Genomic DNA, 576,716 nt, shown 5'->3' with positions numbered 1-576,716 from the left:
TGCAAAATAAGACAGTAGGTGCCCATTTACCAGCTTTAAGGTTGCTTGGCATCCTAGAGATCCAGCTACAGTGGGGAACCTACACTGGATGCTCAGCAGACAAGCAAAACGTTAGTGGGATAACCAGCACTGTGGCTAATACAGAAGTTATGAACTCGAGATCTCTGTTACTGAATACATAAGCTGCTATAGCACAAGAAAGAATAAAGTCTGGGATTTCACTGTAGCTAAGTTTAACACACACCATCCATGAACCAGGACCTGCGCCACACACTCTCCAGGGAATTGGGGGAACACATGACTACATTGGGCTTCACTTTACAGATGACAAACAAGCTGCAGGGCAACCGGGGAACAAAGTTCAAGGAAAGCCTCATCCATTGGGTAAAGGGAAAGAGTTTCAAACTATGTACTGACAAAAGGGCAATACCAAGAAACTGAGGTTCTGATCCAGCTACAAAAGCTCAGAACAGGGAATGGCTATATCAGACTTTAAAAAACAGTAGCAGATCCAAAACCCAAAGCAACCAATCTTAAAATGTGTTGTAAAGGAAACACATGAAATCCTTAACATAGTAACAGGTCAAAAAGGTGCTCTCCAAATATAACACAACAAACAAACTGTTAATGCTGTCCTGGAAGAGGAGAGTTTTCTTATAGCACAGTGTCTGTGCACAGTGGCAGTGCAAACCAGCTAGAGCCAACACATCAAGTCATGTAATCAGTGCAGGAAGATCAAAACACACTCCTCAAACATCTTTGATGGAGGCTTCTGCCTGTTGAATTAGCTGCTGTGCTTCAATTTATTATTTTTGATGACAGTCTTTTGTCTTCATCCAAACTAATTATGGCTAAATCAATGGTAATGGTAGATTTGGCATTGATTATCCCTGTAGTTGCTCTCAACTTAAATTGTCCTTTTGCATACAGATAATTCCCTTGGCTATCTCCTGCCAAAGCATCAACACCTGAGTGTTTATTCAACTAATTATTTTTATGCACATGTCATCACTGGCATTTGATATAAACTACGGGAATACAAACAGCTTCTCTATCCTATATTTCCCTGAGACATGAGAAGATGGGCTCCCTTAGCACTGAGCTGCTAATATTCCACTCAGAAAAGTGCACTGAAACTCGACTGTGTTCACAAGACCAGGCTTCTCAGCCACAGACCCTGTACCAGAAAAGGTGTCCAAGCAGATCATTTGTGGAGTCTTACCGGCATAAGTTCAAATCTACTGATGTAACAAATGGATGTGTCTACATTTACCTTACTGGAGTGTCAACAGTTCAAAAAAGCTGGACACTGTCAGGCTTTTTAGCATAATAAAAATACTCTTGTGGTTTTGCAGCTGCCTCTCTAATTGTCCAACTCTCCAAGTCTTCCCTGGCCTGAAAAAGGATACTAGATTCTGAAAGAGAAGCAAAGTCCACAGCAATCAGGATGACAGCTGGGTTCACCTGCTGGCATAAACGTTTTCTGTCCGTTCTACCTCTAAATTAAAGGAAAAAAAAAAAAAAAAAGTTGCCTATTGGAAGCTAAAGGCTCTTACATTATCAGAGGGAAATAATGTTGTCCACCCTTTTACTCATATAAAAGTCATCTAGGTCAAAAGAACCCACTTGACTTTACACAGAGGAAAGCATAACCAAAAAGATGCAAAAATTTTTTTCTGACATTTGAAACTCAGAATGTAAAAATAGTCTCAAATAATCCCTCTACATTCAAAAATTGTGTTTACTTCTGAGACAAACAGGATTAGACTCAGTGACAGATTAATTTGCTTTTTGATACAGAAAAAGCACTCTTCAGGATCAACACAAACGCTGCAGGCTCCAGAGGATTGCAGCAGCGCATTTCACCTCCAGGTCACTGGTTCAAATTCTGTTTGGGGGGTGGGGACTGAAAATTTTTTAATGTCTAATGGTTGTTTAATGGTCCCTGTGAAATAAGTTTTGTGTTTGTGCCTTCACTCCAAGTAACACTACTGAGTGTCTTAGTGGTGAGGCCAAGGACTGGGCAAGTGTAGTGAGCAGTGAACCCTCACACTTTGTGAGAGTTTCCTTTCCATAAAGGGAAGTTTGCTCTTGAGCTGGCTGTAATACAGTTGCTCAGTAACAAAACAGGATTTCACAGCATCAGGGCTTATCAGCTCATTACTTGTCACCAGAATTAAATTTGTTCTAAGTGAATGTTCAAGGCAGCATTTATAGCCCAACAGCACCTGTTAAAAACTAAGATCTGATTCAGTGGTCAATAGGCTATTCCCCTCTAAAAGTTTTTCCTTTTTTCCTATTTGCATAAATTTGGGTTTCTCTAAAGAAATACGTATAGTGCCAAAACCTAGGAGATTGCAAATCTGGAGCATTTCCAGATACACCAGATGAAACACACTGCACCTGGAAAGGTCAGCTGTGGGCAGATGGAAATAAGCAATAAGCCATTTTTCCTTTATGTAGTCCCACACCACCAATAACACTGCCCAGAGGCCTCGTTCTGTACCTGATATGAATATTAAGTTACTTTTTCTCCTGTGAGATAACGGACTTACTGTATTTTAATGGCAGAGGCTACTTGAGATTTTCCAAATTGGAAAACTGTTTTTAAGGCTAGAACTTGAGATACTTTGTCTTGGGGAGAAGACGACTGCTCTCGTGAAGGCTGCTCTGAGGATGGTAGCAAAATCATGGCACTACTAAAAGCACTGCAGCCAGACACGGAGAACAGCCGTGCTGATGGCAGTGCTCTGCGAGGAAGGGAAGGCACTGGGGAGGGAGGGCAGACAGGCTGCTGCATGCTTCCAGCTTTGGAGGCTCCTAAACCCAAGCTGCAGATACCAACTTGATCCTCAGAGAACCAAGAACTGCTCTGGGGCTGTTCTGATCATCTTCTCTTACAAAGTGCATTCTTTCAGGATAGCTCCAGCCATACCTCTTCCCTCCATCTACACACATGACATGGGGGAGGGGATGAGAAAGGCAATGTTGCACTTTGCCTGCAGTGAGTAGAGGAAGCAAAAAATAAGCTCACATTACAGCCAAATCTTGCCATAATGCTATATAAAACAAAGAGCAGATGGGGAAAATATTCTTGCCCCAGCTACCCACCCGTAACAGTTTATAGCACCTGATTCAGGGGCATTAACCTGTACATGCAAAATGTGTTGGTTCTTATTATTCACCGTAAACATGTCATAAGCATGGAAATATGTTCAGCAAGGCTACTGAGGCTGGTACTTAAATTGTAAACAGCCCATTAAATAGAAGCAGTAAATACTCCAAAGCGCTGTAGATCTTGGTCAGTTAAAAAGCACTGAACAGGTTTTAAACCTGAAAAAAGATTTGGCTCCATCTAAATTCCCTTCTTGCAATCCAACCTAACCCTGCACTGCAAGAAATGGAGGGAAAAAACCAACCAGGTAAAATCCACACAAGGGCAGCAAATATACTAGTATTTCAATAACTACTGGCTTCTAGAACAAAAACCAACAGTCAGCATGAAAAACAGGCTTCACTAAAAGACAAGAGAAGGATAAAACAGAGGCAGGGGATACCTACGAGCACACATTGTTCAGAACATAGGTGTAATCAAAGTCAGTCTGGGAAGTAGAAACACCAAACAGAAGGCTTCACTGGTGGTAACTGGTGATTTTGCATTGGAACACAGGACTATGTAAGACACAGAAACAAAGACAAGGCAGTGACATAGTGGAAAAAGAGGACGAAAGCCCAACATATATAGAAATATCATCTGATGATCCTGAGTAAAGAGCCAGAAAGAGATCAAGAGTTCTTGGAGAGCTTCTGGGCTGCCAGAATGAGGCTCAATGCAGCACTACAAAACTCTGGATTCCTTGTCCCACCACCCGTTTCCCATCTGAACAGATATAAACCCATAAAACCACAGTTTCCTTGGCTATCACGAAGAGTAAGAACATTGTCCGTATCTCAGAGGTATTGAGCTCAGGATAGGTGCAAAACAGAACTGCAAACCTGTTATGAATGTAAACAGTGAGGCTGATCCCTCCCGCACGTATCTGCAGTGCTAACAAGGACACCCAACAGCCAGCTCCATATTTCTGGGAGCTGCTGCTCCTCCAAACAGTCATAGCAGCCACACAAAGCCCCATAAAAAACAGAGATAAGAACTGTCAGTTAGGTCATGTCTGTGCCCTGCATCATACCAAATGCTTCAGACCTGTGTTTAGCTTTAAGTGACTCCCTTTAAGGGCAGATACACTCAGGCCCTTTCCCTCTTTATTAACTGCATGTATTTTCCAGCCACAGAAAAGCTACACTGCCTTACAGTTTCTTTCTTTAGAATAATTCTTTCACTATCACAGAAGTAATAGTGAAGAGAGTCCAAAAGTCCTGATAACACCTCAAATCAAACCTAGTAGATCAGGAAGACGCCTGTGCTGGGGATGTCCCACGTGGGCTAAGCTTCACCACTGTGCAGCCTGTTCTGTATCAGCGCACGGCTGGCACTGCCACAGTGGGCCTGGGGCGCTGATGCTGGTGTTGCCAGACTAAAACCAACTCTTCTCATTAATCCTAAATTTATATTAATAGGGACACTACAGAATCTAAGACTTTATAGACGTATGCACTGCTTTTAACTCCTGTATAACTAGTGAAAAGTTAGTTCACTTGGATTTTGAGTAATGGGCTTAAATTCCAGCCTATGAGAATGACCTGAAGGTGTGTAACCGAGATATAAAACTTTCTGTGCAATTTTAGCCTGATTTAAGCACACCTTTGTTTTTGTGGGGTTGAGATGTATCGTTAATCTGCCACATGGAACTGAGAAGCAGATTTTTCATTTCAAGACTCCCCATCTGATATAAATAGATTCTCTGAGGATTTGGTATCTAGTTCATAGGAATATTTTTGCTAACAAGAAGGCACAAACAGGTAATGCAGCTGCATAACCCAGTCTGTAGACCAGTGCAGATACTGGGACAGGATGGGGACCTGTGTCTTACCACCACAAGGAAACACCTGAACTGATTTTTGTAGGGCTGAAACTCAGATGTGTCTCATGGTAACTTACAGTGCTATCAAGGCTAGAAACCACATGCTTCTTTCTTTACCAAAGACCACAAAACCTCATTTACTCCCTTGATTGTGTTAGCCAATATGAAACAAAGTAATTTTTAATAAAGTGTGCCATGGCAGAGAAAAACTGATACAATCACAGAGCCAGTATAATAGGATTTAATTCTGCTTCAGATGTGCTAGTTTTAATAAAAAAGGATTGAGCAAATCTAAAATAAATTACACTGAAAGGTCAGGCTTATTGCTTGTACAGTTATGTTAACTCTTCTACAGACATTTTTACAGACTGTATTTATGAGACCTTTTGATTTTCAGAAGAGGTATAAAATACATCTGCAATTTTCCCGTTATTTGCAGCAGTGTTTCTTCTACAAGTGTCATTTCTCAGTACTTCAATACAGATTTCTTTAACCAACATTTATTAAAAAATGATGAGTTATTTATGGGGAGGTTTTGTTAAATTAGTGAAACTGTAATTCCCAACAGAAAGTTAAACCCAACTAGAAGAAAATTTGTTAAGGGAATGATGATTCCCATTTGTGTGCCAGTGATGGTCGTCATTTCTTATTCATTAATCATTCCACCAGCATGTCATTTATTCAATAGGAAGCAAATCAATTACTTATTTTTGTATGTAGCTAAGGTCCTGATACTGTGAACTACTCAGAACAGACATGAATTGGGAAGAACTGTAAACACTGAATCTTATTACAAGGCTCTTATTAATATTACAGCAGCACCTAGAGACCCTGGACAAGATCACAGCCCACTTCGCTTAACGCTACTGTAACACAGAGATAAATATCCATCCTAGCCCTAAAGGAAATACACAGCATAAACAGACCCTAGCAGAGGAGAGAAAGAGCAGAGAGTCTGCAAATGAAGGAGTTTGTTGCAGTCGCAGAGGAGAGCTAGAAATGCATAGCAGCATCCCAGTTCACAGCCCTGCGCTGCTGTTCCAAGGACCATGCTGCTGCTCTCCAGCCTTGCCTGGGCACAAAGACCGTACAAATCCCGCAGGCACAAGCACTCCGACAAGTTGCAATTACACTGATGCCAGTCTTAATGAGTTTTTTGCCATTGCCATGGCTGCACAAGTCTATCCTATATGAACACAGATGCTCTGTTGTTTCTGTGTTTTTACCCAACTCAGCTGTATGTGAGACCTCACGCTTGGAAAAGGAACTATCAGTTCTACATCAATCTTGAGATAATATCTAGACAGAACAAGCTCAATTCTCTACAGCCAACACAAGAGAACTCCTGCAGAATTTGATCGAAGGAACTATCGGAAAGAACAGAAAATCCAATCCACTGTATGCATCCACATTTTCAGGGAATCTAGGTACAAGTCCATCAGCAGTGAGCCCAAGCAAAGTAGGCTAGACTGTGTCATCACATTTAAAAGTAAAATTAAGACTTGGGTTCACTGTGGAGTTCTGCTCAATGCTCTCGAGGGAGTTAAGAGTAACTCCAGCAGCAGGAGACTGAATGAAACCACCACCAGCAGCTGTAGGATAATAAAGACCTGCCACAGCAGCCAAGGACTTCCCCAGGGAGCCTTGGGTTTTAAAAATCACTTTAATTCCAAAACATTTCTTTTTATTTCATTCTGATGAAATCAACAAGAAATGATTGCCAGCCATTACTATTGAGGAACAGAGGTGATACCTGCTTTTTGCACAGCACAGAGAATTCAACCAGAAATCTGACTGCCCCATAACTAGGAACATAAGCAGCTGTTGTTTGAAATTAGAAAGCCACAGATTTGTGCTGTGGGCTACAATAATTCAGTTTCTGTGGGTTGGCAGAGGAGATTCTGCAAAACACACACATCAAAGAGCTACACAGGCATAAACATTAGCTTCTTTGCATAGTCTGTGTTAGACGAATGTGAAAAACAAAGGCATCCTGGGAACACCTGTGAAGACCATTGACAAACTCTGCTTAATTTTATCAACATTTCTGCTTTTGACAGCAAAAAAAAAAAAGGAGGTAGAGCAGTATCCAGAGTACAAAATTCTGTGTTCAACAAATACAAACAACAGACAGAACATGTACATTAAAAGAGCAGCGCTTGCAATACAGAGGAATTGTTTAGCTTTTGGAGCTTTCTAAAATACAGGCAATGAACAAGTCCAGATCCTGGCCAAGGGCAGGAGACAGTGCACAGAAGGAGCAAAAGACAGTCCCAGCCACGAAACAGTACAGTGAAGGAGATGAAGGAGGTCAAGTAGTACTGAAAGCCTTCTAGAAGGGAAACAGTCTTGTCAAAGAACATCAAACGGCTCCAAGCAAACAGATATGTCATAGTATTCCTGCAGTTAAACTGCAGGGAAAAAAAATAACATGAGAAAAGTTTAGTGTGTTCTTTTTCTTTTGATGACTATTAGGTGACTAGTAACCTAGAAGAGGATGTCTTCATTTTGCCATTTGGAAAATATAGCAAACCTTAAAGCAAAACTGAGGGGGTATCTCTAACAGGTAAAACATCTACCAAGCTTTTATAGATCAGTTCACATATACTTTTATACTTTTTCTTCTGATACCACTGACTCTTTGACAAGATACCTGTATCTATTTCTATCTACATAAGATGGAGACACAAACTACAGCCTTTGCACAGACCCTACTACATACAACCTGTAGTTACTGCTGCTGTGCTTGATGTGAATCCTCTGATCTCCAACAGGAATGTAGTCCCCATCTGACAAACTGATTATCTTATTTTGTCTTTTATTTTAATATGCTTCCTGCCAGCTGAGCTCTGCCTCCATTTGATCAAGAGTCCTATGTCCTCAATCAACCCTTCTCCTTGTTTTTTTTTTTTTCCTGCCCTCTATTTTTAAAAGCAGTGGCCCAAATCCATGAAAGCCATAAAAATATTGTATTTTCTCAACTTTTATTGCTATAGCTAATTCCCAATGAGAACAATAATTTCTATAGCAACCCTCAAATGAAGGGTCTCAAAACTCTTTAAATCGAAAGTAAATTATATATGTAGACAAGCTGGAAACACAGCTGATCTCGGGTTGTAGGCACATTCCTTCATCCAAAAACAACACAGGAAAAAATACCAGGTACATAATCCACTAACACAGTCTCAGTAAAGCTGTACTTTAACACAAACTCATCCCACCACACTAATGACAAAGCTACCTCTCTCCTCAGCTCTTCTGCACCTTGGCACACACAGGCAGAGTCTGAATGACAGGGGACCCACAGTGCTTCACAAGGGCCAGACAACAAACAACTAGTTTTGAGCAAGGAATACCACATCCACTCAAATCTCTTGGAATAAAATTTAGAGTGCAATGGTTTAATTCCAGTCCAGGAAAGAGATAGGAGTAATTTCTATGTGGTGTATTAATAGGTATTATTAGCTTCATATTACTTTTAGTTTCCTCCACTGATAAAGACTTTCTGACCATGTTAAGACAGACTACATTCAACACTGCATTGAGCACTTTGTGCAGAAAATATGCTGATTTCTGAAGAGTGATGCAGTCAGCCTATGTACAGTATTCAAAAGGCAGATATACAGAGCGAGCTAAAGGTATTTAAGTAGATCAGGTGGACTTTGGGCCACTTGAATACCACCACATATAGTTTCCTGAAGAGTTTCCTATCTCAGAAAGTAGCCATGCAGAAGATGCTATTTACTAATACTTTTTTATTTTTTTCCCCACCTGCTACAACTCAGTAGCATTGTGCTCCTGTTTACAGTGAATTACTGCCCATAATCCCTGTTGTCTGCCTCTGCACCTAAAATTAAGGTAAGCCTCGAACACTCTTTACTTTGTACACAAAGCACACAAATGGTCATGGGGCCCTGCAAGTGCTAAAAATTAAATGGTGGACAACATGCCACAAAGCATCTGATGAAGAACTTGTGGAGATCAGTACAAAAATAGTTGGCAAAACCCTGCTTTAGGTAACATCTGACTCTAGAGAGTCCTTAGTAGGCACATTTAGTACACATATTATCAGAGAAGTAGAATCAACATTGTTAGTTTTAAACACAAAGCAACTGTGGTAATTGGTCAATACAGAAAGACCATTAGGGTTGGAGGTAGCTCTGCAGTAGGAAAATAAAAAAATATCATAAATCACTTTACAGCAATAAAACTGACGTCTGTGTTCTACCTCCTGCCAGAGTTTCAGTCTCTTCATAAAACCATTATACCCATCTTTCCAGTTCAAATCAGCTCTATTATTTAAATGAAACACTATCAGAAGAGAACAAGCTCTGCCACAGTGTACAAGACTTGGTGCTTTTAGTATCAGAAAAAGTGACTATGCAACCATGTTCTGTTTTTCAGTTGGTTTTGGCTGATTTCTTACGCAACCATCAAGCTGCTATTTGTAAGGATCCATGGAAAGAAATAACCATGATTACCTGTTGGGACATGAGGGTAAGTCTCTCCACCTGGTAGAAGCCCCAGGTGATGGCAAGGATACTCCCATGCTTCTGATGGGCAGTTGGCTGCTCTCCAACACCATCAGCAGAAAGGTATCTGCACTTCGGAATTAGATCAATAGCTTACCTCAGACAGTCTCCACTGCTACTTGACTTTTCCAGTCTCACAGCTACAGTATTTTAGGGGATTGTGGAAATAGTCATCTCTTTGAGCCAATATCAAGTCAAGATACCATTGTTCATAAAGTAAGCAAGAGCCTATCGGCCCTGAACTACCAAATCAGCACAGCAGGGTGAGGGCTCTGCCAGCACCTGTAATTGCACAAATTTACACAAAAGGCACATAACCACAATTAAAAGGGTTGTATGCAATAGTATGCAAAAAGTACACAAGATAACTTCCTACTTTTCAACTGGTCCCACAGAAGAACAGATGGGCATCAGGACATGTGATCAGACAGCAAACCCTTACATCCCAGGTTTCTAAATAAACTTCTAAAATGGGATGCCCATCAGTCAGCATTTTAAGAAAATCCTATCAGTATGCAAGACATAGACTAATATTATTATTCTTGTTTCTGATTCTGCCTCAGGTTCACTACAAAGTAACTTGCAGCTCAATAAACTTCGACATGTTTTCATGTTATAAAAACAAAAGCCAAAAACTTATTTATTCATTTTTTACCTCATACATCCCAAATCAATAATTATACCTATTGATCGATGACATAAATTCAAAACATTAATTTACATTGAGTACCATAACCTAATAAGAAGGAAACAACTGAATTTGTTGAAATCGATTTTCCTTTTGTTTCCAACAGAAAATATTCAGGCCCTTAGAATAATATGCAGTGCACATAGCAGTTAATTATCACAAAAAGCTAAAATTAGATTTCTTTCTGAATATAGAAAGAAAATGTTGAGTCTCCAGGGCTGATGTTCAAGCAAAAGAAGTTTCTTGTACCTCTTCCACATGTGCATTCAAGCAGTGCAAATGATAGAAAGGTGAATTTCAGCATGTACTAAAATCACGTAAATAAGTAAAATTATTTCAGGGAAATGTATATACAGAAGCTATAAAGTAATGCTGAAACATTTTGTTTTGAAAGGGCAGTGTTTATTTATTTAACATTCCAGGATCATAGTTTTAATAATAGGCCACTGAAGCAAAATCCTGTGAAGCAAAGTGATGCTGCTTTCTGTGGTGAGGAGGGGCTGCCTTCAAGCAGCAACTGAACACATGTGAAGTCAGGACAGCTCTCGCACATTGGCTCAGAGCTGCTCGGAATATTGCACTGAGTGCCACATCAGCTAATAACTTAGTTTAATAGAGGCCTTAAATTGAACATAATGCAATTTTTGGACAGGAAGACCTATCCAAATCACCTCTCGTGTGGTAACTAGCCAGCCAGCCAGCCAAGAACTTTGCAGGTGTGTTTGGTAAGGACTGGCAAACTCGGAGACAGCTGGACTATAGCCCCGTTGAGGTAAAAATCTAAGCAATTGCAGAGAGCACCTCAGCACTGCCACACCACCGGCCTCACCCACCTGCGAGGGGAGCAGCCCCATCCTCAGGCCCACCACTGACACCTGAGGTCTGAGCGGGTAAAAGCACAAGAGTGTTGCAAACAGGGCAGGCAAGAGAGGAAAAAAGCCTGACGCCATCTTCACAAGCTGTGCTGCGTCCTGAGGCACACGCACGGCCTCAGTGCCTTCAGGGGTAACTCCACTTACTCAGCAGCAAGCTACAGTGGCTTTACTTCATCCATTTTTATCGATAGTAAATCCAAATTTAGATTTAGCCATCAAGCTCCAGTTAATTACACACAGAGTTTCCCAGCCCAGCTTTCACCCCGGCTTGGCATAGGCGACTGTTTCCAAGATTCAACCTTTTTCCCCCGCATTTCAAATGTCAGAAGAGACAAGAGACATGCCTGCTGTGAGAGCAGCCTTTGCACAATAATTGGAAATTGCGCCAAGACACCCAATCTGTTAATTTGGAGAGGTTTCCAAGGAGCCTCCTCAAGAAATATCCATAATGTCAACTGACACAGCAGGATTTGAAATAAGGCCTAGAAGCAAAGGCTTCCTCTCAACCAAGCGCTGGATTTTTAAGTGCATCATACATACCTGGGCATCTTCCTGCTCCTTTCAGGAACTTGACCACCCTCGACCAACCAATATTTAAGCGGGTTACAGTAATAGCTTGCAATTTCTCTTCTCCATTTTCCAGTCTTGTAAGCACAGTTCAGCACGCAGCCGCACAGCTTGGTGCCAGCCTCCAGGCCTGGCCCAACTCGGTGTCCAGAGAGGTCACGCAGAGCCCACACAGGAGAGCAACCAGTGCCTCTGAGGGGGGGTTGTAACCCCCAGGCAGACGTGCTCAACCCATGGTGGCCTCACACGGGCTGCAGGGCAGAGGGGACAACCAGACAACAACAGCTTCTTGTGTGCCAGGGTACAAGGTACTGAATAAAAATACTAATCCACATATTTGAATCTGACAGGGCACTCAAGGCCCATGAATGGCCATCAGCTCCAGGACCAGGCACGTGTCACCAAAAGACAGAGTGGGCAGCCGCCGGCCTAGAGGGCTTCTCCTGCCAACCAGAGAAGGAACTATGCAGGTACAAGCCACATCAGGTTGATTTTTTTTTTTTTTTCCTTTTGAGAGGAGTTGACTGAAAGAGAGGAGAGAGAGTGCAAAGCAAGCAGCCAAACACACACATGCTCCTACCAACCACCAGGCTAAAAGGTCCCTGAAGCATCGGAGCTCCTGAGGAAGACATTGTGCCACATCTTTGCCCAGGTCACACCACACCCAGCCAAAACAGCCTTCCAAGTCAAACACAGACACCTAGAAAACATGGTTGGAAACATCTAACCGTTCAGTGGCACCACCTAAATTAGATAATCAGTGCTCTAGTTCGCTACTGATGAATTAGAGATATTAATACATTTACCAATGTCAGGCCCCTAATTAGCTGATACTAAAGTAACTCCACTAGGAAAGTGTTTGCCTACAAAAGGGGTCTCAAAATCTCTAACAAGCAGCTACTCTTTCCAGAAGAAGACAAGAGCACTTTGCTGTTGTGGTTTAACACCAGCTGGCAACTAAGCACCACACAGTCACTCACTCATGCCTCAGCAGGATGGGGAGAGAAACAAAAAAAAAAAGCCATAAAACTCATGCATTGAGATAAAGACAGTTTAATAGGACAGAAAAAGAAGAAAATAATAATAAGTAAAAATAACAATAAAAGAAATAGAATATGCAAGTGATGCAACAATGCAATTGCTCACCATTTGCAGACCAATGCCCAGTCAGTTCCTGAGCAGCAGCCCCTGCCCAGCTTTGCCCCCAGTTTATATACTGGACGTGACACCACAAGGTCTGGGATATCCCTTTGGTCAGCTGTCCTGGCTGTGTCCCCTCCCGGCTTCTTGTGCACACTCAGCCTGTTTGCTGGCAGGGCATGAGAAGCTGAAAAGTCCTTGACTTAATATAAACACTACTTAGCAAGGACTAAAAACATCAGTGTGTTATCAACACTATTCTCATTCTAAATCCAACACACAGCACTGTACCAGCTACTAGGAAGAAAATTAACTCTATCCCAGCCAAAACCAGGACAATTCACTCACAGTATTTATTCAGATACTTTGACCAAATAAAAACTCAGTGAAGAACTGAAACGTAAATTCTGTTTTTCTGCGTTGTTATCATGCCTACCACCATGGAATATAAGTTCATTTAACAAAGCATTAGTCAATGAAAATATATTTTAGGCAGAAGAAAAAAAATAAGACTAATTAGCAAAGTTGCCAACATTTTATGCATACATACATCAAGGAAACAATTATTGACACTGATAAATATGAAAAGAAAGTTTATGGCTATTTACTATATTGTTGACTTTACTATAAGATGATATTTTATAGCCAGCTCTTCAAGGTGAATGATGATTAGAAATTTGCAGCAGCCAATTTCTTCAAGAATCTTAAACTGTAATGAGTTACTACTTGAACAAAATGCTGTATTGTATTTACTTAGAAGTGAGGACTGACTGCCAACACCATGGATATATCCCCGGAACTTTGTAAAAGTTCCATTTCATGAGTCTAAGCTCTATCATCCTTAGGATTATTTTAATGATTTGAAATAGTCAGTAGTCGATTTACTTTTTTTCTTTCCCTAAGCAGAAATGACAAAATAAAAGGAAAAAAACAAAAACAAAACAAAAAAAAAAACACAAACAAACAAACAAAATCCAACCAAAAAATTCCCCTGAAGGAATAAAGATATAAGAATCACAGTATCTAGAAATTCAGAAGGCTATCTTTAGAAAATGTGAAAGCAACAGTGCTAAGGAAAGAAATAAAACAGAAGCCTTCCTTAATGGACTCTAAACCCTCACTGTGAAGTGGTCTCCTGAGGAATATCCACCTGTTAAGCTAGAGAAAGAAGACACATAATGAATGACATTTACCAAACTAAGTGAAATTTAAGATTTTCTGGCCTTCAGTAGCATCCACCTAATTAATAAATGAGAAGATAAATGAAGATGACTTTTCAGTCTGTTTCCTTATGGCAAGAAACTGCCATGTAAAAATAAAAAGGTCTGTTCTCTGAAAGTGTCTACAGCCTGACCTTCCCAAAACCATTGACTGCATACAGCGAGAACCACCATCACGAGACAATACCAAACTCCACTGCCAACTCCACCGTCACTGAGTAGCTCTGCAGACAGGCTGTTTCCGTTAAAATTTCTGATGTATGAAGATAGCATCTTCTCCAGAAGAGTTGGCAAGTACTGCTTCCAAGAAACTCTTGAAAACAGTAAACTTCAGTGCTGGTAGACCCCCCCAAAAGAATATGTAAGAAGCAGAAACTAGCTATGGGAGCCACATCTCTGTTTCCAGCTTCTTCTTCCTGGTCTAGGTGCCTCACCTGAAAAAGAGTGAGGTCTATCAAATGTCACTGTGAAGCTGACAGAATCGCTACCAGCCAATGCCAGGATAAACTGGTCTTCTGGAGCTCCTTACTGTCTCCCCTTTTTTTCTAGGGGGTCATCCTGAGAAAAAAGTGGAAAAGTTAACATTGATTTAGGCCATGCACCTCTCCAAGCAGAGTACCTACCATGTCTACTAATGATCAACAGCTGCAGTGACAAAATTCCTGGTCCCTACTATTTTGTCTCCTAGACTTAAGCTCTGAAGTATTTTATTTAAGTAACACACCAGAGGTATGGGATAACAGAAAAACAGGAATATATTTTAATACAGGATCAACATACATTGTATCATACAGTGCTAAGAGAGTACACAGGCAATGCTGTCACAAAAATACAGGCACTACTAGCATTTTGTTTTAGATTACAGGAAATTAGAAAGTTTGAAAGCACATGTGGAAGAGCCACACACACCCCCCGTACATTCAGCTACCATAGCCTGAAGGGTGAGAGGTACAAGAGCAATGAAAATAAAACAAACTATTTTGAACAGTACCCAAGTGCATGGGCCCATTTGTACCAGAAGTATAATTACCAGAAGATGTCAGGTTCATATTCATTTTATTTTCACATATGTACAACTTCAGAAATGAATCTCAGTTTTAAAAAGTTTGGAAGCTATCTTTCAACAACACAATGTAGACGTACCTTTGAGGCAGCAAATATTACCCCTATTAAGGCTCTTATGAAAGGATGGGTATCATGCAAATGCTATTAAAAAGTACATTACATTTCAAAATATGCAAATCATGTTCAACTTTAACTCTTTCAGAAAAAGAACATGTCAAACATTGTAACTGTAACCCACTAAAGCATTCACATACATGCTTGAAGCTAAGTACATGGACTAGATAAACTTAAGTAAAATGTAACAACTGTCAAGATATCTTAACCAGATCAGAACTACAGTCAGTGACCAATCCCTTCCAACTTCACAAGCGCCAATGTCTGCACCAACCATGTCATTTTCCATTCACATCAACTGCTGCTGGCTGCAACGTTCCATATGCTTTTTCAACCTGGAAGGCCCACATTTTTTAGCTTTGGCATTGATTTGTGATCACTGGAAGTACTTAATCCCTTTGCTGAACCTGGGGAAAAGGCATGCACAGAGCGTGCCTGTATCCTAGCAGTGTGCAGCAGGAACCACAGGCGCTGCAGGAGCAGCATAACAGAGGTAACTTCCATGAGGCATTTAGAAAAGTTCTGATGAATTGCCGTATAACGTACCCCTTGCTTATGATCTCAAAGAGTGAAAGATGGATTTTTTTTTTAAACCATAACCAGCGTTAGCACTAAAACCAAACAAGCAATGCTAATCTAGAAGAAAACATTCTTACTTCATGTTTTAGTATAGTAATGCGACTTGTGCAGAGTATCTAAAGATGGCCTAGTATCACCAGCAGGGAGAAAGCTTCATTCCTCCTCTGTGTCATTAATTGAAAATTAAAATTTAAATAAAATTGAAATTAAAGGTAATGAAGATGATCGGCTGTGTGACTTCTTTTATTGTAATCACTAACATAACTCAAAAATAAAAGGACTGGTAATTTGAAAGTGATGAATATGTGAAAAGAAAAAGAACACAACAACTGTTGTGACCTCTCCCAGGATGTTACATGCACTGCCTGATGTGTGAAAGGTGCTAGATGACTACTGTGTCTTTCTTTGAGCCTAATGCTAGCATAATCAAATTTTAGTTGTCTACTCAAAAGGAAGCAATAAATTAGTTTCAAAATTTTCTATCATGTAATTTGCACTCAAATTGCCTAAAGGTCCAGACTTCTCAGAAGTTTTGTATCACATTACATTCAGTGCTTAGAAAATTCTTACAAACAGTATTCCTCATCTAAGAAAATAGTAGTTAAAAGAAGGAAGATTTCTTTATTTCAGTCCATCTAATTTTGAGTCACAGCAGCACATCATTTAGATACTGCTAAGCACATACTGTGTGTATATCTACAACTAGAAGAACAAAAAAGGAAAAGAAAGATCCATTTTACTTTAATCCTGACCAGCAGCTGTTAGCAATTTTCTTTAGTTATCACTGTGGGACGTGATGGATGGGAAGACTCAATAAGCTGAGGAACTAGTATATAGTGTACAAGTGCTCTCAAAGACTGTTGTTCAACAGCACATTCAGTTTAACTAGGAACTACAGACTGTAAGAGATAACAGATAGCTCCTGGGAGCATCTATCATTCTTCAGAGAAGCTGTCTGATCAAGAGGATAATATCTGGAAGAACAATTGCATGATCTTTTGCTATATAGCTAGTGTATCATGTCATTGAAGGAGGAGAAAAGCAAACATTAACTCAGGTGTTAACTCAAACCAAGATATCCACATAAAAGAAGTTGAGATATTACCATTAAGACTTAACATACACTTTGCAACACAGAGAAACTGGATACACAAAAACATGCGAGTCAAACAAAGCTAATCTACAATAAACAAAACCAGAATACACTTATTTCAAGACTTAAAACATTAAAATATTCACCTGATGCTAAATAAGAGCAATGGAATAAGGTCTAGACCTAGGCATGTAATTCGATAAAAATTCAATTGGCTCTTCCAGTCTTTATTTCCCTCCTCTTTTTAGTTGTTTTAATAATTTCAGGCCATAAACTTACTGAGTGACACGGGAGCCAAAAAGCAAATGTAAATAAGACATCTTCCTCTCTCTATTAATAGCAATGCTCCAGGGGTTTGTGATTATATATGTATGTAACTGCACAGCCTTTTTCCAGCCCATAATTACACAGGATGTCCTTTTCCCAAGGATAAAGCAGGATGTCAACTACTCCAACACCAAAAATATTATTTGAAAAGACATCCTTCTTTTCTGAGCAGACCTATCCCATCTGAGTTGCATACCCATTTAAAAGCATGCATTGACACCCATCACTAACCTGTTTGAAAGTTGTGCCCCATCATTATTAGATGTAGCTCTCACCTCATCAGATGAATCTCAACAGATGAATACCCTTTTTTACACCACAAGTCTTACAAATAAAAGCCCAGTGAAGTAGTTAGTAACATGGTCCCCAAACAGAAGCTCCATTCCAAAATACAAAATCAAATTACTACTCTTTCAAAATGCTCAACCAAAGACATCACATCCATTTTTCCCCAAACCTTAAACACAGACTATCAAGAAAGGCTGGAAATTACTCATCAATCTTACAGAGATTAATCCAAGAAAACTTCAAAGACATTCCAATATATTTTAAATGACATAAAAGAATATGGGCAGAACTCTGTCCCAAGACTCAAGAAGTTTATAAAAAGTCCTGAATTTTACAAATACAGAAAAAGTTAGCCAATGCAAAGCATGAAATACAAAGAGTTTAAAGAGGTTTTTTTATCTCAAAACACCTCAAACTACAGAAGGAAGCAAACTGCACTAGAAGAAATTTACACATAGTTTTCAAGGGAAGTACCATGTAAAGCACACTGCATTAATTTAGACTTGACATTATGAGGGCATGTCTCACTGTAGCAAGGTCCATACTGAACACCAGATCAGAGACAGAAGATTAAAGTAAAACATTAGATGTCACAGTCACTGTTCTACTGATCCAGGAAAGGCTGAGACTCCAAGGTGAGCAGAAACTATGAACCTGCTTAAAAAAGGCCATTCTTGCAAAGTCAAAAAAAAAAAAAAAAAAAAATCATACATCCAACACTTTCATCCCTTCATTAAAATAGAGATACTAAAAAGGAGCACTCCATAACATATCCCCATTGCTTCCAACTGACATGTTGAATCAAAGGTAAAAGCAGAAAGTTAGCAGAGATAATTAGAGCAACGAAGATCTTTTAGCATGAGGCAGCATTGCTGAGCAGCCTACCAACCAAAAGATGAATTATTTTGTTTGTTACTTAAAAAAGAAACTGTTAGTTGATTACTTCAGTTTATTAGGCATAGAAATGTTTTCATCTAGAGGTCATGCTGAAAACACTTCGCCCTGTGTTTAAGCATGTATGAAGCCCAGCAGAAAACAGTGATAAAGAAGGAAAAAAAAAAAAAGTATATGTATTTGCTGGCTCTCCTTCTGACCATTTCAGAAAAAAATGTCAATTTAATGCTGACAGCAAACACGGATGTCAGTCTAATTAGATTTTTTGTTCTGTCATGCCCCTGATCCTATCTAAGTACTCCTCTGAAAAAAAAAATCTGATCAATGATGAAGGCACAATTATACAAACCTTAACATTTACTCTAAATGTATCTACGCAAAAAAGGAAGAGAGGGTAGGGAAAACAAAGGGGAAGTATATTTCTCTTCAAATAATTAAGTTGGTTTATTTTTCCAACCGCCATATAAATTTAAAATATGAAACAACAATAATACAGCTATAGAATCTAGGTTTTCTTTCAAAGCAGCAGCATATAAAACATATAAAAGCTAAAACCTCAGCACAAGCTTCAGAAAAACAAGGACTGAGTGAATTTTGCCAAAGACATGAAATTCACAAAATACAGTACACAAAAATACTGGAATGCATAAGATATAAAGCTACACATTTTAAGTAAAGACATTGTAAAGTATATAAAATTTGCCAAATTAAGCTGTGGGATTTGGGGGAGAGTACCATGAATACAAAGAAGTTGGCAATTAATACTTGTAGACGGAGAGAAGAAAGTGGCAGTTTTACATTTAGCGTTCAGTTTTCAGGTTCACGACTTCACTTTCTTAGCATCTTTTTTTCCAGAGTTCTCAGCAGCCAAATCTGCTTTTCTCTTCTGTGACTAAAAAAGGAAAAAAAACTACTTTATAAACTCAACAAAATGGTGACATTATAAAAAAAAAAAAAAAAAAAAAAAGACAGACATACACAACTATTCAAAAAGAAAATAAGTGTCCCTAACGTATTATATATTTCAATTCTGCTTTGTAGGATAAAATGGAAGGACAAACAGAAATCCAAGATTTAGACATTTAATTCTGTTACCCTTTTCATCTTCTTGAAATCATTACATGGTCTCAATGGTACAGGTACCACACATACCATCAATTGGATTAAAAGATCAGGACTCTGACTTATACATAATTCTGTTCTAAAGATGACAACTCTTCAAAATAAAAGAAGCACTTATTATTTCTTCTTCCAGGAACTGCCATGTAGGAGAAGAATAACAATCTGAGATTATATTAAAGCAAAAGTATGATGTAAATATGTAGGTAGGAAGAGGGAAGTGCTATGTTGCCTTAAACAGAGTCTTCCTCTACTACTTAAACAAAAGACTCTTCTCAAAAAAAAAAAAAAATTCCCAAAATACTATGAATTGGGAATAACCATGTAAAATCTAGGAGAGCTGTGAATAGACAAACATTTTAAATTTAATCTCTCAACTAATGGTTTATACTAAAACAATCTGTGGCTACAATCTTTTTCATTTTCTAACAAAATAGAATTGAATTCTTTCCTTCCAGAAGTACAGTAAGTGCTGCTAAACGTACTGCTGTAACTTTTGCTCCTCTTTTCTTCTTTTCAGCTCTTTCTTTTTCCTCAATTTCCATATTTTCTTTTTCTATTAATGATATGAGAGTATTGCAGCGTCTCTGAAACTCCTAAGGAAACAGAAAACATCAAATTCTCTAAATAAATTATACGAATTCTCTCATTTACATAAATGTTTTCAAAATTCTTTAATTCCAAAATACTTAAATTTTCAAAAAAACATTCAATATTCATGTACTAACAAGATTAGCTTACTTATTGTTCACCTGTCTTTACCTTAGTGTAACCTTCTCTATAAACAGAGAGAGATTGACTGAAATACTCAACTTCCTGACATGGGAGTTTTCAGGATTCTCTGTTTCTTCCAAACTGACACCCCAAAAGATTGATCTGATCTTTCATCTTGTTTAGATGAAGCAAATTATACTCTGCCAGCATACTACGCCAGATTTTAGAACAGGTCCTCAGGTGTATCTTTCAAGCCGACAGAAAAGGAATCAAAGCTACCTTAAGTGATACTTTCATAGCACACAGACTATTTTTTTGTGATAAGACACTGCAGAGCTTCAAACTGGCGAAAATCTATTGAGTCTTAAATCATGAACTCACTGTTGTATTTTCAGTCAAACAGCACCCAGAAGGTAGCAGGCCCTAAATGCTTTTAGCATCAAGACTTCCAAGCCATCTCAAAGTGCTCAAGACTAAATGCCATGAAGTCATTTATACATTTAAAAATATTTTGAAAACAACTCAAAAAGTATCTGCATTGCAGTTAATAACGGTTGGCTTGGTTAAAAGAACTCATTTGACTTAGTTACTTGTATTCCATATCAAAAAAAAAGATCTGTTACCAAATACATAATAGTGCTTGGTTTTACTACAGTTATTCAGTATGTTCTATGTACATTGGGAACAGTAATTCCACAAGCTTTTCTTTCCAACTCAAAGCACGAAGGGAAAGCTTCTCAGGGAAAAAAGCCAGAAAAATATGTCTTATCTCTATTAAATTCAACGAAGCAATTTTTGAACCACAAGCTATCCTAGAATTATCTAATAGCATAAATCTTAACGCACAACCGGTCTATTATTTGCAATGAAGTGAACAGGTGACCTTTTCGCCCAGGAATTAGTCTCTATTTTCTCAGCATCTGTAACCTGTATATTGCCTCTGCCATCATGTTATGTGATGAAAAACAATGCAGCCTGCACGCTTTCTTGATCCTGAACATTCTGAAATAGTTAGGCATATGACTCATCTTTGAGACTTTAATACCCTCAAGATTAATCATGTTCCTTAAGTTCTGTAGTTTCCACAGAAGGGTGCTCCATGGCCTTGCATGAGAGCTGTGTAATTCAGAATGGACACAGACAATCCTTACCAGAAAATAAAAAAAAAAAAAAAAAAAATTCTTCAGGACATTTTTCTTTACAACTCCATCCTGGAAACATTCCAGTTTCAAGTATATATTTTTGCAGAGTATTATAATGAGTCATTTCTATCACACCCGTGCAAAAGTAACCCCACACCCCCCAAGTACAGGTTCAACCATGAAAACCATGAATTAGGGTGCCATGCTTGTGCCCTGGAATGCGACAGTCCTGCTCAAGCTAAAATACTCTCACTTCAACCAATAAAACCCCTCAAATTCCACCCACAAAACGGTTTTTAGATAAAAAGGCAACAGGTCTGAGAAAAACTTGAGTGCAAGCCATCCCAACATATATTGCATCCCCAAATGCAAAATGAAAGAGCGTCTCTGTCCCAAGTCCTACACTCTATAGACAAACTGAGATGATAAAAGACAGATGTAGAACGATGACTGTCAGTACGTCAGAAGCATTTATGTACCTCACACTCAAAGACTTAGGAGGTGTAGGTGAAGACTGATGACGAGATGCTCCATAACAACAACCAGCTACATCCTTTCTAGTATATGAGAAGCTTGTTTATGTTAAATTCCAGACAAGCAATCATAAAGGACTAAGAAATAACCTTGATCCATTTGCCTATAGGCACAAAGAAAAATCATCCGCCTTCCTGGGGAAAAACGCTTGCATAAATACATACATTTAATAAAGTGTACAGGTTCATGGTTAGAATTTCCAGATGGACTACTACTCCAGAACATGCTGTGGACAGAGGATGGACTCAAAAACAATTTTCTCTGGAGCATCACAGAAGCAGTTGACAGTAAGATGTGACATGCACACAGGTTCCTTCTACACCTACCATCAGAAATAATCTCCGTGATAAATCCTGCACTGAGCTACCGAAATTTCAGTATGGACTGATCCATCCCCTTTTATTAGCGTAAAAATACACTCACGAGTTTAAAATGCCTTGCACCTTTAGAGATGAGATTTTATTCAGTGTGGGCTGATACTTTTCTCTCTAGGATGCAAAGAGATAAGATGTACTTTGCTCACCCCTTCGTAACTATAAAGACTACTATTGCAATAAATAAGTTGGGAGCAGCGAACCATCACCTTCTGCATGACTGAAGGCAGAGATGCTGACTTGGGAATGAAAGTAGTCCTATGCTCTGTCAACAGGCCCGCAAATTCCTGTATTTACAAAGGAGTCATTTCTCTTATAATGGGTAGGGCTTGCAGAAAGGTAAAAGAGAATACGCATCATTTATGACTTCAGAAAACAGATATGTGATTCACTGCTGCCATGATATTTTGCTGCATGGACAGAAATAAAACAACAATAACAATTAAACTTAAAAATGTAAACCTCTGTGCCCAGTTAAAAAGATAAAATATTACAATTTTAGGTACTCTCACTCTCTTTGAAAATTTACATTTTGGGTAAACCATCTGAATTTGGAATAAATAAATGAAACAGAATTTTTGTTTTCCATAAAGAAATCTTCATAAGGAAAAGAAACAGAAATAAGAAGATGGAAGATAAATTAGTTAGTTATATGGAATCCAAGAGACATCTAGTGGTTTGTAGAACACAGTTTTCTCAGAGAGCCTGGTAGATCCTTTTCAGAATTAAGCTGCCTTTTCTATCTTGTTTTCTATCAGTTTGAATGTAAAAAAGGGCAATTTCAAGATCACATGTGAATTTCAGTATTCTAAGAAGTTTTATCCACTTCCACTGAACTTACTACTTAACCTTTTGTAAAGATCTGCATTTATATTTGGTTTCTTGTTCTTGTTATCAAGTGATTTTCCAGCACATTTCTTTATAAAAATTTCATAGTGCAAAGTGGACACATAGGAATTAATCCTTCTACAAATATCCTGAATATCTGAATACATAAGCTGTATCAGTAATTGGTAGTTATAAACTTCTAAGCCAATCATATCAAGATAATTTAAAACATTTAAGAAAATTAACACATGTTCAAAGTGAAAGAATATTTTAGGTTTGTATTTTCATACTGTTCTTTTTGAACTGCGTAATAGCAGAAAAACTAAAAATATTAAAGGATACAATTTTAAGAGAAAACATAAGCCAAAAGATTCACTATATTCCCAGTGCCTCAAATCCAGCATAGACACCACAGAATGTATTTCTGCACTTTAGCAAATGATTCCTATTCCCTTTAAAAAGAAAATGATACTGAACATAAGGATCTGCAAGAAAATTTAAGCTGAATAATTAACTCCACCCTTGACTTAACTATGTGTCAACAATTATTAAATGTTGAGCTACATTTTTTCATTTCTAGTACCCATTTCTATGATTTACTTAAATGGATTCCTTCACAGACAATTTAAAAGAAACTTCATAATAGGCTAAATATCAGAGGTTTCTCTCTTTATGGACATAATTTTAAAATCCAGTATTTCTTCAAACAGACATTTTAGCAAGTAAAGCCTGTAATTCTTTTTAATTAAGGGCTAACTGCTGCACTACCCAGAAACACTTTAATTGCTGAAATATCAAGTAGAAATTGTATTGCCTAAGTAGCACTGGGAAAAGTAAATATTCCCACCTGTTCAAATACACTTTTTAAATATTTTATCCCATGTTTTATTTATACTTAGGTACAGTACCCAGAGCTCTGAAAGAACATTTTATAAACAGATCCTGAGGCCAGAAAATGAAGACAGTAAACAATAATGCACAGTGGTTCTGTAATTGATACACTAAAGTACTAAAAGAAAATCCAGATGTGTACAAAATACCAAGTTACATGACTGCAGCATAGCATTTAATTAGAACTTTGTTTACAAGACAATGGGGAGAATCTAACAGCTGTATAAGGGACAGTGTGCTCCACTCTTCTGTATCAGCCATCACCAATATGGTCTTGTGTTCAAGCAGGTAAAAAAAATTTTCCAGCTCTCACTCATTGCAAGTGAGCAAGACGAAGTTATTTCTGGTATTATTAAAAAAAAATTTAAAAAAAAAGGAAGCACATTTTTTACCACATAAGTACCTTCATATGAAAATGCATGTGTGTGTTTCTTACATAAGGTGCACAGACGTACAAATTTTACTCATAAGGAACTGAATCAGGAGAGATCTGAGCAAAAATTCCAGGGCAGACCTAACAGCTTTTTACCATTAAGAGTCCCACATTCTGAGGTTGGTACCTAAGTAGCTTATTATTTGCAACCCCCAAAGCTTCTGTTAGTGTTATCACTTCCCACTTAATGGCTAAATTAAAAAAGAATGGCTCTGCTCTTCAGACAGAGAAAGGAAAAAAAAATACAGCTAAAATTCAGAGTACTAGTTTACTTGCTATCAAACTTATATTCTCCAAGTTTGAACAAAATCTTCAGAAAAGTGGAACTACAAAAACTTAAGCACTTGCATGTGATAAACCTTATTCACAACTACAAAGTGCGTTTTAAACCAATTGCTTCAATGATTAATTCTTACATGAATCACTAAATTTCCTCATGCTTTTAAAAATTAAGTGCCATTATTAGAAAAGCTGCTCTTTTCTCCCAGTATATAATTCAGATGTTTTCAGTCTTTATTGTTGTTCAATAATTCTGAAAAGCAGTCACAGTTTAAGAGATGTTGTTTGGTAAAACTTTTAGTCTGCAATAAAATTAACAAGGATATTTGTAAGGATAGTCTACCTCTGCATTAATCCCTTTGAATAACATGAGACATCAGCTTGGCAGGTTTTCTAATCTGTTTGTTTCAGCTGTATTTCGCCATTTGCTGTACTAAGGGAAAAGGTTATTTATTAAAAACTAGAAATGAGAATAAACAACTACGTTATTCTTTCAGCAATTGTTTCCTAGACTCCAATATTCTGGCACAAATCCAAATTTTACATGATAGTGCTTAAAAAAAGGAACAAGATACTTCATATAACAATTTAGTCCATGTAATTGATACCTACCATTGCAGTTCTAGATTTGATAAACCAGTCAAATCTGAACTGAGGAGCATTGCGCACACACTGCCTTAGTTCCTCGTACACATTTTCTTTGTCAAAGCCCATCTTGTGTAACATGCATATCAAAAACCTGTCTTCCTCTTCTGTATAATTTTTCCCTTTGTTTGTTCCATACTGAATACGCAACTGATGAAAAGGTGCTTTATACCTTGCAATCTGAAGGCAAAACAAATATAAGGACTATTAAACATACAATACTACATTCAGGATTTATTACACATTAGATTATTCATACATGCTAAACTATATATGCTATGTAAAAAACTAGAACTCCCATCCCCAACTAGTCCTTTTCTGAAGGAATTTGAAAAAAGTCAGCTGCAGAAAAACAGCAGTGATTACTTTGGCATCGAGGGCTTTCTTGATACTGATCCTCCGTTGAATTCTTGCCTCCCCTCGTTCAATTTGAGCCATAATCCTCTCAATGTCCTGTAGTTCATTACAACGTTCCCAGAAAACCGCTAAAAAAGCAAAACATAATTTGTAAAATAAAATCTTTTCCTCTACTCTTACTGTTTTTTGTTCAGTTCAAGTACTTCAGCAAAAAAAGGAATGCAGACTTTGGTTCCATTAAATCTTAAAAGATTTGCTAATGCTTTCCACTATGCTAGCCAAGAAATAAACTTACACAGACCTTTTATTCAATGTCTTTAAAAGTTAACTATCAGCAAAGGTTTAGTAGTAACTGTAACAAAGTTTACATTCAACATAATTAACTGTAGTCATGTAAAACTGAAAAAAAATTACTTTTAAGAAGAGCTTTTCATAACAGTGGTGAAAAAGGTTAGTGTTGCTAGTCTAGCAGTGAAACATTCATATTTCAGTTTTCACTAGCTATGTCTAAGGTCAGAGACTACTTAGTCTGTTATAAAAGCTAGTAATTTGTAGCTTTTCCAGTGACATCTTTTAGCCAACCCAAAATAAATTCAACACTTTGCAGGGAACTCTTGTGAGCTCTTCCTTTTTAAGCTATAACAAGAACACTGCTAAATTTTATGAAGGCAGTTCGTAAAATTAAATCCAAGGATGAAGGAGGAAGGATTCTGTAGAAATTAAAAAGCAATGTGTGAACACAAAAGACAAAGACACAGTGTAGCAGCTAAAATAGCATATATACTCACAGCATAAAGAATCATGTTGCCACTAAAAGGCAACTTCATGATTCCACAAGACCATGTTGTCAATGAAAATTAACTATGCCAAGTTCTAAATTTTGACTAAGGAGGGATAAAGGCAGCTGAAGGCATATTTATATGCTGCAAATTCAACCTTTTTAACAGAATTAAGTTTTCTGAAAAGAATCATCATGTACTTTAAAAAAAAAATAAATATGCTTATACACATCCAAATTCTACATCTCGTAATTTCAAAAGAAATATAAAAATTATATAATAAAATAGCAAAAACAATGGTGATACCACATGATTAAGAAATACATTTTGAAATATCACAAACCTGAATATTCAATGACCTCCTCAGGCGATTTTCCCTCCACCTCACGGGCAATATTGTCTATATCATCACGACCATATTTCTCATTAGCTTTAATAAACTGGTTAAAATCTCTTTTATTCCAATTTGTAAAGCCCTGTAAGCAGCAAGAGATCAGGAAGGCATTACTAGGTAGAAGGGACATATTTTGCAGAATTTTATCTTATGCATGTATCATTTGCTCCAGCTGGCAATGCCTCTGTAATGCCACACAATTCCAGTGGTTAATGGTCTTTCAGGATTTCCATAAACCTGTATTATTCAGGGTTTATTACTGAATCATTAAAAGTCTAACAAGTTATTTTTGTACATGACTCCACATGCATTAGAAAGCTTTTTACTCCTCTTTCTTTTTAAACTTTTTACATGGTATTTCTCTAAAGAAACACAGTCAATGACAAGTAACTGTAATTTTATTTAAGTCACCGTTCAGCAGACACAAGCAACAAATGTCTTGGCAGCATAAGGTACACCACTGCAAGGGTCATTACAAGATCTTAGAGTAGGGCAAGTACCTAAAGCAAGAGCTCCTACTTCAGACATTTAGAAACCTTGAACCAGACAAACAGTTGGATGAAAGTATAAGTACATCAAGAAATGATCCCTAGCCCGAAAAGATGCAATCAAATGACAACTCTATAGCACTGTCAAAGAGAAAATTTGCCATGTACTGAAGAAATTAATCCAAACCTGAACAACAGTTAAGTGAGATGCAATGCACAAAAGCATCATTCAAGAATAAGACATAACGATTTGAAGATAGGGAAAGGAGAAAACATCAAGAACAAACAGACAAGAAAATCATGTGCCTGAACAGCAATTTGTAGTGCATTGAGTTTCCTTCCTCACAGTAATACATTTACAAGGAACTCTGTTAGTCCTCCACCTGAATAAGCTCACTCCACAATTAGATAGTACCTTTACAAGAAGTCTAATATACACAATACAATTATTTCTTTTCAATCATTAACAGCAATAATGACATGCATATCAGCACCAGTTTAAATATTTCCTCTGCTATAAACAGGTGAAATTAGTCAAGTTGTGACCTTGCAGATTTCTTCTCAAGGCACACTACTATGCCCAATTCTTGTACAGAAAATTATCTGAATCAAAAAATCCTGTTACTTGGAGACACACCTTTCTCCTTAACAATTAGTTTTTAATAAGCCTACACAGCAAGTTAACAGTCCAAAAAGACAAAAAATTAGCCAGTGACAGGGATTCAGTCCCAGTATAAAAGGAACATGCCTAACAACCCAACTGGGACAAAAATAACGGATGTCGATAGAGGCTTGTCCTCTCTTATTCAAACACTTTTTGAAATAAAAGCCATTCAAGGTAGATGCATATAGAAGAAACCCACTGACTGTGTTTCTGCATGTACTGCTGAGTAGTGCACCTACTATACAAGTCCTTGCCTCAGAAACATTGCAGGCATTCAAGGAAATACTAGGTGACTAAGATGTAAACTTGTTCAAGGACAGGAAAGGTCCTTCAAAGCAAAGCCAAGCAAAATCATTACAGGTTGTGTGCTTTCTTCCTTCTATAACATCAGTGTAGCTTTCTTGTGCTTATTTATCATTATTAGTATTTATATTCCATACTAGTAAAAAGTATATGATGAAATACTTCAGCTTTTTTCATTTCACCTGTGTTAGAAGCTTTTCCTTCTCTTCAGTTTCCTCAGTATTCAGAGGCATAGACTCATCTATCTTCTTTTGTTCCTCTTTTTGCACCTGAGCTGCATTTGGGAGGTCAGGATTCCTGGGAACCTAAAACCAGGGGTATCAATAAGCAGTAGTGCAGCAATGTTATCAAAGAGACTGTACACTTTTCTATCAACTTTGGTTTACAATTTATAAGCACAGGTTAGATCGCACAGGATTGATGTAGTCCACACCCACTAAGCATTTGTTGTCACAGAACAGAAAAACCAAAACCAAACAGCAACAAAAATCACACCACACCACACTGTGGCTAACCTGAAGAAACCAAGGCACAATAGAAATATTTTTAAAAATAACTACCAGAATATTGTCATCAGTATTTACAAAAATGTTGCAAAACTGAAAATATTATCCTCCAAGAAAAGGTGATATACCAAATACTGTCATTTATCTATGATTGTTCCTGCTTGTCTCAAGCTCTTAACATATAGTTTATCTTCACCTGTAAGTAACAAAAGGGTCCTATTCACTTTAAGAAACTTCAGTGAAAAACACTGCAGAATACATGTCAATGGCAAAATATGCTTTTTCCAACTATTAAGTATTAAAGCGATGATCTGGACGAGTTACCAAATCCGTTTTACCTAGATTCTAAACTTACTACTTAAACCCTTTCTCCCCAAAACAGGACTATATTTTGTCAAATGTATGCTATAATTTTGTTATGCTCTGTACCCACCACTTCTACACACAATGATTGGGGGTATTGAAAGGCAGAGCCTCACCCACTGTCAACTGTCACAGTTCACTGATTTCAGTGGCACTTTTCATTAGCTAAGGATCTGCTCTCCTACAGCCAACAGTTTATAATGTTTTATAACTACAGTGAAATACTAAATTCTGCCAGGTTTATTATAAAGCTATGCACACTTCCAAAGTAAAGACCAGACAACATTATGTAAACAAGGCTTAGCAACATTTCATCAGTCTCTTCCCACATTGACACCAATTTCATATTTGTGACCTTTAAACTATGTATTGCAATTCCATACCACACAACAGAAAACAAGTCAGAAACCAATATCCAGTAAAGATTTTGTAGAACTTACATATTTCTGCAGCAAAAGACCAAAGGAAGAGCTGTTTATAACATCTGGCTAGGCAATTTTATTTACTTTGGTTTAAGTTAAGACTGATACATAAAGCTTGGTCTCTACCTATTTGATAACTTTTGGTATAGTTTATGGCAGTCTTCAGATTTAATAATAAACTCTCTTCAGATGGAAGGTTATACTTCCATTTCAAAGCACAACAAACTTAGTCACACTTTCACCACCAGTAAACAGTCACACTAAGTTTTTAAGAAGTTTTTAAGATAACAAGTATACATGTTTGACCTATCCAGTCCGGCAGATTTTGTTAACAGGACTGAAACACCTCCCCTTTTATATGCATATTGTCAACATTAGCAGTTCTCTCATCCTTATTTGTTGGAATATTAACTGAATAATTTCTTTTCCAAAGCTAATTATACTGCTTTTAATTCTTATCTTAATTCTATCCTGCCATCCACATAAAATTCTTTTTGCTTCAAACTAGAGTCTAAGACACTTTCTGTTTTTCTTAAAAATATATTTTGCTAATATTAATTCTACTATTTCGCAACACCAGTTTCCTATCCATCGCTTTGTGTAAGTTTACGTTGTCCAACACGTTTTATGTGTGATTTCTTCTCGCTGCAATCTGCCATGAAACATGGAGGTTTTCAAAGGAAGTTTCATGTCTGGAAGTTGGAGATCCACTTGACTTAGATAGCCAATACTGGCACAAGTAATCGAAATGAACATCAAAACAGAATCCATATTCACTGCTTATCCAGGAACGCCAGCAGGAAAGAGGGAGAGAGTCAGCTAAGCCATAGTATGAAGAAAAAGGGTAACTCTGTTGTTTGGTTTTCTTTTTGTAGTAGTAATATATTCAGACTTCACCACATCTTTAAGCCTTTTGTATCCCAGCAAAACTCAAGGAAGAATTAATGTCACGTCACTTACCTTCATATCAACAGGAACTCAACTTCATTATTACCTTACTTTCAGCACAAGATATACAAAAGCTAGAACAAAAAAAATCATACCCTGGAAGGTGATTTTATATTAGCCAAAACTTATTTTCTCACCTTAGACCACATATCACAATTTTGTTTTTGAGGAGAAGTATATGAAGCATCAGAATTGCCTTTCTTTTTTCTACTCTATTTTATTGTTAGGAACCCACCACAACACACAAAGCTACACAGATATCAATTTTTTAATGAAGGAATTACAGATTATTTTTTGTGTTTCATGGTGGAACTGAAACAGGAGAATAGAGGTTTTAAGCCATTTCCTTCACAATGAGAAGCTTTTGCAAAAAACAAGACTAGAATGATATATTTTTTAATTGTCATCTCATTTAGCTATTGTCAAGGTTACAGTAAATCTGCAAGAGAAATATGAATACATCTCACTAATTTGAAGAGAAAAAAAAAAAAAGCATTACCTTATATCCTATAGTTTTACGATAATACAGAATTTCTTTTTCCAGAAGTTCAAATAACCGTGGTGGGAAAAACTGGAAATCCTGAATATTTGGTTGTTTTGGAGGTCGTGGAGCCTTCAAACACACACAGATACATTAACATCATATAAGCTTGACTTCTGTGCAATTAAACTGCAATAATCCAGCAGCAGTGGGAACCGATCATTTTGTAAATACAATAATTTTATTACCAGTATAGAGTGAGAGCAGGGGATGAAACATGGGAGAGAAGAACAAAACAACAACATAAAAACCACTCCATACTTGCCAACTTCTTACCTTTGGTACTTTTGGTTCACTAACACGTAGGGCCTCTCTGAAATAAGCATCAACTGCATAATTAGCTTTGCGTTCTCGTTTTGGAGGCTCTATCCATTCCATCATGCTCAGCTACACTCAGAATAGAATAAAAAGATATTAAAGTAACTATATGCAAGTCACAAAGATAATTACTAATGTGGCACCGCAAAACAGGAATGTATTTTTACATTGGAAATCTAATGGTTGTGCTCAATGATTTGGATACTACAACAGAGCTCAAAAATAAGCTAGAAATTATAGCTGATTGTAACACATATTTAAACACCTGAAGGATAATACACAAGTAAGGCAGTGCAGTGGCACAGACGGATCCTTTTACAGTATTCTACTTACTACAGACACCTAAGGTTATGATTCCATCTACCAAAACATAATGGAAGGACTGGGGACTTGGGCTCTGAATTCTATAGTACCTTGTGATATGAATGAATTGCTTTAAATATCATAATTAATAACCTCTACAGAGGCTACAACATGAGCAAAAAAATTAAATTCATTAGCAGCAAAAATTCAGAATATTGATGCTTTGCAAAGATAAGGGAATTCTTCAGTAGCTCCTTTGTTCTCTAGAATAACCTTTATACCCACAACATTTCTCATATGGCCTTTATGCTTGCACCTCTAAACTACAGTCTTAAAGACTTTTAAAAAAAAAAAAAAAAAAAAAAAAAAATCACCTTTTGTTTTTCTCTATAATCTTCACCTTCAAAGTTGTATAAACTCATCTCTGTGTCCATAGTGAAATTTCGTAAGGAGCTCTCCCCCATTTTCTGCAAACGTTCATTCATTTCAGCTGTCTAAAAATACAGGAAGATACTTTTAGGCTCATTCAAGCTGTTTTATCTTTTCTGGGAAAAAAAAAAAACATCTTTCATCATTATTAAAACATTGTCAGTGTCTTTTTCTGCTTTAAACTTTTACTTACATTTTTCTTGTAAGGAGAGATGCCTGTAATGCTTTTCTCTTTTGAACAATCTGACTCCAAAGACTTTCCATTAAACTAAATTTATTATGCTGGGATGTAGCCCTACAACTGTATGATTCAACTTTTAAATTTAAATGAAATTTATGTCCAACTCTTTAGAATCAAAATGGTAGTTGATTCTTCTGCAGAGCTACCCATTCCCTAACACAGTTCCAGAAAGTTTTTGTGTCTATTACATTTGTTGGTATAAAATTTATGTCTTTCTAAAAGCCCACAAAATAAACAGTGCTTAAGGTACAGTGCACACAGTCTAAACTTTGAAAATAATTATGATTCACTAATTCTACTCCTTTAAAACTTACATAGGTTTTAAAACATTTACAAGTAGTAAATTAATAACTGGGCATAAAAATAGATTTACATAATCAGATTTACTTTCCCTTTTGTGCATAGGTATTAAATGTTTGACACATTTCAAATTCTATACGAAACTGTTCTCTAACCTTCTTTTCACCTCTTTCTAAAATAGTGGTTATATCTTCTTCTGTCAGCTCACTATCTTTGGAAGCAAAAACATGCGTGGCTCCATGCCGGATCATCTGCAGCATTTCATCTTTTGCCAGTTTGTTAGACTGCTGGTCTATGAGCCTTCCTAAAATTAGAAGAAATGTTGAAAGTTGTAATACAAGAGTTCTAGCAGGACCATGTAAACAGTGGATTTTTTTAGTTCACTGGCAGAACAAGAAAGAAAAAACAGAAGAACAATACATAAAAAACATTAAATTTCACTTGAAATGAAAATACAGAAATAGAGAATTTCAGGAAAAATAAAAAAAAATACCAACTTTGGATCAATCCATAACAAAGAATGTTTCACATTCAGATAATCCAAATTTTATGTTCAAGATCTTATTCTTACAAAGGTAGTGAACTTTTAACATCAATATCTTATTTCAAGATGAAAAATCAAAGTAATCTGTAATAAACATGAAGAAGTACTTAAGATTTTTAATACTCACTTCACTGATTTCAACTCAAATCTCTGAATATTTTTCCAAAAATTCTAATTTCTGTCCCAAAATTTCACTTATATTATGTCCTCACTTCATAAACATCAAAATTTTGACCACTATCCTTTCAGTAGCCCATTCTTTTAGAAATACAAACAACCTTCAAAACTTAGCTTGAAAACCTTAGTTTTTGACAAACTATTCTTCCAAGAGCTCCTAAACAAAGACGTACAAAGCAGTTTTAATGTTCAATGAATTCATATGTGGTAAGAAGCACTTCTATATAATTATTTTTATCTGTCATGGAACATTTTTTTTTTTTTTTTCATTTTTAACATATCACAAAACCCAAGTAACATTTATTCAGCTGTAATTTGCTTTCCTCATTTAGAGTTTTAGTATAAGTCTATGCCCATGTTATTCAAAAAAACAAAATTTTTTCAAAAATTTCAGCTGAACAAGTGAATAACATATATTATAGTTTCTTAGGTTGATTTACTGTACTGCTATTATATACAAGGCCTGCTTTCTCTCATACGGTACACCTGTACAGTTATTTAACCCATACTTTAAGGGACTGAACAATTCTGTTGCAGACCAACATATATAGCAGTTGATACCTTGTTGTATAACTATAGAGTCCAGTCTCAGTTTTATTTCAGCTCTTTCTACAATCCTCTCTTCAACAGTGTTATCAGTGATTAGTCGAAACACCCGCACTGGTTTCTTTTGACCAATACGATGAGCACGATCCTAACAAACATAAATCAATGAGTGTTCAGCAACATAAACTCACAAGCAGTAGACAGTTAGCTTGCTATATAGCAGAAACAACACACTGAAACTAGCACGTATTTCTTGGTTCCTTGCTTGTTCAAGAGTACACAAAAACATAAAACCAGTATAGTAATACTTACTTTTATGTGGCTACTAATCCTTTCAAGTTTAGGTCACTCTATAGTAACAAATGCACCTACCTCATTGTAAATGTAGATAACAGTGCCTGGACTGCCACTGGGAAGTGGACATACAACAGTACATGCATATATATATATATATATGCATCTGCACTGCTTTCAAACTAATTCTCTCACTTGATGTAAGTATTGGAACTTTGGCATCCCTGGCTTAAGCATATTAGTTCCATGGGCAAAGTCCACACAGCCACAGCTTCAATACTGTAGTTGTCCCATGCTAGTTACATTAAAGCATCAATATGCAACTCACAGAGTACAGGTACAATACACAGCAAATGAGGTTATATGATTAATATGCTCTACTTACTTATAACAAAACTTGTGTTTATTCTCTCTAGAAAACATGAATAAAAAGACTATTTTGTCCTCTTAAAGAAAAGTTAAACAACTGGCCTTTAAGCTGTTAGTATCATGATTTTCTGACTGTCCTTTAACCATGAGTTGTTAAATCTTTTACACTCCTGCATAACATTAATTTCTTCCTGAAAATCCTACTCACAAATCACACTCACCAAGGTTCCAGGAAGTCAGTCTACTATTGGTATTCAGCATGCATATCAAAAGGATAAGTCATTCACAGAAAATACTTGATATAAGTGCATTAAAAAAACCTAAACAAACAAATACAAACCACAGAACAAATATCCCACCCCTTTAATCATGCAAGAAGGATCATGTGATTTTTATTCCACATTAAACAAATTATAGACTTTAATTTTATATATTAACCAGTCAGAAAGATAAGATTTTAGTATGTTTAGCCCAAAGATAAGTTTGTTTTGTTTTTGTTTTTTTTTTCTTTCTGGCATCACCACCAAATGATTTTACACTTATGCAGAAACAAGGTGGGTTGCATAAGCTTCCCAAAAGAGAGAAATATACAGCTGCATGCTTTTAAATCATTGCTACTATTTTGGAAACAGCCCTCTGTTATTCATTTACTGTTGTCATCTGGAAAGACAGAATTAAGAATAATTCTATGGATAACCAATATTGATACAGTATTTTGACAGAAGTAATCTTATTCAGTTATGAAAATAATTGAAACTGATATTTACAGAGAAAAATCTACAGCTTCTTCCACAATTCTGTTCGTGCATTTTTATTCAAATCCTTAGTTTCTTGGTATTAAATACAAAAAGTAAAGAAAAATAACAAAAACACAAGTTCTGGAAACACTTATACAAAATAGAACAATGCCAACTTTAGCAAATGAATGTGTATTAGGGAGTTAACTCACCATGGCCTGCAGATCTACTTGAGGGTTCCAATCTGAATCATAGAGAATAACCACATCAGCAGTTGCCAAATTAATTCCAAGACCTCCAGCTCTAGTACTGAGCATGAAAATGAATTTACTGCTGTTGGGAGCATTAAATGTGTCTATTGCTTCCTAAAAGAAGAATCAAAAAAAAAAAAAAAAAAGTCATTAAAGTATCAGAGTTTTCAAATAAGTTTCCAATACGTTAATGGCTTTTCAATGAAATAACTTTGAAAGTTACAGAATTTTCATAGCAAAACTAATTTTTTAGAGAAGTAAGAAACGGCAGTTTTGCACAGGTGGGAAAATCCATTCTGAGTCCCCAGAATATTACATTTTTCATGTAGTTGAGGAACAAATGAAACCTACTTTACTGTGGACTTTAGTTAAGGAAAACATACCCTCAGAAGCCTTTTTAACATCAAACAACCGTAGCATTTTTACTTTACTTTAAACAATGATGTATCTACTTTTATATATACATGTAAACAACAACTTCTTAATAATTTAATATGTAAAACAAAGACATTTCTTGTTTATACACAATTTTCTCACCTCTCTTTCCTCATGTGGTGTCTGCCCATCAAGTCGGCAGTACTCATATCCACGCCACATGCAATAGTCTTCCAAAATATCCAATAAGCGAGTCATCTGACTAAAAAGTAGAACTCTAGAACCTGACAGAAAAACACACAAGTTTTTGTCGTTGGTTTTATCTTTTCACATTCACTTTATCACAGAGCCTACTATAGAGTATGAGTAAGAATTCATGTGAAATATTCTGTATTATACCTAACTTACTCAAGCAAGCCTTTCTTCTGAAGTTACTTTTCTGGTATTGATTTAAATTCTCCTCAAGACAGATTAATGGATAATTTATACAGAAGAAATACACATCTGAAGGAACAGAACACTTAAAACCATGGTAAGATAATTAGCTGACAACTGATCTGCACAAACAAACTAATCCTCTCATCAGAAATTTTATTAAAGACAGGATAATGGAGGCCGCCTACTTCTCCATATTATTAGCCTTCCTCATCATTCCTGTAAGATTTCCTTTCCTCCATGTGAAATGATTTTCAATGGAAACCTCACTGAAAGTAACAAATGCATTCACTAGAGGAAAGACAAGAATGAATCTATGCAATTTTTTAAAGGTAGTTTTACTTACAACAAGCATTCAGGTCACTATTTTTCATAAAGAGTACTCACCTTGCTCTCTGAGTTTTGCTAGCAGTTTATCCAAAACTAACATTTTACCACTGTTAGTGATGAGGTGCGTGTCAGTGGTGTAAGGAGGGCCCGGCTCGGCACCATCAAATAGGTAAGGATGGTTACAGCATTTCCGCAGCTGCATCAGAATATTCAGCAGACGCATCTTATCCATTTTTCCAGCTGAATTCAGGATATCAATATCTTTCATCAGGATCCTTGTATACCTGAAGTTTTACAGGCAATTTTGAACAACTCTCAGTATTTGTTATTTAAAACCTGAATGAAACCCTGCAGTATACCAATTACTTATTTCTGGATGTGGGAGTTTGCTTTGTTTCTGTAATAATGAGCTATATTATGAAACTTGGTGAAAACGTTTGACTGATAATAAGAATTTATAAATCCATACCTAAACATGAAAGGCACTTTGTCTGTGAGTGACAATAATCTGTCATTTACTGGGTTATCTTTCACTCCCACTTCAGGACTATGAAGTGGATTAAAGATACCATTTATTTGTCTGAAGCTGCTACACTGACCTGGCTCCTTTTCTCACATCTTTTCTGGGTATGTGGCTCCTCAAGGTTTTATTTTAGTTTCAGCTCAGACTTTTACTGGTGCATATATACTTGGATCAAAGGAAACTTAGCAAGCGTATGTTATTTCAAATAAAATTAAGGAAGGAAAAGAAGTTTCTGCTTTCTTCCTTCCAACCCTTTTCATTACCCTTCCTGACCTCTTTGTAACTTGTGCATCTCTTAAAAAAAGCCCCAAAGACAGCTATAAATAGGCTTCTCCATCTGACTGTCTTAATATGCAACTACAAGGAAAAATAAAACAAACCACAACAGTGTGAAGAGCAACCGTGTTCTTTATCAAAAAAAGAATCTTACTTTGATGTAACTCACCATTCCCTCTGCATTTTGCTGAGCCCAAGATAAATTTTTACTTCCTTCTTTGGAGGCAAACTCTTTTCTACTTCAGCTTTTATACGACGTAATAAAAATGGCTTCAATACCTACACAAATTAGGAGTTTTTCCACATATAAATTTATAAAAATGACTGCCTCAAGTAGAAAATTAACAGATTCAATTACCTGATATTTATTCAGAACTAATCAATATCTATTGCTGTCATGGTGACTCCTTCAGAAAAATTCTGCTAATTCTGCAAATTGAAGTTGTCCACCAATAGCTTCAGTTCACACGTAAATATATAACACTATATAAAGACTGCCATATTCAGTTGTTATGCTAAGCTTATAAAATCTATTTATTACTTTTTAGCATAAGGTGTGTTTCATTTCCAGTAGCAACATATACAAAATACACCAACATTTCAAAGATAAGTAATGTATGTTGTACTTCCTTCTGATTTGTTTTGTTACTGTATGATGAAAAATGTCTTCTCATGCACAGTAAAACAAAAGTAAAGGTATGCCTTTATTCAGACTAGCATAACAAGTGTATCAGTATACTACTCACAACAATACATGGTTTCAGAAAGATCTCAAAAGTCTTAATTTTCACTCTTTATGTATAGATTTTGTCTGCTTCAAACAGTAATGTTAAAAAAAGCAGTATCTATAATAGTAAGTTCCATCATGAATATACTGCTGGGCATCTCCATAACTAAATACCATCACATTCATCTTCTCAACTTCAAAATGAAGGGGGAAATAATCTGTTTTTCTTTTTCACACTGTGTATGTTAATGAGGACAAGTGATTATGGCTTTAATTACTTACAGCATGAAGTCTTTCTACAAGTTTCTGATCACCAAGACAATTTTTAGTGTCAAACCATGAGTCAAAATCCTGTTGTGAGAAACAGCACAATTGGTATGAACAGTTTATCATCTGTAATTTTATAGACACATATTGACTCTTTCACTCCAGCTGAGAGTGGCATAAATCCTGAGGCAAATGACTTCTATGAGTGAAAGAAGAATCAGTCTGCAACTCTGTGCCAGCTCCCCAACACATTATAACGTTTAAGTCAGCTGAGTAACTCCACAGACAAAATACTATTACTCTGCTTAATTTACAATGGTTTTCCATGCTCATCACTGCAGTGTTCAAGTTCTTCCCCTTAATGCTTGTATAACAATGGAGCAAGGCGGCAAAAAAAGAAAACGAAAACAGAATCCTTAAGTAAATGAAATGGACAACAAAGCAAAAACAACGGAAACAAGCAATACAAGTACAAGGAAACATTAACAGTAAGAGGAGAAAGATGACTCAAATACTAAATTTTAAAAAGCCTTATGCGTATTTCGATGCTTCACATTCTTCATTCTGCACTGCTTTCCCAAATTTTGTTCCACTTTGTGTATAAAGTATCACATATGCGAATACTGGCCTGAGGCCTTATCTGCAGTAACAGAATGCACTGTTTTAACTAAGTAGAGCAAAAAAAGTAGTCTATAGTTAGGTAAACCACAGAGCTTCTACTGAATCCAGGTCTTTCACATCATATGTCTTACTAGGCTGGTCATCCTCCTCTTCTGAAGATAGCAGTCTGGGAAGCAAAATAACAAGAACAATACTGTACTGCCAAATCTCAACTTACGTCTGCAGAATTGAAGACATCAGGTAAAAGAAAATTGAGCAATGCCCACAGCTCGTGGAGGTTATTCTGTAACGGAGTTCCTGTAAGCAGCAGTCGATTTGTTGTCTTGAACTCACGTACAATCTCTGACAGCTAAAAATACAACAAACAGTTATTGTCATCTTGTACATTTAAGCATAATAATTTGTTTCAGGTTTCAGAAACTGATTAAATGTCCAATAAATTTAAAGACAGTGAGCTACCTATGAAATTCATATTCACCACCCATTAGCTTATGGCTTAGATTTTGAAAAAACACCACACGCAACACTTAAAATCTGCTAAAATCAGATGGAATCTTTTGTGTCTTCAAAGTGTCAAATCATTTTGAGTTTACCTTAGACTTCTCATTCTTTATTCTGTGGGCTTCATCAATTACCAGGTATCTCCAGTTAAATTTTTTGAAGACTGATTTCTCTTTAATTACCATTTCATATGAAGTAACACAAACATCCCATTCACCAGGCATCATAACATCACGGATAAAAGCAGCCTAAAGCAGAACAATGGAATTAATAAACATTTATAAATGTGAACAATTTATACTGAATTCAGTGAAACCTATCTCAGCCAACTTTACTGACGCACTAGCATACCAAAGACAACTCTGAAACATCTTCTCAGTAACTTTTCAGTGACTGAAAGTTACTGTAACAAAAGCCTTCAATCCCTTGTGCTTCAGGCACAGACAGATCATCAGCTGGGGTTAAGCAAAACATACGTTATCAGACTTCAAATTAAAGCAATCTGCAAAGTCAAATCCAAGACTACAGCACTGGAAGGAACTGTCTGACTCACTGGCAGAACCAGCAGTTCCTCTCACAGAATCACTGAATCACTTAGGTCAGAAAAGACCCTTAAGATCACTGAGTCCAACCATTAATGTAACACTACCAAGCCCACCACTAAACCATGTCCCTAAACACTGTGTCTATATGTCTTTTAAATACCTCCAAGGATGGTGATTCAACTACTTTCCTGTGCAGCCTGCTCCACTGTAACCCTTCCAGTGAAGAAATTTTTCCTAATATCCAATCTAAACCTCCCACAACACAACTTGAAGCCATTTCCTCTTGTCCTATCACTTGTGAAAACAACCCCAGTTCCCTCAGCCACTCCACATCAGACTTGCTCTCCAGACCCTTCACCAGCTTTGTTGCCTTCTTTGGATGTGCTCCAGCACCTCAATGTCTCTTCTCTAGTGAGGGGCCCAAAACTGAACACAGTATTCAAGGTACGGCCTCATCAGTGTTGAGTACAGGGGGCTGATCCCTTCCATAATCCTGCTGGCCACACTATTTCTGATACAAGCCAGGATGCAGTTGGCTTTCCTGGCCACACCACTGGCTCATACCCAGCGGGCTGTCGGCCAACACCCCCCAGGTCCTTTTCCCCCAGACAGCTTTCCAGACACTCGTCCCCAAGCCTGCAGCGTTGCGTGGGGCTGTTGTGACCCAAGTGCAGGACCTGGCACTGAGCCTTCTTGATTGAACCTTATACAATTGGCCTCAGCCCATCAATCCAGCCCATCCAGACCCCTCTGAAGAGCCTTCCTACCCTCAAGCAGTAACAGGCAGCCATGCAATGCATATGAGAAGCCACAGAATTAAAAGGAACATATAGTTCGTTGATCCCGTTCAAGCTAGAAAACCACCCTGTACCTATCTTAAAGCCTTCACTATGAAAGATGAAAAGCTCTTCAACAGAATCCTAGTTACAAGGCATGGACATAAGACACAAATAAAGAGTGGGATAAGCCACCTAAAAAAGGTGAAGAAAGAGGCAACAAAGTGTGAGCAATAAAGGCAAATGAATAAAAACTGTCATACACAGAAGAGATCAAAAAAATAGGTAAAAAAATCAAAAAACAACAAAAAAAGAGGTCAGACAGCTGTACTATGATCCCAGTCTATTATTTCACCTACTGATTTGTAATTTTGCCTCATAGTTAGAAGCCTAACATTTTGCATTTTCAGTGCTAATATAGTTAAAGATTACTAAAAAAAATAGCATAATTAAGGAAGTAGCTTAGGGAGAATTCCACATACTCAAATGCTAGGTTTTGACAAGTAATGCACACATCTAATGTGGAACACTTACTCTGGCATCTTTATCTCCAATAAGGCAAACAGCACGTAACGATGGAACCCAGCGTTTGAATTCATTCATCCAATTGTGCAAAGTTGATTTTGGAACCAGGACCATGTGTGGCCCAGGAATGTTTCGGTAATGCTTCAGATAGCCTAATAATGCTATTGTTTGCAGAGTCTTACCAAGACCCTGCATTGAGAAAGAGGAGGGGGGAAAGAAACCTGCTGAAATGAAATATCATACAGAAATAGTTTCAAACAATTTTCCTACTCTATAATTCTGCCACTTAAGTTGTTTAAAGCAAAATACACAGCAAATGTTTGCAATATGATTTCTTTCATTACATTACAATTCCAGCTGTGAAAAACCTGTTGTAGAATGATGCATACTACTGCATAGACATTAAATACTACATACACTTTAATGTTGAATTTTTCTCAGTAATTACCACGAAAATTCCAAAAGATTACTGCTTACCATTTCATCTGCCAGAATGCCATTAACACCATTTTCATACAATGAGATCATCCAGTTCAAACCTCTAACCTGATAATCTCTTAGTGTTCCTCCTTTCACATCTGTAAATGTAAGATTCCTCTAAGTAGAAAAATACTAAGTAGAAAACTTTAATTGCGATCTACTCAGATTGTAATTACATCAAAGCAATCACAAAACTGTCAATACAACACTTACATGAAGGAGACTCCTCAAATCGAATACACACATTAGATGTTTTTCGACTCTCTGACAACAGCTCTTCATCTTCTTCCTGTTCCGTGCGCCTGTGACGATAACTAAAGAAAGAATCCAAGATCCGTGTTTATAGGAAATAAAAGAAACAAATTGTAACAGAAATAATGATTGAACTGCACTGTGTTTGTTCTAGTACCCTGACTAAAATCGTATCATATTAATAAGTTACTCCTTATGGTTCATTCCAGCTTCAATTGGAAAGGCCGATATGAAGCCCTCTTCTCCAGAGCCATATATTCTGACAAGTATCACGAGTTCTCTAAGGTTCCTTTTAATGAGCAACACAGAAATACAAGACACATCAGTGGTGGCCTTTGAATCAATTATCCGATAACTGTACCATTCAGAAGAATCACATATTCAATTTTAAAAAAACATTTTTAAAAATGTATAGAATAGAAAATGCTATTTTGTAAGCATTCCAAAAAAACAGTTGCTTGCTATGACAAGACCCCTCAGAAACAGTACATGCAGTCTCTGCCTGCATTACTGACTGGTATAGACAGACTGGTGGTACAAGGTAATTGGTGCTGAGGACCCAACATCCACACTACATGCACACTGTCTTGCTTTAACTTGGTCTAACCCCACTCTGGCCCCACTGACATGTCCACTAGCAGCTGGAGCACATCAGGTGCATTTCTGGAGTGCATCTTCTAGTTCAGCATCATGCAAAAGAAAGTCAATTCACATGCTCCAAAATCACTCCACAATATGGACCAAAGCATAGAAAGTGGCAAGAATCAGGGAATTTACTTTAAAAGTGCATTCCTGATCCAAGGTCGTACTAACACTGATGGATCAGCATGCATACACCAATCAGCTTTTGAAGAAACTATGATACTCTTAATATTAATACCATTAATAGGAAAAGTTCTGGACTTAAAGCACAGCCTCTACACTACTAACTAAATAGATGTATTAAAATGTGTAATTGAAAGTGTAAGAAGCAGGAAATAAAAATAAAACATACTCCCCAGCTGAAATCAAACTCTGTTTTTCATCCTTCTTCATCCGTGGTCGTCCTAGCTTGACTTTCAATGGAGATGTTGGTGATTTTTGTGCTGCAGGCTGAATAAAATGTGCAAAAAGTTCTGTCTGCTTCAGGAGGAATTCAAACCTTTTTGCTCGATCTGCTTTCTAGTTTCCAAAGTGGGGAGAGAATTAAAAAAAGAAAAATCCATAACTTTTCTTCATAAAAATTCATTTTTATTAAGAAACAGAATTCAACACTTATGAGAACTTATGTGAGGAAAGACTGGCAAGGCCATCTTCCTACTGTTAGCCAACTCAGAGGGCTACAAGCATCATGAAATAGCTCTTGAGCTTCTTCAGCTTACAGCTAAGTATGAATTGCCTTAGAGAACACAGTCGTAATGTGTGGTAGTTCAAATCACCCTTCATGAATATCACAGCAATCTGGAAGACATGGCAGGACTTGATAACCTCATCCCAGAAACGCCTTCCCATTCAAAACTCAAAGATTAGTAGATCAACCAAAAAAACAGTTTTCTTGTAAAGATTGCTTAAGTCTGCATGGCGCACCAGCAACTGTGAAAGGATGCTTTAAAGGACTGTCTACAAAAGATTAAAAAATAAGGTTCTGACTTAAAGTAAGGGATGAAATCCTAACCTTGATCAAGTCAGCAGAAAACTTCCATCAGCTTCAAGGCTATCAGGACTCAATCCAAGAGTAGCTCTGCTTTTGGAAGAATGACTGAAGTAATGGATGCACCAGCTCAATACTGCTTTCACTGAAGTTTGTGAACTTTGCTGTCAGATCTCAAACTTCAATCATTTCAGTTTGACCATATCAATGAGGCATATGCACTTCATATATAAACACAGCAAAATATATGTCCTCTATATTTAAAAGATGTTACATAATTTTTAAGAAAAATATGATAAAGTGCAAATGCTATCTGACAGAATGCAATTGTTAACAGTTTCTCAGTCATTTCTAAGCATCATGTAACACTGTACCACTTAAAGCAATTTCTGTGTAATCTTGTTTATATATCTTGATATAGACTACAAAAGTGAAATTGTAGCTCTGTACCATAATCTTTCTAAGAAATATACAAACAACAGAAAGCTATTCTGCAGGTAACTTACACGCAAGTAACAATGCTCTAACTGCAATAAAGCAAAAACCAAAGTAAAGGGGCAATAAAAATGAACATGACATGCAATGCATGATCATGCCACATGAGGGCAATGCATGTCTTTTAATAGTGCAGCACTTGCCAGCAAAGAAACATCTTTACAAAGATTTCCTGGAAAAAAAAATAATATTATTTTTCCCCTTGCATTCAGTAATGGACCATTTGTGTAAATAACTTGAAACCCGAATAAACTGTAAATATCAAGTAAAACTTTGGGGAGATGAGGAGGAAAGAATTCAAAAAGGTGGAGTAAAGACGTGGATGCTTTCACCTATGCAGGTTAAAAACAAATCTATTCAGAGGATTTATATTAAACTAATAATACATGATGTCTTTGGCAAGCTAACCATAACCTGTAAGGTTCTATACTGAATGCCACAACATACTTTTCTGCCTGCAAGATTATTGTCTGGGTGTAAGCAGCATGCCTTGATAAATAGTAAAGGTCTAGCTCACAACTGCACAATTGATGAAAGGTAGTGAAACCTATTCCCTTTGCCTCTTAGAACTACACTAACATGCTAATCTAGGAAAGATGAAAATTCACCATGTATTACTGTGACACCAAGTTTCTCTTTAGCTAAAAATTAAGTATTCATACAACTAGGTATCAATCTTCCTATGTTTGGCAGTGATACTTGTCCCTGGCTTCTACGGTATCCAATCCTTTCAGAGTCTACTGTAATTATTAGTCATACATTTAATGTTAAAGCTTTTAAGCAAAATGCAGCAAGATACAGATACCAACTTCAAGCAAGAACTTACTACATGTGTCATTCAGGAACAAGTATTGTAAAGTCCTCCTGGTTTCTGCACTTTTGTAATACAGAAGTTACCCTGTTATCACTCTGCTAAAGCACTACAAGCTCCCTTCATTTGTGTCATGGACAGACGCTCTGTTGCACTGTTATGGCATATATATTATGGGGCATATCAACATTTAAAACCTCTATGTTTTTATATGATAAGAAACTGGCAGCTTTGCTATTTCTCTCAATTAAGAAGTAGCTTAAGAAGGCCTCTGACATGATGAAGGGGGTCATCAAATACAACTAGCAGAGACAAATTCAAAACCGAAAGGGGAGAGTTCTAAATATAAAACGTAATTGAGTAGAAACTCCTTACCACAGGAGGCTGTGGATAACTAAACCTACATGAGGGGAAAAAAAGGCAAGCAGACAAATCCATGGGGAAAAAAGAAAAAAAAACAGAACAAAAATCCACTGACAACTATGAGTATAAAAACCACAGCCTCCAACTCCAGAAATCATGCAAAAATACTTGGAAGAGTGGGACAGTATTTAACAGAACTATCCCTACCTGCTTCCTCTGCTCTCATATTCTCCATTAAATACCTACTGTTAGCCACCATGAGAAGCACCATACCGGACAAGACATTTAAATGAATCTTGATTTTTCTTTTCTGACACATCCAGTCTGCAAAAACTCCTTGTAACTGTGTTGATCTAGTTCAAGCAAACAAACAAATGTCATAAAAAGCTGCAGTATGTTTTGCTGTAAAAACACTTACCATCTTCTCTTCATATTCTGGGTCAACTTCTTTTTCAGGTCGAGCTGCCTTTGGAGGAAGTTTGAGTTGAAATGGGGGATCATTTTTCTGGAATTCAAATTTTAAACACTTTATAAGTATCGTCTTATTTACTAAAGCAAAAAGATATCAAACGGCGTAAACCTACACATTACAAGATAAGCATGCTACTTTTTAAAAATAATTATTTCAAAACAAAGTGACTGCATTAATCATTATTTCACCCAAAGCAGAACCTGATACCCATCATGAAACTAAAGAGGGGATATGACCAGATAAAATGTAAGCTGAAGATTTGTCTCAATCTCATGTTTATCTCTACAAATAGGATCCAAGTTGAAAGCATTGAAAGAAAGTACTAAAGAGGATGAAGTTTAATCTTTCACAGGGATCTTGCTTTAAATGCACCATTAAATTTAATATCTTGAATAGATATTTAAAGAAAATAAATATGATTTCTAAATGTAAAATTCCTAACTGTAAATTTCTGGCAGTTCCATCTTGTTTGGTATTTTCCACTTCTAGATGAATAGTTACAACTTCATTTGGAAATACATGTTTAACTACACTCTGCCATGTACCTAGGAAGAGATACAAATTAAACCAAATCAATCCATGCAGCAACCACTGTATGGTGTGCTCATGGACAATCAACAAAGAACTACCTTATTTACTATAAATGAAATAAATTTAAGAAAAATGTCTGACTTGTGGTTTATGAGATTCATTTCTGTCTACAACTGGGAAGCTCAAAGCAAGTTTCTACAACTTCAACTGCCACATTGCTATACATTAAAAAAAGCTGGCAGAAAACATTATACTGGTGAAATACATTTTTTTAAAAAGAGAATTGTGGGAGAAACATTTGGTGGATTTTTTTTTCCTAATTCAGTCTTTGAAGTATGCATTTTTATGCACTTCCTGCAGATAAAAAATATTTTTAAATGTTTTGAGATGCATTATAAAAACGTTTTTGAAAAGCACTGAATAATCTGAAAGGAATTGCCAAAGTGCACATCTATATAAAATGTAACAGAGCAGAGTCTTAATCTGAGAAGTGCTTTAATTAGCCTACTATAAATACATTAAAATGAAATAATTAATCTAAACTAATCAGGGTCAAGTAGCAAAACCAGACCAAAATGGGACAAAATATGTAAAAGTCTGTCAAGCAACATCATACTTACATTTCAGAACTGTTACTGATAAATATATATGCCAACTTACTCCTCAACTTTAAGTAAAACCATGCAAAAGGGAGGAATATTTTCTGAACTCAGAGATTAACTTTTCAAGTTTTGGCCCAAAGACATAATTCTCTGCAAAGGTGGACAGTAGTAAGTGTATAATGAAGTTGTCTGACAATTTAATGATTTTATAAATGCATGAGTTTGGCTTTGCAAGGCCAAATGATTATGTTGCAAATAGGTAGCATTAGAAATGTTCTATTCACTTAGAGCTTCTTTAATTACAGAGGTAATCAGTTCATCTCAGACAGCAACGTTAGGTGAGGACTGTTACACACGTCAAAGAGCAGGTCATATATATGTGTATATTCACACCTCCATTATATTACTATACAACATACAGTCTGGTAAGAGAGACTGACAGTGCTGATATCAGGCTCAATCATTATTAAAGTGACAAAATATTCCTCCTTAAAGGAAAATAAAATTGACAGTAAGCCATTTCAGATGTCACCCTCACTTTCCCTAGAAATGAATTACATAGATATGTGCTGCTGGAAAAAAAAGCTGTCTGTCTACTTCAGGTAAGTATGAAGTTCCTCCTGGACAAAACACAACAAATCGATATTTCACAATTGCAAGCTTTCCAAGCAAAATGTAATACAATATTATCTTTCTAAACCCCAACACAGATGGCTCTAACGCCAGTTCTGCTGTTACTCAGATTTCCCTAGAAGAAGAAGACTTAGTGGCACTAAGTTTTCTTCTTCTAGGGAAATAAGTATTTCTGAATAACACACTCTGAGTTAATGAACTAACATGTGAAGTTACTGCAGCCACAGCACTATAAAAATCACATCCTTACCTTTCAAGCCAAAACAGTTTCCCTGCCCCCCCACTCTTCACTGCAGTGTTTCTGTTGAACATTGATGGCCCCAAAGTATTAGAAATAATAAACAGAAGACTGACAAAAACTGATGAGACACACAACTTGAGACACATGCATCCCAATACCCTTTCTTTTCATCACAACTTACAAGGGAAATGAATATGCTCCAGTTTCACTAGAATTCTATTCTGTGTCAATGAAGCTAGATGCGTAGTAGGGATGAGCATCATATACAAACTTGCTTCCGCATAATGTTCTGAGTTATAAAAATCTAGACTCTGACAATTATTACATTCTTATATAAGATTACTTCTCTCTTACTACCAACTGGATCATGTACCTAATACGACACAGAAACACAAAATATTCCATCAAGTCTGTGAGATTTTTACCCTAGAAACTTTACATAATGCATCTTCATCATTTAGAGGGCTGACTTAACGGGAAAGCAGAAGGATCAGCAGAAGCCTTGGTGCAAACAATTAACCAGCAAAAAATGTACTTTCATTTTTAACTCAGGGAGCTAGCTGGTAACAATCTGCCTCCACCCTCGAAAAGTTTTCCATTAAAGATTAAACCCTAGATAATACGGTCCCCTGAAAACTGGTGTCATTTACACACCTTAGAAGAAACTTGACCATGCATTAGTTTAAAAAATAACAGACCCAGAGTATTCCAAGGATCCAAAATACTTCCCATTAACATCTCTACTAACAAGCCTAAACAGAGCTACTAACTTTAGGCTGAGTTGTCTAGCTAGTAAGAGCAACAGTTAGTCCTAAATTGAGCGGGTCATGTGAACACCTAAATAAATGACTGGGAATAAGAACCGCTCCTGCTTTAGTTGACTTTAGTCTTATAACCTGTGCTACTGAGAACTTCAAACAGATGCATTAAGATTAGGAACCCTTTTGTGTTTAATTCACATATACAGAATGGAAATGCATCCCAAATAGCCATTAAGACAGTGTTTTGGTACTACTACAAGAAAGACTGTTTATAGCAAAGTAAAACAGTTTGAGGGGATCAGAGAACAACAGGTTGTATTATATACCATTATTATGCAGATTGTATCACTAACTGTAGAGCTATGTAACAGACCTGTGGCCCAATGTGAAGTGAAATTCCACAGTCTGAACAAAACCAGAAAAGTCTTTTTTTTTTTTTTTTTTCCCCTTTAAGAAACATCTTGACCAGCATGGCACATTAGCACACTGTTGATAATACTTGAAACTATTCACTCCTTTCAAATGTTTTTTCCAGGCATTCTCTAAACATCTACTACTAACTTTTTATCAGTTGACATGCATAACATTTTGTAGAGTAAGTTGTATCCAACACAGAAATAGCCCTTAAACTTATTCCCTTGAACAATCAGGTAATGTTCATAATTATTGTATTGCATAGCTGTTCGTATACTTAAGTAACTAAAGAATCAAGCATTCTTTTCATGTAGAAATGGACTTTCATCAATTGGAATTAAAATTCTGATTGTACCAATACCAATATTTCACCAATATCAGTATTTCCGCAATTTTCTCTAATATCATAAATACATGACACACTGCCATCCTTCTTACTAAGTTTTTATAAGATTCATTCTTCAGGTTAAATCTTGTTCAGTTTCCAAGGATACCCGAACACGTCACTTTTTACATTCCTTGTGTCTTAGCCTGTGGTCTTTTTTTCAAAAAAAAAAAAAAAAAAAAAAAGACTGAAGAGAGGAGGCTGGCAGCCACCCGTGCTCTGTTGAGGGTTTATTCTGCATGCCGGTCTCGTTCCGGCTGGGCAGAGGGAAGCCCCGAGGCGTGAGGGCTGGGACAGACCGACTCAGCCGCCAACCCGACACCCCCACCCACGGCTCTCGACCCCACGCAGCCCCCCGCCCCGGCTCGCGCCGAGCCCCACGCCCACTGTCCCCGTCCCACGGCGGGACGGCTTTACCTGGGGACAGGGGACGGGAGCGAGAGGGCGCGGGGCTCTGGCGGAAAGGGCCCTGCGGCGGGACGAGCCGGGCAGAGCCGGCTGCCTTGGCTCGGGAGCAGGGGCTAGGAAGGGGGTACCCCGGGGGTACCCGCACCGCAGGGACGCCGGGACCGACCCCCCCCCACGGCGCTGCTAAGGGACAGAGCGGGGCGGGGGGGGGGGGGGGGGCCTACACGGCGGGGCCAGGGGTGTGGCCGGGTGGGGGGGGGCGGCCTGTACGGCCGCAGCGCAGGCCGAGCCCGGGAGGGCCCTCGGGGGATGCGGCGGAGGGGCTGGAGCGGCACGGCTGGGAGAGGAAAAAGAGGAAGAGGAGGAGAAGGAGGAGGAGGCGGCGGCGGGGCCGTGCGCGCTCGTTCCCGGAGGCTCCGCCGCCCGCAGGGCGCCCCCCCCTCCCCTTGCCCGCCCCCGGAGCGGTACCTCCTCGGCGCCGGGCTCCTGCGCAGAGGCCGCGGCGGCGGAGGTGGAAGGCACCTCGCCGTCCGGGCGGGCGGCGCCGCTGGGGTCGGTGCCGGTGTCCATTTTGTGCGCGGCGGGTGCCGGAGCCACCGGGGCGGGTGAGGGGGGGGGGGGGGGGGAAGGGGAGGTGGGGTGAGGGGGGGGAGAATGGGGGTGTGGGGGGGGCGGCAGGGGGGCGGCCCCACCGCCCCAAACAGCGCGCGGCCCCGCCCCGCGCGGGGTCTCGCGGTACTTCCGCGAGAGTGGCCGCGGGGCGCGAGTTTCCCGCCGAGGGGCTGGGCCGTGCGCGTGCTGCGGGCGGCGGCCCCGGGGGCCGGTGGCGGGAACACGCCTGAGGCGCGGCGAGTTCGTGGGGTCTCTGGGGAGGCTCCCGCGACCAGTTCCTGGCCGTTCCCCACGGGGCGCTGCCCAAGAGGCCGCCTGCACCCCACAGAAGCCTCGCTGCCCCGCCCCGTCCTCTCAAGTGACACCCCAGCTCACGGAAGAGAAAGCTGTCAGGGCCGCTGCATACATAAGCGATAGCTTTGGACGTGCCCGAGGGCGGCGATAGGATGGCATCCACCGTATTTCGGAAACAACCCTGTCTCGGAGGAGCGTGAACTGGCCCAGCCATTGCTGAGCCCTTTTCCGTGTCCCACTCGCCGCCCCTGTTATCTCCAGCGGGCAGCCGGCTTGTACCTCGTGTGTGAGGGGCAGGATGCGCTGAAATTCTCCTGTCTCCCCAGACAGGAGTCCCTGTGGCCGTGGCACAGGCAAGTAGGGCACATAAAGGGTCTGGAGCCGTTGTGGAAGAAGGAAGCATGAGTGCTGACATGGAGAGCTGACAAAACGATAAGGCGCTGCAGGAACCAGACAGTAAACCAGAATGGTATAGGGCAAAACAGTTTCTACTTGCCGTTCATTTTCCTTGGTTCCAAACCCTGTTGCAAATAGCAGTTTCCTAAATGGCCCAAGCTGTGTTAGAGAAAATCATCTCAACATCTGCAGGGCTAAGAGGTACCAGTGGAGCTTGCAGAGCAAGAGTAGCTCATGGTAAAAATTTCTTTTTCTCATAAGCCATTTCAAATTCAATAGTGTTTGTGTATTTCATATTGAAAATTGCACTAATGAAGCCGCTCAGTTGCTGTCAGTGTACACATTTCTGACTGTCCATGCAAGGCGTTCAGATGCTCATCCTGCGAACGGATTCCAAAACAATCCTTGAGATGGCAGATTTAAAAACTGAGAGCTCCAAATCAGACATTTTACCTGATTACTTAGAAAGGCAATATTGTGAGCATTTTGTACAGAGAAGTAGATGAAACCCAAGCCCAGTAGGCAGAATGAGCAGTAAAACCTTTTTCATTCCAATAAAAAGCTCAGTTGCTCTTATCAAGATCTTTTTGCATAACTCAACAACTAAGCTGAGTAAATGGGCTTTTGCAGCTCTAATACTCTCCATTTAGAAAGACCTCTGAGACCTCTTTTCCATCCATACGTTGACTCCCAATAAGGTGCCATTTTGTGAATAGTAACAGTATGTCTGAACTGTTGCCATGACTGCCTGATTACTTTGAGAATCTGTATCTAAATTATGGTCCAACATAGAAGATTTAAGCTTTAAATTCTTCTCTTTCACGTTGTGGAACAGCTGCAAAACAGTAACAGTGCTGTTCCAAATTATTTAGCACCCTATTGCCTGCTGAATCTGTTGCAGTTTACAACAACGCAAGGCCCACGGTGTGTGCAGTAGCCCTTCCACATGATTTATTTTTAAAAGCTTTGGGAAGTACATTTCTCATAGCACGATTGAAAAGAGTGACGTGGCTGGTTTTGAAAGAGTACTCCAAATAGCTTTTCCAAGCCGGGCTATCTAGAAAATGAACTTTACCATTAGCTATGCAAAAAGTCTCTAAGGTGGGAAAATTCCCGTCTGTGACGTGTTTGTTCTTAACCTTTGTGGAAAATAGCTCACTAACCATTTTTAATATTTGACTTTCCTACTCCAGTTTCAAATGCTTGTAGCTTCTATTTATGCAAAACACTCTCAAGTGTTTGTCACAGCTTGCTTTTTACTTGAAATTCACAGGAACATTACATGCTGTACAAAACAAACTGCTGCTCTCATGAAAGATCCCCTTTGGATATTTTTTGCTTTTGTGCTTAACATTTGCATTTGACGCTTTGCATAGATGTTCTTAGTTGCTTCTCAGACTATGTTTTGTACTCCTGTGGATCCACGGGCCATTGCCTGAAAAAATCACTTAGTCATACAACAGTATTGTCATGTAATAATCTAATTAATTATAAAAAAAAGTAGTGAAGTGCTTTTTTGTACTTACTTTATATACTATCTTTTGTACTCATACATTTTCTAATATATTTGCAACATTCCACTGAATTTCTCCAATCTTTTATGTTTTTTTTTTCATGTGGTTGGGAGGCTAGTTGTCCTGTTAAAGTTTTAGATGTAGGTATTAGCTCTTTGTTTTCCCATGTTTATTAGTCCTTATTTTACAGTCTGCAAATCACAATCACCAGGGATGAATATGTAGTCTACACACTGAGGTTTCACAGCAATTAAGAAGGCCTGCTCTGTCCAACTCAGAGAAATGGCACTTGACATATTGTATGATGAGAATTATATTTTATTGTCAGACACAAAACCAGAAATCACATATACTTAGGCTCACTGTTACCTACTTTTATGTTTCAGACACTGCTGAAATACGTAAAGAGTTGATAAGATATAGACCCAGGGGCATTTTCATACACTATCCAGGTAAGACCATAAGATTTTTTAAATTTTGGACGGTGACTATTCAACCTTTCCCAAACAGGACTAACTGTAGTGGTCTTAACTTTTCTAGTGCAGATATATTGTGATTAGGTAACTTTTTAAAATAAATCTTAGTATTCTATGGAATTATTTTATAGGCCAAGTTCTTATAAAAGCCCCTTTTGTGTGAATTTGTGTGGATGAGTTTATAGGTACCTGCCTATGGGTGTGCATGGAGAAATGTTACCAAAAAGCGGGCTGAGGATAGAAATAATACATGTGGAGAGATAGCATGTGAAAATCTCCCAAGAACTGATAAGCTTTAGAGACCAGTAGACCTGTTGAATTCACAAGGACAGATGAAATCAGTGCACCAAGGGTCTGCCAAATCCATACAAGGCTGCTGGCACCCACAAGCATCAACAGGTTGTATAACTTGGAACACAACCAAAAAGCGGTGGCTATGGCTACTAAATACAAATGAAGCCAACAGGGCTATGTGTACACCTGCAGAAAATAGAGGAGCCCTTCAAAGACCTGTCAGAGCACCTTTGCAAGCAGGTGAGGTTGGCCTCCCAACTATTGTACAAACCAAGTAACTTAGTGTCTATATGCATAATAAAACCACGTGAATGCATTGTGTGGGTAGTTATCTGCTGTTAGCAGTAAAAACTTGCTTCTGTGGATAAGAACAACTTAAATAATAAAAGGTGTCATAAATACCGGTTGTGAGTTGTGTCTTCCCTGACTTGAAAGTCCAATTTACAAGTGGCAGTACCTCTGTCAGGTGCCACGAGGTGGCAACACCGACCTGCGCTCGCCTGCGCCCGGCTGTGGGAGGCCCAGCCAAGGTGATCCCACAGCCTAGGTACTATTCAATATGAATGCTGCTCATGCTTAAAACTGATTTGATCAAGAACAGGAAAAAAATATATATATATGTAAATTAGATTTCTAAACCATCTTTTACCTGCTGTTATTTAGTTACTTTTAGAACTGTATCATGTACCTTCCCCCAGACCAGCAAAAGTGCCTTAAGAAGGGCCTTTTTGGGTAGATAGTACCCTCTGACTTTGGGATCTGTTCACTCCCTTGTGCGCATTCAGAAGGCCCTCCATTAAATGCTGTAGTCCAAAATCCACATCTATTACTCTGGTCATTTCTAGCTTAAATGTACTAGCGATGAATTTAAACCACAGCTGTGTGAAACATGTTAGCTGCAAGCAATAAACAGCTTTACAGCTCGGAAACAAACGGGATCAGGGAGTAACAAAAGTGCTATCTCTGAGGTGTTTGTGAGTTAGCTTGCACAGTTGCCAACTTTACCTCTGTACCCATGCTAGCCTAGCCAAAGATTGAGCAATCACAGTGCACTAACCCTGCATTACCCTGACTGCAGTATTATGATCTTGCTTAAAATTCTTATATCAAGTCTTGCTATTTAAATATTGCTTATATTAAATACTTCTTTTTTCTTCTCAGTTGTTAACTGGTTCAGAGTTTCATGGTTGCCTTGGTTAAAAGGACGTTGGTGACAGGGATGAGGAGCCAAGTGCTCAGAGCCCAGGAGCACTAACAGACCCTGGCCACCTTCCCTGCCCTTGGGGGCCAGGACCCCCTTTTAAGCTCAGACCTGGGCCTTCAGGGCCTGTCTGGGCTGACTCCCAGGGCACAGCAAGGGCCAGCTGCTCACTGAAGGATGGGGAGCCAAGCACAGTAGCATGGCCAACAGGGCAGGGGCCTCACCAGCTAGTGTCCAGCATACGGACAGGGAGTGTGAGTGAAGGCCCCAGGTGAAGCTGGCCAGGATTATTAAGCCCTATTTGTGCACTCAGGCTGCTAGCAAAATCATACGTCTCTTAACACAGCAGAAAATAGGCAATACTTTCCTTGTATGTATTTCAAGCAACTTCCAGACAATACTGCTCTCAAGCAGCTCTCCCTAGGCATTTTCTGGTGTTCGTGCAGGCTCCTATGAAAGTGTCAATGGTTTCCTTGTATTTACTTTGTCTTGTTTTACGGCATTTCCGCCTCTTAGATCTCTTCCAAAATGTAGTTTATAACACAGCCAATCTAACAGCAGTCTGAAATGGTGGTCTCACTACCCTTCTCCAGGTGGGGTCTCTCCCTGTACTGTCCTGTGCAAGCAGTGCCGTTCATTTTAACATAAGGTGAGCAACATCAGCAAGGCTGACCCAACAGAAAACTGTTTCCCATCTTTTAATTTTCCTACTGGTTTAATACTCTAAACAGACTTGCTGTGCAGTCATAAAAATGTCAGAAGTGATACAGGGAAAGTGGTGGGAGGAGTTCATAGCTAGGGGCAGGAAGGAGAGCAAGGCCTCCCTTTCAGCAGCAGCTGGCTGCTGGGATGGGAGTAAACCCAGACTAAGTTCACACCCTGGCGTATAATTGGACTCCATCTACCACCACTGTCTGTGTCTATTGGTTCTCAAGTCAGTTCACAAGGTGAAAACCTTCTGCCGTACATCTCTTGCATAGTTTTACTTATGGCCTGGGGTTTAATGTGTGCCTCCTATTGTCTAACTTGTCTTAACCATTTACCTGCTCCCTCATTTGCCCTGAGCTAAAGGAGAACATTGTACAGAGAAGTCATTTTCTAAATCTTCTAGGAGGGACTTCTTTCAGTGCAGAAATGACTGTTGTTTCTGTGAAGTCTGCTGCCTGGCTGGAGTGGCTAGTTTGGCAGAGAAACCATCTTTGGCAGTTTCCATTATTACTTTTTCTGTTGCTGAGAATTCAGAAATGCCACCTCCATTCTTACATCAGGGGTTACATCCTTATGAATAGCCCTGGTTATGTCCAGCGGCATAATTCTATGCATTCTTGCACTTACCTGTGCAGCCCTGTTTCATTCAGACCCTTATTTCATAGGTTGCCTTCCAAAGTTTATCCACTTTATGGTCCCAGATTGTTTCCTTCCTCATAGGATTAGAAAGAAGCCTAGGCCTCCTCCTCTAGAACTTACAATATAGAAACTACATTGAAAATGTGTTCTTGGTTTATACATCACTCATTTGTAACCCAGGGTTTTGCTGAAGATGTCATTTCCAAGGATGTCCATTGCTGCAGAGCTTTGTGGCAGCTGAGCAGATAAGAGCTCTCCAGCCCCTGCATGATGTAGCTCACGGCTACAAACAGACGATTACCTGATTCTGACTCAGTTACAGGCACAAGCACATCCAAGCAATGTACCCTATTAGGCTTGGTAGGAAATATTCTTATTGAAAGGGGATTTTTAAAATTTCTTTTTGTGTTGCAGGCTTCATATTCATGCATTAGTTTTCTGTATCAATTTTTCATTTTACCCAACAGTCTCTGGAGTTGCCAATGGGATTTGCAAATATAAGACCTCATTCAGCATTGAAAACTATAACAAAATAGCTAATGTATCCTCTGTATCTGGTTCAAAGAGCTAATAGCTGTACAAATAGTCATCATTTTTTTCCATCTTGCATACATTATTGCATTTTTAATCCCCAGTTTTAGCAACCAAAGCTTTACTGTGATACTGCAAAAGGTTCTAATATGGCTGTATTTCCCAACCACAGAGATTTTTGTTAGACATTTTTTCACTTATATCCACTTCTTTTTGGCTGTGTGTTCATTTTCTCAGTGGGAGAGCCAGGAACTCTCACAGTTTGGTAAATTATGAAAGTGAGAAGGCTGTCATCTCTTCATGGATGTGTTGAGCCAGGTTTATGTGATCACATTAGAATGTGATAATTCACCCAGCCTCATCAGGAACTTATTGCAAAGATACCTTAATTGCCTATACGGATACCTTCAGGCAACTTTGCAACTTTGAAGTTAAACATAGTGGCTCCTTCCCTCCACTCCATGCTTCTGTGTTCCTGACCCCTTGCGCTGTTACTGGTGTTTTTGCAAGTGAGCGGTGGGTTAGTTCAAGGTTCTAAAAAGCAAAAATTGAGCCCCACAGAGAGAGTTACTAGTTTTTTCCCAGATCAGCACAGTGAAAAAGCTCAACTGCCCACACACACAAGGGCCAGTGCCAATACAGCAGGGAAACAGATACATGGCAAGATGGAGGGTGGGATCGCAGCCACACTAATTTGTATCAGTTTAATCTACCATAAAACAGTCTTTAATAAACAATGTTACAATTGTGTATTCTGTCAGGAACTCTAGATTTTGCCCACCTACAAACAATGATGTCATATAGATTTAACAATGATCAGGATTCCTTTGGAGGACATACAATAGTTCCTGATTTAATAAGCTATGACTTTGCCAAAACCTGAGCGTTGTGTCAAGAGACCCCCCTGACCAGAAGAGACAAGTTTTGTTGAAAGTGAAAGGCATTTTAGAAGTAATTTTAGATCAAAGCAAAAGCTGTCAAAAGAGATTTTTCTAACTGAAATAAATCTGAAGCATACTTTCCTGCTTACTGCAATGGCATCCTTTTCTCCCCTAACCTATGCAGTGGTTTTGTAATATTGAAAACCTGTAAATAGCCTGCCCATAACAGAGACGGAATCTTACAAAATTGTGAATATTTGTGAGTATCCAGCAAGCAGGCCAGTGCAGTATAGCCTTTAACACTCTCTAATGATGGTTGAAATTCTTTCTTCACAAATTCTGTGCCCAAAATAAATTATCTCTTTCTTAAGCAAAAGCCTGTGTCTGTGGGTTTGATTTCACACTGTTATCCCTAAACTGATTACAGACTATTTGTAAATGTAACAGTTCTTGTTCAAAGGTTTTAGCCTGCACCAGGATTTCCTTTAAGTACAGGAAAAGTGCAGAAGGATGCTGTAAAGTACTGCCTCCATTAGCCTTGCAAACATGGAAGATGCATTATGTAAACCAGAAGCCATCACTTCAGTTGCCACAGACTTTATCCTGATGTGAAAATACTTTTAATCCTGTCCTTTTTATCCATTTTTACTTGCCAACTTCCACTCACTGTGGAAGACTAAACTGAACCTGTTATATTTTGCAGAGTACTATCCATTTCAGCTGAAGGATCTGCTAAACTACAGTAGCTGTTTTTAGTTTATCCTAGTCCACACAGAATCTGTTTCTGCCTTTCCCCTCGCTCCCCCATTTTTTTTTTTTTTTCTGCTATTTTGCTTCCCTGACTGCCTGGGCCTTCTTTCTTCCTCATCCTGTAATGATTCTTCCTTTTTTGTAACAGTCTCAAACACACATGTGCCATCAAAACAATTCTTCCTTTCCTGCATTTACATTCTTCACACAGGGCAACCTTTTACACGCGTAGTTCAGAAATCTGGTCTGTTTGCTGTAATAACCTCTATTCAATCATAAATAAAGTATCATTTCATTTTTCTTTCAATTACCTAGAAAGGGAGGGTATCCATTTCACCCACTGTTTTGCCATCTGCATGAAAATTTATCACAAATCACACTGCAATAGGTAAGGTCCCTGTAACTCTCAGTAACGTGTTTTTGAACAACATAGAGAACCAGGGCAAACAGCATCCCGCATTAATTTTCCTGTGTTCATTCGCTCATCACTCTGGAGTGTTCTCTGGTCTCAGAATATTTTAGGGAACCTGAGACCCATCCTGAACTTCATGATGAGCCTTCTACATTTGTGAGTCTGAAAATAACTAGGTAGATTTTTTTTCACTTAAACTACAGACTTCTTTTTCCATCTGTTTCTTCAGGCCTTCCTGAGACCTTTCTTTAAGCTTCACATCCAAACTTCAGGCTGCTGCACATAGTTTGGACAAAACTGATTTCAGCAAATCCTCTCTTTCAGGAGATTAAAGTGAAAATTTAATAATTTTCTATTTCTGATCTGGAAAAGGCATGTCATAATCGATGTCAGATAGATTACTTTGGATTTCTGGCTGTTACAGATTTGATTGTGTCATATCAACGGAATCCATCAGCTGTGCACAGGTAAATTCTTCCAAATTGCCATATAAAGTTAATCAGGAGATCCTCTCACACATGGGCTGAGTAATATTCATCATTATATATGAAAAAGGAAGTAGATTTCTCTTAGCTTCTAAAAGTAATTCAGACAATTAGAAAATAAATTTTGGCTCTATGAAAAAGTCATCTTCTCTACTTCTGTATCTCCTCCCTCAGCCGCAAGGATTATTTGCTGACCTTGAGGGCCCATTGAAAAAATTACCCCACAAGGAAATCCTCAGAGAAGTGTTGATACGGGTGCATATGTAGAGAGTAACAGCCATGACTTGCTTGACCGGCTATGTAGGCATCATAAGATTGTTTACTAGTCCACAAACAGAAGCTGAAAACTAGCAAAAGCACAATTTTTAACATGTGCTTCTGTGGATGACAAAGAAAGAAACCTATTTTCTGGCAAAAGTGCCAGGCCATAGGTTTTGTACCAAAGTGGGGCTCTGTTTGATACCACCCCCACATAAGAAAAAAGCAGTTGCACATTTGCAAATAAATGCGCTATTCAGCAAAACGCCAGCTCTCCCACCAGTTACTTTCCTGAACAGGAGACTTTCCTACGAGATGCTGGCTATCTGCTGCTGTTTCCCAGAGGAGATTAGTGCCAGAGGGCGTTGGTCTGTTTTTTGAAACGGATTGACAGACTTCTCCCTGTGTGTCATGAGAGCTTTTGGTAAAATTAGATTCTGCCCTGTCCATAACAATAAAGGCCATACCCACACGCAGCGTACATAGTTCATATACTTCCTGGAGCAAAACCGCAGCAACGTTCAACTGTCTGTTTTCTTTTTTTATTTTCACAGTGGCTCCTGCTTCGAAAGCAGGTATCTGACCGTTGGGTCCTGCTGCCATTGAGGGCCTGTGGGTGACAGAGCACGCGGCCCGGTTCCAGCAGAATATATTCATCAGTTAAGCAGTGTAGCGCAAACAGGGTTGGCATCATTCTATGCCAGCGGTCAGGCTCCAATTTTTGTAGTTAATTGTTGAAATAACAACACCAAGTCATGTTGCTCTGATGATCTGTGTGCATTCCTCTATTAGACCTGATTTGTATGGTGAGGACAGGCTACTGAAAGGCAGAGAAGAGAAGGGGCTGAATTATCCCCTGTGACTTTGCTGAATTTGTCCTTGTGAATGGAAAGAGAGTGAAATATTTGTCTGCAGGGGGGAGCAGAGTGGTAACTGTCAGGAACAGCTGGAACATATATACTGTGTCATGTCTTTTTGTGGCACTGGGCTTTTCTGCTTGCTGTGGGAATGCTGCAGAGGCATGTTAGCATTTTGCTGAGTAAGTGTGGTGCGAGCTCCATATGTAAACAGGGATCAGTCACTAGATGAGAGAAAAGGGCTGTTCTCCCAGGGCTATGGCTATCTCTTGCATCCACCTCAACCTTCACAAGCCCTGCAGGGTTTTGTAAATTAAATGTGGGGCTAGATTCTGGGAAAAAATGTATATACTTGTGGGAATGTCACCCTAAATAGCTCTTCCTGCTTTGATACCTATAAATTTGTGAACAAAATAAATCCTCCTGATTCTTCCCATCCTCTCCATCCCAATTATTATTCTGTCTGCAGGGGAGTAAAGACATTCACTGCTCTCAATATTAATAACACTACCACCAGTTGCTCTGCAACATGTAAATAGGCAAGCTTAAATGGCACAATTGCTTCTTCAAATTAGTTGCCTGTAGGGTCATGAAGGAATTTCCCATCAAATTCAATTAGCCAAGTTATTCTTTTCTGTTTTATTAGTAATCAAGTGTTGTTTTTCTCTGAAATATCAGTAGCCTAAGTTAGGAGAGAAGTAGGCCAGTACTTTCATGACGAGCAGAGAATTCCTCAGGCATCTGGCTGATGTGAATTGCACACACATTCAGTGTCAAGCTGATTGTGCTTACTCTGATTTTTGCTAGTGGCCCCTATGAGGTTAGTCTGGTGAGGACTGTATTGAGTCTGCATGGCAAAGTTTTGGTAGCAGGGGGGCTGCAGGGGTGGCTTCTGTGAGAAACTGCCAGAAGCTTCCCCCATGTCCGACAGAGCCAACGCCAGCCAGATCTGAGGTGAACCCACCACTGACCAAGGCTGAGCCCATCAGTGGTGGTGGTAGCCCCCCTGGGATAATGTTTTTAAGAAGGGGAAAGAAACCTGCTGTGCAATTGCATCTGAGAGAGAGGAGTGAGAATATGTGAGAGAAACAACTGCAGACACCAAGGTCAGTGAGGGAGGAGGGGGAGCAGGTGCTCCAGGAGCCAGAGCAGAGATTCCCCTGCAGCCCCCGGTGAAGCCCCTGGTGAGGCAGGCTGTGCCCTGCACCCAGGGAGGTTAGCGGTGGAGCAGATGCCCACCTGCAGCCTGGGGGGACCCCACGCGGGAGCAGGTGGGTGCCTGAAGGAGGCTGGGACCCTGTGGAGAGCCCACGCTGGAGCAGGCTGCTGGCAGGACCTGTGGACCCATGGAGAGAGGACCCCACGCTGGAGTGTTTGCTGGCAGGACTTGTGATCCTATGGGGGACTCATGCTGGAGCAGCCTGTTCCTGAAGGACTGTCTTCCATGGCAGGGACTCACTTTGGAGCAGTTTGTGAAGAGCTGTAGCCCATTGGAAGGACTCATGTTGAAGAAGTTCATGGAAGACTGTCTCCCATGGAAGGCACCCCACGCTGGAGCAGGAGAAGAGTATGAGAAGTCCTTCCCCTGAGGAGGAAGGAGCGGCAGACACAACGTGTGATGAACTGACTGCAACCCCCATCCCCCCTGTGCCATTGGCAGGAAGAAGGTAGAGAAATTGGTAGTAAAGTTGAGCCCAGGAAGAAAGGGGGAAAAAAAGGTGTTTTTTAGATTTGGTTTTATTTCTCATTATCCTACTCTGATTCGATTGGTAATAAATTAAATTCATTTCCCCCAAGTCAAGTCTGTCTTGCCTGTGAAGTAATTGGTGAGTGATCTCCCTGTCCTTATCTCGACCCACGAGACTTTCGTTATATTTTCTCTCCCCTGTCCTGCTGAGGAGGGGAGTGACATAGAGGCTTGGTGGGCACCTACCATCCAGCCAAGGTCAACCCACAACAAGGACAAACACTCTGGCATGACCCAAATAATGACGGATTCTTGAAATTTGATTGAGACGTATCAGAACATGAATGTCCTGTACATTTTGTGTAGAAGAGAGAATTAGTTTACCTTCTGGGGTTTCAATTTTATGTTTTACATTTTATTTAGTTTTACCTTCTCTATAATCTTGTCTACAGTTACTATCCATGAAGGCTTCTCAGCTTATGACTTTATTCTAGAAAGTGTCACAGCGAGAAAAATATTCTCTCTTGTCAGGCTTTGGAGATTTGTTAAGACTGGCTCTGATCTCATGTAGAAAGAAAGAGAATTTTATCCTAACTGCAAGTCATTTTGGTTTGGGCTTTTTCAGTGGTCAGTCATTCTTGAGAACTCCTGTAGTTCTGCCTACAGCAGATTTGGAGAGACCAGTGTCACTGGCAGAAGTTATTGTTACCAGGCAAAACCTGATCTCTTTCAAGGTAACCATGCGATATGCAAAAAATAAAAGCTCAAAAAGTGAGACAAATAAACCTAAGCAAATATATGTAATTCTATGCTCCCAAATCTCTTGACATTGCAGTAATACTAAGAAAATAATTTTTATTTTTATACTTTTTAAATTAGGTTTTGACAGTGATTTCAGCATATATATTCAAAACATACTTGAAGTCCGAAACTAAATGTTAATGGATCAGTGCAAAAGCTGGAATTAAAATTGAACACCCCAATGGTTTCGCAGAAATGTTCATCCAAAATCAATTTTTCTTTGCTCTCCTTTCCCTTCACTTTTCATTCTGTTTCCAACCTCGACTCACTTGTTACATATGACTTCAACAGTAAGATTCTTAAAACAAAGACCCTGTCATTCACCATCACAATGAAGGATTTAAGTAAAGAATTTTATAATTTAAAAGTGGTTGAAAAAGTTGTGCATGGAGTAGGACAGAAACGAAACCCCACTTCTTCTGTCACAGCTAGATACCATTCATTTTTAAGCCTGCTATTGTTGAACACATATGTGAGTGACACATTATCAGCACAATGAAAATCACTAAGGTCAGAAAATAACTTTTTTTGCTGTTTTAATGTTTGGAGCACAAATACCAAGAAGGAACAGCAGCTTTCGTAACAAACATGTTAACCCCCACATACTCTGTTTAATTATGATTTCTGGCTTCCTGTATTTCCCCTCAGGCTACTGGCATCATAAGTAAACTGGCACAGATTTTATTTATTCTGAATATGCTGAACAGCAGTGTGCAAGTAGTTCGGCAGGTGCTTCACAAGCAGCTGAGCCAATCCAGCGGTGAGGACAGGAGCTGTCTGACAGAGGAATGACACATGTAGCAGGGAACAGAATTGCTGTACCCCTCCCTGTCACCATGGCTACCACTCAGCAGGCGTTTTTTGGGCAGAAGTGCCAATTTAAGCAACTGCTGATTTCTTATTACTACCCCTGCATCACCCCCTCTGTTGGTCAGGTATGAATGTCTAGTAGGCCACAGCATTTACCAGATCAAGAAACTAGTCCTGATCCAGATGGAAAATAATCTTTTTTTTTTTGACTCATTCTTTTCCAAACAGTCAGTTTTCTGACTCAGCTCATCATGTAGCCACACACACTGTGCCTGTGCAAGGGAGGAGATGGCAGAAGGGCAGGGACAAGTGGCTTAAGAGGTGGGCACTACCGACGATTTCAGCAGAGTTATCACTGAGTGCAAGCGAAGACGGAGCCGGAGCTCTCCTTAGGGCTGTGGTTTGTTATTCAGTGTTTAGATCCATTTGGCAGTCCAGGTTCCATGCCACCCTGTCCTGCCCCCTCCCCGCCTCCTCTGCCTCATTGCAAGTGGTTATACAGTTGCACAAGGAACCTGACAGGGGAACCCAACTGCCCGAAGAATGATCTGGTAAAAAATGGGTATTTTTATGACACTGCAGGGACAACACATGAAGTATATCACAATTCACTTTATTTTGGAAGACTAAACTTTAAAGCCTTCAGGTTTAAGGCTATCGTATCTGTCAGAGTGACACAGTCAAGTCACATGTGGAAGGAAAGTGTGACTCTCCTTCCCTAAATAAGTTCCACGGCTGGATGTGTCTCTCTAAGAAGTGTTACAAAGCCTTGTTCACAAACCTGCTATTAAACATGTGAAGTTGTTAAAACATCGCTGCAGATAAAAGATAGACGGAGCTGAGTGAAGGTGGTAGTAGAATGTCACGTTGGGAATTAAATAATATTGCAAGGCTGCATGGAAGTCACTCTCAGATAGAAACCTATCTTGAGAAGTCAGAGCACATTTGAAATAAAGTGTTTATAGTTTATCCGTGACAGTTTTCATTTATGGTAAGATTCTTTTAAGACCAGTGATGATGTAAAGCACTAGCACCAGGGATGCTATGAGTTTATACAGATTTATTTATACAGCTGTGTAAACGTATATAGGGCATATACTTATACGCCATTTATAGTACATAATATATTAAATATGATAAATTCGTATTGCCACAACATTCTTGTTTAAAATCTTGAAAAAAAACAAGATTGATTTCCAGTTTGTCAGATTCAGCAGTAACACTGCAAGCCGTTGTCAGCCTGCCCTGCCAAAGAGCTCCAGCACAGCTGTGAAAAATTCTGTGAGAACATTAAACTCTCCCCGTGGCCTGTTACCGTTCACCCCACCTCACAGAGCCAGGCTCCACTGCGTGCGCTGTGCCGAGGCAGAGCCATATGAGACTCCCCTGAAACTACAGACTAGTAAAAACTAGTGAAGAGTCACTGCGTTCGCTTTAAGTCAAAGCCATAAGTAACTTCTTAAAAATGAACACAAGCTGCCCTGTCCTTGACAAGCCAGGAGTTTCCCATCCTGGAGAGAGGCGCTAACTCTGAGGATACCAGCAGCGTTGTGCACTCTGCAGTCATATTTTTTCAGCTGTGACAGCGGACTAGCAACCTGTCTCCCCGAAAAACTCAGTTTCTAAAAAATCCGCAGTGATGTGACCAAAAAAAATCAAGTTTATCCGTAGTAAATTCAATCAGGGGACCAAATGCTGCTGAAAAACCTTTAGATCCACCAACTGAAGAAGTCTGGAAGTAGCGGCCGGGGCAGAGGGTGGGAGCTGAGGTGTGCATTTCAGTGGGGACCGGCACCCAGCCCTCCGCCGGCGCTGCCCGTGCCCCCATCGCCAGCCCCGCCCGGGGCACCAGCCGCAAAGTGGGCTTCGTGGGGGCCGTGGCGGCCTCTGCGCCTCCCGGAGCTCCCAAAGCTCAGCTCGCTCCCCGGGACAGGGGGGTGTCAGCATCCCCGGGGGGCGCGGAGCTGAGCTGGGTGCGGAATCGGGCTGGGGGCGCGGAGCCGGGATGTTCCGGAGGCGCGGAGTCGAGCTGAGAGGGTGCGGAACCGGGCTGGCCCTGGGGGCGCGGAGCCGGGGCGCGGAGCCAGGCTGGGGGCGCGGAACCGGGCTGGCCCTGGGGGCGCGGAGCCGGGGCGCGGAGCCAGGCTGGGGGCGCGGAACCGGGCTGGCCCTGGGGGCGCGGAGCCGGGGCGCGGAGCCGGGCTGGGGGCGCGGAGCCGGGGCGCGGAGCCGGGCGCTGGGGGCGCGGAGCCAGGCTGGGGGCGCGGAGTCGGGCGGGCCCTGGGGGCGCGGAGCCGGGCTGGCCCTGGGGTCGCGGAGCCGGGGCGCGGAGCCAGGCTGGGGGCGCGGAGCCGGGCTGGCCCTGGGGGCGCGGAGCCGGGGCGCGGAGCCAGGCTGGGGGCGCGGAGCCGGGGCGCGGAGCCAGGCTGGGGGCGCGGAGCCGGGCTGGGGGCGCGGAGCCGGGCCGGCCGAGCGCGGGAGGCGGGGGGCCTGGGGGTGTCGGTGTCGGGGGGTGGCAGGGGCGGAGGCGGGGGGTGTCGGTGTCGGGGGGTGTCGCAGCCGCCGGCTGCGTGGCGGCGAGCCCCGGCCGCCCATCACGTGCTCGGTGTGTTGCATTGTGTTTGCGGCGGAGGGAGGGCTGGCCGTGTCAGTGATCAATGTCATGACTTCCTCCTCGGGCTGGAGCAGTATCAGAGCCCAGCTGAAGGAAGCTGATTACTGCTGGTTTCAAATTGGCTGGGAACAATACCCACGCACACCCACGCACACGCAGCCCGCACCGTGGCTCCCGCGTCGCCGCTCCGCGCCGGGGGGGAAGATGAGCTCAGGGGACGTCGTTTGCACTGGATGGCTCATTAAATCACCCCCCGAGAAGAAACTCAAGAGATACGTAAGTGCAGAGGCTCTGCTGATATTTTTTTTTTCCTCGCTAAACGGATTTCGGCGTGTGCTCGGTGTGTTACTCTTCCTTTGAAAGGTCTCGCCTCTTTCGGCTTCGCCTTGGACCAAAACAAAAAGATTTACGAGTCCGTGCGCTTATGGAGTAATTTAGTTTTCACCGATATTCTTGTGCCCTTTGGAATTAACCTTTCCCGGCTCGTAAGATTATAATACTTAAGTTGTTATGCAACGTATCTTAGGTTAAAAACCACATTTCGGTTTCAGTTGATGTTGCCGTAACTAACAGAATTCTTGTAACAGAATTTCAGATGTCACTTTTCCAGGGAAGGGCAAGAACCTCCGGGAAAAAAAAAAAAAAAAACAAAAAACCCAAACAAAAAACCCCTAATACTTTAAATTCTGAGGTTCTGCTTTGTTAAGATGCTCTGTATTTCTATGACACTTGCTAAAGACAACATCTGCAATAATTTACCGATTTAATATGCCAGTTGCAGTTGCTAGCAGAAAGCTTTACTTTTTGTCTGTGATAACGAGGTGCTAGAAGATGCCATGCTGTGAAGTTCCTGATAGCTGAAAGGTGAAGGGGGCTGGTGAGAAGAAGCGAGCCCTACATGTATAGAGAGCTGCAACTGCATTATGTGTAAAGGGGGCCCCTTGTTTCGTTCTGTATCTGCCTGCTTTTCTGAAAAAAAAAAAAAAAAAAAAAAAAAAAGGTGTGCGTTGCAAACATAGGAAACCGTATCATTGCAGGGCTGCGGGGAAGGGACTCCGGGTAGAAATAAATGACCCTTAAAAAATTGCTTGGGACACCATTAAAATTGTAAACCCACCGTGGGCCATTTTGCATACTCATTTGTGATGGTTCTTCCTCGGGCATGTTGTTACACTTTTGGAATCGGTAATACTCGTTTGAGTCATGCACTTCTAACCTAACTCACCCCAGAGCCCTGCACTGGCCGAGGGGGATGCCACCAAATGTGTCTGTCACACTCCCGAGCCATATACATAGCTTACATCATTTGTCGTATTCACTTCTGTTTATCAGCATTTTTTCTGGACTGCTGATGTTAGCTTTTTCGAGTAATACGAGGAATAACTGTCTCGTGAAGAATGTGGTAGATATCATTTGGTAGTGTGTTTTCTCTTTGCACTAAAAACTAGGAGAAAAGATAATCTATTGATTTTAGGATTTACTTTTAACATATTCGAAGACCGTTTCTTCTTTTAGACCACAGTATTGCATTGAAATGGCTGAATATTTGCTTTGTTCAGTTGGCATTTTCCATTTCTAAAATAACCACTGTGATGTATCTCAAGGGAGCTGCAAATAAAATATGGATATCTAATTTTTGTTATATTTTGTAACGAGCGTGCTAATAGCACTGTACAGAGGCACTAGACAATGTAAGAGCCACTGATTCAGCCAGCTGGTATCATTAGTAACTCTGTCAGTGAAGCTATTTTTGATGACTCAATATTCATAAAAGGGCAAAGTAGAGAAAACAGAATGTGATAAAGCTGGGATTTGAAAGCCCCCATTATACAGTCAAGATAATAGTCACAACAGGGGCTCTGATCAGCTCACAGGACTAGTTGCAGTCTGCTCTGCTCAGATTTTGCACTACAAAACCTAGGGAAATTGGGTCTATGTTATTCTTCCACCATCAACCACTAGATTAGCCAGATCTCTGCAGATTAGGCTTTGTTTTCTGATTAGGAGGATAAACTATTCCTTTGTCCATAATAAAGCAGAAAGAAAACTGCTGCAAGTACAGCAAAGATTAATGTCCTTTCTCATATGACTGATTACACAGCAGATGCTACAAACCAAATGGAAATTGTCTTTTACTCACTGCAAACTATTCTTTTTCCACTTTTTACATAGTTTCACCAGCATGGTAGCTTGTGCATCTTGCACTGGGGTGGTAGATAACCCAGGCTGAACCACAGTCACTGCTTAAAAACAACACAAGCTTTAAAACAATGACTGTTTAAACTGACTTCAGTAGGTGTCAAGTGTCAGCCGCTTACAGGAGAATGGTGTTGGCTCTGGTTCTGAACTGACAACATACATAAATCCCCAAGCTTTACCCCACCCTTTGTGTTCAGCCGGCAAAACCCATGGTGTGAGTTGAAGCTTCCAGGGAGCTTCAAATGCAGGCTGGGTCTGCTGCTCCTGGGACCTCTCTTACACTGGAGCGACTCTGTTGCTCTCACAGGGTTGTCTCCCAGTTTACATTTTCCTGAGTTCAGCATCCGGCCTTTGTAAGGTCCAGCCTGAGGGTCTCTTGTTTTATACACAGATAAATTCTTAATCTATTACAATCACTAAGAAAATCCAGTTAATTTCAGTGGAATCTGTAGTTAAGAGACAAGAAAAAGTGATGAATTCAGGTTGTGAGACTGGGAACTGCAGATAGTTCCACTGAAGCCACTGAGAATATTTACAGTGTTTATAAAATTAAACAAATACATCTTTGCCAGATTGGAGCCTAAAGGCCAAAGTGTACCTTCATTTATGTTTGGTATCCACTGAAAACAATTATTCTAAACATAAACACGTCAGAATTTGGCTCTAGGTAAGCAGAACGTTATTTTCAAAACTTTGAAAAGCGAAAAGCAGGTGTTAAGAGTCTATATTTTTCCTGTAATATCTTACAAGGCTGATGCTCTTAGTAGCACTATTCTTAGAAGTGTCTTATCATTCCCTAACAAAGGCTGCTCTCTTACATGTGCAGGAAACGAACATGAGATTAATTACCCAAGTGTAACTTTCTGTAAAAACAGAGCGCTTAATGCTAAATGCAGAGAATTCATTAGAAAGCACAGGGAGCTTCACTGCAGCAGGCAAATACTCTAATATGGCTTAATAGCATGTACAATGCTTTTCCCTCTGTCTGATACTTGAACCATGAATCCACCACGTCAGCCTATCTAAAGAGGCAATTGGTCTCCTGGGAGAGCATTTGGTGTGTGTTGCAGTTCTTTGTCCCCTAAGTGTGTCGTGAAAGCTGTGCTGCTCTCATTTCTCCACTTGGTTCCAGCTTTTCTCACCAGTCGGGGCTGTGTGAGCCTGATGGGTGCCGGGGAACCCCTGAAGCTCTGGGGGAGGTGGGTATGGGGCAGGGGCGCGAGAGGAAGAAGCTGCTACCAAAAACTAGGAAGTGGTGGTGGTGGAGTTGAAGTCCATCATGCTCTAGACAAAAAATGCTGGCAGGCACAGCTTGACACTCAGCCCCACGGGAAGAAAACCTGGCCCCACTGGAAATTTTTGGTATTGATATTAGTGGATCATCAGTACCAGCTTCTGTAGGAAATTAGATGTCACGGGAGAATCTGCTTCAGGTTTGATGAGTTTTGCAGTGCCTTACATTAGTGCTGAATATATCCAACCAGGGATTTAGATTAGGGATTTAGAGCCGCAAGGGAAAGAAGTGTTTGTTAAAAAAATTTGAAAATTCAGAAGGCTTAAGGTGGTGTTGTTCATGTATCCCAATACTATAACATCAGCCTTGAAGAGCTGGCTTTTTGATACTTTCATATGGAAATACATCTGTTCACTGACTGTCAATATTTGTTTTCTGTTTGTTGGAACGGGGCGGGAAATGGCTTCATGGCCTCCTAGAAGAAAAAAGGAATTACTACAGCCAGTGCAAAGAGTCACTATGAAGGGAAAAAGACATGGAAGAAGGCACCGAGGATGTCTAATGAAATAAGAGACTACTGCCATTGAGAAGATGCATTGTTCATGTGTTGTTAAGGAGAAGGAGATGGGATTGTTAACAGGCAGCTCATTTCAACCTATCCTTAAATCGCTGTCCTGTAGTTTGTCACACCTGTGAGGAGCCGCAGTGGTAGTTAGACAGCCTGCCCACTGGCTTTGGTGAACGCCACACCAGTATTTACTTAATGTTAAGTTACGTGGTTTGCAATAGTAAAGGGCTATCTACAGATGTTTGCTTGTTGTGAGTCAGTGCAGCTCCATTTAAGTTAATGCTGCACAGCTGTACCCCAGCTGAAGAGCTATTTTTAATCCTCAGTACTATACAAATTGATGAGGGAAGACCACTTGCTCAAAAAAGGGCAAGTTTCCCACTTTACTTGAGTGACTCGTTTCTTCATACATTATTGAAAATCAAAATTCCTTGTCAGCGTCTCTACAACACGAGTCCAGAATGGACCCCATGTTAGAAAATTCAGCCTTGCACTTCTTACCACACTTCTTGGAGTGACTGGTCTGGGAAGACAAATGGAAGTGTCAATTAATGTACCAGATGCAAAGAGCTAGTAAAGCAGTGCCCATTCCTGCTGTCTCTGCGCGAGGGGCAGTAAGTGCTGTCAGAAGGACACAGCAGCAAGTTGCTGCAGACAGACGTCTCTGACTGTTGGAGGGATCTGCCAAGAACTCGACCACAGCACACCATTGCTAGGGTTTTACAAGCTAAGAGAATCTAGATGACTTCTCCATTTTTAGCTGAAGTTCTGGTATTTATCAGGAGAGCAAACGGGAAGTTACTGGCCACTAAGAAGAAAAAGTAAAGTGGAAGAATTTTCACAAGTAATAGGAACAAGAGTCCCACAGCACTGCTTAGGGTGGGTGGGATGCAGAGTGTCTGCTCTCTGGTCTAGCGTTGGGCTGGTATCAGCAGAGGACAGTGCCACCCTCACCTAAAAGAAATCCCCAAGTGCTGTGTGAGGTCAAGTACTTCTGCTGGTTTGGGATTTGGGGGAAGTTTTCAGCTTCATACTGAAAAATAACTATCAAAGAGAAAATTTTGCCTATGAGCCTATTTATCTCCAAATGCTTCCTACAGAGCCTCACCTCTTGAGCTTTGTCCCCTCTGAATAGAAAGTTGTGGCCACCTTCATACCCTGCTGGAATCAACATCCCGAAATCTCATTGAAATAACTTGAGTTTATTTAACCAATTTGTGCAGGTTTTGTAACTCTAATTTATAGACTGGGTAGGAATAGGAGTCCTGTGTGATGGAGAAAGTTGACAGCCTTTTAGCTGGTTCTAATTGTAAGTTTTGTACCTACATTTTTTCCTCCTGTAACTTCATTTTGAAGTACAGCGTATATTCTATCTGGTTTGTATATTAAGAAAGAACTCAATTTGGAGAAAATGAGGACTTTCATACAGCAGCTTCTGTGCTGCAGACTACATGTTCCCGTCCGTGAAATCCTGAACAAATTGATCTCACTAGTAAAATAACAGCAGAAAATTTATTTTAGGGAGGAGTTTCCATCATTGGAGTGAAACATTTGTAATTAGCCAAGTACAAATCAGACCATTTCCCACCACTTAACCTTGTTTTGGTAGGTTAAGTGCAATGTTTATTCTAGACCATTTTCTTCCATTTTAACCATGTTTTGGTAGTTTAAATGCAATGTTTAATGAGATAGGCTGACTTCTAAGAAAAAAATAATTTCTAAAAAACGCTGCTGTTCTTGGCAACCTGTGTATCAGAATATTAAGCACAATAATTTCCCTTGGACTATTTATTTGGGTGGAGCTGTAATAGCCCTGAAGCCCCAGTTTAATCTTTGACTACATGTTTTCAGTGCACAGGAATGTCCAGCTATTGGTTTCTATTGAAAACAGAAACCCGCAAGTTATCAGGTCTTTGCATTCAAAAATAGAGACTTAGAAAAAACATGCTAGTTAGAAATAGAGAAGGAAATGTTAACTTGAGGGGTAATTAAACTAGTGATGCAATCAAATGTATCTTAGAGGAAAAAGCATTACAAGTCGTACTTCAGTGAACTCTTTGTTGTAGTATGAAAACTATAATATGGACAAACACATTACTTCTACCAATAATGCATTAAAATGCTATGAATGTGTATTATGCCAATTTGATATGGTTTTAGGGAAAGGGACAAGTTTAGTCCTATAATGCTACTCAGTAGAGAAAAACTTTGTTTATTTTCTTTCTTGTCCTTTTCATTTGAGTTGGAAATGAATTAGTAATGTGATAAGGAAAAAAATGCCATCTTGGAAATAGAATTTGCATGTCAAAACTTTACATGCAGCCAGATAAAATAGATTTTACTATCTCTCATTTAATTGTTGAATAAAATGCCATACCTCAACTTTTTTTTTCTGCTTTACAGTAATATCCTTGACTTGTTTCAGTTTGTGTTACATCAGAAAAACAAACAAAAAAACAACAAACATACAGCCATACAAAACTCAGTTTTAAAATCTGATACAACTTGGTATTTGTTAAAAATAAACCAAAACTGATGTGTAGTCTTCATAGCAGAAAAATACTCCCTTTCTGAGGCTAACTCATTTGTAGCTTTGTAATTGTTAGAATGAGACAACTGTTCTTAGAGATTTTGTTATTCCCTTACCTTCGGATACCAGAAACCCCACCTGACCCCTGCAGTCAAAACTGCTTTGTAGCTTTCCACAAAAGCCTTGAACAGCGCATTTCAGTTACTCAATATCCTTTCCCATAGAGCATTTTACAGAAGGGCAGTAGAATGTCATTATTAGTATGAATTTTAAATTACTTAAATGAAGGTATTAATTTAAATGGAACTTAGATTGTCACCTGAAAGTTTTTTGACTCGTTTTTGACAGTGCTTTTTGAAAGACAGTAGTTTCTGTGAGCCCTATTAGTGACAAATATTATTTACCCTGTGACTCCCAAGTCTCAGGGACCATGAGTTATGTATTCATATTTCTGTTGGACAGAATAATGGTCATAACAGGACCCTTTCTAAATTTGCAACTGTTGTAATATCAGCAGAGTGCATAGTTTCTGAACAATCTGTTTTTGCATACCAGACTTGCAAACTGTTTGTAGAAGTTCAAGGATTTTACAGTTGTGAAGCCATTTTTGCAAGCTGACATGAACTGGTTGTGCCAAGGAGAAGCCAATAGTTCAGAAGAAGCATGAACTATGTTTTAGTTGCAGACTTTACAAACTGTGCAGTAAAGCCACTAAGTTTACAGAAATACCGAGTTTATAAATGCTGGGAAAGCTGAATGTGTATGCCTGCTGTAAAACAGCACTTCCAAGATCTGTTTGTTGCCGGTTCCACAGAAAAGCCACCAGCATGCAGAGGTGGCTGTGTGCTGATCAGATCGCTATGAGATGAGAAAAAGCATCTGAAGAGATGCCAGCTGAGTTTACAGTAGCAATGGAGAGTTTCATGAGAAGTCATACACTGCTTCATGAAGTACTCACTGCTATTCCAGCTACTACATCTGTATTGTTTACTAATATTTATAGTGGAAGCTTTACAAGCTTAAGAAGTTTTATTTTTAAGAAGTTCAACATTTTGAACCCATCCTAAGAGTTCTCATTGAGGCCTTAGGCTTAAAAATAAGAAGCACTTAAGTATCTCAGGGAATTGCTTTTTTGAGATACTCGGGTGCTTTGCTCCCACTTAAATAGGAATTGCAAAATGTTTTCACTGGGTACTCCTCTGACTCTGGGGCTGTTTTTGCAGGTCTTCACTGGCTAACTTTCTCTGTAAAACAGCAGGATTTGGACCTGTCAGCTGAAAATGGGACTGTTACTCTAACTTTGCTTTGTGCTTTTTAAAATGTTTCTTTTTGACAGATAACTCTGAGTGTCATATCACCCTTGAGCTATGGATTATAAAATAGTGGTGAACTGTTTTGGAAAAGCGAGAGAAAAACACCATATAAGTTCCATCATTATTTCAGTATCCTCCCCAAACTCCAGCTTTCGTCTGTGCTGAGCCTGAGAAATATTCAAGCTGAAACATCGTTAAGACAAGCAAACAAAAAGGTTAGGGGACAGTCTGATTGGCATAGGAAGAACAGGCTTCAGTGGTGACACTGGTTTGGTTCCCCCGTGCATCCCTCTGCATTGGGTTTGCAGACTGGAAACCTAATAATGCTGGCTTGTAAAGGGAAAATTAGAAGCACTTATTGATGTGTTACTAGAATGCAATGCTCTAACAGTTTTCTTATGAAAAATATGTTCTTTTTTTTTTTTTCTTAAATTCACAACTGAAAGTACTGTTGCTATGTTACTGTAATGGTGTGTAGGCTGCTAAATAAATAGTGGGAGTTTAGTCCATGCCAGAAATAGAAAGCCAGGTCAGAGGTCACATTTGGGACATGTTGAGAAAAAAGAGAATATATAATTATTTCTTTCCTTCCTATCATTCTCTTCAGTCTCATTAACCCCAGACTACTTAGAAGGAAATTACAACTGAATTTCTGGACATGTGAGAGTACTAAAAATTGACACCTCTGGAATTGCACTAAGTCTTTTGGCTTTGTTTTTTTCAAGATTAAATTTGTATGGGAAGCTGGTAAAACTGTGGCACCTCACATACTTGTGAACTGAATAGCTACTTCGAGGTATCACAGGACATAGGCAACTGTTCAAAATTCGCTCTACAAAGGTGTGCTCAGAAGGGAAAACCTGACAGAGGGATTAAGCTTTGAGAAAATGTGCTCCTGTGAAGCCAGAAACAGGAAATTTGAGTCCATTGTCCTTTTTGGGACAGCCTGGCAGATTACCAGATATACAAAAATGTGCTTAGACTCTTGTGCGACGAGCCCTGGGTACCTGCTTGCACCTTCAGCTGCCTGAACATCTTTGTAAACCAGGCTTGTGAACGTGCGTGAGTTCCTTGTTTGCACAGCAGGGTCATTTTTATCCCTCCTCTGCTGCCTGCATAGGCTCCTCAAGTACAGACCTTCGCACAACGAGCTCTCGTTTAAGTTCCAGTGGCTGATTCAATAAAAGGTGGGAACTGCAAGCCACTAATGTGAAAACTAGAGCCAAATCCTCCCTCTATCCATGTCAATCGGAGCAGAAGCAACCCATACCCGAGCACTGCCGCCTCCTTGCTGGCAGACAGCAGCCTCTGACTTGATGTCCAAAACGTTACCGCAGATGCTGGATGCTCTGGGCCGCAGAGCTCCTCGGCGGGTGTCACTGCGGGCGTGCACAGCCCCCCGGCGCTCCGGGCCTGCCTTGCCCTCGGCCCCACCGCTCTCGCCGGAGCATCGGCAGCCCTGGGCCCACATCAGAGCAGCTGTGAGCTGTCAGACCTTCCCACTAGCAGGAGGTGGGACACAGAAACGCAGACCAAGCTCGCTCACGTGCGAGTTAATTTAGCAGATACGTCATTAACCTGGAAGATCTTCTCTTTAAATATATGTGTTTACTTATAAAGAAATTATTAATGTGACACAATATGAGGCATCTGATTTCTTTGTCAATTAGGAAAGAAGCCCATAGCCATAACCTAAAGCAGTTTGGTGCATTCAATGCCATTAGAGATTTCTTTGTGGTATTTTTGTAGTTCCACAAATCTGTTACTTTCCTAAAAAGAAACAATGTAAATGTGCCCCCTACCCAAGAGACCTTTGGATCTGAGACATTCCAGAAAATCCCACATTTATCATAAAATTTAGAGGAGGATTAAATTAGAGGGTACAACAAGAGCCAATGATGCTATGTACATTTGTTCTTGTTCTTAAATTGCAGGGGTTTTAAAATTTTCTTTTTATTTTTTAACAGTCCTTGAATGGAAGGCTGGAATTTGAACGGCTAGGAGCATTTCCTAACACAAGGGATGCAAATAGCTGGTCTGATAAGAAACTTCCCTACTTTTCAGCCACAGGCCAACCCAAAGTGCCTTAGACCTTGAGACGTGTCTGCAGAATATCTGAGGTTCTCTTAGAAAATTAATAAATAGTTTAGGATCCATCAGTGTTGTTTATTTACTTACACTAGGAGTTTGCTGCTGCTGCAATTGGAGACATTTCTTGTTTTCTAGCACAACCAGCATTCAACCTCAGACTGAAGGAGAGGGTGTTAGAGGCTCTTTTGTCCCCTGTGGAGTTCAAACCCTCATTTGGGCTCTGTCAAATCCTTTACCCTTGCCAGAGACTGCATTTATCTCAGACCCTAAAGAGCAATTATTATGATTTATCTGTCTTCAGAGTGAATAAGATTTTACCAGGCATTTTCTACACAGAAAACTCCAGTCAGGAGAAGTACAACCTACAGCCTGTCCTTTCCAGGGCTTTGTTTCCCATGCTCAGCAAATTTCCCAGTTTTAACCAGCAGCAGCAGCATTGCTAAATGGAAGGGAGGATGAATTACACCCTCTGCAGTTCTGTTATGTTATCCTCCTAAAGGACCTATTTGTCTTTCATTATATCTCCAGGCCCTTTGTGCTTGAAATGATCTTCTAAACTTTATAACTAAACTTGGTTTGTTGGCTGGTAAATTAAAGCTGTTTACCCATTAGAGTATTCCAAGTGGACTGCAATGATGTTTGCCTGTGCTCTTTGTTGGGGCAAACACCTTGATTATTAAAATTGAATGAAATTATGTCGAGGCAGAAGATGGCAAACGTGACCAGGTTTCAGATAAGCTATAGTTACCAAAGTGAAGAGTAAGTATCTTTACACTGCTGCTTTAAATCCCTAGGAACTCCCCTCACCATGGCACTTACCTTGTCATGGATTCAGAGATGCTTTAGTGAAACCTGCCGTTCGATAACGGGCAACACAGGTTTGGGAGGTGAAGAGCCAGAGCAAGCTGGTGTGAAGCAGTAGCTGTGCAGTCCTTTCCAGAATACAGTGATGGAGAGGGATAGTCACAGAGATGCACCTCAGTGGTATGTCTCAGGAACATTTCCAAGCAAATGATTTGCATGTAGTTTAGCAACCTGAGCTATGTGAAGATTTCAGCAGCAGTCGCCCTAATTCTCATATGCTCAGAATTTACTGTGCACCCACAGGCAGGTTTCAGTTTGACTCGTTCCTCGGGTTTACTGGATTTGGAAATGGAACTGGGATCTCTATATGAGCATAGCATTATAGATTTCAGTTCAGAGATTGGGGATTTTTTTAAGAAAGCAACTGTTTGATGTGCCATCCATAGGAATAAAAGATAAGGAGCAGAGGAAAGTACTCAGACATAAGACCTTGTACTATTAATGGTCATAAGGCCTGGAATCATTCTGTTGCAGGGCAGCTGGTCACTTTGGACTTGCACCTGGGGTTGCTGTGATCAGGGTAGCTGCTCTGAGTGGAAACGTGGTCATGGAGAATCACTCCAGATTTAGTTAGTGGTGCCAGTTTAGGGCAGGATCTTCATGGTTCCTTGCTGGGACTGAAAACAAAAGGCATATAACCCTACACAGCAAGTAAGTATGGTGATGTAGCACAACTGAGTCTATGCCATCAAGCAGAAAACTTTTCCCTTCTAAAATAAAATGCACCCATAATAGACAGAAAGGCCAAGTAAATATTGGCTTTAATAAACTGCTGGAATTGGGCAGGTGTGCAGTCAAACTGGAAGGTTAGATCTGAAGCTTTCGTATGAATTTATTGGTTTGAACAAATCTGCTTGGAACGCCTCTTTGTCCTCTCTGAAAAGTTTTTAGATATAAAGTACTTAGACTCATCAGAAAAAAATATCCTGAAATAGAAATGGCACCTCATGTTCTCTAGCAATATAGGAGCTTAAGGAGAAACCAGAAGCCAAAAAAATGCAGTCTCAAATCCGAACCCATTATGACCATATTTATGGAGAACATTGAAATAATCTGAGCAGTTTCCCCTACATATTCCTTACTACTAACAACAGTACCTTATGACTGGTGATATCTTGTCTTCATTAAACACTGAACTTGAATATCAGAGTTGGGCTTCAGGCTTTTCTCTTCAGCTTTTGTATCAATTGGCTGGATGCAGATCAAGCACAGAGCCATGTTCCTCAGCAACAAGGGAATGGGGAGAGAAAAGCAAATAGGAGGATTTTGCCTCACGGTGGAAGCCTCCAGATCTGTCATTATCAGAGCTCCTGGTAGCTCCACTGTAACTGGGAGAGCTGGTATGTGGTACGGGAACTGCAGCATTTGCCAGTTTATAATTTGAAACTGAAGACACTGAATGGATGAGAATATGTTAAAACACACTATTTCACTTTATTTTGTGTAACATCTTTTGCACAAAACTTTCCACTCAAAGAGATTACATCCGGCTAGAATTATGGTGAAAAATAAAAGCAGAGTTGCAGAGAAATTGGTAACTTCTTAAAAAGAGTAAACTGTCACTGAAAAATCTCACTTTCTATTTGAGAAATCAAATCTATGCACGGTGCAGCCATTTTTGCTTTGCCTGGCATAAGATTTGCATGACTCACTGCCAGCAGCATGCTGAGGACCTAGAAATATATAATACAAAAGCAGATGCTGACTGCTGGCCACTGGCTGGGGAATTCCCATACCATCTTTGAAATGATGATCCCATTTGATGGGGCAATACACAGAGCGTGAGGCAAGTGCGTATGATGTTTCTCCCCAAGGTGAGGTTATTAATCTGAAGGGTGAGAGACAGCGTGAAGGCTGCTAAACACCTACTATTCTAGCAGTCAGTCCCAGCTGGTGAAGATGGGTGATGTAATGGATCAAGCAGGAGGAGAAAGTTTTCAAATGGGAGGGTGTAAAATTTGAAAACTGCACGTAGGAATGAAGAGTCGCAGTCCTAATTCGAGTACGCAGGCAGCTCAGCAGATGGCCCAGCAGATGAGTTGCTATGCACCACGGCATGTGTGAGAACATGAGAGTAATGGCGAGGCTCCACGCAGGAACCTAGCCCTGCCCTGTGCATGGTATGGGGTAACGTCGGATGCCACGTTCCTTACCCCAGATGGGCCCTCTGTCCCCCATCAGGACGCTTCGTCCGCTTGCACTCCGAGCTTTCCACAACAATATTTCATATTGCTGTTCTGCACTACAGCGATTTCATCCCCCATGGTTTGCCTTTCTTCTCCAAACGGAGCAAGAGCCATCCCCAGAAGTGCAGGTCCTCGCCAGTCGCGCTAACACCGACGTTACATCGCTAACTTCTCCTCCTGCCTTGGGCTGCAGCTCTCAGGCTGAGCTGGCGCTTCTCTCGTGGTAGAAACCTCCTGCTTCAGGCTGTAGAACAGCCTCACTGGAATGTTTTGGGTTTATTTCCTACAATTCCAGTTCCTCCAGCAGTGAAGTCCAGTGGCCAGAGAGTTTTCATGTGCATCCTATGTGATTTCCACCTTCCCTAATAACTGCAGTTCTGTGGGAATTTTAGGGAAAACCTTTAGAAAAGTCTCTAAAAATCCATTCTTTGTTTAAGAACTGACCAGTTTGCATCTGACTTTCTCCAGAGGATCTGTTTTGCTGCTTACTGTTTGTGAGACTTCTGGGCTCCATTTGCAAATCACCCATGCACTTACAGCTAGATCCTGGAAAAAGCATCTTTACCACTAATAGCTTAGAGCTGCCATTGCTACCTCAGAGCCACATTGCACTGCCACTCAGTTTAACCGTGTCAGGAGCTTTGTTTTTTCCAGTGTTTTTCTAACAAACCTCTGTTAATCCAGAGCAATATATTCATATGGGAAATTCCAGTAATCCATGTTTTGTGATACAATCTGTCTCACTAACTAGTTTACGTGTAACACTGATGAAATGACTACCACTAAGTTGTTTCAAGAAGCTCAATTTCCAGTGCAATCTACAGGAAAATTACATAGGTGTATAATGATGCATGAATTCAAATCACTATAATTACGCTGCTAAACATTTTCTCAGATGTTCTTGGGATGAGTGACATCTTTTTCCTTTATCTTAAACTGCTTCTGAAGCAATATAAACTAAACTGGGAACAATGTTCTTTTTTCCTGTATCAGTGTTCCCATGGCATACTTGTGCCAGCAGATATATGGCAGCTCAGCTATGCTAGTAAAATTACAGACATGCCCTTAAATTCAGGCAGCAGTGACACAAGCAGTGATAATCCCTGCTTTCCCACACTGTCCTGTCAGATTCCTTTTATCATCTTGCAGTTTTAAGAGCATATTTCAGGTTTTGGGTCTCCTTCGCCCTTGGTATATTTACTTGAATTGCAAACAAAAAGATCCTTTTATCCCCCCTATTTTTGTTATGGTCCCCTGGAGCCAGCACTAAGACTACCAAATGCACTGAGCTTGGCCAAGGGTAGACTGTCATTTCCATCGTGGATTGGCCAGTCCTTGGGATAACAGTAATTCTGTGAGCCCTCAATGAAGGTTGTTGGGACCAGGTGGTGGACTGGCATACATGGTTGAGGATACTTCACTCTTGGACCTTTAAAGTGTGTTTAGCAAGGAGAAAGTTCTTATCTTCCACAATTAAATTCTGTATGTGCAGCAACCAAACAACAACAAAAGAATCCAGGTCTATGTTCACTGTTCATAAAACAAAATTCTCCGAAGTGTCTCTCAGCATAAGGACTGTGAGTCAAAGTGGAAGGTTTTATGTTAGTACAGGAAAAATTAAACATCAGCATCTGTCTTATTGTGAAGATGCAGAAGGATGTTAAAAAATATGTTATGCTGGCTCACATATTTTCTACATAAGTGAATTCTGAGGGCATTGTACATGCTTGCAATAAAACAGTTAAATAGGAAATAGTGAAATCCACTATGATTTTTACATAACTTTTTCTTTCATAACATACTTGTGCAATAGAGTAGTCAGAATGCAATAATCAAACTATGTTTTTTCTGTGCTTGAACATTAGGAGCCATCTGGAAAATTGCATGGTACCTATATTCAGTGAACTGGCTGAGCGAGGAAGTTACCTCCAGGAAAACTAAAATTAGTTTTATGTGTTTGGGTATATTGACTTTTGCCAGGAAGAAACATAAAGAGGACCAAAAAAATCTTGTTTGCCACCATTCCTCCTTGGAAATGGTGTAAGTCAGCATTGGAGTGCTCATGCTGCTCACGGACCCAATCTGCAGCCTCCTGACTTGTCCAGGGATTGTTCTCACATAGGAATGGTGGCAACAGGCATCAGGTGGTTCTGGGAAAGACACTGGAGGAGCCTCCAGAGCAGTAAAGAGAAATTCCTGAGTGCTGGAAAAAACCTTAACCTTTTGTAGGAAGACCTTGTAAGAAGCACTGACCACTTCTGACAAGGGCTCTGCCATTGCAGATACCCTTGCTGCCTGTGGCACTTACAATTGTAGCGTAGCAATTTCTTTGAAAAACTTTAGCTGAAACAGCCAGTTATCACTCTGCTAGTGCAGGGTGTTGCCTCTTCTCTTCCCAGTAAAAACGCTGAGCCGCGGATGGTGTCTGTTCTGGGAACAGGCTACAGGCGCTCTCGTTATTCAGCAGATACCAGAGCCCCAGGGTAGAGAGTCAGTAACAAGGAACGGGGAGAGGGGGACATGTCCAACGCCTGTTGGTAATCCAGTTATTAAAAATAAATGTTGACTTGATGAATTTCCAGCCAAAAACCTGTTATTTCAGAAGGGGTGTTGTCTAATGCTGATCTCCTAAGGTCAGAGGTATAACTGTGATAAGGCTGGGGACATCTTCGCTAGGTGAAAAGAACTGAGGTATCCAGGTACTTATTTAACTACACGAGGCCTCCTCATCAGCTTTGACTCCTGTTCTTTTGAAACCCATGTCTGACTATGTTATATATTTGGCTTACTACTATTCCTGGATTTGCTCAGCTTTTTGGTGAAAATGTCATTAATTACTAATTTAGTTCAGTGGAATAAGAAAGAGTCCAACTGTGTATGCATAGTACATTTAGTGGTTTCAATCCTTAGATTATAATTGCTCTTTCCTGAATATGATGCTGTTGGGAAAAATTTTCACAGTGACAAGCCATTAATTAATCGAGGACCAAACTAGAAGCGGAGCACTGTGGAGAAGATTCTTAGGTATCAAAAGTCACTGGTAGTAAACCTCTGTGGAAATGGTGCCAGGCTGCAGTTGGGGAACTTGCCTTCCAGTTACACATTGTCCTGGCTGCAAATGCAGTGTTGCTCCTTTTTCCATGCGCAAAGACAAGGCACAGCCACTGAATGAGTCATGGAGCTGTGCACAGCTGTGTCTGACACATGAAACTCTGGAGCAGGACAGAGGCAGCAGCTTTGTGGTGTGGTGTCTTCACACACACACACACAAAAAAAAAAAAAAAAAAAAAAAAAAAAAAAAAAGTATTCTTATGCTCAGTGCAGCCCAAGACTTGAAGGTGTCTTTAGAGACCTCTGGCTTTGCTGCTTTTGACTTTATCCAGCCAGTCCCACCTCTCCTGCATTCTTCTTTCTGGTGGTTTTCATGGTTAGCCCTCAGCATCCATACAAGTGCTTTCCTGGCCTCCTTGTGTGGTTGTGACCCATGCTAGCCCACAGAAAAGCAAAGTAGCCACAGGCTTAGGAAATGGCAAATGGAAAGATCTGTCACTGTTTTTTCTCTCCCTTGTACCTCAGCTTCTTTAATTGTATGTTGCAAAATGGACTGTGGAGCAGGGTCGTTTGGACTGTGAGTAGGGCTGTGGTCCTGGAGCTCTGGAAGATCAGAGCTCCTTTTCTCCAAAGGTGTTTCTAACACAGAGCACGTGACATCTATCACGTAACTCCATATCAAAACAGTGTTTCTAACAGACACCTGAAGCAATTTGTGACGTGAAATTAATCATTAGTATATGGCATGGGCTTTGATTTAAATATGGATTGGAAAGTATGTATAGCAACAGACTGTTTCTAAAGACATGGATTCTTTACAGCAAAAGAATGAAAGTGAAAATATCCTGAAAAACAATAAAACAAAGAGTACTCTGCAAAAATACAAAAGTTTCACACTAGAGGCAAGAAATGGTATGGGGAAGTAGCAAGGGATTATTTTAGTGCTTCATTCATCTTCAACTTCAGTTGTACATTATGGGTCTGATTTTGCACCTGATTTTGAGTTCCCCTTTTAGCTGTCAAATAGGAATGAACACAGAATCAGCCATGGAGAAGGAGTCTTGGATTAAACAAATTCAGAGTCCTAATCCAGCTCTCTTTCAATGCAATTGAGTTATTTTGCTTGATTTTCATAAGAATTGAAATAAACTATAACGGAGAGAAGACTCGGGTTACAGGAGCACAATTAGCATTCAGAAAGATGAACAAAGATATCTTATGGCATATTTAAGATATCAGCAGGATAGTCTTCTACTGGATTTATTGAAAGATGAGTACCTGAATATCACCAAATTCCTATATAGACTTAAAACTCTGTCTTCATTTTTTTCCAATAAAACATTGTGTAAATTATGTATATTATAACTTCATGACACTAGCAGTGCAATAATTTTAATAAGTACTGTAATTCTCAACTGTTTTTAAGTTATAAGAAATTCACAGAATAAAATATTAACATATGTGATAGGTTTAAAAAAATGAATTCAAACAATCAGTAAGACCAGAAGCTCTGTAAGTGCCAAATTATTGTTGCAGAAGTATTCTTTTTATCTGTGGGTCATGATTTCCAAGAAACGAGTGAAAAATGTAAACACTTCCAAGCATTTGTCCTTTTGGGCACAGTGTGTATTAAACAACAACAAAAAAAAAATACTTCATGGACAGAAAAGAATTGTTGGCCAGGATACTTTAGACACAAGCCAATAACGCCTAACTTGGTGAACAAGCAAAGAGAAAAAACTTGCAAATGGTTTTATCACCTGGTTCATGGAAGTTCTCCATTCACCTGAGTTTTAAAATGAAGTCTCCTTCAAGTTTAATGAAACAAACTGGTAACCTTTTTCTGTAGTAGAATTTAAAGCAGGAGATGGTTGTGGTAATTACTGGTAAGAAAGTAGTAAATACTCTCAGAGGTGAAAACCACAAAGCTGGAAATCGTGCCTCTGCTAAGCTGGGTCAGATTCTGTGCTTGATTACACTGCATGAATAAATTATTGGAAGACACATTTCAAGCTCTTTTTTTCAGAAGTGAAAAAATAATCCAAATTCTTACTTTTGCAAAGCAGGACAGAAATATGCAAAAGAGCATGGGCTCATTAGTTTGCTGCATTATTGGTTTAGAGGTGCCCTTTTAAGTAATACAGGTACAAATATCCCATTGCTCCAGGCTAGACTGTAAGATCTGTAAGGTTGTATAAGTTATTTAAGTGTCTAAATCCATTTTGTTTCCTATCTCAACTCTTTGATGTTGGTTTGATCCCACAATAAAAAGTTAATTGGTATATCAAAGATAAGCTGAGAATCCATGCTGATAAGGTGAATGAAAATCAGCAGCACCCAGTCTTTGTTGATATGAACATTAAATAATGGCACTAGGACTTTTTCATCTGAAACAAGAACCACATTGTAATGCCATAAAGATCAGTCAGGTTGCTATTTCTTTAAAATCTCCTGGAAGCCCAGCTGATCAAATACTCTAACTTCTGGAGCTGCTGGCTGGCAATGATAATGCTTTGTGTTTCACATCAAGTCTTCATCTGTCCAACTTCTGCTCTGATTGCACACAAAAATAGTTACAGCAGTGCCACAGAAAGGACCAGAGTCGGAGCAAAATTCTTTGAGTTGCACCTGGTATAGACCAAGACCATCAGAAACCACAAATTTCAGGGAGTGTTGAGTGCAAAACCAGCCAGTGGCCAAGGCTTTTCTGTCTGTTGCAGTCCTTGAAATTTCCCCAATAAAATACAGTTTGCTGGGCAAGGAGTCATATTGTAAAAATCTCCCTTGCCTTCTTTGGAAGCTTTTTCAGTTTGCCTCCACATTTTACAGCCAATCCATCAGACTACCTTCCAGCAGGCTTCCATAGTTTGAGACATTACATTGTATCGCTCACCTTTATCATGCCATGTATGCATGTTTTTTGTATTTGTCTGATTATTCTTGTAACCTGCTGAAATCAGAAAATGAATTTTTTCCTGTGTTTCACTAAGGCCAGGATGCCATTTATCATCTTCTGGTGTGATACCTTTTTTTCCCTCTATGGTCTTCCCTCTAAATCAGTCTTTGGGAAGAGAAGAGGCACTTCCCTTGGCATATCCCTGGGAAACAGATCCCTGTTATTTTGTAATGATTTCTGACACAAACGTTAAGACAACATTTTCTACTTAGGAAAGACTTCTCTATCTGCAGAAGGATTAGGTCAATCATAAAACTTTCTCACAAGTTCACGTGTACACTTGTCTTTTACTGTCTCTATCAGTCTGTCTTTTAAAAGCCTAAAAACATCAAGCACCTTGTCAATCTCTTCTGAACTGCCCACATCTATGCTAGAGCCACACTTTTATTCTTTGACTGAAAAACGTCCATAAACTTGTATTTTAGAGTCTACTTACTTCTGGCTGATTTAGCAATGTGTGCTTTTGTAACACAAAGCTTTGTCCTGAGCAGGGGGTATTTTATCTCCCAGTTGGCTTAATTTGAATCGAGCAGTTAGATTTAACATTTTAGTAACCACATCAGCAACACAGAACCTGGTTGGGTTACTGACTGCGGCATACATGTTACTTTTTACACTGCATCCTAACAAGTCACATTTACAAACTGCCTCTCTGAAAAACATGGAAAGAAAGAGTCATAAGTGAAGGAGAAGAGTAGGAGTAATTCCGCATTCAGATCTAAATTTGTGTCAAGTGTGGGATGAAGTTTAAAATAAGAAAAGATAATAGTTGGGGTTCTGTTGTTTCTTTCCACCTCTTTGAAAAGTAATTTTTGATCATACTGTTTGCCTCTTTAAAATTGTAAATTCAACTGGCAGACCTTTGCTAAAGTGTTTCATGAGTTAAAATTAACCTTGAAAGTTAGCAGGAGGTGTTACTTGTTCTGCATTTATTTCTGCTTTATTTTTTTGTATCTGACCAGAAATGGGTAGCATGCAAATGTCTCTGTGGTTTAAACAAATAAGCCATGAAGTCTAAAAAAGGAAAGCAGTTACTGCTTTCTGTGTACAACCACCACTTTCAGATATCTCTTTTGTATCTGCTAATGCTTGTGACTATAGCTGCATTTTTACTTGATAATATTCTGTGTTGGGGTAGGAGGGATCAGAGGAAGGGATTTTACTAGTTTGGCTTTCTCCCTGAAGGGAACTCCTGGGGTATCCCTCCCCTGGAAATCACCAAGGACCTGGGGAATGGCATGAGGAGGAACCTTGTCTTTCCCTACAAAGCACAAGAGATTTGTTATTCAAAATGACAATTAATCCACAGCAGAAAGCTGTAAAGGTTCCAAAGACAGTGCCCATCTCCAAATGCACCTGACAACATCTGTGGTTTTACAGATGTCCCTTCTACACGCTGTTCTCTGCCCTGTTGCTGTGTGCACCACCCAGACAACAAAGGCAACACCTTAAAAGAAAATCTCTTTTCTCATTCAGGGCCACCCTTTTGGGGTATCATATGCAAGAATTATCTCAACCTTCACAGGACAGAATTTCTCTCCTCTGTGCAACTCTGTCTTCAAGTCTGTAGACAGCACTTTGCATTGGTATGTTTTCATGAAAGCCAGAAGAAAACAATAACTTCATTATATGTTTTCTTTCCCTCTTTAGTGTATTGCTTTATTTTTGTCAACTTTGATCTTTTGGATTTAATTTAGCTTAGGTTGTTTTCACTTAAGATGAGGCATATGGCTTTAGTGAACTGTGGGCTCTCACCATGTTAGCTTTGCTGCTCCTGTTAGACATTTTCTTGGTCCTTGCTCTGGTGAAAGGTTGGATGCTTCCAGACTGGTGTTTTTCTCTCATGGTTTATCAGTGAATCATAAGGGTCTTGCTCCACTATATTCTGCTTTATTTTATTTACTTCATGGCCCTCTAGTTTAGCAAAATTGTTTTTATAAATAAAACAGAAACACAAATGAAGGATCAATGACTGTTCTCTTTGTTTAATATATACATATAGTCCTCTATATTCAGAGTTGTTAGGAGCACTTTTACAGGTCCCCAGAAATTGAGTCAGACATACAGTTAAGAGTTGCGCATTCTGAAGTTCAAACCTCTTTGTTCTTCATTTGTGATTAATCTGGTTTCTCACATTGCACTTCAGCCTTTGGTTTATGTACGTGTAAAGTGTGTGGTTGCTGAGCTGCCTTTCTTTATAATCCCTTAAAAAATAAAAATATATGGTAAATTTTGACTTTTTTTTAGAGAAGGAGAAGAGTTTAAGAAACCAATTGTGCTGAAGAAGCAACACAGTGCAGTCTTGCATAAGCAAATGTATTTTGGTTAAAAATAAAATGTAAAGCTTTTGAGACACAAGGTAATTAATTTAACTGCATTCTGGCTGCTTCTAGAAGAGCCTACCCCTTCCAACTTGAAGTTCCTAATTCCTGACACAGCTGATGGTGAACTCACGGATGCTGCAGGCATAGGACGACTGAAAGCGTAAAGGAGGTCTAGAACTTAAACAAAATCTTTGTTGTAACTTAGACAGTTAATAGTGATAAACCCCATAGAGCTCTCTGAAACATATAGATTATTAATACACAGAAGAAGAAAGATCAGTTCGCAACATTCTTACAGTTCATTAGCCTCAAGTGGATTTACAAACTGTGTCTGATGATATTCTGATTGGGGGCTGCCTGTTACCCAAGGGAGCTGTGCAGAACCCACTCCTCAGCTAACATCTTCCCTGGAAGGGATGAGCATCTAACAGAATCTGAGTTGAGCTTGTCTGGCTGAGCATCTTCTTGGTAGCTGGGAAATCTACTGCCTTGTTGTCCAGACTTAAATTCCTTTTCATAACTACAGGTAAAAAATAAGTGTGTGATTCAGAGCTTGGCTTTAGCTGACCCATGAGTCGAGCTGCTGTTGTTTGTTGTTGTAATTTCTATAGTTACACTGGAAGCACTCTGGGCATTTAGGTATTTTGACTGCTGAAAGCCAGAAATAACTAGTTGGAATAAAAGTGTTAATAGTCTGATGGTTGTGTGTGAGTCATAGCCACAGTGGCCTTTGAGACAAAAGAGAGATTGCTCTGAGTACAGCAGTGGAGAAAGCCCTTCCTCTGTGCAGCTTTACACGCTCATTGCAGGTCAAATTTAAACTTCCTTACTCAGAGCACAAACAGCTCTTCTGTTTATACAGTCCAAGCTCCCATACCGCAAGATCACTGTATCATAGAACCATAGAATCACAGAATCATAGAATCATTTGGGTTGGAAAAGACCTCTAAGATCAAGTCCTACTGTTAATCTGACACTGCCAAGTCTATCACTAAATCAAGTCCCTAAGGGCCATATTTACATGTATTTTAAAAACCTCCAGGGATGGTGACTCAGCCACTAACAGAGAAATACCTAAGGGATCATTGCAAGGCTTACAGAAGCAAACCCTGCATTCTCTCACTGCTGAACCCTGGTGAGGCTTTCTCCCACACAGCTCCTGAACAGAGAGGGGTTAATTATGCTTGTTGGTTTTGCATGGCCGACTTGCAAATCAAAATTAGTGGGCATCCAACATTCAACACCCAAGAGGATTTCCACATACCGCTCAAGCACACGTTCGTGTATGATGCTTACTTGCCTCTCCATGGTGCATGGCTTTTGCATTAGAAGAGGAAGTGTCCTCTCAGTTTCATACTATACACAATGTGTATGTTTCACATGCATACTGTGAAATGGAATTTTTCAGAAAGAAAACCTTCACTGTCTTTGAAGTCAGAAGATGATTAAATAGGAGCATATCACTTAGTTGGAGTCAAGATTCTCACTTCATCTTGGCAGGCATGGCTCAGAATTTGGGCAGAGAAAACCTGGATTATAGCCCCCCAAAATATGGGCTCAATTCCTTATTTTAGTTTAAATGAGGTCAAAGACTATTCCTGAGCTTGCTGTGAAATGTGTGCCCAAGTACCTTCTGGAACTGGGATCTCAACTTGGAGGGCAAATGATTTGGGTTTTTTTGGTACCATTAGGAAACATCCTGCAACATAAGAGTTTCTGTCAAGTTGAACATCAAAGGTTAAATATTGCACTTATCGTTTTGGACTTGAGAGGTGGGGTCTTTTCTAATTGTGCTAACCATGCTGAAGTCTCAGGATCAAAGTGCTCTAGAGTGTTTGTTTGTTTGCTCTGTGCTCAAACAGCCCTTATCTCACATCACTTTTTGTGGGATTCAGTTAGCAAAACCAGTAACTCTGAACTTCACGCTTCTGCTTACAGCTCCTGACACGATCTTTGCTCTGTAGACAGAGCAGATCATGTTGAGTTTCATTGTCAGCGTGAAGATACAGTACCAGGGGCTGTGGCATTACAGTGGCACAGCTTCCTGCTCTGGGGACAAGCCTGGAACTAGGTCAAACAACAAAAGCAAATAATTGTTGAAATATTGGAAGATGTGTATCTTCAGGCATGGGGCTGGGGGCTCGCAGCGCTGTAGCCAACCTGCTGACCATTTTTGCAAAGAATTCCAGGTACTTCATGAGAATGCACATAGAAATTCAAGATAATCTAATATTTTTTCTGACATTAAATTTGTCTCTTACCATGAGAGACCATCTTAATATAGAAGGACCACACAGTGCCATGGTTTGGGATGCCTATCAGGGTTTGTGTCAGAGGCCCAAGAACTCTGGATGGAAAAATAAACAAACCCTGGGATTCTTTGTGATGAGGAGAGAAACTGTGCAGAAGAAGAGCTGAAGTCTGAAGCAAGTCTGAGTAACAGGCTTGCCCTCCTGGGGCTTTGTTTTTTTGATATGGTAGAGAAACAGCCTAAGTCTACAGGGAGCCGAGCTGCAGTGTTTTGCATCTTCTTTTGGTGTTGTTTATTTTGGGGATTTGTTGTTGGTTTTGTTATGGTAAGACTGCTCTCACACCTACACACTGAATTATGTTATGCCTAGATAGACGCAATCATTGCTGGCCTGCTTGACACCTGCTCACTAAAGTATGAACTATCACATATATACCATGACCTGGTCTTTTTAATGATAAAGTGAGGTATATTTGGATATTCCTAAATAAAATTCTAGCTGTGTCTGAATTGTGACTGTAGTCACTAGCTAACAGTCTGCTAACAGTGAGAGCAAAAGGGAAAACCCATGCTTAGGAGAAGCTCAAAAGACTCTGTTAACGTGCATTATTCTTATGGTCCTTGTGAAGATGTATGGTGGTTTCTTAGTGTACAGCAAGCAAAATTATTGAGTTGAATTGTTGGAATCAAGGTGTGGTGAGAAAGACTAATTACTCAGACCTCGGATACCTTTTAAACTGTGGGTTAATAGATGCTCCATGTTGTGATGGTCTATCACTGCATTTTTGACACCAGCAGAAAATATCGGCAGAAAGCCGAAAAGGGAGGGGACAGGGTTTATAGGCGGGCTAGCCTGCATATGGCCTGAGTATTCCCCAGTGCCAGCAGATCCCCAGCTGGCACTGCTTGCAGTTTGTGGCCAGAAGAGTACAAAATTACCTTTTTCAGCCAAAGATCCTGCCTACCAGGTGATATATGTTCAGTTTTTCAAAGGAATATCAATAAAAGGCCAAAATAATTCCTACTCCAAATTTTAAGACAGGACAATCAGAAGCAGCCAATCTGCGGGTGAGTCACACAGGAAAGCACTAGTACACATGACTTGTGCATTGTGATTTTGCCTGCTGATGAGTAGAATACAAGAAACAACTAAAAGCTTGCTTTGAAAAGCCTTTTTTTGAAGTACTGAGTTCCTTAATTCTTTGGGAGCTCCCAACAGATCTGACAATAAGAGACTGTCTAGGTTAGGTCCTACGTTGCATTTACCAGCTGGTGTCAGAACTGGTGTGTGGAAAGACAGTAATGACAGTTTGAGTGCCAAGCAGTTACATAAAAGCTTTATCTAGGGTTTAAGATGAAGCATGTCCTGGTTGCACAGGCTGGCTCTTATAACCTGGGAGCAATTGGAACTCTTGCAAGTGCCATTACAAATTCCAGTGCATTAGTTGTGGTTCTAAACTCCTTGGATCAAACCCCATCTTTTTGGGTTTTAATATTTTTGTCTTAGTGTGACAGAGTCATGGATGAAGGTCATCTAGGAGTATTACAATACCATGTCTGCATCTAGCTCTGTTTTGGATTCCCAGTGATGCATGGGTTTTATCAGACGGTAGGTATAACTTCTTTCATGGTTGGCAGGAGAGTGGTCCAGTGCCTTTCTTCAGGTGTCTCCCCACCCCAGTTAGTGCCAGAGCCATTGGTCTAGCAAAGGTGATGAAGATCCTCCTCCTCTTCAGCCAAACAGTTGTGCTGCAAACATCTGGCCAAGCAACATCACTTTTAAAGGCTGCTAAAAGTCAGTTAAAAGATGTCATGGAAAGATGCAGAAGACTGTTAAAGATGCAAGAAAAACAGAGCAGTCCTCCCTCACCTCAGCCTCAGTGTCTGCCCAGCATCACTGACTGTGCTGGTGGTGGAGGCAGAGGAAGGCTGGAGGAGGAGGAGGAGGAGGGGGAAGCTTGCACAACTATTACTTGCTCTCATCATCCCAAAGGATCAATTTTCAGACTATTACCTACTTTCCCACACATGCAGACACACAGACTTCTCTGATCTGGAGAAGATTTATAAGTTAGCATCTGAGGAATAACTATCAATATACAGACACCATTTGCTTTAGAGTTTGTTAGTAGTTCTCCAGTAATGGCTAGTGCCAAAACCCAGAAGCAGCCTGGGCCCAGTTGTCCTACTGGCGACAATGTACGGTGCTATCAGCTTATTTTTCTCTGAGGCACATGTGGTGTCTTTGGGATCTTTTAAATCTGTCTTCAGCTTAGTCACAGAGCAGAGGCTTTCTCCTTTCCTAAGCCAGCCTGACAGACACAGCTATCTAGCAAGCCAGACTAGCCTTCTCCAGCACAATCGCAGGAAGTTATTCCAAGCCTCAGACAAATCCCATTTCTATCTCTGGAAGAGTAAAAGGTCAAAAAACACCAGGCTGTAGCTCTGCCAGCAATAGCAGCCCCAGCGGCAGGGCTGAGTGGAGGGAGCACGAGCCCAGCGGCTGTGTCTCGCCTCGGCTCTGCCCTCCTGGCAGGCCCGGTGGCTCCTGCCCACACGTCTCCAGGAGGAGGTGGAGGTGTGTGAGGCTCTGAAAGGGCTTCACAGGCTGTGTCAGTCTGCAAGCAACCCTGGGAGAGGGAAGAAGGAAAGCGTAACTACCAGGTTACCAAAGCAGACTTTCTCCGGGAGTCAGCGGAGCCCTCTGATCCCGCCTACCATATTACTGTTGGCATCCAGCCACATCCCCATCCTCTCCCAGCAATAGGCAGCTTAATTAGCCCAAGTCCTGATTAGCTCTTGCCCTCTGCTTGCAGCGTACTAGCAAAACAGGAGGTTTTTTAAGACTCTGCAATTCTTTAGCAGCAGCCAGGTGCTCCAGAGCCAGCTCTCCAAGCTGCCCTGGCCTGGCCATGCCCGCCACACAGTGCTTTGGACATTTTGCTGTTGCAGTGGCTGCTCCTGAAATCAAAGCAGGGACGTGAGCCATAGTCTTTCATCATTCCTCACTGTTCTCATAGGATTTCAGTAACGGCCTCTTCCCTCCTGTTGCTTTGCTGGCCTTTCTTCTTGGAGTTAGCAAAGAAGATACCTCATAACAATGCATACAATGGCCAGCCCACAGCCTGATGATTCAGATCACGATGGGGCTACTCCACCCATAGTAAAATCTTGGGTATGATTTTGAGAAACCCTTGCCTGAGGAGCTGGGAGGAGTGCCGTGCGGCCGTGCCTCCCTCATAATGGGGCAGGGGTTTGCTTCAGTGCTCTGCGGGTTGCGGTGATGTGAACTGCTGGGGACAGAGCTGCTCCTCGCTGCGGTTCTTCCCACTGAGCTGAAGAGCCCAGTCCTTTCTCTGCATGATGCTCGCAGTTCACTTTTTATTTGTCCTTTTCCCTTCAGCTTTCCTGCTCCTCCCATTCCTGTCCTTCCAATTTGCTTGCCTGTTTGGGGCTTCCCTCCTCTCCATTTTGTAGCTCTCACTTTAACTCTCCCTTTGAAAACACTTACTATTTTTCTACTTTTGCTTTGCTTCTAGGACATAAACACCCTTGAAATGACCCCTGTTTAAACACAGCCTTCATCCCTTCTCCCATTGCTACCTACAAGCGCCAACAGGCCTGTGATACCCACGTGCTATTGCTCCTAAACTAACCAGGCAGGAGCCTAAATGGCAGAACCAAGAGGCAAAACACTGCCTGCCAAAATAGAAGTGGATTTGAGACCTGTTAGAAAAAGAGACTATAGTTCCTGTGTGCCTGTGCAGAGCTACAGAAAACAGCACTTAAAACCAAGGGTGGCTAGAGCCTGCATTGGCGGTGACAGAGCTACGAGCTGCGCTGTCCTCGCTGGTGGCACCCTGTCACCTGCTGGCACCCAGGTACCTCGATTGGCCTGGGAATGTGATTTAGTCACTTGCTGAAAAAGCTCACAGCTCTACTCCCCACCAGGGCTGGACAGCTTTCTCTCCTCTAGGATCCTATATTCTTTATAAATAGGGCTGAACTGATCCACACAGCTCCCAAGCACCACATTTCAACTGAGGGCAGCGACAGGGAAAGTCTTACTTGTTTTTCTCTAATGGGCTGAACACTGTGGGTTCAGCCCAAAGCAGAAGATGTTTCATACAGTTTCTTTGTTATAAATCTGTCTGTTTCAACACCCTCCCTAAGACAAATGCTCTGAGCAGTGGTTTCTTTGCCAGTGTGAAGGCACTGACTGTCAAGGATCTGCATGCTTTTGAGCAAGCTGAAAGAAAATTGTTGGGCACAAACTTTCAGTTATTTAACTGTTCTGCAGCTGGGACATCACTGTTAGGAGGAAGAGGAGAATTCAACATTGACTGGGAAGGGAGTGCAGTGCTCTCCACACAGGCAGGAGAGCCTTGCGGATTAACTCTGCTTGCACATTCAGCTGATCAGCAAATGGTTATATCTGTGGAGAATTTGGAATTTTTATGTGTCTACTTTGTGGTTTGATCATATCTCGGTGTATAAGGCTGTCTTGGCATTTCTGCTGTTAGTTTCTCTGTCCTCACGGATCTCTCCCATGGGATTAGAAGTAATAAAACCAACTTAAAATCTGAAAAATGAGGTTATATGATTTCAAAAATCAGCAAAGGAACTCCAAGCCAGCCTGAATTTCACTTCAGCTCCTGTTTTGCAGTTCAGGTTGACAGCGTCATGTTAGCATTAGCATCAGCCACACTTGCATTCGCTTCCTTCTGAAGCATATGCAAGCGCTGCAGACTATGCAGAGGACTGTACACTTTCGGTTTTGGAGATTTAAAAAATTTGGGCCGGGTGAGTTATGGTTTTAAGACCAATTGACAGACTCTTCCCGTCAGAGGAAAGCAGAACACAGACTTCGTGGTCGCTACCAAGGTCAAGAGAGGGCCCTTCGCCCCCGCGCAGTGCACGGCCTTGCCAGCCCGTTGGGGCTGCATCGCCCCGGGGAGCCCTGCGGCCTCACCAGGCCGAGAGCCAGTGGCGCTTCAGGTGCCCCAGATGTGCTTCAGGTGCTCCCCCCATTTCAGGGCACGGGGAGGGGAGCAAACGTATAGAAATGTACACCAGGGCAGAAGGCGTGTAGGTGACTGTTGCACAGAGCTGGTGGCACTGACCTGCCGTGACCAGCTATGAGGGGCTGCCCAGGGCGCAGTGAAGGCATTGGCACTTGGGTGAGGCAGGGTAACGGGGAGGAAAGGGGATGGCCAAGGAGCTGGTGGAGCTCTTTGTATTCCCCGCTTTCTTGCAACCTTGATATAGGAGAGGGTGAACGGGTAGAGGCGTGACAGGCCCTGCCAGCCTCATGCTTGCGGGATGCAGAAGCCTGGGTCCGCAGGATCCCTCATTTCTTTAGCTGCAGGCACCAGGAGGGTACGAGGAGGCATGTCTCCCTGCAGCAGCATCCCGTTCACCTCTGGGGAGCACTGATGCCTTGTGTTTCCCCAACGCCGGTTCATTCAGCACCAGCAGCAGAGCGGGTGGGACATCCCCACACCGCAGCAGTCCAGCCTTGACACCTTATCCTCCCCACCCGCCTCGAGGGATCCCCAGTGCTCCCGCCCTGACCAGGTGTGCAGCGGGGGGGCAGCCGGCAGCACGCACGCAGAAAATGATGCAGTCGCACACTGCATCCACGTCCTTACTGCTCCTTGGTGACCTCATTTGCTGGGTGTAGCTCAGAGTGCAGAAACCACAAAAGAAGGGGATAGGGAAGGGAGGAGAAGACGTAGAGAAGAAGTTGCAGAAAAGCAGAAATAAATGCTGTAGTTTTGAAAATAACTGTGGAAAAACCCAGCTGGCTCATTATCCTCACTTTTGTAACAGTAACATTGATCCTATTTCACCATCCCACAAGCACATACTCTTCCGATAGTTTTATGGTTTAAAAAAGATTAAGATCCGGATAAGCTGCACAACACCACTGCCTGAACTGCGTTTACCAGTTTACATTTACTAAGAATCTGGCTTTTGGTGTTTCTTAGATTAATGTGCTGACAGGTTGAAAAATGATAGAAAGGGAGCTACTACCCTTCTCCCACATTGCTCATATTTAAGATATTGCTGAGCACATTAATTGCACGTTCTTCCCAATAGATCAAGCTGAACTTTCATTTTTGAAATCTGTTTTTACTCCCAAACTGTTCCACTATTTGTGGCGTTTGGCAGAGACTTTTTACTCCTGCTGTATTCACAGAAAATCTGCATTACAAAATACTGACAACTGGCCGAACATAACCCCAAAGAAAAGGCACCTGCTCAGGAAAGCCAGCCCATCCTTTTGCAAGCTGCAGCTTCACAGAGGAACCGGCACATTTTGGCCATGCCTGAGGAGCCAGACAACATGCAAGGGGCAGGCTTGCCAGCTCCCCCCAGCCTGGGCTGCCTTGGGGCAAGCCGCGCCACTCGAGTCTGTCATGACACTGATATCACAGAAGTGTCACTGTGCCATCAGTCACGCTCTGGATGTGAAATCCATGGGGTTCTGCAGAAACAAGAGCTTTTTTTCTCTCCATGCCATTTGGGGAGCCCCCGTTGCCTTCCCTGGCACCCAGCAGCCCCCCCAGGATTTCAAGCGCATGGGACCTGGCCCTTCGTGGCGCAGGGAGGGCCGTGGCCAGCTGGCGAGGAGCAGCCCCACTCCTGCCCTTCCCTTTCCCCATGGCCGGAGCGGGAAGCCCAGACCCTCGCACCAGCACAGGGTCAGGGTAGATAATGGGGAGGCTGAGGTGGAGGCACAGCCAGACAGGGCAGTGCAGTGCATTGCACCTCATCATTGTAGTGCCACGTAGAATTTGGGCTTTTTACACCACGGGGACAGCAGGACACTACCCAGTACTAGGTTAGGCACATTCCTGAGCAACACCAATCTGCTGCCACAGGCCAGTGGATCAGGAGCTGGTTTGGGGCATCCTAAACTTGCTGCCTGAGCTGTGTGTTGCTGTGGCCACCTGAAACCCAAGCTGACCAGACAAAGTTGGTGTTTGGCAAGTCCAGGGGATTTCCTAGGAAATAAATTCTGGTACATAGTTGCTTTTAATGCTGTTGTGATCAGTGTGCAAGCCTGTAAATATGAAGGGATACCAGAATTCGGAGTGTTAAGGATAAAGTGTGCAATGTGCCAAATGTAATTGTTTTCCTTTTGCAGCCTGTTATATTCAGATGTTGAGGAAATGATTTAATATTTCTGAACATGTTGTGATTTCATCGTTCAGTTTAGCAAGGGAAGTTTGAGAAGTCATGCAAATTAAGATAAACATTAAGTATGCTGTTAGCACTTTATTTGCCATGCTGAGTTTTTTCTACGGCAGTGCTATACAGGGTATGCCAGCACGTAGATGTCTTCACATCGAGACAAAAGTTGCAGCAGTAACAAGGGACTGAAAAAACTTAACCTATATGTGAGTCTTAATTGGAAGGACCAGCTTCAGGAGGTGAAAAGAGAAAGGACTGAGGATGAGCAATACAGCTCAGGACCCCGGCGCGCAGTCCTGAGCCTCTGCCAGCAGCCATTGGGTTTGCGCCCTGGTGCTCATTCCCAGTGCTGCTGGAGAGTTGCGCTCCATGGGCCGGTGTGAAGTAGGCAGAGCATGAAGCGATACACTGAGAAAAAAAGCAGAGGTCTGCAGAATTTCACAGGCAGCATTGCCTTCTCACAGCGGAGTGGAGAAATGTGCAGTTATCTCTTAAGCATGGGAAGTTTACATGATGAATGTTTGGATACTCAAGCTGACTTTAACCAGCTGACTTTGTGAAATGCACCTAAAACATGAAGGAAAGCGGAGCTTGCAGGGTGTTATTTCTTCAAACCTTTAGCCTTGAAAACCCTGATTTTTCGGATGAGACACAGGGCGCAGTGGCAACAAAAAAAATTCTGACAACTCAGAGAGAATTCTTAAGCCAACAAAAGAAAACCTGGCACAGGGAGCATTGTTTATATTTTTCCTAACGTTTATGTATTTTAAAATAAAACATTACAGGCAGTGGATGCTGTATATTATAAGCCATGTGAGTAATGACCACTTTTCCACAAACTAAGGAGAATGAAAAAATAATTCTAAAGATGTTTAAAAACCATCTCAGCCTCCTGTGAAGTGTAAAGCAGAGATTAAAGACAGCTTTTAAAGAAGAAGAAAACGCAGTTCTGGAAATGTAACACTGCCTAGCAGAATACTTAAGGGTAAAACAACACTATTTAGTTGATGAGAAGACAGATGAAAACAGCAGAACTGCAATCAAAATAGATTTTAAAATTCCTTAGCATAGCTGGTTTTCCAATATTGTACTTTGAAATGAGCAAATGGGTGTAAAGCCAGCTATTGAGCACTTCCCGCCTCCTTCAGTGTTGAGGTTCAGCTCGACCCCCTCTAGAGCTAGCATGGGCCACTTAATATACCCACCAGTAATATGCATTCATGCTTACATATATATGCAATGTAGGAACAGACTTCATCCAACGCATTTCACCATGTGTTTTGGTTTGCGTCTTACCCACACTCTTAGTGTGCTTTTTAACGCAATTATGATATTTACTAAATAGGTCTGACAAATAACTCTTAGTTTATAATCTGGTTTGTTTTCTATAAATATTCAGTGAGGGAATCTGGCCGGTGATGACTGGCTTCAGCTGAGCATCTGAATCACACAAAACTGTTTCCAGTTTGAGACTGGAGAGACTCAATTTCTTGCATTTGTGTTTCAGTGTTGAGTGCAGCCTGTGTGTAACCCATAAAAAACAGGCTAGACCCATGAAGGGAGAGCTCATCTTTTGATGTGGTTGATAGAAAGGCTCCTTGTCAGTCCAGGGACAGATTTTCTTTATTCAGTTAATTTCTTCCTATCATGTTGCCATTTTTGGGAATCTCTGCGTTTCTCAGAGCTTCCTGTCAAAAGGAGGACCTGCCCCCCTCAAAGCAAATGGGAGCTTTGCCATTTGCATCAGTGGAGTTTAAATGTCACCGCAAAGGCCGGGTTGTTCCCGTGGGACTGATTTCAAGCCAATACATAGATCCCAGCAGAGATCTTCAGAGTCTGTATAGCTAGGAGTGTGCAGTGAAATCAGTGCTGCTCTCCCCATGTCTAAATCCAGAGCTCCTCTGGATATTGGATAGATGATGTTACGATACTGGACCTGTTTCTGTTTTTCTTTCTATCTTTCTATGTATGTTCAGAAAGGTTTGTTCTTATTTTCAATAAATGTGACCCGCACTGTAAGACAAATCCTCCCACATACGTGCGCCTCCTCCCTGTTTTTCTGCTTGCCTCCTGTACACTTCCTTTCTCCAGGCAATTTTAGGAGTGAAATGAAGTGCAAAGGTCAAAGCCTTTGCAGCGTGTAGCTGTGAATTCAATAAGGATGTAAAATAGAACAGTCCAGATTTGGCCCAAAGTGGATGTGGAAGATACATCTTTTTACTCCTGTGCACACCAAGCCGGGAGATCAGCTGAGCTGCTGAGCAAAACCCTGAACGCGGGTTCATTTCCCTACACTGAACCACATTGTTATGATCAGGCAAAAGTGTTACAGCGTAAACATTTGCGGCTTTTATTCTGATCCTGCTGGCTACTCTGGTTTTCTTCATTAGGTTTGACAGCTTGTTGTTGAAGGGTTTAGTTTAAAAAAAAAAAAAAAAAAGTGGTGTTGTGGTCCCCTACTAAAAGAGTCACTTTGCCCAATTTCCTGTTTATGTTCCTTCTCTTCTGAGCCGTCGCATCATGTGAGCACAGACAGTTATAGATAGGCTGCGTGACTGTTGCTGACCTCACACCACATGTTCAGTTAACAAGGTGAAACAGCAAAATTTGTTCAGTTTGTGTAAAGAATACTGAGAAAACTGCCAGTTCTAAGTAAAATAGAAGGAGAGGGACTCCCGATAGCCCAAGGCAGGGCGCAATCTCCAGCCAGTTCTTTCTGGTCTTTAATTGCTTTGCACATCTGTATTTACATCGTGCTCGTGAGTTATAAGAAAGGGGATTAGCCCCTACTCTATTTCTTTCCTTAACAAAGCAGGTTTGGAGTCCTTCCATAAAAGCTATTAGTTTAGCAAATTTGCTCAAAATTTGTCCAAACTTCAGTCCCTTTGGTATATACATTTTCCTATACTTGCTTCCAAAAACAACTGAAAACTCCTGTGATTTAGCTAGCTTCAGTAATCCAGTAGATGATTATGCCCAGCATTTGTACTTCAGAACTGTTGTTCTTAAACAACCTGGGAGCAACCTAATTTTTATTAAGATCTCGAGGATCCATGCAGAGCCTTCTAAAAATCCTTCAAGATTATGCAAAACACTTGGACTAAAGCCATTCTACAAAATTGAAGTTCACTTCTGTTCAGGATTATATATTATTATTATGTTGGTATTAAAGAATTTACTGAGAATGAGTCTGAGAGATCTTAAGGGTTTCCAGGCCATTTTACACAAGTAGTTGTCATGGAACAGTAGGAATCCCTATTATGCGACATGAGGTTTCAGTGGCACTTTTCCTACTAACAGAAATTGAAGTTACGTTCTGAAATCTAGGAAGACCTGTGTCAGTGTGTTAGTTTCTCCTTTCTCCCTGTTTTCAACTTGTTTCTGTAAAAAACCCACACCTGCGTCCCAAGAAATCAGAATTTTATTTTCTAACTGACCACAGGAGTGGCACTAAGCCAGACCAGAAGTTTTCTGTCCATCGACCTCTGCCACCTTAAAGAGGTAAATAAGGGCTTCAGATGGAAAAGTTGCACCATGGATTGATTGAAGCCAAACACAGACGTGAGTGCATACCTGTGGGTGTACAGATAAGCATCCTGGTTCTCAGGAACACAGCATAACTTCAGAGGGACGTGTATCCCTGTGACAGGTGAACAAATCACAACATAAGCAGCATGTAATGATCATGTACCTGTTGTCAAGTGCTTTAGGATTTAAAGGTGAAAAAAAACACTTCAGAAATTTAAGCTGTGCTCAGGATGATAATAATGTCATGTTAGATACTACACATAAACATGCTGTGAAGGAATATGGAACTAAAACTCTTGGCTAGCTGTTGAGGCTGTAAACATCCTCATGTAAAGAGCGCTGCCTGTAAGTCTTCACTGTCAGGGAGCTTCAATGCCTGCAAAAATGTAGCAGCAGTCTGAAGGTGTCATCTGGGGGGCAGCTTAAAGGAATTAGTGTTCCACTGTGCATGCCCTCAGGAAGGAAAAAATGTGCCAGAGGAGAGGAGGGCTCTGGGTGGGGGGGAGATGCTTGAATGGCTTTAATCACTTCAGTGCTGTCTTCTGCTGCTGGGACCTCTACTCAGAGCTGCGACCTACTTTACATCCCTATTAAAAATGAAAAAGACAGACCAAATGAAACAGAAAGGAGAGCATGAGGTTGCTCACAATGGGCGTCGGGCCCCCCTCCGGCTGCCCCCTCAGTTTGATACCCCCGGCCCGGCATACATAGGGATCCAGGCAGGACAGGGTCTGTATGCCTGCCCCGGGCAGGGGCAAGGCCAGCTGGCCAAAATCAGCTTCCCTCTCCACCCAGGGCTTTTGCTGACCCATAGCAGGATCATTTTGACGGGAGCTGGTGGCCCAGTGGGAGTGCAGGCAGCCCAGGTGGTGGGTGGCCAGCCCGGGGCCAAGGCTGCACTGAGAGTGTTGTGGCTGCCTGGGCTCTGCCCCACCTGGAGGCTTCCCCAGCTTGTGTGGATCTCACACCGCAGCTGGCTTGCCTTTCCTCAGCTTGATTTTTCATCAGTTTTCCAGTTCCCTTCGGGCGCTGCTTTATAATGGTGCCGAGTCACAAAAAATTTCGGTTGCTTCCTGAAAGCATGTGAGACTGTCTTTACCATCTTGTTAGTCCCAATGAAACACAGCCAAGCGCAGTGGGGGAGTTACTTTATTTTTTTATTAATACCAATTGTGTCTTTTCACTAGCTTCCTGCAGATGCTGTCGAGATTGCTGGCTGGCCCTGGTCACTTGGTGCTCCTGACAAACCCCACTCAGCCACAAGCCTCTCCCTGGGAGGTGCAACCCTCCAGGGCACGGCTGGGTTTCTGCCCTGTGGTGGCAGTCAGCTCTAATTTCATAATGACTAATCCTTATGCTTTCTATAAACTAGCTCTAAGGGGCCTGCACATGTTTGCAGGGCAGCTGTTAACAAGAAAAGCTCTGAGCTTTCAGCACCACTGCTGTCAAAATAGGAGGAAGAATAGAGAAGTCATGCCCTGGGATGACAATGGGGAGGGTAGCTTATTTGCTTCTTGCCTTCGTCAGGGCTTCACTGTTAAATGAATCCGCTGAAACAGGATTGCCATCCTCCCATCCCTTTTTCCATATTTTGTTGCTATGGGTTTCACAGGTAAGGCTTGATGGGCCTGGAGGCATCTCCAAAGCGTAGGAAGCTGTTTGGCACATCACAGTCCCCCCAGGCCACATGGAGCCACTGTGTGTTTCTGGTGTGGCAGGGTTTGTTGTAGCCCAGATCAAAGCTGGGGAATTCTTCCGGTTAGCAAGATCTTGTGGGATGATATGCCCCGTCAGCATCTTCCCTGCAAAGCTCAGGGACCCATCCAGGGGGCACAACCACCGAACCAGCATTTATTCTCTGCAGGAAAGCCCCTGGAGACCCACCTGCTGGGAACCATGGGGAAAGCGAGGAGAGGACAGCAGTGCTGCTCCCCTTCAGCCAGCAGTATCTTCTCGAGCAATTCCTACTTGCATGAGGAGCAAGGGAATGCTCTGTCAACTTGCTAGTGTCCTCAGAAGAAACCTCTAATCAAAATGTTTGTGAGCACAGTTAGTGTCTTTACTGCTCTTACTAAAGGATGGGGAACATGAATGAAATGACATTTCTTCATCCAAGCGCCAGCCTCCTTCCTCCCTCCCCAAAACGCAGTGGTGTTATTATTAATTTTACTTCCAGAATTTGTTTTCTTATCTTCTATAAGGGTTTTAAGAACTCAGAACTCCCAAGTTTTTGGGTCATTATGACTTTGACCCTTCATGCCCAAACAAACCCATTAGCTTTACAAAAAATCTGCATGTTTATTAAATAGCAGTGACTCATTCTGTTGCAGATGTTTGTGTATGTGAAGCACCATAAATATTATGGATTAGGATGTAGACCAGGCAATGGGAATGTGTGTAGGTTAGCAGGCAACATATGACTTTGGGACTTTTTCTCCTTTTATTTCAGTGTGTGTCTTTTTTTCTTCACAAACCACAGGTTTCTTTTTGTGAGAAAAAGAAACAGAGGAAACCTCTCTGCTTCTACAGGACGTCACCTTAGGTGCTTTATTACAAAGCTGTCGTGGCACTTACAGTGCAGGAAATTTTTTGGTTAGTGCTTTTAGTCAATTAATGTATCTGTACCACCTTGAAGGAAGAAGGTATTTCCCCTTCCACTGTGCACCCGTTGCATCTCCTCTGAGGAAGACTCATGCTGACTTTCTTGAAACAAGATTCATTTAGAGTCATACTGAAACTACCACAGTCAGAAAGATAAGTGACTCGATAAAAGACTCTCAACTTAGCAAATGGAAATACAGTGTTAGACTAGTCTGTCCTGAACTCATTGTATGATCGTCTTTTGCACTGGATAAGCCAGCCCATTTGTGCTAGTCTGTGTTGAAGGTTGGTTTGTATGGGAACACTGGTTAGCATAGAGCTTTTTCTCACCATAGCTGAGCCCTACCCTTGAGAAATCAGAGCTGTAGTGGGCATGAACAGGCAGGGAAGGTCTGATGTCTTTCCAGCACCCATGGGAATGCATCTCAGCTTCCATGCACCCAAGCAAAGGGAGAAAAGGTACTGCGGAAAATCTCTTCTTCTGTTCTCTACGTTAAATAGAATTACATGCCTGTGGAGGCAAAGGAAGGCCTAAGGGAGGAGTATTCCTCTCTGAAATTGAGTATTTATTGATTTTTTTTTTTCTCCAGCCATAAACCATGAGTTTTAGCCTCTCACTGCTGAAGAAATTTATGAGATCTGAGTAGAAAATAAAGGAAACCAGACAGCAAGGGAGATAAAATCCAAGAGAAGCATTAAACCAGTGGGTGATAGGCAATGTGCTCAGCTGCTCCCAGAGCACTGCATGGGGACACACTGGAAAGGACAAGCAGGCAGCCTCATTAGGGAGAGATTTATTATGCAGAGCTGATGGGAGCTGCAGACCAACAGCCACAACTGAAATAGCAAAACCATAACTCCAGCTGGGGGACAGGCTGGGTGGTTTAAGAGGTCTTTTTCATCTCAGATTTCTGCGAGTGAGTTAATCAAGTGCTATTACCAAGCAATGCAGGCTACTCAGCAGAAGCCGTGAGCCCTTCTGCAAGGGTCTCGCAGTCCAAGGGGCATGAGCTGGCCCTTTTCTCTTGAAAGAGTGGCACAAAGAGCTCCCAACAACCTCCTCGGCTCTTTGAAGACTCCTTCCCAATGCACAGGTTCCTCTTGCAGGGAACACACTCTGCAGTCCCAACACCTCCCACACTGTGTAGGTGAGGGAAACTCTTTTAACATATATGGTCTTAATGGGCTTAGACGTCAGCTGCTTACAAACCTGTCTACATATGAATTTTAACTTCCTCTTTTAAGGCATTTATAGGAAACGCTATAAAGTTCTGCTTATTTTTTTTTCCCTAATAATATTTAAAATTGTTCTTTGAAAAAAAGACAACCTTTGAAAACCTGTGTCTCAAGTGCTGGCACTCCTGCAAGACTATTATCCTCCAGCTCTGCTAGTTCTCTTGCCCCAAGGATGCCTTGCCGCTTGCAGCGACAGAACTGCAGTGAGTAGCAGGAGGAGCACTGTGCATGCAGGCGCTCCCAACCCTCGGCCAGCCGGGGAGGGAAGCCGTGCCAGAGCCTTCTCTGGTGGGATTCGCTGCTTTCTCTGTCCAAGGGAGTTTGCCAGGATGAGAGCAATCCCAAATGTTCAAACCTTTCACAGTTCCCCCCCGTCACTGAGCTCTCCAACTCTTCCTCCGGTGTCAAACCTCCCCACAGCAGGCCTGGGGACGAGCACAGGTCCCTTGTGCAGAAGCACGGCTGCAAGGCAGGTGGGTGAGGAATCAGTACACATCTGCTGTTCGTGCTGCTTCCCCTTGCCATCCCCTTTGCTGTGTTCTGTAAAATGAAGATTATCCTCATGGGGGAGTCATGAGCATTAATTTAGCTGGTAAAGAATTTCAAGTTTGTTGGCTGTTCCGTGTTTTGTTATTAAAACCAGAAAAAATCAGAAACCCACAGGACAAATTATATTTCGGGCCAATTTATGTCATTTAGCTTGTATGTGCTCTAATTAATTATTTAGATCTCAGTTGCTGGATATTTTGTACATACAAATGAAGGCATGGTTCTCAGACAGAAGGTAAGCGCTGAAGGTCCTTGGCTAAACCTTTCCCACGCAGGCGCTCTGCTCTCATTCTGGCCCTGTTTACCAGCTAGCTGTTTTTTCAGCACATCACAGGTTTGCTTGTGGCCTGTTTTATCTGACATTGCCGTGGCAGAGTAAACGTTTGCATGTAATAGCAGCCCTTTTTAAACCTCACACCACTTATTCAGCAGAAGCAGAGATGTCAGATTGTGGAAGCAGCAGTCGCTTTCTTAGAAACCCTACTGAAATGGAAACAGAGCTATTCCTCTTCCCTTCAGAAGTAGCTCTGGTATTACCGAAGTGAAAAATTCAGGAGCAAGACGAAAACACTGATAGCTTGTGTTGCACAAAGCAACATGCTGGCATGTGACCAACGCTGCTGCAAATTCTTTCTTCCTTTTGGCACTGAACTATTCCACTTACAAAGGGCAGATGAAAGTTGTTCTAGATATATGTTGACTCTTGTCTGATTGTAGTTGTGCTTTTCTGATAAAGCCTTCTCTTTAATGCCAACAAAGCTTTGGAGGACATGTGGATGTATCATCATTGTATCACTCCTTCATCAAGAAGAGACTAATTTCAAGATACCCCCAAATAAATGTAATATTTCTTCTGGGTGCATAAATCTTTTCCATGGTGTAAGTGAGGAGCCTAAGCTGGATCCATGATTGATTCCTGTGTAAGTATAGAAGTTACTTCATCTCAGCCATGGGAGCATAATCTTTCACCCTTAAACTGATCCAAACTCTCATGTAAATTTGGCAGTGTGTGCAGCTCCAGACTAAATATTGTCAGATATTATTGGCTCCCATCAGCTGAAATAAATCCCTCCTTGCCATAGCCCCGCCACTCAGGTCCTGCCAGCTCCTCGAAGGTGCCCTCTAGCCCCAGACTGGCACCCTGCAGCAAACACAGGCACTGATCCTCTGGGCACACAGACCCACAGTGGTAGCGACTCTGCGCCCTACAAACCGTGAGGAGAAAGGTACTGAAGCAGCACGAGGGTGCAGGCCGATCGTGCATGCAGTGCCGCCCGGGGCTGGAGGGAGCAGAGCTCCTTGCTGTACCACGGGGTGCTGGCACAGCTCACCCTTCCCCAGCGAGGGGTCCGTGAGCTGCGGGCAGCCCCCTCTGGCCCCGGGAAGGTGCTCAGTGCCTTGCGTCTTGGTGCCGGCACAGCTTTTGGTTTGGGTGAGCGATGGGGAAGGGGTGGAAGGCACATGGTGCACCACACAGCGTCCCGGTCTGTGGGTGAAGATCATGCTGCAAAGACAGAAAACCAGGGACATCGGGAAGAATCGTAACATGGGAAGGAAGAGGCAGCCCTGTGACTGGTAATTGGTAATAAGAAAACTCCCTGGGTCTCTGCGAGCTAAAAGCTGCTGTCGACGTCTTGTCTGGCCAGAGCCTGCCACAGCTGGGCTCCCAGCAACTCCAGTGCGCTGCGTCCCCTTCCCCTGGGGAAAGGAGACATGTAGCTCATTGCAGGCAAATGCTAAGAAAATGAGGAGAGGATATTTGACTCTTGGAGATAAAAGCCTCATGCTGAAAGGTGTTCCAAACCCCCTGCTTTGCCTGTGCCACGGAGCAGGGCGAGTCCTGTGTATTGGCAACAGCAAACGTGCTCGTGACTATTGAAAGGCAAACTGCGAGTGTCTCAAAAACTTGGCGCATTGTGCACTCAGCACTGTAGGATAAGCAAAAATCTTTCCGAGTACAACATTTTGTGATTAAAGGCACATATCAGGGAAAGTTTCAGAATGGAAATGAGACATTGCAGGGAAACAGCAATAGGACTGAATATGTCAAATGGGAGAAGAGGTGCAAAAGATGGTCCTTCAAGCCCACCCACGCAGGTAGCTATGTCAGTAGCTGATGTCACCTTCTTCCTAGAGAGTGGAGGGAAAAAAAAAAAGCTGCCGTCTCTCCGTGCCTCTCCCTCCCCTCAGCTCCAGGTCCAGTGGCAGGTCAGCAGCACGGGCTGGGTATTTGCTCTGGTCCCTGCAGCTCACAGCAAGGTACCACCATTGGTTTCAGAGCGCATTATTATTTGTGGCAATGAACGGCAACAGCCAAGGGCTGTTAGCTTGGTCAAGGTTTCAGTATCACCAAAGGGCAGTTCCTCTGCCCTTCTCCGCCCTCCACCTTCTTGCATGTTTCCTACAGCTCACAAGTTACCCCCACAAGAAAAAAATATTCTGTTTTCAGCCAAATGGGCTGCTGGCTGGCTGCACGGGCCCCACCATGAGCCTGGGGAAGACTGAGGGTGGCTGTGCGGAAGATGGAGAGAGGCAGCCCACCCTTCCCAAGGGCAGTGCAGATTTAGGCAGCTGGCGGCCCACCCTTCCCAAGGGCACTGCAGATTTGGGCAGCTATCTGGCGTTGTCTCCCCTCAGCCTTGTTTTCATGGCTGCCCAGCTATGATAGCCAGTTTTCTCACACAGCCTCGGCCTTGCTCTCCTCTCCCATCACAAGCTGCACTGACTGGGCACCGGGCACCTCTCCATCTCCAGTCTCACAGCACCAGCCAGACAATAAGCCTGATCAAATTGTGTATCTGCAGGGAAGCAGGTTATCAGGCAGCTTCTCGGCTAGTACAAAACCAAAACCAGCAGAGCCACAGCCGCTCACACCACGTCAAAGCCAGCCTTTGCCTCCAAACAGAGGGACCATGAGCTTTTCCACAAAGCACAGCTGCAGTTTTCTCCTTCCCACCCACTGCCTGGGTTGTGCTGAAACTACAGACTCCTTTAGATTCATGATAATTGAAATGCTAAGGAAATGGGGACAGGTACTGGGCCATCCTTCCTAAGGGTGTTTTACTGGCCACCAGCAGGTAGCCCTGAGCTGGCCTTGGCCTTGGGGCTGAGCTCCCACATCCCCACAGCTGCGTGGGTGACAGATAGGCAGGGTGTCCCCAGCTGCTATGCTATGCCATGCCATGCCATGCCATGCCATGCCATGCCATGCCATGCCATGCCATGCCATGCCATGCCATGCCATGCCCTCTCCTCTCTTCCCCTTCTCTCCTCAGCTTGCCCCTATGCAGGTGATTTCCATCCAATTTCCATCAAAAGGAGCCAGACATATTTAAGCTGCAGAGCTGGCAGCCTTGTGAGAGGAGGGAGAAGTGTTTTTTCAGTCTTTAGGGGTAGCAGCTGATGGTTTCTTTCTTTCTCTGTCTTAGTAGCCTGCTTCTCTGGGAGGCAAAGATGCAGATCTCATTTGGGTTACACCTCCTGAAGCATTTATCTTTTCGTTGTTTAGGAGTACGGGTGCATTAAAGGCTGTGACCTTTCTGTCCTGATGTGGCTCTGGAGTGTGCGTTAAACTGGTGCGGCAGTTGGATTGCAGGTGGCAGAGATGTGCACTCTTTCTGGGACTGTACATGTGTGATACCTGATGGGCTGTATTCCACTGTTGAAGCTTGCTAGTCAGAAAAGTGTTTGCTTCATTAAATGTTTTTCATTTGTTTCTATTTCCCTTGGAGGGGTGGTGTGTTTTTTTTTTCCTGGCTTCCACAAAATTAAATGTGTCAGAGATCTCTGTAATCTGTTATCTCTAGCTACTTTCAAGAGAGTCCAGATCACTTTCAAACCTCAACAGGTCATGAGGGCAAGGCTTAATTTTCTTTGTGCCATACACTTTGCACCTCACCACTCCTCCCTGTTTATTCCTGATATGACACATCCCCCTCCCCTCCCTCCCTCTTACAACCCCTCCTTTACACAAGCTGATATGTGCTTGTTCAGCCTTGCAAGAGCTCACTCTATGATATTTCAATCTCTGCTCCCTGTATATTGTTTCTGAAGAATCTTTTGCTTTCAAAATAGATTAAGGTAGTGCTAGGCTGAACAGACTTATTTCTAGGTAAACTTTTGGATTAATATTGACAGACTGTGAAAAGCTTGCTGCACTGCAAGGAAGTCTCTTTTGAGTAGGGGGAAAAAATGCTTTTTCTTGACAAGTGATTGTTGCTATTTTTTGTTGATTATTTTAACTATTGCCATACCCATAGGAACTCAGTGTCAGTGAAATCTGTAGTGCCTGTATTGATCCTAAATTGTGTCAGTAAGAACTCTTAGATCTTAGTGAAAACATCCTGAACTCAGTTGTTTTGTCTTAAGGCCGAGTGGTTGTCTGACTTTAAACTGACAGATCCACTCTTTGCAACATGAGCGTGATGTTTAACTCAAACACAAGCTATCACCTAGGTTTATATCATTGTGACAAGTCACTTTGAAAAGAGCACTTGAATAAGCTTCAGGTAGGGACATTGTGGCTGTTGTTCAGTTGTTTCTTTAACAAACTTTTAACTCTTATGAAGGCAATTAAAACAGCCAGTGGCTGTATAGCTATTGCAGATACCTGGGCAGTATGTGAACTCCTGTACCTTTGCAGGGCTGCCATCAGAGCTGGGGCAGCTGCAGTCACCTGGGCCTTGCTGGTTTGGGTATGACTTTATCCAACACAGTTTTTATGGGGTTTGGTAAGGAGGAAAGTTCCTAATGCCTTATTTCAGCTTTTCTCTGTGGAGCAGAGCTCAGGGTGGATTTCTTCTGGCCCTCAAAGTGTGTTAGTGACAGCTGTAATCAACATAGAGGCGCTGATGCTGTTGATGAACAAAAACAGCTGCTGGAAAAAAAGGGAAAATATGTTATTTTATTCCTAGAAGCTTGTATATAGCTTTATAAAGTGATGCTGCATCTTAGTCCTGCCAGGACTTCATTTAAGCCTGTATGGGACCCATACCTTCAGTCACATGGGTCCAAAAGACATCAGTGCTTACCAGTTTGGGTTGATGGTCGCTTGAAGCAGTGTCTGTGTAAATAGACATCCTTCTGTAAGGTTTGGAATTTTCCTATTTAACTTTTTAGCACTACGACTCCGTTAAGATTTGTTCTGGGCTTTCAGAAGTAACTGTCAGATCATTAACAGCTTTTTATTAGCACTGAAAACCATGGGAGGGAAGCTGCACTGGTCATCTGGAGGCCTTGTCTTTGCTGGGCAAAAGGTGTTTGATGCCAGATATTAGCTCATGTACTGCAACACAGGGTGCAGTCCTAGGTGTTTTAATTTCACAAAGAAAAATATGTTACAACCTCCTCTATAGATGAGACAGTGAACTATTAGATCATTTTGATTAGACTGTGCTGGAAGGCTGAGGGTGAGAGGAGGGGAGAAGTCTTGCTCCTCTTGACGTCCAACAGGACAACCCTCTGCCTTTTTTCTTATCACAAATGCAAGCTCATAGCAAGCACTTCAAATCAAAGTCACAACTTGGCCAGCTTATCAAAACAACTATAAAACCTCAAGGAAAATATGCACGTGTGGGCTGATTGATATATTATGTGGTTGGCACTAAGAGGGCCCTGTTTGTGCCATTTGCAGGCATGGCGGAAGCGCTGGTTCGTGCTGCGCAGAGGCCGCATGAGCGGGAACCCAGATGTGCTGGAGTACTACCGGAACAACCATTCCAAAAAGCCCATTCGGATCATCGACCTCAACGAGTGCGAAGTGCTGAAGCACTCGGGACCCAACTTCATCAAGAAGGAATTTCAGAACAACTTTGTCTTCATTGTGAGAACCACTTACCGCACCTTCTACCTGGTAGCCAAAACTGAGGAGGAGATGCAGATCTGGGTGCACAACATCAGCCAGATTTGTAACTTTGGACACCTAGAAGATGGCACAGGTAGGATCATGCTCATCCTGGGGGTTGGGAGAGTGATCTGTGTCTGAGCTCCTTCACAGCAGCAGCCAGGGTGAGAGGAAGCATGGACCTTGCTGGCTGGTTGGGCTGGGCAGATGGTGTGAGACTCTGTTTCTTACAGCTCCGAACAGCACTGAGATGCTGCTAAACCCTGATTTGAAAGTTATCAGGGATCTCACTTCTGCTGGGTAGAAGGAATAGCTGGATGCTTGGTCTCACTTTGATGAAGCAATTCCTGCTAGAATAAACAGCAGGTCCTTAATAAGAAAAGGTACTGTTTATGTGAAAAGCTGACTGACTGTTATCTTCTGGGGCCATTTATTGCATTACATGGCTCATATTTATTTAGTTTGACTAAATGTAAGACACCTGTTCTAGGGAAGTGTTCTGCAAAACTCTCATTTTCTCAGGCTTTTCTGGATGTGGAATGTGCACAGACTTGGGTGTATATGCACATACATAAATCAATGACAGAAGCACTGAGCTGTCTTAGTCTATTAATGAGAAGAAAAATAAAGAAAAGGCAGAGGACAGGAGAGTGTTAGAAATGTGCGTCTAGACTTAAGAGATGGTCCTGCCAGTGAAGCATAAAGTCAGCCTGTTTTGTCAGGACCTACACCTGTATATACTCAGTGGGGTGAATGTCTTGGAAAGCTTCCAAGAATTAACCACTCGAAGAGAGATGTAGCCAGTAATTAAAGTTGGGGCCAGTATCATTAACTTACCTTTCAAATGAGACAACTGGGCTCAGATAACAGCAATCTGTCTTTCCCTTGACATTTCCAAGGGGCAGATACAGCAGCAATTTGAGATCTTCATAGGAAGTGAGTCAGAACGAAGTACTTCACCATGATAAAAGGTAGTGCAAGAGCTGAAGAGGGTGGTGATGGAGGCACCTGATCCCAAGGGCAGTAATATGTTTGGGGGGTATCACAGTGTGGCTGGGCAGATTATCCTGCCATGGTCCCTGTGCTGCTGCACTCAGACTGCTGCTGGTGTCTGTAACTGCTGCATAGCCATACCATTACCTTCTAACTTGAAGCAAAAGGCCATGGTGAGATGTCTTCTTCTAATCTAACCTGGTTCCTGGCCTTCTTTAATCTCCTTCAGTAGTTTATTCTGAGGGGAAATGGGAGTGAAAAGAGCACTGCAGTGGTCCTGTTATAGATCTGATGGTTATAGATCTCTCTTCCTACTCACTTTAAAGACCACCAGGAAAATGTGCTGACATATTTTTATGTGCCAGTACAAGCTGCCCATGAATGTAACTTACAGACTAGAGCTGATAGCTTTAAGAGATTGGAGTAAATAGCCCTGTGGAGCTTGGATGTAATTAGGGATATTCAGTAACCCCCTTCCTACTGATCTGCCTTTGTTGACAGTGGGATGCTGGTCTTGCATTGCTACTTCTGGTGCAGTATTATTTTAGATATAATTTTACCAATTACTCTGAAATTAAGGTGAGTCTTTCTGTGCAAGAGAAAAATAATTTTTGTGTCTCAAATATGTATGCAGACTTCTTCTGCTGGCACTGTGTTGAGGATGTGCATAAGGAGATGTGATCTATGGCAGAGGAGCTAAGGTAGCAGTTGTCTCCAGGATAGATGCATTTATACTGGGAAATGTCTGTTCTGTTATGCTGATACAGCACAGCATTGCTTGTAGAATTTACACATAGGCAACACTCAGAGTATTTATCTCCCAGCAAACATAGCTAGTGTAGACACTGACAGATGAGAAGTGACAGCTCTTGGTGTGGCAGTTGGGAAAGCTAACTCCCCAGCTTTCGGCTCTGTTCAAGGTGGGTATTACCCCCCAAGAAGTTCAGCAGTGCAGAGCATTTGCCTTGGTTCAGTGTAAAGTCTGGCACCTGAATTTATAGCCCTCGTTACAGACTGCATAAGCCAAGCTTCCAGACATGCACTTATATCTAATGGCAGATAGCTCATAAGGTCTTCTATTTGTCCTGCAGCTCATGCTGGTGAGGTCAGGTCTGGGGTATACTCAGGTCAGGCTGCAGGGCATGTTCAGATCCTCTGATTTAAATCTGCGCAGTTCCACAAGTTGAAAATCACATTTCAAACAGTTGCTAATTGCCTCAGATTTTTGGAAGCACCTAAATCTCCCAAGAGCCTGTAAGTTTAAACAAATTACCCTTAAAAATTAACATAAGAAGAAAGAAGCTCTATTGAATGCCATATGCTTTTTTAACTTGAATGTTACTGTGTTAAAAAAATAATAGTCCTGAAATGAATCATCAAAAGAAAGACACATCAATTGCAAGAAATTTTAATAAGCTGTTCTGTGTATTAAAATTAATCTCAAAGCCAATATTATATTGTGAAATCAATCACTCTTAATCCTCGCATTGGAAAACTTGCTGTGACTTTGAGGCCAAAACCAAATCTGCTGCTTTCTCTGCTTAATGCACAGAAAGTGCAGCCATAGGTTTATGCAGTGACTCAGCTGTAAACACCATCCCGTTGTTCCCAGTTAGTCCCAGTAGCAAAGCAGCTGGACAAACAGCCAAGTCCTAGTCATCAGAGGCCTCTGTTCTGACATGTAAGCAGCCAAATGCAGACCGAAGCTAGCAAAACCGCGGCTGGCCCTGTGAGGACAGCTTTTTAGTCAACAAGAGAGAGGATGGCTGAGAGACTGAGAGACGGAGGTGAAATGCAAGCTCTAGGCAGATGTCAGGAAGCACCTGGGAGGGCGGCTGTCGGGAAGGACTTGCCAGCAGCAATCATCATGCTGCAGCACTCGGCTGCCACAAGAAACTGCGCTGCTGGCCGTGCTGAAAATGACGGGGGAGCTGGCACCTTCAGGGGAGTCAGCTGGAGAGGAGAGGAAGAGGCTCCCTCCCTGTTTTCCTACCATTTCTATGTAAAAGCTTGCTTCCACCTCTGGTGAAGGCTCCCAATGCAGCAGTCATTCCCCAGTCCCACGGCACCTGTGGGTCGAGAGGACACTCGGGCCAAGTGTCTGGGCAGGGCAGGGGAGGGGATGAAATAACGTGCACTCTATGCCACATGCAAGTTAAACCCACAATTAATTGACATAATGCAATATAACAGCTTTTCATTGGAGAAACTGCTGTGAATGTTATTTAGGCATTTTCATTAGGAAGCCTTACTTTTAAAGATTGTAGCTGTGCACTGAATGCTCCCTCAGGCCATGCCTTGGCAGGCAGCTCCTCAGCCCAAGAGGGACCTTTTGTCTTGGGTCCTCTCTTCACTTCCACAGGCTCGGAGTATTGTTCCACATCCCATAGAATGCCTTTGCTCCTTCTGGATGCAGCCCTTACCTGAAGGTCCCCACTGATCTCCATCGCTCCCCTCTTGCTCTGCTCTCTCCCACAGCACCCAGGCCCTCAGTGGAGCCTGATGTCCCTGGGGAGGCTCCCTTACTGGTGCCCTCCCTGCACAGTGCATGGAGCAGGATGTTGTCAGGGTCACCCTAAAGTGACAGGTTACCCTTGGGTTTGGCTGCTGGCAATTGGATTTAAGAATTTCTACTCCTCCATCTCTCCCTCACCTCTGGTTACTCTGTTGTTCACACCTATCCTTGCTGGGACCTTCTCCCTTTCTGCCCACTCTGCTGATGGTTTCTTTGCCTCTTTGCCCCTTAAATGTTTGTCTTTTTTTTTTCTTTTGCCAATGTGCACATACCCTGCCCCTCGTGGTATGGGGGTGGTTTGATTCCCCAGGACCTTGCTACAGCCACACTGGGGAGCATCTCTCCCAGCCAGGTCAGTGTGCTGGGAGCAAGGGGAGCCAGGACCACTGCATTGAGGGGCTCCTGAGAGGGACTGCGCTCTCCTGGCAGAGATGCTTTCTCCTGAGCATCTTCACTTCGTTTCCCCACTCTGTTCCCATACAAAGCCGGGCAGGCTTGGTCACTGCAGCACCTGGCCCTTACACAGGAGTTCAGGGGAGGTGTGACGGCTCCTCCCAGCCCACACTGGAGGACAGACTCTGGGGCTAGCTGCTCCCTCCACACTCCCCTCACAGCGAGAGGAAATCCCTTCTCAGCTGCACAGACTCAAGGCTGCTCTTTAATGTCAGGCTCTGGCCCCGGGCCAGGCAGGGTGGGTGGCATTTCTACCACCTTGGTATGGCTATGCAGCCTGGTGGGGGGCTGCTGTGAGCAGGACCCCCTTATTTCACTGTGTCCCTGCACTGCTATTGCACCATAACATTTTGGGGGGAGTGGGCCGAGGTCTGTAGCAGGAGGGAGAAGCCCTCTGTTTCTCCAAGCAATCGCCCTGCACTGCAGGAGGATGCGTCCACAGTGACTTTCCCCATCGATGCAGAGCAGAGATTTTTTTGGGTTAGTACCCACCGAAGCAGTTATTTTGGCAGCCGAAGCCTCCCGCTGTCTCCCTGGCAAAGGGGAGGGCAGGCACCAAACCTCTTCTCTGCCTTCTCGCTGTTGAAAGTGGCCATGCATAATTTATTCTACTCAGCTGCTGTCGTGGTACAACTTTAATGCATGCTGATTCGGTTACCAGCAGAGCTGGCAGGGACAGGGACGGTCTGTTAGGAGCTGGCTGCAGGTCCCTGAGCCCCTGAAGGTTAGAAAAGGGCAGGTCTGCATCATCCCCATCCCTCCCTCCTGCTCACAACAGTTGCCATGTGATCTGCAGCTCACAGCTTTTCCTGATGGGATAATCCATGGCTAAACCCTGTGAGTACCAGATGGAGTTCAGGCCTGTTTGTTCCCTGTGTCAATAATCTAGAATGTCATTAATTTCTTTCTTATGAATTGTGGTAGTTTTTATTTTGGGGGGGTTTTGGTGTTGGTTTATTTTTTTGGTTTTGTGTTTTTGGTTTTGGTTTTTTTTTTTTTTGTAAATGTGGTCAGATGGTGATCTGAACATGCTTTTCTGAGATCCCTATGGAGTTAGCCTGGTGCATATTTGATCATCCTCAGCTTGCAAGACAGCTCTCTGAGTCCAAGATTTGAAAGCAGAGTTACTGTCTGAGCCAGCACAATGAACAAGAGAAAAGTTATTTTTCATATGGGAAGGCTGCAGCCCCCAGCTCTGTTTTGCAAATGTGAAACCCCGTAAAAGCCATTCCTTCCAGATGCTCACTGCTTAAATCCTGCTGCTATAAGCACCTGCTCAAAATTAAGCAAATGCTTTGCTTAAGCTTGAATTTAAGCATGTGCTTATGTGCTTTGCTGACCTGGGGTCCACCAGTGCACCAGACCTCCAGAGCTAACAGGAGGAAGCAGCAGTGAGTCAATACTGGTAGGTGGGAAGGAAAGCAGCGGCTCCCTCCCCAGTTTAAAGGGATGAGCTGTGGGCTAGTGCAGGGAGAGAAGATCAGCTGTTTTACTCTTCAGACTGAGATCAAAAAGATGCCGGGATGAAGCCCGCTGTGACTGGTGTGAAAGTCTGGGTCACTAGAGGGTTTTGTTTGTGCTTAGTGATGTTGCTGTCTAACCACCCAAATCTTGGCAGCCCTCTCCATCTCTCCTGACGTGCTTGCACATATACGTAGCACCTCCCAGGGTTGAGAAGTGATTACAGCAACCCAGTACAGTGCCAAGGCTTGTTGCTGTGTTGAGCTGAGGACTAGGTAGAACCTGCCAGAGAATCTCAGGACCTCACTGTACAGTGCAGGATCTGGCCCACAGCATGCATGCAGATGGGCAGTGGGCTGGTTCCCAGCATTTCCAGCAAACTCTGGATATCAGCATTAGAGAAGTCTGCCTTCTTGCTATACTTGGAAGGCATGTTATGCTTGGTTCAGTTTTATCAGCAGTAGTTGGTTTCTTGTGTTTGTTTTTGCTGCAGGGTTTTTAATTTTGAAGGGTTTTGCAGCTTTGACTCGGGCGGTATCTGTGCTTCAGCCAGAGATGGGTGCTCACTGCTGAGTCCTGAAGGTGCTAGGGACAGCTGGGGTACCCAGCGAGCACTGCTTGGTCCCCCTGCCAGCCCTGGCAAAGGAACTGCCATGCAGCAACTCAAAACATTAGGAAAATCGTATTTTCTAACTGAGGGATTGTGCTACTGGTATTACTGTCTGCGCTTGCTGCCAGGAGTGGATGCCTTTGGGGAGCTGCTCTGCAAAGACACCCCAAGCCCTTCCCACTCCAGAGCTGCCTGTGGTGGGAGGTCTAACTTGCACCGAAGACTTGATTTTTGAGTTGAAATGCCCCAAAAGCTGGGCCAGAAGATGTTCTTAGCCTTAACTCTGTGTGGCTCAGCCATCATTCCTTCCCCTCACCTGCCCAGCATCCCCAGCTCTCTAGCTGGGGCGGAGGCTGGGACAGCAGCAGAACTGGATTTGTCTCTGCTGCCAGGCAGTGCTCGGGCCAGCGAAGGGGCCTTGGTGGTCGGAGGTGAACCTGAAGCAGTGCAAATGGCCAGCTCTGTGTAGCCGGGGCCAGCCCTGCGGCCTGCAGCCCAAACCCGCTCCCCTCCCCGCCGCCACTCCTCACTGTGCCGGGGCAGGGAACTGGAGTGTTATGCCCAGGGAAAGAGGGGTCGTTGAGCACAGGTTCCCCTGTGCCTTGTGGCCTCTAGAAAAGTAGTGTCCCTTTTCTCAGCAGAGCCAACAAGCCTCCATCTGGGCACTAACAGCAACACGACAGCTCTCATGGATTTGATGTCCAGCCTCGAGAGGCATAAGGAGTTTGCAGACAAGTTCCGAGGTGCAGCAAATCCGGCTACTCCATGAGCCACAAAGCTCAGCTTTGTCCACTGAGATCTAGAAAATGGGAAGAAAACAATCCCTTTCCTCGTCACCATTAATTTGAAGTGTTGGAGATTAATAATTAATTATTTGTGTTAGGTCCTAAAAAATATTTGATAAAACAGACTGCTCTGCCTCAGCACTTCCCTCAGCAGTGGTTGTCTTTGTTGCTGTCTGCAGGAGGGGTGATACAGCCCTGCAGGAGTGGGGGACCCCAGAGTGATGGGGGCTCTGCATCTCCTTCAGCCCCTCGATTTGGCAGCTGGCTTGCCCAGCCTGGTCAGAGGGAGCAGCTGCAAAATAACGCTCCCCTCTCCCCAGAATCGGTTTTTGCCTTGACCCACTGCCACTCTGGGGTAAAACATCCCTGGTGCAAAAGCAAGGTGGCCTTGGCCAGGAGAGGCAGTGGGCCGGGGTGAGTCAGAGCCATCCCTCAGCCGGGGCCATCCTTTCCCATTGCAGGTTCGGTGGAGAGCCTGTCTCACACGACCTCGTCCCCACAGCCATCGCCGGCCGCCTCCACCCATGCCTCCCGCATCACTGATCCCTCCTTCTCAGTCGACCACACTGCTGCTGACACGTCTGCTGCAGAGGAGACCCCCAGCGAGTCGGAGTCGGTCTTCCTCCCCGACTACCTCTTCCTCTCCAACTGCGAGTCAGGCAAGCTCAGCCACAACAGGTAGGTCTGGGGTCTGCCAGGTGCATTAGGACAGAGCCACCCTCTGCCTGCCCAGTGATGCCCTAGCAAACTGGTCCCTGAGCCCTACCACTCAGGGTAGGCTCCCATCACAACAGGGGACCATCAGCCTAACCCTATTTGCAGGGGGCTTTCCATAGTGTAGATTAGCAGGCGAGCGTTGTATGTCGGTCCTGTCCCTTTCCAGGGTCAGTGGCTGGGGACCTTGCATACAGCCTTCCTCCAGGTGCCTTTTCTGCCTGCTGCTTCCCAGGGTGTTCCACAAAGTGCCCCATCCCAGCTCAGGGGGGACCTTCCACAGCCATAGGGAAGGGACAGTCTTTGTCCTGAATGTTGGAGTTGGGTTTTTTTTCTTGCTGTGCACTTGTTCAGTTGCAACCAGGAGAAAAGGAAAGCGCAGGTCCTGACCTCTGTCTCTGTGCAGGTGTGACAGCTGGTCGAATTCGGACAGATCTCTGGAGCAAACCTCATCAGATGATGTTTTTGTCGACTCCTTGCAGTCCCAGCCCTCGTTGTACATTGTACAGCCATCCAGTGCTGGCACTGTGCACCAGGACGGGGCCCCACTGACAAATCCCAGCACCGTGTCCAGGAACATAGACATTAGTGGGCCGCCCAGTGACTTTTCCTCCTCTTCTCCGCTGCTGGGGACACCGCTGACACCAACCTTTCAGATTGACAAGAGCCAAAACGCGCTGCCCTATGGTGTAACCCAGCTGGACATCCTGTCCAACACGCCCCCGCCACGGCCGCCCAAGCCAACCCACTTCTCGGACAGGAGAGGGGATGAGGTGGGCGGCGGAACCCTCCAGAATGGGCATGCAGGGATCTGCCGAGCTCAGGTCGCTCTGGTGCCCAGGAGGATCTCCTTGTCCAGCTTAGACAACGTGAGGAACTGGAAAGGTGAGTGCATTCCCAAAAGCTGGTGAAGCAGGACCAGTGTGAGGGATGGAGCTGCCCACAAGCCCAGAGCGGGTGCCCACCTCCAGTTGCACCTCCCTGTCCTCCCCTCAGTGAAATCATATACCACCCAAGGCAACCTGAAATGCTTGTTCCAAATTAATTAGCAAGTAGGATTTGGTCCTGTCCCTCACATTCAGCTTGTGCTCTGTAAAAGCCCCTCAGTGTGTACACACAGGCAGCAATTTGGCTGTGATCTCTTCGGGGTGCCTCATGACTTGCTAGTTTTCCATGCCCCCTCTCTCTCTCCAAAAAAGAAAGCAGTAGAAAAACAAAAATGAAAAGCCAGCCACTGAATCAGGCAATGCCAAGCTCTCTATTTATGGAGGTCAACATGTGGGCTTGCACATGGGAAGTGCCTTTGTAGCTGTGCTGCTTCGCTACATCCAGTCCTTTCCATAACAGCAGCATGTCTTTTTACAGCTTAAAGAATGGGAAGTCAGGGAGACGCTGGAGATGGGATGTAATCCCGGCTGAACCAGGGACTCTGTGTGTCCTTAAGCAAATCCCGCTCTGGCCATGCACTTCAGTCAGGGTAGCCTGAAAAACTGCTGCAGAGCGAGGCTCTGCTCAAAGCAAATTCTGCTCTGACCTGAGGTGACTTTTCCACTTGTTCTAGAAACACTACCGTCTCAAACAAAACTAATAGTCAAAAACCCAGAAAATCAAGGTGTCAAAAACCAGCATATGCAGTATGAGGAAGTTTTATTTTGTGGAGCCACAGAACAGAGGGAGACAGCTAGAATATCTGGCTGGAAATCAAGTATTTTGCAGTGATGTGTCATTTTTGATGAGGAAGAAAATGCAGGTTTTTAAGGACAAGCATCCTTTAGACTCCTGTAGTTTGAATGACCACTTGGTGTTTGGGGCTGTTATATCTTGCTCTTAAAGCTCAGAAGCTAAAGCAGGGAGATGTCTGTCCAGCCTGTTTATCAGTGTACAAACAATTCTTGGAAGGTTTCTGGAGAAACACCCATCAGCAGAATTGGTATTCTTAATTATCAGTTATGTTGGTTGCTCACTGACAGGTGCTGCTCTTGCTTCTGCACGTGTGCTGCTTGAATGCTGCCAGCACGCTTGAGACAGTTAATGTTTTTCCAACCCAATTTACTCCAAAACGTTTTTAAGAGCATTAAGTGGCCAAATGTCATGTTCTGCAACCATGCTGCAAGGTTATCTCTGCCTGACAGGGGGCAGCAATGAATTAATAAGTGCTGCTATTTTTTCTAAGTGCAGCTGAAACTATTTGAAAGGTTAAACTCTGAATTAAAATATGTTTAACAAGAAAGATCAGAAAAAGAAACAGGGAGCATCCAGCTGTTCCTCACCAGCTCCCAGAGTGAGCCCACTCAAGTTATTTACTTAATTTTTTGCCATTGGCAACCTGTAAAAGCTGAACAGATGCAATTAACCCAGGGCAAAGACAGCATATGCTGGTTGCGGTGCCGTGAAGTGGAATGAGCTGGACACATGTAAGGCACCTGTATACTGGCATCTGCCAGAGCATTGTGCCTGAATGTCTTTTTGCCAAAATGATAAATAAACGTAGCTGCCCCAGTACAGTGACTATGTCTATCTGAATATACATCTGCACTAACAGTATTGCTTTGTTCTTGTTTAACACTTTTGCCTTTTATGCTGATACCATAACAAAGATCCCCAGCTGCAGTGCAGTATTGACATCTCTACCATAAGAGCAGGGACTGGATTAACATGGTTGCAGGGTTTTAAGGCATTCCCCCCGAAAAGCCATTTTCTGCACAGAAATAATTTTCCAGAAAAAAGATGGTAGTTGTAAGCATCTCTCGCTGCTGATCTGCTATGCGCTGAATGCTGGATTTCACTTTTTCTGCCTTTTGCTTCAAAAATAAAGTTGACCTACACCAAGACAAAGGCCAGCCTGCACAAGGGGTCACTGTGACTGGTGACCTTTTCTTTGGCTGTTTGTTCTTCACCAGCTTAAGCCACATAAGCATTTCTGGGTGACAAAGAAAAATTTCTCTCTTACCATTAAGTTGCCCCATGCACCCTCTGTACAATAACATGTACTTCCCTGGCACCTTACATATCAGGCTTCTAAATAACTTTTCCAACAGTAATAAATTAATATTCCCTACATTCCCTTTTCATACAATTTCCCCAATTTGACAGATGAGAAAACAGAGCAAGACTAGAGCAGGAGCTGGGTTAAATTTTTGCTCAGTTGCTTGCTCTCCACACCACACCAGTCTTTCTCCCCAACTGCTTGTATTACAGAAAGCGTAAGTTACAGCTGGATTATACATGAACATATTCCTTGGTTTCATCATACTTAAAATAGATGTAATTGCTCTTGAAGAGCTACTGAGTTGGTTCTGGTCTTAAGTGTCATTGAATTTCCTCATTTAGGATAAATACTAGGAGTCATGGAATCTTTATAAAGCTCTAATTATTTTAGAGCCATATGTTTTACTCCAGAATTATCTCTGTAAGATTGTACTGCCTTATCACATTTTTAATCATTTTTTTTTGACTTCCAGCAGACATGGAAGGCAGTTCCTTAAGAAGTCGGGATAAGAGGCTTAGCTTGAATTTGGTAAGTACTCTGCTTGCATAAATTTAAAACACTGACACATGACAAACTTCAGTAAGTGAATCTTTTCACATCCTGATATTCTATCATTCCTCGCCTGTGTTCAGCAGAAGAATAAAAAAAATGGAAGAAGCACTTGACTTTGGGCAACTTCTGTGCTGCTTCTTCATGGTCACAGGAAGCCTTTGAGAGAGGAGGGAGAGGGAAACCACAACATGAGCATCCTGTTTTTAAAGCAGATGAAGCCAGGTCTGTTGTGAAAAAGGATACCGGTAGCCTCAAGAGTTAAACTGTTGACCAAGAGCACATGAAGAAACTGCTTATCTCTTGAAAAAAGGGTCTAAAGAAGCCTATTGCTTCATGATCCTGAGGGATATCTTCTCTTTAGGACATCGGAAAGTCTCTGCTCTCAAAGTGCCTGTGATTCAGGGCTCTGTTATTCCAGAGCTTCCTGACTGAGCCTTTGACAGACATGGTTATACTTAGCACCATCACACATCAGCTAGCCAGTCTTCTGCCTGGCGCTGGATACTGTCTTCTGTGTAGGAGATCCTTTGCTGCTTGTATGTAAACGCTGGTGGTGGGCAACTTATATTTTACTCCCCTTTGAAAGTTTGCAAGGTTTGTAATTTCAGAAGCAACTTGTAGGTTTGTGTGTCTGCTCTCTCAGCTTTCCCCATTTGCAAAAATTTGGTTCCTCAGATGTTCTCCTTTCAGATATTTTTTGTGTGAAGGAGCCTCCTTCATTTTATAGGTCAGAATTCCTGCCGAGAGAGGCAAGTGCAGCCTCGCTGAAGTTGGAGGATTTAACCTACTTAAGTCACTAGTAAGTTTGGTTCTAGTTTCCAGAAGTGACTTGCGAAGCTCAGAAGTGAACTTCTCCAAAGCTGGAGCATGTGTCCAAACTCCTGCACTTGTCTCGTGTCTTTGAGAGTTTGTGCCTCTCAGAAAGGTCCCATCAGGACTCTCCTGGTCTGGGGTTCAGCTCAGATCTGTTGCCAGCTCACGTTACCTGGCTTGCAGGGCGTTAGCTGTTCATTTGCCAACCCGCTTCTCTTTCTTTTCCTCCTCTGCTTCTGAAGCCCTGTCGGTTCTCCCCACTCTACTCGACTGCTTCGGACAGCACGGAGGACAGCTACGTGCCCATGCGCCCCAGCACCTCTCCCTCTGCACCTGGCTCCGACTGTTCACCCGACGGCTACATCCCCATGAGCCCCGGCTCAGCCACGTTTACCTTTCCTGTCGTCAGCACTGAAAAACTCACCAGCCCATTACCTGAGCTTCCCTCGGACCTGGAACCCCCTCCGGTGAACCGAGACCTCAAGCCTCGTAGGAAATGTAAGCCCAGACGTAAAGTGCAGTTGGCAGCAAGGGCGTCCTGATAGCAGGGACACGGGTGACCTCCTTTGATAGTGTCCTTGGCACAATTTAAAGCACTTTCCACTCTAGAAGGCAGATTGAATTGCTGTGTAAGTGTCTTATAGTACTGTAACGTAGGATACATCGTTTGTGAGCAGAGGAAGAGCATCCATGCCTACTTTTGCAGTCGAAGACCAGGTGGCTGCATTAGCATGGTGCATGGCTTCAGATCCACGCTGATTGCAAGTGACTGTAGCCTTGGAGAGATCGCAGACTAAATCCTGCAGCTCTGAAGTACATGTACTGCTGTCTCACCAGCTCCCTGACCTTCCAGGAACAGGACATCCAAACACTCAAGTACCCAAACTTGTTGTGTGGGCTGTTGGTTAAACCTCAGTTGGGTAGGCGCAGCTGTCTTGGTTTAATTAGGAATTTCCTGCAGATGCTTTTACTGATGTTAATTTTCCACTCCTGCTTTTCATGGCATCTCCAAAATCTGGGTTACACTTCCAGAGGATATGCTGGGGACAAAATTCAGCTTTGCAGTGGAGAAGTTGCCTAAACCTAGCATACGCTAAAGATCTTTGCAGAGCCACAGGGCTACTCAGAAATTGAGTGGGGACAAAAATTTAGATCATTGTCAGGAAGCAGGGCAAGCTCAGGTCCTCTCTTAGAGGGTTTTGAGAATGGAGTGCAAAATATACATTGACTGGTGAGAGGGATGATCCTGATCTCTATGTGTAGGACCTTTTTGTTTTGAAGAGAGCCCAAAACCTGTTTCGACCTGTAGGCAAAACTGGTCTCTCCTCTTGAAGGCAGCATATGCAGAGCAGATTTGAGGCAAGTACATGGATCTTGTGGGGCATTTGGTCTCCTTATGCCCATTGTATTTATTCAGCTATTTTAGGGTAAATGAGGGACTTTGCTTTACAGCACTGACCAAAGTGGTCATTTGTTACTGATTTCTGCCTTGGTTATATCAGTTATGTTCTGTGAAATACTCTGTTAGTTTCTTGCTGTTAATATAAAACTGCGTTTTTCTGAACACTTTGTACTTTTCATTAGCTCTGCTATTGGCAATGTCATTCCCTTTGTATCTACTTGCAGCACGGCCACCTCCTCTGGACTTGAGGAACCTCTCTACAATCCGGGAGCATGCTGCCGTGACCAGGATGTGGACTGTGCCTTAGTAAGTCAACAAAAAAACTGCAGTTCCAATCTTTTTAAGTATTAACGTTGTGGAATTGAGTTAAAAATAACTTATCACATCCCACAAGAAACAGTTTCCTGGCAAAGTCCACAACAAAAAATTCCCCAGGGCGCCTTCCAGCGTCCCCCAGGCTTTTACTGTCTCTAAAAAGCAAGTTTCCCTTTCACAACAGGCAGCTCCAGCACGTTCAGCATCACGCAGTGATGCTCAGTCTGTTTTGAAGGTTTCTTTTGAAAAGAATGGAGCTGTTCTGAACTCTGGTGTGGCTGCTGTGATGGCTAAAAGCTAAAATGCCTTAATTATTTTTTTTCAAAGGGATAGAGCCATTTTTGTTCCTAAAATATAGCAAAGGAGAACCAGATAAGCTAAAGATCTGCCTAACTTGTAGCCTGGGTAGACTTGTGCACCGCCACACAGCAATTCAGACTTGATCTGTTGGTCTGACCTTTTGTCACTGGAAATTAGTTGTGGGGTAAAACAAATGCTTTTGGTCCCAAAGCCCAAGTAGTATGAGCAGAAGACACTGTTGGGCTCCAAAGGCAGTGAGACTTGTCTTCAGGGAACTCATAGCAGGGGAGGACTGCAGCCTGCTGCTGGGGGGGATCCTGGTGCTAAGGGAAAAGGCTGACAGGAGAGCAGCTGTGCTGGAGTGTGCATGCAGAAGCCAGCAATTCCCATCAGCCTCCTCTGCATACCCCAGCCACTCCGGGAAAATGTGGTTTTTCACTAGCATGAGTGCCAGATGGGGCATTTCCACTCCCCTACCTCAGGTTCTCATTTGGAGGTCAAAGGGACTCAAGATGGGCAGTTTCTTGCAGATAGCTCGCTCAGCCGTATAGTCCAAAGCCAGTTCAGCCCTTTGGTGCTGCCCGTTAGGGAAAACCAGCAGTCTGCCTCCCAAGCATCCCTGCCAGAGCACTGTGGTTAATTAGCGCTGACACAGTGCAGAGTCCTGAAGGATAATGAGCTCAGAGGGAGTTTGCATGTTTTACGTTAACAAAACTAAAAAAGAAGTATGCCCGGAACTAATAAAGCAAAAGGAATTATACTGTTCATGCTGCACTAAGTGGCCATCTAATTTCCTAATAACTAACCCCATTGTGCTAGCCTGCAATAATTTACTCACAATATACCTCTGACAGTTGTTAGTGGAAGAGATTTCCTTGTACAAGGGCTGAGTCACAGCCATCTCCATAGCACAGATAGCATGTGTTTGCACTGTGTTCAAAGCCGGACAAGTTTCTCTGCATGCACCTTCAGTAGCTGATTAATTCACATCAGCCTCCAAAATGTGGATACCCACACAAGTAACTGCCCCATAGGCACGTATTACCCGGATGAATGATATCTGTCTCTGTGCCCCTTGTTGGAGAATTTAGCCAATGTTTTATCCTTTCTGTCATACCAGAGATGGCAAACTTTCATAAATCCCAGAAAAAAAAAAAAATCAATAAAAACACTCGTAGCCATATAGCACACTTTTTCTAGAACTAAGGAGTGGTTTTGGACATCCTCTCCATAAAAGCTGCAGCGTTAGTGTGAGTTTATTCACCATACGGACTATGTCAGGCTTTGGCTTCATTTCAGAGCATCTGTAAGATGCTTCCTTAACCTCTCCTGTGTTTTTCTTCATAGCAATCGAATGAGCTTTATCTCACCAGAAAGAGACGGTATTAATTCAGCAAGAATATTTGCCAATTCAGTTTCCGGAGAAGAGGAAGAAAGTTACATTCATATGGTAATCTTCATTTTCACACAGCCATCCTTTGCTTTATTCTGCTCTGTCACATTGATGGAGAATGCAGAAGTTTGTTTTCTAAGAAAAAATGTTGAGGAGGTTTGTCCTTTGCCTTCTGTTTTTTAAAAAAATGATGAAACGGTTTTAAACCAAAGACACTGGGACCAATTTACGGAGAGATGAGGGAAGCCCTTCTTCTGCTCTGCAGAACTCAGCTGTTCGCCCACGAATGTTGCTGAGCAGTTCCAAGAGATCATAGGGATCAGCCATATTTACATGAGAACTCATTAAGGCAAAGGAAAATTAAATCTTTTCACCTTTTAAAAGTGTGCCCTGCAAAATCTCCTAGGAAATGACAGAAAGCCGTTAGTGCACTTCCTAAAGAAACACACCAAATATTGTGCAGAAACAGAACTCCCATTAAAGTCTCTTATTGCTTCTGCTTTGGCTGGTGGCACTAACCCCACTTCCCATCCCATGAAAGAACATCTGGCTTTGTGGCTTCCTTTTCTTCATTCACTCTTTACCCATATCTTGCAAAAGACCAGAATCTCAGTTTCCTTTGAATTTTAGGTGGAAATGGATCTCGAATCCCTTGATCTGAGCCAATGTCTACAGATTTGGCTTCATATCCAAAGCCCAATGGCTACAGAAATATATTGCAAAACTGACCACAATCTCCATGGACCAGTTTCAAATTTTAACCGACACCTCTACTAGATCAAAATCTGCTCAGGACGGAAGTTCCAGTTGTAACTACTCCCCACTTGCTTTTCCTGGTCAAATAAAACTTTCTATACATTTTTGGTCACCTGTGTTTTTCCCGAGATTAATTTTCAGTTGCTAGATTTGAACAGAATTATCACCATTTCTTCAAATTCATAGAATGATGGTGGTTAAGAGGGCACCCCTGCAAATCTGAGCCTTCCAAAGGCTTGGGTAGAGAAGCTGGGCACAAGTCTTTCGTAATAACACTGAAGGAAAATCAGCCTGGTTTGCTTGTTTTGCCACAATTACCAGGAGAAAAAGGCTCTCACAGTTTCTTTATGCCATCCCACAATTAATCAGTGTAATCCTGTAGTTAGTCACCAAATGCACCATTGGCATAAAAAGTTACATGGATACTGACCCTCCACACTTGCATTCTACCAGATGAGTGTCCCAGCTCACAGTTGTAGTCCTGCTTCCTTTTAGAATCATGTTTTAAGAATATTAAAAGTTTCTCTTCTTTTCTGACAGGATCACAGACAGGCAACTTCTCCATACAGTGGTGCTTTTCCATGGACAAGGAAATCTAACCTTGATTACTTAGCATTGGATTTTAATTCTGCTTCCCCATCCCCTGTACAGAAGGTATGAGTCATCTGAAAAACCCCACAGCCTCCTATCGTTTTGTCTGCTGGGAGGAAAACAAGACCAAGAGTCACACTCTGCTAGGTGCCCTGAGTATCACGGCAAAGCCAGTTGCGTTTCCAGCTGACTGCATTTGTGGCAGGCTCAAGATTAATATAATAAAAGCACTATTAGGGTGATGACAAGGTGTCCTTAGTGTGACTCAGGGATGCCATTAACAGGAGTTCGGCAGAGGGCATGAGACTGCACTGGGATGTGCAGTCATGAGGGCTTGTGGGCAAGCTTGTCAGTGCTAGCAGGATCTCTGCATGCTGTTTCATTTTCACTAAGACACCACAAACCCTTTCTTGCTAGTTTTCCCCCAAATCTCTTTGCAGTAATAAGTTTACAGCTCATGATATATTCACAGGGTAAAACTGTACCATCTCTTGTAACATGGCAAAAAGTGTATCTTTATTCTTGCATCACATTTCAATTTCCTTAGCGATGCTGAGAAAATACATTCCTTGTTCCAAAGAGCTTATAGCCTGCCCAGGTGGTGGGGAGGTACCACTGCAAAGCAATGAACTGTTGCTGGTTTGGGCCATTTTATATCCTGTGTATCATTTTCCCCATCAGCTAATACTCCTGGATGCAAAAGACCCAAGACTCTTAAGCTTTCTTATTTAAACCCTCCCTCTAAATGGAGTTAGGTTACCCCTGCAGCAGGATCATTTGGATGAGAAGAGAATAATTATCTGCATGGAAATAGCCTGAACAGCACGTTGCCCTCGCTCGCTGTGCTGGGCTGAGTGACAGGGTGACAGATGGATAATTATAGCTAAAGCAGGCTGTAAAGCAGTGCTTTTGTCAGCTGATGTCACTGTGAGCTACAAGGTGAGGTGAAGCAATCAAGGAACAAGGGAAAGGGAAAACACAAAATCAAGCCAAGTTTCACTAGCATGCCTTTTCAACCCTAAATTGAATACATTGTTTTTTATTTCTCTCTCCCACAGAAACCTTTCCTCTCTGAGGAGCAGAGAGTGGACTATGTCCAAGTAGATGAACAGAAGACTCAAGCTTTACAGAACACTAAGCAGGAATGGACAGATGAGAGACAATCGAAAGTCTAAAGGAAGAAGATTTGGGATCTGGAGGATTTTGTTTTTGCACTGGAACCACAATGTTAATGAAGCAGCTATCACAGTAGAGTTCAAAGGCAGAGAGAGTTGTAAGATGCCTACAGTCTGTAGAGGAATGGCATTCTTAATGGAAACCTTTGATTTCAGTTGGAAGTAGTATGTTGAATGAGAGAGTGGTTCACTGATGATTAAAGTAATGCATTACCCCTTTTACTGCCCTTACCAGTAAGCTACATGGTACCGTTTTCTGGCATGATTCTGCAACGAGTCATACACTTAATGTTAACAAATCCACTACATGTTGCATTAATCTAGTTAGTCCTGCCTTCTTCCTCTATTGCATAATTCCTAGTTGCTAAAGCTGTTTTTTGATATTCCTGCAAATACTGTGGGTGCTGAGTGCTTTTATGGCAGCGGGCATCTGACAGGTATTGGTGACTAATCAACTAAGGGCTAAAATACTGAAACAATAAAAAAACCTTTTTGAATATATAGTGCTTAAGCAAAGAGAATTTTGGAAAATATTTTTCCCCCTGGGTTTAAAAGGTCTGACTCTGAGCTGATGCTGTCAGAAACCCAAAATTGGACTATGTACCAATGGGACTGGAACACATGGTCTTTGACCTTCCGGATGACGGTCATCGTATTAAGCTTCTTCTCTCTATCGTGGCTCACACTTGTCGCCTTTCTGTCTGATTCCTACTGATGTTTTCTACCCTATCTCGAGGAGTGTCTTCAGCACAGCACAGCTGCTCCTCTAGCAGGAGGCTGCAGGCACACAGCTCTTGGCTGGCCAAAAAATAGAAAGGGAAGCTGTGAGCCTGTTTCTGCAAGTCTTGAGAGAACTGGCAATGGATCAAGAATGCTTTCATCTGAACTGCAGAAGAAATGCCATTGGAATTGCTGGTAGCAGTCATCAAACTGATTGTTTCTCTAGACCCACCCCCCAAAAAAAAGCAAATTAGGAAGTGCAGCGTGCTCTGAGAGGCTAGCAGGCCTGCCAAAATAAAACAACAATGCGCTTACGTGGCGTGAGGACCTCTGGGTTCAGGAAGCTTATCTGCCTTGGGACTTGTTACAGGCACTATCTCAGGATCACATATGTGTATAGTTTATAACATATTTAACTTTAAAAGCTTGGCTGCAATCTTTATTTTAAGGTGGCACACAACCACTGGAATCATGGAAGTATGCAGTACCGCTGAGTGACCCACACTGGATTTGATCTTGCTGGCTTTGCTCATGCAGGTAAGTCCCACTAGCCATAAAAGGTCTCATCCTGTCAGCAAGGACAGACAGCCAGGACCCTTACAAAAGATTTTCTTTTTGACAGTGCCAAGTCACTGGCCTCCCTTCACGTGCCTGTTGCTACCACGTTGTATTATTGTAATCCGACATCCCAAAAATGCTGATTTACCAAACACAGGTTGTAGAAATGTCATTGCAGAAACCACTGGCATTTCAAGGCTCCTACTTACTGTCGTCCATGCACCCATTCTGCTTCAGCCATTTGGGCACTATGGGAGGCTGAGAAACGTGGCCAAGTTGCACGTCCTGCTGGGAGAGGCAGCGTAGCGAACAGAAACACCATTTTTCTCCTACCTCAAGAGAGCTGAAGTGCTTGTAAGTCTTGATGCAAATACAAAGCTGGGGATCTGTGGTGACCAGGCTCTTACTAGCTTACCCTGTGAGAACAAGGAGGATCATCAGCACCTTTATTGACTCTGGGGCAAATTGGGCACCCAGGCCTGCGGGCATAAAGTGTCCTGGACTAGACCTGCTTGGAAAACCGGGATTTATACTGCAGATAGCTGACCTGCTGTTTCCTCCTACTCTGCTCCTCCACCTCCCACCAAAGCTCTGAAATGAAAATTAATGTTCATAGAAGTTTTTAAAAGAATTCAGACTTTTCCATATAAATCTTGTCTATCTGGTGTGAAACTTAGTTTGCTAAAACCCAGTTGTTTTGTCTTAAAACTGATTTAGGAGAGCTCTGAGCAGCTGTGCCCTGGGTGTGGTATTGCTACAGGGGAAGTGGGTTTGGGGCGAGGCAATGGAGATCTGTGCCTCCACAGAGGTGTTAGAGAGAGGTAAGCAAGGAAAGGCCATGGCTGTAGAGATGTTTGCCTTTCTGCTCAAAAGAATTGCCTTCCTTTCAAGGTGTACAAGTAATAGATGTTACTGAAAGCCTTTGGTACATGCAGCAGTACTGAAAGAGTTAAAAGACCAGCTAAGACGTGTATTACAGTAGGGGACAGAAAACATCCACAAAGGGCAGCTAAAATTATGCTATGCTACTGCAGATCCCCAATGGCAGAGTGGTGTCATGGCAGCCTTCAATGTGGATTGCAATAGCATACAAATCAGCTCATGTTTGACTGGAGTGTTTCTTCTCGTGCTGTCAGAAAATCTTCTGAAGTGGAAAAACAAAACCACAGAGTTATTGGAGACAACTGACTCACTTGTTATTCTACTTTATTGTAGAAATATTTAAACTTTGACAAACCTGGCTAACAGATCATTCAGAAGTCCAGAAAAGAAAGAGCTCTTTTGTTTGTTTTTCGATTTTTTTTTTTCCCCTGAAAGGACATAAACATATAGCTTGGCAAGGACTGTCCCTAGATCAGAATGGCCCCCTTTCAACTTCCACATGTTCCCTGCTTGTTCCTCCCACACACACACACTCTTGATCAAACACTGCTCACTGGTTTCTAACTTTATAACTAAAATCTAAGTTTGGGGGTTTATTGAGATTTTTCATTTAAGATCTGTTTTTACCCGCTGATCCGGTGTCTGTGACATGCATTCTTGTGTAAGCACAACACATGAAACAGGAGCAATTTAAAAAGTACAAAAAAAGTCTTAGAAGCAGAGCAGTCCTCCCCCAAAGCTTTAATTTTTTTGTTCACAACACTCCAAAGAGGGTAGAGGGGAGGAGGAGGAGGAGGACGGGAGGATGGCAGTGGCCAAATCTGCTGTGGCCACCCCCTCATTAAGGATTTTGGTGTGAATGGAGCCACAGCAGCCCCTGCTGTAGTACACGACTGACATAGCTGTGGGCTGCTGCTGCCACCAGCCCTGGGCCAGCACCCAGTGAGCCTTCTGGTGGGAGAGGAGGGATGCTACGGAGCAAAAAGGAGTCATTGTTTAATTAAGTCTGTTCTTAAACACTGATCCCTTGGCCGAAGAGGAAAGAAAACCTGTGAAAGTACCTGAAAACAGTCAGCTTTTGTCAGTGTCATGTTTGAAAACATAGCCCAGGCAAGAGCCCTGGGCTAGTGCTGGCTCTGGGGTCAGCCAGGCACACTCCTTATAGTGTGTTCTTTTTGCTGGGGATCTGTTATATTGTTATTTGTACGTATTTCATAAAAAAGTATCATGAGAGCTGATGCAGAGGGAGGCTCTGCACCTAAATGAGCATGGGGTGGCCAGTGGTCCCTTAGGAAACTTGTCTCCTGGGGGAACTGGCATTGCTGGGCTCAGGACTTGGAGTGCCTTCTCCAGCACTGCTGGGGTTTCTCATTTCAAATGGGGAGAGTGCTAAACGAGCAGAATAGGTTTTGCTTCATTGGAAATGTCACTCTGTGGACTTGCCAGGTGAAGCTCGGTTGCAGAACAATGTGGAAAACAAACAAGGTAAATGGTTTTAGCACTGTGGTTACTGTCAGAGTGATCAGCTGGATTTCCCCTGCTGCTGGCACGGCCAGTGAGTGAGCTGGCGTGCCAGCACCCAGCCATGGGAGGGAGGAGATCAGGGATGAGATGGATCTCTTTTAGTGAAATTGTCTGTGGCCACTGACTACAAAAATAACCTGCATCAAACACCTGCTGAAATACATCATAAAGAAATCAATCTGATCTGAACCCTTCCTGAAGCGAGCAGGATTTCAGTACTTACTGGGAGTTACGTGCATTCCCAAGGTCTTTGCTCAGTTCGAGTTTAATATGGCCTTACTCTGCAGTCTTTCAATGTTCACACATTTGAACAAGGTGTAGAAGGATCCAGGAGTTGTTCACTTTTTGGACTAAACTGTATTTTCTGTTTATAATTCCCTTACTACAGGAGGCAGCATTAAATTCCTTTCTGGCAGATAGGAACACTTTACCTGAGAAATGTCAACAGCCATTTAACTTGAGCCAGGTGTTTTCAGCCAGCTCACTTTTGCCAACAGTAGTGCCCGCTCTCTTCCGTAACATTTATTACATCATAGATGTAGATTTTGGAGCTGAATTCACTTGAAGTGATTCAGTGGTTTAGTAATTCAAAGACCATCAGATGCTGTGATGAGAATGAAGCACAGGGCAATGCCTTTCCTTTGTTCCCCTGTTCCGCAAAACTTGCTCAGGTTAAAAAAAAAAAAAAAAACAAAAAAAGCCACCAAAATAGCAGACTTTTGCCATGTCAAAGCCAGAATATTTTTTGTTCAAATAAATAAACTTTTTGTCTTGTGCAAATGAATCATTATATGTTTTTTGTATTTGTAAATCTGTGGGGAAGCATTAAACAGTCATCTCTGTAACGAAGGAGTAAATCATTGATAGAGGGGAGGGGCTCACCTTCCTGATGTTTCATTGTAATGTTTGTTGTATATATTTGCACATTAAAGTGTGTATCTTTTTTTCTAATAAATTAATATAAAATTTAACTGTGATCTTTAACTATTGTGATAAGCAAGGGTGCTCATGGGGAAAACTCCCACGTTTTTCATGTAATGTTTTTTCCATTTTTTCAATCTCTTATTAGACTGTGACTTGTTCATATAAATTATTTGGACGCATATTCAAACAAATTTGCAAACAAATTTCATACACCTGCGTATCAGGAAGATGATTTACAGGTGACTTGAGAAACAAAGAACGATGAAGTTGTGACCTGGGCCGGTGTCTGCATCCTCCTGGGGCCTGGGTAAGTTGTGTTCCCCCAGCCCCTGCCCCTGCCGCAGCCACGGGGCAGAAATTGCTGCACTCACTGACCGAAAACATAGACCACGAGCACAAATTTCTTCAGCATATGCTCTGGGCTTGGATACAAAGACTAGTTGTTATTTAACCTGATCCTTTAATTGCTCTATGCTGAGGAGCATAGCTGCTGTTAATGTCATTTCCACATGCAGCGATCTGGGGACGTGGGATCCTTCCAACGTGCACATCTCGGGATTTTGAAGAGGAACTGCAGTCCAGGGGAGCTGAGCTGACCAAGCCTAGCTGCTAACAAGCAAGGTAGTTTGCGAAATAGTTTATTTATTGCTTCAGGCAAGTGTCACTTTTGGATCTGTGTGCTTTGTAATCCTGGCTGGATACCCACTGGTGAATCAAGGGACTTGTAGCGCTTGGAGAGCCATTGATGGAAACTTGGCTGCATGACTCCAGAAGCACAGACATGTGTAATTTAGATAAGCCTACGCCTGGGGGCTTGATAGAAGGGAACTGCATGACATTTTGTGTTCAGTCTTATGGGGAGGGCAGGCCAGATAAATAAAAGGTCAGATAAAGTCCTGACTGCCGGTTCACAGGCTGCTTCCGTGTCCTCTCTCCAGCGGAGATGGGAACAGACCTTTCAGCAGCGAGTACTCCCCAGAAAAGTGACCTCCCTCTCCCACACCAGGACCCAGACCCTCAGAGGGAAGCAAGCCATGGCAAGGCCACTGCCACCCCTGTCACAGTGGCCCAGCACGTCCCCTCCACGGGGCACTTCCCAGAGCAGCAGAGTGGTTGTCACAGAGGCTCCCAGCACCCAGAGCATCCCCACAGGCAGGGACAGCCCGGCCCATGGGACCCAACATCCTCTGAGCTTGTGATCAAGAAATCAGGCTCTGCGAGTAAACAGTGCTGAAATGAAGCAGTATTGAGGTTGCACAAAATTCAGGAAGCTCTCAGACTTCTCACGCCTCTGTGCAAAGTACTTTGGTGATTAGATAACAAGGGGAAAAGCCTGATACCAAAAAGGATGACTGTATAAGCACTTGGTAGAGGTTAGCCCCTCTAATCGCATCCGCAGTTTCAAACCATGTAAAATATTTCCCTGAAGCAAAAAGCTGCAGTCAGCCAGTTACCAAACCCAGGTCATCTTCATGGGGCATGAAACACAAACCCCCTCCAAAAAGTCAGTCATTCCATATCGCCCTGGTGCTTTTTGACTCTTTAACTCTTTTGGTTAAGAGTGCAATTGCCCTGGTCTTTTTCAGCCTGAGATGCTCAATAGAGCAGTACTTTAAAAATGGACATTCCTGTGTAACTGTGTCCATGCTGGGAACTGGATCAATGCAAGGTCTTGGGCCACAGTGGTGATACCTCATTTCTCTCCAGTAGCTCTCCAAGAGCTTTGGTGAAGTGACCTGTACTTTATTTCTGGGTTTTTCTGTGTGCATTTTGAGGGACAGTGACTCCCCCAGGGCTGGTGGCAGCAGCAAAGATGACATCTGGGTCTGCGCTGTCTTGGTCCTGCCCTTTTGTCAACAACTAAAGCAGGCTGCATGCTGTGTTTTGACAGGTCTTAAGATCTGCATTTCCCCATCAAACAGCATCTAAAGTTCCTCTTCCAGTTGTTTAGGGCAGAGAGTGCAGAGGGACTTTGCTCTACCAGTTATACATATTTATAGGCGCGCGCTGGGTGTCAGCAGCATCATATCCAGCACTTAAACAAAAAGGATGTGTCTGACAGAGACTCAGCCCCTTCCCACCCAGGGAGCTGATCCCAGGCCCTGTTGTAATGCAGGAGCAAGCAGGGAGTGACTCAACCTTTCATTCATTGTCCTGTTTTGTTCTACTTTGATATTTGATTTTCCTTTCACATCCGATATTAGCATAAGCTCATTGTTATACAGCCCCAACACACCCTGCTCTGACAGCTCAGGGATCTCAGCATTGGCAAATTCATCACTGTGTAAGGGCCAGAAAAGCCCTTGCTCTGCTGGTGGGCTCTCACCAAGGGCTTTAAAGCTTAATGTAATTTGGGGGTGTTTCCCTTGCATGTATTTGTGGTGGTTGTTGTTGCAGTTTGGTTTGCTTCTTCATTCAAAAATACTTTGGAAGCTCAGCTACTTGGAAGTGCCTCAGACTATGCCACTATCTAGAGGAGACGCTTGGTTTTGCTACTGCTGCTGTTATTTCTTAGCTCCCTTCCCCACATGAACAGCAAAGAGCAGTGGGGAAGACCTACTCTGTATTTGTCCCCACAAGGAAAAAACCACAGATCCCTCATGTGAATGCAACGGTTCTGCCTACTCTGGGAGGACAATGTTCTGCAAATAGCTTGGCTTTCTCTTGGAAGGCATGGAGCGTTTTGTAGAGTTACAGAAGGATGGAAAAGGCAAAACATCAAATAAAGGCAGCACTGGCGTGTGTCTGCCAGAGCTGGAGGAGATGCTAGAAGGCAAACACAGCTTTTGCCTTTAGGTTTCCAGATCAAAGTTCAGGACAAGCTTTCAATGCAACCTTTTGTACAGCCTGACAGAGACAATTCCTCTACAGAAAGAGATGGAGGATTGAGCAATAAAGGGATTAATAAAATCTCTGAGCTCTCAGTAACTCTTTGGTCTTTCTGCTTTGTACTAACATAGCTTTTGGGACACAGCCAGGCTTGCCAAGCAAAGGGAGCCAAGGTTTCATACAGGAGTCCCAGTGGGGTTTGAGTGCTTCCAGCACTGGGGCATCCAGCTGAGATCTCCCTCAACCCTGGGGGTTCAGAGCTGCTGAGCTGTTCTCCTTCAAAACATCAGTGCCTGAGGACGTGCCCGACCAGGGGCTACATTATCCTGGTGTGGGCAGCCCTCGGAGGGCTGCAGGGAGAGACTGACCCTCACCCACCTTCTGCTGCTCCTTCTCCTGCAGCCTGACACCCCACCAAACCCCACAGGGCTGTGCCCAGGCCCCTTGGGGCCCCAAAAATCCACGCTGGCAGAGGCTGAGAGATTTGCCCTTGGCCACGGGAGCAGGCAGCCCTCCATCACTCACATCTTAGGGTATGTTCTTTCAGACTATGAACTATTTATTTCAAAGAACCAAGCAAGCTCAGTGTACTGACAATGGCAAACGAAGCTCCTCGAAAAGCGTAAGGGCTTCCCAGCAGAAAATGTATCTGGCCTTTGGTGTATATTTTATCCATGAAGATCAGGCAGTCAGCAGGCTAGTAGGAAGGCTGTTTGCAGTTCAAAAATAAGAGATGTTTTTAAGATTTTTGTTTTTAATAAAAAATGGAAGATTCATCATTTCTTTGGTTTGACTTCCTCCACAGTTAGTCAGAAATCATCAGGAAATGCCACCGAAGGAAATCCGTCCTGTTCTGCCTGGTCAGCACAAGGAATGTGCGCACGCAGAGGAGGACGGCGAGGGGGGCTCTGGCTCTTCCCAGGCAGAGCTGCGTGACGCAGGAGAGACAGCTCAAGAGCAAACTTGTAAAGTACAAATGACAGAGAGACAAAATAAAGATGGATTTCCACAATCAGCACATCCAGAATCTGACTTTTACACAAAATGAAAATTTGGAATAACTCCAGAAATGTCAGTAAATTTTTTTTCCACGTTTATATATAACACAAAAGCATCTTTTACCATCCATACACCTCTTCAGACGCTGCTTTTCTCTGAACAGCTCTGACAGTTAAATGATACACAGGGCTCATCAAATAGCTTGATTTCTATTGCAGACTTGCCCATTTCCTTGTGCTCCTCTCATCGGTGACCACATCGTTACTCCCTCCACAGCTTGAAGCTGGGCTGGCTCAAAAAGCACTTGAATGTTGCTATTTACCTCCAGCCTCTCTGGATCAAGTTGGAAGAAAGGGATGTTTTGGTGTAATTCCATCAGGTATGGTAGCCTATACACTTGTGGCTGCAAAAATGGAGACATCTAAGTGAAAGCACCATTTTTTTCCATTGGCAGTGTAATGTTAATCCTCCTAACGGGCTCTTGCTAACTCTGCTGACCACAGTTGTTCATTAAGAAATTAGAGGGAGGAGCGTGTAGAGTGGCTGGTCTATATTGCAAGGTGAGAAATAGAGATGTGCAGGAGTTTGGAGCAAATGGAAGAGCAGCTGTACCCATGAGGTTTGTTTCAATCCTGTGGATAAGACACTGTGTAGAAAAGGTTAAGTAGATGAACAACCCCAAAACTCGGTTTTACAGGCTAGTACAGAGTCTATATCTTTTCTAGAAGCAGATGTTCTTATTCAGAACAGCATTGTGTTACTCTATAGCAGTGAGTAGAATGTGCCAGGTAAGGCAGCGAAGCATGGTCGATCAGCATTTTGCACCACTCTCCAGCTCTGCTCCTCCGGAGGAGGCAGGCACAGGCAGGCTCACCCTCAGGGCCAGTTTAGCATCCCCAAGAGCAGAGCCCAACCCCTGCCAGCAGGTCCCCAAGCCACTGCAAGGCAGATAAGGACAATAACCTTTACAGGCAGAAAAGCTGGAGTGTCCCAGCCCTGCATACACTGTATCCAAAGGTTCTACAAGCAGAAAGAGGAAACAGCTCTGAATTGCGTATCTTGTTTATCAAGGGTTTTTTTCCTACAGGTGCTTTTGATCCTGCTTCCCAGGAAGCAGCAGGTTCAGGGAGCTCCGTGGCATAGGGACACCCCCGAGGTCCTTCTGCCAGGGAAAGGCTCAGCAGGTCCAGCAGCACGGAGCCCACTCCTGGCCGTGGGGACAGCTCTGTGTGCCCACAGGCTCTCGGTACAGGGGCATTGGCCTTGTTTGACAAATATGTAAGCCACCACTTTAGCATGAAAGCCCTGTGCAAGCTCCTTTTGCTGCGTGGATTGAGAGAAAAACACACCCAGCTGCGTCCACCTTCTCTCCTCCTAAGCACCCAGGAGAGAGTCCCAGCCTTCTACCTGGGGGAGGGAAAACTGCAGCCTCAGGAGGAGGCAGAAAAAAATCATGCTCAGCTGGAAGTCTTGTCTACAAATACTGTATCTTAGCAGCGGTTGGGGCATGGTTTCTCAATATCCCCCCATACAATTATGAACAGTCAGAAAAGACTTAAAAATCGAATTTCCCTGATAACTCTGACACTTGCACTGCAGCCAAGCAGAGTCCTCTGCTTGGAAATCATTGACGCAAAGGCTTCCCAGTGCTGCAGAGCGGCAGTGGACGTGAGATGGGATCAGTAACTCCAACGCAGGGTTGAGCAACCTGTTTGTCAAACCGCGATCTGGCCGCTTCCTGGGGCGGTGCTCGCTTCCCCTCCGCCAGCCCTCGCAATACGAAGGGCCAAGGTCAGGGCAGGCAAGGAGAAACCCAGTGAGAAAAGCTACTAGGCACAGGGTGAGATGGTACTGGGCAAAAGCAAGCCCTCCCCTGCTCTGCCCAATAAGTGGCTGCTGTTTCTGCAGGGAAATGACAGCCCAGGAGCCTCCAGCAAGTTCAATCGCACTTTCATAGGAGGTTGGCAGAAGCTTTAGGATGTGCACAGGTGTCCAAAGACGTCTGTAGCTGAGGGTATCGGAGGTCAGGGGAATACAACTTCCATGTTCCAAAACATTACCTTTTATTTTGGCTTGGAAAGCATGCAAATAGCTGTCTTTCAAAAGGTCTAGAGCCTGTCTTTATTTGCTGTTCACATCATGTGTGGTCCGGCAGCTGTCACCCCAAGCAGTAAGGGGGAAAAAAGGGCAACTACTTTGGTGAAAGAAGGTGCTTGGTGCTAGCGAATGGCCCCCATAGAGATTTTCAGTGGTCATGGGATCTACTTTGTGCTGTGATTCCTTTGTTTTTTTAATAACCAGCTTCAGGAAATATCACAAGGCAAAGCCAGTGCCAAGATCTGGAGGCCACAGGTAACCTTGAAATTAATTTCTGCTGCTGTCAAGAGAAGAGGAACCACTGCCGCTGCCTCCTTAAAGGCTGATCTTCCATCTCGACTTGTGAAACCTTGCAGGGGGAAGTGGCCAATCTCTAGCTGTTGTTTGGAGTTATTTTCATGGACATCTCCAAATAGATGTTATGCCTTACTGCTGAAGAGGGCATTTTTTAGAAAAGTGAACAAAATGCTCTTACCACAGACCACATTTTGTCAAGGATGGCACTGAAAGTGGATGAAGTTCAGCTGTATTTCTCTTTCTCTCTTCCTTCTCACTTTCCTGCGTGCCCACGGCAGAGGAAAAAGAGCCTGGCAGTAACTCACGCAGCCTAGCACAAAGCAGAGGGGAAGCCCGGGATTTAGAACCTCACGTAAAAGCAGTCCACCTGGATTTCTTTTTGCAAAAGGGCATTTTTCATCAGCTCATTAGTAATGAAATCAGTCCAAGTGCTGTTTTGGCTGATGCTGAATTGACTGAAGGAGTCGCTGCCTGGGGTTGCCCGTTCCCAGCCCCTGCAGTGACCACTGCTGAGGTCTACCAGGTCCGGCACGCTTCTGCCAAGGCTGAATAACCCCACTCTTGGGTTTACCAAAGTAATCCAGGATTGCTGATGGGGGTTATTCTTCTGTAACACCGAGTTAGACACATAGGAGAGAGCTCGAGGATGGCTGGCAAGCAGGGCTCGCCTCCTCCTCCCTGGGACACTGCCCTGTGCCTCATCCTGCCCGACACCTTCCCCACATGCTTGTTCCCCACTTCACAACCCATCTGAAAAAAAGCCCCAACCCCGAGAGGCTGCCAATTAAATAGTATGTACTGGAATGAAAAAAAACCCCACACCTATATCTGTATAAAAACTATTTATATCTATATAGTGTGTGCATATATATGCAGCTTGAGGACATATATATGTATATGTATATATTAATGAGAAGCACAAGACATCTGTCTCTTGCACTGGGACTCGGAGGCGTTGGGTGGCCAGCCTGGCGCTGCACCATTCCCACAGGGAGATCAGAATTTCTATTTTGCCTGGTGCCTGTTCCTCTGTGCCTGTGCACACCAAAACCGGGGAGACTGTGCATGCACCAGCAGCTCTCTGCGCTGACACAACAGGCAGGCTGGGGAACGGGAAAGGAAAAAGCTTGTTTTCCCTGTCACCTCCTCCCGTGCAGACGTGACCGCCACTGGCAGCATGTGCTGTGACGGGGCTGCTGCAAAACACACCCAGCCGCGGTGACTTCTGTTCTCAGCCGCACAAGGGCGAACAGAAAACAACCTTCTATTTTGACATTTTTATTTTATTGCTATTGGAAACGTGTTCTCTCACGCTCTCAATATTGTGCAGGTCTGAACCCACGTTGTGGCTCCTGGCGTTGGGGTTTAAGGGGCCATTAAGACAAAGCTGGCAGTGCAGCCTCCTGTGACCAGCCGCATGGCTCCAGCCCTGTCGAAATCCCCGGCGCTACAGGCGGGTCACCAAGGGCAGAATCAGCCCCGCTCTCTGCATACCTTTTGTGTAGAGCCATCTTAATCTTCTTTGGAAGATTAAGGTGAGCTATGTGGTACAGAAGTTGGCAGTCGTGCCACCTGTAATGATTTTCTCCTGTTCCCTAATCAGGTCAGTAGATGACAGCGGCCAGACTTCACTCGTACCCACTCACATGTTGCCTGTGGGATTTATTGCAGTATCGGTCGTCAGTTTTGGTTTGCCAGAAGTGGGTGGCAGTGTACCCGTCGCTGCTGCGCTGGGATGGGAATGGTGGCACCGGCCCTGCATCCCCTTCCCACGAGCAGGCGCCGCTGCGCGAGCGTTGGGGCACGCAGCAGGACAGAGGGGTGAGCGCTGGGTGAACTGGAAACACGGGTTGGCCTCGGTACAAATATCTCCCCCCCAGTGTCTCTGGCTCCTTGTCCTGGGGAGGTACCAGATAACCAGCCAGCGGTATCTGGCTGTGCCCAGGCACACCCGCCTGCACCAGCCGCAGGGTGGGATCCTGCCAACACCCAGCGCTTTAAGGTGGTGGGGCTCTGAGCTGCGCTGCGACTGCCCGCTCCGGGACACCTGTGGTTTTGCATGCAAGAGGCTTCGCAGCCCTTATTCTTGTTCTTTTTACCCCTTTTTACCTTCTGAAGCAGGCAGAGAACTGTCCACGTTAATGCAGCCGTTTTCACCCCGACGCATGTGGACTTTGGCGGTCGTCGGACTGTTCCCCAGTCACCCCGTGGCAGGTGTTGTTCCCGGGTGCCAGACAGAGTGATACCCATCGCCCCAGGAACACGGTGCCCGCCACAGCTAATCTTGGGCTGAGGTTGGTCCGTTGCCCCCCACTCCCAACCCGTGACCTGTTGGGCGCCAGCCCTCGACCAACCCTGGTCCAGCGGCGGGTGGCACCACCGTGAAGGACAGCTTGACCCCACAATAAGCACCCACCCACATCTGCCCTCACAGCCGCCATCCCAGAGGGGAAAGTGATGCCATTTCCTTCGCAATCTTCAAACCACACGTAACCCCGCTGCGGCCATGCCCGTGCTGGCTGCTCTCGAGAGGGATTTCACTGCTCCCCCCACGTGGGGATACTATGGCTTTCCCAGGGGTGAAAGAGGGGACTCAGGGACTGTGAGACTCTGTCAACTGGACTGAATCAGATGGAGTTTTCCATCACCTTCTCTGGAACATCTGCTGGCCACAGTGACGCCGGCAGACAAGGACCCCCCTTGCACAGCACCACAGAGCCCAGTTCCCTTCAGCGCCTATGAGTGCACCTCCCTGTAAAGCTGACCCCACGGCTGGGTGAGGAACAGCAACCGCATCCATCGATAAGAAAGTGTGTGAGCTTGCACATTAAATCACATACTTTTATTCAGCAAATAAAAACACTGTCAAAAGTTCGGCTGCATTAGCAGTTGCCAGTACTCACTTTCCATTTTCTCTGATTAATTTTATGGACAGAAGGGAAATTCTTGCAAAAACCGGACTGCAACTGTGGTGTGACGTTTAAGGGCAGAGAGATGGTGTGATCTAAAGTGGGAGGTGATATTGTTGAACAGGCACAATGGTGTCATTGGAGAAAACAGCAAGCGGCTCTTCAGCACACAAATGTCTCTGTCATTGTCTCCTTCATCCTGCGCAACTTTAATACTTTAAAATAAAACAGAAGCCAAAGCAACTGATTGTAATGCAAAAGCCAATCCATAGTTAAGGGTTAAAGTAATAACACCATGAACAGCTAATGAAAGCTTTAGTTTATCACAATGAAAGGTAAAATAAAACCATGCTTGCTGAGAGCGAGACATGCACGTGGGCTCGTGCTGTTAACATGGATGTGTTTCACACTTTGGAAATGTGCGTAAAAATCAGCCATGGGGCTTTCAGCAGCCAGAGCAACCTTGTGCTGGCTGCCTACGGGGCACGGGGTGCTGCCTTGCACCCAGCGTGCCCGTGCCCTAAAACATTACCATGGGCTAGAAAAGGACAGATGTGATGGAAAAAGCATTGTTTTGTAACCCCTTAAAAACAGCTCCTCCCTCCCCTGAGTGGACCCTGAGGCCTTGCCATTGTCAGCTATCTAATTATTTTGTTGTTGTTCTCCTTGGCTTTTCTCCAGTGCAATCAAAAGCAGGACCGGCTTCCTGAGCCCCGGCCCACCGCCGCCGTTATCGCCCCGCCGGGTGATGCCGAAGCTGACAGCACACCCTTTCCAGTGACCTCATCTTGTCTCCAGCATGCAGACAAGTGGCAATGCCCCTCTGGTCTGGGCACCATGCACCCCAGGCAGCCTCTGCTCCCCCCAGCTGCAACAGGGACCCCACAAAAAAACCCACAGGGCTTTGTGCACGTTGTTTGACACTTTTTTTTGACTCCCAGGCAATGGAATGGATAGCAAAACATCGCCTCCATAGGGATGCTAATTAGTGAAACAAGCTATTTTACTGCTGATGTTTTGTACACCCATTCTGACCTCTGGGATGATGATGGCTTCTGTAAAAAGAAAGCGAGAGTCCAGAAAGGAGTGTAGCACTTGGCCAACTTTCTAAAAATACCATGCACAGCTCTGACATCTGCACGGTAGGCACGGCAGCTTCTCCCGTCCCTGCGCGACTGATGGGATCTGATTTTCAACTTGTTTTCATGTAAGGTCACACTTCGTCTGTTCTCTCACCAGTAACTCTTGAACCCACTGCCCACCTTACTCTCAAAGGCGTGAATGTCTGGAAAATATTAAGGTCTTGCAAATTTTGTGAGAATAGGTAATCAGGCTGAGAAAAGAGAGAGGCAACAGAATGAATTAAACCCTGGGAAAACCTTAATGGGAGTCTGTGCCTTATTAGACCAGAAAATCCACTCTTTAGTCAAGGTTTCTCTCTCATGTGGATTCAGTGGTGTTTAATGAAGTGTGAACTCCCATTAAAGCTTCTCCTGTGGTTAAGACATTCACAACGTGTGGCTTCTCTGATGTCTTATAAGCAACAGAGTTGTGCTGCAGCCTTGGAGAACTGTCTGTCAGTCCCCAGGCACAAACCATAGAAAGTTATTTATTACTTTATTTATTAGTTCTGTGGCACATGGAGCTGCTTGTCAGATCCAGCATTTTCCCATAAAAAAACAGACAAAAAGGACAAAAGGGAAAGGCAGGCTGTGTACAGCAGGAGCCATCCCATCCCCCAGCACCCACTGCAGCACCAGCTCAGGCTCCTTCTCCCACCATGACCAGCCCCTCATGTGTCTCTAGGTGGTCTCAGCTACCTTCGTGAACACCTCAGGTTTGGTTAAATTATTAGTATTGCCAGTATCTTAACTGGTTTCATTGTATAAAAAAAATAGTCTTGTATAAAAAATTACATCTCCTGGATGATTTTGAATCCACCATGTTTCAATGGCATTCACTTAGTGCTTGCTCCATCAGCAATGACATGTAATGCAAATAAGCATTTTGGTTTCAAAAGACTTGTAACTCTCTACTGTTTGCATCTAGTTCCATTTCTCCCTCCCAGGATCAGTTTTTCCGAGGTTTTTGAGCACCTATTAAGACACCAAGATGCCTTGAGGGCATTTCACAAGTGAGTGCCTTAGGTGGTTTGTCTGTGTCTTTTTCTTTCTTTTTTTTTTTTTTTTTCAAGTCTAGATAAGAGCTATGTACTGGTTTGCCCTTCCCTTCTGTTTCACTGACACACTCAAGGTATTTTATATTCTTTGAGATGGAAAGTTTTAATTTATAGACTCCTGTTTCTTTGTCCCTATTTATTCATACTTAGCCAAATGTCTCATGTTTATCGTCATGTTTTGTTCCCATTCATTTATTTGGTACAAAACTAATGCCCACTGGGCTGTAATTTTCAGGACTGCTTTAAGCTGATTTTAATACAGGATCGTTTTTCACTGGCTGTGTTCTATGTTTCTGGAGGCTGTGCTGCTGGCTCCTTCCTCCATTGCTGTGGCACAGCCCAGTCAGCTCCCTCACCCCAAATCCTTCCCCAAACCAGATATGCAGGTTCCTTGGCAGGAACAGAAACATTGTGGACCCTCTTTGGTCCACAATTTGTCTAATTTTATTAGGCTGATGATTTTAGCTTCCTTGCTTCTCCCAGGTTATTGGGTCTGTGTTTAAAATGATCAGTGTTAGAGCAGGGAATGGCTCTCCAGGTCCTGACCAAGGGTTCTGCACCCCTGCTTAAAGCAAGACTAATCTTCCAAGCCTAAACTTCAGAACCTGAGTTTGCATGAGATTCCTCAGTCAGCTACTGCTTGTCAGAGCCTATGAGCCGTTATTAAACTCATAATGGAACAGACCAAACCAGGACAGGTTAAGGTAATTATATTACACTGATAACATCATATTGTAGTATTTATTTGTGCTCTGACTTTTAAAAAATGTTGAATTGTAACATCAAGGAGAGAAGTCAAAGGATGGGGACTTTCATGAACCTTGGTTAAATGCTCAGCGGTAAGAATCAGAACAGCTTCTTCAGCAAACAGAAACTCTTTTACAGGGAAGTATTTAAGAAATAATATAGAAATCTTCTCATATATGTCATTATTGACAGCAATACACCTGCAGGGAACCTGACCAGTATAAGGGCAGGAATGGCAGCCAGCTGCTTGCAGCAGGAGCTGTGGGACTCCTGCCTTTCTGCCTCCCAGCACTTTTGCAACCATGGCATAACTCCAGATAAGTTTCTTCCTTCCCCTTCTTTCTTTTCCTCTTTCTTTTCTCCCTTCTCTATACAAAGTCAGCAATTTCAAAGCTCAAACTTCACCAGCAGTTTGAGAGGCAGAAGTTGGAGATGGCTGAGAGGCAGCGGGCTCTGAGCACCGAGCCCTGCCCCAGGCCACTGCTCCTCAAGAGGAGCTGGATGTTAGGAAGGGGCAGAGGAAGCATGACTTATCCTCATGTGACAGGAGATGAGAACACCAGTGTGTGGCTTTTACCAGTCAGAAGCTGTTGAGCACAAATATCATGTCTGCAGGGCACTGGGAGAAGGAGCTTAAAGGCCCCAGGTGTTGTGTCTGATTTTGTGCATCCTGTGGGCTCCAAAACCAGCCCTGAAGCAAACCTCATTGCAGCTCAGGGTCTCTTGATGGTCCTGGAGGAAAGGGCTTTATCTGGGATCGATACAGGATGAGTCAGACAGGGCTTGCAGCATTCACAGGCCCTTGCACAGCACCCCTGCACAGGGCTGCATCTCACCTGGGTGCGCGGCACATTACTGTTCTGGAAAGGCTGCAAACTCCTCTTGCCATCATTTCTCCAGCCACACAGTGTCTTCTGGTGCCAAACTTGTTAGTGGAGGCATATTTTAGCTTTCTGAGCATTGGCCTGATTTTTGGAAGTAGAAATCCCCCCTCCTTTACTCCAGAAACCACACCAGATTTTAGACAACATGTAGAAAATGTCATAAGAAAGTGCAGATGAAGTTCATTAAATATTTTTACTGTAGACTTTTTTATTTCTTACTTGTTCCTTAGGATGCATAATATCAGCCATAACATTTCTTAGAAAAACAAATGGCCCTTTTTTTGTGTTAAGCACAACACACAGGCAGGCAGCTGTAGGTACAATTTGTTCTAAGAGTAAATTTCCTCCAACCAGTTCCTCTCCTGCCATTTTCAGGCCAGATTTGTTTGCCACTCTGTAAGATTCAGAAACTTTACTGATGTCAGGTGAAACCTAAAGGTAAGTGTGTCTGTTCTAGGTTCCCCAAAGAAATAAGCAAGCTCCATTAAAAAAAAGGATTCTTTATGGTTTACTCTCCCAGCAAACATGACTCCTCTCTGTACATCACTTCTGTTCTCCCGCACAGAACATGAGCTATGAACTCCAGTCCTTGGCATGCATCTTTCTTTACATCTTCACTTTTTTCCTTGTTTCATTATTTTTACACCACAGTTTTCTCTTAAATTATTCTTTTAAAGAGCTGCTTATTCAGGCCCGTCTCTCTCTGGAATTCTCTCTGATCCTGCACTAAAGCCCCAACTCAGACATGACATCAAGTCTGAGTTTCAGCCAGGCTATCTCCAGTGACAGACTCATGATCTGATCTTTTCATATTTTGCAGTTATGCAAGGTTTGGATTAATTTAGCCATAGAGACTCCCAGATCTGGAGCTATACTTCTTATCCACACTTTACAACTCGGACAGAGGGAAACGAAGACCTTTAAAAGAGACTGGCAGAATATGGTACCCACAAATCCACGTTGCACAACAGTGTGTGTGTTGTTTTTTTTTTTCTCTCATGTGTCTGCTGAGGTGACAATTAGTTTTACCTCTGCTGAGGTAAGAATTAGCATTGAAAGTCACTCCGGTTTTAGGCTTTTTAGATGATGCTAATGTCTCTTTTCTCTCCCAAAAACTTTTGCATCCAGCAGGCAATTTCAACCACATCTGGCAGCAGTAAAGATCCCCAAGACACTCTGCTTTAGCAAAACTCATGGAAAACAGGGAACCAAGCAGAAAGGATTCTTGGTGCCCCTACAGAGAGGAAGGCTGGGGCAGGGGTTGACCTCTTGTCAGGGACTGGAGTGCCAGGGCAGGAGATCAGCCTCAAGCCCCCGTCACAGAGCCCAGGAAACCCGGCTCTGCCACTGTCGCTGCTGCTCGCAGGGTTGCATTTCGTTCCCTTGCAGATAGCCGTGGAAGCCAAGTGTTTCTCAGACACTTCAGTGTCCTACACTGTGCGAGATGCAGCTTCGCTTACAGCTCACCCTTCTGTGGAGACGCCTTACTGCCCACCGGGAAAAAAGCTAATGACAACAGTTTCATTCTCCCAGATTTAAGCTGGGATTGAACAAGTCTGGTTAAATTTGGAGTTTTATAATTTTTAGATCACAATCACAGTACTTATGAAAAAGAATATTTAGTAGTGATTTTTATCTCACCTCTATCTAGCAAAGGTAAGGTAAGTTGTGCAATATTTTGGAATCGGTGCTGTTGAGCAGATGGTATTTATTGACAAACCTGCTGCTAAACTGTTTGCATTCCCAGGGCTGTAGGTGCAGCCAGCCTGAAGGACGTTCACTAATCATTACTAAAATACTCATTTCCCTGGAAAACCATCTGTGTCATTCAGTCATGGCAGAATACCAGAAACATCCCATTCCTTCCACTGTCACCACTGCCCCAGCACTATTTATATGCATCCATGCCTGGACTATGTTTTCTGTCTCCTTTCTGAACCCCTCATCACCCACCTCAAAGTAAAAACAAGGCAGCAACATGAATGAGATGTAACTTGTACATATAATTTCCAGTTTTTCATCCTTACAGATAAGAACAAAAGCCTACGGGTGCAGGAGAGTGGCTAAGAAAAAAGACTTGCTAATGGAGCAACCTAAACTATGTTGTATAATGTACTGCTTTCACACGAAAGGGATGAATGAGAGAGTCGGGCAAGGAATATTACAAAGAGGTACAGATGTGGTACGAACACAAGAACTGCCGGCTACCTCGAGTAAGATGTGCTGTCTTTCTGGCTGTAGTCTGCCAGAACCACAGAGGCAGTGACCAGCAGACAGGCTCGGATGGCTGCTGAGGAACACGCAGAACCTCAGCTCACTCTGAGGCGATGGAGAAACCTCAGCCCTAAAATCATTGACACTTCCTCGTCTCCTTGGGACCAACGACACAACACATTTGGCATTGGAGAGCTGAGGGAGAGATGGGTAAGGTATCGTTCCATCACTCCCTAGGAGCTATTTACATACCTCTCAATTAAATTTCTATGCAACAATTTGCGTAGCTAATTGTGCATCTTTCATGGTATCATGGCACAACCCTCTGTAAATATATCTTTAATTTAGGATGATGAGTGCACCTTGCCACTCCACCCTAGGGGGTGGTGGCTTCTACTACTTTGTTCTTATCTGATTCAAAAGGTGTAGAATTTCACCCAGACACACTCTCTTTCTAGTGAAATAAAGTTCCTCATTGCATCAGAAATGTAGATGTGTCTATTCAGGTGAATGGCTGATGGCCCAGATTGGCTCATCACTGATTTCCTCCTCTCTATACTGACAAGAACTCTTTTTCCTTCACTAACAGATTCATAAGGCATCAGATGTCTGAATAGTCTCAACTCTGCATAAACCTTGAAAAATGTGAACAATACCAGATTGACAATGGATATGAAGATAGAGGTTGTCCAGAGAGGCTGGGGAATCTCTTTCCTTGGCAGTCTCTGGTGCTGATATGAATAACCTGAGCAATGCAATCCAGCCTCAAGGCTAGCCCTGTTTTGAGGTCCAGCTGTACCACACGACCTCCTGTGAGCCTTCCCAAAATACATTTTCCTATCTTCTATGACCATGGAAAATGCATCTATGGTACGTTTTATGATTTGGAATAAATCTTTTGTGTATCTCATCACAGTGTAATTTGTTGTCTGGAATAGAAATTACACAGGTTCTCTCTTTAATTAATGAATTAACCCTAAGAAGGCACATCTATAGAGCACTCCACTGAGGTGGCCTGAAGGCCAATAAAAAAGATGTCTTGTGTTTCCTACTGGATGGCTTGCAGGCTTTATAAACTGTGCTCAGTTTATTGCATTAGCCTGGGCAGACATCGTGCTGAAGAGTGTGATCTGCAGCCATCAGGATGGCTTGAACCTGGAATGAGTCAATGTGCTGACTGAAGAGGGACATTTCAACTCATATTTGGGCCTGACTAGCACACAGTGTAAAGGCAGAGCCATAGTGATGGGCAACACTCAAGTCAGGCACTTCTATGCGAAATTTAGGCTTTCTGATGCAGAATAAAATAAGAGAGTCCCTGCTGGGGGTGGAAGTAACACACAACAGTGGCTGTGCTTCAGCTCACACCCTCACTTATTGCAAAATAGCTTCCCTGTTTAGACAAGCCCTAAGAGATTTAGACATTTATAATGCGTATTTAATCTTTCCATCTCTTTTTTTCTTACTGTTTTGATGTTTCCTCAGGCTTTGAAGATTCAAGATTATTTTTTTTTCCCCAGAAACTACAAGTCTTAAGGCGAAAATAAGGCAACTAGAAATTACCTGCTGCTAGTTGGAATAAAGAGTTTGTAACTTTTTCCGGCACAGGAAATGTTCAATGTTTTAAAAGCAGTAACAATGATTTAATGCATTTGTGCCCTTAGGGTTATAGAAATCCTTCACTTAAAACATTACCAACGCTGGATCATAGGACCGCTATTACTACAGTGCCATTGTACTTTTCAGCGGTATCGAAAGATAGACAGCTCTGATTGGGAGCCATCCCTCCTCACCTTTGTTTTTCTGTTTAAACCTATATCAGGTCTGGCTGGGATGGAGTTAATTTTGCCCACAGCAGCCCTCCTAGTGCTGTGCTGTGTAATGGTAGCTAGAAAGGTGTTGATTACACACCTCCACAGCACCAAGGCTGTCTCCCCAACATCTCCCCACCCCAAAGGCCAGCAGGCTGGGGGTGGGCAAGGCCTTGGGAGGGGAGAGAGCCAGGACAGCTGACCCCAACTGACCAAAGGAGAGATTCCATACCGTATGATGTCTGCTCAGCAATAAAAGCTAAGAGAAAGCTGGGGGCGGGGGGGCATTTGTTATTATGGCATTTGTCTTCCAGAGCAACCACTACGTGTACTGAAGCCCTACTTCCCAGGAAGAGGCCGGACATCACCTGCTGATGGGAAGTGGAGAATAAAATCTATAGTTTTCCTTTGCTTCCACACACAGCCTTTACTTTTGCTGTATTAAACTGCCTTTATCTTGAACCACGAGTTCTTTTCCATCTTATTTTCTCTCCCCTCTGTCCTGCTGAGGAGGGAAGTGATAGAGGGGCTTGGTGGGCACCTGCCATCCAGCCAAGGTCAACCTACCATGGTCTTTTTTGGTACTCAACATAGGGACCAAGACAACACCAGTTTTGTATTAAGTGTGCTATAGTTACAGTAGTTATTAAGTGGCAAACTTCTGTGTGGGTCACAGTGTTGGCTGCACTGCCTATCTCTTTATTTTGATGAGATTGGGAACAAGCTTGACTGGGGGAACCCTACCACCCAGGAATCCTGGAAGAGATCATGGACTGGGCAGAGGTTTTGGAGCACTGCCTGAGGACGTGGCTCATGCTGAAGAGGCACCACCATATGACTTATCAGAAGATGAAAGGTGTTATGTTTTGTTCACTGATGGATCCTGTCACGTTGTAGGAAACCATCAGAAGTGGAGTCATGCATGACAAGCCATTGAAGCCACTGAAGGATAAGGTGAGTCAAGTCAGTTTGCAGACGTGCAAGTCCTAGAGGCTGCTGAATGGCAAAAGTGGCCAGTACTCTATACTAACTCCTGGATGGGGATCCCTATGGGGGGTGGCTACAGCAGTGGAAGACCAGTCGGCAGCACAGGGGTAAACTCATCTGGGCTGCTGCATTGTGGCAGGACAGCACTGCCTGGGTAGAAAACACCACTCTAAAGGTACACCGTATTGATGCTCACAGGCCCAAAAGCCACACCACTGAAGAACATGAAAACAATGAAGACAAGGCTGTCAAAATTGAACTAGACCAGGTGGACCTGGACTGGGAGTGTAAGGGTGAGCTATTTGTATCTTGATGTGCCCACAAAATATCAGGAGATGGTTTCATGATCGAAGGGTGGACTTGACCATGTAGGCAATCACACAGGTCACTCATGAATGTGAAACATGTGCCTCGATCAAGTGAGCCACAAAAGTCTCCCTGGAATAGACGGCGGTGGCCAGGTTTTCGATATGATGAGGCCCGGCAAGTTGACTATATTGGACCACTGCCATGAACACACCAAGGAAAGTGCTACATACTCACCATGGTGGAAGCAACTACTGGTTGGCTAGAAACATATCCTCTAAACTATGCCACTGCCCAAAACACCATCTTAGGCCTTGAAAGGCAAATTTTGTGGCAACATGGTACCCCAGAAAGAATTGAATCAGATAATGGAACTCATTTCTGAAATAACCTCATGAACCTCTGTGCTAAGAGACAGCGCATTGAGTGGGCGTATCACTCACAAGCCTCTGGAAAGACTGAGAGCTATAATGGACTGTTAAAGACTACGTTGAAATTGTTGGACAATGGGGCATGGAAGCACTGGGATGTAAATTTAGCAGAAGGCTGGTTAACACCAGAGGATCTGCTAAATGTCCTGGTCCCACCCCTGCATACTGTGGGAGGAGATAAGGTCCCATGATGCAGTAAGGAAGTGGTTGGGGAAGGTGGTGTGAGTTGCTCCTCCCTTAAGAAAAGGCAAACCCATTCTTCACTTAAGGACCTGGGTGTACTTAGTGGCTAATGGGGAAGGATGGGGAGACCTGGTGTATGCCTTAAGGAGATTTAACCTTGGGAGAAAAATAACCTGTGATGTGAGTTGTATGTTGTAGGAAGTAATGTAGCAGGAATGACCTGAACCAAGGAAGAATGAGTTTTGCAAGGAACCAGGCGAGCACAGCAATGACCCAAAACAGGCCAATGTTGGTGCCCCACCAATCGGACATGCTGCTTCTCCTGTCTTGAGCACCCATCTTGAAAGATGGGCCTCAAGTCATAGCCTGGTTTTATGAACACTTGGAGGAGTGGAGGAAACCCATGGAATGGGAGAATAATATCTATCTGTTAAAGGACAGGGGATAATAGTTAATGAGAATGTATAAATCTGTATGTGGGGTATAAAGATGTTTAAGTATATAGTATAAGTTGTAGGTGTTGGTAAGAAGTAGTCCTCATTCCTTGTCATCATCTAGTTGCCTGTAAGGAATGTGCTGAAGCACTTAATAAATGCCCTTTGTGTTGTACAAATATTATGAAAAGACAGGAAATTTTTATGTATTAGTGAAATATACAGTAATGTGGATGCAAACGTTTCCTGCTTTATTGCTCTTATACGTGTAGTGCAGTAACAGACGGTTGGGTGTTTGGCAGTCTAGCACACATATTTATGGAGCATCTCACTTTAGGGATAATGTAAGCAATAAAGCTTTAATCAGCACCCTGAAATATGAGTTGACTGTCAGAAGCTGCTAGATTTTTGTGTTTATAACACTCGTATTCAACTGCCTCCTTCTTACTCTCCTTACTTTTTGTGGTTTTACTTCGAAGTTGTAACCTAAAATAACTATTGCTGTATGCGCAGACCTCCTATTTCTATGAGTGTTCACACTTATATTAATGTACTATAAATACAGAAGTTAAAAAAATACTTTGCCATAAAATTGTATGGGAAAACTGTATATTCTGATTGAGTAGCAGTGATGCTGCATTTTTTTCCTCACTGTATCAGGTCTGGCTGGGATGGAGTTAATTTTGCCCACAGCAGCCCTCCTAGTGCTGTGCTGTGTAATGGTAGCTAGAAAGGTGTTGATTACACACCTCCACAGCACCAAGGCTGTCTCCCCAACATCTCCCCACCCCAAAGGCCAGCAGGCTGGGGGTGGGCAAGGCCTTGGGAGGGGAGAGAGCCAGGACAGCTGACCCCAACTGACCGAAGGAGAGATTCCATACCGTATGACGTCTGCTCAGCAATAAAAGCTAAGAGAAAGCTGGGGGGGGGGGGGGAGGGCGAGCATTTGTTATTATGGCATTTGTGTTCCAGAGCAACCACTACGCGTATTGAAGCCCTACTTCCCAGGAAGAGGCCAGACATCACCTGCTGATGGGAAGTGGAGAGTAAAATCTAAAATCTTAAAATCTTTAGTTTTCCTTTGCTTCCACACACAGTCTTTCCTTTTGCTTTATTAAACTGCCTTTATCTTGAACCACAAGTTCTTTTCCATCTTATTTTCTCTCCCCTCTGTCCTGCTGAGGAGGGAAGTGACAGAGCAGCTCAGTGGGCATGTGGCATCCAGCCAAGGTCAACCCACTACAAAACCTCTCTTGTATTTTTAGTCAAGTAATAAGCTGGTACGAAGACAGCCAGGCCAGGAGGACCGAGGGAGTTACAGAGCCCGTCATTTCCAGGCTGTTTGTCTAACCCTGCTTGCGCAGTACCATTAACATGTGATTGATGGTGCTTTGAAACATTTTCCTGGTAACCATCCAGCTGCAATTGGCCAGTGTCTGCATCAGAGAAACCACTGTCACACCTGGCAAAAGCTGTGCTTGCCCTCCTGTTTGCTCTCCAGAAAACAGCAAACAGGTGAACACACGTGTACAGTGAACCACCATTCCTCCCACCCATTTTTGGCTGGGCTCATCACCTGGTTCCTCTCCCCCTCGGTTCTCTGGTGTCATTTTAAACCTACAAGACCCATCGGCTCAAAACTGGGTCCATGCCAGGCAGCCACCACCGCTGTGGTGTGACAGGTTTTCAGCCCTGCCGATGCGATCTGTTCCGCTCCAGAATTTCTCACGAAATCCTCCAGCAGCCACAACCCAGCCCCGGGGAACAGCCCAGGTAGGGTTCCCTTTTGCAAGCAGAACACACCACAGGCTGAGCGAGGGAGCTTGTGCCCTTTACTTTTGCAGAAGCTGCTTCTGCAAATAAAGCTTGGGAGAGGTAAGTTTTCTGAGGAGCTTTTACTCTTTCTCGCAAGCTGCCAGGGAAGGAGGGAGCCTCCCCACAGCACGCCGCCGAACCACCACCTCCTTCCACGCCCCGGCCACCCTGAAGAGACCCATGTCGCTGCACGAGGCTCCAAGGGAAAGCTCGTCCCACCAGAACCCGGACACAACTCCCGTCAGTCAGACCATTTCCTCCGCCGCTCTGACAGCGCACGGCCCCCGGCGGCGCCTTGTCTACCACAGGGAACACAATGGCGGCCGACCAGTTTTCCGTGTTTGGTTTTTTGTTTTTTTTTTTTTTCCCTCCATTTTTTTTCTCTTAAACCCACGCAAAGAACAACGCGCAGGTGGAGGAGAAAGCTCCGGCCGCGTGACGGAGAGCCCCCTGCTCTGCTGGGGCACCCGCTGACGTCGCCCGTGACGGAGGAGCCGCACCGGGCACGCGGCCGCACCCAGCGCGGTTTCCCGCCCCGCGCCGCGCGCCCCCCGCCCCCGGCGCGCGCCGCCCACCCCTCCGGAGCGGGGCGGGAGCGCGCGCGCGCGCGGTCACCTGACGCCGCCGCCGCCGCGGCAGCCGCCATTTTGTCTGGGAGTGTAAATGTGAAAGGGAAAGCCGGAGCGCAGCCCGCGGAAGGAGGCAGTGGGGAGCGGGGCCGGGCGCGGCCAGCCGTGCCGGCGGGGCTGGGAGGCGAGGCGACGCCGCCGCCGCGTCCCCGAGCACCGGGAAGAGCCTCCCCCCCCCCTCCCCCTTCCCTCCTCCTTCCCTCCTGTCGCTGCCGCGGCGGCGGTCGAGGGGAGCCGGTGAGGCGGAGCCCGGCGAGGACTCTCCGCTCGCCCTCGCCGCACCGGAGGGGGCTGCCGGCGCCCTTCCCCCGGGGAGGCTGCGCTCGCCCCCCGCCTGCCCCGGCCTTGCTGCCCGCCGCGGCGGGTGCGCGGGGGGGGAGCCGCCGCCCGGGCCGCACCAACGATGTCGGGGCAGTCGATCACCGACCGCATCACGGCGGCGCAGCACAGCGTCACCGGCTCGGCCGTCGCCAAAGCTGTCTGCAAGGCGACGACCCACGAGGTGATGGGCCCCAAGAAGAAGCACCTGGACTGTGAGTAGGACCCCGGGGGCCTGGGACGGGCCGGGGGCGGGGGGGGGTGGGGGTGTGCTCTGCCCTCCTGCTGCGGGCGGCGGAGAGGGGAGAGCCGAGCGCGGGCCGTGTCGCGTAAAGCTGGGTGAACCTGGCTGCTTTCCTCCTCAAAACTTATTTTACACGTGGAGGGAGTGAGCTTTGTAACACCCTGTCGCGCCCGGGGAACAAAAATATTGCAACCTTGTGAACTCTTCCCCAGGAGAGCGTCTTAGTTTGCGCGCTCGGGATGCGGTAGTCCTTATTAATCCAGCATCTGGGGAGAAGGTGGGTTAAGCGGTGTGCTCTTACTGTTGAGAGCGAGAAGCTAAATTTGTAAGCACTCTTCCATCCTGTGCATCTGGTGGAGTGCAGCCGTTTAAATATTTTTAACGTTTCCTGAAATACCATAGCTTTCTGTCTTAGAGCTCTTGAAACGAGGTAAAAAGACTTGAATCGAGGTAAAGGGAAGGTGGACAAATACATCTCTCCAGAATGAGAGTATGTTGCCGCTGATATATTTAAACTTACTGTGTTACAACTCCTTTCTGTATAACAAAAGATGCAGAAAGCTGCCCTTGATATCTACAAAAGTATCAGTGGTGTTACTTTGCTTCAGGTTTTAGTAATTGGATAGCAACTGAAGTTAGTTTGCTCAAAAGTGCACTGTATGCTTCAAACCTTGTACGCAGTGCAGTTTACCTGTTCACTGTCTATTAAAAGTGAAGTAAGCGTGTTTGTTTCCATGAGGGAAAGGAAAGAAGACATGAAGCTTTATGCTGGTTTCTTCAAAGTCAAGGGAGCAGGCTGGTAGTTTTGTAGGACTTGTTCAAGTTGGTGGTACTAAGGGGAGTCTGCTGTTCAAGATTTTGGAAGAAGTTGAACTTAGTTACATTGTTTGAGAATAGTTTGGCTCTCTGGCACTACGGTACTAGTCTGTTAATACAGACCTCTTGTGTGAGAGCTTTTGATGTGGATCAAAGAGTTTAAAACAACCCAATGTATATCTTTATTTGTTATTGATCTGAACGAGTGGAATCCAGCTACAGTAGTGAATATTGCAGCCACTGTGTTGAAATTAAAAACCTTAGAACTCGGTAACTGACAATTTGGGTTTTTTAAAGATATCTTTTAAAAGTTAATTTATTTTATCTTGTCTTGTGTTCTGCCTGTGGTAGAACAACTTAGTGAGGTAACCCTTAAGTCCAGAAATAGCAACATAACAGGAAGCCAAAAAGTGGTGACAGTTTGCTCAATAGTTTGAAAGCTGCTGAAGCTTAAAAGGTGTGTATTGTTTGAAAATACCTTAAAGTAATGTCATCTACTGTAAGTTACCCTCACAATATAAGAAAATGGAGACCTGGAAAAACTTTTGAGAATAGCATAGACTGAAATTGCCCTTTGACTGTAAAATTCCTTTGAATGTCTTTTGATACAAACCTGTTGACTTGTCAGTCTCCTGAAGGTCCCCTTCTGTGCCAAATGAGTTCTGTGTTTTCATGTAATTCACTTTCTGAGAATTTGGTCTAAGACAAACAAAGAGCTTGTTGTTCCAATCTGGTATCTGAAATAGAGGAATGTGTCGGTGGGGTGGGGAAAAGATGTGAAATATGGTACCACATACATATTTGTAAGGGGTTACAAAAAAATACTGATGAACATTCTCCAGTCTTCATTGAATATACCCAAGTGTTGCTTTTCAAACATCTGCAAGCTTTTGTGTGACACTTCTTATTTTTTCACTTATACATAAAACTTACTTGTAATAAATGCAAGAAGGTAAGGCTAGTTTATATACTGTGATCTCTGGAGAAATCACACAGTGTATTTTCAAAGATACGGTGCGAGTACTTTCCAATTTAAGTAAATTATGAAGGAAACTTTAATGCAAAACACTGCTAGTTGCACTTTGGTTGCTACATGTGTGTGTCATTCAAAACGCTACACCATCTGGTATTACTTGTAATTGCTGCTCAAGGAAAAGCTTCACCAAGAACATGTTTCTGAGAGCTGTTGAAGTTGCATCAGGGATTGTGGAGGAGTATCAGTTTGTGCACTCTATTCAGATTAATTCTTAAAATCCCCTTATTGTCAAGTTTCCTCGGCAAGAAAAACTAATATTACAATATGGATATTTATGGGAAGATGTTACATGTGCGGTGTGGTGAACCAGTATTTATGAGTCTTGGATTTTGTCCAGCTACTACCTGCTAAGTAATATAGTTCTGTTTTTCTTGGAGATGGAAAAAAACAAAACAAACAAAACCAAAACCAAAAAAACAAACAAAACCCCAAACCCATAAGCAATGTCAGTGGGAATACTTGGGGGTTTTCCTTTTAAAGTAGGTCAGTGTCCTAAATAAGTTGGCAGACCTATTTCTGTAGTATTTTGTGATATTTTAGGATAATATAAAATGTTATACAGAAGCTGATCTTTTCTCTTAATGGAGCACCTGAAAATCTTGTCTCTTTCCTCCCTGTGTGGGTTCTCGCCTCCTCTCAGCCTCTTGAGTTTGGGTTTCCGTAGAGTGGGGCTAGATGCTGCTTTTGGTGACATGTCTCTGCTTGGCTAACTATTGAAAAGCCATTATAATAATAATAATAAAAGAACAAATGAAAGCAGTAGCCAAATGGGTAACTGGCAGAGTAGACTTCTGCACAGACCAAAATTTAGAAAAATACAAACCCCTAAATTAATTGCATCTTAAACTTTTAAGTGAAAGTAGTAGTAAAGCAAAAAAACAAGCTCCTCTAACTTATATGCAGCCCACTTCAGAAGCACAGAGGAGGGGAAAGTAGTTAATGTTACTCATCAGAACTTAAAACTTCTGTACATATACAAGCTTTTGAAATTTTGTAAGAAGTGATAATTCAGGTACTACAAAATTGTGATATGTAACAGAATTAGGTTCTTAAGCCCTTTGCTTTAGGAGAAAGTTCAGATCTCACAAAATGATCACAGCAAGTTTTGCCAATAATGTGACATGGCTATCAGTTTTATGTCTTTTTTGTCACAGTTCTTAGGTAGAGCTCATGTCTGTGGAGTGAGTGCTGATGCAATGTGGTTCTTGCAGAGATAAATAAGTTGTGATGCAGTACAAATAAATACTCTTGAACTCTTCCCCAGGCAGTAAGGTGGCTGTCCTCAGTTTGAAGCTCTCTAGTAGAAGATTTTCAGTACTGTAATTGAGAAAATTTGACTTAAATAAAAAAAATAGTTAATAGTTTTGTAATCTATAAATGTGATTTTTATTTAGAATTTTTTTAAAGCTTTTTCGAAAACTTTATGGGCCATTATGTATCGTTGTTTAATGGGGAATGGGACAGAATAGCTGAATTGCTTTGCTTCTGATCAAGTAACTCTTAAGTTTCCTTTATATAACAGATAAATCTGAACTTAAGTATTGCTATTAAATCTGCACTATAAGAGCACATGGGCATAAAAATATTTATATCAGTCAGGTGCTATCTTTCAATTAAGTTTTCCAGCAAAAATTCTTGTGGTTTTTTTTTTTTTTGTTTTGTTTTTTTTACGACTGCCAGGGTAAGGAAAGTGGTCTTAATTCTTATATCGGTCTTAGAGCAGTTTCAGTCCTGTGAAAAAATGGAAGAAATGCAGGAATATTAAACCTTTAAGTTATGTATTTACAGTTCTCTTGAGAGAGATTCCTGAATCAAGAAAATTACGACTTTCCTGTTACTTGAAAGTTGAAAAGTGTTAGTTCTTGTAGTTTTTGTTAGTGCTTGGCTGAGAATTTGAGTAAAACCTGATTTTTTTTTTTTTTTTTTTTTTCCCTAATATCTGAATTTATGCATGTTGTTCTCTGAATCGCTGTATCATTTCATAGATGATGTGCCAGTATTTCAGTTGAGCTGTGGAAGAGAAATCCTAACACTCTTCTAGGCAGCAAGATTTCTACAGCTCTTCCAGGCTGCTTGAAAACCCCTATGGTACACTTAGAGTTTAAAGCGGTTTGTTTTTTTTTTTTTTTTTTTTCCCCTTTTTTTTCCTGTGTGATGCTAACATGTTTCTAAATTCCATTCTAGAAATAGCACTGCAGTTTCCCTTGCAGTTGAAATGATTCCTCTGGGTAATTGGCAAAATGCTTTGAGTTGTAAAGTGTTTGTATAAGTAGTGTGATAAGAAAATGAGCATCACTTGCCCTACACATTTCATTCCAGTTTTTGCTGCCAACATCCGTATTACAGTTGCCCAGCTGTCAGTCTCTCAGGTGCATGTGTTCCTTTATACTTCCAGATGTATGGTGTTAATAGCTTTCTCCTTTGCTGCCAGCTGTAACAGATCCATACAGTTGTTTCTATGTAGATATTCCCATTGGAGGCTTAGAAGAATCATATTAGAGTAATGACACTTGCTTTTTTTTATTTATCTCAATTATTAGAATTCAAATGTGATGATAGCTTTATTATTACTAGTTGTAAAATAATCATAAAAAGAATTGCCCTGAGTAGCCTTATTAAAGAGTCTTTTTAAGACACTATTAGGAATGTCCAGCTTTGGTCTATGAAATGCACTGGCGTTTTTTTCCACTACTCATTCTTAGTTTAGTGTTTTAGAGGTGTTTTGTTTGCCTAAGCGTGTGGTCTTCTGTACTGACAACTGTGGTTTATGTGTTTGTATATTTAAGGAGATTTTGAAGCCAAGGACCACAGTTGTGCTAAGTGCCCTCAATAAAAGTTGTCTTCAGGGGAGCCAGTATGTATTGTCTTCAGCATGTGTCTAAAGTGCACGAGACCTGCAGTTCACTCTGGCCCTCTAACCTCAAGCATAACTTGAATTAGACTCTGAGTAGTTGTACGTATGTGAAATATTTCCTCTTGGTTGCCCTTTAAAATGGTCAGGTTCACACCATACAGAAGCAAATAGCACATGCTGGAAAACCTTACTAGCACTTTTACAGAATTACTGGAACTGCACTTTTCAATCACATGGAACCACGCTTGTGGAATAAAACAGTAACACAAGCCTCTCAATTGCACCAGAGGTCTGTCAGCTTCCACTCCGTTACTGACACTTGATGGAAGACTTACTTTGTGTACCAAAGCAGAAGGCAGTTGCTCCCTTCTGAAGGTAGATGTCTGGATAGCTTTTTGTGGTAATAAACCTTTATGATGGCATGATAAAGCAACGCTTTTTTATGGACATGTGGCTTCAGGAGAGGTGATCAGTTACAGCATTCGATATAGTTGCTAACTGTAGGATTTCTGTCACGTTGTGCCTGAACAGCACTATAGGAACACATTTGATACCAGTCTTAGACATAAAATGTATTCAGGGGATCTCGCGGCTGTTCAGCGTCATCTTAGGGTCTACTGGTACATCTGCTAGTAGTAGACCTTAGCTCAAGGGAAGGTGACAAGAATGAAGTCTCTGTGGAGAGTGCTGGCAAAATATGAATGACGTTAGCTTGGCTAATTTGTCTTGAGAGCAGAAGGCTTTTTGTTTTTAACTTGGATCTTCCTTCCCAGTTTCATCTGTTATTTAGAAAGCACTCTTAATATTGAAAATCTTCAGTGAAAAATTTAACTTGCTCAGTGGTCACGTGAAGGGAAAGGACTTTGTGCAGAAGTAGTATTTTCAATAGGAAGTGTGGTCTTTGACCTTAACAGATCAATGGAATTTCTTTTAGCTGTTAAGTAGTAGTAATATTATTATTGTATTGAGTTTGGGAGGGGGTTGTTCGTTGTTTTTTTGTTCGATTGTTTTTTATAAACTGAGAATAGGACTTGTAACAGTTCTGTAACATTTCTGTGCTGGTTACAGACACTGCATTTATGTGAAGAATATTGAACAAGATCTAACAGCAGTGTCTTTAGTATGCTTGCTTATAAACTGATTTGATTTAGGAAGACTTATTTGCCTTAATGTGTTTTGAGATAGTTACTCAGAAATGTCATAACAAAGTTCTCATTCAGTAGATGAGACTGAATTAAAATTCAAATTTTCTCTCTTTAGAAATTCTGGAGTTGTGACTTACCCCATTATATGGGGCAATAATTGCCTATGGACTGTTTGGATTTCTAGAGGTTTTAAAGTACTTCTTAATATGATACAGCCATGAGTGGCGAGCAGTATATCAAATAACTTGTTTTTGAGAATCTACATGTTTGTAAATACTGCAATATTTTAATACTACTTGACAATAAGGTTTTGATGTGTAGCTTGCTTAAAACTTCTCAGAGTTCTTTTTGTGCAGTTATTTCAGCATTTTTGTGTTACTAATAAGGATGAAAGTTTTCATCCCAGCTTGTGTGTTTTGTATATATTTGGAAACCTTTGACATCAGAATTAAATTAGTAATTTATTAGAATTTGTGTTTTATAGCTTTCTACCTAGAAAAGATAGTATCTAAAATTCTTTGTTAAAATTACTCTGGTTATTAAATTACTCTAAACAGTGATGCTTAATCAAAGGACTTTATGTTCTTAATAAACAGATCTTTAATTAAGATACATCTGTAATATATTCTGTGCACTAGAACAGATATAAATTCTAAGTGCAATATTTTGATGAAGTATTTTATTCTAAACTATCAATGTGTGATCTCAAAGCTCATGTTTAAATTGCTTGTGATAATGTAGTGTCCTCTGCGTGCTGGGAAGAAGACAAATAAGTTGGCCATTTTCAGTGATGCCGACACCTCGTTATTCAGTTGTTGCCCAACTTCCCAGGCACATGCCCTTCTTCAGGTATTTACCCAGACAAACCACATAAACAGCAATGCTGCTCTGCGACCAACAGGCTGCTCACAGACTTGACTTATGAGGCCACAAAGGAAGCTTTTCAAACTAGATGTTTGTTTTACTGGCCTTGCCCAGTCCTTAAGGTGTACTTTGATCACACCTGAGCCAAATTTAGCTCAGAGAGAGAATAAATGTTTAATGTGCATGTGTTGAGGGGTTTAGAATAGTCTTGGATTCACTCAGCGAGTGCCTCCACTAGTGTTCCCAGGCAGGCTTTTTTCCCATGTATCTGCCAGAGCCTGTTCTGGGTTTGTACAAATACTCAGGAAGAGACTTGGAACTCTGTCTCTGACCTCCCAAGTTAATGTTCTACTACAGAGTTTATAATCAGTCCTGGACACAAAAGAGCTTTTTTATACAAAAGCCTGAGACCTGCCATGATTCACCACAAAATACCCAGTAGGTTGATGATTAGGTTATTTTAGGAAAGTGGAAAGGTGTGTAGATGTAAATTCTTGCTCTTAATTCTTAAAGAAGCTTATTACAGGTTTGTGGCATCTCATTTGCTGTCATGTGTGCCAGAACTCAGGCTTAGGTTGGAGTCACAGGGTACTTGCTGCCTGTTGATCTCATGAGGTATAGATGTCTCAGCTTTCCCTTGCTTCTCTGATTTTCACTTTTTTGGCTTCAATTATTGAGTGTCCAGAAGGTCTACACTGGCTTCCAGACAATAATTTGGGCGTAGAGTTTCTACTGGAACACGTTATTTATTGATGAGATATTGTGACTCTGTAAAGTTACTGAAGTGCTTTGAAGTTCGTACTTGGAGTCTTATAGTAAAATGCAGTGAATTTGAGTGAGGAATGTAAAACAGCTCAGTTATTTCTTGAACGACTGAAGTTAATGCTTCCAGTGCGAGTTCTCAATGTAAAAAACACAAAGTAACATCATGATCCTCTTTGAACATGTAGCTCATTGTAATGCTTTGATTTTTTTTTTTCCTTTAATTTAGATCTAATACAGTGCACAAATGAAATGAATGTGAATATTCCACAGTTGGCAGACACACTCTTTGAAAGAACTGCGAACAGTAGCTGGGTTGTAGTTTTCAAAGCTCTAATTACAACACACCACCTCATGATGTATGGAAACGAGGTAAGACGTGATTGCTTCTGGTAAAGCCTCCTTGACAGTGTTTTAAAAAATTGTTTCAATCCATGAAGCATTAGATATGTACTTCAGTTTTTGAAAGGTCTTTGTTTTTCCTCTGCTGATGACTGTGAAGTACTTATCCAGAGAAGAAAATATTCCTTTGTTATTTCAATACTGAAGTATCAGTGTTTGTAATTTACCTCCAGGTATCTGGGTTGGGCTGTGAGGGAATGATGAGTGACCTTTCTAGGATGAAGACGTGAAAAAACTCTGATGAGCTTTACTTCATTAAGCTAGTGCTTATCAGTAAGAGCACAGCAAGTCTTGTTAGCACTGGGTAAATGTGCAGTAAATGTGCAGCCGACCTATTAACAGATAAGAATATTTAGTAAAGGGGGGAGGAATATGGTGACTAGACTATTTGATCTGGCAAATCATCATCTAATGGGCTAAACCTTCATATGTTGTTGCCACTAACATTCCTCCAAAACAAGCTTCTATTGCTTTTAGTTCACTTAAATAATTTCATTACTTCATTAAAAGCTTCCCCAGACAATAACATGGCATTAGAAATGTAGCCTCTTACACAGTCCTTCCGTTAAAAAATAAACTTTGTTTTGGTGAAGTGACAGTTTAGTCTTGAACTCTTGTGTCTAGTCATTCTCCTACTAAATTGCTGTTGACTATGGGTAATGCTGAAATGATGATTCTTAAAGATAATCCTTCCAGCCATTAAACTGCTCTGCAAACTTGCTATTCCCTCCTGCCTCTGAAGCTCTGTGAACTTAATTGAAATAACCTCTAAAACCTAGTGTGCTCTTTGTTAACATTTCCCCAAGTTATTTATGTGCTTACATTGCAGTTTCAACAGATAATAGGCTGAAATTAGAGGATAGCATGAAGTAAAATTCAGTGCTTAGAATTCACTATTTATTCCAAGTATGAAGATAAACTGAACGGTGTAAATCAGTTTGGATATTTCATTCTCTCTTCTTCCAGTAGAGTTCATATCTGCACACTGAAACTTGAAAGAAAAAAAAGCAGACAGTTGAACCATAGGGAAAAAAACAAAGTTGTGGGCTACCAGTCAGTATCTGTTTGCCCATACAGTGCTTTGTAGTGACAAAAGAGTTGAATTTTTATGTCTGTACCTAAACTGCTCCTCAGCTTTGAATGGGTCTATTTGAAACTTGAAAAAGAGTTCCTTTATACCTGCTGAGATAATCTGGCTGGAATGCTAGCTCTGTAATTTCAGGTTGAATATGAGTGTATTCTTCATTCTAATAGATTAAAAGAGGCCTTTTTCTTATATAGATAAAAAAAATTACAAGATGTTGGGCTTCTATTTTAAGAACAAGTAAATATAGGAGAAGGTCAAAATGTCTGAGCAATCATTGTCTTGCAGTTTCTTGTTCAACATGACTACCTGTTTCTTGTGATGAAGTTTTAGGTCTCACCTGTGTGTTGTGCAGTGCAAGACCCCTGACACCTGGAGAGTGAGAGTTAGCCTTGACCCTTTCTAAAATGAGATTCAGAACAGTAGCTAATTTTGAAATGTGTATGGACACCTTTTGAATATCACTGTTCTGTTCCTGATCATTTTCCAAGTGTTTTTCTTCTGTGTTCTCATTGAATGCAGTACTAAGATGTACAAAGACCAGATAAACTGACTGGAAAACAGCATAAGAAGTTAAAACAGTGGCAGAACTATTGGTGGGCAAGCTGTGTGTTGTAGGATTCTGTGAACTCCATAGCTATGGGCTGAGAACACATACAGAGTTACTGATGAGGTGGTATGTGACAAGCTGGGGAATCATTTGGGCCCTTTGGAAGGTGAAAGTACTGCTTTCAGTTTAAGTAGTACTTGTAAGAAGAATTTTCTTGTTGCCATGCGAAGCCCTCATTACAGTTCCCGAAGAGCAGGTGTTATACTGAGCCTGAGTGAAAAAATGCTAGTTTTGCAGAGTGCTATAGTCCAAACCTGGCAGACAGGTGGATTTCCACCATGAAGGGTGAAGGAACAGGCTCTGTGAGCTGTGGCAGCAGAGGGATTCAGATCAAAGCTGTAACAGGTCCCTTAAGCCATAATGATCATAATCCTCTTTTATGGACTAGGACACATACAAAGAAGCAAGAAAGTCAGGAAATCAGTCATAGGAGATCTGTGTGGAACAGTGGCAGAGAAACTTTTAAACCTGCCTTGCTGTCTGGACGTGTTTGTCTCTTGAGTTATTTATGGAGACAGCTATTATTTGTCAAAACTTAAATACTGTTCAGCTAGATCACTACATTAATATAGATATGTTTTTATATATGTATATATAACCCTGGTTATATATATCTATCTATATATAGATGTTCACTGCAGTTTCAGAAGCATTATTGTTACTAATTAGTTTTAAACTTCGTAACTAAGCCTGTCTCCCACTTCTACAGCAGTAGTAGAGCTATACAAACTTCGCAAGTAGTATTTTTGTTTTGTTTTCTAGCTTGTCCGTTTTAAACTACAAACTTAAACTAAGTAGCTTCCTCAAGAAATATTTGTCTTTTATTCAAGGGCAGTTGATACGTATTTATTTAGTTTAAATTTATATTTATGCCAAATAGAGTTTTGGACTTCACATGCTTTGCTAATCAGTAGTTTCAATTTTTCCTCTAAATTTTTCCCCTTTAACTAATTTCTATTGTTGATAAAGGCTACTAGAAACAGTTACAAGGTGATTGTAGTTTTCTTTTAATATGCTTAACTGTTTTGACTCTCACAACAATGATATTCTCAACTTCTTCACCAACAGCGCTTTATCCAGTATCTTGCATCCCGAAACACTTTGTTCAATTTGAATAACTACCTGGACAAAAGTGCCATGCAGGGTAAGGATTTTTCACTGAAGGAAGTAACTACTGTTTTTTTGCTCTATGATAGTACCTGTGTTGGTGCACTCTAGGAGATAAGTGATGTTTAAATGAAAGCGTATTATGATTTATATTGCATGAGGTGCCAAACAATATCTAACCAAGAAAGTAGACATAAAAGGAAAGTGAAATTCTGAGTTACCTAGCTGAGTGCTGGAAATTTGTCTGTAATGTGTGTATCACGTGCATATGCAGCTGTAAATTTTAAAAAGTGAACTCTTAACTCTTAATGCTGACTAGAATAAACCTGATGAATATTACCACGATCTGTTTTTGCTGTTGCATTTTAGTGTCTTAGGAGTAAATGTTTGCTGTTAAGGTGCACTGAATGGTAACTAGGATATGCTGTATAAATACTGAGAAATCCTTCAAATCTCTGAGAAGTCTTTAATAACTTACCAATGGTAGAAAATATTTTGGGGTCTTTATGTGGTTTTTGAGGCATTATAGATAAGTTACCAGAGTCTTCAGCATTTTACTAGGAATACATTTTTAATCTAATTTCAGTAACTTCTTAGGAAGAGCTATTTGGTTCTTGCCTAATATTTTAATGTGTTTAGGTGTTCTCATAATTGCAATGATTGCTTTCCTAATCTTGACAAATTGGGAAGAAACTAATATTACATCTGAAGGTGAAAAATAGTGACTGTTAAGACTGGAAAGCGCCTGTGAAGGGCTTTTCGTGCAGGTAGATGTAAAATGGATTACTAGGAGAATAGCTCTTGAGAAGAACTTCAAAGGAACTGTACCCCCTCAAAATGTCTAACTTTTATAAATGCTTAACTTTTAGGCTACGATATGTCTACCTTCATTAGGCGATATAGCAGATACTTGAATGAAAAAGCACTTTCATATAGACTTGTAGCTGTTGACTTCACCAAAATGAAAAGAGGGTAAGACTCTTACTACTTTCATTTGGTCTTTCATATTGTCAGGGAGAGAAATACCAGTTGTTCTTGAGCTTGTCATAGATTGGTGTTCCTTTTGGCCCTTTGAAGCAATATAGTATTGTTGAAACAGCATAATATGCTGAGGTTTCTTGGTTAACTTGTAAACATGTGTCTTCTACTCCGTAGGATAGATGGAGTGATGAGAACCATGAATGCTGAAAAGCTTCTGAAAACCCTTCCAATCATACAGAACCAGCTTGATGCACTCCTTGATTTTGATGTAAGTACTCTAAGCTCAGTGTTATGTAACACTCATTTTGAAGTGAGAGTTTTATTATTTTATTAAATACTAATTTACTTTCTCATTGCTTTCTACACAGGCAAATCCAAATGAACTAACAAATGGTGTTATAAATGCTGCCTTTATGCTCCTCTTTAAAGATTCCATTAGACTTTTTGCAGCATACAATGAGGGGATTATTAATCTTTTAGGTATGTGAGAACTTTTCTACCTTTTGAACTTTTATGAAAGATATCGAGAGAACTAAAGAATATAGACAATTTATGACTGCAGTTTCCTAATAAATTCTCTGCTCCTTTACCATTAAGTTAAGCCTGTCTTAATTTCAGTGGCAACTAGCGTAGGCTTAAACATACACTTCTACCTTGAAGAATACATCCTGAAACAGAAATTGAGATGAGAGGGTGACTGGTGAGACTGAAACATAAATGTGCTGTGGATAACCTTTGGCAATTGGACTGTAAAAGTATCAGTGAGATACCTGGTATTTTGAGTATTCAGTATAGTCACAGAATGACCGACTTCTGGTTTCCCATACTTTCTTTATAGCTTGACTAATAACTCTTGCCTGGTACCTGAATCTACATGAGCCTAGTAGATTTTTTGTTAAAGATTGAGCTCTTAGCAAAGCCTTATAATGACTATTAAAGCAAATTTCTGAGTGAAAACATCTGATCAGTTTGTTCTGTTAATCCATTAGTTTTTACTCGGTGAAATACCTTTAAGTATATAGGGGAAAACCATAAAAAGTAAGGATATGGTTGATACTCCTTTTGGTAGGGTCAGTTCAGTGTATGTACCACTTGAGCAGCCATTCTGATGTCTTTTGGATATTGAACCCACTTACAAACATCAAAATGTGTTGATACAAGTTCTAAAAATATAAATATAAACCAGGAATATTTTCAATTGATAAAATAATTTGCCTCATTGCCAGCTAATAAGCTGACTTCTTGAAAATATTCCCCTAAATTTGACAATTTCAGTGATTCACGTCCATGCTTAATAAAGCTTTGTATTATTTTATCATGTGCTGAAATAGAAAAATCAATGTTTTTCTGTTGACTTATTACAAAAGGTGTCAAGGTGTTCGTGTAAACTTTAAAATCTGAATAGCTTTGAGTTGCTCCTATCTGTTCTCTCCCTGATGATTGTCTCAAATTAACTTTTATAATACTGTGTCAGCTTTTTGCTGGGGAGGCTGTTATCTTATGAGTGTTGTTTGCATCCTCAGAAAGATATTTTGATATGAAGAAGAACCAGTGCAAAGAAGGCTTGGATATTTACAAAAAATTTCTAGCCAGAATGACCAAATTGTCAGAATTCCTCAAAGTAGCGGAGGTAAATAAATTACATCTATGGAAAGGATATCGTTTAGCTGCCTGTACTTGTACAGTAGTCTGTATTCATAATAACAACTTCTCAAATGGATGAGTGTTTGCTTAACTTTGCTATGGAAGGAAATACTCTACAAATGTGTTTTTTTTAAAGATTTTATACATTCGTTAATGTCAAGTAAGATTCTGGAGTATCCATTTTATTAGCCAGACAACATAATAAACTTTCTGAAGTGTTACAAATTTAATGAATGGTCCAAAGTGAGTCACCTGAATGTTGCAGTGTGTATACAGTGCTCTCCCTTACTGTAACTGCTCAAAATGAAGAAGTAGTTCCAGTAGGCAATGGAGTGTTTCTAATACTCCCATAAGCTTCTCTGCATGAAAAAGTTAGGCTGGATGGGAAGTTGGGTTTGCTTTGAGATGCGGTTTAATGCACTTGTGATTTCTAAGGCGCGTTTTTAGTGAAACTCATACCAGTTCAGAAAGTTAAGAATATCCCTTCTTAATATGCTAGTTTCTATGTGACATTGACATCACTGTTCTTTTACTTTTATTGCCACTGCATGTAGTAATGTACTTTTTCTTTTCCTTTTGTTTTTTGTAAACCCAGCAAGTTGGAATTGATCAGGGTGACATTCCAGATCTTACTCAGGTCAGTATACATATCATTGATTAACCCAATTATTTTATTCTTTGTGCTTCTAAAAGTTGATGTGTATCATAGTAATCACTCATCTCTAACATATTCTCTTCTACATATTTATATATGAGAAATATGTATGGTGACTTTTCCCATGGTTTAAATGTATTCAGTACTCGCACTTTGCAGCTCTTAAGACTTTTTTGATTGTTTAAAGCAGTAAAACTCACAGGAAATATTTTTCAGGAACTTCTGTTTTTTATCACAGGGGATTCATTGGCATGTAAGCCACAAGCACCTTGCCATGCCTTGAGGAAAACCTTCCATTTTACTGTAACCTAATGTCTTCAACACACTTAAAGATTAGTTAGCTACTTCAGTCAAGAATTTTTTCTTTGTCCTGAGTTCTGAATAGATTTGATGTTTCTATGTCAGCACCTAACACTGGCTTTGATATTACTCAGTAGTATGAGCGACATGCACAATACAGGTTGTATGCTGGAACATTTCGTCTAAAAGGTGGAATGCAGGGGAGCACCTTCTGGTGAGGATAAATTGAGGGGCAGAAGGGAGGTCAGAATGATGGTTTGACCCGGTGAACAGAAAACACTTGATAGTCTACAGAGGGGCACAAATTTGTTCATTGCACATTACTTCAGTTCATAGGGACACTGTATTTCTAACCTAGGAACAACCCAGCATTTGGTATTCTTTCTGTAGCACAGAGTAACTTGTTGGGTAGAATAAATGGCAATCTGTCAGGTGATTCTGGCAATAAACAGAGTGCCTTAGAGGTCTAGAGTACTCAAGCTGTTTAAGCGGAGTAATTGTGAAACAGTTAAAATCTAATGTGTAAATTTTGAACAGTCGCATCTAATCCTACACTGCCTTCACAAAATTAAATTTCATGGGTTAATCATGTAAAAATATATCTACTGTGAAGATTTGCCTGAACTTTGTCAGTGTCTTTTTAATATGGAAATCAAATCTAAACCACAATTTAATTGTCAGTGTTGTTTGTTACTGCCAAAGGTATGATTTACATCTGAAATCACACATTTCAAAGTACAAATTTCTAATACTTTCTCCTAGCAATTAATACTAACCCCTTTAAGAACTTACAGGCCTTTGTGGTAGGAAAGAAATATGACTAATGAGGAGAGTAAGAGCAGGTAATGAGTGAAAACAGTAGTTTGATGTTTTCTATTGGTGTTTGATCTTAGCACCTTACTCTGTCTTTTGATTAATGCTGCAGTATTCAGATGGTCTGTATTATGCTAATCAAATTATACTCAAGTCTGAAGTTGTACTTCACTGGGTTTGTGTGAACTTGTCCAGTTAATTGGGTCAATACAAGGCTCTTCAAAGCAGGGTTTTTTTTTTTTATTTACTGAGATTAGGGGATTTAACTTCACTTTGATGCTTTTTACATCTGAAACTTTCAGTGAGCAAAACCATTTATCTACTCTTCTTGCTTTTTTCCTAATAGTTCAGCTATTTTTTGTAAGTGCACTTAGGGCAGCTCTCTGAATTGTGGTGGTAGATGTCAGCATCCTGTGTATTTTCGCAGTTTCAGTACCACTAAGCATGCCAGTTCCATAGTAAATTTCATGGCATTTAATAAGAGTTGAATAATTGTGCACCCATTTAGTACCACATTAAAAGAATTTGCTAAAATTTCTTAATACTATGCTTTCACAGAAATTTAATTTTCACTGTGCTTGTATTTCTGAAATAAGTTTTGACAGGATCATGTCTTTGGTTTCTGTTCTGGTCTACCATTTTTTTTTTTTTTTTTCCAAATACTTTGTTTACATTTTTGGTGTATATTCTGTTCTAGGATATGCATATTTTGTAATTTCCTTAAGCTGTTCCTGACAGCAATGGTTTTATCACTTCAGAGGTTTATTACCACTGCTGCTGTACAACTGTGTTTCTTCCTTGATTCTGATGTTCCCACTACAGCCACTTTTGCCAGTTCCTATAAAGAAAATATTTTCCTTTTTTAGGTGCCCTGTTTCACAATGATGTTGCTTCCTTTCTGTTTATAGCTGTTACTGTAGTTCAGGAATGCAACTGGGTCATTTTCCTCTGTATGGCTCTTAGTCTGTCAGATGTCTTTGGGTGGGAGGAAGGAGGCTGAGTCATGAAATACAGACTTTTTTGAGTCATAATGTTAGCCCAGGCATCTCTTCTGACATAAAACTACTAAGGTCTCATCACTCAAAATTTCATCTCAGGTGTTCTGTTGGATGTCTGTAGCCATGAGAAAGTTCAGAGAAGTTACTGGTTTGTTGTTTTTTTGTGATTGAGGGGGTTGTTTAGAGGGTTTTAGAAACAGTACATACAGAACATGCTTTTCCATACAGATAAGTTTTAGAGTGTCCTTGGGAAAAAAAAAAAAATTACTAGGAAAAGCTTTCTGGAATTAGGCTATAGTCTCTTGCTATAAAGTTTATCTATCCAGCTGTGTATTTTGCAAACTATTGTTCCTCCTGAAATGTAAAAGTATGGGGGGGTGGTGGGAGGTTGGTGTGTTATTTTTTATTTTTGTTGTTTTTTTCCCCAATACCTTTCCAGAAGGGTATTTCCAAATGTTCCACCTTGGGGTTCAGCTGTCTAGTTTGAACGCTGAATTTGTTCATGACGAGTTGTTGAGGTAACTACAATCTTAACTTATCTAGCTCTACTTATAGAAAGAAATACCAACTCAGCCCTTAAGACAAGCTGTTTTATAGGATTATTCTTATTGCTTTTCTTTGCATCTCTTGTAGCTTGAATTGGCCTTCTTTGAATGTGGGAAGCTAGAATTCTGCTCAATATTTCAGCGGGGAACTTGTGAAAGCCTTGTGTGATTTAGTATTTTTCCTTTTTCCAGGAAATACTTTTTCTAGCTGTTGGTACAGAAGGGGTAACAAGTACAAGCTTGATTTTATTCCAAACAATGCCTATCGTATCTGTTCTACTTGCTGAAAGTTGGCAAGTGGTAACAAGAGGCATAATGTCTGGAACCCTTCCAGATGAGGGAGGACTGATAGAGGTCTATTTCCTTCATCTGAATCTGCAGTAGCGTTTATTTCACTTGTTTTATGGGGTATGGACTATGTAGTTAAAAGCAATGAGCAATGTAGCTAGAATAGCAAGGCAGTGAACTCTCCGAAAGTGACAGCCTAATTATTTTGCTTGCTGGCTGTTGTTTTTATGGGGTGATTTGGAGAAATCTTGCTTGCTATTTAGACTGTGTAATCAAGATGAGTTCAAATTTGTTCCGACCTTTGAAGCGGTTTCCTTTGGTATGGGAGAAATATTTCTGTAGTTGGATACAAGTATATGGCAGAAAGAAGGCAGGTTGTGATTGGCACTTTTTTCTTGTTTTCTGTAGGAACCAAAGCAAGTTGGTGTGCCTTAAGTCTGTATATTTTAAAGTTGCTCTTTTCTGTTACCTGTCAGTTAAAATCATTGTCACGGGTACTGAATAATGTCATGGCTGTGCTCTATAAAGTCTTGGTAAGCTTATGAGTATTGGTCACCTAAAACTCATTTAGGTGTCTTAAGTCTTAGCTGAGGTGTCTAGTACCTGACTTACTGCTGGATTTAAGTGGCGAGAAGCCTGTTTTTTGAAACCTTAATTGCTTTAAGGACCAACCTAATGTTTAAAAACTTCTCATGGGTAACACTTTTTCTGGGGTGGGAATCCACCAGAAACAACTTCATTTGAAGTGATGTTGCTATTTTCTAATGTTTTAGGCTACCAAATGCTTTGGAATAATTGAGTTGGTTTACTGTGTAGTTATGTGTGGCATAGCCACTCAGTCTGCAATAGTATTGTTGGGATCAGGTTGAATTTGATTGCTTTTTTTATCAAACCTGACATTCTGCTGTAGTCAAGTGTTTCTAGTGCAAGCTTTTGACTGTAAATATTTGAATAGAAAGTGATTGGCTTTTTATTGTAATGGGGAAAGGGGCTCAAAAATGCAATGGCTTCATTTTGGTATTTCTGTGAGCTTAAGGGAGTACTGCTTCATCAGCTGTGATTGTTGCATTAATCTTAACTTAGCAAATATTGCTGCCAAAACCAAGAATGAAACTTGCATACCCAGAAGCAGATATACTTTGGGGGAATCCTTACTTCATGTCTCTGTGGTACCACTCCTTTAAAAGCACCCCAGCTGAGTAAACAGAATTCAGGAGTGTAGGATGGCTGCAAGGCTCAAAGGCACAATTATTTATGTGTGGAGTGTTGTTTTTAGTGGATGAGGAAACTAATCTGTGTGCTAAACAGTGATGTGTTGTCTAGAAGGAGCCTTTTATAAATACTTTTAACTTTAGGCTCCCAGCAGCTTGCTTGAAGCACTGGAACAGCATTTGGCTTCAGTGGAGGGAAAGAAAACAAAAGAAGTCTCCGCTGCCAGCAGGTGAGCAACCAATGAATTACAATGATACCTATACCTAGGATTTGTCATCTTCATACTAAGAACTTTCAGGATTCAGCCACTTGGTGTTTTTGAATTTTATTCACTTCCAAATATATCTTCCTAGAAGTAGAGATGAAGCATCTAGTGAGTAGTAGTCTGATAACTTAGTCACATTTGACATTTAGGTATGTCTGCCTGTGTCTCTGACAAATTTATTGTGCTATAATATATGAGGTCTCAGCTCACTGGTTTATTATTCTTTTTAGCTTCTACTTGTTTCAAGTCCTTTAAGGCTCTTTTTACGCAAGACAGGACAGTATTTATCTTTGTTGTAATTTATGTACCTCTCAGACTGCGAATTTATCTTAACCTGCTTATAAAAGTTCTTCAGTCCCCTCTCAGAACAGCCAAATTAGCTTAGATGCTTTGTGCTGACAGAAATTGTGTTATTCTTTGTCAAGTATGGTATCAATATGTATGAACAGTACTTCTGACTGAAGAGCGAGAGATCTCTTTTGACATAGTCATTCTCCCACAGAAATTTGATAACTACTGATAAACGTACTGGTGTAAACTACAGTCCTGTGTAAAGATAAAAAGCAACTGGTATGTTCTGCACTTTCCAGTTCCTACCCTCTGAAACCTGAGGGAATAGTCCTGTGTACTCATGCTGCTTTTTCACCAGGCTTCGTTATTGGGGTGTCTGCCTTTCTGTCCCAGAGAGTAAGGGAAGAAGAGACTGGTGTGCAGGGGTAATGACACAAAACTAGATAAGGCACTTGATTAAACTATAAGTGATGTATACCTGACTGTTTTTTGTAATAAAACTCTTTAAAATTATTACTGTTTTTAGAGCCAGTGCCCTATCCAGTGCTGTTTCCACACTTGCCAGTACCGGAATGTCATTTAGCAGGATGGATGAGAAAGAAAAGCAGCAGGCATTGGAAGAGGAACAAGCTAGACTGCAGGCACTTAAGGTACTATTTTTTTTACAAGTTTTGTATTCCAAGATCTATTTTTTTAACTGGATACAGGTGAAAACCAAGATTGCCTTAAAATAGTGTCGGGGAGGGGGGAGGGGGGCACCAAGGCATGATTCTGTAGGATACAGGTGTGATAGCTACCAGTATGTGGTGACCTTTCTCTCAGGAATATGATTTGAATAGCAAACAGCTGATAGAAATAACATATATTCTTCCTTACAATAAATTGTTACTGACCTCAGATTCACAAAATGAATATGCAACAATTCTAGGTTACATGTCAGCAGCTGAACATACAGTATTGCTATTGTAAGACTGGTTATTAGTAGGAGGGAATTATTTTTCCCCATGATAGATGGAATATGGCTTTACTGTGACTCTTGTCATGTTGCTCATAACGAGAATATACACTATAGCTCTGCCCACATTTAACTGCTTTTATTTATAATTCTACAATTTAGTTTGAAAAACTGTTTGAGATCATATGTATTTAGGTATAATTTATGGACTGTGAATAATAATGTATTTGAAAGAAAATAGGTGTGTTCTTTTTTGGTTCCTTAATGCGTTCTCCTTTGCTTATAGGTACTTGTTGAGTAGTCCTCATAGTAATATCCCTCTCTTAAGGCCTGAATCCTGGTCCTTTTATTCCATTTGTAACACTGTTCCTGAGAACATACACAGTATAAAATCTCAAACAAGACAAGATGCTACTCTTGCTGAAAGCTAAATCTGTAGTTCTGTCATGTCCTAGGCACATGCAAGTGGGGCAGTTGGGAATTTTTCTTGTGTTGCTTTAATGTCTCTAGAGACACCTAAATGATGAAGCAGCTCTGCTCATGTCTTCTGGAGACAACATTGAGAGCCTTCAAACTATATGGAGTGTGAAAGTAAACTTTGGTCATGCAGAGTTGAGTTTCATCTCTGAAGTTAGAGGTCTGTTGAAGATTCTCCACTTTCCTGACTTGGTGTAAGGCATATTTTTCAAATCAATGTGAAACAGGTTTTTTGCTATTGGACTGCAATGTTAGTGTGCCTTGCTGCCTGCTGCTGAACTGCTTCACTTGAATCTCAGCAAGTGTTGGGATGTTTGTTTTTTTTGGTTGGTGTTGGTTTTTGTTTTCAGGAGTTCTATCAGATGTATCCCCTCTTCACTGTCCCACTTCTAGTATACAAAGGACTTGTAGCTGCTGTAACTGAATAATTAAATCAGTTGATATGATTTTTCTTTTCGGTGGGCAGGGAAGCTTGCAAGCTCACTTCAGGTTTTACTTGAGGGATGTAAGCAGTGTAAAACATACACCTGTGTTTTGACCTGTGCTGTATAAATCCAGTGAGCATATCTAGAAGTAACGAGGAATGTAAATGTAAAATTAACATAAACTAGATTTTTATTTTGCTAGTTTAAGAGCAACATCACATGGTTGTTATTACAGTGCACATTGTCAGTCTGACTTCTCAACATCTGGATTGAACTATGAAGAAATCCTAACAGTAGAGATGGGTCTTCTGAACAATGGTCCATTGACCTGTCTCTGAATGACTGAGGGGGGATCCTAGGAAGTGTAGCTTGGCTAGAAGTGTTTTACTTCTGGGCAGTTATAGTTTGAAAAAATAATTATTTTAAAAATCAAGGTGAGACTTGAGGTTTTAAGGCTTTGTTAAGAGATAAGACTATTTGTTTTAATTTCAATCGTCTTTCAGTTTTCAGGATTTTACAGAAGAATAACTTTTATTTAAGACCATAATTAAAACTTCTTGGCAAAACTCTTCAGGACTGAAGGGTTAATAAATGAATAAAACCAAAATGAAAACCATGTATCTCATCTTTCAGGAGCAGCGGTTAAGAGAGATTTCTGTAGTATCAAATTCCATTTCCACATCAGCATCCCCAAGCACCTTATCAGGAAAAAGTGTGAATACTACCATAGCTGTTGACCTCTTTGCAGTACCAGCACCCACAACAAATAGGTGAGAGAGACTTTTCTTTCTGAAGCAAGCAGAAATTACTGCATTGGCCTGTAGCTCCACAATTACTGCAAACCCCTGATCCTAGTTACTTTTCAGGTACTCTTCAAGAATAATTTTTTGCTGATGATTTCCTGGTGTATTCGCAGGAATTTTGGTATTGGTCAATAAGAAGTGCTTAGTTACTAGTTTTATTTTGTACCACTATTATTTATGGGCTACTAGTAAACAAGAGAAAGTGAGGTTGGTGTGAGTGTTCATGTAACACAAGAATACAATGCCTATTATATGTATATTCATGTTTTTTACCTCTCCTTCTTATTCAGCATGCCCAACCTTTCTAGTGATCTTTTTGATCTTCAGCCTGCATTCGTTCCAACTGTGCAGAGTACTCCAGCTATATCAACATCAGCAAGCAGTGCCTGGGGAGGTGAGCTGATACAATGATTTGGCTGTCTAAATGATGGGTGAATTCTTAGAACACAAGAATGAATAAAATACAGATTCATCCTTAATTGAATCTACATATAAAACCTTAATTACTTTGCACTGAAACATTTCTATCCTTGACAGAATATAAAATACATCATCTGAAAGCTCTGGCAAACTGTTATAAGGAAGTTATTTTTTTCTTAACACATAGCAGTAGTGTCTGTGCAGTAGATGGAATGAAGAAGCTAGTCAACAAAGGGGACAGATAGAAGAAAGATAACTAAAAATCATAGTTTAAAAATGCTGGGAAATATAAACTAAGCAGGTGTAACTGAAAAGATGCTGGACTGGTATTTCTGTTCCACTAAGTGATATTTAATATTTTTTTTTCATTTAAAAGGTGTTGGTGACTTAAATTCTTATAACAAAGCTGCTGTTCCCAGTTTCTTGGGCACAGAATTCTTTGTACCCTCACCCATCCCTCCAAAGAATGATCAGGATAAATGTTGAAGAGATGTCTTAAATGCTGAAATAAGGCAATATTAACACCGTTGGAGGTGTTGGTATTTTAATAGATGGAATTGATACCCTTATATACTATTCAAAAGGTTAATTCTTAAAGCCAAAAGTGTAGTATCTATCTTTAATTGATAAATGTTCTGTCATTCTCCCCCTCCTAACCAATGGCAATACTAGAATTATTTTCCCTAAAGAAGAGCTGTAAGGATTTTTATCTGAAACTAAGAATTTGTATCTTTAATGGATTGATCACTAGGTGGAATATTTACAGTTTGAATTTGTCTAGAGATTCTCATATTTGATCATTTCAGTCTGTTTTTTCTTTTCCATTATTTGTACTCTGTATTCTTTCCTTCACTTCTGCATCTGAAAGGTCCTTTCTCCTCCTCAAATGGTTGTGTTGGTTCTCCACCTCATCTGGACATCTTTGACATGAAGCCAGTTGAAGAAGCTGTAAAATCTACCACCCCTTTCATCAATTCTACTTTTTCCTCCAAACAAACGGTGGAGCTATTTAGTGGTAAAAAACCAAACAAACAAAACCCATGTAACTTATTTGCAACTGGAGATAATAATACGAATAAACTGGGCCATGTAATCTTTTTGTGGTTTGGACCAATCTTCACTCTCTAATAAGAAGTGAAAATGGTGCATTAATTCCAGATATAGTAAATTCATATGTTTCCTTAAAGTTTTATTCCTACGGTTGAAATAACTCATTATTTTGTTCAGCTTGCCCAACCTAGAGATCCTAAGACTTGCAACGTTGCTGGAATTTTTACTGATTTCTTTCAAACTGCAACCTCTTTTCTTTTTCGTAATGGGGAATGCAGGAGTTACCTGAGATTTTCAAATTTGTTAAATGAACAAATTATTTTTTTATTACTAAAATTTCTTAACTGCGGACTTAATTTTTGGGTCCCTTCTTCCTTTTCCTCTTTTAAACTGATCATATTTTCTTCTCTCTTTTTACGAAGATGACTTTAGTGGTCATAAACCTACATATGCTTCTGTGTATCATCCTCTGACTGTTGATGGTAATTTGATTATTTTTTCTTATTAAAACTTTTCTGGTTCCACTGTAATGGGTGGCATTAGTCTATAGGTGTATTTGATTACTCTAAACTTTTTTTCAGGTTTTCCTCTTCATTCAGCTCCTCCGAGTACCACCTCTTCAACAATTAACGTGGACTTCGATGCTGTTTTTGGAGGAAAATCTGCAGTACCAGAGTACAGGACTACAAGTGGTAAAAACTTGCTTACGACTAATTTACACCCTACGGGCAACTGTTGCTTAACAATTTAGTGTAATTGCTATTGCAGCTGAAAATTTAATAACTTAATACATTTGCAAGCTGATTATAGGGCTGGTAAGATAACAGGCAATCAGTTTGTAGTTATTTACTTGAAAATTAGCTTTGACTAATCTCATATACTTTGTAATAATGGTTTCCTCTCTTTTTGGGGGAATGAACTTTGAAAATGGCCCACTGGACACCTCTTAACGGGTAAGCTTCTGTTAATCTGTTTTCAGTGCTTATGACTCCAGCATTTTCTCATGATACAGGATAGTGAGTTCCCTCTAATTTCATTGAGAGGTGTTGTACTTATGAAAACGCAAAGTTAGGCATGTGTATGTGTTGCTTGAAGAATAGCTGAGTTACCATCTTTCCCTTGGTTGGTGCTGTTTTGCTCTATATTCAAAGTCCTTATGAACATACAGCAAAGGAACTCTTGTGTACATTCTGGATACTAGTAGTATAGTGAAATGACTGCTATATCATGTTGCAAGAACACTTTGAAATTACCTTTAACAACCTTCTTTCTTAAGTTTTAGGGGAGAATTTTCTTTAATTTAAAAATACCATCAGTTACTGCTGAAGTAAAATTAAAGATTCTACTAGATGAGTAGCTACAATATAGTACTCATTAAAAAAAGTAAGAGGTTAAACTATACTGTCTAAGCCTTAAACACTTCCAGCATGTTGAACCTCCACATATAAATACTCAAACTACTTTGTGTTCTATAAAGAAGATATGTTCCTGGCTTAGGGATGTCTTTTATTCAATCCAATGTAACTGTTTTGTTAATAGTTGCTTTTATGTGTTTTATTTAGCTTTTAACTTTCTAGATGATGTATTGCAACCCACAGTACCACCACAAAGTCAAAGAGCCACTTTAGCCAACCAGCAAAGCGGAAAAATTTTGGCAAATGACCTCGATTCTTCACTTGCTAATCTAGTGGGAAGTGAGTGTGAAGCTTTTAAATGTAACTTTCCCATTTGTAACTGAAAGCAAAAACTTTCCCCTGCTCCCCCTTCAATTAAAAATACTTAGGGATTTTTTTTCTGTTTCTCTTCCCCCCTAGATCTTGGCTTTGGAGGAACTCCATCCAAAAAGTAAGTGTGTAGAAACATAGATAGATACACACGCTTACAGTATTCTCGCATGACTGCTTGGTAGTCTCTGGCACAGTTTACCAGCACTAACATGGCAAGAGTCTTAACTGTTAGAGTACTCTGCTACCAAGAACAGCATTGAAACAGTGAGTCTGTGGTCAGTCACGATAATATGGTCAACTATAACTTTTAAAGTAATTCACTTTAGTTTTACAATTGCTGTGTTTTTATTGAAGTATTTTTATAAAGCGTAAAGATCCTGCAGTTACATAGAACTCCAGTTACTCGTTATGCTATACAGTGCAGTAATAATAGTTTGTTTTTAACACAAAATAGAACCTGTAGACTTCAGTTACTGGAACGGAGATATATAAGTAGTTGCTGAAATCCTGAGTGTTTCTTCCACCCATAGATTGCAGCCATGTACATGTATTAAGGCATGTTTTAGATTTCTGTTGTGATGTGTCACTTTAGCTGTTGACTTTCTGTGAAGACTAATACCACAATTTTGTTTTAGATCGGATATGCAGTGGACCCAACCTACAGAGAAAAAACTTACTGGTGGAACAAACTGGCAAGCAAAAACAAGCACATCGACCACATGGAACCCTACTCCCTTACCCACTATTCCACATATGGTAATTTCCGTACTATTGAAGTCACGCTTCATTCTAGCAAATGTTATTTCCCTGCTTGAATTAATTTTAAAAGAATAGCAAAGGCTGTCTGGGACAAGACTGGGGGCAGGAGGGAATGCTTGTAGTATCACTTCTCAAACAGACCGAGATGGATATTTTATTATGCTTTATTTCCCCTCACTGCAAAACTTGTCCATTAAAGACTTAAAGAATCAGCCTTTCTCTTGAGACATATTTAAGTTCATAACTTCTTTTTGAATTGAAACGAATGACACCAAAACATAAAATTTCTGATGTGTGTGTTTGAGATGCTCCCACCCCCTTCCCCTTCCCACGCATGCACACACGCACCTTTAAGAATCCTAAGAATGTATTTCAAGGGTAAAACTGCTGTTCCTTCCAGTTTTCACTCCTTTTTCAGTTTTATCACATTAAACACTGCTGCAACCCCTGTAAGGCACCTTAATTATCAGGTTAAGCAGCACTTTAGACTTAAGATAATGCTCAACAGCAACTTCATATTTTTAGCATAGTACAAAATGCTAAGTAGAAGTTTCGTAGTTATTTAAATTAAGACTTTTAATTTCTTGGAGGAATATTTGTAGGCAAGTGGCTTTTCCTATGCTTTTAAAATATTTTTCAAGTATCTTCTATTCATATATGTTCATACAAATACAAACCACTTCTGAACTGTAGCTGCCTTAGAGGGATGTGGAATGTTCATCTCTGTTATGTGTGCAACTACGGTAATTACCACATTTGCTATGAATTTTGGACTGCTGTCTGACTTTATTTTCCAGTAAGACTAGCTTTGCCTGTAAGGCCAGTTTTCCTCATCTTACATGACTGTGCTTATTCAAAATTATCGAAGTTGAATATTAAATCTAGTATTGGACTCAGAAATTCAGATAAGAGGATGTCTCAGTTGTATAGCACTTTTATGTGAGACTTCTGAGACCGTAAAATCTTTTTATCCCCTCTTGGTGCTCTTGAACATGTTATCTTAGAGTGCTGATGCATTTATCTTTTTGGAAGATAGAGCGCCTTAGCACACACTGATCACTGTGGATTTGGGTTGTATGTTTTTATTTCATGTGTTCATGTTTCATACCCTCTGGTCTAAGCATTTGAGTGCGTTGTGCCAGATATCTGCTCACTCATTTGCTTAGAATTCCAAAAATTGATGATACAAAGACCTAGCTCAGCTGTGAGCATCTTTAAAATCAGTGCCCCAGTGTTGGAAAGGTCTAACTCTCCTGGCTCGGTATGTGGCATTCGGAGTACTAACTCCCCAATTCATGTATAGTCTGCATATTCTTTCATAGTGAAGTATTTTAACTAGTGCTCCATCTTAAATAAGATTAGCACTACTTAACAATGCATGGCAACATGAAGTGCATGCATCACTCTGCCTGTAATCATAACCTGATATAAGTTATTACTGGCTTAAGATGCTCTTAATTTTTCTTTTTTCATATTGTGATATATTGCAGACATCAGAAGTTCGTATGTGAGGAACATTTACCTGACTAAACCTCTACTGCTGTTTGTTCCTTAAGCTGAATGGTCACCAGCTTTCTTGGTTTAGTCTATGCCCTTCTCACATATAATGGAAGGAAGAATGAATATTGCATGCCATACCCTCTAAAAGCTTCACACAAATGTTTGTGCAAGGAATATACTCAAATCTGGCTACATTTAGTCCTTGCACTTCCTTCCTCCTGCTTTGTTTTAATAAATGAGTTGAGCATAGTTACAGACGGTTATGGTACTGGACTTGAATCTATCCCTTGGTTAGAATTTCCAGTTCAAATACCTCTTAAATAATTTTCTGTCCTTACTCCTTTTGCTGTGCCAGAATGGAGTACACTATCCTGGATATGTAAGTCGATTTCTTGTAAATATGTTGGTTATTTTAAGTATTGGAAAAGATGGGGGTTTTTGACAGTCTTATATGTATATATATATACATATATATATATGTATATATATATGTATATATATATATGTATAACTAGAATGCATGAGCTCATCTAAAGTACATTAAAATGTTCTTGATTTGAAGGTACCTGCTCCTATCGCATACCCATTGACCACACCTCAAGTGCCTGTATATGGAATGGTAAGAAATGTGATTGTCTTGTATTCCTGAAAAAACCTACTTGTCCCCTCCAGAGTTGGTTTCATGGCAGGCTTCATGCTCAAATCATCCTGCAACTTATATGTATTGTTTCATACGGTCAATAGTGTGTGAAATCTGATAGCTTTTTCATTGTGCATTGGAAGAGATTACTCTAAATTTTATACAGCAAGTTTTTTAAAAGCTCTGACTTTACTGCATGTGTGTGTCTGTGTGCTTATTTTCTATTATATTTACAATGTGAAAAGATACATCTAGAAATAGTTTGAATTTTATATACCTGTTTTGTGGGGTGTTTGTTTTTCTAACAGGTACCTCCTCAGGTTGGAGCTGCTCCTTTGATGGCACCTCAGTCAATGATGTATACGCAGCCTGGTCTAAGGCCAACAAATCCTTTTGCACCTGTTTCTGAAACTCAGGTTAACTTTTTTTAGTTTTGAGATCACATTGAAACTTTAGTCTTGGTAAAAGCAACCAAATGCTTTGTGAAGGGCTACTAATATATTTCTGCATTTGAAAGTGAGGGGTTCCTCAGTCAAGGGGAGCAGCTTTTGCTGGCGAGGAAACAAAGTCAGATGATGAGAGCATGCAAACGTAGGAAACAAGAAAATAAAAGTCAGATTTATTGGCTTCTTACTGTGTCAAGATTAAGAAAATGGTAGTAGTGGTGAAGATATGTAGAATTTAGACTTCCTATGACATTAGCTGGATACTTGGTTTAGTTACACTGACTAGAGCAGTGGTGAAAGCTTTCTGAAGGATCAGGTGGTGGGGAAGTGAAAGGCATGGACAAGAATCATTCAAGTTGAAGAAACTGTGTACTCCTGTCATCCAAGTATGTTGGTCATAATGTTTTGTGGGAATTTTTTAAAGTGACAAAACTTATCATCTTAACTTGCAAGTAACAAGGCAGTTGAATAGATTCATAATTCTAAAACAATGAGAAAGCATGTGTTGTGTCAGTGGAAGTAATTTGTAATCTCTACTTCACAGATACAGTTTATGTAGAGCCGCCAAAGCAGCAAGATGCGAGAACAACCAAATACTGGTAAAAAAAAAAAAAAAGACTGATTTTCAATCTTTCCACGATGTATTCCTGAACAGGGCAACTGTTTCTTCCCTGTATAATACAATATTATTTTGAATTGCAATGCTTTAGAGATTCTTGTTTATAACAGTCACTGCAGTGTGAAGTCATGTTTGTTCACTGATTTTTCTTAAACTGCTCAGCAGAAAACTGTATTTTCTTGAGGTTGACTGAGAAGGTGCAGGCGGGGTTATCATCTTCAAAGCTGAGAAGAAGGGTTACGTGATTGCTCTACAGCCTTATTCATCAATGGATTACCTTAGGAACTTAACTGAGGATGTCAAAGTTATTTATTTTCTCCATAAATTATGTGGCTGTTGTAACCAAGACACAACACAAATGAAGTTGAGCAATAAAATTTTTATATGCTCTAATAAATACTCTGATAGAGCAATGCTTGCATTATCATAAGGCCAATATTGTGTGAAATCAGACAGCTTTTTCACATTAGAATAGCTTAGAGTAATTTGCAAACTTTATAATGTGAGTTTGAAATGCTGTGAATCAACAAGATATATACATATTACACACACACACACACACATATATATATATATAATAAAAATAATAAATTGCTCCATCGGTATGTCAGTGTTACATGGCTAGTTGAAAGAGCCAGGCTCTGATAGGGGCTGGAAGTCTGTTACGGAGCAGGGGAAAGCAGTATGTTACAGAACAGCAAGTGCAGCCTCCAACAGATGACAGTAGCCGCACTTCCATCGAGTGTTGTCTCTGCAGATGGCGTCTTTCACAGCTCGAGGAAGAGCAGCTTTGGGAGCCAGTAAATGTAGGTATCCCCAGCAGCAGCGTATGGGAGCAATTTGAAAAACATTGTTGCTAACTGCGAAAGAGGCAAGAGATCCAAATTTTTTTTTTTTTTAAAGTCCATTGGGTCAAAAGAAGCAAACTGCAATAGTGCTGACACTTGTGAACTGGCAACTATATTGAAATTATCCAGCTGTAGAGAATAGCTTGTGCTGCTTTTTTGAAATAAGAACCTAGTTGTAAACCATATAAAAGTAATTATTTTTAAATGTGTAAATATGTGCAAACTTTTAGATAATCTTTTCTTTAATGCTACAGTAATCTTCTCTGTAGTAATTTCAAGGTAAAAATGCTATGTTAAGGAATCCAGGCTCTTTTTGAGAGGAAAATCTTTTAAATCTACTAATTTGAGGTACGCTATTCATGATGTGTCAGTGTACAGACCTCTGGCACATCTTTTGTACCTAACAATATTCCTCCAGAACTGAAATTGGCTAAGAAAATGCCTTACCTTGTATTTTTCAATGTCTGATAAAAAATGATAGCATTAAAAAAAAAAAAAAAAATTAATAACAAGTAAATGGGGGCAACCTTTCTTCCAGAAGTTTTGTGGCAGAATACAGTGAGAAGCTTTCCTGTAAAATGACTTCTACTAATAATTAATATTAAAGCTGAATTTTTGAAAAATTATTATTTTCTATTGTTACAATAAATAGATCTCCAGAGTAGCACGTCTTTTTATCTTTTGGGGAGTCTGTAATTGCAGAAATATCTCTGACTCTCACTATAAATGCAAATAGGCCTGAGAATCTTGTCAAACTGTCTTGTAGAGAACTTCTAAAATACAGCACTTTCTTCATAGTGGGAACAAGCCTTCTCTTTTCTGTCCAAAGAGTGCAAAAGTAGTATTTCTTAACCCTTTGGAAATATTTTTTGCCAAATGAAATGACTAAAAAGAAACAAAAAAACAACCCCTAACCCTTGGAATCTGTAACCACTAACTTCCCGGGAAATGTAACCTTGCTGAAATTTAAAACTCAGATTTTCTGAATGTGTATTGATTTTTAAATTGCTATATACTAGTCCAAATTCTTTTAACGTTCAAGTTTGAATTACAAAGGGCTTCAAGCTTTAATCCACCTTTACTGGGTTGAACAATTGTACAATTTTAAGCCAATGAGTTTTTCAGTGCCTATAGTTACCCTCCACATGATGAGGGAATAGATGCCATTTAGAATGGGTCATTGTGTTGAGGGGACTGTTTATTTCAGAAATAGTGAATTCCATTGATTTATTCAGCATTGAAAAGTCTTGAGTTTAAATTAGATCAGTAGGTGTAGTAATAAATGTCTGGGCATTAATGGAAGAGCTGAGGGTGCTCCAAGCAGGCAGTTTCTTGCACTGGAAGCTGTTAGGTCTCTTTCTCATACTGAGTTGTACAAGTAATAATCCATTATTTTATTAAAATATGCAAATAAATGCCTGACAAACAGTATATATTTGTTATAAATTTATTGCAGAGCATTCTGAATATCTGGAATGTACTTCACTCTGAAATGGTTTTAGTACTAGGTACAGTTTGCACTACTTCTGATTTGCTCGGGATTTTTTAATGGCTCTTTGGTATGCTTTCTTGTAGCAAAGCTGTCTGATACCAATTTATTTAGTATTAAAAAAGGCGAAACAGCCACCAAGTAAATCCTAAAAACTTTATAAGCTACCTTCTTTTTAGTCTTGTTCAGAATGTTTGATACATGAAAACATGGCTTTCAGATTTATCCTTGTGAAGAAAAGACTGCTTTACACTTCTCTCTGCACAAAAGTGCACAGGACTGCTTTTTGCCAACCTCTTCCTTGTGCACGTATTGGAACGCATAAAATGGCAGAGTACTGTGTTTTAAATACCGTAGCTCATACATTAGAAGTAAAAACCAAGGACTTGGGATGATGTCAGGCTTTTATGGCTCAGAACTTGTTCTCCAAAAAAACACTTTGAAGACAAAAGTTGCTCTCGAGGGTGACTGTAATAGCCTGCAAGAGTTGCAAATATTAGTTGTGATGAGTAAAACACTGAAGTGAGATGTATATAAATGTGACTTTCCCTTTTGTTCCTTCCAACTTGTTTGATCAGAATCCTGTTCTGAGTACTTCAGAAAGCAGATGACTAAGAAGTCACTCCATGTTTGTCTGAACAAGGAGGAAGACTTGAAGTATGTCATGCGCTTTGCATTATTGTACTTTAGTGGGTCATTCAAGCCTAACTGTTGGGACTTCATGCTGCTACAGGGAGGCTCTCTTTCATGGGGTATACCATAAGATAACTTCTGGGGGAATTTGGAAAGGTTGATTGTATTAGGCCTGTGGGACTTGAAAGTGTACCTCTTTTTAAATAACTGGGGTTTTCTAATGTTCTCTAGATATAGTTTTGACTTTGCCTCCAAGAAGTTTTATTGATATTTTTTTTTAATATTGGACATGTACTAGAGGAATCTCAGTTCTGTGCACATAGTGGTGGAATACCTGTAGGTAAAAATAACAAAAGGACTTTTGTTTAAAAAAACACACACGCACACACACAAAAAAACAACAACAAAAAGACTTCTGACTACAAGATTGAATACAGGGTGTATCCCCATCTGGTTTTTTTTTTTTTTGACATGTGGCAGGGAGGGTGGGGTTACAAATAGAATAGTACGCACTGTGGATCGGTGCTTAATTTGTACATAAAAAGGAAAACTTCGTTTTGGGTAGTTTGTATTGTAAGGACAACATCTAAAGGCACTGTGTATCAGTCATTTATTTCCATTTAAAAGATTATATTTTTGAGCAATGGAAACTGTACATGTTATCATTTATACATTACTGATAGCTAGGAATATAGAAAACCTGTTGCTATTACTCTGAAGATGTATCTGACTTATTGATATATACATCACTGCATCACTACTTTATGCAGATTCTCATGCTCATTTATTTAAAGAGATTGTAGTAACTGGTAGAGTTACAACAGGAATTGTAACATCAAATCTTTCAGTATCTCAAATGTGTATCCTTGTGATTAATCCTTTACCAAATGTTTGGCTGGAATTTCATTTTGGAGAAATGACAAAATAGGTGCTGGAACAGATTTCCCTCACCCCAACCCACGCTTTATTTATTTAATAGGTTTTGTTTTGTATGTTATGTTTTCCCCATAACAGGTTTGTGCCTTTTATTGGATATTTATTTAAAAGGAGCTACTATAATTTAGGTTAAGAGGCTTTTTTTCAGATGTATTCTTGTACAGCTCTTCCTTTACATGAGTTCCTTCATTTTATAAGAATACAGAATGTGTGGAAAATATACTAGCCACAAACTGGAAAAAAAATTTTGAGGGTTTATGTTCTAGGAATTAATAATTTTTTAAAAAGAAGCCTAAGCACAAGATTGGCTGTGTTGATATTTTAATTGTGGAACTTCACACTTTGTTAATACACAAACTGTTTGTTTTTTAAAAACTGCTCATATCCAATTATTTGATGAAACAAGTTTTGGAAAAAAATAAACTTTGGCACATGCAAGGTCTGTGTGTATGTGATCATTATTCCGTGTGTTCTCAGGCTTAAGCCTTTCTATAATACAAATGGCAACAGCTGAATTAGAATGCTTGACTGGTTTGTTACTCTTCTGCATTTACACTTGATCTGGTATTATGCCTTATTCAAATTATTAGTGTAGCTTAACTGCATCAGCTGACAAGTCTTCCTTTGATCCAGTTTTCCTTTGGGAAGTAGGGGCTGGTTTTTCCTGTGCAGGGTACTTGGGTTTGATTGAGTGGGTGGTGGGGAGGGGAAGGGACAAAGCTCTTTGTATCATAGGGGGCTGGGGTGGGTTCTCTTGGGGCTTGTCTCACTGCATCCACGTGAGAAATAGGCCTTAACTAACACAAAGTTAAATAAAATCACATGATTTTGCACCCGGAAGCGTGAGGGCTGTTCTCATAGGATACATGTTACCATGTCAAAAATCTCAAGATGTGAACAGCATGAAAATGTTGAAGTGGGGGGTGTTCAGTGCTTGTAGCTGCTCATGGGCCTTCTGATGCCGGGGGGTGGGCATGCACACACACGGTTTGCAGAGGTGTTTTAGGTCTGGTTTGGATTAATTCCCCAACCAGTCCCCGATTCAGCACCCTGCTCAGGGCCTGGGAAAGACATGCTAATACGTTCTACCTTTGCAGATGTTTCTTACTCAACTAGGAGCCTCAACACCTGATGTTTTTAGTAGCTGCTTTTTTTCTTCCATCTAGCTCTAGCGATCTGATTTCAGGGAGGAGTTTGAACTATTTAATAGCTCATCCTTGCTCTGTCCGCGCCAGCTTTATGCTCCCTCTGGCTCATGGAGCAGGAGGGGCTGAGGTGAGGTTGTGTGTCTGCCAGGGCTGCGGGGAGCTGGCCCCGCCCCTCCCGCACAGGCACCACAGCCTGAGGCCGTGGGCTGGTAGAAATTTAAACGTATAAATACGGGGCGAGCTTTATTTCTGATCCTTTAGAAACGCTGATTGTAAATTATCAGATTAAAAACTCTCGCCTCGGCCCGCGGTGCCGCTCTCCGGCGCGGCTGGAGCGCTGAGGGCCGGGCCCCGCCCCCTGCCACAGCCCGCCAATGGGAGCCTCTTGGGGGCAGCCATCGCCCCGCCCACCCCGCTGGTCCCCGCTCACGCGTCATGGCGTGCCTCAAAGCCTGACAGCCAATGGACGGCGTCGCGCTTGGCGCTGACGTGATGACGCACCGCTCCGGCGTCCCGGCGAAGGCCGCGCACGCACTGTCCCGTTCCCCAAGATGGCGGCGGCCACCAGCAGCGAGACGGGGTGCGGCGAGGTGGCGGCGGGCGAGAAGCGCGGCCCCCTGGGCATCCCCGAGGCGGTCTTCGTGGTGAGAGGCGGCTCCGCGCCGCGGCGGGGGGCCGGGGGGCGGGGAAAAAGGGGGAAGAGCTGCGCTTTGGCAGCCGGGCCCGTCCCCGGTGAGACGGCACCGGCGCCGCGGCCTGGCGGGCGGCGCCTGAGGGAGCGCGGGCGGCGGGGCGGCCCCTCCCGGCCCGCCCCGCTGGGCTGCGGGGGCTGAGCGGCAGCTGCCGGCCCGGCCCCGCCGAGGTGAGGGAGCTGAGACGCGCCCCGGCCCGGCCCCGCCGCTCCCCGGGGCCGCCCGCGCCCAGCGCCTCGGGTTCGTCCCGCCCAGCCCGGCCCGGCCCTGCCCGCGCTCTCGGCCTGAGACCGCCCCGTACCGGAACGCTCCTCTCCCCACCCCCAAACCGGGCAGGGCGCTGTTCCCCGGAAAGCGGGGGGTGCCTTAGTCCTGAGGATTGCCACGGGGTGAGTTGCTTTGTTTAGAGTCTGGCTTGGCGTTATTAAGCATTAATACACTTTACAGGAAACTCAGATCCCCGTTTTAAGCATTATCATTTTATTTCACTGGCCAACCCACGTGCCAGTGAGGAGCATGTTATGATTGAACCCTTCTCTCATACATACTAAGCTGTGGTCCCATACAGTGGCTCCTGCACGGAGCACAGCGTTGCCGCTTCTGTTTCATCTCAGCGCCTTACAGCACCCCTAGCACCTTGTCCTGCATCTTCCTCTCATAATCTAGTTCTTGACTTGAGCAGAATCCCTCAGCAGAAGTGGCTGTGGTGTCCAGCCAGGTTTCCTGATTTCTCTAAACCCAACAAACGTGTATCTTTTGTAAAACAGGCAGAACTTGTTTATCCAACTTCAAAAAGTGATTTACCAAGCATTTAATAATTCTGTTGACTGGTCGAAAAGAAGAATTCATTGACTTACACAGTGACAAAATGTGAAAATTATCTGTTATTCACTTTTTGCTATAAGCTAGCTCTCAGTGTCCTGTCTTGATTGCTGCTTTATTTTGTTTGATCAATAAGCACTGATCACGCTGGCTCTACCTGACTGCCTTGGTGTCATCTTGAAACCCTTGGATGTCTGCCCCGAATGCAATGTTTATCATGCTGCTTTAATACAGAGATTTTCTTGGACATTGAAAATGCATTATTTCTCAGATCTATCTCGGTATCTTTACCAGAGTTGTTTGGACTGATCAGGTATGACTGCTCTTATAGAAATAAATTGATTTGACTTAAATTTTGGTATTTCTAGGTGTAGTGCTTGTATTGCTTAACATGTCTTGGTAGGACGTAGGTCCTGAACAAACAGGTGCAGTAAGCTTGCTTTCAGTGCATCCAGATCCTACTTTTTCTTTAAGGTTCTTTAACAGTTACTGGGGTCTGGCAAATCTTACTGGGATGTAAAACCACTGCTGCCTGCGGTGAACTTCCTTCCATCCCCGTAGGGGTGACTAACATCCACCCAAGTGAAAGGAAAGGGCCATGGCTGCAGCTGCCCTATGTGACCTCGGTCATCATGACAGAGGAGAACTTCTGGTCTGTGTTGACTCTTCAGTGGCCACCCTGGCAGGGCGCGGGAGATAACCAGCCTCAGCAAACACCCAGGGCGTCTGCCATGTCCCTCGAGTTGGTGCTGGTAGCTGTGGATGAAGTTCATGGTCGGTTCCACACTGTTCCGTTTTGATACCTGCATCTGAAGTATCTCACGCGCTGTACCATGCGACCTGGGAGAGTTCGGGGGGTTGTGGCTTACTCCTGTCCTGTTCTTCATAACCATATGTCTGGATCTAAAACCCACTGAAGTTTCCTAATTCTTAGTTTTGAGAGGTGCTCTGGTCAAACACAGATGTGTCTGTAGAAAAGCTTCTTAATGATGATCTTAGAGTGCTCAGATATAGATGTTCAGATAGACTTTTTTATTCAAAATAAGCATACGCTAAGAAGTTTTTAATGGTATTCTGCTCCAGAAAGTGAAAATACTAGTGTCTTGAGGCTGTTTTTTATTACAGGCTTTTTCTTCAGAAAATAAATTTCTGTTTCAAGAACCTTGCATACTCTTATGATGATAAAGGCTTCCTGATCACTTGCTTGACGTTCCCCCTCCCTCACTTGCTACATGGACAGTCTTACTTTGAATCTTGTCTTCAGAAATGTTTTCTTTAAATGTCTTGATTCAGTAAAGGCTCTCCAACAGTTTATGGCAGACACCTTTTCTTAGGCTTTGATCTGTGGATTCTTGTGCCTCTCCAGGCTTCAGGTGGCATTAAGCACTAACTCAAGGTTTCACTGGAGTTTAAAAACCACTGCAGATAGAACTTTCAACAGTTTTCTTTTGAGCTGTTGTCCAGATGTTTCCAAATAAAATGCCTTCCTTATTCTGCCTGCCTTAGCACACATGTGAGTGGGAGGCCAGGGGATGCAAAGCTGACAATGTGTCTCTTACTGTGTTCTCTGTATATACCCATAGGCGATCATCACTCTCCACAGAAGCAGAGCGAGTGCCTGCAGCTCTGTATTTGTGTCATCACTTGAAAGATAAACATAAGGCCGCATGGGAGCGTGCTATCCTGCTCTATTTCAGGGCTTTTCCAGAGTTCGTGTGGCTTGACTTGAAGTTTGCAAAGACCGTGTTGCCTTTACAGTACACAACAGTGGTGTTTGGACAGTGAATTTTCTTCCTAGAAAGATAGAGATGAGTTTTGGCAGTTCCTTGCAGAACCTGTAAGGTAATTCTGCAGTTAAGATGCTGCGTGACACCCCAGGAAACAGGGAGCCTGATAGCTCTGGCACCCAGCTCTGCTGCAGAGCTGTTCTCTTCAATCTCAGAGAAGTGACTGTGTCTCAGCCTTGTGGTTGGGTGAGATGGGCCAAAAGCCCAACCAGCAGGACTTGGAAGTTGCAGTTGGAAAACCTGAGTGGTAAATCTGAGCCCACCATGGGCTGGGGCATTATGTAGTGGGAGGAGATCGCCAGTGTACAGGGGGCCTGGATTCACTTCTCAGCATCTTTGTTTCAGGAGGACTTGGGTTCTCTCTTGTCTGTCGGTACAAACAGGCATTAGCTGAGGCAGAGGTGGGGTGCTCAGCAGTGTGTGGGGTGAGTTATTGCCTGCCAGCTTTTTCCTTTGTGTCTTGGGTGATTTACATGGACAGAATAGCTTCCACAAGAGGGAGTTTCATTTCAGAACATCCTCAGGCCTCGCTTCTGCAACACTTGCCTGAATCTAATCCTTGGGGTTTTTTGTAAAAGCTTCTCTACAGGCTTCAGCAGGAGGCAGGAATGCTGCTGCTTCTGTTGTTGCTGAGGTAGCTTAAGGCATTCCTCGGGCAGTTAGTCTGAAATGCGGTCTCTTGGGTCCTGTTGTACCACCTACATCATGCTGCCTGCTGAAATCTGATGTGGAGTTCATATTTCTGCCACAGATTTCCTTAATGATAAGGAAGGCGGGTGACTTCGTGCCAGGTTCAGTAATTTCACAATAAGTTTTTTTTACTCCAAGAAAGTTTAGGAGTCCTAATGAGGGGAACCAACGATATGTCTGATATTACTTTAGTAATGTGTTACAGTCTTTTTCTGATGTGAAACTACTGGAATGGAAACACCTAGTTAAAAAGGCGAAGCTGAAGAGGCCTGTGATAGGTTTCCATCAGGTGTTACAGAATTACTGCAGTGGATGAGCGTGGTCGTCATGGATTTTACACAGGTACATGTTGTCAAGGTCAGAAGCATGTGGTTGATCTCCGGCCTGATGTGCCTTTCAGGAGGCTGAGAGCATTGCCCACAGGCAGATGACCTGCTCCTGGGAGGCTGAAGGAGGCACTCGCAGAGGTCAGCATCCTTGCCTGCTCAGGCCTGTCTTCTCTGGCTGCTTCTCCAGTCGATGGTAGGACTGGCAGGAATTGTTCTCTGCAGGTTTCCATGGCTTCCTGCTGACTATAGGAGCTTTTGAAGACAAGCTGTTTACTACCATAGAGCCTGCCTGAGCAGATACCACAGTTTTCCCCCCTTTGTCTCCTTCCCTGCCACACCATGCTTGGTCAGGCCGTGCTTTTCCTTCATCAGTCTTATCCTAAGTAGTTCGTAATCTGATTAGCCGCAGAGAAGCATTATCCCAGCTTTGCAGGTTGGAAACCAAAGTTTAGCTGGGGTCTGAGGGTATCCATCCCTGTTAGATGTCGTTGGACATCGGCCAGGACTGAAAGCACCACTGAGAGGTACCAGCAAATACGGTTACGAAACAATCCTTGCACCTATTCTGTAGTTCCCTACCAAAAAAAATGGGGGAGGGGGAAGTGAAAAGGTGACTAAGAAAGCGGGTGAAATGATTTTGTACTTCACTCCAGAAAAAAACCCGAAGTTTGTGAACATATAAAAACCCCTCTAGACTTAGCTGCAGTAAGATGACAGCATGACTGTATCTAGGATTTCTGTAAAACTCTTCTAACATTGAGGGTTTCTTTCTCCCCTTAAAGGAAGATGTAGATTCTTTTATGAAACAGCCTGGAAATGAGACAGCAGATGTAGTTCTTAAGAAGTTGGATGAGCAGTATCAGAAGTATAAATTTTTGGAACTTAATCTTGCTCAAAAGAAAAGGAGGTAAGTCATAATTTTTGCAGAAATGGGAAATGTTTAGCACAGTTTTGTTTTTTAAAAAAATAAGTCTAGTTTTTTTTAATATCCCAAGAAGTAAAAAGTTGATGTGAGGAGAGCTAATATTTGCAGTACTTCCAGGAAAGCCCAGCTTTTTTTCTTTCCTCTTCCTGAGAATTACACGCAAAAGAATTTACAGTATTGCTGAATTGGTTGTTGGTCTTTAAGGCCAAAAAGTACGGCTGTAGTCTCTTAATTTTGTCAGCCTAGTGTAAATAAGAATATGTTTTTGTCAGATGACTACTGTAACTTTTGGTTTAGTGATCTCATCTCTCTTCAGTCTTGACCTGAAACTAGGCAAGATGCAAATTTTAGAAGCTAAAATCAAATCTTCGGGTAATAATTTATGTAGATTACATTTATTTCATGGACAAATAACCCTCCTAATTGCCACCTGGAGGCCTGCCCTGGCAGTCACTGCTGCAGCGCAGGGCGGCCTGGGGGGACCCCAGGGTCTCTGCTGGGCTGCTGCAAGGGCTGTCGAGGAGCGGGGTGCCCTGAGCTCTGGAGAGAGCTTTCATTTTAACCGTGCCAAGTCTTGTAGCTCTAAACTGTTGGAATAGTTTGTGGACCTCAGCAGAAACACACTTGTTTTACCTGCAGTGGTTTTCATCCGTATTTCTGCTGAGGTTTCCCTCTCCTCCAGGGAGATCAGAAATATGCAAAAATACACCGTTTTAGCAAACAGATATCTGTTACTGTCAATATGTGCTTGTTCCAGTTTGAAAGCTGTATCTATTGCTCTGCTTCAGAAAACCGGTGACCTCAGTACGCCACGGGGCAGGTGCAGCTGTGGCGGAGGTGCCTCTACATGCCGTATCTTTCAAATCTGCTTTTGTAAGCCTGGAAAGCTGTTAGAGTTTCGAGTTTTAAAATGGAGGTTGGATTGTGTAATAAAACTGATCACTTGTGTAGGAAACTTTGTGTCTCTGTAAAATAATAAATTATGACTGTTGTTAATTCACAGGCTAAAAAGTCAGATTCCTGAAATTAAACAGACATTAGAAATTTTAAAACACATGCAGAAGAAAAAGGTAAACTATTTTGAATATCTAATGAGTATGAGAAAAGCTAACTACGTTTCCACCCTAACAGAACACATTGCAAGAAATGTTTTGGAGAGCACACTTAATATGCCTTTATAAATAACAGAATTGTTTTTAAAGGTATGTAGTACTTTTTGAAAGCTAGTTCAAAAAATGTTAATGTTTGTAATGCGAACTTCACTTTTATTACTGTATAGGTTGCAGCTAAGCTTTGACTTCATCTCAGTTTTGTATAGAGATCTCTATATTGGTTTTAAATATATCTTTTTAAAATGCTTTATTCTTGGAGCTCTAACTGTAATGTTGAAGTTAAATCACATAGAGTTCCACCAAAGTTAATACCGTATCAGTGGCGAAAAAGCAGAAAAGTGTGCTCTTTGCTGTAAGTTTTATGTCTTTGACGTAAGTTTCCAGTGAAAATAGCAATTTTAAGTTTTATCATTTGTCTTAAGGATTCCACAAATCCAATGGAAACCAGATTTTTATTGGCAGATAATCTCTACTGCAAAGCTTCAGTTCCTCCTACAGATAAAGTTTGTTTGTGGTTGGGGGTAAGTAAAATGGAACTTTCTCTGAAACTGTTTAAATAACTTATAAAAGGCTTATAAAAGACAGTGTTCGCTGCTGTCTCATCTGTACTTGTGGTGGCTGGGGGCATAATTCTGTTAATGTGTGCGTAGTGGAGCTGTGTCCTGTCAGCAGGGCAAAGCTCACAAGACAATTTCAATGGGTTAGTGAAGGTTTCATGTTCGATTTTACGTGGGCCTGAACAGCAAGACTTCAGAGAATTGTAATTTTGCTGGATTTCTCTTTCCAAAAGCATATTCATGAATGTTTTCCTTATCGCTTCTATCACTTTGTTGTTAAATTACCATCCAGCATTGCCTGGGATGGGAATGTGCCCGGCAAAATAACTTAGATTGGCAAGTAGCTTCCTATCTTCTCTACATCATTTGTACTTAGCATCTTGCTTTCCCTTTTCATGCACAGTTTTAGGGAAAGATGGGATTATTGTTACTCACAGATACCTGCCAGCATTTAGAGTGGAATTTATGGTAAAGACTGGTGGGATCAGAGCTCAAAACCGTATTTCTAAGTACTTAGGCGATATCAGGATGGGATATTTTGTATTAGAGCCTTCCTTGTATGTGGAGATAACCTGCTACTGTTTATTTTGAGACTTCTAAATTTGGGATGTTCCCAAATCTCTGTGGTGGCTGCCAGACAAAACAGCTTGGTTAGGACAGAAACATCGTTGGCAGCATCCGGATTGATGGGACAGTTACTCCCAACCTCTCCCACTTCTTTTCTACAGTAAAAAGAGAAGATTCGTCTGATACCTGTTGCCTTTAGGAGACTGTCTTCAGAATTTACAAACTCTGAATTTCATGAGCATCCCAGGTTTATTTTGTAACAGAATATGAGAGGTAGTTCATCCTACTGATGGTTCATACAGAAAAGCTATAATGAAATGCCACAAGCAATTTATTATATTCAGGTGTTCTTGGCCTTCTGCCTTTATCCTCCTTGTTGCTTACAGTCGGCATGGTGGGCTCTGTGTATTGCTGTTTTGGGGGAAACTATGTCTTCCAGTTATTTTAAAAGAAGAATGGCTTCTCTCACTCTTGCAGCAGCTCTGTGTAGCGTTCCCTGGGATCTCGCCTAGTTAGTATGTGGCTCTGCTCAGTGCACAGTTCTTGAATGGGGCAAAGCTTCACTGGTGCATCTTCACTTGATACTGCTCTTTTATCTCTTCATGTGGTAGCTTCTTACTGAAATAAAGATTTGTAGATTAAAAACCACCACAGTGTAGGGTAGGACTTTTATACATGTTGTATCTTGAAATACCTGTAATACTTCTGGTTAAGGACAGATGCCATTAGGCTGTTTGTCAGTGTTCCACACCAAGATCCTAAGGTTAAACTTGAATGCAACAAAAATTGTTTCTAGAGTTGTGTGGTGCTTGAAAGGTGCTGCTGAGAAATGTGAAGTCTCTCTCTTTTCAAATACAGTGGAGGTACCGATACCTGAAAGGCTGAATGCAGTCCACAGGGAGAGAAATCCCTTGTTGCTTAGCTATAGGAAGAGAACTTTTTTTTAAGTCACTAGAGGGATTTATTCCTCAGTTACTGAAGTGGTGGAGGCCTCAAGTGGATTCTGGCATTGCTCGTCCTGAATCTCGTTATCTGGGTCTGTCAGGACAGGCTTTTGTTAATGTGATAACTTATAAACAACAGCCTGAAACAAGCCTGCTATGGCTTATTCCTTACAACGCAAGAGTAAAAGCTTCTATCATTCTTTCTTTTTTTAGGCCAATGTGATGCTTGAATATGATATTGATGAAGCTCAGGCTCTGTTAGAGAAGAATTTGTCAACAGCCACAAGAAACCTCGATCTTCTAGAGGAAGACCTGGATTTTCTTAGAGATCAGTTCACCACTACAGAAGTCAGTATCCTTTTTTTTTTTTTTTTTTTTATTTTCATTTGCAGGGGAAGCAGTGTATGTGAAAGCTAACACACAGGTAATTACCAGTTTCCTGACATGTCTTTATTTTAGGCTGGCTGCCCTTAAAATTCTGCCCCGCTCCAGGAGGGTAACCTTTTGTAGCAGTGAAAGGAGATGCTGTTTCCAGTGCAGAGCTGAGGGTTGGTGTGTTGATGTAGCGAAGGTTGTGTTTGTGCTTGGGTCTGGGTGACACCCCCTGCCCTGGTTGCAAACCTGGCCTGGGAGCGGGTTGCAGCTGTGGGTTGGTGCCGGGGTGGCCGTTCCAAAGCTCTCTGCAGCGTACGAATATTGTTCTTTCGGGCTGTTGCTGATGGTGCCCGATGCAGCTGCCGGTACGGTGTTCTCCAAGCAACACAACCCTGCTGCAGCAAGCTTGGTGCTAGCTTGGGCACTGCTTAACTATATTTTATTTCTCTATACTATCATGAACCACTTTCAGAGTGTGTTTGGGGGTTTTTTTAGTACTTTCTACTTAAAAACTATTATTTTAATGATGAGGTTAGTCATCAACTGAAGCGTTAGATTTAGTAAACAAAGGCACAACTACTTGTTTTTTCCAATTGATACTTAACCTGTCTTAGTGCTGCAGGAGGTTATGGGTGCCTGAAATAGGCAAATACAGCTGCTATGGGCAGGTTTGACTGAAATCAGGAGAGTAGCTGTAGGTAAAACTGAAAGTCTGTTTCTCTGTAATATCTTTTTGGAGGTTTTTAAGTGATATAAATGCTGCAGTTATTAACAGTTACTAGTATTCCTGGATGTTAAGGCTTTGCATCAAGTCAGCTCTTTCATTAAATGGTTTCTATACTGACTGTTACAATAAGTGTGATTAACTGTATAACCTGCTTTTTTCCTTTTTTTGTTGTTGTTTTGTTGTTGTTGTTTTTGTTTTGTTTTGTTTTGTTTTTCCTGAATGCATGAGCTATTTCCTTAATTCCACATCCTTAGATATGGCTAGAGTTTATAATTGGGATGTAAAGAGAAGAAACAAGCAAGACCCTTCCAAAAACAAAGCATAGTTTTGCCAATTTTAAATGTGGTTTCAATTTCCAAATATTTTTTATTTAAACACCCCCAAAGTTCATTCTTAAGGGACTGAGTTACTTTAAGCATTTCAGTAAATGGTAAAATATATAAAAACTAATGGTGAGCACCATTTTATTTATTTGTAAACTCGGAATTTGGTTTCATGCATGCTTCATGAAATTAATTATTTGAAAAGGCACCACACAGTCCAGCAAAGGACATAGTGTTTTGATCAGACCAGTCTGTCATAAATAAATTTCTACCTAAAAGCTTGTCTGAAAAGTTGAGGGGCACGTATGAAATGGAGTCTGACATTTTAGCAGGTTCAGGTAACGCAGGGGTTCACTTTTTCATCTCTGTGTACAGCTGATGAAGTTCAAGTCAGCGTGGGCTGGGAAGACATGCAGCTGTAATGTTCTAGGAAACAGAAAAAATACAGTGAAGTCTTTGATTTTGTTTCAGTCAGTTAATTGGCAGCATCAACCTGGATATCCACTTTGGATGAACTTGTTTTTAATAGTCATTGGTTAGTTAACTGCCTGTTACTGAACTCTCAGCACTTTACCTACAATAGTTTGTGACTTGTCTTCAGAGACGAGCGGTAAATGGAGGAAACAGCACAAGCTGTGTCGAGACTGCAGGTGATCTCACCCCATTCTTTTTCATACACGTGCACACGTTGCTTATTTTTGCAAATGCATTGAACGAGGACACCAAAATGCTGATAGCCTGTCAACAAGAAACCCCCTATTTACGATCCCTTAGACAAGATGTCCAGTTCCAGTGTCTTAACACTCTCGGCCTCCCAGGTGGTGAAACCTGTATTAGGTGGGGATGGTTTACTGAAGCACGACTCCTGGTGTTAACAGTTGGAATGTTTTTTTGGTTATGAAGCCTTGCAAGATTGTTGCCTTTTACCTCTGCAGTTCCTTTCTAAAATGAAATGCTCGGTGGTGATGTCAGTGGCTAATATTCACATTCTGTGACTGAGAATACAGGTTTCGCTGCGAAATAAATGCAAATGTTAACTGTTCAATCTTCATGTAAGAAACAATATACCTGTAAATTTTTTGTACTTTTATTTCATGATATTAAAATAGTAAAACTAAACAGTTGTGGCAAACACCTGTTTTTGTGCATCTTTCTTTGTGGGAGAAAGTCAGGAATCTGGTGTGTGGTCTGCAGTACCGCTTCCCTCCCTTAGCTGGGGGCAGCGGGGTGAAAAAATTCGGTTAAAGCAGCAGCCGTGCAAAGTGTAGCTGCCAAATCCTGGCTTGAATGAGAGTGTGAATCTGTGAACACAGGCACCTGCTGTGACAGCCCTGTGGCTGCGAAAGCGAGAGGGAGAGAGGTAAAGCGGGTACGGCCTCGCACCCTGGCACGAGAAGGGCGAGACCGTCTGCTGGTGTCTTTGGCTGGAGCAGAGGAAGGTCGAGGTCGGATGTTGCTTGCCCGAGCGGTGTCTGCCCCCGGCCACAGGAGGCTGACCGTGGGGCTGCTGGGGCTGCAGGCTGCTTCTCGCTGTTTTTTTAAGAGCATCAGCAATGACAGGCAAGGCAGCTGCAAACACGGCCCCCCCGGTTTCTCTTGCAATTTTCTCTTCCATTTGGATTAATGAGATCCCCACAGGCTGAATCGTGCTCCCCCCCTCCCTCGGGCTGGGCCTGAGGCAGAGCTTGCCTGCCTTTGTTGGGCACAATGAAACGACGAGTTAAGCATTTCTGCACGAGCAAAAATAAGAACTGTGTGCAACTGGCAGTGACCTCATGCTGTTCCGGGGGGGCCGGGGGGGAGGGCAGCCTTAGAGCTGGCACTGCTCAGTTGGTTCAGAAGGCTCCGGGGGGGGGGGGGGGCGGGATGGGAGATGGCTGTGGCCATCGGAACTTTTTTGGGGTGGGGTCTTGATTGTTTGATAGGAAATAAATAAAACCAAAACAACTTATAGACACGAACTCACGCTTCCCTAGGAGCGATCCTTGTCCAGCATGGCTCTGGCCTCAGCAGGTCCGACTGCAGGAGCTGTTTGAGCCTCCTGCGGGGCGGGGGGGGCTGCGTTGGGCTGCGACTGCAGGGAGCCGGGGTTGTGTCCGGGGGGGACTTTGGTTTGGTTTAAGACTGGCCACTGTTTCTACAGCTGCACTGGTTTTTCTCCGCTTGGCTGGTTCTGAGGCCATTAGCAGGGAGCCTCCAGAGAAGGTGGAGCGGCTGCTGCTGCGAAGAGTGGCTGTTTATTGCCGGGCCAGTCCATGTCAGACTTCCAGTTACAGCTGCGCTACGGAAGTGCTACAGGTAGTAGCTTACTGATAAAGACTGGGGAAGGGGATGAAAAAAAAAAAAAAAAAAAAAAAAAAGCCACCGAAGTTTCTTTACAAGTTTTGAATTTCACATTATCACATAGTAACCATTTTGCTAAATACAAGCATATTTTCAGTCACATACAGACAGCTAAATACAGCATTATTTTCACATGTCATTACAGAGCATAACAGAAAGCGAGGAAAGTGTATAGTAAGCTTTTATTCTGGAGGTTCTGAGCAATTTCAATCTAACATGCAGATTGTTTTTAACATGTGGCAGAGACCACAGAAAGTTAGCCTTTTTTTTTTCTTTTTGTTCTAGAGTAAAAGAGCTCCTGACCTTTATCCTGCGAAAGGTATCACCTGATTAAGTCCCTCTTGCACTAGAAGTCAAAGCATTAAAACCAGTTGTTAGAAAAGAATTCTTAGCATATCCTATAAGTTCTTCATCTTAGAAAAAAACATTCCAAATTTTGTACAGATGAATCTACATTTCCTATATTTTAGTAAGCTGTCTAGAAAATGCAAGGAATTAGAAAAAGATGTAGATAATGATGTCGCTATCATTTAATATAACCATTTATTACCTCTAAGTAGTTAAGACTGCATACCTTTTCTTCTGTACTGTTCCTCCTTAGAATTATGACACTTGTATTTTTAAACTGAAGACTGACTCTGAAGGCCTGAATGCACTTACTGGTTCAGGCTTTATGGAAATTCTCTCCGGGAGCAGTAAAAGGGAATGCCCAAACCCCATTAAATAAAATATTGGTTTTGTCATGAAAAGTGAGCCTTCCCTGCTGGCCAGGATCCTGCACATGGAATTACAGAATTTGACTACTGCCAGAACGCCGCTCGATCCACCTTCTAACTGCCGGTAAGGCAGCGCTCCCGCTCCGCCACCCTCGGCCAGGCGCCCCACGACACGCGCTGGGAAGGACCCTGAAAGCCCCAAGCGGTTGCTTGGCCGCCTTTCCCTGCGGAGAACGAAGGAACTGGCCCTTCCACACTCGGTCGTCCCTGCCTGTGTGAAAAGGGGACCAACAGACCCGGGCCGAGCAAACCTGGCGCTCTCCACCGGCGGCAGCCCACGAGCGCCCACGGCAGCCAAGCTCCTGTGGCGCTCGCTGCATCAATCTTCTCCAGCTTTGCTTACCTAGAAAGAGATTTTGTAAAGGGATTTTTTTTTTTTTTTAAATTTTTTTTTTTTTTTAAATTTCTCTTAGATCTTCAGGACACTCAACTCAACCACAAGTGAACCTGCCTGGAATTCCCTGGGCTTTAGCACAAACTTTTTGATCCATTTACAGCCCGTTCAAGAGCGATCGGGGGTTAGCAGTGACAAGCTGACTGAAAGGTGCTGGGCCACTGCCACCCGTCCCTTCCTCCAATTTGCTCCCAGTGGCCTCCCAGCAGGCACAATGCTGCTGCTCCCTGCAGAGCCCACGAACTGAAATTGTTCCCAAAACACTGAAAATAAAAATGTTACTTTTCAGGGCTTTGGTTGTTGGGTTGGGTTTGTTGGTCGGTTTATTTTTTTTCAGCTTTAACACACAGGTTAAACCACAGGGTTTTTTTTTTTTTCCTTCATACAGACCTGCCCACTTGCTGCAAACCATGAGAACAGGTTCAAAGGGAAAAACCAGTCTGAACTCAACAGCAAAGACCCACACTTTTATAGATGGGGCAGCTTAAAAAGCTGTAACAAGTATTTCATTCTTCTTTTCTTAGAGGCCTAAAATCAAACACCAGATGCTTCCTGTGGTTTTTACCTAATCCCTCCCTCCTGCCCATTAGCAGTTTGGTGTATAAAGCTTGCAAACGCGAGTAAAAAAGACGTCACTATAGTTTTATTTGTTTGCTTTTAATAGGCTGAACTTCCCTAGTTTGCTACAGGAGCACAGTTACCCTGCTGCACTTCAAAAGCTTAAGTTAAAACTTAGCGGAAGCAAAGCTTCTAAGTGGTGAATGGCATTCCCAGACAACATCCACCTACATAGAGCTTTTGGAACATGGCTACCATCCCGTGATGACCCACCTGAGATGGATCCTCTTTTGTCAAATTAAAACATGGAGGAAAACAAATTTTATTCTTGAGCTCATCTTGTGGCTTTCCTCTCCACCCACTTCTGTTGTGTGCTCCTCCTTCCCAGTGCTAGTTCTCCACAGATGCCAAGAAAGAAAATGACACTTTAACAGCAGAGAGTACTGATGGAAGCTGTTGGTTTCCATGCTATTTAACTTCTTTAAAAGTAAATCTCACCTTTTAGGATGTCTGATGCACCTGAGTTAAGCTTTTCAAGTTTTTTATTATTTTGTTGTTATTTTTTTTATTTTTATTTTCCCCTCTTTTCGACCTGGCTGGTGAGACACCCAGAAGGTCAGCACAGTGCCGTTAGTACGACAGAAATGTTGGTGTGTCCCACCTGGCTGCAACACCCCAGCCTTAAGTTATAACATATGAGGACATGGTTCTCTCTTTATGCTCTTGATCACTTAATTCTATTGGAAATCCCTGAACTCAGGGTACTTTCAAGGCAGTAAATGTGTAAAAATACATTGAATAATCACTGGAACAGGAGTTGTGACTTGGAATCCAGTTCAGCACAGCAAGAAAAGCACTATTTGGGGGGGGAGGGGGGAATAATTTAATTACCAATCAAATAACTACTGTTTTCCTCTTTAAATCCCACAGAGTATTCTTTGCTATTGAACTACGTTCAAGAACGTAAGAAAGAAAATTCAGGAGTGTGCATACCATGTCAATAAACTTCTCCTGTGGAGTTGGCCTTATGAGGAAACAGTATCTGTGCTGCCTTTACACCTTCCTGACAATAAACAGCTGACACAAACGAAGATGTCCTCTTTCCTTCTCTTTGGCTGCCCATTTGCCATACTACTATAGTATCCATACTGTGGCTTCACTACTCAGCATGGAGCTATGGATTTACTTAAAAGAGGACACGTAGTGTACCCTGGTGTGTGCCAGCCCATCCAGCTCTCTGTATACTCTCTCCTGTCTCATGCAGCCCCTCATTTCTGCTGCCTGTCTCCTCACAACATCTACATGCACCCTCACTCACTCTCCTGTAGGTTTGTAGCCCCCAGTTCTGAAAGGTTATTTGGAACAGAACATTTCTTTCCGGGGTCTGTTCTGGTGTCCAAAACAACGCGGGAGGCTGTTCACAACGGGAGTGTTGCTCTCCCTTCTGTCACACTGAGTTCACTTAGTAAAGTACGTTTGGTTAGTAGAGTTCATCACCACTTGCCTCACTAGAAGAGCTCAGCACAAGCATCGCCTATCTGATTTCACCACTTCTTCTGAAGAGTGCACTACGTTTGGGACAAACCCACTCTTTACCCCTTCCCATCCCTCCTGGATTGAAATGTCCCCCCTTTTAACAAGCTCGTATATATCTCGAGTCAGATCAGTGAAGGCCTTCTCCACGTTAATGGCATCCCGAGCTGAGGTCTCAATGTACTTCATACCATATGCAGCAGCCAGTTTCTCAGCCTCGTGCCTGGTGACTTGCCGCTGTGTGTCAAGGTCACACTTGTGACCTACCAAAACAAAGACGATCTGGTACGGCTGGACATGCACCTTGGTCTCCTCTAGCCACTCGTGGACGTTCTGGAAGGACCTGCGGTTTGTAATGTCAAAGAGGAGGAGTCCTCCAACCGAGTTCCTGTAGTAGGCTCTGGTGATGGACCTGGAAAGGAATGAGCCACAAAAGCGTAAGTTACAGCTGCTTGGGAAGAAGGGCAGAGTGAGTTTCGGGTGAGGTTTTGCTTGTTTGTTTGTGTCTTCTGATACTTTTTTTCTTAAGCTAAATGTAGCCCTTCTGAACTATGTCTTTGTTTAAGAAAGCAGCATTTCCACCACTATATGCCCTTTGCTGTTAGTCCAAAGAGTCCCAGGTCCCTGCCACGTAAGCTCTCAATGCCTTGTCTAACCCATTGGCTTAGATGCACTGTAACAAATCAAAGGATCTTTTTGAAACCAAACACTCACTCTCTGACAGATACGTAAAAGAAGGAGGCTACAGATTAGGAAGGCAGACCACAGGGTTGTAGCTCCCCTCCATACACCCAGGACCTTGGCATGGGGACATCCACCAAGCCCTACACTATCTCCTACTACACCACTAGGCAAAATGACGTTACAGCTGATGCAATAACAGGAGCAAACAGTCTGACCTCCCAAATAACAGCAAAATTCTACAACAGCTTCCTAGGGGAATCCGCATTACTGTTGGTCTTGTGCCTGCTAAACACTGATAGCATTAAATAGTACCAAAAAGACCACCAAGCTGTGGGCTGAGAAATGGAGCGCATCTTCCACGACTCTTCTGAGCAAGGGCAGACTTCAGGGTGGCCAGAGGCAGCACAGGAAATCAGCTAACACAGGGCAATGGGGCGAAACTGAGACCACGAGGCTACGGCTCAATCATACTACACGTGGAAATGCTAAGAAGCTGTAAAACTGGGGTGTTCTTGCAAAGTCATGGATTCGTTCTAAATCCAGAAGCAATGATCGATTTCAGTCCCTGGAGGAATTCACACTCAAGCCTGAACTTTCCTTGCTGCAAAAATGTAAGCACTGATGTATTTTTACCTTACGACAAGTTCTTTTTTGGACCTGCAGGACTGTTGTCAGGGGTTATTTGGTCCTGCAGTGTATCCAGCAAAACTGCCCCCAAGAAAGGATGAACTGGACTTTTCAAGGATTGTTTTATCAACAGACACGCAGCGATGCATGAAAATCCACAGCCAAAACTGAAAAGCCAGAAGAGACGGCAAAAAGATAGTTGGCTGCGTTTGGATAATTTCTCCTCTCCCAGTTGTCTGACTGTGGGGCAACAGTAGCTCTGCACATTTGGCACCGAGGGAACTGGATCTGTCTTTTGCTATCTAGCCAGCTGCAAACAGATATTGGCACTTTGAATTCACCCCCACACAGGCATTTCTGCTCCTCCCCTGTGTTCTGTGCCATCAGCCCCGGCTTCTCCTGCCAACATCAACAATGCCTCAGGTACTTCTGAAAGACATGACAGGATCCAAGCTGAACGCTGCTTTGAGGAAAAACTAGGTGAAGGTCTCAGTGCCTTTTCTTAAAGCCTTTTTTTCACAGACTGTTTTCCTTACCAACGGGCAGGAAGCAAACTATATGGCCTTCACTCTGCACATCAATCCCCAATTCCCTTCCAGGACTCCCACCTCCCCTTCTCGCGCCAAGCTCCTACATGCTCATGCAGAGGATCACAAGGATTTGCACCTATTTTGGCCAAGTTTTATCATAAATGTATTGCCTCTGTCTGGGAACTCTCCCCTGCTCTGTACCCTTGGCAGGGACTCTTGTACCCAGGGTCCGTGCCTGTTTGTTTGAGCTTTTTCCTCTCGGCTGAGGAAGAGCTGCTGGCTGGAAGGAAACAGCTCTGCTGTAGGTGCTGGTACTCAGTTCCAGGGAGTGAGGGCTCCACATGCTTTTGCTTTTGTTAGCATTACACAACATCACATTTCAGACAAGGAAATCAACAGTATCTGAGCAACCAGAGACAGGCAAAACTTGCCGGATCCGGGAAGAATTGGACCCTGCTCTTCTGCAGCTCCAAAGCAGCCTCAGCACTGCCCCAGGCAGCACGTTTTGGGGCGTGAGCTGGCAAAACAGAAGGGCACATGCTTAACTGTAATTTAAGTCTTGACTGCACAGAAATTGCTTCTCATTTATGGAGAGTGGAAGAGCTCACAACAGGGGTCAGGAAGAGCAGAAAGGTGGCACAGCTGCATCCCAAAGAATGCCAGCAAGGTGTCTTCAAAATAACTACAGTGGTTTCTTCCTTGTAGGGTAGCTGTTAAACTATGCAAAGCAGGAAATGCTCAAATCAGAGAAGTCTGTCAAAAAGCAGAGCTCATTCTTACAAATTTCCTTCTTAAGAAATTCCCTGTGCTATGACAAAAAAGTTCAAGGGCTCTGGAGAGCACCTGCACCATTGTGCTTCTTTCCTATGCCCACAAAGTCTGAGAGGCTTCAGCTTATTCCAGTAATAACTCCGTCTCACCTTTTGCCAAGCAAAATTGCTAGTAGACGGAGCCCAAGAGCCGCTGCCTTTATGGGGCACAATTTGTCACAGGGCTAATGGTGATATGAAAGGGATAAATGCAAAACAGACTTTTTGCCTGTTTTTTTCATACTTCAGAGTGCATCATAAAAGCACCTGCGTTTGCTCACTTCCCTCTAGCTTTTCACATTGGGAATTTAACTCCGCACTTTGGCAAGGGCATTTCAAAGCTGCACGATGTGTTTTTTTTCTTTTCTATGTCACTCACTGTTCCTGCCCCCCCTTGCACTCTTCCTGCCTTTGGATGCCACTGCCCATCGCAGCAGTGCAGCCTGCCCTTGTGCTGAAGGTCGCCTGCTCATCATGCTCACAACCCGAGCGCCGGGCCGGGTCAACCACCAGCACTAAGGGTAAGCAGCCTCCAGGGCCCCAAACTTCCTAATGCGTAAAAGAAAGGAAATTGAAGCCATCTGATGGCTTTTGCTCTTCACAGCAAAGGCAGATGCCGGGGATGGCGCCCAGGCGTGTTTTCTACAGACCTCAGCCCGAGATTCAAAGCTGGAAGCTGATGCAACTGCAAGATAAAGCACCTCCTCTCTCAGCAGAATAAAGCACCAACTCCTCGTGCCGAAAGGCTGCAAGGTAGCATAAGAAAAACCTGTCAGTGGATAAGGACCAACTACTGCACATCCTGGGCCAGATGCCAGCGCCACAGATGCGAAGGAAGGTGGTGAGGGGTGGGGGTAGGGGAGGTTTCATCTATTGAATGAAACCGAACCATTCCTCAGCCGAGTCATTACAGCACAGAAGTAGGAGCTACGTGAAGCTGCGCAGAGATGAGGGGGCAAGGGAAGTGCTCCTGGAGGCAGCAGGATGAAAGAGCGGACGAGGGTTAAAGATGGATGAAAAATATAAGCAAACAGGAGGCAGAGACCTGAGGGCACACTCACAGCCCTTCCAAATGAGCGCTGAGTGGCACGCGTCCTGTGACACAACCAGTCCCCTGTTCAGCTGGGGTGAGCCTGCTCCAACCACGACTGCTGTTTTTACCATACAGTGCTGTAAGAAACTCTTGTCACGGTTCCACACGCTGCCTTTATTTTTCCTCATCGTCTTTGTTACTATTGCTTAATGTCTCCAACGGCTTGTGCCCGTGCAAGCACCCGGCACGGCACTCTCCAGAAAGCACCTGCACAGCCACCGCCAAGGGTTTGTCCCGGCTTTTCCCTATCCTACGGACAGCCGAGCTCTGCAGAGCATCAAACCGCCTATTCCATTGCGTTTAGCGAGCCTAAACGTGCGCTCAGCTGTGAAACATCCTGGTTACTGCCTCTTTGCACCAACGGGGAGCAGGCGCGTTCCCTGCCGAGCTGCATCCTCTGATGCCGCGCAGGGCTGGTAAAAACACCCCCAAACCCCAGCGCTGCCTTGGGGCTCCGTCCCCCTCCCCGGCGGCTCCTCTACACCCCCGACCCTACACATCCTACACGTGGCCATTCGGGGCCGGACACAAATCCCAGGTATACAAGGCGGTACGATGATTCCCCGGCGCGTTTCGGGGCCAGCTAGGGGAAAAAAAAAAAAAAAAAAAAAAAAAAAAAAAAAAAAAAAGGGAGGGGGGGGAGGGTTGGGCAAAAGGTACAATTTGACTCTTCTCTGTCTCATTCGCCAAACGCCGCACCGGCGGTGCGAGCCCCCCCGCACAAGCCGGGGCCCGGCACACGAGGCCGCCGGCCCCGCAGCTCCCGGCCCCGCCGCAGCGCTCACCGGAACCGCTCCTGCCCGGCCGTGTCCCAGATCTGCAGCTTGATCCTCTTGCCCGGCTCGATCTCCACCAGCCTGGAGAAGAAATCCACGCCCACCGTGGGGTCGGAGATCTGGGCGAAGCGCCCTTCGGTGAAGCGGCGGATGAGGCAGGACTTGCCCACGGTGGAGTCGCCGATGACGATCAGGCGGAACTGGTACAGCCAGATGGCCTCCATGCTGCCGCCGCCCGCCTCAGCGCCCGCCCGCCGCCGCGCCGCCCATGCCCGGCCCGCGGGCCCGCGGGCGGCCGCCGCCGCAAGGCCGGGAGCTCGGCGCCCCGGGGACCGGCGGCGGCGGCGGGCCGGCCCCGCTGCGTGCGCCGCGGCCGCGCGGCTCAGGCGGGCCCCATGGCGGCCGGCGCAGGCCGGTGCCCGGCACCCCGCTGCCCCGTCACCGCCGGCGCATCCCGCCGAGAAACCCCGCCGCTTGCCCTCCCTTTTTCGCTCCTGGCCGCCGCCGAGGCGCTGCGCCGACCGCGGGCGCCGGCTGCCGCGGCCCCGGCTAAAGCACCCCCCGTCCCTCCGCAGCGCCGCGGCGGCCGTGCCCTGCGGTTGCAGCCCCCCCCCCCCCCGCCGGTGCCGGTGCAGCCGGTGCCGGGCTGCGGGATGGAGGCGCGGCCGAGCGCGGGGCGCGCCGTGATGCAATGGCGGCCGCGCTCTACCGCACTGCCGGGAGGAGCCGCCACCCCCGAAACGCCGCCGCTGCGGGAGCCGGGCGGGGGCGGGGCGGGGCGGGACCGTGCGGGGGTGGCCGGAGGGAGCCCGGGGCTGCGGGGAACGCGGGGCAGAGCGGAGCCGGTGGCTGCGGGGGGAGCCGGGGACTGAGGCAGACGTGAGGCTGAGGGGAGCCCCGGGGCGGAGTGGAACAGGAGGTCGAGGGGAGCCCGGGTCTGAGGGGAACAGGAGGCTGAGGGGATCCTCGGTGGCTTCGGGGAGCCCAGGGCCTCAGGGGACACGAGGCTGAGGGGAGCCGTGAGCTGAGGGGAGAGAACCGTGAGCTGAGGGGGACATGCGGCTGAGGGGATCCCTGGTGGCTTCAGGGAACCCCAGGGCTGAGGGGGAACACGGGGCTGAGGGGAGCTGTGCTGAGCGCAGGCCCAAAGGGGAGCTGTGGGGCCAGGCAGACCCCAAAACTACGGGGGTGCAGGTCAAGGCAAACCTTTCTCAGCTCTTCCTCAGGGCAAGGGGGGGGTCAAGCCGGGCGCACAGCATCTGTCCGGGTTTCAAACCCAAGTCTCAATTCTGGAGAGGTTTGGGCTCCTCACCGCTGCGGCGGGGGCTTTGTTCCCATTGGCATCTAACGGGGGGAGCCCAAGGGCTCCTGGTGCTTTTGGGGAGCTGCTGTGCCACTGCCCAGGGCACCGGGTCACCTGCACCGTGGGGGCCTTGTCTGGAAGGGGACAGTGGTAATAGTAAGGGATCTTACGAACAGCCGCATGAAACCCAGCGTATCCACATGCACACACACACATATTTATGTTTATGTGTGTGTGTATATATATATAGTATGTGTGTATATATTTATATGATGTGTGTACAATCTCAAAAATGAATAGTTACAGACATTACCCAGCAACTTAAATACCACAAATCCTAACAAATCCATTTTCACCCGCTCCGCTGGAGCAGGTTCTTGCCTCCGCAGGGCAGAGCACAGCGTTCGGGAACCTGAGCAGCAGCGAACGTTGCACAGCCGCATATGCCGATACCGCGGACTGTATGTCCCAGTTTTGAGCGGGCTGTCCCAAACACGGCTTGTCCCCCACGGCTCACGGCTGAGCTCGAGCGCCTGCTTGCGCAGCACTTGCCTGAGCAGAGTTTTGATCTCTGGCGGGGAAAATGAGCACGTATGTTACTAAAAACAGTGACTAAACTGTGTGTATTAACTCAAGCATGGGGAAAAAAAAAAAAAAAAAGGACTATTGACACTTTTTTTAAATTTATGAAAGCGTTGGTGGTTTTTTTTTTTTAAATAAAGATGGTTTCATTAAGAGCTCCTCCTGCATGACTGCTATTGAAATAAACACATCCACAGTGGCTATTATATTAATTAGATCCTCAAGAAAAAGACTTTTATATAGCGATGAGATAGTTAGCCAGCTTGCAAATTGGACTAGGACAGTCTTGAGGAGTAAATGGCAAGGAAATTTTTCAATACCCTTTGAAATATATCTATTAAAAAATAACAACCTTGAAAGATCCTATTTTAACGTACCTCAGGACAGGGAAGAAAATGATGAAGCACATTGCACAGCAACAGAAACGGTGCAACAGAAAAATATTAAACCTATAAATCCAAGTTAGCAGCACATTAACCAGTGACTCATTGCCCGCGATGCTTCGTGGGGATCTGTTGCACTTTACCATATAATCACTAGGCATTCAATGCCCATTAGTTCAAGCCCACAACAAATTGTGGTTTCTCTTTAACTTTCCCTCTCCTCCCCATGCACTCGCAGCAGCGTGAGCTGCAGCGGGGAGCAGCCGAGGCGCCCCGACTTGCAGGGCTGTGAGGAGCCAAGGAGAGCACCAAGGGGTGGGCTGGTGCCCAGCAGATGCTGTCATAGCTAGAGGAATTCCTGGAGCACCAAGGACCCATTTTTCCCCAGAAAATAAACCCGCAGGATCCCGTGATGCAGATATTATTTTCATCTTCTCTGAACACATGCATATAGATGAACACACGCTGCATGACTAGGCAGCCACGATATTAATTAGCAGTAACCGAGAAGGTAGGAGAAAATGAGCTCCTGGGAGAGCCTTTGTTCTGGTGCCGTTTTAGAAAATGGAAAATCTGGTGTCTGAAAGAGTAAGACAGAGACTAACCTAGATTTGCTGCAAAAGCAGGTTTGTTGGCTGGGGAGGGGACAGCGGGTGCTGGTGAGAAGCCGCGGGAGCGCGTGCACTGGTGGCAGCGCTGGCGGCAGCCTCCACGGGCTGTCGGCACGCCCGGACTACGGGCGACCCTTCAGCCCTCCTTCCCGTGGCTCCTGGGGCGCAGGGGCCAACCTTCCCCGTCAGCTGGCAGTGCCCGGGGGACCCCACAAGCCGGGTCCAACCTGCCCGATGAAGCCGAGGGGAGCTCCGGTGCAGGCAGCTCTGCCGCGCAGCCTGCACTGCGCACGGCCAAACGCGGGCCAGAGCCCTTCCCCAGGGCCGCCTATGCGTGCAGCTCCCGTGCAAGGTGGAAAACATCCATGCATCAGCCACCTGAGTGGGTGTTTCTTCTTTCGTAAATTTATTTTAAGGCAGGAAAGCTGGGACAAAAGAGGGCGAGGGCTGGAGAGCGACTCCCTCGCTACCCTGCGCTGCCTGTGGTCTCTATCCCAGAGCGATGATATTAATTTCCTTTTAGCATTAGATGATGAAGGCCAGATACTTAGCAGGGGCTTTTGTGAGCCCAGTTCCAACCCACTTCAGGCTGGTGGGTGGTGAGTACCATGTGTGCTCCAAATGGCAGGAACCGCTGCCATGTAACCCCGCATTAAGAGCCCGGCGCCCGCCTCAGCAGTCCCTGTGGCTGAGGCGGGATGGTTTCAAGGCAGGCAGCTCCTCTCAGGCAGGAGGTCTCTGCCGTGAAGCCCAGGCTCGCTGTGGCTGGGCCACAAAGAGGGAAGGTCCCTAGCCATGGTCAGGGACGGCGAGGAGCCAGCCACCCCCTGGACCCCAGCACTGCGATTCACAGAGGTTCCCCCACCTCTAAATATTTTGCCAGTCAGTTGTAGTTCAGTTTTTTTCCAAAACCAGCCAGTGTCCTTTACACCCCGTAGCTGGCAGCTGGAAGCTAAAGCAACCTCCAAGCCCATGGCAGCGCTACGAGGAGGAGAGTGCATCAGCACTGCACGCACCATGCAATTTTAATGCCCTTTCAGTTTCCAAGGATACAAAAAACAATCAATAGCCGACACAATCCCTCGCTGCGGGGCTGGCTGCACAGGAGCTGCCCGAGACGGCCCGTGCCTGTGGCCCAGCCTGGGAAGGTGCCACGATCGCAACACACTGGTGAACCAGAGCACCCGAACCCACCGGCTGACGTCCCCAGCCCCACTCGCAGTGGAGCTGCTCATCACCCCAGAGATGAACTGCACCCAAGCCGAGCCCTGCGAGCGTAGGCTACCAAACAGCCCCGAGACCGGTTACTGCAAACAGCTACAGGCTGCACACCGGGGTGCTGGGAGTGCTGAGACCGGGGCTGGCTAACCACACGTAGCAAACAATTTATTAGCTAGTTCCAAAAAACATCCCTGTTAAATTAGGCCTGTCCAGGAGATGTGAGGCAGAGGCAGATTACGCTGTTGACAGGGATGTGATTGCACCCATGACCTGCTAGCTGATGCGTGCCACTGTAAAACCCGGGACAGAGGGAAGGTATTAAGCGAATTAATGTTTATTATTTATATGATGCCCACGGTTAGTCAGGGTGGTGCAGACAAGCGTAAAGCCACACGGTGCTCGGAACTGACAGCCCAGCTGACAGCAGGCACTGGGAGTGCAATTTAGGACTTTGTGACGAGGTGACAGCCTTAGAGCCTCCAACAGCAGTAGCAGGAGGGAAGCGCAGGCAGGGCCGAATGCCAGGAGCCACATGGTGAAGCTTCTGTCCCACCTTGGCTTTTGGCTGGGCTAAAGGGCCTTTTGTAGTGGTGGGCTTCTGTGGCAGACTGGCAGCCTCTGTCCCCAGGAAACCTGTCTAACCTCCCTCCCTAAATGCCAACTTGTCAGCAAAATGCTTCTAGTGAGCAGTGGGGTACTACACACCAAGGCACCTCCAAGCACGCTGGTTGGGGTTCCAGGGGTGGCATCCTGCAGAGGTACCACTGGTCCCCCAGTGTCACACCGGGATCAAATCAAAAGCAGTAGAGCAGACACAGGCTTGATAAATATAGTCATGACTGAGTGATGCTGGCTGTCTCATTAATGGTCCCCCGTTAATATAGGAACACATTACCTAAATGTCTTTCCTCCACTAGGCTACCAGGCTCCTCCTGTAGCTATCAGAGAGAGGCAGGAACATTTTGAGAGTTATTTATCCCACCCATCTTGATGGGATGAGCCATCCTCCACCATCACTGCTCTCTCCCTTAGCCATAGAGGAACAAAAGGCCCAGCACAAAGCAGCTGCCCGACCTCAGACAGTTTGAACTGCCCCATCCCCTGAGCAGGAGGCTCTGCCTCCTCCCAAGGAGCTTAATGACGCCACAGAGATGGGGCTGCAAAGCCAGCTAGGATCTGTGCTGATAGGAGAATGTGGGAGAGACACAAATGCAGAGAAACTCCAGAAATAACCAGAGAAGCCTCCTGAGTCAATAACAGTGCTCCAGGGCAGTGTTAGCATTTGCTTTGCAACCTGAACGGATGGGGGGAGGTTAAATTCCCGTACATGGGTGGGCGTGCCCAGAGGATAACCTTGTCCCTGCACCCCTGCAAGTGGCAGGGCCACCCTCTGGTGCCACACAGCACCCACAAGACACAGCCTCCACCCCAGTGGCTCGCACATGCGAGCAAGTCAGCTGGGTTTTTGAAGAGACATAAAACCTTTGCAAAACGTTTCCCTGGGACAATAAATTAAATGTCAGCTCATTACCATGGGATGGCTTACTCCAGATGCAGCTCCCGGTGTCTTATTTCAGATTATGATCACATTAAAATGGTCATGGGTTGGCCGGTCAAAAAAGGAGGGGCTCCCATCAAGAGATCATTATATCTGCCTGAGTCTGCTTGAATCCAAGAACAGATCCTCCACTGGGAATATTATGTCCTTGTAGCTATTCAAGTCTTCCCAGGAAGGGAACAGGATCTGCTTAGAGCAAACAGAAGCCATTACAACCAGGATAAATTAGTAATGGTGAGTGGGAGAGAGAGGAGAGGAAAAGAGGTTATTGTGATTTTTCTTCCTACAGAGTGGGTGTCTGAGCTACCTACTTTGTCAGAAAACGGCTCCCTAGCTTCCCCTCCAAGCCCAGAGCTCAGACTGCTTGCTTACAGATCAAGAGCTACTTTGGATTGTTAATAACTAGCAGGAGGGCATTACGGGTTGTTAGATGCATGAAATCTGATTTCTGCTCCTACTGGTAGCGTCTCAAGTTTAGCAGCAGCACAGGCAGGTCTGTAGAGTGAGAAAAGGCAAAATATACTTGCATTTGCTCTGTTCAACACCACTAAACACATGCCTTTTTATCAGAAGCTGCAACGCCTGTGGAGGACTAATTGGGGGGGTGGTCTTTAAGGTGTTGCAGGAGCTAGGACTGTGGGTCTGCGGTGTTCTGTATTTTTCATTTTGTGAAATATAGGATGTCAAGTGATTTGCTAAACACTGACTGCAGTCCTGGAAAAAGAAAGGAAAACTGACCAGCAGAAATGCCTTCATATTCAGGACTCCTTCCTTTCCTCCTAAAACGATTTATTAAAGCAGGGCTGGTTTAGCTAGTTTGGGTCTACAACAGAGGTTGGATTGCCACGGCCCAGAGACCGGTCCAGCCATAATATGATTTTACAGCATTTTAAAAGGCAAGTATCTGCCTGCTTACGCGAGCACCTATTTCAGGTCACTTGCAGGAAAATGACTGTACCACCACCAGCCCCTCTCCAACAGGAATGCTAACTAGAGTCTGCTGGCACAAACCTGGTGGGACCAAGCTCAGACCCTGCTCCCATTTATGTTGTTCCACTCCTAAGGATGCTGCTGCCTGCTGACATCTTCATCCAACTTCATTCAGATTTTACTACCTGACAGGAGGCATTTCAGCTGAGTGAACGGGAAATTAACACAAAATCAAAAGGAACTTGATCTAGAGCTGCTGAACTCTTCTATGGCCCCTGCAGGACACCTTCCCAGCTCTCCACTAAGTCCATCCCTCTTTCAGAAGAGATCTCCTACAAGCCTTTAACAGTAATTTCTCCATGGGCCTCCTGGAGGCCAATGCTCAGTTTTTGTGCTGCTGTGAGCTGACCCAGCACGCTCCAACCAACCAACATGTTCAGAAGGGTGGGAGAAGCTGGCCAACACCTCAAAAATGGGAAGGGCCATCCTGGCATTTCCGGCTCTTGCTCAAACCTCATTGCTACGAATCTGGTATCTCCTGCTCACAGCAGGTCAGGAAATGGTACTGTGATACCAAAACACACTCAGAGTCCTCCTGTGGCCTCATGAACTTCACCCTGACCCTTGCTGGCAAAGCTGCTTCTCATGGCAGAGCCACCCGTACAAGGAGCCTCCCAAAAAGTGAAGCCCCTGGGCAAAAGTGGCTTCTCCTGGCTGACCCCATGGGAAGGGACTTCTGTTTTCAAGAGCTTTCCGCAGGTCAGTAGGATCTTGTGCAGCAGCGATGCTGCCGAGAGCAGCACGGCTCCAGTAGCACATACCTTACAGCGTCTTTGCAAACATGCTTTTGCATGGTGCTTTGCAGTGAGCTTCCCAATGTCTGCTGACCACCTCTGCAACGGCGCTCAGAGGGACATCTCCTCCCGGGTATCCATTTTAACAGTGCCAGCAGATGACCGGGACACCTGAGGGGTGGAGAATAAGCAGGTGGAAAAGATTAAAGCCATGAAAGATATTAAAGTACAAAACAGCCAGCTAAAACAACCAACCAAACCTGGTGCGGAAGATGTTCACTCTTAGTTATCAGGAACCGAAGTGTGTTTATTTATTCAGTTTTTGATATATCGGTCTATTTGATATATTTTTTTACTTAATTTAACAAGCCTGCAAAAATACAGCATTTATTATTTCAGTGGATCACTTTATTACATAGGGGTTTTTTAGCCAGTGTAATTTTCTCCCCGAACCTCCATAGTACTTCAGGTTTTTTTTCCTGTCTTGGTGAAGGATAAAGCTCAGCAAATATTTAGTAATTGATAATTAATTCAATCACTTTGTTTCCATCTCATCTGAGACACCCATTCAGAGGATGTTGTTCAATATTCAACAATTCTTTCTTTCTCTTTGGTTAGCTTCTAAACTATTTTCAATAGCTTCCAATACCTGTAATACGAACAGTTTCGAATGACATAGGCCACAGATTATATTTGCATGATGGGGCAGAAATATTTTCTAACTTTCTCTCCTTTTTTTTTGCTTGCAAGGTTCCTGAGAAAAACTTATATAAATAAGGCATAAACTTGAAGGAAGCACATTCATTCTCACAGAAAGAACATTAACAGAAAGGAGTCGTCCAGCTCTACTGTAGATACTGAGGTTTGTATTTTATATTAAGAAGATAGAGCCCAAGGGTGCCGGGCTGTAACCTACCATTTCCCAGGCCTGCTCAGCCCCCAGGGTCACTTCTGTATCCAGCAAGAGCTCAGTGACCGCAGTCAGGTCCCGCCACGTCACTGGTACCTGCATGCTCGTATTCAGGGAAAGGAGAGACTTAAAACACATTTACTGGATGCACGAACTCTTACCTTCTTTTGGAACTTTGCTTAACCCATTCTACAATGAACTAGTAAATACAGTCAGAGAACTTTCCATCTGTTTTTTCTTTTTTTCTTTTTTTTACCAGTTACTACTCAACTCATGTTATCAGCACATACCTATGGGCCCAAGAGTCTTTTACATGTAGCATTCACAGGCAACAAATGTCAACATCATAAGGTGCATACAAACAGGCTGTTAACCTTATACTCACAAGCTCTTCCACTCCTCCATATGACACTGTCAATAAAAGTCTTTTTCTGATAAAGTGCTTTCTGCACAGTAAGCGAAACAGACACAGCACAGCAAATTTTACTACCTCAGATACAGCTGTGCTACAAATGTGTGTGTGATTTGGCAGTGTAATCTTTTGCTCTGATAAACTATTAAATGCCAAAGAAAGCTTCTTAAGTTAATCAGGGCTTAATTTAAATAAACAAGCCACCAAAGGCTTAACGGAAGTCCTTTATGGAATCTGAATGCAAAAACAGGCTGTTCACAGTCCTGGGCCAAGTTCATAAAAGCAACTGCACCGGGATGAAACTGGCCCATTAACCCCCTTTTTTTTCTCCTTATTGGTATCACCAATGAAAAAGATGTTGATTTTCTGAAACACCAACACAACCATTCCCAGCTCCATTGACGCAGTTTTGGCAACATGTGCTAATACTGCACGTGAGGAGGAGGAGGAGGAGGAAGAGGAGGCAGAGGCGGGATGACTCCATTTTTGTGATGGAGAGGAGTCAGCTGAACTCTCCAGGAAGAGACCCGGACCTGCCCGAGCCGAAGCCGCCGGCGTTGCTGGCCGCCTTCGCAGCCGCAGCAGAAATTCCCCCCGGGAGCACCCGGCGGGACGGGGACGCGCTCGGGGCGAGAGCAGCGGCCCTGCGGGTGACTTCACTGCAGCAAGCCACCGCTCCCCAGTGAGCAGGGCTCCTTCCAGTAGGTAAGCTGTATGTATGCATAAATAGTCACGTGCTCAGCGCCTACGCAGGTAAAGATAATAATTTAAAAACTCTCATCTTAGGCCCGATATTGTTATTTTATCCCGCAAAGGCAATAAATGATCAAATCTTGGTGAACAAAAACACGCCAGACTGGAGCCCATACAAAATATCTTTGGCTGACGTGCTATATATATCAGGTTCTTCATTAGTCATTATTTAATTCTGTTGCTCTGTGGACTCTCTCTCAGTGTTTTCAGTACTATGACTGGTACATTTTCAAGTATTATCTTTTTCGAACTGCAAAATCATCTTCCTTCTTTATTTTTTTCCCATGAAGGCTGCTGATTATCTCCCAAAAGCCTTAATTTAATGAAAAAGTCTTGTTATTTTAAGTGCATATTTTCCATTCATTTATTTACAACCATCTTTGCTAAGTTGAAAATTTACACTGAGCTTGAGTTAAATAAAATCAATACATTAAAGAAGAATATCAAAATATTCACGGAGCCAAAATCTAGGGTAAGATAGCTACAAAAAATATTTCTCCATGACATTTCACTTGCCCTCAGGCAAAAATGGTTCATTTTGACATGACAAAATTTAACAACTCTTCTGCTTGCTTTTTCATTACTCAGACCACGCTAAAAATAGGTACAAGGAGACCAGCTGACGACTAAAGAAAAACATTCTATTTAATCACAATATGTACATCCAAAATACAAATTGCAAAGCTGCATTTCAAAATGCATTCACAACGCCGCTCTGCCACCGTCAATGTGCCGGATGCAAAGTTCTTACAACCTACTGGCAAAAAGGAAATCCCAGCCACAGACAGCTCGCTGACAGGCATCGGGGTGAGGAAGACCAGCGGGGCAGCAGGAGACCACCCCGGGCAGCTGTAGCCCAGCAGCCACCCTTCGCATCCATTCACTCCCCACTTACCTCTCCCACTGGCTCCCAACATCTCCAGTGTGGTTCTGGCCTTTCCTTCCCGACCCGCCGCGCCAGGCTAACACGAGACTCCTTCCTACATCATCGTTTCATATTGAAATGTTTTGCACACAAGGCATTTCAAAGGTGCGATCAGGCCCATCAGCAGTGTAGCCGTATTTCACACTCGGGCAAGCGCTGTGGTTTATATTGCACTGAAACTGGCCTTTCATAGAGAAACTTGCCTGAGGTCACTGAGGAAGCCTGTGGGAAAGCTAGGAAAACAGCCCCTGGCTGCAAAATCCTACTACCTGCAGGAGCATCACTTCTCTCTTTCATATTAAATCGGAACGGAATTAGTATATTGAATTCCTCACTGTTCTCCTCACGCTGCTTCATTTCCTGGTTCAAACAGTCCTCTCTTTCTGTAGATTCACCTTGGATGTCAATTTTCCTCACGTTAGAGACGCGTTATCACCAGCGACAAATGCAAAGCTCCCATTCTCAGACTGTGCTGCTGGTGACAGCTGCTGGAGCAATTCTACATCAAGTACAAAGTGTACCACTTGCAGGGGAATGTGAATAATACCATGCTGCTGCTTTAGTACAACTACATCTCTGCACGGAAAAAAAAAATGGCACAAGAAACAGTAAAAAAATAAAAATATCTATTAGATATCTCCTTTTCCTTCTGCCAATGCTCCCAGAGGCTAATGGAATTCAGTTACTGAATATAAATGATTAAATAAAAAGACAAATGAAGTTTCTTCTTGGTCGAAACAAAGTATAGCATCAGCTTGGCATCTTCCATGTCCTCTGTCAGGGAATTAGTACTTAACATTTAACATTTCCAAAGTGCAGTCCATCAACTGCCTGATTAACCTGACACATGCCAGCCCCGTGGATGGTCTCTATCACATCGGTGCAGGAAGTTTCCTAATTCTAATGACCACGTTCAACCTTTCTATGGCACAAATCGTAGGTTATTTCAGTTTTTTCCTCCCTGCCAGTGAGCGCAGTGGCAGCAATCCTTCAATCCATTCATTGGCAGCTGACATCATCTCCTGCCAAAAGGCCACCTCCTCTTGCGTGGAGTCCATCCAGTCCACAGAGATGCCATAGCTCAAACCTGTAAAGAAGAAGAAAACTGCTACGTTGGGAGCTACACAAAGAGTTTCTACTCCATGCAAAAATACTCATTGGGATGTAACTGCTACAGGCAGTGCCTTAACATAAAAGGTGCTGACTTCCCTTCAGCAAGCTGCATGCTAAATGCCTCCTGCTCTTCTGCTAATGACCTCCACTTTACACCAGAGTTCAGAATTTAGTCAATGTAAAAGCCAGAAAATGCAGCAACCCTAAAAATACCCTGCCAAGGAAAATAATATTGGGCTCAAGCCCTTTCTGCTCCTTTCAGAATGGTAAAGAAAGCCTAAAAGGCTTGGGTTTCCCCTTAAAAGATTTTTGTGTGGACAAAGTGGGGTATTTGTCAAAATTCTCTTGCTCTACGCTTCATTTGTATAGGAATTAAACATATGAGAGCAGAAAAGTGTGTACTTTAATTCCAAATTGATTATTCAACCAAATTTTCAGGTGCTAACCAGTTGTCGGTGATATAAAGTTCTAAATTTGGATCACAGCTTATCTTGGGGTTTGCATTTTTCTGTCTTGCTTGTGAGCTTATTCTTGTTGCCCCTTCCCACTCGACAGTTCACAGCCCTCCTGGTGACAGGTTAGAGGTTGAAAACAGAACACACAAGCAAATCCAAAAAACAGAGGTGCACCTGCAAGGCAGACCTTCCAGCTACTACATGCCTTTTCCTGAGACCCTCAAGGAACAGTTAGCCTTTATTGCAACGTTCTGAAATCATCTTTTTGTCTTTCATCTCTCAGAGACCCCTCTTGCTTAACAATAAACAGTTCAGAAAACCTTAGATATCCCACTTACAATAATACAAAGGTGAACATGCTATCTGTCAAAGGCTAGGTATGGGATACGCTGAAAGTCAGGATATTGGCTTAAAAATATTGGAATTTTCCTAACTTCAGGGATGACTAGCCCCACTGAAATAAAACATTTCCAGCTGAGCACAGGTCTAAGTCCTCCTGAACTGAAACCTCGTGCCATCAACTCCTAAAGACAGTGACTGTCTCCCAGGGGAGCAACGGCATTTTCAGCACTACATCATCTAAATAAAAACAAAACAAAAACCCAACAATAACACCTTAGTCTACACCCAGACAACTCCATTTTTCCCGTTTGTGATTTAATTCCAGCTGTTGTACTCTCAGTACTGATTACCTATCAGATCAACCAGTGTTAGCTCACCCTGTTTTTCAAACATTAGCTATTCCTGCTATTAAAGGGTTTCAAGGGAGGAGGTGATGTGGACGGAGTCACCAGGTGGTGCTGTCCCACACGGCATTCATGGTGTCTCCATCTCTGGGCACTCCTCCCTGCCAGGAGCAGCAATACAAGGGCGATGTGTGACACAGTCTGTTTTCCTGTAACAGCAGGAAAACTCTCTGATGGACGCAAGGAGATTCTTGAGTTTTACCCGACCTTAGAGCTGGTGTTGGCAGAAAATGTGGGAATAGAGGGTTGCTACCGTGGTACCAGGGCCCCTCCATCCCAGACACAGTGCAAGTACAAAGACTCTCCAATTACTAAGACTCCCCATCCCTGGTTTCTCCCCGACAGGAAAACGCTCTGCAACTTTCCATTATATCATGTGGCTCAGCAATATGGTAACAGTATTCATTTAATGTAAAGGAAATCACTTACCTGTCCCAAGGCCCAGCCTGATTCCTCCAAGGAAATGGTTGGTAAGTTTTTCATGATCCCACACAGTCAGTTCAACACAAGCATCCTTTAGATCCTCTGTATGAAAGCCATCATATACAATAGTGTGATTGAAAACAGGGTTTGTGTCTCTTTTAATGACTCGGGTCTTTTGGTAACTCTTCTTACTGGTGTCTGGAAGCACATAGCTTTGCGAGGAGAAAAAATACAGCATGTAGTATTAAATATCACCTGAGATTTAAATTGTTCCTACTAAGTTCCTTTGTCTAAGCAAGCTTCAATTCTGAAGAAAGGAGGAAGCGGGTCTCAACATAAGAAATCTCTGTAAATTTAATAGGAAATGTTCATAATTCCTGGATGCAACTTTTTTTTTTTTTTTTTCCAAAAGCATCCATTTTCAAAGCAAACATTTTCAGAAAGGAGGGCAATTGCTTAAAATTGCTTTTGGCAAGTGTTTGGGTTTTTTTTTTTGCAAACTGACATTTTACATTAAAAAATTGACATTAGTTTCACATATTTTTATTTTCAGAAATTTTAATCACTTAGATGACTAAGAGGGCATTTCAAAATGGTCTGTTAGGCTTTTTGAACAACAAGCCTTTCTTCAGGAGAACTCTGTAAGGATCTAAAATATACAAAAACCACAGTGAGCACTGGAAAATGATGAAAAAAATCTTAAAATACCCTTAAAAGATTTTTAATTTTCTGGAATATTTGCAGCACTTTCTCCCATATAACAGGCAAAACTGATGTTACAGGCTGCAGAAAACATACACATACTAAATTCTGGAGAAGATCAAAGCAGGATCCAACTGTCTGTATGTCAGATCTGGCGAGTCCCTAATGAATTCCCAAACTTTGCATGCAAGCCCGTATCAAGGCAAAACTCACAGCTTCACATTAACACCCTGGGCCGAGGTACAGGGCCCATGGATCCCTCTCACTCAGATGTTATTGAGGCAAATCACTGAGTGAGTCACAAACAGTGATTGACCAAGAGCTTTATCACAGCAAGGATCTTCCTAATTTGTCCACAAGTGAATAACAAGGGTAATTCTCTCCTACAGAGCCCAGTGCAACACAAAGGCTTTACAGTATGAAGGCACAGCTAGGTGAGCCTGAAGAAAGAGAAGAAAGCGTGCCAATTTGTGGAGGCACGGACCCAGAATCAAAGCCAATAGCATGCTCATGCACTTACCATTTCACAAAGGAGTCAACTCCAGAAGGACGCAACTGCAGCAGGTCCTTGACGTCTTTGACCCAAATGTGAACTTCTCCAGAGGGAGGATTCTTGGGACCTGCCATTTAGGAGAAGAGAAAAACTGTCGCGCCAGTCTTTACAACAGCTAGCAAAATGACAGGCTTCCTCTGCGGGGACCTGAGGGAGCAGCAACATGACTTCTCTGCATACTCACTCCCTCGTGAGCTCTGCACCCCTCTGCCTGGGTGCCACAGCACTCCTACCAGCCCTGTCACACCTGCAGCTGCAGAGGCCTCCTGACACAATCTGCTGGCGCTGCTTTGAAACGGGAAAGGAGCAGGAACTGCTGGGCAAAGCCAACCTGGTGCCGGCCCCACAGTAAGAGGGGCTGTGTGCTGCTGCTACCACATCACAGCACCCTGCAGCGCCCACAGCGCTCATAAAAGCTGATGAGTTTGAGGTTGTTGAGCCCTTTCTCTCTCTCCCCAACACTTTCCCAATAAATCCAGATGTGACACTCAGGTGTAGGCTGCAGATAGCGTTATCAAGCACTGCTGGCTGTGCCTTTGTGCTGATCTCTAAGACCTTGCACTAATGAGATCACCCTTTAACCAGCCCTTAAAGAGATGAGGCACTGCAAGTTGCGTGCCTACATCTAGGCAATACTTCCTAATGCATGAAACAGATTTTACCTAGGCTTCCTGGAGGGACATACTTAATAGACAAATTCATCACTCCTCGATGATCCACACCATTAACAGCAGAAAGGCTCTGAAACAGAAAGAGTTACGATTGACTAAACAAGGGATTGTGTAAACACAGCAAGGCAAACAGCTTTTCAGTTCAGTGGAAGGGCACAAATGAACAACCTCTGACTTTTCATGGCTGAGGCAGCCCGTTCTCAGGGCAGCTCCTTTCTTTGTAGCTTTGTTTTCAAACTCAGTCCCTCAGAACCAAAAGCCTGAGAATTCAGAGCAAGGCTGCCCTTCCAGACACATCCAGCTGGACATAATTAAGCATCTTAGTTTTGAAAGACAAATGTCCTTTATTTTCTGAAAAGGGATCTCAAATCAGGCCTCTGAACCCAGAAACATGCAGGAAGCTGTACAGGCTTTACAAAAAGTGGCACTTGAATACTTATCTCTCAAGGCATGTTCAACTGCATCACCTAGTACTCTGCTGTCTATTTTTAAGCGATGGTTCTTTATGTCAGTAGAGAGAGGCAGGCAAAGTCATGTCAGAGTTTCTGTTGAAAAGTGTCAGATCACATTTATGAAGGTGTCCCTACAGATCAGTCACCAAATGAGATCCTAGAAGGCCCGTGTTCAGAGCACTGAATATTGCACTAAGGTGTCCAGGGCTTGTGGGAAGCTTACTGCACTTCCCCAGGTACAATTCAGGTTGGTCTGCTCCACCACACCACCCAAATACCTCAGAGGAGTCAGGAAGGACTTCTGCTATTCCTAAAGGCTTCAGGGTTTGGCTGGGAAGCAGGAGGATTGCTGCTGAGACGCACTTACTCGGGGCTTCAGCGGGTACCAGTTGAGTTTCCTGTTGCTCCAGTCCCAGCTGGCCAAGTCTACTTCGATCTCTCCCAAGAAACTGTTACGTCCCAGTGGATCATTGTGCCAAACAGAGAGATTTAATTTTTGGATCAGCAACACCGTTTTCTCTATTTTATACTAGAGGAAGAAAGACAAGTCAGGATGTTCAAATTTTTCTTCTGTTTCTTTCACAACCAGAAATGAACTACTCAAAAGCTTGAATAAGCTCTGACGGAGACACTCAAACCCACTCCACACATGCAATAATAGACTGCCCTCGCGCTGAACACTTTGGGTTTTTTTTGTCCTGCAGCAATACTACCACCCTGACAAAGCTTTTCTGCTGAGCACAGGGAAGCCTAGCACAGCCATTCATCACAGGGCAAAACCAATATTCTTTAAAGAATTATTAACACAGGCCCGGGCATTGTTAAATAATTCTTGAGGCATTTTTGAGTAAGATCACACAACAAAGACCTTTCTTACTAGTCCCATGTCTCGTGACTGTGCACCAGGGAAGAAGAACACCCCTTGCTCTGGCTGAGGGCAGCACAGGCTGCAGGACCTTATCTCTTCCAAAGATCACTGTGGGGATTTGACAAAGAAATACTGCGTGCCACACAGATGGGTGCAGAGAAACCTTTAACATCTCTGCCCCCCACAAACCCAAGGGAAGAGCAGCGCAGCGTTGGCGGGAGGCAGGCAAAGAAGCCTGGCCAAGAAGGCAGGATCCTTCCAGACCTGACCTGGTACAGGTGCCTGCTACAACACAGGTTTTCAGAGCGTGTATTTGTTCTTACCCGTAACACCTCATTATAAATGGGATTTACTGTCCTCTTCTTCACTGAAGTTTTCCTCTTACCCATTCTAGCTTTGTCTGGGAGCAGGTAAGTTTTAACATACCTAGAAAAGAAAACAAACTCCAGTTGGATATTGTTCCATATTGCCAAGCTCCAACAAGCGGGCAACACTTGAGAATGGTGACGGAGAAACAAAAGACCTGGAGTTGATTCTGTGAGGGCAAAACTAACTAGGAGACATGCTAGGATATTAACTTGTCGTGCATGTGAAGCTATAAATCTCCCTGGAGATGGGTGGATGCCACCAACATTCAGAACAGACAGCTTTCTAGGCAATATGGGAAGCCAGGAAGGCCATATATCCATTTTCTGAAATGCCCATGACTATAGCATCTCCGTACATTCACAGTCAGGGTGAGATTAGAGAGACAGAAAGAGGTGGAATGTCTTTAAACCTTTCTCTCAGGGTTCATATCCAAGCTCCTTTTCATCACCTTTCAAACCAGAGATCACTAACCTCTGTACAACTGCCATTGTGCCCCTAACAGCACTTCTTTACAGACTTTCTTTTCATATAGGCATGTGTCTGCATCACCAGAGTTATTATCAAAGTGTAACTACCAAAGGGTAGATCAAGGTTCACATGGATGCAGAGAGAACATATTCCAGTGATAACAGGAGCTGTCTTTTTAGTGATCAAAGCTTTCTCAATCTGTTCAAATTTAAGCCTGGCAACATTTACTGATGTCAATGGCTCCAGAACCATCAGCTAGGAAAGTCCCAGCAGAAAGCATGCACCAGAAGTCTGAAGGAAGGAACAAATCATGACATTTAAAAAGAGAAAACATACAAAAAAAACCCCTCCAGAACACAAAATTCAGCAATGTAGAAGTCACAAGGCACCAAAGCATCACTCACGGGTCAGATCTGCCTTTCTTCTCATCCACAACAGCCAAGTCCTTGCACTGGGACACATGAACCTGGAACTCCCGGTTCTTCTCATCATAGTCTAGGGCAAACTCCACGGTACCTTGGGCATCCACACTCCCAAAATCACCGCTGTAGACACTGAGCACACTGCCACTCACCTGCCAGGTAGAAGAGGAAGGTCAGTGCCACTGAAATAGGCATCATCCTGACTTGGTTTCTGGACAAAGACGATAGTCTGAGAAGTGCACTCCCAGAAAAATAATCTACAATTTCTGTCCTTGTGTAGTATTCTGTCCTTGACACAGAAATGGTCCGCATATGCAACTGTGCTCAAACAAGCAAGGTTTGGGGAACCTGAATAAGGGTCTCACAAGGATGTGCTAAGCTAGACCATGACTTTAAAGCACTATTCTTCTGAATGCTCAAGAAATGCCCAAGATTTTTCACCCCTAAATCCCAGAGTCGAATATTACTGAGCGGACCACACAAGCTTCTTCCCTTTCCCTGTGCTTACAGTACAAACAGCTGCTATCCTGACCCAGTCTCATCATTAAGAAAGAAATACGTCAAGAGAACTTGATCTGTATATGAACTTATCATTTCAAGTATATATAGGCACACGACTGTCAATCAATTTTTAAAATAGGCTAGTAAGAACCATATCAGATGAGAAATGTAGGAAAAATTATTACTATCTTGTTGATTGCTCACAACAAAAATAGATAACACCCCTGTCCTGAAAAGCCTCTGTCTCACCAGAGACAGCCTGTGTGCATCTACTTGACACAAAGGCAGAGGAAAATGAGGTTTCTGTAGGTATAAATCAGGAGCTAGGCACCCAAGAGTCACTTGCTTTTCCAGAACAAACTGCATTTGCCCGTACACCTTGGGCTCCTTTTTTCAAGGCTTTGTCTTTCACTGGTAGAAAGTGATGAAGCAGAAACAAATCACAGCTCCAGAAAAATTAGAGAATTTTCTACTGCATCAATCACTCATGATTCCTGATGTGATAACATAAAAGCTAATGTTGTTTACAAAGCAAATAATTGATCCTCTTGGCAATTTTCTGTGGTACAGTCATGAACATGTATCAAAAAGTTTCCTAGCAATTAACCCAATTCTTCTCTGTCTCCCACTACTTCCTTTGGTTCTGAATTTCATTCTTTTATAACCTACAAAAACCTGCTAAACATTTCCTCTCAGTCCTTGGAGCTGCATTTACCATCCCATCAGGATACTCACCCCAGCAGAGAATCCAGAACAAGATTTTCAAGAACACCTGTGTGACTTGGACACAAAAGGCTCATTTATAGCTCCAAGACTCTCCAGACTAGAAGGACTCATGCGCCCCAAAGTTCAAGGGGATTTTTAAACATATTTATCTACATTCATAATCTCTCCCTGTCAGCTTTGCTTCAAATACATTCTTTAAACCTCACATATATGTCTTAGAAATACCTGTAACAGTAATACATCAAATTCAAGCACTTTTAAGCAGCCCCCCCAAAAACGCTGTCTCTAAGAAAAATTTAAAACACACTCAACTAAACACACTCAGCTCTTTTCAGCTTTCCTTAGAAGTTGGAGCTCTAAATCACGCTTTTGCTGTCCGAGTTCCCTCAAACTTGCTGACAGAGTAAAAGGATGAGCTTGCACAGGGCACCCATCTGCAGTCCCAGCTCTTGCAGAGCTGGACCACAGACATGTCATTTGATTGCCATGTGCCTCATTTCCCCATCTAGAAAAAGCCTGCCCCCCCCCGCCTCCTGCACACTGCTGGGCTTCAGAGCATCTGCACTTTGGAGCGGGGGCTATCGCTTACTGTGAATTTGTCTAACAATGACTCGGTGGGTCTCTATTTGAGATGGTACCCGGAGATGCTCCTTTAAAGCAAGTAATTAACCATCACCGTTCTTTTAATAATGTACCGTGCAGAAACCAACAGGATACTCCGGAGGCCACATCATCAGTATCAGCCTAAATGCAGTGTCACCCCGTCTGACTGAGAAAACCTATCCAGCGAGACGTACACGTTAAATACCTACCGAGGAGACAGATGCCATGTCGGACGAGTGGCTGCCAATGCTAGGCGTCTTTTTGTGCTTGTTAAACTGGAAGCTGATTTCCGAAGCCGTGTCTGATTCAGTCTGCTCAGAAAATAACAAGTATTTTTAAGCTCTGCCTTGTGAGAACTTTGCAACACTACAGAGAAAAACCAATAGCTCAGCAGAGCCCCATTAAGCAGCGATCAGGTTAGGAGAGTGGAGAAGAACGCAGGGAGTCTCCCCAGAGGCATTCCCTCCGACCAGCAGCGAACGTCATCATTAACTGCCTCCAAACAGAGCTGCATGCAACCACCTGGGCTCTTGGAAAGGGCACGGAATAGTGTGGTTTGAGACAGAGGGAAACACTAAAACTCCTCCAGGACAGAAGAGTTGGTCTGGGTTACTGGGGGTTTTTTGTCTTAAGGCTTTTCTCATGTATTTATGACATAACCAAGGCATGCTCTAAATCAAGTACTGTCGGTGTCCAGAAGAAACATCCTCATGAAACCGACTGCCATTCAGGGAATGCTGTGAACATTATACCAGCCATTTCTGGCATCTAGCCTACCTCAGACAACAGGAGAGGAGAGGATCTGCTCAGCTCTTTGACTCTTTCCGGTTCAAGAAACTGATGGGGTATCAAATGAGGTTTATTGTATGCTGTGGATACAAACAAGAAAGGCATCACCTTGTCAGAGTCAGGAAAATATGAGAAAGACACATTTTTGTTTAAGGACACATGGAAGGAGAAAAAGCTTGTGAAGGCACTGAAGTACCACCTACTTGCCCCGTCTCCGTCATCAAAGCTGATCCTCCCCAAGACAAAACTGCTAGATAACATCTTAAAGCTATTTTCAATGTGTTTTCATTCAATGTGTGGGAGTGTGCAAACTCCCTCTAGTGGCTAATTTAATTCTCTTATTAGCCTAAGAATGTGTCTTGTTTGCATCACTCTTTTTGTAGATTTAGTTTACACTAAAACCATTCAGATCTGCTTCCTTGTCAAAGAAATCAAGCATGCTCACATTTTCATCTCGTAGTACATTGCCCAGTACAAAAGAGCTGCAAAATATTTATACATACAATTTCACCATTGCATACACCTCTCAAATACTCTGCTAGATAAAGAGGTGGACAATAGCTGGATGTCTAAAAGAAAAAAGTCAGAAAGCTTCACCTCAACTTAGAAAGATGGTTACTGAACTGCTTAAACATCTAAATAAACCCTATTTGTTCTATCTTTATCTTTTCTCAATAACTCCCTTGAAGATGACTATCTATACCCCAGAAGAATTTGTTTTTAGAAAATATATGTGCATAAACATGCATACACACATATACACTTGTTTAGTGTGTTAGCCATGATGATACATTCTTCAGTGCTCAAAATGCCCAAGAACTTCTTTGACATTTTTGTTTTATATGATTTACCTTTTATATGATTTACCATTCATTTGATATTTACTATTTTTATTTCCAAACACAAGCAAAGCATTAAATCTAGCCCTCTCCACAGACTACTTGTTTTACTGCAAACAAGTAAGTGTAACTCTGCAGAGGACGCTTTCTGATGATGAAGTTGGTGGCTCTAAATAAACTTTAATAAGGGGAGGCTAAAATCTTGGTTGTGTGAAGACCACAGCACTGAAGAGCAACGCATGTGGGACCTGAAGCTCTGAGCCACCGTGCCGTGTGACATCGCTGCACAGGACGGGACACGCACTTGGCATGAGGCTACTGGAGGGGGTGGCACAGTCACAGGGCGACGCAGCCTTCGACAGGGCCCCGAAGAGGACTCTCCTGCCACCCATAACCAGGGGTTGGGCTTACTTAAAACAGGCTCAATTGTTTCCTCTAAGGGTCTCTACCCTCCCTTGGGCACTGCCTTCCCAGTCCTGGCAGCCTTGGTCTTTCCACTTTGCTCTTAGCTGTCCTCTTGGGCTTGCCAGTTTACACCTTTTGGGGACTATTATTGTCTTTCTTGGCTGCAGAGGCTGCCACTGCCTTCCTTCAGGCCCCCTTCCTTAGCTGCAGCTTTCTTGGGCTTCTTGGTGGCACAGACAGATCTCTTGAGCATGGGCTTCTTCAGGTTTGCTGCTGGTTTCTTGGTTGCCTTCTCCTTAGCTTTTCATGGTTTCTCAGGGAGGAACTGTTGCCGTAAAACATGCCCCAGATGGTAGCTGAGCAGTTCAGGCCAGCAAATGGGGTCTGCTCTGGGTGAGGTGAGAGGCCCAGGCTGGGCACTGCAAGCCCTGTGGGAGTGTGACAGGAGTCTGCGGCACGGCTCGCACACTGGACACGAGGTCTGGCACCTCTGATTAACCCACTGCACCGGCTGCCATGCAGCTCCCACAGTACTTACTGGGGGAAGAGGAGAGAGGGGTACAAGCTTCTTGTCAACCTTTTGAAGGCCTTATGTTTTTTGCTAAAGACATAGAGGAACATACCATCAATCTAGCTTCAATTTCCTGGCTCTGAATTTAATTTTAGGCACTATACGCTCTCTAATTTGATGACAAAACAATGTCATTTTCCTTGCCTGGTACATGCACAGAAGCACCAGGGATGCAGGACTCAGGCATAATGCATTACCTTCAGGGAATGTAAACCAAAAAAAGAGAAAGAAGTATGTTACTCACTCTCTGTGGTTGTGTAAATGTTCACCATGCTCTTTGCCAGATTAATGCTATTTGCTCGGGCCAATGCCTGAGCAGCAGGAGAATGATCCCCATCTTCCTCTGGAATACACAAAAAGCCAAATCAACATGGTAAATAAATAAACACAAAGAGGCAGTGTGTCAACAAGCACGTGTGTATGTGTCTCTCCTAGCTTGCTCACTCTGCTTAGAGCACACTGCAGTTACATTACACAGGGCTGCTTTCAAATCATCAGTGTGCTTTAACGTGTCTCCCTGAGAATAACTGCACACTATGATGGGATATGTAAACAATGAATTAACCTGGTCCCTAAAACAGACCAGCACTTGCAGAGAGCTTCCAGTGCAACACAGCCATCTGTTACTATCATCCTGAAATGAATGTAATAATAAGGCAAAAAACCTGAGAAATGTAAGAATGACCTTATATAGAAAGGAAATATTTATGTTGACCTGAAGTGCAACTCAGGATTTTCACAGCAATGTTACATGGGGTAGGAAATAAGCCAAGAAATTACAGCATTAAAAATCAAAATCAGAGGATTCTACGGAAAATCCTCACCAACAGGTCTTACCCAAGTACATAGGGGACAAGAAATTTGGAAAAAGGAGATAAGAAGCTCTTTCTTAGGTCTCTGTTAGGTAGAGAGCAGAGCTGTGGGCAATCAGAGCCCACATGTAAAATGAATTGCAATTAACAATAATTTCTGCTCATAGTAACAGTCACTACAAGAGCCCATCAAACCCTGAGGAAGAGGCTGACAAAGTGGTGATACTATTGACACCATCCTGGTTGAGAACATGGTATCAGAACCCAGACAGATCAGACTCCTTGTTCAGTCCACTTTGGTTGCAGTTTAATATCCAAATTCACTTGTGCATTCCTAAAAGACTCAAAATGGAATTTGAACACTGACACCCAGTGGCTATACCAAGGTAGCCTAATGGCCAATGTATTTATTCAAAACTTTGCTTCATGTTTTATTTCTTCTATTTGTGTCAAACTTATCTCTACCACCAGAAAGAATTCCTCCAGCCCCAGATTTGAAGAAAGTACAGTCCTCCCAGTGAGTGAAATAAAGTAAGTTCCTGTGACCTGCTGTAGGTAGCACTAAAGAAGGGAGGCTGTCCTGAGCTGAGGTGCTTGCAGGTAAGGCACAAAGGCTGGTAGTAGGCAGGAAGGCAAAGGAACATGGCACTGTCCCCATTTACACTTGCACTGGGCTACACAAGATCTGTTTCCAGAGCCCTTCGCTAAACACATTCCCCACATTAACTCTGCACAAATTGCAATATAGGATAAATGGACAAATGAAGAAAATGTGCAAAATGCAGAAAGGTTAGGGAAGAGGACAGGTTTAGGGATGATCTCTATGGGGATTTCACAGGGTGCAGTTACAGCCCTCAGTACCTGAGTAAACAGCTGAGTCCGCTCCCTGAACAGCTTCTCTCTCTCCATCTGCTTCACTGGGTGATGGCTTGTCTGAAGACTCATAGGTTTTTTCCTCAGGTAGTGCTCTATTTATTTCCATGTTGTCATGGGTGCCCAAATCAGATCTTTCATCCTTATCATCATCGTTTTCACCATCTGTAAGCACAGGCTCGATCAGTATCTGCACCCTGCTCGCCAGAGAATTCACTGCATGCTTGCGCTCTTCTGCCACGATAAACTCATCTGTAGGCGTCTCTGGCTCAAACGTGCTGCCAGACACTTCTTTGGTAGGCGACTCGATTTTGACGGAAGGCGCTCGCACAGGCAATCTGGATTTCTTGGAGCAGTGCTGTGCCACCTTCTCTTCCTCTGGCACTGGCTGCTTCCCATTGCTTTCACTCAGCGAGTTATTTCTTGTAGCCAGGCCGCCTTTACTCTTGGCATACGTGGATCTAGGAATGATGGAAACTGAGCCTTTCCTCACGGGGGCTACATAGCTTGGTTCTTCCTCGCTAGAAGACAAGGTTATTGTCCTTTTGTAGGGGGTTCTTGTTTTGGTGAAGACACCAGGTTTTTCTTCGCTGTTCTGGCCTTGCCCAGGCTGCCCAGAGAGTGAGCGGCACAGCTTGAACTGCCTACCGTCTGCCTCCACCCAGCTCGGGTCCTCCAGCACATTTCCCACCAGCACAGAGTCCGCTCCCTTCTCCCAGAAGTTTTTCAAGTTCTTGAAATGTTCACGATTGAGGCCGATATCCTCCTCTTTGTTACTCATTGATGAGATCGTATAGTTCACGCCTTGCTTCACAGCCTGGCTGCCTTCCCTCTCTGCGGTCAGCGGTTTGGGGCTGGCCAGCAGCTCTCTCTTTGCAAGGCTGTTCTCTGACGGCCCCATGTGATTCACAAACTGCTCAGATCTGGAGAAAGTTCTGCTTGGTTTCCTCTTAACTGGTATCTTGCTGGGAGCATAAGTTTCTTCGGGTGGAGTTTTTGGCCCCACTGTGGTGCCAGTGGCCCCATCAACAGCTTCTCCTCCAGCTGCACTGCTGGGCTGAGGCACAGCATCCTCTGAAAGCTTGGTGGGCAAAGGAGATAGTCCATGACCTACAACAACAACAAATGCTTACAGCCTGTCCCACTGCATCACACTGTATTTCCCTGGAAGGTCTGGGCTGCAGCTTCTCAAAGGGGATTCAAGGGGAGCTTCCAGAAACCATCAGTATGTTCCTAATTCTTCCCCATTTTAAGACTCTAGCCAGTCCTCTTCCATCTGAAGAAAGCCCTGAAAACCCCAGCCCTTCTTTCTGTAACAGGACACGGAAAAGATCTACTGAGCAATAAATTGTTGCTGTGAGTTGGGGATTTGTTTGCAGCTTTGCTTTCAGTTTGACAGCTTTCATACTGGCTATTTTCTACCTACCAAAAATACACTCTACATTCAAGGCAGGAAAGAGAATGTAACTTGGATCTGTGGATTAAGGAGTTGTGAGCCAAGCACTCAGTTTAAAACGTACTGAGAGCCAGGAGAAGTTTTAGTCATTGCTTTTTTTTTCTTGGTCCCTCTTGCCTTGAGTATAATTCATACAAATGTTGGCAGCTCGTTCTTACATGCCAAGGTAAGAAATACTCTTTGTTATTCATTTGTACACACAAAAAAAAGCATCTTGTTTCTTGGTGTTTGATGCTGAATAACAAAAACACCAATGGCTCACTGAACAAAAATCTTACCTTTTCTAGACAAATGCAAGCTGTTTGGTGCCGCCACAAATGGACTTGTTCCAGTGTCACTCTCTGAGGAAGAGACATCATGTATACTGGATCTCTGAATGGAAAACAAACCCTATCAGTGTATATAAACTGGAAACACTGGAAAAATGTATTTTATCTGAGCACAGACACCAGGGCAGGCAGCCTGTGGAGCCCCTGCCAGTAGGTGCAGTCTGTGTGAAGGTCCAAGGAATAACGAAACAAAGTGCAGAGGCTGTGCCTATGCTACCTTGTGTGATGCTGACAGTGGGAGACCAAGTCTTGGCTTCGGTTTTGGCAAGATTTTACGCTCCTCTGCGGTATCAAAAGCAGGCGTGCTGGATCTGTGGGAGAGGAAAAATACCTGAGCAAGGGTATCAGTGGTAGTGATGTGCCTGGTAGGGTGACCAGGAAGTCTTCAACATAATCTCAGTTCCGCTCAACTACTTTGCCACATTGGTCTGCTGACCCAGCCCAATATAAGGCTGCCCAAAGCTGGTGCCTTCATTTATTTCCTCTGTTACTGCTTGGACGGACTGGGGAACACATTAAACGGCCTGAACTTGGAGTAAGGACAAGTCTCCCACTGCGGTCAGTACAGAATTTGCTCAATAAAAACAATGGTTTCAACTTCTAGGTTTATTCAGACTTTCCCCTTCAGAGAGAAAACTGCAGGGAAAAACACAGGAAGCAGCAGTGCCAGAAAAGCCCAAGAGCCATGCAGGAGGCAGATGCATTTCCATGCTATGGCCTGGGAAGGAACAGGCCACACTTCCCAGTTCAGGCCAAAGGCATAACTAGGCTGATGGAGGATTTAGAAACTACAGGAATGATTATAAGAACAATAGTTGTTGTACAGGATATAAATCTTCATGCTTGGAATGTAAGTTAATTACTAATTGCCTGGTAAATAAATGGAAGAAACATATCACAGGCAGTTTGCCTGACTGTTTCTACCATTTTTGGGACCGTCTAGTGGTAGCTGCTCCCCTGATGTAGAACAGCAGTCAAGCTGGTGAGATTTCACAGGGTACTGCTCAAAAAAACCATTAGGACCATTGCTGTGTTGGTAAAGCAGGAGCATCTCAGGTTTGTTGACTCTGGATCCTTCATTAAGCAACACCCCATGATCATAAGCCGAGGCCCATGTTTAATATTTAACTGGAGCAACTGCCACCTGTGAAGAACGATTCCTCATTCTGCTGACAAAAAAATGCAAATGAGATGGGAGCAACAATAAATGAATATGTGAATATTTTAATGTCTTCTCCATAGTCCACAAATATTGAGTGAGGTCACTGATTTGCTCATTGGAATGCTTTTAGTGGGTGTTTCTGCTCAGTCAGCACAATGTGAAATCCCACCAAGCCTTGATGGAGAGTGTGGAGCACTGGACACAGAGGTTGGCACCAGCAGGAAATGAGCCGTTTCCTCAAACTGTTCATTTTGTTAGTGTCGCTCCATGGCAAAAAATAAACAAATAAAACCATAATTACTTTGAAAAACTAACAAGAATATCCTGGTACTAGAGACAGCATCCATTTTACTGACCCCTTATCAAATCATGCAGGAAAAGACCTTTCTGGGATAAGCACATTAGCACTTAGTTATTCTGGCAGGATTGATATTCTGACAATTCCTGGAAAAAGGGTTTTAAAAATATCCTATATAACCTATTATTTCTACAGTCTTGGAAACTCAGCTAAAGACCAGGATTTAATGGGTAGCACTCAATTTTCATTAGAAGAGCAGCAGCTAGAGCATTGCACGAGCAGCGGCGATTACCTCTCCTCTCCCGTGCCAGCAGCATGCTCAGGGAAGGCAGGGCTCGGGGCAGCTTTGCTTTCCAGACCTGCCCAGATGTGCTCGTTGGCCTCATCTGTAATATAACAAAGGCAACTGAGAAATTCCCTTTATTTAAACTTGTAATGGCTAGTGTGTTTTCTTTAAGAAAAGGCTTGTTAAATGAGTCCCACCAGCACAAACCCTGGGGATTTAAGAGGACATGGCTGATGGGGGCTCTGCCTGCTCCCTCCATGGATGGGGGAGACCCCAGGGCAGCATCGTCCACACTCCCCACGCAGCAAAGGCACCTCCAGACCCCACGGGACTGAGAGGCCAAAGCCAGCTGCCTAACGCCCGACTCACGCCAGGAGCTGTCTCATCACTGGAAACCTTCGCAGGACACTGCCATGGCTGTCAATAAAGTTAATCCGTTCCAGGATTTAAATTCAGCCATTTCCTGTTTTGACTCAAAGTCATCCGATCTTGGCAAACAAAGGAGGAGGCCAATACACTTAATGAAGAGATCCCTGTTATTTTCACTGGCACAAGGCTCAGCTGTGCCTTCTAAGCTCTCAAAGACCCTAAAGAAAAAAACAATAGAAGACAGGAACATTTACAGCAGCCTGCCAGGGCATAAAGTTGCATTAGACATTTTGCTTGGAAAAAAGGCTTTCTTGCTACTGCAAAACCAAAAGGATTAAACTCTCCAACAGCAATGAAAAACCGATCAACAAGATCTGCACATATTTATTCACATGCAGCTAGGTCTGTTTGAAAGAGTAAATCTATCTGCTATAAAAACTGCTATATCTCTTTAGGATATATTTCACTATACAATACAATAGAACCAGAGGGTCAAAGGATTCAGCTGTTGCTTTAAATAATATAGCCTCACTTGTCATCTGGTTAGAAAACTGTACTAAGCCCAAGAGCAGACCGGTCCTACGGACAGGCTGTGATATCAGTGTCATACTGATGGCTGGCTGTGTGGTGCCATCCAGCACCTAACAGGGATATCCGAAGATGGAGCTTCATCTCCCCCCTTGCCTGTGCATCTCCATGGAGAAAAATGCTGCAGCCCCAACTCCTCCTCCTCACCCAGCGCCTGGCCCTGCAGTGCAGGGGACCACGGCAGGTGTTGCTCAGGGATGTCTGCGTTAGGGCCACGTCTCTGGCACACGCAAGAGATGGAAGCTGGCTGGCCCCGTGATTTCCGTGGCAGTGGGAAGTGGAGGAGTCATTCCTGCTGGAAGGCAGGAGTCTGGTCGTGTAAGGATGAGCCAGTTTTAGAGAGCACATTTCTGAGAGAGGGATGGTGTTCTGTCCGTCAAAGCGTTGATGTGTAAAAACCATCACTGAACATAATTCTGGAAGAGACGAGCGGTGGCATGGCTGGTGGCACATGCAGGCGGTGGCACATGCAGGCATGGGGAGGCACACTGAGGAGCGTTTATTTTTACAGTGAGCCACATCCTCTCCTTCTGCTCTATACCCAAGGGAGGGAGATGCCAGCAGGTAGCTGCTCTAGAAGCAAAGGAACCAAACACAGAGCTCCCATGTTTTCCCTCTGCCTGTCATGGTTGAAAAGACCTTGACAACCAAGGACTGTATTCATTTCTCACCTCACTTCCAAAGGCATTGTGTCATATTTGCTTTTCATTGACACTTCCCCCTCAGACAGAGCTCCCCACTCCTGGCTGGCAGAGGCAGTGGGAGGTGTTTGCTTCCTCCCATCCAAATCACTGCCCTTCAAAATGGCTCAGCCACTGACACAGCTATACCTGGCTTCTATAATCACAAACAAATAGGTTATTAGAACATTATAATCCATCAAGACAAGCAAAATGCCTTTGCCAACTTTAGGATGAGACAGAATAACTAGCAAATTCCAACAGAAATTAGTAGTGGTCTGACCAGTTTAACTTGTCCATGCATACATTTATATACATATGTATACAGCCACTCCTGCCCTAACACTTTAGCTGCTTTACTCATTTCCTATCACTCTGAAATGAAGACACTCAATGCTTGGGGAAAGCACGGCTAACCGTGCCATTGGGGCTGACTTGCTTCGGTGGGTGGATAAAATGATCTCCTTCCTAGACAATTTGTAGCTCTCATCCATTGCACACAATCTCAGGGAGAAGGTATCACCAAATTCATCCATCTGTGCTGCTCTGCAGGCTGTCGTTTAAATATAGGGTATCTATCTGTTTTATAGATTTATATTATGGCCGATTACTAGTGTTTTCTATCATAATCAATATCAACTGTGAAGACCCTTAGAGATCCACGCTCCCCTCCCTCTGAAGGTTAAAACCTTTCTTCAGAAAATGTCACTGGGCAGGCACAAATTTCCACCCCCCCTCAGCCCATTTACCATGCAAAAGGAATGCTGGTAATTATCTCAGTGGGGCTTTTCCATGTAGGAATTTCCTCATTTCACTCCCTAACACAGTCCCCAAAGACTTAAATCAGGATTAACAGCTGTGGAGTCATGAACATGTTACATTGATTTGTCTAAATGAACACACACCCCTTCATCACCTTGAGAGCCAACAGAAGGCGAGTGACTCTGATCTTTCCAGGAGAAGAAAAAAAGGTGCCAAGATGGCAAGCAAAGGCCCGTATCTCATCTACTGCAGATTGAACGTGAGCTGCACAGACAAACCGGTTGTAAAGGGGCCTCACCCTCGTTCCCTGACAGGCCAAGCACTGATCACACCAGTGCAATACTCTTGATGACAAGTCAGTGAGAGAAGTGCTTGCCCTCACGCGTGAAGGGAGGCAATCTATATGGTAACCACTGCGGGAGCCTAGCACACAATAGGCAACAGCAAGGTGAAAATATTAGCTGCAGAATCTTGATCCTCAACCAGTGCTGTAAAATGGCTGTGGGAATAGTAAGAGGAAGAAATAAACCACATGCTGTGCCTGTGCTTTACCAAAATAAGTCTGAGAATAGAAAAAGAGAAAGAAAGGGAAGAAAAAAAGTTGAAAAAGAAACAAAGAGGGCTAAATCTAAACACGATTACTATAGTAATTTAGTAACATTTGCTTCTTCCTTCTTATAACAGCATTAGTCAAGTAATGAACATGTGAAGAGATCACTTGCATATCACTGCTATATTAATGAGATTGGTTTAGATGATAACTTGAGACCACATCTCATATGTGCACATCAGCCGTAAAAGATAAATTTAAAACCAACAATAATTCAAATTTTGCTTTCTTGAAATGGGCTGCAAGCTAAGGTTGTTGATGCCTCTGGCAAGGCAACAGGCAGTTGAATCCCATTCATTGCTGGCTACTATCTGGACTACAGATGACAGAGCATTTGTCTGACCTGGGCCCCAGCAGAGGGGCTGCTGGAGTGTCTGTCTCCTCAAGCAAAGAGGGTACAAGCACAAATGCACATCCTCAAAAAGCAGAAAGCATGCTCTGCAGAAATGGCCAGGCAACTCTGTCGAGCTGGAAAAGGTTTTATATGTTTTAGCATTCTGGAGGGAAGATAAAATAGTAAATTTAATGACATCATGAATTCTTAATACCAAGGATAAAAGCAACTTCATATGAAATATGATGGACCAGTTCTGCATCAGAGGTTCCAATGAATCTATGATGAGTTATGAGAGCTGTCAGGGATAAGTAAAAAGCAACAAGAAAATGAGGCTCTCAGTTAGTGAAGTCCGTAGCCAGCGTTTAGCTTTGAGAATGTGTCTAAGTAATGTGAAGCTCAGAGGGGTATGCTAAACCCAGGAAATTAATGTTAGATATCCTGGCCAGTGAGGCCTACCAAAGAAAGGAGTGACCTACATTGCTCCTACCCCACAGCAGGAATGGGTAGGTGGGCCCAGGAAAGAGGGTGGAACTGAACTGGTGAAGACGATATCTGAATTTTGGACAGATGGAAGATAACCTTTTATCTATGAGTAGCCCTTATTGCAAAAGAACAGTGCCCAGTTATAGGGTCCTTATATTAGGGACCGTGGTCGACTTGGCTTAGAGCTGTATGTCAGGGCCATGGCTTCCCCAGAGCAGCAGCAGCCAGTAACTCACCAGCCATGTCTGAGTATCTGTGATTACCCACCCCGACAAGAAATCACTTGAGGTTTTGTGAGACTGGGCTGCAGTTCCACGGCCCTGCTGCAGAGTCAGTTGGCCTGTCTTCACGTTGAGGACTGGTTATGAATCATCCCCAGTTCTGCTTTGCACAAATGTTAAGCATGAAGTGCCAGCACCAGGCTGGTTGTGTTTGGACTCAAAGCTCAGTCCTGCTCACTTCACAGAGAGCTGATCTCCTCTCTTTTCTGCCCTGAGCCGACAAATCTGATTTGATCTGTTTTACATACCTCCACAAGAATTCATCTGCATGTCAAACAACACACAACACATCTGCTTCAAGTTAGCACACAGGCCCACATATAGCCTTGCTATGGCACAACAGCCTGGGTACCGTTCAGACTTGGCCCTCAAACCCTTTTTACTTTGAAAACCACATTGTGCCTTGGAATAATTTTTATGTAAAAAGCTAGGTATGGACCTTCTCAGCTGGGCAAATATATGTCAGGAGAAGAGAGTCACCCCCTCCTTTTGCAGAGATGTGACTGACCCCAGCACCCTGGAGGCCTGCGAGAGCAGCCAGCCATCTGTTTCTGTCAGACCACTCTAGGAACTGGGGCAGGGGGTGGTGGTGTTTGACCCACACGTATCAGTTTGACGCCAGAAACTTCCCTACCTCATCCCCTTCCCTTTTGGCTTCTATGACAAGAAATGATACCAGTGACCTCTGACAGACATTATGGAAGAAAGAAGCTACAGTGGGGAGAAGGCACCTACTGCATGTAGCTGGTAAACAGCTTTTGCCTTGGTCCTCTGCCACACTGTAATTTTTGCTTTGGGTCCTGATTTGGATAATCAGGCTTTTTTTTCTAGTACTGAAAGCTCAGCTGACAATCCCCTTATCACAACACAAAGGCTGGTCCCCAACAGGCTCCCAGTACAGTGAGACTCCCATACTTGACCACTTTTTCTGGTCCATCAGTTTGTTTTCTTAAGATGCACACTATCATACTTACTTTCTAGTTTGCCCTTTTTCCTTCTAATCGATGCCCGAAGTAGATCTGGCCCCTCTAAGTCTTCCTGAAACCGTTTTGCCTTCACTTCTGAAAACCATTCACCTGTCACAAACTTCTTCTTCTTTTCATCCTTGATGGAGCCTTGTATCCGCCTGAAAGTCAATCAGAACATTATACACCCAAAAGATCTCCAAGTTTTCGACTTCCCCTGAGCTACCTTCATAACAATTGTCCATACAGTTCACTTGTCTGATACTACGAAGGTTCCAGAGATTATTCTCTACAATCACAAGGGCCAAAGCAGCATTACAAAAGAAACAGATTTATCCTTTATCTGAAATGGGAACAGCACCTTGTGAACACAGGCTTTCAGCTGAGGGTTTGGGAAGGGGTGGGGCTGTTTGCATGTCTTGTGCTTCTCTGTTTTATTTGCCTATTAATCTCTTTATGAGTGGCAAAGCCTTTTGGAACAAATCTGATGCACAACATGGAAACAAATCATGTTATTTAGGGGAGCAACCTGTCCCTGAAGCACTCTTCCCAGACACTGCTCCTCTCCCTGCTCCTGCTGCCATGCTGATTTTGGCACACAAACAGTTAGTTCTCCTTCCTGAGCACAGCTTCTCCTACTGTAACTCACTCAGGCACACCCAGGGCTGTTTTTTGGCACTTAAACCCGCCAGTGGCCAGTGCTTTGTTTGCTAGCCTGTACCTTTACCCTCCTCAGGTTATTTTGTTTTTATACCATGACTTGTTGAATTAGCTTTCAGCTGGCACTGCCTCCCATAGCTCAGCACAATTCAGGGTCCCTGTGAGAGCTGAGAGGCCAGAGGAAACTCCCACCTCAGTCCAATTCTCAGCAGGAAGAGGGGGCAAAACCCCAAATAACCATGGAGCCTTGAAGGGTCACACTGGGCTGCCTAAAGGCCAGAAGGGAGAAGGTATGGGATAAACGGGCTCAAGCCTCTGCTGGCAGTGCTGGGGGGGCCCAGCAGGACTGACAGCCAGGGAGCTGTGCAGCTCTCATCTAGATCAGGGCTTCATCTGCCCCCATGAGGGTCTCGATGTGTTAGACCAGAGGAGATGTAGGAATGAATTTTCATCTTGTTGACACCAGATCAGTGTAATGCCACTGACTTCATTTTGCCCAGCAGGAAGGTTGTGTTGACGCCAACTGTGTCCACATTTGCACCAAAGGTCTTACTGCATATAGCAGGCTGACAGCAAGGGGCACTTGGCACCACCTCAGTCAGGATCTAACTCATTTTCCTCCCAAATGAAAGCCTTCTGTGCAGCAGGTTCCAAAGAGAAGTGAAACAAAACTGAAGTAATCCAAACACTCTTTTCCCCAAACCTCCACTACAGAACAGAAATTTTACTGCATTTCAGAAAAAGAAAAAAAGAAGATAAAACCTTTTTGAAACCTTCTTTCGATTCAGAGGCGACGCAGACACATACACCTCAAGTCCAAGCTCCATACATGCCACCAGCAGTGCTGTTTCCCCAGGTCTCACCCCCGAGCAGAGGACAGGGCACGTAGGCTCCCTGGAGCCTGTTGCAAAGCTACCCACTCCCCCTTCAAGCCTTGAGCATTCCTCCTACATGGGGCTTACTCTTTTTTGGCTCAACAGCAAGACGAAGACTCACATCCTTAACAGGGGTAAACTGGCACAGTGCCATCCACACTCACTGAACTACTCATTTCTTGCCGTGGAGAGTTTGGTGCCAGTTTCCTGAGCCTGGTGCATACTGTCAGCCCAGATGGTCTAATGGCTGGCATTAAAAAAGTGACAGCAGCAACAAGCAATCCTGATCAACCAGACCCGAGCTCCAGGATGGCCAGTGACAAGTGAGCTGAACTGAGAGCGATTCCTGGCTCTGAAATGGCTCCCTACAGACCTTTGTCAGATCACGGAGCCTCTCACTGCCCCTCTCTGCCTGCAAGACAGATGCTGCATACACACCCACCTCAGAGAGCACCGGAGGAACACGAAGCAGAGATGGAGATGTAAAGTCTCATTCTAAAACACTCTGCGGGATTTCTGAGCTACTGAGTGAGGAAAACAAGGCAGCAGCTACTCCCCTGCTTGGACTTCTGACACTGAGAAATCAGCATCTTCCTCCCCAGAGCAGGAAAGGGATGATTTCCCTTGGCATCTCTGAGGGCTGCTGATTAACTCAAAAGGAGAGTCCAGCCCTGCAACCCTACAGAGAGAGGACAGCAGCAACCAGGAGGATGGCTGAGAAAGCAGGAGGTGCAACGGAGAGAGACCCATCAGGGTCTGAGCAAGAAGAGACAGCGCTGCTGCAGCCTGCATCTCTCCTTGTTGCACACACACACACACACACTCCCCTCTAAAAGAAGTTAAAAAATCCCCCCAGGGGAACTCACGTCCTGCCTTGACTGCATGCTCTCTCACCTGATCCGATCCCCATCCTTCTTCTTCAGCTCTGCATCTCTCTGCAGAACCTTCATCAGCTTCTCATACTCCTCCTCGGTCAGGAAGCTCAAGTCCAACATCTTCTCTGCAATCTTCCTCAGTTCTTCAGACAGCTGAAGCAATGACACACCAGGAACTAATCCAGCCCAGCCTGCCACAATGCCATGGGCAGCCCCTGTGCAGCCTGCCCTGGTGCGCTGAGCAAGACGTGGCTGGAGAAAAAGGACTTCACAACAGCATGGCTTGGGTGGAAGTTGCGTTAGCACCTGGACTTGCACTTCCAGGCTCTTCGCTGGCGCTTTTCTCTGCACTGCATGCCTTCCCCTGCCAGGAAAATTCTCTCAGCAAAATTATGCTCCTTCGTTTTTCTTCAGGCACAGTCACAGCGATTTGGAAGCCAACGTCAATCAAACAGGCAAGCACGGGAAGGAGCGAGCTCGCCGCCCGCCTTAGCTGCCTCGACAGGCACGAAAGCTCGTCTCACCAACGGCAACCCCAGCACCTCTGGCATGCGCTTTCTTTAACGGGGAAGTCTGCCTCCGGGGAGTTCAAGCATCCCTGCAAAGAAATAACACTGAGATGCCTTTTATGATAAGCGCAACATATGGCAACTGAATGTGTACATTGGGGGTTTTTATTTGTTCTTCTGCACAAGTTCCAAAACAAGCTGCCCTACTTTTCTTCCTGTCCTACAGCTCCTCATGCGGTATTAACCTAACCAAGACAATATTTTATTTTATCCGCTTTCCTACTAACAGGTAAACATTTGGCTCAGCATGCTTCAAGAAAAATATGCATATAAATTACCAAATTGCTTGGTTGCTTTTTAACTCCATTCTTCTTTCCCTCACTTCTTTCTGCCCTAAGTGGGACCGAGGATAAGCAGTCAACCTTTGTAAAGCAATCAGAAAATGACAGAACAGCAACCTGCAAGTGTTATTGCTGTATGTCATGCTATAAAATACCAGAGGCTGCTCATTTTCTACTACACGTGCACTTTGCTTCACGCTGCACTGATAGTTGCTATTCAAACAGTCTGGGTGCAGATCACTTAGTGTTTCAACAGACACCAAAAATGACCAGAGGCTGCAGGGCATGGAGGATGAGTAAATCATGTTGCTTTGCTACCTTACTCCTTTTCCTCTTTCCTGGCCAACTTGAGGGCAATAAGGCACACCTCCAAGGGGGCAGAAGTTCTGCTTGTGTCCATGTAGGCAGTTTCTAGCTCACCAGATGGGATTTTTCCACTGTTTCTAAGCCCATCAGGTGACCGTGGGTTTCATCATACTTGGCTTTTTCTCCCAAAGCCACAGCCTTGGCAGTCAGTTAATTAAAAATAAAAAAATCCCAGTTTTCATGGCAAACATGATCTGAAGGTCATCAGGCCTGCTCCCTAACCTCAAGGCCTGTATCACCCCTACTCTCTGTCTAAGCTGTCCCTTTGAGGATGGCAACTCCCAGGCCACCTATTTCAGTGCTTAGCTAACTGGCAGCAAGTCCTATCCACCATGGGGATGGTCCCTTTGCAGCCGTCCTCAAAGGATTTTACACTTCAGCCTCCACGTCAACCAACCCCAGCTCCTTCAGGTTCCTCAGAGATGAGGTCTTCATCATTTTTGTCACTCTTCTTTGGAGTGTCTCCACACGGTGCGCCTCTTCCTTCAACTGGCATATCCGAAGTTAAGCACAAGTATTTCAGCTGAACTTTGCTATCTGACATAATTTCAAAGATTTATATTATTTTATGGATGATACATTCCCGAATGTTTGCCTTTTTCATAATGGTGCAACATGTTAAAAGAAAGTATAGGCATCTGACATTAACGTGTACAAATACCACAGAACACCACATAAAAAGGCTCATACAAGGAATTGGCATTGTCATAAAAACTCTGTATTTGAAAAAAATTTTTGGAGGGAAGGAAGCAACATTTCATATTTCTTTGAGGCAAATGTGGCTGTGCTTGTCACACTACAGTTATAGCCTTTATCATCTGAGAAACAATACCACTCTAAATAGTTAAAACAGAAACAGTAATAAAAAGCCCTGATGAATCTCTACTGTTTAACCCTACATTTCATCCCTCTTGGCATGGCTCTTCCATGCTTGGTTCCAATCATCGACTCTCTCTGGCTCTCAGGCACAATCCTACTTCTACAAAGACGTTTACAGAAATTTCTGGGACAGACTTTATTTTAAAAAAAAGTATTTAGGGACATAGTTTTCACAGTATTTGCTTCTCTAGAACTTTTATTTATTTTTAACAAACCCACAGTGTGTGGGCTGAAAGTACTTCAGAAAACATTTTCAGCAAGGACTCACATTTATTCATCAGTACGGTAGTCAATTAGAAAAAGAAAAAAGGCCACTTCTTTGTAAATAGCCTTTTTTTTCCCCTGAGAATGTTTGATCTTACTGGAATAGTTACATTAGAAAGAAAACGTTAACAGAAACCAAACAGCCAACACCTTCTTTTATTTAAAGAGTTAAAAATCAAACCACTTAATGCACTCGCTGTGGGAAAGTGAGCTGGTCCAGAAGACTGCTGCAGTTGGAGGTTTTTCTGGCAGTCTCAGGAACTGCAAGGCTGTCGACCCAGGCCCGCAGGATTAGACAGGGCTGGGAAACAACCTCCACACACACCATGGGGCTGTCCCTGCTGCGACTCGAGCTTTCGCAGCCTCTGATGGGCGCACCGTGCTGCCGCATCTTGGACGCTGTGGAGGCTTGAAAGAGGAGAACCCCACCATTAACCGCTCAGGTAGACAGCGATAAGGGAGAGCGTGTTACTTGTTTACTTGGCTCTGAAAGCACAATAGATTAAGGATAAAAATCAACTGACATGTATAGTATGTTATCAGGCAGGCACACTAAGCATCGCCCGCTCCCCCAGATTGCTTAATCCTAGAGCTCACGCTTCCACTCCTTAAGCAGCACCACACAACTTTGCTTTGTTAGATTGCACATAATCCTCTCCCCTCTCAATGCCTTCTTAATAAACACTTTGGGCACCACCGGGATAATGCAATACAAACACCTAAATCCATAAGAAAGCCAGGACTCTGTGGGTCTCACACAAACGGGGCCACTTTCTGTGTGTCCTGCCCAGCCCTCGCCTCTCCACCTCTGCAAACAGAAGGGAAGGGAAACACAAAAGCCTTGCAGACTTGTAGTGCAATGATGGGAGACATCGGGCAGCGTTGGGGCAGATTTTACCCTACACTGGGATCTCTTAAGTGCAAGCATCTTTATTAGGCCATTGATATAAACTGGTTTTGGACAAACTGATAAGCAAAAAGAAAGTTGCACTCTCCTTCACTCCCGCCAGTGGGAGACCCCTCCTAGGTCAGTATTGCTCTCTGGCAACAGGAGCAAAATGAAGAATCATGAAATTGTCTGTGTCTGGATTGGCAGTGTCTGCTTGAAGACTGATGTTCATCGTGCAGAGCAAACCCAGGCTGCTGCCCACCGTGATGCCCCAGTGCAGGGGGAGCAGCTCTGCTGGGTCCTGCCGCTTGTCACAACAAAGCAAACGGGCAAAATGGATTATCACAGCTACAGGAAAGACCATAACTCTGAGCAGAGGAGCACACTGGATGTCCAAAGGACTTTCTTCCCTCTAACTGCTTTTCTGGAGAAGAGAACCTCACAAAGAGATCGACTCGCACACCCAGCAGTGTTGACAAATGCTGGGTGTGGAGACAAGCAGAAGCATGACCTATCATGTGGCATAACTGGCTGCATCTCTTACTGTCTGCTCCTCTCCAAGAAGCAGCAAATGCTCCAGTTGTCAGAGATCTGTGACGGTGTCTTACACCCCTGTGCAGCTTGTCAAACCCAGAGCCCAAGCATGGGTGGAGAAGCAAGGCCTGTTCCGTTAAAACAGCATACTGGGATGTGCACATTTTATATACCAACAGATATTCATTGTCCAGTTTAACAATACAGGAAAGGCCATACATGGCTAGACAGAAGGTCCCTGTAATGCACTAGCTTATCTTCAAGAAGGACTAACAGCATACGGCTAGAGAGAGCACAGCGAGCCGTCCCACGCTCCAGCTTCCTGCAAGGTACAGAAACAGGAGCAACGTCTCCGCATTTCACAGATTTTTCTAATCACTTTCTGAACTCACATTGATTTTAAGCATTTGCAATCTCCTAGAAGCCCCATGGTCCCACAGCCTCACTACACTGTAAGTACAAAATTATCTGCCCATGTTTTGTTTTGACCCACAACTTGCTTGCTTCATTTGACACCCTTGAGTGTTTCAGTACAAAACCCAGTAAGGATTACTTTGCACTAACCTCACCTACCCCATGTTGCTCATTTTGCAGAGCTGTGGTTTCTCTTGCAGAGGAAGGAAGTTTGTTGTTTGCTCATTCCAGGTGTTACTCAAGGAGCTTTGATCATTCCTCACACCCTTCTCTGACCCCCATCTAGCTTACTACAGAACTGCTTAGCAGTGTTTAGGTGCAAAAAGGCTTTTCCCAACAGCTGCAACCCCTGGTACCTTCCCCTGCGGGACTGGTTTTGCAGTGCCAGGAGAGATGGTGTAAGCCGTGCCCAGCTGCATCTCTGCAGCCAGGAGGGAGAGAGTTAATGCCAGCCTTCGCATGGGGCACAGCTAACAGCTCTAGCAACCCCTTGGAGAGAGAAGAGCTCTTGATCACCTGCAGAAAAGCTAAGAGGGATACTAATAAAAGGAATAAACCGTCCCTTTATCAGCTGCTTGGACTATGCACCAGCAAAGAGCAGGGCCACTCGGGGAGAACAGCAGTCCCACATGTCTTGGAGCTGGCAGCCAAGGAAAGGTCAGATGCTGAGCGGGGACCCAGAGAGACTCCCGTTTCCACCAGCTGAGGCATAGAAATTTGTGATCTAACACCACCCCTTTTCACCTTCAGCAAAGCATCAAGCGGAAGAATGACATGCATTCCCCTAGCACCAACCCCACATCCGATCCCTAAAAGTGAAGGGGCAAATAAACACCAACCTTTTGCAGCAGAGCTCAACATCCTCTCACAGGGAGCACACCTGCAGTGGGGCACACCGAGTGAAAGCCTACAGCCTGAACAATGCTCGTTTCCTCATTCCTCAGCGCTTTACAGAGCGTCCCCACAGATGTGTTCAAAACCACCTGAATTATCTGTGCCGACAGTCCTGCCTCCTCTCACTCGGAGCCTGCTGGCCCTGAGGTCATGGGCATGCAGCTGCGCCCGCAAGGAAAAGCTCCAGAAGGTGTAGTTCTGGAGCGCTTTCCAAAATAAATAGTTTGACTAATCCCATGTAGGGTTTCTGCAGAAGTAAGAACTATTTGTGAAGAAAGGTATGTTACAGACCTCTCACCTGAATTAATATATCCTCTCTCTTCAAGTTTTTCTTTTTATTACAGTGGAGAAGGTGTTGTTCAGGGAGTTGTTTGGGTTTTCTAAGTAACTCTCTTTTCAAATAGTTTTATGAGGTGAAAATTAAATGCTTGCTTAGCCTAGCAGGCATGAAACATAGCCCCTTTTGGAAAGGCAGATGCTGAAGAGGCTGCCACCTTCTTTGTGCTGCATTTTCATTTTATTTCTGGGAGGTTTAACTCAGCTCCAGCTCAAAACAGAACTATGTTAATGCTCTTCATAGCTAACCCGAGCACAAACTGCTCAGATGCACAGTACCAGCTCAGTGCTTTTGCTGTCATCTGCCTACAGACACGAATTACCTACAGACCATCTGCAGGGCACTCCAGTCTCAGTTCTGATTTCTCAGCATGCACCTTTCCTTCCCAATGCTGCACGTCCTCCTCAGTGCTGGGATGTGCACAGATTAATAATATACAACATGGGCCAAGCCGATTTAATTGACTAGACGCTATGTTGCATGCAAAGGAAGAGGATGAATTTAGGAACTTTAACCTGTCAATTTGGTAGGCAGGACCCACAAATGATGACAGTATTTAACACTGCAATTTCATCACCTAGGTCAGTGTAGGAGCATTCAGACCCACCTCACCCTTTAAGACCTGGAGTGGCACGTAGGTCCATGTAACAAAGATATGAAAACATTCCTACCCAAAACATAACAAAATCCGGAACAGATAATACTGATCTCACAAGGCTATTCATAGCCAGATGAAAATAGCAGCAAGCTGGGAAGGCTGCTTGCCTCTGTCCATACCTCTTTATCACATATCCTGTCACAATGTAAGGAAATAACCTCCTTCTGCTTTACAATGTGTGGACACTTCCCAATACGCTTATTAGTCAAGACAGCTCTTGTAGGGCAGGTCAAAACCAAGAGTAGCATTGTATTAAGAATGATGGATGAAGTCCTGGCACCCACAATCATACTGCAGTTCCGTAGTTAACAGTACCAGAAAGACTTAGTGCCAAAACTAACAGACCTGTACAGAGTCTGTGATCAGCCTTGCGCCTCTCCCTTTCTCATGCTGGACGACCCAGCCCCACTCTTCCTCCCATCTGATTTCTTCTGCTGTCAGTACCATGAAACATGCAGAAGTATGGCCATCTCTATTTTACAGGCAAAACACTGGCAGCCATTGTAATGCTCATAGGCATAATACTATGACATTTGATTGATGTCCTTCACCAGCAGAGAAGAAATAAAAAACAAACTATAGGATGGTCATTCTCTTTTAGAGAGATGGGCTGAAAACCAGCACAAAACCTCCTGTCCATGGGGGCTAGACTGTGTCTCCCTGCACTGAGTCTGGTGCTGTGGCAGCAGCCAGAAAGGGAGTGGTGCAATCCCAGTTTCTGCCCAGTGCAGGAGCTTCCCGTTGGTTGCAGCCTGCACCAGACACAGCCACCAAGAGAAATGGCAGTCCTGGGCTGGGAAGCTGCGAGCTGGTTGGGTTGCCACAGCAAAAGGGAGCCAGATGTGTGAGTCTCACTTAGACCTGTGGCAGCTCGAATGATATAAGTGCTCCCTTTTACACAGGGGCAAGCCGTCAAGGTGCAGTGATACAGGTAGGAACAGTATTGAACGAGCCTACAAACATTGCTCTTCAAGTATCAAATTGCTGGATAACAGTAAGTGCAGTCAGTGTGTAACCTTCCCACCGAAACTGAAGAGCTCCTAAGGCAGCTGAGGGCTGTGCTGCTGAAAAGGCACATGGCTGAAGAGCAGAGTGGCCAGGTATATTCTGCCTGTGGTTGCAATCACACCACTAACCCTCTTTCTCCCCTTCTTTGCTCACATTTCCCCTCTCACTGTCATAAAACAAATATATAAAATTCCTGCCTTTTGGTTAGCCATTGTGAAATGAAACTCCACAGCATCATGAGAGCTCTTCCAAAGTGCATCATTTTCTCATAATTTGCAATATGCCACTTACAGATATGAACCATCTAGTCCTTCGTAGATCAAGAGCAGCTGTGAGCTATGGGAACAGAGAATATATAAAATATAATGGTTTTCTGTAAAGCTACTCCACTAAAAATTCTGTAGCTGCACTGTCTGCAATGCCATTTTGTCTGACTTGTCCCAGTGAAAGGAAAGAGGTCTGCTGTTCCTACCCAAAAAACTCTTAAGCAGCTAAGTCATATAGAAATGACCTTCAGATGAGAGACAGCTGATAAGATAAAGAATAACTGCAAACAAAGTAGGCAACTGTGGTCTCCCAGAGCAGTCCATGTATGTTACCATCACACAGGGAATGTCAAGGCCAAATTCCAGCAATGCCAGGCTGGTTTGGTCTCACCGATCTCCAAATGTCAAAATTGCTCAGGCTCAGCCAATCACAGATTTTATACAGATTTTTCTCTATTCAGCGAGTGCTGTACATGACACGATGTGCCATGCCCACCTCAGACACAACGATGAGCAGCTGGTGCCTACTGATAACCACCACCAAGGGCAGCTTTGGCCGCCCCCGAGGGGCAGGCTGGAAGACAGCAGCTCTGACCCTAGTGATGGCTATTCACACAAAAAACACTACTCAGTTGATTGTGAGCACAGCCTTGCATGGTTTCAGTCATTGTCTTACATTACACTTTCCAATAATGTCCAACACAATGGAGAATCTCAGCTGTTTTATTAAAATCTTTTTCCTCCTCCTCCCCCTGGGCAGCTGTAGTGAAGGACGTCCACTGATCAAGAATGGCCCTGAGATACTTTTAGGCACATAGGAATTGCAGGAATTTATCAAAGCAGTAAGGTCTCTAGCCCAGCGCTTTTCGATCATCCAGTAGAAGATATTTTAGAACAACAATACTGTTGTTCTAAATACTAAGCCAAAAAAATGAATAAACTCCCCTATTCAGTGCATGCGGGGAATGCATAATTGAGGAAATGCTCCACTGACCACATTAGAAGACGGTGAATTCTGCTTATTTGCACTCAGCCTCAGAAATACCATTGCTACCAAAGAAGGTATGAGACCCACAATATTACAGGTTTTGTTAAGGCTTCAGTTTCCTTTTGTAAAAAAGGATGCATAAGGATTTTTCTCCCTACATTTTAGCATAACTGTCACATGAGTAATTATCTACACTGAACTCCACCCATCTCCTTTTAGCAAGGAACTGCATGGGTGGAATTTGCATTACATACAATTTATTTCCTTTTATCCATTTTTAATTAGATGAACCATCCTACGGTTACAACATAGGGTAATCAAAAGACTAAGTTTCTCAGTCCCAACCAATTATTTCCTAGAGCCAGAATCACCAAAATAACCCCCATCAGAGAAGTGTGACTCAGACTTCTTAAGGTCGAAAAGGCCTTTTACTGGTAATAAACTGATAATCCAATGCTTTAGTTTAAATATTTGAGAATTCTGTTTATTTCATAGGTGGGGACTATTTGCAGATCTTGCAGGATGTAGTTCATTGTAATTCTGCAGATTGCCAGAACACAAATAAACAAGCACAGCCGCCTGGGACACTAAGAAATCCTCCAATATCTCACTGAACAAGGACGGCCGTGTCCCAGCTGCAAGAGAGGATGCCAGTATTTCAGAGACCTTGCTATGTCTGTCACCCAGCCAGACCCACTCTGCCCCTGTCCAGCCCCAGCGCAGGCGGGGAGTTTTGGTGGAGGCGAGAGGGAAGCGCTCCCACACCACCACTAATGGCACTTGGCTTTGGGGTGGGGGGCAGAGGCTTGTGCCGAGGTTTATGTTCATCTACACTTACATCCTCAAGAAAACAGAGTTTTAAAAGAATTTGCAATTCCCCATTTATCAGTTTGTAACAAGCCTTCGTCCCCACGGCTTAGCTGTGAGCCAGTTTATCGCTCCTCATGCAAGCTGTGCTGCATTTCTGCTGCACTGACATTTCCATCAGAGAAATATCCTCATGTCCAGGCTCCACTCTCAGCCAAGGGAGAGAAGTCAGGTTATATCAGCTTTAAAGAACCCAGCTGTCCCACTAGCAGTGTTTTTAGATGTCATGTGGTAAGAAGGTTACTCCATAAAGCATCTTCTCAGTTGTTATACTTGAAAAGGCAACAACAAATAAATACATGGTAACTAAAAGTGAGAAATTAGAAGCTTAAAGCTAGACCACTGCAGGTGAAGGTTATTTAGACTACTCATCTCCCTGTCCCCATTTGTCACTTACACATCCTCAGAACCTGGATATTTTCAATATGAAAAAGGGAGATGGAAGATAAGTTTTGGGTGAGTTCAAACAAAGAAACTGCAGAACTGGAAGATGAAGAAAAAAGGCAACCACCCATGAGAATTCTGGCTTTTATTTTTGACCCTGAAAAATATTTGCTGACCTCAACTTTGCTTCCTTCCAAACGTAATTTCTCCCTGTTTGCCTCCAGTGGCGACATGTCATAAATTGCTTTCCTGACCTTGTTTGTTATGCCCCAGTAATACAGAGCTTGCAACACCTGCCCGGCTATCTGAAGCTGATTAGGAGCCCTCAGAATCAGAAGTCATTTTGTTGAAAAAAAAAAAACAAAAAACAAAAACCCAAAACAAAACCAAACCAAACCCTGGTTTTGTAACACGGTGGGAGCTCAGAAGTCAGAAATACATGGGGCCCAATTCCTTTGTACTCCTTTGCCTGCTGAGCCCAATGGCATGAGGCAGAACACGGTGCTAAAACCCACGAGAAACAAGTGCTTATTCTTTAGGAAACTTTGCGTACTGAGGGATCCTTTCTTCTGGTCAACGATTGTTTTTAAACCTCATCCATGCCTGGATTATCCTGAAATAACTCAAAAATGGAATGAAGGTAACTGGAAAACAGCAGGGTACAACTCATCATTGCTTAAAATAAGGTATATTTCAAAGGAATAATTCCCTCAAGCATCTGGGAAAATAAAGTTTTGGAAATTACATTCTAAGAAGTAATTTCTTGATCTGCAATTTCTAGTTCGTGATACCAAAACACAGAGGGGCTGTTTCCATTCAGGGGTCAGCCCCATTATAAAAGGGCAGAAAAAGGAAGCTCAAGTCCACACATGATGTGGGATCCTCATCTCCTTCCCTTCTAGTTTCCAAGCACGCACTAAGGCCTGGACTGGTCTGTGCTATACTTGGTTTGAGTACAGAAATGCACTATGCTACAATTTTAAATAAAGCTGGTTTACTTTGTCACCTTGAGATACAGTGACAGGAAACTCCAGGGAGAGCAATCCCACTATTGAAGCTGCAACTTCACCTTCTGTCACAGATCTTATTCCATGAGAAAACAAATTCATACATGGAAATATTTTTTAATAAACTGGCCACTTTCCTTCCAGGAATAATGCAACTTTCCCATGCAGTCACAAACTCAGTCATGAATTCTCTTATTGGAACCATGTATGTGCTCCAGGAGCTGGATGACTTGAGTGGGACAGGAGGTATCTCTGGCAGCACTTGTTACCTACAATAAAAATAAAAAGCACTCGCTCCCACTCTGTCCCCTGCAGTGCTCAGAGTTAGGTGAAAGATCTTGTATTTAAGTCTTCCCAGTGAAGGGTGATGTGCAACACCCACAGATGTAAGGAGGCTAATATACCAGAGATGGGCATTCTGAATTCACAAGGAAATTAATTACTTCAATCAGATGCCACATTAATTTCACCACAAAGGCACAGTTCTCATATTAGGATTTCTCTTCAGGAGAAAGTTACAATAGCTTAATTAACTACAAGCATGGCTACAAATGGATGTGCTTAAACAAGCACAAATCTGCATGTGGACATGGACTGTCATTTAGTTTAGCTCAAGATAAAGTTTAGGTAAACTCAAATGAGAAATCCAAACACAGATTGCACCAATTTCATTAAATCACTAAAAATAAAATCAGTTTCAGATGATCATCTGGTACTATTTTCTTGCACAGACAAGGTGTTTCTTCCATCTGTGCAGCTCCATGAATACTTAGCAAATCTTGCAGGGAGGTGGGGAAGACAGACTTTTTGGATAAAAATAACAAGATCACCTGTACTGCTGAACAATGTAGTTTTATTTCTAGGTGCTCAAGCTGAGTAAGCTTTGGAGCTTTTATATGAGCAGTGACAACAACAATTCTGCCCAGACATAACTCTATGATGACAGTTGTGCAAAATGCACATTATACTGCAGAGGGTTAAGATGTCTGCCCAGTGACACTCCATGCTACTGACTGCTCTGCTTTGCAGTGCTCCGTTCAGCCCAGCGAGCCGTGAGAAGGCAACAGCTTGTGCTGAACCTGCTGAAGTCAGGCGAGCGTATTCAAGCAGACTCCCGGAGCAGTTGATGGCAGCTACAACACCCTCTCTGGGTGAGCTTCGCTGACCTGCTGTCCTGATCCTGCCTGTTTTCTCCCCTCCAAGATGAACTGTATCACTAGGTTTAACTTGCAAAAAGGTAACTTGATTTTGATTCAAGAGTCACTAACAGGCATTTACTTCTCCATGCAGCTTCGCTGCCTGTTGATTCCCCCAGGACGGCTATGCACTCCTTTCAACGTTGCAAACATTTATTATTGTTCTTTCTCCATCCCTACATCTCTGAAGTATAGATAACAATATTGATTTAAATGCAATCAAAGCGAGCCTGCCATACAATGAACACTTTGTCCACGTTGTGCCATACCGGGGCAAGTGCTGCCTCTTTCCCAGTGATAGAGGCCCATTAAAGGGCCGTGATTTATGAGTTCAGGAGAAAAAAACAAGTTTGTGCTTCAATTACAGAATTGTGCAGGAGAGCAGAAACTTGGGTCCCCACGTGGAGCTTCTCAGATATTCTGCCAAAGGTGGAAGAGGGAGGGAGAGAGAGGAGGGGAGGGTAAAGGAGATGGGTTCAGCCCTCATTACCAACCAATCCTTCCCTGTTGACACCCTCGCATAAGTTTCACAGTGGTAGGACAATAAATCTCCACCATCCTGACGATTCCCCGTGGTCTGCCCTGGGGTCAAAGACGCAGGGGGCACAGAATGGTCTCCAATGATGCTGGGGAGGATAAGCTCCATTACTACCTGTTTTATTTAAAAGTTATTCACTGCCAAAGAAATCCAAGAAAGGCATAATAAACCAAATAGCAGTGGCCACAGGTTACCGTAGCTTATACAGCAATCACACCAGAGAGCTGGCTGCAAATTAGTAATAAATTAATAAATGCTGCTCTTGTTGCCATGCCAACTTTTACAACAATGAAGCATGAATAAGGAAGTAAATAGAACCAGGATGGGGGGGGGGGGGGAGGGGGGCTATGGAAATACAGTAAAAAACAGCAGGAGAAATCACAGGGAAGTGACCCTTCATATCCTACATTTCCACAAGTAACTTACAATATGAAGTAGGGAAACAATAACAAACAGCACACTATAAAGCATCAGAAGTACCCCTTATTTTGTAGGATTCTCCTCTTTTTTTCAAAAGTTTTTCACGTCAGGTATCTCTCCGCTGAAAACCAGCTGCCACCTTGCAAGCTTATTTTGAGTAGAGGCCACAAAACCCCTCTACAACCAATTGCCAAAGGCCCTGATACCACAGTTCACCAACGCAAGGTAAAACACGCTTTTATTCAGGTAAGAGCCCGAAGGCCTGACCAGGCGGGAGCCGAAGGGCAGCGAAAGGCACAGCTCACCATCCCTGGCAGGCGCCCGCGCCCCGGCGTCGAGACATCCCCATGTGCCGTGCCCGGTGCCCGCACACGGCTCCCCCGCCAGCTGTGAAACCTCATGCTCCCGCCCGCCGCGGGCCCATGGGTGCCCGGCACACGGCCACGCAGGTCCCACCGGCGGCAAGGAGGGGAGCGGCTCCCGTGGGCACCGGCAGCCCCGGGCACCGGCGGCCGCTCACTTTGCCGCCAGCCCGGCGGTTTCCCTCCTCATCGCCTGCCGCCGCGGGCGGTCGCCCTGCCCGGGCATCAGGAGAAGGTCTGGCCGGCGCTGACCAGCAGGCACCGGTCCCCGGAGCCGGCCCGTCCCGCACACAAACCCGGGGTGCCCGGGGCTGCGCTCCCGCCCCCCACAGCCGCCGGGACGGGCCCCGGGACGGCCCTTACCTGCCCTCGGCGCTGTGGGGCGGCCGGCCGGGGCGGGGCCAGGCCCTCGGGGGCGTGGCCAGGCCCTCGGGGGCGGGGCCGAGTCCGGACCGGGCGGCAGCACCGCGGAAAACCCGGCCCGGATTTAGGAGCGGCGAGAGCAGGAGCCGGGGCGGGAGGGGCTTGGGGGGGTGGCGCTCAGGCAGGTTAGCGAGGGCTGGGGATCCTTTCAATTTCCTTGCTATAGTTTTTACTTCCTTTATATTTTGGCCTGTAAAGATGAGGTAACTATCCCACCCTCGGCACAGCCAGGACAGGACGCACCTCTGGAAGGCAAGGTGTTGAGAGGTGTAAGGTGTGAGGAGAGCAGGTGTAGGCAGCAACGCTGCCCGCCTCAACCCCAGCGCTCAGCATGAGGCTGCCCGATGGCACTGAGCATCGCCTCGGGAGCCACCGGCCTGCTCATGGCCCCCACACGTCTCCTCTTGGGCTGGCAGAGCTGCCGGCTTCTGAAACAAAACCCGTCCCTCTCCCCTCTCTCCGTGCCCGTGGGGGGATGCAGAGGGATGCCAGGGGCCAAGGGATATTCCAGTCTTCAATTCAGGCAGATAATGAAGAGCAAACCCCCACCAAGCTCCTGTTCAAACCCGAGCCAGCAAAAATTAAACTCCGAAGTTAGGATTTGAAGGTACATTCCCAACAATTCCAGTTTATTGGGATTCCTACATCCCTGCTGTTTGCCTTGGCAATGTAATCTAGACCTGTGATGCTGCCTTCCATCCCCCTCGGTGCCCCACTGGTCTCTATCCCCTCACATCAGGGCACAGCCACAAAGAAGAGAGACACAAGGTACAGTAACCGATTTTAGGAACAGAAGAGAAATCAAGAGGCTCCAGAAGACCTGGGGAATGCCCCTACCTTGCTAATTTGGGCCGTGGTAGTCTACAATGCGCCAGTCCCATGTTAGGGAAAAAAAAAAAAAAAATGCAGCCCTGAAAGGATTTAGCAGCCAGGCAAGAAAAGGGCATTGAGAGCAACAGGCAGCTATTTGCAGTACGTGCTGTCCTGACCAGGGGCAGGCACAGCAACTCCCGCACTTTTCATCTTCTACAACAGATAAGCCTGAAGCAAGACGAGTACACTGTTTCTGCTAAGTGTTTGCCTGCTACATACAAACTCTTTCACATGACTGCCCCTATTTTAAAAGGGAAGAGGTGAAGGATGCAAAGCGAAGCACTTTGCTCCAAAGTCCAGTTTGTACCCAGCAGCACCACTGACCTGTTCGAGTTCCACCCCTGTGATAAAACCCATTGCTCTGCCCAACGACGTGCTGCTCCTGCGTGATCCTCAGGTGCCTCTGCAAGCCTGAGCCATTATTCAGTGCAATCAAAGTATTTTTTTGAAAAGAGGGACATTAAGAATTCAGGATATGGGAACTGGAGTATTTGCTTTCCCACTGCAAATGTTGATTTTCAGCTGCACTAAACCAGAATCACTCTGATGATCTCAATTAGCTGAGACAAGTTGATTGGCAGCTGTGGATTTCCTCCAGCTCAGGTAAACCAAGAACTGATAAGACAGAGACAGCTCTGCCAACGGCCTTCAGCTCCTTGGTTTACTATTTTCAGTGGCGCCTTTCAGCTATAAAATGGAGCACTGGCTTTGAAGGCAAACAGCCACAGCCTTACTCCTGACCCTACCATTAACTTCACATGGTGCCATGGAAATTACTTAACTTTTCTATATCTCAGCTACAGTCAATGGCAATAACACTAAATCCTGCTGAGATCAGTAAGAGCACTGTGTTGTTACTGTAACTTGGCTTGGATGCTCAGAATCCATTTCAGCATCAAATTAATCAGCACAAACTGGATTCTGCAACTGCAGAAAGAATCTTCATACGAGGAGTCAATAGAATACAATATTGTTTGTATTTACAGCCTGTGCTTTCACATTTCTATCCAGGTACCTTAAACCCAGGCCATTACAGTCTGTACCTAATAATGGGTGTAATATAACAACCCCACAGCATGGAGTAGACTTCAGAAGTGATAGACATACAAAGTGTCCTATCATTATGAGTTTCACTTTCTGGGTGCTGGACAGTCAATGCTTCTCCATTAAGTGGAGGAAGGAACAACAGCTTAGTAGAGGTTTTATTTCTGGCCAATCCAGTGATAGAGAAAAATGTGACTTGAAAGTGGGTAAACAGAGTCACACAGGGACAACTTCACAACAGCCTGTAAAAGCAATGAAGAAATACATGTTATTACTGCAGCCTCCTATGCTTTTCTCAACTTTCAGTCTTTTAATGTCTTCATGAGAACAACTGGCAGAAGCCACGTAAAACACTAAAATAGTAGGCAGAGGTGGGAAAGAATTGGATTTATTTGCTGATCTCTATTTAAGCTTTTATGGTCTGTATCCTAAAATGAACTGCTTATTCAAGTATAAGTTTTGGGCTATTAAACTTAAAATACTGGGAGGTGTTCTGAGTCTGGAAGATGCCGATGGCTGCCTGCCCTTACAAGTCACTGAGCATCTCCTGCAATCAGCTGGCACTTTGCTTATGGCCCATTTGCAGCCCTGATGATTTGTATCAAGGATGATATTGGCCAAGTGCATAAACCTCCGTGTCTCAGAAAGGAGACTGGACATCCTTGCTCTGGACCAGTACCTCTGGCTCAGTGGGTCTGGTCAAGGATTCCCCACTGCCCTGGAACACCCAGTGCAGATGGGAAAGGAGGGAGAAGAGGGGAGTTTGGGCTGTTTAAGCCCTCAGCAGGTTTTAAAACAGCCTTGGGCTTGCCCAAAGAGACCAGCGGTTCTGCAATAACCCTTTGGCGTTACTGCTCTGCCAGGGATCTGTTTCTGGGGATGCTCCCTCCCCTTGTGCTGTGGTTGAAGTGACAAAGTGTATTGGGTCTGGCTGTGATGGAGTTAATTTTCCCCACAGCAGCCCTACTAGTGCTGTGCTGTGTAATGGTAGCTAGAAAAGTGTTGATAACACCTCCACAGCACCAAGGCTGTCTCTCCAGCATCCCCCCTCACCCCAAAGGCCAGCAGGCTGGGGGTGGGCAAGGTCTTGGGAGGGAACAGAGCCAGGAGAGCTGACCCCAACTGACCAAAGGGAAATTCCAAATTCCATACCAGATGACATCTGCTCAGCAGTAAGCAGTAACAAGAGATGGGGAGGGGGGGCATTTGTTATTACACTGTTTGTCTTCCAGAACAACTACTACACCTACTGAAGCCCTACTTCCCACAAAGTGGCTGGATATCAACTGTTGATGGGAAACAGAATAAAATGTTTTGTTCTCCTTTGCTTCTGCACCCAGCCTTTGCTTTTGCTTTATTAAACTGCCTTTATTTTGGCCCACGCATTCTTTTCCATCTTACTTTCTCCTCTCCTGTCCTGCTGAGGAGGGAAGTGATAAAGGGCCTTGGTGGGCACCTGCCATCCAACCAAGGTCAACCCACCAGACAAAGATTTGTTCATTCATATTCCAATAAGGGAGAAAAATCCCTCAAAACCTACACAACTTCTCAGAGTACAATGGATGACTCCTCTTTACATCAGGTGCACCTTCAACTTGGATGAACAGTCCTTTTGTTATCTCACCTATGTTGGGACCTCAGTAAGTACAGCCATACCACAACTCGTTGTTCTCCATCTTTTTCTTTCTATGCTATACTTTTTCTTAACTCAAATCCCATTAAGCCTAGAGTGTTTTCAGTATTTTTAGCTGTGACTTTTAAAAGGCTGCCAAAACATAGCTGAAAAGTATATACCACTGTGATTAATGCTCTCGGTGTTTCTTCATGATTCAGCTTGGCGTTAGAGGAACCTAAATGTCAAAGCATGATAAAAATCACCAGTAACTATTTCATTGGGGTGGTTTAATTCAAATTTCTGCTACCCCAGTGGGTCTGTAACTTTCCTCCCCAGCTACATAACTGCAGTGCTAAAATTATCAGGAGCACCAAGGGAAGAACACGGTGCTTGTTGATGCCACTTACTTCCCACTGTCTTGTCACAAAAATATTATACTGAGAACAAACTGCCTCTCAGTTTTGTTTACTGGGTGTTAAAATTTTATTTTACAGCATGCCAGAATAAAGAAAGATAAAAATCCCCTGTCCATTAGTGCAAGTTCTCCAGCAGCAAGCCATAAACATAAATGCAGACTCCAAAGGAGAAAACAAAACAAAACAGTAAATCTGTGTACGAGCACCTGCAGGAACTGTGAATCTAGGACTGAACAGGTACAGAATAGCAATGTGTCTGTTCAGACACATCCCTTGCAATTCCACTGTATGTCTGTCTTGGGGAAGGAAAGTCATGTAACAGCCAAAATCCAGCAAGTAAAATTCAGTGCAGGTCAACTGAAGCTACTTGGAGCTCATCCAGTTTAAACCAGCTAAAAACCTGGTCTTATTTGACTTGGCACTGTGGACCTCAATTTTTACTGATGAAAAGCTGAGCTGTTTTAAGTGAAAACTGAGGTTCTGTGTCCCTTCCACTCTATGGTATAAATCTGTATTGGTTGGTGGTGAGATCTATAAGATTTTTGATGCTATCTTGCTCAGCACTGCTGGCTTTGTAAGATTTTAAAATTATTTTTATTTAATAACAGTTTTAAAAGAGAAATTGGCTCATGCGTCAGAGAACTAAGAGGCTTACAAATCATATGGCTCAAGTCATGGGAAAGATGTTACTAATTGCTTATAGCAAAGCCAATAATTTACATAGGGCCACATTCATCCCAGCTACCAGTGACAGAGTGGGATGGCAAAGTGCACGCAGCCACCCATGGCTCGAGCTACAGGAGGGGCTTGAGTCTGCACCCAGTTACTGGGGCAAGGTCCAGACCCATATCTGTAGTGAGAAGAGCTGGTTACTAGAGGTGAGGTTTCCCTGTAGAAATGGAGGAACACAGGCACCTGTAGAGATGAATCAACCTATCCTACAGTAAGTGAGGAAGAGCATGGATCTCCTTCCTGAGGTGCCACATCTTTTACACACTACATAAGGAACTAAGACAACATGGCCAGGGAGTCCCGCTTCAAAATGAGGTAAGTGGAGTCTGATCCCAAACCAGACTCCAAGACCAACAGCGGGTTTTAAGGCTTATTTAAATCATGTAGCCAGAAAGACAAGTAACCAGGCGGGGGGTGGGGGGTAAACCTGGCAGGCACAAGATGAATCCTTCTGGAAAACAGACCTCCAAACCTGACATCTCCAACCATATGTCAAGACTGGTATCGATCAATGTTAGTAAAGTAAACAGGTGAGAGTTTACACGTGCATGAGATAAACCAGCATTGATCGTATACTGACACATGCTGCTCTTGTTGCAGTACATCTATTTGTGGCCATATGTGTTTAGGTTGAGGGCAGCGCTACAACAGAGAGAAACCATCACAGAAAAGGAAACACTCTGCAGCTGCTCTTACCACCACTGTCGCTCCAGATTTGCTGCGCTGAACTCAGGATTGAGGCTAGACATATGGTGCCTATAGCAAAAAGCATCCTGAGAAATCTGTTCTCTGGCTTCCAAGACATGCAGTAACCCAGCTTATAGCAGAAGACAACACTGAGCACAAAGTGACTTCTCAGAGAGAGACAGTTAGCAAAGGTTTGCCATTTTCAGACAGAAATGTGCTGTTAATGGTTAAGTGACACTGTCTGATATCCCTTCTGCACCTTGTCCCATCCCTGCTCTCTGCCTGCTCCCTTCACATCAGCAGGAAGCCCTCAGCAATACAGTTGCTGCTAAGTGGCTTTACAAAGGCACTATGTTGTCAGATGGAATAATACAGTCTCTCCTGTTGGGAATATATCCTGGCATGCCCTTAAAAACAAGCAAACAATAAATCTTCTTTCATACAGAAGTTTCTTTGAAATATTAGGAAGTTTGCTGCCCTCTTGCAGTCCAAATCACATTTTAAAACTGGATTTCTCTTTGGCTCTGACAGGGTGTCCTAAGTAAAGGATGCACTGCAGCGTGGTACCGCACAAGGAAATATAACAGAGGCAGAGCCATTTGCAAGATACAGAAAAAGGAGTAGATTTTTTTCTGCTTAATGAGAACATCTGCAGTTACATTAGCCTGCAAGCAAACAAACTCTAGCCAACAAAAGTGAAGGACAGTTACCTACAGTGGCACAACCCTCCCCACAGATGCAGTTTCACCACCAGCACTGCCCAGGCTGTTGCATTTCTCTGCAGGAAAGCTCAGCCAGGGCAGGGTACCAGCATCCCAGAGAGCCAGGCCTTACCAACCCAGCCTCCTACCTGTGAGATAAGCAGAGGCTGGGTTTGCTCAGGGATCTGTCATGTAAAACAGGAAAGCCAAGCAGAAGCGCTGCTTAGCAATATGAAACTGCTCTGCTCCAGCACAAGACTTCGCATACAAACATTTCAGGTCCACAGAGCTCGTTGCAATCAGCACTGTAACATGGTCAGGTCTGGAATTTCCTTTTCTGCCCCCTATAAGATGCATATGTAACATAACCTATTTCAGAATAAATATACTTCAGGCAAAGTTCAAAATCTCAGCTATTTCTGTGCATCATGCTCAGTTTGAAATCACACAACATCCTAAGGAATAACTTCCCAGAAATGGGCACAGACTTTGTATGTTGTGGAAGCTGGTAGTTTCAAGATTAGTTCTTTACCAGTATACATGCTTTTACAGTCTCCCACTTAGGCCGTTTTTATGGATTGCACTGTGCTTTGCATCAGGCCCCTGATGACATACTCATTTTGAACTAAAGGTCTGCATTTTTCCAGTAGATTTGAAGTACTACAAGTAGATGTCTGTCTTGAGAAAAGTTCCACTGAACTGCCAGACATCAGTGCAAAAACTCCTACTCAAAACAAATGGGTTTCAAAACTGCTTATAATCAGAATTTTAAAGGACAAAATGTATTTGGTATTTAGTGCCTTGATAAGCAGTTAGAGCAGAAAATAGAATTCTTAATAATTCTTGAAAAAGGAGAAAAGTAACATTAGTTTGAAGATGACTTCTTATTACAAAAAATCAGGAGAACGTTTTTTCCTGTGCCCTTACAACAGAGCAGGTACCTCTGCCTTTCCTCCCTTGCTCCCTCCACCAGGCCAAGCAAGGTTGTAATCACTCACCCGCATGTATTTCTGTCTCAAAAGGATGCAATGAGGTTTTAAGCCATGAATGTACACAAAGGTTTTGTACTGCAAAAAAAGGTATCAAAATAGGCTGTTTACTTAACATGCATGGAATAAAACAGGACTCTGCCAGACTTTTATGTTATTAAAATATTTTAAAATGCCCATGTTATGCTGATATTTGCTTAGAGGAAGTATTGCTTTTGCTGTATTTGCCTTGAGGGACTTACTGCACAAAATGAGCTTGCTTACAGTAATGAGATCACAAAAATAGCATTTTCTAAGGAAACAAGAAAGATTTGCTGCATGTTCTTTGGAAATGCAAATTAAGCTGCTACAACAAGGGATAACATATTTAAGGCATATAAAAAGTGTCATGTGGATTTGTGCTCAATCACAGTTAAACAAGTCCTTTTCAATCATCAGGAGCCAGCCCTTGCAATGAACTCCCACACCACTTACGTTTATCCCTTTGTTAAGTTTGTGTTCTAAAAAAGGAAACATTTGCAAAAATGCAAGTAACCTATGAATGGCATATGAACTGCAAGAGATTTTATTAGTCAAATAAATTTCTTTCTAGAAATTATCAACTAATTGTTAACTATATTACTATTATTATTGTTAATACAATGTTGAAGTAGAAGAATAAAGCCAACCAAGGACCATGCCTCTTCTTGAAAGTCCAAATTGCAAAAAGATGCTAACAGTTTTTAATCCTTTCTAAAGCCATATGATGACATATGCATGGTAACTGTCTGCTTCAGTAGGGCCATACTTCTTAAAAAAAATAAGAATTATGTATGTAGTTGATTTGCTTTCTGGTTTTTACTCTTTTAGGGTATATTTGGACTATTTTAAGATTTTCCCATGCAACCAAAAGGATAGAAACAGCCTTTCCTTAGAGAAAGAGCAAATATAAACTGACCTTTCATGTCATTATTCACCACCACCACCACATCCGGAGGTAGGGATTTAGAGGAATCCATTAATTATTACACGGTTCATGACAAATTTTACAATTCTGGTGCACCTTAGGTGAATGTCTCCCCTATGCAACATATTATAATGATGAAACACAAAGGTTAAATAGCAGCTTTCTACAGCACGTGTGCTCTGGGTGTCCTCCTCTCCCCCAGACCTCACCCCTGATCCCACAGCCACGCGCATGGGGCTGATTTAAACGCCTCAGCAGCCTCCCTGACGCCACGGAACTCAAATCAAGGCTGCAAATGCAGCCTTGCAATCATTTTCAAGGTCAGGGTCTGGCTGTCCCAAAAAGGCACTTTAATTACATGTAATTACTGTTAGCAATGTACAACCACTCTAATCCATCTGCTACAGGTCACTTGCCAACAGCAGTGTGACCTGACTCCCAAAATCACAGTGAAATGAAAACAGCTTTTTTGCTTTGATGCAAAGACAGTGACTGTGACAGGTGCCGAATGGAACAGTCCTGGCTGGATACACAGACATTAACCTGCAGCATGAAAAGGGGCAGAATGAAAATCTAACACTAATTCAACACCAGTCACGCTAATATACAAGTCCCTGAACTGGGTTTTAAACCATTATTTCTTTCTGGGGGCTGCCTGCTTACAGAAATGGAAGATTTTCAGCATTTCATTAAGGCTCCAAGAACCTATCACTTTACTTACAGAACATTATAGAAAAGGCCACCCAGTAGGAGTTTTACACCATCTCTGGCACAGAAGCAATACTCAGTGTTTGGGGAGGAAAAGAGCAAAAAGAGCCCCACTGCACATCTGATATTTTTACAAAGCAATTTGGCTCTCTGGGGATGCCCAGAGAAAATCCTGCAGCTTTTTGTTTTTTTTTTTTTCCTTTGTCGAGCCTGAGAATTACAGGGTAGTTTATAAATCAAGACTGTTGCAGCAAGACTGATGCTCTGAAGCCACAGGGGCGAGGAGGAGCCCGGCCGGGTGAGCAGAGGCGTGTGCCAGAGAGGGGCCAGTGTGTGACCCCCCGGTGCCCACGGGCTCGGGACCTTGTGGGGTGGCACCACGCAGCGCCCGGGGCTCCACAGCCCCCACCAGCGTAGGGCAGGGGAAGCCAGCCCCAACGTGGGAACAAGGACATGGTCCCACACAGCGGATGCGCAGGATGTGGCCTGGCTGCAGGCAGCACGAACCAAACGTGCTCCTCGCCCGAGGGAGGTGGATGGCAGGGCACGGGCTGGCGTACAGCGTGCCACAGCTACCGGCCACGGATCTGTGGTTTCTCTGCTAATGGGACATGTCTGCACAGCTGCAAAACCCTGCTGCTGCGAGGGAAGGCGTGACAGGGATGTAACCCTGCCAGGCCAGGCTGCCCCACTGCTTTTATTAGCTCGTTTGACTCAAATTGCTGTGTACAACTGGATTAGACAGTTGTTCTTCAAAGGTTACACCCTACACACTATTAAGATTCATGTGTTTCTCAGATGAAGTCATCTGAGTGACTGCTTTCCCAGCTGCTCCCGTGATGTACGGGCTGCTGACAGTTTCATTTTCCATTGCTTCCCTCCAGTTTGCAAACTCACTGCCTACTTGATCACTGAAGGATAACAAGTGCTTCCAAAGAATTCCAACTGCTAGTACACAGTGTGTAACAAAGCTCCTGGGCTACAGGATCTGAGTCCTGATCAGCTGACAAATAACTTTGGTTGCCTGCCACAAGCAAATTAAAGACATGACAAAAAAAGCACTTAAGTTTGTCTCCGCTGGTCTCCCTCACTGTTTTTGATTCAGCATAGCTTGACAACTTCAACACATCACACTATTGCACTATCATACTCTATGTAATTAAAATAATTAAGGCAACTTTAATGAGATTATTAACAAAGCAGGATAGGAAGCATCGTGTCATTCTTCCCGAGAATTAAAAGCAACTGAAGTAACCTTTCCCAGTGCGAGGCTCCTGGGAATCAAAAGGAAAAGTCTCATCAAAACCTCAGCAAGCAGTCACTCTTAGTTCAGTTTGCATTTCTCTGCTCACCTTAATGTACTGCCGCATTTCCAAAGCATTGCCCAGATTCAGGGCATCCAGAATCTCCCAAGGAAAACATCCCATCACATCCCAACTCGAGGAGCTGGTGCCGGAGCAGTGGTGGGAAGCCGGTTGCTGGCAGGCAGAGCCAGGCTCCAGCTGCTGCCAGACTCCACGGCACACGTGCCAGGAGAAGGGCAGTGGAGGGAAAAGGAGCTATACAACTATTAATTAATAATTAATGCCATATACAATTATTATTCTACCTCCCCAAGAAAACAGCTACACAGCCTAACTGAATTTAGGCTCCTTCAGAGGGCAGCCGAGTTGCAGAGCCTGGACACGGGAACAGCTTCTCCCAGAGACTTCCTTTTCCTAAGGCTGACAGTTATGTGAAATAAAATGAAAAGGATTAGTGTCCAGGTGAAACTTGGGCAGGCAAAACAATGCTCAGACACCAGCGACTGCTTTCATCTCTTTCCTAAACTGGAGCACACCAAAATCGATGATAATCGAGCAATTCCTCCCTACTTGGAGTAGGGAGCAGCTGAGGTCAGCACTGAGGCCTCTATGTCCAAGCGTTTCCTTAAAACAGTGAAAATTAAAACCTAGCTATTTTTTAAAATAAAGAATGAGATTGCCTTATACTCATTTGACAGCATGGTGTGTTTGAAAAGCACCAAACATAAGCATTATTTAACATCTTTCCACCTAAACCCTTCATTTCAGAGATAACAGAAGCAGGTAGAAAGTAAAGAGTTCAGCATGATTGCATGAATCTTATGCCAGGTTTTAATTCACCACAGTAATCCTAAAATTACATTATCGTACCTGTTAAGGCAGGCAGGCACCACATAAATTATACAGTTATATTCACTCTTAAGCTGAAAGCATTTTTCATTTTAGACATGTACAACAAATGCTGCCAAACTCAACGAACAATATCACTTAACAGTTTCAGAAATTGTTAACCAATTGTCATAGTTTAACCCCAGCCAGCACCTAAGGACCACACAGCCGCTCCCTCACTGCCCTCGGTCGGGATGGGGGAGAGAATCAGAAAAGTAGGAATGAAAAAACTCATGGGTTGAGATAAAGACGGTTTAATGGGTAGAACAAAAGCCATGCACACAAGCAAAGCAAAACCAGGAATTCATTCCCTGCTTCCCATGGGCAGGCAGGCTCAGCCATCTCCAGGAAAGCCGGGCTCCGTCACACGTAACAGTGACTTGGGAAGACAAATGCCATCACTCTGAATGTCCCCCCCTTCCTTCTTCTTCCCCCAGATTTATACTCTTAGCAGATGTCATACGGGATGTTCCTGGGGTCAGTTGTCCCCACTGTGTCCCTTTCCAGATCCTTGTGCACCCCCAGCCCCCTCGCTGGCGGGGTGAGAAGCAGAAAAGGCCCTGACTGTGTAAGCGCTGCTCAGCAGCTACTGAAACATCCCTCTATTAATAATCAACACTGTTTTCAGCACAAATACAAACCATAGCCCTGTGTCAGCTACTATGAAGAAAATTTACTCTACCACAGCCAAAAGCAGCACACCTATGAAAATGGAAATGGTTATTAGAAAAATGACCTTTCCCTCCAATAAGGTTGATAGACAGTTTAAGACCCAGATCCCCACTGTGAATTTTCCTCTTTTTTTTTTTTTTTTTTTTGTTTTTTGCTTTATTAGCTTCAATTATGAAACTACATGAAAAAGAACAAGGAAAAAAAAAAAAAAAGACATAACAACAAGAGTTAATCTTATGCAGTGAAAAGGTTATGCAGCTAATACAGATTCAAGGGAACAGTAATTGTACAAAGACAGAACCATTTTACTGTGATTTATCATGCAGCAGCTTGCTTTGGTTTTGACACCTGAGGCTCAATACATAAATGGCAATTTTTGTTAGAAAGACATTCTTTAGCCTACATCAGTCAGGGCACTCACGGTGCATAGCTCACCCGCCACACCAGGGGGTCAAACTTACCATTTACACTGACACCACAACTGCTGCGAAACCATCACTCTGCTTCTGCACCAAAACTCTCTCCAGCACTCCTATCATCCTAGCCCACCACAGTCCAAGGCAGCCCAGTCCTGGGTTAATGTGGGATCCCCAGGAGGTCTGGGACAGCACCAGCAGCCACTTCTCTGCTTTTTTTTATGCTTTTCTCAGGACAGAGGACAGGGAAAACTGGGGGAGTGTTACCATCAACCCACAAGGCCTGAGCCAGCTACACAAATTTATCCAGGTGCTTACATTCACACCCATTTCACATGGGACTTGGATGACTAAACAAACACCGCTGTGGGTACAGGTGTTCTCATTCTATTGCAACTGTTGCACACAACTGAGTCCCTTCAACTGCAGCAGGCATCCACTTACTACAGCTGATACAGGCTAAGAAAATTTCCTACATCTTCTGCGTCTGTCAAGCAGGCCAGATCAGGTGGCCAAAGTCTAGTGTTTTGCATGCTCTTAATAAATCCCACTGAATTAACTGCCTGCTGCATTTCTGAGCCATCTAAAATGTCCAAGCTACCCTAACTGCCATACCCCAGAAATGTGGAAAATGTTAGAATAACAGCCATTGCCAGCCCCACAGGGAGTATATTTAAAATGTGCATTAACAGCTGGCCCAGACCTACCCTCTGCACCATCCCTCTTCTGTGAGCAGCATCCCTGGCACAGCCAGGCTGTTCCCTGCAGAGCCCTGGGCAGGATTGGGGCACAAGTGCCCCACCAGCCCTCCGCACCCTGCCAGCCTGCGTGGAGGCCACGGCCGGTGTGCCGGCAGGCGGGCGGCAGCGGGGCCGTGCCCACGGCACCCCCGGAGCATCTGCCACGGCAGGACAGGAGCAGCAGGCGAGTGCAAAAGTTCTTTGCTTTCCCACATCCTGCTCCTGTCAGGTGTGATTTTCCTCACAGCAGCAGAAGTATCACGGGCAGACCGGCACAGTGAGTCACCCACTTGGCATGATGTTCAGGTGATAAAGATCATTTAGGTGCCTACTAGGGTGTCTGGCAGGGGACTGCACTTTTGTGGCTGGGTAGTATTTATCCTCTGCAGCTTTTACAGGGGCACACAATTCTCTTGATTCCACAGTTCTCACACCTAGGATGGGAACATTTCCCTAGCTTTCCTTGGGCAATCCTTCTGCATCGTTAAGCCCCCAGCCTACTGGAAGCCTGTTTGTCTATTCCCATTTCCAAGCTTTTCTTATGATTGTTTTCCAGTTACAGCTCCACACTGGTTTCCTTTTCTTTTGTTCCCTTTTGAAGAGGAACAGTTGTCTGCACAGGGAAAGTTCTGTGTCTGCTATTTTCCTTTGATGAAAAGATGGGTTTGACTTGGGATTGTGTCTGGCTTGGCTATCTGCTTGTTCACAGCAGATTCAAACACACACTGAAAGTTTGCAGCCTGCTGCCTTTCCTTGGTTGTTAAAAGAAAGACGGAAGGGTACATTGCATCTGATTTTTCCTTAAAACCTTCAGACTATATCTCCACAAAGGGCTCTTTACAAGTGTTCCTCCACAGACAGCTGAGGCCAGCAAATGACGGTGTGAAGGCAGCCCTCTCTGGAGAGTTTCATGTAATTTTATGGTAACCCCTGCCATAAGCAAAATGAGCCATCGCGCACAGTATCAGCAAACCAATTACAGAGATGAAGGCAGCCGTGGTGTCCGGGAGGGAGTTACGTGACTGGGATGGGTCCATGGGACATTGTGCAGGGAAAGGAGTTCAGTCCCATTCCTCTCCTATGAAGTCCTGCCTCAAGCTGATTTGCACAGCCCACAGCTTCTCTGAGGAATGGGAGAGAAATCATGGATTCGTGCTGGAAATGCCAGTGGGGCAGTACTGAAACAGGGAAATGGGAAGCGCAAGGTTGTGGTGGGAAGGATGCGGGAAGGGAGTCAGGGTACCTTCAAATTACAGAGCAGTCTAGGGTCACGTCACAGCCACCAGCTGGGAGAGCAGTGCTGATAAACCTGGGCTCACTAGTGCTCATGTATACAATAAATATTCAGACATAGTCAAAGTGGTCCCCAGGTGTTATTCCTTAGCACGCTGGTGAAAACACAGAGTGCAGCCAGCTTTGGGGTGATGCCTGTCTGCACCCAACAACATATCTGTTCCTGACGTGCAGTGAAAAGTGCTCATGTCCACCCAAAACCACGAGGGGCACATCAGGGATAGACTGATTCTCCCCAGCTAGGACAGGGGCCAGAACACCGCAATCCACACTTAACGCTGATAAAGATGATGCTGGCTGCTGGAATGGCTTTCTCTAGACATCTCCACTGGATTTCAGTAAGTTTAAGGGAAACACTGAAAACATCAAGCACTAACGAGCACTCCTAGCTGCACCCTGGGCTACCGACTTCAGCACAGGGTCACCTATTGGATTGCCAACATGTGCCGTGACAGATCACTTGTCAAAACAGGAGCTATTCCAACCACACGGAGTATGGGAGATCTGGCTGGAATTCAGCATAACGCGATACACACTACTTAAAATAAGGCAAAGTTTATCTCTGGGGATAAAGTTGCTAACTAGCAAGCAGGATAGAAAGGAGACATGCTTAGAACTGCTAAAACCACTGAGGATATACCCACAACACTGACCCAACAGCTTTTGTGCCACCCTGAGGACACTGACCTGCGAAGGCAGTACAGCCAGATGTGACCTGTGAGTCTCTGCTGCTCTGCCATGGCCAGGAAACCCACTTCTGGACACTGGCTAGCAGAGAACCGTATGAAGGAAGTCAGAAAGCCCAGGTACGAGCCCACCAAACCCAGCCCATAGTGCTGGTGCCTGGCCATGCAGCCCTCTCATCTCCTGGCAAGCACTCATCTGGTATATCTCATTTCAGTGCTTTCCCCCCAGCCCCACTGCCCAGAAAGAGGAAAGCTTGTTACATAAAGAGTTTGCTCTAGGGGGTTCTGCTTTTTGAATGGTTAAAAGGAAAAAGTACTTCCTTCTGGAGTGAGAAAAGGGACAATACAAAAAAGACCAGTCCAGCACCTTCATAAGGAAATGGTATTGTGCTTTTCGATAATAAGCTGTGCCTGTTCTGGGAATTGGATACAGAGGATTAGAGGTATTTCTGACCAAGTAATTTTGAGGTGAGAAGCCATGGTGCTCTCCTCAGAAGAGTTTATATTATTGGTATCTTTACAGACTTTCACACTCTGTAAGCTTAAAAATAACAGTGACTTCATGAATTAACTTTTAGGCAGCAAACACTCCAGCAAAAGCTTATAAATATTTTTTAGACAACAAATAAAGCTGTGCAATAAGCAAACAAATAGTAAAGTGCATTTGAAAGTCAACCTGATGATGGATTTAGAGGCTTAAAGCAGCTCTTTTACTGTACTTGTTTGAATCTTTAATTACACTCTCTTCTTCATCCCCAACAATCAGATGTGATACTGAACTAGAGAGCTTCATAAATCACATTTTGCTGGGTTTGGTGTCTTTGAACAATCACATATTTAACATATTTCAGGAAGACAAAGCAGTTTAAGTGCTGCTGAGCTTTGTCAAGTCAAACATGGAATTCTACAGGAAGTTTTCTAATTAGCTTTCAGGCTGACAGAAGCAACCCCTAAATACCACGGCAGTGCATGGCAGCGCTTGGCTGGGTGATGCTGCCTTGCTCTGGGTGTGCCTCTGGGCTTCATTTTTTTAATGACTGGCACTTCTATTTATAAAGCGAATACAAGGGAGTAGCTTAGAAGGGAACATTTCTGAATATGTTTCAGTGTACACAGATTTGAGTCACAAAGTCTGCTAATATAGAGTTCCTGGTACTGGCCCCTTCCATTTTATCTCAAGATAAGAGTCTTTGCTCCACCCATGGCAAAGTGACTGCTCCTGTTGCTGCACTGTGGGCTCTTCTCTCCTCTTAGCTGAGGAGTGGTATAAGCGAGAGCTTCCTCCTTGTCCCACTGTAACTTAACCTTAGCCATCAACAACTCAAACAAGATTTTGCTTTCTGTATTCAGTTCTTTTCCTGAGATGACACTTGACCAGACAACTCTGCTTTCTAGTATCAGTGAGCTAGAAGCAAAACCAGCAGCTGACAGGTACCATCTATTACCTTCACAGGAAAATAAACCTGGACGGCTTGGAAGATTAGTATTAGGGTACATGCTTCTGATTTGATGGTGTGAAATGAGCCCCAGGCTGGTAATAGTCAAAAGTAAATGCTACTGGTGTTCAGTATCCTCTGTAAAACAGGATTGATGGTTGTAATCATTTGCTACGAGATATACCCGCTTTGTAATTGCTAATCTCAGTGCTGTGTCCCAAGTTTAAACAGGCACATATTAGTGCAGAAGTTGTGCTATTAGCTTCTGTTCTCTGGTCAAACTGAGCATTTCACCCTCCAGGAATATAGTTCTGCCATCTTTCAGAGACTTAATTGACAAAAAGTTAATAGAATGGGGAGAAAATATATATTAGCTGAGGGTCCTTTAAGTGCCAGAGAAAGGACTTGGGTGTTGATAAATGAGAGGGAATTAGAGGACACACTGATACTGTGGTAAAGACACAGGATCATCCAGGTGCATGCTGGCCATGCAGTGCCAGGTGGCAGTGTTTTTTGCATCTTCTTGAAAATTGCTGTCTTTTGCAAAGGATCAATGCTCTGTGAGCTACTAGTTAGACTCCTGGATATTACAAAGATGCCACAGGCCATCACTGAAACTGATGCTCATGTTCAGATCATTTGTGCTCATCCATAGATAAATGACAGGGAAACAGCAGCAGCTCCCATTTGAGGCTGACCCGGGGTAAAGCCGGTGAGAATGTCTCATGTGCATTTGGGATCTCTTCATGCTTCTTTAGCGATGGTGAATCTAAACGCTTTTCACATTTTGGAAGAAACCTGAATTTGAATTTTAGTCTTTCAATGTACATATTCCTTTTTGGACCCTGGGTCACCCATGCATCGCTGGATGAGACATTTAACTGTTCCAAGTCTTGTCCTCTCCATCACCAAAAGACATTCCCACTCTGCAGGAATGCTGCGTGAAGCACTGAGTCAGAACTAAGGAAACGACATCCTTCATAAAACTTTTGGAGATGACTCATATAGGAATATAATCAAATCCTGACATCTGCCCAGAGATTGTTCATGTATTTGCCATGCACAGAAACAGCTGGCAGAATAAAATTCACCTAAGTCCTTAAACCTGATCCCAATAGTAACTGATGCAACCAGTAATGCACAACTTCGACACTGAAGAATCTACCACCACATCACGAGAGATGAGGGAGAGCCTGGCCATACCTCTCCCCTCTAGCCACACGTGGCCAGATGTTGAGCCCCACCTGCCAAAAGGGCTTCCCCAGCTGCAGCGTGGCCCCTGCCGTGGAAAGGGTGGCCATCCTTGCCTGCCACTAGAAAGACGGGATCATCAGGCATGAACTAGACCCGTGTTTTCAACAAGCATGGAAAAAAAGTCACTGACCATTTTAATTGTCTTGATCCTAGGTACAGGCACACATCAAAAAGGCAATGCTGCCCTCTGTTATGTCTTCAGCTACTCGCTCACTTCTGGCTGTGTACACTTCAGAACCAGCTACTCCCATCGCAGCTTGGCGCTTTGAATTAGCCTCAGTCAAATGACATGGAATAAAGAAAGTCAGGCTGGCTCCTGCAAGAAGCAGAGCACCTTCAGTTCCGCATGAGCTTCAGAGACTTAGAGAAGGCATTTTGCATTTACTAAGGAGAAAGTAATCTACTAAGTTACTGTAATTAGTTCTTCAAGTTCTAACCTTCATTCACTGTTTTTCACTATATAAATCAGGTATTAACATTTAAATAAAAATAATTCTATTAACTTTGTCATTTTGTATTAGTAGTATTTAACTTCATAAATTAAAACTAGATGAAACAGATTTGATTATCAGTTTAGAAGATAACTTTTATTTTATCTTTATTTTGGAGTGTTATCTTATTGATGAGTTCAATACAGAAATTTCAAGGCAATCATAAATACCATGTAATCATTCTGTATAAAACTGTATGAGAAATAAGTTTTAAAATGAAAATGTACTAACAACGTATTATCTCCATATGCCCATTTAAAAAAATAAATTATAGAATTAACAGGAAATAAAGATTATTCCTTATTCATAGTAGGCCTGACTCCCACACTGGTAATCAGATTGACTGTTAAATAGCTCCTCAAACACTTTTCTTGTACTCAGTGGAAGTACTTATGTAGGCAAATACTGCTGGGCCCTGGTAAAAGTGGGAGATTCAAAGGTTTATTATTAACAATACCCTCCATTGCTCAAACCCTACAAAATGGTTTCAACTGAACAGTCACACCACTAGTCGGAGAAAGGCACACATGTGATAAAGGAGAAGAATGAAAAAGCTTATTGACGTGTTGATACACAGCTGATAAGGAAAACAAAAACCCACTGAAAAAAAAACAACAGTTGAGTTTTAGTTGAAGTCAGAGCAGCATCTGGTCTCTCTTCTCTCCCAGCGACAAGAAGATGTTTGCAACAATGCTGAAGATATTTCCAATTCTAGCCATCCTGACAGGTAAGAATAACAAACTGATTGAAATAGCACTGGAATAAAGGAACTTGTTGAAATGAAGCAGGTGAGCCTGGCTAGCAAACTAGGAGAACATTCAAGATTTATTTTAGGATGGAATGAAAATCGTGGCTATAATGCTATGTCATTTTGTGGAAATCAGCAAGCTGACCACGGATTGGTAAGAGTTTTCTACTCAAGAACAGAATTTTAGCTTTGGTAAATTAACGTTTTGCTCTGAAGCCAGGAAGAGTCAAAGAGCTCTCACATAGACCATTGGGGGCTTTTGAGTGTTTCAAGGTTGGGTTTTCTCACACTTGTTTTTCGTCTCCCCTTGATAATAGCCCTGGGAAATGCTGCCTTGGTTCCATCCCCACCAAAATTTTGGGGGGATACTTAACTTTAAGCAAGTAAATAATCCTCTGGATTTTGCTAAAGTTAAGTGAGGACGTAATACTTTGTGGAATCTAGGAATTCTATGATATATTAAAGATTATATATTATTCATGTTTCAAGGACGCTGCATTGTGCTAAACTATTTTTAATATATACAGAAGCATGCATTTTAAGTCTAATGCTCCATGGAGGTGAACAGCCTCTGTATCCAAAAATAAAATGGAAGATAGTTTCCACACTTTCTTCTCTTGATGGAATTAGTTTGGATGCCATAGAAATATTTTAAATAGTTGCTCCTGATATTCCAATGTTGTCTCTCACACACATCCATAAACCCCACAGATTTTTGCCTTAGAAATTAAGAGCAATTCAGTGTTAGTACTAAAATTTTTCAAAATAGTGTCCTCTGATTTTAATGTTCTGGGTTTAAAACTAGCAGTGTGTCCATAGTGATGGGTGCCACTGACTGGGGGTTTCTGTAGTGGCTATAAGAAGATCAGCAAACTTGAATTTACTTCATGAGCATTAGAAACTGCATGGGAGTTCAGTGAAAGTGGGTGATTCCCAATTAACTGCAATAATGTTCCCTGTGGCAAGGAAGCAGTCTTAGCGTAATATTGATGAGTAAAAGACATCAACTTTTAACAAGTTGATCAACTACTTTTAACAAGTTATGGTCCTCTTCACACCAGCTTTTTTCACTGAGTTACTTCTTACTCAGGCACTTATTTTCATTGAAACCAAAAGGCCTGTATGTATGAAATGAGATTACAAGTCTGAAACTGTAAACAGTGAACTAAATGCGAAGCAAAACTTCTGTGATGAGGGAACAGGCTCTTCAGGTCCAGTTCAGTCAAAAGCTCCATCTTACAGTTAGTGATGGCTTTAAATAGCCTCGTTGGACAATGGAAGTTTGATGGGGTTTGGCTTTATATTTTTACTAGAGTGAAGCCTATTTCAACTAAATGTATTTCTTCAAAATATACAACTTCATGAAAACTAGAATGCTTTGTGGAGTCATTTCTGCTAAAATTAATTTCTTCCGGAAAAGCTTATAACAGCCAGGCTCCGTGGCACTCTTGACTCCAAATCTAGAGAATAATAAATGAAATACGTGGAGCAGATGACTGGAAAATTAAGGTTTTCAGTAGAATGACATTGTGTTGAAAGACTGTAGCTTTAATCCTACGAAGAGCAGGGAATAAATACATCTAAACTTGGAAGTATTATTGTGGCAAGAAACTATCATCTTCTGGCCAACTGTAATTCTTAAAGGCAAGAACAGTGAACTGAGATATCTAAAATAATATTACACAGCTTTTATATTAGATTTCAGTAAGGATTAAGCTACAATGAGCTCAACAGGATAAGCAGGACTTGCAGCCAGCACTGGGAACCCCTTTTTCCCCAAGGCAGGTTTGACACATTTAGGTCAGTCTCCAGCTGTTCCTGTGGGACTGTCTCCACCTATAATGTAACTCTTGCTGCAGTTTAAACCCACCAGTTCTCATCCTAGCCACCACCAACACAGAAAGTAGATTATCCCCTTTTTCCTTGCAGTGAGGTTTTACTAGTGAAGCCATCAAACAAGGAAAACAGACTCCAAAGAGTTCAGACTCTAGGTTCAGATAGGTTTGCATACTGTAACAACTGATAAATCTCCAATATTTACATGGTTAAAAATGTCAAAATAGATTATATTTATTTTTTAAACAATATTTTCTCTCATAGAGCTGATAATTTGAGCAAAATACTCTTTTGTTATTACTGAAGGTTCTGCTTAAACTCTCAAAAGCAGTGCCTGGATATAAGATGCATAGATATCTTGTAACTTGAGAAGATTGAGAAGAACATTTTGTATGGTTTTCCTCTATCATGCATACACGCAATAAGCCCATGTGAAAATTATTATTAATATAACATATGCTTTGCATAGAAAGCTCCGAAAGACTTATGTTTTCCATCACATTCAAAAGAAGTATATTCTCCTTCAGAATCTTTAGACAGTAGCTTTAAAACTAGACTCTGATCTAGCAAAACCCTGAAATTCAGACTTATTTTTCTGACAGCTCTGGCTTTGTTGCCATATGTCACCATTGCTAGTAACTTATATGGAGGACAGAAACAGATAAATACTGTAAGATGGTGCTCGATTGTTTTCACTAATATGGCTGTGTAGCCAGGGCTGATCAGAGCATTATGGGAAAGGGCTCACAAGTTATGTTTTCTTCCTTTCTGCTTTGAGCACAACAGAAAGGGTTGATGAAGTTGTCACAGAATTTCTCACAACCCACACAATAAAAGTGGTTCCAAAAAGCTTAGCTTGAAGTTTCCAATGTAAAAGCATTGGAAAATAACAGCTTCTGCATGTAAGCCCTAAGAAACCTAAACAAAAGCAAAGTAATTAGCAAAAGAAAAGTGGAGAAAGGCTGCTGGGGTCCAGCCTGGGGGAATCCAACAGTGCCACCAAGTTCAAATCAGAACATAAGAATGTAAGAAGAGGCAAGACTGTAGGAGATGGTGATCCACAGTAAAGATCAGACATCTAAGGAATAACTGCAAAAAAAAAAAGGGCAAGAAGGGTGTAAAATAGGGCTAGAGACAGCTGTGAATGAGAGTGCAAGGTGCAGGAGAGCACTGCGAGTGTAGAAGAAAGCTTCCATTTAGCCACAGGCTCTTAGTGAGAAGATAGGTCTGCACAAGTGAGAACAAGTACGTACTTTTTCAGAATATTATTTGTTTTAAGGGCACAGGTATTCTGGGGGATTTATTAGCTTGTTAGCTTTTACCCACTCCCAGCTTGTTATCATTAAAATTTCCACACAAAACCCAAGGGAAACTGTACTGAAAAGGAGAACAACTAGACACGTCCTACAGGTTTCCTCAATAATGCAGGGAGCAAGGCACTCCCGCACGGCTCCCAGGGTCGGCCCGGCTGATCTCTCCTCACCACACTTGCTGCCCACAGGCCCTGTCAGCGGTGTTGTGGTGACCGTCCCTGAGAAGACAGTGAATGTCACTACAGGTGGAAACGCAACCCTCCTCTGTACATACACGAGTCCTGGACTGCTGGGAAATTTCTTTATTCAGTGGAGCTTTTACAGCGCCAAAGAGAGACAACTGCTTACCGTAAGATATTTATTTATTATTCATATGAAGTTATATCTAAAATATCCTTAAGTCCTCAAAGAATCTTGTTATGTTTGATAGTGTTATCCTCACTACAGATCAGGGAGGCAGGTAATGGTGTTCCCACCCTAAAGACAAGGGACTAGGGTGCAATGAAATTTAGGGGCAGATACACAAAGTCATCTAGGCTTCTAGTTCCTATTGGCATGCCTGAACTCCTTTTGAAACTTATGAGAAGGTACGGAAGGGATTCAGATGCTCAAACCACTTACTCCAAATCACATAGGAAGCATGAAGCAGAGCAAAGACCAGGTGTCCAAAAATCACACAAGCGCTCCAGCCCCTGGACCAGCTCCCTTTTCTCTTGTCTGGCAGATATTTCCTGCCATTGTGAAGGCTGTTTTCCTGGTGAGACGCCCTTGCCTATGACAATATGTCCCCCATTTTAGGGTCAAATGAGAGCTCCTTGACTCAGCAGCTCAGTAGGAGGAGCAGTGCACAACAATAGGCTATCGGTGCAAAGTGAGCTGTGAGTATTTTGGCAGGACTCTGTAGAAATTTGTCATAGCAGGAAATCTGCCACAGCAAACTTGCGCTGGTATTTCACGGCATCCCAGGGGTGTCATTGTGATAGCAGAACAATTACAGATCAAAGGCAAGCGCTCCCTGCCCTTCCTGAGACCCCGAGAGGCAGCAGAGCTGAACCGCATCTCCCCCGGGGGTATCATGAGGCTGCATGGTAGGTTGGAGCATCAGCACAGAGGCAGCATCGGGACTGTGAAGGACACCAAGTACTAGACAGTTACGTGCTGTAACCACTGCCTGAGCCTCTCGTGGCTGCAAAGACCTTGCAGAGCAGCCTGGTCTGCCTGGATGGGAGTCAGGGATGGGATGGGTAACTTCTATATGTGCTCACACTGATGCCCAGACTTCAAGAGCTATCCATCAATCGTATCTTCTGGTGGGGAAATGAATCCATGAATCTCACTCCCAGCATAACATGCACAGTATGAGCTCCCATCAGCTCAGTCCTGACAGGTGCTGAGCAATCAGCAACACCTTCCGTTATAAGAAAAAATGCTGATTAGAAGTGTTACTGCATCCTTGAAGATGGCTGATTTTTTTTCCATGCCCTTGTGTCAGGCTTGTGCCTGTTAGACAACCAGTCCATTTTCTCTCCCACTGTTTTTATCCTGTTGCTAATATTTTTTTTTCCTAGAAGTTCAGTCCTCCTGCCTGGTATTACACTTGAGAATCAATGTAAAGAGATCTGACTTAGAAGAGTGTCACAGTTCCACACTGATGATATTCTTGTCATGTTCACCAATTTTGTAATAATATTATGTTAGGAGGTTTGCCATTGCTGATAGAGTTATATCTTCGGTTTGGTTTATCTTTTATATTATTTATAGCAGAATTAATCTGTCTGTAATCTGCAGAATGTACAGTATATAACATACCTGCCATTGAATGGCAATAGCCAGTATGTAAGAAATAATTTAACATAAGACAAAACAGCTCAACCTCCTGTGGCAGAGCCACAGATAAAGACTGTATCAGTGCTAAGTGAGCCCATCCCAAATTCTGACTCTAGCTGAATGCCAGACTGACACCTTGCCTGACTAATTGTATGAATAGTTGTTACTCATTGTTTGCTTTTTTCAAGTCAAAACTGTTGTATTAAATGAAGAATTATTCATGAAAGGGTGGTAGCTGCAGGTTTCCTAAGTGGTATATGGTACAATATATTATAATTTTGATCCAGCATGTTACATCATAAATTTTAATCACTTGTTCAGGTGGGAAGTACAGCACTGAGATAAGACCAAATCTCCAGATTTGGTTAGAATTTCTCTGTTTTACTTGTGTCAAATTTCCCATATTGCAAGACAATAAAGGCATAAATTTTCTGGTCACAAGTAAGAGAAATAAGCAGATTGTAGTTGCAAGTATTTTAGAGGGAGAATCAGGCAGTTTCAAGAGATCCAGGAGGGGAAAACCATTTGTAAACTGTGACCAATGATAAGAAAATACCCCCTGAGGATTATAATCATAAAATACTGTGGGTGGTTCAGAATATGCTCAACAAGATCTAACTGATGCGAGGCTGCCAAATGTCAGGGAAACATTATGGATCAATCTCTTCCGCACTCACTCCCAGCTTCTGCAGCTCCCACTGGAGGCAGTGGGAAAGCCCTGCCTATATGGACTGTAACAAACACTACTGTGAGAAATTGCATCTGGTTTTCTCCCACTCTGAAACCAATTTCATGGTAAATTCACTTTCACACTGTAACACACATGCATTTGTAATGGATGATCTGCATTTTCATTAAATAAAGTCAGTTCAATCTGGAAAGGCCATAGGTTAGTGACTAATCCCGTTCTCCTTCAACATCGAGGTAAAATTTCCCTTGGCTGCCGCGCCAGTTATCGTTGGCTCGCAGGCTGGGCGAGGCTGGGGGACATCCCCCGCGCCTCCGAGCTTGCTCATGTGCCTGGAGCCTGCATGTGTGTGAAAAGCTGCAGGACTGGGGCACTACTCCTCAAAATGCTTTTACCAATCCATTCAGTCCTGTATTACTTGACCCTGTATCCTTTTACCACAAAAGGGCAATCCCTTACCATTTTGAACCTATTCACAATAAAATTAATCGTGTTAATGCAAACACCGGGAAAAAAGGAGTGTGACTGCTTGGGGAAAATACAGTTTAAGAAGTTACACAACACAGCTGAACATTAAATTGGATTTTCAACTTCCCTCTGAACCCACAGCAACACGAGGTTGCTATTTCTGCTTCAGGCTGTGACTTTTCTGAGTTTCAGAAAGGACTGAGTGCCTGAAAGCACGCATGTTTTCCTCCTACAAGTTTAAACAAAAAATAATCTCTCTTTCCATAAACATGGCTTTGCCCTGCTTGCTTTGCACGTAACTGAAGTTTCACATTTGGTTCCAAGTAGGAAATATATGCATGGTAATGGCGGAGATTGCCAGCTTTGGACTTCATTGTGTAGAGAGACGAATAGTAAAATGCAAGTCAAAAATACATTTAATATGCTGGTAAAATGACAAAACCAACTGAATTGAACAGACTGGCACCATACCTCACTGAATACCAGAACAGTAGCTTGCATTTTAAGTGGGATAAAATTATTTCCTTTTATGAGATATTTAGATTCTTCTAAAAAGTCAGTAATAAACAAACAATCAATTCTTTATAACTAGCATATATTTCCCCTGAAAGTTTGTTGAAAATTCTGGCTCCGTTCAAAATTTGCCATTTTTTTTCAGCAACTAAATGGATAACATTTCAAATTCAATTTTTTAAAGCTGAAAATTTCTGCCAAATATTTTCAAGACAGGAGACTTACAGTTTTTCAAAAAAATTGCAGAAAATACATCTTCTTATCCCACCTGCTACAATTTTAAATACTCCTGGCATCTCAGTAAATGTTAGCTATCTTTACGATCCCACTATTCACATGGCTGATATATTCACCATAATAACATTAAGCAGGGGGGATGTTCTCCATAACAACTATGGGGGAAAAAAATCTTGAATCTAATAAATAATGTTTATGTATATATTAGGGATTATGGTCCTTTCTCTCTGCAGTGAAAGCAAATAATAGAGAAAACTCTGTAGAACACTAGAATTATTTAAGGCAAATTTATGTCATTAAGATCCTCTTGGCTTGAAGCATTAATGAATGTGAGCTTTAATTTACTAGATCTTAGGACATAATATATGATAAGCACAGAGGCCACTGGTACCCTTTTTAGTAAGAATGTCAGTATTTTATACTGCCACTTAGGTTACAGATCTTACAGTGTTTTGAGATGCATAAGCTCAGGTACAGTCCTGTCTATAGCGCAAACAATAAGATGAGGATCAGGACGAGTGCCAGTGTTAATGTAATGCCCCTGAGTATCCAGCATCAGATTTTACCTTGCCTCAAGGTGAGGCAGTGCTCTTCATTACTTTGCAGACCTGATGCAGATCTGCCTGCCAGCACTGGCATTATAAAGCTGGCTGGTGCCTCTTGCTGTCTATTCCAATGTTTTCATACTCTGTTCCGCACTGCCCACCTTACACAATGCTGGCGCAGGTGCTCGACAGTTAAAAGTCATGGCAGTTACACCAGAGAGAGGATGAAATACCACAAACAGGCTGTTCACAGGCAGCATGATAAAAAGGGAGGCAGCAAACAGCAGAATGGCAGGTGTTTGCACTGCTGTTTTGAAGACAGTGCAGCTATATATAGTGTGTGAATATAGATCTTTTTACTAATTGGAGCCTAACTCTGCTCTTTTCCTGAGAAGTTTCTCCAGTGGAAGTAATTCCTCTCATTCAAACTAAATAATGTAAATATCAACTCATGGAAAAAAGGATGCCATAAGTATTTTTAACTTTTTCTTCTTGCTATTTACTCCTTAGCAACATGTCTTTTTAATGATAGATTTAATTTTTAAATAATAACTTATAGCCAAGGATCTTGAGACCTTTCCAATACTGAATTATCTCTAGTTTACATACTGACAAACTGAGGCAAAATTCAGCTCACCCAGGGTTACAGAGCACATCACAGCCTGGCCTGATTCATAAGGTAAAGACTCAAGTCCTGCTAAAATCTACATCTGTGCTTCATTTCATGCTCTGAGTCACTCGGCTGGCCTTGGTGTAAAGCACCTAAGTAAATGTTTGAAAGATGGAAGCCTGTTGTTGACTCTGCACAGGCGAGGCTACAGCCTTGCAAAGCTAAATACAACTTCTGAGCCTAACCAGGGCCACACCTTGAGCCTCCAGCCCAGGCCACCCACAGTTAAAAGTAAGTGAAATTATCAGAGACACTGCGTTTCTACCCAAGATATGGGCAGGGCAGAACTCCTGATTGAAATTTTAAATTTACTAGATGAGTAAAGGTCATGAATGACTGTTACTTGTAAGAGAAACTAAATTCTTGATAGACTTCTCATGACAATGTTCTCTAAAAAAAAGAGAGCTTTAAATATTTGCAAACAGTGACATTGACACTGCTTTGGTAAAACTACTGAAGGGCACTTGTGAGGGAAAGAGTGTTAGCAGCATATAACAGCAAGAATATCTTCCATATATTTTATATATTGGCTTTCATCCTGCCAGAGCACTGCATTTTTCTCATATCTGTACTACTGAGAAGGTATCACTTAGTGGATTACTTAGGATCACTTAGTTCCAGCCCACAAGTGAAGATAAGCCTGTGCAAAGCACCTCCTGAAGCAGTACAGGAAAACTTCCTGGAAAGGGCCTCTCTGATACATGAGCATTTCTTTTTGTCTAAAGGTGATTTTTTAAAATTGAGTCTTATCTAGCACTTAGATGACTGAGCAGGCATTTAAAAGAAATAGCTTCATGGAAAGCAGAGGCAACATCTCCAATGCAGTGGAATGGAGATTCTTGTCATGTCACTGTGGTCAGAGTGATTCCCTGGATGTCACTGGGATTACTGTGGGCTGCCTGTGGTTATCTCTGGCACTGGGGTAACAGTCTGCAGAGAAGATAAAACAAACTGACACACTGAGGCAAACAATAGTGAGAACACATGGAAAAGTAGAGACAAGTAGAAAATTATAAAGTTGTAACTGATGTGTTTGGAGCAAACATTAGACTTCAATCTTAGTTTGCCTAACTTCAAGTAAAACGTAGAAATAAGGCTTGAAACATCTTCTGCAAAATCCACTGAACACAAGGCACCCTGTCCCTGTGAACAGCACTGACAGTACTGATGGGGAGCTGTGTAGAGAAGAGGCTCTTTGATTTTGGGGGAACATTTAAAGTCTCATTTAACTCTCAGATCAGCACGTTTTTACCCAAATACAGCATTCCCCGTGTCACGATATTCTGAATATGGATGAAAAGTCAGTCAGTCATTGTCAAAAGATGGTGTATGTGACAGATGCACGGGGAAGATGTAGCTGGAGATACAAGGTAAGAAAAAAATCCCCACAATCTTAAAGGAAAAAAAAAAAGAGCTGAATAGCTTCTGCTAGATTTATGCTACTGTGAGACCTGTAATCATATTCTGGATTAAAATCTTAAAACCAGCATATGACTAAGATAATATAAATCAGATGCATCATAGAGAATTTTTAACTCATCCTATTTTTTATTGTATTTTCCTCTATCAAAAATATTTTGGATGTAGCTGTTGTTTTTTTCCCACAGCTATTCTAGGTGGCCGAACTAGCACCTTCAGGAATATTCTACCCAAAGGGTACCTGAAGGGCATGTCCACATACCAGGAGCAACTGGGCTGAATGTGAGCAAGTCTAGATAGCCCAAATTCGGGGCTACATATTTATACAGCAAAAAAATATAATCATTCTGGATCTCCTTTCTAGAATATAACATTTTGAGATGTGATGGATACAGAGGGACGTTAAACTGCCAGAACTGGTGTCCTCTCAGCTGGCATCTCAATGTCCCAGACATAATCCATTCCAAACTCTCCTTGACTGCAGTGGGATTCCTGTCTCACCGTGAAGTACAGGGTACAACACAATGTAAATTGAGGTCTAATAACTGCTGAAGAGCAGTTACACCAAGTGCACTGAGAAAACATGTTTGTGCTTGATGCACTGTAGAAATTATTCACGAATAGTTCAGCCACAAGCATGATACTGTGAGAACATGAAAGAGCTGCTCCCCCAAAGTATTTTGCACCAGTTAAAGCTGCTGAATGATTAATCCTCTACAGGCTTCTGACTCCATCCCTTTCTTCTTCTAACAATGTGCAACTGTGACAAGACACTTCTAGTGATTATTAACATCCTCAATTACTCATGCAAAAATCCCAATAATGCAGGACATAATATCCCCACTACAGCCTTGCAGATCAGAGTTTTGACAAAAATGTGTGAAAAGAAGCTGTGAATGGAAAAAGGCATTTGGGGCCAGGCTCAGTCACATGACACACGTCAAAGAAAGGAATGCACATGTGAGCATTTGCTTTCTTATCTAGCCCAGTTCAGAATCTGAGCCTTGGGCTTTAATTAACACAGTGTGCAGCATTTGTTCTCTAATTAGATGGTAAGATGCTTAAGGGAGTGATGAACAATTTTTTTCCTTGTTGTTATTTTATAAATTCTGTCTGTACTCAGAATTCGAAGAGAGATCATGATCTCAAGCCAGTAAAGTTGTTAATATCCTCCACTGCATTTATCGGTAAGAAAGTGCCTTTAACGGTTCTTTTTCTAGTAGCTTAAGAAAATGTCAAACCGAAAATGATAAAACAACCCAAGGACGGGGCCCTCTGAATGCCTGAGCCTTACAGCTCTCCAGGCGAAGACTGTGAATCAGATGCTGAATACATCAGCCTAGAGAAATGTCATGGAACAGGATGCTATAGCTTTGCATCTGCTGGTGGGGGAAAGTGAGAAGGAGCTTGGGGGAGGGAAGACAGACACTGGAAAGGAAGTCATATCCTGAAACTGCCCCCTGGTCAGGAAATTAAGACTACTGTGGAGATTAAGCGGGACATTTTAACACATCTTCAAATATATCTCATCTTACAATTTTGATATCCCGATGTACTGGGCACGTACAGCATTGTGATGCAATGACACCATGAGATGGAGAGTGGGAGGAATATTGACCTGGAAATTATGAATGAGTCCATCCAAAGACATTGGAAAGACACATACTTATGCAAAATCTAGTACGTATTTGTCCTGCACGGAGAAGAAAAGAAGCAGATGGAGGCATGTTTCTTCTAATTTACTGTCTGCTTTTTCACACACAACCTCCACCCCCTAAAGAAGATCTTCCTATAGAATTTTTATAAAGAAAACCTGTAGGTGGGTTCCAAACTCTCTGCCAAACATCTGGCAGCCTTTGAAAATCCTCAGCTCAGCATCAGCTTTGCCAACTGCTTCCTCTGAAGGTGAATACTTTCTTCACCATCACACTAGAAGAGAAGCAGCCTTCCCACAAGTCAGACTAAAGAAGAAGAAAAGGACATGTGCTTTCATGTACCAGATGCTTCAGAACTGGGGATACAAATAATCTTGACTCCAGCATCTTGAGCGCATTGAGATTACCGAGATTTTCTTCCAAATGAGTATGATCATTTCCAATTCCCTGTGCTGTTTGTAAGCCAGCTTCCCCAAACAGATACTCGGAAAATTGACTCAACTGCCCTGGAAGTCTATGGGCCCAAATAATTTTCTTGGTTGCATCAGAAACTGTGACTTTGGAAATGCAGATTAACTATACCACTGCCTGAGAAAGCCGAGAAGGATGGCTGCTGACCTTAGTGCCTTTAGGCACTGCCTGGCCCACAGGTTGAATAACAAACTAAGCTGCAACTCTTTCTAAGGTCAGGGAGACATTTTCTGGGCAATTTAGCTGCTTTGCAGAGACTGGTGCTTTCAGATTGTGGAGTTATTAGGGACAACATTTTTCAGAGTGATATTTTTTGATTAGTCATCCCAGGCAGCTGCTCCCATGAAATGTGAAAAGGCACCATTATATAAAAACATGCATGAGCAAACTAGTCGGTAAGGAGAAGCAGCGACTATTACTGCATCATCAACATTGCTTCTACACTGGTAAATCATGGGCTTCACTAGAGATGCTCACGACTTGCTTGGGGATGTGAAAAGCTTATTTTTTCAGGAGAAGCACAACAGATTTATTTCATATTTTTTTACATTCAGTATGTTGCACTTTAAATATATTTATCACATCAAATTAAAAAGCCTTCCAGGAAAAGTCTACCATTGACTAAATTTACAATTTTCCCAAACAGACATTTTAGGGACATTTTAGGTAAAATGGAGAGAAATGCCAACGAGATGTGTGTCTGTAGGAAGGAACATTAACTGTCAGTTGCCCAAAAATAAAAAGTCTTCTTTATCTTTAACAGAAAACAAGTTTTTTACTTTTGAAATGGAACAGAAACATTTTTGCAAAGGTTTTCATTTCAGCTTTTTGGAAGGCACAAATACGAGCTTTGCAAGGACACCATGAAACTACTTTGAACAAGAGTTTAAAATACCCCTTTTGAGTGTATTGTTTAAAATAGTCTATGAATTCTCAGCCAATTAACTGAAACGTATTCCTCTTAAATGAAATTTCCTGTGTACACAATCCAATCATACCTCTGGGAGAAGATATACACTCAGTAATTAATCACAACATTACTCAGCCTTTTTGGTGCTTACCACCTTCCTTCAGGCAATGAACTCCAGAGCTGGTGAGATAAGCATCATACAGGAGCAGAAGAACAGAGAACAGGCAGGAGCCTGCAGAGGAACCAAATGCATTTCCCTGAGATGTTCCACTGCCTTTATGTTCATAGTTGAAAAAAACAACCCAGAAAGATTCCTTTTAAATCCATGAAGAGAACAAATATTCTCTGCTGTGTTGACAGTTGCCTCAGATTTAACCGTGTACACAAAATGTTTCCTCTGCGTGCATTCACACAGGAAGAGAGAACACAGGGGATTAATTTTTCAGTGTATTGTATGAGGGCTTAGATACAAAACTCACCCTGACTTCAGATCAAATACACTGAGGAGCGTTTGCTCCTCTATAATGTTTACTGCCATGCCCTGACTGCATTTAAGACTCGCTGTAGTGCCAGTCCTGTTTCCCAGGAACGTGTGCTATAGCTAAGCTAGCACCCAGCAGGCAGCTTCTGCTACTGTTGACTCTCACGTAAATCCCAGATCACTCTGAGGTAGACTAAGTAGAATTTAGCCCCTCTATTCAGTAATCAGGCCATTTAGTAGGATATAACGGGCCTGCCTCTCATCTCATGCTTCTGCATGTCATGCATTACTTCATTTAAGTCATGGGACAACTTAATTTCACATTAGTGTGAAGAGCTGATGGAAGCTCTTTCCCTACCCCACTCAAACAGATGCAGTTGATCAAGTGGAGATGCAAATCCTGCCCATCACTGCTGACACCTATATAGGAACGTCAGCTTCAGAGGAGCCTGAAGTCAGAAGTCACAGTTCTTGTAACTTTGAACTCTTGTAAGAAACACTGGGTGACACTCTGCTGTTGCTCGTACTTGGATAAGTGTAGAATGAGACAAGTGTGGCCAGCATGGTTTTGTAATTACAGGTAGATCCGTTTTTTGATGAGAGATTTGCTTAAACCAAACTCCCTATTTTGAACACTCTCTTTCCTTGGGGAATACAAGGGTGTGCATCCAGACTCTAGTTTTGCAATAGAGGTCTAGCTCTAGACATTTGCAGAGCATAAAATCAGTTGTAAAACAGATGGCATTGGATGCAAACAATGGAAATTGGAGAGTCTGTCCAGCTGTTCAGCAGACTTTCTAACCTAGTCTGCTGCTGTGCTAAAACTGGACCTCTTATGCTTCCGCACTACAACACCAGTTTTTCCACATGTTGGCAATGCAGTGGTGTAGCTTTGGAGTTCAGAGCCCTGCATCAATTGTACCTGGTGTTTGTAATCCTGGGGCAGGGAAAGATAAAGGCAAAATTGCACTTGAGATGAGGCCAAGCTGCAGTACCCGGGCTGCTGGTGCTGTGCAGTCTGAGTTTTGACCTTCATTCCAAAGCCTTATCATTGCATAAACCAGCTGTGCTCTGACAGTTTTGGGGTGTAACTTGCCTTAAGCTAATAAAGGCTTTCAGATAACATTGCTTAAAGACTTCAGTCAACACCGTATCAGGGTGGATAAATAGAATTAAGAATAAATATTCTTAATTCAAAATGCAATCAGTCGATCTGCAAAGTAAAGCAAATTTTACTTCTTGCCTAGGGATCTGCAGTGTCCCTAAAGGCAGGGAACTTTGACCAAAAGGAAATTTTGATACTAGTCAAATGTGAATGACATTTCACAAGAGTCTGTGAAGCTTTTTCCTACAAGCATTTTCCAGCTATTCCTATTAAAAAACATGCTATTAGTCCAACTTCAATAAATACACTTACAGTGATGATTCTGGAATACTGTCAGTAGGAATGATATTAGATCTATTTGGGTCCCAACCTGTAATTCTATATGGTTACCTATCACCAATTCAAAAAAATGACTGAGTATGGTAAATGGTTCACTTTACCTAGACAATGGAGTTTGTGCATGTAGACACTGGGGAACATGCTGCCTATCCCAAATACTGTCACTTTTACACACCACTATCATTAACAACCGAGAAAAAATAATTAACGTTCCATAGTTTTCCACATTAGCTTTGTTCCTTCAGATCTTGGTTTCACAGCACAGCTAGACTGGACAGAGCATGTGTACTCCTTGAGAACTCTTGTATTTACCCCAGACCAGATAAGATACCGCACTTCCTAAACTGACTCTCAAGACCCAAGCCTCAGACTATCAACCAGGCTCCACAATGAGCACAATTCTACCTCTCCTTTCAGTGAACAGAAAACAGGTTTGGGCTTATAAACTTATGAGGCCAATTCTACTCCCACAGTGCTGTTAAGTACAATTGATGCTCCTGAAGTCAGAGAAATTGGTCAATGTTTAACAGCAAATTTATATTTGGGAGAAAATGTTGCATTTCTTAGAGACATTTATCCTTCCTATGTCTATAATTCTGCAAAACTATTTTACTATTTAGTAAAAGGGGAACTTCTTGATGCCAGAGAGGTGCCCCTCCAAGCACCGAAGCAAACAGGTATTCTTGACTTCTACCTATGGTATAAACTCAAAAAACCAAGATACTCCACGACACTGTCTCTGACCCTGATGACACAAACAAGGAGAACAACATGGTTGCTCTAGTTGCACGTGTGAAGATTCTGCTGCTGTTCTCATACTGCATTTTTATTGCTACCATATTTACTGCCAACAGATCAGGCGCCTTGTTCGATTAGATCTATGCCTTCTGGATTCATTTCAGTTTTTGGTTTGCTAGCTTCTGTATTTGGAAAGCTCTGCAGCCATTCACTTTTTGCAATGACAGGTCCATTCTCGTTACAATCTTCTACTGAGCTACTTATTAATTATATCACAAATTATCAGTGCTTCAATTAGTACCTCTACTCATTGTCAAGACTTGGCATTTTTTCACAGAATTGTCATATGATGGTCAAAGGTCTCGCCTTTGTTTTTGCAAATGTATCAGTCTGTGACTGCAGTATCCACAAAGAACTAGGTACCGTCCATTTACACAATTAAAAAATCCCATTTCTGAAAAGCTCGTCTTTTATGAACGACTAGAAATATATATTCAAATGTACCATGTTTTCATCTCTGCTTTCTTGGGGGAGGGGGCAAGAAAGGGGGTGACATTTCTTGGCTTAATCACAAATCAACTACATTCCAATTATGAGTACCAAACAAGGAGGCAGGAAGTTCTCATTATTAAACTAACAACTGATTCTTTATCACAGATCTATTATTATACAGGAGGCCAGTCTTACTCCTATGGAGAATTTAAGAACAGGATAACAGCTGCAACAGGTCCAGGAAATGCATCAATAACAATCTCCGACATGCGGCCCTCAGATACTGGTTCCTACACCTGTGAAGTTTTCAGCCCAGAGGCTGACGTTGGACAGAGTCAAAAATCTGTGATTGTCCGTGTGCTGGGTAAGCGTCTTTCCTCTCTATTGCTGTATTGTAGTTTTCTTCCCTTATTATGAAACACTGAATTCATGGCTCAAAATGCGTAGGACCAGAGGGAAGAACAGAACTGTGATAAACAAGGCCCATGATGCAGAGAAAGGGCTCACTGATGCACTTGCACAGATTTTTCCAAGGGCTCTGGAGGCAGGTAGAGCCTGGGGTGCCCTCTAGCTTCCAGACAAAGCAGACCTGATAGCACTCCCCAGCTACCTTTGCCTGACCCACAGTAAAACCTAATTTTCCCATGAGTGGCCTTCAGATTCACTCCACTCTCAAAAAGCTACCTAATGTACGCAGGTCAGCTGGTAGCTGGAATTACCCAACCTCTCTACATTTTTCATGTTGGAAAATGAAGTGATACTAACGCTGATTAAAATAAAAACCCCTTTAAGCTGGGAGTGACTTCTCTCTGAAGCCATCAAATCCAGCCCCAGCAAAGACCAAAATTTTACTTATTTTACCTAATGTTGGTCACGGTGACTTGTGTAAATCCAGGGAGAGGCAGCAGTATAGCCCAAGGGTTCTGGCTCACTCCCATTCCCAGAAACTCTAGAAACTTATTATGTGTTGGATAGAAGTAGTACAAAGTCTATTTTGGATGGAAGAAAGCAATAGTTCAACCACAAACCAGCAGGACAGAAAAGATGAAAAGCAGTGGAATGAGCTATTTTACTTCCTAATAAGATAAAAGTTTGTACTAACCCCATCTAATCATTGCTTTTATATTGAGAATTCATACCTGGTAAGAGTGACAAATAAAAGTCACATGAGAATGTGATTCCAGTATCATTTGCCTATCTGCCAGGGATAAGAAAAAAACCATGTAAACTCAATCCCTGAAAAGCTAAAGTACTACTGTTAATTCTCATCTAAAATTCCCCCAACAAATAGTAAATCTTGGAGCAGTCGAGTAAGAGATTGTACTTTTCACATGAAAACCAAGAAAGGTTGTTCATTTATGCACACAAAATTGATCTGTGTTCATTTTTGGTACTCTAAAAAAACACAACAGAGTATCTATAGGTGGGAAATGAAAAATAATAGGTGTAAGTGAAGACAGAATCTTCTCCTGTGTACAAAGTGAGAAAATGCTATCAAGGTATACTTTTTAACAGAACTGCAGTTAATTAATGCCTTACACAACTGCAACATAGTGAAGAATCAGGCCTTGACCCTCTCTCTTTATGTGGAAAACCTCTTGCTGTGTCCCTAAAGAAAATGATGCTGCTATGTGGCAGAATGGTATATGACAAATAGTGATTGGCTGATTATAATTAAAGCAATTGATAGTCTTCATCTTGATACCTCCATAATAATATGTAGCATGCAAACGGCAGAAAATACAATAAAACTGCATCCTACGCCATGTACATATATTTAATATTACTCAAATCTTTATGGGAGAGCCTTTGGTCAGATCCATGAACAAGACTCTGCTCTCAGGTGGAAATGTGTAGATGGGATTCAAATCTTTACTTATAGCAGCACAGTACCAGGATTCGAGGTGGCAGCCCTGGGTATGTACTCACTATGTGTCTGTTCTCCTCGCTATTTTACAGTCAAACCATCAAAACCCTTCTGCAAAATAGAAGGAACACCTGAAAAAGGCCATCTGATCTACCTCTTATGCAAATGTGAAGAAGGATTGCCTCGCCCTACCTACCACTGGTACAAAGTAGATGAGAATACCCTCAGGCCTGTGACTGAACAACTTAGTACGTAACTATGGGACTATCATACCGTGTTCAAAATTTGGAATTCCATAGTACCAGACATTATTTGGAATTCCATAGTACCAGCCATTTCAAACACTGTGTATCATGTAGGGTAGTTAAAACTTATCCTGCTGTTCTGATGGTCAATGGCACAAAGTTGTATTTTTACTTATTCAAATCAACTGATAGCTGTCACAAACACAGGATGCTTTTCCTATTTTATTTTTTTTTTTTTAGTATAAATAGTGTGGCATGTTAAAATCTTGCCTATGCCATTATTTTAAATTGTTAAAATGGAAGAAATGTTTATGACTTTTCATCTCCCTTCCCTGGGAATTCTGACTTAACTTAGAGTAAGTTAAGTCAATTTGTCATCCAGGTGCTAAGACCTCCATCCTGAAAATCTTCAGTACCTGTTACATTTTCATTTGTGAAGTTACACTGACAATAGTATCATGTGGGTAAAACATCACAGACAGACTGATCGGTACAGAGTAGGGGCCTGCTTTTCATGTTCTGATATACTCCTGCAGAATCCACTGCAGTAATTTTCAAGGAAAGCAAATGTTTTTGATTTAAAGACAATTAAAAAACCCCAAATGAATGAATAATAGGAGAACCCTGTGTTTCTAACCTCTTAATAGCTATCAGTATGACTAACCAAAGAAAACTGTTTGCCTCTACAGTATACGAACAGTAATCTGTACCTGCTCTCTGTCACAGATCCAAACACTGGCATTCTTTACATCAGCAATCTCACCACCTTTGAAACTGGGTATTACCGGTGCATAGCCAGCAACATCCTGGGGAACAGTACCTGTGAGCTTGACCTAACTGCAAAGCGTAAGTTTAATGCATGAAGGTAATCACGTATTTGATGTATGACATGTACATTTTTTAGGAAAATGACAGCTGTAACAACTTTAAAGCATAGTCTTTTTTGAAATAAGAACAGAACGGGCTTTGGAGAGCTCCAGAGTTCTTATCCAGGCCTGCCCAGAATTTACACTGACCTAGACAAATCATTTAACATCCCCAGCTTCATTTCGCACTGGGAGCAGGAGCTGAACCTGGCCCTGAGTGCAGAGCCTTTACTGAGAACTGACAGACATGGAGTTTAGAGCAATTTCTTCCAGCCAACAGTCCCACTGAGGTCCCCCCACCCTAGAATTTACAATCATTACTGAAATGTGGTACTTTAAGGACTGGGGCACTGTAGATGTGGCCACTAGCTAAAAATACTGCAGTCATGGAAAAATACCTTAACCTGACTGCCCTCAAGCAGTGATGAACCTTATCCTGACTGTTGTCAAGCAGTGGTCAACCACATCTGCATGCAGATTTTTCATGTAACCAGTAACATTTAACAAGAGCCAAGCATATTGTGCACAACCAGCCACAAGAGATGTCCATGAAATGGTCACTCAATTACTCAGCGGTCTATAAGATGAAGAGCTAGAACCTCTACTGAAGTGGAAACAGAAGGTTCTGGGGGCTCACAAATGATCAGAGCATACATCTTACATCTTAGCTGAAAGACAGAGACAAAGGCAACCTGAATTTCAGAATTTGTTTGCAAGGTCTGAAGAGCAAAGGCTTTCAACTACTTCCAGTGTTAACAGCCCAGTGTTTCCTTTAGCCAGGCACAGAGTTGGGTTTGCTGGGGTAGGGAGCTAACCAACAAGAAAGCAGGCAGCAAAAGTCACAAAAACATGGTTCTCTCTTTCCTAGAGAATCTTTGGCCTCCCTTCTGGAAATACAGCTGTCAGTCAGTTTTTAGGTCTTCAAATCTAATACTGTCTTTCTGCTAAAGGCTCCTCCACTAAATTTCCATGGGATTTTGCTATAATAATACTTTTTAAAAAGTCAGATAATCTTCTCTTTCCTTCCAGATTCAGACAGTGGTATTGTTGCTGGAGCATTAATTGGAGCAATTCTGGCAGCTGCTATAATTTCTGTTATCGTCTGGATCTTAACCAAGAAGGCAAAGAATAAGAAGTCATCAAGTAACGAGATGCAGTAAGCGTTTGTTTGCTTCATTTTAAAACAATTATTTCTGTAAAGCACTGCTGATAATTCAGAACTAAAGTAAAGCGTAATTACTCCAAATATTTTTTGAAGGGTAAGTAATACAGGTTTTGAGAAAACTTCCAGTGAGAATATTTGCTTTTGTATGACTTTTATGTTGTTGCTCTTGTAACAGAAGTTGCTGTTACCCTCTTCCCTATGTTTATAGGCAGCTACCACTTAGCAGTACCTAAAATACTAAAGTAAATGTTTTTTGAAGAACACAACTAGAAGTGGCAAGTTGGAAAAACAGTTTTTAATATTTAAAGTTAATGGTGACTGTTAATGGCAGATGGAGGAAGTAAAAAAAGAAATAGCAGCTAAGGGTTGCCACAGCAAATTTACTGCGATTATACGTTACTGGAGTTAAACACAGGGCTCAGTTCAGTGACATTTGAAATTACAGGACACTCACTTGGGATACTCTGAGGCATTTCAAATGGCAGGAGGCACAAGGTTTAGGCAACAAAGTGGAGCCCAGCATGTCCACTCTGATCCTGCTCTGGAAATGTCTTTTTCCCCTGTGCTTTGCTAAATCTTCAGAATCGGGATAAAGTCATATGCTACACAGACTGTATTTAGCCCTACAATGTTAAATGCTAAATGCATATATGCAGCTTAGGCCAGAAAAAAAATATTAGGTCATCCAGACACTTCCCTGTAGCACAGGTCTAAGACTTTGTGAGTTGGAATTTTGCTAATCCAGACCAGTGGCCTGTCACTCATGCATCTAATTTCTGCTTTGAACTGATGTAGCATTAACAACTAATTTTGTGCTCAGATCTTAATAAATCTTACAACATGGAATTAATCCATTAGCATCTGATATTTTTTACATGTGACAGTGCCTAAATATTAGGAGTTGATTTATTATTGTTTTGATAAGATAAATGGAATTCATACCTGTTACTAAAGATATTTTTCTAGATTTCAGCCTTTTCGTAGCTCTTTTCTGACTGCACTCTATCTTTTATGCACTTGAATGGGACATCATATCTGCATGGAATTTCTCAGAAAGCTCACACCAAGCAGTGTGTTTTGCTACCCCTTCTCAGGCACCGTTTGCCAGCACTCAGTTTCCCCTTCTGTTCCTGGCCTGCCATTTAAGCACAATAAATCCACTTAATTCTAATGGGACCACTTAAACCAGTGATGCAGATCAGTCTTACTCTCTAACAGTCTGTCAATCTTTCTGTCTTAGCAGCAGTGATGTTGTAGCCTTTTCAGGTGCTCCTGAATCAGTCATAGTAATATGCGGGTTACTGTTTAGACAACAAAACTGCAAAGACTTATTCTTTTGGAAGAATCTAGCATAGGTGGCCTTTCAACATGTGAAATCACAGTCCTCATCCTGTCTTTCTGCAGAGAAATGGCCCAGAAACAGCCCAATACAGAGTATGTTCAGGTACCTAATGAAGACAACATGCCTGCGACCACAGTTCCATCAAGCAATGCGACAAATGAATACCCTAGCGTTGATGAAACGACAGCCACTGGAACACCTGAAAATGATGAGAAGCAGGAAGTGGAAAAAGAAGAAATAGCCTAGAGTTTTAATACAGTTTCCCTTGTCAGCTTTGGACCCCTTTACACAAAAATTGTTGTCATTGTAGAAGCATGACTAAAACTTAAATGAGCATTTGTATTGTGAACCACTGGGCTGGGGATTGAAAAGGGTCTGTTACACATGCACTTTGTGAATAGCTGAAGATTTGGCCTTTAAAGTTAACTAAATTTCATTTATTATCTAGTTATAATTGTACCTAAATATAAGTATAAAAATACTATCATCCACATTTATCCAATCTATTTTGCAAAACAAATTAGGAAATGGGCTGAAACATTTGACAAAGGGCTTTTTTGGTCAACTATCAGTGATGCTGCATGTATCCATACAGTTCTGAACTACAGCAGTCTTCTCCAGAAACAGCATTGGCCAGCCTCATGTTTCCTGTGTACCAAGAACAATCACCATGGCCAACACACTGCAGTGTTTAAAGAATCTGATTTTGCACATCAGAAGTAAAAAGAAGTTTCATCAATGTCAACAGAATGCAGAAACAGATGTTAAGACCTGGAGCAATGAAACCTTGTATGTCTGAATTCCACTTAAAGCTAAAAAAAGAAAAAACAGATCCTGGAAACTTTTACCCTGTTGCTGCCTGTCATGGAATACATTTTGTTAACAGTGACCTTCTTGGCTTTAAAGTTCCTAAGGCACCAGCATTCCAGAGTTGTGTGTTTCAGCAGTTTTGGTTTTCAGTTTAATGAAACTAGCATTCAGGTACTCTGTTCAGACATTGATTGACTGGTTTCCAGACAATGGGAGTTGGAAATCTAAATCCTTTACAAGGCTTGTTATAATAGGCACACAGAGTATCAGATTCCTCATGACATGCAGATACAATTGCTTTCAAAACTTAGAAGTGAACACTGCCTATTATACAACACACTAGCTTAGATTGCTTCCTCTGCCTGAGATGATTTAAATCTATTTCCAGGTAACTGCCCTACCCATTAAGCAACAAACTCATGCTACTTTTCTTCTTGCCTCCTCAGCCCAGTGTAACTTTGTTTTCTACAGGTGGAAGCATCAGAAGGAAAGCTAATTATTGCATGCACATCAATACCCAACAGCTGAATAATGAGGACCCTCTTGGAAGGAGAAAAGGGAATTGAACCATATACACTTTGATCACTAGACACCTCTTCTCTCTGGGCCTTGTTTCTAAGGTTAAGCAAACTCAGGTTTTGAAAAGGGCAAAGATTCCTATGTTCAGAAGAGCTCAAGGACCACAGGGCTCAGGTGAATGCAGACACACAGCCTCAGCAGCTCCCTTCTGAACTACGTGAGGCAGATACTGACACAAGGAGACACTGGTTTCAGTCCCATGCATTGGAGAAAACTGTATCTGGCTCAGGAATCCAGAACTTTTTGGCACTTAAGTCTTTTATAGGATCTAATGTTCATTAATCCTTGGGCGACTGTTCCTGTAAATATTAGTTTATTACAGGTGTCTGCAAAAATTAATTATATGCAATAGTCATCTTTAGAACAGATAAAAAGATACATCTGGGCTAAAATTTTCAGGTTCAGTTCCTACAGCTGTAAGTATGATTATCAAAAAAATGAGCACTAAAAAAGAAAAATAAGAAAAAAAGAAAAAAAGATGGCAACACTTAATGAAGATGTAAGGCATGAGGTCCTAATTAAGATTCAGTTTGGATCATTAAGCATAACTGTATTCATTGCCCTTTCTATCCAGTTTTCTGGCTTTCAAGTATTTGTCTTTGGTACGTGTGTCCTAGCATTTATCATCATTGCAGAATAAAAGAGCATTTACAGTGTTCTTATAATGTTGTTTCAGCTAAAAACCGCTTGTGCCAGATTGCATGGGTCAAACCCTTACTAATACCAACACTGTCATATTCTCCCAGTGGATCCTCACATTCCTCTCTCCCCAGAATATCCAGGGCAAACTGTAAGTCATGACCTGTGTGGAAGTCTCTTCTTAATCAGGCATCTCTCATGGACTCTTGTTGCAATTTGCTAAGCAAAATCTGCAAACTCACATCCTTCAATCTATCTTTAGAAGCTTACTGAAAACTGATATTCACACCCAAAATTTTGTAAGCACGCAGAACTGCAACATTAAGCACACTCAGTAACAGCAAGAGAAGAGTAAGTACTACTTACTCCTGTTTGGGTGCCATTTCTTACCAAAGGTGTTTTCTAATGAGAAAATTCAAATCAATTACTGGTCCAAGGGAGCCCGAGACTTGGCTGACAGTGTATTAATTTTAAATAATTCCTTCTCTGGCATTCCTAGGAATTCTTTTGTTCTTGCCGTTCATGGGAAAATATAAACAATTCTCTTCACGACTCTGCTGTAGTCGTATTAGTTCTTCTAAAGTCATCTCCTGTATATATGTCTTAGTTAATTTTTCTTACTGCAACAGCTTTCCAACCTTCCCATCTCTGCAATAGCACTATTGTGATTGAAGAGACGAACATATTATGTGGTCATTATCATAATTTTTTAAGCTTTCCTTAATCTTGCCTTCACAAATTTCTGCGCCTGTATTTGTTATATAACTTGCTACAGTAATATAGGAGCTTATGCTGGTGAAGTTGTAATTACTTTTTATAGCTAATGGAATCTTCCTAGAACACCACAGGTCTTACACATTTGCTAAAAATTAGAAATTGCTCAAGTTATGTTAATGTTTTTATATAAAAAGAAAGAACAATTGAACACAAGTTCTGGACTAATAATTCTTCTCATCCTTCTAACCACCAGTGTGTAATAGTATTAAAACAAAATAAAAAGCAAAAATAAGATGCAAAACAGATTGCTGGGGGTGAGGAGGAAGGTAAGGAACGTAACATTTATTTGGAGTTTCTTAACATATTGAGATATTTTGGTTAGCCTTCTGGCAGATGCTTGTTCTCATCATGAAGTTTCTCTCACGTAAAATAGTTTATTAAAAAGGATGGGGCACTGTTCCTAGCTTTCCATTGATACTCTTGGCAAAGCACAAGCCAAATTAGGTATTGATCCACAGTGCGTAGCTCAAAAACCCTGCAGAGCTATGCAGGACGTAGAAACATTTTTCAGAATTTGTCTCAGATGTTCTGAGAGTCTTTGCTGCATGGCCCATTTATCTTCTCCTGAGGGAGTAGGGATCATTAATATGGAAACCAGATATTAAGCCAACATTCAAACCATCTCCTAGGGAAATGGATTTACAAAGCTACAGAGCTGTGGCAGGGTGTTTTTGCTATAGAAAGATCAAGGATGAACACAGAATTCTAACTCCAGCTTTTCTCAATTCAAGTTTTCAGCAGTGCCTGCACAATATATAAGAAACATTTACTCAGTCAGGTTTCTCCTTCAAGCAAGTCTGCATGGCCAGAGCTTACTGTACAGGCAAGTTATCCCTCCTGCTCTCAACAGGTACCCTCAGCGAAATTTAACCTGTATTTTGCTTTCTAGGATAGACTTAAAGTACTTGGTGAACGTATTTGGTTATAAGTTTCTGTCTTATCAAAATAAATTGCATTACCTTGATCTCTACAAGTCAAACTGTAGATACTGTTATCTTCCATTTCAGCCCTTCCTTGCAGCTGAAGAACAAACATGTTCCATTTCCATACTGTGTAACGGATGGCAGGGTTTCATCTGACTTGTTCACATCCCAAGCGTACAAGCTATTTAGAAAATATTGGTTTTGTTACATGTAAGTTTAATAAAGTTTTAACACCAAAGACTGCTGTTTAGGAAAGTTCTTTATTTCACAGAATTTCATCAGCGTTGTTTGTTCAGAAGAGAGAAATTTATCCCACTAGTGGCAAAAGTGATCCTTCCAGCATCAGAACAGAAGGTCACTTTTCACACTCAGACTCGTTAGCTCTGCCTTCTAATAATTTAATACCAGGATTTGCTATGAGCAAATAGAGATTAAACCAGGCTTCTGTTAGAAAATAAGATGGCAAACTGAGCATCAGTGCTACATAATGGGAGTCAAACAGAAAAGAAAAAGAAATCTACAGAAGGAGCCAGAGGAAATAAAATTAGATTCAGAGTACGTCCCAGAGAAGTGCCTAGAGCCATCTGTTATATAACAGTGTATTTGCAGAGGTAACCCTGAAACTGCATCTGCATTCCGCAAGCAGTCGAGTGCACATCATCTATTACATATATTTAAAGATTTGAAGAAACAGGCTAACAATAGCTAACAACAGAAAAGCTTTAAACACTTGGAGCTCACTTGAATAGACTAAGAAGAGTAAAAATGGATACAATTATCCAAGTAACTGAGCAAACCACATTCTACAAAGGGAGAGGTATAGTTTGGAATCATCTGAAGAAAGAGAATCAGTACCCACAAGCAAACAAAAAACCACACACAAATCACAAAGGCTAAGGGAAAGAAACAAAGACTCTAGAATAAGCTTGCAAAATAAAATTGACTTTATATGGTTAAAACATTTTTGGTCCTGTTGCTTGAAAGAAATAATCCTAAACTAGGCTCTGAAATAGAAGGAATGACTACATTTATACAGATCATACAGTAAACAAAGAAAACTTCAAGATACTGAAAAAGACTTTAAAACCAGTGACCTGTTTAATTAACAGGAAGTACAAACAGTTGTTTTGGCACTGTACTTGAAGGAGGTACTACCATGCTGATTCCCATACAGGACATCCTAGTTGAACTATCCAAATACAAAGTTTGCAGTCCTAAATACAAGTGCAACAGGAAAGAGAGTCAAGTCAGAAGTCCCCACTAGCCTTCCACCATTCTTTTAAGGATGGCTCCCAGGCCACCCTTTGCCACTTTCAGAGGGGTCAGTTCTTCTTTATTCTCAATGTGAATACTTGCACCGTGAGACACCAGGAGCTTTGCCTCCTCCACTCTCTCTTCATCGCAGGCTAAATGACTGTAATAAGAAGAAACCCACAGCCACTATTAAACAGTCCAAGCTTACAAAGAGCAATAATTATGCCTTGTCAAAATGACAGAGTGAATGCTGGGGGGGAGACACATCCTAGACCAACAAAACCACACGCAACTAACTACCTACTCAGATTCCAAAGCTTGCTGTCCAGTCACTCTGTTGTCATTAAGCAATTCAAGAACGTTCCTCCTGCTACTGTCCTTGCAACTTTAAGACATCTCCTTAGATTAGGATTTGGCTCTGCAGTCGGCAAAACTAAGAAACACGTAATCCACAGTGAAAATGGTAAATGGTAATCTCTATTTGAATTGAAAGTGATAGACTAAATTGTATGATGCTTAAAAATAAGCTGAAGTAAAGAGTTACTGTAAATGCAGCAAAAGCTTTTTTCCATTTGGCATAGTATATTGAAAATACATGTGTTCCAAGACAATACTGGGTTTTATGTATAGCTAAAACATACTGCTTGATCTTATTCATGGCAAAATCTTGATTACACTGTAGACAAGGCAGAGTTTTGCCACCAACTTCATAGCAGCTGAGGTTTTACCCTTGCAGATTCAAACTGATCTCTACGGTAATATCAAACACCGGACTGATTGTACTTAAATTGCAAGTTATTTTCCTCATAGAGGTGGAGAAAAGCTTCCAAAATTAGCTCTTGCTTGGCAGGACAGAGTAGGCCAGCCTGCAAGACGAGTTTCTTCAGATGTCATTAGCTTGCTTTCTACCCTCTAGTGGCAACCGAATGTATTCCAAATTATTATAGAATGTGTTCTACACTTTTTAAGTAGAGGTAGTAACATAAATTAAAGTATGTATGTACAGACACACTTAGGCAACATACTAAGTATGATTTTCTCAAATCCTTTTTAATTACACAGGGGGATGAAGCAAGGGAGTATTCTCAGACAACAAGAAATTTAAAAAAAGAAATCGATGTAATGGAGTTTCATAGAGATCATGCTATATTAAGCAAACTAGAAATAAAAAACTACTTACAGAGGAGTATTTCCTTCAGAGTCTCGTATATTAACAGATGCATTATGCTTCAGAAGAATCTGCACCATTTTAAGGTTTCCTTTGGCTGCTGCTCTGTGTAACGGGGTGGATTCAAAATGATCTGTTGCATCCGGATCAGCTCCATTCTCTAAAAGCATGATTGCAATCTGAGTATGCAGAAAGTGAAAGGAGAGGGAGGGAGAGGAAGAAAAGTTAATATAACTAAATATTTCTTTCAAGAGCAACACCGTCTCCAGCAGCATAGGCAAACATACCTCCTGCTTATTTTTGGAGGCTGCATAATGCAGGGGCGTACAGCCGTTCTGATTGACAGCATTTACGTGAGCACCCCTGGCAATGAGGGCTTTCACAATTTCATCACGGCCTGCCGAGGCAGCGATATGTAAGGGAGTCCAACCAGCCTACAGAGGCAAGTAAAAAACCACGTTATTCAAACCAGAAGTTTCAGGCAAAAAAACCCATGACAAAGCATAACCCCCATACGGACTTGGCTACTCATTAGTCATACTGCACATATTCTTACAACTGTAAAGCTAAGCATTATTGATTAACACCAGGGAGACAAGTCTTAGGCCTCTCACATGCCTGCATTCAGCACCTGACAAAAGCTGCCAGTTAAATGACACAAATCACTTCTGTTCTGCAGTTACACATAGTATCGTGAGGAGCACTTTGCCCCTGCAGAATTAACAGTAATGCTTTTTTTTAAGAACAAATAAAAGTGGCAGGAAAGAGTGTCCAAAAGTTTCTGCGATCTTTTCTATATCCTACATTCTAATTACACAGATGGGACATCTTCTTCTTTAATGAGTATCTTTAGGATGCTTCATAATGGATGTAATTATTTCAACCCTTCCTCTAGTACAGCAACAGATCATCTTCTTTCCAATTGCGAAACTGCTGAACCTGTCACTCTCTAACGCCTTCCCCAGTAATGAGAAATCTTCAGGGTACCTCATGATTTGGCACGACATATTTAAGAGGTTTACAAGAAGATAAAGGTAACTTGAAAACCCCTGATGACAACACAAACATCCCTGTTCCTGCAAATTTGCTTGTAAGAAGAGTTCTCCTAAAATTCCTCGGCAATAAGCACCACTCACCGAGTCTCATTAGCCCCTCTTACAGGTAAACACAGTGAAATGCTTCAACTTGCCTTCCTAGAGCACACAGAGTAGTATGCGCTTTTTAAAACCTCCCCGATACCACACCAACTGATACATGCGCTGTCGGGAGGCGGGAGAAGAGGAGGGAAGCAACCAGCGTCAGCCGCTGCCCTCAGCGCCACCGGGGCCCTTCTGCGGCTGAAACCGTGACGGTGAAGGGTCCCGGGCAGAAACCCCGCCACCAAATTCCCCACACGAACCGTTTCGCAGCACCTCCTCGGCCTCCCCTCAGCAGCCGCCTGCCCCACGCCAAGCGCCTCGCAGGGCTGGCGGCTCCCGGGCGGGCTGCGACACTCACATCGTCCTTGTCGCCCACAGGCACGCCGAGGCCTAGGAGGAGGTCGGCGACGTCCGTGTGTCCCGCCGAGCAGGCCCAGTGCAGCGCCGTGCGGTTGTCCTGAGGGAAGGGAAGGAGCGGCCGTGAGGGAGCGGCGGGGAGCGGGGGAAGTGGTTGACGGGAGCCGCCCCCGCGGGGAGAGGCCGCTCGCCTTCGCCCCGGGCGGCCAGGGAGGGCAGCAGCCGGCTGACCTGATCGGCCTTGGTGGCCAGAGCCCTGTCGCGCAGCAGCTGAGCCCGCAGCTCCTCCACGCACCCAGCGTAGGCCAGGTTGCAAACCCCCACGTCGGACACGGCGCCCTCCATGCTCGCGGCCACCTCCCCCTTGCCGGTGGGGGCGGTGCTTCGGCCCGAGCGCCGGCCAATCAGAGAGGCGCCGGAGCCAGCCCAGCCAATCGCACCTACCGCCCTGCTCCTCTCGCCCCTTGGCCCGCGGGGGCTGATGGAATTCGTAGTCCAAGGGCGGTGAAGCGGGGCGCTGCCGCCGGCCGCCGGGACTACAGCTCCCAGGGCGCCTACGCGCCGCGGCTGTGTTGTGCCTCCGTGTCGGGGCGAGGAGGAGGATGGTGACAGCGGGAGGATGGAGTCGGGTGAGGGGCGGCGGCGGCAGTGCGAGGCCGCGGAGGGGGAGCGGGGCGGCGGTGGCGGCGAGGGGCCAGGCTGCTCGCTCGCTCGCCCGCCCCGGGGGCCGCGCCGCGGCGGGAGGCGGCCGCGGGCTGAGGGGCGAGGCGCGGGGTTAGGTGTGTGGGGGGGTGTCGGTGCCTCAGTCGTGAGGGGGGTTTGCCCTTTGCCGTTTTGCCCGGCCGGGGCCCCGCGGCCTCTCCCGGGGGCAGGGGGCGCTTCTGGCGGGGGGCCGCGGGGCTCGGCCGAGGCGCGGGGCGGCCTGAGGCCGGGGTGGCCGCCGCCAGCCCCGGCGCGGCGGGAGGGAGGCGGCCGCTGCTCCCGGCGGGGAACGCTGCGGCGGCGGGAGGGCCGCGGCTCCGCGGGGGCGCGACGGGAGACCCCGGTAGCTCCTTCCCAGGCGGTCTGAGATGTCCGGTGGCCGCGGGAGGGGGACGTGGCCGCCAAGGCGGGACGCGGTCCTCTCTTGGTGGGTTCCGAGGGGCGAGCGGCTTTTAAGCCCTTGGGCTCACAAAGAGACGATTTACTCTGTAAGTGCGATGAGTAATGAGTTTTCAGGCGGAGGAGGCAGAGCACAGTGTGAGAGGTTCTGCTCTCTAGACAGCCTTAAAGAAATTTATCGTGTTTTTTGAACAACTGCCTGCGCAGGGGGGTAGCCTCAGTGCTCGGTAGCGCTGGCCTGGGGTGCTCGAATCAGAGGTGGTGCAGCTCAATTTCACTTCTCATTGCTATAATGCATATTTTTACACGAAATGTTTTGTTGTGTTGGTTTTTTTTGTTGTTGTTGTTTGGTTTTGTTTTGTTTTATTTTTAAATTATTCATTCTTTCTACTGCATATATGTGTATTTATTTGAAGAGTAAAATACAATTGTGTTTGCTTTTACTTTCAACTGGATTTTTTTAACACTATATTCATTAAGACTGCTATCAGAAATAAGGGATTTTACATTAACTTTTACACTTGAAGGCCTGTTTTGCTCTTCCACAAAATCCTGCCTCACTGATCTAAAAAATGATTGAACTGTCTTCTTTTAGTAATATTATCATTTGTTATGTTACACTAAATGGATCTAGCATTGAATAATAATATTAATGCACTTTTTTTTTTTTTCTGAAGTGTTTCAAATCTCCAGTTAAAAAAGTAAAACCCAGAGCTGCTAACACTTTTCACATGCTTCCCATTAAGCACAAGGCCATAATCGCTGAGTGGCAGTATTTGTACATTTAAGATCAAGCATGGGCACACATGCTGTGTTGCCTAAATTGTTTTTTCCTTTCCTCATTTCTTTGCATCAAATCTTATTCTCACTGTGGTCATCCTGAGCTTCTGCTACCGGCTTCAGTCAGACAGTTTATAATCCAGGTGTCAGCCATGTTATTCTCTCAGCACTCACTGAGGATCAAAATACAAACCAGCCAAGGGATGGGATATTTCAGTGACAGAACAGCTTGTTAAAGGAAAAGCCTAAATGCCTCTGGCAGAAGATCCAAAGACTAGCTGCAACTAGTTTAGTCTGAGAACTCAAAATTGCACCTAGAAGAACAAAGGGATAAAACGGAGTGTGAATTTTGTGTATTCCTGTTCAGTTTTATCTAGGTATGAAAATCAGATCACTATTTTATCAGACTACTTAGAAGAATTTCCAGAAACTGATGAGCCAGTGTGGATTCTAGGAAGGCAACACCACCTAAACACAGGTATCTTTGGAAAGAAAATTTTCTGTCAAATCTGGAGAGCATTTATAGATTCATATGCAGCAGCAGCTCCTGATTTCTTTACGTTCGCTAAATATCTCATGAGAGAAGTTTATTTTTTCTCCATCACCAAGAAACCAATTATAAGCAGCACTATTCATCCTATAATGAAACTAGAAGTTTACTAGTGTACTTTCTACCATAATTCACATGCAGAGATTGTACTTGTAACAAATGCTAGTCAGGCATAAAGCTGTTCACTTCCCAACATCAAATGCCTCAGAAATAGATAAATAAATAACTTTGGGGGAATGTTCAGTATTACTAATGTTATTCTTCTTTGAGGGATGCTGTCTGCAGCCTGTTATTTGCAACTAAAATGATATTTCATAGTAATAATAATAATTAAAAAAAACTCTAGGGCACGTACTGTGAAGATAAGTATGTGACCTAAAAGTCATAGCAGAGTGCTGTATTTACATATCACATAAAAATAAGATTTCAGAAGTGAGTTTTGCTCCTTGGGGAGAAGCCAAGGGCATCCTCCAGTGCTATGTGTCCAAGGCAGTGGCCATCAGTGCAGGCATGGTGTTCAAGGACGGCCAAGGATTACCACGTGCAGCCTTGATCAGCTGCAGGATCCCTTGAAAAAGCCAGTCAGTTTGAGCCATGGCTCAGAGAAAATGGAGCAAATAAAATTCTTAAGAATTCTCAGAGTCTTTGGGAGAATTCTGTAACTGAATGTGTTTAAAAAAAAAAATAATTAAATTTAATATTATTAATCTTTTCTTAAAATGACCTTGTATTGGGTTTGGAGGTAATGTATAATTCTGTGTTGGTTTGCACGTAGAAATTCTTCACCTTTCTTAACTTGCTTTACCAGTTCTTTCCTGAGGACATAGTTCTCCACAGCTGTTTCATTCAAGCTGGGCATAGTCATTCCAGACACCTTGTAAGACTTCATTGGCTAATAATTACTTCATCCTTAATAAGTTAAATTTAATTTTCAGTCTGCAAAAGCTCTCTGTGTTTAAACAGCTAAAAATGTTTAAGTATTAAGGGTCTTGCATATAAAAGCTAACAGGAGTCTTCCATGCACCCTATATATTGACTTAACAGGGAAAATCAGAATTTTTCAGTTTTAAAAGTCTGTTTTAATTTCTTTCCTCTTAAAAATATTCCAGACAAATCTAAGTTATTGTTGGATATAAGTGCTCGTCTCTGGTTTACATATAGAAGAAAGTTTTCGCCTATTGGTGAGTATGCAGCAGACCAGCTGCTTTTTTATAAATTAGATAGCAGGATTAGTGATGTTATCATGGATTGAAAAATTATATTTACGTTAGAACATTTTGAGCATCATTTTAACTGCTTATGCAAATGAAATATTACAGCTATTAAAAACTGTGTTTACTTGTACCTGTGTATAATCAGGTCTTTATGTTTGTAGAGCAAGCAGTAAAGTTAAACCAGCAAGATGGAAAGAAAAGGTCTTGCTCAGTGCCTTTTATCCATAGGACAGTTGTTAAGAGATTTTTAAGCCTGAAATTTTCTCTGTGGCACTGCACTCATTTAAATCCCATACTGATTGTAATGAACTTTTTTTAATAGGAGGCACCGGTCCTTCCTCTGATGCTGGCTGGGGATGTATGCTGCGATGTGGGCAGATGATGCTGGCACAAGCACTGATCTGCAGACACTTAGGAAGAGGTGAGTACTGCTGCTGAGTGAACTTTTGTGTTGTTTGGAGACCGCTGAGTTTTTGTTGCAGTTTTCCATAAAAGCACAAACCCTGTATTTATTAGTAAAACTTCCTTTGGTACCCTTATAGAAGTTACTAGAGAATTACTCTTGTCTGATGGGGCAAAATCATGCCAGTCTTAAGCAGAGAGATAGAAACAGAGGGAGGACAAGCAAGGAATCCCATTGTTGTTATTTTTTAAATCGTTTTTGAGGAATACCTAAGTTGAGGTCAAGGGAAAACCTGCCACTGTGTGGGGCTGAGTTCTTACCCTTCTCTTCATTGCTCACATAGCCACCAAATGTTCGCACACAGTGACTGTGTGAATAGTGACATAGTGATAGACATCATACAGAGTCCTTCACAGAGCACTCACCCGCCACCAGCGTGAGGTCCAAACCCCACAGCAGAGCCCATTAGTGCAAGCTCTTAAGCCTGTATCAACACCTCACATCCCAGCATCACGGGTAAGTATCAGAGGTCTGGTCTGTGTGTAGCTGCTCTGTCAGTGAAATTATTACGGTTAGGTCTGTAATCCTTACACTGTTGCTCTGTGGTTTCTATGGCAGCATGCTTTGTGGATTTATCTACTTTAATAACTGAATCCCCAGAAGGATTTATCCCCTTGAATCCACAGAATGGAGGTGCAAAGATTTAACTGAAGGAGCAGGCAAACAAACAAATTACCTGCGAGAAACTAGAATATGAATTTGTAGTATGTAGCTACTTCAGAGTATCAGCCCTAGGTACGTGCTGCTCTGTCAGTAAATGGGAGGTAACTAAGTCAGAAGCAAGAGCATACATGACAAAGCTGTGTTTTGGATTTTGCTGTGGGAGAGGGCCAGCACTGTGCTTGGACTTTGCTTTACATATTTTATTATCTTATAAGCATAATGTAAGTATTTCTAAATCTAACAGAATCTAAACAGAGCACAGAGTTTGAAAAAATCTTGGAAGCTCACATACAGCAATAGCTATCAGTTCTCAGCAGTGATCACTCAGAATATGGTTGCAGTTGACATTTTTATTTTCCCATTTTCATATCTAGCTTGTGACAATAAAGGACAGCTTGATATCAGATGACAAGGTGTGGCTTCTAGGAATTCTAAATAAAATGTAAATATTAGAGATGAATTGTACATTAGCCTTTTAGCATTTCATTGTCTGGCTTTGTACTATGTAGAAGTTTGATTGGGATGATGGAAACATTACTATTTTTTAATCTGAATAACTTTTTTCCTGTAAGATTGGCAATGGGAAAAACACAAAAAACAACCAGAAGAATATCATAGAATCTTACGGTGCTTTCTAGATAGAAAGGATTGCTGTTATTCCATCCACCAAATGGGTAAGAACTCACACCAACTTTTTTTTTTCCCTACTCAAATTCCTACCATGTTGAAATTTTCTAATTAATTAAAAAATTTAAAAAGGTGATTATGAAGACAATGTGTATGTTTATATATAAATAAAAATGCATGCAAATTGGTACAAAGTATAATAGCTCAGAAATGTTACTCAATGAGACCTAAATAAATCTGTTTACTAGAATCGAGCTCTTGATAAATTATGTAAGCCTTGCGTACCAGAGTTGATAGAATTAAAATAGACAGCCCTGAAGCTCATTGCTGTAATTTGTAATACAGGATTTGTAATTCTCATTACAGTTCAGAAACTTCTTGTAAAGGAACTAGCAGTCATTATGATTTGAAAAGAGCATAGATTGAGAATATAATTGTTGTTGCTAAACACAGCTTGCAGTTGCTCTAGAATGTATGACAAAATATTAGTACGTCATGCTATTTAACATACATTGTGACCAGACTCCCTGTGGTCTTTTTTTCTTTTTTCCTGTGTCTGTGTTTTCCCTCATAAAAACAGCGCAGATGGGTGTTGGAGAGGGGAAATCAATCGGAGAATGGTTTGGACCAAATACAGTTGCTCAAGTACTAAAGTAAGTCAGATCACACCAGCTCATTCAGAGTGTGCCCCCCTGGAGCAGTGAAGCTCAGACACCAACATAAGGCCCAAGATTCTAAAGGCTGATCTCAGAATCAGGAATGTATAAGCCATGTGTTTGCAAGCGTGGGCCACGCTGCTGTAGCCTGGTGGGCAGGTACTGAGTTGGGAACGGACGAATTCCAAATTTTCCTGTACCAAGAGCCTGGGGAAGAGCTGCCAGAAGGTCTCTCCTGCTGTGCTGTTTACACGCCCTGACCAGCAAGCACCAGCGATACCTATTCCTCTCCACAAAGTGGCACAGCTTTGAGTGCCACCTTAGGTTAGAGTGGTGGTATGAAAGATCAGGGTGATGGCACCCGGGCCACGGAGGGAACTGAGCTGCGGTTCTGCCCGAAGGCTGCTGTCCGGAACAGGGGCGGCTCCTCCTCGTTTAGAAGCCCAGTGTCAAAGAGTTGACTTTGCTCTTTCAGAGGGATAGGTGGAGGTGCCAGATCTCAAGCGGGAGCTGGACTGCAAGCTGAGTGCTCAGCAGCAATTCTTTGCAGCCCTGGGACAGACACTCGCTCTGGAGAGATTGGATCTAAAGCATGCCCTGGCCTCCAGCTCTTTTCGCTTATAAATTCTTCATGGCTTAGTGCTCACTTACAGGTTTTTCTGGCTCATTTTAGACAGCTGACTCTGCTTGTGCAGCTTAAGAGTGTAGCTCCCTTCCTCAGAGTTTTGGATTTCACACAAGTGGACAGAAACCTGTGTGCTATAATGCCTCCCTCCGAACTTTTGGGTGCTGAAAACCTTCAGCTGATCCAGCTTTTAATGCCCCGAGCCTGCTGTCCACATGTGCACAGAAACAGTTCCGCTGAACTTAATGGAACTTAAGCAGAATATAATGTGCAAAACTGGCACAGGAATTTTTTCCTTATGTAGACAACACCAGGCACAACGGGCAGGATCCCATTGTGGAGGCTATTAAATGCAATAAAAAATAATAAACCTAATTATGTGATCGAGCTGTTACTATCACTGCATTAGGCAAAAGGACAAAACAGTTTTCACATGGTACAGTGTGTGTGCTTTTCCTAGTATCACTCAGTATTTATTTTTCTAAATATATTAAAAATTAAATATTCAAAGTTATCTTTTTCTTACATGGAGACTTAAAAAAACCCCACATGAAACAAATATGTTTTTCCAAAGAAAATATTTTTTTTGCTGAATCTAATTGTCCTGAATGAAAAGCTACTCTCATGGTCCTAATTAGTTTCTATTAATTATTACCTTAATGTTTTCTAGGAAGCTTGCTTTATTTGATGAATGGAATTCATTAGCAGTTTATGTATCTATGGACAATACGGTGGTCATTGAAGACATCAGTAAGTGAAACATTCGTTCTCTGGTTACAGTTTTTGATTTGACTCCACTTTCCTGAATGTATCTGAATATGAACAAAATACTTTTGGGCCATCCCTACTTGTTCCCCGGGGTAAGAAAATGCATAAAGGAAATGCAAACTCCGGGTGTCGAAAAATTAAAGCTGGCACAGAAGGACGTCGGCCTTTTTGGTGGCCAACTTACCATGTGGTTTGGGAGAAGATGGAGTTTGGTCTGTGCTCTCTAAACTCCTACCCCAGGAATGGAACAAAGTTGCAGTATGTAGAGATACAGAGTTTTTAATATAGAGTTTGCCAAAGAGATGTGCTTTTGTCAGGCAAAAGAGAAACCAGGGGCAGATCCTAGAGAAACACATGGCCAGGCTTAATTTTCAGTTTTAAGAAAGGTGGGTTTACATGTTGTATTTAGCCACAGCCTAGTTCTACTTTAATCCCTACTTCTGCTTATTTAATGCTCACTTTGTTGGAAGTGAAGCGTTTCTAATGCTATCATCTCTGCCATTCCATTTCCCTGACATTTTATGGGCAAAGGTGGACAGCATTAATAATGTTAGTAGTAAATGTAACTTCAGTCTTAAATCTTCACCCCCCAGTAGTTTATCTCATGTCTCACTATGTGCCAGCACATGCTCTGTCTGCTAGAATTACTTCTACTAAATAGTTACAGTTTCCATGCCCTCCTCTCTTTTGTCTTAAAACAGGAGCTCTATAAAGATGTCTGGCAAAGTGGCTTCATTCATGATTGAGAGGCAGATCTGCTCTGTGTTCCTTTGTTCATTCACTGATTTCTGGTTTTATTCCCCCAGAGAAAATGTGCTGGTCCCCTCCCCAGAGCAGCGGCGCGGCCCACAGCAGTGCACACTTGCACAGAAGTGCTCTTGGCCGAAATAAGAACACAGCAGGATTCTGCACAGGCTGGAAGCCCCTCTTGCTTATGATACCTCTACGGCTAGGGATAAATCACATAAATCCAGTATATATCGACGCGTTTAAAGTAAGGGTTTTTTTCAGTGAATTTTTTGTTACTGCGACATAAATTCACGTATCTGTTATATCAATAAACAAATCAACTTTAATTTCATTTTTCTCCCTTTGAACTCCTAGGAATGCTTTAAGATGCCACAGTCTTTGGGAGCACTAGGAGGGAAACCAAATAATGCCTATTATTTCATAGGATTTTTAGGTAAGGAAAAAAGAAACTTACTCCAAATGTGCTTCTGATCTAGAGAAAGGGTGGTTGTTTTTGTCTTTTGGAAGAGGAAATAGTAAGCAGTTTAAGCATAAGAATAGAGTAGAAGTGAAGAAACATACCTCAAATACTTCAGGAACAGTGTGACATCATCCTTACAGGATGAGAAAAGCAGCAGCAAAGCTTGACATAAATATAAGTAATGATCTAAGCAAGAACAACACGCTAAGAAAAGTTGATAGTGTTTGACAAGTGTGAAATGTCACTACTACTAAAATACTGAGTTTTTCATAATCACGAATACTTCTTAATGAAGGATGTCTTGTTTTATTCTTTTGCTTCACAGTTTTCTTAAATTATTTTCAAACTTTTTCTGATAGCAGTATCTTTTTCACCTTCTTCCATGTCTTCCTTTATTAATTAAAGCAATAGTTAATACTAGATTCAGTCTTTCAGATTTCACCCCAGTTTGACTTCTTTGTTCCAATTTCTGAATGATTGCCTAATGGGATTACAGATTGCATTTGTGGACATCTTGTACTGTTTGATCTGTGGAATGTTAGGGATTACAGCAGTTGAGATTTTTAAAAAATGTACTGGACCTCACGTAGAAAAAGGAAAGTATGCAGCAAAGGTAGAACAAACCAACCAAAAAATCTACAGTCATAGGTCACAACAGAAAATTATATTAAATACCCTGTGGGAAACTATTGTGTCCAATTTTCCAATTCTCATAAAGACTCCCTAGCTAGAAAGTCTAGAGATGGACTGCAATGGTAATCTAATTTCTGTTTTACAAGTCTGGATGGAGGAAGTGCTTATTAAAGTGTCTTGCTTATTACCAACGTGTGGATTTTACTCATCCAGGCAACGAGCTGATCTATTTGGACCCTCACACCACGCAAAGTTTTGTAGATTCGGAAGAAAATGGCACAGTTGATGACCAGAGCTTCCACTGCCAGCAAGCCCCGCAGAGAATGAAGATCATGAATTTGGACCCGTCGGTAGCTTTAGTAGGTGCTAGGAAATAATAATGTGTTTGCTTTATTTCAAAGTAATACCTCTGTTAGGGCATTAATGCATTTCCTTGAGCAGAATCAAGATCACAGGGCAGTCATCTACGATCTAAAATTCAACACGTGGTAGTTAATGTAGAAACTGTATCGGATACATTACTCTTAGGGCAGGCAGGGAAGTGACTGTTTATATCCTCGGGAGCTAATTCATATTCTTTACTGAGCAGCATTTACCTTTTTCAAGAAGTATTTTGAAGGTCGAAGCAAGGAACTGAATCAGGTTTCCTTATTTTAGTCCATCACTACTGTGTATGCATGGTTACTCTGGACAAGTTACTTAAGCTTAACTTGTATATCATAATTTACAAATCTTTAAATAGAATTACTTGTGACTTACACTGAATGACTTCTACAATACTGTGGTAGTTGAATAAATTAAATTTTATGCCATGCCAGTATCCTTTGGTTGGGTTATAGGTGACTGTCACTCGAGACACAGGTTTCTAAAGCTCTAGACAATGTATATAGATACCACAGCATCCTTCACTCCTTGACATATTATTATTATTTAATATTACTACTTTTTTGTTCCTTAGGGCTTCTTTTGCAAAGAAGAATGTGATTTTGATAACTGGTGTAGCCTTGTACAAAAGGTAATATCTTTATTTGCTCTATATGAAATAAGGTATATATATATGTTTTTTTTTTAAAGGAAATTCCCATTACATATTTCTCTGAGTGCAAATTAAATGAGCCATAGAGACGAATGCATTAATGCATCAGGGTAAGCCAATACTACTGAATTGCTAATTGGAGCTTGTTCAGCAGTTTGATGACCATGAACCCTGCCACTTGGAAAGCAAGTGTAAATATATACCCTTTGGTTTTCTTTTTTAGCACTACTGTGTTACTGGCTGAAACTTAGTCATTTACTGAGAAATAAATGTTAAATGTAAGTTCGAACTGCCATGTTGTAGCAATTTATTTATCGATTTGCTTCCTGATTCTTTCTTATTGTTTGACGTAATACATTGTTATGTGTTCTGATTATGACTGCTAGTCCCTGGTACCACAAAACAGCTGATGCTGTAAGTGCTGAATCCTTCCAGCCCCTGCTGAACTGCAGGACACACAGAAGGTGCTTGTTGCCACAGGAAAAGGACTTTAGGACATTTCTGCATGCCGTTGGGATACTAAGCAACAGAAGTGTGAATGTGAAGTACTGTCAACCTCTAAAGACATTTATTTTAAAAAAAGAAAAAGGCTAAGGAAAGCAGTTTGTAAATAAATGAAATATAGGGCATGATGTAGCTTACCTGATTGAAGAGGAGTAGAATTTGCCTTCAATAATAACCCGCTTCTCCTGATCAAAACCTATCCTTCAAAATCTGTTGGGTTTTTTTGGAGCTGATAGATCTGTCTTTTGTTCCCATTGATCAACAGAAGACTTGAACAGAGAGAGGTTCACACAAGCAATTTTCTTTTAAAAGGCAGAAAATACTGTATATTCTTGGTGTCTGTTTGCTACATGTAAACAAAATTATAGGTGTATGGATACCAAAGCTAATTATAACACACAGATAACTTACAGGACAGTTCAAGAGATCTGTCTTCCAGGTGTGTTTTCAACTAGGAAAATATTAGAGAGATCTGTGAAGCTGTGAAGCCCAATGGCAGGTACTTGAAATAGCAGGTGTTCACTGTACAGCTGCATAAAGCCTTTGGGTTTTGATAGACATGTATAATTAAAAATGGCTTTAATGAAGCAGACATTTTTTTGGTCTGAAGGTTCTCTTGAGGCATCTTTTAAAATGCAAGTGTTCTGTCCTCAGGAGATCCTAAAGCAGCAGAGCCTCCGGATGTTTGAGCTGGTCCAGAAGCATCCACCACACTGGCCTCCTTTCATACCTCCAACCAAGCCAGAAGTGACCACCAGCGGAGCAGGTGCGGTTCCGCCTGGCAGCGCTCTGCCGCAGCAGGGTCTTCCTCGGTAGCAAACAGAAGAACGGTCACAGGTGGAATAACTGCACGTGCCTCAGTGTCAAGCAATCGCCACGCGATCGAATGCATTATTCTTACAGAGTATCAGACAGCCAGACAGGCCACATGCAATTGCTGGCACAGATGTGTATTTATTTATTTTTAATCTTGCAAAAGACTCCGAAGGACACACTCCAGAGAAGTGGGGATTTTTTGTGTTGTTTGGCTTGTTTGTTTGTTTTTTAAAGTAAACAAAATCAGACATACCTTTAGATTCTAAATTGTTTTTGTTTTTTCTTTTTTTCAGAACTCATTGAATCTACTGACAAGCTATTTGAATTGGAAGAAGAATTTGAAATCCTGAGTGTATGAAGGAAACTGGTGACCCTTCTGAGTATTGAACATACTGCTAATATTACTGCGTTGACTTAACAGCCATGTTAGCCCCAAAGTGCCTGAAATTACAGATAACAGAGCACAAAAACCTAGTAGCATCCGAAACTCCAACAGTCACGGTTCCTTCTGTCAAAGAGCTTCCCCAGATGGAAAGGCAGTAAAAGATCTTATAAAAGACCCTTAAAGGGAACCTCTTTCTTATGTGTGTCTTTTCTGCAGACAAATGGACCTTTGAGATGAAGGCAAAACTAAGTGTATCAGTGGGGTGTATGTTTGGAGAAAGGGATAACACGAAATGGATATTTCTTGCTCTCCTATAATGCAATAGTTTAGTTCTTAAAGCAAAACAGTCTTCGGTTAAGGAGGATGTTTACTTCACTTCTGTTCCCTCCTGTGGGCTGCATCGTAGAAAAAATACATTGTCTTGTTTAAAAGATCGACTGGATCAGAAGAAAATTGTTTCCTTGTTAAATATTTTAACATGTATTTGAGCAACCACACTTTATTACAAAACTGTTTCTGTAAAAGGAACTATGTCTAATGTATACGTTTTGCAATAGCCTTCCTGTTTCTGGGAAACCTCAAGTGGAACAGGAGACTCAAATAGTTGATACAGATCACAACCACTGTTATAGTTATGCTATATTTCACCTTGACCTTAAAATTCAAATCATTAAAACGTAGGCTGATTTTTCTTTTGGAGCTGCAGTGAGTCAAAGGTGGTTTAACTGTACCTTATTTATTTTAAAAAAGATTTACACAAGTTTCTCTGTTACAGCACTTTATCTGTGCATCTAATAAATTTCTTAAGCTTTTCATAGGTTGTATGCTGCTATATTTTGTTAATTTGTTTGTGTGAACTAAATATAAATCCAGGTTATCTTAAAACTTAATATATAGGCATATGCAAATTACTTAATTGTTGTTTTCTGACTTGTTGCCTTTTGAAATCTGTTTTGGTAAAAGTGCCTTAATTCTACAGGTTTGTCAGAACAGCCTGTGTGGTTTTATTGCTAAGGCAGAGTATCTCTCTAGCAGCCATAAGAAAACCAGCTCAGAATAAAGGCAAAGATCTTTTAATCCATTATAAAGTTCCTCTTTACTATCAGACAGTCCCCATTATGGGCATTTTGTCATGACAGTGTAATGGACATGAACCGCAGTTTTGTCTTCACCAATAAATGACAACATAGAGAAATACCGAACGCTGTCTCCTCTCACTTGCACTTCTTGACCAGGGCCAGGGTGATTGCCAAGAAAATAGTTAACCAGATCATATTTCATCTTGTTTGCCTTCAGTGTTTATTAACCACAGTTTGGAAACCAGACACTTAGAAAAAAAAATAGCATTTTCTTTCCCTCTCCGTGGATTAGCTGCATGGTTTTTTTAAAACAAAGCATTACTTCTTGATTAACTAATACATGAGCTTACTCATCATGTAACAGCAACTGTAGGCCCCTCTTCCCCACAGACAAGAATGAAGCCCTTGCTTTGAAATGCTCAGTTTTGAGCACTAACTGCTAAAAAAAACCAGGAAGCACCTAAGTTAAAAATAATTTTGGAAAAAAAAAAAAAAAGTCAATCGGTGGGGTACAGCATACCTACTCCCCACCTAGCTCTCAGTTGTCATGTAAATGCTCTTCAGAGAGGAGGCCTTGGCCCTGCAGACCTCTTGGAGAAATACTTGGTGGGTGTAAACTGATTTATGACAAGGGGGCTGGTGCTGGGAATCCCCACCCCATCTGGTGTGGGAGAAGGCTGGGCTGGGAGGAGTTGGGACACTGATAGCAGTGGAGCCAGGTGGCTGCAGTCAAAGCAGTTCCCTAGAGACAGCGGCGCTTAAAATGCTCTGATCCTGGGAAAAAAAAAATGAATTGCATTTGCATGTGTCCATGTTCAAAAATAAAACCAAGTCCCTGTAGACACGATACCTGACTGACAGCCCTTTTTACAGCACCCTGGGAGCACAGTGGCTGAAAAATTCATGATAGTTTGCCAGTTATTTGCACAAATTTTTTAAAATTGAGATCTTCACTGTGTGCGTGCAGTGTTTTAAAGTTGCATTTGCATAACCCAAGAAGTAAATACAACATGATCTGTCTGTGCTAGGACAGCTAAGAACTAGATTGGATATTCTGCATAAAAGGGTTGTTACTGAGGAGTGTTAAAATGACTTAAAGATACTTGCAAAACACATCCAAGGCAGTTGCTGGTCTTTCACAATTAGGAGTAAGTTAAATGAAAGACTAAATTGCTCTTCACAAATTCCCTGCTCACCTCCAGTGTGGTTCAACTCTAGAACATGTAGAGCTCTCTCATCCTGATCTAGGAAGATAATTCACATGTAAATAATCATTAAAGGTAAAAATATTATCTGCTGAAAAGCAAGCACGTTCTTACATACTTTGCTGGATAGAGCTAGAGCCCTAGAACCTCGTAAAGAAATAATACTTTAATGTCTCAGTCTTGCATTAATATAATTTCCTGAACAATTCTCTCTTAAAGATTTTTAAGTCAAGGTGACATAGAGTATTTGCAAGGCACTTGCTTCAAATGTCCTGGAATGTCAATATATAAGGATTTCATATGCTTCACTCTAGAGAGGTTGATAATAGTAACTTTAGCCCAACTAAATTAATTCATTATATATATATATATATATATTAGCATACCTTTTTCATGGCTTTCCCTCAAAATATGCAAGGATAATACAATTAGTGGCACTTCTCTTTAATTATGCCCTGAAGGAAAGTGTGACTAGGTAACAGTGTATACACTAGAAATACAATTTTTTAAGCTAACAGAAATAAAGCCCAGAGGAAAAAGTATACAACACATCATGCCTGTAGAAGTAAAAAAATGTATATCCCATAACTGGTTACTTTTGTGTTTGCATAAGCTTGCATGCTATCTAGTAAAGCCTCTACTCTTCAAGTACAGACAGCCTGAGTATGAAACGAGTGTGCCACGGCTACCTCAGGAAATTTTTGTTCATAGTAATGAAATGTTTCTAGTGGCTGCACATCGTTTGACTGCAAGAAGGGAAGCACAGACCTTGAAGGAGACATTTTACCCAGACTGTATTTCAATAGATGGCTAAGAAAAATGCTAGAGCTGGTGTGGATTCATCGTCACATCAAAAATTGCTTTTTTCACTGGGGTAGCTCTTTAAAAACAACTGTGGATGAGAGTCTGGGTTGGAACAGATTACCTGTCGCTGGAGGAAAGAACATCCCATCTGTTTAATCAATAAGCAAAGCAAACCAAACTTATCTTTTGAGTCTTCCTAAGGAAGTCAGTTATCAACCGGTAATGCTTAGTGTTCCTAAGTCACCTACAATACACTGATAAATTCTAGCTAGCTCTGTATTTCATAGGAGAATGAGCCTTCATTCCCTTACACTAGACCAAATACTGTTAGCAAAGGCACTAATCAAGCAGAACTTTTGAAGAGTCTCTCTCGTTCACGATTGGCATGTGCCTCGGACAGAGGAGTGGTGTAATGTGAGACATCAGTTACTCTTTGGTTTGAATAAGGAACTCAGAGACTTTCTGAGGTAGCCATAAATGAGGGGAAAAAACCCCACTGCAGTAAAAGCATAGCACCATGTTCCATAAAAAAGAGGTTTCAGAGCACCGGCCTTTCCCTTCTCTGTGTGCAAACTCCTGGACTTGCCACTCGCTTTTTGTAGAAGTCCTGGCCATCTCGACTCACCCATCAACCACACACAAAACAGGTTTATGAATTTATCCTTCTTCACATCAGTGAGGTCTAGTCTTAGGTAACAGACTGTTAATGTTACTGCATTTTTGGTACTACAGGTTCTTCATGCACACTTGGCAACGGCTGACCCTTGTTCGAAGCTGTCCTGCTTTCAGAGTTTCTGAGGGAGGAGCACTGACAAACTGCTGCGACTGTTCGACGGTCGTCAGCCAGAAGCTGTATTTGTTTGCAAAGTAATGGCACGTGCCCCTAGCACCGTTGCATTCAATGAATGGAGTAGCACGGAAATCCTCCAGGCAAGAACCGGGTGAGACAAGGGACTGACCTCCACCTTCCGCGCCAGCCGCAGTATGCTGAAATACAGACGTCAATATAAATGAGTTCAAAGGAACAGAACGGGAGGGAAACAGGGGAGTCTTCCAGTTCCATGCTGGCTTCGTGTTTTTCTAGGAATCTTACACTAGTGAGCTTCTAGGGGAGCGCAGTGGGAAACGTTCTCCTTTCTCCACTGAGAGAGGGGACTAAGACAATGCTATAGCTTAACTGGCCTTTCCACCTTTGAAGGTTCGAAGAACAAAGAATATTTGTGGCAATACAGAACTACTGCGTCAATGTTACCACTGGACCTGAGCAGTAGAGGTGAGGCTGCCAGCTAAGCGGGGGCACACTCAGAAGGGCTACAGCAGGCTGGCTGATAAAGAAGAAAGGCCCTAAGGCAAGAAGCTACAGGGCTCTGGTTTCCTGTTAGCAACTCAGAGTACAGTCTCACTCACCTAATCAAAGAGAAGATCTAGAAATGTTTAAGAGCTGCCTTTGCATTAGCAATAGTATCCTTACCATAAGGAAGGAGTATCCTATCCACAGGCTGCGCCAGCCAAGGGGACACTGGGGGATGGTGATGTCCTGGCTGTGCACAGCCACGGCCTGGGAAGGCGCTTCGCAGACCGAGCACCGGCTGATGTACTGGGGGATCTGAACACTGTCCACTGGCATCATGGGGATGGGAGCAGTGGTGGAGAGCCAGTAGGATTTGTCATTGCGGCTGGCGTAGTAGCACACTTCATTGATGTTGCAGTAAATAAAAGGCATGGTGCTGAAGCGAGGCAAACACGAGCCAGCAAAACCTGGAAAAATCAGAGAAGTGGCCACATCAAGTATCTGCCAAGTGCTCCAACTCATACACACCAGACACGAGTGGTGGAGGAGGGCACAAGTGACACCGCTCCCTGTACAGATCCTGGCCAAGCAGACTGCCACCACCTCTACTACAACCACCTGTGGTACTGATGAAGACTGCTCATTTGAGATGGGATTTTGGCCGACACTGTTTACGCCTGAGAGAATTCTGTCAACTCACCAAGATCCTGGTTGTGTGACTTTTCCTGCCCCTCCACGTACAATAAGCTGTAGCCGTCCCAGAGCTTATTCATCCCTAGGGGACAAGGTGGGATTTGGTCTGACTGACTGTGCTTCACTAAGGTGTATCCAACGCCTGCGCTCCGACCAGGCATTCCCGGCAAACCCAGCGAGCCCGGCTTTCCAGCAACACCTAGAAGACAGAAGAGGTGTCATGATTACTAATATGCCATGTGGACATACAGATTTTGGCATTGCTGTCATTGTGTTTGTGTCAGACTTGTACAACAAGGAGCCCAAGTTTTGATAGCTGCTGTATGTATAACTAGACTTATCAGTTCCAAAAGCAGTCATTTCACAGTAGCACTCACCCATTTCCTACCTCATTTAATTTTCTTTCTTTGCCCAACAATTCTGGTGCCATATCTCACAGTGCAATAATTCTGAGGATCTCAAAGCACCAACCAAAACTTAAAAAACTCGGTTTTGCTATCGTGCTCTTCATGATGGTATGCAGAAAGGCCAAGAGTTGTACAACAAATCTGTGGAGAAGCCAAACTTCCTCTCACTGTGCCTTTCCTCTACTATCCAACCCTCATGGCTGTGTTCACTGTGAACACCATTTTGCTCTTTTAGATCTTCAAGATGACTTGCACATCCACAAAACATTAAAACCAGAAGATGTTTAGAATTGTACCTAGTGAAACACCAGCACTGATAGAGAACAATGACATGTGACATAATCTTCCTCACTGAAGATTAAATTTACTTCATTGCAGATACAAGACACAAGATCATGTACATTCCCGGGTCTTCCTAAGGTAATTGGGTGTTGGGGGAGGGTCTCTGCAGAACCTGTAGGCAAATAGAATTCTACTGATTGCTTCTTTCCTCTCTCTGCTCCCCAAATGGTAAAATTACCTTCAAATCCTTGTGGTCCTGGGGCACCCGAAGGTCCTGGATCCCCAACTATGCCAGGTGATCCAGGTAAACCATCACGTCCTTTCAAACCAGATCTTCCTGGCAGACCTTTTGTACCTGAAATTAAATGCAATTGTTACTATCATTATTTCTTCATACTAATGCCTTCACTCCTGCAATCATATTCCAGAAGAGAAGTATGTTGTCAGCAGCCATGCTGAGAGCTCACTTTAACAGCTGTGGTTACAGACAACTAACTCCATACAGGGATTCCACATGACCTGACTGTCTGTTAAAAGGATCAAGAGGTGCAGCTGAACATTAGACGAGGCTGAAAATGCAGGACTGAGATGTGGGATAAGCTATTGATTTTAGTCTGAAGCCACATGAGACCCAGGACTCAGGTTTCGATTTGATGACTATGGAAGTCTGTGAAGTCTTCTCATCTCTGTCTTGCAAGATTCCCGCTGCTGTGAAAACAAGAATCCTCTGGTATAACGGTCCAACTGTTGTAAGCTGAAAAAAGTTGAGCTACCTTGCTGAAATTTTGCTTAAGACTTGAAGTCACTTGTTTCGCTTGATTTCACCCTTTTTTCAAACCAGAAAACTGGCTGTGATGTTCAGCCTAAATATTACGTAAAATTAGAACCACTGACTTGAACTAAATTCACCTTTTCCCTCCTCCTACTGATATTTGATGATAAGCGTCTGACTGACAAATCTTCAAAAAGTCTCAGGGCAGTGAAGGGTGCTCAAAATATAAAGGCTTAAAATTCAGTGGGATGTAAGAGGAGGTGCCTGCCTATGGATCTTTAGAATCCATTCAGGACTGTCCTGACCCCAAACCAGAAAGCTCTGGCATGGTTTGGATAAACCAACAATAAAATAAGTGTTCAGGATGTTACAAGTTAACATATAAAAAAATAGTATAGAGACAGAAGGTGTTATGCAATTGCACAGAGTTAGGTACCTAGCACGTGATCAGTAATGTGGACAGTTAATATTAGTATAAAGAAACATGTGACTGGGAAACAGATGGGTTTGCACATTTGCACAGCTTTTGTAAAAATTAAGCATTAAAAACAGTATAAGTAGGGGTAATTTCCCAATGAACTCCTCTCTTTCCACTGCTCTGCAGCATCTGTTACCTGACTGCCTGACCAGTACTAATAAAGGCTCTCTCAGCTCTTACTCTTTGCATGTTTATTCACTTTAGAAACTGATGACAGGGAGCCAGGAACTAACACAGCTCTGCTCACTGGGCTGGGATTCAGGATAACGTCTAGGGGGAAGGATCAGTGCTAAGTGATGTTCCTGCTCTAGGAATTTTCATGAATAAAAGAGAATACTAACATTTAAAAATCACCTAAATGGCAGTGCTAAGAAAGGAATCACGGCAACTTGCTGGGCCTGGAGAGCCAACTGGTTCAGGAGCCACCAAGGCTGCTTTGCCAAACAATGTGAAGCACAGTGGTGCAGGCTGAAGTTCCCAGCACTTCTCCAGTTACAGTATTTCACTGACAATTCAAATAATTCTCAGTGGTGAATCATGTACATAACCACTCCACCTGCTAGTACCAAAGATGGTATATCAGCTACATCACAGGCTGCTGCACCTAATTCTGGAAACCTCATTGAAAAACACTATAAAAATGCATGAACAGAATTTATCAAATATATTCTAATAATAAAACCCCATGATATTTGTATGGATTTTACTGGAATTATTTCCTTTGTTAGAAAAACCTGTAAACTTTCCCAATGCATTTGCAAAAGTAGCGTTGTTCTTTCAGAAGGCCAGCATTTCAGTGATCTGAGTGTACTTTTTACCTGGTTTTCCAGCTGGGCCCTGGAATCCAGGTTCTCCATCAAAGCCAGGGACGCCATCAATTCCTGGCAAGCCAGGTAAGCCTGCAGGGGCTGTGATTTCTTCTGGCTGTGGGGTTATACCTGGAGCCCCTTGTCGGCCTGGGAGACCTGCACATGGTGCAAATGACAGTGTAAGTACCCCACAAAAAATTCAGTTTTGATGGTAATATTGACACAAAGGAGAAATAGGCTAAATTAAGCCTGCCTTAGTACATAAGCACTGGGTATCTTTGTAAAAAGTGGTATGTCAAGCTCCTTCTAATTTATTTAAATCTCTAAGAAATTAAGAGTCCCCCAAATAAGCCCATTAAGGGAGTTCCCAAATTTTCCCCAGCCCAAACCATGTGCAATAAAGGACAGCTTTTTAAACCCTCCAGCACTCACCTCGACGGCCCATTTCACCTTTCAGCCCAGGGTAACCAGAATCCCCCGGAGGCCCATCTTTACCCGGCATCCCCATCAGGCCAGGCTCACCTCTTATACCTGCAAAGACACACAGCTAAAGACCTCAGGGGCTAAGCGCTGGGTCCTGATTCTGACCCACAGCTGAGGCACTGAGAAACACTGATGGCAGCAATGGCAACAGCATTTCATCTCTGAGATGGAGGGGACCACGACCCTTAAGGAACTCTGTGCCCATTTTGATATCCAGAAGGGCTGCAGAGCCTCAGGACAAGACTTTCCACTGCTACATAATTATGCTTTATTGAAAGTATTCTTCCCCTTCCTTGGGTAACCCAAGGGAAGTGTCTAGGGAGTACACACCCTTTCTCTTTGGAATCCATCTCTATGCCCAGCACAGAGGGATGGGGATCTACCAGCCTATAAAGACAGCACCCAGTTCTTCACCTGCCAATGGTTCCCCATCCTTTCCTCGCTTTTGAGTTGTGTGGTTTCTTTGAAACCTCACTATTAGAGTTCTTGTTTGCAGCTGCTTTCTAGTCTCCTTTGGCAAAGGCCAAAGAAAGAGCAACCTGCTCCCTGCTTTAGCCCAGAACAAGATCTCTTAACTCCTACAATGCTCTTAGCCTCTTGTGGAGACCTAAATCCACCACACTATGCCTCTGAGCATATGCCATAGGTGGGATGAAACAGCATCTCCAGTCTTTGCGTAGACAACATCTGCAAGTGGGTAACTGTAGTCAATAAGCACAGTACCACTGCCTGTGGACATCATCTACTCAGAAAAAAACAGAGAAGAGGAAAAAAAAATCACTAGGGAGACACTGAAGAGCACCTGGAGCTGATCTCACTTTGCTGCTTTTGGAATCAGTAGGTAAAACCTGCATGGGCTGAAAGGGAAGACAACAAACCGAGCTGTGCTTACACCTGAATGAGGATTCGTTTCAAAGCAGTCACACTAACCACACGATAGCCATTCACACTGTCATGGTGACAGCTGCCAAACCGCAGCCAGACCCTTGCAAGGCAAGATTACCTTTCAGTCCAGATGCTCCAGGGAGTCCAATTGGACCAGTGGGTCCCATGTCACCCTTAATGCCTCGCAAGCCAGCAATACCAGGAAAACCTGGATTGCCTGTGTCACCTTGGTCAGAAGCTGGACCAGGGGGCCCTTGTTGTCCTGGAGGACCTGGAAGACCTAGAGACAACAGGGGTAATTAGCACAATCTGCCCCTTGGGCAAAGTAAATGCTGGGGCTATCCCCAGTGTGTCTTTCTAGAGGACAGTCATTGGGTGTCTATATTTACAGGGGTGTCATTCTCCCAGAGGAAAAGAACCAGACCCCACCCGCTTATATCCACTAAGGTCTCACAAACTTTTAAATCCTTTTAATCACAGTAATTTAGCTTCAAATTCTGGGCCTGAGCACAGCCCTTGCCCCACCTGGTAACTAGCCTGGTGACTCAGACATTCTCTAGGAGAATGAGAGCAGTGACTTCAAATCCTTGGCCAGGGAAAGGCTGAGAATCTCAGCCTCTCTGACAGGGCTGTGACATACTGAATGGGTACCACGGCCATCGGGTCAAATCTTTCAAACTATACTTGCTGTTGACTGTACAGCAAGTGCTTCTGACATACCTCTAAGTAGCAATGAACCTTTGCTGCCTCCCAGCTCACACAGGATACTTCCAAACTTTACACAGAGCTGTGATTACAGCTGTGGAAACCACAGTCCAAAATGGAGCTGGTGTCCAAATGTAGACATACTATGCTGGACTTAAGTACCTACCTTAGTGCTCAAGTCTGTCTTCAGTACCACAACAGGTGAAATGTATATGGACTAGAGAGCTTTAGTAACAGGCTAAATCAAATCAGGATTGGATAGCAGGAATTGAAATCAGATCTTCTCATTCTTGATCCCTGATCTAAAACCCACATTATTAAAATGACAGTACTCATCCAAGTCATTTCGCCTCAAAGCTCTTCAAAGGAAACACACAAATAAACAGAAATCCCTTTAGCTAGTCCACTCCCCTTAAAAGGCCTCTCTTCATACCTGAACTTCCATCAGTTCCTGGATGGCCAGCATCCCCAGGTCTCCCACGTATATCAGAAGGAAGAGAAGCTCCAGGTGTTCCTGGCAAGCCAGGCAGTCCCACAGGACCTGGGGGACCTAGAATAAGAAATACAAAGTGAGAGAGTATACCCAAAAGCTCTTCAGTGATCTTCACTAACACGGACAGAAGTAGTGGCTGAGTAGTGTTTATATTGAGAACAATGAGACATCTCACTACATGAAGGGGAAAATTAGTATATTCTGCTGTTCAGGAGAGGTGTAGACTCTGTGAGAACTATGTAACCAACTGTTTCTCAAATACATAGCCACATCACAGATTTAACGTTTACGTATCAAACTACTAACCACCTCTGTGGCTTCAGGAGTTCTCTTTAGTAATTCTGCTGACCATGAGACCCATTCACCTGAGCTGCAATACATCCTGCTGGGCTTCCAGAACATCAGTATTTACCCATGTCTCCTGATGAGCCTTTTGGTCCAGGGAATCCTAGAGCTCCTCTACCCAAGCCTGGAGAACCTTCTTCACCCTTGGGACCTGGGAGACCTGCAGGGCCTTTCAGTCCAGCTTCACTCAGACCTAATTAAGCATGGTTAACAAAGATAAGAGAGCCTATTCAAATAGCCCAATAGCAGTTAAATTATTACACAAATTGAGTTGTAATTAAAAAATGAGCCATTTACTACTCTTTCTGCTTTTTTTCAATAGAGCAACAGAAAGAGATTTGGTGCGTTGTGCAGAGTAAGTTTAAACAATCAGCAAGATGCTGAGAGAAGCATGACTGCTCTGTTATTCCCACAAGCGCTTGCACAAGGATGTGACCATAACACTCCTGTGACAGGATTTGCCTGCCAGCCTGTATGCTGTGTCTCTCAAGAGGATGCAACATAGACTCGAGTTTCTGGTCTTTAAATAGTCTAGTGGGCTTCATGCTCCAAAACGGAGAGATCAGTTTTCATAGACTACTGCCGAAGACACACTGAGGCACAAGTGGTGCAGGGCAGAGGCTCCCAGGAAATGCTGCAGGGAGATGTTCAGCGTGTCACTCTGGTAAGAGTAAATAGGAAATCAGATAGGAAAATTGTGGAGGATCGATCTATATGCTGCAAATCATTACCTTCCAGTAGAGAATATTTTAAACAAAGAAAACACAGGTACCATTTGAGTTGTACGCATCAAGACTGTTTGTCCATTTTCATGCATAAAATGTCTGCCACAAATTTTAAGTGCTGCTTTATGAGATGACTGTAACTAAACAGGTCTCTTTGGAAAGGTCTTTCTCCACCTCTTTACGTTTAGCAAAACGCTGTTTGCAAAACAGAACGACATTCTATTTCACATGGTTAAAAGTATGAAAAAAATCCAGCAGAAGCTTCCCAAAAGCAGAATCCAGAATCTGATCAAAGGAATCAGCTTCTGCTTTTACTGATGCCCTTCTTGAGCTCCATATAGTGGAGGGCTATGGAAAGCAGTAAGGAAACACGCCGCCACTAAGCCCTGCTTCAAAGCAAGCATTTCATGCTGCCCTGCTAAAATCAAACATCCATTAGAAATGGAAGAGTTTTATGATTTCATTCCATTGACTTTCCAACAACGACACAGTCCTTCAGGAATTACAGGACAACCATCACCAGAAAAGCCTCTTCACTCCACAGGCTGCGTCCTATTCTTACTGGCATTAAAGAAGAATTTGTTCACGCACATTCAGTATCCTGAGGTTTTTCTTCAGGTTATAATTAAACCCAGGTCTGGGTGAAATAGGGGAATTTTGTAGGGAACACTGCTCTCACGACGGACCGGTGTATGCATTTCCCCAACTATGACACTTCTACTACACATTTCCTTTACCTGGTGTTCCAGGAGACCCTTTTGTGCCTGGCAAGCCATTCAGACCATTTAACCCCGGAAATCCGTGAAACCCTGAAGAGACATTGGGAACACATAAGTGAGCAAATAAGTAAATAATCTAGTTAGGTAGAAATGCATACGATGGTTCATGGAGAACATAACATGTATGAGAAACCTGACACACAGAGGAAGACACTATGTAAAGTCTTCCTTCACACAGGCCCCCTTCATGGAAACTCTTCCCACTCTTCTCACCGGTTTCACCCTCAGTGAACACCCATCAGTGATCCAAATCAAGTGAGCGCCTCTCCCTTTCCAACAACTCCTCTGCTCATTTCTAGCAGCTGGTGCCTACACTAACATTGCCAAGAAACAAGCTGATTTCCCACGCACAGCTGGCCCACACATAAGAGTGCTGCCTGCCCGCCGTGATACACTTGGCCAAAACACTGGTTTTCTGACCCGATTTCTTCCCCCATGTGCAAGCTCCAGATATACCTTTAGGTCCTGCTGTTCCATGGGCTCCAGGGAACCCAACAGATCCTGGTTGTCCTGGAGGTCCTGGTGGCCCAGGGATTCCCCTCAGCCCAGCATTTCCAGGGATTCCTAAAAACAATCAGAAAAATGTTCCTGTACTACAGATCCAGGATGGAACAGCTCACAGATTCATCTTACAGCTTCTGCTCCTGCACTTAACTCATGAGATGGGTGAATAAACTACTACTTAGATAAAGCAAAACCAATCAAAATCTCTCCTCATTACCAATACTAGCATAGCACTTATCAAGCTATTTATGTGATAAGTTGTTTTTTTTTTAATCATAGCAATGACATTCCTCATCATCCACCAAGTGACACACTGTAACAGTTCATATACTGAATAAGTAATTAAATTGTTATTAAAATAAAATATTCCAGTAATAACTTTCGCCGTTTTCCCATCTTTGATCTTGATAACAATTTGATATTCTACCTGCTAGTTACACCACTAAGCAAAGACACTTGTAGTCATCCTTCTGGGTAGGTTTGGCTCTAGAGAGGGAACAGACAGAAGTGTTGCAATGGAAGATTTTAGAGCAGCCTTGACCATAAGCAGCTGCAGAGAAGCTGCTAGTGCTTGTATTTGAGGTCTTCCCTATTTTTTAAAAGAATTCCTTTATGTTTCCATTGTGCAGGATTCATCACATGGTTGACCCACAGGATTGGTCACAAAAGGACAAGGTGACACCTTACACTAGTGTCAAAGAGTTGTGGTCAACGGCTCAACGTCCAAGAGGAGAGCAGTGACAAGTGCTGTTCCTCAGGGGTCGGTGTTGGGCCCGGTGCCATTTAACATCTCTGTTGGCAACACGGACAGTGGGACCGAGCGCACCCTCAGCAAGTTTGCCAGGGACACCGAGCTGTGTGGTGGGTGACACGCTGAGAGCAGGGATGGGATCCCGAGGGACCTGGGCAGGCTGGAGAGGTGGAGCCAGGCAAACCTCATGGGGTTCAGCAAGGCCAAGGGCAAGGTCCTGCCCGTGGGTCAGGGCAATCCCCAGCACAAACCCAGGCTGGGAGAGGAGTGGCTGGAGAGCAGCCCCAAGGAGAGGGGCTTGAGTGTGTTGGTGGGGGGAAAACTGCCAGTGAGCCAGCAATGTGTGATCGCAGCCCAGAAACCACCCGTGCCCTGGGCTACATCAAGAGAAGTGTGGCCAGCAGGTCGAGGGAGGGGATTCTCCACTTCTGCTCCACTCTGAGCAGTGAAATCTCCCTGCAGTGCTGTGTCCAGCTCTGGGGCCCCCAGCATCAGAATGGATTGGACCTGCTCGAGCAGGGCCAGAGGAGGCCACGAAGATGCTCGGGGGGGCTGGAGCAGCTCCCCTGGGAGGCCGGGCTGAGAGAGTTGGGGGGGTTCAGCCTGGAGAAGAGAAGGCTCCGGGGAGACCTTCGAGCGGCCTCCCAGGGCTTAAAGGGGGGACAGGAAAGGTGGGGAGGGACTCTGGGTCAGGGGGTGGGGGGATGGGATGAGGGGCAACAGTTTTAAATTGAAAGAGGGAAGATTTAGATTAGATGTAAGGAAGAAATTCTTCCCTGTGAGGGCAGCGAGGCGCTGGCACAGGGTGCCCAGAGAAGCTGTGGCTGCCCCCTCCCTGGAAGGGTTCAAGGCCAGGTTGGACGGAGCTTGGAGCAACCTGGGCTGGTGGAAGGTGTCCCTGCCTGTGGCAGGGGGGTTGGAACTAGATGATCTTTAAGGTTCCTTCCAACCCAAAGTGTTCTAAAATTCCCATCTTCTTGTCAACTTGCCTCAGCTGAAACAGGCCAACCAGGGGCTAAGGAAACAACAAGGTGAGGTTGTTCCACACTCACACCATGAACTGCAGAACTTAGATGCCTAGTCCAGTACCTGCCGGTCCTTCTTGGCCAAGATCTCCTGGTCCACCTTTCAGTCCATTCACCCCAGTGTTTCCTGGGTAGCCTGGTTCACCCTTGATTCCATCTCTCCCTCTCTCTCCTGAAAGGATAGAAACAGACAGCATGCTTGAGCATATGTCAAACTGGAGGAAGGAGTGAAGAGAATGAGCATGTTATGTTGAGGCTGCAGCACTTTTGTCTGCTTAGCCATGGTCTGAGCCCTGGAGTGGACTCCCTGGATGCCAAATACCAGTGCACGTTCACAAGTTCCTCCTCAAGAAGTGAATTGGGACCCAGCATAGAATTGAGCTGTTCTTGGACATGTTCATTATCATCCAGGTCTGTGCCCCACCTAGATTCCAGACTACTAAAATTTCACTTCTAGGAGAAGACTAAAGTATTGAAATGTATAGATCAGAAAAGTACCCAAACTGGGCTATACTATCCTGCTTAATCTCTAGAATTTTGCATTCTCGAAGTGAGCAATCAACAGCTACTTTACCTGGGAATCCCGGGTCCCCTCGCTCTCCTTTTGCTCCATCAATGCCAGGAATGCCAACAGACTCTCCCTGGTCACCTGGAAAAGAAAGACAAAGTAGGAAAGCCATTCCCTAATTGACTTTGGGGAGCAGTTTTCAGGGCTGTTCAATAGCCTTGTTTATGAAAATAAACCTTGCCTATACTTAAAATCCACAGAGCAAAGACTACAGTAAGTGATGTACCCGAGTCTGAAAATGCTTATAAACAGCAATAGATGCAAATTCACTCATGCAAATGCACAAGACAAACATTTATGGGGAATTTCACAACATCATGCCCCTTATACTTCTGACACAAGGAGATGAGAGAGAAGAGTGCCCCTCTCGTACCATCCAACATGCTTCACACAGTGCGGTGGCCAAACTTTCAAAGGACCGTAAAGTATTTTGGCATTTGGCTTGGGACTGGTCTCATCTGAATGAAGCCCCTTACAAGGAACATGTACTTTGGAGCCAGTCAACCGAGAGCAATGGACACTTCTAGAACACTACTCATTCATTTTAGTTATGAATATTAGGACTCTGTGTACTGAAAGACCATTTACACTATGAAAGATTTCTTACCCTTTGGTCCAGGGAGGCCAACAGGTCCTGGGAATCCAAGTGTTCCTGTGATACCATCTGAACCCTGAAAAAAAACCCAAAAATCAGCCTTTGCTTTTTATTCTTGCTGTTCCAAGTTTGGGTCATATGGGATGACAGACTGCAAAGATGTAGGAAGAATTATTATCCAAAGTGTCATTCAATAGTATGACCCAAACAAAAACAATCTGGGAGTTTTGTAGGGAAAAATCCTGCAAGCTTCTGTTGCCTTGTTACAGAAATACTGATGAGAACACAGGATTTTCCTAAGAGCACTTAGAGAAGATGAAGATACTTAAGAAGGTATTTACCCTCTCTCCTGGCATTCCTGGAAATCCTATGATACCATGTGTACCCTTCTGTCCTGGCAGCCCAGACTGTCCAGGTGGACCAGGGAAGCCTGGGTCACCATGAAGACCTCTCTCTTTGCTTGCTGACCCAACTGGACCAGGGAGACCAGACTGTCCACGGCTTCCTGGGATTCCTTTATCACCTGGGTTATACGACAGAGTGGAATTTAATTTCATAATGCAGATATTCAGCTCATTTGGGCCATCTGACCCGTTACCCAAAGCTCCCCTTAAAGAGGAGGAAGGGAGGGCATTAGCTCTGCAGAACAGAGCTTCAAAGGAAAATTGTTTTCTCAAAATTCAGAACTGTCATATGCAAATCTTGCTAGAATGTGAATGGCAGATCAGAAAATAGTAATAGTGCAGGCACTGTCAAAAGGACAGACCGTACTGCACTGAGAATAAGCACAGTTACTGAACAACTGATACTGGCAAGTAACTACAGTGTTGTAAAATACCTCTAGGTCCAGGGAATCCTCCAAGTCCAGCTAATCCAGGGTCTCCCTTGTCTCCTTTGAATTGCAGTGCCTGCTCTGGAGGCCCAAGAACAGGAAGACCAGGTGGACCTACATCACCTCTGTCACCTGAGAAAATAAGAAGTCAGGAAATCTTCTTGCAAAATAATCTAACAGGGAAAGGGCATAACCACTGTGACTAGACGCTGGCATTAAAAAACAGAACTTCCATGTCTCCTGATGCAAATTCATGACTAAGTGCTCAGCATCTTTGGCAACCAGGGCAAAGTATTTCACGAGGAAGAAAAGAACACAGTACTTAGAAGAAAACAAAATATGCAGACATCTCAGAAGGGCCTCCTAAGTCCCTCTGCTGCACAGCCAGCTAAAGTCTTTCACCTGTTTCTCACCTTTTTGACCTTGGAGTCCCACAACTCCAGGGCTCCCTTTTCCTCCAGCTGTGCCAGGAGTTCCTTTAAACCCACTCACTCCAGGGACACCAGGCAGGCCTGGCATGCCAGGGAAACCAAGCAGGCCTGAAGACCCTTTCTCGCCTGTATAGAAAAGTTGAGAAATAGAGAGGGAAAATTAGTCTCTTCTGGTACACTGCATACCCACCAAGCTGGCAGGTAGAGGCAGCATGGGTCTGGTCAATCACCCAAATCAGGGTAGTAAAACTTCATAGGACAAGGACAGCATGGCCACTTCTCTCATGGGTCTCCACTCATGACACTTTCAACCAGCACTTTTCAGTTCACCTTTGAGAGACTGGTCCTGTTTCCACTGGAGAGCAAAACCCAGTCAATTTTGAAGAGAGCAACATGCAGTTACATAGCTCTATTGTTTTCCACCTAAAATAACACAGAATTCTCCAAGTAACCAACTACTACTGTATTGGTGCTTAATGATCATACAGATTGCAAATTTTTACTTCCCATTTGGTTTGTGCTTCATTTTCTCCCTTCTATAAATTTCATTCACTGTTCCTCATTTCTTCAATTTTCTTGTCGATCTTGATTTACACGATCCGTTGTCCATAAGGGTCCATGTCCTTTAAGATGGATCTCCTTATGACCATGACTTGATAATTAAATCCAACATTCATAATTTATAACTCAGCAGCAAAACAAACACATTCCAACACCAGTTGGGAATTCATTTTCTTCTGACAAGCTGGGCCAAAAATCAGTATTAACCAGGTTATTTTTTTGTGGGCACAGTAATCTCAGACTATTACCCTAGCGAAACACATACCTTTTGGCCCAGAGAAACCTGGACGTCCATCTTGCCCAAAAGCCCCAGGTGGCCCTACGAATCCTCTTTCTCCAGGAGATCCTGGAGCACCATCAAGACCTGGGAAGCCTTTCATACCAGCAGGGCCTTGTGGACCTACATCGCCAGTCAAGCCTTTAACTCCAGGAAGTCCTGAATCAATACAAGAAAGAACTCAATAGATTATGTCACACAAACGCTAGGACAATTTGTGGACAGCTTCCCAAACTCATTAAACACAGCGTTGTTTTAATATGACAAATGGACCTTATGGCACATGCAGCCTACTAGAAGGCATAAAGCTTAGAATTGCAAAAGCATTAGTCATCTAATAATAAAATACCTATGAAGAGGGTTACTGCCTACATCACTACACAACTGGCAAGAGTGAAACCCCTTATGATATATCCACTTTTGTCTCCTTTGCCAGACACTGAACTGTAGCACACCAGTCTTACCTTTATCATCAAGGCAGCCAAACCAGAATCATTAATGCCACCTTCTGCTACCTACCCGATCCTCTGGGAGAACCAGAGATCAATTGGAGAGGCTTGTTTTTACAAGTTTCTTTTCCACCTTGGTAGTTACAGTGTTACTTCTCAAGAGCAAGTTGCTCACTAAGGAAACAAGCTTCTGATTGTGCTGTCTCAGAACCAACATCATACGTACTGTTTTGCCTCTAAATGATTCGGAATGTTTCAAGCTGAAGCTTTTTATGGTTTACAATTTTAAACAAAGGCTCAAACCATTGAAAACAGAATGCTCAGATCCAAAGGGAGGAAGAGAAGGAAAAATCAGGTGGCTTCTGAAAAATGGCATTTGCAGCAGTAGCACCCAATATATGAGCTTTGTTACACTCAGGGCTTAACCTATAAACCAGTATTTTTTAAAGCAGAAGATGAAATGGCTGCTTTATTTAAGAAGAACAAAGAAAACACACACACTTAAAATCTGTATGTATTAAGGATTTCCTTATAGGCTTCAGGCTTTGTTACTGTCTGAGCATTCTCACTACAATGGTTCTTTGCCTTCTGGTTTGATTAGCAGTAATAAGGGGTATCACCTATTGTCAATGCAATTCTTGTAGCATTAAAAGCTAGGTTGTTAGTCCATGAGCTTTTATGCTACACTGCATTTTCTCACCTTGACAGCCTATGTGAAGAACCCATAACCAAACAGTGTGACATCAGAAATGGAGAGTTGATGATAAATGGAATAGAAACATGGTGAAGGAAAAAACAGACAAAATATGTGAACAGAAAGAACAAGGGTACAAAAGAAATTAATGATTCAGAGAGACTACAGCTGCAAAAAACTTAATCATTGGGAGCTTATCATCCTCGCAATGGAAGGTTTTTAAAAACAATTGAAGGAAAGTCATATATCACATACAGTCTAAAAATGTAAAACAACAGAGAAGCAAAAGCAATGTTAACATCAAAATAAATAAAACTTTAAACCACTAGGATTTTAATCTCAAATGACGTTACTGCTTTCATTCATTTGTTGTCAGTGTGCTCCAGCACTGTCATTGTGCATGTCAGAATAGATGAGCTATGTCACAGACCGTTATCTACTAATTCTCAGGTCTCTCTTTTGCTTGGTTCTCAAGCCTTGTGTATACGATTATCATGAAACACTTTAGTCAGTGCAGCTTGAGAGAAATAAATTTATCTTCTGTCTCAGTGAAGAGAAAGACAGAGAAGACTTAAGTGCCTGTTCTAAGAAAGCCAACAATTTTTCAATCTATCAAAGTCATATTTTGAGCAACCTCATCCATTAGAAATTAACTGTCATGAAAATGGGAAATGAAGATTAGTCAATGATACAGCCAGCATGTAAGAACAGAGAAGTTAAAAATTTCAAGACATTTAAGATGCTTTCTACTATCTTTCTGCTGTACTTCTTGCAGCCTTGGTGCATTTCTAGGCAGGAGTCATCCAGAAGTTGGAGGCAAAAGGCTCAAATTGTTACTCCTAGCAAATGCCTAATCTCTCCCACACATCCTCAACATTGCAGCATTCAGGTTAGCTACGTGTCTTCATTTGAAGACATAACATACCTGGTGCTCCTACAAGGCCAACTGACCCCAAGGGTCCTGCTTTTCCTTTAATGCCAAAAGGACCTCCAGGACCAGGAGGTCCCCGCAATCCAGGGACACCTGAATATCCTGGATTACCCTGTTCGCCTTTAATACCTAGAAGGCCTGGTCTTCCATCTAACCCTGGGAACAGAGAGGTGAGATGTTACAGAACAAATAAAATAAAATTCACACTTTTAATTAAAAAGTAGGTTTTAATAAAAGCCTTTGAGTTGCATTAGCTTCTAAGAGAAAACCAGCAACTTGCCATCTTTGAGCAGCTTGGAGGACTGCTAACACAGTATCTTAAAGAGATGGGAAAGCAGAAAGATTTTTGAAAGAGAAATAGTTCGATATGCCCAGATAAAATCAGTATCAGTGCTTACCTTTTGGTCCTGGAAATCCAAGATCACCTGTAAGCCCTTTATCACCCGGCGGTCCAGGTCGGCCATGCTCTCCCAGGGCTCCACTCTCAACACCAAATACATCTCCAGGAGCTCCCTTCATTCCAGCTAAGCCTGAAGCACCCATTTTCCCAGGCAAACCATCTGCTCCATCCAGTCCTGGAAGTCCTTGTGACCCCTGCTCTCCTCGAGGCCCAGGGAAACCTCAAAGAGAAAAACAGTAAATGTCACTCTGCGGAAGTACAGAATAACTCCTTCCAATAGCAGCTCTAACAAAATCAACATTTTAAGAATTTCCATGCAAGAAAAAGTTGTTTGGAAAGTTGCAGAATGTTTCAGTACTGAATTAGAAACAATAATTGGCGATAGGAAGTGATTAAACTATTCAAAACAGTTAAAATATCCTTTCATATTATTTTCATTTTTTAAAGAAAAGAATACTTTAGCAGCATCTGGGAGCTGCAGCTAGTTGCAGCTTTACAATACTGGTTTCACTAGATGGCAGATTAGGCAAAAGGACAAAAAAAGGAGGAAGATGGCCATTTCAGACAGGCAGTATCTTACTACCACTATCGACCACAAAAGCTGCAGAGATGTTATATTCATCACACCTTTCTTACTTTGTCCTCTATGTCAGACAACTTCTGGCACTGTGAGGCAGAAGACACTGGCAGCCTTGGTACAAGGAGGACTGGGAAGTACTCTCCCTGCACCAAGCAAACACTACAGCGCATTGCTGTGCAGATGTGTCACACTGCTCAGAGGATATGTCATGAAATCAGAACCTCTTACCAGGTTCCCCTTGCAAGCCTATTATTCCTGGAGACCCTGGCTGTCCTTTTGACCCATGTAATCCAGGTTGGCCTGGAATGCCAGGAAAGCCTTTGCTGCCTTTGGGACCTAAGGGTAAAAGTATATTAATAATATTAATGAATGAATAGTGGAAGACGAAAACACAGAATGAGAAAACAGGATCAGATCTTTTCTGCAAAGCTAGTGCTGAAAACACTCGCTGATACACCCTTTAAGCTAAATAAAGTCTCAAAGCTATGGTTGTTTCATCAACTACATAAACAAAGAAGGGGAGGATTTGTGGTCAGAGGCTACTTGAAAGGGAAAAAATGGTGCAGTCATTATGATCCTCCATGGGATTTAAGTGTAGTCTCTTTGAAAAAAAAAAAAAACCAAAACCAAAACCAACATTGTTCTGCCAGTTAACTCTCTGGAATAACTATCACTCGAGGAGATTAATTAGCAGGTATTATCTTCCTTGAGGAATAAGTGCTTCTTGGTGGCCAGCCAGTGCATGACAATCAGCTTGTCTCCCTACCTGGCAATCCTGGAAAGCCGGGAGTCCCTGGGGGCCCATATGCTCCAGGAACTATGCAGGGCAAGGTGATACCTAAAACAAAGAAACACTGAAGTCGCACACAGCCCCCTTCAGAGAGACGGTGAGAAGAGGAACATTTAGTATCCAGATGTTTTTTACAGGACATATCATAAGTGGCTGTGTGCGAACTTACGCACATCAAACTGACACCTCAAATATGTGATGCTAAAGAAAAGGTATTTGGAGCCTGGTGATTGCCCAATCTCATCCTTACTACTGACTTACTGCATGACAAGTAAAAGGCAGCAACTACTGCTATGGACTGCTTGTAGCATAATATCCATGGCTTCTACTCAGTTACTGTCCTCCTATGGTAGGGGCTATGTAACAGGCATTGAAAAGGCAGTCTGTGACTCAGAGAACTTAAGGTCCAGGCTGAGAGCTTTCAAAGTCAGTGGGAGCTGACAGGTATTCCTAATTTTTAAAAATGCAGGATGTTTCTAAGCTGTATATAAACAGTGCGCTATAGTGTGAAATTCTAAAATAAATGTGCACATGCAAGGTAAACCACATGTCTAGGGAATATTGACAGGTGTTTAACAAAACCTGTCACCCAAGAGTTTAGGCCAGAGAGATGCATGCATGGAGGGTGGAATAGCAAGGATGTTTTTTTACTTCAGCGTTAGTCTCCAACTGCTTCTTCTACAGTCTGTCAGACTAAGAAATAACCACATGGCTTAAAAGTTTACTGGCAGCAAACAAGACTCAGTAATTGCAAAGCTCTGACTGACTTCCACCTCTCAAGAAAAGGCCCTGTTCATACTAGCAATTCCTCCTTCAGCAGAATGAAATTTCTGTAGCATTATCAGAGTTGCTAGCGCATCAGATTTACCCAAAAGATCTCAAACACTTTCAACATTCCTCCTTGTAGATCACTGACAAATTGAAGTTGTATTCACACAGTCACAGAAATTATTATCACAAAAACTAATTCAAGGCTTTCCAACTCCACTTCCAGTTATTTTAAGAGGAGTTTGTTCTAAACTATAGAATTAGCTCCTACACTGTAACAGCTGTCTTAGCCTTAAACTATCATAGATATACTTTCTAAAAATGAAAATCTAAAGGACTTCAAAAACTATTTACAGAGAGTACGTACAAAAGATGACTACTAAAACTAATTTGGGGAAGAGAGGTAGGGTTTTTTATTACTCTGAACACTTTTCTATGCACAAACAGCTGCATAACTGCACTGTTTTCCAATATTTGCTAATTCAAATCTGGCACCAACTGCAAGGCTGATTAAGAATGAGATAATCAGGTATCACAGATACATTGTTTCTCATTTCCTTACAAGTCTCTTTGCAAGATCCTTCTATTCAAGCTCCATTCCCAGACTGACAAGCCAATTTATTCATCAGCCATTCAAGAGCACTCCAAATTGTGACTGCTCTCAGTCCTGAGGATGTTTAAATCAAGCAGCACTGGAGGTATTTCTTCAAGCACAGCAATGAGTCAAATACTTTTTTTCAGAAAAGATTAATAGTTTCAGATGACTAACAAATTTTATTAGCAAAAGACCCTGAGTCAAACTAGTTCCTGGATAAATCCAATCAAATCAGTGGACTTCTGTATGGATAATAAATATGGCTCATTGCTTCCAACATTGACAGTGGAAAGAGGGTCTCAAAATTACATAGGCCAGGACAAAAACTCATAAAGTAACCCAATATGTCTTTTCTGGTACAAAAGCTGTAAAGACCCCTATGAATTTTTTGTTGAAACAGTGCTAAGAACTGATTCAATTACATTCTTGGGTTCTTCTGCATAGATTCCAACTCAGTTCACAAAAGGCTGTGTGAAAATCTTCTGACTTTGATGCCTACTCCCAACCAGAGTTGGAAAGTTAAGCTTTCAGTTTAGGGTCCAGCCCCAAGCGCAGTCAGGGTAGGCAGCTTTGAGCATCCCTCTCTCACAGTTCCAAATGACAGAGAGTGATTCTGGTTTGACCTCCCATTTCTATCCCCTTTCATTTCACCCTCCACCTTAATTTTCAAGATTTCATTATTCCGACTTGTGTGTCTGATTTCCTTATTCAGACTTGTGAGAAGAAAGAACAATCCTAATCTTAAATTCTAGCTAGTTGGGGGCTGGTAACAGGTATCAGCTCTAGAATAAAGAAACAAGTAAGGCTTATGTGGAAAGAGGGATGTAGCAGGGAACGAGAGGGCATACAACCCTCAGAGAGTCTAATCTACGCACACATTGAGATCTATGCAAATTTTGAAGGAAACATCAGAACATTTTCTACTTTGGTGTGAGGGAACCAAAGGTCTGTTCTCAATTCATTTTAACTTGCTGTAAGGCATTCACTGATAGCAAAATTAATTTAGAAATTACTATAGTCATAAAACACATCTGCACAGAGTTGCAGTAATGCTTCCATTCTTACTCAAAACCAAAGAGTGCTCTATTTTCATCTGTGACAGCAATTCATCTTTATAGTCAGCGCTAGCTTTAAGAACAGAGGTTCAAAACTTAAATACCCATGATTTCATTTATGCTTTGAATGGATATGGGCACCAAATGCCATGGTTGCAAGATGTAACATACACATTGCTGCCTGCATTTGGGTACACTTCGACAGGACATTCTTTTGATAAAGTAAAAGTTAAATGGTAGGGACACAAAATAAAAAATCCAGTTCTGGTCTTCTGCAATCTTATGTGAGCCCGATGCTGAATGCTTTATCAAATAAAAAGTTGAGGTCCATCATCTCTGAGACATTTCCTCCTCAGACACAGTACAATGAAGAATGACATTTTTCAAAAAGCAAGCATTCGGGTCAGCAACTGGCATGGAAAGGGAAGTTTAACTGTTGCATTCACATGACATGGCTTTAAGGACTGCTTTACATGAGTTTTTCATAAACAACTCTGTACAACAGCACATCCTGTATTTTACATTATTAGCCAGTAGTAGAATACTTGAACAACAGATATTTCATGTGAGGATAATTGAAAAGCAATCGAGACTGTTTTGTTGTGTTTTGCAAAATTACTTAAGCAAGGCTTAGTGTAAAAATTATATAAGCAAAACTTAGTGTTCCCCATCTACTTAATACCCCACATTATCACAGTTTGCACAACAATATCCCAGTATCAAGGAAATAAACTGAATAATTACAAAACCATCATGTCAGGCATAAAAGCAAAATATAGGCAATTCCAACATTTTTGAGTTATGTCACAATACCTCAGTCTAGCTTTTTATAAAATACCGAGTTAGACTTTTCCAAAGCAAGGCTCTTTCACCCTGTTTTACTGCATGTGGCATGAACTTGAGCAAAATTCCTCAGTGGTGTCTTTGACATGGTAACTTCAGTAGGTCACAGTCTCTTTTTAAATGTCTTTCCTCATTTTCATGATAAGGCCTTTCAGTCTGGGCTGTATAAGAAATGATTATTTCTTCCACCCACCCACATTTCTTTAATATTAGATGAAACTTATTACATCAAAGGGTCTTTTAATGTATGCAAATTATTTCTTAGTATGGAGGGAAGGATGCATTCACAAGTTGTCTTACACATCTCTATGGAGGTGCAAATTGAACTGGCTAATGACTTGTTCACACTTTCCCACATATTTTGCCTATAGATACTCTTCTACAAAGGACCATTCATTGTTAGCAAAGCTTTGATGTAGCATTCATAATAAGCTGGCTTCTGATGTGCTCCACAAAATACCTAGGGTTCACATCATGCACAGAGCATTTTACTTTTACTTATCTTACAATGCAATTTTAATTTAGTGGATTTTGTTAGAGACAATTTACCAACAAAGATGTAAGCATTCACAGCTATGAATCAGTAAAGCTTTTAGCATTTAGCATGTGACCTGAATTGGAAAAAAAGCTTATGCAGACTGTTCCAGGGGGACATTAATGCTATCTGTCTCCTCACCCCATAACAACATCCCAGCATGACACTGATGTAACATGCCATCCGGCGTGTCTGTGCAGCCTTCCCAGTGCTAGTCTAGCCTAGCTCTCACCTCCCTCTGGATTTAATATTCCTCCACTAACGTCTCATACCGCAAAGGTCTTATTGCCAAAGTTTTTGAACTGGGAATGTCATTTTATCAGTCCAGAAATCTATGCAACAATATTATGCCTCTAAGTATATTGTTTATTCTGCATTATTGATACCAACAGAATTAAACACCTAGAAGTCTAAGTATACACAGAATGGAAAATACACTGAAAATCATCAGCAGCAAAGAAAAAATACTGTTTATCTTATATTTAAATGGCTGACATGGAATCAAGACATTGGGACTAGCTCTCTGCAGTTATTTTGTTAATAAAACATTTTCCATAAACATTTAGACATATGGCCTTCCATGTAACTGACTCTGAGAATGCACATAAAACATCATACATGAAACATTATCAAACCTATGTTTACTGACTTTATCACTTGTCATTATGGTATGGTTTAGATACATATAATGACACACCAACTGAGACAAACTGTAGTACTTCAGGAAGCAAACAGCCCAGAGCTCGTTGCACCAGTCATAACTGAACTTCCTACTTAACTGTCATGACAATGTCTTATTCACCAATGTCTGTTCATACATACAAGGTACTACAGTTTCTTCTTTTAAAAAATTCTGGAGCTCCTCTTCTTTCAATAATAGTAATAGTTCTAAAAACTGATTCAGAAGTCTCAGATACTGGTGAGTTACTATTTTTACCCGGACAATGAAGTATGCTGTGCTTTTTAAAAACCTCATTTTATCAGTCTTCCAAACTACATTTAGTGTAAAGTGGTTCTCCAGCGATAGTGAGTAGTTACATCCAACACTCTTAGAATTTAAGTACTATTTGAGTATTTGTTGCTTATTATCTGTGTCATCCTGAGCATGACAACCTAGGAAAGCTATGACTGCTGTGTGAGGTCTGGCTACAAGCACAGCAGTGCCATTTGACTCGTAGCAGCTTTGCACCTTTTCAAAATAAGAGGAGACCCAGCAACACTTACCTGGAGGGCCTGGAAGACCTGCTTGTCCTGGAAACCCATCTATTCCTGGGTCACCTGGCAGCCCACGAGCTCCACTAGGACCTGGATATCCAACGCCAGGAGAACCAGTTTCTCCACGACGGCCCTTGGAGCCAGGTAATCCTGGCAATCCTTTTTCACCTGGGAAACCTAGCCCACCATCACCCTGTGCACAGCAAAGACAATTGCAGCTGAAAATCAGAGAGGTAGAAAGAATGTACACCAACACCATTTTAACAAACGCGTAAGAGTTTTGTCGGTTCTGTGCAAGGTTCAGGTGAGCCTGGGAAAGTACATGGAAACCACTGTATATTGTCCATTATTATTTCAAAATGTAGGAAACTCAGTGACTATTAAAAACAATATTTTACGTTGTATTTGCCAAAATGTAAATATTACATATTCTGAAAGACATTTACTTTCTTTCTAATTAAAAAGATTCTAGTGTGAATTCTCTCTTCCAAGACTTGACTCATAATTATGTCTACAGTGTCTTCTACCTTTTAGGACACAACATAAAACAGAATTAGGACACAAAAGCATAAAATATATTAGTCTACCCCACTACTGGAAGTTCAGGTTTTGACTGATAGCCAGAGGCATAATGAGTGCCAATTATTAATCCTGACCAAGACGAATCTGTGCTCAGGGACTGTGAGCTTCTTATGTATTTGGAGACTTACCACAGGGCTAATCAGGACTAGTAAGCCAGGCCTTTCTATTGTCTCTGCTTCTTATACCAATTCTGAAGCACTGCTGCTAAATTAATCTGAACTTACTGGAGGGCCTGGTGGGCCTGGCAAGCCTGGAAGTCCATCCCTGCCAGGGGTTCCCGGGATGCCTGAAGGTCCTCTGGGTGCTGTCGCACCACGGTCCCCACGAGCACCTCTGCCTGTTGCATAGGATGAATCCCCTTTTTCTCCCTTAATGCCTGGAAGACCTTGCTGACCAGATGAAGCCTACAGACCAAAAGATAAAAAAATCAGGAAAATTAACATGCAGAGAAAAGGCATTTTTAAAAATGTCGTATGAGAACAGGAGCTAGAAAGAATCTCCAAAGGTTTTCCTATTGTATACGTTACACTAAAAAAAAAACCCAACAAAATAGAGAAGGTTTGATGATTTCCAAATTTTTCAATCAAGTCATTACAGCTTTACAGTGGCAAGGCACACCCTAGTATATAGCACTACAGTGACAGCAATCTTGGATGGCATCAGGGAACATTGAATCACTTATGATATAACAGGGCCCAAGTATTGAATCTTCATCCTTATTGGTGTGCTACATTTACCGACACTGATAGAAGCCAAAAGACTGGTATCTTTATGGACTGCAATTTTCAAAAGTAAATACTGCCAATGAGCAATGCTCAGCACTTTGGAAAATCCTGTTTGTTATGGTTACTGTTTCATAAAAAACACAGCTCCACTTTCACTAATGTATTTAGCACACAGCAGTTCAGAAGAAGAGTGCATCTATGGCACACTGTTTTTATAGATATGAGCAATGATGTGGAAAGATCACACCATTTGATTTTTCAGGTCTTCCCTCCATGCAGATGTGCATCTGCTTCCCCAGCCAGCCCTCACTTATGAAGAACCCTGGGTCTAATCCATGTATGCCTACAGCCAAGAAGCCCTGGGATAAATAATGGTTTCTCTTGACTGCTAAATGTGCAGTTCTCAGAACTTAAGAACCATTTATTCTCCCATTTTTTACAGATTATAACTTCTCTACTTTCAGCTTCTATTCACAGATCAGTTCCTGGGTTTTATTTTGTTTTGGGTTTTTTTAATCCTAACAAGTAGAAGAAATTATGCAAAAAAATGTGTTCTGTTTTCACTACAATCAACACCAGAAATTGCACGTGGGCACTTTTTCTCCTTTAATTCATGACAACCAATATAAAATCTTCCCGCCTTACCGGAGGGCCTCGTAGTCCTGGTGCACCCACAGTGCCTGGTTCTCCACCAATGCCCTTAATCCCTGGCACACCAGGGCTGCCCGATGGACCTGGTGGACCTGAGATGCCTTTTAGACCAGCTCTTGTAACTCCTCCATCACAAGCACAATCACCTGCCTCTCCTGGAAAATACAGTCAACACTCCAAGCTCAGTTTCATTTGGATAAAGATCCTTTTCAGTTGCAAGAGCTCCAAAAGAACTATCTGATTCAATTAGGACAAAGCCATTCTCATATGATTTGATTTAGTGCCTACTCTGCTCAGGTGATGTGAGTATCAAGCAAGTGGAGCTCAGGTTTTGTCCAGGTTAATTTCTATGCAGTGCCCATCACCAAATTACCATGTGCAGCATGAACCTCAGCACTTCCTGACCTCTTTGCAAAGGTTTAGACTCTTCTACGAGTTTTAGGACAGAAGTCTTGGGTTTCTTTTAAAGAGATAGTTATATGTCAGAGAAAGCAAATCCATACTCCCACTCACAGTAGGTTACAATGATATCTTTGTATTTCCCTGAATGGCCATGAATCCAAACAATCGCAAAGCACAGTGAGGTCTGCATCATCATGACTCTTACTGCCAGTCCTGTCACACATTAAGACCCGAGTTCTCATAATTTTTAGCACAGAGGAGAATAAAATTAAGCTTTTCTGTCATTTCCAGCCTATATTGCAAAAAACAGTGAACAAGACTTCATTTCTAAGTCTCATTACATCTTATGACTTTAAAATATAATTTACTTAGCTAATTTCCTGGCTATGAAATGTTTATCTGCTTATTTGCCTGAGCAGAGTAGGAAGTAGGAAATAGGATTTTTCTGTCAGTGCTGGGTACAGCTCTCTCTAAATTGTAAAGGCTGTTGGCTCCTTTAATCCATCTCAACTTCCTGTGATTTGTCATAAATATATTTCCACCTCATCCCTTAGGATATTAATCATGTGTAAATATCTTTCTGAGGCCCAGTGACTGCTAAGAGGCTCTCCCAAAACAAGAGTCAATTAATTACCTTTGTACCCCTTTGGACCCAAAGCTCCCGGCAGCCCTCTTTGTCCAGGCTCCCCTGGGGCCCCAGTCCTTCCATCCAGGATTGTGTCTGGGGGGAATGAAGGGCCTGTATGTGGAAAGAAGGCAAGCAAAAGCCATGAGAAGGATAAATTTCCAGCTCATTAATTAATTACAATGTCAGTTATGCAACTGATAGAAATGGCACCAGATCAAACAGCAGCTGTGGAAGTTACACAAGGAAATGGAACCCGGTTCGTATCACAGGCTGCAGTTCTCCACCATATGTTTGCTTCTAGCTTCACATACAGAAAAGGAAAAGCTCTCATGATGTGGATGCACCAGTTTCATTCCTCCACTGCTCTACCACTGCACTTTTTCAAAGACTTAACACTTGGCCAAAGAACCAACTAAACTGTGAACATGTTGTAAAAAGAAGGGCAAATGACTTAGTTCATGGCAGATGTGCCTTTGCAGCTCAAGGAGAAGCTGAGACTCATATGGATAGAAGTTGAAGAGACAAATCACTATATTGGAGATTGTGATGACTGCCTATTGCCCTTCTTGTTGGCACAGAAGCTATCATATATGAGCAGTGTCTGCTGCTGCTGGCATGGTAGAGTTATCTCCAGGGCTACCTGCCTTCTGCAGAGCTCCTCAACTTCTCATTAAGTTGCTGCATCTCAGGAAAGAGACTAAATGGCAAAAAAGGTTAAGGGGAATTTCCCTGTCCCTCACATTGTAACTGCAGGATTATTTTCCACATCTCTTTATATGCTGAATAGAATGAAACATAAGCCGACAGAGCAGTGGAAAGTGATCTAACATAATCTAAAACTACTGTGTCTGAAAACGCTTCCCCTCAGTGGCAGCAGTAAGATGGAGTGCTGACCAGCACCCATCTGATGTTCCATGGAAACAAACTGCAACCATCAGCTAAAAACAGCTACAAGAGCTTTACAGACGCTGCAGAAAAATGAGCTGGATTTGACTAGCGAACAGTTATTGGTAAGAGAGCACTTATTTCTTCTCCACAGAAAACAATTTCATCAGACCATGCTTATTAGCTCTACCACTGGAGTGTGCCCTGTTTTGAAAGGCTGGCTCTCAAAAATAAAACAGGCTGTTTGAATTCACTTTCTGGCAGAATGGTAAAACACAAGGTTTGTGTAAAATCAACCCTTTTCATGTAATACTCAATTTCTGGGGAAAACAAAACATTGCATAATTAATCCAATCAGGGCATCCATACAAATGAACATGTAAAACTAAACTCACATTTCATTAGGTCTGAAAACTGCCTTTTCAGGCATCCTATCTGACTCCTGGTACCCAAAATACTTGCTCACAAGATAAGACGTTTATCTCAGGTGCTCATAAGGTCACGACCTATTCTTCATCTAAGCCAACAGGAGACTAGCCTAAAACTTCAGTCCTCTGTGTCATAAATTGTGTCTACACAGCCTTGTGCTTCAGTCTCTCAGGTTACCACTCTAAAAATAATTAGCTGTATTTTCTTACTTCAGAGGAGCATCTGCTGATATATATATATATTTAAGGTTGTAAGTTACAATCACAATGAGGTGTCAAGCAAACATTCAGGATTTACAGATTAATAATCCTCACTGGCAAAGAAATAAATATATAAATGGTTATCTGTCTTGTTTCACTCTGAATCCAATATAAAAATAGATGTTAAAAATATACATACGTGGTGCACCAGGCAATCCTGGTGCTCCTGGCAGACCTGGTAAACCACCTCTGCCAGGAGTGCCTGGTAATCCAATCGTTGCTCTTCCTGGTTCTCCCACTTCACCCTTCACACCTGGAATACCTGGAGACCCTCCAGGGCCCATTCCATCTAGACAACAATGACACAGTGAGCAGCCCTCCAGCAGCAAAAACATTCTAGTATTTTTAAAGTTATGAAAATTACTGTTGTGCCCTGAACTGCAACCGTGTTAGCACAGAACAATTTATAATTGCACACAAAGGAAAACTTACTAATTGGGGGCACCAGCTAGCTCCCATTTATATACTCCTTTGGTCATCCAAAAAACTTCACAGGGCTGCATTTAAGTCACACTGATCAGTTATACAATTAACTACGGAACACTGAGGTTTATTTGTTTTCTGATTTCCTTTGAGTGAGATAATCTCCTTAGTAGTTCCTAGTCTCTGGATCATTGTAGGCCAGGACTTCACAGATGACATTCAAGTGAAACAGAAACTTTCAAGTGAGATCTTTGATGAGACAAATGGGTTCCACCTACAGTGGGTTTATCTAACCAATTTGTTAGCTCTCTATTTTAAATAGGAAAAGTAATTGGAAAAAAAAAATTTAAAAAATATTTGCTATTATTTAAAATGTAGGAAAGGTTCTGCCAAACAACTAATTAGACATGAAAATCAATCAACCTCCTGTGTACATTGCTACACCAAATATTCACACCTGAAGACTTACCTGGGCTGTAATCTTTGTAGGACTAATTTTGCTCCCATCCAAGCATACAACCATACTTGGTTTCCCTGTGAGTCATCCCTGCCTCCTATATCTCATATAGCAGTCTGCAAATCAGCCAGCTGAAGGAACAGGGAGAGGCTTACTCCAACACCTCCACCATCTCCAGGCCACTACCCAGAGTCTTCGCAGCAACAAACCCAGAAAACAGCCTGCTAAGGCTGCTGTTAATAGCTACTTTACCTCTCTCCAGGCCTGGAAACCCTGTAGCTCCTGGAAGGCCTGGTAAACCACTGATCCCTTCCTCTCCTGGAGGACCAGGTATTCCTGGGTTTCCAGGGTCACCCGGGGCACCTATTAGCCAAATACAGAAAAACAAGGAGTAAAATCTCATAAGAATTCCCAATCAAAGACTGTTCAGTCAACCACCCCAGTGGCCACTGATCTCACTGACAGCAAAGGTTGCAAATCCATTAGCAGTAAGCCTGTTAGTCAAAGTCAACAATAATGGGAAAAATTCCACCTGACCTGTTAGAGGTTGTTTCAAATTTGACAGCGTGTGAAGGAAGAACAACAGGAGAGATGATACAACTTGTGTCCTTACCTTTATAGCTTCAGAGTCTGTTCCCATCCAGGCCTCATTCAGCTGTGGGTGTTAATTAAGCTCATTTTCTCAACAATATTCTTGCCACATTGAATGGAAAATAATAGCACAATGACATTGAGAGTACCCATTTCCAAGCAACACAAGGAAGCCATTTTTCCTTAGTACATCAAAGAAAGATACACAGCACTTCCCTGTGCTCCCACAGGGTCAGCCTCCCAGGCAATAGATTTCCTTCTGCCTTGAAACATATCATTCTGCAATATGGGGATAAACATGGGACCAAATGTATCTGTATGCCAACAACACAGAAATCAAAGGAAAAATAACAAGGGATGGGTTAGACCCAATACACAATGTGAAAAAGTGGTAAAACGTAGTAAGAAGGAAAGTTGGATCCAACAAAGTGCTTTAGAGAAGTTCCAAAACAAAAAGGAAATGTGTACCTGAAATGACTACACCTTCCCTGTCAATAACGATAGGAGGGCCTGGGGGACCGGTGTCACCTAATTCACCCTGTAGAAGAAAACAGATTCATGCCACATTCAGCTGGGTGATGGAGGGGAAGACTGCTTGTCAGGAAACAGTGATTATGGTAGCAATGTCCGTGGTCATTCACTGACTAACGATCATTCTTTGTCTTGGTGAAGAATTCACTTTGTTCTTCTGCTATTCACAATCATCTGCTGTCCTGACTTACCTACTTCCTGATGTATATATCATGTGTAGTGGAGACCAGTTTTTATACCAGCATATTAACCAACATCAGGTAGATCATATTTGTTCACCTTGTGGTAACAGTGAGAGAGCTGCTATGAACATACCTGTTTTTAAAAGCATTAATCACTGCAGCTACCTGTTGCCTTGGAATCATGAATTTCAATAATAGGAGCTTCCAAGAAAACGGATTCCTCCATAAAATCACACAGGTAGAACAAGCAAGTTGTGACAAACTGCAGTATCATTCCTTCCTCTCACTGTAACACAGTATCAAGTCCTCTTTGAAACAGCAAGTGCAAAATCTGACTGTTGTCCAAACCGCCATCATATTTGTTCTATCAACATCATGCAGTGAACCAAGGCAGTGCACACTTTGTTGCTTCTTCCAGTAATATTCCTCAGTGCATAAACGTGTACCTAATACTTCTCCATGTGTTCTGCACAAAAAAGCCCTTGAAGTATACTTGCATTTCACATGTCTACCAACCATTTACCAATCTTGGTGGCCGACAAGTGTTTTTCACAGCAGACTACTGTTCAACCATCTTCCACTCAGCTTCCAGATGTCTGACTACCCAAATTGTGAGATACCCAGAAAATGTCTGCTTTGTGTTCCCTATCAAGAAACTAAACGCATTCTTTTCAGGCTTGTCAATACTTGTAGATCTGTGATCTAAGACTTGTCAGCCTTGGCAACTATCTTAACATCCACTTACTTCCATCTAATCTTGCCTCAATTGTCCAGTAACTATGGCATTAGTGTAAGTATAAAGGAGACCAGAGAGACTACACCCACAATCTTAAGTCATGAAGTTACATGAATGAACATTGTAAAGGTATGAAAACATCCAAGTGTTCATATTTCAGCAACCATTCACTCTTATCCTTAACAATAAAGTAAATAAGGAACTGAAACACACTGAAAATTACAGTGATACAGAAGTAAAGAGATTTGACCGGGGAAATGACATTTATTCATGCAAATATACTTTAAAAAGCAATGCTTTAGTGTATTCTCATGTGAGAAGTTACCTTCTTGCCTTCGACTCCATCCAGTCCTGGATAGCCTGGAATACCAGGATGACCCTGCAAAGTCACACAGGGGAACACTGTTACATAGTGAAACAATAAGACAGTAGCATTATTTGTTAGCTGAGACATTTGCAGTGCCTGGACTTGAATCACAAACTCAATTCATTCTCCTACCAAATATTTGCAGAAGAAATAAAGAAAAAACTGATGGCATCAATTTCTCAGCACTCACAAAATACCATAGCTCCTTTAGGCCTCCTTGTTCTGCAAAGATGGTGAGAATTGTGAGCAGGCAATGAGGGTGTGCAAATCAGAAGGACACCCTGGAGTTCTCACAGAACTATAGAAATGCTTGTGAGGAGTTTAGAACGTTATTTTCCTTGTCCCCCACACTTTTCCCTCCACTCTGTTCCCCCACCAACAAATTATTGACACCAAAACATTTAAAGTCACGCTGGGAGATCCAGCTCTCCAGCTCGCCATTTCTTGGTAGCATTTTCAGGGACACCAAAGTTCCCCTTCTGGGTGTGTGACTGGAAATCTACACAGAAGTGATTTACTGTTCCTTGTTGGATAACATTACTCAAACTGACCCAGTACAGATTGCAAATCCCACTGCCACTGCAGAAAGAATGGGATCTTCCAAGAGCTCTGGAGCAGGGAACCTTAACTTCAAACCTTGCCTGTGATTCTGAAGTCTTGGACAGCTGTAGGCCCCAATATTAGCCCATACACAGTATTGTTGAGAAACTTGTCAAAAAAGGCTTGGATTTAATCATATAATGTTAACGTATAGATATGAATTAGATTACACTGGAGATACCGTCACACTCAGTATATATTGAAAAGGACATACATAAAACAAAACATACAAGAATGACTGAATTCCTGGCTGCAAAATGAGAATTGTATTTCTGAAAGTTGCTCTCTTCAACAACTTCCACTGCTGTAGCTGCAAGTGGAAGTGCTTTAGCATGTTTTCAGCCATTTGATCACCTGGTCATTTCTATCCCCAAAAGGGGAAAAGTGGGAGAGTTGATTTTCCAGGAGGTAATGTACAATTTCCAATCTGTGGAGGTGGTCCTCTGAATTCGTAGGGATGACTAGAAAGGCAATTAAAGGGATCTAGAGTTTTAGGTGGACCTTCAAGTTAGCTCTCACTAGTTTAATAAGGCAGGGGCATTCATGCATTAGAGAACTTGGAGCCCCTAGATAAGTCAGTAGATCTTCAGCAGTTAAATGGCTTCTGTAATTGTAAGTACAGTAAAAAATAAAAGAAATTTCACCTTTCTCCCTGGAAACCCATCAGATCCATCCAGTCCCAAAAGACCCTAGAACAGCAAAAAACCATTACATTTCAGAGGCTCCATCTCAGTCTGGTCGTATTAATCAGGCTCCATACCTCTCGGCATCAAAGAACAAAAAGGTAAAACTTTCAAAATGAGAAGCTACCACTGATTTTCCATATCTCTCAAATACTAATAATCATAACTGAAAGAATTCAGCAGAATGACTCATAAAAGAAGTCTTATCCTCTTTAGCCATTGTCTTTCTACTTGGCAGTTCAATTTAAAGAAGACACGGTATCTCAGCTTACTAGGAGGTTAGATAGGTAGTTTGTAATTGTAAAGCCATGAAACTTAATGCAATCAAGATGTTCTATCTTGACAATTTATTCTGCACATGCAGAAGAGAATGCCTTGGTCTTCCTGATGTGTATAAGGATGTCTCTGCAGGGTCATGGTGGTTTGAAGAATCTGTGGCTGGCATGTGATTGAGCATGCTGTTAACTCCCACATTCATTGACTAATTAGACCAACACCTCTTACCAGCTTGCCCATTTCTTCCCCAAATATCTATCTGTGTTCTCTCATGGCTGCTTCTGGTACTGGTTAAGAGGCCCCTAAAGACTTCGAAAGGCTTCTTTATTATCTTCATCTGAACCTTCTGCAGGCTTCCTTTCCTGTGAAACTTTCAAAAAAAATTGGAAAAACACAGGCCCTGCAGTATCAAGACCTCCACTAAATACCTCCAGTTGATTTTCTTGGTCTGCTTGTCTGTACACATCTTTCATCTCACCTTTAATCTGAGACTTTACTGACATAAGAATTATACATTGGTTCTGTTGTTGTATGGCACTGGCTACTATGGGACCCAGTCCTACATCTGAGACTCCTACGTGCTTTGGGAGTGCTTCTGTTGATGAACGACCCACTCCATGTGTTTGAGTAGAGGCATTTAAGGACTTTGTAAGGTCACCTACCCTGCCACCCGGTAAGCCAGGTACACCTTTTTCTCCTTTTTCTCCAACACCTCCAAAGCCCTGAGGAAAAATGTCAACATTAAACCTGTGATCTGTTTGGAATTGAATAGCACAGCCCTAAGACAAAATGAGCACAAACCCATTTATTAATATAAACAATACAACTTTCTTTTGCCCCAGAAAGAAAACCTGTACCAACCAGACTTGCTAGTATGTGCAGTACATTAACTCCTTCATTTCCCATGACTTCCATCCATTTAAACCATAGCACATCTCTCAGTAGCAAACGCAAGTAACCCCATGCTATAAACAGCAGAGTCCTGCCACTGTATTGTACTGTATATTTAGAAATTATTTCAAATCTAATTTCTTAACAGCAGCAGCTCAAGGGAGTGCTCAGAGCACCCCTTTTCATTTCTAAAGCTTCAGAATGACACAAGACTAGCATTTTCATGCTCTACATTTGCAAATGTTTGGTGGTTTTCCCAGTCAGCAAGAAGTAACAAACCCAGAGATAGAACACCAGGATTTAATTTCAGTGAGAGTTACAGTAGTTAAGCAATTTTCAGGCTTCAGTCTTGAAATATCTTATGGTTGTGGTTAGGTTCACACATATGTTCAACCCCACCAGCTTCAATGGGCCTCTTGTGATGCATAAAGCTAAACATGCACATAATGGAACATGTCCAGAAAGGCTAACAACAAACTTTCCTTCATGTACAGGTTTTTCTCGCACGTCTTTCTACTAAGAACATCTGTATGTTGAAGAAACTGGCAAACAATTTATCTTATTAGTCAGAAGTTCCACAAAATATTTATTCCCTAAACTTATCGAAATAACCTGTGTTTACAAAAGGTTATAAGCTGGGAAATAGCTCTCTGGAATCCATGGATAAATTGTTCTTGATTCATACAGAGCAGATGCTACACATTCCTGGGTTTATGAGCACTAATGTTAAACAGCCCATTTTAAAACCGGATATATATAGAGAGACAGAAAGATCTGCAGGTGCTTTACAACTTTAAAGCAAAAGAAGGAAAAATATGTTTAGATATAATTAAAGGGAAAAAAAAAAAGGGATTTTAAAAAACAAAGTCTAGCTCAAGAAACACTGCCATCAAGTGGCTATGTAAAGGGTATGTCTACTTGCAGGTCTCTGCAAATCACGGGTTACATGTACTGAAATATCTTCTTTGTAAAATCTCTAGTAGGACAGCATTATCTTCTTTGTATGTCCAGGACAAAAAAACTAACAGATTACAGCTACACTCTTCAAAAAGTCTTGCGGACATTTTTATCAGATTTTCAAAGTACTCTGGTGCCTGGAAACTCCTGTAGAGATCCTGTGAGCTATTCAGAAGGTGTTGAACCATCTAACCCATATTAGGCATGTATTAAAAACTCTGGTCTGTCCTTACCGGCATGCCAGGCAATCCTTTGTCTCCAGGGAATCCTTGAGGGCCTGGCTCACCCTGACAAGGGGAAGAGGTAAACACAATAAATCACCGTGCCTGTGAAAGCAAGACTTTCCCCAATCCACCCATTGTGCTCCTGACTCATAAAGTAAGGCCTTGTAATTTGTTTGTCAGCAAGTATACTTGATTTGTGTCATCATGTGCCAGATATAGTGTCTCTCAGCACACTGCCAGTGCAGGCAACAGATTGTGACCACTTCCCATGGCTTCAAAGACCACTGCTTGGGAGCTGTTGTTCTACTGTCCTTCACTGCTCGAAGTCAAACCAGAAGCATTTCATATCACCATTTAGGGAACTGGAACATGCACAGTAGCTTCATGGAAAGCAGCAAAATAACACATGATGAGATAGCATAACGTCTTTACAATCCTGCTTACGATTCAAGAGTGAGCCAAAAGGAACGCTCTTTGTTTGAATCTCACCTCACACTAATGGAACTCCACCAAGTAAGACAGTATCTCTCATGACTTATGCAGGGGCTTAGTCAAGCTCAGACTGGGCCCTCAAACCAGCCTCTATAGGTCCCAGATTACTTCAGTATGCCTAAATTTCATGTGTGTAGAGAATCCTTAACTCAAGATCCATACAGCTTTTATAAAAACACTGATGAGATAAATATATATTTCAGTAAATGCCAAGATAACAAAGGGGAGAAATCTGATTAATTCAGAGTAGTGTGCATCATAGACAAAGCAAAAGAGCTGAACTTTTTTATTTATTTTTCTAAATGGATTTGAGTGTTTTGCCTCAGTTGACATAATTTCACAGGTCCAACAGAAACAAGGTACAGTTCATTTATTTTTAGGATTAATGATGAAAACCTTCAAATAGCTTTCAGATTTCTCCTTCTGAGAGGTCTGGATTCTCCAGTGGTCCACAAAGCTCTGAGCTAAGAATATTTTTATTCAACAACCATCTGGCAGATTAAACTAGTACAGAAAATGATTTTGATTTGGGAATATAACAGCCCTCACTGTCCAGTAATTTCATTCAGCTTTCAATGAAAGAGCATGGGGAGCAGGTGGGTTTGTAAACTGAATTTACATACCTTTTCTCCTTGCTTCCCTTTTGGAAATCCCATGAATTCTAGTATTCCAGTGGATGGTGGGGGACCTGGAGGGCCAGGCAGCCCTACGTCACCCTGTTGGCAAAAGAAGAAGCTATTAATATAGGCAGAATATGTTTGACTCCCTGTGAAAGTGACTTGCAAACCAGAAAAAAGACACTCTAATTATATCCCATGTACATAACATCTGTGTGCCTGAATGCTGCCACAGGAGTTTGGTCATGGAAGTCAAAAGATCAGACTGAAAATTAAGATGAACAAAATGCATTAAATCTGTTTCAGAAGAGTTAGGGATATAAAACATGGCAAGGAAAAAAAAGAAAGAAAAAAAAAGGCACGGCTTTTGAATCAACAGGAAAATATTCCAGAAAAACTTCGGGGAGAAATAGGAAAGAAAAGAAGACAAGAAACTATTAGAAATGTAGAACGCTGAGAACTTATTTTAACAGCAGCAGAAGCAAGTCCCAAACTGAGAACTTTGAGAAGTCCCATCGTGTCAGTGTAAATTCTCACACAGACTGCATGCCACTCATTTAGGATAGTAAGACTGTAAATTACGGATCGGTTGATCCAAAATATTATGAAAGTCAAAACGAATGAAGTCAGTAGAATAATTCAGTACAAGAGGTGAGGGTTCAAGGAAACTGAAAGACAGATTCAAAAGATGTCTAAGGGCGTCATGTCTCGATAACCATGAAAATACTGCACCAAACTGAGATCTTCCCCTTCCCTCTCTTCAGCCAGAAAAAGCTCCCATCCGTTTTCTTGTGTACCAATAGATAAGGAACCAGCAAGACTTTTTAGTATTTGTACTGTCAATCGGTCCAAGAGAAGAAAAGAAAAAGGAAAAGAAGAAAATGCTAGAATCTAGACACTTTCTAGAAGATCAAGCTATGATGGAACACTAGAGTATTATTTCATGCTCTTTCCGTAACAGAACAAGTTTCACCTACTTTTTCTCCTTTCTCTCCTTGAAAGCCTAATCCCATGTTACCCTAGGAGAGAAAAAAAAAATGATGAATGAATAATAAACCAACAGCAACAACAGTATCACTATCATCTAGGCCCACAGCACTGTTAAGAAAGCCAACAATCAGGTGTAGAAAGAAGACAGGAAAGGTAGGTACTTACTTTTGGACCTGGTGGCCCAGGGGGACCCATTGGACCCTAAATGTGAACAAGATCAAGATTTTATTTCCTTTGACTTATTCAGGATGCACACAACTGGAGCAATGCTGGGATCTGCAGTGGTACCCGAATTTTCATCTCTTGCCCCCAAAGCAAAAGTAACTGATACACATGATCTTCAAGTCTTCACATTTATAACAGACAGCTGAGCCTTTTGATACTGTGCTTAATTAAGAGCAAACTTCACTTTAAAAACAACGAACATGCAGTTTGTTTTTACCCCTGTTCAATGGAAACTCTGTTGTAGTAATTTGAAAAAAGCAACGCTTTAACATATTTCATGATGACAAAGGCTCCAAACGTGCAGAGTTCAGCATATTCCCTCTCGTCCTGAGACGGGGAAGTGCTCAGAATAGCATAATGCAGTGTTTGTAAACAACACTCGAGGGCTCTGCTGGAGCCCTCATTCATGATTGCTGCTCTGAACAAGGCTTGAGAGAGGAGCCTTCCCCCTTGTGATTAGATTAAACTAAATTCAACTATTCTGTGCTTGAAGTCAGCTGTGTTCAGTCCTTTCAGATGCACACACACTTTTGCTCATTGTCATGACACAAATACAGACAAGGAGGGAAAACCGCCCACGTTTGGAAATGTTCTGTCAGCAAGTGCAACCGTTGAGGTCTCATACCTGCAAACCTGGTAACCCTATAGGGCCTGCAGAGCCTACCAGACCTGGAAAACCTTTTGGGCCCTGTAAGAAGAACATAGGACAAATACAGAATGTGTAGCACTTACCCCATCAAACCCCAACCAAAGACAAAGTGGGTCTCAGGAAATATTAAGTAATATCCCCTAATTAAGTATGGCAGTTTAAATAATATAACTATTATTAGATGTATTTTGAAAATCAAAGTTACAGAGTTCAGTAGTAGAAGAGAGTTTAATTTGAAAAAGGAATAGAAAAAATCCGACTTCCTCTACCATATGTGGATCCCATCATACCATTACAAAGCTGGAATTGCTCACGGTACCAGTATCACACATGTAAATCCATGACCCACTAATTTGAAAAGTGTCTTTGTGAACCAGTTACAAGAAAAATTACCTACTTAATATGCTTTAAAATAATTTTGCCCCAAATTAAATAACTTACAGAAATTCCATCCAATCCAGGAAGACCATTTTCTCCCTAAAAATTATAAATGCATGAGTAAAAATTACAATATATTACTGCAAGAAACTATAAGGAACATTAAGTTTTGTATAAATATAAATATTTGCTCTTAGTTAATATTAGAGCAAGTATAAATGGGAAAATATTTTGACACCAGTGCTTCCATATTTAAAGTGGGTAATGGAGAGATTCCAAAAATTACAACCATTTTATTTATGGAAACTAAAGTGCCATGAAAAAAAAAATTGTATTAATTGTAAAAACACTGGAAAATACACTATAAAAACTTTCATTACAAAACCACTACAAAATATGTAAATGCATATCATTATTATATCAAATTATCTGTATTTTCCATAAATACTGAAGTAAATAAAGATGTATTTAACTTTTACCAATTTATGAGTGCATATAATGTGGGTAGAATTTTAGAAAAGTTCTTAATTTTGACCAGCAAATTCAGTGTGAGGGGCCTTACATGACAGAATAAGTATCTTTGTATTTCTAATATATAACGAAGCATGAGGCTGCTAAATATTGCTGAATTCAGCACCACAAGAGGTGCTGAGTTGTCTGTAGGTTTATTCCAAACCTCATATTTCTTGCAAAAATCAAAACCATGGTAAGCTGGTGTTTGTTTCAAGGCAATACAGAACCAAATCTTTTACATAAGCATATTCAAGAACTTATTCACTGTTCTGAATAAATTGAAATTGTCTATCCATAGTTTATATTTGCTGTACAGGAAATAAATTACAGAATTGATACAGACATTTCAGGGTGAGGTCCTTACTAAACAGAAAGAGTAAAATCCTGACTTCACAGCAGCAAAGGACGGAATACTGTAAGTGAGATATGATATTCATGTATTTAAACCAAGAATACAACTGATTACTTACTAGTACCTCCCAGTACAAAAAACACTGGGAGGCAGCTGGGATCTCACAGTAGGAATCTTAACATGCACTTGCGAGTCTCCTGAGCTGTTATTTCAACACACCTGGCACATGCAAAGATGTCAGTTACAGGAAAGTTCAGAGAGTAGATGAAGGGCCCCTCCTTTGCTAAATCTGTGACTAGAAACACATATGCTACCTCATCTAAGTCTGGGTAAGCTTACAAGAAATTCCTCACATCCATGGTTTGACATGACAAACGAATGTTGCTAGCTCTCCAGAGGCAAGTAAAGGACCAGCACCTACACTGAACTGTAACAGGATGAGCAATATCCCAGCATCCCAGTACAGGATGAACAAGATCTCTGCAAAGACCAAGTAATTCCAAGTTCTGAGAGTATCCTGTGTTTCCATTAATGACATTATTATAAGGCCTTTTTCATAGCTCTTCATTCAGACATACTCAGGATACCCACGTCTAACATCATGAGCAATCTAACTGGCAACATCAACCCTGCAACCTATAGGACTTCAAAATGTTTCTTGTACTGCATTTTCTCCTATGTGATGACAAGTCTTACCTTCATTCCTTTAAGACTGCCTTGAGCAAAAACAGGCTCTCCTTTCAGGCCTTTTAGGCCAGGACGACCCTGGTTTAAAAAAAAAAAAAAATTTCTGAAAAAAATACCAATTTAGTTTTGAAAGAATTTATATTCGGCATAAGGAACAAGGCAAACTCATGGCTCCAGTAAGCTGCAAAAGTACCACTGCAAGCTTTGTCAAAGAAGCTGTGGTATTATGAGAACTTAAGACTCCCTGTGGCTTTAGAAAAACAAGGTTCTGAAAACATTTTCTCTGGTATTTTCCTGTTTATAATAGATGTCCCTTTTATTTTAGGCCCTCGACAACTTTTAAGATCCTCTTTGAATCTGCTTGACATGGTGTAACCCTCCTGTTCATATACATATCAATACCACCCAGAGGGATGTGGACAAGCTGGAGAGGTGGGCCCGGGAAAACCTTATGACATTCACCACGGCCAAGTGGAAGGTCCTGTCCATGGGCCAGGGCAATCCCAAGTACAAATCCCGGCTGGGCAAGGAGTAGATGGAGAGCAGCCCCAAGGAGAGGGACTTGAGGGGATTAGTGGATGGAGAACTGACTATGAGCCAGAAATGTGCGCTCACAGCCCAGAAAGCCACCCGTGTCCTGGGCTGCACCCAGAGCAGGGTGGGCAGCAGAGCCAGGGAGGGGATTCTCCTCCTCTGATCTCATGAGACCCCCCTGCAGTGCTGGGTCCAACTCTGAAGCCCCCAACAGCAGAAGGACACGGAGCTGTTGGAGTGAGTCCAGAGGAGGCCACAAAGATGCTGGGGGGGCTGGAGCAGCTCCCCTGGGAGGCCGGGCTGAGAGAGTTGGGGGGGTTCAGCCTGGAGAAGAGAAGGCTCCGGGGAGACCTTCGAGCGGCCTCCCAGGGCTTAAAGGGGGAACAGGAAAGGTGGGGAGGGACTCTGGATCAGGGGGTGGGGGGATAAGACAAGCACTGAAGAGGGCAGATTTAGATGAGACCTAAGGCAGAAATTCTTCCCTGTGAGGGCAGCAAGGCGCTGGCCCAGGGTGTCCAGAGCAGCTGTGGGTGCCCCCTCCCTGGAAGGGTTCAAGGCCAGGTTGGACGGGGCTGGGAGCACCCTGGGCTGGGGGAAGGGGGCCCTGCCCAGGGCAGGGGAGTGAGCTGGATTGTCTTTAAGGTTCCTTCTGACCCAAACCATCCTATGAGTCTATCCCTTGTTTAACACTGTAAACCACCAAACTTTGTTTAGAATCAATGAGAGAAAAAAATGGTAGACTGCATGAATCTTCTGAAAAAGCTGCCATTATAATTCTAGGTTTACCCAGTTTATTTTAATCTTGATCATCCCATCCAATTTATCTGAGGTGATTTCATTTAATTGCCAACTTAATTTGAGAGGGTTTGGCTGATCCAAGCAGCTTTTCTTGCCAAAAATGTAATCCTACAAACATTACAGAACAGAAATTTGAACAGTAGGTATGAGTAAATCAGTTACTTTAGAAAGCAGTACTTTAATTTGATCTTATTGCTTCAGTATTTTTCAACATCATATGAATTTCAAGTCTGGATGACATGTAAAAATGTCTTAGCACAGTTTAGAAATGCTGAAACAAATGTGATTGTTTATGTCCTCCAGCTGCATTTTTTTCCTCTTCTTCATGTATACGTGCAAAGGAGTTCCATTACATGTCCGATTAGTCATGCAACCTGTGTTTGTAAGATCAGGCTTTGAATGTGAGCAAATATTCAAATATTTTTTGCTTACACTTCAAAAATAACCATGTACTTTTATAAAAGACAATAATTCCCGAAACTATCTAACAGTGGAGTTCTTATAACTAATCCTACCCACTTAAAACAGAGTGTATGTAGAGTGTAACCCGGCTACCTTCACTTCCTCTAAAGTCAATGCAGAAAAATGGGTATCTCCAAAGACAATTCATCTTCAAAGGTAGAGGGAGAGAAGTCCTCTCAAGAGGAGTCCAGATGAACAGATTAGACACCTAACTTTAAGGTGTCCATTGCAAGCTAGGTAAAACTCCAACCTGGTAGAAAAATGTTTTCAAAAGTAAAACTCATATCCTGGAAAGTAAATCCTATTGACACTAAGTGAGATTGAAGCTTTTGGCTATCTTAAGACCTGAAGGAAGGCATCCAATATTTGATGCATAGACTTGAACATGTGATAACATCCTTTCCTGAATCAGCATCCACTAACTTGAAACGTGCCAGGTGGAAGATGTTTGACACTTCATGGTTCTTAAAAACTTTATCATGGTTTCTTCTGAGTTGGGTTGACTACTGCCAAGTGACAATGGTATAACTTGCTATGGGAGCATACTGAATTCACAGGATCTTTATTTTATGCTCAGAGTGAAATTTCAGTAAGAATACTACACTGAGCTCTAACAATGCTAATAAACTTAGGGTTATTAGGATTCATCCGAAGTACTTGGGAGTTACTTTTCCAACAAGGGCATGAAAAGCAAACCCTGGCTTAGTGACTACAAACACCGTATTTGAGTTGGGACATACAGGCAGCCCAGGTAGGCCAGGAAACCCATCTGATCCAGAAACGCCAGGACTCCCAGTGGTACCATTGCAGCCGTCGAGGCCAGGCAGACCTCTAGGTCCAGATTGCCCAGGGTGACCCTGTGTAAAGGGGAAAAAGAGAGAATGACTGATAGGATGCATTATTTTATTAGTAATGCTGTCCCCAGAAAACTGATATCTTCCAAATGGCAATGCAAAACAAAAGAAACACACGACTCCCACTCAAATTCAGAGTATGGCAGGCTGCAACAGAACCAGTTTCTTCAGCCAGCATTGTTTATCCTCCCCAAAGCTTAAATCCTAGAACATTGGCTGCATTCATTTAATTACCTTTTTCTCCAAGGGATAATTTTCTGAAGTACATAACTTGTGCATGAGTAGGTCCCGAAAGGGCAATACTCATCCCACAGCAGTCTGAAATATATGGCATATAACACAGTGCAAAACAGCACACAAGGGTGCACCTGACACCAGGAATGGAAGTTGCTCATGTAAAAACAAGGGCAGGGGCAGGTTCAACAATACTGAGCATTTATAATTCCAATCTGCTTAAAGTTTCAGTGACTTCTCTTCCTCTCCAGTGTGGATTCATTCCTTTAATAGTTCAACAGATGTTACAGCTCCAGCACCGGGCCATTCAAGCAAAACAGCTTTTCCTGTGATATTAAACTTAAAACCTTAGGTAAAACAACAGGGGGAAAGACCTAATTAAACTAACAGCATTTAAAAGAAAGTGTTTGTAATGATCAATTATTAATCAAGCAGAGTAGAATACAACTGTATCTAATTCTGATTTCACACCTCTTTGCCCTCTATTAATTTGACTGGAGTTCACTCAGCATGGTACCGGTGCAAAGGAGATTGATGTTTGAGACTTCAGTTACTTTTTCTTCAGTGTCATATGAGTATGTGTAGGCAAAACACAGAAAGGCAGAAATGTCAGTCACACTACCCAGGTTTCAAGAAGCCCCTTATTCTACCTTCCTTTTCATAGAATTGAGTTCTGTGGCACCCAAAGACAGTGTTTTGTGGCAGGAAGAAAAATTAAACTTATGGAGATAGTATCAGTAACTGACAGTTCTCTCCCTTCCCTCTGTACACCCTGATCTTGACTCATCCCAAAAGTACTTTTGTTTGATCCCAAAGATTCATCCTTCAGATATGGCATTAAACAAGTTATGACTCACACTGGGAAAGTAAAAAAATAAACATGGATAAGATGGAGATAAAGCAGAACATTAACAATCCTTCATGCCTGACACTTAAAACAAAACACATTTGTGTTGCTAAAGGTCTTCCCAGCCCAATAGCATATGCTCTGACCAAACTCAGTGAGAACTTTGCAGTAATGTAAAGCCTTTTATCTAAGGATCTTAAAATGCCTTGCAAAAATGGGGGAATGCTATCATTTTCATTTTACAGATGAAAAGCTGGGGACACACAGTAACAGAGTGACTTTCCCAAGGATGCAGAACAACTTAGGCCATAATTACGTAAATATTCAAGCTGATCACTGTCTCAGCTGCTGCCAGGAGGGCCATCACACACTCCTGCTTACTCACACCTAACTCTTCCCTGTGCTGGCATAAGCACAGGCAGAATAGGCGAGTCGGAGCAGGAAACCAACACAGCAGAGAAATAACTGTTATGTTTCTTAATGGGGTTAATATTCAGCCAGATGAGTTCTTCGGTCCAGCTCACTTGGTAACTGCACTGTGATTTGTGCCAACAAAATGGAGAGAAGGGGAGAGAGCCCAGATCTGCTCTTTGTCTGTCATTAAGGTGCAAACTGAATGAATGTAAAGTGTGTCTCCACTACAGCATCAAGGCAGCTCCCCCAGTCGAATATAAATTTCAGATTAAACAAGGCTCAGGACATGGAATGAAGTCATCCCAAAGCATTAGCATTAGACACCACTGTGTACATAGCACCAGTTGCCCTGATGATTAAAGTCTGTTTGTCAAAACACCCACATGTGGTGTGCAAGTAGGGACTTGCCAGGCCCTGGTAAAGCGACAGGAGAAGGCTGAAGCACCAATTTCTTGCCACTTATATTTGTCTCTTAGAAATTATTTCATTTGGTTCCCAAAGCTGGAACAAATCAGTGGAAAAACACCCTCCTCCACCACGTGGGATGTCACAGCCAAGGGCAGCAAGACTCTGATGGGCCAGTCTGGGACTGCAGAGGGAAGCCAGAGTGCTCGATGTCTATCAGGTCTTTCACTTTGTTTACAGCATCAGCAAAACCAGAAGCTATGTGGGACAAGTGCGCATGTATCTGGTTACAACATAAGGTGACCAGCTGTAGGGTTTAGTGAAGCTGAACGGTCAACATCTGCCCCTCAGAGCTAGACAACAGCGAGCCAAGCTGCTAAGCCCTTAGTGCTGGCCAAGAGCCAGCCCATGGCAGGCAGCTGACTGGTGGCCTCATGTCCTGGGAAACTCTTTGGGTGAGATCTCCTAGCCCTTGGACCAACACACTCTGTAAGTGGCCCAAAGGATTTTGGTATCCTCTTAATACGTGAGAAGGGCTCGCAAAGAGAGGACATAAACCATGCTGACCACAGTGATTTCTTATGTGTATTAAAGAAATCTGTGGCCCTGTCACTTAATCCCATGGCATCCATGTCTGTGGTTCTGAGCCAGAGCGTGACACAGACTGACATGCATGCACACATGTACACACGCTGTCTCTTTTGCTTTAGGAAAAAATCCACAGGATTTCCTACCTTCTAGATAATCTGCTATCAGAGTTCATGATGTTTTCTTTTAAGAACCTTGCCTGAGGAGATACTGAGCATCCACAACTGACTTCCTTGAGAGTTGTAAAGTTATTGCTTAAATTAACCTTTTCCCCAGGGATTTAAAATACTGATTTAAAGAGCTGTTTTGACCTCAAAACCAGCAGTTAATAGTTTCACTGCTCTCACCTCCTCTAATTCCTGTTGCAGCAGGTGTGCCAATTCAGAACAAGCACCTCAATTGACTAAGGCTGAAGACTTTTACAGGCTTTACTTATGCACAGTAGGGTGACTAGTTTACAGACCTGAGTTAAAACACAGGCCGGAAAGATCAGTTGTGCTCCCTGTTCTCACAAAAGGAGACATTCCCTGTAAGACAGATAAGGAAACTTGAACTGTTCATCTAGGCCCTAGCTTTATCTGACTCTTGCTCGTACACGAACACTGTGATCCCAAGGGGCCTCTTTTCTAAATCAAACAGCACAAAGGCAATCCCAACAGGAGAGCTCAACAAATATTTAAAACCAGGGAAACAAATGCAATTAAGGGTGAACAAAAAACTAATTGAATAAGCAGCTGCATGGATTGCTAAGGCAAAATGGCTTTTTTACAGCCATCTCCAAGTGCTTGCATTTCCTCTAGGAGGGTCACAAAATAGGGAACTTTGCCCTTCCATGTAGCTCTAGCTTTCATGGTACAGACCAGGGCTCACTTCTCATAGAAATACTTCCTTCTAGAACTCCTTGGACAGTTCATGAAAAGCTATGTACATCTTCCGGCTCCAGTTCCAGCCTTTGCCAGAGGTGTCCTTGAATCTTGTCCTATAGGAAAAAATAAACTTCCCAAGTAGGGCTAAGGATTTGAGGGTTTTTCCTATGGTGTGACATGAAAGGCTAGCAATAAACACATGTAGCTGCTGTATTTACTAGGTTAAAGGGTTTAGTCAGGCCAGCTGCAACAACATGATTTACTTGCCACCAGCACTCCCCCAGGGAACTCTGTGGAACACCACTTCCCTTAAGGTCAATAGTGGGATTCCCCTCTGTATCGCAGCCTTGCAGCCCTCTGGCCATGACTAAAATATACCTGCCCACGCTAACATACCTGCATACTACAAAGCATCTCTCTTGATATTTAGATGTTAATTCTTGTGCAGAGATAGCAATGTAGTTTTACTTCTCTCTTACGTGTATCCGAACACACATGCCCCCTCTCCTTCGCTCTGCATTTCACACATTCATATAATGTGCATATGTTCGTATACATTTCACAACAAACCTAAACTACTCCCCCTACTCTGAAGTGCAACTGGAAAAAGTATAAATATTTTCTCAAGCAGTGGTGGTTGCTATTTCCAACCTAGAATAGAAGTTTTTATCTCAATGGCTAGAATGTAAACAGTATGAGCTAGTTTCCCTTCCCCCCTTTTTCTGTCCTGCAGTTGTGTCACAGAAGAGCCACAGTGGTGAGCACTTTGCTGTTCAGGAGCAGCAAAATCTGCCTCTTTCCCATTCACCCACCTGCAGAATACTGTAAAGCAGATAGAGTAGATCTGCATATGCTGGAGGCTTTGAATCCTCTCATTTACCTCCCCCACTCTTTCCTTGGAATGCCTGTTGCTGCCAACTACCTGGCAATGGCTGTTGCTGTATCTCTGCCTCCCCTCATTGTTGGGAATCCCCTTTCTCCAGAGCCTCATCTGAAAAAATACCCTAAGAACAGCATGTTCCCACAGTGTGTTCAATTAAATTAAGTATTATGGGAACAGCTTGTTCTCTTCAGAGCTAGAGAGTTGGCTGGTGGGAAAAGAAAAAAATAGCAGCAAGGGAGTAGAGCAACAGAGAAAACAGACAAGGATGAGCAGAGTGGGAGAGAAGGATAAGGGCCAGGAAGGAACTGGAATCAAGCAAGCTCATTTACAGGGCCAACTGTGCATTTTCAGCCAACCTATCAAAACAATTCCATTTTTGATAGGAAGTAAGAAAACACAGCTCAACTGTTGGAGCTCTTGGCCAGCTGAGGAAGTGGGGAAGACTAGAAAGAGCATAAGTATAGTCTGAAGGCACAAGGATACAGAAGATGGAAAAATGTCATCAAGAAAAGAAAAGGAATTCTAATAGCAGGAGAAAGCAGGATGAGCTAAGTAGTGTAGAGAGAGCAAGGACGTTTGGGACAACTTCTAAAGCTGGCCCAGCTAAAACTCCCCTGAGGTAAAGTGTCTGTAGACATCTTTGCAAAAATCACTGGGGAAAACCAAAGCAAAAGAAAGCTGGTCAAAACACTCTAGGCACATAATTTTTGGTGGTTTTAAACTGTAGAAAAAAAGTCTGAAGTTTGGCATTAGCAAAGCTTTTCTAACAGAGAAGTTAGAATCTCCATCATTACAAGGTTTTAAGAATTGGTTAGGAAACACATATTAAAACTGGCCTGAAGCACAGCTGATCATGCCTGTCGTCTGAGGTCCCTTTCAGTTCCTTAAGTCTGTGATTTTATGATATGCTGTTTTCTAGACATGGTGCTGAGAGAACACGGTGCTGAAAGAAAAGCTTATCAATGATGCAGTGGATCCCCATGTAACTCAGGTTCACTTCCTGATATGTATCAGCTTCCTATCATCCCATAATAGGATCCAAACATCTTACAAAACAGCATGGGATCACCAGGTAGTCTAACAAACACTGCCGTTTTCTTCCAGAGAGAAGAAAGCACTTGCAAGATACACTATGCATGTGCTAGGACAGACTCACTATGCTTACATGCTTTTGGCTGTGACTAATGTTCTGATGAGTTATATTTACATATGCAAACTTACTGGGATCCCATTGATGCCTTGAAATCCTGGAACTCCCATTGGGCCCTGAAGAAAAAGAATATGTGTTATATTTAATTTCATCAATATGTACATTTCAGTTACCTGTGAGATGCTTTTTACTCCAGCATTTTCAGTCTTGGACTTTAACTTTCAAAACCAAAAGGAGCAAACTATCTCATGTGGATTCTTTTTGACCACAGGAGTCATTGAAGATAGGAACTGAGCATCTGAGCTTGACTGGATGCCAAATGAGTGTTTCAGGAATGTTTTAATCAGGCAATTTAAAGTGAAAATATAATCTCCTACTGCACATCTGGGGAAAACAAGATGCCAGGAAAATAAACAATCCAGTATAAGATTAACTCTCCGTATCATACTTGACCTTCCAAGAGTTTCAACAGGACTTACTGGTTTTGCTGTCTATACTTGGACAGCACTACCCAGATATATGCAGACCACTATATTAACTTCAGACCACCCCTGGCTGAGATGGCAGACAAAATCAGACCTCCCCATTTTATACTCCATTACATAACCTCTGTCAGGATATGTGATGGGAGCTTATACACCGCTTTGGCCTATGCAGTGGGACTCAGCGAATCCTCTGCATGCAACCCAAAACTCACGGTGCGAACACATGCCTGGTGCATAATGTAAACTTTCCCTAAGGTGAAGTATTCGTATATATCCACTCTTTATTACTGAAAATATTTGTTCATACTTCCATTCATTCTTCTGACTAGCTCCAAACTCTGTTTTTGGTACTTCCTTCCTAAGAAGAGACAGTAGAACAGATCCTAAGGGCATCAAGTCATTTCTACGTTTGTCATTCTGCCCATTCTTGCATATTGCATTCATTGACACCCATACCTTATGGGTTATTCCAATTAATATGACATAGTTTATAACATTCTTTCTGTTATAAGTAACTTGGCACATGCAAAACTGAATGGCATGTTTCATTTAGTACTCATTCCCTTTGCTTTTCTAGACACCAACTAAGGATCTTTTACACGAGAACCAGCTCCATGTCCCTCTGAACATGGTGTGAATAACACCCATCTATCCCTGGATGTGTGACGTAAAAGACTACTTACAACAGCAATACTCATTTGGCTATGGTTCATCTACCAGGATGGCTACAATGTTCATCAGCTTTACAAACCATATTCTTATTCAAAAATAAAAGCAGGGGATTCTCTAAAGACACCAATGAAATACTGTTGTGTTCCTACCCCTGAGCAGATAGTCCAAGATTATCTTTATTCATTCAAAAATATATACAAGGCCATAAATCTATTGCAGGGACAGAAAAGTCACTGTGGAGCCTACCTTGTCGCCTTTCTGTCCAGCTGGTCCAGGAGGTCCCACTGCTCCTCTCTCACCTTTTGCTCCTGGTAAACCTTCTGGGCCAGTAAATCCAGGTGCACCTATTGGTCCTTGAAGCCCAATAGGTCCTGGTCGACCCTGATATACAAGAAAAAATAAGTCAATGCACCATGTTCACAAACTCCTTTGCAATTACTCTATGCAACTCAATCTTTAATGCAATTCGATACCTCTCAGGGTAGTTAAGACATCCTAAAATTTTCTCTGTACATTCTCAGACAAAGATTTTTTAGAGGTTATTTCAGGTAAGTCATGAGTAATGGTAAGAAATCTCCCCTTTTTCCTGGAAGGTTTATTACTACCCATATTGCTGTAGGAAGGAACAGGGAAAGACAACAGTGCTTTGAGATCAAACTGGCTGCTGCTTCTTGAGTTTGCACCTCTATTTCCAAGCTGCATAGTGAAAAAAGATTTTGCTTATGCTTTAGATCAAGAAAAACAAAAGGATAACACAAGATACAAGAAGTGCACAGGTCACAGTGCAGTCCAAAAGCACACTTGAGAGTATTTGAGACTGGTACAGTGGTTGGCTTAAGGTTGAGAATGAGTCCACTATGCTCTTCTGGTTACCTTCGTGGCTGTGGATTTTGATTTCTGGAGCACAAAAAGAAGGGTGCAATGACTGAGCCTTGCCTGAAGATGGCAGCCTTTTCTATAACTGCAAAGATTCATATGCGATTGATGAACTTTTATTGTTCTATCACTACATGGATGTGCAGAGTAGTCTGGTACATGTTTCTGAAACAAGACAATGTTTAAAAACTTTTGCCATAGGTACTCTGATTTTTTTATTAGCCTTAGAAGCTGCCTCTTGGCAGCTGAAGGCTTAACAGATTTTTGTACTAACATTTTTGTACTTTTCATTTGGTTCATTTTGAGAGAATATGAAAGAGATCAACGGAGTCTAAGGTCTCAAAGTATCAGCAGAAAATAGCAGTTTAGGGCTATGCTTTCTACTGGCAAGACAGTCAGTGGATTATATGAAGTTATCCATGCAAAGAATCAAGCCTTATATTAAAAGATACAGAATGGAGGAGGAAGTTAAAAAAAATTAAATCCACTTCCTTTCAATTCTTCTCTACACTCATGTCCATGGTAGTGTGTTTCCCTTCTATTCCTCTAACTCCTTAAAACAGCAGAAGGAATGCAGTTCCCTGCTGCAAGTGTTTTAGTAATCTTAGCTGGAGACATACAAAGTCCTGACTCCATGGCTTGTCATGTAAAAGACTTAACAGTTAATTTAAAAGTGCATTTTTACATGTTAATAATCAAGCAAAGTGAAACAAATTTGATTTTAAAAATTATTTTTCCAGGATCATATTTAGTACGTTTAGGCTAAAACATTTTATTCCATATTTAATGTTTCTTTGCTACTGAAGTAGTTTTCTTTTAAAGGGCAGAAATTCCCCCACGTCACTCTTTTGTGATTGTTTCATCCTGGCCTTTTAACTGAGGTCAAGTGCATGTTTTATATTTCATACCTTTTCTGTCTAGACACTGTCCATACTGTGCCCTTCCAGAGGCACAGACTCCCATCTGAAAAGGCTTTTCTGTTGATTATTTTTAGCTTTCGTCACTCTGGACTAATTATCAATGGAATCCTTTATATTGGGAACCATATGATCATAACATTAATCCCCAAATATTCAGTGGTCCTTGGCAACCGTAGACACAAGAAACATGTTACAAAACTCACATACTTTGCTCTCGCTTTCAGTCTCAGCTTTAAATTTTAAATTTCCTATAATCACAAGCTACTCAGAGCCTTTCAGGCAACATCTCACAAAACGTGGATTGTGGACTGTTTACCTCAAGGCAGCACAGCAATGGAGACACATCCCCTAAAAATGGGCATGTTACTGTTATTGCCAGCCACCACCCACAACAGCAACAGCTTCCAAGAGTCCGGCAAGGTTTCTAGAGAAAACACACTATGGATAATCATTGATAACACTTCTGTATTCAATTAGTTTGATTGCCTGGTTAATGACAGTGTTTCAAAATGACTGGAACTGATAGGAATTAAAATTTAGGAGGCTTTTGTTTCACTCTGCTGCAGGACACTTTGAGAAATATATCTAGATGAGACAGTAAACACCAGTAACTACATGCTCTGCTTGTGTTCGGTTCTGCAGCTGACAGAATGAAACATGTTGTCTGTGATTTCACCTATAGGTAAAAAAGCTCTTTTTTTGCCTTAGTGCCCTAGAAGAAAGGTTTTAACAGCACTTGAAGATTTTGTCCAGTGCCTGAGAGTGTCACTAAACCATAAAGACACTGTAAAGTGCTTCTAATCTCTCTGATAATGTGATTATACCATGATAATCAAGCTCTCAAGAATTCATACTGTTTCTTTTGAAGTCTATGTGGATGGAAATCGTTTTCTATGCTGAAACAAAGGACTTGCCTCCACTGCTAAAAAAGCAGCATTTTTTGTCAGTCAGTAGCACTCCCATGAACTGTCCCAAGATAAAAGCATTATAAAGAGCAGGCACTGTGGTGTGCAGGAGCGATTCCAGGATAAAAGTACAATGAAGACTCAGGTTTTACCACAAAGTAAACTTACAGGGTTCAACGCCAGGTGGAACTACTGTTTGACCTCAAAGAGTTTACCTTGTGGTAAAAAGTTAAGTGCCTTGTCTTTATTGTGCTTGGGCATCAGGATTGCTCTTACTTATCCAAAGGATAAAAAAAAATAAAACATTTCTTAGCAGTGAGGACAAGCTTAAACAGAAAACATGGATTACATCAAACAGAAACTACAGTGAATCAACAGAGATCCTTATTTTAATCTTTTATATTCAATATATACATTCCAGTAGCCTGTAAAAAAGCCAATAGTAATTAATGTAAATGTTATCACTTTGGTCTCCTGGCTGCATGACAACCGTTTTTAAAAAGAGGAAAATTATAGAATGCTAGTAACACCAAGCAAGGACAAAGTCTATGAAATTACTGTGACTTGTGAATGTTTTCTCAAACATCCACCAGAATTTCATATATTTGAAAACCACGACCTGCATTCTCAAACATATTTGTGCACCAGGCTTTTACTACACAAGCAGCACTAAATGAGATGCCTGTCTCTCTGTAATGAATATGACACTGGTAAAAAATGGCATTATTTCCTGATGCACCATGGCACTTCCATAAATAATTGCAGGATTTTGACCAAGTTTGTGCCACAAATTCAATATGAGTCATATGCATCTCTGTTACGCACTTAGCAAAGCATTAAAAACACAGAGCTGTTACAGACATTCAGGTTTCCATTCTCAATGTGTGGGAACCAAGAGGAAAAAACGGCTGGGATACAAACATCCCATTGCTTCTGAATCACCACACTGAAGAAGGCAGTAAAACAGAATGGCCTAAAAATATAATTTGATAGCAGTGTCTTTCAAGATGGAAAAGGTTCTGCGACATGTGCCTTCTTCCTTTCACCCTTTAGATTCATCCACATCCCAGGGTGTCATGAGGAAAGGCCAGTATGGTGGGTAATGATGGGGCCTCTCTACTGCCACACCACAGTCAAATACATCACAGTTTCTCTATTGTCCCTGCCCCTTTTGCCAACTCTAATACCCCACATAAATTTTCGCCCACTGAAGCAGAGCTGCTACACATAGCATTGCAAATTCCATACATTCTTTTTTTTTCCCCATTGCCTCTGTAAGCTTGGAGAATAAAGTGTAAATCTATTTGATTTATTGCTGTGCAAATGAATACAAGTGGCAGTGGTATGGAACCACTGGATATGCCCCTTATTTCAGGGACAAAAAATAATACAAGTGCTTACTTACTTGGGGGACAGTTCTACTAGCCTCACTTACTATAAAATACTAGTTCAGTGATTCATCAGCAAAAAAGGATATTGGAACTCACAAAGTGAGATAAGTGTAGCAGGACCAGTAACTAAGCAGAATACTACCGATCAAGTAGGGCAGGACTGATCCCTACTTCAGTTAGTAAATTCGTAGACTGCTATACGTCAAGCAGCGAAGCACTATTATTCTTTTTCTAAGCGAAATTAAGGTCCAGTGTATGAAAAGAACAACTGAATTTACAGATGCTCATGTTTTCTCAAACTAACGCATAGTTCCTTCTCTATGAGAATTCAGTGACCACATTTTTAAAAAGGGTCTTCTTCATGCTATTTCTTCATCCTTTATTTCCCCCATAAACAATGTTTTATTGACACAAAAAGCTGCTAGTGAGAAAGATCCACTTGACAAGCAAATGCTTTTTAGTCTGAGGCATCTTATACTCAGTTGATTACATTAAGACAAACCAAAGAGCCAACCATTAAGTCATCATGGCCCTAAAAATGTATGTTCTCATGTACTGCATACACTAAGCAGAATCTTGCCCGAAACTTTCAAGGAAGATCTACATACCCATTTCTCATGTTGTACAAGATAGCCTGTACAAGACATTGATCCTTTGAGATGCTCTTTGACACAGGCAAATGACATTACCCATTTAAATCATGGCCATTCTCTCTGATCAGGGATCCCACGGTACAAAAGGCGACACACGACTCACTCCAAACTCAGATGAAGTGTCTATAGGTGACTTATAGGTGCGAGGCAGCTGTGTCCATTAGTGAGCAGAATGACCTTGGTCTAACCACTTCTACTTTCTACCTCCGTTTCTTCCCTTCTCGTCTTCAGTCTGCCCTGCCTTTGCTGCAAGATTCCTGCGGCAGTGGTTATCTCTTGCTAGATAGGCAGTGCCTAGCACAAGAGTGTCCTGGTCTCAACCGGGGCCCCACAGTTCTACTGTAATAATAATAATTACTGATGAAAAACCCTTCACTATTTTCCTAAATTACAGGTCAGGTATCCAGTGCCCTGCTCACATTCCAGAGTAAGTAATTATTTTCCCTACTGAAAAATGCTTTGTACTTTAAAGAAAATTATTCTTCAGTTTTTCTTCTAAAAAATGAGGGAAAGTCTTGTTCAAAATGGCTTCTTTATTTCTGTCATAATTTATTGTTCTTCTACACAGCTTTTTACCCACACAGCATGAGATGAATACACAAAACAGTATACAAACACACAGAGAAATAATGGATCGGAAAAAACATCCTGTGCAACAATCCTAATTCATTCAGCACCTTCCCAAAAAATCTCATGTTTTTTTATTTGTTGTTCTCTGTTTTTTAAGGAAGGATATCAGGGTAATAGTTTTTTTTTCATTAACTTTTAAGAAAAGAGACAAATTATTCCTGTAGCATGTGAAAATCTTTAATATCATAAGTCACTTTAGAATTTTTCTGTTTATGCGAAGCAGTGCTTGGCATGCTCACACTGCAGACTGTCAAGGCTGCTCTGGTCATCTCAGGAGCAATCTTTTAATGTAGTAATGAGCAACTGCAGGCTGTTTCTCATAATAATTTCCAATTTTAGTTCATGTGATAAACTCCATTTTCAAAAAATACTTCTGTTATTTCCACTAAGCCTGACTAAACATGACTGCAAGTAGAAAATCTAGGTGATCAAAAATGTGTGTGTGCGTTCTTTTATATATAAAAATATATATATATATATAGTTTTACATGCTATTTTTAAACTGTTTAAAAAAAATTTAATGACATTTGATTCCATAAACTATTTGTTTCCTGAATCCTGTTCTTCAGTAACAGAAATAGAGTTGCAATGGAAGGTTTACTGCATTATAAAATATAGAACTCCATATAAATCCTGGACATTTTAAAAAAAAAATATTTATTTTTAAATTGGATATTTAAATCACTGAAAAGTTTGGTTTTTAGAATGCTCCATTTCCAGTTAAAAACTCTGATGGAACATCCTGATCCAATCAATTCTACATATTTGCTATTTCTACTTAAAGCACACAAAGAGACCACATACTGTTGCCTTTTTCCCCACCACAGACAATGCCAGGAGTGACTCAGTGTTAAATCTAAATAATTATTCCATTTAATACTTCATAACCTTTAAAGAAACTACTTTTTACAAAAATGTAAGAGAGTCAAAAAGGATGACTTTAACTCAAATTACTCTTTTGCTTTGATGTACTGAAATGTCCAAGTTAGATAAGAAGTAAGAGCATGTGGAAAGGCTCCAGGCCACAGAGGACACAGATAACATGGAAGTAAGTGAAAGTAACTTGTGGGTTGTAAGATCTGTGAGACGCGCCAGCTAGGCGACAGCCTTCCCGCATTGCACTCCGGAGAGAGGGGGATCCATGTGTCACACTGAGCATCTTACAGAGTGACGAGCACTACAGAAATATAAAGATATTATTCGTGGGGATTTTTTAAAATAGAGAACAAGCAGCAGGACTTAAAAAGCATAGTGATGACTTACATTGTATTTCAATGAAATGAATAACCATTGTATGAAAAATATGAGTTAAAGTTTATTTTTAAGGAGTTGCATTATATATTTGAATGACATTTACTTGCCCTTTTCACGACTGTCATTCAGAATTATGCCTTTATTTCAGCAGAAACTGCATGAACCAGTTACAGTTTGCAGAGACTAGATACTGATGAATTACATCCTGGGGTATCACAGCAGCAGAGCTGATCACCCCTGAATCCCCAGCTTACCCAGTGTTTGTTTAAGCTAACTGGCCATGAGGCTCAGGTGATCCACAGTCATCTGAGATGAACTTTTCACTACTTGCCACAGCAAAAGGGGTTTTTGCTAGCTTGACTGATATCTTTAGGGCCTTTTTGTATTTTAAACTGGAAGGGCAGTGCTAGGTTCATACATAAATGGAGAGCAATTCATGTAGACAGTATATGAGATTGACAACTGGCACTACTCTTCTGAAACCACACACGTGTTTAAGCCTGACTTAGGGGCAACCGAGGAAATGAGGCATGAAGGAGGAGGTAACAGTAAGCAGGAACTGCTCCCACACCTCATGGAGCTCTGGCATTACATTACACTCATCAACATTCCAAAAAATAGGGCTTACATTGGAAGGATGAATTACATGATTATGAAATCCTAGCAAAAATGTTGGAGCAAGTTAGGTCTAACTGACTTCAATTTACTTATGAACTAAGCATTTTTTTATTTAACAAAAGAGCATAGTACAGCCAAAGGTTTGAATGGTTTATGAGATTTTATGGTCTTTTGCAACCTCAGTTCATCTTCCCTCCCTTAAGTCTTTGGTGCCTAATCTCCAAAAAATGTTTTAGAAAGCCTTTACAGTTCCCCGACCTGTTCATGTAGGACAACAGCTGTCATAACATTTTCCTGCCCTTAACTGGGGGAAGGGCACTTCTGAATATTGTGTACATCTCTTGACAGCAGCACAAGTCCTCAGCTGAATTTTAATACAAAAGAATTAGTTATTTCAGAAGAAAACACAGGGTTTATCTAGGACTTCTTTCCATTTTCCTGATGGCTGTACAGAGAAGTAGACAAGGTAGCATACGCAAAGCATTTTTTTTCCCCAGAATGTGCACAAGTTGTCTCTGGTGAGAACATGGCAGTAAAAAATGACCAAATGGCAGCTTCTCAGTACAGTCCCCAAACCAGGAGGCAGGTCAGATGAAAAGCGAGGTTCACAGCCCCTGACTCTACTGGCTTTGGTCGCAGTGCTTCTCTAACCAGACTGATCTGCACATGCCATTGGTTCTATTGCCAACTTTTTTCTGCCCCTTACAGGCCAGTAAAGCCTTTTTACGGTGATACACAACAGCAAGTATCTACATCGCTATTGCTCTAGCAAAGGATCAGCTAACTGGTTATTAATTAGTTTTCATGATTACTGAAAACTGTGTGAATTAAAAGAAGAATGAAGCAATTTTAATTATTGAGTAATCCATAGTGATATTCTAGGCACAAGTGTGACCTGCAAAGGAGGGCAGCCCACAATTACTGTCAGCTTTGCTTTGCTTTCTTCTTCTTCTTCAGTCTTACTATCCTTACTTCTGGCAGTACTTTTACTATCCTCAGAAACACTTTGCAGTCTGCTTTTACATTTTGTGGTTAAAGTTGTCTCTTACTCAATAACTTGTTTCAATCAGACAATCAAATGGGATCACTTAGTTTTATCTCATACTTTAATAATTTGTACCTGTTCCTTTTCACATAACAAACAATATGGATGTTCATACATACTTCAGACACACACTGGGGTTTATTAACTGAACTTATACAATTTCCAATACCTGGCTACAGGCCTTGCAGTATGAACTATATGTGTATATACATATATACAATATATATGTGAATATATATAGCGTCTCCAAGAATTTTGCTAAGATCAAGCATACGATTTTTCACAAACCATTTACAGGGAGTTTACCTAACTCATTACTGAGGAAGATACCACACTAATTAGAAATATTAGAGAAGTCCGTTGGGGAAACCTGATATTGAACTACAGTGACTTCATAAGCAGTCACATCCTGCCCATGTAACCACAGCTTCCCACTCTCCTTAAGATACACGCTACAACACACAACTTTTTCAGGGATCTGCTAGGGGCTCATGAGGAAAGAAGAACATGCAGCATTGTGTTATTTTCCCTTCCACTTAGCCCTCACACCCTACAGAACAAACCAAAAAAGCCCTATGTGTTTCTAAAGAACTGTTTAAGTGAACAGCTACAATGAACTTTTTGCTACCTCCCTCTCTGGCTGGCATTTCCAATCTGGACTCAAGTGACAGAAGATTCATTGTTGCAAAAAAATGTTGTCAGTAGAAAATTAGCTGTATTAAGTAGTGTACTGAACAAGTGAAATCTTGCCAGTGTCAGGCCTGTTAAGACTATTAAAGGGACATTGTATCTAGAAAGGCAGGGAGTGTTCAGCCACATGCTGAAGCCAAACAGACTCCAAACCTCCTCAGGGTCTGCTGCGTCCAGATCTGTTAATTTGCTTTGGGCTCCTCTCCAGTTCTTTCTTTTACAACAAACCCAATTTTTAAATTTCTAATTCCTCTTGCAAGCAAAGGCTGTAAAAAGTTACTGTTTCCTCAGAGACAGAACAGGGATATGGACAAGGAGTAGATCTAGTGGGAAGAAACTGCCCATACCAGCATTTTCCCAGTACAACACTTCCTTGGCAGATAGGATGGTTTGGTCTTCTCTGTGGCACTGAGGGGCAGAGCCGCTGACTTCTGAGCATCCCACAAAGGCGCTGGCTATGAGAGTCCGGGCTGGGCATTGAGAAAGGGGTAGTTCAACTCCCTAGGAAGCAAAGGAGCAGGAGGAACTGCACATCTCAGTGGGCAACTCTTTCACACGCAGAATTCTCTGTCCATCAGCCTCAACAGCACCCACCTAGAGCTGAGGGATTTTGAAAATGGAAGACTGAGACAGGAAGGAAGAAAATAGGGAACTGTTAATAAAAAGGGCAAAAGTACCTCTCCACTGGCTCACAATTCCTGATACTACATTATAACGACATTTGACTACTTTTCTCTGTCTTTTTGGGAACTGGAAATCAAGCTCAGTCAAGACACGTCCTGCTTCCCCAAAAACATAAAGATAAGGAGATAACTTGGAGATAAGTAACAGACCCAGAAGCGTGAGATGAAGAGACGGAAAAGGAATTACGGAAACCCCTTCTTGCTTGGTGGATGTTACAGATAGCCTTCCATTTCCCTCATGCTGTGAGAAAAGAGAGTGTCCTGTTGCACGAGAACTTCCCCAAACATGACATTCAACCAGTAAAGAAAGGAATGAGGATGAAGAAATCAGTAATAATAAAAAAAAAAAAAAAAAAAAACCGAAACAAAACAAAACCAAAAAACCCTTGAGGTTTCTATGCATGGGAACAGTTACAGAGGTCTAGTGATCATTTACATGATACCTTCTTGGCCCTTCTAAAGGGCCTCATGCTAAAAACAAAAAATAGTTCATGAACCTTTTAGAGAAGCTTCACTCACTGGAGCCCTTTACTGCAGTTTCAGCTACAGATAAGCTACACCCAGTTTTAGTTTCTATCAGCAGCTCAACTAAGCTCCCAGTATATTTAAATCCTGGCAATTATTCTCGGGAACTCATTTCCACAAGATGCATATAAGACCAGTTTAGGAGTATTTTTACAGGAAGAGCCACACAGAGGAGAACACAATGTACAAGAACAGTTGCAAAAATGTCAATTAAAGACTTCTAGCAAAGATTTAATGCCTCACGCACTTCAAACCACACAATAATCAACAAGAGCCAGGAAGAAGTTAAAGGGTACCAGTCTTTAGGACAATTATTTCATGGTCACCAGTTGGTTTCTCTGCTAAACACTGGAATGGATAGACAAGATCCTGATCTAGTTTTTTTTCTGGGCTAGCAATAGCAATGTTCCCTCTCTTTGGGCAATTTTAGACCCAGATCCGGAGTGCGCAGTCTGGGCTAGAGTCATCCATTCCCAGATTGATGTAATGCCAAACCAAACATGTTTTAAAATTATTTTGAAGGGTTGGAGGGGTTTGGTCATTTGAAGAAAATTCACTCCAAGTATCTGCTTACTTTGCAGATTCAAAAACCTCCAAAGTGTTTTCTTCCAGGCAAAGACTTTCAATCTGAATGGGGTATTTGGATAGCTCAGAAACACTCAGTGCACCACAGCTACAGAAAACAGTTTTGTCTTTGATACCAAAGACTTTTCCACTCGAGTTGCTACTTCTACTTTGAGGGTGGCTATCAATTAATTGTATCAGTGAACTGATAACTGGAAATGTCACTGGACTGCAATTTATCTGAACAGATTCTAGAAAAAAAAACAACTAGATGTAATCTGTGCAAAAAGTGACAATGTAGTACATGACATCTCAAAGGAGACTGATCATTTATTTTCCATGGTAATTACTCTAGAGCAACAACTTCTCTCAAAGGATCATTTTAATGGAGATAGTGTAATACCATATTAATTTGTTAATCAGCAGCTGTAGCTCTACTGAGACTATTACTCCCCTGGTTTTCACACTTATTGAAGTTTCCTGTGTTGCTGTCAACCTTTCCACCGTACTTCAAGTAAAGCAGAACAACTTATCTTGGTTTAAATGCTGCAGAATTATCTACTAAGAGAATAATCTTCATATCTAACAGCTTGCCTTTGAATCTTCATAAAAGTTGCTCAGTCTTTTCTCTTTGTCTATCACCAGATATCCTAGCTAGTAATGTGACTATTAGAGTGTGTTAGTTTGTCTTGCTGCATTTTGCAATAATTTACATATTGAGATGAGTTGGTTGCAGAAACTACTTAATGCTAACTAAAATAGCACAGATTTATTTTAATATTTGGAAGAAAACATAGTTGTAGTGTTACGTCTGTAACTAATACGATAATTAAATAAAAGATAACTTGTTAATGTTTGTCATTGTGTTCTCTGTTTCTGCAGAATGTAAAGTGAATTGTTAGAATATGAACAATAGAGATTTTGGATCACGAGCAGAACATTGGTATTATAAAAGCAGATTTAAATGCCTGTATCCAATCTTGCCCTTCAGAGTTTCAATTTGTCACAAGTTCCTGAAAGAACAAGCTTGTAAGATGCTGAGATAGCTGAATGTAAAATCCAAACATTTCCTCTAACTTAACTTGCCATCCAAGTCATAGCCTAACCTATTCTGGATCGTGATCTTAATACTGCTTTTTTGGCTCACTTTTATCATACTGGAACATCTAATTATCCTATAAAATTTCACTGTTACACAGAAAATGTATATCTATAAATTGCCACAAGTAAAGCAATGCTCCAGAAAAACAATCTTTGTTTCCTTTGTTCTTACTGATGTATTACTTATGTCCCTTTCCTTATCCGCTATCCACTCTTTGTGCTATTACAACCAAATTTTAGTACAATGTAATTCTGAAGCTGGTGTCTGATCTATGCAGCATGGAGCTACCTCTAAGCCCTACTACCACATCATGTATTAACATTATTCATATGGTGAATATAGTACCCTTTTTTTGAAAAGGAAGGAAAAAAAATCAAAACAACCCAAACAAAAAACCAAACCACACACACATTTAAAAAATATCCTTTAGTCACCAAACCATGTTCCACATGCTAAACATTCTGTTTACAAGAGAGAAACACAGAAAAAGTTCTAGTTCTCATTATCCACTAAGGTCATTCAGCCCCAAAGGATGCTTCTAGTTAGAAGGCAGGCGGTGAAAGTAGGCCATTCACAGATCTGTCCAGTAAGGGGTCAGTGGCGAACAATAGATTCTCTGCAAGCAGTTTCCCCTACATTTTGCCTCCCATAGCCTTCCCAGCATGTTCCTGGCACTTCAGAAAGGACTGTGCAGCTTTCCTTGCACAGGGTTCTGCTAAAAACAAAATTATCTGTTGGAACAGATAATATTAGTCAAGATATAAAACTCAGATGGGAACCATTTGCTTATTTAAGATAGCAGATTTAGAGCAAAAACTTCCCAGAGACCTGTTACACAGTAGAGCCGAGGGGAGTTTTCCAAACATGTAAACAGTTCACTTTAAAGGGAAAAAATGGAGCCTGTGAATTCTCATCTACACATTGCTTGGACATATACAGACCAAAGCAGGAGGAGTGGAGGGTAGTCAGGCCTGCAAATCTGCAAACATAACATTTGGCAAGATTCCAGTTATCTCTAGAGGCTTAAGCGGAGCAGGTCCAGGCAAAATTTTACTGCAGTGCCTGATAACAAGAAGTACCAGTCTGCTGGCTTACCAGGCAGTGTCAGAGAATAAACTGCAATTAGTAAGAATAACTTCAAACCAAAGTCAGAGAGAGGAAAAAAAATAGAGGATTTTTAATTTCTCCTAATAAGTGTTGCATATTGATCAAGATAAGGATGGAAATGAACTCTTCACCTACTTGAATTCCCACTGGCTAAGGTATATAGAATAAATGATTAATTCCAATGTTGCTTGTCATCACATAAATTGTATGTTTAAATCCTTGGACATTTACTACGTGGCTGTATTAACACTCCAAAAAGCTTCATTCATTTGTTGGTATAAACCACACTTCCAGTCTGCTTAATCTTTGACAGACAGGTCTCATTGTCCCCAAAATCCCTTGCTACACAATACAACAAAGACTTAAATGACTCTGTAGGCCTGCCCTGCTACCCACACTGCCCTGCGCTTCCTGCCCATATATCCCTGGAATTCATGACCGTGCAGATTACTAAATTACACACTAGGCTAGGGATTAAGCAGGGCTCTTTGTATGGGAGCATCTGAGGTCTGGAAGAAGATTTTACCTGTCACGGTCTGTGCTCATTGGACCTTGATGAGAGACAGAAGGAAGCAGTGCTGCAGAAGATCACAAACACTGGTGTGTGATAATCAGCGATCTGTGTATGATGACAGGATAACTTGACTGGTGCTGTCCTGCACACAGGTCTAGAGAGCTTTAGACAGACAATAACCAGCCCACTCTCCAAAGCAGCTCAGCAGCTTCTTCCCTCTTAAAATAAAAGTAGAAAATGTTCCCTGTTCTGACAGACCGCAAGCCAGATAATGGCCTTCACTGTACCCAAGTAGAACTGAAATGTCTAAGGGTTAGGAATGTATCCTGCAGTTAAACAAACATACCAACAAGCCAAAGGGAGGGGTATGGTAGCTCATCAGTTGGTTTAAATTAGCTGCTAATCAAAGCTGGGAATTATTTCTGATTGCTTTTGAAATGCTTAAGAGTTACACATCCAAAAGAAAAAAGGGCTTGAAATAACACCATAAATTTAAACACCTTGAGGACATCAAATACCTTTTATCCATATGTACATACAAAAGTCATATTGCTTCTCACTTGAAAAATCAAGAGTCTTTAGTAGGCCTTAATTCTGATGTCTAAATAGGACAGAGGAGAGTAGTCTTTACCCAGTTGTAACTTACAGATGGTTGGCAACTCCCAAGGTTTGGCTAAGTCTACTTAGAAGTTCAGTGGTTAAAGAATTACTGTAGCCAGGACAGTATAATCATGGAAATTGGGTGGGAAAAGTCTGTAGAGAGAGACAGCACATTTCACAAACATGAGTTGAGTTGTTTTGGTTTGTTTGTTTGTTTTTCATTTGTTTTTTTGTTTTGTTTTGGTTTTTTTTTTTTAAGATAGTAGGTGTTACCATTTTGTTTGGTTTCCTTCTCTCTGCATATATATTCTTCATTTCAAACAGCAAATACTGACATCTTCCAGTTTTTATTAATTAAGTTAATGTAGATGTACTGGTCTGAAAGATAATATTGCATTTCTCATTGTATTTTGTACTCACTTGGAGCAGAATGAATGACAGGCATCATTTAGGGCTTGAGAGATATAAAGTTCCCAATATAGTCACTTTAATGGGTTTGTTTCAGACAGCAAATTCTGCTAACAAAATTTACCGAATGGGGACTAGGACATCACAATGCAGTGATGCTTTGGTTCAGCATCATCCTATTACATCAAAGGGTAGTGTTACTACATGCCAACATGATGACACATCATTTTAGAGGAACCAAAACTGCCTTAGATCTGCAAATAGCCTCCTAGCAGCTCATGAAAAATTGCAAACCCCCAGAAACCCTGGGAAGACAAGCACTGGAAGCGGATCTGGTCTGCACAGACTCAGCAGGACTCTTTGGAAGTTGCTGCCAGTGCTCCTTTTGCAGCCAGAACAGCCACTGTTGAGCTACACAAACTACTCTAAGCCCTTTCCCTAGAGCCACCAGCTAGGGAACAATAATTAGACTGCTGTTTGAGAAAAATAAGCAAAGCATACTTGAAATGAATAGAGAAAAAAGAATCCTCTATTGATCACTGCTACAAACTGACTTTGTATTTCCCTTGTTCACGAAGTGACTTCAATTTCAGTTAAACCACAGCAATGTTTTTCCATAGGATATTTTTCTAAAGTCTCATACCATGCTGTATTTGCATGGTGTACAATAAACTGTGCTTTCAGTCACATACATACCAGCCCCCTTCAGACACCTGATTAAGTTGTTCATAATCCCCATAGGTATTTATAGTGACCTATCTTTTATCCAGCAAGAACAGTAAAACAGTGAATATGAGTTAATACATTCTCTGTATCTGGATCTCTGAATAAACATACACTTCTATGGAGTTTTAGATCATATGAAGACTCCAGTGTCTTCTCATCGACATCAATACAGACAAATAACGACTTCAGTGAAATCCAACCCTGATGTCAGAAGCAGAAGATCAGACCTAGTATGCACCACTCCTTCACTGCCATTGCCCTTGCCAACACAGCTGATTGTTGCTTGGCTGAATCAGCATTAGTAGAAATATTCTTACATCCACCACTGACTGGAAATGCCAGCTCTGCAAGTGCCTGCTGATCAAAGCCTGAGAGGAATTGTGCCACTGAGGAAGGCTAAAGGGTCAAGGCCTAAAGGCAGAATAATGGAAAAGAAGAAATAAAAGAAAGGAGGTAACAGTAAAAAATCCAGAGGCGGCACAGCTATACTGTCCACTGTCAGTTTGCAGCACAGACTGAAGAGTACACACAAGGGAAGCCCATAAGCCAACAAACAGTCCTACATGTAGGATAAGTGAAGTGTCTCAATTTGTGGTAAGGGAACAGACTGTGTTCTTGCCCCCACTGCGAAACTAAGCACAGAGGATGCACATGGGAGACTCTTGATAGTTGGTTTTTATGTGAATCTGGTGGCCACCTCCCTGCTTTTACTATTGCTCCAAACAATAATGTCAAGAAACATGCACACAAATGCTGACTGGCAGTTTCACAGGTGGCCATGGGAAAGGGAGGCTGCAGAGCCTGGGTTTCATTTTCCCAGCTCTCACAGAGGATGTGCCCAAGCACAGGACTTCCATCTTAAACATTGGGATTTCACTTGAGTCTCAAAAGCTGCATCAACTTCTCTTTTCTTTCCAGAAACAAATTTTTCTATTGATACGAGTAACACTGCAGTGTCAAAGCTCTTACCTGTCAGCTGGAATAACAGCTATCTTATCCTGGGGAAGTAAAATTTAACTATCCAAAAACTTTCTCTTCGCTGAACAAATAAAAGAAAAATACATTTTCCTTATCTTTGTGTTACTGGATGCAACAGCAAATGGGGAAGAAATCTGGAACTTCTGTTCTTCAGATAGTAATTTACCAGTATTAAATCAGTATTACTTACCTTGATAGCAGTTTTTTTTCTATCACTACACTACCTAGTATTAACAGCTCATACTGTATGTGTTAAAGAAACAAGTAACCATTAACACCGACTATTTTTTCCTCTCCACTGAGGCAATATGTGAAATACATATCCTTTTCAACATATCAGCAGCTTTGAAGGCTTTTTCTCTGTAAGTATCTCCAAGTCCAGCAGCCTTCCATGAAAGCAAGAGAGATCAGATCCCCACCTGTATTTAGCACTCAGCAGGCCAGCTCATGGAGAGACAATACTGTTTTGAAGATATCTTGCACCACTGACTGTAAACCTACCTAGATTATGTGATCTACATACATTCAGCCATCCAATAAGGGTCAAATTAGTGATCTATCTTTCTCTAAATTAAACAAAAGAATGCTAAAACTTGACTCATGCTCTAATGATTAGAAATAGGACATACGGCAGCTCCTTGTGCTGTTTTTATAGCTCCTTGATTCTGTTGAGAGCTTGCACACTCTGAGAGCACATTCACCTGGTATGTATGGACAGCTGTGTGCTGCCTCGCTCCACTCCAAACCCAGAGTCAGCTCCAGGGTAGAGGCTGCTTACGTGCTTGCCTGAATCCAACTGTACCAATGTACTCTCAGACTCCTCCTCTGGTTCATGTTTCTTGAGTGTCTTATCCTTTCACATTGCTCATGTGTATACTGGGGTTCATTTTATTTTAATTATATTGTGGATCCATTAAATGGATCTTTAAATATCCCTATTACATCTGCAGTGAACACTAAGTCCAAATGCTCCACAGTTGAAAGCAGATGGATGAAAATCCAGATCTGCCTTTGTGTCCACCTACAGTTTGGGACAGTTCCATGGTTTTGTCCCAGCTGTGTGCTTCTCTCCAAAAATCAGAAAATTTAATGCTTAAAGGGAAGTTCTTTGGTGCAAGGCTTTTTTTGTTGTTTATACAAAGTACAACTGATCCTGATGTGTAACTGAGGCCCCAGGCCCTGCTGTACTATAAATACTGAAAACAATCATCAGACCAAAGAAACTAGAGTCTTTGCACAAATGCTCCTTTTAAAATATGAACTGTTTGGATGGTGTCTTCCAATTCTGCTAGAAATAGTGTTTTACCTCCCACATTAATATAGCTGTTACAGGACAGATATATTTCTAATTTACTGGAATAATTTGATTCTTCTACAGAGATGGTGTAGGAAATCTCTGTACTACTTGCAGTAGTATGCAAGTTTAATGCAAGGAAAATTAATCAAGTCATAAGTAAGTAAAAAGTAATTGATTTAAACAAAATCTTTTCTGCAATTCAATTTTCTGGTTACATTTCAACACAAAGGTATTAGGAAATTCTGATACTTTTACACTGATATATCAAGAGAATAGTATCTCAAACAGTGCGTTGCATGGCAAGAACCATAGAAATTAAACTAAGCAGACAATTTATAAATACACTTTTTGTTTAGACTGGAATGCAAATTTTATACAGCACATACAACTCTTAAATCCTGTCCAAACAAATTCAGGAACAAAGCAGATTTTAAGAGTACATACCTAGAACTGTAGATTTTGTTTACTTCCAAAACTTGTGCAAAATATTTGGAAATTAATTTAAACATAGGAAGTATTAGCTCAGAAAGACTCACCAGAAAAAAGCAAAGCACATTCTTAGTCATAACTACATTTTATCAGTTGTTCATCTTGCAAGAACAAGGCTCCTTCACTCTTGGAACATAGTGGTTAAAGCATTAACTTCATGAAGCTAAAATCAGATCAAATGTTATATGTTTAGCAAAAAAGAGTAAACTCTACTAGTTCTGACAAGCAACTGGTGGTTGCTATGGTTTTGGAAACCTTCCAAAGTTTGTAACTTGAATAGCTAGTTGTGTTTAGGAAGAATTAGGGTAGGGAGTTTTTGATATGCAGTGACATTTAGGAGCAAGCAAAGGGCACTAGATTTTAGAAACATGTGCAAATTTGTTCAGAGGCCATTTATATTCAAAGCTGTCTAAAATCCCAGGCCGCTATGCTCAAGAGAAACAGTTAATGTTCCTTTATGTTCACATCTCATGGTGAAGTAAGCAGGTATTTGCTGGAGGTGAGTGCTGATCAGACAAGCTATTGCTAGATTTGCAGAATGACTGGACAGCAGCAACGCTTCCAGTGTTGTACAGAGTGAGCAAGATTAGTGAGCACACTAAAAAACACACTGATGGTGGCTTAAAACTAGTGTTCCCCAGTCTCTCTAATATAATGCATCACCTAGGAAGATTGCACAGAAATAACTAGCTTTCACTTTGAATAGTGATAGCTTTTGTTCTACAGATCAGTGAAGCTTTTCACTCATGCTTTTGTATTTTAAAGAACATTAAAGTTTTTACACATTTCTTCAAGTTACAGAACTGTTAAACAAACAGGCAATCAGTGTTTCAACACTAAGAAACTGGATTATCCTCTGCAAAATAAATTCAGGCATTTTTCTGCTTTCTGCCTAGTCAGTGAAACTGTTCTCCCACTAATCTCTGCTTCTGGGTATCAGATTACATACGTATAGCTATGCCTAAAGATGGAAAGGAAGGTTGGATCTACAGCCTCTCTTAAAAAAAGGGTGCTTTACATAGCCAGCACACCTGTAACACTGTGGTCCAGGACCTCATTCATTTACTTTTTTTTTATAAAAAACTACAATAGCGTCACTGAAGTCATCCAAGTGACTTTTTAATGGTTTTCAGTAGTTTACAGAACTACACAACTGGTTTTCACTAGTATACAGAAGACACCTCCAACAAAGCTAAACCACAGGGAAGTCTGGTATTTCTCTGATATGTCTGATACTTCTCAATCTGAAAAGTGTAGGAATGCAGCAGAACCAGAGTGAAATCAAGATCTGGTATTCACCAATATTTGGTTAATCGCAATTTTAGAAATGTACTTCTAGAACTGATACTTCTCCATTTAAAACTCTCCTGTCATATACCAAATAATTCAGTGAGCTCTTAATCTTTAATTTGGAAAGTTTAAGGGAAGTTTGCTTCAGACTTCACTAAAACCCAGGTGTTCTGGATCTTCCCAATACAACTATACTATGAGGTACAAAGTAAACAGTGTAGTCCATGTATAAATATTTAATGAGATGCTTGCATCTGGAGCAAAATGGAGCTAACTTAGTGTTCCCTATTTATAACGTAAGTAGATTAGTTGCATGACACAGTGTTAGTACAAACTTTCCTTGACTATAAACATTTGCTGATGTATTTCACGAATAACGTAATATATAGGACCAGATGAAGGCTGTACTCTGAAGAGTACATGTGGATAAGGTCCAATTTTGCAACCTCCTCTCACCTGACAGTGCCTTTTCCTGAAGGCTCTTTAGACAAGTTTCCTGTGCAACATGCTCCTTTCTATTGCCAAAGAAGAAAATGACCCCAGTTAAAAACCAATGGCAGACACTAAAAGAAGATGCTGTAGTGCCTCATGTATCCCCACAGAAAACAGATGCCACCACACTCACGATACCCTGCTTGCCGAAGGACTGGCTCGCCAGCCACTTCAAACAAGGACCTGCAAGTCACGTTACTTAAAACTAAACAACTTCAAACATGTTCGTCAACTGCCTGAAGAAAAGTTTATTCTGAAGACCTAATTCTGCAATGTCCTGATTGCCCTCAGCTTTTGTTCATGCTTCTGTGTCTTCAGTGAGGCTGTCAATGGTGTTGCTGGATTTGGGTCTGACAATGACAACTAATGCTGAAGGTGACACACGCAGTGGCAGGAAAAGCAGGCCATTTTAGCCTCCTTCTCTCTGTATTTATGTTGCAAGCTTGAGTGTCTCCTGACAGCTCTTATTGTTTAGAATGCTGAGAACTCACATGCCTAGAGACTCTCATTTCAGTACCTGAGTTAAGAGTGCAAGATAATTTAGTACCAGCAGTGCTGGAAAGCTTCCCCTGTGCAACCTGGTTGTTGTCAGCTATCAGGGAGGACTCAACGCTATCTAGCTGAACCGGTTCCTCTCTTTTCACGAGGGGTGACCATAGAGTGTATTGTCCTCAATGCTACAGGGAAGGAAATAAAAAGAAAAGGACCCATGGTAACAGGGAAAGTGACAGCAGAAGCACACACTGAATTGGCAGGGACATTCAACTGGGAGATCCCATCAGAGGGCAAGAAGTGATGAGTCCTTCCCACCCTGTGAAGACTACTGGCACAACAGGCATCCTTGGTCACTGTTCTGTCAGAAGAAATGAAACAGCTATGCTCCTCACAACAGGTCAGCAGAAGACCAAGGATATTAAGACATCCAAATCCCATTTCTATTGGGAACAAAGAACTCAATTCTATTCAACTGTAGAACCCTTCTTAGAGGGTTCTGAAAAATCTCAGTCTAAAGTCACAACAAGTATTTGCAAAAGACAATTCAGATGGGACCAAGAGCAGCCAAAAATTTAGAGGTATTAAAAATGTACTATTTCCTCCCAGAAGGAATTTCTCATTCCTGTGTTACTCTCCTTCAGGAAGATACCACTGAAAGGTGAGTGGCAAAACATTTCCTTTCCCATATCTTGTATTAATTCTCTTCATCTTCTATAAAATCAGACCATTTCTGTGTGGCCTTGTGATTTAACACAGGTTGAAAAGACAGTAATTCTGTCAGAGCTTTTCCACATTCAAATTTTCATATGCCAGAAACAGTAATATAGTAAAACCATATTCACCGCAGTGCTCCTTAACTAATCAAACACTGAAAACAGGCAGCTTCTTTACAGGGGATATTTCTATTGCTGATCTCTTGAGGTGATGGAAAAGCAGCTGGGAATCCCATGGAAGCCTAAAAGCTTCATAACTCTCCTGTTCACAGTTTACTTTACATCTATTCTCAGACCAACATCTCCAAACATAAGTATGTGAGAAATTATTTAAACTCTTTGTTGTGAATCAACTTACATTTAATATCCCAGAGGATCATTTTAAGAAGTAACAAGTAGGACAGGCAGAAAGTAAATTATTTACACTGTCACGTATCTTGAACAGGATTAGTCAGACTCCTGGGGATGGTAATTTGCCCTTCAAAAAGCCAGTTTTTCACTCTGTGTGCCCATGATGCAACTTAGTTTCTAAAGTGAGGCAGAAACATAAATTATAGACTTATCAGGAATGGCAGCTGCCTTTTTATTAACAGAATTTCCATCCTCACACAGTACCAGGCTCTTCTTTGAGCTAAACTCCATCCCCATGCTCTGCCATTCTGAGTGGTAAACATATAAGATAGATCAACAGTGTTTGGAATGTAGACCTGACGCCAAGTTGAAGCTTGCACTTAGCTGGCATCCAAGCAGGCAGATGCACGTGTGTGCCTAGCTGTAGGATTTACATAATCTGGGGTATACTGCAAAGGAAAATACCACACTCATTCCCATGCAGCTTGTAAGTGATGGGTCCAAGTTCCTAGCCTGAACCATAAAACTCAACATGCCTTGCAGTTACGTAGTGTAACTGGTGTGGGAAGTAGAAGCAGATGCGGGCCCTCTCTAAAAGACATGACTTGCATGAAATGAGCACTGACAGGACTTGGGAGCTACCTGTACTCATGATGACCTTATCCCAGGTGTGCCAAGTCACACACCTGTACTCATGATGACCTTATCCCAGGTGTGCCAAGTCACACACCACTGCCTCAGGTCTACACTCCCGAGGACAATCCACACAGCCCTAGGATAAACAACTGAGACCAGCAATAAATGGAAATGACAACAGTCATCGAAACATGAAACAACTTTTCCAAGATAACTTTTGCCAGGTCCTCTAAGAATCTTATGGCCATAGTCTGAAGAACTGAAAGCAACCCCTCTTAACATAGCTGGCTACCAAGATAATAACTGCAGTTGTACTATTAACAACGTGGGAACTGGTCACTGTGTTCTTTTCAGCACCCTCATAATTATCGAACAGGGAACTAGGATACTTGTTTGTGTTTGCATACTTACTAGGCAGAAGCCAGTTGTACCATATGCTTTCTAATATATAATAAAAGAAGTGATTAAAAAAAAATCCTACAAACAGGGCTTTAGGCTTCAAGTCAAATATTTTTAATCTATGGGTTGCTTATGAGTGAAGCCTAAAAGTACAAAGAGGAAATGTGAACCAAATGCTGAGCTTGTTAGTAAAGCATAAGTGAAAAAAAATTAATTATGTACATGCCAGATGGTTCTTATCAGAGGTAAATCAGTATTCCTCAATAATCTTTATTTTTGTTTGTCAGTTATTTGTTTCTATGTCCAGTTAAAACAGAGGAAATTTAATTAAGTGCAGGATTATTTAACAAGGATGTTATTTTTTTAAATGAAACACACTCCCACTTCAATTTCCCTTGTGCCAAGAGATGCATTTACTGAAAATGTGTAAGATGGAGGAAAAAGAAAAAATTAAAGATTCTGTGTAAACTGCATTTTCCTCTGCAGGTCTTTAAACGTTGAAACATCATTGAAACAGATACAAGCACCACAATTGCTCAGAAGTCATTAAGACATTTTACAAAATAACAATAAAAATCCCAAACCCATTTTGCAAGGGCAAGGACACCACTTGTAAATGTTTCTCCTGATGTGGCACTGCAAGTCACAGCCTGGGAACATGGCAGAATTGTGCTGCTCAAAGAGGAGGTCTGGAAAGGATCACGTATCTGGAGATTTCAAAGAAACTTCTTGCACAAGATGGAAGGACCATTCAGGCTTTACCACCCTTGAGGGACACATAGCTTGCTTTTTTTCTCCAGGGCAAACTACACCATGATACAGCAAAAGAGGGGAAAAAAAATATGTTCCTTCCTTTTCCCTGCTCATTCCTGTTTGTCTCTCTGTTGAAGAGAAAATCTTCACCTTTCTGAGGTAACTAAACTGATCAAAAGTCCAACATCAGGAACTTGTGTGTGTTTCTAGTAGCCAGTGCTCAGAGCTATTCCTGAAACCTCCTGCAAGGGTAATGCCCTGCACTGGAACTCAGTGAAGGAAGTATGATGGCCACTGTTCTGAAATGCCACATCTACCCAGCATGGTCACAATTAAGTATCATTTACAAAATAAATTAAGTCTTCAATTTTCAAAGGAGTTCGGGTTTACAGAAATGCACTTCCTTCAGCTATAACATGCTGCCAACACTATATGTAACATTCACAGAACTTATTTTAAACAAGTGTGAATTAAAATACATTGGGAGGTATTTCTCTTGGAACCGTTTCCCTTACACAAAATTCACATAAAATGGCCCACATAAATGGATGTTTGAGCAGTCAGTCTTAGAAGCCTGAAAGCAATTTGCTTTAAAGGTTTGAAGACTAAAAGCCTGGCTTCCTTACAGTTGAGAAATCCCTCAATATCACCAATAGAACTCAGCTTTCCTCTTCAGTATAGACTGAAGAGTTCGTAATACCGGTAAAAAGAAAAGCATGCAACAGAGCAAAGGCACTGCTTAAAGCAGATACTGTCTTATAAAATTAAATAAATCTAAAGATATCTAAATGTGGTACACCTGATACATGCTCGTACAAGAAAAAAAATAAACGCAGAATACAACAGCTACATTAACACGGAGAAGGAAAGCCTGACTGCTTTCTGTCAGCCAGTGCGCAAAATAAAGCCACTGTAAGCAGAACTACTGATTCACTCAAATGTTCTCAGGAGTTAATGCACATTCCGGCTGATAAAAAAGAAGGGAATGGTTAGAATAGATTAGTTCAGGTTTTAGTCTTGATGTTAGAAAAACAAGTGAAGTTTAATTACTTCACTGCTCTGGAAAAAGTCTGGAGATAACACTTATGTCATTTATTGTTTCAAGAGAAAACATTAAATCTTAGGAAAATTTCCTTTAATGTCCCAGGAACACTGATCCAAACCTACAAGGAACTGCTGGGTGTCCTACTGCTAGTTTAGTAATGCTTTTGGATTTACAGCTCGAGTGCAGCTGGAGTTATACAGGGAATGACCACCTGCTGCTTTGATTTTGCATGCAGACTTTATTTATTTATTTTGAATTTGCTGTGAGACAGGCTGGGCTATATTTCCACTGCTAAGGATATTCCAAAGGTTTATATCCTCCAAAAACATTTTGTACTGTTTGGAAGATATGCCTCGATTAAAATGAGACAAGAACAACATCTTCTGCTATCTTCTCTTTCACATGTCTGTCAGTTTGAAGACAAAATATATTATAGGAGAATTAAGTATTTTCAGAGGTCTCTTAATAAGGAGTAGAGAGTGCTAACTTTTTAGTGGTTTATTTCAAAAGATTTTCTATCGTCACCTACTTTTATGAAAATATAGTTAAGTAACTAACAGATTTCTTAACTGGAACTTGAGAAAACATATAGCTAAAGTAATTCTCACAGAGTGAAAGCACTTCGGAGCACCATCTCCTACTCATGTTTGTAACTGCCTTGCACCACAGGACTTCCCCCATCTCAGCTGGGATCCTCAGTCATTAGTCATCATAATAAAAGAAATGCCACAACAGCATCATGTAGGTATTCAGAACAGCAAATACAGTCAGTAAGTATCAAGGGAAAATCAAGCTTCACAAAGAAGAAACAAGACTTGTTTAAAAATTTGCTAGAAAATACCCATTACCTATATTTCTCATAGAAAAATATCCTGATTTACATTCCAGCTGTTCACAAAGCGTGATTCATGATGACAGGTAAACTGTCCTCAGTAAATTTGTGGAACTACATTAAACAGTGTTTGCAATGAAAAGATTACTGATAAGCACACAGTGTGATTCACAGGGAGGGCTGAGGGTAAGCACTACTGCACCACTCCAAATAATTGGGAGCTAGAATGCTGTACATACATCTCCCAGGAAGTATCTGTCAGAGTATACACGCTGTAACTTCTGCACTTGTGAGAGTGATGTCATTGTTCATCAATCCAAATCAGCCATCACTATATTTAAGGGTTTGAGTTACAAATAATAAATTCATCATAAATAAAAGAATAACTTTACTGAACAAGATTATTTACGAATCCTGCAACTATAGGAGGGCGGAATGCTCAGCTCCACGACACTTCTTTGGTTCTATGACCTTCATTCATTATGTCTAACACACAGGTAAAGTCTGAAAATATGCTATATATAGTGACTTTGCCTTGCAGAGCATGGACTCCGCATGTATACTCCAAGACCTTACAGTTCTTTTACACCAAAATCTATTCCCTGCATGTAGCAGTTTGCAGTAGACATAGCTACGGTAAAAATATCCTGGCTGATGCATTTGTTACTTTTTTCCACATTTGGAAATTTTGATTGTGTTCGTGGAACCTGACAAGAAATGGAAATACCCAGACACACAAGCAGGCAGATGTTGCTGGTCTGGCAATAGAGATGTGAGCAGAACAAATGTGGTTTTGAAGCAGATTTGCCACCATGCTAATACATACCCCAGCTTCAGGAGCAGATAGGACACAGCTCAACTAAACAGCTGAACAAGTTCTGCTATACTGTTCCAGCAGAATATTATGGATTTGAATACAAACCTAAGAAATCGATCTTAAAAGATAACAGCTTTATAGAACCTTGAAAGACAAAATTAAATGCAGAATTTCATCACCCTTAGTGCTAACATTTGGTACTAAAAGATTCTTCATTTACTGTACGCTGAGCATTCAGCACACGCTGAGTCATTTTATTAGGAAGCTTTCTTTGATCGTTTAAAAAAAAGTACAAGACGCTTTAAGAGACAACCAGAGATTTCTTTTTAATAGTCCTTCAAAGTTATGCATCATTTGTACTGTATTCATTATGGATTAAAACCAGACATTTTTAAATTACTTTGACTTTTTGTTTATTAGTTTTGGCAACACTCTGCTGTTTTTTAAAAAAGACCCCCAAAAATCTTTCAAAAATCACCCATTATTAATAAGGACATTTGTATCTAGGCTACTCTTCAGACTACTAAAATGTTCCTTTTTCCAAAACAATGAGATACCTGGATGAGATACCTGGTACAACTCAGGTATCCCTTTTTTGTTCCAGTTCGCACCTTCCCCCTAAGTTTTCTATGTTGGCAATTCCACACGAGGTCAAATAGTATTAAATATGTCACCAATAAAATCAGCTCAATGTTAGATAGTTGTGAAAATATGCTTGTTCTAACAGATTTATGACTTATTGGGGAGCAACAGCTAAAATGTCCCTAATCAACAGCTTAAAAGGAGGAGACTGGCAAATACCTGAGCTTTTCCTTCTATTTTTGCAGAAGTAGGTCGAGGAAGAAGTTGATACTCTTCTTTCTTTGTATTGTTTTACTGTCATCTCTCTTTTTCCACACTTAAGAAACTTGAAAGTCTTTCATATAGGATCTTTTAGAAACTGCCATTTTCCTCAGCCACACTGCACTCTCATTCCTACATGCAAGCTCTGAATTCACCATCCCTGCCCCCTGCTCCCTCATGCTTCTTAAGGACTATATGCTCCATCACTTCACAGCTATTTTTATACAATTTATGCTTATATCCAGATTCTCAGCCAGATCATCTTGTATCCTGGATGCTATTCATTCATCTCTTACTCCCACAATGTTCTGTTATTTGGATGCTCCTTTATTTGTCCAAAATAAAGCCACCATTCCCTATTCTTTCTGGTCAGATCTCCTATGTCAGATGTTTATTGTGACAACAACCCCTGGTTTTCCTGTCTTTCATTTTCTTCACCATCAAGTGTTTAGAAAGTCAGCCCTGACATTTTCCTGGACACCAGCAAACATACACGTTCTTCATTCTCAAGAAGACAGCTTCTCCCTGTTCTCCTTGCCTATCGTTCATGAACAAGTTATAGCCTAATTGTACCAATCTTGCATTTATTCTAACAAACCTTTATAATGCTGATGAAGCTTAGTAACAGACTAAAATTTTCAGTTCTTTTTTATTTCCCCAAATTACTGACTTTTTTTCACTCCTGAGATAATCAGCAAACTGTTCCCTCTCATTTTTCCATGACCCTAGAGTAATTCCCACCTACCCACACACAAATTAGCCCATTGAGGAAATCATCTTTTGTTTTAAACTTAACAGACTCTGTCATACAGAGGGATCAGGTAACATACTTCAGAATTTTCCAGATGATTCTAAGCAATAAAAACTAATTTCAAAATAAACTTTTCTGCACCAATAATGCATACATGGCATTGTGAGTGAGACTCTCTTGTTTTTTAATTCTTGTATTACCTTTTCCAAACTCAGAGAATGCCTGGTTATCTCTGCTAACGGCACAGGAGGTGTTATATACCAGAGCCAAAAAGAAGCATTAACCTACCAGATACTTCACAGGTCCTACTCTTTTTTCCTGTAGATGTATGGATCCTTTTCTCTTCTGAAGCAGGGAAACTATCTCTAAACAGCTTTTCAACCTCACTCAGCATGGAAAGCTGAGAAATGTCAGGATGCTCCCCTATCTTCTGAAATCTATGATTTCCTATCAGGAAAAGCTGCAATTCACACCAAAAATACTGCACATTTTTCCCAGAACACAGGAATTGACAGCTAGCCTGGGAGACCCATGCACTCACCTTTATTTCCAACTATTTGGCACTATACAGCCTCTTTTACCACTACAAACACAGTTTTGCCTGGTTAACCATCTTCATTGTGTGCTCTATCTGGCTGCAGGCTCCATGCCTGGCATACTTCCTGCCTATCTGTTGCCCAATTAAGTTTGCTTCGTAGTAATCCCTGCTGTCGGCTGTTTTCCTGGGTCATGAATTGGCTCCTAACCTGACTGTCAGCCAAATCTTAGAACTGGGCCTTGCTCATAGATTTGGTTCTGTGATCCTTTTGTTTCCAAGAGGCTGACTTACTCAAGAGATGACACTGAAAATCTCTGTCACACCTTTCAATTCCTGCCAATGGAAACTCTTTTAAAAAACTCTTGTTTCTCCAAAGGGCACCTCTTCTTACTCTAAGAAGTTTAAAAAAATAATTAGTAGCAGGAATATTCTTAAATAATCACACTTAATTAGAAGATGGGCAAGATTTGGGATGAGGTGAGAGGAGACAAGTATGAAGAAAATGAGGTATTAAAGAGAACTTGAACTGAAGAAAAAGGCTACTAAGACACAGTCTAGGTGGAAATTCCTTCATACAAATGATACAGAATGTGAGGAAGAAAATGACAATTGGGTAATTTCAAGGCAAGATAAAAGTTAGTCCCTTCTTGTCTGTTAACCACTTGGAGAGGGCCAGCAAGGTCTTGTGTCATTTCTCAGAATGAGTGCATTAATAATCTCTTTTCAACTGAGACATCATTGCAGAAACCACCCGACAAAACCCTACAGCTTTTGTTAAGCAAGAGCCCAACAAGACATATGTTCCAAAGACTTACATTAACATTTGCTTTTCCTGCCCTAGACAGGACACCAGAGAGTTTCTCTTCCTACAAGAATTGTTAGTTGTCTTTCTGACTGAAAGGTGAAGTGGCTGATAGAAAACAATTTAAAGAACATTTACAACTCTTCACCTACTGTGAATAAACAAATGAACAAGAGAAGACAAAGGGTTGATGTTAGTCCTGTTCTAAGAAGTCATATGGCAAGTAAAACATCACAGATTCATCAAACACTCTGTTCTATAGCCAAGACAGACCTAAAAATTTTTATAAAGAAAAAATTTGGATATGGGGATGTTTTTACTGTCCAGTATTTAGGAAGTGTGGGGGGGTTACTAGGAAACTGTTGTTGAAATCTCTGGTTTGTCCATATGGATCAAATCTGTAGCACAACTTGTCATTTTTGGTCTTGGAGTAAGTGCCACAGATACAAAGCTAGAACAGAAGGCCAGTTGTGGCAAGGCTCCAAAGAGGGAGGGAGAAGGCTAGTCTGGTTCTGTCTTCCCATCTGTCTACACACATAAAATTAAGTCAGTGGGAGTGATGCCACTGGCTTCAAGGGGAACAGTACTTTACTCACCCAGATTACCAATGGTAGCTGTGGCAGCTTGTAAAAATAAGAAATAAGAAATCATAAAGTATCTATTCCCAGGGCAACATGCCTGCACCCTCAGCTCACAATGCCAACAACAGAACAGAGAGAATGAATCATGGTTCGCTATGTCTTCAGGTGAAGAGGACATGTCACAGTACGCAACAGAGCAATCTGACTCTGCCACGAGCTGTAGTTATCTCAGCTAAATCCATGTGAGTAGCACCTCACTTTTGAGATGCTCAATTTGAGAAAACCAGAGACTTTTTTTCAGGCTACAAAGGAGAAGTAGAAAATACATTTACGTGGTATAGTGAGACAACAACTTCTCAAGCTAAGACAACTCACAGCATTGTGGGATGCAGCAAGGAGCTTTTTAAATGCTCTGTTTGCTCCCAAAACACTGGAAAACCTAAAATCCTGGGTTACAACTCACATGAAGCACAGTTACTTGAATAGTGACAGATACTTCTTTGCTGGGCTTTTCCAAGCCATCTGGAAGTACTCTATAGAGCACAGTTTGAGGACCCACGTTCTGGTTGATTGTAAAAGTAAACATGGGTCCCCACTGCAATTACAAAATACGCTGCCCTTGCAGGCAGATTTAGAAACAGTTTCAGGACACAGAGTCCCCTCAGCCACCCTGGTGATATAGCACAGCTACAGTTGCTGGCTAGGTTCCAAAGTTGGGGAAATCTTCTTTATGGGGTATGTTTCCTAGAATATATTTAGCCTCACTTAGTGCACAAGTCCTTTTGGCCAAACTGCAAAACAAATAACAGAAACATGATTTGCTACCAGAGGCTCCTTGGTTAGCCCGCTTAAATACAGTTGTTCACCATTACTAAATTCTATGACATCTGTAAGCAAGATAAGATGGGTGCCTGCCCCTCAAGAAGGCTTCACAAATGTACTCAAGATTACGAGAGATAATGTAAAACTGTACGTATGAACAAGTTTGGTCTTGATACCCATTGCATAAAGGATACTTTTAAATGCAATGAGATCTGTTTTATTTATGTTTAGTTAGTATATGGTGTGGTTCTCATTAGAGGGCTAGGCTCAGTGTATTTAGGTTGGGTCAGGAGGACATGTACAATAATTGCTTAATGCCGTGTTTGGCAAAGTTACTTAAAGAAATATAATCTTGGCAGTTGTTAGAAAAGCAGCTAGCACATAAGTTGTTTGACTTAACTATTACCTCATTTTCTCTCAAAATATTGCCAAAATTTCTTAATGACAGTGAACAGATGGTCAACATTTTTCAATGTTATAGATAATTCTCTTCCCAAATCAAATGGTGGCATTTTATGTTTAACCAGAAGGGGATTTGAACAAGAATTAAGACATCATTTACATCAATTCCATGACAAGAATTTCCTAAGGGTGAAAGTACTGCGACATTGTCAAAACTGCAACACATCAAAATAATTTAAAACACAATACAGTTCTTAGATTCACATTTGGAGGAGAAGGGTCTGGTCACTGGCTGATTGCTAGTGCTCAGAAGCGTTGGTTGACAGCAGCCTGCCTGCCTTCCTAAGCTGCTGTACATATTCAGTTACACTACAGTCAGTCCAACTTAGAGTTCAACCTAAGATATCACACAATCAGCTGGCATAGGAAGAAGGATGAGGAAAAGAGAAAAATTGGACAGGCTGATTAAGTCTCTTACATGAGGTAGACATATGCAAAATCCCAAGATCTTTCATCTTCAGGTATGACTAAAAGACACAAAGAGATGAAACACAGAAAAGCAGGTCGGGACAATAAGCAGTATTTACAGACATCAGTCAGAAGGGAGACTGTAGCTGCTTCTGCTGTAGCCAGAAGGAAATGACATGATTTGTTGATGCGTAGACAGAAAGGAAATGGAGTTAGAGATACTGTAGAGAATGTCAGAAATTGGTTATAACCTGGCAGGAATAGACAAGTCAAGGACAACATCTAAGCTGACTGACTGAAAACATGTTGATGTTGACAACAGCAAAGAGAACAGGAAGAAAAGGAGGACTTAGAAACAGGACATTGGCTTCTAGCACTGTTGAAAGGAAGGTGACAATGAGACATTTGTAAGGACATTTGTACAGGTCTAGTGGGAAGTACAGCTGGATGGCAGAGGGAGAGAAAAGGAAAACAACTCACTATAGTGAGTCAGTGAATGAATAAATAAAAGAACAGAAAAGAGGAATTGTGAAACCCAAAGGAGGGAAAAGTACTGAGGCCTAGCACGTCTACCAGACCTGACGTTTGGATACAAAATTTCAACAAAGTGTTTTCAGAGACCACAGTGCCGTAGTTGGACTGAAAGTTGCCTACAATGCAAGCGGAAAGGAAGAACCTACAAGAACAATTGGAGAAGCCTGGAGGTGAAATCAGAAATTATGGCAAAACATACATATAGTCCAGTCCAAACTTTTGGGTTCTTTCGCAACAGGAAAAAATAACTGGCTGTACTTATTCTGAGAGGAAGGATCCTGGAGAGAAATCTTTGGGTGTAGGTAACAATGAGAGAAAGCCAGGAAGCATGCTTCACAGATTGTTTTAAACCGGATGATGAAGAACCCATGCCAGAATTAGGCAACATTTTGTTCCCACCTGAATTATCTAAGCTCCTTTTCTGAGCTCACACTAACTAGAGAACTGATTCCATGTTCCTATATATGAATTTATTGGTATTGGCTACTGTGTACAGTCTTGCCTGACCAGGCTTAAACATATTACAAGAACCAGCAATTATGACCACGGTTAAATGGCCAACATTTCACAAGAACTACTATAATGCAATAATCCCTCCTCCTCTTGGATGTGAAAAGATCTTAATAAAAATAACTATATAATGATCCTGGTATTACCTCTGCCAGGCTGATTATCCACGGTTAGTACACTAAGACAACATTTAGAACTGGTCATATCTTGGCACTGTCAGTTTGAAGGAAATGTCAACGTCTTATAGGCTGGTTTGATTTTAATTGGTATGGCGGGCCAACCTGCAGGCCACGGATATCGAAATAGCATCACTATGTCTTACAGTGCTGGTTAAGCCAGGTAGTAGAAAGCCATAGAGAAACAGAGAGAAGTTTGAACCAACAGCTTAACAGAATTTTGTCTCCAGCAAATATGCTTGTGTAAAACACTTCTGCAAATAAAGAATTCATTTTGTTGAGTCGACACATCCAAAGAAATTGTGTTTCATCAGGAAACCCCTAAACTGTTCCAATTAGAGTGTTCAACCAGCCAAAGCAGAATTCAGCAAACATTATTAAAAAATACAAGTTGTAATTATTACAATTGCATAGCAAAGAAATGTCAACCAATCTTCAACTAATTATCACAAGAGAGGCACTTTGTACACCCAGTATTAAGTTGAGGGGATTAGTTCCAGACAAAAGTTAATCTAAGATCTCTTGCCAATGCGACATTAGTTTATGCTAGATAACAATTAGATTAAATCATCCAAAATTCTGACCTCAGGTTACGCTGTTTAGTGCATGGATGCTGGGGATCTGTCTGTCTTTTCTAGTTTGTTTGATCTGCAGTAATTCTATCAAAAACTCTTAGATTGCCTACAGATAATTTACACTACATTTACTATATTATTTTAACTTCAGAGAAAGCCTGTGGAATCTCATGTATTTCTGGGTACACTAGCCTTTAATTTAGATAGCAACTGCATTTTTGAGCAAAATCTCTCAGTCTCACTCAATCCCTCCTACTTATTGTGTTTTGTTTTAAATTGCAGTGTAGTCTTGCAGTACATAAATAGGATTTCTTCTGAGTGTAGCTAGGTCAGGAGGTGGGTTCCATGGCATACCTGATGCACGCCAGTGGTCCTTCACTTCATGGGACCAGACTCAATTTAGTGTAAAATGTCCACCATGTCCTCGGAACCAACTACCTCATTCTACAGATACACTCCTTTCCAGCCACGCCAGTTGCTAGAAATAGCCTCTGTGTGGCTTTTTTCCAAGACAGGAAAGAGGTTCTACAGTGTCATTAATAGTTTTCTAATTGATCATATCATATTTTAATGGGCTTTAAAGAACACATTATGTGTAAGAAATACATAGATTATTTGATGTGATCACATATCACAGGAAAAAATTAAACATAACTGGTAACATCAAGTTATCCTAATTTACAGCAATTCTAAACTGTAAAAGCTGCCTGGGACAGTCTCTGCTGAGTAATTTGTGCAGCCTTGGGAATAATTTCTAATTTTTTTTTCCCTTTAAATGCTTTTTTTGGTGGGGGAAGTGAGGACAGGACTTAGGCAGAATGAAAAAATGAAAGATTAGTATCAGCTGAAGAGCTCCAGTACATGTTGAGCAAAGTTTAAAACAAACCCTAATTCTGTTATAAATTCCAAGATAAGTGAACAGGCATCAGGAGAAGGTATACATGCAACAAGGACTGTGTCTGCTAGTTTATCTTTGTGACTGTTTGAAAGTAGATGACAGTGTATAAAAACAAAAAAGCCAATGCTATCATAAACAAATGCAAAATGAGCTGCAAAGATGAAATGGTGTGGGCCATCTACTATTCAGGGCTTCTTGAAACTCTGCAAGTAGGGAAATTGCGCTCCTGATTATTGCTGACTTATCTGCAGTGCATTTCTCAGCAAGACAGCCAGAAATACAGCATGAAACTTTCAAGGGGCATTATCCCTGCCCATTAACTGGATCAGTGAGAAGGGAGAGTGAAAAATAATTTCTTAAACACAGCAATTTCTTACAACAGCCCCAAAAATGCTCTAGTTGTAGATCACTCACCTGCACCGGAACTATACATATTAAAAATCCAGCCTTTCACTAAATTGCATCAGAATTTACATTAACTTCCTCACATTATAATTTAATACAGTTGTTTTTTCCATTTTCCCCCTTGTGCTTCACAATTTAATATAAAGCACTTTTTCTACCCATCAGTTGTTGTTTTGAAAGAGGACTGTGTCTAAGACTTGTATGCAGAAGTGGGTTCAAAAAGTGTCTGTATTCAGATTGTCTCCCTTCCCAAAAAGATTGCATGCATGCACCTGGGTACATTTGGGTGCCTTCGCTATCACAAGAGACTTCCTTTTAAAATTGCCTTGTTGTACCAGTATGATAGCTGGCCAGAAGAACAGGAGTAGGGACACAGAGATTTAGAAGTCTCATGCGTTCTCCTAGACTCCAGCTGTAAGAAGAGGGTCTCAGTCCCTGTGCTGGCGTTTTCTTTGCATGTTAAGTTAGATTTCATATGATGTTTAGGGGCACTGAACAATCATATCCAAAATTCCTAGATATATAACTGGCCAACATCAGTTGGTGGGCTTCTCCTGCTATTACATTTACTCTGTCATGACATGTAAGCTTAACTAGGTATCTCTTGTGCACTTCAGTAAGAGCCACAAACTCAGTTCAATCTTTTCATTTGACCTCTGAGAAAACCTCCAGAAAAGGTGCCTGCTGGGACCTTTCAGCGAAGGTAACACTTGTCCACTAAGAACTAGATTTCTGCCCAAATCACTGGACTGTTACCCGTGAATCTTTACAAGATAAGAACTGATAGAGGGGACAATGGCTGCAATGTGGCCCAGGAGTTTTGCCACTGAATTACTTTGAGCCAAGCTTTTCACTAACTTATCACTAGATACATGGACCAATTCTGAATCCCTGGCTAAGATGAAGGATACTTCCATAACAGATTTCTTCTTGTGCAGGCTTCACAGTAAACTGGATCACACCACTGAACAGCCTAAAACGGGTACCAGCTAGTGTTATGGATTTTCAAAGTTAATGCACACCATCGGGACAACTAACAGAAATTAAATTTTACTCTTGTAGGAGATGAGCCTTACTACTCTGTTAGAAGAACTCCCTAAAAGCAGCTAGTAGGCAAACACTATCCCAACCTATTCCACAAATACCTGACTCACTTTATAGAGATTAGTCTTCTAACAATCTCCAAGTAAGCTAAGGAGGTTATACTTGGGGGGTTTTTTGTGTCTTTTAGTCTCTTTTTTTTTAAATCTTCTTGCATATGCACTAATAGTCTACAGCAAAAATAAGAACATGGGGACATGGGGGTTCCACATGCCCACATCCCATTTCTAGAAATATCTTCCACTAATTAGGCAGTGGGTCTTCAGCACTTTTGACATTTGTATTGCCTAAATAAATTTTTTAATGTATCTGGTCAGAAACGAGTTCATCACAGCTTGATCTGATCAGAAGTACACCCAGGGAGGAGGACAATTAAGGACACTGCATATATTATTTTCATTGAGCTGTCAGCTTGTAATTTTTCTTGTAATTTTTAGCTATTTCTTTCTCTTAAAAAGAAAGCTTGGCTTTATTCCGATCTGGTTAATCGTGCAAAATTGACAGCTGAAACTTCTTAAAGCAAAATATGGATTCAGGGCATTGGCAAAGTCCCACCTCCTATTTGCCTGTTCTGAACTTAAAGGTTTTGCAGCAGTAGAGGAGAAGCTAGGCAGGCCAAGGAATTAGCCTCAGGCTGTACAGTCTCCTCCAAGAAACAAGCTGTGCTGTAGGATATATAATCACACCATTCCCTCTCCCAGTTCAGCCAGTCACCACCTCATCCTCTGGCATGGCAGGACTCCAGTAGCTGCCTGCAGATGTCCAAGAAGGTGTCAGCAGAGCTCAGTATGGCTTGATGGAAGTGGTGTTGTAAAAGGGAAAGATTACCACTTCTAGCAGACAGTTTACTCCCCAGACAGACCTCAGTAGGATGGAACATGTGTTTGAAGGACTGAGAATGCCTACTGACACAGGTCACATAAGAAACAAGCTAAAAGCCAAATGAGTTCTCAGGTCAACAATGAAAACAGCCTAAAATCTTTGTGACATCTTAACAAAAGAGATGCCAAGAGCTCAAACTGCAAGGTCAACAGTGTTGTGGCCAGTTCAAACAATCAAGTTGAACTGCAGGAATGTAAAGAGACAGATGAATGCTGCTCATTGCTATCAAAAGGTCAAAGCATTTACAGGATATTGTGTTCCAGAACCAAACTAGGTCTGTCACTTACTGTATCTAATCACAAGAGGTGTTGAGCAATTGGCTTTAGTTCATATTCTAGATTATGTTGAGAACTTCTCCGCAAAGTTCTCCTGCTTATCTGTTTAGACATGTTTTCACCCAGCCACATAATGATTTGAAAGAATTTATATTCTTCCAGAGCAAACACATCATCAGTTATCAATTAAGAATTCACATTCAAGTCTGTCTGCAATTAGGAAAACATTTAAGTTCATGCTGATAATAATTTCTAAATAGCAACATTTTCCTAAATTCAGTCCTCGAAAGTGATGCCTTGTATCCACCCATACTGTGGCACTGAAATACACAGGAAAAAAAATCAGGATTTCGAGTGTTTCAATAAGACTTAATTCCTTTTGTTTTCCCTCAGAGGATGACTTTTCAGTATGATTTCAGCAAAAATAACTGCTTTGTTAAACAAGAAAACTAGTATTATTTCCCTTCTCCTTAAGCCCTTCCAAGTTAATTCTTCAAGAACCCACAATGCATCTTTTTCCTCCTTTCTTCTGCATAAGCAAAATCAATAAGATTAATTTTGATACATGCTAAAACACTTTAGTGACCTTAAGAGAAAATATTAAGTAGATGGTGTCTGGGAAAAAATTACCATAGTAATGAAAGGAAGAGTGAAGTCAGCAGCTCGGCATTACCCTAAGATAGGAAGATAGCTGCATCAAGATAAAAGTTACAAACTTCTCATACAATCAAAAGAATTAAAGATTTTTACAGAAAACTTGCGTAAATATTTGGCTGCTTCAAATTCAGACTTCAGGGAGAGAGGCTTTAGCTAAACAAAAGACTTTCGCAAAGGGAAATGCTTAGATTCATTCAGAGTTATTGTTCCTTCACAAGCAAATAACAAAGTAAAACACACTTCCACAAACAAACAGAAGTTATTACAGTTAAGGACTGGGCAAAATCTGTACTGGAAGCCCACACTACTTTGATTTTCCTTTTTAATTGTTGTAATCTACTTAGAAACCATCTGGCTTCTTTGAACTAAGGCTCAGATCACTTAAAGAAATGAGATTCCACTGAAGACTCATTGCAAAGCTAGCAATTTGTAAACCTTTAGAACAGCTTTTCAAATCTTGGCCAGGGACATTTGAAATGCAGCTGGTCTTCATCATTCCTCTTGTTTCATGAGGTCATTAGATTGAGAATTACACATATTAACTTGGGTTTTGTTTATTTATTTATTGATTAAAAGATTGATAAGAGACACAAGGACTAATTATGCTAGTGAAAAGAAACTTACCCGTGCACCCTTCTCTGGAAAACAGTTGCATCCAGTGCTGCAATCTCGGCCCCCACATGGCCCACTGTAAGACTTCTTTCCACCCTATTAAAGAAAAAAGAAAGAAAAAAATTTAATTTCGTAACTACTTGTCAGCTGAAGATCTTTTTTAATTAAAACACTTTGTTTTATCACTTTTCACCTATGTTACATTTGCCATATGAATTTTCTGGAAAGTAAATGGCAAAATACTGTTACATTTTAATTTCTCCTTAATTGGGCCATCTTCAGAATCATCAAATGGAAAAAGTTGGATTATAAATCCTTTCAGGACAAGTGAATTTAGACAAATTGGTGCTATTCTACAAGGTGATGGAGTGCTTTTCTAAGGCTACCAAAACCCATAAAACTAGATGATGCTTTGAGATACTCAGTACACTATTAGACTAGGTTCACAATCAATAATTAGCACTTGTGCCTCAGCTGTCCTGGGGACCCAAGTATCTCTACATCAATAAGATCTACCAAGACAAATGCACCTTTGTGATCCTTGCACATTTATAAGAGCAAGAAGCTGTACTCCCTGAGCCACAAGAACAGAGGAACTCCTGGATGAAAGAAGGTGGCATTTTTAATTAAGAATAAATGTGCAGGGAAGACAGTAGGAAACCACCATGGATTTTGATTTAATCTGAAAATATATTTGGAATTTGCTGCATTAGCGTAGTTATTTCAAGGATAATTACAATATTTATGTAAATCTGAAGTCCCTATATCACGAACTTAATTCCCAGCTAACACAGATTGTGACAGTACATGGAAGTCAACTACGTGAGTTTAGAGAGCTTGACCCACTCCCTCCCACACTTAACAGGCTTGAAAATACTGGGCTGCTAACAGCCCTGCAACACTGCTGACAACACCATAACAGTCCTGGAAAACAGTTCAATTCTGCACTGTAATTTAGCCACTCACTAAGAACACCTCTCTGTAAGGAAACTGTCTTTCACTGTCAAGTGTGCTCAGGTACAGCTCCTACTTTTTGGAACACCAAATGGAATAAACATTTAAGCTCTTCACATCAAGGTGACCAAACTAAGTGCTGAAACAAGTTCAGACTGGAACTAAACATTTCCTTACCAAAAACATTCACAGGAAATATTTTTAAAGACTTTAAAATTTCCTGACATCTGTTGGTGAGGAACGTGAAAAATTAAAGGTAATTCATGCAAATTTTTCATGTACTTTTGAACTTCTTTGCACCAGCTTTCTCAAAGAAAGTAACTAGTCTGACATCACTCCGTAAGTCTTCTGCTAAAGGTAAACAAAAAACCTTCTCTACACCTTGATGTTCACACCGTTTTGCTAAATTAAACACCTCTGGTTTTAAGGCAGCACAGAATTAACAGATACTAACAAAAAGCCTTAAATCCAACTTTCTATACTTCCTAGCCTGAAGGGAACATTATCTCTTGCTGCAAAATAGTCATAACAACCTTCAAGCAATTCTAAGAGGCATCGAGTATAAAAAAAAAAACAAAAACAAAAACAAGCAAACAGTGCTTTTGCAGACTTCCTGGCAGTTTTGTTCAGATGAGACCCTACCAGATATGGGGCTTTTGGGCTACTCATTAACACCCTACAGTAGGATTTAACTCAATGCTTGAGCAGAACAGTAAACAAGTGATACATCTCAAGAGAGGCACCATAACAGGAAACAATGCAGGCAGTTCTGACCCTAGGCAGCGGGAAACAAAAGTAAACAATACAGTAAAGGTAAAACCAAAACAAAACACTGAAAAACTGTATCTAGAGGTTATATACTAGACTATAAGTGCATCTCCAAACTGCTCAGACAAGGAATGATCAGCATGAACTTGGGTCTGCAATGTACATTGGCAGATTATGCCTTCCCAGACATTATACAATAAAATCTTCAAAGATTTCGACTTCCAATTCATTTTCTCTCCAGGTTATTCTTTATTTCAACAGTTATTTCTATGAGCCCTTGGTTCCTATGGTTCTGTTAATTCTGCTTGCCTCCGAAGAGTGAGTAATGGCAAAGAAAATTTATTTCATCACAGCTCTGGATTCCTCTGAGGTCACTGACTTGCAACAGTTGCTGTCTCACAGCACTGAAACTCACCTTGCTAGTAATCCCCCATCTCTGGTGGCAATCAAGTCCTTCCCAGTGGCAGAGGACTGGACAAAAAGCAATGATTCTTTCCATCCCTGCCGCTCATACTCCTCCCCACAGCGCTGTGGTTAGCAAATCTGGTTCTAGTCAAAAATCCCACTGAAGTCAAAAGAAATTTTTCCATTGAATTTATTGGGAGCTGGATCAAACTCTCACTGAGGTTTATTAAAAACTGAAAAGATGTCCCTATTTTGTGTAAAATTGTGTTCACAGTGTATTTCTAGGTTCCTTTTCACAGTGTGAGGAGTCATTTTGCTCACTCGTGAATGAAAGTATTTGGAAAGGAAATAAACCAAAGCCAGTTGGCTCCAAACCAGGTGTTACATGTCCTAAGTATTTTATTTAGGGGAAGTAGCTGACATCAGACACTCCAAGGCTACTTAAATAGCAAACAGCCATGTGTATAATATTTATGAATACGAGTCTAAAGGCTGCATATAAGATTCCAGACCACAGTGTTCTCTTCTGAAAAGGTTTAACACATTTTTCCATTCAAATGTATGAATGCATAGGTCATTCGAATATTTATAGATTGTAATCTGAACATGTAAGCATGGGCCCTTCATACTTGTTCTGTGTGTGTATTCAGGGAAGAGATTTTTCCAATTGCTCTGAGATGTATTTCAGGTTGATGAATACAGCTCCTCAGAAACAATACGAATTAAAGACATAAGGGTACTAGCTATAGTGGTAAGTGCCACCACTATAGCAGAAAAGAATTAAACTATTATAATTTAATTGGCTAGAAGTGGACCAAGGTTTTCAAAACAAACATAAAACAGTAGCACTGTTAAAAAAAATACATTGGCTGAGATTTAAATACCTGTAATATAAACTGAGTAACATACATACTGATTTTAACTGAGCTATTTCAGGCTTACAGAACAATCACTAACATTTCAATTTAGGGAAAATCACTTTATTTAAAGAAGTATTGATAAGAGTGAGAAACTATTTTTAAAAGACATTCAAGAACAGGAGTCAGTGTAAGAACAATTTTCTTCTTCTGCTTCTGGTGTACCTCCATCAAGCATTAATGCACAGGTGATTTGTCCAGATGAAGTGTCATTCAAATCTTTCCATTGACTTCAGCTTGTTCTGGAGTGGAGCCAAGGAGAGTAAAACCTAACAGCTGTGATGGATGCCCTAAGAGGTGTCCCAGACTCACATTCCTTCCAGCTTCTCTAGAGCAACACACAGGACCACAGAATAGCTACAAATGATCCTGAAGGCCTTGCCTGCAAATCCAAATAAAATTGTACCCGCAGTACAGGCAGGAATAAACCAACACAGGACTTCAGCAGATTAGCAAGAAGCACAGGTCAGATCCATGAGCTGGTGCCCAATTTTGCCTCAAAACTTCCGCTCAGTATCAAAGGGTCTGCTGCAGTAGACTTGATGATGATGGTAAAACTGAAAGTGAGAGAATCTCAGACTTGCATAGAGAAATGTGACAGGGATAAAAATCTTTTCCCAAGACTTATTTCCAGTAACTTCCCAACACCAGTTCAGGACTGTTCCAGTCTAGAGTAAAATCCTAACAAGAAACCTCATAATCAAAAGCTGGAAATGAAGCACAATGAAAACTTCTGGAATCTTCAAATAAACATAAACAAATAAACAAATATTCATACAGTTCAGGATCCTATTATCTGCTGGTGACTAATAAGGAAATTATATTTACAGTATCAGACATTCAGACACCCTTGTAAAATTTCACAGCGAAAAAATAGTGAAACATAATATCTCTGTTTACTTCATGAGCTGTGTAATGCTGCTGTGCTAACCTTACTCTTTTTAGCCTTCATGGCTTTTAGGAATTAAACTCATTATGACATTTTCTTTGTCTGTTATTCTTTTAGTTGTTGTATTGCAGAATTTAGAGCCCAATTCTGAAAATACTTATCCATGTGCTCAAATCCTCCCCCTGAAATCAGCAGATTCTACTTTGTTATGCATGTGATAATACAGTTGCCTTACTAACATGAAAGAACTTCTTCAAAGCTAAAAATCCTTGAAAAAAACTATCAATCAGGAATCAAAGCAATCTCTGCACTCAGAAATAGCACTGTGACCCATCAAATATAGCATAACATGATGCAGCAAATAGATTCAGTAATTCTTCCTAACATGAGGTGTCACAGAGCAGAAATAAACTGACAGTCTTGCCAGTTAGACAGTATGAAAACAGTTGCTGGGATTTGTTTGGCAGTGAAATATTGAACAGGTGACAGTAAAATTAATCATGTCAGCAAAACATCAGATAAAATTAAAATACAAACACATTCTCCCACAAAGAATATCAAGTGTCTGAACTTATTTCAACTGTTTTCTTACTGAGGTTCCCCAAACCTTCACTTGCCTTGTCTGTTCAGGCTTTTTTAATAGTATTTAGAGTTAGGTCAAGCCTAGGAACTAATAATAGGATTTTTGTTATGAACTGGGGAGCGGGTAATCAATGGGAGGCAGCAGATAAAGAGGAAGTCCTGAGTAACTACCAAACAGAAGGATGATACAAGCCTCTGAGCAAACTGCCTCACCTGATAAGTCTCAAGAACTCATCTTTTTCAGGCCACATGATCATACTGCCTCACAGCTGTACACCCATCCAAGAGAAAAAGTGACTACAGAGATATTAACATGGTACAAGCATGAGTAGATTTTTTGCTGGAATAAGGTGCACAGGTTTTGTCACTTTGTTAAAGATGAACTCTGCACAGGCACAGATCTTGAAAATCCCTCTGATGATAAATGTGTGATTTGAGAGCCTTCCTGCTACAGACCACGATTTATTTGGATCAGCAAAATGAAGGCTTGGAGCCAGTACAATGGCCATCTATACATTCATTGGAAAGCTAAATGTCAGAGAAGTGAACAAACTTTATCTAAGCAATATTCTGGATACCTCCCTGGCTGCTTAGGAGCATTTTACAGCTCTGTCAGTAACCAAGAAGGTATGTCAACAGGAAGATGCCTTTGTGGTAAGAGTATTATAAACAAGCACTATGGGTGACTGTCAGGGACAGAACACTGGGTTGTCTTATACTAACTAGTTAGAGGAAAGGACAATGTTGGTACAAGAGCAAGTATGTATAAGCTTCCACAGATATATGCAGTATAAATTAAGTTGTTAAGCAGAGGGCAACATCCTTCCAGTTTCAAAGGCAAGAGACCAGTTCCAGCCATTAACACCAGTGTCTAGAAAGCAAAGAAGAAAAACCTAACCTCATAAAATAAAAATTGGTGGAAGCTGTCCTCAAGGTCTCCACTTGATACAAATTTATGCTATCTGGTATAAAATTGTGACAAGCCTGGAAAAGCACTTTTAATTTATTTTAGCAAGATTACAGTGTAAAAAACACACATTCAAAAGTAATGATCTGTAGAGTTTAAACAAAAACGCATAAGCCACATGTAAAGCCAGACTTTAAACCCTTCTCTCACCCTGAGAACCCCCTTATTCTTCTTACACTTCCACTGAAATTATTGGCCTCCCAAACACTACAGCAGCAGGAGTGTCACATACTGGTTATTCGATGTTAACAGATTCGAAACTGCCTCTGAACAGCTCCATCCTCTGATAATTTTTAGTTTGTTGATAGGACTACACAAAGCTGTAGATACTTTTTTCTGAATAGTTTATCAGTTGATGAGCACTTAGTTAAAACCAGACAGTTTATTTGCAGCTTACATGAGCAAGGACACAACACAAAGCCACAAGCTTATCTTCTACTTCACAAAAGGTCTTTCAAATGGAGCTATTAAATGTGAATTTGTAGCTAAGATACTAATTCATTTTAGGGTTCACTGACTTCTTCAGTTAATCAATGTCCTCAAATATTTTAATTCATTTCATAGAGCTGGCAAACATATTAAGTTACTAATAGAAACCAACCCTCCTCCATTCAAATGACACATGAGGTTACAAAACTTGGAGGAAATCCTGGCCTAAAGAAACCAGTGGCAAATTCCAACTGAAGCAAATTCTATCCCATATCCACTCCCTGCTTTCATTCCTGCCAGTAAGACAGGAGTGCTCTTGCACTGAAATATAGATTTAAACCGAAATAAAATAAATGTTAAAGGTAAATTCTTCCATTTTATACACAAAGTAAAAATTAACTGAAGTCTTTTAAACTATAGAAGGGTTGCCTGACACTCAGTTTTTGAGGAAACATGCATTTCTTATCCATGGGATGGAATCTGGAGATAGAGTTTGCAGACTTTATTCACTGAAGTAAATTTTCACTCGTACTAATAACATCATCAATTTCTGTGAAGAGAAACATTCTCCCAGTAAAGGATTTACAGAATACAAATTTGCCTGTGACAGCTGCCAAGCACACTATTTATTATATTTGGGCCATACAAATGACCACAGACCTCATTACACATAGTAGTGGGCTAGAAAAATTCATAAGCAGAGAACAGATGATTACCTGGTCTGAAAACATGAGTAATAAAATCCAAATAGCTTCATGTGGTTTAGAAAATCAAAAGCTTTATCTTTGCAGCTACACAGAAGGAACGTTTCTTCCAACATGTCTGCCAAGGTCTCTTACTGGCTGAAGAGTCATCAGCATCAGACTCATCTAAGCTTCAAGCTGGTCTCCCCACCCACCAAGGCCTGGCAGTGCTCAGACTAAGTATCCTACAGTTATTCCAGCAACCACCTGAGTGGCCAGTGCACTGGACCAGCCACTTTATATTTGAGTGATAAGTACAAATCAATTTAAAAATATTCAGTATTACAAAACACTGTACACTACCCTATTTTCTTTAAAAACTTTATCCACTCTGAGAAAGCTTCCTGATCATTAGGATCCCGCCAAAGATCCTTGTTCTTCTAAAGCAACAACTCAATAGCCAGGTCCTACCAAACCATTTATAACCTTTAACATAACAATACAAATTTATGTAACAGCTTTTGTTATTTTTATTTATTCTGTCTGTTGAAATTCACAATATATTTCTTAACAGATTAAATTTAGCCAGGCATAAAGAATGTGTATGTGGCTTTAGGCACTACCCACACACCGCCATGAAATGGAATTATTGGTAGGCAAATGCTCCTCTGTTAGAGGCCATGCTCTGGATGGGAGTGCTGAAGTGCCCAGGGATAGAGGTTTTCATTCCCTGCACCCTGTCGAGTGGGAGGAGGTTCTCTGCATTAACTTCACAATAGGCCAGTGCATAGGCAGCAGAGGGATACCCATGAGATCCATTATCATGCAAATGTGGAAGTGCTAACAACAGGGAACAGTAGAATTATTGCATACTGTTGTAGGGAAAAGTGCTTGCAGAGAACACGCACTGTCACCTCAGGAAAAAAAAGAAATGCTCGGTCAGTGTGTTGTTTTTAATTTAAAAAGAAACTGCCATTGGTGGCGTTCATGCATCCTGAAATAGGTCCGTCTCTATGGAAAGAGACAACATGAAACTTAGAAAAAAGGGACTTTTAAGACCACTTTCACATACTGTTGCAGCACATAACAGTGAAAAACAAAGGATATTAGCAAAGAATCTTCTTTCTTCACATTAGTTTCTATTAAACCTATGTGCCAAAGGAAGAAGAAAAAACATTGCCCTAGTTCTGCAGCCACACAGTTGTAAGCTATAGAACCTAAAGCAGTGATTTCAAAATCAGAGATAACTGTATTACTACTTATACCATTCAGCACAACTATTTACTAAGTTTGTACCTGCCCAACAGCTTTATAAGCCTCACAGAACTCTACCACAACCCTCTGGCTAAATCCAACCCATATTGCCAACTAGAGCACATATTTATTGTACTAAAGTTGCTGGACAGAGTAATACTTAGGATACTAAAACCCATGCTACCAGATAGTTAAATATTATGAGAAGTATTGATGATGGAGTTGTAAGAGCTGGGCCTTATGATCAATACATGTTGTGCAGTGTATATATATGATACATAACACCACGAACCAACCCAAGCCTCTATAAACACCACCAGCAAATTAACTAAATCAGTCTTAAAACACCAAAATAACTCACAACAGACAACGTGCAGTCTTTCATCAAACAACCTGCTTTTTGACAGCTTCTCACTTTATACTTAACAGTCCCTGTGATACATAAAATATTTCACACAACCTTAAAGGTATGCATATATCTTGGAAACAAATTTTCATGAACTGCTGCATTCATTCATCGACTGAAAGGACAACATGATTCTAGCTACCCTTCTATTTCTGACACTACCTTGCAAAATGTTGTGTAATAGATAAAACATGGTTGTTTTGTGTCTTTTTTTGTTCAAAACAGCTGAAGTTTCTAGTGTTGTAGCCAGTTTTCAAGTCCAATTATAGATACACCCTCTCATATTAACATGGATCTTTTAGAGCCATCTTTAAAACTGTCTCATCTATTCTAACTGGTTGCCAAAATGGGAGCACAAACTTCAACAACTAAAGCTTTTGCAAGCAATATAATGTTTCACTTCCCAAAAGAAATCTCAGACAATTATAATCCTGTAGAAAACTCTTCTACAAATTCACTATGAAACTAACCACTCCCCTGTCAAATATAATCTGGATGTTTTCTTCCTTTAAATGAGGGAAAAATCTGCATTCAGTATATTTTGCAAGAGCATTGCTTTCCAACAACAACTGCAATTTTCAAGCCTGCTTTTCTATACTCAACATCTACAGAGTTCTGCTGAACTCCAAAGCTAACTAGTAATCTCTCCATATCTTTTGGATTAAAAGTCAGAGAAGAAAAAAAAAAAAAAAAAAACACAAACAAAACCACAAAACCAACAAAACAACACTCTGGTGTAACTGCTTACTCCAGCAGAGTTACACTAGGGGTCAATATAGCCTTATGTGTGGGAGACAGCTGGCGTAAGGATGCTTGATCTATCTCCTGGGAAGACAGTGAAGAGTGGGATGAGCATGGGGAAATACGTAACTATGAACATGAGCAGAGCCACTTAACAGAAGTGGCTTTTGAGCCATTGCTGCACTCAGACAGTTTGGTCTGCAGGCTCAGCTGACTCAGCTAGCATCAAAATACCGTCTAAAACATAAATGGAAGCTGTAAAATGGGAGCTACAGCCAGTTAACCTTCACTGCATTTGAATAAACAACACTTGCACTGACTCTAGTCAGGTTCCTTTTCCTTTGCTATTCTGTTTGCATCCTTCAAGGTACTGTCAAATAAGTACAACCTGTGTAACCACCCCTTCCTGAAGACATCACCAATCCTGTGCAAAACATTACTGTTGGTTTCAATTACTTTCATGCCAGATTCTTCCATTAAATTCCCTCCTAAACAAAGTAAATCAACTAGTGGCAAAAGGCATTGCCAAAATTCCCCTCCTTCTGCTTTGTTTCACCTTTGTGCACATACATACAGTACACATAGCAGCAGTATTCTGAACCTCTTTATTAACTATTACTTTATTTCCCTAATGAAAACATGACCTTGCCAAAATCAAGACTCCATATTGCTATACACTGTTAAACATACATTTAGCAAAACAACATTGAAAGACTCAATTCCACAACGCGCTAAGATCCATGCTTAATTCTTATGACTTCAATGAGACCAAAGAACATAACTGAATGCCTTGAGAAACAGAAAACTTAGGCACATGCCAGCTTTGCTCAGTGAAGGCCTTAGAAATGGCCATCAGGATATCCACCTGAGCATTGAGCAATCCTGCAAAAGAGTACGTTACCTCTCATCTCTCTTCTTGCACAGAAGATGAGAGCCTCCTCGATTTGCCTCAGCTCCCACAAAGGCTGCCCTCTGACCAAAGCAGCACAACTGCCTCCCCTTCCCTCTTAGGGATGACTCTGAACATGACATGGAAAGAAAAAAACAAATTACACTATTCCCTCTTCAGGAATAATCGACTTGAGAAAGATGAAAATACCTTTACTAGCATAACAGAAGCACTGTTACTCCAAAACACAGGGAGGGAAGTGTGTGAAACTCACTCTTATCTGACACTTTTATTTTAAATAAATATGCCATGTAGCTTTTAGCTGGAATGTGGTACACGGTTTTTTTGTGATTAGCCCAAAGGACGAAATAAACTGTTTGGAATATTCCAGATTCCTTCCTTGTCAGGATTAGGAAGAGGTTGCCCTCAGCACTGAATACCCAAGTATGCACATTTCCATAGACATTGAAAATACCTAGACCGCTCCTTTTCTCCACAGCAAAGTGACAAATATAACCCTGATTCAGCCACAGCCATTTTTATGCCACTAGTTATTTCCAGAATACATTTACAGAAAACCTCCTGTATACCCCTCCCCATGCATAGTACATGATAAAAATTCCTAGGACTTCAAGAACCACCTTATTTTTACAAATAATTCTTATTATATAAAAATCCATATTTTGGTGAGGGAATGCAAGCACTCCTGTTAATAACTGCAGTAGAGATTCTAAATATGTACTAAATAGTTTCATACAGTACCTTGCACTCAAATTCCTTCTCACATTATCAACAGACACTCATTAAGAAACTCTGATTTTTATATCCTTAATTACTAGAGGACTATAGTTTTGAAAATGATTAAGAACTGGGTATATTTTTTAAAAAAATATATTCCTGTATCAAGAAATCATTGCTGCTGGGAGTCTGCCATAAATAATGGAAGTTACACACCAATGGGTTGGGCATTTCCATTTTATACATAAAGAATTAGCTCTGCCTGTATCCCAAATTAATGGTTATGGCTGCGGCATTTGTCTGTTCAGGTTCCTAATACACCAACCCCAGATTAAATTTCTAAAATAGGATGGCACACATCAGCTGTAGACTGGGTGGAACCAACAAAAAACCACTCCCATGTGCAGAAATGGTTTAGTTAGCAAAGTATTATGGCCACAGGCATAAAGTTTACCCAGCTTTTCCAGTTCACTTACAATAACTAAAGTCAAGGTTGCTCATTCTTCTTTTTGGGATGGGACAGATAACTCAATTTTCTCTCACTTAACCTTTCATTCTATTTTTTAAATAAAATACCTACATCACAAGTTACAAAAGGACCAAAATGCCCAAACAGCTGAAAGTTTATATAATTATAATCTATCTAAATAAAAACATATGCAGCCATCTCCTGGAACTGTCAGAAGACTACCTGGTATAGCTCTTTAACATCTATCTCTATAGCTTCCCCAGTTTGCTTTCTATCCCCATTTAGTCTCTATTCACCTTGTACTCTGTGATCCTGCAAATAGAACCTGGCTCGTACTTCAGTACCCCCTCACTAATATCCCTGGAGGTCTTGTCATTGACCGAAGCAAGAATAGACTAAAACCCATTGCAAATAGCACAGTGAGGCATCCCACCGTGCCATGTTCATCAAGTCTTCTAGTAAAGACTTTCTACATCAACTCTGGAAAGTTGCAAACACACTGCGTGTTCTTGGTTATCAAAAACGCAAAAGAAACTAGGGAAGCACTTTATGCTCCCCCCACAAAATGCTTCAAAGAGTAGCATCATCAAGCAATTGCTCTCCTTTGGGGGAAAAAGATGTCTGCTACTCTTATGCTTATTTTGGACAATGCACAATGGGTCCTTGTAAACTAACCTTTGGGCACCATAGTAGTAAGTATAATTAAGAAAAATGGGGGGTTTTAAAATAAACATATTTGGAGCTGTTCCTCTACCCTCTATGTTATTTTTAAGATACTCTTTCTATTTTCAGGGAATGGACTTACCAAGTCAGAACATGTTTGTCTCCCAGGAACACAGAACTGTCAACTCTTGGCTGCTAACTACTTTGCAATCTTGATTGGCCATTTACTCTTTATCAGAAACACAAGATCCCACCAGGTCATCTGTAATATCTACAAAGGTATTGTACTAGCGTAAATGTCAGTGAAAAATAGTTCCTTTCTGTTAAAATGAAAAATAATGAATGATGCATACAGTACATCCTTAAAATTGTATATACTCTTGCATGCACCTCAAACAAAGCAAACAAAAATAATGAAAGAGCAAAATCAGACATGTTGTTCTTCTGTAGCCCTTTAACTCAGCAAAAGGAATTTTGTAAAAGGCCCATCCAAGCAGCAAATGCAGTCTAAATGCCCTTTGAAATGCAAAGGCTTCCCATTTAGTCCCTAACAGAGGATAAATCAGTTGACAATTAAGAATTTTCCAATACTATCAAAATATCAGAAATACAAAGAGTAAGCAACAGGTGGAAAAATCAAGAATGGTAAATTATGTTAAAAAAACCAAGAGTACACATTTGAGATGATATATCACCATGCAAGCAGGCTTACCTACCTAAACATGGATTTATTCAAGTAATTCCCTTTTATAGCCACAGTTGTAGACAGTAAGTGACTTTGATAAGTCTTTCTATCACACTGATGTTAATAACCACGTTTCTAAACACGGCTTATCTATAAACACATTTATCTCAAAGACCTCTACAAACACAGTGGTGGTCCTGCAAAGCATTTTTCAAACAAGCCATCACTGGGAGGGGACAGGGAGGGCAAAAATTTTATCTACTGGAAATACTACATTTCAGACATTTTTTTCATTCCATATGGAACAAAGGTTAGGGAAAAAAAATCCTGAAAAATTAGTATTTTCAGGATAAAATAGAAAGGATGTTTTTAACTCTGGAAAAAGAATTCTGGGCACACCTTTTGTATTCTGCAGCAAGGGCCAGCAGCCTGGGTCTCAGCAGTATAAGAGCCTGGAAGCCTAAGCTGCCGAGCAGCTGGGAAGACAAAAAAGCAGCCAGAGACCAGACAGGTCTTCTATACAGAAAACTTCCTTCCCAGCTTCCAACTACATCAACAGATTCCTTGTGGCCTTTCAAGTTTTACATGAGCAGCATTCCCAGTGAAAAGGAGCTTTTTCAAACCCATGGGGGCAAATAAAACAACTGTCCATCAGTTCTAAGTGAGCAAAAGCAAGTAACATCCCAAAATTCAGATACAAATGGCATGGCTGAAGGGGTGCAAGGAAGGGACAGAACAGCTCCAGAGCAGGCAGTGAAGAATAACAAGGGGTTGAAAGACACAAGGCTGGGAATTGAAGACTTAAATAATAGAAACAAAACCCTTTTCAAATTGTACCCACCCAGTGGAAATAGAGCAGTGGCCAAGTCTACTTCCTCCCTGTGCCCCAGCAGGGTGGTACCGGCTGCTGTGAGAGTCAGCTCCTGCCGCCTTCTCAGTTACTCTAGTCTAGCTTTACTTTCATACAACAGCTCTGTGGGGACCTGATTCTGAAAATTCAAAGAAGGGGACAAGCCAAATTTGCAGAGGAACTTGTAAATTAAAGTGTGTTTTTCTGCACTTCTTTCTTCTCTGTAGAGCAGCAATGGCATAGTCCCCCAAAAAGGTTCCTGGACCCTATCTTTGAGTCTGGCTGGACGTGTGTGCTGAACAAACAGCACCACAGTCCACAATTTAAGACTGTCACTCAAGACTTCGAGGATCGTGCTGCATCTAATGAATCCAAGACATCAAATCAACCAACAATTTTCTTACTACAGAATAACTCCACCTTCATCATACTTACATATAGCACATAATTGCACAACAGGATGTTGCATTTAGTATTACAGCTGTTAGTTCTCATTGATTTTCGGGGCTGCCCTTCTCATTTCACTGAGGCTTTGGCTTTGCAAAAGAAGGCAAGCAAACTGCCCTTTCATGGTAAAACAACCCTTTGTAGTAATTCAGCCAGTCAAGCCCTTCCCTGCAGGGCAGAACTGGTTTGCTTAAGGATTCCTCTCCTGTCACCCGGCAAGTACATTACTACACAGTTAAGCCAGATGTAAATTAGATAGCGACTTGAGAAACCAAAAAAGGATGTGTTCCACATGGTGGAGAAGACCATGGCTATCATGCTAGCTCCTATTCCTAGTGACACTGATAAAGGAGAAATAAGGAAGGGAGAAAATATAAACTGATGTAAACAACTATAAAATGTCAAAGGAAATTTAAGTAGTTCCACTGCGTACCCATATATTTAATTTACTATTTGGCCTAGTTAATTTCAAGTAACACTTCTGAGCAGAGCAGATGTCTATTCATCAACGGTGGATGTTGCAAACTTCTGCCAAGACAAAATGTACAATCTCCATTACAGATAATCTTACCTGTCTGGAAAAGACAAAATGCCCTTATAACATTTATCTAGATTAAACAGATCAGAGGAGGTATAGTTTGATGCAGTATTTTGACAGGATGAGAGTATGCTCGCCGAGGAATTGGTACTGATTAAATCTGAGACAATGTGTGACACAAACATTTCTACTAAGGAAACCAAAAAAGGACAAAACATAGAACTGGCAGAATAAATGTATCATTTTATTTACAAATATCCTATTTTTTAGTGTGTATCTAGGTTACTAAGCAGACTATTCACTTTAGAACGATATATTACAAAACACAAATGTCACAGTTAGTCAGTACTGGATAAGGGAAGGAAAAACTGAGACAGAAAGAAACTATTTTTAGCAACAGCTAAGAAAAATATTAAAACATGTCTTTTGAGACATCATTATCAAAACTCCACAAACTGAAAACAATGCAAAGGATTAATTTCATCTTTTAATTTTCTTTTTTCTCTAAATATGTAATACATATTTTTTAGAATTTATGTTTCCTGTATTATTTTATATCTGTAGGGGGATGGAAAACAAGGGGTTTGTCTTCAGATTGTTTTACAGACAAGAAAAGGCATATAATAAGCATATGTAACATCAACTTTAAGATGTCTAGTTTGTCACACAACCTGATATGAAATCTGAAGAAACATTTTCTTCAGTCTTTACTAAACCATGCAAAGGAAAAATCTGTCATCAGAAAGACTAAAAGTATCTACAAAATTAGATTGTAGAGTCTGATGCAATTTAGAACTCAAATGCCTACTTAATATAATCTCCAGAACTCTTTTTTGCCAAAGGCACAGATCTTTATCAATAGGTGTGTGCCCTTGCAAGCAACTGTTTGAAATGGTGACTTGTTAAAATACTTAACCCTCTAATCCCCATATACCTACTGCATACAGTACTGTCTAACTGAAGACATACTGCCTGGACTTCTCATATGGATGGATGACAAAAAGTAGCTCAGGAACTAAAAGCCGCTAAAATGAAGTCTCAACCAATTAATGTAAAGAAATGGGCAAGGCTAAATAATTATTTGATTCTAGAAGTCCAAGCAAGTATGTTTACAGAACTGTAAAATAACAATGTTATCCTGTAAGAACACGTTCATTACCTTGCCCTGTCTTCCTTGTAACCCACTGCAGCTAATAAATGACAGATGTCCCCTAAACAGGGAAAATCAATACAGTGGTGATAAAAATCACAAGATTTCACTGAAACCAACACCTTATGACCCACTTCTATAAATCCTCTCCCTCAAGCAGTTCCCCAGGATTGACTGCATTATTGTGGAGAGTTCAAATTGCTCAAACATGAAGGACTTGGAGGGCAAGGCTTTTCATTTAAGAAGCAGTTGCCACCACATTCAAAATAAATTCTGCCTTAAAAAAAAAAAAAAAAAATTAAAGAGAGTTAATGCTCAAAATGGACATTGTCATAGTCTACTACCTGCCAGAATCAGTACCACAAAACCCCCTCATCTTAAGTTTTCAAAATATCCTGAATTGTTCTTAATTTGAGTGCATTTATGTTTTGTTCTTAGCTGTCAGGCATAGCATGATAATGAGACTGAGGTGCTGTATATGCAATGTAGAAAGCACACTAGGGAATAATCTTGGTAATTTAATATCCAGTCTTGAACATTATCACTCAGAACAGCAAACCCAACAATTCATGAAAAAGTGTGGAAGGAATGAAGGTTACTGCTATGAGGAAAAAGTCTACTGTCTAGTTGTGCAACATGCTAGCTAAGCACAGATGTCTCTCCTGAGAAATTTAATGCCCAGACTATTCCAAACAACTTTTTCCAAGGACTTTACCAACTTAAGAAGCATTTTTTTTTTTTTGATACAAGCTTCATAATAACATGACAAATAGAAGTATAAAGTCTAGTGGAAGAATAAATAGTTTTCCTCTATATTGGTTACTAATTTCTCCTATGTGGTTTTGTACAGCTTGCTTCACTGTCCCATGTTCTCTTAGTGTGAAACTTTTGGACATAAAAATGGAATAGACAACAGAATTTAAACTGGAAAGTGAGATAATAAAAAACCAGGTGGCCACAGACATGAAAGGACTAGACTTTTATTTGCACACTATTTCAAATTGTACTGTTTTAAGAAATGACTACTCTATTCTTTCCTTAATTGGCAAACTGGATTCTAACTTTTACACTGGCTGTAGTTGAAAAATACCATTATTTGTGACATGAAACAACAGATGTTCTTAAAATAACAGACTCAGATATTTCCAACTGATATCACTCACAGAGAAATGCCAGGCAGAGAAAGAAACTGTTCTTATTGACACTGGGCCCAGCAGGGACTAGTCCCACAAAGCGCTGAGCAACCTGCAGAGATTCGATGAGACAAGAGCACACTCAGCAATTTAAGGACTATCTCAGACCCAGCAGAAAATGTGTCTTAAACAACACTGTTGGAAAACCACCATGTTTTACTAAGTGCCAAATTGATACGCACCTGTAGCGTGCACCCTGAAAGCCCAAGCCTGTCATTCATTCCCAGCACTGAACTGGAATTGGGCAGCACAGATTCATTCACAGTGATGCTACACTTTCTTCCTCAGCAGGACGGTTTCCTGGCTGGCTGCTGGCACCCTGACTTCAAATCACACCAGCCCATCTCTGAACTATCTCTTCTGAACTGCTGGGGAACGCAGCACAAAGACTCGTGGGCAGAATCACAGGAGTCAGGCTGGACCCAAGCAAAGTTCATTCGAGCTTCAGCTCTAAGCTGACCCATACCAGACCAACCTGGCCTCAACCAGAATGAACCTCCCAGCTCAAGAATCAGATACACATTTTCAAGTGCTACAAAATCAAAAAGGATTTCTGCAATCCTCTTGTACCATCTCCCAGTTTAATTCCTATGTATCTTTCAGGAAATTATCCAACTTTCATTTGAGTATCCAAACATCAAAAATTCTATGACAGGATCAGATGTAAAGTGTTTTGATTTTATCAAAATACTCATAATATCCTGGACAAAAATTGGTCCATTGTCTCAAATTCTTCAAGTTCATTGAATCAGCATTTTTTGGCAGAAATTTTCTTTCCATCTAATTTTTTAAACACAGTTGTATTAGACAGTATGTTGATATGTATTGAGAAAAATATGTAAATGTATGCATAGGTTTTATTAAACAAGCTAGCATCATTTTACTTTTAACTGTGTGGGCCAGGAATTACCATCAAATGTACCTCTGCCTTTTTCATCTAGGTAACTCCATAGTACTGCTGTGGATTTTAAATTCTAAGCTTTAACAGCGTTTTACTTGCTTTACTTGTTCTTAAGCCTACCAGCATGTAAATCCAACATCAGCCTTTCTATGCTACATAGAATAGGAATTGGGAGTTAACAGCATTTCAGGTTATCGGTCCTCCCTTTTTCAACCAAGGCTTATCCCAGGACTTTATTTTTACTCCTTGTATTTCTTCATCTGGTTAATCAAACAGGCCCTTCACTGGCCTTTAGTCCAACCAAGGCCACTCACAAATCACCTGTGTTAATTTGTTGAAAAAAAGCTTCTGAGATTACAAGCAAGTATCATTCAGGAAGAAAAACACACTGGTTCCATGGCAACATGAAAGTCAATGAGCCCACCTTGAAACCTGGAAACAATGGTCCCTTTCAGAACACAGAGCAGAGGGGAGGGCCCATGTCTTATTGAGATGTTGGGTTTAGATTGTTTGCCAGTCAGCTTTGCCTTCTTTTTTTTTTTTTTTTTTTCTGTTAAGGAGAAGAGGCACACTTTAAATTTCCCTTGCACGAGTTCATTTGATTTTGGAGCCTATTACCAAGACACTGTTGAATTCCCCGCCACCAACCCTGTCCCAAAAAGCAGCAGCATACAGCACAATGAAATCACCCTTCTTGCAGACCTGTCACTTGATTCAGGGTTTTCACACTTGCAATATGACACACGTGAGAATTCTGATCCTACAACCACCACGAAAAAAAGTGATGGCCTCAAGGTCAATATGCTATCCTAGAGAAAATATGGAGAAATTTTGTGGGAAAATCAGGAAATTTAGCATGAAAAAAGAAACCCTATCCATCTGAGCTGATGGAAAACTTACAGACCTGCACTGAATTTCTCAAATCTAGTTCTGCTTCAGCCATCAGAGCAGGCTTAGTAATATTTACATGCATTGCAATTGGGTAGAATATTTCAAGACTACGGTTGATCTTGACAGCCGACCTTTCAGTTTTGATTTTAGGTTTATATCACTGCTTTCCAAAGAGATGTGCTATATTCTCTGTATTTCCCTTGGGAGATCCAGTCTATGAATGACCCAAGCGTATGTATCAGCATGCTGTTTAACCAGCTCAGAAGCAGTCACGTAGTAACGGGTTCAAAATCGTAGGTAAGTACAGCACTGTGCTCCACACTGAATCATTCATGGTTGCTTTTTAACTCCTCTTTCTCCTACTTATACAGGGCAGACTTAGTGGAGGGGGATGCTGTACTCAGCCCGCCTAATAGGAAGGGATCTCAGCCCCACTGCTTGGAAGGGGAAGCCTTGGTGCTGGCATGCAGTACAGACAGAGCAATAAGCATTTCTGGAAGAAGACCCTGTGACTGCCTTGCCAGTCCCCACTGTAGCCTAAACGTTCACTGACTGTGGGCCTCAGGAAGCATCCACAGGGCCAGATCTTCCAAAATGTGGTAGCATTTGTCCTTCACCTCCTCCTTGTAGGCCTGCTCCAGCACCTCCCTCCTCTCTGGCTGTTCTTGGGCTCCTCTGGTGCCCTGGGGACAGTGGAGCCAAGCTGCTGGATGACAACCAGAGCACCCTGTTGCAAAAAGGTGGCTAATTTTGTGTTGCACGGTCCTTAGCATAGATAAGGCTTTTTTGCTTTGTTCTGTTAGTGTTACTTTTTTCCAGCACCAAGACACTGGGAGCCCACAGGCCATGCACTGGATTCCTCCTCCCATGCAGGTGAGGGGCTGCCTCGCTGCCATTGCGCAGCCTTTTGAAAGGGTTAAACCAGGGAGCAACACAGAGTTTAGATCCCAAGAAGGGACGAACTGAAATTTATGTTTAGTTTCTTATTCCCTGGAACTTCTGAAAATACAGGAGTTGAAAAAAATAAACTTTGTACTGTCCTGTCAGAATGCTGCTTCTTTCTACAGTTATTTAGGTGACTTCAGTTTGCTTTTCAGAAGATGATTTTACTCATCAGCTCTCAACAGGTGTGACTCCCAGAGCTGCAAGATTATAGCAGTCATGTACCTACAGATGAACCTGGCCATTACCTTGCAGGTTATAATTACAGACCACAGCTACCTCACCCACATTCTGAACAGACCAGGTGTGTTCTGCCAATGAACTCATTTTAGTTAAACTCCCCAGCCTCCTTTCTTCCCTGGATCTGTTTTTATTTCAGCTATAGATAGATGGGGAGACAGTAACTGCACATCACCTTCCTGGGCCTGCTGTACACAAACATCCAAGAAACCTACAAAAGCCCTAGGAAATACCGTCTACTATAATGGTAATAATTAAAATCCCCAAAACAACCAGCCACAAATTCTGGTTCATATTCTTGAAGATGTCAAAGCCATTTCAAATCAATTCCATAAAACAAGCTATGTCTTGAAAGCCCTGTTTTCACTCTTACTATGATTGTTCTCTGCACAGAGGAAAAACAGCAGAAAAAGCTAAAAATCTTTAAGCTAGTGAGGAAATTAAAATAGTATTAGAATTACAGATCTACAAATCAAACAAAAGCCATTCTAGTGGAGAAAGTCAGTGCATAAGAGTGTGAATGCTTTGTACTACATGCATCATCACTGCACTTTGTATAGCATTGTTAATGCATGCAGAAACTGAGGGTACAGATCAGAGAGCTTCAGTACATCAGCCAGACTATTTCAGCAGGACAGCCTACTAAAATACGCACAGGAGAATTCTAAGTAAAAATCAGGAATATCCAACTCTTATTCAAGTTAATGTTAGTGAACTATAAAACGTAAAAGGAAAAGCAGATCTTTTTCTTTGAAAGACTTGATCATCTGAGCTCACAACAATGAAGCAGAGAAAAATTTTCAAAACTATTTGAATCAGAAAATCATTAAGATATACCTCCTTTTGCTTAAAAGCCAGACATAAGAAAAAAAATTCAAAAGCCTTCACAACAGATTATATGCACTATCACATACCCTTAAATACCTGCACACACAAATATATTTCTTTCTCAGCACGCTTACCAGTCACCTGCAGCAGCAGAGGAGTAAAACTATCTAAGCCCAATTACTATAAACTATCTAACTTCCAGCTATCCTCTAGAGTCAATGGCTTAAAAGTGGGCTGTGAGTGCAACAACTATTTATAGAGACCTTCTCCTCTTAAAAGATCCCAAAAAAGTTTATAAAGTTCAGAGACATCCATCACAAATAAAATAGACCTAACTCTGGAGCAGAACACAGTAATTATGAAGAACTTCTTTGAGCAGTTGCTATGAAGAAAAAAAAAACCCTGAAAACACCTCCAGCTGAAAAAAATAATTTTAAATAGCAGCAAAATATAACTTGGAAAACTGTGTCTTTTTCCCAGCATACACAATCAAGCATCCTTGCTTCAGTGAGCAGTCACATCTTTTACTGCCACTGACAAATGGCATGAGCAAGAACCTTCACAGCAGCCATGCTTAAGGCATCCAGGGCTCTTCTACCTTCTTGCCAATATGCAGCTCCACAAACTGTCAGACCATCTCCAGGTCCTGGCTCTGAGAACACCTACAATGCAATACAGGCACTGCATTATGCTCCGGAGGTGGCATATCAAGCAACAGGGAGAAAAACCTGTACAGTTCTTCAGTCCCTGAAAGCATCCTGTTAGCAGCAACCTCCACCACACACCTCTTGGGTATTTCTGTCACAGTATCACCTATGAGACAAAGATACGCAGCACTATCTGGTTTCAGTGGCACTAGACAGAAAAAGCATGTTTGTTTGAGAGGCTCTCTTTATTTGTACAGTACTCTGAAGTTAAAGTTTCTGCATCTTACTCATTTGCTTTAGGAAAATTACTAATACGGTCTGTTGAAATCATCATGTATTTGTCCTGACATGAAGTGACTGAGAAGTTAGCATCACTAAAAAAAAACCAAGCACGAATGTACTTTGAACTATTCTTTCCACCTTTCCCACCCAAACTACATCAATATGTATTGCTATAATTCTTTCTTCCTCTATCTGAAATTTAAGTAATGAGGTCAAGGAGAAGACTTTGAAAGGATGGAATGTTTTTTTAGTAGATTACTTAGAACAGTGTTTAAACAGCTATGAAACTTTCCTTGAAGAAAGCAGCCTGTACACTTAGGCTTGTCTCAGCCTGATGCAACTCGAAACTGGTGCTATGTTAGCTCTTAAATACAAGGGACAAAACATATCTGCTGCAACATTAAGAGTATCTTCACTGCCACAATTTCAGCATACTTGGTGCCTTCACTCTGCTCAGTCAATAAAAGTTTGAATAAGATTTTTGTACCTGAATAGGCCATACTGAGGGTTTGATCTGATAACTTTTACTCATACAGTTATCCTTAGATTTCCATTAATTCCACAGGACTGCACATTGCTGCCTCAAGTCTCATTTCCATTCTCAGAGATTCCTCTTCCCCTCTCCTCTCGCTTCCCATTCACAGCTCTTCAGAGCCAGTCTGTTGGTAACAGCAGGTCAGATTATCAGCAGGGACTAGTTTTCTGTCAGAACAATAAACTGATCCAACTCACCCTGTAATCAATGGATCCAACACAAGGGAGGCAGGAAACCATTATCAGGACATCGGGTAGTCCACACTTAGATCAGATTAAGTGCAATATAAGACTGCACTTCAGAGAAGACAGTGGATACAAGGTTTGAACTTAAGTATTCAATCGTATTTAGTTCCCTCACTTTGATGGTCTCAGCTTTTCACAGGATTAGTTTTTTTAATTTGCTGGGCGCACTGGCACAAGGGGCAAAAAATCTGACCTCACTAAAGATCTGCAAGTACTTGTGAATCCTGCATTCACTGAAGTCAATGGAAACTTCTGGCTGAGTCCAACAGAGGCAAGATTGGGCTTGTTATCAAAATGTCCTTCTCAAGCAAGCCCAAATGCCATTTTATCTGGTGACTGAGTATAGGCTGTGTCTGAGGGGACTACTTTGTGTGCCCAACCCTAAGTCGATACTTAGATAAAACACTTGCACAGGCACCAGAAACTGTATTTTTATATATACACACCAAACTGCATATAATTACATACATACATATATGTATATTAAAAAATAAAACTACAAAAAAAAATTTCTTCAAAGCCCAAATTTTAAAGCTATGTAGAAGGAACAGCCATGAACAATATTTAAATGACTTTTTGCAGGTATGTTCATGTTTACAAGCAGCAAGAGAAGACCTATGGATTTTAAAAGTAGACCTTCACAAACATACTCCATTATCTGAAAGAAGTTGTTTACATACTCAGCTCCTTGTTTCCTTTTTATCTCTCATTAGTGATCATGGAACAAAAATAATTTTCCATCTCTTGTACTTGTTACACTGCTGTTCTCTGGCACTTGGGTTTTCCTCCTAGTCATCTCCTGCTCAAGCACTGGAAAGGTCCACAGCTATTCAGCTCTCAAAGATCAGTTATTTTTAACCCTATTCAGGCTTACTTTCTTCCCATACTATGAAAGATTTTACATTTAACTTCAATCCGTACTAAAAGGTACGTAGAGAAGGGAGCAGTGGGTGGATCTGACAGAGAAGATGACTGGACAAGCATGCCAAGGAAGAGTTGCTGTGCTAACCTTACAGCGTGCTAGCAAGGGCTCAACCACAACATGGTACGCAGGGCAGCAGCCACTGCATATACCTACTCCAGTCTAGTAGTCTCGAGACTGAACTGTGGTGTGAGGAACTACCGGTGCTGTTCCAAGACTGGAACCACTAGACTGCTTCTGCTGCTCCTTCCCACACTGAACTTTAATATGAAGACTACATATGGTGGAGGAGCATTTTTCCCAGCAATGCATTAGCTACTAGACTCATCAAAATCACCATCATAAAATAGTAAATAATTACATTGAGACTGATAAACTTCCTTGCCTCAGCTGTTGGAAGTTAAGTCAAGACTAAACACTTTTGTACAGCATGAGTAAACTTTCGCCACTTGAATAGCTTTCCTGTTATTGTCAAAACTATAAGCAAATAATCTTTCTGACAGAACATATGGCAGCAGTACAGCAGCCCAGAGAAACAGCATTATGGAAGAGGAATTTAACATATCAGTACAGTTTTGCAGATGCCTCTCTCAAAGCAAGGAACAGCCAGTCCTTGTAATGAATGTTCCAAAAATGTCATTTTAAGAACAAAATGCTCTGGCCTATAGTCCTGCTTAACACCCTCTCTTTATAAGCAGATGTTTTAAAGGTCACATTAGGTCTTTTTATAAACTAAATCAGAATAGCATTGTTAATTCATTTTGCAACCACATTTACAAAGCCAACATTTTAGCCCCGTTCTGAATCTTAACCTGCTTGTGGATCCAGTATCTTTTAGATACTGGTTGCAGTCTGTATGACTTATCCTTTCTGAGTAGGGAACATTTAAACAAACTGGAAATACACAAGTTCATAGGACCTGACAAATGCACCCATGAGTGCTGAGGGAGCTGGCCGATGTTGCATGGCTACTCTTGATTATCTCTGAAAAGACACGGTGATAGGAGAGGTTCCTGAGGTCTGGAAGAAAACAAATGTCATTCCTATCTTCAAGAAAGGCAAGAAGGAGGATCTGGGGAACTACAAGCCAATCAGCCTCATCTCAGTCCCTGGGAAGCTAGTGGAACAAATCCTTCTGGAAACCAATTCCAAACACATGAAGGACAAGAACATAATCAGCAGCAGTCAGCACAGATTTGCGAAGAGGAAATCATGTTTAATCATCCCGATAGCCTTCTACGATGAGATGACAGGCTCAGTGGGTAAGTGGAGAGAAGTGTATGTTGTTTATCTTTACTTTAGTGAGATGTTCAACACTGTCTGCCTTAACATCCTCATGGAGAAACTGAGGAAGCACAGACTAGACAAGTGGACAGCAAGATGCATTGAAGACTGGCTCAACTACCAGATTCAAATGGCACTTTAAAAATAAATTGAGTGAAATTTTACTATTTAGAAACATGAGAACATGTGAATTAAGTCATCATAATTAAAGGAGATCAATATCATAGATGATATTTTTCAATATTTTGTTTCAATGGCTACAATTTTAAAAGGACCTGACCCAATCCAGCTCCAGCTGAGAGGAAGGTACCCAGTACAAAACAGCCAGGGATCAGATGTCTTTCCTTATGAGCTAGCCCAGAGATTTCAGTTCCTTGTCATCTGAAGGCGAGTAAATAATTTGTTTCACTAAATAGAGAAGCAATGGACTAGCAAAAACCAGTCAATATGTCTGGCTTAAAAGTGGACAGCAGGGTGAAAGAAGCACAGGTCCTAATTCTGATTTCATATCACTTCAAAAGTGACAAACTACCACTAATGTCAGAAGGTAGATGTAGTTCACCAGAGAATCTACCATCTCAGATATCATGGGAGCTTCCACTAGTTTAAGACAAAACTGTTAAAGTATGTTCAGGATAAATTATGCTTTAAGTAGTCTCAAAGACATGATACTTAGATGTATCTGACATAAGCACCATCTTAATCACACTTCTGTAAAAGCTCCTGACCAAAAGTAAATAAACTCTCCTAACACATTGTTGAAGAATGACCAGAAATACATGTGTCTCTTCATGGTTTTGCAATTATGCTGTACTGCTTTATGTCGCAGAAGATAAGCTTTAGCACTGTCCAAATCCTTGGGCTGCATTAAAAACTCTTCTCTGCCTACCACACTCCGCTGCACAAAAATATTTTAGGTACTTTACCTAGCTAGATTCCTTCCTCTCCTCTGCAAATGCCTTTCCTAATGGTTGATTTTAGGACACCAGCAGAAATAGTATTGCAGAAATCAGAGACTGACACTGTAAAATCAACATGCAGATGCAACGTAAGACTTGAGGACAACTTATACGTCAGTGTCAGCACAGTTAGACGTCTTAAACTTGTTTTCCTGTGAAAATATTTTCCCATATATAGCATCTGCTGGTATTTAGAGCTTAAAGTATGTTGGAAATACTGTATCAATGTTAGCCAACATCTTTTCATCATCTGTATCGCTACTCCCATTGACAGCTGCAGAGTGAAATGCAGAGGGGAGTTAGAAAAATGACTCTTGGTCACACAGAGCTTCCACAATCAAAACTCTGAGTTTTTTGATTTCAGCTTGGCACTTTCATTATGACTCAAGGCTGTTTCTCTTACAGTAGACCATCTTCAAAGACTCCCTTTACGTCAGCAATAAGAAGCAAACAAGTGTTTTCAGAAAACAGGAACTGATGAGATGCAAACAATGATGAGAACATATCTGGGAGACTATCATCTAAAGACACCATTCTAGAGTAACTTACATTCATTCACGAATAAGGTTATTCACTTTCCACCTACCCACATGTTGATCAGGACAATTCTGCCTTCATTTGTACATATATATTTTCTGTCTTTAAACACATATATGGCATTGCTGTTAAAGCAAAGTAAACAGAATTCTGTCAGGGATATCTGTTAGGACTGCTTTTTGTTTCTCCAGTGAGGAATTTGAACAGCATGTTTAAAGAAGACAGCTCAAGGATAGTTTTACAAACACTGACATTTTAGACAGTGAAGACATTCCAGGGCCTCTTAAATCATAAAATCTCCTCATTCAGTTCAATGGCTGGACTACGGGAAGAACTGGATGTTCTGTGACTTTTACCTGGCTTGAACGAAGCAGAAGAAATCAAGTAGTTGAAGTTAGAAGGATCAGAATACAGGCAAACACTCAGGTTTTTTGATCTTTAATGTATCCTTGACCATAGATTGAATGATTGCATACCAGCAAATTAAATATGATGATTTTATATCTTTTTAACATAAAAAAATCTCTTGGGATCTTTTAAATACAGTTTGTTTGAATTGAAAATAGCATATCTTCTAATAATAAACTCTTAAACATTTCTGCTAGCCTATGTAACATACACATGTTCCAACTTACCTGTCACTCTTGAACTTGTGCTCCTCCCTTCCACATTCTTTCTTTGCTTGCTCAGCATATCAAGTAAAATATAGGAAGCAAAATTTGTCAATGTATCAATGTATTTAGAACTACTCACCACATACGCATTTCACACTGATTTCACTAGGACAACTGAAGAATCTTACTGGACAATGATATCCATGTGATCTTGTATGAATATTATATGTTGTCCCTAACATTCACGTCATTCTTAGACTTTACATTTTCAAAAACTCAAGGGAGTCAGGGAAGGTGAAGGAGGGAGAGAGAAAAAACACACACTTCACTGGGCCTCCTTATTTTGTCTCTGAGAAAGATAGATGTTTGCATGAAGTCTTGGATCCAAATTCCCAACTCATGCAAACAGAGACTTTGAAGTCAACACAACTAAGAACACATTTAGTTCATTTTTGCTACTTCAGCCTCAGGTTTGTTTTGACTTGTTTGACACTGACATTGACATGCTCGGAACAGAACACATAAAAATAATTACAGTATCCTTTCATATCTTAGCACTGTAAATTATAGTACTGATATTGTCTAGCATATAGCAGAAAAGAATGGTCTCCATGTTTTGTGTTGTTTTTTGTTGTTTTTTGTTTGTTTGTTTTTGTTGTTGTTGTTGTTTTTTTTTATACAGGACCACAGTTCTTCTCATTACAAAACACATTACCACGATGTAATGGGTCATTTAAAGCTATTCAAGGCCAAACAAACTCTCAGTAGCTCAAAGACTGACCTCTGTTTTCATCTGAGCAACCTCCCAGAGCTATACCTAGCCCTTTAAATTTAGTAACGAGTAGAGACAAATTTATCTCTTAACAGATCTAAATAACATAGCAAATGTATGCGCCTGGCATTAGTATAGGTCAGCAAAACCCCAAAATAGACAAAGAGATAGCCACCTCACAGCTTAGACACTGTAAAACTATCCCTCCTGCTTTTGTGCTTTATAAAAACTATTCAAATGGTAGATAAGGAAAGAGTAAGAGCCAGAATACAAAGAATGTTCAACTTTTCACATATCTTTGCTAACTAGTATTTTGGTGCAAAACCTGTTACCTATACTGGGCAGTAGATACATGCACTAACATGGAACAAAGGACAAGTTCTGTTTGAATACTCCTATCATGTAAATTTAACCCTGAAGTATTCAGAGCACTCAGCAGTAATAAAATACATCTTTTGGAAGAACTGTCTCCCATGTGAGAACTTTACAGCGTTGCTGGGGATCAGGATATTTTTTACCTTCAAAAAAACCTACTTTTTAGGTTCAAGCTGCTTTACAAACAATGCATGCAATTTCAGTGTCAACATCTCACAGTTACACACACTTCCATTCGACAAACAGATTTCAGAATTTGAAGATTTCGGTTACCACTGACTAACGAACTTCACTGGCTATAAAGGGATTACAAAGAAGAAGCAATCCTAGATTCTTCACAACCTCTACTCTGCCAAATCTTAAACCTTCAGAGTTCAAGTTCCCATATAGAAAAAAGGCAATATATTCAAGCCTTTGAAGCTTTTATGGTACAAGTTAGATCTTCACAGTTCTCATATCTAAGATCTTATTTTCCAATAGCTGCTTTGATGACGATCTTTATGGAGGATGCAGAGACTGACTGGAAACAGAAGAGGGATCACCTCTTCACATCTTCAGTGTGCCACTCCTTCAGTAAAGTAGTATTGAGAATGTGTTGGGTAGAAGGGATTGACGGACCTCAAGATTTTCCTTGACTATCTAAAATATTTAAACAAATACCCATTTTTCATGTGGTTTAAACCAGAATTTTGAATAAAGGAAATACATTTCTTTAGTGATTCTGTACGATCTTAGCCACCAACCTATGGCTCATGTATGCTGAACTGGATTCATAAAACCTAACTGAATATATAACTACCAACTTCATTTGTTTTGACTTCAGAAGTAATTTTCAAGAGCTGCAGCTCCTAGTCTTCAGTCTCCCTTTAAGGGTCCGAATGAAAAGGAAAAAGAGATCATTCATTTTGAAAAGAAAAAATAAATTACACACATTTTGGAAGAGGGAACATGTAGGTCTTGATCCTGGCAGATTCCTCTGAATCCAAGTGTAGCCTACACTGTCTAAAGTATTTTCATGTCAGACTAGACATAGAAGAACCACATGAATAATTATATCTTAACAGCAGCAGTACTGTAATCTTGATGGAATTATTGAAAATGAAAGTGTTCAAATCACCCACTACTTTTAGTAATTTGCTTCTAAAAATGAGAGCAGAAATACCCACCTGTACCTGGATTTTAAGAAAAAAAATTTTAAAAAGTTGTACAGGACTAAAAAGAGCTCAATATTGGCAATAATATTTTGATGCTAATGTTTTGATAATATCCAAGCATCAAGGCTTTAACATATGCTGGACTGACCTGAATATGCTCCCTGATTTTCTCCTTGGATTTTGCCCTTGTTGAGGAAGAACTCTTGCTGCTGGGAGGAGACGGACAAGACTTCTGGCCCCTGCCATGGCCCTCTCTCTCCAGCACTTGCTTAGAGGGAGGGCAGAGGTCACACAGAAGGAAAAAAGGTTTTAAGCTTTCAGTGAAAGGGTAGATGTGGGCTGGAATTTAGCTGCATGGAGGGAAAGGAGAGCGGGGGAAAAGAAAAAAATTCGATGTCCTCACAGCTCTTCCACAAATGCTGAGGTGTATCAGACTCATTTGCAAGGCTTTAAGGATTAACGAAGTTTTTGTTGAAGTACAGTACTTGTAGTAAAAACAAATAAAATAGCTTTTCCATTTGCAGTGACAGATATTGCACCTCTCTGTACATCCACTGTAAAGTCAGCTTCACTCTCACGTTCATCCACTGTAAATTCAACCTCATTCTCAACTGCCACACAAGTGCTTTACCATTTTCACTGCATTCTCCAGGACACAGACTTTTCTTGTGTACTTCAGACCTGCAGAGTCAAGTCCACCTTTTATTATTCTTCCTCCAGGGTAAGTAGATGCATTTCCCTAAGCAACATGACTCTTCCCCACTCCCCTTTTCCCCCTATAAACAGGACCACTAGAAACCTTGCTGCTCTAGTTTGCAGCTACTGCTGAACTCTGATACTTTTTAAAAAGAGGAACAGATGATGTCCAGTAGTCATACAAGCAGGATCAGAAAACTTCTAGGGTTTATCTGAAAGCGGAGGACCAAAACTGAAAGGTTCCTCTTTCTACTCCTGGTCTTACTGAGTTTACGTGAACCACTCACTGCACATATGTTGTACAGGAGCTAGAGTACAATATCCTGTAGTGCAGCAGGTGGTAGGATGACTCTTCACAGACTCAATACTGTCCCACAATACTGGTAGCTTTTTCTGCGTATCTAGTCCCACTCTTTAGAGGTGAAGGATAAAAGGCTTTGCTTTTGGCATGGCTCTCCAAGCCCAATTAACAAAGATGCATGGCACGGTATACGGAATTTAAGGTGGTACTTCAAAATAGTAATAAAAGAGAACATTCCTACTTATTCACCTGGAAGATATGTGGTCAGTTCCTGAATTTATAGGTAATTGTGATGGCTGAAAACATGAACCAGCTGCTTGAGGGCTCAGAAAGGGAACAATGGTTGCTGTTCATCCTCCTTTTGAATACCAGCCAGTGTCCAAAATTTCAGGCGCTGCAAGACTTACATTTCTGGCCACACAATATACTACAAGGAAAGTTCAGAAGAAAAGATTTGTTTTCTTTATAATCAAGGGTAGCTGGTCATAGCCAGCACAACATTTCTTAACAAATATAACATGATAATTTTTTTTAATGTGTCTGAAACATGTTTGGTTATGTATTTTACATGTATCTACATAGCTAAAGAAATACAGAAAGCAAAACCAATGCACTATGGTTCTCTTTCTAACAAAGGACTGTTTTAAAGAAGTGTTATAGGTTTTCCAACCACAAACGAGATTATATGCTAGCAAGAGGATAAAACCAATGTAATATATTCACTATTGAACATAAGAGGTGAGGGAAATTAACATATTTAGTAATATTAAAGCATTAAAATATCCTTATTGACTAAAATTATGGAGAAGTATTTTACAGTCTATTGTTCCTCAAGTTCCTGAGCGAAGGTGTCACACAACAGTGCAACAGAATCACTCAGGCTGAAGAAGGAACATTATTGTTTATGTATTTTCCTCACAAGGCCAACAAATACACATAGATTTGTAAAATATCCTAGAAGGAAGCCTTCTGGAGAAAACTTCATGAAACACTTATTTTCTTGCACATGGTCAAGTATTTGATTGCTTGCTTAACGGTAAAAAAAAAGAAAAAAAAAAAAAGGAAAAAAGGGCAAAAGAAAAGGCTTGTGGAAAGAAGAGAACTAGTAGTGAAAGGTCACCCACTAAATCCCCCCTTGAAATTACAAGCAACAAGCTGGTTTCTAATTAATTCTGGCTCAAATCTACTCCTGAATTCATCACTGAGCACAAATCCCCATTTTGAAGACTAATCATTATGTTATTCCTGAGGGAAAGATAAAATATTTTTAAAATATCTTAGAGAAATGTGTTTAGATGTATTTTGTCTTTGTTATGACAATAACCACCATAACCCTTGCCTTGACATGAAAGAATGTGTATATCTCACAGGAAAGCTGCAACCTTTTGCACCTAACCCCATCAAAAAATCCCAACCTCAGCACAACTGTGTTGTCATAAGAAGCTTCACCAGAAACATGACTGATAGAACAGACAGGGCTGGGAATTAGCAGGAAGCATTTATATCTCAGTCTATCCTGAGCTATCAGCAGTTCTGATGACTTAGCTTTTCTTTCAGATGAGATAAAAACCCAAGGTCCTGGCATCTGTGGCCATTAGGAAACCAGGGATATTGGCATTATTAGACATTGCTTCCTGGTCACATTCCAAGACAAACAATTATATTCTGCCTTCCTAAAATTCCTTACTGTTTCAGAGAAAATCATATATTCTTCTACCCATTCAAAGGTGCTGTGCAATGTTTATTGGTATGCTGCAAAACGAAACACTAACACTGCAGGTATCTAATACACTGTACTCCACAATGACATGACACTTGCTTTGTATATATTATCTGAAAATAGTTATATTAGGTTTTGCTACCTGCATAACTGTCCCGTACCCTCATTCCCCGAAGTGATGGAATGTGGTCAGGCCGTACACCCTGCAATGGGACCTACAAGAAATACTTTAGATGGATGAAGCCCTTTAGTTGCCTGAGTATCATTCCAAGGAAAGAAGTCAACAGCTGTACTGTGTACCATCCTTGCTCCCTTTTCTGTCGATTTCTCATGTACAGCCCATCCACGTGCCAGTTTGCAAGACTTTTTCATAGCATGTAGGATCTTTGTGGCAGAGGTAAGCATTTACACTGACTATGTCAGTCAGTCATCTGACCTTGGTGCTGCAAATTACCCCTCTTACCATCCTTTGTTGGCCATAAAAGGACCGAGGTTGTTAACGGTCATTCTCTGAGTCACACCTCTGTGAAACGGGTATATTAGCTTGAAACTAGATTGGCTAAATATCCTCTCCTATTTAACCTTCATCCAGAGATCAAAAAAGTCAGTGAGAAATACTGAGTAACTAATCTGGATATTATGCCAAATTTACCCTGAAAACTCTTTCCACCTGCTGTTATTGCCCTTTGAGATTTCCAAGAGGTCAAAACTAAGCAATAGCTGTATATAAACATACACCCACACGCATTTTTATTTGAATTAAGTATAATAGCTTTGGATACTCTAATGTTAATCTTACCCAGGGATTACAACCCTGATTAATTTCTCTATTTGTAATAGGCACGTGTATTGTTCCTAGAGTGAACACTGAGATTTATTTTCTGGTTTGACTGGGTTTCCTGTATTTTTTTGGCTGTACAGGGGCAGATTTTTCCTGAGTACATGAAATAATTTGATGTTTTCTGGAAGAGTAATGATGCTGTTGTTGCAAGGAAGAAAAGAGAATGATCCCTTTGGATCGCTGATCACTGACTCAAAAGATTTATGATCTGAGCTATCACAACAACAATCAGCTTGACAATAAAATACTGTTGCAGAAAGGTTCCTTTTTTATGGTCTCTATTTACATGCCAGCAGCATAAAGCACAGCTGTGCTCTGAGCTCACCATCCTGCTGCTACTTTGTTGCAAGACTGAGGAGAAAGAACAGTTTTTGGAGAAATTACAATTGTTTCCAAGACTCTCCTCTGCTAGTTAATTACCAGCACCTTCCCACTGCACTAAGTGATTTTAAATCAAAAGCAGGCTTGAACTTCTACATATATACCCAGGAAAAACATTTAGCTCAGGCATTCTCTAGGTTTTAAGAGGCAGAAGAGCTGCCATTATCAAACAGAATGAATATCGGAGAAAGATGTGTGTAAACAGTTTCTTAAAGAGCAGCCGTGCAATTCTACGGTTGGTGTGATGAGACTGCCCCTTGCTGAGCAATATTTTCCCATGATTTCTTTAGGTTTTGCATATATCTGGCAGGTTGCAAGTCTTTTGGAGTAGGGATTGTATTTCAATTCTGATTTTTCATGCAGCAGAGTACAGCAGGGTCAGACCTGGTGACCTGAGCTCACAGGTGTGAGCATTACAGAAGTAGTAATAAAAATGAGAAAGCTCACAACTTCACAAAGTGATGTTTCAGAAACAATATTCCTTTATGTGTGTATGGAGATACTTAAACCTCACAGATTTTTAATAAAGTTGATATAAGTACTATCTGAAGAATATTTTTAAAATGTAAAATCTGAATACAATTAAATGCTTTGGACTTCTGGTAAGTGCTACATTTCCTTCCTTTAACCACAAGAAAAAAAAATCACAGCTCTCTACTCCCACATTCATCAGACAGCTAATTTCTGTGACAGGTACAAGACCTACAGTTGCACTGAGAGAAATATAACCAAAGCTAAAAGTTCAACCTATGAACTGAACCAAACATTACCTTCCTTGTCCCCCAACCCCCCAGAGGCAAACAGCAACTTCAAACTGAAGAGCAGGGGTTTTACATTGTACACCCTGACACCCTGCAGATTTCCTTTGTGGTACAGAATACATTAATAAGGGCAAAAGGTTATTTTCCAGCAAAGTTTGTAAATTAAATTCTATAGAAAATCAAACAAAAGGTTACATGAGTGTTCACTTATCTATGAGCAGTGAACTCAAAAGAAAATATTTAATTTCAGACTTTGCAAAGGTGCCCTAACAATGGCAGCTTATACACCACAAGTACTCGGCAAACAAAGTTAAATTAATTAATATCAAATTTCAGTCAAATATACTGACCTGAGAAAGGTTTCAAATTATTTATTTATTGCCAAAAGAACTTAGGTTTTAAAACCTTTGCTAACAAATAATACAGAAATGGTGACTGAAAGGAAGAATGCATTTTAAGTTGATTACTTTTAAATCACATAGGCCTGCAGAGCAGCACAAATGGGAAATAAAGGACCATGCACCCATACACAGGGCACAGGCACAGCCTCCTGCCAGATAACGGCAACAGCAACAGGATTCCTGGCACCTGCGCTGCAGGCTTCTCTGCTGGAGTTTCCCACTCCATTTAACAGCCTTTCTCCTCCCACAAATTCCAGCTCATCCAAAGACACAGAAATTTCCAAAATATTTCGAGAGAGCACAATCAATTAATGTCTTTTAAAAGCTGAACTTTTTTCTGAACACTTAACTGTGTCCAGCATGCATCAAAGATGACATAACCAACACAGCAGATCCTGCAGGCCAGAAAAGTATGATATTTTTTTTTTTTTGCCGCTCTTCAATCTAGCCTTATCTAAACAGACCTCCATCCAACTTGTCAGAGATTCTCACTGGGTGCCCATTGTTTCATACAAAAATGCAAGAAACCCCACAGCTGACAGGTCTGAGATAACCCACTCTCAGGGGATCTTCTAATTTCCTCAGCACTGCTGAAGTCAAATATCCAGATGTTACATAACAGGCTCCTACAGTCAAGCACCTGACTTAAAAGCTATGGAAGAAAACCCGATACTTGTAGGATTATTTTGTTTTCTCCTCGTTTCCTCAATTTTTGTCTAATATTTAGCAATAGGAACAGAGATTTTATTTTAAATAAGAATGGATGTTCTCATTTTCACATGATACCAACACTCCTAAGATTTTTTAAAAAATAAAAATTCTTCACAATAAAAATCAAAGCTGGAAATTCTGCAGGACTGCTAAAGATTGGCATGATTTCTTAAAATAAAAACCCAGTATGTACTCCTGTTAAAACAATAGCATTCTAAGGCTAATACAATTAAGACCTGTGAAATCCTTAGTGCTCTTAAGCCCAAAACATCTTGCAAAGAAAAAAATCTGGAATCACCTGTATCCCTAGGCAATTTACTATATTATGTTTTTATTTACATTATATTTTCATAACTTCAATAAAACAGAGTAACACCAACCTTGTTCTGTTGCTTTACACAGCTGGTATTTGTTTGGTACTGTTTAGGCTTTTATGTAAACCTAATTTCTAATCAGTCCCATTGGACCCCAGTGGAATATATGTAAAGAAAAGTGCAAGATTTAGGTAAATTCTTGAGATTTGTGAAATTAAAACTCAAATTCAAAGTTGCATTAAGATCAATTTTTACAAAGTACATGCTTTATATGTTGTTATGATTCTCTATTCATACATATTAGAAAAGTTGATAGATTACTCATGAAAATCAAGAAAGCAAAATACTTGTATTACTTCAGAAAACTTGAGAAAAATACAAATAAGCACACATGCAATTCCCCCCCCCAATTTCTTTTTGTTACCAACAGTTACCTATCTTAAATCATACCTTCCCCCGAGAGCAGCTCTTTCTACTACACTGACTTGAAAGAAAAATTATATTTAATTTTCCTTTGCTTGATAAATAGACATACAGACTATGAGCATACGCATGATTATTTTACAGATAGCTACAAACACGATATAAAGCATTTAAGTTTCATTAAGTGATTCATCAAGCTACATTGAGAATAGAATCTTGGTTTCCATATTCCTTATGGCACAACCAACTCCTCATGTTTTCTGCAAAATACTAGCTACAGTTACTCAATATCATCAGACAGGAATTAGTGATTGCAGGCTTATTAAGAGCAGAGGCTGTGGAGGATATAAACTGAGCAGGTACAGTAAATTTCACAACTCTACCAAGTAATTGAATGAAGTATAGTGGTTTCATGTTACAGGGAGAATCTGGTTTCAAACAGGATTTTAATTACTTTCCCATAGTAGTTTTATGATGAACTTATTTAATGGCAGTCTTTTAGTTCTCCTGCAACCTTTTCAAGATACAAGCTGATACTAGTGTTGCTTTGATACAGAGCGTGGTAACATCTAATCAAGCATAGGATGCTTCTGACATTCAATACTTATGGAAAGTAAGGATTACTCATGGCAGACAGTAAATAAAATTCCAAAAGTAACTGAGCATAATCAGTTCAATGAGGCCCCAAATAACTTACTATGTAAGGTGCAGGCTAAATTCTCACTGACCTCAGTTAAACACAAAAGCATAGACTACATCTGACAGCAGAGTGAGTGTTTTATAATTGTCTCTACCTTTCTTACTATCACATCCAAAACTTCTCAGGTTCTTACAACACACTTTTATTGCCTATCTATTAAAGGGCAATGAAAAAAGAAACAAATATCCATTATTTGAAAATTAAAGAAAACTCACAACATTCTTCGTAAAGATTAATCCCACTGTCTCTTCTTTTTTTGAAACAGAAACATGCAGATAAAGAAGTGTTGTAAATCTGAGATCTGTAAGCTGCTGGGCTGCAGAAGGGCCCCTCTAAACAAGTATGTCATGGAGCTAGCCTGTACCTGTGTCTCACTGCACATTCCTCTGGCAAAGGAATTTCAGCCTGAAACCTGGTACCCCTCTGCCCTCCTCTGAGTGAGCTCATAATACCGGAATGAAGAGGAGGGAAATAACTTTCTCACTGGAATTTCTTTAAAGCAAAATTATAAGCACACATCTTGATGAAATGGATGCTGGAAGTATTTTGACTGGTTATTCTTACATGCACACAACACATTATTATATATATAGAAAACATATAACTACCCCAACAAAATTAATCTCTAGTTAAATCAGTAGTATCATTTAATTCAGATAAAATTTGTAACCAATAACATTGCACAAAGATGACTGGGCTGGCAGACTCCCATGCAGGGAAAATTGTAAAACAATCATTCCAGATCTGGACAGTAGGTTAATGAAAATTCAAAGGAAAAAAAAAAACAACCCCCCAAAAAACCCACCTCAAAGACCCCTCAAAGTTTTCTTTTCCTTTGTTTCATAAGCTGAAAGGTGAGAAAAGAAAAATGGATCTGTAAAACTACAGACAGCTGCAGAACACTTCTGTTAATAGCAGCTCAGAATAAAAATTATTAAACTCCTATTACTGAGTTTTGAAATGAAAAAACCCAAACCACCTGTCTGCTGAAATTTGCTCAGTATCTATTGTTTTCTGGATCAGATTTATGTTTGGAAAAAAAACCCAACCACAAATCATTCAAAATCACAGCATTCTTTTGTTTTAAAAATGTAGCATTAGTTTACTTCTATCCAAAATACTTGGAAAACATTTTGGTTTGTGGTTCATGAAGTATCCTCAAATAGAGTTGAAAAGTTATAGTAGCACTGGAGATCTGATATAAACATTAATTAATTCTACTCTACCACCGTCACACTGTACTTGAGACTAACTAGCTGGTTTTTAATCCTTGCCACTCCTCTCTGAAACATGTGCAGAACTTGGCTGGATAGTGTGAAGCTGAAAGATAAAAACCAACCAGATTCTTTGGAAACTTCACAGTATCACGCTAGCACATAGAAGAAAATTCAATTGAATGGAGAGTCTTTAAATAGCCACAATCAATTTTTTACAGTCTTGTGCCTTTCTGGTTAGAGGTTCAACCCCTCCAGACCTCCAAAAGCCGATTGTACAAGTCATCTCGTTTATAGAAGAGCCTTAGGGCATACAAAGCACTACCAATTATGGTGCAACAGTTCAGAGAAGCAAAGCTACATAATAGACCTATGATCATTATGCAAAGTGATATTTTGTATTTCCTGGCTGCAATGTCTCTTTTCATCCAGTGGCTAGAGCAGAGAACAAAAAGTCGCAATCCAATTCTACCATTGGCTTGCCATATGACCTGGGGCAAAACTTTCTTCACACAAGCAAGACAGTGATACTATTATTTAGTCTGACACAAAATAATGTGGCCAAGTACAGTTGAAGTACACCTGCAAATCACTCAGACCCAGGGGTGAAAGACAGTACAGTAATGTAACCGGTGATTATGTCTTTTAAAGTTAAAAACTGCAATACATTACTTCATATTTATATAACGGAAACAGTGTGGAAGGCATGTCACTGGTAAACAAACCCTAGAAAAGAGACAAAACAGACCAAATAACATTGCTGTAATTTTGGCCAGTATGTTCATTTCAGCATTCAAACTATCCTGCAAATCTCAGCACTCTGGAGGGTCTGCAAAGACGTTTTACCTTCAATGGAAAATGTTCTCTGCAACATTAAAAGATGTTCTGACCCAGACCCCAGTTTGTACAGTCTTGGAAGAGCAGTCTTTACAAAACCTCTGAGGTGATTTTTTTCAGATCACTTAAACTACAGCAGGCCCTCAGCTCCCAGAGACTCTACTGAGGGTTCTCAATACTCCATACGTTCACACGGAAATTGTATCACTAAGAGATATTAGGTCAAACCACAGTTTGGAGCTCACACTAATTATCTAGACAGATTTCAATTTAATCCTAACAAGATTATAGTTTCACAGAGATTAAGGTTGTTAAAAGCACCACAGAGAAAACCATATAATCACTAGCTTGAAGAAACCATCTAAAGTATTCTGTTTATGGTCACTAACTCATTCAACTTTAAAAACTCTGTGGAGTTTAAAGAGTATTTCTTGTATCTATTTGTGGTAAAATTAGGCTAAGAATCTAACGTTTACTTTGGTGACTAGAATACTTCATCTTTGTTACAGGAGTGCTTTGAAAGCTTCTTTCCTCTATCACCCTATTAACATCTCATCTCTGTATTTTTCTTAAGCTTATGCCTTACACATTTTCAAGTCACAGCAAAAAGCCAAGTACCATCTGTAGGAGGAGATTTCATGAGCGGTTTCCAGTTTAAACTCAAACTACTTTATTAGGTTAAAAATGCACTACTACTTCTCCTTTGTAAATATGATCATGTAAAGCTTACAAGAAGAGAGAGCTGTTAAAAACTGTGCTTTGGTGGAAACAGATAATAAACTTTTGCTAAATAGCAAGCAATGCATTTCTGTTAGACATATTTGCCTAGAGAAAGCAAAAAGCATACACATTTCAAAAGTACACCAGAAATAAAGCACCTTACTTTTGGCACCTGGGCCTTCTTTTAGACCACCTCAGTCATGCCCACAAGACTGAGACTCACCACACTTCAATCCTTTCCAGTAATAGAGTCATCATGTTTTATGCAAAATGCTATGCACTGTGCAACGCCATACAGGACCTGCCACCCTCACCTTCCAGCCGAAGCCACACTTCACATGTGCTTCATTTCTTGCAGAACTTATTTACAAAGATACATTAATTTTACAGATAACACACCAACTTTTCAATCCTTTCACACACACTTTGATGACAGTCTAAAATCTCACACGGAGGGCTGAGGCTGAAAGCTTACAGGCTCCTTTTATGGAAAAGTTTGAAGACTACTATGAATTCTTAATTTTCCAAGCTTGCTTTCTGCCAAATGTTTTTGCTCCTGCAGGCTATGTTCTTCTAGTTCAGTTACACCCTGCTTTGTGGATAGGTTTAATCATCAAAGTACAATACAACGATCCACATTGCTATTGTTTTGAGGTGTTTCCACTATAGCAGTAGTCATAATTCCAAACTGCTTTCAAAAAAAAAATAAATTCTACAGAGCAAGTGACAACTGCACACTCCTTCACAGCAAAAGTTTGACTCATATAAAAACTATTACAACTTGAAATGATTCTGCTCCTCTTCGGGAAAGTCAAGCAATTATTCATTGTGTCAATGAATCTATTCAACTTTGTTACAGTAATGAGATGTGTTTATATATGCATTTCTGGAAAATTGACTTGCCAGCTTATGAATTCCAAGCAGACTTAAAAGTAAAGTATTAATAGTTTCATCACTCCTTTTATGATTGTATCATTTTCTAAGGAAACACTTTTTGATTTAAGACTCCTTTCTAGAGCTAGATATTATTTCAAGTCCACAGAGAGATAGCCTTACTACTTGTGAGGGCATAACCTCCATTAATAGAAAATAATATCTTCAGTTATTCAAAGAAAAAGATAAGGAACATACAGAGCTGATTTGAAAACCTTCTGATGCAACATGAACAGGTAAAGTGCATGCAGCAGTTAAAAAGTTGGGAAAAGACAAAGCACTGACTTCTTGCTATTTAGAGCTTTAAAAATGATGCTACTAGAAAAAAAAAAAAAAAAAGAATATTTTTATATTTTTGGTTTCACTGACATTTAATTTGTAGAGATGTTAAGAAGAGCAGGAGCCTTTACAAGTTCATTCCTTGTTTAACTGCACTTTCATTTTCCTCTCTGCTTTTTAGATCAAAACCAAGCCCTCCTAACAGTACTATAAATTAATTTATGCAGTTGGCTTTTAGCTTACTCTGTACAAACATTTTATCCCAATCTCTAGAAAGCTGCAGGTCTTGATCTCTCTACCAGCCAGAAAACATGCCAAAGAAACAGTTAATGCTGCTGTTCCTACCTTCTTTCCAACCTCTTTCCCCTTCAGTGGAAATAGAAACATTACAAATATGCAAAACCAAAGGAAAAGGAAATGTTACTCTTATATCTTACAGAAACCTTGATGTATTGCCTTTTCTAGCTAGTTCCCAATTAGTCCAGATACAACACCTAGATGATGTTTAGATTTTACCTGTGTTATATATACATCACACTGAGGCTTTGCCAAATGCTTGTGTCACGGATGGAATCGTTTGTTCCTATTAGTAACGGGAAAAGCAACGAACATTAGGTGCAACCCTCTTAAACAGATTTGTGCAACAGAGATTCCTAGGTAACAGGCATTGACACGTCCTCACTGCTGCTAAGAGTGAGGCATCAAAAAAAGCGCTATAGGATGAACTGCCAGGAGTCATACTGGCAGCCTCCCTAGACTACTAAGGCACAAAGGAGAGCTAAAAAGGCAGATGAGCTTAAGAGCACGTTGAGGCAAGGGCTGGAGGCTGTACAAAGTACAGTAGGTTCCAGCCAAATAGAAGAAAATAGACCAGGGAATGAGTAAGGTAAACTCAGAATACAGTAGCTATTGACAACTTGGTGGACTGAAGCAAATCAAGCCCAATTTGGTTCAGTTTTGATTCTCTCAATAGTAAGGTGACCAAGTGAGCAGAGACTACGCGAACTGGATGGTGCTGGTTTAGTGGCCCAGTGAGGTTGACACAACCAAAGCTAGTCAAAATCCTGCAGAAGCAACAAGAAGGGAAGCTAGCACAGACCGTAGGGATCCCTACAGCTTTGTATCCATTTGGGTAAGAGCAGAATCAGAGGGCCAGCAAAGTCACTTCTGAGCAGCAAGAACTGTTAAAAAATGTGGCAAAAGCCAGAAAAGCAGCAATTCTATGGAACAGCTCTTTTGACTTCGTATTAATTTTGCCTCTTCACATTTCCTCAGACCTGAAAGAAGAGGAAGTCATTCTGAAAAAAAAAAAAAAAAAAAAGATTACTTTGAACACAGGTAGTAAGATTAATGTCAATACCTTTTGAAAAGTAGAAAGTTAACTACAGCTACTAGAGACTACATCAAGGCGACTTCCATATAAATCACACCATCAGAGAAAGGGAAGTTGTATGGAAAAACCCAAGGCAGGCTAAACTGCAGGAAATCTGTGCAAAAACACAGGAACAAACTGTTTGCTTTCACCAAGTATTTTCAGATTTATAGCCGACACCTCCAAATTCCCTTTTTGCAAGGAACAGGTAATAATTGCATGATTCCACTTTAATTTTTCTTTCTTCTCAGACATGGAACCTGAAAGAAGTGTATCAAGCTCAGTTAGGTTTTACAGCTGTCTCAGGAGACTGAGAGCCTTCTTGGGTTACAGGGATACTTTAAAAGAAAAAGCACTAAGGAAATGAACTTCATAATGTCAATGACTGATCTCCCATCCCACTGAGCTTCCTCCTCCAATAATACTTAGCATCGAAGTCATTATCAAGACTGCATTTCGCCGGTATCCTCTAACAAGCACCTTATCCCCCCCTTCAATCCCTCTCAAAACAGACTGACCTTGCCAGAACAATCCATTCCACAGGTAACAGCAGAAGTGCTTTCATTTTACTTTTGTCCAGAGTAACAAAGCAAGCAGTCCTTTACTTTGAGACTGGATTTTAAGAGTGCTTGAAAACTATCTATCAATCAAAGTTTCAGAAAATTCTTATTTTTTTTCTTGTCATCATTATAACAATTAAGCTGAGACACAGGCATTACCAAATTCCATTATTTTTTTGACTTAGTAATACAACTTTATACTGGTATCTAGGCAATAATTGAATTTTAAATCATTATCCATGGAGGGGCACACAAACCCACATAGGAAAGAAAAGAGGAGGTCAAGTACATCAAGAATTCTGGCAGCAAAGAATTTTTCATCTGTATCTACCATGATGTGACAATGATCTCAAAATACTACTACACCTCTCTAAATCATGAGATTACCTTCCCCCTCCCATAAAGACCTACATTTTATTATTTTGGGGTACCTAAAACATTGCCCCAAAATAATCGATAATCCTATATAAGTCACTGACAAAATGTTAAAACCGGCTAGCATCTTTGAAATACGTTACTGTTTCCTCAGCACTGTTTAATACAGAATCATCAGCTTTGCGGTGCTTTGTAGCTCTCCCAAGTCAATCCTGAAAGATGCTCAAAAACCAGGTGGGTCATATTTTCTGATACATAACCAAAACTATCTGACAAGAGACTAGTTGGATATCCAATCTTAATGCTACAGTCAGCACTCAGCAGCAAAAGTACTTGCAGAATTAATGCAGAGAATCTATATGAACAGGAAATAGCTTTTGGATCAATTATGCTCTTTTCAAAAAAAAAAAAAACCTGCAGCTTCCTATGGATCAAAAAATTTGTCTGATTAAACACCAAGAACTGGCAATACTCTAATAGCCCTGCCTGAACAGATGCTGTATCTCTTGGGGTATGGAGTAATAATACGGGCTTTTCTTACTGTGCAAGTCAGGGGTTACCAGCTCTCCTCCTGGAGCTGTTCGATGTCTACAAGCGGAGTATGATTATTGTACAAAAACTAAACAAGAAAGAAGCAGAGTTGAGACCTTGTGGAGTCACGGGTTTGCAAGCCAGAGCCATTTTACTATCACAACTTCTTGCAATCCATAGCATTCTCACAATATCTGTAAGCATCAGCATGTTACTGCAGTTACCTCGGGAGGAAGAGTTATAAGGAGTAAGATATCAGACCGCTACTCACATACAGAACGTCTCTAGTGTGAGGAGGGACAAAGGGTAGAGAAGTCCCACCATGAAACACCCTGCCTACTTTATGGTCATGACTTACTAATAGCTGTTTTTAAGTCAGGGGAACATGGTGGTTGGCAGTAGAGCTGGTTTGTCCAGAAAGGAAAATAAAATTCTTCTTCGGGTCACACAATGCCTCTCACACCTATGCAAAAGTTAGCCACAACTTTAAATGGATAATGATATTTAAAAAGCTCTTCAGAACACAATCACATGTATTACTTCATTTCATAGCTGCTGTGACCTAACACAATATCCGAGTGCCAAATAAAATGCTACATTTCATGCTCAATTATATTTAGCACCCAAAAAATATTCATGAAATAAGCAATTAATTGTTTAGATGGGAGGGAAAGGGATATTCAGCTTTAAATAAAAATTTTCCATAAAATTCAGCATGTCTTGGCAAGGGCTATGTAATTAGCACTGCTATGAACTGTCTGCTTCTTCTACTTTTTCAAAAGTAATTCTCATTATTTTGCTACAGAACCAGGGAATAATTCTCATTATTTTACTATAGACCTATCACTATTCAAACTTGACCTTTGCAAAATGACCATTCTCAATGCAGTATGTAAATCTTCACCAAACAAGTGTTCCTACACCCATGCAGTCTTACAGATGAGAAGCTGCCTCATCTGGTAAACAAATCCTGAGATTTACAAGACTAGGTTTGCATTTTACACGTTTTCTTGCATTCTATAGGCTCCATCTTTACACAAGTAGCTTTACTACAGATACTACTTCTTTCCCAATAAAGCTCACCCCGATGTAAAGATACAGCTGTAAAAGTCAAAAACTACAGGATTGTATACTTATAAATACTAATTAAAATGGCAAAGAAACAGAAGAAAGCTTTAAAAATAGCTCTCAATGGACAAGATCATGTTTGCAGAAACTGCATTGGAAAGAGGAATGATGAGAGCAGCAGCTCTGATTTTAAATATCCATAATTAACAGCTATTTTTTCCCCTCTGTCAGAGCTCTGGGACAAAATTTATTTTTGGCATAAGGCCACTGAAAACAATGAGCTTGGTTCAATTAAGTTGGTCCAGTACATATTAAATGAAAAGACATTATGAAACATTTGTCTCAGATATAAGAAAAAAAAAAATCACACAGAAAATCTGGGATATAGTAAGAGAGAGAGAAATAAGATCACTTGGGCTAGCTTGTCATAAACTAGCAGAACTTCAGTTACTCAAAATAGGGCAGACTGCCCAGAACTGGTTTTGGCACATAGGTTTTATTTGCCTTACTTGGATACTGTAGATGTTCTGCTGAACAAGACACTAAGCACTAGAAAAAGAGGGTATCTCTAATTAATCTGCACATTTATAAGCAAAAAAGAAAAAAAAAAAAACAAACAAAGCAAAACAGAACAAAAAAAAAAAAACCACCACAAAAAAACAGAAGACTTGGAAGAGTTGCAACAGTGCATGAAGTCCAGATTCATAAAAGTTAATTGAACTCTTATCTGAAAGCTCAGCTGTTCCCAGAGAACGTATCTGACAATAAGTCCTTACAGTAAGTCCTTCAGATATCATGTCAAGACGAACACATATTGCAGATGTGCCCAACTAGCTGAACAAGGGCAGAAAGGAAATAAATGATGAGTTATCATGTCACCTGTAGGTCAGGCAGGCTCTCAAGTGGGCACAGAATGACTGCTAGGACTACGATGCAGCTCAGGTGACTGCCTTGCAAAGCGATGACTATCTCAAATTTCATTGCAAGAGGCTGTCTCTAGACTTTGAGATCATTTTCATCTCATGCTCTACCTCACATTTATGAGAGGACACCCCAGAAATACCAGCAAAACTCTGATTATCCTTTTACAAGTCCCTCTTCTAAAAATTCTGTAGCCTGGAATAGCTTCAGAGGTGGACCGTGATTAGACAAAGCAAACACCTGCCTCTCTAGCAGTGTTCCAAAGTTTTGTCTTGTTCCCCCCAGCTCTGGACAAACTTCTGTCATCTGTCTTACAGTGTAATGACTGTCTTGAAGATAATGCCACATTGCTGTTTTATCCTTGCACAGCATCTCGTACTGACACTCCTAGTTTATTCTTGATGCAAACTACTGATAATAAAAGATTGAAAACATGAATGAAGCATATCTTCTGGAGTGACTTCAGCTCACAGCTGTTAGGGGAAACTCTTAGGTCACTCCCAGCAATTGGTCTACAACCAAGGTAACAATCTCTGCAAAGTAACCCCACCTGTAACAGCAAGTCATCCACATTTTCAACATTTGGCTCAAAAAATATGTAGATTGCATTACAAGACTCATTTCATACAGCCATTCAAAACAGATCATCATTTCTATCCAGGAAAAATAAGTACAGGCTGAGAAAGTAATTCAGATACACTTTAAAATCCTATTATTACAGAATGAGGGATGACTGCACCTTGTGAGACCTCTGAGTCAAAGCCATCTTTGATGCAACTTTATTCAAGATGCTGGTCTGACAGGCCAGGCACTGCCTCCTAGTCCTGTCCACAGGAACATTCCTGAAGAATGCTCAACATTCTGGTACAATATTTTAGGATGTTCTTTTGCAATAGATAAATTACTGAAATTAGATTATTTGAAAGGAAGAGAACAAAGTTATAAATCACATCATCTTCAGAAACAAGTGCTTTAATAGTGAACTGTCTCTGTGAATAGTCTTCTAGAACTTGTTATTCCTTATTAACCTGAAGTTTTAACATAATTTTAGTAACATTGTAGTTCCCTATGCTCATTTACTTCAAAATATATAGCAGAGGACTGTTAAGAAATGTTTCAGATATTCTGCATTTCCTAAAAAAGCTCTCCACACTGCAAAACCAATTTCAATCACTAGTATTTTCTCTTAGCAGCTTGCTTAGTGCTGGAAGGTGTCAGGGTGTGTTTTTAATTCAGTGATACCAGAAAGTCATTTACCCACTACTTTATCTGAAGTTGACAAAAATATAGTTGTGTATCTTTCCTGTTGAGCATGTTTGACAGCATTTTTCATCAGAATAATTAGGTGCATTAACTGCTTTGACATATAAAGCACTAAAACTAAGTATGGTAAGGACCCATTTCTAATTCTTTTGTATACTTCTAGACTGATCACAGAACAAATATTTTGCTTGTTTTCTAACCATGAAGAAAACTGGTGTGAAGACTTCGAAATGGCATGTAGATATTAATCTTACTCATTGTAACAGACTTGAATTAGCAAAGTCCCGTTATGGACAATGACACATGTCAAGGAACTAACAAAAATCTGACTGCTTAAGACATGTGCTTTCCAACAGGTATGAAGCAAAACTGGAGCAAACAAATATCTGCTATCAGTTACATCTGCACCAATCAGGAATAATTTCACTGAGATATTGCATGAATTTATAAAAATGACTGGAAAATGTGGCACATTTGTGTCAAAAAGCCTTGGAAATACTTGCCTTATAAAAGTCATTACCATATAGATTCCACTGCAGCAAGAACACTCGGAAGAACAGTTCTTGGTTTTGTTGAAGAAAATTGTCTAATCTTTTAATCTTTGAGAAGATTAGAGCTTGTAACTACCACCTGACCAGGATGATGAAATTCTACTAGTGCAATTGATTATAAGAAGTGCAAAGCAGAATCAAGCCTTTCATATTTATGAAAAGTATAAACCCCTCTGCTATTAAAGCCTTTTCAAAAGATTTCTTCTCAGTTGCAGAGGGAAGTTCTAAAACGTCAACATTTGAATCAAAAGAGTAGCAAAAGCAGTAGAAAAACATTGGCTGACAAATCAAGTACCCATGTTTTAACTATTTTTGTTAGAAGTCTGTTAGAAATTGAATTAAAATAAACATGCTTAAAGCTTATTATACTAGGTACTTCCATTGATTATTGCATATGCGCTATAAAATCCAGACCACAAAGATTGTTGTACAATCTTAGTTTACATCACAATATAACAAAGATTTTTTTGAACTGCTGACTGTACATCAGCAGGACACTTAAATTAGGCTACAGATTTTCCAAAGAACTCTTTCATTCACTACAGTTGAGTGGGCTAACAATTTCAGCATCCCAGTTGGAGAAAAATCTATTACACCACCAAAAAAAAAGAAAAACTATAAACATTTTAAAAGCCTGCAATTCCTTACTACCTGCTTAAACGTTAATTAGGAACAGCAAGAGAAAAATCTGCATTTATGTCATAAAATTGTCAGAGTGACAGATCAGAAAGTCATTGCTTCTGTATGCCAATTTAGAAGTTAAAGCATGTTTACTAATTCAGTCATGAACCCTGATACAACACTTAACAGCTTAATCCTTTAATTTCTCACAGCATTTTTACCTAGCTATGAGGTGTTCTGGGTTGGATCCTGTGCGAGCAAGGATCTAAAGGGTCAGCTTTTAACAGAAAGGTTTGAGAAGAGGCTAAAAAAGAATGAAAGGCGGTCAGCTGCGAAGAGAGATACTGATCATCCTTTCAGACACAGAAAGCTGCTACACTGAGTACAGATTGCCTTTTACCCCAGAGTACTTTGCAAAAACTAATCTAAGTCGAGCAAACGAAAGGCACAAAGGAACCTCGGAGCAGATGTGTACGGTAATTTTAAAAAGTAAATAAATAAAAAAATTAGCATATCTTTCTGAGGGGGGTGGGGAGGTGTCTGTTTTCTGGCCGAAGGATGCCCAAACCCCGACAGGTTTGACTCGGCGCGTCCCGCTCCAGAGAGGCTCAGGCGCGGCCGGGACCTGCACACTTACCCCAGTCGCCAGCTCCGCGCCCAGGCAGAGCAGCAGCAGCAGCAGCAGCAGCAGCGCCCTGCGGGGAGGCAAAGGGACAGAGTCAGCCCCGGGGCCGGTGGGCACCGCGGGGAGGGGACCCGCCGCGCCCCGGCACTCACCCTGCGCGCCCCATGCTCCGGGCAGCCCGGCGGGAAGGCGGAGAAGGGGCTCAGCTCGGTTACGCGCCACTGCGCCCGCCGGAGGAAGAGGAGGGCCCGCACTGGGGCCCCCCTGCGCGGCCGCCGCTCACCTCCGCGGTGCGGCCGCTTCGCCGGCTCCTTCCTCCCCCCCCTCCCCGCTACAACGCGGGACCGAAGGCGCCTCGCCCTGAGGGAGCAGCCGGGCCGGCGCTGCCCGTTCGGGGTGGGTCACCGGGAAGCGAAGCCCCAGCTCCCCTCAGGGTGCCCCGCCGCCGCCTTCCGCACCCGTGCCACAGCGTGCCCGGGCAGAGAGTTTGCGCGGTCTCCGCCGAGGCGTCGCACCTGAGCGGAGCCGGGCGGGGCGGGACGGGACGGAGCCGGGCGAGCCGCGGCGAGCGCCCCGCGCAGCCCCACACCCACGGCCCGACCCCTCCCGAGGTGCGACCCGGCACTGCCGGCAGCTCCCCCCCCGGGACCTCACACACCGAGGTGCTTCCGCTGGAGAAAATAGTCCGGGGTCTACAGCGGCTGCCCGCGCGCTGGAGGTGCGGGGCGGGGTAGAAGCGGACGCCCGCCCTTTGAGCCGACAAAACCCCGGCGCCTGGTGGGGAGGCGGAGGGAAAAGGTGGTGGCAGTGGGGAAATCGCAGCCCCCTCGGAGCGGGGTGGCAGCTTGTCCTGCCCCTCACACACACACACAGACGCGCGCGCGCTCCGCCACCCCGCCTGCCCGCCCACGGTGCGGATGAATACTGTGGGGCAAGTAGTCCCGGGAGGACTTGAGCCGGGAGAAGCGGGCGAGTGCGGCAGAGGGGCGGGCGCTGGCGTCGGGGTGGCCGGTGGGAGCCGCTCGTAGGGAGCCGCGCTGCCCTGCCGGGCTATGCCCGCGCCGCAGGGCCAGCCCCGGAGCTCCTGAGTGAGCTGAGGATGGAGCCGCGGTGGTGGAGCCTGGCTGCTGGCTGCCTGGTGCTGCTGCTGCTGGGGTGCTGGGGGCCCGAGGAGGCGGTGGCGGCGGTGAGTGTGGGGCGCCCTCCTTGTTCTCCTCAGGCGCTGCGGAGCCTCGGGAGAAGGGGAAGCTTTTCAGTCTCCTTCAAAAACGGGGTTGCTGAGGTGGGGGCTCCGCGGGCCGCGGCCCCTGACAGGAGCCGGGCGGGCGGGGGTCGGCGGCGTGAGGCCGCGCCGCGCACCGGAGGGTCTCCGGCCTCGCTGCCCTCAGGTGCCGGCGGTTGTTTGCCACGGACAAAGGCTCCTCGACGCTGCCGGCGTCTGACCGGCTCTCCCCGGCGGCCCGTCTGAGTGTGCCGGCGGTTCCGAGGAGGCAGAAGGGAGCGTGAGGGCGAGGTGAGGGGAGCCCGGGCGAGCTTTGTGTGTGTGTGCGCTCTGAACCCGCTGTTCCTCCGGGACAAAGGAGGACGGATCCCCCCCGCAAAGGATCTTCGTGAAGAGCTGTCTCAGCTCTTGCCAGTGAGTCTTCACCTGCATCTGTAAGTCATGCCTGGATGGGGCAGGGGATTGGAGGCTTGCGGGCGTGGTTTTGCTAGAGGACTGGCGCCTCAGGCTGTACCTTGCTTTACCTGAGGGTTGTATTTCTGCTTTCTTAGAACCCAAGTTGAGATGCTAGTGGAGATGGTAGATGAGTGCTGTGTTGCAGAAGGTGCACAGTAGGTGGCCTGGAGGAGAATTTTGTTTTCCCCCTTTGGGAGAGGGATGCTGTCCCGTGTTCCCTGGAGCGGCTGGGCCTTGAAACTGAGAGGAGGGAGAGGTGATCGCTAGCTTCCTGATTCAAGGTACTCTACTAAGACCTTCAGCTGTCAACAAGTGGTGAAATTAACTGAAAGGCTCATGCTTTAACGTGGGTTAATTTCAGATTTTCACATTCCTTTCTTCTGGCTGTTAACTTTTTTTTTCAGTTTACTTGGAAGTGAAAATGAATCCAGGTTTCTGTTTAGGACTACTCTGTAGTTGAAATATCATATGTTACGGTAATAGGTGTAGAATACCTTTCTGTTACTTCCCCCCCTCCAATTTTGTAGTTAGAGCTGACAAAATCTTATTTGTCTTGAACTCTCCTTTGAAGTGCATTCCTTTGCAATGAAACCTTGTGGGCCTTTCATCTGCCCTTCCAAAAAGCAAAGACCAGCCATAATCTACTCCCCTCCTTCTCAGCATGCCCAGGTGTGTACCGAAGTGTAAGTGATAATGGTGTGCCACCAGTGCTTACTGATTTGGAGAACTGCTTGTCTCTGCATTGTCTGTAATACTAGTTCTGCTGCTCTGTTAAGTGCCACCTCACCCCGGGCTACCCTCCATAATTTTCACCTCCAAAGGAGGAGCCAGTCAGTCCTATCTGTGGGACTTCACTGTTTTAACCGGTGGGGGGGGTTGAAGATGGGGAGTTTGTGTGTCTAAATGTAGCCCCTTGCTTCAGGAAAGCTCCCAAGCAGAGTTTGATATGTGTGGTTGGTGAGAATCTGTGGGGTCTGGGAAGAGGACTGTGCTGGGCTGATGCTGTAGACAGCTCTCTGCCTTGGGAGAACTGAAGAAAGAAGAAAAAGACAATGGTGGAGTTCCTAGTTCTTAACATTGCCTTGTACTGCAGCCTCTCTTTTAGGATGAGTGCCCCTGGGGATTTACTGCCCCACAGTGAGATAAGATTAAGACCCAAGGGCTAGTGGGGGTGGGGGAAAGAGACACCTCTGTTGCAGCCTACCTCAGTCCCACTGACATTTTGCCATAAGGGTCTAATGGTTTCTGAATTCTTTGGTGTTCTGATGTCCTTGAATGTCCCGTGATGATAACACTAAATGATGCCTGTCCTCATTAATAAGGATTTATTTTTCGCATTGTCAGAAAGGGTTGAAGTAATACTGTAGCAGTATGCTTGTTACACACTGTCTCTTCTCTGAATTCTGTTTTGGGACCTCCTATCACAATCCTACCCCCAACAGGATAAATCTGGTGGGATGAGGTTAAGTCATTCTGGTGTCCTTATTAAAGTAATATCTGAAATTGTTATTAAACCTTGTAATACACATTTCAAATACAAAAGTCTTGCATTCTTTGCTCCAGTTCATAGTGTATATGGCTATGTGATCAATTACAAGGTGACAATATTATTGAGATTCATCTGCTAATGTGGACATCATAGGGGAATCCCAGTGACTTAAAGCCAAAACTTCATACTCAAGTAAGAATGAATTTCTTTGTTCAGATGTTATTGTTGGGTTTCCATAGCCCGTTGTCTAAACTTGGTGAGTGCTGTGTGAATTATGTTCTTCACTCTTGTGCAGAGTCGTTGGTGTAGAATGAAGTGCGTAACTACTAATGAACAGTGTAAAAGCAGCTGAGAGTCTGAGAACAGTCTTACTTTAGAGTGGGAGAATGAAAAAGGTGGAAGATGGTGTCATCAGTACATGAAGAGATTTCAAGTTATACTTAAAGGTGCTTATTTGTTGTATGCTTTCATCAGTGGGTATGAGTGCTTAAAATGTATGTTAAGGAACAATATTATTGCTTAAGTGCCCTGGTGGTTTTAATACAAATCTACATACCTGTATTACAAGTCAGTGAGCTCTTCCTAGAAGCAGAATTTTTTTACTCTTAGCAGGCTTGCACTTGCAATCTGTTACAGTGAAGTGATTGCAAGTTGTGACTGGGAAATCTATTTAATTATAGAACATGGATGGACTAGATTTCTTGAATTGTGCTAATCTAAAACTCAGTTGAAGTTAGTGACTGTCTATTGGTGTATATTGAAAAGTTTCCCTGTTAGTTAAGGCCCAGGTTTTTGGAGTGTAGATAGACTTTGTCAGCCCAAAAGTTATCAAAGATGAAGGAATTCATGCAATGTATTTCTTTCTTTGTCTTCCATTATAACTCCAGTTTGAGTAAAAGTGTAGGGATGAAAACAGTTCTTCAAATATGGTAACGCAGGCTGGCAAGGTGGGTGTCATTTGTGTTTAAGGAAGTAATCTTATTCATGAAAGTTTTCTCCAGTTTAGTAGAGATTTTTTTTTTTTCCTTTCATAGGTTACCATGCATATAAATACACACCACCATGTCATTAATTGCAATGTACTTGATTAATGTGGTTAATTTGTGAATGATGGTTATCTCTGTTTCTCTTGTCCTAACTATTTTATCATGTTTGTGGTGGTTGTTCCCATTTCATAACTGGCTGTGGCGCTTTCTAGTTACGAAAGCTAGGTCTGTAAAAGCAGAAAGAAATGGATGTTGGCTTTTAGGATTCAAAAAGTATTTCATCCTGAAATTCCGTGGATGTGTCTTGATTAGTCATGCACAAGACTGTGTTTCATAACATCAAGGCTCAAGCCCTCCCGCTTGCAATGTGTCATTTGTCATGTGTTTTGCTCTTGACCTTTTGTGGCTCTTAGATAAAGATATATAGTAAAAGTTGTATCTCCGAGTGTGTTCTGGCACATATTAAAAAACAAACAAGTCAAAGGAATCCTGACTGAAACCTGATGTAAGAGTCATTTGGACCATGATAGGGTCTTTTGTGGCTATGCACACAAAATCGTTATGTATCATCTTCAGTTTTTCTACATGATGGAGATAGACTGATAGTTCAGTGGAAATTCCTAGCCTTTAATTTTCCTGGTCATGGATTAATCTACTCATGGAAAGCCATTACCTTTTAAAAGTAGACAGGGAAATTTTCCTAGGACAAAGTGTTACTTAAATTTACATTTGCTGTTAAATAAATTACATAGTGATCTTTTTCTACTATGAATAAGCAATAATGCTTACTGTAATGTAACTAGTTGCTGTTGGTCTTACTAGAACATGTGGAAACTTTTCTATATTACAAAAGAACTGAAATCATTAAGAATACCAACAAATCTAATATGCATATTTTCTATCTGGGGTACAGTGCAGTAAGGCATCTGTTCTGCACGTACAGTGAAGATGTATTGTGCAGTTTTACCTTTCATTCACTGAGATTAAAATGCTTCATTCTCTAATTGCATCAGTTGTGTAAACTCTCCACTGATATCACCACACAACAAGATATCTAGATAACACTCACTTATACGTTCTAGGAATAGGATTGCGCAAGTGTACTGAATGGAAAGCAACCTCTGCCAGTAATGGTAATACCAGACAAATTGCTATGAATGAAGATGCTTTTTGCTTATCTGTTTCATAAAGCTGTATGGACTCAGTAATGTTTAAAATCAGTGGGGTGCTTTTAAGTTCTTGTTATATGCAGTGTTTGGCTATCTAATGTTGACTGCAGACTTTCTGTGCTGTAAACCATCTCTTATCAAGAGTACCTAAAATAATACTTGCTCAAAAGATGTAGAGCTAGTACAGTTTTAAGGATCCTTTACTCTCCTGTGAAATGTTAACACCACCATTAAACCTTATTAAGTATCACTGGTACAGTGCAGCTTCTGAAAAAGTAAATGTGCTGAGCATCCCGGTTATGTAATTGCGAAGTGTGTGGTATATGGAGGAAAAGCTTCAATATAATGTGAAATTATCAAGAGAATAAGCATAGCTTAGCTGAAGAGGAAAATTACTTTGCAGTTGTCTCGAGTCTTTTTTTGCAGAGCTTAAGTCTTTCTTGGAGAACTTGTTGTGAGGAGGTGCAAGAAGCAAAACTGGGGTATGTGATCTTAACTGTAGGAGATATGGACATCGGGCAATTAAATAATAGCAGATGAAGCATTTTGGCTTAAACTTGTTCGTGCTTTGGTCTCCCTCTAAAAGGCATGATACTTGAACCGTAATGTATTAATTGACTTCTCTTAGGCTGCTTGGAAAAGACTTTGATATTGGTGACTCCCACTTACGAAACTTTGCATCTCTCTTGCTGTGATCTGAGTGTGAGACTGGACTCAATAACCTCCTGAGGCCACTTCCAGCCTGAATTATTCTACAAGTATAAAATTATGCCAGAATAGTCGTGCTTCTAGGTGTACTTCCCGTTAAGACAACTTACACATCCTGTAGTCAAAAATTAATCATAATTGTTAAATTGAGTTGGAAGATTCATATTTACTTAAACGCTTTTTTGAGTTGCAACTAGTCAAGAAGCTGTCTCTTAAGCTCTCAGCACAGCAGTGTTTAAAATTTTAATTTTGTCTTCTTTTGTAGAGGGTATTTTATGCAGTGTGTGTTTGTATGTGTATTATTCTGTTACAATGTAACAAAATAAAAATACATTGGAGTGGCAATATTGACAATAAGGTTTATTTCCACCTGAAGTATGTGGTTTAGGAGTCAGAAAGAGAGGAACTCTAAAGCTATGGATTTTGGCTGATTTGATGGCTATCACCTTCAAGGCTCTTAGTTATTGCTGCTTTGTTGTTGGATTTCTCTGTCTCCTCCTCCAATTTGGAGGGGAAGGAAAATAGTTTAGTCTCATCTGTATTTTGTTTCTTTTACCTAATCTCTACAGAGAATTCAAATGTCAGAGTTGAATTTCAATCTCGTCTCTCTACTGGCACTGTAAAAGGCATCTGTGTGCAACGCACTTAGCTATTTTACTTTTGGTTCTAGTTTATTATCTACAAAATTATCTGTTTTATTGAGGCATAAACCTGCGAAACTGTCCTGCTGTAGTTTAATATGACCCCACTATATGCTAGGTAAGCTTTGCTACTGCAGCTCTGCTGAAACCCTGGCTTTCCTTCCTCTTAACTTTCCCTGAGATAAGCAAAGTTCTATTCACTTCCCTGGCTGAAAACAGTCTAGTAAGTCTTTTTGCCATTGTCTGTATCTGTCAGGACTTTCTGCTGAAATATATTAAATGTGTTGGACGGTGTGTTTGTTCTAGGACTGACTGTAATTGTTATAAAAGTGAATCTTAGTTTCAAACCACACCATTAGAGAAAGACGTTTATGCTGTACTGCTTCCAAGGGAATTTGGATGCTTTTAGAAACCAGACTTATACAACCCTTAGTTGCAGCTGAGATGTATGTATGTGATAGACACCCCGTCTCTAGAAGGAATGGTGAGCATGGAGGAAGTCCTTGGCTTGTGTTTAAAATGCTTTGTTGGTATGAAACTGAGACTTTCATGTATTTCCATCTCCTTACTGTAATAGTTGCATCTCTCACCTCCCTGTGTTATATTTGGAGATGTAGTTATGATGGTAGGTAAGATCACAAAATTGACTCTGGTAGAAGAACTTGAAGGCTGACTGGTTCATTTGGGCCTCTTGCATGAGCTTGAGGTAAAACACTGGTGATTGCTTCACAGACTGACTTGAGAGCCATGGCAAGTGATCTGCAGGGCTATATTGGAATGGCTTCATTTAAGAGCCTGAGACTGTAGAACAGTTCATGAGAAAGGTAAAGCTTGACGGAGGCCCTTCGGCTTAAAGCATTTTAGGAACTACTGCTGTGACAGAAGTTATCTTTTTAGTACTTTCTATAGAAAGTTAAACCTACACAGATTTTCCTTTCTAGCTTATTTTTCAGTTAGACTAACTGCCTTTTTGTGTGGTTACTAGGCTAGAAAAAAAATACAAGAACCTTAATGTGCTAAACATAAAATATGGCTTTATTTGGCAATCATAGTGCTAAAGTGAAGCAACTTGCCAACACTTGTACTCAGAGAAAGGCTGTGAGCTTTGAGTATCAACACAGGGAGGGTGTTTTTGTCAGACTCCTGTTTCTACTTAGTCTTTTGGTCCATTAGAGGATTATCAGCATTGAGTGGAAGGGCAGAAGCCTGTAGATGGTTCAAAAATGTTGTATTTCACATTTTATAACTTGAGATACTCATGTGCCATCTGTAACTGGTAGTTGTATGGCTAGGAAGTCAAAGCCTTCTGTTCATCTTGTAGCACCTTCTCAAAACCAAATTAAGTTTCTTTATATATAAACATGTACACTGGTAATATGCATTGGTAGGTTGTATTTAATATAGTAAAGTGCAATTTGGATTCTTCTGTGAGCAGAAGGGAATAAGGTAACTGAGTCTCTCTTGAAACTCAAAACTTAAGAAAAATCCCTGACCACTTTATAACAATGATGGGGTTTGAATAATGTTTAGTCATTAGTAAGGTGTTTGAAATTATCAGTTGCCTGGGTTTCATTTCCAGCTTCCAGATCTGGGAAGGCCATCTCTTTCTACCCTGTTACTTTGCCTGTTTAAGACCCTCTGAAGCTCTTGTGAGAAGGATGCTGGGTTTTTTGCTTGCCTACAAAGCTATAGGCTGCCAGTCTTTCTTCCCCTGTTATCAACTCCTTCATGCTGTTCTTGTAATAGGAGTTTTCTACTTTTATGTCTTGATCCAGAAAGATGTCACTTCTGCTTCTTAATTTGTATACTAGTATAAACAGTGATGCAAAAATGATGCCTTGTAATCTAGGACTACTTAAAAGACCAGTGCCAGATGTGTTTTTTTTTTCATTCAACCATGGGCTTATGGATCCTATTTTAATAACTACTTGTTGCTACACAAGTTAACTTTATATTAAAAACTTTCTGGCTGTATTTCTCATCTCCATGTGTAGAAAAACGTTCTGAGTCCATTTACTTCACCTCTATGCTAAACACTGGGGGTTTTGGTAGTGAAACTCTTGTCCTTTCCCTATTTTTTTTAATCAAGGGAAATAGTGATGTTTTTTATATGTACTGGACTACTTGATTTTTCTCCAGTACTCTGATTATATGGTAAACTTTTGACATTTTTCAGAGTAGTTAGTTTTATTACTGCCTGTTCTGGTTCCTAGCCTCCAACTTCTGCATTCTGGGTGAAAATGTAATGAGCATTAGTTATTAATTACATAAAGCTGTCAAGCAACTGTTAATTCAGCACTTGAATTTGATGTCTTTCTTGGCCTCACCTTGTTAGCAATTAGGCTAATCTTCCTTCATTAAGGGAGAAATATATTGACAATTCATGAGGAAGAGACTATCTAGCATCAGTCTGTGTCTACTAAATACAGCATTGATTCTTCGGAAGCAAACCTTTCTCTTTATGCACTTAAATCCTGCAGGTGTCCGATAGAGAGGAAGAAAATGACCACTGTGGGCAATGAGCTGCACTCTTTCTACACCTTGAATTAAAGTAGCAATTATTAAAAACCACAGTTAAATGGCTTTACTTAAAGCAATGAAAACTAACATGACCTGCAGGCAAGGCTAGACAAGCCTTCAGCTCCCAGAAAATTTGATTTCCTGACAAGAAATGCCACTGCAAAATAATGTTTAGGTAAAGGAGCTTATGAACTCAGTTTAAAAACCTTTTAAAAATAATCCTTTTTATGGGGCAGTGATTTTTCTTGAGTCAACTTACTTTGAACCAACCCGTTGAACAGAAGCCCTTGTTTCTGAAAGGCAAAGTAACTTCTAGCTGTCATACAGACAATATGCATTGACTTAATCTGAGAAAACACTTAATCTGAATTAGTTCAAGAACACTTCTTTCATATATTGAACCTTAAAGGGCAAAGGTGTTCAGAAGGAAAAGGAGACTTCTTCCCTGGACTTAATGAGAGTTTATATTTGACTTCTTATGTCTCTCTTCATTCAGATACTGTGTAGTCAGACATGAGGACAAAACCTTGAGGTTTCTGCAAAACAAGTACTTTTAATTAAGTCATTAAGTATTTAAAACAACAAGGAGAAAATCTAGAGAGGATATGAAAAGTTGCAAGGCTTGAGTGGTTTTTGTTTTGATAGCTTAACTTCCAATATTCATTTGGCTCCTTCTTAATGGGAAAAGTAGTGCCATGAAAATCTCTAGAAGCCTGTACTCAGGGTCTGCCCAGGCAAACAGCAAAAACATTGATATGAAAGTTGGTGTTTTGTGGGTGGGTTTTTGTATTTTTGACTGAAGGAAAAGTGTGTATGTATTGTCATTTAGTTTCTGATCCAGAATGCTTATGTAAACTTCTTGGCAATGTAAGTGGTGACTCTCCTCCACACATGCGTGCACATGCACAAAAATCTTGGAAGTATCTTTTCAGTTCTGAAAGCTTTCAAACTCTTAAAGCAGTAGTAGTAACAAAGTGTTAAATTCTTACTTTAGATGTGGATGTTTTTTGTATCCTAAGTGAACCTAGAAAATTCCTTAACTTTAGGCTTGAATGAGAAAATGCTTGTTGACAGGTCTAGACATGCTCAGAAAATGTGTATTTTTAGAACATCAGCATACTGTACCTAAGAATGAGACTAATCAAACAGGTCTCTTTAAAGATCCTTAAATTGCTAATATGCTACAGAAGTAATTGTAGAGGAACAGCACAACTGGTCATGGCAGTGATGGAAATAGTATTTTTTTTTTTCTTCTTTTTAAACAGACAGACTGAGCAAATATCTTTAATGTGGATAAGATGATGGATCCCTGAATGTATGGTCCTAAACTTCACCGTAAGCTTTTCAATGACTTTGTCTTGATGGAAGAAAGGAGTATGTTGATAATTTTGGTAGAAGATTATTTAAAATAGTAAGGAAGCCCTTAAGCTTTGTAATGTTCAGGAGTGTACCAAATACACATACTTAAATTATCAAACACTGATCCTGAAATTAAAGAAATACCATATTATTACCAGTTGATAAAAGGATTCAGAGGACAGATAAAGAAGGTGGATGTTTAAAGTGAGAAGATGAATTTCTGAATGTTAATCATTACAGACTGATAATGAAGTTGGGGAAAAAGTATTTTTCAGTCATACAAGATTTTTCCTGCACTGGAAGAGCAGTTTTCATTGGTCGTCATAAATATGCTGCCTAAGAAGCTTCAGTTACTTAAAACATGGTCATGCTGTCTACTGGAAGAAGGAAACTCCTATCTAAATCAGTGCATGTATTCAAAATGCTTTAATCTTTGGACAAATTTCTCTAGCCTTTTGGCTTATTTCATATTTCATACTGTGATAACAGATACTGATCAAATGTTTGACATGCTTGATATCTGAATGTGAGCTATGTTTGTGCCTCAGTAGCTCTGTCGGTACTGATTCTGTATTCCATCCAGCTCTGCAGAGCCAGAGACTTAGTAACTTTTTATTGTCTTCTATGCTTGATGGGAGAGAGTAAGCAGAGAAAATTCTTGTCTGCATGGCAAGGTTTTGGTGGTGGGTGTCTGTGGGGGATGGCTTCTGTGAGAAGCTGCCAGGAGCTTCCCCCATGTCTGTCAGAGCCGATGCCAGCCGGCTTTGAGGTGGATCCACCTCTGGCCAAGGCTGAGCCCAGCAGTGTGATGGTGGTAATACCTCTGGGATAATGTATTTAAGAAAGGGGGCTGGGGGAAACTGCTGTGCAACTACAGCCGAGAGGAGTGAGGGTATGTGAGAGAAACAACTCTGCAGACACCAAAGGTCAGTGAGGGAGGAGGGGGAGCAGGTGCTCCAGGAGCCAGAGCAGAGATTCCCCTGCAGCCCCCGGTGAAGCCCCCGGTGAGGCAGGCTGTGCCCTGCACCCAGGGAGGTTAGCGGTGGAGCAGATGCCCACCTGCAGCCTGGGGGGACCCCACGCTGGAGCAGGTGGGTGCCTGAAGGAGGCTGGGACCCTGTGGGAAGCCCACGCAGGAGCAGGCTGCTGGCAGGACCTGTGGTGCTCTGAGAAGAGCCTGTGCTGGAGCAGGTCTGCTGGCAGGACTTGTGACCCTGTGGGTGACCCACACTGGAGCAGTCTGTTCCTGAAGGACTGTTTCCCATGGCTGGGACCCACTCTGAAGCAGGGGGAGAGTGCAAGGAGTCCGCCCCCTGAGGAAGAAAGAGTGGCAGAGACAATGTGAGATGAACTGGCAGCAACCCTTATTCCCCATCCCCCTGTGCCACTTGGGAGTAGGTAGGGAAATCACCAGTGAAGCTGAGCCTGGGAGGAAGGGAGGGGTGGAGGGAATGTGTTCTAAGATTTTATTTTATTCTCATTACCCTACTCTGACTTCTGTCAATAAATTAAATTTCCCTGATCCAAGCCTGGTTTACCTGTGATGGCAACTGGTGAGTGATCTCCCTGTCTTTATCTTGACCCACAAGCCTTTTGTTATGTTTTTTCTCCCTTGTCCAGCTGAGTAGGGGAGTGATAGAGTGGCTTGGTGGGCACCTGGTATCCAGCCAAAGTTAACCCACCAAAAACACATAGCTGGATTTAATGTTCTGAATACTTAAATGTAGATAACACAATTAAAGAGTGCTAAAATTCCAATGTTGTCATTTATTGTAGAATCATAGAAAAACTTCGACTGGAGGTATAATCCTTCTGCTCTGGAGGCTGTTAGGCAACCTCTTGCTCAAAGTAGAGCTGTCGTCAAAGTTCTCTATTTGTTCTTCTGATAATTGTAGACTGAAGGGACATTACAATAGTATCTTCTATTCCAAATCTTGCTTGCTGTAGGAATACAGTTAAAGCTTTGGGGAAATGCACTGTACCGAATGCTTGTAATTAACTTAATGATTACTGCAGGATACAGAGCGTATATAACAAACTTGCAGCAGGTTATTTTCTTGGCATATGTTCAGCTCCAAATAGAACTTGTGGGAGTTGTATACTCCCTAAAACAGGGTGCCTCAGGGAGTTCTTACCCTTAGAGCAAGTGACTTTCTGTTTTGGAATGTATACAAATGCCAGGGACTGTTTCTTACTCCTGCCATGCTTCAGACCAATCTGTTTCTCGAGTTTTAATAATACTTGAGGGCTATTTCCTATGAATGGCTCACCTCACTTTAATTATTGTGATAGGGTGTTGGAACTGTGTGTGCTCTCTCCTTGCCTACTCTCACTTTTTCAAACCGACAGTATTCTAGTGCAAAGTTGCAAGGAAGACAGCTTACTGATATCCTCAGACCTGGTCAGAGAATCACCTTAACAAGATACTATAGGTTAGATACTGTTAATTTGCTACTGATTAGCCTCCAGAGTGCATATAAATAAAATCAATTACTGGAGAAAGCAATAACTAAGTTTATATATGTCAAAGCAAGGAGAAACTTAATGCTACTGCTGAAGACTTCCTCCCTTCCCTTAAACAAATAGTATGCAACTATTTACATAGCATCCATTGAAAGTGACACTTGGCTCACAAGTTTTAAGTGGATGGTAGCCCTCTAACTTTTGGAAAAGTAATATTTGGGCTACACGTTTTAATGTGTGTCTTTACTAAAGCACTATCTGGTATATTTTTTTTAATGTACTCATCATATTCTACTGAAATGTTTTTATTACTGAACCTCTCAGGAGAAATACTCCATTGTGACTGTTTCTTAAAAAAAATATCCTTTTATGGTTGGGGGGCAATAGAGACAAAATATAGAAGAAATCCTTATAAAGGCTTAGACATCAGCTTCTGTTTGAAACAAAAGAAGTGTTTCCTTTCCCTCTGCACCCCTTTCTCTAGTACTGATCGGATTTATTTTGCCTTTCCTATTACTGATGTGATGCTAATACTTTAAAAACTTGTTGTTTTTTCAGTGCTTTTTGTAAAGATCTTATCTAGGGTCCTTTTAGCTTGTTCTTTGGCATGGGTTAATTTTTTTTTTTAATGTAGCAAGTCTCTGACAAGTATGACTTAATTCCCAGGGCATGCTTTCTGTCTAGAGATGATCAGTGCAAACCAAATGTGATGATTCTGAGGATAATGTAATGTGTAGCCTCCAGATGTAATTTCTCTAGTGTGAGGGAATTAAATCTATTTCTTCTAATCAAGTTTGAGCATCTAATTCCAAGATCTGTGTGTGCTGGATAGAATGATCTATTAACATTAGCCTGCAGCTGTCTCTTCCAGCATTTTAAAGGCAATAAAATATATTCAGGCCCCCATTTGCTTTGCCCCTGTGAAAGTCTGTGGGAAATTACCATTGTGATCCTTCATATTGCTATAAGGTCACTTTTTCATAGCAAGGTGCACCTTGCTATGAAGAACCTCACTTGAAGTGACAAGTGCTCTAAGGAGCCCGTGAGCTGTTGCTAGTACAGAGCCAGTGCGTTGGTAAAGTGAACTGGAGAGGCTAACACAGAGGGCTACTCTTTATCTGCTGAAGTTAAGCCTGTGAGCTGAACAGGCATCTGAGAGCTTCCACTGAATATCCGACTTTTGTCAGCTTTAGGGATTTCTGAACCCATGTGGATAAAAGAAAAGGTCCTCACAACTCATCAGGTCCTGATGCTCTATTCTTTTGGAAGTGCATCTGACTTACAGGATTAGGACAACTGCTTTGTCTTCATTGCTTTCTTGTTTAACTTGTACTTCTTCAGTGCCACTTACTACTTCAGCTTTGATTACCTGAGGCTGGAGTGTTGCTTTTTGTTAGTATCGAGCAATTCAGAGAAAGTGCTGCCCATAGTGCTGTCTTCGGGTATTAAAGTGTGCATGCAGAGTATGCCGATGCTACAGGCATAAACAAATAATAAACCAGCTTTAACGAGAACAACCTTGGAGCGATGATACTTGGTCCAAGAACTGAAGGAGAATGAAGTTGATAATCACCTCCACCACAAAAAATCCCCCAGACACCCACCAAGCCTTAAGTGTGTTAGGTCTTGTTCTGACAGTTGAGAGGGTGTGTAGTTGTTTAGATAACATCTCAATGCAGTATCACTGCACAGCCTCTCTTCTTTTTTAGCATGTATACTTGCTTAATCCTTGGTATTAATTTAGTGCTTTCAGTAGTTTCAAAATAGACCACGGCAGGGTTGGATTAATCTGAAATGCTATTCTATTTTGCCTCACCTTTCTCAGAGGAAGTAAACTTCTGTTCTTGTGTGGTCTGCTTCATGCACTTGACACATGAAGGTGCAGTTGTCAGTGACAAATGACTGACATCTGTTAACAAGACTCAGGAATTGAAGCTTCCCCTGTTACATGTTGAATGGATGAAGGTGAGGAACAGAACATCTTCTGAGGAATTAGTATTCTGGAGCCTGTATCTTTATTCCATTTCCTTAACCAGAAAAGTATTAAAAACAGACTGCCAGAATGACTGGTGTTATGACTGTATAATACTCGGCTTGCAGTGTATCTAAGGTTTACAAGCCTCATTGACAGTTAGGTCTAGGTTTGTGTTACATTTGGACATGGTTAGAGAAAGTGGCAACATCTAACACCTGTCACTTGGGAAAGGTCCTAAATGACTAGTAAATCTTAACCTGTAATGAGTACCATATGGCATTTCTTATTTGCAGCTGGAAGAAATCAAGAAGCCTCAAGAGGCAAGTGATTAGAGACTTGTGTGTAAAAGTCCAGTAAAACTGAGACTTCCTGAAAAGCAAAGTGGCTTATTGTATACTGCCACTGACTGAATGTCAGGTACTTACTGTGTTTGTCTCAATGCTAGCTTTAGTTGCAGAAATATGTAACTGGGCAGGCAAAGATGGAGGCATGCTTAAAACGAACCACTCTAACTTGCTATGTGCTTGCTTAAGGAGTTTGCTCGCAGTCTGTATAAAAACTGGAGGATGGCTTGCATTCAGAGTTCGGCATTTAAAACTGAAATGAGCAGTAGGGAAGTGTAGACTGCCTTCAGAGGTGGTATAAAACTTGTCCATCCCCAAAGCTTCTCCTTCCAAAACTGAAAAGCCAACCAGAGTTACTTAGTTCTCCGTTAATGCTGTCTATTTAGAGGTTTGTGCAGGTGCTGCACTGCCTGCTGATGAGGGAAGGGTGGTGGTTGGCATCTGGCAGTTCATGAACTTGGAGGTGAAGTGGGCTGAGAAGACCACCTGGTAGTTTACATTTTGTTTTTAGTGCTCTTTGCTTACACTGTTTATGAGGAGGTGTATTTGCCAAATCTAAACACAGATGCTTTTTAAGATGCTGCCTCTGGATGGCAGCATAAAAGTAGTACTTCACCTGAGTTGCTATTAAAGGAAATTTTTGCGAATTTATCCAGCATGATGTGAAGCTGTTTGGAAATTTGTGATAATTAGGACAGGAGTAAAATTACTTGGCTTCTCAGGTTTCTTCAATTTTAACTTTGAAATGCTTGTGAGAAGGGCAGTGCAGCTTGATATGATTGTTTTATTTTCTCTGTCTCACCCAGTAAAATATAATATGCTGAAGCCCATTCTTTGTCTCGTAAGACTGACAAAATCACAGTAAGAGTTTTCAGAAGCGATGAGAACTGCCCATATCCTTTTTCTTGCCTAGAGTTGAGTGCGGGACTGACAGCAGTCATTAAAGCAGAGTGGCAACAATCATTTTCAGAGATGGAAGATGTTGTAGAAAATGAGCTACTGTGAGTTGCAAGGGCTAATTCTGTTCCTTGTACTGCCTGCTTAATGTTTCCTCTCCTCTTAAAGCCAAGTATGGAAAAAGGGAACAAGGTCTGGGATTGCAGCGGACTGGATGCCCAGCTGGGCTCTTGCACTTTCTGTCTTCTTCTCTGGTTCATGAGTCGGATACAGAAAGATTCTGTCAGGGGGATAACTTCTGTGCCTATTTGCTGTTGCTTTCATCTTAGTTGTGATAAAAGGGAGGTGGGAACACAAACTTCTGGGAGGCTAAAACCTGTTTCTGTGTGAACTGCCTCCTGCTGATTTGTAACCTCTCTGGGGCTTGCTAGGGATGAGTCCTTCCCTTTTTTTTTCCCCGTTTCCAGAAACTCTGATCAGCAGTTCAGGCATTTGCATAGCCTGCCCTTCACTCCCCTTTTTTGCCAATTGAGTCTTTTATACAGCAGTAGCAGCTGCTGAGTTGCAGGTCCCTTGCCCTGCAAAAGTCCGTAGGTGAGTCCTTCTGTAGATCTTGTCTCTGAATCTTTCTTAGGAGCTTTCAGGAAAGGAGAGAAAAATTGTTCCCTGTGTTGCTTTCTGGTTTATAGGGAGAAATCCTTACAGGCAAATAGTTACAGGTTAGGGATGAATGAAAGTCAAACAAGCTTTTGGGTGTTAAATCAGTAAAGAGACTCTGAGTCTGAAAGTTGTTGTTGGTTATCCTATGTCAGCTGGTCTAAGGAAAGATCTAGTGCTGTAAATATTGCCTTTATTTTAACTAGAAGCTCCTGTGAAAGATAACCTTTACAGGAAACTGTTAAAAACCTATAGTGAGTTCAGTTTAAAGCAGTAAAATTCCATATCATTTTAGTACAAAGTACAGGCAGAAAAATTCAATCCTCTTTAGAAGAGAGCTCGCCTCTATTTCCTGTCATACTTGCTTAAAGTTTTGCATGTTCTGAAAGTAGTTATGCCAAGGTTCTCTGGTGTTTTTGTGTTTTGAAAAGGTAGCCCTTTAATTCTGACCAAATTACAGTAACTGTATTCAGAGAGAAAACTCATCAATCCATAAACTTCTGTATAATCAGAGCATTCAGTTTGGGCTGTGGTAACTAGATTTAGTGGGTCTCTTACAGTTATGTTTCACATTATTACTAGAATATAAGCTATTCGGGTGTCTACATAGCATATAACCTAGTGCTGCCCCTTAGAAGGAAAAAGAAATGTTTATCCATCAGGTATCTAAGAATTTGTTTTTAGCCTGCTCCTGTTGTGTTCTCATTCACAGTGACCAGAACTCTGGCTACTACAGCAAAGAGGTTTCTGCAAGCCAGAACAGATCTTGTATTGTGCAGACTTCAAAAAAAGATAGTGCCTCAAGGTGTAACGGGTTAAATTACATGTCAGAAGTTCCCTTGTTTAAAAAAAGTTGGTCAAGAACTTCTGTAAATGTGTTTTGACTCTTACATTTTAGACCATGAAGCTTCTTCTTTTAGTATCTTTAGGTAAATTGAGAGAAACAATTGCTTAAAAGGGTATGTAATAATATTTTAATTCAGACTCTGCTTTAGAAATGTTATTGCTCATAAATACAATACTTCAGTGAGAAAAGAATGGCCATTTGGTTTATGGAGTTGTGATGGCTTTGCTACCATAGTTGACTTCACACAGATATTTGAATAATAAACTGTCATCTGTGGACTTGCACTCTTGTAAGTCTAAAGAGCATGTATGTGAAATCATAATTAGAACTCACAATAGCAGCTTTAACTTTGCTTGTCAAATCCCCACAAAACCTTTTGTTTCTTGATTATATTCATGTCCAGGCAAGTGAAAGGAAATTCAACTTGCTTGAAGATAAATGGTGAAATCTTTGACCTGGATGAGTAGTAAATCCTTAGCTAGATAACTGTGCAGGTGTTTTGTTACACAGATCTTGGCAAGCTAATAAATGTGAGTATGTTCTTCAGGACCACCACCAAAATAATCTTTGCCTGCTTGGAACTGAAAGGCTGAATTTCTTGTCTGTAATAGAGGTATGAATAATTGAATTTGAGACTTTCGCATGTTTACAGCAGAAAGTAATGTAGTTTTCTTCCTAGGGCAAAGGCATTTGTAGCTGGTGCTTTTTTGTATGTTGAATTCACTGATTTTAATCAGAGTGATTTTTTTTAACAGCAGAGTCAGTCTTTATATTGACAGAATTATCCAATATTTATGCTCCTTTCTCTGAAGTTAAAACATTTTTATGTTCCAGACTGGCAAGCTGTCATATTTGAATGCAGAGGGTAATATTAGTAGCATTTAAGCAACTCATGTAGCAGCTAGAAATAACTGAGGTACAGGATTTGTCCACTGTGTATAAGGTTTATTCTAGTTGTCCAACAAGTAGTTGCAGTACCCACTGCGAAAATTCTCTTCTACCAACCTTAAATAATGATCGAGAGCAAATAATGAGATATGATTCAGGTTTGGAATCTGCAGTTTCCACAGTTTTGTGAATTACAAAACACTGTTAAATAGCTGCTCAGCTGTGAAGTTGTGTGTATTTGAGCTAATATTGTAGGAGTTCCAGGAAATAAGTTTATTTTACCAAATATGTGGTTTAGAGACAGATTTGGTGAATTGTGAAATCCTATTTAATTGTTTTCTGGACTAGAAGACTTCAAAACCATGGATTTTAGCCTAATTAACACTTCCATTGTATCAAACCTTTCTCCCCTCTCTCTTTGGCAATAAAAACCTGGTGGGGGTGATGCAAGCTGTGCAAGAACTTGAGGGGTTTGATGTACCTGTAGTTCTTTTGCACTGAGCTTTGTGGTTTTATATGACTACGTGAATGCAAGACTCAATGTTTCATTCATCTTCTTTTTCTTTGCTTTGCTCTCTAAAGAAATTAGTACTGTGTTAATTTTATTACCTGATTAGTTTGCTAACGAGAATAGCTGGTCATGTGATGCTGGTAGATACTGAAAGGAGAGACCTGAGGCACTTGATAATGAATCTAAAATTTACTTTTAGGAGCACGTGCACTTTGCATCAGCTTTTTAGAACACTTAGAAGGAAGGGGAAAAATAAAGCCTGAAATATTTAGTTGACTGTGTCTATCCTGAAGTTGAGATTATACCTCTGAATAACAGTAATCCATTGCCTGAGTAGCTGTACCATTAGGAGTGTTGCAGGTAGTAAAATCACTCATAAGCACATCAGCCTTGCATTTCTGTTAACTTGTATCTGTGAAAAAGTATACGGCATTGAATTGCAAGTTTCAGGTTTGAGAACTGTTAGAGGAGATGGACCGTGTGCTGTATGGAAATCCTGAAAGATGATTTGCTTTTGAATGGGCTTTATCAGTGGTTCTTCCTTTGACTATTCCTGTGAATGGGAGTCTTAGTAAAACCAAACTGTCCAAAGGTTTGATTGTACATATTCAAATAAATTCTAGTGAAGTCATTAGAAAAAAGTATGGGAATATACAAATCAGGACACAAAGAGCAATTGCTGCATGGTGTGACTTGTGTGCATATTAACATTTTTCTAGCCTTTGCTCCTTGATCTCTGTTCCTTCCTCACAACCTGTGGAGTATTGTTCCACAGTTCAGTTATGCTCCTGTGATCAGAGTGTGTTGCAGAGTTTTAAGTTGCTTTAAAATTCTGGCCAACTTCTAAGCAGAATTTCAGTGATTTTTCTGCATCTTTTCCCTGCTGGAGGGAACTTTTCTCACCTGAGGTAGCTTAAAATGTTGTGGTGTCAAGTAACTGTCTGGTTCCCTTGAGGACAACATTTGTTTATGAAGCTGGTGTGTGCATGTTAATCCCAACAGATGTTGCATGTTGAAGCTTGGTAGCCATTTAAACCATTACAGGAGTCTTAATACATTACAGGCCATGCCAACATTTAGAATCAGTGGCTGTACACAAACAGATTTTGATTGTTACTTGACCTCATGCTGCTACCAGAACTGAGCTGTCAAGAAAAGCATGTAGTCTGTCAGTACAAATGGCATTGCTCGGTAGGTTTTGTAATGTTGCAATCTTCCTCTAGAAATTAGAGGGGTTGTCAAACAGGTAGTTCTGGATTCATGATAAAATAATACATAAAGAGGATGTTGAAGAAAAGAAATTTCCGTCTGTAAATGTTCAGACTGTTTATTTCTTTCTTTTATCCAACTGTTTGATATCTGGATTGAGAATTCATCTGTGAGCAACTTGAGTCATGTCAGAACTCTTCTGATAGTTTTCAAAGGCACCTTATTGATTCACCTACTGTGCTTCTGTAAGAAGTTGCACCTATTTCACTTGTCTAATCTGTAAATCTCCAGCTGTGTAAATGACTGGCTTCCCTCCCCATCCCTGTAATCTCTCCTGTGGAAGGAGTATTAAAATACTGTTAAACTCCTGTATGTTCAAGTACTTATGCAATATTTAAGTACTAATGCATTCTTTACTTTGGGGTTTTAGATACTCTTGACACCCCTCCCTACATGCTGTCGCACACAATTTAGTTTCCTTGCAGCTGCATGTATGTAATGGAAAATCTAGTTGTGCTTCAGAAGTGATCTACCATATAAATATTTTAGTTAGGCAGCTAATGTATTGCTTAAATTATGCTGTGTTACTTTGATTCTGACTAAGATATAAAGTCAGGCTAACCTACCTGAAGCCATTAACCTCTAACTTGCTCTTAGTAATTAATAAGAGATTCTCTTTTCCCGTCACAGTTTTAGGAAGTCCTAAGTTGCTGTTCTCTCCAGGAATAACATTCATTTACCTGGTATTTTTTCTAAATCTTTTATCCAATGCTGTTGTGAGTAGTAACTGGAAGATGGAGAGGGGGTGGAATATGCTGGAATTGCCTCCTAAAAGACAACTTTAGGCCTGATGAGAAAAGAGGGGAATATGCTCACTGCATGAGGCAGGCTTCTAGCCAAAACAAATTTTGAGGATAATTTAGGCTCATTCATTTCACTGACATTACTGTATCAAACGTATTGCCAAGAGTAAGAAGTGACTTTGATTTCAAATGTATACTTTTTTTCCTTCAAACTGAAAAACACACTAAAAAAAGCCCCCATTCTGTTGGTGGCATAAAGCAGTTTTCCTCAGTCCATGTAAGGCACAAAAGACTGAGCTTGTTCTGGAAGAATTATCCTTTGAACAGTAAACCAATACCATCCCTCCTTTTATATACTAATGAAAAGAACTTGCTCTCCACACATGGATTCAATGGGGTAGAAGCTGTCAGGAAAATCCAATGAAAGGATTAGCTAAACTTGAATAGATTAATTAGAGCCCTTGATTGTGTCTTGCTATGCAAAAGTCACAGCAAAGGAAAGGGCAATGATAGTGAGTTCATCTTTACAGGTATGTGATGGGGAGTGGGGGGAGGCAACAGTAATACAGTAGGGAAGAAGCAAATCTGAGCAGCTTAAGTCTTGTTCTTAAAAGCTGCTGCAGTTCCTTATCCACCTTTGTGTAGCTGAAAACTGAGAGATTTTAATAGGTATGGAGATTGTGACCAGCTCCTTAAGATGAAGCCACAACTTGCTATTACATCCAGTATTTTTTTTATCATCTTCCCTGTTGCATAAGACAGTATTTCCTGCTGGCCAGAGCTGGGAACTGAACTACTACTGAAGGCTTCTGGCTGCCTAATACAAGGCAGATGACTTGTTCAGATCCCCAAACTGTAGCAAATGTACCAGATATAACTCAGAGTTCCACAGAGGTTTGGACTAATTTAATTTTCTGTGTCTGAAAACCCAGTAAGTCACCTACTTTTTAGAACCAGTGATGCTTAAGCTGTTACTAAGGGAGAACTACTGATCGTAACCATCTAACGTTTTAGTCATTGTATCTGCTTTCTTAATTGAGATGTAGATAACTTATTGCTCATGTGCAGGAGAAATTCCGAGTGTTTCTATGCACAGTATGGAGCCTAGATTTTCTTTGCGTTAATATGAGATACAGAACTGAATCTGTGACATCAGAAATCTCTAGCTGTAGAAGCTGCTGAGTAGCTCTCAAACTTGTACTAGCTTGTTATGCAGTATGCATTTTCCTGTAGCACAATTTTTGTGCCTGCTTTCCGAAGCAAAAAAGGCCTTGAGATTGTTGGAAAGTCTAAACAAGAAGAAAGTTTTCACTTAAAATAGGTCATTAAACTGTTTTCAGTGCCAACATGTTTTACTTCATGTTGGGTTTTGTGCTATACTGCAACATGACCCGTAAGTAGCACGAATTGATCTTGATACAGTACAAATTCTCAGGGGTTTTTCTCTTCAAACCGTTTGGTTAAAAAAAAAAAAAAAAACCAAACCCAAACTTAATTTGGTGGGGATACAAGTTGATGCAAATAAGAAACACAATCTGCCAAATACAGCATTTGTACAGGAAGATAAGTGACTCTGCTGAGGGAATACTTTTTGATAAGCTTGTGGGGTGAATAGATCTTCCCAGGATTTAAGCCAAAAATTACTACCATTTGATTACAGTGGGTATTTGAAGAGTTTTCTGATTACAGATTTTTTAGCTTCCCTTCACCACTGTCTGGGAAAGACCACGTTCCCTTCCTACAAGTAATGTATCTGAACTGGATATCTAAAACCAATCTGTCAAAAAGCGTTCAGTGAGTACACCTGACTCTTCAAGACAGGTTAACTGTATGCGTTAAGAGACTTCTCAGAGTGTAAGGAATCCAGTCTGAATATATAAATGACTTTGGAAGACAGTCACAGATTTTTTTAAAAAAAAAAAAAAAAAAAAAAAAAAAAAACAAAACACCAAAAACTAAACAAATGACAAAACAAAAAATCCAACTATATTGACTAAATCAAAGCACTTTTTTTCTTTAAACTACAAACAGAGTAAGGGAGAAAAGTACTTTCTTCAAAAACTTTATATGGGAAGATTTAGACTTATCTGAAAAGCTGATTTTTTTAATGGCACAGGATAGGGAAGAATACACTTTATCATCAAGTGTCATATCCACCATTATGTATTGCCAGCATATGCAGGAGAGCTGGTCCTTTGTCAGCTCTTTCAAAATCAGCATAAGTCCCTGATAATAAACAGGCTGACTTAAAGATCACTTCTCTCTGCTTCATTTTGGGTCACCTAGAGTTGAGAGGCTGGATGTATGGGGAAGTTCTGGGACTTGAGAGAAAAAGGACTCGGGGAAGGGGCTGAATCTTACAGCTGTTGTCTTGCTACTTAGGAGGGTGTAGCAAAGATGGAGCCAGGCTATGCTCATCCTGCTGTAGGGTAAGAGACAAGAGATACCAGTTGCAAGATAGGGAATTCTGGGGATACTTGTGGGGGGTGGAAAGCTTTACCATGAAGACAGACACCAGATCAAGGGCCTAGAGAGGCTGTGGGATCTCCACCACTGTAGTTATTCCACATGCAATTGAAGAGGCCTGTGCAACCTGCCCAAAGTTGCCCTGCTTTGAGTGATTGCTTCCATACAAAAATGTTCCATGATACAGTTTTCTTCATTAGTTGGATCTATTTTGTGTAGTCTTGATGTGGACAGGATCACCGCTGAAGATGTGTTAGCACTAAAAATGTAGTTTTCTGCAGTGTTACTGTAGACATAGAGTAGCAAAGGGCAGAGACCAAGTTTCACTGTCTAAAAACTTGCCTTCACAAAATTGTGTACATTTAACTTGTTTTGTGAAGGGGCAATGTAGTCTCAAATTTTTTTTTCCTCTCCAGCTTCCTTTTCTCTCTGTTTACCCCAATAGTTCTCTTGTACCTGAAAACTCAGGAAATTTCTGTTAGAAACACTTTCTGAAAGCTGTGAGGAAGACTAAATGAGTCTTTTCTGTCCCGTAACCTAACTAAATCCTCCCTATGCTGTGTAGGATCTTGACCATGCTTTCCATGTGTGTGCTGTTTTCACCTATGTGTATTTTATCACTGCACAGCTTTTGGTAGTTTTTAATGAGTACTGATTTACTTTATTTTTCCTCCCCCTGCCTCTTGGAGGCAGCAAAGATTTTCATGTAGCCCTCACTATGCTATCCTTGTAATAAGAAACCAGCACTGCTGCACAGCGAGCTAGGTAACTTGCTATTTCTTTGTGTTAGGCTTGTACTGTGAGGCAAGGGAATATTGCATGTAACTAAGGTTAATCCCTTTTAAATGAAGCCTTGTTAACAAGATTAATCCTAAAACTGGTTCACAAGGAACTTGCTTTTTTAAAATCCACTTCTAAAAGTGAAAAGGATTTGATACCAAATTCACAGGATAACTTGGACTGAAGGGGGACATCAGAAGGGTGTTGCTCCAATAAGGTCAGTTATGAGGTCGGGCCACGTTACTCAGGGCTTTGTCCAGTCTGATATTTGAAAATCTGAACAGGCTAGTAAGGTTTAATTTCACTTTAGGAAATGGCTCGATAAACCCCTGTTATCGAAGAATTTTGAGTGTTCATGTACATCAAATCAAGAAACTGATTACAAAAGCCAAATGGAAGATTTGGAGAGATGCCCTGGTCATGTCGTGTAGTGCTGCTGCTGTACTTAAAACTCGTGGTTTGAGTTGTGCTAGCCTTGTGCTACAAGATGCTTTAGTTGATCCTGGGTTTGTGTAGCTCCAGGTGAATTAAGCTGCTTCTGTTTTCAGTCTGATGCTTGGTAGTGTGTTTAGGCTAAGAGCCAGGACATTCCTAATGCCAGGTAGGTGATGGGTCATGTCTCTAAATGCCTCTGTGGTAATGAAGACTAGAATTCAAGTGTGGGGGTGTACTTTAGATCTGACACGCTAACTGGTTTCCTCCTTGGTTGAAACTTCATACATAATGTTCTCTGTAGATTACTTGGGGGGAGGACCCCAAATGCTCAGATTTTCAAACTTTTAAAATACATGCTGTATTTTTTTTAATACAATGCCACATCTGTTCTTGGAACAAGTTAAACCTTGAAGTATTTCAGGTAGTATATCTTCTAATGTGGGTCATGGCTTTTAACTAGAAAGATGTATTGAAAATTGATGACCACATGTATTGTGTAGAGATGCTAGAAAAAATTTTCATTTATTCTAGAAATCTCACTTCTGTAAATACATCTACTCATCTCCAAAATCAGTACAGGGCTGTAATGAATATCCCATGTTGAGGCAGGGGTGGAAGAATATAAACTAAGCAAATGTGGTATGGAAAGGTTACCATACCTGGATCATCTTTGTGAGTCAAGATTCCATATCTCCCTCCTCTGACCCCTTAATATCTGGCTGTCACTCCCCTTGTGCTAGAGACTGTTACAGCTGACTTCTCATGCTTTGTAATAGAGTGTGAGTGAAGCTAGATGAAATCTAGAGGGTTTTTGAGATTTTTTTTTTTTTTCTTAACTGAGCTGTGGAGGGAAGAAGTAGTTGTGTAGTAAGTATTTTTCCAATAACTATTACAAATTATTCTCATAAGCTTCAGGCTTATTTAAACTCTTGTGCAAAACCTGACATCTACTGGTGGGAACCATAATTGGACTCCTCTCAGTGTGGAAGCATGTGCTGAAGAGCCTCTTTTTGTTGAAGTTCTGGCCCCTTTGGCCATAGGTGTTGCATTGTAACACGCCCTAGAGAAAATGGTGTTTAAGCATAAATTTAAGTCTAAAATTTCCAGGGAAATTGTAACTGTAATATACTTACGTACAAGCATAAGTATTACGAAAGGTGATTGAATTTTCACTTAACTGTATCTGCTTTGAACACATGCATAATGCCTAGATTACAAACTTTGCACACTTACATTTTAGACTAAATTTTGTAATAGCAGTAGAGACTTCATTTAGTCTTACGCTGACTAAAAATATCTAATTTTTCTCTTGTCTTTAAAGGCTTGCCATGGATGTACATCTTTGTCCAAATGTGATTGCAGTGGAGTAAAAGGTGAAAAGGTAAATCTCTCTTATTTTTTTAACTGTCAGACAAATACACAAACCACTGAGCCATATTCTAGCTTCAGATAACTGATGCATATTGATGATAGCTTTTATTTCTTGGTCATGTCTTATTTTCTTTGACTGTAGTGTGGGCATACACCAAAGAGCATAGCTGTTATAAAGACTTCAGATATTGAGTTAGACTGACTGGTCCATCTGATGGTGTAGAGAATTTCATATCATTATTTTCTCAAGAATGGGGAATGATGGCACAAACTTCTGGTTTTTCAATCCCACATAGCTGGAGAAAAGACACAAATTCTAGTAAAATGGAAAGAATTCATATTTATTGCCAAGGTCTGTCCACTCTAACTAGTTAATGTAGACAAGCTAGGGTGTGGATTGCACGATAATGGCTATGCTAGCAATGCCTCAGTGGGAATTTAAAACCAGAGTGAGTGTGGGTTGCTTTCCCAATTTTCTAACTTTGTATGCTCCTAAGCACTGAATTCACACAGTTTCTCACCTCATAACTTGTATAGCTGTATACCAAGATGATTGCTATTGCTGTCCAGATGCTGGTCTGTGGAAGTGACACAATTCAGACACAGTTTTCCCAACATACATAGCTGCCACACAGGTAAGCAGCTAGTTAATGGCCAAACATATATTCTCAGATCAAGCAGAGTAAAAACCATCACCAACCCAAAAAATAACCCTGTGTGGTTCATTCAGTGCAACAGGTTGTGTTGGGCTGCCCAGACAGTGTCCTAAAGCCAAGAGATGCATGTTGATGTCTTGGAGCTTTCCTGTTTCCATGTAGCTTTGACTTCTGGTCTCACTGCCTGAGCTCAATATGTCTGTGTAGTACTGCATGTTTCTATCACCATTATTTCTTATTGTTTACATTTTTTTTTTCCCTTTGAGGAAACAGTAAGCGCCCAGCATTTCTTTTAGTTACAATGCAGTGTAGATACACAACTCAGTACTTGCCTGAACTGAGCTTTTTCTCAAGTGTGGGAGCCTAGTTGTAAGTAAATTGTGGTTACATAGTTCCTTTAACTGCTGTTGTCACAGGGAATGGATGTGATATGATCACTGCAAAGGGGAGAGACTGCCTGAAACACTTCCACTCTTAGTCTTGTAAACAGTTTGCTTGATACAATGGAGTCTTCTTAAAGATGTGAACTGATAACAAAGAGTTTGATAAACCTGTCTTATCAAACCACTTACCCTGTCTTTGCAAGGTTCTAGAAGGGATTTGGTGTTCTAGATTAATTTCTAACACATTTCAAAGGTAATTTTTGACTTTGCATAAACAAGTGTAACCTCAAATGAGTGAAAGTAATGCAAAATGATCCACTCACTGCATTGGCACTATAATGTGCTGGTGCAGAATTTTACTATTGGCTGTGGTTAAATAAGGCAGATGTCCAAAATTCAAAGTAATTCTTGGTGCCACACCTTTCATCCAGATAGTTCCAGACAGATGAGGTCATTCCTTGGCATTTACTTGCTTTTAGTTCATCAAGTATATGCCCAATTTACACACCTAGTGAAGAACAGTGTCTTCTTGATAGCAAGCTTTCTGAGTTAGATTTGGTTAGCCAAAACATGAACTTGGCTGATGCATTCCTGCAGGATCTTCAAATGCAGGTGGCCAAACCAGATGTATCCTAACACAAATCACAGGACTATTTCAGGTTTAGTTTGAAGGCACTTAAGCATTAGGCTTACATTCCAAATACAGTTGTAGCAGGTACAGCTTTAGAGAACCTTTCTTTAATTGTAAGTTGGCCTTTTTCTGGACTAGTCACAGCTATGTTGTGAATTCAGTGAGCAAATGGGTATTGGCTGGCTACTGTAGATTAGGGAAAAACTAGACGTCCATTTTCTGGCTTTCTAAGTAAAATGAAGCAATTGTTTTCTCTCAGTGATTCAGCTTTCTCTTTATACTACTGTTATACATGCAGGGACCATGACCCACTCAATACATTCCAGTCCTTCATTGTCATTTAATGAAATTGAGATAGTTACCTTTCTCCAGTAAAGAATGTTTTGTAACTGTTTGGAGTGAGAGGAAGCTTTTTGTCCAAATACAGTCAACAACTGGAGCATATGAGCCTTGTTCAAGGTCAAGCTCTCAAGTGTCATTTTGTATTGTGGGTTTTGTTTCTACTCCTCCAGACCGTCCGAGCCAATTGTTGTTAAGAACTGCACAGGAGAAATTCTTCCATTTTTAGTTTCCAACCTTTGGCCTTTTCTGGAGTGAGTTATAGCAAGTCCTGAGCAGAAGAGAGAGAAGCTGGATAAACTTTTGTGAAAAGGAAGTGGGGAAGGAAAAACAGTCTCCAGTAAAACAAGCACAGCATCAGACCAAATATCTGTTTGGTTTGCATCTTCCTGGAAAATTCGTAGGGGACTGCAAATTGATCAAAATATTTCAATAAGATGTTTTAAACCCCCAAAACACACAAAGGAACAGAGCTTCACCTATGGTAAGACTGCTTTCTCTGTCTTTCTTATGTGTTTGAGTCCTCTTAGGGAAGGGGGTATGTGTCTGAGACTGCCACTTATTAAACTGATAGATATAAGGCAAGCTTACACCCTTAGAATGAAAGATTCACTTTGAAATCTGGGAACTGTGATTCATTTTCCACCTAAATCAAGGTAAACGCAGTGTAATCCTGAGGCGTGCCAGAAGTTATTTGTTTGGGTTTTTTTTAAACAGCCCTTTGAAGCTTGTACACCATCATGTACACTACGTAAAGGAACAATAAAAAGCAAATCCTGTATTAAGTATGATGTGTTGCTAGTGGAACTGGTTTGATCATACATGCACACACCCCATTATGTTAGTTGTCCTGTAATTATAAAGCCCTCGGTATTTAATGCATTGATGGATTCAGCAGTTCAGCTCTGGGGAGCCACAAGAAGTCTCTGACTGACAACCATAATGCCTCATCTTATAACTACTTTGAATTTTTTTTTTAAAGCCTTAAACTTTTTCTAGAGTCTTGTACTACTACAAGACATGGAGGACTATCTTAAGATGATTAAGTTGATCCATCACAGTGTACCACTTACACATTTGATATAAGTTTCCAAACCTGATACTATCTTTGACCCAGCTTTCTTGCAAATACTATCTTTATTCTAGCTGAGTGCAACCTGTTGCTACAACAAGTTTCAGGCTTTTGCTTTGTATCTGGCACTTGACATCTGGTGTTTCAGCTTCCTTCTTCAGTGACCTCTGAACCAGGAGTCAAATAGCTTCTTGCCTAATTGGTGTATGAAGAGCATGAGACAAGGAGCTGTTTAAATAACCTTCCCTCTTCGATTCTTCCATTGAGAGTCTGACAGTGTACTTACAGAAATACTGGAAGTCAGGCGTATGGAACCTGGTTCTGTACTGGGAAGACAGGAAAAGCCTTGTTGAACGCACTCAGCTGAGACCCCCTGCTCTTCTGTTCGACTGTGGTTCGCTTCTGGCCTGAAACCAGCCTCCGCATCCAAGTTGCTGTCCACTTGCATTAACTCAACTAAGAAACACTGCTTTGTTCATCTTAGCAGAGGCTAATGCATTCCTTTTGAGACTCAAAAGTAGCCTTCTTCCTAAGCATCCTAGCATTCCCTTCAGGATATCTAAATTTTAACAGATCAAGTAAAGTAATACAAATTGAACTGTAACTAATAGGAAAACTGCTTTCTTGTCTTGCCTTGGGGAGCCACAGCTCTTGTTTAACTGCTTCCACACTGCCAGTGATTCTTGTTGCCTCTGCCATGAGCCCTTACAGCATCAGTAGTATATTACCTGTAGGAGAATCAAAGCACAGTAAGCTATTTTTTTTTTTTGGAAGCCCATAGTACAATAAATGACAAAAATTGATGCACTAAGTTTTTCATCCTCTGATCAGGTCCCTCCTTACTAAACTAAAATATAGTATGGGTAACAAATATGTTTAAAATGGTATAATGAAGAAATTAAATTAATTTATTGGAGAAGTCAGTAAAAACTGATTGCAGCTGGGAGCCAGTGTGCTGTTCCTCAGTAAGCTGCTCTGTAGTGAACTGGATCTAGTAAGGCTATTAAAACTTAAGTAAATGGTTAAGCTGCTACATACAGGTGCTTATAGGAATTGCTCTTGCTTTTCAACTGGAAGTATATAATTGCTTTTCACTTAAGGAACTGTATGATGATTAGGTTTTAAATAAATATTGCTTGGCACTTCTGAGATTAACCTGCTTTACTCATGAACTAGCTTTTAAGCATTAAAAGCTAGCTAAAGAAATAAACACAACAGACGCTGCATGGGGAGCAATTTCTAAGACAAACCAGTAAGACTTGTGGATTATTGGGCTGGTTTTACCTCAGCTGAAAGCAAGATCCAAAGATACTGATTAAGATCAGCTCTACAGAGACTGGGGGGGTGGTACTGAATCTCAGCTGCTGCAGCTGATGAAGATGGAGCTAAGGGCTACAGCAAGTAAGGGGTATGCATCTTGGTGGCTCAGAGGACATGTACCCCAAGACTGCTGTAGTTTTGCTTTCAAGTGGTAGTACAGGCTGCTGCTGCAATGGGCTTTCATACCTTAGCTAGATATTCCTATTTCTCCTCTGGAGCTTGTGTGGCCATGTTCAGAGCTGTCAGTGAACTGATCTCACTGAAAACAAGTTTCTTTGTAAACTAGGTTAGTTTTCAGCCCTCAGTTCCTTCAAGTTATGTTGCAGCACAGCTATTTGTGTAGCTGTGACAGAAACATGTGTCTTAAGGTGGGAGGGACCGTGGTTTTTCACAGCACCTAAGATGTAGTTCCTGCTCAAAATAACTGCAAATACATTATGCTATTTTTGATGAGCAGGACTGTTGGGTTCTGCCCATTCAAATTAAGTTAAACAAACTGATTAAGCTGCTGTTCTTTAGCTATTACACATGGCTATTTCATGGCCTCTTAAAGAATTTCAGAAGGTACTGAGTTTACTGGGTCTGTTGATCACAATGAAAGGGGTGCAACTTCAGAGACTCAACTGGGTTGCAAGTTCCTAATGTATGATCTTGTACAAGCTTGGTACCTGGGATTCTCTCAAGAACAGCTTGTAATATCTGAGCTGTGAAGGCATTTCAGATACTTTGCATTTGTATGCAGTTACAAGAAATTGATACCCTTTACAGAGGAAGCATAACTTATTCGTGGATTATTTGGATGTATATTCTTGGAGCTTTGAGTCTCAGAAGAAAATTATCAGTACATGTGTTCAAGATACCTATTTCCTTCTGCCTTTATCATGGTAAAATCTAGCACAGATGTGACTGAAGCTCAGCTTTTCTTTTCACTCTTTGATACAAATTGCTAAGAAAGAGTTACAAATTCTCATATTTTAATCATTGTTAAGGATAAATACATGATTTGTGTATGTGCTTCATAAATGTTAGCCTGAACTGCACAAGTACAGCCCTGTATCATGAAAAGTTTACAACCCTGGCAAGTGACCACTGACCATTAAAAGTCAACTGTTCCATCTTACAAAAGAAGTCACAGACGATATTCCGAAGAAATTTGATGTATTTTGAAGAATACAGATCATGTCAGAGGAGATTTCTTTATTGCATTAAACTAGATATTTAACACTACAGTTTGTGCCTGGTTGGTGTGTTTTGAATGAGGTCTTGTCTAGATACTCTAGTTCTAATTCTGTTAAGTTAGACAGTGTTCTTCAAGCTGAGGAAGAATTTATGTTGACTAGTATTGGAATCTGAGTTAGCTGTTATTTTCACCCTATTTAGAAAGGGAGAGAATAATACAGCAGGCTATTTCATTGCTTCTTCCATGCTGTACGTATTTTAATGTTACTACATCATTTGTGAGTCTAAAGTAGCCACCCATAGTTAACTGTCTTTAGACTCTTTCTGATATTCACGGTTTTCATAGCAAGGGCAGGAACCAAGTGTGTGCCTCTACTGCCAAAGGTTACAGCCAGACATCGAGGTGGGCTGTCCAACTACTGCTTTCCTAAAGACTTTTGCTCCTTTTTTAAAAGTCTTTTTCTTTTTCCCATGAGTAACTACATCAATGTAAATAAATCTACTTTCCCACAATGTATATTTATAAATATTTAGGTTTCAAGAAGAAATTTTAGATATGTAAATTACTTGTGCATGCTTTAAAACTATATCTATCCCTGATTTCTTAGATACTTGTGACCTATTATTAGAGTACAGGGAACTAGGCCAAATGTTTCTGTATCCCTGTTTAATTGGCTATATCTTGCTGCAGCTGAATGCATAATTTTAGGGTGTTTCCCAACTATTTTTTCTTGTTCTCCCCCAAGCAACAGTCATGTTCAAGCTTAAGCTGACAGTTTTGCCACATCTGTGTAGCTGATTGAGGGCAATTACTTTGCCAGCTACTCTGGATTTATCACCAACTGAGATCAGAATCTGATTCCTTGCCCATTCCTCAAGGAAATGATGGTTTATAGCTGATTCATCTTTATTCTGCTATGGAAACAATCCTGTACTTCCAGGACTGGAAGTTGAGATCAGAGTTGACCTAAACCTTTTCTATTTATGTTTCTCTTTAATAGCTTCTACTGTGAAACAAAAAGTAGAAAACTTCCTCGGTTCTTCCTGAGCAAGTGAAACTCATTTGTGACTGTCAGTTTTTGCATCTATAAGAAAATACATTGCACAGTACCCAGGGATTTCAATTTCATTGCATTCCCAAAGATATAATGTCCTTTTTTGGGAAAACTCCTTAAATGTCTACTCAGTTCCAGTATGTTCTTGCAAGGCAGTAGGCAGTTTTTCTGGAAAATTTGTAGCATCCAAATCTTCATGAAAACAGTATGCTATATGCAAGGTGTGCAATAGGAGAAGTCTGGAGGCAGAAGCAATGTTTGAAAACTTCTCACTTATGGAATCTGTCTATACACAATTGAAGTAGAAAACAATTTAAAAAGTTCCCCCAACATCATCTGTATCCCAGAGAGCTGAATCAGCTTGGTTTCTCCCCCCTACCCAACTTGCCCACATTCCTTTCTCCAACCAATTTTTTCATCAAAAGTAATGATGGTATCTTTCTTCTGTAACTAGTGATACAGTTCCCTTGGGAAGTGTCTAGTGGGATCCCTGAGCATAGTCCTTCAAGTCATCTGTTCACATGTGGGGGCAATTTGCTGGTAAACTCCACAGGAGTTGACTTTGCAACAGTTTCCTCATGCAAGGCTCTCTTTGTTGCTTGCTTTCAAAGTGGGCTTGGAAAATACTCATTTCATAGTTTCAGTAGTGCAGTTTACTAGCATCATCTGTTGTCTCCTGTATTCATCTTGCATAGCTAATTGGCTTCACTTTAAAGGCTTTGGCTTCCCAGTTCTGTGACTGCTTAGAGTGGAGACTTCGGAGTAGTTGCATTTTAGAGAACAGTTCTTCAGCCTCAGATGACACACAGGGCCAATCCTCTGCTAAAAGTCTGTTCTAACTACCATTTGCAGATGTTACTTTCTCTAACAAAAATATGAAGTGTGACCAAGTTGAGATTTAGGCATTGTGCAGCCTAGCTAGCACCTGACACATCTGACATGCCTTTTGTACACAACTGTGTTTCCTTTGTGTGCACACACAGTTCTTGCCAGAGCTTGCTCTAAAGTCTGGTTCTGTCTAATGTTTTCCTTATCTGGCACTCCCAAATTCCTCATTCTGTCTCCTTCAGGGACACACTAACCCTTTCATGTTCTGGCCTGGGATAGTAACACTCCTCCACAGTCTTGCTTTTCAGATGAGGTAGCGTGCCAGCTGTATAGCTCTGTGTGAAAGTACAGCCTGGCACTTTGTGTGCCAAAAGACAATCTGGGCCCTGACTGTCAAACCTAAGCTAGCTTCAATTTATGATGCAATTTCAGCATTTCCACAGGGGAGAAAAGATGTCTATCCTGTATAAGAGAGCAATATGTGACCTACAGTAGCAGAGGAGTATGTTTACATTTTAATTAATAGGAAACCAACTTTAGCAGACCAGTTAATGAGCTGTCTATTCCTTTCCAAGGAATCCCTCTGAGTCTCACTGTAGAGGTAGGACTAAGTACAGCATAGTTGTTTCCCTGGAAGGTTGCAGCTCTTGCTTGCACACAACCTTTAATCTCTCATCCAAAAGGTTTTCCTCTTGTTTTTCCAGGGAATTAGTATAACAAGCACTGGAAGAGAAAGCAGGAAGAGAGGCCCTGTTACTTTCTCAGAAAATTCGTGTGAGATCTCAGCATCTTGTAAATGTTTTGAATGCAACTTCCGAGTTCCTGCCTCCCACAGTGGAATACAGAGCACCGACCTAAGCAGTACAGTGAGAAAATTAGGATTTAAGAATGACACTTAACAATGCTGTCATGTTCAGCATAGGCAGCTGCTTATGGAAAATAAAGGGGAGATGAGCAAAGCCTTAATACTGCCTTTTGCATATTGTGCTCAAGGCTGCAGTTAGATGCTTCTGTCTGCTTGCAATCTCCAGTCTTCAGTTTGCTGCTGTCTTCTTGAAGGTGTGCAATTGCTGGTTCGGTTCTTTCACCCGAGGAGAGCTAGGCAGGACCTTTCAAGTTCCCAGAGAGTGCCACAGCCAGTAGACTGCCAGATGATAGGTGTGGGAGCTACTACTCCCATTCTTGCTGAGGCAGTACAAGAAAATAAAAGTTTAGGCTGAATTGGTTCAAAGAGAATGTGCAAAAGCCTGCACAGTTCTCACTTAGTGAATAAGGTGCTTGTTAGGATGAAACATTTCTTCGGCAGTTCCTGTAGTTATTGTGAAAAAATAATTGGTAAATGGTGAATAAACAGAAGGTTTTCAGCAGGTAGGAACCAAACCTACCAAGCAAACCAAGCCTAATTGTAGAGTAATAAGGAATAATGCTGAACAGCTGTCTGTTTCATAAGCAGTTATAGATACTGGCTGATGTAACAGGAAATATCTGTTTCTGCAGTTGAAAAGCGTACAGTAATATATGTAGGCACAGAAAGGTGTATTAATTCTGGTATTTCCTGACTTTTCTGTACTGATTCAAATATAATATTTACTGATTTTTGTGATTCTATGACATACAAGGAGTAAAAGTAAATATTTTGTGAATTTGCAGCTATGCATCTTCTGAAACTGCAGCTAAGTGATGTGGTTAACTTACGCTAACAAGTTAGAGTGCGGCTTATGATGGTGTATGGTATTTGTTACACCGCTGATGGGCTATCATGGCTAATCATTGCTTAAGTATTTAGCAAAATATGGTTGCTGCTTGAGAGCTTATGATCTTAGCAGAAGGTGACAGGTGAAAAAGAAACCTTATTTCCTTGCTGTCTTGTGTTTTTCTCACTTGATTTAAATTTTAAACGCTTTGGGCTGGAACCCTGGTTATGTTCTGTATTTGCATAATGCTTAGCCTACAGAACATGACCAGGATCTCAGTTGCTTTTATATTACAAATGACAATCTTGCATATCTTGCACCTGTGAAATAATAAACAGTTGTGGTATAGCAGCAACCTATGTCCTTCTGAGGGTTTTTATAGGTATTGCAGCAGAGGTGAGTTTTCTTTCAGGAGAGACTTAGTAACTAATAAAGCTATGTTTTTATAGGCAGGGGAGAGAGTTCTATGTATTTAAGTAGCACAGGAGAAACAGATGTCTGAATTATTTTTTGTAAATAGGTGACTTAAATACTGGATAAACATTCTATGAAACCTGTTTAAGTGGTGCAATTAAAGCCAATGTATGTGTATGTTCAGGAATTTCTGTATCTAAGCAGGTGAGATGTTTAATCACAGCATTTGTTTGGTTTTCTATATGATGCCTTCCTACAGAAAACCGGAAAGATAATGTGTTTTCAGAGTTTTTCTATCGTAACTTGTGCTTTTGTCATGTTACACCTCCATGATCACCTCTTCTTTTTGTAGGGTGAAAGGGGATTTCCAGGCTTGGAAGGACAGCCAGGTTTGCCTGGATTTCCAGGACCAGAAGGACCACCTGGTCCAAGAGGCTCCAAGGTAAGTCCCAGTTCACTTGAATAGCATGAAAATGCTAGGTAGTCTTAGCTTGCTTGTAGTGCTGATCCTAAAGCATTCTAGAACTCCTGATTATTATTGACTTAATAGTCAGAATCTTCAGATGTTGGGATATGACATAGGTTTTTTGTTTGGTTGGTTTGAATAGTCAACTAGAGGAAAAAGATTGCTCTAAGTTTCCTATTCTTCACCTACACGCATACTTGCAAACACTACATGTGTGCTTGTATCCTTTCACTAGGTGCTGCAGATTAAGGTCAAAGAACAGGTTTGGCAAGGTGCTGTAATGTAGTTTTATTAGTCCCTGCAATAAGGCACTCCATGGCTGTAGTTTACTGATAAGAGTGGTGTTTGGCTGTCAGTTGCCTGGAGGGGTCCTGCCACAAAGGTAGGTTGCTGTTTGCACCTGGTGGCATTCCTGGGCTGGCCTTGGGTAGAGCAATGCAAATGAAGGCCTCCCTGAACCTATGCACAGATGACTGAGGTGTGCTCCTTGCTTTCCCTGGAGGGTTTCAGTTTATTTTTATTTGCTATTGAATTAGATCATTACCCTCAGATGGTGAAATATAGCATTAAAATGTCGAAAAGCCTTCCTCTGAATGCATTTATGTTTAATATACACAAGATGATCCAAGATCTGCCATTGCCCTTGCAAATGCTTATAGTATAAACTAACAGAAGTACATCAAAAAGAAGCAAAAAAAAAAAAATAGGTAGGTGATAATTAAAAAATGAAAGTCTGCACTTAAAGGAAAAAATAATTAGATAGAGCAAGTGTGAAACAACAGAGCGGTCTTGGACTAGAAACTTTCATTATATTTTGATACAAAGTTCTGCATTCTTATAACACAAAATAATGGTACAGTGTCATTCACATTCAATCTTGTATATCATGTTTTACCCACAAGAGGTCACTGTAGGATATTTGATGAAAGTTCATGACAGATACCTGCTTATAAGCAATCTTAAATAGCTTTGATTTTTTTTTTTTTTTTTACAAACATTTCCTGTAAGTCATGGTTTATCAGCTGTAACAACTACTTTTCAATTCAAAGTCCGATGCCCAAAATAAAATTATTTTGAACCCTTTTACTCAGGAAATGACAACTAGCATAACTTTTAGTCCACTTACAATAAACATGTAGAAGAAATTTTGTCATGCTTGCAGTTTAATTTGATAGGCAGATTGAGAACTTGTGTGGATTTTTTTGTTTGTTGGTTTGTTGGTTTGTTTTTTAGGGCGATGATGGACTTCCAGGGCCTATTGGACCCAAAGGAATCAGAGTAAGTATTGGTGCACTTTTAGGGTGATATATTGGAATTAAGGATAAAGATTGCCAGGCATTGAGTGGGTCCTCACAGAAGCGGTGATTTATGAGGGGAAAATATTAACTTAAACCTGAAGAGTAATTTATCTACCGGTTAGAAGAGCTTGCATTACTTTTTATAAGCAATATAAGATTGCATAAGTAATACAATCTTATGTACTGCTTGTATTACTTTCCTAAACTCATTAGGGAGAGTAGCCCCAGTACTTATTTGATCCGTTTTGCTATACAGGACCTAAACAAGTGTCAGTAACTTTGCTTCAATTTATTCTGAAGTAGACAGAGTATATGTAGGGTCAATATGAGAGAGGTTGATGTGTCTGGAAATCCTTTAGGCTTTGTGCCTTTGCTTTTTCTTTTTGTCAGATTCCTGAGCTGGTGACAGGTGATGCATCTCTGACCTCACTGGGACACATCCATTTTTCACACCATGAGTGACTTATTTTCTCTATATATCTACACACTATTATGTTAGTTGTTCTGCATTGTCTTCTCTATATTTTGATGGATATTTTCCTGTAAGAAGGGTAAGAACCTTGATGGCTGTCCAGCATAGTATTCTTTTTTTTACAGGTATTTCAGATGTTTCTGGTTTTCTTTACATATGCACAAATAGGTTACATTTAGTAAAATATTGGTGGATCCTTTTGTACATCCATTTGTACCATACTGTTTAAAACATATGTGGTTCATTTCCTTCTAGGGACCACCAGGGCTGCCAGGATTTCCAGGAACACCAGGACTTCCTGTGAGTAGGAATGGGCTGTATAAATACAAATCTGTTCCCTTGTGTCTTTCAGGCCCAGAAGAGCATCCTACAAGCTAACTCTTCTTTCTTCTTTTCCACTTTAAAGGGATTACCAGGACAAGATGGGCCACCAGGACCTCAGGGTATCCCAGGATGCAATGGAACAAAGGTGGAACCCCTTTAAAATTCTTAACAATGCAACAATAAGATGATAAAGAGCTCTTGTTCTTCTGGCAGTAGCCAATAGGTTTAGTTTATGTGCAGCAGTATTTGCTGTTACTGAGTTGCTCAGGTAATTCTAAGATAATTCAGACTTACACACACATCTGAGAAAAGGGGTCATGGTCTGGTACTTCAAGCACATGTTTTGCCAGAAGTTGCCAGCACCAAGACACAATATTTATACTCTGCAGCCGATGTACTTAAATTCTTTGTTCTAATCCTTAATTCTATAGCTAACAACTGAGAGGAGTGTCCGATAATTAGATCATGTACATCTCATCGTTGTAGTAGACTCTTGTTACCAAGGAAAACTCATTACCTAACAGTGGATCTTCTTAATTATTAATTTTTAATAATATTGCCTTGAAAATACTGATTTAGTATTCTTGTTGCAAGGAGTCACTTTCATTCTCACATGTTACTTACCTTCACATTATGATCTTTCTATAAGAGAAGTTGATCTTCTGTAGCACTATGTGTGTTTTCCATCTCTGTAGTATAGTCCTTCGCCCGGAAGTATGTGGACATATCTGAATGTGCAAAGTTCTGTTTCAATCAACTGTGTGATATAACAAACTGTTTATCCTATAGCTTGTTGCAATACAGTTTTCTACTTTGGAGTCATAAGCTAGCGATGAAACTGGACTTTTCAGTTAAAATTTGTTTATCCGTTTTTATTATGTTTTGATTTGGTTTTGGCTAATAATTTTCTTCATCCCTAAGGGAGAACGTGGATTCCCAGGCAGTCCAGGTTTTCCTGGTTTACAAGGGCCTCCTGTAAGTAGAAGATTTCTGTATCAGCTACCTGTAATCCACTAAAAGACTTCTACGTAGATCTGTGAAAGATAAGATAAATATCAGCCTCTTTTTGCAGTTGTTCTTTTAATAAATAAGACTATGAATTTTTTAATGGTTAATCAGAATATTTTAGATGTCCAATAGAAGTGAGCTTTTCTGCTGCATGCTGTGGTAAAGCTAATAAAAAGCCCTTTGATTTCTCACATGCTGAGATGCTTTGCCACCTGCTGAAAAATACAAATACATGCATATGTGTCAGAGAAGTAAGACCTTCTTACTGTCATCTGCTACATCTAAAGAGTCTTACTGGTGAATTATGGGCCAGAAAAAAGAGACCGTGGAGGGTATTTTCATTATAAAACGCAAGGCTGTACAGCAAAGTGACTGTCAGAACCAAAGTACAAACAAAAAGAAATGTAATAGGCAGGTTGGATAATAGGAGGCGATAAAGACACAAATTGCTAGAAAATGGAAATGTAGTCCCTTTAATGCTCAACATTCACTGTGAAAGTACTTCTCTAACTTTACCGTTTGATTAAAGAGTATGAAAAATGTATTTTCTCTAGTTTCATATTTAAAGATTTCTATCTTTAATTCTTGCCTCACGGTGTAGATCTAATCAGTGGCTTGCAACTAATATACCAATGATTTATTTATATTGATCTTTCTTTTATTTTTTGTTCCTTTTAAACAAAGGGACCCCCTGGTCTGCCAGGTATGAAGGTAAGTGTTGTGTACGCACACGTCGAAGTACTAACCAGATATGGGTGTGCAGTGTGATCTGGCATAAGTAACCTGCTTGCTTTTATGCACAACCATGTGCATCCACTTGAATCTGGAGTGACATTCTGCAGAAAGCTTAGTATTTCTCAGCCACACCTGTGCAACTAACTGGAAATTCTGCAGTAGCTTTACTCAGTTTGGGTCAGTCGTTCCAGATGTAGCAGACTGTTTTCTGAAGCTTGTTGGGAGTGTGAGGGACAGTGTTTGTGTAGTGAGGCATCAAGTCAGCAAAATGCCTACAAACACCCAAATACACCAGTGGTCTACCTGTGCATGCTCAAGAACACTACTAGAGACTAAGCAAGAACAACTCAAAGTATCTGGTGAAGAGAATAGTGCAACATTTTATGTGCCTTTTGGAACCATGCTTTTTACTGTATAGATTACTACTTAGATGGCTTTTTCTCCTAACGTAGTCTCATAATCTGATTTTGGACCTTAAGGACCCCTTTTATTTTTTAAGGGGATTTTTTTTGTTGTATCCTTGACCGAGTTGAGCATGGGCCAAAATGTCAGTTTGGGTTCATATCCACCTGAAAGGAAACTTGACCCACAGAAATATTACAATAAACTCCTGAGAGGACAGCGTAACACTAGTGCTGGGAAAATGTGACTATTAAGATGAATTGTTCTTCTCAGCTCCTTTTCTTCCCAGTTGTTCTAAAGATATTAAAAGGCAAACTGATCAGAACATATACTTTTAAAACAAAAATCTTCCCTGAAATCAGTAAGAAACTTAGCTTCAATATAGAACATGAAGGATGACTGTTGTAACAGCATACTTAGCATTAATCTCATGAGGTGAGACATTGGAAAAAGCTGAATGAGCCTTTTTTCTGTTGTGTCCTATCTAGTGCTTTCACGTGAAGCTAGAATGTCTTTCTTTTGTGAAACATTTGTATTTCAATCCCCTAATCTTTTGAATTTAAATCAATACTGATATATTTGTATATATAAAAAGAGAGGTTTTAATACCTGGTAGTTTAGCCATTTAATGACTCCTTATCTCTCCAAAAAAAGAGGTATTCTTGGAGAATCTAGTACTTATATTAAAGAGTACTGCTAGGGTGTAGCATAAGTGAGCCTCTCAGAGTCTTAAGAGACATGATGTGTCCTTTAGAGTCAGAATGGTGGTAAAGAATTGTAAAATGTTCTATTAATTAAAGTTAGCTCTTTTTCTTCTAGGGTGAAGCAGGTGAAGTAATTACATCCTCGCTGCCAGGACAGAAGGGTGACCCAGGATTTCCAGGACTTCCAGGCATACCTGTAAGTTGTGTAAAGTACTATTAAGTTGTATTCTGCCAAAAAGATAACGTGAAAAGTATTTTCGTTACAGCCCAATCAGAACATTTGGTGCCAGGGGACCCATATGTTTATGTGGAGAAGCAGGGCTCACATTTAACGTACCTCTAGTTTATGGTGTGAGGGAAAATAAGTGCTTCCATATTGCTTTTAATAGGGTGGCCTACAGAGGCCAGAATGGACCCCTGGTCAGGAAAGTGTTATCCAGCAGACAGCAGTACTCACAGTTACTGACTTGCTTCTCGGTTTCCCCTGCCGGTTCTCAGTTCCCAGACATTCTCTATATCAGTTCTGGACTTCCCTTCCCTTCTTCACCCTGAGGTAAAGCAAGGAACATCTGCCTTTCTGGGCTGTAGCCACTATTTTGGATGGTGGGAAGAGAGGGCAATGTCTCAGCTGTTCTCCTCATGTTGCACCTCCTGAACAGTGTTTCTATTCTCCCAGCTGTCTTCTGTGAAAACAGTTAGTGACTCCAGGCCCTGTGCTTCCCCACTGAGCCATTCATTGCTTTAGTGGAAGAACAAGGAGAGCAGAAAATGAGTCTATCAGCCTGGACTGGACAGAAGCCAGAGACTCCCATTTCCTGGTACAGAGAGGCAAGCCCCAGGCTATTCTGACCAGACTGAGCCTGTTAGCATTTCTGTTCCTCTGATCTGTGCTTCCCCATTGTCTGTTTCTGGCTGGGAGGAATCACAAACACAAAGTGTTTTGTTGTTCTCTCTCAGTGCATGAAGAGAAAGAAAGCACAAAAGTAGTTCAAAACAAACAAAAAAAAGCATTCCCTTGTCCAAGCCAAAGAGATGTATTGAGGTTGAGAGCAGAACGCTCCTAACATGATGTACATTCCTTTAGGCCTTTCCACAAGGGCAGATTGGTAGGTCAGTGGTCAGCTACTTTGATTTGACCTGTATGGGGTGCCAGCTGTTGGGGTTTTTTGACCTTAAAGGTCTCACTGGTTTGCTTTGGTTTGGTTTTTTATGAAGGTGCCTCTCTGATAGCCTCCTCCACTTTCTCAACAGGGCCCACCCGGCTCCATGGGAATACCAGGTCCAGTTGGGCCTCCAGGGCCCCCAGGTTTGACAGTAAGTTTCTTTAACCTGTCACCCATGAAGTGTTAAATGGGTTGGTTACTTCTTTGTTTCATGTGCTCGGAAGCAGGTCAGTAAAGTGCAGAGATCTTGGTAGTCAAGGTTTGGTATAAAGATAATAGCAGCCGTGCATTCAGTTCACCCTGGAGCTGCTACTGCGCACATTTAAACGTGATACGTTTGGAACAGCCTGTTCCCAGACCTCTTCTTGCTTTAAATCAGGCTGAATCTTTGTGCAGGCTCCTTATTTGTGTGAAACCTGAGGGACAAGATTTAGCTTATTTAGACCAGGATGATTCTTTCCTTAATGTTTAATACCTGACTGTTTAATTTCATTTGGCTTTCTCACACATGTGTGAAGGTGAATAGCATGAGGAAGAGCTCTCAGAGGAAGGCAAAGTGCTTTGTCAACGTGGGCAACATTGTTCTGTTATTTTTTTTCCACAAGGGGGCATATAAGGTGTTTTGAACTGACTTTTTTTTTTTGTTTCCTTTTTTAATAGGGACCTCCTGGTCCACCAGGGCTGCCAGGACCTAAGGTATTTTCTTTCCCTCATTGATGGTGGTGGTGGTGGACTGTTTTGTTTTGCTTTCCATTCATTTGTTTTCCCTTTTGTTCATTTGTGATTTCTAAGGGCTGATGAGTTATACTTTTTGCAGGGTAATATGGGTTTGAATTTCCAAGGACCGAAAGGTGAAAAAGTGAGTAGGTGATCATGATATTTTTGCTTATTACTTTCAAAATACTTATGCATGACATTTTGTCTTGTACTGACTGTAACAAACTGCTGTCTTCTTGCACATTAGGGTGAACAAGGTCTTCAGGGACCTCCAGGGCCACCAGGACAAATTGGAGAACAGAAGAGACCAAATGACATTGAGTTTCAGAAAGGAGATCAGGTGAGTGGGAAACTATATGCATCTGCAATGAGCATGTGGTCAAGCTGCAGCCTCTATTGGTTTGGCTCATACATACTCACATCCTGCTTACTGCAGAGGTTCTATTATTTTTCTCAAAGTACTGAATATTTCAGGCCAGGGTACTTTTCCTTTAATAGAAAGCATGCCAGTCACATTAGTTCAGTTACTTCCCTTAGTAAAATAACTATTCTTAAGAAACTGTCTTAAAGAAAGTTCACAGTAACAGTAGAAGCAGTTAAAATATTCTTATTCCTTGGAACACCCAGACTGCAGTTTTCAAAGCTGTTTGGGGATTCAGATTCCCATTAAATAACCAGCTAAGTCACCCATTGTGAAAGTCTTTCAAAAATGTTAATTCAATTCCTTTTCTTCTTTCTTTCTTTTTCTTCTTTTCTCCTTTTTTTTTTTTTTTGACATTATTGATGCCTCAAGATCTTTCTTCCTTGTGGTCTGAATAAAGTGCTTTCCTTCTTTCTGGCCTCTCAAAAGTAAATATCAAGACATATTGTAACAGTAAGCTTGAACTGTTGGTTTTATTTGTATGGATCCTTCCCCACCCATAAATGCCAAAAAGTCACTGGGAGAGTTGCAATTTTTAAAGTTACTACATTTGTTTCCTTTCTTCACTGGGGAAAATTTCACAGTACTATTTGATTCTGGGTGCCAGTCATAGACAGCCTGGGCAGCACCAGCAGGATCATGGGTGCCTGGATTTCATGTTTTCTTTGAAGTCTCCATGGTATTCTCAAATACCACCCTAAGTAATAGAAGCGTTGAGGTAGATATTTTGAGGCAAGAGTGGTGAGCGATCATCTTTATGCTCTGGTTATTTTATAAATGTCACTGTGGTAACTGAGCCTATAAACTATTAGTTTCCTCCATCTGTATTGCATCAGTTTCTTCTTTTCTACCTTTTCATCTTGGGATATGTGTCAGAGGAGAGAGCTTTGGTCTGCACCAGTATTTTATTTCAGTAGGGTACAGGACAATTCTGCCCTTCATCTTGATCCAAACCATTTGTTACCCTTCCTTTCAGAAAAATTAGGCACCATTAAGGCATTACCTAGAGCTATCCACTGATGTACGTTTGCAATGCACAATCATCCTAAAACAGTCTCAGTCTCTGGCTTTGTCTCTGCTTTACTGGATTGTAAGACAGAAGGTAAAGAGCAGCATGTGTGTCTTTATAGTTCTAAGAAAAAACAAGGTGACATTTTGACCACACTGTAGCTGAAGCAAAAATTCATCTGACTTTATTAGGATCAGAGTAATTTGCCTCTGTCATCGGGGATTTCTGAAGGACTAATTATACTGGCATTAAGTTATATAAATGTACAAAATAAAAGCATTTTAACTACATTCCTTTTGAAGTACTAAGACTTACAAACACTGTCTGAGTGCATTGCCTTTGACCAACATTAACAATGATTTCAAAGTTTAAAAATTTGTTTTTATTATGCTTGGTAGTACCCAATCAGTAAAAAATTTCAACATTACAATTGTTTTTTTGTGAAATGCTCACAAAGTTCTGGTGTGTACCTCCATCTGTGATCTCTGACTGAAAAATCAAGTGTATAGATGGGCTTGTAGGCCTCAAAGAAAATAACAGAAACTCTGCATAGAAACCTTTTGTGGATTCAGTAGCCTGTAGCTTTTATTTAGGTTAATGGTGAGGAAATTTAAGAACTTGTAGAAAGGTGTGTAAGACAAAATACAAACCCTGAATTTTTAACACAGTGATCTTGTGACACTTGACCAGGATGTTATTGATCCTGATGGCCTCACAACTTCAGCAATTACCAGCAATCTAATGAGTGTTGCTCCCATAATTTCAGCAGGATCTGGCATTTGTTCTTTATTTCTTTCCATTTTTTTTTCTTTCTTCTTTTTATTTTTGTATAGCAGCTGCAGGCCACCAAACCAGCTGCTGCAGTGCACGCAGGAGGCAGTTGTCTCTTAGTGGAGTGAATCATCTAAATAAACAGGATGAGCGTTTAATAAAATTTATAGATGCACTTGAAGTTCTACACAAAGAAAGAATAAATATGATCCTTTACTTTTTGTAGTACTTGGAAATCTAAATAACAGCAAAAAAAAATTGTACTTTAAAAAAAAAAAAAAAAAATCAACTGAACTACTAGGGAGTGATGGAAACTTTAATCCTCTTTTTCTTTGCCCATGCTTGACAGGGTATTCCAGGTGATCCAGGCCCACCAGGTCTTCCTGGGCCACAAGGCCCTCCTGTGAGTAGTCCTCTTTTAGTTCTTTTCTGTTGTATCCATATCAGAACTGTAAATTCATTCTACTCTGGCTTGTGGGCTCAGTGTAAGATGATGTTTGTGTGTCCAGGGTCTTCCCGGTGGCGTAAAAGGTGAAAAAGGTGAGCAAGGAGAACCAGGCAAAAGAGTAAGTAGTCTGTTTAACCAAACATTTATCTTTCCAATCAGTGTTATCTTTGAGAATTAAGCAAATGTTGAATTCAGGTGGGGCCATCAGCCTCTGGGTAAGAGACTTCCTTTTTTTTTTTTTCCATAACCTGGAAAGCTAGTAGACACATCTGGTTCAAGTAAGTGCTTCTAGCTATGGATCTCTCGGTGCTTTCTGATAGAATTATCTACATGTAGATCTTAGTTTTGGAGCAGGAGAAAATAATTTGAATGATGTTATCTGGTTACATGTGGAAACCTTCAAAGTTGTAGGACTGCTTGACTGAAGCAGCAGTTTTCTGTTTCCTTTTAGAGTCTTCATTCACTTTGCTATGTACTGGGTTGCCAAGCAGCATGAGATATATTTAAGCTGGTCTATGTAAACTCATTCTCAGTGGGTTTACTTGTGAGTTGCATCAGAAAATCAAGTCTCTAAACAATGCATTAACACCAAAAGTCCATTTGTCACTTCCCAAGAGACTACTTCAGTTTATGTGCTCTCTGGGGAGGGGGCTAGTCAAGATGACTGCATCTAGGGATAGTGTGAGTCAATTTGTTCCTGTCTAGACTCAAATCCATCCTGTAATTTAAATTTATTTGGATATCACAGCTCAGGAAATCTCAGGAAGATCATAGAAGTGCTATGAAAAAGGATGAAAAAAACATGGGCTAAGCCAGCAAAGAGAAGACAAGCTGCTACCAGCTCAAAGCATTCTGTATTTTCACTTTCACAGCTACTGAACCCATGATTTCATCAACATATTTGGTCCCTTTGAAAACCAAGGCACATGCCTTTCTCAGGTTAATTGGACAATATATAAACACTGTTTAGAAACATGTTGGTAATAGGTTTTCCAACTTCCCGAGGAAATAAATAGAATGGAAACAAACATTTGGTATTCTAGATCAAATCCTTCTTAATTGCTGGGATTTATAGGAGGGCTTTGATTTTCTGCCTTTAAGGAGCATAACAAAAGAGGCAGCTTTACAAAGCCAAAATTCTCATATTTTGAGTGGTTTTTGGATTGTATTTTCCAAGTTGCTTCTCCCTGCAAAAGTAAATGGGAACCACATAAATTTACAAAGATCTGAAAAGATAGAAGTCCTGAGAGGATATGACAGATGCCTTTTGCCAAAAGCTTGTTTACCAACATTTTTGTTTGTTTTTATTACTGTGCATTTGGTCATATTGCATACTTGTATTGCAGTTTTGCTATTAAGTTACTCTCAAGCTGCCTTTTAGGGCTACATATGATTCTGTGTGGCTCAAACCCATTTCAGATAAACTCGTAAAAATGTCAGTATATGTAGTCAAACAGGGAGTTCTGCAAATTCACAGGAAATCTTAAAACCTAATTTTGAGAATCTGAACTCATCACTAATAATAAAGACTTCACAAATCACATTATACTCTAATACACTGTATCTGTCAATCTTACCAACTTCTCGATGATTGGAAGTTGATCTTGGCACTGTGGTGAAACTTAATCACCTCTTGTAGTTATGTTCCAGCAGGTGTCACCCATACATAACTGCTTCTCTAATACTAATGATAGAATTCTATTTGTCTTGCTCAGTGAATGGTCTGGAATAAAGTGGAGCTTTCACTACTTTTATTGCAGCAGTGGCAAATCTGTTCGGCGAGAATATGTGGCATTTAGAAGTCACTTCTTTGAGCAGAATTGCACTTTATATTTTTGTTGATACTATTCTTCAGAAAATTTCATTTGGTTTATAGGAGAGTTAAAATTCAAACACAAAAGTGTTTGTATTTTACTTCACTGGTCACATTATAGTAATTTCCTAATTAAGTATAATGTTCTAGTATTTAGGGAGTTAGAATCTGTTCTCCAAATAAAGGATTTCTCTAATGTTAGAATAAAGGGAGTTATTAAACCCAGTGTATCAACAGTAGTTAACTGGAGATTATTTTGTGCTGTATTTGCACAACATTGAGACTTGTCGTGTTTTTGTGCTCTGGTTTTCCAAATGAAAGCCTCAGTTTAGATAACTCCATTGATTATACTTGGTTGATGTCTTTGACATATTTGTCACAAGGACTGCTTTCTAGAGAAAGTTTGGTTTATTGAAAAATGGGAAATAGGTAACACAGTTTCCATAAGAATTCTTTACCACTGAAGCATTTTATTTCAATGCGTGTTTATGTCTTTGAAGGGAAAGCCTGGCAAAGATGGAGAACCTGGTCAGCCTGGTAGGGATGTGAGTAACTCATACATTTTTAATCTAAGCTGACTTCTTAAACTTTTCTTCTGATATGGAGGAGATCTGAGTGTGAATATCTTTCTCTTTTCTTGAAGGGCTTACCTGGTGGGCCTGGAATAGATGGTGCTCCAGGAAGAGAGGGTGAAAAGGTATGCCATGATTTTTTGTCACTGCTACAGTAGCTTGAAAATCTGCCATCACTGAGGTCAGTTCTGGCTGAGTAGTAATTGCATTGCCTATGCTATGACAGTGTTGTGGAATATTTGTGATAACTTTCTTGTGTACTAATACACAGTATAAAAAGTACTCTTAATTTCATTGGTAGGGTGAAAAAGGTGACATTGGTCCCCCTGGTCCTCCTGGAGTTGTAAGTTGCTGATCCTCTCTTTTCTTTCTGCATTTGGTTGACAGTGTTGTTTCATCATAGGTCTTTGGTGACTGAGTCCTTTCTTCAAGTGTAACAATAACAGAACCAGTAAAGATTTCATATATTCACTGATAGAAACAATTGTTTCCTTCTTTCAAGATAGATTCTGTGCTCTAAGATTTGCTAGGTTACAAACACAAGGCTAGACTATATAACCTCAAACCAGCAGAAGCTGAGTCAGCTTCACTGAAACCTGTTCTAATCATGTTGCCTTGGCAGTAAAAGTGCTTCTTATTGAGGAGTGCTCTTTACTGGACTTTTACCTGGTAATTCAGTGGAGCAGGAGAAGCATCCTGCCATTGGTATAAGGTTTAAAGTATGTTGAACTTTTCCTCCCTCACGTCTGTTTACTGTTCCAGTGACTTTTCTTGGCAAGTTGTTTTCACATGAACATGAAACATTTACAGGTCATTTCAAGACCAGGCATTGATGCAACAGTGGGACCAAAAGGTAGCAAAGGATTGCCAGGACTTCCAGGAGCCAAAGGGGAGCGTGGATTCTCTGGTAGGCCAGGCCCACCTGGCTTGCCAGGTTCTCCAGGTAGGAATGCAAGCATTAAAATAAGTTGTACATGCAAACATCTGAAGGGATATTTAGCTTCCCAGTCTTTCACACTCCTTTTCACAGATGGACTGAGCAGAAAGTGAAGGCAGAAATATTTAGAGCTACATGTGAGCTTGAAGGGTGGTCCTTAGCTTGTGGGTATAATATGAGAAATTCTGAATGTTCATTGCTCCTGTGTGCCAAACAGAGGATGCTAATCATCAAGGATGTCAAACACATAATAGCTTAATAGTCTTAGCGGCATTTTATCTCATAACACTTAACTATAACATGCCTTATCCATTGCATTACACAGAGAAAGTATTGTGTACCAGTAGTACCTGGCTGTCAGACCTAGTCTCTGCTTTATATTGACCAGTGCTAAAGGAGGAGTTGATCTGAGTCTATGGTGGGTGTGAGCAGTGACACCTGTATTTGATTTATTACATGCACAGAAAACGTTATAATTCTAATATTACAGTTTGTAAATGTTCCTTTTTTCATCAATGCTTCCTTTCATTAGTCCTGTTTTGTGGTGTTTTTTTTTTTTCTTCATAAACTTAGTTGTTGAGTCTCAGGTCAAGTTTTCAAACAAAAACCTCTGAAAATGCAAAATGCACATATGCACAACACTGCACACCAACATGATGTTTGATTCCATAAAAGAAATGTTACAGAGTACTTACTTGAAAATTTTCAGTCTTATCTGTAGCAGTTATCAAGGAACTAAGTTATTCCCATCTTAGGGATCACTACCGTTGGACCTCCTGGCCCACCTGGCTTACCTGGTGAGAGAGGACAGAAGGGAGATCCGGGTTTACCTGGTGTTTCTATTCCTGGGCAACCAGGACTTGATGGGCCACGAGGACCTCCAGGACCACCAGGTCCCCCAGGGCCACCTGCACCATCCATTCCTCCTGGTAAGTGATGACCACATAGATAGCAAGTAGAAGAGACTGGAACAGCTTTCACATGCTTTTTTTTTTTTCTCTTTCTTGCTTTTTTTTTTCTTTTTCTTATTTAATTCTACCTCCAAAGATGTAGTTTACCAACAGCTGAAGTCCACAAGAATTTCAAACTATTTGTGTATATTCTCCAAGTTGCTCCCATTGCAACTCAGGACATTTGTAGGGGAACTCTAGCCTTAGGGACAATTACGGAATTTGGGAACTTAGTGGTGCGAGTTGCAGTCTGGCTTTATCATGACTCTTTCTACCTCAGATGAGCTCTGCTGTGACTTATATGTGAGATTCAGCTAGACTGGAGAGAAAAAAATCCTGTCAGATTTGAGGGATGTTTGTGCTAACTCACGTGATAATGACAGTCCTCCAGGGCCAAGCAGATTTGGCCCAGATGCACAAAACTAAGTATTTTTCCAATTTATGTTACATCCTATTTAATCCAACTAATGAAAGTTACATCAAAATTTGTGCTTAAAGCAGGAGGGTAACCACTTTGACAGTGTCTTCAGTAAATTTAGTTTTCATTATGTGATTTAATAAATCCTTGGAGGGACTATTCCATCCTAAAAGTTGTGATACCATGAGAGTCAAAGGAAGAATTTTTCACAGAATTCCAGTTTCATTTCATAAATACTTTAGCGTGTAGACCACACAAAGTTATAATGGAGCGGACGCTTTGGATGAAGGCTCTTAGCTCCTTTTTGGTATGAGGGAAGTAGGGAATGGGAGATTGGATAAGAAAACTGGAAAGCTATAGTGGAGAGGGGAGAATGCGTGGTTCAGGGAGCAATTTAATGCCTATATTTCATACTCGTGCTTTTATGATATGAGGCTGAACAGCAGAATGTAATGTAGAGATGAGAGCGTGTACGCTGTGGGAAGTAGTGGAAGATAGTTGAGGTTGTGAAGGGGAACTGATGACTGTTGTGTACTATCACTGATTGTTTCCTTTGGAGATTGGATTACGTTCATGGGTTTTCATTAGCAGTCCTCTGTCTGAATTGCCAAAATGTTTGGACTGTGATTATATGGGTGTATTAGAATATCCACACAAATACTAGGTAGTACGTTTTTTTACTGAATACATGTGTTCAGTGATGCTGTCAGTCTAACACAAATTGATCATTAAACCTCTCCTGCTTCCCCTTAGGTGAAGGGTTATGTGAGCAGGGGCCGCCAGGTCCTCCAGGAATTCCAGGACAACAAGGCTTTACAGGGGAGCGAGGCCAAAAAGGTACAGTGTCATGGCTATCTAGATTTTTCTCTTTTTGTTAGAGCTTGTTTAAAAATGTAAAGCCTGTATTAAATAGGGATAAACAGCGTCTCTTCCCAGTAGGACTGAGTGCAGATATTTTTTCTTTCTGTGAAAGCTGTTTGATTTGGTCATAGCAATTTGTCCTTCATCTAGTGCTAATGCACAGGAATCTCAGAGTGGCTGAGGATACAACCAATGCTAGGGCCTAGCATGGATCATGATTAAAGTAAAATGAAACTTGAGGTTTATGAGTACCTTCCAGGTAGATAGACACAAAGTGCTTTGTAACAGCAGCTGCCAATTCTATGTGAAAAAGTTTAATACTTATTTCATGAATAAATTTGCCTGTTCTTATGGAAAGCAACATTGAAATTATAAACGCAAGATTCCTGATCTGAGTTGGTCAATCTACAATGAGTTTGTTTGTTTGGTAAACAAAAGACAGACATCTTTAATGTGTATCCTTGTTTCCAAAAAGACAACCTTGCAATGAGGATGCTGATATGGGTAAGTGAGAACCTTTTCCTAGCTCAACCATGGACATCCTAGATGACCTTGGGCATCTCACTTAATTTTGTACTCCTTTTACGCAGAAGTCTTTTTTTCTCATAGAGATTGTAAGGATTCATTAATTAACCTAAATGAAGTGCTTAAATACTACATTGATGAATGTCAGAAATGTGAAGGAATGTCATGTATGTGAAGCAAAGTCCTAAGCTTCTTGAAACCATTCTTTTTTTTTAATGAAATAAGTTTAGCCTATTGTGAAAACAATTAAACATTCCCAGTATTTATTTTGCACTCTTGAAGTTTAATTAAAGTTTGTAATTTTGATATATGTGATTTAGAGCTGTAGTTTGAGGTACCAAGTACCTGCTTTAGAATAGGACTCTTGCTGAGCAAATGTCCACAGTTTTGTTTATTATTATTGAAAGCATTTTTTTATTGTTTTAATTTATTTTGTATTCATTTAAATAAATTCTAATAATATCTGATACTGGTTGTCTGACTGCTAGCAACCAAAAAACTTCAGTCTGGCTTTCATGGGGGTAGCCTAATATTTAAGCAACCGTATAATTACATAAAATAGTCATTTTGGACCTGGTATTATAGATCAGTAGCAAGAAAACAATTAGTGTTGTGCTGAATTCTTTTAAAGTTTTCTGAGATCTGATGCCCCAGCAATCTTTATCAATACAAATCTTTTTAGGTGATCAAGGAGACACATGCTTCAATTGCATAGGAACTGGGATAACTGGGCCTCCTGGGGAGAGAGGACCACCAGGACCTCCAGGTAGTCCAGGTAAGGCTGTAGTCATCACTGTTTTCTTAATATATTCCATAAAGTCACTTTTGTATCTGAGTATCTGTGTATAATGATAATGATATACCTGTGCATTGTGTACAAATTCAGATGCACAGTTGCCAGCTCCAGTATATAGTTGGTGCATGTTCTATTTTGCACTGTTGGGGAGTGTTAGAAAGAAACAAGTTGGATGCGTACATGTAAAACAATCACCCATTTCCTGAAAATCCAGTCTTTCAAAAAAAATTTCTCTTATCAAAGACAGACTTGCAAGCATTCTGTGTATGGAAGGTTTATGGTCTGCTATAGGTTTAACTGAAAGAGAGAAATTAACTTCTCCTACTCGCTATTCCTGAAATGATAGAGGAGCTGGAGCTTTTAAAAAGTGTGACATTTTTTGACACTACTGCTTTAACTTAGAGTTGCAAATTTTGTTCTGCTCAAATAAAATCAAGCTCTCCAAAAAAAACAGACTAAACCTTGCCTGGTTTTAAAACAACTTAGCTATTATCTTATGCAAACAGAAGGCTTGATATTTACAGTTTCTATGGTTTTGTGTTTTTCTGTACTACTCAGGTTCTCCTGGTTTTCCTGGACCAAAAGGTGAAAAGGGGCTTCCTGGATTAACTGGCCTTGTAGGACCACCAGTAAGTGGTGGTGTTATGTTCTGGTGGGAAAATAGTGTCTCATTTGTCTTGTGAGTTTGAGAGATCTGTGCACAGTACATATGAATTCTTGTCTAATACTTCTTTTTTTTGTCCATAACTAGCTTGAATGCATAATTCTTATACTGTGCCAATCTCAGAGAGGAAGTGAAAGAAAAACTAAATTTTTTCTTTCCCCCTCAGGGATTTCCAGGGTCCCCAGGTGCTCCTGGGAGACCTGGTCCTAAAGGAGACCCAGGGGATGTCCTGACTTCTCCAAGAATGAAAGGTGACAAAGGAGACCCTGGCTTCCCAGGACCTCCAGGTCTTCCTGGCATAGATGGCACTCCTGGACGAGATGGACTGCCAGGTCTACCTGGCCCTAAGGGGGAGCCTGTGAGTTTCCATTTTATGCGGTCTTTGATTGGACAGATGTTTTGGGAAGTCCTGGATGCATTTGACATAGTGTAGATAAGAAGGCTGGCAAATACACTTTTTTCTGAATGAGACTAATGCAGTAATTCTCTACAGTAGATGCCAATCAGGTACTTCCTGAATGTGTCGATGCCTCTAAAAATAAGCTGGGACATCTCTTGGGTAGTGTCAGATGGTCCTTTCTGCCATTGGTCTACATTTCACCTATGTAGTGTAAAGAATTAAGTAGCCAGGTTTAGACCTTATCTCTACCATGCTAGTAAGATGCAGACAGCTAATGGCCTTGAGAGCTAGAAGGATGGAAATGGCCAAAGAGTTTCAAAACAGAAGCAATGAAACACTTTAATCCTTTGCTAGTAAATACATGTTCCACTTCGCCATCCTGCTCTTCGTTTTTCCAGGGCAGTGTTGCATTCAAAGGAGAAATGGGTATTCCGGGTGATCCAGGAATACCAGGTCTTCCTGGAGACAAAGGACTTCCTGGACCTCCTGGTTTTGGCCCACAAGGTTCACCTGGTGAAAAGGGCATCCAAGGTGTATCAGGCCGTCCAGGGCCTCCTGGAGTTCCTGGTGAGTTGGTCTCTGTGTGCTATTGAACAAAAACTGTAAAATCACATTTTGTCCTTTTACTCCAGATAGTTCTCAGAACATAATGCTGCTTTTAAGATTTTTCCAAAGGTGTTATAAGACCTAGTGTTTATAAGCTTCCTTAAAGAAGGTCACCACGTAATCACGAAGTGAGCAGAATTTGTGCTATATTATGTTACTATAGGCATGTGACAACCTTCTGCTCTGATGTCTAGAGAAGGTTCTCCTTCCTGACTGACTGTAATGGAAATGCGTTGTAACTACCATCTGGCTTATGCTTAATAATACTGCAACTACAGCAGTTTTTGAAAACAAATGTTTGGTTTGACAAGTTTGCTTTTGTTACTTTCTTGTCAACTATACAGATCCTGATCAAGTTGTACTGGTGTCAGCTACAGAAAATACTATTCACATGATAATACCTAGGAGAAAGCTATTAAAAATAACATTTCAAGAGACGTGTCTTAACATAGAATCATGGAATGGTTCAAGTTGGAAGGGACCTTAAAGATCATCCAGTTCCACCCCTCTGCCACGGGCAGGGACACCTTCCCCGAGCCCAGGGTGCTCCCAGCCCCGTCCAACCTGGCCTTGAATCCTTCCAGGGAGGGGGCAGCCACAGCTTCTCTGGGCACCTTGGGCCAGCACCTCACCACCTGCACAGGGAAGAATTTCTTCCTTAGATCTAATCTAAATCTACCCTCTTTTGTTTTAAACCCGTCACACCTCATCCTATCCCCACCCTCCTGATCCAGAGTCCCTCCCCACCTTTCCTGTCCCCCCTTTAAGCCCTGGGAGGCCACTCGAATGTCTCCCCGGAGCCTTCTCTTCTCCAGGCTGAACCCCCCCAACTCTCTCAGCCCGGCCCCCCAGGGGAGCTGCTCCAGCCTCCCCAGCATCTTCGTGGCCTCCTCTGGCCCCGTTTGAGCAGCTCCGTGTCCTTCTGCTGTTGGGGGCCCCAGACCTGGATCCAGCACTGCAGGTGTGGTCTCATGAGAGCAGAGGGGGAGAATCACCCCACTGCTTTTGATGAACATAAAACAGTGCTTCTAAGCCTATAAGTGTTATATGGGGCTCAGAGGCAGATAGCTTATTGGGTAAAGTGTTGCTGGTGTTTAAGTTCTTTGTAAGTTTGGGATGTGGCTAGCATCTTTCTCTGCTCAAAGGAAAACAGAAAAGAAACTCCTACTGAGTGATACATATTTCTTTTTGGTTTTAGGTCCAAAAGGTGACCCTGGCCAGACTATTACAGAACCAGGAGTTCCTGGCCCCCCTGGTCCTCCAGGAAGAAATGGTGACCCAGGTCTTCCAGGTAAATCAGCAACTAGATATCCAGGGAACTCCAAGAGCTTTTTTTATTCTGACTGATTCTTGATAACTCTGTTGATTTTCTTCTTTTTACAGGAGATCCTGGTCAGCCAGGTCAGCGTGGCTTATCAGGCATCCCAGGTGCAAAGGGAGAGCCTGGTATTCCTGGCATTGGACTTCCAGGTCCACCAGGCCCAAAAGGTATGTTAATGTATTATACTGGCTGTAAAGAGGGGACATACAGGGTTGTGTATCTTCACTTTTTCCCAGTGAGTTGAGTTCTGTGTCTAGAATCCTTTAAAAAAATTTTGTCTTGAATTTATACATCTTCATAATGCTTTCAGAAGTATCAGGAAGAAAACCTGCAGAGCTCTTATTCCTCTCTTCACTGTACTGCTCCTTCATGGTAGCTTACGTTTTTCAGTAAATCAAGGACACAAAAGTAAATGGGTAAAACTCTGGGAAATGATGAATGTTTGAGCTTGAATCAATAAATGATCTCCAAATGCTGCCTCAAGATGTTAATGTTTCTGATGGGAATTGCTTGTAATTTTTGTTAGAGCACACAGCATGGGGAGTGCCCTCTTCTGAGAGGAGTCCCAGACGTCCTGTGTGGCAGACTCTATACTCAGAAGTTATCTCAGCCAAATGGGTGTACCCCTCAAGTATGCTTGAGCTAGCATAGAACGTTTTTTCAGAGATTACTTTTCATGGGCCCTAATCATTTCTGCAAGAGTTGTTCTAATGCTCTCTGTCTTCTGCTGACCTAACCTCCATGTCATGTGTAGGTTTCCCAGGGACTCCAGGACCCCCTGGAGCTCCAGGAACTCCAGGTCGCCCTGGTCTAGATGGACCTCCTGGACCACCTGGTTTCCCAGGACAGAAGGTCTGTGTTTGCTTGTTTAATATTAAACTTCACTTTCTTAGAGGAGGTTCTGCATCAGTGGGAAGTTGGCGGGGAGGATTTCACCTCCTGTTGTCAGCTTTTGATGGCAGGGAAGTCACGTTCTCTACTTGAGGTTTGAGTGAGGGTAGGAAAAAAAGAAATTGAACTCTAAGATGGTGGGCATTTTTTCTTTGCTACTTTTAGGAGAAGCTAAACTTAGAAAAATCCCTTTAAAAAAAAAATGTGTTAATTTGTTATAGGGAGATCGTGGATTTGGAGTTCCAGGACCACCTGGACCCCCAGGACCACCAGGCACAAAAGGAGTTCAAGGACCGAAAGGTGATCCTGGCTTCCCAGGAAACCCTGGTCTCCCAGGACGGGCAGGTTTTGATGGAACTCCAGGTCCCAAAGGTATGGAAAACTCTGCCCTTTTCTGTTCCCTATTGAACATTAAAAAATGTAGATGAGCTGGGAGTGATATGGCAGTTAAATAAAAGCAGTGTTGACTTTAGAGCAATTATTTCAGAGTCCATTTTCCAAATCAGACACACCTGTGTAAATGGAAGCTTGTGTTCTCAAAAGACAAGCAAGCAAGTAAATACCAACACCTGTGGGTCAGTATCTGAAAGTCTGTATTGTAAAGACAAATCATGTTAAGATGGGGGCAAAACTTTTTCAATAGAATAATTGTCATTTAGATGCACTGTGCTTCAACACGCAGTGGGTTAGCAATTCATGAATTCCTGCTGTTAATCATTGTCTGTATTGAACTGCAGAGCATGCCAGCTTTGCTGGAGAGCATCTGTTGAGTTTGATGTGGATTATGATGCAATAACATGTCTCTGTGTGTAGCCTAGAAATGTAAACTGCATGCATTCCACACAGAGTGAGGACAAGTCTCTGGCTTTCAGAAATAGCCTCTGAAGTGTGTTTTTTCCTGTCATATCCATATTTGTTTGCATGCAAGGACAAGATTTCAAGTACAATGTGCAGGCACTCTGCTTCTGAAAGCAAGTGTCTCTGAACCGACTTCGTTATTTACTAAACAAGGATGTTCTTTTAGGTGACCCTGGACCAAGTGGACCACCAGGACTCCCAGGCCCACCAGGCATCCCTGGCATTGGTGGTCAAGGTCCACCTGGATCTCCAGGACCTCCAGGTCCTGTTGGCCCCCCAGGTAAAACTCACATCAGCTATACCCTTAGGTTATTTCTGGCATACACCAAGCAGGTACACAGGACTCTGAAGGTCCCACTGAACAGATAAGCAAGAAAAGATAGAGACTTCATGCCTATTAGCTTGGCTGTTTTGCCAGTCAAGTGTGCAAAATTTGGTACATCATGTTTTTCACTGAAACCAGAAGTGGAATTACATTCAGCCCTGCTATTTGCACAATTTAGAGAGGTCTCAAGGGTATAAAAGCCTACTTTGGAGAAGACTTGGAGCCTCAGCAGAAATTCTAGAAAGTGTTGTGCACAGATAGTGACAAAATCTCTGTGAAGGAATTTATTGCAATAGTCTTCAGGTTAAGACAGAAGGGAGCACAATGTCAGTGCAGAGGTTTTGGAAACACTGGAGGAAAGTTGCCTATAGCTGTGTGTCATTACATTGCTTTCAAATAGAAAAATGGTTCTTAAACACCAAAGCAGTTTTCTAGCTTACCAAACTGTATTCCAAATTCACTGGGTGAGAGGTATTTTTAAATAGCTTTTTAATGTTATTAATTAGAAAATTATTTTCTGATTTGGAAAAAAAAGCAGACAAACTCAATCCCCTATACAGTGCTATTTGTCCTCCCTCTACTTACATGGCGAGTGCAAAAAAAAGGGAGTAATTCAGGTTCTCTCTGACATGGCTAGGCACTTTTATTTTTCCTGAATGGAAGCTGACGCATAATTTAACTCAGTTAACGTGGAAAGGAAGAAAGCATGAGAATTCCAAACTAGCTAGTTCATTAATTTGTAGAGGAGAAAATGTTCTTCAAGTAACAACATGATACTGTTTTAACAAAAGCCTGTCAGTAAAAGAGGTCATACACATTCATCTTGTCATAAGCACACCTGGAAAAGAGCTTTAGTATTCCTCTTACAGAAACGTCTGAGTTCTCAGGTCCTTGATTCCCTCACACACTTTTTTTTTACTGCAAAACCAACAAGTTTTATGTGTAGTGATAGGTTTAAAGTAGATTGGCAAAGTAGGATCTAAGGATTGTGATAATTAGGAATATGTCTCTGAGGGAAATTTGATTGTCTTTTGTCTAAAATGACTGGTGACTGATGAAGATATGAACTTGTTCCATCTCTGTGCACAAAGGATACATGTGCATGCATGCACATCATTCTATTCACAGAGTTTGTTGGGGGAAATTCTTTTTCCCTTCATTTGGTGAATGAGCTTGCTGTGCACCAACTCCTGATGTTACAGATGTGTGGCAGTCACCACAGTGAGAACATTCTCTGTGGACTTGAGCATGCCTGCTGCTGAAACACTTCAAAACCCATCTGGTTCTTTCCATGCCTGTATGACTGTTTACATTGCATGTTTGTGAGCTACACTTATTGAATGTGTTTGTATGCCAGCACTGGGATTAGCATTATTCACAATGCACACTGAAAAAATCATGGCCAACTGTAAGACCATGGGTCACAGATTGGTTGATTATGTTTAGATCTTTATGAAGTGTGGGCCGAGATTCAGCAAAGTGCTTAACTTGAATCTGGGTAAGCACTTGAGTAAGCAGGCCCATGGAGTTGGAGTTCTACTCGCATACATAGAGTGTGGGTCATGTTGAAGTATATTTTTTCACAAGTTTCCTAGAGGGGAAGGGAGCGTGTGGTCACTGCACCAGCAAGCCTTGAAAGTGTCCAGTATTAAGAGTTAGGGACAGCAGAGCTCTGGACAATGTGCACAGAAGGTCCCTGAGCCAGCGGGTGGGATTTCTGTTTGGCTTACTGTGCTCACTTTTCCATCCTGAACCTATGGTTGTACTTGAGGCTGAACTGAAATGGAAGGCAACAGAGGTGTGTATTTTGGGTGGGAGGTATTAGTATGGGTTTGAATGTTTCATCCAATGCATGTTCTTTTATCTTCCTGTAACATCTCTTCTGGTGTTAGCCAGAATTTTATTTCATGTGATCATTGATTTATTCTGCAAAATACCAATTTCCACAAATTCACAATTGTTACTAGAACTGGTGGGTTAGAACTGCTTGTATTTTCACTCTTCGTGTCTGTACTGACTAATCATTGCAACTACTAACAGCATGGTGGCTCTGAAATCTAGCACATGGTTGAAGGTCCCACTTGAGAAGTCCTTGTTATTTCCCTTGGCACTGCTATTTTTCTGTTTTGTGCAGAATTCTTTACATTCCCATCTCTCATCCCTTGTTTGTTTTACTAAGCTGTTTGGTTTCTGTTCTTTTATGCAACATTAGGGTAAAGTTTCTGGGGCTCTGTTTTTCAGGTAATTTCGAAAATTCTGGAAAGGATTTCCCTGTTCAGAATTTCTTTTCTCTGCACCTCCATTTCTTCAAACAGTTTGCAGTAACTCAACATTCTTCTTCTTTTGAATATATAATAAATTACTTTCAAATTTATTGTTGTCTATATTGTTCTAACGATGATACGGTTACATTTTTGAGAACCAGAAATTGAATTAGAATTAACTTCTATTTGAAAAACTATCTTTACCACTCTAGATACGGATTTTGTCCTATTACTGGGTTATTATATTATTTTCTCTTATTTTTTTCCCCCCCCCCCTACTTGCTGATAGAGACTCCTTAAACACAGCATGTGCAGTTGCTATCCATCCCCTGGTACTGTTTTTTCTCTGCCAAGTAAGCAGTTCCAGGCACATGACACCATAGATTAACACAGTGATAAACTGCTGCCAAAGGGGAGCATGCTTATCATTAAATAAATGGAAGTTTACAGCCTATACTGTCAAGAAAACTTGATCTGCCTTTTTCATGTGCAAAGAACACATCATGATATCAATCCTGCAGTTGAGAGCGGAGCCCTGTAGTTAGTTATGAGGTTTTGGCACAGTGTTGTCATAACCTCAGTAGGCTATGGTAGGGCATATAACATGCAATATACTATCTCTGTAGGTGTAACGAGGTAAATTTGCATAATAGAACTAAAAGAATGGGAAAAAAACTACTTGGAGATTTTTTGTGTTATAAAGAAGCAGCATCTTTTGAAAACCCCGATTTGAAGGGATTTACCAGAATGTAATACAGCCCAGCAAGAAGCTGATTGGTAGGGTGTACTCTGGTGTTCAGGTATCCAAGCCAGTATCTAGTAATGACAGTTTTGTGCAAGAAACAGTTCAGAAAAGAAGAGGATACTAGACAGAGGGAAAAATAATTTCATTTTAAAAATGTACCATCAATGTTTGAAAATACCTGAGTTTCTTGTTTCTGCATACAGCGGTGGCTGCACTTTGAAAAAGACCTCCAAGTTTCCTTGCGCTCTGGTTTCTCTTAACTGCATTAGTGTTGTATTCTTTGTAGTTAGATCTGTTTTCAATAACTTTAGCGTAGTTTTTTTCCTTTGTTCTAATCTGTATGTGCTTTATTTTGTTTCCTAACTTAACGACTATTACAACTCCTTACTGCTACCTGTCTCAACTTCCTGATGAGCTCTAACTCGTTGGCTTTTGAACCTCAGGTTCTCCAGGTACTGTGGTTTCTTTAACAGCCATTTCTTAACTTGAGGTTTAAGAATAATCATTTGTCAGCTGCATTTTCAGAGTCATCATCTTCACTGATACAGTGCACTGGAGGATAGCAAGCTGTCTGCTTGCTTCAGCAGTGCCTCAAGTTCAGTATCATTAGTGTTAAACAATCTTAAGCATGTTTTGACAATGCATATTTTTCATTCAGGGAAATGTAATGCAATGCAGAATTTTGCTATCCTTCAAAAATATTCAGCTGATGTTATCTTAGAATGTAGTAAAATGGAATCATTAATGGAAATATACTTGTAAGAAGCACAATACTTAATGATAAAATACAACCCAGTCCAATCTTGGCTTTTTGTTTTATTAATCAGACTTTTAAAAGGTTGTTGAAAAGACTTGTTGTTTTCCTTTTGAGATTTTTTTGAATTGCGTTTGCTACAACTTGGTAAAATTTTACTAATGCTTCTCTTCGGGAGAATATGGCCTTTTAACACCTAGAAGCCATTAAAAAATAAGTGGCTTTAGAAGAATTGCAGTGTTTTCATTAATGCTAAGAGAGGACTGCAGATAAAACTTAGCTATTCCTACAGTACTATGCCCAGAGACACACAGATCTCAGCCTTGCCTTACTTTTTGCTAAAAGATTGTGTCTTAACAACGTTGCCTAGGGTTGCAGGGCATTCCAGGGGAGAAAGGGGATCCAGGTCCTCCAGGCTTCGACGTTCCTGGTCCTCCAGGTGACCGAGGAACCCCGGGATATCCAGGACCCCCTGGTCTCCCAGGGCCTCAGGGTTCACCTGGGCCACCTGGCCGGGATGGAATACCTGGATTTCCAGGTAAGTTCACATTTTTTACCTGTGGACAAAGACCAAACTTCAGTTACACATGGATGCTCTCTATGCTGGGGCATGCCATCTTAATGAGCTTTGATGTTTATCCTATCTGTTGAAAGTTGGATACATGTAACCATTAAATCTCATACTTTTAAAAAAAATGATAACAAAATTTGTTGCATTAAAATCTTTGTCACCCCTCCACTTTTCCCTGTAACTTGATTCAAATATTTTCCATGTTATTCTGTTTCATAATTTTCAAATGTTGCTTTAATCATCAACATTATGTCACATCTCTATTTTGTGATTTTTTTTTTTCCCTAGTCACTGCTACAATTTAGAAATAGATCTTGTTTAAAGAAAATAATTACAAATGCTATCAGTTAGATCCAACACATAGTTTTAAGCATTAATTTCGTTGTATGCGTTAGACTATTCAGTTAAGATATTCTGTTCCACCCTCTGGAATAGAAATCTCAAAAGCAAATTTTGAGAATCTTTGTGTTTGGATAGAGGGGGCGATACAAAAGATTCTAAAGGTAGTGTATACCTAATTATCATTTTGGCCTTCAATAAAATGAAGTTTGTTTTAGAACAAATATTTCTGTTTCAAACCAGGGAACCAAACTTATTGGAAGTATAAATATGCTTTCTACCATAAAGAACAGTGTACTGTAAATTTTCTTCCCAGGACTTAACTGTGGAAAATTTGCCAAAAATTTCAAGTGTCATCTTATCTGATTTAGATCTATACAAGAACTGAGTGCTTGTAATTCCCTTAAAACACACTTTATATCCATGTGCTGGCTAATAAATAACATAGAGATGCAGGGAAGTGGAAATTAGATACTGATAGGTTTTGAGGTTTTTTTCAGACTGACAACAGTGATTCAATGCATTTAGGTGCCAAAGGTGAGATGGGTGTCATGGGAGCTCCTGGTCCTCCAGGGCCTCCAGGAACTCCTGGAAGAAATGGCCTGCCTGGCTTGAAAGGTAATGTTTGTTTTATCCACCCCTGAAGAGAATCAGAATGCTGTTTTCCATGTCCTGTGTGGAAAGAAGCTTTGAAATACTAACATGTAGATCTTCATTACTGGGATCTGCTTAGCTTATCTTCTTTTTGACAGTGCTGATGTTCCGAATCGCTTTTGCAGTTTTAAGCCATAGCATTCAGTCACTCTTTTTTAAATTGATGCCATGAAACGTTAGCTATTTTTAAAAGATTACCTTTGGATTGATGGCATTGAAGTAGGGCAATATTTCTGAAGTATGTTTTAAAGTCTGCTTTAAGCAGCAGAAAGTAGAAAATCAGTAGCTTTGGGTTATGAAGTCATCCAGAATCAGCTCTGTAGGTGTCACAGAGAACCTATTCTATCTAACCCCTTGTTGGAGATAAATTTGGAAAGAGTTTGGTAGAAAAAAAAAAACCAAACATCTCCCTAGAACAAGGAGGCTGTGAATCCAAAGCTGCTGTAGCTGTTGCACCTCCTTTGTGCTGGTGGCACAATGTGGGGGGCACTGAGAGCTCTCACGATGTGGGTCAGAGAGAGCTGCTTCCTCTGAGCTGGGCTGGCCAGAGCTCCCAGGCTGCAGCACACAGACGTCCCCATGCAGTCCACTGACTTGAGTTTGTTCCAGGGCTTAAGGTGTTGTGGAGAACGTTGCATAAACTGACTGATCATTTAGTGAATTCCAACTTCATTAATAAATCATGGACTCCCTATGTAAGAAAAAGCGTTACAAATGTATTAGCCTACCTTAAGGATTATGATTTTTTCCCTTTTGTTGTCTACTACCTACTGTAGGTAATAACGGATTACCTGGGCCTCCAGGACCTCCTGGACCAGTAGGACAGAAAGGCATCAAAGGTGAAACAGGCCTGCCAGGTCCGCCTGGAAAAGTTGATCCGAAACAGCTAGGAGCAAAGGGAGAAAAAGGCGAGCCAGGTGTTCCAGGTACAGAACTTTGCATGTGGGGCTGGGGAGGTGGTTTATATTCTAGAGATAAGTGACTGTAACTGAATCCGTTACAGTTCATTCTGCCTTACAGACAAAAATAAACTCTGAGTTTATAAACTCAGTAGCTTAAGGTTCTCTTATTTTAGACTTTTTTTTGAGTGGTTCTATGATGGTTAGTGTGCAGTGTCCTTGCTCATTAACTGTTACTATTATTTGGCATATGGAGGTATTGTAATAGCACTAAGGTGCTTTCAGCAGGATTGCGATTCAGTTTTCTAGGTGTTATTCCTAAACATGGAGAAATAGTTGTCATGGCTGTTGTGCTGGCTGCATTCCTGCTGTCTCGAAGCCCCTTGGGCCTTTGCCTTGTAGGATGGAGTTGCAGAGGTCATCTGCTCATGCATCACCTCCAGATTGTCCCTTTGGGTATCTCTGTAAGCTTACCCTCCCCTGAGCTAAATGTCATCTCTGTGTGTGTTTCTACTTAGGAAGCTGGCAGCCTGAAAGGTTTTCTCAATTCACTGGAGTGTGGTTTCTCTCTCACTTGCTGGCTTCCCTCTGCTCCCCCACCAAGGGTTCTGACATCTCCTTTGAACTCTAATTTACTCTTGATAAGAGTAAAAATATTCTGCCCTAGAGAGAGCCAGAATGCCTTTCTCTAATGTTGGCCCAGCCATTTTTGTGCTAATTTATCTGTTGTATTAATTTCTGTGAAGCCTAGCTAGGATCCTAAGACACTTGCCTTCCCCCCGCTCCCTCCTGTCCCGTTAAGTAAGAGCTGTAGAGCACAGATTTAACTATGCCTGTAGGGCAGCACAAAGTTATTGTATGGTATAGAACTTGTAAAAACCTGCTAAAATACCTGCATTACTTCTTATAAGAGATCAGTTCCAAAGTGCTTCTGGTGTAGCAATGTAATTAAACATGTATATAAATAATCTGGATGAATATAGAGAAGCTAGCATGGTGTCTGCTCATCCAAAAAGACAGTCCCTTCTGAATGAAGGATATTTGCATTAGTTGTAAACTTACTTTTTCCTCTACTTACTTATATTGTTCCTGTTCCATAGTAATTTTAATCTTTCCATAAGCAATATTTTGTGTTCTGTGATACTTTTCTTTGCTAAACTAGGGGGAATTCTATTTACTGAAAAAAAATTCCTATTTGCATTTTACTCACCTGTATCTAAATCTGATCTCTTAAGGTGAAAGAAAACATACAGTAGTGGTAATAGTCATAATAAAATGTATCTTCTTCCTTTGAGGCATTCCTGGCTTATCAGGACAGAAAGGTTATCAAGGTCTCCCAGGTGATCCAGGCCCACCAGGACTTAGTGGCCCACCAGGTGTGCCGGGATTGCCAGGTAAGTAAACAAGGCCACAGATGGACAGGTTTGATCTGTAAAAATGTGCACGCGTTTTTATCACATGGGACTGGTATGTTAATCCAGGTAAGCAAAACGTAGGAATTTACACTTAGAGCTGCAGCACGGTTTGGAGACACTTAAAATCATTATCCAAACAGCGTGCTTTGAGCTCTTCCCTTCTGACAGATCCAAAAGCAGTTTTAAGCTGATTGTGTTGAAGATTAGGAAAGCTTTTAGGATGACTGGAAAAGTGCTTGCTGCTTGAGCAAGCAACACGACTGCAGGATCTGCCAGCAAGAGTTGTCTGTTTCATGCATTTATTTCTTATATTGTTAGTTATTATACTCATACTTTGCAAATGGCCAAATGAATGTATTGCAAAGGCTGTCTGGATGTCACATCTTTGCTTTAAAGAATTGCAAGTATCAAGAAAACCAATTCTATTTCGCCCTGCTTCTTCCTACAGCTATAACAACTTATCTGAAATCTTGAATCTTTGCTCATATGTCTAAATAGGTCTTGCTCTAAATATCTTGTTGGGCTTGGGGAATTTTTTTAACCATCCAGGACTCAAACTAGTTTGAGCATTGTAGGTCGCATTTAATTCCATAATAAAAGCTACTGAATATCTATTGCAGGTGAGAAAGAGATAATGTGTTCATTCTGCAGAACAACTCATGAGAAACCAAGTCACACCAGTACTAAATTTTTTCAGGTGGTTACTAAATCATGGACTGAGATTTGACACATTTCACTAAACTACTCTTCAAAGCTAAGAAGTTGCCCTGATCAAATCTTGGCTCAGAACAAACTGAAGATGTTTAATATTTCACCACAAATGGGTGTGAGAAAGTATGTAGGAACAGTATGAGGCCTAAAGCAACTCCAAATCCATTGCCTTTGTAATTATATGACAGAAATTTTCATATGAGAATGCATATCAGAAACTCTTTAATTATTGCCATTAATTAATTAATTAAAACCACAACTTTCCTAGGCATCAAGGGAGACACGGGGCTTCCTGGACAACCGGGGCCAACAGGACCTCCAGGGTTAAAAGGTGCCATGGGAGAGATGGGCCTTCCAGGTTAGTTTCTGTGCTTGTATTTTACTTTGTTTTGGCCAGTGTTATCCTTTTACGTAGTACAGAGATGGATCTGCTTGTGTGCACCATCTAATAATATATTTTAATGGCAATGCAGATGAGGAATACATAAAGCCCTACATATATAGTTGTTGAAATAGTACATAAGAAATTGGAAATATCCGTTAAAACAGAAAATGCAAATATATTGCAAATATGTATTATTTTAAAGTGCTTATGGATGTAGAGGCAGAATGAGCTACATTTTCTAACTTTCATACTTTTCTGGTTTCTCAGATTCCACTCTGTGAAAGCTCAGAGAAAAGATGATTCTGTAAGCCCACCTGTCAGAAGGCAGACATCAGACACAAGCAAAAGGGGAAGGAGAAAGTGAATTCCGTTATTTAGAAAGATTGCTGAAACAAAAAACAGTTTCTGAGGATTCTAATATTAAATTGTGCCTAGATACTACAACGAGATATTTGGATTTGTGTAAATTAAGAATAAAAAAAGAAAGTTTAGAAATGTCATGCAAATATCCATGACAGATTTTTAGATAACTGTTTTAGTTTGTTTTTAAAAATAAAGACACATTAGGTATTCAAAGCCAGCCAGTCAATTTGTTAGTCCTTTCTAGTTCAGTTGCTGTAATTTGAGTGATTTCTCTAAACCACTGCAAAAGTTGTATTTATATTTGTAAAACTTATATTTTATCTTTTGGACAGGTCCCCCAGGGATAAAAGGCATCCAAGGAATAGCAGGCCGTCCAGGGCAGCCTGGGCCTGCAGGATTTCCTGGATTGAAAGGGGAGAAAGGTGACCCTGGTCTTTCAAGCATTGGTATTCCTGGTCTCCCTGGACCAAAGGTACATTTACAAAACTCTTTAAGACAAAATTCCATGAGGAAATTAGGGTTTGTGTTGATTTTTTTTAAAAACTATAATATACATCACCTATAACTAAATATGTATATAAATATATTAATAACAAGCAGAGTTGATTGTGGTTTGTTCTTGTCAGGTGGGAGCCAAAATTTCTAAATTTTAAGGGTGAAAATATTTATATATATTGGTTACATTATTTATCAGTTAAAGAAGATGACTGTTTACCAGACCTTGCAAGTTGGGTTCAGCTAGTGGCCTAGTCTGCACTGTGACATCTGCTGACATTTTGGTAATTGATAGGGATTTATACAATTAATATCATCGTTCCCATGTCTAATTATGTAGTTAATTCTAAAAAAATTAATACAACATGCATTTCAGAATAAATTACTAAGGAGCTGATAGATGATGATTACTGTTGCTTAAAAATTGTAAGTCTATATAAAACATTTGCACTAATATTTACGTATCCTTTGTCACCCACAAAAAAGTGAAAGACCTACAGAATATCTAGCAGCTTTCACTGATGCCTTACAATTGATGTTGAGCAGCAATTAACAAAAACATGGCATGATTAAAGCTCCACACATTTCCTTTTTTATTCTGTGTTATCATGGGGTAAAAATCTCTGTCTCTTCTGAAAGAAAAGGGAATGCTTTTTTTCTTTAATGTAGGTCAGTTCCAAGGAAAAGCTATGATACTCTTTACAAAACTGTAGGGGAAAACCATTAAAATCTTTACAATTGCTATTTCCAATTAGTTTTCTGTGTGAAAGGGTTAGCATGAACTGGATATAAGGAGAAGCGTACACAATGTAACAGTGACCTTTTTGTGATAGTGAGACTGGGAACATACAAGAAGGGCTTACCCATCTTACAAAGACTGGGTTCTTATTTCTGCTTGATGTTTTCTAGGGTGATCTTGGTTTGCCTGGATACCCAGGTAGTCCAGGCAGTAAAGGTATAGCTGGAAATCCTGGTTTGCCTGGATTTCCAGGCAGTCCAGGTGCAAAAGGAGAACCAGGCCTTCCTGGATTCCCAGGTAATTCTGAACAGGATTATTTTGTTTTCCCTCTTGCTTATATTGGTATATACATCTAAACGCAGTGGGTAATCGGTGGAGGGCTGCAGCTTCTTTCAAAGTTTCTGATGATCTGCTGCTTCTAAGCTTTGTGCTGTTGGAATTGTCACTGCAAGGGTGTGTGGATGCATCACTTGAGGAGGGTATCTTTTGAAATGATTCATCTGCTCTGATGGGCTGTAGCAGCTGTGTTAGCTAATGCTCTTCACTCCCCGCAGCAGTCAGATTCTCACCTCTTCTGACCCACAAAATACCTGTATTTGGCTCTGTGTTTTTCCTTCATGAATCAACAGAAAAGTGTTATCAGGAAAACTGGGCTTTTAAAATACCATTTATTGTCTAAAAATAGATCCTAAAGAGAAATCTCTTTCTGAAACATAATGAAATTAGGTTTTGCACTCTTCTCTAAAAAAATATACTCCTAACCAATCTCTACTAATATGTCGGTTCCTTCATTCTCAATTTAAAGAAACAAGGTTTTTACCTATGCTGAATTTGCTGTAATGAGGCTGTTCTACAAGCATGCTTGAGCTACTTTAATGTAGGAAGTTAGGGAATTTATAACAGTGTAGTCATGGCAGCAGGAAGCTTAGGAGAGAACAAAACCCGGCCATGAATCTGGCAGTTTTTAACCTCTGCTTCATGTCATGCTTGAAAGACTGTGAACAGTCAAAACACGGTGTATTGAGACACTACCTTGGTCAGGCTCAGGTGCTGTTCAGAACAGACATAATGCAACGGATTGATTGTTTTTCCTCCCTCTCACTCAGTTCATGCTATAGGGGTGAGAATCCAGTGTAAATGCTAACTAAGACCATTTTTATTAAGATCCTTTTTCAGGATAGGAAAAGAGGATTGGGGAAGGACTGTCCTACCGCAGGTCATAATGCTTTCAATTTGTTGTCAAGCAGAAACACCTGTGTCTGAAATGGTAATTTCCTAGCAGACTGACAGACTGGCTTGTCCTTGACCACGGGCACTCAACAATTAAGAAGTCAGAGCCTTGAGAGTAGCAGTAAGGACAGTTGTGCTACTATGTTTTGTTTCTGTACGCTCTTTGCTTTTTAATTCATCTCCTTGATCCACTGTAAATCTTCAGAATGAGCATAAATACAGTATCTTGATACAATTAGCTTATTTGTTACTCAGGGCATCTCAGATTATAGCATTTCAAGATCTGCTGAAAAGCCAGTTTTGTGCTTAATTTGATTGAAATGCCCCTACTTTACAGGAACGCCAGGAATTCCAGGACCAAAAGGTATCGAGGGGCCTCCAGGTAATCCTGGCCTGCCGGGACCACCTGGGCCAGTAGGTGAGCATGAACTGTGCAGCAAAGGTCAGCTGCTTCTGTGGAAAACGTAACACATGAAGCCACTTCCTTTCTTCTTTTTAACATCATGAAAATGCATCTGTATGTATATGGATGCTCAAACACCATTGCACACACTTAGTTCACTGAAATTAAGCAGAAAAGAAAGAAGTTTTAACTTTCCCTTGACGACTTGGGTCTGCGGTCATAGTCATATCATTAGCTGTTGAAACAAGAAGTTAACTGTTTCGGTATTTAACAGCTTTATTTATGTTAAGTACTCCAGTGGTCTAACCTGTTTTTATAGGAGCAAAATTCTAATTTATCCTAAAGGTAAGCATTATATTATTTTTAGCAAACACTAACTGCTTAAAAGGTCACAGGCCTAAAAGTCTTTTCTAAATTGTCAGGGAGGAGACAGAGAAAGAGAAAGGTTTTGATTTTGAGATTACACCCTTGTGAATTTGTGATTACATTGTCACACCTTCAGATTCAGATGGTGGGGAGAGGGGAGGGAGGTTGCTTTTTTGTATTGCATGTTAGGCATTAGTGTGCTAATGTGTTCTATCCCCCTTTTCAGGTGATATTGGTCGTCCTGGCCCTCCTGGTCCTTCAGGGGAGAAGGGACAGCCTGGTCGAGATGGTATCCCTGGACCAGCTGGTCAGAAGGGTGAACCAGGTTAGGAATCCTTCCTGTTTGTTTTCTCCTCTTTACTCTGCGTTGTGATGTCCTGCTTTCTCTATTTTTCCTGTAACTGCCCACACACCTTCAAAGCTGCTCCTTTGGTTCCCAGCTGCTGAATGGTTCACAAAGGCTGCTGTCAAGCTGCCAATGAAGCACGGGACAAGAATTCAATTAACTCTAAGATTTTTATTACCTGACTTCAACACCAGTCCCCATTCCTGTATTCCACAGTAGCTGTATTGCTTCAGCTCAGTTACAGAATGGATAAACAGTGTAATGTCTGCCTTGGAGGTGGAACCCCAACTAATAATGCAAATGTATTAACTCCCAAAATCTGAAAGAGCATCTTGTGAATGGGTGGAAATACTTATGAAAGGTATAGATGCATTTTGTAGAAAATTGGCTTTTTTAGCTTTGGTGTAGACTGGTGAATGAATGAGAATCCTGGTAGTCTCAAGGAATCAGAGATTTAGACAAACTTTACTTTCATCATTCTCGGCCTCATATTCCTGTTCCTGGAGACTTGAAAGCGAGATGTTCATTATTAACTGAATCTGTTTCTTCTCAGGTTTGCCAGGTTTTGGACGCCCAGGACCTCCAGGACTTCCAGGATTGTCAGGTAAAGTTTCTCTATTGTTCTTTGTTAAAAAGATCAAATGTAAAATATATCTATACACCAAAAAAAGGCCATGTTGTATGTTCTGCAACAAATGAATGCCATAGCAACAGCTAAAATGACGTATTTTTTTTCTCAGCAGACCATTTTCAATTAACCACGGTAATAAAGACACTCATTACTGACTACTGAGTTTTGTAAACTAGCAATTATGCAGACAGAATAAATCCACACAGGGTAATAGTCTGCTGCATTGTGTGGAACTTTGCTGATTTGCCTCAGTAAATAAAGCATTCATACAGCTGATGACAAATGAAGCTGCTTTTGAAAACATAGCTGCTTGCTGTATTTTTAAAAGCAACTTCACAACCTAAGTTATATTACTTTCAGTAGCATTAAAGCTCCTAAATTCCTCAAGCTTATTTGAAAATTTTGCAAGTATGTCTTAACTTTCAGCAGTCTCTCAAAAAAATTATGAAGTCTGAATATTGACATATTTCTTCACAGAAAGCATTGTTTGTAGGCTTACAGACTCAGAGTATGTTTATGAATTACAGCATCACTGCACAGTAAAGTGAGACTTAGACCTTTTAACGTCAGAAACTAGAGCACTTTCTCCTGCAAGAATTATCAGCCCTAACTCTCTTCTGAATGTTAGACAATATTTTATACTCTCTCACTGTGCAAATGAGGTGACTTGCAGCCGGACTTGCACCTTCTGCAAGAGAGAGAAACTGCTTTGCAAACTGACATCTAGACTTTTTTGCCTATTAATTTGTAACCTAGTATTCATAAACATGGCTGTTTGGTTTTGCAGGGCAAAAAGGAGAACTGGGGTTACCTGGCCCACCGGGGCCCCCTGGACTTCCAGGTTTGAAGGGAGAACCAGGTTTCCAGGGATTCCCTGGTCTACAGGGTCCACCAGGCCCACCAGGATTACCAGGGCCACCTCTGGAAGGTCCTAAAGGTAGCCCTGGCCCACCGGGTGTTCCAGGAAGGCCAGGTAAGAGTGTGATCCACACCTATCAATATCTGTCAGTACTCTGATGTTTTGCTGGTAGGTTATCAGCCTTTAAACTTTATTTGGATGGATAAGTTCAAGCCTCGTGGCGTAGGTCTTAACATTTGTGGGCAACCAGAGGATTTTGTTGTCAAAAGTAACAAAAAGAGTAAAATAAAACAGCCTCTCTTCCTATTAATTTCTGATACCTGGCAGCAAAAATCTAACGCGTTAATAAACGGGAGATTCTCCGCATGCTGTCACAGTAATCATCTAGTGAGCACGATATCGACTTTTGAACATCTGATACCTTTGCAATATTGTCACGTGATCAGCAAATGTCATCGCGCACAAAAAAAAATCCAAAAGTAACAAACCCCATCATTTTAAGAGTCATGAAAATCAAATTCACGCTAGCATCACAGCATGATCAAATTGGATAGCTGCCTCTTCATCTTCGTGTCATGTAACATAAGTCACTGCTCCATTGTGTCACGTGGCTCCCGTGGACTCAGTGCACCATCATGCCGTGTTCATCCTTCCATTCCATGTTTGCATTTTGTTCCTGCACCAACTAATTCTGGGAATGAAAAAACCACTATCCTGAGTTAACATTGCTGAGCAACTCCCTGGCATGTATTAGAATTTGATTTATATTCTGTGTCACAGGATGTTTATTTGCATTTAGATACTGCTCATGAAAAATCTACCTTTAATGAGCCTGTCACAGCTCTGGCTCAAGCTTGTTGCTGTATCTTGAGTCCAGAAGTACTTTGCTACCAATAAGACTCATCTCACTTAACATGCTTGATATTCACCTTAAAGGAGACTACTTTCAAACCAAGCTATTGGTTGATTACAGGTTTTTTTTCTTTGCATATTAATGGCAAAGTAATATTTTTATTTATTGCCCTCAAACTCTGACCTCAGATTTTTCTGTTATTTGAAGTTTTGTTTGGGGAAAGTTAGTTTTTTGTTAGTACATTTTTTAAATAGCTGCTACGCATATATTGTTCATTCAGGGGTATCAAGGGAGAGTTTAGTTTTGCAGTACACACTTGGAATGATTTTAAGATTTGCTTTTTCCTCATGCTTGTTTCTGATACAGCAGGAGGCAATCCCACTGAAAAACATTTTTAGAATGGAATTTTATCAAAATATTTTCACTAGAGCTGGAATTGAGTAATGTTTGATTATTCTCAATGGTAGTATGAGCTTTTTTCTTGTGCAGAGTAGACTATGAACTCATCTATCCTAACCGTGCATTTAAAAAATGAGTCATTATAAACAACATTTGGTTTTAATTTATAACATCTTAAAACTAGCGTGATGTTTGACAGTATAATGAAGTTTTCTTTTAGTCTCAGTAAAAATACTTGAATTATGTTGTATCTTAAACCTGCTTTTTATGTGACTGGTGTGGAACAACCCAGTGGGTTAATAATTCAGTCAGTCACAATTTCTTCCTTGTTTCCTATTTGGTCAGTGGAAGGGGGAGTGCGTGCCTTCCCCCTTTCTCCTGGAGGAAGTACTCCCTGCTGTGCCCCAGGGGCTCTAACCAGTCAGTGGAGCATCCCTGCAGCAAGTTGGTAGTCCTAATTTGCTTTCTACTTTCTGTTTGGCCTTGTCCTCTTCTGCCTAGTTGCTCACTGGCACATTGGAGTACTGGATGAGTAATCCCAGTTCTGCTCACTGTGGTTAGAGTTGCAGCTGGGGCAAGTGGGAGGAGGAGTGAAGGGATAAGAGATGGTGGGATGCTGGACTTGGGCTTGGTAATTTAAGCGTGCCCAAGTAAAAGCCTAAGACATCCTACATGTCAAGGTCTTCCAAAGATAATTTTTCTGTATGTAGAGTGGTACAGCAATTAAAATTTTGGCCCTGGAATCTGATTGGTCCGTAAGAGTATGGACTTTCATTTTTAAAAGATTACTATACAGAGGATATCTCCAAACTCTTAAAAAAAAAAAAAAAAAAGAAAAAGGTAAACCAACTAAGTGTCTCCTGATGTATAATAAAACTACCAACTGAGATTCTGTGCTCTGCTGTAGCACTGGTGGTTTTATGAAGCTTCTCATCCTGCTCACATCTCTGTATAAATCAGGTGCTTGCTGACTCTAATCAGCTGGGGAGGTATAGGAATGGTGGGACTCATTTTGTGCAGTTTTATGAGCGTTGGCAAGGGGGAAACAACCAGTGAGGTTCTGCTCAGCCATGTTCTCTCTTTCTTTGTTTCTTTCTTTCTTTCTTTCTTTCTTTCTTTCTTTTATTTCCATTTCTGTTGCATGCAATGTACAAAGTGAAGCATTTGTTTTGCTCAGTTATGCGTAAACTAATGTGGATAAACCAAACTATTATTGCAGTTCTGGTACAATCAGCACTCCAGCCTTTTGTTCCAAATGATAACACAGTCTATTGTTGGAACGCTGATTTTGTAACATTTCAACATAAGGCAGCCAGTCATAAAAGAAGCTGTGTGTCTGTCAAATTACCCCCCTTCTTGGGACATAAATAAAACTAGAAGCTGTATGTGTATACTGTTTGTTGTTCACTTCTGGGTGTATTCTAAGATTAGTAAAAGTGATGAAGTCAAACGTGATGTAGCGCTCTGACTTCAGTTGAGTTGCCCCTAAAAGAAATGGTGATAGTGATTCTATCTAGTGTTGGGATAGATATATTAATTGATCATAAAATTAAGCCAATTTCCAGGGCAACACAAGATTGCTGTTACTCTACATGTCTATTTTCATTGCTGTGAATAATAATAGTTTGGTGGTTTGCATACTGTATGTAAAGGAATATTGAGCTAAATCTAAAAAGAAAGGTTTAGTTGAATATATTAGCTTGTTGATATTTCTAACAATTTTGATGTTTTTCCCCTTGTTCTAATGATGACCCTGGTGAACTCTGACCCCCTACTCCCAGGTCCCTCAGGTTAGCCCCTTAACTCCAAAATAATAACTTTGCATGAAGATGAATGTATATATTTTTGTAGTGTCTAAATGTAGATATGCTGAGTCATTTTTCAGACATACTTTTTAATTTGTGGTAGAAAATAAAAGCTCAGAGTTGGCCTTCAGACTCTTCCTCCACATAGTTGTAGGACTGACATTGGAAGGACATAGTGCTACTCTCTCAGTGGTGGGAAGATTATGTGGGTCCAGATTTGCAAGATTTTTACACAGTGTCCCCAACTGTGAAACTTGTTTTAGCATATTTATTCTCAGTGCAGTTGAAAATAATATTTATTGGGTTTCATCTTTTTAAAAAAAAAACATATTGTGCTGTCCTCTCATGTCTTTGCTGTGTAAGTGTGTTTTGCAGCTTGGGCAAGTGACAGTATTGATTTTTGTAACACCTGCTACTGTTGATTTTGGACACTCTCAAGTGACCTAAATAAATTAGATGCTGCTTTTATACTAAAGGTGTCTGTACAAACATTTATGCAGAGTAACAGTGATGCTTTACATTCCCAACTTAGAGCATTGTAACTTTCCACTGAAGAGAAATCCTTATTTCCACTGTTTTGCTTCACCAGCACATTTAGGGGAAATGATGAAAGCTCTTCCTTTTAACATGTATTTAATGAAAAAGAGGCATACAGCCCTCCCCTCCCTAACGCTAGGGCAGTGGAACAGGATTGGTAAGAACATGGTGGTTTTCACAAGCTTATCATAATTTTGGCATATCAGCATGTAGCACAAGCCAGCTCTTGGGAAGATTTTTAACGTCTGTGTCTAGATTGAAAATGACTTGGTATATCTATTTAATAATAATGTTGTCTTTAGGTTTTGCTATGGTGACTTTCAGGAATCAAAGAACTATGAAAATTCAATAAAGGAATACATTCTAGTTTTTAGTGTGCTGTCCTAAGCACTGTGAGGTAGCAAATGTGGTAGCCCCTGATGTTTGAATCCTAGCTTTATGCAGCCATGTAAAAAAATGAATGTGGCTTTACCTTTTAATTAAACTGTGGTCACACAAGCAGTAACCACGCTTTCAACAAGGGCTACCATCATGGGTATGCTGAGAGGAACTTATCAATTGCTTCATGTTTTGTTCCACTCTCTGACTGTGCCCAGCCAGAGTTCAATAATCAAGTAGTATAGGACAGATATATAAATCATAGCAAAACTTACCTAACATTGAAATATAGTTTATAAGTACTTAACAGTAACAATGAAATGTCCATGTCATTATTTTTAACAACTGTATTACAGTTATTATTTAAAATAATTTACCAAATATGTAAGAATTAGTGCATTGAGGTAAACCTGATGTGTATTTATTGTAGTTTTTAGCTGCAAATTGCGTGCTGATATGTTGATCTGTTTGAATCATTTCACTGACATGAAGGATTCAGGTGGCACAGGAGCTAAAATATGTAATCAGGAGCATGACAGGGACAACCAGCTTACCTTTTGAATGAGGACATTTAAATCATTTTTCTAAGGATGTTATCATGTGCCATTCTCCACAATAACTTTAAACAGGTAAATTCACATCTTGGGGTATTTTTATCAATAAAAAATGCCACAGTAAAGACAACAAATTCTAAGTTTGTAAGTTCTGCTGTATTTTCACTTACAGCATTCGCAGCCCTGTTGATCCATGTCCACCCTGCTTACCATTTTGAAGAGGGTGTAAGTCTACTTTTCAGCCCTAGAACTGGATTCTCAGATAGTTGAGGTTCATACCTGATTAGTGGTGATAAGTCCTTGTGTTAAGCACACTTCCCTCCTGCTTGAAGCAGAATTTGCTTGAGAGTAAGTTGTCATTCACAATTTACCTGCATATTTGCTAAGCTCCAGGCCCTGTGATGCTGAATAGTGTCAGTGAAATGGTTACATAGTCCAAATCCCATTGTGAGTAGGACTAACCAGTCACAGGCCTCAGCTGTAGTGTTAAAGCAATAACACATTCTTTAGTAAAGCTTTAATTTTGCAGTTAAATGAAGTGTCAAATTAGTCTTAGTAGAGCCTAGTCACCAGAATAACTTGTATCTGAAAATACATATCGTTGTATATTCATGTATGGTATTATGCATGCATGTGGATTATACTGTAAATACAAAATATGCTGGTGAAATGGGTTGTTGTGTAGTGTATATGCTGTCATCTGTACTATTTCTAACTAGTAATCTTGTTTTGTACTGTGTGATGTCTGACCCTTCTAACATCGATCATTGGGCTTTGGTGAACTCTGATCCTTCCAGGTCTTCCAGGTTAGACTCTTAACTCGGTCAATTTATTTTACTGCGTTGCACTTGATGTAAGAGAAAAGGATGTTTTCCTGTAAATCGATGGTTACCCTGCAGATCGTATGTGTTTGATTAGCATGCCTCAGATGGTAACCTGTTATTTTGCATGTGTACAGTACTAGACAAGTATAAAAGAGCAAAATGAACACAAAAAAATCTTCGCATGATGGGATGTTTTCTGCAGCTGAAACTGCTACAGGATATGTGTGAAATCTGGTACAAAGTTGCTGTTCGTTTAGAAATTTTGGAAGGAATTTTCTACTCAGATTTGCATGCAGAAATACAGCTCATCAAATTTATCCACTGCATATAGGCTATGAGGATGTCAAAGGATATGTTAAATTACTCAAGACTGCAGAAGAATTGAAAATCCAGCACACTGATAAATGTTACTAGATTTGTTTTACTACAGGGTAAAATGTCATAGCACTGTCCTGCAAACAGATCCTTCTGTTAATCCAGTTATGAGATCCAACTTGTAAAATGTTATTAGCTGTTGCTGCACTTGCTTATGGTTTGTTTTGCCACAAATTAATATCGATTACCTTCTATTTATACGGTGGAGTCAATGTGGGGGTCTCATCTTTCAGTTCTCCAAATACCTAAGTTTTATTTAAATCTACTGCTTTGCTTTGGATTAATGTGGCTGTAGAAAAGGGAAAATATTTAAAGACCAGCCCAGTTCCTTTACTGGATTTCCAGAGTGTAATTCTACTAAAGATGGACAAATCAGTTGTAGGGAGAGTCATTCAACATAAGGAAGTTTCTGCAACTCAGATTATTATTTAGGCAAGGCAGAATGATGAGCTTGCTGCTGCCCAGCAGTCAGTAGACAGTATATACTGGGCTCCTCAATAGGTATGTCATATTCTAACAGCAAAAAAGCAGCAATATTTTACATTGTTGAGACTAGCTTTCAAAAGGAATTCTGTCTAAGATAGCACTTAAGAGATGCTGAATGTATGCAGGTCAGCAGAGGGGATATTTGTACCATCTAATTCTGGGTTTCCTGGCTCCTAGTAAAGGCACCGGTCTGGTCACTGGTAAGCTTCCAACGCAGGTGAGTTGCACTGCCTTCTGGAAAGACCTGCTTCTCTTCATCAGCTAGACAGGAGCCTTGGTTCCTGATTTAGGTAGTGCAAATAATCCCTCTATTTGTTTTCCTTTTAGTTTATCCTGAATTCAGCATTGAAATAGAGCTGGGAAGTCAAGCCAAAATATGTTTGGTTGTTGTTTTTTTTTTTTAAGCTGAAGGCACAAACTGGGGGAGAATGGTTGATATATACTGATATATGCATATTTGTTCTGCAATGTTAAGGTCCACCAGGCCCAGAAGGTCCACGAGGGCCACCAGGTAGTGGAGGACTTAAGGGGGAAAAGGGGAACCCAGGTCAACCTGGCCCACCTGGCCTGACTGGTCAAAAGGGAGATCAAGGACCACCTGGACGCCAGGTAGGACAAGAAATGGAGTTTTCCCCTAGTTTATTTTTAGATGCAATAAAAATGGCATGTATTTGGGTGGAATATGCAGTTCAACATAGTAAAATAAAAGCCAAAATGTGGTAGCTAACACCCTGTCTTGTAGCAAGTAAAGAGGGTTTTTTCCTTAATTATCCCTCAGTATCTGGGCAGAATGTCCCCATTATATTTGCTGTCAATGCACACTTGTGTGGCAGTGTTTTCTGACAGCACCCAGTGCAGTGAGCAGGATGTATGGCCTCAGCCCTTCAAAGCACTAGTTCACTGACCCAAAGTGTGCTTATTTGTCCCCCAGTCACCTTTTCTATCTGTTTCTCTGAAACTGCTGAGGAGATGAGTGAATAACGTGAAGCTGTTCTGTTCAGGGGGATCCTGGTCGTCCAGGTCTGAATGGAATGAAGGGTGACCCCGGGGTTCCAGGCGTTCCAGGATTCCCAGGTATTTAAGTGGGTATTCCCAGGTATTTAACAAGCATTTCAAGTGAAAACCTCCAGACACAGTAACAGCCCCTCAGGGAGAAAAGCAGCCTGATTTCCGCCACTCCTGCAGTAGATTTTCTAAGACAGCATGTTCTTTCACTGTGTAACTGTGTGAATTTGATGTTACAGGTATGAAGGGTCCCACTGGACCTGCAGGACCCGCTGGCCTCACAGGCAGCCAGGGACTGCCAGGCCCGCCAGGTAGGAGTCCTGGGTAGCATTATTGTCATTTTTGCTCCCTGACAGTAGAATTTGTTACACAGATGTAAGACCGTGGTGGGCTCAGCCAGCAATGAAAGCAAAGTGAGCCACAGCTTAAACACAATTCCGGGCTATACTTTTTAGCCCTACAAGTAATCCTACACTATTTTATACCCTGTATCCGGGGCGGGGGAGGGACACCAAGAGCACTTTTTTGCCTTATATATACAGTTCTTTGCACTGATAGAGCTCTTGGCTTCTGACTTTGCAATAAAGGGTAACAGAAACTGTTTCTAATGCTCTCTCCCACTTTGGTTTATCTAATACCAAGCTGCTTTCTTTCAGGTCCACCAGGTTTACCAGGTACCATTGGACGAAGCATTGTTGTTAAAGGTGACCCAGGTCCCCCGGGTCCTCCGGGACAGCCTGGGTCGAAAGGGCCACCTGGATTGCCAGGGCCACAGGGATTGCCAGGTATGATCCTAGGTAGCTGCAGAGAAAATTATTAAGAAGTAATAAGTGACTGCAGGCTGCAATACGAGTCACTTGGCATAGGCTGCAAAGACAAGTTACTGAATTCAGCAAGAAGCAGTAGATAAATGTAGGGTTTTACCATATACATTGGGTTTAATGGTCTCTTCTTGTCTAATGTATCGTGAAGAAACAATAGATGAGTCCTAGAGAAATTAAAGATGTCTGTAGTGAAATTTCAAGAGCTTTTATTTCAGTTATGCATTTGTTTATTCTAGGTCCAATTGGTCTTCCTGGTGACCCAGGACGAGATGGACTACCTGGTTTTGATGGTCCAGTAGGACGTAAAGGAGAGCGAGGTCTTCCAGGCCAACCAGGTATGGTGTTTATCCTGTGAGGACCCAGTGGAAAAAAAGAGATGCTCGCTTTTGTGGGTGCAGGCTAATACTGTGAAGTGAGATCTTTGCCTTGTGGGAATAATAATAAAATCATAATTTTAGTATTTTCTTAATGCGAAAATATTACAAGCAGCTGAACGTACTTTCATTTGGAATATTCTTGGAACCAATACATTGCTGGTCATTGCTAAGTAATATTGTAGAATGCTTTATCTCAAGCTCAGTGGCATCCCCGTCACAGTACAGATGATGCACAGGAGATAATGAAGATAGTAAGAAACAGAAGATAGAGATTAGTAAAATAATTTTCATTTTGCATGGAAATCATGAATGGGGAAAAACAGACTTCATAAAGGAAAGAATTTCACCAGAGGCAGAGATCAGGCTACCATGCAGCTATTGCTTAGAATTACAATTTGAGAAAAGAAATCAGGCTAGGCACTGGGACAATTTTCTAAAGATGATGATACATATTAAGTAGCTATATATTGCAATTTCTGAGAAAAAGTATTAGGATGTAAACAGTTAAAATGGTACCAAAATCCATAATGCCTTTTTTCCTTTTTGTCTAATAGCTCTATGAAATCTGTTAGCATTATTTTAGTGAAAAAGTGTAAATAATAATCACTGTGGAATAACATAGTCTAAATATTTGTGTATATATATCTATATATGTATTTAATATTTCCTGATATTTTTGCTGTTCAAGAACAAATGCTATTTCTGATACCTTTCTCAGTCATACAACTCATTCTTACTCTCATTCAAGGTTGTTCTAGCCTATTTACACTCTTTCTAACCCACTCCAAAACTGACTGCAGCTTCTCTATTCATTTAGGAGGGCTTTGGCTCAGGTATTATCACAGCATGCCCTAGATTGTGCGACTTGCTTCTGTTTCTGGCTCTGCCATTTATTTTCTCATCTTGAGCAAGGTGTTTCAACATTATCTTACTGAGTTGCATGTGCAGATTAATATGTTTTGGAATTGGGAAGCTGATTGGGACCCCTTCCAGTGGCTGTCATGTCCACTGCAGTTGTTATCTTAGTGCCTCACAGCTCTGAACATATTTAACTTCACAATAACACTGAGAAGTTGCACTGTTATTTTATAACTAGCTGTGAAGGCCTTACTGATTTAACCAAGCTTACCTGAAAAAATAATTTGAGGAAGATAGCATTAGCAGATACCAGGTCCCCCACCTCCCAAGCACCTTAATCACAAGACCATGGTACCTTTCAGAGCTACAGTAGTCCTAAAAGAGCAAGAAATGGTGTTAATAAATACCGTCTGTTGTGTTTCTCTCATGTGAACAGGTTCTCGAGGAATACAGGGACCTCCTGGTCCTGATGGCCTACAAGGCCCACCTGGTCCTCCTGGAACAGCATCCGTTGCTCACGGATTTCTTATAACTCGGCACAGCCAGACCAGGGATACACCACTGTGTCCACAAGGAACATCAAGAATATATGATGGATTCTCTCTTCTGTATGTGCAAGGAAATGAGAGAGCACATGGCCAGGATTTGGGTGAGATATTCTGTATGCTCTGTCTTTAAGAGGAAAGGCATTGTAGCTGCTTCTTCAAATGCTCTGGTTCTTTGAAGATGTGGCAGACTTAGAGATTTCTTTGATGAGGAGGGGGGGAGTTGCATACTAAGATCTACTACCTCCAGAGGTTGCACATTATAATTCAGGATGAAAGAATGTAAGCCAAGAGAAGTTAAGTTTTTTCCTCATATGACAATTTGATAGCACAAGCTGTGTACTTGCAGGTGGAAAGGAAGAGTACACAATTACTGTTCTCAAAGAATTGCTATAAAAAGCAATGAAGTGAAAACTTTGCTGCCACATTTTATATATCTTCCTCTGTAGGTACTGCTGGGAGCTGTCTTAGACGTTTCAGCACCATGCCCTTCATGTTCTGCAACATCAACAATGTTTGTAATTTTGCATCGAGGAATGACTATTCCTACTGGCTGTCAACTCCAGAGCCAATGCCAATGAGCATGGAGCCACTGACTGGGCAAAGCATCCAGCCATTCATTAGCCGGTGAGACAAAGCAGGCTAGCAGGTCTCTTTTTTTAACATCTGGATAAATAATACATCTTACCTGTGCATTTACAATGTGCAGGTCGGATATTAGATGAGTCTGTCATGTTTACCTCTGGGAAATAGCAGGAAAATAGCTTGTTTTGAAGTATTCATTGTCTTAAAAGGTCTGTCTGTGTGCAGCAGTAATAATTAGAGGCTCAAGGGCTCTCTTCAACTGAGAAAGCTATGTAACCAGCAGTGCAAGATTGCCATGGACAGGAAAGAGAACGTGAGCACCGTTAGGTCTAGGATTAAGGCACTCACTTGGGGACATTGAGCTGCCAGTTTTTGTTTCAGGAACTGCTTCAGTATTTAACCCGGTGGTTGTTAGTGGAAATACAGGCAGATTTTGCACTCCAAAATATGCTGGTTTATTGCAGTTACAAAATACACGAGAAGTCTAGATTAGTCGGACAGCCTCTCAGAGGCTCGTCTTCTTCCATTTCTTTGTGTAAGAATTCTTAATGAAACATACTCCTATTATATTCCAGTATCACATGTTGCTCTGGTATTTCCCCTGTGTCCAGATGTGTTGTGTGTGAAGCTCCTGCTATGGTGATCGCTGTCCACAGTCAGACCATTCAGATTCCTTCATGTCCTCCCGGCTGGGACTCCCTTTGGATTGGTTACTCTTTCATGATGGTAAGAACTGCCTCCCGCTCCAGAAGTGGCTCGTACCCACTTGTTTTCCTCAACTAGTTGCTTTAGAACTTTGTTAAAAACTACAATGGTTGTCACTGAAAAGCCTTTACCTTCAATTGCTAACCATGGTAGCCAAGGTTAACAGTGATTTTCCAGTACACAGAGCACAGTGTAACTGATATATTTATGGAGGTGTCTGCCACTGCATTATTTCAACCAAGAATGAACAGTGGCTCTTTTAGTAGTTCAGTGCTGTGCTATTTAATTTTCAGTGCCTACTATAAGGTTCTTGTTTGTGTGTTTCTTTCCCTCACCCCTACACCAGCACACTAGTGCTGGAGCAGAAGGCTCTGGACAGGCCTTGGCGTCGCCTGGATCCTGTTTAGAAGAATTCCGCTCAGCTCCATTTATTGAATGCCATGGTCGTGGCACTTGTAATTACTATGCCAATTCGTATAGTTTCTGGCTGGCAACTGTAGAGGTGTCAGAAATGTTCAGGTAAGAAAACCTGTTTCTTGTATATTGCTTTATTCCAGAACAAAAGCTTTGGAAATTGAATTTACTCCAAAGATCAAAAGAGAATTGTTTACAGGGGTATAGGGAAATAATTTAGCTTGTTTTTCCCCCTCACAACCAGTTTTTCAAGTGTTTCCTTGGTAAGCCTTTAATATTATGTAAAAACTTGCTAGGGCACATTCTGTTTTGCAAGGAGTCAGATTCCTATGTCAATTCTTATTCACAGTTAGTAGTATCTTCTCTGAAAGTAGCCCTACTGTAGTAAAAGATCAATTTTGTTGTTTGTTTTTTCTTACCAGGCCTTTCAGTAGAGTAAAATATTTGAAAAGGTAGTTCACAGACATACAAGGGACAAGTATGAAGGGCAAGATCAACTCTACTTAAACCTTTTAAGGCAGATGTTCATATAACCTGTTGCTAAGTCTTGTGTGAAGGAGGTTTCATGCACTCCCTGCCAAGCATTTTTTCCAGTACTTTGCAGAAGAGTTAGGATGACATTTTGGCTGCAAGGAAGCCAATGGACATTCTGTCCTCAGCTTCTCTGCAGTCAGCATTTCAGCTGGAGTCTCTCAGCTTCTCAAACTTTTTCCCTTTCAACTTGAGTAGCAAAACAATTTTTTCTTTGAAAAATCATCTCCCTTCATAGAATAACTTGTTAATGCCCTGTTTGTGTACTGATAAAAACCTCAAATATTCCCACTGCCACCAAATGGAAAAATGTAGCTTTGTGGTACAGGGCTGGCAAGGTGCATCGTGTTACAGAGCAGTAGTGGCCCCTAAGCTGGTTTTGTGTAACGCCTACAATCATGATACTTAATGTGCATTAAATAGTCATCACGTTGAGTCTTCTGGATGATCAATCAGTGGTAATACACTAGTGAAAACTGCCTACTACTAACTACCACGCACCTTTGAGTTTTCTGTCTCTTTTCTTTTTTATTCTATTTTTTAAAGAAACTTTTAAAAATTGCACTTACTCTGTGTACATGCATATTACACAAATTTGTTCTATTAATCTCCCACCTTCCTACCCTTTCAGAATATAAGTAATTTGGTAGATCCATCACTTAAATACAAATGTCATTGTTGCAGTATTTTTGGGGGGTTTTTAAAGTATCCTTCAACTGAGAAACCCAAAGGCTACAACTAAAGACCCCCAAAATAATGTCTTACATGTACAGAATTCTCCTTGCACTGGTATTTGTGCTACATCATATGCCAGACTGAAGTAGCTGATTAGCATAGCTTGTGTGTACTGAGACATTGGACAAAACTGCATCTGTCACCTGGTGTCAAGGACATACAGGAAGATCACTCTTAAGGAAAACTCCCAAATACAGGACTAATTCCCTGCTTATGTACTTGTTATCTTAAGCTCTTAATTAGGTAGAAGTTTAAAGGAACAGCTCCACAAACAAAGAAAAAGCTAACCTAACCTTACCTTTGTGTCTGTCAACCAGTAAACCTCAGTCAGAGACACTGAAAGCTGGAGACTTGAGGACGCGTATTAGTCGTTGTCAAGTTTGTATGAAGAAGACGTAACGTCTTGGAGACTGTTTTATAAAACAGTTGAAAATTCCTAAGATGCACTGTCTTCCAGCTGCAACAATGGTGCTACTGTGCAGAAAGAAAAGAAGAAACAAATCCGAACTGTTTTAACCATACAAATTCAAGTGTACCTCACTGATGTGCCAAACGAAGGGTTGTTCGGTACATATTTGACAACAGAACTAAGATGAAAGAATTGACCTCTTGGAAACAGAGAACACTTGAGGTTCACAAAGGATCAGAAGATGAAATTTTTAATTTCTCTCCCTGTACCAAAATGGCACCTTTTTGATGTAACCAAGAGAATAAAGAAAAACACGACGCACTGAGTATGTTTAAAATAACAAGACTGCAGTTTTGAAAAACATTTTTCATGGTGCTACTAACCTTACTGTATCCCAGGTTTTTAATATGAAATTTTAAGCTTATTTCTCTTTGTAAGTAATGAAATGTGTATATTGTGTAAACACCTTTTTAGTTGAAACTTTCAGTCATTTAGGAACAAACCAGACTGATATAAAAATGCTTATGTCTAAAATGAAAAGATACGGCAGTATTTTATTATGTAACTTGTGGTATAGAGAGAATTTACCCCTTACACCAACTTCTTCACTTAATATTTCATTTCCTTCCTCAGTTGCTCAAGCTGATATATTTGGCAAGTGCGCAATTACTCTGAAGTCATTTTGATCAGGGTTTTAACTGTTGTACACCATGCTATCAGTGGTTTTATTTGTGCTTACACATCCCAATCCACTTGAAAAGTTGGTTTTTTTTTTTTATCTTGTGAAAATATGTGAAATTATTAGCCATATTCTATATCCTTTTCAGAATAAAAGTCACATTCACGTTTTAGTAATCAGTTTGGTTTAACAAAACCTGTTCCTTGGGAATATCCAGTTACCAAAGCATTTAAGATTATGCTTACATGAAACCTCTACTCTGAAGTGATATCTTGCATTTTATCCAAAATAGTGTACACGCTAAGAAGCCTTGTGAATAAAATAAAGCATAAGCTGATGGAAACTTTCCTATTTACAAATGAATCTTATGTGAATTTATACACATCCACAATGTATTTACAGTATACAGCGACTCTGGTGTACGTATAGTTCACATAAGGCCTTGAAAGATGGTGCATGCAGTCTTTCTGATGTCATTTTCTAAGAATCCTACTGTGTATGTCTTAGAGTGTCACTAATTGTGCAATAGCTGAAAAGTGATCGCTTTTTGTATGCATGACTGTTCAGCTTCTCTGGTCAGTGCTGTTTCATTTACCCTTCTGTATAAACAGAGCTCCCTGACAAAGCAGGACTATTTTTCAAGTGATGATACTTTAATATTTTCATTGTATATTGCCACCTCAACTATCAATACAACTTAACTTGTGAATTAACATAATGCTTTATACAGGTGAAGTGTATTTGTTTATTGACTACTGTTAAGTAATGTATCTGCTAATGGCTATTCATTCTTACCTTTCAGTTATTGTAAACATGGAACATCAGAAATCTCCTTGTTTTATGCACATTTGGCAAAAGACATAGGACTGGTGACTGACCAGGTGGCAGTGATTTATACAATGTGATTGGTGCTGATTTCAAAAGCTTTCAACTAAGTATGAAACTGAAGTTCTTTAGTTTAAAGTGCAAAATATTAATAGCTTTGTCTTTTTTTCAATTAGCTGCAGTTATAGATGTTGGTAGAGAGTGGGCAAGTCAGCAATGTGCATCCTTCAACTCATTTTATTTTGATTTACTGATGCATATAGAAATAAACTGAACCTGCTGCTACCTCCAAGTCAAGAACTTGTTACCAAAGCTGAAACAAAATAGTAAGTCTCTTCTTGTAAACACCAGCCCCTGTATTACTGCTGGCTCCTCAGAAGCCCACAATGAACACAGCAGCCTTTCCCTAGCCCCAAAAAAGCAGATGAATGGGTGCTAAGGTCAAGGAGCTCCCAAAGGAAAGAGCTCTCCCAGCCTTCCCTACCACCACCCCCTGTCTTGCTCTCACCACCCAGAAGTGTTTGTACGTGGACCTGGGAAAGGGCAAAACAGGTTTGTTCCAGTAGTGCGTTACCAGTGCTGCTACTAAGATGTGTCCTTTTCTCACAGCACATACAACAAAGCCCACTGAATTGAAAGGACAGGAGATACCATTCCAGTCTAAGGTAGATAGCCCCCCAGACAGCTCATCATGTGGCAGCTTTAGGTCCCAAACCAGTGAGGTGACCACAGAAAATGAAAGTATGTGAAGTAGCTATGCTTCTGACAGATACATTCTCTGTTCTATTCCTGCAGCTCTCACCCTGACCTGGAGAACAGTCCTGAATCTTAATCAGCTTCAAGCTGAGATTTCCAAATGGGCTAATTTTTATTAAGAAAAATGGTCTAGAGAGGAAGGAGCATCTTTTAACTGAGACCTGCAGCAGAGATTCAAGAGATGTTGGTTTAATTCCCACCACACATTCTGTGCCTTAGAGCAGGTAAATCACTTGACCTGTGTTTGACTGGAGTTACTGATCTATAAAAGAAAGCATGGTGGTTATTTTCTCCTACTTCTTGACTGCTTAGACTGTAAGCTCTTTGGGGCAGAGACGCTGAAGGGGCTCAAATGTTGGTTGGGGCCTCTAGGTGCTATCCATCAGTATATAAATATTAAACTACAGGTAAAAGCTTGTGTTTGCAGATTTGTTATTAAAGTAATGAGAAACTGTTTTGAACTTTAGAGCCTTAAACTAGTTTTGAACATAACCTAAACGTAATCTGGCTCAGAGCACCACTTCTTCATCCACAGTTAAGGCTCTTTTTCCTGAAGTCTGTTTTAACTAAAGCTTTTGTTCTCATAACTAATCGTGTAGAGTTAGTCTATTTTAGTTAATCTTGAGCAGGAACCCTGGAAGAGAACTCAATTGTATTTTAAGTTTTACAGGGCTAAGTTGCACACTTCAACCACTCGAGGGCACCATCCAGCTGTGGAAGAAAGCTAGAACAGAAACGGCTGAGTTCCTGAAGTGCCAGCATGCAGCAGTGACTTTAAGAAAGGCTTGCTAGAAGGGGAGTGCATCACCTTTCTTTGCTCACTACCCTGTGTTCTTGAAAGCTTGCTGCGGATGGTGTACTGTCAATCACAACTGGGCTGAGTAGTGAAAAAATGCAGCTTTCTAAAGGAATACTAGTTTGTAAATCCAAAACCCAGCATAGTTATGCATAACTTGGATTTACACTGTTTTAGTACCAAAGAACAAAGTTCTGCTTAAGACCGACTTTTCAGTATCTTCCTTCACTCTATTAAGTCCTATTATAATCCCTGACTAGAAGGAAAAAGCTTCCTTCAACCTTAAATCTCACCCTATAAATGAATCTGAACTTCTGCAACAATTCTGCAAAGTACAACCTCTAAACCACAGTGGGCGCACAGGGCAGTGCAGCAACGTTTCTATATTATAAACTATACTACATGCAAACTCTGTGCTTCAGAAGCAATTAAGCTTGCAGTATTTTGTCTTCTATTCTAAAGGTCAGCCTGCCTACAGCAAGGATTTCTCACATCAAAGGGTGGTGAAAGTACCTAATTTAAAAAGTAGTTTTAGAATTTGAAAAGGTGATATATTGATTTTGCAATCAAACAGATGCTTGAGTTTAAAAACTTAATCTTCTACAATTATTTTCTATATACATTGATATGTAGCTGAAGTATTTTGTAGTCAGTGTACTGTCTGAAGTGTACAGAGTGCCATCCTGGAGCCACCAGTGGGAAGATAGTTTCACCAGATGTAGGACTGTACTGCTGTGAGCAGCATTACATGTTTTTAACAGGTCCTCTCCAGAAAAATTATGCTTTAGACAAACCAGCACTGTTGCTGGACACGTAATACTTCTGCTGCTGTAACTATTTCCACTAGAAGCATAAGCTGAAAATCATGCAAGAGACTGGAATAAATCTAGCCAAAAAATTAAAAGCAAGACACTATTGCTAAGGAAAGGCAAGAGCAGTGCTTAGCTCAGGGGAATAGTGAGGGTGTTCCACATCTAAGATATAGGATACATATCTGAAACTATTAGCTTTTGAAAGAAAGATTATTAACTAATTCAACCCATTTGTAGCAGACAGGTAACCACTGCCTAAGAACAGCCTCAGCTGGCAGCAAGGTGAAGAGTAACTGGTTAGTAAAGCAGACAAACTGCTGTCTTGAGTAAAGGTAGTTGGTGTAGCCCCAGGGTGGAACACAGAACCGGGGCTGAGGCCACGGTACTGACAAGCAGCTTCAGTGCCCACCTAGCTGCGTTTCCTGACAGTCAGGTTCCTATAACCAAGACACTTGAAGTTTTAAATTTATTCAATAGCTCAGAAGGAAAATCAAAGAAAAGGAGGTTGGTGTGGGGTTTTTTGGGGTTCTTGCCTCCCAGATCTAGATAGCAAGCTCAGTGCTCCTGTTCTCACTTTGCAACCCTCCTTGGAAAAGTGAGGGGAGAAATGTCTTTGTATTTGAGGGAACGCTCTTGCTATAGCCAAAAGAGGATGCAGGGATGAAAAAATGCAATACAAATTGTATTGTTAGCTGGTAGTTCTGAAAAGGTCCTTCTTCCTTCCTAGGAACCTCTATTTCCCAGTTATTTGATTACTTCCAGTACCAGCTCAGCAAGACGTGAGATCCATTAAAATTGGCCAATATACCTCAAAACAAAGACTTTTAATATGTATTCTAGTGCCTGTCTTCAAATTCAGATAGGAAGTCTAACTTGCCTTCTGGTTTTAATTGAGAGCTTTCACCATGCTTCAGAAGCAAGACAGTTCTGTCAATGATTCACCCAGAGGGGTTTGAAAAATTAGTGCAGAACTATGTCATCCACCCCACCCCCCCAAAACCAGCCCCTCAAGCAGCCCATTTCAGATCCAATGAGACATTCAGGCAAAGGTCTCTTAAAGCAGTTATTGTGAGACTGTTGCAACAGCCTTGACAGTGTTTGGATAATTTTCACTGTTTGTTTACTGCTGGTAGGGCTGTTTCTGCCATGTATGAGAAGCACTGTTTTCTTTTTCTTCCCAATACCAGCTACATGCTATAAAGTGAGGCCCTGAGTAAGGGGGCTGGTTTATTTGAGGAAAACCCTATTCTTACAGCAAACCTGACTTTTACAGGGAGGTATTTTAATGCATTATTCTGAGTAACAGGGCAAGAATTAAATCAGAGAGAAAAATCTAATCCAAGACATTTCACAGTAATCAGCACCTATGGATAAAAACCTCTTTCTATACAGAATTCTTGACATATCCTTCACGTCAGTAAGGAATTTGAAAAAGCACTACTTTTTGTTGATATTTTCCAACTTCAGTTGTTTTTTACAAGTGGGTGGTGCATCACCTGAAATGATGATGATATCTATATAGGTTTTGGTTTTACGTGCCAACATCTTATTTAACATGTATCAAAGCAAAGTATTCCTACAAAATTTACGATGGCATGCCATACTTATTCTCTGCTAAAAATTCCTTCCAGGACTAGTACTTTTTGATCATGGAAAGTCCATAGCCAGTCACACACAAAGTTATAAAAAAAAATGTCTTCTGCATTTAAAGCAGAAAAGGAAGGTATCAGACACTGATATTTTTTTTTTCACCCCCACACAAAAACTCAGTTGTTTACCAGCACTATGAATCTATGACAAAGATGACTTCTGGGTATTTTGCTGTATGTCACCTTTTCCACTGAGTGGCAGAAAAAATTGGACAGACTGGGAATCACTCCCCTGAAATACGCTAAAAGCTTCTCCAAATCTTTAGGCACACAGGGCAACAAAACCACTTTAAGAGAGCAGCCACAGCAGGAAGAAATGCACTTCTGACAGAAAAAAAACAAAACAAAACAAAACACAAGTTTGTTTAAAAATAAAACCCAGACACAGAGCTACATGAACACGTATTTACTGCAAGTAGCTCTATGGAAAGCCAAGTCAGATAAATATAAACACTATACAGAGCTTCAAGCCAGTCTCCCAAAACCGCAAACGCGATGTGTTTTACAAAGAAAACAACATAACAATATTTACAATGGAAGACAAAGCCAGATCAATCAGCTCGACTTTAAAACAGATCTGTGAAGCAGAAATAGCAAATATAATGAACAGTTTCAACCATATATGTTTTAGTTTGTACAGACAATAACTGTCCAATATCAAATTAAATTTACAGGACAAACATTGTTCTATCATTGGTATTTTTGTACTATACAGCAGCATAAACGGGTAGCTGGAAGGTAGTATATATAGTGATATGTTTTACATCATCTGAAAATGTTCTTCCAGCACAATACTGAATAAATTAGTTGCTGTAAACTAAGAGATTCAAAAAGATTGCATATTTATTATGCCGTACCTATTAGTATTTGTACCACTATACTTGAGGTTACCCATTTACTTATTTATTCAGCATTTATTAAATCAGTGCTGTATATTGTACAATGGCAGCCTCAGGGATCTAATATGAAATAAGTATGTAACAAATTTCTTCAAAACAACCTTTTCCTTTCGCATTAAATGTTTAGAACTATCTTCACCCAAATTTTGATTTCTTAGAAAAGATGTAAAGCTTTATAAAAAGCTGTCTACGTATTGCATTATCAATTTATGAGACCAAACAAAAGCTGTATGGCAAGACAGTATCATGGTCTGTAAGAGTGGTCGTATTTTTAATTAGTGTATGTTTAGCAGCAACAAGTAACTGTACCAACTTAAACTTCTCTTCCAGAATCAAAAACAGGTCTGTGCTTTTGAACCCTGTAAGCAACAGTTTTTTCCTGTCACTAGACACTGCATTGACTGATTGGTACCATGTTTCAGAAAAAAAAAAAAAGTCTTCATATTTTAGTGACATGTACATTTTAATACTACTCAAAAATAGATTTGGGTACACATCACCGAACAATCCAAGTTAACAGTGTCTAAGTTGTTATACAAACTGTACTAGCAATTTAAAGGTTGTATGTTAGAGGTGAGGCAGCCTGACAAATCAGTTGTACAATATACAATGTAGAGGATTACCAGCTGTGTGGTGCAGTACAGCATAAGGATTTGTGTACCACTTCTAAACCCTTTATCAATCGTCAGTGCCTTTTGTTATACATCGCATGTACCAATGACTAGTGTCATGCTCTTTAAGTTCATAGCAGTGTTAAAAACCTAAACTCATTTCAACCAAAAAAAAAATTCAGTACAAGAGTGAAGCACTTAAATTGTAGAAAAATCAGGGCTTATTTTAAAAATGTCAAATAGTCATTGTTCACATTTCTGTAAGTGGGATAAAGACAACTGATGAGCCAACATTTTACTTTTTTCCCCATTATGCCAGGAAGAAAGAACAGAAATAGTCCCAAATTTAAAATGGGACTTTGGTTGAAAGTAAGATCAATTAGGGTGGTTTCCCTTTAAAAAGCTACAGCTGACAAGTATAATGCAGAAGTCACAAACTCTGGATAGGACTCTGCAGTTCTCCATTTGAATGCATTAACAAAAACCTCATTTTACACAACTCGTATTTATAAACAAGTATCTTGAGGGTAAGAACAAAAACAACCTACAAGACAACCAGCCCATTAATCCTACTTTATACATACCAAAATTCTGAGGAAAAAAAAAAAAAAAAAAAAATCAGTTTAAGCTCTGACAGACATTTGATTTAAAATACTCTAGCCTATGATCAAGAAATACCTCTTGTACCATGAAAGCAAAACCTTAAAAAAAAAAAAAAAAAAAAAAAAAAAGAGAAGAAACAGGCAGGTGTCTCCTTCTCAGACCCGTTCTGTCCCACGGGTTCACCCCTCAAGCTAACATGCACCTTTCCCTCCCTCCTCCTGCCTAGCCACCTGAAAAAAATCCTGAACTGCCAAAATATTTCTAAACAATACATGTTTTAAGCTAACCACTTGTTAATGTACCAGAGAAGCAAAACCCATGTTAAACAGACAATCAGAAACCAGCTTTGACTTCCCAGAATATAAATTTAAAAAAAAAAAAAGTAATGGGAGAGGCAGGAGGAAGAAAGGGGCATACAGGGATCTCCTATTAGCATTCACACTGCCTCCCAAATAGGTATGACATGAAAGACCAAATTCCATCACCAAAGCACAGCTATGAAAAAAAATCTCAATTCAAATTAATTCAACTGTAGAGAGCTGATGTCTATGAAAAAATTAATTAAAAGGATGTGTGTCCATGTCCGTGCTGGTGGAAATGAAAGTAGCCGGCTGGAGCTGAGCTTCGCTTCCAAAAGCACCACACAGTTTCTGGAGTTACCAGCAGAAAAGTCTTCTCTTCCAACAATGGTTTCCATGGCAATGCAGTCAGTCTAGGAAGGGGGGGGGGGGAAAAAAAGTCAGTGACATTTTAAATGCAAGTTATATTGGAAAAAAATGTTTTCTAATGAGGAGAATACATGGAGCTTATCCAGTGCAGGAGTGCCAGCTGCTGACCGCGGCCCACGGGGCCCTGCCCGGCGGTAACCCGCTCCCCAACCCCGAGCCCCGAGGAGCCCCTGCAGTCCCGGAGAGGAGCCAGCTGCAAGCCCCCGCAGCTTCCCAGCGCCCGGCTCACCCTCCGTGTTTCATCTAAGGAGGTTGTCGAGGCTCCCGAGGGAGGCGGCGGGCGACGCGCATCGCAGAGGCTGTTGCTGAGCGCACGGCGCGGGAGGAGCGCCCAGCAGTTCTGGTCGCTGGCTGTAATTAAGGTTGTGGCGGACTCTCCCTGCAACTCCGGCTCCAAACAAGGAGCAGCAAGTCATGACAGCCACGTGCCCTGTCCTCAGCTTTTCAGGAAAAAGTGTAGTTCAGTTACAAGAAGAAACACCCCAGAGTACAGTACTCCCTTTTTCAAGAAAGTCTCACTAAAAGGCAACACATGGTACAAAAGCAGAGAGAGCTGAGGCAGACAGACACCTTCACTGCTGTCAGCAAAAACCGGTGGCTTCAAACTGACTGGGAAAGGCAAAACACCAAGTACTTGATAAAATGAGGGCAACAAAAATATAACCTTGTATTACAGAAGATACAGTCGGGTGACAAGGCAGAAATGGGAACAGGAGAGGATGACCTCGAAGCAGAACACCAGCCCTGCAACTAACCCTGCATGTGCCAAGGTGCCAGTGGCTCAAAAAGGTTCCTGACAGTGAAAAAAACTGGTGAAGGGGATGCGAGCGCTCTCTGCAGTGGTGTGGACATAAACTGAGGACTGCACAGAAAGTCACTTTTCAGCTCACAGCAAAATCCCTTCCGCTCCCACCAGAGCCAGAGTGAACGCTGATTTTCAGCCTGGAGGGGAACCATCAGCCAAGCCATCGGGCAGCGCTGCCTCCCAGGCCTGACAGACCATCCCCTTCCACCTTTCTGTCCTCTCAGACAAGACTGAGGGCACTGTCCTCTGCCAGCTGGGTGGCTTGGGGCATCTCCTCTAAGGTTTGAGGTATGTGTCTGCAGGACCTGTTTCCAGGTGTTACAGGGAAGAAGGAAACGGCACATTGCTCTCATTGAGAAACAACAGCTAGCATGAGAGATTTAGTCCTCGGAAAACATCAAATCCAGCCTACTTTTTCCCCTTGAAAGTGCACAGTGCGAGCTCTCTCACTGCTATGGGAGGCTCGCTGCCACTGAGAACAGTGGCATGTGGGGAATATTTCATTACGAAACATGGTAATGGCAGCATGGCCCACTGGAACAAAAGGGGGTTTGGAGCTTAATCCTGCCCAGGCTCATCTGCAGCATCACAAGGAAATCAGATTGCTGGAGAGCCTAGTGCTTCACTGCCTCTGCCACAGGAACATGCTGAAGAAAATGTGACCATCTAAAGAACAGGTAAGCATTATGTATAATAATACAAACCTGTATGTTTACTTACACAACCAATCATAAAGTATGCACACACAAACTCCACCCTAAGTTAAAGAAGTTCTGATTTCCATCCAGCTAAAAATACTGTCCCTTCAAAAGAAACAGACAAAAAAAAAAAAAAAAAGCTTTTGGCAGCAGCTGCCCATGGCTCGAGACAGAGAAGCAGAGACCACAGCAGGGCTGGAAGCAGTGCACAAGTACAGAGGGGTCCCTGGACTTCAGGGGAAACTCCCTTTTATCCCTGCACAACCCACACCAAGGTCTGGGTTGCCGAGTTTCATTTTTGAAATACGTAGTGATTTCAAAAATACAGTAACTTGGTTTTCCACAATTCAAGGAAGACACAGCCAAAATACACCCGCAACTCAAGAATCTCCATTTGTATTATTTCACGGGTATTATAAGATCACTACAAAAAGCTATTGCTTCTTACACAGCATGATGTGGTTAGTGATGGCTTTGTTTTCACAAAAGCCAAGTGAAGCTATTATTTTTTTAAATAGTTTTCCTCTTTAGAAAAGTATTATTTTGTTGTAGGACCAAAGGACAAAAACACATACCACAGCTTGCAATGAATCACACCTCAACAATGGATGCAAGTCAAATATAAAAACATTTAAAGCTTCTAGATTAAACTTATATTCAGTAAAAATTAACACTTACCAGCATCCCCCCCACCCCTTCCTTGCTGTGGACCTATAAGCTTACATAAAAGGAACTTCAAAAACTGTCTCTGCTTTTGTCAGGACATTTTTCCTCCACGCCTAACACACAAGGCACACCTGAAAGCTGTTTGACAAGTTATTCTAATCTCTCCAAGCATATCCCCAAAACAGTTTGAAGAGCAAAGGCCCAGTTGCTTCAATCAGACAATCCCACGTGACAGAACTCAGAATTTACACCTAAAACTTCCGTAAAATTACATTTAAGATACTTGGAGGGGAAGGGGAAGATCTTCAGAGAGAAAGAAAACAAACCTTAACTCGTAAGCTTGATTCTTTGAACAAGCTGGGCAGAACTCAGAAGGCAGCACAATAACCAAATCTAAAGCAAGCTCACCAGGTAATGCCAATCAAAGCCCAGAGTAACACAGATTAATTTATAAGAAACCAGAAGAAAGTATCCACAAATAAGCTTCACTACAGTTTGTAAATTCCCTGGATGTCCTGGCTCAAATACAGAGTTTTACACCAGTGTAAAGGCAAGCTCGGGACCTGCCTGCAGCGTCCCTCCTTCCCGAAACTCTGTGCTTGTTAAATAAGATCTCATTAATTTGTCCCCCTTCTCCCCATGATTATAAACTATAATTCAGCATGTTTCCTCTCCATTTTTAAACTAAAACAGAATCGTGGGAACTATAAATAAACATAAGGGAGTTTCACATAAACATTACCTACAAGCTGATAACAGTCTCATAAAGCCTTGAGTCTTTCAGCCATGGAGTTATTGGTTGTCACCACTTCCCTAATCCCCTTGTTAAAGCCGAAAATTTCAATATTGCAGTTGAGGCAGTACAGCTGGCTGATGCCCTGAGTCATCAGCTCTTTTTTGGGATAAAAGCATCAAGCATTTATATATAGAGATACAGATAACTTTTATATATATATATATATATATATATACACACACACACACATATGTGAACACATATATCAGTATCAGATAGAAAAGGCAAAAACTCATGAAACTTGACCACGTTTAAAAAAAAAAATCCCTCTAAGATGAGGCTGAGGTCTTGCAAGATCCCTCCCACAGCGTGTCTGCAGTCACCCGGGCTAGTGAGCGTGGCACTGGGACTCTGTGGAGCCACAGGCCGCCCACCACCCACCTCCAGGCAGCAAAGAAATCCCAGGCCGGGACCAGCGCATGGGGTCCCCAGCAGGGCCAGGGTCACTTTCTGCAGTCGCACTCACAGGCCCCGATACCGATTCCCGAACCATGAAGTTGTAGGAGCTCCCGCTGCCAGAGCTTCCCGAACCACCCGCCCAACCGCGCCTCACCGCCCAGTGCTGTGGCTGCCGGCAAGCGGGAAGCTCGCCTTCAAGAGAGCACCAGTTTCACTTATTTTTTTTTTTGCAGGCACCTGCACCCAGCTGTGTGAAAGCACCACACGTGCACTCACACCACAAAAACAGTTGTTACTCAAAGCGGAGTAAAACGGGTTTCACGTCAGCGAGAAGGCAGCCGGTGCCTGTGGTGCTGCCAATACCCAGAGCGCGTTTGGAGACTTCCCCCTCCACGGTTCCTCAGGAAGGGACGTGACACCACGTTCACGCACTGAGCTCCTTGGTGGCTCTTCTCTCCCACACTTGATCTGCCACCTTTGGACCAGGTGAAGGTAAACTAATGGAGGACGTGAAGTGCTCAAAGAAAACAACACCGCTGCCGTGAAGCTGGATGATCTTATTTCAGTCTTCATAATGTAAGATTCACCAGCCAACAATTTTCTATGTTAATAGTACAAAAAACAGATTAGCATTTCATTACAGATGCCATATAAATGTATTTGACTCAACACTGACTGAAGAGTAAAGGAAGCTGGCAGAGAAATGGATGAAACAACTCCTCTAAAAGAAAATCAAATTATGAGATGTGAACTAGCTGGAAAGGGAGGAACAATGCTCACAAGTCCCTTGGAATCCTCAAATTATAAATGCCATCAAATAAAACTCAGTGGCCAGATCAGACGTGACAAGTTTGAAGATAACTTTCGCTTACAGTGTAAACACGCTGTTGTTCCTGGATTGTCACGAGCTCTTCCAAGAAAATCTGCCCAGCCTACCAAAAAAAAAATATCCAATAACTGATCATTACAGCAAAACAAGCAACAAAAACCTGAATTCAAAAAACCCTCTGCACTATGAAGCAGCCTAGAAATACACTATTCTAAGTAGTTTTCACAGCACCCTACACGGGGCTTTTTTGTTTATTCAAACTTCAGCTCCGTTAACAGATTCTACACAAAAGCTTCAACCTTTATTCAAAACTGAGCTCTACTGCTTCAGAGTATTGAGAACAATATAAATTCAACTTCCTAGGAACATTTAATATGGAAAACAAGTCCAGAAAGCATCCAAATATTTTCACAGATCACCTCTCAACTGATATAAGCAAAGTTTGGAAAAATTAAAACAATGTTCTCTTCATTACACAATTCTATTTAAATTCATCAGTTTAAGATGGGATCAGATTATAAAACTACACACAGCTGGCTGAATCTTTCTGAGAAACAAACAATCAGAGGAAAAGGATCACAAGGACTGAAGAGAAACTAAGAGGGCAAATATTTAAAATAGGATGGCAGTATGCCAGTGCTGAGAAATGTTTTGTTTAAAATTAAGGAACACACCGAAAAAGTGCTCCACAAGTTTTTTTACACAAAAATAATCTATAGTTGTATAAAAATGAGGGGCAGATGATTAGTCTTAATTCATTACACTGCACACTCAGTGTGTTCCATTTGAAAACTCAACAGATGAGAATATATGCAATTTACATTGCGTTTTCTACATTTAAATTATTAAGGTCATACAATTCAGGCCACCTTGAAACAAACCAAGAGGTTTTAAGAACATAGCAGACATATCCTAATTCTCTCAAAGAAATCCATGCTAAATAACAACTGTTTTTACAGGAAAGGCTTTTACTGACATAATTCTGCAACTGATTCCTGAAAGGATAAAAGCTTTGCTTACAGAAGATATTAATTTAAGATAATTAAATTATTAAATCCCCATGTCAAAGACTAAGACAACTTAAAGCTTTCTGGAGAACACTACCAAAGTTCTCCATTTCCTGAAGTTCAGGTTAGGAAGAAATTGGAATTAATCTGACTTATGCAGATCAAAAGCAGCAGAACAGCCCTCGACTTTCTTGTGCACATGGCCACACAATATTCCTGTTGTTCAGGAAAGCACCAAATCCCAGCACAACCTCAGGACACAACGTGCACGTCCAAAAGCATTTTGTTCACGCCACGGGGACAGGGCAGGAGGACTGCCTGTATTACATTTCAAGCCTTCCACACGGCATGCAGCTCGGGGGGAGGGAGGTAATTTGCCCAGATACATTCTTCACAAATTAAGGAGAAATCTTTTTGCCCCAAATCCTACCAAATGCATAGTTGTTATCCTATGTCACTGTCCTATTTCTTCGAGTTCTTATTTTAATGGCATAGCTTTAGACCTCGCCCAAGGCAAGCGGAGTTATCTGAGAAAAGCAGAATTCCCCCTTAATTTGCACATGAAGACACTAAGTATACAAATACAAATCTGAAAAATGGACACATTTGCTGTGGCCACCGCACACGCAGTTACCGTTCCTGGGTAACCCAAACAAGGTGCTGACACAGGAAGACCGCCTTATTCGGGCAATGTGTTAAACTACATGCTTCCATTAAGCACATATTCCATGTATTTTCTTAATTCAACAACAAACTAACACTCACATTGGGCTAATGAATATGTTTAGTACCTGCTGACTTTCCACAAGCAAAAAAAGCAAAATTTGTCTTAAAAAAAAAACTGTTACATTACCCGCTTTTCACTGGATAAGCTATTTAAACACAGTGACTGGTAACAACACATCCCAGTAAATTAGATTCCTCCTCAAGCTGTGTTTCTAAAATTCAGAAGACAAAGTTACTCTTGCAAATAATCTTTATATGCAATTCTTCATTCAAAACACAGTTCCGCTATTCTTAGTGCTTAGCAATTTCATGAGCTAAAAAACCTCTCCCGTGCTTTAAGATAATTTTTATTCACTTTGCAGAAATGCCTTATCTTTTGCAACAGTGGTGGCTTTTTATGTTTTAATAAACAGTGGTGGTGTTTCTAGGAAGGCCTTACGCACACTCCCTAATTTCATCTCTTTTACTGATACTATTCCTAGAATTAGGAAACTTGCACGCAGTTTTGGCAGGGGCCTAACACCAACTCAAATTGCACCAGACAGCTTGACAAGAAGTTACTGGGGGTTTTTTGGGTTTTGTTTTTTTTTTTAAAACTAAGTTTCTCTTACAATATAGCAAGACAACAGTAAAAATCAACTTCACTTAAAAACACACAGAAATGCAAAATTTCAGATTTTCATGTTGCGGAAGAATGAAAAAAGTTCTACTTTTTCAAAAGCACTCTCACAGAAAGTATGTAAGATATGACAACTGACCTCCTAAACTGCAAAGAACATAGGTAAATTTTAGCAAAAAAAAAAAAAAAAAAAATCTTGTTTGTGTGGCTTCTGAGAATCCCACCTGCTACGGTTCACTCTGCTCTCGTGACAAAGGTTAGGAGCCCTGAAGTGCCAATAGGAAGGAATAGATTTCCTGCCTGTGCTTTTGTTGCAAACTGGATGTTAAGAACTGTCAGGAAACAAATAGGAAAGAAAACAGCCACGTCAAATACCAGAGCTGACCGGCACACACAGCTCTGGCTCCCTCGGTCAAAAAGAACTTGGGAATTACTGGAAGAGTTTCAGGGTAGTACAGAAAAACTCATAAAAGATGTGAAACAGCTTCCCAATGAGAAACAGCCAGGTAACAAGCACCCTTCAGCCTGCAGAGAAGTAGTAGGACATATCAGAAAATTAAAAAAAAAAAAATAAAATTATACCACAGGTCCCTGCTGTGTGCAATACAGGAAGCTGCTGACAGAACACTGGCTAAGCATATGGCAGAGGACAACACGGCATCTACACAATCCTAAGTAGCACAGAGAAAAAAAGATAGGGTTTGTTATCTCTTCCAAACACAAACTAGGGGCTGCCAAACAAAGCCTGTACGGAGCAGGGTCCAAAGTAGACAGCGAGAGGTCTGCAAGCAGCGTGTACTGACTCCGACCAGGGTCTGCTGTGGATACAAGGAGTTTACACAGGATCAAAGAGGGATGGGAAAAGTACTTGGATTAGAGATCCATAAAGGACTGTAAAACAGACAAACTACATCAGGCTCAGGAAATCCCCCAAACAGAAAAAAAATTTAAAAATAAAAATAACCAGAGGCTGGGTATATGTTTGTGGGGAAGTTTTACATATGCCTGCCCTGCTCTTCCTCTGCTGGGTGGTGTCCGCTTGCAGGCACTGGTCTTCAGTTTGAGTGAGCAAAACTGAATTTCTTCTGAACACAACCGAGAGAAAGGACAGTGTCACTCCTGACTCCTGAAACAGCTCCCACTTTTCAAATCACCTTTCCCGTTATTTCCTTTCAACAGAAAGTTCTTCCTTTCTATAGAAAGTTTCGCCAGTTCTGAGTCAACCCTTTACTCTTCCCAACCACTTTAGCCATTGACATTTGACAACATTCAGCACTACCTTTTTCTTTCACCTCTATTGCCATAAATGACTGTCAAAGGCAGAAAGTCACTACATGGCCACATACCCAAATAGTTACACCCTCCTCAGCCAGACCTTTTTCCCCTGCATGCCTGCACAAAAAAAAAGAAATAAAAATCTTTGCTATCAGCCACTATCTGCAAGCACACACAGCAGTGGCACGCATCTATTTCTAACATTTTCTTATTATCACGTTGAGTCTGCATTAACATTAGGAAACCCAAAACCCTGGCTCATGCGGGGGAGGAGGAGGATGGGCTCAGATTGCACTGCGTGTGTGAAGCAAGGTCCTCTCAAATCACAGCACGTGCACAAGAGCCAAGGAGAGGGCCTTCAGCTTCCAGGAACAGCCCAGGAGCTCACAAGGACAGAGTTAAACTGTGTCGACACACAGACAAATTTTAATCAACTGTGAGCAACTCTTGTTTAGTGTTTACCTTGTGGAACATGTCAATGTTAATATTTCAATCACTTAGACCTCGACAGTGAATCGAGCCTCACTGCTGCCACCACTTCCAGACTCACCACCACTACAGTGTCTGTTCCATCTGATCTACCAACACAGAAGTAACTTTCTCCTGTCAAAGCTACCATTTCCCACTCCAGCTTCCACAGGCTACTCTCAAGCAGCTGAAAGCGCCACAGCAGTGATGAGCGGGTGCCACCCAGACCTCCCTGTCTGGAGTGGGACTCCAAATGCTCCGAGACACGCTCATTACAAAACCTAAAGGTGAATACATCTCCCAAGCCGCACTGCTGCCTCCTCCCCAACATCAGAAGATTTCCTGAAACCCAGAGATGCCACCTAAACAGCCCTTGCAAAGCCAGGAGGAAACCACTAGTAATGCCAAAGCAGCTCCATCACCTGAGATGCTTCTGGAGCCAAGTCTCCCAGAGGATGCAGGTCCCTGTGACATTAACTGCCTAGGGACGGTGCACAGGGTGATCCTGTGCTCAGTACACACAGTGCTGCACCAAGCCTATGTCATATGGCTGCAGCAAAATTTACAAAAAAAGAAAAAGAAAAAGAAGAGGAAAATGAAACAATCACATTCCACATCTAAAAAGAAGTAAACACTGGGACATGTTCCTAACTCAGAGATACATGTTGGCCCACATTCCTCTTACCAAGATTAATATCCTGGCCAGTGTTCTGACATTTACCTCATCCTTTTCAAGTCATTTAAACCATTACAACCACTGTATTTATAGCTCGCTACCTTCCATTGCTCCCTGACTGTGTGCATACCCTTCCAAGTGCCTCTACCAGCTTCCTCTTGCAACCGCTCTCAGGCAGCCTTTTATCTCTCTGCAAGGCTCTTATCTTCACTCTGCCGATGGTAGCAGCCTTGATCTTTATCTTACTCTCCACCCCAGCACATTAAGTTTCATCCATCTCTTTAGTTTCATCTTCTAAATTGTAAGTTCCTTAGGACAGGAACCAACACATTTACATTTGCGGCACAGTACAGGGGACCTCCATCCTGCCTACCTGTTCAGGTTCTACAGCGAGTAGAGACCACGGCTGGAGCTACAAGCTTTCATTAACAAACAGATTCACTGTCGTAATATTGTCTGAGCGACATCACGATCAAATCTGTTCATTTTCTCAACTCATTTATAACTGATTTCCTGTTCAGCACAATCTGCAATTTAAGAACACCTTGTTCTAAAAGCAAACAAACAAAAAATCCACCCACCCCACCCCAAATAAACACCACAGACTTAAATACAGATAGCAAATACCTCCCAAAGTCTCTCACATAACAAAAAGCAAATACTCGGGAAGTTTGACCTCAACAGTGGATGTTACTACTGAAATCCCAAACAGCTTACAAATTTTTCTAACAGTAACTTAAAATGCAAACACATTTCATATAGCACACAGTACCTTTCTGGCCCCTTACCCCATATTGGCTTAGACTTCAGAAACTTTAATGGTTTAGACTTACAGAACTTAAAGCATGTTCCTTCATCTGTATTGATGGAAGTTTTACCTGCATCCAACTTGTGCTGAAGGGTTGGCCAACCCACCTGCAAGCAGGCTCCGGTTACTCAGACCAGGACAGCAAAGCTGCCCAGATGCCGGGTGAAGCTGGGTGATGACTTTCTGTACCATTTGCTGGTTTGTCTTGGCCATTTTAGCTCAACTGTCAATAAGGTGCCACAAAAACACCAACGCCTGTTAACAGCTGAAAGAGGTTTACGTACAAATAGGGTACCCCATGGCTCGTGTGAATAGCTTCTCTCGGTGTAGGATGCAATAGGTTCACATTTATCTCACGATGCATCTGCTTCACTGTCACTAAGAGCTCTCCAAACTTCCTGCTAGCCTAAAAGATCCGTGTGTAAAGCGGCACTAGTTCCCCCAAAATAGTTCAGGCTCAGGCTATCCAGCATCAAGAAAAGTTATACTGCAAATTCAGCTATTCAGCAAGAGCCATAAACAATAAAGCAAGCTGGCTTGGCATGAGTACGGGAACAGAATCGCGCTATTCCCCGTGGAAGGAGGGTATCATTCATTAGTGCCTCCATAAATTTAGAAGCCAGTTTTACCAGGTTTCTTGCACACCTTTTGGTATTATTTCCCAGGATATTCAGAAAAAGGAAAAAAAAAAAAAAAAATTGATATCCTCAGTCATTCCACAAAATCCTGTTCTACTAAAAGGGAAACCTTTCTCCAAGTAGGTAGCATATTTATCAGCCTGTCATGCCCTAGCAAAAAGGAAACACTATTCTTACCTAAATATTCAGGGCATAATATTTTATGCCCCAAATAATAACCCAGTTTTATCCTTACACAAATTCATAATATACATGTGTTATACGGTAAACACAAGCATTATTCATCTTTTAGTAGTAATTTCCAAGTTTTCCATTTTCTTGAGTCACAATAAATTGTATTGTCACCTTGGAATTACAGCCAAATCTGAGCTGTATTATTTTCACTATAAGTCATCTCTTTCAAAAACCCTTCCTTCTCAGAAAATTAAGTGTAAGGTCTAATCTTTTTTAACTCACAAATCACTGGCACACAACACACGTGTATAGATACACACAAGCTGTATGAATTGTTAGCATCCAAGCATATAGCTAAATTAACAGAAGAATAATGTTTTGAAATAAGCAACCTTTGTCCCTTAAGACACTCATTAAGCTCATGATTTAACCAGGGCAGAAAATTCTTGCTACCAGTCTACTACACTGCTGCTCTTGGGGTAATGCTACACCTGAATCAAAATCTCCACAAATCCAAACACTTGTATGTTGAAGATCATTTAGATAAGATATTCGGCAACACCTCTGAAATGCCTTTGATGAGTCGGACTCATTTACCTTTGTCTTCCCACTGCCCTCAAGCATGTCACAAATCCCTACTGATCAAGGTTCTCAAGTAAATCGTAACCGGCCCTAAACTGAGTGACCTTTATGGAGATGCAGGGCTTGATTAAACTACAACATACTTTTTCCTTTTCCTAGTCATTGCTTTAACCTGTAAGACAACAGTACAACTTGCTCATTGGATCATTATTAATACGCAAAAGCTAAATGTGACAAAAAAAGTCAAGCAGGAAATTTGCAGGGTGGGCCATGGGACAGCTCTCCAGCCAAGTTATTACATAGCATTTAAGGATGAGTCATAAGGTAATGCTACATTTTTAGGACAAAACAGCAGTAATAATACATCCCCAGGCTCCAGAAAGCTCGACTCTTACCTGCCTTTCAGTTTTATCATTCCGTTCTCCTCTGAGTTGAAGAATGCCACATTTGATCACAACAGTACTTAAAATAGAATTGTCGAGTTTGTTTCCTGCTTTGGATCAGCAAAACAAGCTTGTTAGCGCAATCAACATACTAGACACCATTCAGCATGTTTTTGGGAGCACCACTGATCCACAAACAGAGCACACAAACACACACCAAGGTACAACACAGTACTATAAGCTCTTTTCAGTACCATCCAAAACCTCAAGGTATAAACCCTCCCCCCCAGCAATCAATATGAAGAAAACTTATTAAAGATCCTTTCATTAAAAAAAAAAAAAAAAAAAAGAACGTATGCAGAGTGAAAAACAAGCCCAAACTCTACCTACTGCTAACATGCTGCTGGCAGTACAAAAAACCCTAAAGAAATACCTGGTGACAAACCACCCCAGTAATCCCGGGCTGGCATACAGCCGCGGGAAAGGACTGAGTAAGCGCTGATCACCTTCTGCTACTCCAACCCTCCACCCCAAGCAACAGGGGGAACAAGGGGCCCTCAGACATCAAGGGAGGAGGGGAAAATGTGATGGTTTAGAGAGGAAACTAAAAGGGTACTAATTCATTTAAGATTTCACCAAAAGACTTAAAAAAACAATGGAGTTTGAATCAGTACCAGATTACTCCCAGAACTCCCCGTGTCCTACAGCGGTGCTTAAACCTCCAAGACAGCTATAAGCAGAAAGTTTTAGACTTCCAAAAAAGACACATGTCACCATCAGCTGCAACTATGGATTTAAAGTCTGGAAAGCCAATTTCTAAAAGTATTTCAACACCTACAAGTAAGCGTTCTCTCTCAATGACAGGGGAACATTCTTGTCTCAGATTTTCTCACCCAAGCGCAAGTAAAACCCAACTGATTCTTGGTCAAATATGTCATAATTAGCTCACTCCCACACTGCACGGCAAAAATCTGTTCTGCCTTCACTAGCTCATATACTGCTTGAGAAAGTTACCCTGGGTATTTTTAAGCATAGCTGTAAGTCACTCAAGACTGTTAAAGTGGCATCTGTTACAGCAAGATTAAAATGATTTGGGTTTGGGTTTTTTTTGTTTTTTTTTTTTTTGTTTGTTTGTTTGTTTGTGTTTTTTGTTGTTTTTGTTTTGTTTTGTTTTGTTTTGGGTTTTTTTTGTTTTTTTTTTAAGAATTGTTATCCCGGCATTACTTCAGAGATGTAGGATACATTCAGTAGGGTTCTTCAAGTTATTTTTAAATGGGCCCATGCCTTAAGTATTCTGCCAATACAGAAGAGACTCAGTTTGAAGCAAACTTTTAAAAACCACTAGTCAGAAACCCAAAAGGGGCTGTTATTTGCCTAGTATCCTCTAAACTGCAATTTACTATATTAGTAATAGCTAAAACTTCCAGCTTCTGAATTTCTCAAAGTGTATATTGTTTATTATATTCCTCAAGATTTGGCATTCAAAATATGTAAGTCACCATAAAGGATCTGGACAATTTGGAACACAAGTTTTCCATTACAGCTGTACTTGTTTTTCTTCCTCTCAGCTTCTCAAAGTGTACACAACACTCTCGCCCAGTCTAGCACAGGAGGAGATTAAAAAGGTGAGGAACATTTAAATTATAATCCTGCATATTAGAGAACTTCTGAAATAATATCTTAGCATAGTGTTACAATATCAGGTAGAGATAAGATTAAAGAGTGGGTGTAAAATAGGTGGACTGATATTAAACTGAACATTACATTTACTCTGAACAGTCAGTTTTGGTTTTGGAGTCCAGGGTATCTTTGCAGGTTTAATATTTCTAATTAAGACTGAAGAAACTTCTATTATACAGGACCCATTATGCAGTTTATTACCACCCCATTCTCATTATCCCTCTCAGTTTCTACAAGGTCCAATAACAAGGTATACATTAGCTAAGCCCTGTTTGAAGTAGCTTTAGTGTTCTGTACTCCTAGCACAAAATTTCATGACTCAGATTCATGTAATCAAAACTGCAAACCGCTTGCTTCAATATTGTGTAACAATTTTGTGATGAAACTGTTTTGCTAATGACCTCCTTAAACTTCAAGAATTAAAACTCAGAACATTATATTCTTTTCACCATCATCATTATCAACATAAAACCTGAGCTCAATTTTTCCTAAACCTAAAATAAAAGTTTAATAACAAATCAGGCCTATTTACCATTTCAAGTTAGTGCCCTCCCCCTCCTCCACCCATGTCATGAATGGAGAAGGGGAAAAAAAACAAAGTTTGATTCACATCAGTGAATCTGAACCAGAAGTAGTCTGGGAATTAAAATGAGGGGGCAGCGATGCATTAGAAATCACTCCACCACCCTCAGCAGTTAAAGAGAACACAGCTGAGTCACAGAACACAACATTCCACTTAGGCAAACAAAACAAAAAAGCAAACAATCCAAAATTGGGAAGTGTTTTTCTTCCAGTAAAACTGCAATTTAGGGAGATAAAGATCTCTACCTGGTAGAATTTAATACATATGGGATAGCTCCTTTCTAGGAAGTAAAGGGTAAATGCATCTACTAAATATTTTCCTTAAGAATGGATTTAACCACAGAGCATTTTTCAGGCAGAGACTGAGAGTAGGCTGTAGAAAGAAAGGACAGCACTCAGTTCTGCTATAAGTCTCCAAAAGTATTAAAAATATCAATTACACACAGGCACACTACACCTCTTCAGGATACAAGAGGTTTAAGAGTGAAGCTTTATTTTCACTATTCAAAATGGAATGTGAAAGTCTTTTTCTGCGCTACAGAAAAACTTTTAAAATATTAAAATAAAAGCTTTATTGCAGTAGAAACTGATAAGATACTGAAAGAATAGACACTTCTAAAATTATGCTTGCTATGTAGCTCCGAGAGACGTAAGTTAGTACGTGAATGAAAACTGGTACCTTTATAATCAAGAATTTTAAGTCATTGCTAAGAAACACCACCAATTTACAACACTGCATTCAAGTCTGGCAAGCTACTTTTAGCCTGGACTACTCCAAAATCTGTTCACCCCTCCACAGCCACCTACAACTGAACAGTGTCCACACCCCACCTGCCCTCCTGCCATATACCAGAAATATTTTATGCTCTCTTTATAGAAAACTGCTAGGCCCTGTTTTGGAGCAGTGTTTTATAATTCTGGTTTTCTTTTTAGGACTAGAAAGTAACCACCAACCTATGCTCTTACTATTCTGATGCTTAATTTCCTGCCAAAGCCAATGTTTTTGTGTACAGGGTTTCTTTCACTTCATTTGAACGCATGTTTCATTTCCAGAAAACTTCAGTTCACAGTGAAAACCAGCAGCTGGAAGTCTCTTGCCCCTCTGCAACTTGTAACAGACAAGGGAAAAACCCCAAGCATAGGGCTGCAGATATTTTGCTGTAGCAGTAGTAAGCAAAATGTTTAACATAAATACCATTTCTAAACACATTAGCTCTTGAAAAATATTTTTCAATGTAATATTTACAGTACAGCTGAAAGGCCTTAATCTCAAGGGGTTTTTTTCCTCTCCATTTTGTAAGAAGTTTTACTTTATAATATGGATTTTAGTCATATGAGGGAAGTAAGATCAAGCAGGGATTCTGCTGTCTTTGGGGGTGCTTTTTTCAAAAAAAAAAAAAAAACAAACCAAAACACTACAAATCAGCTACAGCAACCAGTGTGCCTTTGACACAGCAGACAAATTTTTGAAGTGCTGAAAGACTAACTTTGGAAGAAAGCACTTCTTGGACTGGCAACTTTCAACGTCTTCTAAATTTGATTCCAACCAACAAAACAAGGCAGAGGAAAAAAAACCACTGAGGCAAACCACACATTTCTGAGCAGCCCCAAGCAGTGCTGCCAGACTTCGAATGGCATGCAAGCTGAGTCAGGCTTATACCTTCCACTATTAAAGGCTACATAATTTTAAGCTCCTGCAATACCTTCTGCCTTTAGACACTTAGTTTTAGAGTGAAACTAGAAAAAAACAAAACCCCCTATCATTGCAGTGTTTAAGATTGTAATTCAAAACATAAAAGCCAGCAGTAGCCTGCCCCCTTAGTGCTTTCTCTGTTGACAGAGAAGTAGACAAGTATCAATGTCCAACAGCGATTAAATATTTCCCCTTAGTACTCATCAATTATTGACTACGCATACATTTGCAAAGAGAAGAAAACATTTGCAACACATACAGTTTTTTATCAGGGTGGGTGAATTACTGTAGAGAGTTCAGTGGGTCACCGACTCCAAAATAAGGATTAGACTTCCAAAGTTACAGCGCAGTGCAGCGCTTGCACAAACACTGCTCTTCAGTCAGTGCATATGCAGCATACCACTAACAGCTAATTACTATCTTTTGCTCCCACCATGAGCGCAAAGAGCTTAACATATGAATAGCAGCATCCCTCCTCTTCCCCATATTCTTCCTCCCCACCCCCAATATTTTATTTTTTTTTAATCCACACCTCAAACTGCATTACCTTCAGTTGGGTCAGACCACTGATCATTTGAAAGCCAGCAGCCTCCTCTCTGAAGTTTCGGACCTGGAAGACACCCCTCAGAACCTGCTCTTCCTCTATTACCGGCATTCCTCACCTGCTCTGCAAAAGGCAGATCTCTCTATAGGCAGGGGAAGGGTTAGGGCTCAGCTAAACCCTCGGACACTGCTCAGTGGGGAATGTGGAAGGTGCGGGCTGCAGGAGCCCCCCCCCCCCACCCCGGTCAGCCACCAGGAGATGGCTTCTCCCGAGGATCCAGGGGTACTTTGGAGACCAGAGCTCAAAAGGAACACACCAAACCGTCAAGGGAAAAGAAACCTGGGTTCTGCTCACATAAGATTCAACTAAATAAATGTGGATAGATTTGCACATAAAAAGCCCTAAAGCATGCATTTTGCCTACATTTAGTGAATGAAACTGATCTAAACCCCAAGTTTTTATGTCTAAACCCAATCTAGGAATTTTCAGTTTTCCCTAACCATGACACAAATTACAAACTATCATGTTCACTAAAAAAAAAAAAAAAAAGTGAAGAGTCATCTAGTCATAAGGGATGAGGAAAACAGAAGTGAAGGAAAAAAAGAGCGACCATGATCTCAGGACAAAAATTCACAATCTGAAATACAATGAATGTTTATACTAGCAAAATTCTTTTACAAAAAAGCGAGGCAGATGACAGTTTGACCACACCTCTAACTGCCTGAAAGAGTCACATAAATCCTTTAGGCCAAGGACCATCTCCCCTGTCATTGCTGTTCAGCAGTTAGGATGCTGCACTACGAGGAAACCGGTTGTACTAGAATACAGAAGACCATAAAAAACATTTACCCCCCTCTGAAGACCACGTTTTAGTATTAAGTAGAGAACCTAATTCCTACAGTTAAGCAAGCGTGAAAGGAAAATGCTTTTAAAGTTACAAACCTTTTCTCGCAGCATTACACTTCAGACCATCGGATCTGCTGAAATCTATGCTTACATAAGCTCCACTGTCCAAACCTGAAGTACCATTTTGGAGATGGCAAGTTGGCGCTGCAGTACTTGCCTCACAGCTTATAGGATCATCGCGTAAATTCAGAGCGATGTAGTTTAAGCCATTCTGAAATCCAGTTGAGGTATCCCTGGACATTTTGCTTTCCTGACCATCAGAAATGTTTTCATCCGGTTTTAACCAAACATTGTCAAATGAGGCAGAGCTGTGTCTTTTGCTACTATCAGTAAAGAAAGAGGAGGAGGTCGTCACCGTACCAGCGGAAGAGAACGTTTCAGAACTGTGTCTCCTCCTGCCTTGAGGATCGGCACGAATCACTTTCGGTCCCATTGGAGGTTCAGAGCTAGGAACAGAGAAGTTACTGCTGCCAGCGTATCGATCAACAATGCACAGTCTATTAACTATGGAAGAAGGGCTATCAATCTTCACACCATTGTCAGATTCGGCGGCAAATGGCCGAGGCGGTGTTGCTGCCATGTTGAACGTCATCTCCGTGTAGTCATCAGTCCTGCTACTCGCGGTGCTAACACAAGCAGTACCAAATGAAAGCCTAGTGTAGTCAGGATTTGGTTGGTTTCTAGGAATACTGGAACTTGCATAAATTGAAATATCTGTTAGAGAGTTAGACAGTTCCTTCGCTACTTTCGGTGACTGTACATCCAAGTCAACACTCATATAATCAGAAAGCGGGGACTGTCTGTGGTCACTGCTTGAGCCTAGAGAGGATGGCGATCCTTCTGCAGATAAGGAATACGGTGTATTACTCGCCTTTTCATTAAAATCAATATTTATGTATTCACCGGGACTCGCTGGCTCGGGTGGAACTGTACGATCATACATTCTTGGGATGGTATTGCTCCCTCTTGTACCTAGGGGGAGTCTTGTGGGCCTAGCAGCCCTGTTCTGCCCAAGTCCTTCATCTGAACCTTTCACTGTTGGCAATTTAGAGATGCCGTTAGCCAGAGACTCACTGTTGACCCCTTTTGCATTTTCTGGTCCACCATACAGGAGTTTTCCAGGTGAAGACATTGGAACATATTCACTGTGGTCACCGTTTTGTCCTGACAACGCCTTAAAGCTTCGGGGCAAAGAAAAATACGAACTAAAACCTTTGGGAACAGAAGTGGTGTGAATGTAATTCGAATCACCGGGGTGCTTTGGAGCTGAATTACCAGGTGACATATCCATATACTCATTGTTTATGATCTTCTCATTACTTCCTTTAGAAACAAATCCAGTTAAAGGACTTCGTACAGGTGATGAGCTAGCCTTTGGAAACATCATCATATATCCTCTGGAGTCAACCTGAGACGGTGACCATGAATTGTTAATCTGTTTCGGAACAGACATACTTTTAGGAGTCATTGGCAAATAATCGCTGTTGCTGGATAGAGAAGATGCAACTCCTGGCATCATTGGCATGTACCCATCATCCCTGGCTTTACTCCTACTTTGGTTACATACAGAATCAAGGTTACTGTCATTGTACTCCGATTCATGGTTATCTCTCAATTTGGGTGTTTCAGAGTAAAGAAATCGTCCGTGATTTCCCGCAGCATCTTCATCTAACGAAGCTGTAGTTTGTGTCGTCTTCTGCTGCACTGCTACAGAAGTTGGTTTTGTTAGAGAGTAAGTTCTTTTCCTGAAACATTTCTCAGCCTCCATATAATCATCTCTTGAGCCATCATCTGCCTGTTGCTTACTCATGGACATGTACTCACTCAGACAATTCTCCTCTCTGATGGGTGGTGTGTTTCCCAGGGAATCCGGTGTATTACTCCTGACTCGAAAGTACCTGAAGTCTCCAGGGCTGGAGCCATATTCATCAGAAGAGATAAATCCCCCGTCACTTGGGGAACCACAAACGGATGAGCTAGAAGGCCTGGTCAGCATGTCCGAAGCAGAGCCATGGCCACTACTGGAAGAAACACTGATAGGACTTGTAGTGGAGGGAAAATGAGAAACGGGCAGCGAAGCAGACCTGGTGTGATAAGAGGAGCTGAAAGCGGCTCTCACGTACCTTCCGCTCCCTTCTTGCCGTCCCAAATTCATCCTTGCAGTATTCAGGTGGATCAGACTCCCAGTCACTGACCTGAAAGGCCTAGTCATGGTTCCTTCTCCTTCGCTGGATGTTCTGAAGCGATAGGAGTTGCTGCTTTTGGTGGTAGGAGGAGTCCCTCCAGCAACACTCTCAGTTCTGGATCTTCTCTGCAAGCCCGTCTGGCTGGGGGGCAGGTTGCCCAAGTGCCTCCTGGTGGTGATGAAGGAGATAGGATTGGTACCGCTACCACCACCAGAAGACTGGCTCTTGCTTCGGGGCCTGAACTCTGCAAAGGCCTTTAGAGCTTTCATGGTCTCCAGAAAAGTCTCGTGCATGTTCTGGGCAACCACCGAATCATCCACTTGCATCCAGAGCTCTCCGGGCCCAATAGAGGCAGATCTGCCCACTTCGATGAAGAAGAAGTTCTCCGAGTGCCCGCAGCGGCGAATATTCATTAGCTGCAAGTGGACGGCGGGCACCTCCGAGTTCAGCTTGACGAGGTGGATGGCCTTGCTGGAGAGGCACAACCTATACACCCCGGTGAGGTTTTTTGTTTGTCCCAAGCCTTTCGGCTTAACGTTGACCTGCCATACCTCCTTGAAGACGGTGCCAGGCCTCAGGGCGGCCCCGTAATGCTCATCATCCTCGTCCGCCGGCTGATCGGCGTGGTCCTCCTGCTCCAAGAAACCCCTCTTGCTCTGGCTCATCAGCTCACTGATCGCCTGGTACCAGGCCTCCTGCTCGGCCTCGTTCTCCGCCAGCATGGCGAAGTACTCATCCTTGGTGTACAAGGCGATGATGTGCTTGTGCTTGGCGTCCGCCCGCCGGCTGACGGTGAAGCACTGGTAGAGGGGGATGACCCGCTTGGGCGGGGGGCAGCAGAGGGGGGCTGCCCCGCCGGCCCCCGCCGCCCTCAGGCTGCTCTTAAACTTCTTCTCGCTGTCGTAGTACTCCAGCCGGGCGGGGGCCAGGCGGCTCTCGGCCCGCAGGACAAAGTACCGCTTGTGCCCGTGCTTCTGTTTCCGCAGGTAGCCGCACTTCCTCACGTCCTCCCCGGCGGCGGCGGCGGGCGGGGGGACGCCTCGGCCCGCCGTGGGGGGGGGTTGCCCGCCGCGGCCCGCCGTGGGGCCGGCGCGGCCCGCCGCCGCGGGGGCGGCCTCCGGGGCCGGGCAGAGCGAAGCGCTGGGCGACCGCCGCAGCAGCAGCAGCAGGTGGTGGGGCTGAGGGGACGGGCAGCGGCCGCCCTCGCCCGCCGCCGGCTCCCCCTCGCCGGGCACGCCGGGCTCCTGCTGAGGCGCGGCTCCGCCTCCCGTGTGGCGGGCGGCCGGCTCCTCCTCGCCGCCCCCGGCCGCCGCGCCGCCGCCGCCCGGGCCATTCATCCCACTCGCCATCTTAGGGTCGCCGAGGCAGGGTCCGTAGCGCCGGCAGAAGAGGTTGGGGGGCGGGCAGCGGGAATCCGCCCTCACCGGGGAAGCGCGCCCCGCGGCGGGCCGCGCATGGAGGTGGGAGGGGCGGGCGGTGCCTGCCGGTGCCTGCCGGTGCCTGCGCGCCCCTTCCCCGCCGCCCCCGTCCGCGCCCTCCCCGCCGAGCCGCGGCCGCGGCCGGTTACTCGCACTCACGCAGGCGGCCCTCGGCGGCACCACGGCGAAAACATCACGTGACCCCGCGGAGGGCGGGGGCGCGCGCCGGGAGGGAGGCGGGGGCGGGGCCCCGGCCGGCGGCGGGAGGAGCCCCCGGCACCGGGGGGGGGGGGGGTGGGGGGGCTGAGGGGGCGGCTCGCCGGAGTGGCAGGAGGGAGAGCGAATAGAGAACGGCGGGGCCTCCCAATAAGCACGCTGAGCTGGTGGGGAGGCGGGCTCAGCCACGCGCTGTCCGAGAGAGGCGGGGTTCCGGCGGATGAGCAGCGCTGCGGACCAATGGAAGGCGGCGGCAGCCCCGGGCTGGCCACGATCTCAGCGGGGTGTTTCCTGTGCTGGAGTGGGGAAAGAGGCGGGGCTGACGCTGACTGGCGGGGGGCGGGGTGAGCGGCCGGGGCATCAGCCAATCCGCGCCTCACACACACAGACGGGGAAGGCGGGGAGTGGGGGTGGTATTCGGTGGGCGGAGGCTCGGGGGAGTTGGGCAGGCCCCGCGTCCAATCAGTTCCGGCCGAGGAACGCTGCCGGCTGACGTCGACTTCGCCCAGCGCCTTGGCGGAGGCGCCCGCCCCTCCGCGCGCGGCCGGGGCCGGCCCCCATTGGCCGGCGGGGAGCGGGGCGGGGTCGCCCGGGCGCGCGGGGAGGGGAGGGGTGAACGGGCGCGCGCGCGCCCGCCGCGGGGGAAGTAAACAACCCGCCGGCGCGCGAGCGGCCGTTGGAGCCGAGTGCAAAACCGGCCGTGCCTGGCGCTGCGGGTCGGGCCTTGCTGGGGGGGGGGGAGGGAGGATCGACGACCCACACTCACTCCCACACCCCCACACACGCACCCTCGTACCCGCAGTGGTAGAGGAGAGCGTGGCGCCCACGCGTGACACCTGCAGCGCGCCTTCAGCCTCGGCTCCTCCGCCCTCACGTACTCTGTAAGGCCCCCTCCCCCCCATTGGTGTTACCTGTTCCAACACAAGACAATGCGCTTGTATTAGAGCAGCGCCCCGCGGTACAGTGTTTTCTGGGCTTTGGGGGTGGTTTACCTTTATTTTTTATATCCTGGTACGTCATTTGGCAACTGCCACCGGTTGGGATGGCCCACCGCCGGTCAGTCGTGGGTTTGGCACGATCAGCAACCTGCGTGACTTGTGGGGCTGCTCGACACGGCAGGCGATCCTCTGGCTGTGGGACCCGGGCAGGCCACTGACATAATCCCGGAGTTTTAGCTCAAAATACGATGAGTGAGGAGCAAAATCCTTTTATTTTGCAGTCTAATTGTGCATGGGCACTTGTGTGCTTGAAGGTTTCTCTTCCCCATCTAGATTAATTGCTGTACGGTTAAAATACAGAGCTAGATGTTGTGAGATTTATAGATGTTCCACCATTTAAGAGAGTACTAGAGGGTGTGGAAGCACTTCTACGCCTTTACCTACCTCCACAGTGCTTTCTTCCTCTCTTAATTAGTTCTTTCCTTTGACAGCTCACCAACTGTCCTCACAGAGGCATTTAATAAGCGTAGAAGCCCGGCAGTTTTGTGACCCTGTCCGCAAACTCTCAGAGCCAAGAGCAGAAGCAGCTTTCCTGCATTCCTGCCCTGCGCTGCAGCGTGGTAGCAGTTCCTCAGCAGTGGAGGTCAGGGTGTTGCCCACTGATGCAGTCCCTGGTGCCTTCTCATTTTTAATAAAAGTGCCCCTGCCAGAAGTACATTTAATCTGAATTAGGTGTTTGTGTATCTCAGTCACGAAAGTGTAAAAATAATCTTTTTCTCCATAGTAATACTGCAAAGTTCATCTCCCTCGCCAATAATTTTGACCACGTGTGTCTCTACTAGCTCTCTGTCTCTGTAGCTCAATGCACCTGATTTGTTTCCAAGGTCATTCTTTGTCTACCTCACCTATGATTCATTACTTAGATGACAACTCTCACCAATCCCTGACACCGACTTCCACCACCCCACTTGTAAAATATTTGGATAAATAGCTCTATGTTTTCTTCCATTCTTCCTCAGATGTGGGAAAAGATATTTTTTGGAGTCTCCAGTAACTCAGTTTGGAAGCTGGCATACCAAATCTTGTACTTGCCATATTGATTGTTAATGCCTCATTATTTCTTTGTACTTCTCCATTCTCTGTCTGCTCACTGCTTGCTCATCATGTGTTTAAACTGCAATCTTTTTTTGTTTTGTGTTTTTACAGCATCTAACACAATATGTTCTTATCCATGATTATAGCTCCTGAGTGTTATGGCAATACAGTGAATAAGTTGTAACTACAGGAATGTAATTATTCCCAAAACACGTAGTATAAACACTAGGAAACTGAGATTAAATTCAGTCTTTAAAGAAATTCAAACATGTTGGTATGTAAATATACAACTAAGCACCCCAGTAACATTGATTTTGCCATGCAATGCTATCATGCAATAGCTATGCAAGTATATTCCATTATATTGTTGATAGCCCCTGGTAGAATTAAACTGGTTTTTGAAGATTTGTTCCTTTAATTTTTCATTCTTTTCTACCTGGTCTGTCAGCTGGGTGGAGCTGAGATTGCTCACACAACTCCATATATTGTTTGGGTTTCTTTCTATGCTTTTACATGAAAAATGAAAGTGGTTTTAAAGTTTGAAATATATTAAAGCCTTAAAATTAGAGAGCAAGGTGGACTGTGGTAGTTGAAAGCTTATTCCAGCTGGTTGCTGAAGGATACATGTGGGAGGAAGAAAGGAAACAATTTGAAAGAAATGGGTTGGGTTTTCTATTTTGTTTATGTTTTTTTTTTTAGTCATCAACCTCTGGGCTTGTTTGACAGTAACTATGAATAAGCTGTCTCTGCATGAAGAAATGTATCAGTGTTTTCTGGTCTCTTTTAAAGTCTTGGTATTACATTGCACTTGCAGTGTTTTTGCTAGGGAGCTGAGAAAGCAATGTATGCATAATTCAGTCATGTGGAGTTTGGGGGTGGTGGATGCGCATGATCAAACCCACAGGTAGCTGCGAAGAACACGTTTTTCTGATGGGCCCCTTCTGGCTTCAAAAGAGTGCTTAGCCTTCCTAAAAACCTAAATTGTTTGTATTTTTCTATGTGACTATTAGGAAATACTTCCCCAAAGTGCACACTAATTTTAATTTGCATATGCTTAGTCAACTTTCATTGTTAGGAAGAATAACTCATTTGTTTCATCTCTCTCCAAATAAATGTTGTCTTTGATGGAGTTACTGATTTTCTGTAGTAATGATTTTTTATTTTTGTAGCTCATATAAAATATGCAAGAATACCTATTAGTGTATGATATCCTTCTATTACTGAAATAATTGTCTAGAAATGGGATAGGAACTAATTTTACTATCTTTTATGTCACAAATTATTAGAACTTTCACAAACTTTTGAAGGTTTCTGTCTCACTGTTTCTCTGGCTACTGGTCTAGCACATAGCCATAGTTTACTCCGTAAAGTCAGTGTCCCACTGTTACCTAGAGTCAGGTTTATATTCTTCAGTTTTACTTATAGGAACCAACATAGCCCGAGTATGAAATGCTTCCTTAACTGTGGTTGCATTGTCTTCCAGCAACTGTAAAGGGAAATCAGGATCCCCTCTTTGTGTCTCTTGATCTTTACCAGACTTGAAGAACCTGTAGTTTTTAGAGCTGGAGGTATGTTTGCTTTGTGGTTCATTTATTTGCTCTTTCCACCCTACCAAGTGTCTGCATGAGGCAGGCGCTCTAGAAGACCAGAAATTTGAAACAATTTCTTTCATTATAGCTTCCACAAGTGGCTGTAATGTCTGTAATATGAAGTAATAGAGCAATTCGTAGTCATACCGTTGAGCCAAATGGAGGGCCATGCATGTCATCCCCACATCTATCCAAGTAGTGGGTTCCTGTAGGTGTCTATGAAATTCCACAAAGAGAAATATTGATAATTCAGTTAAGATGCAAGAAGTAGATGGTTTTGGACACAACGTCACCTGATTTATTGCTCATTTCTTCTAGTTTCACTAGCCTATACTTAATGCCCATCCTCAGTTGCATCTACAGGAGTAATTATTTGATAAAAGACAAAAAATAAATATTTTATTGAGTAGTAAAACACAATCCTAGCTCAGTCTTACTTGTGACATATTCATAAAAATGAAAGGACCTCCAGATTACCTCTCTACAGAAACTCAGAATAAAAATATCCCAGAAGTATTTAGCAACCAAAGGATATTGTGTGAAAGGTAAGCTTCATAGTTTTATGTGTTACGCTGTTTCACTAATTATAGATTTGCATACATTTTTAACATTTTATTAACTATTTTAACCTATTTTACAAAATAAATTAATGTAGTTCTTCATAATGTATATTCATGGCCCAAACTCTTCTCCTAGAAGCCTCCTTTTATCTTTACATCTCCAGAGTAGCCTGCTCTCATTAACTTCGCTCTTCGGTTCTCAGTATGGACATACCATGATTTTTACAAGAGGCAGTTACCTCACAAAATGAAAGAGAATAGCAGTTTTAAATTAATCAGTTGCAGCTAGGTTATTCTGCAAATGGAGAAACTTCCCCGTTCATTGTATGTCAGTGGAATGAGAAAATGAGGTAGTTGCGACATTTCTTAACCAAGATCTAGAAGACAACAACGCCTTCTGTTTAAGGCACAGATCAGGAATCCTAAGGTGTCGCTTCAGTTTGTTGCAGGTTTGCCCTACATCCTTGGGCAAATAGCTCAATCTATCTCATTCTTCAATTCCATACTTATTAAGTGGAAATAATAATTCCTCCCTTTCTCAAAAGAGCGTTTTTGGAGATAAAATCTGTTAATGACTGAGAACCCCAGGAATTATGGTGTCAAGGGTTATATAAAAATCATTGTGAAAGACAACCTGAGGGCTTCCTTTATCCCCACAAATGCGCAGAATCCACTGTGTGTCAAGAGTCCCCTAAATGTGCATTTTCCAGGCATGAGCTACATGAACTCTTCTTTTTTTTCACCCAGGCCTTCCTTCTGTGTTGAAATAAGATACTGGAACCTTCACAACATTTATTACAGTGCTCACTTATGAAAATGTATTGATTTGAATTTAAGATTTTTAGGCACAAAGATTAAAGGCAGACATATTAAAGAGTTGCCCAATTTAATTCAGAGGGAGCTGCCGGTGCTCAGCACCTCTCTGATAACGAGGATCCAGTTGTTTACTTGTTCCATTACACTCCCTTCACCATCTATCTAATCCTATCACGTAATTGTCTACAGAAAATACTCAAACGCTTCGTTTCTTCACTGTTTTGTATAATTGGGGATAGTGTCACCATGCAGTGAAAGAACCACAGAACGCTGCTGTTTTTCAAAGGCATATGCTTAAATGTGCAAAACGTTTTCTCACTGGGTCAGGAATGAATAGTAAGATTATTCTGCCTCTTTGTTTTCCTATTTATGGATCATTGTTGTTTGGGTTATATAGTGATGATAGCTTTGGGATTATGTGAAATATTATGCAACTACATTAGTGAAAGAAACATAAATGTGCCCTTTTGCAATACACAGTTTTTGGCCATATGTCCAGGTTAGTAAGATACGGAAATGACTAAAGCAACCAGACTTTTATTCACTGATTTCACAAATTGTCTTTGGAGAATATCATGGTGGAACAAAAATTAAAGATACCCATTTATACAACTGGAAATAAAAAGTGGTATAATTAGTATCAGTTTTCAAGAATTAATGGCAATGAGCAGGCAGGACTGTTTTCGTAAAGGAAAAGCATTTTTTCTTCCCCCAAACTGAGTGCAAATTAACCTTTCCCATTACTTTCTTTGCTAGTACATCATACTTACTAAAAAGGCGTTATACATCAATAAACCAGCGTGTCTTTAATTCTTTGATTTAAAAAAATTAATGGCGGAAGTTAAAATAAATGCCCTCTAGACAGTTTATAAATGAGAAATTTCAGCTTTATGCTAGATGATACAGCTTCTGCAATTATTATCACCATCCTCACTTGTAAAAATGCCTTAAGTTAAAAAAAAATTATTTGCCTTTCAGTTTAATTTTTTTACCTGGGAACTTGCAAGTAATTTGTGTCTTCCTTTCCTGATGGACGTTTCTTTAGCAGTAAAGGTAGCAAATAGAAGGTTGCACACCACATTTGTGTGTTTGATGTACTTACTTTTTCTGATCACAGCTTCAGTCTTAGAGTGTCAATACTGAAATACCAGTGGAAGTCAGATTGTTTGTAACCTGAATTTCTCCAGCAATATCTGTCTCAGGGAAAATGAGTGTACGTGTGCTTGTCTTAGCCACAGCCTCACTTAATGAACTGACTATTGCTTATTGTCTATTTTTCAGAAATTATCCTTTTTTTTTTTTTTTGGTATAAGAGGGAGAGAACTCTATCTCGTCTTTACAACAGGATGTATTGAATTTTTAATCTAGTCATGGCCAACAAAATAATTTTCTGAAAATAATTACTGTGGACTCTCCTAACTGTGTCTGGATTACCGTTCTTTGTTATGTAAGGGCATATATTCTAAATGTTTATGAACAACTGAATTAAAAAAAAAAATCGGAATGCAGAGTTGTTAATTGACTATCTCTTTATTTCGATTTCTTCTACGTTGTGGTACAAAACCATGGAGTAGAGTCAGGTTTTGTTAGAATTGTGGTGATGTATAATGGAGCAACAGTTGATCACCTGAGCTTAAGAAAAGTATTTATCAGAAGAGAAAGATCATCTAACTTAAGGGAAAACATTTTAAAGAAGGAATCCTGGCATATAGAATCCTTTTTCACACAGAAGCTGTTACTCCCACGTGTTGTTTTCTTTTTCAGCTGAGTCTGAGCTTTCTGTTGGAAAAGTTGGGCTGGTATTTTTGCTGTACAGTATCTTTGACTGACAGCTCAGAAATGCCTCCACTTGTCATTTAGAGGCAGCATAATCCATTTGTGAGGATACCAGACTTTCTGTCAGTAAGAAATAATACTGTAACTTCGCTGTTGCTGTTTTTTTTAAAAAACAAATGTGGCCAATTTACTTTTAATAATCTGCAGCAGCACGGTGCAGTCGGATTAATCCCTGCTGCTCCGCTCCCAAAAGAAAATTTTAAAAAAGAGTCCGTTTTGGCACCTGAACAGGGACCTAAGAAATTTGAGATAAGGATAGTCATTGGGAGAGGTAACAGGCAAAACATGGACTGAGCATTGCTAGACAGCAAAGAGCAGAATGACTGTGAGGAATTTGGGTTGTTGTAATCGTGGAAGGGATGAGGGGTGGACTGTGTGTAAATTGTCCATTTTTGTCAGCATTATGATGACATTATTTTGATTTTGGTGAGGGGAGTTCTTTTTGTTGATGTAAGTGAAGTTTGTGATGAATGTGTATTTTAATGATAATTCTAAATATGTGATTCCCAGAGGTGAGGGGTGGATTGTATTAGATTTGTGTGGCAAGGGCCACAAGAGCAAGGCAAAGACCGTGAGGAGTCTTCCCCCTGAGGAGGAAGAAGCAGCAGAGACGTGTGATGAACTGACCACAGCCCTCATTCCCCATCCCCTTGTGCCGCTTGTGGGGGGGAGGGAGAGAAATCAGGAGTGAAATTGAGCCTGGGAAGCAGGAAGGGGTGGGGGGAAGTTTTTAACATTTCGGTTTTACTTCTCATTACCCTACTTTGATTGGTAAGTTGCATCTGTTTTACCTGTGATAATTGCTGAGTGATCCTTATCTCAACCCATGAGCCTTTTGTTTTATTGTCTCTCCCCTGTCCTACTGAGGAGAGGAGTGATAGAGCAGCTACATGGGCACCTGCTATCCACCAAGGGCAACCCACCATATTATGTAAGAAATATTTGAAGAATATAAGTGGTCTTCACAATCTACCAATTTCTTGACATAGAGGGCAACCCCTCCACCTTTCCTTCCTCGCCTATCCCTTCTGAACAGCCTGTAGCTATCGATAGCCACATTCCAGTCATGGGATTTGTCCCACCAAGTTTCAGTAATAGCAACTAGGTTGTAGCTTTCTAGTAGCATGGTGGCTTCCAACTCTTCCTGTTTGTTGCCCATGCTGCATGCATTGGTGTAGAGGCACTTCAGCTGGGCTGCTGGCCATGTCACCAAAGGAACGCAACTTAATTCTTTTGAGGTATTTCACCAGTG

General features: G+C 41.6%; 12 protein-coding genes across 31 annotated transcripts; 6 read left to right on the top strand and 6 right to left on the bottom strand.

Moving 5' to 3' along the window:
- Positions 1-14,738: 14,738 nt before the first annotated feature.
- SMARCA1 (SWI/SNF related, matrix associated, actin dependent regulator of chromatin, subfamily a, member 1) lies at positions 14,739-50,620 on the bottom strand. Of its 2 annotated transcripts, none has more exons than XM_042807508.1 (24): positions 50,442-50,620; positions 45,945-46,031; positions 43,222-43,388; positions 42,189-42,289; positions 41,973-42,073; positions 41,505-41,684; positions 39,742-39,897; positions 39,366-39,497; positions 38,543-38,611; positions 37,703-37,812; positions 36,792-37,018; positions 36,132-36,253; positions 35,556-35,708; positions 33,959-34,091; positions 32,832-32,980; positions 32,081-32,200; positions 31,362-31,472; positions 31,044-31,157; positions 28,488-28,610; positions 26,800-26,932; positions 25,687-25,805; positions 25,288-25,500; positions 19,966-20,076; positions 14,739-19,253 (listed from the first exon to the last, which is right to left on the bottom strand). In XM_042807508.1, exons 1-24 carry the CDS (start codon positions 50,541-50,543, stop codon positions 19,182-19,184), a joined length of 3,105 nt encoding a protein of 1,034 aa, XP_042663442.1. In that variant the 5' UTR covers positions 50,544-50,620; the 3' UTR covers positions 14,739-19,181. The 2 variants fall into 2 exon arrangements, with proteins under 2 accessions (XP_042663442.1, XP_009965118.2); XM_009966816.3 differs by lacking the exon at positions 50,442-50,620 and adding an exon at positions 49,619-49,689.
- Positions 50,621-50,790: 170 nt separating this feature from the next.
- GAB3 (GRB2 associated binding protein 3) lies at positions 50,791-133,188 on the top strand. Of its 6 annotated transcripts, none has more exons than XM_042807509.1 (11): positions 50,791-51,348; positions 53,176-53,241; positions 110,507-110,810; positions 117,995-118,211; positions 118,654-119,132; positions 121,709-121,764; positions 122,844-123,099; positions 124,228-124,309; positions 125,966-126,068; positions 127,308-127,421; positions 128,417-133,188. In XM_042807509.1, the coding sequence occupies exons 3-11, from the start codon at positions 110,546-110,548 to the stop codon at positions 128,531-128,533; spliced, it is 1,689 nt and encodes a 562-aa protein (XP_042663443.1). In that variant the 5' UTR covers positions 50,791-51,348; positions 53,176-53,241; positions 110,507-110,545; the 3' UTR covers positions 128,534-133,188. The 6 variants fall into 6 exon arrangements, 5 of the variants coding, with proteins under 5 accessions (XP_042663443.1, XP_032852004.1, XP_032852002.1 ...); XR_006166983.1 differs by lacking the exons at positions 50,791-51,348; positions 53,176-53,241 and adding an exon at positions 66,168-66,469 and having other exon boundaries at positions 128,417-129,790; positions 130,529-133,188; XM_032996113.2 differs by lacking the exon at positions 50,791-51,348 and having other exon boundaries at positions 52,211-53,241.
- A 21,708-nt stretch (positions 133,189-154,896) lies between these two features.
- LOC104358185 (phosphatidylinositol-binding clathrin assembly protein) lies at positions 154,897-188,291 on the top strand. Of its 4 annotated transcripts, XM_032995975.2 has the most exons (22): positions 154,897-155,425; positions 163,161-163,303; positions 166,096-166,171; positions 167,004-167,106; positions 167,290-167,383; positions 167,484-167,595; positions 168,639-168,745; positions 169,355-169,396; positions 173,714-173,799; positions 174,653-174,776; positions 176,617-176,753; positions 177,077-177,180; positions 178,075-178,221; positions 178,679-178,738; positions 178,838-178,948; positions 179,834-179,950; positions 180,071-180,101; positions 180,619-180,739; positions 182,598-182,621; positions 182,805-182,861; positions 183,191-183,298; positions 183,873-188,291. In XM_032995975.2, exons 1-22 carry the CDS (start codon positions 155,296-155,298, stop codon positions 183,885-183,887), a joined length of 2,049 nt encoding a protein of 682 aa, XP_032851866.2. In that variant the 5' UTR covers positions 154,897-155,295; the 3' UTR covers positions 183,888-188,291. The 4 variants fall into 4 exon arrangements, with proteins under 4 accessions (XP_032851866.2, XP_032851868.2, XP_042663265.1 ...); XM_032995977.2 differs by lacking the exon at positions 182,598-182,621; XM_042807331.1 differs by lacking the exon at positions 182,598-182,621 and having other exon boundaries at positions 179,819-179,950.
- A 1,201-nt stretch (positions 188,292-189,492) lies between these two features.
- Positions 189,493-199,970, top strand: VBP1 (VHL binding protein 1). Its single transcript, XM_042807336.1, has 6 exons — positions 189,493-189,645; positions 194,104-194,228; positions 195,250-195,316; positions 195,781-195,879; positions 197,640-197,778; positions 198,783-199,970. The coding sequence occupies exons 1-6, from the start codon at positions 189,553-189,555 to the stop codon at positions 198,851-198,853; spliced, it is 594 nt and encodes a 197-aa protein (XP_042663270.1). The 5' UTR covers positions 189,493-189,552; the 3' UTR covers positions 198,854-199,970.
- Positions 199,971-201,225: 1,255 nt separating this feature from the next.
- RAB39B (RAB39B, member RAS oncogene family) lies at positions 201,226-209,290 on the bottom strand. 2 transcript variants are annotated; one of them, XM_042807333.1, is made up of 3 exons: positions 208,984-209,290; positions 204,647-204,867; positions 201,226-202,313 (listed from the first exon to the last, which is right to left on the bottom strand). In XM_042807333.1, exons 1-3 carry the CDS (start codon positions 209,196-209,198, stop codon positions 201,982-201,984), a joined length of 768 nt encoding a protein of 255 aa, XP_042663267.1. In that variant the 5' UTR covers positions 209,199-209,290; the 3' UTR covers positions 201,226-201,981. The 2 variants fall into 2 exon arrangements, with proteins under 2 accessions (XP_042663267.1, XP_042663269.1); XM_042807335.1 differs by having other exon boundaries at positions 202,313-204,867.
- A 931-nt stretch (positions 209,291-210,221) lies between these two features.
- Positions 210,222-243,875, bottom strand: LOC104361434 (synaptotagmin-like protein 2). 5 transcript variants are annotated; one of them, XR_004407565.2, is made up of 19 exons: positions 243,753-243,871; positions 241,333-241,484; positions 236,255-236,348; positions 234,720-234,813; positions 234,452-234,545; positions 232,706-233,827; positions 231,277-231,375; positions 229,206-229,297; positions 228,638-228,739; positions 226,581-226,750; positions 225,663-225,765; positions 224,839-225,000; positions 224,011-224,089; positions 223,316-223,415; positions 222,100-222,305; positions 219,327-220,443; positions 217,273-217,369; positions 216,384-216,527; positions 210,222-210,848 (listed from the first exon to the last, which is right to left on the bottom strand). XR_004407565.2 is itself a non-coding variant. In XM_032995965.2 (16 exons), exons 1-16 carry the CDS (start codon positions 243,766-243,768, stop codon positions 220,298-220,300), a joined length of 2,859 nt encoding a protein of 952 aa, XP_032851856.2. In that variant the 5' UTR covers positions 243,769-243,875; the 3' UTR covers positions 218,778-220,297. The 5 variants fall into 5 exon arrangements, 2 of the variants coding, with proteins under 2 accessions (XP_032851856.2, XP_032851851.2); XR_004407564.2 differs by lacking the exon at positions 210,222-210,848 and having other exon boundaries at positions 212,861-216,527; XR_004407566.2 differs by lacking the exon at positions 210,222-210,848 and having other exon boundaries at positions 212,861-216,527; positions 217,273-217,362.
- A 371-nt stretch (positions 243,876-244,246) lies between these two features.
- On the bottom strand, positions 244,247-305,137 carry PSMD10 (proteasome 26S subunit, non-ATPase 10). 2 transcript variants are annotated; one of them, XM_042807174.1, is made up of 6 exons: positions 304,986-305,137; positions 304,756-304,854; positions 303,546-303,692; positions 303,271-303,437; positions 300,873-301,017; positions 244,247-244,331 (listed from the first exon to the last, which is right to left on the bottom strand). In XM_042807174.1, exons 1-5 carry the CDS (start codon positions 305,097-305,099, stop codon positions 300,888-300,890), a joined length of 657 nt encoding a protein of 218 aa, XP_042663108.1. In that variant the 5' UTR covers positions 305,100-305,137; the 3' UTR covers positions 244,247-244,331; positions 300,873-300,887. The 2 variants fall into 2 exon arrangements, with proteins under 2 accessions (XP_042663108.1, XP_032851857.1); XM_032995966.2 differs by lacking the exons at positions 244,247-244,331; positions 300,873-301,017 and adding an exon at positions 301,078-302,250.
- Positions 275,815-297,711, top strand: VSIG1 (V-set and immunoglobulin domain containing 1). The gene is made up of 7 exons (XM_009963670.3): positions 275,815-275,895; positions 279,254-279,414; positions 291,789-291,987; positions 293,583-293,738; positions 294,462-294,581; positions 295,631-295,757; positions 297,171-297,711. Exons 1-7 carry the CDS (start codon positions 275,847-275,849, stop codon positions 297,352-297,354), a joined length of 996 nt encoding a protein of 331 aa, XP_009961972.2. The 5' UTR covers positions 275,815-275,846; the 3' UTR covers positions 297,355-297,711.
- A 128-nt stretch (positions 305,138-305,265) lies between the features above and the next one.
- Positions 305,266-318,344, top strand: ATG4A (autophagy related 4A cysteine peptidase). Its single transcript, XM_032995953.2, has 13 exons — positions 305,266-305,383; positions 307,003-307,113; positions 308,295-308,366; positions 308,722-308,820; positions 310,098-310,199; positions 310,733-310,805; positions 312,104-312,183; positions 313,008-313,195; positions 313,306-313,384; positions 314,258-314,403; positions 315,003-315,059; positions 316,239-316,350; positions 316,694-318,344. Exons 1-13 carry the CDS (start codon positions 305,374-305,376, stop codon positions 316,756-316,758), a joined length of 1,194 nt encoding a protein of 397 aa, XP_032851844.1. The 5' UTR covers positions 305,266-305,373; the 3' UTR covers positions 316,759-318,344.
- COL4A6 (collagen type IV alpha 6 chain) lies at positions 318,061-455,136 on the bottom strand. Of its 2 annotated transcripts, XM_032995950.2 has the most exons (46): positions 454,641-455,136; positions 454,501-454,558; positions 406,637-406,720; positions 369,241-369,375; positions 367,909-367,953; positions 362,337-362,453; positions 359,812-359,880; positions 358,314-358,349; positions 357,849-357,911; positions 357,164-357,199; positions 356,986-357,027; positions 356,015-356,107; positions 354,909-354,962; positions 353,490-353,549; positions 352,513-352,557; positions 351,227-351,280; positions 349,921-349,990; positions 349,114-349,224; positions 348,121-348,270; positions 346,414-346,518; positions 345,372-345,532; positions 344,226-344,405; positions 343,429-343,612; positions 338,385-338,456; positions 337,847-337,954; positions 337,037-337,258; positions 336,633-336,794; positions 335,714-335,722; positions 334,553-334,723; positions 333,709-333,852; positions 333,302-333,427; positions 332,805-332,986; positions 332,476-332,539; positions 331,875-331,949; positions 331,365-331,472; positions 329,477-329,584; positions 328,979-329,050; positions 327,584-327,709; positions 327,112-327,228; positions 326,092-326,253; positions 325,038-325,136; positions 324,615-324,761; positions 322,785-322,901; positions 321,865-322,056; positions 321,345-321,631; positions 318,061-320,860 (listed from the first exon to the last, which is right to left on the bottom strand). In XM_032995950.2, the coding sequence occupies exons 1-46, from the start codon at positions 454,652-454,654 to the stop codon at positions 320,600-320,602; spliced, it is 5,097 nt and encodes a 1,698-aa protein (XP_032851841.1). In that variant the 5' UTR covers positions 454,655-455,136; the 3' UTR covers positions 318,061-320,599. The 2 variants fall into 2 exon arrangements, with proteins under 2 accessions (XP_032851841.1, XP_032851843.1); XM_032995952.2 differs by lacking the exon at positions 335,714-335,722 and having other exon boundaries at positions 454,641-455,135.
- A 129-nt stretch (positions 455,137-455,265) lies between these two features.
- Positions 455,266-542,174, top strand: COL4A5 (collagen type IV alpha 5 chain). Of its 4 annotated transcripts, XM_042807080.1 has the most exons (54): positions 455,266-455,674; positions 480,635-480,694; positions 490,608-490,697; positions 491,955-491,999; positions 492,747-492,791; positions 492,898-492,960; positions 493,737-493,790; positions 494,508-494,534; positions 495,780-495,860; positions 496,916-496,978; positions 497,488-497,523; positions 497,645-497,686; positions 497,792-497,884; positions 500,095-500,148; positions 500,255-500,311; positions 502,507-502,551; positions 502,650-502,703; positions 502,880-502,921; positions 503,389-503,521; positions 504,271-504,444; positions 505,637-505,720; positions 506,952-507,044; positions 507,624-507,694; positions 507,896-508,087; positions 508,528-508,696; positions 509,934-510,026; positions 510,119-510,223; positions 510,811-510,908; positions 511,169-511,319; positions 511,972-512,085; positions 515,583-515,591; positions 516,264-516,431; positions 517,332-517,421; positions 518,234-518,383; positions 519,652-519,750; positions 520,751-520,840; positions 521,563-521,702; positions 522,635-522,761; positions 524,032-524,112; positions 524,690-524,788; positions 525,363-525,413; positions 526,228-526,413; positions 529,333-529,341; positions 531,623-531,631; positions 532,986-533,119; positions 533,512-533,584; positions 533,755-533,826; positions 534,172-534,300; positions 534,576-534,674; positions 536,011-536,223; positions 536,569-536,746; positions 537,316-537,430; positions 537,756-537,928; positions 539,407-542,174. In XM_042807080.1, exons 1-54 carry the CDS (start codon positions 455,588-455,590, stop codon positions 539,486-539,488), a joined length of 5,091 nt encoding a protein of 1,696 aa, XP_042663014.1. In that variant the 5' UTR covers positions 455,266-455,587; the 3' UTR covers positions 539,489-542,174. The 4 variants fall into 4 exon arrangements, with proteins under 4 accessions (XP_042663014.1, XP_042663016.1, XP_042663015.1 ...); XM_042807081.1 differs by lacking the exon at positions 515,583-515,591 and having other exon boundaries at positions 455,268-455,674; XM_042807082.1 differs by lacking the exons at positions 529,333-529,341; positions 531,623-531,631 and having other exon boundaries at positions 455,267-455,674.
- Positions 542,175-545,406: 3,232 nt separating this feature from the next.
- On the bottom strand, positions 545,407-568,599 carry IRS4 (insulin receptor substrate 4). The gene is made up of 2 exons (XM_032996006.2): positions 564,847-568,599; positions 545,407-547,840 (listed from the first exon to the last, which is right to left on the bottom strand). The coding sequence occupies exons 1-2, from the start codon at positions 568,343-568,345 to the stop codon at positions 547,836-547,838; spliced, it is 3,504 nt and encodes a 1,167-aa protein (XP_032851897.2). The 5' UTR covers positions 568,346-568,599; the 3' UTR covers positions 545,407-547,835.
- Positions 568,600-576,716: the final 8,117 nt, after the last annotated feature.

This window comes from Tyto alba, unplaced genomic scaffold (assembly GCF_018691265.1).
Source record: "Tyto alba isolate M040663 unplaced genomic scaffold, T.alba_DEE_v4.0 Super-Scaffold_5, whole genome shotgun sequence".
NCBI classification, from domain to species: Eukaryota; Metazoa; Chordata; class Aves; order Strigiformes; family Tytonidae; genus Tyto; species Tyto alba.
This window is presented reverse-complemented; position numbering and strand designations above follow the sequence as displayed.

Coding starts and splice junctions, on each gene's coding strand:
- SMARCA1 (XM_042807508.1), bottom strand. CDS start 50,543: ATGGACACCGGCACCGACCCCAGCGGCGCCGCCCGCCCGGACGGCGAG. Junction 39,898..41,504: donor TTGGAGATAAAGATGCCAGA/GTAAGTGTTCCA, acceptor GTTCTGCTTTAG/GCTGCTTTTATCCGTGATGT. Junction 34,092..35,555: donor AAGTAGATCTGCAGGCCATG/GTGAGTTAACTC, acceptor TATGTTTGTTAG/GATCGTGCTCATCGTATTGG.
- GAB3 (XM_009970996.3), top strand. CDS start 66,242: ATGACTTCCTCCTCGGGCTGGAGCAGTATCAGAGCCCAGCTGAAGGAA. Junction 123,100..124,227: donor CCTCAAGCCTCGTAGGAAAT/GTAAGCCCAGAC, acceptor ATCTACTTGCAG/CACGGCCACCTCCTCTGGAC. Junction 126,069..127,307: donor AAGAAAGTTACATTCATATG/GTAATCTTCATT, acceptor CTTTTCTGACAG/GATCACAGACAGGCAACTTC.
- LOC104358185 (XM_032995975.2), top strand. CDS start 155,296: ATGTCGGGGCAGTCGATCACCGACCGCATCACGGCGGCGCAGCACAGC. Junction 167,596..168,638: donor GGGGATTATTAATCTTTTAG/GTATGTGAGAAC, acceptor TTGCATCCTCAG/AAAGATATTTTGATATGAAG. Junction 180,102..180,618: donor GGAGGAACTCCATCCAAAAA/GTAAGTGTGTAG, acceptor ATTTTGTTTTAG/ATCGGATATGCAGTGGACCC.
- VBP1 (XM_042807336.1), top strand. CDS start 189,553: ATGGCGGCGGCCACCAGCAGCGAGACGGGGTGCGGCGAGGTGGCGGCG. Junction 189,646..194,103: donor TCCCCGAGGCGGTCTTCGTG/GTGAGAGGCGGC, acceptor CTCCCCTTAAAG/GAAGATGTAGATTCTTTTAT. Junction 194,229..195,249: donor CTTGCTCAAAAGAAAAGGAG/GTAAGTCATAAT, acceptor GTTAATTCACAG/GCTAAAAAGTCAGATTCCTG.
- RAB39B (XM_042807333.1), bottom strand. CDS start 209,198: ATGGAGGCCATCTGGCTGTACCAGTTCCGCCTGATCGTCATCGGCGAC. Junction 204,868..208,983: donor GCCGGGCAGGAGCGGTTCCG/GTGAGCGCTGCG, acceptor ATTCCTTTCCAG/GTCCATCACCAGAGCCTACT. Junction 202,314..204,646: donor GAAACTGGCTGCTGCATATG/GTATGAAGTACA, acceptor ATCTCTTTCTAG/GTAAGCAAAGCTGGAGAAGA.
- LOC104361434 (XM_032995960.2), bottom strand. CDS start 243,853: ATGTTGGACTTGAGCTTCCTGACCGAGGAGGAGTATGAGAAGCTGATG. Junction 226,751..228,637: donor ACATGGCATCTGTCTCCTCG/GTAGGTATTTAA, acceptor TCTACCTGGCAG/GTGAGTGGCAGTGTGCTCAG. Junction 222,306..223,315: donor GTTGACTCCTTTGTGAAATG/GTAAGTGCATGA, acceptor CTCCTCGCAAAG/CTATGTGCTTCCAGACACCA.
- VSIG1 (XM_009963670.3), top strand. CDS start 275,847: ATGTTTGCAACAATGCTGAAGATATTTCCAATTCTAGCCATCCTGACA. Junction 275,896..279,253: donor AATTCTAGCCATCCTGACAG/GTAAGAATAACA, acceptor TGCTGCCCACAG/GCCCTGTCAGCGGTGTTGTG. Junction 294,582..295,630: donor GCTTGACCTAACTGCAAAGC/GTAAGTTTAATG, acceptor CTTTCCTTCCAG/ATTCAGACAGTGGTATTGTT.
- PSMD10 (XM_032995966.2), bottom strand. CDS start 305,099: ATGGAGGGCGCCGTGTCCGACGTGGGGGTTTGCAACCTGGCCTACGCT. Junction 304,855..304,985: donor TGGCCACCAAGGCCGATCAG/GTCAGCCGGCTG, acceptor CCCTTCCCTCAG/GACAACCGCACGGCGCTGCA. Junction 303,693..304,755: donor CTGTGGGCGACAAGGACGAT/GTGAGTGTCGCA, acceptor TTGCCTCTGTAG/GCTGGTTGGACTCCCTTACA.
- ATG4A (XM_032995953.2), top strand. Junction 308,367..308,721: donor AAGAAAGTTTTCGCCTATTG/GTGAGTATGCAG, acceptor TTTTTTTAATAG/GAGGCACCGGTCCTTCCTCT. Junction 310,806..312,103: donor ACAGTTGCTCAAGTACTAAA/GTAAGTCAGATC, acceptor AATGTTTTCTAG/GAAGCTTGCTTTATTTGATG.
- COL4A6 (XM_032995950.2), bottom strand. Junction 332,540..332,804: donor CAGGAATGCCAGGAGAGAGG/GTAAATACCTTC, acceptor GTTTTTTTTCAG/GGTTCAGATGGTATCACAGG. Junction 320,861..321,344: donor TAGGATACTCCTTCCTTATG/GTAAGGATACTA, acceptor TCTGTATTTCAG/CATACTGCGGCTGGCGCGGA.
- COL4A5 (XM_042807080.1), top strand. CDS start 455,588: ATGGAGCCGCGGTGGTGGAGCCTGGCTGCTGGCTGCCTGGTGCTGCTG. Junction 497,885..500,094: donor AGTTTCAGAAAGGAGATCAG/GTGAGTGGGAAA, acceptor CATGCTTGACAG/GGTATTCCAGGTGATCCAGG. Junction 507,045..507,623: donor AGGACCTCCAGGTAGTCCAG/GTAAGGCTGTAG, acceptor TGTACTACTCAG/GTTCTCCTGGTTTTCCTGGA.
- IRS4 (XM_032996006.2), bottom strand. CDS start 568,345: ATGGCGAGTGGGATGAATGGCCCGGGCGGCGGCGGCGCGGCGGCCGGG.